The sequence below is a fragment of the Anolis carolinensis genome, chromosome 2 (assembly GCF_035594765.1).
Source record: "Anolis carolinensis isolate JA03-04 chromosome 2, rAnoCar3.1.pri, whole genome shotgun sequence".
Lineage (NCBI taxonomy): Eukaryota > Metazoa > Chordata > Lepidosauria > Squamata > Dactyloidae > Anolis > Anolis carolinensis.
The window spans coordinates 287,734,365-288,311,080 of NC_085842.1; the positions used below are offsets into that span (position 1 = coordinate 287,734,365).

At 39.2% G+C, this 576,716-nt stretch overlaps 12 protein-coding genes and 1 long non-coding RNA gene across 41 annotated transcripts; 7 read left to right on the plus strand and 6 right to left on the minus strand.

The window, feature by feature from the left end:
- Window positions 1-11,446: 11,446 nt before the first annotated feature.
- Window positions 11,447-22,468, plus strand: LOC134296729 (beta-hexosaminidase subunit beta-like). The gene is made up of 5 exons (XM_062972327.1): window positions 11,447-11,757; window positions 17,742-17,893; window positions 20,609-20,674; window positions 21,291-21,337; window positions 21,624-22,468. The coding sequence occupies exons 1-5, from the start codon at window positions 11,546-11,548 to the stop codon at window positions 21,657-21,659; spliced, it is 513 nt and encodes a 170-aa protein (XP_062828397.1). The 5' UTR covers window positions 11,447-11,545; the 3' UTR covers window positions 21,660-22,468.
- A 185-nt stretch (window positions 22,469-22,653) lies between these two features.
- LOC100567843 (beta-hexosaminidase subunit beta) lies at window positions 22,654-36,968 on the plus strand. Its single transcript, XM_062972326.1, has 10 exons — window positions 22,654-22,792; window positions 23,799-23,900; window positions 26,002-26,131; window positions 26,873-27,053; window positions 28,931-29,017; window positions 30,717-30,789; window positions 32,551-32,722; window positions 33,333-33,423; window positions 35,663-35,767; window positions 36,640-36,968. Exons 2-10 carry the CDS (start codon window positions 23,805-23,807, stop codon window positions 36,701-36,703), a joined length of 999 nt encoding a protein of 332 aa, XP_062828396.1. The 5' UTR covers window positions 22,654-22,792; window positions 23,799-23,804; the 3' UTR covers window positions 36,704-36,968.
- gfm2 (GTP dependent ribosome recycling factor mitochondrial 2) lies at window positions 36,453-63,050 on the minus strand. Of its 3 annotated transcripts, none has more exons than XM_008102964.3 (20): window positions 62,901-63,050; window positions 59,120-59,207; window positions 57,582-57,627; window positions 56,037-56,134; window positions 54,935-55,060; window positions 54,469-54,557; window positions 53,538-53,626; window positions 52,437-52,497; window positions 52,084-52,269; window positions 49,580-49,660; window positions 45,516-45,664; window positions 44,695-44,835; window positions 44,504-44,603; window positions 43,239-43,428; window positions 41,834-41,910; window positions 40,697-40,835; window positions 40,404-40,589; window positions 39,302-39,417; window positions 38,883-39,065; window positions 36,453-37,466 (listed from the first exon to the last, which is right to left on the minus strand). In XM_008102964.3, the coding sequence occupies exons 2-20, from the start codon at window positions 59,202-59,204 to the stop codon at window positions 37,338-37,340; spliced, it is 2,271 nt and encodes a 756-aa protein (XP_008101171.2). In that variant the 5' UTR covers window positions 59,205-59,207; window positions 62,901-63,050; the 3' UTR covers window positions 36,453-37,337. The 3 variants fall into 3 exon arrangements, with proteins under 3 accessions (XP_008101171.2, XP_008101169.2, XP_062828390.1); XM_008102962.3 differs by having other exon boundaries at window positions 62,661-63,050; XM_062972320.1 differs by lacking the exon at window positions 52,084-52,269 and having other exon boundaries at window positions 62,661-63,050.
- A 105-nt stretch (window positions 63,051-63,155) lies between these two features.
- nsa2 (NSA2 ribosome biogenesis factor) lies at window positions 63,156-70,503 on the plus strand. Its single transcript, XM_003216256.4, has 6 exons — window positions 63,156-63,294; window positions 65,252-65,439; window positions 66,247-66,397; window positions 68,144-68,323; window positions 68,491-68,683; window positions 70,281-70,503. The coding sequence occupies exons 1-6, from the start codon at window positions 63,292-63,294 to the stop codon at window positions 70,346-70,348; spliced, it is 783 nt and encodes a 260-aa protein (XP_003216304.1). The 5' UTR covers window positions 63,156-63,291; the 3' UTR covers window positions 70,349-70,503.
- A 1,246-nt stretch (window positions 70,504-71,749) lies between these two features.
- fam169a (family with sequence similarity 169 member A) lies at window positions 71,750-113,451 on the minus strand. Of its 5 annotated transcripts, none has more exons than XM_062972322.1 (14): window positions 113,305-113,451; window positions 112,675-112,801; window positions 92,014-92,150; window positions 91,348-91,447; window positions 89,272-89,357; window positions 86,902-87,073; window positions 84,518-84,697; window positions 84,095-84,223; window positions 82,713-82,819; window positions 80,620-80,674; window positions 79,638-79,770; window positions 79,024-79,207; window positions 77,666-77,881; window positions 71,750-75,127 (listed from the first exon to the last, which is right to left on the minus strand). In XM_062972322.1, the coding sequence occupies exons 3-14, from the start codon at window positions 92,146-92,148 to the stop codon at window positions 74,627-74,629; spliced, it is 1,998 nt and encodes a 665-aa protein (XP_062828392.1). In that variant the 5' UTR covers window positions 92,149-92,150; window positions 112,675-112,801; window positions 113,305-113,451; the 3' UTR covers window positions 71,750-74,626. The 5 variants fall into 5 exon arrangements, with proteins under 5 accessions (XP_062828392.1, XP_062828391.1, XP_062828393.1 ...); XM_062972321.1 differs by lacking the exon at window positions 113,305-113,451 and adding an exon at window positions 113,096-113,233; XM_062972323.1 differs by lacking the exon at window positions 113,305-113,451 and adding an exon at window positions 112,973-113,099.
- A 57-nt stretch (window positions 113,452-113,508) lies between these two features.
- Window positions 113,509-120,556, plus strand: LOC134296730 (uncharacterized). The gene is made up of 3 exons (XR_010003566.1): window positions 113,509-113,743; window positions 117,861-117,944; window positions 118,643-120,556. It is a non-coding gene; the product is annotated as an uncharacterized LOC134296730 (long non-coding RNA).
- Window positions 120,557-137,185: 16,629 nt separating this feature from the next.
- On the minus strand, window positions 137,186-178,978 carry gcnt4 (glucosaminyl (N-acetyl) transferase 4). Of its 2 annotated transcripts, none has more exons than XM_008102952.3 (3): window positions 178,580-178,978; window positions 162,617-162,822; window positions 137,186-145,387 (listed from the first exon to the last, which is right to left on the minus strand). In XM_008102952.3, exon 3 carries the CDS (start codon window positions 145,384-145,386, stop codon window positions 144,022-144,024), a length of 1,365 nt encoding a protein of 454 aa, XP_008101159.1. In that variant the 5' UTR covers window position 145,387; window positions 162,617-162,822; window positions 178,580-178,978; the 3' UTR covers window positions 137,186-144,021. The 2 variants fall into 2 exon arrangements, with proteins under 2 accessions (XP_008101159.1, XP_008101161.1); XM_008102954.3 differs by lacking the exon at window positions 178,580-178,978 and adding an exon at window positions 178,185-178,543.
- A 12,293-nt stretch (window positions 178,979-191,271) lies between these two features.
- ankrd31 (ankyrin repeat domain 31) lies at window positions 191,272-270,430 on the minus strand. 7 transcript variants are annotated; one of them, XM_008102946.3, is made up of 20 exons: window positions 270,249-270,417; window positions 265,898-265,974; window positions 262,594-262,676; window positions 259,677-259,723; window positions 250,229-250,323; window positions 248,984-249,030; window positions 247,061-247,585; window positions 240,990-241,087; window positions 240,071-240,195; window positions 239,153-239,299; window positions 236,586-236,728; window positions 227,756-227,900; window positions 206,625-206,734; window positions 206,027-206,114; window positions 205,154-205,250; window positions 203,797-204,661; window positions 199,680-199,820; window positions 198,381-198,474; window positions 197,925-198,098; window positions 191,272-191,482 (listed from the first exon to the last, which is right to left on the minus strand). In XM_008102946.3, exons 1-20 carry the CDS (start codon window positions 270,344-270,346, stop codon window positions 191,334-191,336), a joined length of 3,348 nt encoding a protein of 1,115 aa, XP_008101153.1. In that variant the 5' UTR covers window positions 270,347-270,417; the 3' UTR covers window positions 191,272-191,333. The 7 variants fall into 7 exon arrangements, with proteins under 7 accessions (XP_008101153.1, XP_016846394.1, XP_008101152.1 ...); XM_016990905.2 differs by having other exon boundaries at window positions 197,925-198,095; window positions 247,040-247,585; XM_008102945.3 differs by having other exon boundaries at window positions 247,040-247,585.
- An 11,731-nt stretch (window positions 270,431-282,161) lies between these two features.
- Window positions 282,162-305,916, plus strand: hmgcr (3-hydroxy-3-methylglutaryl-CoA reductase). Of its 2 annotated transcripts, none has more exons than XM_003216255.4 (20): window positions 282,162-282,317; window positions 288,084-288,270; window positions 288,562-288,673; window positions 289,631-289,718; window positions 291,149-291,233; window positions 292,546-292,651; window positions 295,007-295,113; window positions 296,025-296,141; window positions 297,124-297,275; window positions 297,940-298,181; window positions 298,280-298,452; window positions 298,751-298,945; window positions 299,612-299,770; window positions 300,034-300,191; window positions 300,317-300,422; window positions 302,038-302,208; window positions 302,487-302,627; window positions 302,743-302,901; window positions 303,817-303,971; window positions 304,077-305,916. In XM_003216255.4, the coding sequence occupies exons 2-20, from the start codon at window positions 288,106-288,108 to the stop codon at window positions 304,129-304,131; spliced, it is 2,646 nt and encodes an 881-aa protein (XP_003216303.2). In that variant the 5' UTR covers window positions 282,162-282,317; window positions 288,084-288,105; the 3' UTR covers window positions 304,132-305,916. The 2 variants fall into 2 exon arrangements, with proteins under 2 accessions (XP_003216303.2, XP_062828403.1); XM_062972333.1 differs by lacking the exon at window positions 282,162-282,317 and adding an exon at window positions 282,534-282,641.
- Window positions 305,917-335,320: 29,404 nt separating this feature from the next.
- Window positions 335,321-415,935, minus strand: cert1 (ceramide transporter 1). 6 transcript variants are annotated; one of them, XM_003216254.4, is made up of 18 exons: window positions 415,453-415,935; window positions 400,639-400,773; window positions 380,369-380,485; window positions 360,377-360,484; window positions 359,262-359,400; window positions 357,982-358,065; window positions 355,628-355,785; window positions 354,192-354,284; window positions 352,477-352,563; window positions 351,418-351,510; window positions 350,836-350,913; window positions 345,476-345,571; window positions 344,813-344,945; window positions 344,645-344,715; window positions 341,514-341,642; window positions 341,154-341,283; window positions 339,101-339,237; window positions 335,321-338,296 (listed from the first exon to the last, which is right to left on the minus strand). In XM_003216254.4, exons 1-17 carry the CDS (start codon window positions 415,546-415,548, stop codon window positions 339,110-339,112), a joined length of 1,875 nt encoding a protein of 624 aa, XP_003216302.1. In that variant the 5' UTR covers window positions 415,549-415,935; the 3' UTR covers window positions 335,321-338,296; window positions 339,101-339,109. The 6 variants fall into 6 exon arrangements, with proteins under 6 accessions (XP_003216302.1, XP_062828404.1, XP_008101149.1 ...); XM_062972334.1 differs by lacking the exon at window positions 415,453-415,935 and adding an exon at window positions 407,010-407,104; XM_008102942.3 differs by lacking the exon at window positions 350,836-350,913 and having other exon boundaries at window positions 415,453-415,934.
- A 42-nt stretch (window positions 415,936-415,977) lies between these two features.
- On the plus strand, window positions 415,978-461,032 carry polk (DNA polymerase kappa). Of its 5 annotated transcripts, none has more exons than XM_008102937.2 (15): window positions 415,978-416,130; window positions 429,541-429,706; window positions 431,025-431,144; window positions 434,165-434,317; window positions 435,350-435,481; window positions 438,414-438,567; window positions 439,637-439,885; window positions 445,082-445,206; window positions 451,325-451,491; window positions 452,311-452,343; window positions 452,944-453,037; window positions 454,121-454,292; window positions 456,450-457,307; window positions 459,450-459,498; window positions 459,608-461,032. In XM_008102937.2, the coding sequence occupies exons 2-15, from the start codon at window positions 429,572-429,574 to the stop codon at window positions 459,690-459,692; spliced, it is 2,526 nt and encodes an 841-aa protein (XP_008101144.2). In that variant the 5' UTR covers window positions 415,978-416,130; window positions 429,541-429,571; the 3' UTR covers window positions 459,693-461,032. The 5 variants fall into 5 exon arrangements, with proteins under 5 accessions (XP_008101144.2, XP_003216301.2, XP_008101145.2 ...); XM_003216253.3 differs by having other exon boundaries at window positions 439,700-439,885; XM_008102938.2 differs by having other exon boundaries at window positions 439,760-439,885.
- Window positions 461,033-465,499: 4,467 nt separating this feature from the next.
- ankdd1b (ankyrin repeat and death domain containing 1B) lies at window positions 465,500-496,615 on the plus strand. Its single transcript, XM_008102934.3, has 15 exons — window positions 465,500-465,767; window positions 468,165-468,268; window positions 469,783-469,881; window positions 470,625-470,723; window positions 470,817-470,921; window positions 473,843-473,941; window positions 474,897-474,995; window positions 476,842-476,940; window positions 479,610-479,708; window positions 482,193-482,291; window positions 486,293-486,391; window positions 490,080-490,175; window positions 493,401-493,599; window positions 494,863-494,994; window positions 496,098-496,615. Exons 1-15 carry the CDS (start codon window positions 465,521-465,523, stop codon window positions 496,154-496,156), a joined length of 1,734 nt encoding a protein of 577 aa, XP_008101141.2. The 5' UTR covers window positions 465,500-465,520; the 3' UTR covers window positions 496,157-496,615.
- Window positions 496,616-498,496: 1,881 nt separating this feature from the next.
- On the minus strand, window positions 498,497-536,709 carry poc5 (POC5 centriolar protein). 6 transcript variants are annotated; one of them, XM_062972338.1, is made up of 14 exons: window positions 536,552-536,693; window positions 532,572-532,792; window positions 530,466-530,566; window positions 526,031-526,133; window positions 516,681-516,791; window positions 515,456-515,652; window positions 512,367-512,543; window positions 510,388-510,504; window positions 509,345-509,524; window positions 507,843-508,005; window positions 502,226-502,398; window positions 501,791-501,904; window positions 501,241-501,414; window positions 498,497-498,954 (listed from the first exon to the last, which is right to left on the minus strand). In XM_062972338.1, the coding sequence occupies exons 3-14, from the start codon at window positions 530,547-530,549 to the stop codon at window positions 498,814-498,816; spliced, it is 1,734 nt and encodes a 577-aa protein (XP_062828408.1). In that variant the 5' UTR covers window positions 530,550-530,566; window positions 532,572-532,792; window positions 536,552-536,693; the 3' UTR covers window positions 498,497-498,813. The 6 variants fall into 6 exon arrangements, with proteins under 6 accessions (XP_062828408.1, XP_008101139.2, XP_016846392.2 ...); XM_008102932.3 differs by lacking the exon at window positions 532,572-532,792 and having other exon boundaries at window positions 536,552-536,709; XM_016990903.2 differs by lacking the exons at window positions 532,572-532,792; window positions 536,552-536,693 and adding an exon at window positions 529,606-529,684.
- Window positions 536,710-576,716: the final 40,007 nt, after the last annotated feature.

Below are 576,716 nucleotides of genomic sequence, written 5' to 3' on the forward strand. Positions count from 1 at the left end.
GGAATTCCCAAAATCACAGGGAAATGGGGAACCTCGGTAACAAAGAAAGAAATCTCTTCCATATGTTCCCTTATCCACATCCTGGTGGGTTCCGACCACTGACTTACGGGGCCCGTCTTGAGGGGGCGGCCGTCTATGGCTTGTACCACACGGGCATTCTTGAAATCATGATATTGTAATCCCAGAGAGTCGGCATACTCTCTATCAATGAAATTGTTGGTGGCTCCGGAGTCTATCATGGCGTGGATCATGACGGGTCCCCTTTTTGCTGACCATAAGGTGACCACGAGAAGGAACAGGACCCCGGTTGGCGGCTCTTGAACGGGTTTTTTGACCGGGTTGGCGAGCCTCTCTACGCCCGGTCGTTGGCTTCCCCCGCCGGCTGTGTGCCAGCCGGCTCAGACGCCTTCGTCTCCGTGGAGGACGCCGCCGCAAGACGGGCGGCGGGCTTCCCTTTGGCTGGGCACTCTCTGGCGAAGTGGCCCCCGTTCCCGCAGTACCAACAGAGGTTTAAGCGTTGACGACGGGCCTTCTCGGCGGCATCTAATCTGGGACGCACGTTGCCCAACTGCATCGGCACCTCCTCGCTTCCTCTGGGGTATGGGGTTGGTGGTGGGGGTCTCCACACTGGACGTGGCTGAACGCTGGCGGGAGCGGGGGGTTTTGCCCCAGCTCTACCGCTCTGGCCTCGAACCCACTGTTTCCTGTTGGCAATCATGACTTCAGCCCGTAAACATTGATCAATGAGTGCTTCGAGGGTCTGGGGAGGATCCACCTTGGAGATTTCCTCCAGCATTTCGATGTTGAGACCCTCCCGGAATTGTCCCCTGAGGGCTACATCATTCCAGCCGGTGTTATGGGCCAGCACTCGGAACTCGGCTATGTACTGAGACATAGGTCTGTCTCCTTGGAAGAGGCGACGGAGTTTGTGACCGGCTGCCTCCAAATTGTCCTCGATTCCCCAAGTCTCTTTAAGGTGGTCCAAGAAGCGTTGCGCGGACCTTAGGTGTGGAGAGGCTTGGTCGAACAGTGCCGTCGCCCAGTTGGCCGCTGGCCCGTCTAGAAGACTGTAAACCCATGCCACCTTGATGTCTTCTTGGGGAAATTCGGCAGCACGGGCCTCTAGATAAGCTTGGCATTGGCGACGGAAAACATGAACCTTAGAAGCTTCTCCAGTAAACTTGGTTGGCAACGCCATGGCCGGTAGACGGATTCCGCGTTCCTTCAAACCTTTTATTTCTCCATCCTGGGCATTAAGCTTATCACGGATTCGATCCACCTCATCTTTGTCGATGGTGTAGGTAATCGGCTGGCCGCTCGGCCCAGGTACGGTTCCGGTAGACATTCTGGCCGAGGTTAATTGGTGCTTAGGGTGGCGGAGTCAAACTGTCAGGACCCAGGCTACAGAGCACCAATAACCATACGCAGAGGCCAGATTCAATCTAATATCTTTATTAAGGAAATATATAAGATTAATAAAAATAAATGTAAAAGTTAGTTCAGAAGCAGACCTTTCAGGAAAGGTCAAAATTAGTCCAAAAAAGCAATGTCCAATATGAAATATTATGATCCAAAGTTGTAATCCAATAACCGAAACACTCACTTTGCCAGGCAAAGTGAGGGGAGATGACAAGGTCCTTTAGTCCATAAACTTGAGCAAGGCTAGGAAATAACTTGATACTTGAAGCAAGGCTTAAAACGTGGAACAAGGTAACAAGGAACAAGAACAAGGTCCGTGGAATAACTTGGTAAAATCCGTGATACAAGGCAAGGTATAGTCCCGGGAAACAAGCAAGGTCCGTAGGTAAACAAAGGCTGGAAACTGGAGCGAAGGCTGGAAGGCAGGCAAAGGCTTGAGCGGGAACGAGGCTTGAAACGGAGCGCGCTGTCCAGACACAACTCGCTCCGGAGGCTGACGAATTGACTCCGCGAAGTTACTACGCGGGTAAAACACCTATATAGAGTCTAACTTTCCCGCCGAAGCAGTTCTCTGGGAACCAGAAACGAAAGCTAAACTCTGGGACCAGATGTTTGACTCCCTAAAGGTTCTCACGGAAAGCAGTCTTAATTGGCTACATTCTTAGCTGCAATTCTAGCACTCCTGCGCGAAGCTGCTTCCAAACCCCTCTGTTGTTTACAAAACTCACGGCGCAAGAACACGGGAGATGTGGGCTCTGGGTTTGTTTGACATACTTCTGGGACACAACTTTCTTGCAGGTGCAAGGTTCCCAGATCTGCCTGGGAAAGATCTGGCTGAGAAGATTCCAGTTCTGACTGGGAAGGTAAAAAACCCAAGTTTTCTTCTTCATCAGGGATTACAATGTCCTGAGCAGGACTACAAGGCCCATGGGTCATCACACACAACGTTCCAGCATTTTGTCAATGATATTTTCCAGGATTATCTAGATCGGTTCTTGATCATATACTTGGACGATTTTTTGGTGTTTTCTAGATCACAATCGGAGCATGAGAAACACGTCAGAATGGTGTTACAACGATTGCGGGATCATGGACTATATGCCAAATTGGAAAAATGCACTTTTGATCTACAAGAGGTAGACTTCCTGGGATACCGCGTCTCGCCACAAGGGCTCTCCATGGACCCGGCAAAGGTTTCAGGAGTATTGGAATGGCGGGCGCCAACCAACAAGAAAGAAGTGCAACGTTTCTTGGGGTTCGCGAACTACTACCGCAAGTTCATTCCAGACTTTGCCCGCTGGTCTGACCCAATCACCAGCTGCATCCGTGGAAAACAGCCTTTCCGCTGGACGGAGCAAGCAGAGAAAGAGTTCCAGCAACTGAAGAAGTTATTCATGTCCCAGCCAATTCTACAGCACCCTGATCCTAAAACACCTTTTGTTGTGCAGGCGGACGCCTCCGATGTGGCAATTGGGGCTGTACTCATGCAGCCAGTGGGAGAACATCTTCATCCTTGTGCCTTTTACTCCCGTCAACTAACAGCCCCAGAGAGAAATTACACTATTTGGGAGAAGGAACTTTTGGCCATAAAGGCAGCCTTTGAAAATTGGAGACATTGGTTAGAAGGGGCCAAATTTCCCATTGAGGTTCATACTGACCATCGTAATTTGGAACATCTAAGAACTGCCCACAAGCTAAATCAGAGGCAGCAGCGCTGGGCTTTATTTTTTGAGCGTTTTGACTTCCAGATCCATTATGTAACCCCAGCTCAGACCAAGCAAGCAGATGCTCTATCACGGAAACCAGAGTATGCTGCAGGGCTCAGAGAGACCTTCGAATCCCAATTGCTGCAGCCCGAAAACTTTGCCACGCTCACAGTGGGAAACACCAAATCCACTGCAGTTGAACCGACTCCCTTTACTCCAGGACCCCTTTGTGCTCAAGAAATTAGAGCCAGTCAACAGGCGGATGCCTGGGCTCAAGATCAAATTCGCCAAGGACTACGTTTCCCTTTCTCACTTAAGGACGGGCTATTATGCTACAGGAATCATGTCTACATCCCTCCAGGACCAGGCAGAGAAAAGACACTTCATCTGTGTCATGACTGCAAGCCAGCAGGACATTTTGGGCTTTTCAAAACCATGCATTTGATCCTACGAGATTTCTGGTGGCCCAAGATCCGCAAGGATGTGGAGAAATATGTCAATACCTGCCCGGTATGCCAGCGTTCCAAGACAAGAAGAGAGAAGCCCTCAGGGCTACTGCATCCCCTTCCTACTCCATCTCGTCCATGGGAGATAATTTCTGCGGATTTTATCACCGACCTACCACCCTCCCTTGGATATACCACGATCCTAGTGGTGGTGGATCTTTTCACCAAATTGGCCCATTTCATTCCTTGTGATGGCCTTCCCACGGCCAAACAGACTGCAGATTTATTCCTTCAGCATATTTTCCGGCTACATGGATTGCCCAAGAGTTTGGTCACTGACCGTGGATCTCAATTCACCTCTCGATTCTGGAAGGCACTACAACAACTATTGGGCATAGACTCTCGTTTATCTTCAGCTCACCATCCCCAAACAGATGGGCAAACGGAGCGCACCAATGCCACTTTGGAACAATACCTTCGCTGTTATGTAAACTATCAACAGGACAATTGGGCATCCCAATTACCTCTGTCAGAGATTGCCTACAACAACGGTGTCCAGGCTTCAACCAAGGAAACCCCGTTCTTTGCAAACTACGGATTTCATCCACGTTTCTTTCCTCCTGTCATTGAAACCTCAGAAGTACCCGCAGCGGAGGACTGGCTGCAAGAACTCACAGCGGTGCAACAACTATTGCTCCAGCAACTGGACCAAGCCAAGGAGGACTATAAATGCCACGCTGACAGTCATCGCCAACCGGGCCCCGAAATCAAGGTAGGAGATCGGGTTCTGCTGTCCACTCACTTTTTGCCCTCCCACCGTCCCTGCCGGAAGCTAGATGCCCGTTTCATTGGTCCCTATCCAGTGGTGGCGCAACTTAACCCTGTGACTTTCAAACTCCAACTTCCGCGCTCTATGCGCATCCATCCAGTGTTTCATCGCTCTCTGCTCCTTCCGGCGGATGGTGTGCGCCCTGATGCAGACCGGCCGGCCCCCACCCCTGTTTTGGTGGACGGGGAGGAGGAATTCGAGGTTCAGGACATTTTGGATTCCCGCTTCCACCGCCACCGCCTTCAGTATCTCATTGACTGGGTGGGTTTTGGCCCCGAAGAACGCTCTTGGGAAGACGCTTCCACAGTCCATGCCCCCGACTTAGTCCGCCGCTTCCATCAGGCCTACCCTGCCAAGCCGCGGCCCCGCACCTCGGGAAGAGGGCCCATTTTGGAGAGGGGCCTTGAGGAGGGGGATAGTGTGATGTCTCATGGGCCATGTAGTCCCGTTCCCAGTACTATTGTGGCAGATGAAGAGGAAAACTTTGGTTTCCCACCGTTTCAGCCAGAATTGGAGCCCTTGCACCTGCAGGATGTTTGCCCTCCAGAAGCCAGCCAAACAAGCCTTGGGCAGAATTCTCCCCCGTTCTCTCGTAAGGATAATTATAATCGAGATAGAGGCGCTAGGGAGGCAAATCGCCGAAGCGCCAGAATCGCTGCCAGACAATTAGCTGATTAAGCCTGTTTCCCTTGGGAAATCTTAAGGAGTCATGCATCTGGACATAGTATGGGTTTCACTTCTTGTTCCTCAGGGAAAGTGTTCCTTGGCGGGAAAACAAGATCCTATATAGGTGTTTACCCGCAAGGAGATCCTTGCGGAGTCAATTCGTCAGCTTCAGGAGTGAGATCGTGTGTGGACTACGTTACTCCAGTTCCTTGTTTCCAGGACCTTGCCACGGACCTTGTTCTAGTTCCAAGCCTGCCTTGTTCCCCGGACCTCGCCTCGGACCTCGTTCTTGCTTCTTGCTTCTTGTTGCCACGTATCAAGTCTTGTTTGCCAAGAATCTAGTTTGTTTTCCAGCCTTGTTGTCAAGCTCTATTGGACTAAAGGACCCTGTCATTTCCCCACACTTGCTCGGCAAGTGTGTGTTTCGGTTATTGGATTATAACTTTGGACTCTAATATCTCATATTGGACATTGATTTCCTGGACTATATTTGACCTTTCCTGAAAGGTCTACTTCTGAACTTTATTCTTCACTTGTTTTTATTGACTTTATATATTCCCTTAATAAAGATATTAGATAGAATCTGGTCTCTGCGCATGGTTATTGGTGCTCTGCAGCCTGGGTCCTGACAAACAACCACATACACCAGGAATTAGTTATGGCAACACCTCCCCCTCCTCCCACAAACACACACAAATTGGAACTCCTGCAAACATTAACTACAGTAGAGTCTTGCCTATCCAACGTTCTGGATTATCCAATGCAGTCTGCCTCCCGCCCGGATCCACAGCTGTTTCCCTAGGCAGCAAGGACTGAACGTTTTACAGATTTAATTTCTGACAAAGTTGTTACTGTACATTCATTTTATGCAATTCTATCTTTATTTGCAGTCAATTTGTTACTTGCCAAAGTTTTTGTAGTTAATGTTTTCAATGCATTGTAATGTTTTGGTGCTACATTCGTAAATACAGTAATTACTACATAATATTACAGTGTATTGAACTGCTTTTTCTGTCGATTTGTTGTAAAACATAATGTTTTGGTGCTTAATTTGTAAAATCGTAACGTAATTTGATGTTTAATAGGCTTTTCCTTAATCCCACCTTATTATCCAACATATTCACTTATCCAGCGTTCTGCTGGCCCGTTTATGTTAGATAAGTGAGACTCTACTGTAATATGTTTTCTCCAAACAAATAAAGATGGTGCCATTAAAACACTGAATCCAAGTATGAAGAGCCTCTGGGTCTGATAACATATTCCAGAGTTCTTGGGAGATACATCCCACATTTCATCTGGTTTCCTTGACAAGGCTTCATATATTTATCACTGCATGACAAATTTTTTGACAGATACATTTTTAGCTGATATGGAAATGCAGTGATAGGAAAGCAGTTTATCAGAATCAACTTACCATTAGGCAGAATGAGGCAGCTGCCTCGGGTGACAGATTTTGAATGTACTGTAGAGGCAGCTAATTCCTAGTTATTCTGTTATTGTTGTTTGTTTTTGCTGGCAGGGAGATGGCAATTAGTGCTGGTGGTATTTTCTGCCTGAGGGGTCCCAAAATAATTTAGTTGGACTATGACCTTTGGGGGAGAGGCAACTTTTGGTTTTCTAGCTCTAGTAGCAAAAGTATGTAGAGTTGCTGATATAGCTATGAAAGGTGGAAAATCTAATCTACTATGAGACTATGTATTCATATATATGTCACCACAATATTTAATTTACTGTATCATTGCTAATTATGAAATGCCATAATCAACAAAGCCCCCTTCCAATGTTCTAAAGTGTATAGAGTCCATGTGTGGAAGAAAGCTGGAGTTACACCTCATGATCCTATTTCTGTGGGTTGCTTTGCTGTGCATTTTGCAATTTCATATGACCTGCAAGCATTCTCTTTTCACAGTCTCTGTAGCCCAAACCGTAGTCTGTGTGTGGAAACTGGTACAAAAGCTATCATAGTCTGGAAATCTGTAATTCATCTGTTTAATGAACATAAATGCTTTGTCAGAGTACAAAAAAAAAAAAAGACCAAGCAAAGACAACAGGGGGGAAATGGATGAATACAGTTGAAGCTCCCTGGGAAAAATACTGAGAATGGGGTTAGTATCATATGCTCCATAAACAGACTTCTGTCCATGTAATACAAGTTCCCCTTCTCATTTTCTCTGGTGCAACTCTTCCATGCCTCCAAGATCTACTCTTCTTGCCACCTCTTCTAATCCAAATTCCTGGAGAGCCAGCTAGATGTTTGCCATTTTTATTTCTCCAAAATTATGGAACTAATTCGGTGTCACTGGAAGGAGATCTGGAACCGGTGGCATTTAGTGGGTAAGCAATGTTTGTACAGGTAACCCCCGAGTTACAAACAAGCCTCGGAGTGTGGTTGAGGCTCCTTCTTTGGAGGCTTTTGAGCAGAGGCTGGATGGCCATCTGTCGGGGGTGCTTTGAATGTCATCTTCCTGCTTCTTGGCAGGAGGTTGGACCAGATGGCCCCTGAGGTCTCTTCCAACTCTATGATTCTATACCCTAAAGAAAATAAATGGAACATTTGAATTAAGACAGCAAAAAGAAATCAAACAAAAATTTAACGTCTCATGGTTTCAATGCAGACAGATAAGAGAGTATTATAATAAAGATAAGAGCATGGGATTCACGGAAAAAGAAGTATTTTGGGATAAAATAATGCACACTGAGAAAAAATTAATTACGAAACTTTATAAGAAACTCCTAGAATGGGAAACAGAAATGGCACAAGTAAAGGAATGCATGACAAAATGGGCAGCAAACTTAGGAAGGGTGATTAGGATGGAAGAATGGGAATATATTTGGAACTACAAATTTAAAAAACTTATTCATTAGGCTTAGAAGAAAACCAGTACAAGATGATGCATAGATGGCACATCACCCCACAAAAACAGGAAATTATTATAAAGAACTTCAAAATGTTGGAAATTTGAAAATCAGGAAGGCACCTTCTACCATATGTGGTGGATGTGTGACAAGGCAAAAAAATATTGGATAGAAATTACAGCTAAAATCAGAATACTTTCTCCTGGGAATAATAGATATAAAGATAGATCTCAATAAAGAAAGCCTTCTAAACTATATGATAATGGCGGCAAGAATAGTATATGCTAAGAAATGGAGACAAAAAGAGATACCATCAACAGAAGAATGGTTAATGAAAACAATGGAAATTATGGCTATGGACCTCTTAATGCAGTTATTAACTCAACATCAAGGAAAACCTAAATGACAGATTGGTTGTTGTTCAAGAACTTTATGAGGAAAGAGAACAGAAAGTTATTTATATAACCAAATTTAGAAATGAGGACTACTTGCTAATATAGGTTATAACAGAGATAGAAGCAAAAATAATGCAGAACAACTAAAGACATTGTCAACATCGGTGAAGATTGGAAGCTCATACAAATTCCCCTTTCCCTTTTTTCTTTTTTCCTTTTCTTTTCTTTCTTTTTAGATATTTTCCCCATCTCCTTCTTAGTGATCCCATTTTAATTTTTCTCTCTATAATGTAATACCTCCTATTAAATATCCTATACTATAACTTTAGTTTAATACTCATCAATACCTACCCATACACCTACCCTATATTTTCCTTTTAGGATTTTATTTTGCAACTGTATAAAATATATTTTAAAAAAAGAGAGAGTAGAGACATCACACTGACAATGAAGTGATCACACTGGCATAGTTAAAGCAATGGTATTCCCCATAGTAACCTATGGATGCGAGAGCTGGACCATAAGGAAGGCTGAGCGAAAGAAGAGAAATGCTTTTGAGCTGTGGTGTTGGAGAAAAATTCTGAGAGTGCCTTGGATCGCAAGATCAAACCAGTCCATTCTACAGAAAATAAACTGCTCACTGGAGGGAAGGATATTAAAGGCAAAGATGGAGTACTTTGGCCAAATAATGAGAAGACAGGAAAGCTTAAGAGAAGCAAATGATGCTGAGGAAAATGGAATGAAAAAGGAAGAGGGGGTGACCAGTTGGGGATTGTAGATGATAGATAGAAGCTCTTACGTGTGCCTGTGAGCCCAGAGGCACCCTGCAGAATGGTGCACCACCCAGCTTTGCAGAACAAATAACACAGGAACTTTTACTAAATCCAAAAGATCAACAGAACAATGGTATTTACAATCGTCCCTCTGTTTGCTTACAGAAATCAGCCATTACAGGCAATCCTTTCTTAGTCCATGAATCTGCTTCAGTGAAGATCAGCAGCAAACAAGGCCTCAGAAATAGTTGGGCCTCTCTGAGTACAGAGCCATCTTCTTTTCAGCCAGTACTCAGTAGACACTCATGAGCACGCGCGCGCGTGCGCGCGCGCACACACACACACACACACACACACAGAGAAACTTGTTCAAACTGGTTGTCCAGCAGCAGGATAGCAACAATTACAAAACCAATTCTCAGGCCTTGCAGATTCGGCCAATTGGCTTCATGCATTTGATTTTCCAGTTAACACACATACAGTATCTTTGCAAACCATAACACGACCAAGGGCAAGGTGGATGGATGTTATCCTTGAAGTGACTGGCTTGACCTTGAAGGAACTGGGGGTGGCCACAGCCGACAGGGAGCTGTGGCATGGACTGGTCCATGAAGTCACAAAGAGTCGGAAGACAGGGCCTTCTCTGTAGTGGCCCCTCGGTTATGGAATTCGCTGCCTGGGGAGATCAGGTAAGCCCCCACCTTGATGGCGTTTCGGAAGAGTCTGAAAACTTGGCTTTTCACCCAGGCCTTTGGTTAAGATGGCCTTTCTCCATCACAATTATTATGCTCCTCGACCTTTTGTACTGGTCGCTCTTCTCCTGATTCCCGATAGCTTGATATTACTCAGGACTCCTCCCTACCTAATGTGACCTTAAATGATTCTAATGCACTTTATCTATTTACGAATTCGTTACTCATAATGTGCACCTTGCTTATCCACTATTGCCACATCATTGTTTTTAATCTGATGTTTTAATTCTGTGTTGTGTTTTTTCGCCTATTGTGTATATTTTATTATTGGTTTTTGTTGTTGTCCTTTGATGTTTCATATTTTATCATTGCTTGTATTTTTATTTTGCTGTAAGCCGCCCCGAGTCCCCTTCAGGGGAGATGGAGGTGGGATATAAATAAACTTATTATTATTTTATTATGACACAGCAAACAAGATAGATATGATGGATTTCATATCACAAAATCACAAGTCAAACACTTCCCAAGTGTCTAGGACTGTGTGATGTATTTTCGGATGATGCGTGCAGATCCCAGCAGGGTGGCCTTTTGCAGTTGGCAGATCGTAATTTTGTCAATGTCTATTGTTTCCAAATGCCGGCTGAGATCTTTTGGCACGGCACCCAGTGTGCCCATCACCACCGGGACCACCTGCACTGGTTTCTGCCAGAGTCTTTGAAGTTCAATCTTGAGGTCCTGATAGCGGCTGAGTTTTTCCTGTTGTTTTTCGTCAATGCGACTGTCACCTGGGATGGCAACACGACTGTGATGTCTGGTGTGTTGTGTTCCAGAACTTTGTCAGTCTGGATTCGGAAGTCCCACAGTATCTTTGCATGTTCATTTTCTAATACTTTTGCAGGTTTGTGATCCCACCAGTTCTTTGCTGCTGGAAGGTGGTACTTGAGGCATAAGTTCCAATGAATAATTTGGGCCATGTAGTTGTGCCTCTGTTTGTAGTCTGTCTGTGCAATTTTCTTACAGCAGCTGAGGATATGATCAATGGTTTTGTCGGTTTCCTTGCACAGTCTGCATTTTGGGTCATCAGCTAATTTTTCGATCTTGGCCTTAATTGCATTTGTTCTGATGGCTTGCTCCTGGGCTGCAAGGATCAGGCCTTCTGTCTCCTTCTTCAGAGTCCCATTCGTGAGCCAGAGCCAGGTCTTCTCCTTGTCAGCTTTTCCTTCAATTTTGTCAAGGAACTTTCCATGCAATGTTTTGTTGTGCCAGCTGTCAACTCTAGTGGCACCTGCGCGGGGGGGGGGGGGATTATTATTATTATTATTATTAAGACACTGAACGAATAAACAACAACATGGACTTACAATTTAAAATCTGCCCTTTTTCAATTTAAGAATCCAGTTTAAGCACAAACCTACAGAACCTATCTTGTCTGTAAACTGGGGACTGGCTGTACTGTATGTCAGATCCCGATTATCTGAGTTGAACTGGATTATAGGGCAGTGTAGGCAGTGTAGTGTAGTGCCACCTTTTAACTGCCATGGCTCAAGGCTATGGAATCATGGCAGCTGAAAGGGGTGTATTTCCTATGCACTACTTCCCCTGCTCTTGGGCTGCGGCCGAGGCCTCCTCCTCCTCCGAGACGCGCGAGGGAGCCTGTCACGTGACAGGGCTGCACGAGCGCCAAGAGGGAAAACAAGCAGCAGCAGCGGGAGGAGCCGCGCGCACTTTGTCGCCGGGCGGCGGAGGAGAAGGAGGCGCGCGCCATGGGGCTGCTGCTGCTGCTGAGGGTGCTGCTGTGGGTCTCGGCCGCCCTTGTGGCCACTGCCTCCCCCTTCGGCTCCCTCTGGCCCCTGCCCCGCTCCGTGTCCCTCTCGCCCGACCGGCTGCAGCTCTCGCCCAGGCGCTTCCAGATCGCCCACGGCCCGGGCTCCTCGGCGGGTCCCGGCTGCGCCTTGCTGCAGGACGCCTTCCGAAGGTGAGTCCTCTGAGGAGCCGCGCCTGCCTTGGGCTGGAAGGAGAGAGAGAGAGGGATCATCAGGATAGGAGCAATCGTTGCCTCACAACCGCGGTTTACCTCAGAGTGAAGCAGAAAGGGGAAGGAGATGGTGAAGGTGAAGGAGAGAGAGATGTAATACAAATGTGATGTGATAGGATGCTGATACAGTACTAATACAGTAGAGTATCACTTATCCAACACTCGCTTATCCAACGTTCTGGATTATCCAAGCCATTTTTGTAGTCCATTTTTTCAATACATTGTGATATTTTGGTGCCAAATTCGTAAATACAGAAATTACTACATAGCCTTCTCGGTGGTGGCTCCTCGGCTGTGGAACTCCCTCCCCAGTGATATCCGGCAGGTTCCTTCCCTTCTAGGGTTCAGAAAAAAACTAAAGACATGGTTATGTGCTCAAGCATTCAATGAATGCACTTTCGAGCTTGGCACGGTCGGTTTTTAAGACTTTGGATTAACAAGGTCTAGTGAATGAAAGGACATTACCTCGGTGCATGGTAATGTTTTATTATTGTATATTGGTTTTTATGATGTTTTAAATGTTTTTAGTTTTTAATGCCTTTTGTATTGTATTGTTGATGTGATGGCACTGTGTTGCCAATTTGTAAGCCGCCCTGAGTCCCCCAGGGGAGAAGGGCGGGGTAGAAATACCAGAAATAAATAAATAAATAGCATTACTGCTATTGAACTACATTTTCTGTCCAATTTGTTGTATAACATGATGTTTTGGTGCATCATTTGTAAAATCATAACCTAATTTGATGTTTAATAGGCTTTTCCTTAATCCCTCCTTATTATCCAACACATTCGCTTATCCAACGTTCTGCCGGCCCGTTTAGCTTGGATAAGTGAGACTCTACTGTAATTATTAGCGTTCTGTTAGTATCACATCTCTGAATTAGCACTCTGAAAACAGGAAATCCAGGCATGAAACAATCAGGGCCAGCTAACACTTCCCAACAAAGAATCCCCCCAGGCAGGATTCTTCCAGGCTTTTCAGTGCTAATCAAGGTGATTAGTTGCAACATTCACACCTGCCTCCAACAGACAAGAGTTCTTTCTCCCACCATGGACATTATTCCACAATTACAGTATATATAAACCTCACTGATTTATTTTCAAATATACCTCACAACCTCTGAAGATGCCTGCCATAGATGTGGGCGAAACATCAGGAGAGAATGCTTCTGGAGCATGGCCATACAGCCTGGAAAACTCACAGCAACCCAATAATATTATAGTTTTCCCCCCCAAGTGCAGTTCCCCTCAGAGTGAAGCAAAAATGGAGAGGAGAAAGTGAAACAGAGAGAGATGATACAAATAGGATGATGATGAGGATGATTTAGGGCCATGAAAGAAGCCTCTCAGCAGGACGGTAATACATCAGGGCATCCCTTGGACAACATAGATTACCAGTTCTCACACACCAAAAGTGACTTGGAGTATGTTCTCAAGTTGCTTCTGACACTTTTCTCCCAACACTGGTTCCTCTCAAAGTGAAGCAAAAATGGAAAAAGTGAAAAAAAATCTGTGATACAAATAGGATGCTAATAATAATAATAATAATAATAATAATAACAACAACGCAGTTTTTTTCTTCCAGCTGCAATTCCTCTCAGAATTAAGCAGAAATGGAAAGGAGAAGGTGAAAAAGCAAGGGATGTGATACAAATAGGACGCTAATAATAATAATATAGTTTTTTCTCCCAACTGCAATTCCTCTCAGTGAAGCAGAAATGGAAAGGAGAATATTATTATTATTATTATTATTATTAATAATAATAATAATAATAACAATTTTATTCTTATATCCCTCCACCATCTCCCCAAATGTCACAAAAGTGCCTAAAAATAGAGCATAAAATAATCAAACAGTATAAAATGCAGTTCAATAAAACAATAAACATATAAACCAACAATTTAAAACTTAATTAAAACAGTGCTCATCTGGCAATAGCAACTGTAAACATGACAATGCTGTAAAGAATGGTCCTGGGAATGGGAAAAGTGCAAAGGTGCAGCCATTTAGGGTTCCCTCAGAGTGCAATTCCCCTCAGAGTGAAGTAAAAATGGAAAGGAGAAGGTGAAGAAGAGATATGATATAAATATGATGATGATAATAGTTGTTCTCCCAACTGCAATTCCCCACAGAATGAAGCAGAAATTGCCCCTTTGGAAAGGAGAAAGTGAAGGAGGCCCCCTTCTCCACTGCTATACGCAATCCGGAGTGTCTGCTTTAAACTGGATTATGTGGTAGTGTGGACTCGCATAATCCAGTTCAAAGCAGATAATGTGGATTTTCTGATTCAATAATCTGGATTATATGGCAGTGTAGAAGGGGCCGGAGAGATCCAATATAAATATGATGGTGGTGGTGGTGGTGGTGGTGGTGGTGATGATGATGATGATGATGATGATTATGATGATAGGTTTTTCTTCCAACCTTAATTTCCCTCAGAGTGAAGCAGAAATGGACCCTTGGAAAGGAGAAGGGGGAACATGGCAGAGCACTTCATGAGTTTTGGACTTCAGTTCCCAAAATTCCTGGCCATTGGGCAAGCTGGCTGAGGCTTTTGGGAAATGGAGTCTACAAACCTGGGATACTACAGTTTGGGGATCACTAAACCAGGCCTGCACAACCTGTGGTCATCCAGGTGCTTGGGACTTCAACTCCCAGAAGCCCTAGCCAGATTGTCCAGTGGTCAGGAATTCTGGGAGCTGAAGTCCAAAACATCTGAAGGTCCACAAGTTGTTTGACATTACTTTAACTGACGCACAATAATACTGTAGAATTCTGTGAGTTGTAGATCAGTGAGGCACCAGCACTCTTTAAAGGAGGTCTGTCTGTGATGGATGGCATTCTGTATTGTACTTTCAGTGGACATTCAGGAATACTTTCCCCATGGATGCAAGAGTTGTACTTTAATAATTTTAACTCTGTGGTTTTATGTAAGTTGTTTTAACATAATCCTTTCTTTTCGTGTATAGGTGAAGACACACATTTGATGCATGACTCTAAAAGGCCCATCTTACACAATGCACTAGATAATAAATAATAAGATGCTGACAGTAGTTTTGCTGGTGTTAGTGCATGCATGTTTAAAGATGTATATTTTCACTTGGTTATAATGTTTTTGATTGTTTAGTCATATTTTAATGTTTTAATTTTTGTATGTTGTTGATTTTTAAATTGTCTTTTTAATTGTTGCAAGCTGCTTTAAGTTTCAATCTCAGGGAAAGGTATGCTAGAGATAATAGTAGTATTTAAACTTTTAAAAAATATGGAAATGATTTGACAAAAATATTTCTTTTGTCTCTTGCCTGAGAGTCTATTCATCCCAGCAGCTGTTATTCAAAAGCATCTTGTCCATAAAAGCTCCAGGCAATATTATTTTGGCACATTACCATTGATATATTTGTCTTTTGTAGATCATCCAGTGCCCTATAGTTGGATTGGATTATAACTCCTAGTAGCCATAACTCTTAAGACAGTGGTTCTCAACCTGTGGGTCGTGAGGTGTTTTGGCCTACAACTTCCAGAAATCCCATCCAGTTTACCACCTGTTAGGATTTCTGGGAGTTGAAGGCCAAAACATTTGGGGACCCACAGGTTGAGAACCACTGCTGTAAGATAAAAGAATTTGTAATTTAACTCATCCAGACTAGGGACATTTGTCTAGTTGTGTCCTTTTGCAATAGCTGTTAAAAGCTTACAGCAATGCTGATGATGTATTGAAGCAATTAGGAAAGTTGTATCCTGTTGAATTTCTGTGTTCCTGTTGGGAAAAATTGTGTAGGTGAGTGGATTTGGCCGGATCAGCATCTCTCACCTTTATGATGTGCTACCGTGACAGTTTTTGCACTCGCCTACATGATTTTCAAAATAACAAGGCTCTTGCTTGTCCTCTATCCACCCACAATAAAACATTGCACCTATATTGAAGTGTCTGTTCTCAGTTGTAAACTGAACATTGTTTGATTACTAAAGTCAAAATGTCAAAAATATATTTACGTATATCCATAAGATGATTTTAAATTGTGATGCTGAAAGCTTTCTAATACTATTGAAGGAACCACCAGGATAGTAGTTCATTAGTGGTACTTGTTTTCTTACATAAAGAGCTGGTAATTACACAATAGTTTGCTCTGAAATAATTTTAATATCCACCTCCATTGAGCATGAGAGGTTGTTGAACCGCTTCATTTACCTTGAAATAAACGTCATTTAAATCAGCCTTCCTTTAAGAGATGTTTGCAGCAACACCCCTCATTTGCTTAGAATTAAATTTACAAATTAAATTTAAAAATCACTTAAAACAGTTAAAATGATTAAAATATTAAACAACACCCATCTGTCTTGTTCTTTAAAAGCCTCCATAAATAAAATGGTTTTAACCTGCCCCCAGAATGACAACAGGGAGGGTGCCATGAGTGAATGATGTTTCTGTTAGGTTTGCCATTAGTGGGTGAGTGGGCCAGAAAAGGTTACTTAGGATTTCGTAATAATAATAATAATAACAACAACTTGATTTTTATACCCCTCCTCCATCTCCCCAAAGGGACTTGGGGCGGCTTACATGGGGCCAAGCCCAGGAGATTAGAGTCATTGTAAATAAAACACATCCAAGTAAAAGCAAATCCAATAAAACATAATAAAATCACATCAAAATAAAACACGGTTAGTTAAAAACCTGAATGAGCTCATAAAACGTACTGGGCCAATGAAAGTGCGTAGAGTGAGGAATGTAAACTAGAAAAGAAGTAGGTAACCCGAACTGTTTTCATTGGTAAGAGGCTTGGGATGAGGTTAACATAGGGGCTGTTTCCAGCTGAAGGAATAGCATAAAGTACAATAGATATGCCATTGATTACCATATGTTGCAGAATTATAGCATTTTGATACCACTTCAACTGCCATTGCTCAATGCTATGGAATTCTGAGATTTGTAGTTTTCTGAGATATTTTGTCTTCTTTATCACAATAAACTTGGTATCACAATAAACTAGAAATCTCAGGATCTTCTCTCCTCTGCAGGAGTCAACCGTATACCATGCAGCTGTGGACAAGTCTTCATAGGGATCACCAAACATAGCACCCAAACATGAATAAAAAAAACATGAAAGGCACTGTAGACTAATTCAACCAGAGAAGACAGCCATAGCAAAGCACTTGATGAACCAACCTGGACACAGCATATTATTTGAGAACACAGAAATGCTGAACCACTCTAACAACCACCATGTCATACTACACAGAGAAAATCCCACAATATTTGCTTTGAACTGTGTTATCTGAGTTCACACTGCCATATATTCCAGTTCAAAGCAGATAATGTGGGATTTTATTCAGCTGAATGGAAGGAGCCTTAGGACTCAGATAACCCATTTCAAAGCAGATATTGTGGGATTTTCTGCCTTGATATTCTGGGTTATATAGCTGTGTGGAAGGGCCCTTAGAGACCTCAAGCAAATAGAAGAATGCCATCTTCCAAAATGCTTTATTCCACTGTCAAACTACTAATACTTCCAGAAAGTTCTTTCTAATATTTAAACAATTTATCTTTCATTTTAATTTTACCGTTTGTTTGGATCCTATATGTCCTGGTAGGAAGCTGTCATCAAATCACGTCTTTTTTTATATAATAGTTTTTATTGCGATTATTTTGATAATTACAGCAAAAGTGGGGGGAAATATTGGTTGTGAAAGTATAGGAAAGTAGGGGGGGAGGAGATAAGGAGAGAGAGAGAGAGAGAGAAAGGAACCCACATACGTCCCGTGAGTTAAAACTATGACTTCCCATTGTCCTCTTTGGGGTATTTGTTCCAGTTTTTATTCCATTATTACCATTTATACGTCAGATAAGTTTATAATGAGTGGTGTTCCTCTACTCTGAATAAATTCTTTAAAACCCGGCCAAATCACGTCTTTGTGATTTTACTTCCAGGTATTATGAATACATATTTGGGTATTCCAAATGGCAGAATCAAGATGAGAAGAATCTTATTTCTGAAGCAGAGCTGTCTTCACTCCAGGTCATTATCACTTCAGCAGTTTCTGAATGCAATGCATACCCTACCCTCGCATCAGATGAAACTTGTGAGTATGTAAAAGTGTGGAGGTGTGTAGCCTTGATGAACTATGTATTTTTTCCATTACAGCATCCTGACCATGCCTCTGTTCTTGTACTAGTTTATTTATATTACAAGCATTCCCCGAATTAAAAACATTCAACTTACACATGACTCATAATTAAGAATGTGGGTTAGATTTAAAAATGTTCCTGTTCCAACTTCCATACAAATTAAACTTAAGAGCAAACCTACAGAACCCATCTTGTTCGTAACTTGGGACTGCCTGTTTTCCTCACATACATCGCTATTTGAAATCATCATCTTATGTAACAGTTTATTAGGTGAGTAGCTGAAGAAATCAAATTGATTCAGCTCCAGAAAAGATTGTGACTTACATTCCTGGTAAGCAGGATGAATTGTGCAGTGCTTGACCCTTATTAGCGTTGCATTAATTTAGGCAGACGGTTGAGTCTCCAACTTAAATAAAAACCTGGTTATTCATATAACTCACATTGTAGGATTAGAAATAATGTTGCAAAAAACAATGGGCCTATTCACCTTTCCAGTCAGTTCTTTTTCTGCAATGTTTTTCCAATCCCCTTCTCCCCCCAAACAAATGGTGAGGTTTTCTTGATCCCCAAGCATGCCTATACAGCTTTTAGCCATATCAGGCAGCCCTGCTAATCAAGGTGGCATGTGTTTTTGTTTTGTTTTGGGGTTTTTTGTTTTATTTTTTGCTGTTAACTGGGCTAGTAAAAGAGAAAGTTATAAACAATTGACAGATTCAGAGAAATCTTTGTTTCTAAGTCTTATTTGTAGCCAGAGTAGGCAAATAAATAAAGATCTGCATGCAGCTTTTGGTCTGTTTTCTGTTGCTCATGGAACCTCTGTTAGAGTCTGTCAAAATCTTCCTTTCCTAGGTAGGGGAGCTTTCTAATAATGTAGATCCAGATTGTCTTCACTATTCATCTTCTTGACAGGGACCAAAGTTTCCCCTGTTAGTTAACTATTTCTTGCATTCCATCTGAGTTGCAACAAAGGGATTGTGGAGAAGGTGTTTGACCATCCCTTCTATCCACCTCTGATAATCCTCCCCCCCCCCCCTCCCCAACTTCCTGCGATGTTCCTTAAGTCTAAGAAAAGAGCGAACAGGTCCTCAGATAGCAGTCTTCAAGCCAATGTGTTTGTGCTGGAAGATGTAGTGGATGTGTGATTGACTGAGATGTAGTGAATGACTCCAGTGCTTTTCACCTTGACTACCTAGAAGACTCCTGAAAGATTTTTTAAGTAGCCATATTAATCCATTACAAATCCACAAGCAGCCAATTTCTTTATTAATACCAACTACAATTTCAAAATAATATGAAAGTTTTTTTTCCATAATTCTACATCAGTGGTTTTCAAACTGTGGAGCATAACTTCAGGAGAATGCAAAATTGCTGAAGGGATGCAAGAAGCATTAGCCTTTCAAGTACAAGCTGCACATAAAAATAAGGGCATGCCTCTGTGCTTCCTCGAACCTCAAATAATTTACCATTCAGTTTCTCAGGGCATTCCTTCATTAACACAGAAGGCACATTCCCCTTGGAGAACGTGTATTAAGACACGTGACAATACCTACACTAAACAAACAAAATGTTTTTATTAAAGTATAATGTCAAATGAGGGAGGGCACAATGTCTACAAAGGAGGTCAAAGAGATAAAAATCTAGATGGTTAGAAAATGAGTCATGGAGAAGTTTCAAAGTTCAAAAAATGTGGCCAGGTATTTTGAGTCATGAGGTCTATGGAATCCCAGTCCCAAGACAGTAAATTTGATCAATCTCTGGTGAGTGGATATTACGTGTATCTACAGTTCAGTGCAGAAGGTCAGTGTTGCTTAAAAATACAAACTTGAAGTCACAGAACCTCATTGTTACCATGGATGCAGACTGGCACATTAACTTGAAGTTGATATAAATGGCCATTATAAAAAGGATTGCAGCCATAATAGTTGGAATTATTCTCCTAAAAGCTAAATGTGTTCTATGACTGTTATTACTCAAAGCCAATTTATTATTAATTGTTACTTTTATTTTATTGCAATCCTTTTTATTGAAGATTATTTATTACAGTTTAAAATCAGGAAATCATGGGGAGGGAAAGAGAGGAATGGGGGGTGGGGGTGGGGGGAGGGAAAAGAAAAGAAAAAAAAGAAGAGGAGGGAAAGGGAGGGAGGAGGGGATTGGGGTTTTGCAGGATCTATGGGGTGGTAAGATTTGTGAAGGGAGGAATATGATTTTATGGTGATAACATGCGAGTAGCTGTGAGGGATGGTTTTGTGCACTAGGGTGGGTGGGGGTCTTGACATTTTTCTTCATTGTTCACCGTTGTTATAATTTTTTATGTCTTCTAGTTCTTCTCTTCTTTGCTTTGTGCCAAGTCTTGGGTCTGATCCTATCTCTTTTTTGCATATTCCTCAAACACTGACCAGTCTGTTTCTTTTATTGGTTTCCCTTGATGTTTCTTCATCAGGAACGTCAGCCTATCCATATTTCTTATTTCCCATATCTTCGTAATCCACAGGTCTATTGTAGGGATCAGATTTAGCCTCCAAATCTTGGCAAAGACAATTCTAACTCCTATAACCAAATAGTTAAGAATCTTTTCCTCATTTTTATCTAATTTCAGGTTTGTTATGCCTAGTAAAAAAAGCTCTGGACTCATCTGGAATTTCTTTTCTGTTACTTTTCTTTTAAAGATCAGCTCATAGTTTCAGGACCCACAGCTGTACTGGAAGCAAACAAAGTCTGGGGAGCATTAAGAGGTAAGTCATAAAATAATAGGTACTCACTCTGCTGATTGAAATCTGGCATCCAGCCTTCTGTTTCATCAAGACAGCTATCCAAATACAATAGAAGATCAAAGCTTCTCACACAGCTTTGTTCCCCAGGAGTTGCTATTCGATTGATTACTATCATTCACCTTGAAGGCACATGTTTTAATGTGTGATGAAAGTTAATTTTTCCACATCTCACAATTGTAGCTCATGGCTAAAGGCAAACTGAGTTGATTTATTTGTGGTGGTACTGATTCAGTATGGAACACAAGTAAGTCTTGTCTAGCTTGAAAAAATAAACACCAATGTTTAATTGCGTAAATCATTCCAGTATTGCTGTGTATTGGTGTGATTAGGTAATAAGATCATTACATTTCTTGCTGATTTTTGTTAGCCTCTCCCTGCATTTAAAGAAAGCGGTGAAGTAAAAATTCTCTGTTCAGCATAAGGAAAGAAATCATTTGCTAAATCCACATCTTTCCTCCACAACCATTGTCCCCAGCATCCCTTTAGATGAGTTCTGAGTGTTCTTCTTTGGTTCTGTTTCCTTCAAATGCCCAAAGTCATTACTACATTAATTATTGCCTCTTTATTTGACTTGCAGGTTTAGAAACATTCAGTCAGTTAGTAAATGAAGATGATTATGGAAGCGTGAGTATTTAGATTATCACTGCTAATTAAGTTTTGTCCTCTTATTTGAGGTTAGGGCCCTTCCACACAGCCATATAACTCAGAATATCAAGGCAGATAATCCACAATATCTGCTTTGTAGTGGATTATCTGAGTCCACACTGCCATATAATGCAGTTCAATATGGTTTTTATACAGATGTGTGGAACAGGCCTTAGTCACTGTCATTAATGATTTCAAGCATGTCTGTTATGTGCTGTATAATGTATAGAATGTGTTCTGTATAATATTTTGTGCTTTGCTTCAGAGACTGAGGAGTCTGGAGAATGACAGACATGGGTAATTGTGTTCCTCGGGTATTGACTACAATGTGAGTGATGAATGCCTCCTGAGACAGGAAAGCATCCCTTTTGTACAGAGCCACACCACATCCTTACTTTGAAATCCTTCTCCTTTACAAAATGTTTATCATGTTCTGGAAATATGTGTGTCTTTTGTGCTGTCTGTAAATTTACCTACATCACCCTGCTTATTTCTCTTTGGTATGTCTAAAAGGTCTAAGTTGGTATGTCCTTTAACTACATTGTATAATTCTGGAGTCTGATACCCCTTTCCTGATTTTAGGGTACATTAGTGGAGCTGCATCTGTTGAATCTTTCCTAGTGGAATAGGAAGGAAAATAAGTTCAAGTATTTGTCTTGTAGAATGGAATTCTTAATAGTTATTGATGACCTTTGATGACATATCATCTTGAAAATGTTCATAAATATTTTTGGAATTGAGTTTAATATTAATTTCATGCCTGGGGTGTTGTGTGGTTTCCGGGCTGTATGACATTGTCAATTAGTGAGGGCATCTGCATAGAAGTAGCCTGGCCTTCATTCCTTTTGAATTGTTTCCTGCCTAGAGACATCCTTTGATGTCAGTTCAAAAGAAACGAAGGCCAGGCTACTTCTATGCCCACACTAATTGACTGTTCTATCTTCATGATTACTTACATGCTAATGGGTGGATCCCACTCAACACATGCAAATCAAGATTGCTAATTGCATCCCTTTACACTAGTTTAACAAACAATGGTTCTTTCTCCTACTCTGGACATTCCACAACTTTATATACTCCACTTGCTTTACTACCATTGGATCATCTGAAGATGCCAGCCACAGATGCAGGCGAAACGGCAGGAGAAAATGCTGCCAGAAACCACACAACACCCCAGTGATTCCGGCCATGAAAGCCTTTGACAATACATTTTCATATGTGTTTAGATTTACTGAACACATTTCCCCCCTGTGTATTTCACAGTATCCTGCCCCAAAATCTAAACTGTAAAAGTCTATTTCTCTTTTCTTTTTGTTTTCATAGTTTTTTATCAATAAATCTGCCATTACTGATTTTCCAAGATTTGCCCATCGAGGAATCTTGATTGACACATCAAGGCATTTCCTGCCCTTGAAAAACATCTTTGCTAATTTGGTAAGTTGACAGTTGCTTCAGAAACTCAACCCTCCTTTGGGTTTTAGAAATAGCTGCTCTGGACATTTTGATTGAAATCACAAAACTAAGTAAATTATTAATGTTACAGTAAATCACAGTATGTCTGCGATATAAATAAAGCTAAAATTGGGCTGGTGAGGACTTGAGTGGAAGACCTTGAAGAAATACCAGATAGATCCAGAAATAAAATTCTGACAAACCATTTCTGTCTGTCAGAGTTGGCATGATGGGTTCCAGGTGGACCGTTGGTCTAGCTAAGGGTACATCTACATAGTAAAGTGGTGCAGTTTGACACCCCTTTAACTACTATGCTGTGGTATCCTGAGATTTGCAGTTTGTTTAGGCACCAGTATATTGTGGCAGAGAATGCTTGTAAAACTATAACTCCCAGAATTCCATGGCATTGAGCCATGAAAGTTAAAGTGACATCCAGTTGCATTAGTTCTACAATGTAGATGCAGTTTAAGTATAAACCAGCTTCCCGTGTTCCAGGCTAATATATTTAATGGCTTGGGGAAAACCATATTTTGACTTGGCACTAAAATTGGCAGCAGTTGTTTCTGTGGGGTGGGAACTCTAAATCAGGATATCATTCCTGAAAGCCTTCCTTCAGCTTTAGTGGATGCTCAGAGAACAACCATAGCTTGAGAGCTTCAGGGATGGTTGTGCACTCTTAGCTGAGTTCAGCCAGGGCAGTAATTGCAGGGAAAAGCACATCTTGATGGGATTTATGTAGTTTTGCATAAATGTATATATAATTAAATATTAGATGTACTTAAGATTTGGTTTGTTACAGAATGTATATATTAGTTTGCATGAAGTGGAATCTAATAGTTGGAGAAGCATTGTTCACATTTTTCTTTCTGAATTGAAGCATTAAGCACTTGCATTTCAGAACTGTTGAAATGAAAAATAATCTCTCTTTAAAAACTACTCATTTAGGAATTCAGAGTGATTAACTAAAATACCACCTTCTATGTCATAGGATGCCATGGCTATTAATAAGTTCAACGTCCTACATTGGCACATTGTAGACGACCAATCCTTTCCTTATCAAAGTGTCACTTTTCCTGAACTAAGTGCCCAGGTAAGTTGAAATCTTTTGATATTTTACTGCCAAATTTCATTTTTATTTATTAAAAAAACCTTTGGGGAGAAATAAAAATAATTTTTAAAAATGTTATTAGACAAGGTAGACCAAGATTCTACAGTACATGGGCAGAGCACAAATCTCTAGTAGAAGACCCAGATAGTAAGTAGAAAAAATATCAAGAAGTCTTGAATCTCTCTACACTAATGCACAAAGCATAAGAAATAAACAAGATAAGCTAGAGCTCTTTACACTGGGGTGCAAATATGATTTAAGAGGCATCACTGAAACCTAGTGTAATGAGTCCGTAACTGGAATGTAGTAATGGAGATATGTAAGTTTTCCAAAGAAATTGACCAAACAGGAAATAAGGAGGAGGAGCATTATATACCAACTATGTGCACACCTGTGGGGGAAGTGTATGACTTTGAGCATGGAAGGCAGATTGACAGTGGGCTCATTGTGGGGATCTACTATAAGCCCTGAGCCAAACTGAAGATTTAAAAGATGCTTGCTTAGAACAAATGACCAAACAGAAAGAAGAAAGTCCTCAACCACCCCAATATTTTTGAAAGTCAAAATCTTCCAAAAATGTATGGTTTAATAAATTCCTCATTTGTCAATGGTTTTATTGTCCAGAAGGCAGAGGATGCAAAAAGGAGAATGGCTGTTTTGAATTTGATCCTGCTCAGTAGAAATGAGCATGTTAGTAAGATGGAAGTAGTGAGTAGTGACTATATTTTTCTGGAATTTGTTTTACAAAGGAACGGCAAAACCAACCATATAAACATGTACTCTAGACTTGCAAAAAAGGTAATTTCGATTAGTTTAGGGAAATGGGGAAATCCCTTAGTTAAAAGTGTTCAAGGGAAAGAGTGTTTTGCATGAAAGTGTCTTAAAAGATATATGCAAAAAAATTCCAGGAAGGAAGTAAATTGGGAGATGTCAGAAGAAATCAGTGTGGTTGGACAGATGCTTTTAGATAAGCTAAGGTATGTATAGGAAATAGAAGAGACGTGTATAAGAAACAGAAGAAGGGAAAAACAGCCAGAGGAAAACAAATAACCTAGTTCATGTATGATGAAAAGAAAACTAAGGCTCAAAATGAGCTCAGGCATTTAGAGCAATTAATGCAAACAGAAAAGGGCTTTTTGGTTATGTTTGGAGCAAAAGGAAGAGTGTGGAAACATTAAAACCACTATGTAGAGAAGATTCCCCCAGGATATTCTTGTAGACAAGCTGGTCAACTGTGGTAAATTGTTCAGTGGTCAGGTGGATTTGTAATTAATTGTCAGATTTAATGCAAAGTCTGTCAGCTAATGGTTGTTCTTTATCCATTTGAGAAGTTACTAGTGGAGTGTTCACTTTCCTGTTCTGGGTCCGGTATTCAGAATTTTTCTAAATTGCTAGAATGAGTAAGTAGAAGGCACACTTGTAAAATTTGTAAGTGACACCAAATTGGGAATGGTAATTAATACCCCAGAGGACAGGATCAGAATAAAGCAAACTGAAGAGCTGGACCAGAACTAATGATACAGATTTTAATAAGAATAAATCTAATGTATTACTTCTTGGCAGGAAAAATGAAATGCGGAAATACAGGATGGGTGATGCCTGGCTTGAAATCAGTACAAGTGGAAAGGATAGACCATAAACTAAACATGAGTCAATAGAGTTATGTGGCAGCTTGACAACCCAGTGCAGTTCTAGGCTGTATTAACAGCAGTATACTGTCCAGAACAAGAGAAACAATCATCCCACTTTGGTCTGCACATTAGTTCAAGAAGAAAATTCATGAAGTAGAACATGTTTTCGTGTGTGAGAATAATGAATATGGTTTTGGAGTTAGGTGTTGCTAGAAATTGAACTTTCCAGAGAGCCATGGCTTGATGTATCCCTATGTTAGCTAAAATTCTTAATGCCCATAACATGCTTTGTGTACTGAATTTTTTCAAGGAGTTATTAATAAATTTGGACTACCGCTCAGTCCTTGTGGATCATAAAATGACTCTCCTGTTAAGTTTAATTCAGTATTCACACATGCAGAATTTTTCATGACATAATGTGGAACAGTTGCTACAAATGAATGTTTTCACAGGGGGCCTATTCGAACAACCATATTTACAGCCCCACTGATGTCCGCCTTGTGATAGAATATGCTCGGTTACGAGGAATTCGAGTTATCCCAGAGTTTGATACTCCAGGGCATACACAATCTTGGGGAAAAGGTAAGGCATGATTCTGAAAAGTTACCAATATTGAAAACACTATAGTACCGCTTAATAGGAAGCATCAAAGAGGAACAAGATTAGTACTTGTGTTAACATGCAGGTTTATTATGAAATGTAATTTTAAAAGTATTTTAGTTTATAATTTACAGTTTGCAGTTCATTTCCATACTGCACATAACATAACTGGTTCAGGTTTCTTTTAGGCTTGAGTTTCTCCTGAATTGAATAAAATCTTGACATGAGTTCTGCTTCTTTATATTGTCCTAGTAAATCTGCCTTTTTACTTTGTTAATGATAACATCCTTTTTTGCTATTAATGATAAATTCTGTGTTCCTGTGAAATTTCTTATTTGAAAATTTTGAGAGCTGCTGCTGGACAGTGTGCAGAACTAACATAAAATTTGTATGGGGCCACTTCTTGTATTGCTAGCACAGACAGCATTTTTGCCCATGGCATTCAGTGATTAATAGAGTCATTGAAATGGAAACACATCTGCAGTAGCCTTGAATGCATAAGAGAACAAAAAGTGCTGAATAGAATGATTAATAGTGTCAAATAGAGACAAGTCTTCTGTGAGTCACAGTTTTCCAGATCTGATCTAATTCACCTGTATCCAAAGAGCTTGAGAGTTTTGCACTGGGGTCATTTTTAAAAGATCAGAAGACATGCAAGTGTTTGGTCTGTAATATAAGAAGGATAACCTTCTGAAAATACTCTTTTTGTTTGTTCTGTTTAAGGGCATAAAGATGTCCTCACACCGTGCTACAGTGGAGAACATCCCAGTGGTTCTTATGGACCTGTAAACCCTATTTTGAATACAACTTATGATTTCATGGTGAAATTTTTCAAAGAAGTTGGAACAGTATTTCCTGATGAATATATCCACTTAGGAGGAGATGAAGTGAACTTCTCATGTTGGTACATTGTGGTATTAAATGTCTAAGTAGACAATAAATCTGAATTCTGCCTAAATGGAAACTGGCAAAAATGGGTACTTATCTAGGACAGAGTACATAGTGTAGGTTTTTTTTTATTTCCAGCTGTAATCCTTTGTACTGGACTGAAGATCATTTCTCTGAGCTCGTTGTGGATGGGAATTTACTTTCATAGTGTGTGGGATGGAAATAGAGAGAGACTCAGAAGCTCTGCTTGCAGGGAGGAAGCATGATGTTTTGAGTCTTAGTGGTTTTTCTAATTTATTTAATTTTGGCCTGAGAATCTTAGGCAAATCTCTGTGTTAATTTTTACGACTTCAGCATAGAAACTATAATGTCCTGAGAGAATTAGGAAGTTTCTCCTGACATTTAGCTAAAACCCTGTCATTTTCACTCATTACTTCTAGTTGTGCCCTCAACAGCAATAGAGGATAGTATTTTTAATTTCTTTATAAGAGATATTTAAAAAACAGATACCATTTTTTCTTGCTCTTTTATTTGTCCTTCATATAACTTGATTCTTCCAGATGCATTATATCTTGTTATGCTCTTCTTAACCTTTTATCAAGCATTCAAAAATCATCCACGTGTGGGTGAAATAGTGAAACCTTTGCTTTTTGATGGTTCCATATACAAGAACATTGTTTTGTGCACAGAATTGTTAAAATGTATAATTACTTTCCATCTATGTTCATAATATATATATGAAGCATACATGGATTTCATATTTAGGCATGAATCTTGTCTGCAAGATAGGCAATGTGGGTATTGTTACTTATTTTTTTGTTTTGCACTATCCCCCTGTTCAGTCCCTGTCTTTTATCAGGATTCCTTGTTTATAATGGAGGAAACATGTGAACTCTGCATTAATGCCTGTGTGTTTAGGCATGTTGCAGCCCAGCCACGCATGTGACTCCTTTTCACCCAAGATGAAGAGCTAAGTAGCCCAACTATAGCTCAGCCAACAGAAATCAATCAACTGATTAAAAGTTTATTAAAGAATAGTGTGTTCTATAGAGAAAACTAGTTCAAAAATACATTCCAAGATAAAAAGTACAAAGGTATTTCCAAAGTATATGTAAAAGTAAAAAAAAAAAAGCAAAAGTATGTCCAAAGTATAAGCCTCAAAAGCCATTTCAAAATCTAGGTTATAGACAGAGTATTCTTGAGGCAGCAATAAACACAATCCAACACTGACACTAAATTAAAAATGCACCAAAACTTAGACCAAGAACTGTATCCAAACAGGAGTCTCCGATCCCAAACAGTAAAACACAACATGAAAGGACGGCCAGAATCTCAGTTCACAGAGTTCAAGGAAAAGGTGATTTTCTTCAGAAAATACAAAGTTGCTCTGTGTGAGAGCAGTCCAAGAGGTTAGCTTAAGAAACCATATTGGTTCCCATGGAGACACTAACTTAACACATGCAATCCCTCTCTTTCAAACACTGAAAAAAACTTAATTGCTTCTGCTTGACACTATCTTGCCGTTTGTTATGGGCAACAATCCAGTGTCTTCCACCTCCCTCACATCTTTCCCAGGGGCAGGGAGAGCCTCTGGAAGCAGAGCCTCTGACAGCATTTCATGTGAAATATCTTCACCAAAAGTAGATCTGTCTGTAAAACCATTTCCATCATCCAGGGAAGAACTACTTTCTCCCTGAGGTACTACAGGGTTCCAACTCAGACTCCAATTCAGGAGTACAAGGCCCCAACAAAGGGTCCCCCTCCTCCTCCTCAGACCAGGCCTCAACAAGGCAGTCCTTTCCGCTACAGCATTCCCAGCATATTCTATACTTATTTCTTTACCACATGGTAGACCTTGGTAGGAAATATCACATCATTTCTTTATCTTTATAGGAAGTCCAATCCTGATGTGACAGAGTTCATGAAGAAATATGGGTTTTGGTATAGTTATTCTAAACTGGAATCCTATTACATTGAGAAGTGAGTTTTTCTTTTGAGTAAGTCTGCTTTTGTCTTCTTGCTACCTCCTTCAAATGCACACAGTACTGTTGTCATCAATACGAATCATACAGTCGGTGGAAGAGACCACAAGAGTTATCCAGTTCAACCATCTTCCATGCAAGAATATATAACACTCCAGGCAGATGCTCATCTAGGCTCAGTTTAAATACCTTCAGAAAAGGATCGCCACCCTCCAAGGCAATGTATTTTGCTGTCAGAAAGAGGACAGTTGACTTGAAATTTAAGTGTGATGTTAATACTCGCACAAAAACCTCATTCTGTTTTTAGCACAAACCGGCAAAACAATGGTTTAATATCAAATTTGGAATTAACTCTCCATGGACCTGTAGCCAGATCATGCAGCAAGAAAGTTAAATAAATCAGTTAATATTTTTGTCCCAGTATTTTTTTTATTTCCATAAAATGTTTTACCAAAAACAACCTAGTGGCTGAGAAAGCAGTGATGCAGAAAGCTTGTTTCTACTGCTCCAGAAACTAGGACAAGAAGCATAAATTCAAACTTATAAGAAAATAGATTTTATCAAAACAATAGGAATTCTTTCCAGACAGACAGTAAGAGCTATGTGATAGTGAGATACACTACCTTGGAGATAAGTGTATATATATTAAGTAGTTATGTAATGCAGCATGTGGGATACTATTTGTTTATTTAATGCCATTACTGTCCATGATGCAAAAAGGGCCTGCACCTGACAGGTGCTTTAGAAGTAGAACAAGAAAGCACAGTTCCTTGCTCTCAGGCTTAGTCTAAAGACACAACACTAAAAGGGGAAAATACTGCCTCTGCTTGTCTACCTCTTTAGTCAGGGCAGTAGCAGTAGTAACCGAATATGATTGATAACATGAGTCCATGAGCCTGTGATAATAGGAACACTAGATATGGTCTTCTATTGAGTCATACCATCTAGCCTCATGGTTTCATCTCTGGAAGGGAACAGTTCTTGACTTCAAACAGCATTTCCCACTATCCTACGGTAGAGATACTTGGTATTACCTGGTAGTCTTCCACCCAAGTATTAACCAGGCTTTGTCCCAGGTATGGGCAAACTTCGTCCCTCCAGGTGTTTGGACTTCAACTCCCACAATTCCTAACAGCCTACTGAAGTCCAAAACGTCTGGAGGGCTGAAGTTTGCCCATGCCTGCTCTACCCTGTTTAGCTTTCAAAATCAGATGTGATTGCTGTATTCAGGTTGATGTGGCTTCCAAAGAGTTCCTTCACTCAAAATGGAAGTAAAATACTCATTCAGGTTATCATTGTGTACAGGAAATGTTTTAACAATAGAAAGGCTACTTTGTAGTTTAGCATCTTTAAAGTCAACTAGTCCATCATCTCCCAAATTTTCCCTCTGCAGAAAAGGGTATGGACTACCACACAGCCGAATAAAACCCCACATTTTCTGCTTTGAACTGGGATATATGGCAGTGTGGATTCAGATAACCCAGTTCAAAGCAGATATTGTGGGATTTTCTGCCTTGATATTCTGGGTTATATAGCTGTGTGGAAGGGCGCTATGTGAATTACATAGCATTGGCAGAAGACAAAATAACCTCCCTCTGCTGTGTATCTTTAGTACATTTTTACTATATCTTTATGCTTTAAGCTTATTTAGGATCCAGATTACAGGAGTGTAATTTTTTCTGATTACTTTGTCCTAGAATATTGGACATAATGTCTTCTGTAAATAAGAAGTCGATAGTCTGGCAGGAAGTCTTTGATAATGGTGTGCAGGTAAGATTTGTGAAATGTTTTGATTTGCAATAGCTTAGAAAGCATTTTCTTCTGCCATAGCCTTGAGGAAGATTTATGTACAGTTGGCCCTCTTTCTGCAAAAGTGGGAAAAAACACAAATAACTCCCAGAGGTGGAAATGGGGTGCTGCTGCTGTGGTCCCCAGGGGGGCTTCCCACTATGCTCCCAAGAGGGAGAAGAGGAGGACCAGACTCTATGCACTGGCACCACACTACTTCCCCAGTGGGGTCTGTCTCCTTTTCCTGCATGCCTGGGCAAAACATACATGCATGGCACAAATGAAGAGCTGGAATTCACTGAATTGGCATGTAAGGACACAGGAAGAGGAGTAACAAGGACTATGCACTGTCTCCACTTATGCTGTGCATCCTGGCTCCTTTTCCTGTATGGCCTGGCTATCTTATTTCCATAGTATCTCCCGTGCTTTGCTCAGGTGAAACAGACACACCTGAAGATCTATAAGAGGTTATTGTGGCATGAGGAGTGACAACCTACCCACCTTAATTCATCTCACAGATAGAGTTGGCTCTCCACATTCACAAGTTTCACAAGGTTTTGATTTTTAGCAGACTGTGATAACTCTTTCTCCATTGCATTCACCTTCTGAATGTGATTATTCACAGGTCAGCCCTGCCTCCAAAAGGTGAGCGGGGGGGATTCTTTCCCTCCTAATTCCACTGATAGATTAAGTTCCTTTGGTAAAAAAAACGAACATACATTGGATTCCATTTAATATATTGGATCCAGCATCAGCTTTCTTTGGAATGAAATGCTTTGAGGGAAGGAACATGGTGTAATTCTCCCCTTCCCAGAGCACTGGAGCTCATTCTATCCATCAGGGTTCCCTGATCCTCTGGATGGGCTGAATTTGGGCAGGCAGGAATCTCTTCCTGGGCTGGCAAGTGGATCATTTGAAGTTTCAGCCTCCCTCCTAACTGGGCTGATCATCAGCTGAAGGGCAGTGAGGGTACGGATTTAGGGTAGATGCCTGTGACTGGGCAAAATTGATTTAGTGGTGGGGCTGAGGGAAATAGTAGAGAAAGCTCCTTGGCTACATACACACACATGAAGCAAGAAAAGCTTGACTATTTTTGACCCTCAATATTTTTAGCATGATTAGAAGTCCAACACAGTTGTAGCAGGGAAAGGAAGGTTTGCAAGAAAAGTCAGGGTGTTACCTATCTGTTTAGGCTGGATACAGAAGCACATCATATCCCTTGTAGTCTTGTTTTTTTTCTTTCCTCGAGTTTGTCATTTTATTTCTGTGCATTTAGGATTGCTATTTCTTCAACGTTCCTATCCCTCGCTGTGACTTCTGTTTTACCATGCTTTTATAAAACCATCCTATGGGGCTTAAATCACTCTGCTATACTCTTCGAGACATTATTCCTTCTCATGTCATCTTTTTAAAATATTTTGGGTTCGTCACAGAGTGATTTAAGCCCCATAAAAATCCCCAAAAGACTCAGCAAAGTTGACATTGGTCTACCACCATCACTGTGCATGTGAATTGGAGAATCTCTGATATTGATGTCAGATTACTTGACTTCTGGAATGGGAGGAACTTAACATTGTGCAAAGAGGGACAACAAGAAGTACATAAAAACACTTGTAATAACTTTATATGTCACTTGTTTGCTTCCAGTCTGTACTGGGAAGCAAACAAAGCTGAAAGCACAATATGCAGGCAATCAGGGTGGATTGCCTGCATTCTAACAATCCATATATTTTGATATTTCAGCTACAGCCAGATACCGTAATTGAAGTGTGGTTGTCACATTATCACGAAGAACTGAGAAAAGTAACAAAAGAAGGGCACCCTGCAATTCTAGCAGCACCTTGGTATCTCGACATCATTAGTTATGGCCAGGATTGGAAGAAATACTACAACGTAGAACCACTGAATTTCCTGGGTTTGTAGAAATCTTGCAATTGCCTATTTGTGTGTGTTTAATGCAATCAAAATTCGCCATATTTAAGTCTTATTGGTTGCAGTGAAGATATTTTATGTATAGTACTTGCTGTTCAACTGCCACATTTAAATTAACAGCTTGAACCTATACTCTTTTAGTCACAGCCTTTTTCACCCACATTAACTCTCCACTCATCAGTGGAGATCCCATTATAGTCTACTATAACCAGGTAGAACAAACTGCTTCTGTGAGACAACTGATTATAGAATTTTTTTTATTATTCCTTTTTCTTCCTGAACAAAGAGAATTGTATTTGTGATTCTAGGGTAATGTGAAATCAAAGCAACAACTCTTGTTTAATCATGAGGGGGGTGGGGTTGTGCTACCCATTTGGAGTAATGATCAGACAGTAGGTTGTAACTCACCCTAGTTAACGTTTTTCTATCTAAAGTCTGGCACAATTATGTAACCCACTTCAACTGTTCCTATGCTCGCCAGTCCTGAGAACTTTTCATCAGCGATACATAATGGAAAAGAAGCATCAGACAGGATGTATTTAGAATATGAAATGAGGCTGTTCTCTCCTTTTCCCTTTCCTTATTTAATACAGGATGCAAAAGTCAGAAAGACCTGGTGGTTGGTGGCGAAGCCTGTCTTTGGGGAGAATATGTGGATGCAACTAACTTCATGTCCAGACTCTGGTATAGTTCATCAGTATTTTCCCAGTACAGATACAATGGTCCTGGTGAGCCTTAACTCTCCAAAAAACTGAGTTTAAGCACATTACTTTCCAAAGGATTCTTCTTTTCTTCTTTCTTTATTCTCTTCGAAAGTCCCTAAAGAGCAGTGTTTTTGTGACAAGGGGCCCATCCAGATAGTAACTTTATCCCAGGAGCTTCTGCAGAAAAATGGAAGGTGGCCAGATGCCATTCCCTCAAAATGTGAGAAGAACTACAAATTGCAAAAACCATGAGATTTTCAGGTGTGAGAATATCCTGGTTCTGAGCTGAAAATCCACATCTTTGAATGTGTGTATGTCTCTGCAATCGGAAAACTTGGGATTTTTATCTGGGTTTATTCCCGGGTTTTAGATGCTTGTTCCTGATTGGTTGGTTTTTTAAAAGGAAGTTGACAGTTAAGTAGATGACGACAGTTGAGTAGAAGGTGAAAACTTTGTTCTGGCAAGAGAAACTTTGTCATTCACCTATTTAATGAAGTTTATGGCAGAAAAATGAAGTTTCTGGGGTGAAACAAGTACTTTCACAGTAAGTAGTACACAATGAAACAGGAACAGACACTTTCAAACCAGGAACAGCAATCTGTTGTTCCATGCCATAAGTACACAAGCAAATCTGTCTAGACAGATGGCCAGGGAGGCAGGCTCCTAAAAGTGTCAATAATAACAAAGTTCTGTTCCAGGCTTGAAAGTGTGTGTTCTTTTTTGATTGTGTAGTGCTGACTTGGGCAGAAATGGCCCTACTCCGCAAACTTCATTAGTGTGCCAGAAACTTCTTTAAACATGTTGAAGGCAAAGTTTCTCTGGCCAGGACAAAGAACAGAACTTTTGCAGCAATCCGCATATCTGCATCTTGAGATTATTTTTGAAAAACCACCAAAGTTTCCGGCGGACGTCCTGTGGTGGCCATGTTGAGAGCCTCTAAATTTCACAACAAAGCATCAGGTGTGGATGACGGAGGCAGAAATCCCAGGATTAACAGATCTGTATATGGACCTCTCATGAAATCCTGGGATTTTTGTCCCTTACTGAAACCCATAATTTGGTGCTGTCTGGAAGTGCCCTAAAAGCTGAAGTCATCATCTCATTGGCAATGTGACCATATGCCTCTTAGATGTTCATTAGTTCTAACTACAGTAGAGCAACCAAATCAATGGAATTTAGTACTGATTTACCAAGTTCTTACTGGCTGAAATCCTGTATGGCTCAGCATTGCACAATAGGTTCACTGCAGACCTATGTTAGGTTGAGCCATATCCTGCCCCTAACTTACTGCATGGCTTCCTGAACCCCCCACCCCCCAGCACAGTAATTTCTTTCTTTGTTGGGAGCAGGCAAGATTGAAGAAGTGTCTCACTGTGTTCCCATACCAGACATAAAAGGATTAAAGCAGCACCAAGACCCCTGAAGGACTCTAGCGGATGTCATCATTTTACATCTGGTCTATGATGTTTTCCTGCTTGTCATGAAGCATCAAATGGTCAGAGGTTTTCAGCATGTCCCAGGGCAGCTTTGGTTGTGCAGAATGAGGAAAAGAATACTAACTGTTGTCCTCCACAGCTCCTAGAAAATGACATTTGCGTGCTTAGATGCATCGATTCTGTTATATTTGGAACCAAAAGGTGAATTTGACTGTACCCCAGATAGGGAAAGTCCTGTTTGCAGACCACACATGACCTCTTTTGTAGTCCGTTTTGTTCAAAGAAAAGCAAGCTTCAATTCACTATATTTCATGTAAGGCCACAGATTAAGAAGCCTCCATTGTAGATGTATTAAATTGGAGATGGGCAACGGCACATGGGTACGGATGATTTGGGCTCATTTTTAAGCAATTTTTCTTTTCTTTTTAGTGGAAAGCTTTGGGGGGCTTTGCTAGAAGAAGAAAAAGACTGCAATTTGGGACCATTTGGGGACAAAAAAGTCTTTAAAATTCAGCTCCCAATTTTTAGAAAAGATGCCAATGATGCTTCAGCTATACTTTATAAAAAGGAAACCAGCTTGTTTAGCAAGACTTGTAAATGCTGATTTGTTAACAGTAAATGTCTCATTTTTATACCCATTTTATATATCTTTATATACCAGGGTCACATAAAAATTATTGGACCAAAAGGGGCACAAGCAATTTTTTTTTTTAAAAAAAAGCTATGTTCTAGCTACACTGCTTACTGCTGTTTTAAACCAAATTTTGACAATTGTGATTCCAGGCCTCGGGCATCTGCTGTTGGGGAGAGACTGTGGAGCAGTAAAAATGTAACAGACATTGAAGATGCTTATAGCAGACTTAATGAACATCGTTGTCGCATGGTTAGGTAAGAAGCAGAGCAAGTCTGGCAGAATCCTGTACCAATGTACTTAAAATAAGTGCCATTCAATTTAGCAGTAGACACATAAAGGCTTATATAACTATATACTTCTTAATCTAAACGTACCTTCCATATTACCTATCATTTTCTGATGTGTCTGTGCATATGTATAAATCAGTATTTTCTATCTTTTATTTAGTTATCAGGTTTTATATCCATCCAAGTCATAACTTGTTGGAACCTAAATATCAGCAAAGAAAACGTAACAGAATACATGCACATCCTTATTCAGATTACTGTGACAGACAGTAACATATTCCTAAGGGCCTTTCTGTGGATTACAGTGAGGGAAGAGGCCTTTTCCAGCAATGAAGTCTGATTGTAGGATGCTTCCCACAAAGAAACCTCTAGTGCTTAAGTGTCATCTTCTCAGATCCTGATAAGGAACTCAATAATGTTCCAGGCCTTAGAGTTTTAGTGCTAAATGTTTGCAATGTTTTCTGTTGCTGAATTTATGCTGATGTTTCATCTAATCCTGTGAGATATTATGTCTTATTTTTGTTTTATGGTTTTAATAGCTGAGATTATTTGCTGATAGATAGTGGAGATAAACACAAGCCACCAACTTGACTGCCCTTGCTGTGCAATTTGAACAACTATGGTTTAAAAGAGGCATGTGCCAAATAAAATCTCAATTTAAAAAAGGCTTTATTTAGTATTAGAGCATAATTGCAACAGATGACTTACCAAGCCCTTTCCATTGTTACTTTGAAATTAGATGCCTAGAAGCAGTCTTATTTCATAAAACAGTTCAGGGAAACTTAGTATGATATTAAATGTTTAAGATGGATTAATTCACACCCTTCTCTTCCCCGCAGGCGTGGAATAGCAGCCCAGCCTTTGTTCGTTGGATACTGCAGCCATGAAAGAAGAGATTCATAACAGACCCCAGATATAAAGATACCCATTGTGCCTTTTTGGGAAGGAAGCCTGCCACTTTGTAAACAGTTGCACTGAAACAATGTCATTTTGAAATTCTGGCATTCCAGATGTAGGCAACATTCTTTTCTTTTAAATGTTTCAAAATAAATGTTATTGGGTTTTTTTTAGAGAAATTAAAATCAATAGTTTAAAAAAAAACATGGGACACAGAATCTTATTGAGTCAGGGCAGCCATTTCCTTTCAATAAGCAACAAAAAGCATTTATTTTGTGCCTTGAATATGGAAAATTGTAAACATACCACAGCTCTTCTGATGTGGCCAAACTATCTTAATAGGAAAGCCACAAATCTATTCCAGGATAGATCTACATTAAGGAAAAGACTAGGTGGCTTAAGAAGTGATTGTTCATAAGGGATATGGATGTGATTTTTGGTTTTATTCTGGTAATGGAATAATCTGTCCTCATCACAACATTCAGAATTGGTGCATGTTTTCCAAGATGGAAATAATTATAAATCTCAAAACACATCCACTGAGCATGGCAGTAGATTTGCAGTTGTGACCACATGCAAAATTATCTCACAGCAGTTTTTTCTTCCCATGATAAAAACATGCCTTTGTTCATCCGGAGTGTTATACCAACCCACTCCTCTTATGAAGCAGAGCCATCTGCTCAGGGAGGCTCATTGCTTGGTAACTTGCCAGTTCCAAAGTAAATGTAGCAGTGCCTGAGGTCAAGGACCGCAAATGTGTTGAATACCCCTAAGGATGGAAACAAAATATATAAAGTCAGCAGTACATCACAAGAATCATGAATTACTTTTGACTCACTTTAAGGGGAGGGGCCTTGATGCATCAATTGCACATGCAATTAGTCTGTGTGATGGCTTACTTTTTAGAATACTTCCACTGATTTAACAGGATGGCAGTACAGAAAAAGCTTCATATAGATAAGGCATGGGCAAACTTCGACCCTCCAGGTGTTTTGGACTTCAGCTCCCACAATTCCTAATAGCTTACCAGTTGTTAGGAATCGTGGGAGTTGGAAGTCCAAAATACATAGAAGGCTGAAGTTTGCCCATGTCTGATAGAGATGCACCTGTGAACAGGCTTAACAAATAGGTGTTCCTTGGCTTTCATGCTCGCTACTACAGTTCATAATACAACAGAAGAATCAGCAGGAGAAAGGAATATGCTGGATAGATCAGATGATGTCATGTACAGGAGACCATCAACACAACATGCCATTTTGCACTTCCGGGAAAGGCTTACTTAAGATTTTGGCTTTTGAACTGCTACAAGAGCAAAAGATCCTTGTCAAAGAAGGCTGCTGTTCCAGTCTTCCTGTTTACAAAGCATAGCTAAGGTGGGAGCGCCTCATCCTAGAACTGAAGCTTCTAGGAAGAGTAAAAGTAGCTAGCCAATGATCTAAAGAAGCTTCGTCTACCACAGTGATGGCCAACCTATGACACGCGTGTCAGCACTGACACACCTGGCCATTTTTGCTGACACTGCTGCATGCAGATTGATTGGATGACTATGTATTTTGTGGCCAAATTTGGTGTGATTTGGTCCAGTGGGTTTGTTGTTTACTCCATGGGAATTATGCACATTACATATTTTTTATTTTATTTTTTTAATATATATATATATATATATATATATAATATGTCATTATATTATTACTAGTATATTATTATATTATTTATTATTCATGACTACATTGAAACTAGAATAGAGAGAAATCAGCATGGAAAGTGCATGAGGTACCATAGATTGTTGTACATGGAAATAAGGGTAGTAAATAGTTTTTGATTTATTAAATACGGTTATATATTATAATTATATATTTTTGTTATTTAAACTACATATTGTGAAATTATTTTTTTTTCTCAAAGTGACACACCACCCAAATCATGCTAGGTTTTTTTTGGTGAATTTGGACACACCAAAGCCCATCATTGGTCTACCATGTTCCATAATGGATGTTGGATGCTGAACTCAATTTCTGTGACGAAGCTAGATATTACTTGGCATCTCAGAAATAGTTTCATAAACTTCCCACATTTCCTAAACTTGAAAACCATACTTGTAGTGTCATTTTTGTACACATGAGCTATACAAAATACGGCAAATCAAGACAAAGACGGAGTTTGCTTTAGCAACATAAACACCTACCATCATTTCTGCCAGTGGAACAGATGCAATCACAACTTTGTTATCTTGGCGACTCTGAATCTCCTGAATGCTGCCCCTTCTCTGTGCAAGGTCAGCAAGGACTGCACCAAGGTGGTCTTCCCCCACTGTTACTTCCATGTTCATGAGAGGCTCCAACACTTGTTTATCAGCTTTCTTTAAAGCCTAATGAGCCAAATTTCAAAAAGCACCAGATTTAAAAGGAATGAAGATGGATAGGTAAACAAACAGAAACAAAATAACCTGTAAATTACAACCTTGCTTTTGGGGACCTTTAAAAGGAAAATACTCTCTAAAGTAAGTAAAACAACTTCTACAATACACAATGAGTCCTAAGTGTCTGCTGAGATTTGATTCCAATTGGCCTTAAAAAGACTGAAAGATTATTTCATTCTTAATACCTTTTGCATACAGCGAGAAGCACAAGCAGAAACCATTGTCGGTGATGCATCAACATTTGTGGCCACTGCATGTACTGTCACTATTACATCTTGAACTGGGAACCCCAGAAGTGGCCCTAAAATGCAAAACATGAATTACATTAGCATGCCAATACAGATAAACTTTCAATAAAAGGTGTGACTTTAGGGATTTCAAGCACAGCTAAATCGCTTCATTCTGAATGAAACTCGTTAAGGCAGGTAATGTACACACAAATGAACAAAACAAAACTCCCTTTCATCAGCCAAAGACTATTGCAGAAGAAAACCTATTAAAATCAGATTTTATATATTGTGGCTTTTAGAAAGAAAATTTTGAAACAATACTCAAGAAAGTTCCCGTGACAAAGTGGGGGTGGGGGTGGGAGCAAACAGCTTCAGACGTTTGATTTAGAAAAATGATACATAAACTATAATGCTCAGGTTTTTTGAGAGAAGGAATCCAGACATAGTGGATTATTACCCCCCCCCCCCCCCCCCGACACTGCTTAGATTCAGTTTATCTTTTTTGCTTGTGCCCAAAACAAAACCTTTCTATACAGCTCCGCCATATCCTGTTACTACGTTCCACTTTTCTCTTTTTTCTTTTATTGCTTAAATAATTCCTTATTTTCCTACATTTCCCCCCTGTTTTAACATCAGAACAGTTCTCTCAATTCTGCACATAGGTTTCCAGTCTGTTTTGTGGCAACAGTGTAAAACAAAGGAGGATGGAATGCTGCCCGTGCGATTGTACTTTGTTATTGTGTGACATCAAGTCATTTTAGACTTACATGACCATAATTCTATTACGAGATTTTCTTTTTTGGCAAGATTTGTTCAGAAGGGTTACTATTGCCTCCCTCTGAGCCTGAAACCATGACCTTGTTTAACTTATTTCTCCAGAGCCTTAGTTGAACCAATCAAATCATTACATCATGGCTGATGCCTAATTCTATACATATAAAATGCCTTTCTTTAACTTCCTACTGTTAAGAATTCACAAGAAATATTTTCACAAAACCCTTTTTTTAAAAAAACAATTTTAATACATTCAAAATGTAACTTGGAGTGGCACTTTTACCTTGAAGACAAGAGTTAATAATTCCAGTGTCTATAGCTTCACGAAGCTCTGGCAGAAGTGAATCAGAGATGCTTTCAGCATATTCAATCACTGGTGCTGTTGCTGGCACTTCCCCCTCCCATGGTCTCGCTCCTAGTTCTATGGTCACTTGGTGTCGTTTTTCTCCTATGGTCCTGTCCAGTGTGTCTGGGATAAAATGAAACACCATACGTCATGCTAAACTGAAGAAAACTATTTTTAAAGTGTTATTAGTTCGAATGCAATCTGTTGCAAGATCACACTTGTTACTTTACCTACAGCCCAAATCGACTTTTGGATCGTTTCTCGGTAAGCTATCTGAAGAGGACCAAGATAGGTCTCAAGTCCATATTCACGTTTGATTCGATCATGAATAATCTCAATATGCAATTCACCCATTCCACAAAGAATAGTCTGTCAAATATATAAAAGGTGCCATAAGCAATTACGTTAAAAGCACAGGGTACAACATTATTATTTCCCTAAGTTTCTTACTTTATTTAATCTTCCCTAGCACAACAGTAACTGGAAATAGGGAATATATATTACCTGGATTTAAAATTAAGTAAATATAGGAGTATTTCATTACCTCAAAAAGAATATAAAAAGTATTAACTCTCATCCAGACAGGATAACCCTAGCATTCTAAATTATCCTGTCTGGATGAGAGTGCCCAATTCACAAAGAACTATGTTTAGAAGATGGGCAGATTACGACACTGTTACCCGAAGAGTTGTAAACAAAGGCTCCAAGTTTTGGCCACCTTTTACATGCTTGTTGACAAACAAACAAAATGAATGAAAAAAATCCCCCTACTGAATTCTTGTTCATTATTTGATTGACTGATTGGTTGCAAACAATAGAGAATAGCTACTCAAACCAAACTGTACCCCATGTCAACATATGTTTTCTGCTCTGGATATTTCAGAGTTGTTTCAATGGCAATAGTTGGGGTTCATAATTAGAATGTGTGGTTGTGACAGGAGTGGACAACTACAGAAAAGTAGAGGGAAACATTAACCCTCCAGAAGATGTTGACAAATGTTTGTTTTGATCCCTAGGAATCTGGGGAGGGGGAGGGGGCACTCCAAATACGACAAAAATCATTTTGGGGCACAAAAATTGCCCTTTGGGACTTCATGTGGTCCATGGGCCACATTTTGCTCAACTCTGGACTAAAATTGCATTTGCTTCTAAGATCACATTACAAATCAAAACTACTTTTAAACTGATTTAGGAACGGTGCCTTCCCCTGCAGAACCAGAAAGCTATACAGTTTCTTAAGCCAATTCAATCCACAAATATAGAATGAATGAGAATTCAATAGTTGTTGCGTTTACTATCATTAAAACCGTGATGAATGGAGTATAAACTATTGATAAAAGTTCTCTAAAGGACACAGTAGACTTTACCTGCCCAGTGTCAGCATCTATCCTGACTTTCAGACTTGGATCCTCCCGCTGCAGAGAAGATAGGGCGTTATCCAGATCTATGATAAAATATTGACCATGTTAGATCACAATAGGCTGTTGTGGAGACTCTACAGTAGATGCAACTATCTGGAAATGAAGAGAGGAGGAAAAAGTGGCCTTCCAAAGTCATCAATAAACTGTTATTCCTGCCCCCCAAAAGGTTAAATACTGGAACAAGGTATACTACCAAACCTTTAACACTACAGCTAAAACTGCTTTGCAGAACCAACTTGCTAGTCCCCGTCTGCTATTTAATTCTGACTTCCAAGCAAAGACACAGATCATGCAAACCAAGCAGTTCAAAAATTAAGGACAAAATTAGGATCAGAAGGCAAAGAAAAACTAAAGACTATAGCCAACATGCTATATTGCAGTTACAGATGCAGTTACAGATGCTTTGTATTCAGTTATACTACATATTCATGATCATGAAACTATTCCCGTAATTATAAATGTCCAGCCAATATCGCCTTAAACTCCAGGGAGCCGGTTCAAGTGATGGAGGGTCAATCTGTTGGTGATCAGAGCTCAAAAGGATAATGTTTCTGGCCCCTTCCCACCAGTGATGGGGGCTGCAACAATCAGGAGGACCCCTGTGGGAATTCCTTGTCGAACTACAGATCACTGGTGGGAAAGGACAGGAAATGTCAACATGCTGTGCCCTGCTCACCAGAAGAGATTTCCATCACTCAGAGCAGACTGCTATGGTAGACTTGAAGCGTTGGGGTTGGAGTTAGACATTTATAACTCAGAGTACATCTGTACTGTAGAATTAATGCCACCACTTTAACCGCTATGGCTCAATGGTATAGAATCCTAGGATTTGGAGTTTGGCGAGGTACCTGCACTTTTTGGCAGAGAAGGCTAAATACTACAACTCCCATGATTCCTTAGTTGAGTCATGGCAGTTAAAGTGGAGTCAAGATGCATTAATTCTACAGTGTTGTTTCATCCTAAAATTGGCTTAAAGTATGTAAGTGGCTTTTGAAACTTCCTCAAGCCTGTTCCAAAAAAACTTTTTTTGCCATAAAAAACAGAGTTACTGCTGATCATAATCAATATTGGGTATATGCAGCTAATTCACTGGATTTTTAAAATTCTTCCTCTAGAAAATGAAGAAAGCATTTTGCAGTCCTTAGTTTGAAAGTGTTAAGTTATCAAAGTACATTCACTATAACCTCCACATGTTGAAACTGGTTTTCAGTCCCCCAGTTAAAACAGTGGGTGTTCTCTCCAGTCTTCTTTTTACTACACTGTGCTTGATATCAAAGATAAAACTCAACTTCTTCAGGACAGTGAATTGCCTAAAAACACAAGACCCACTGTTTCAGTAACTGTTTCGCACCTGGTTGCGTGGCCATGGAAGGTGGCTCTATGGTGCAGAAAAAGACCGGCTCTGGAACCTCGATGCCAGCCAAGAGAAGGTTCTGCGCTTCTCCACCTCGGCCGTGCGGTGACCCCACATTCCTTCCCGCCTGACGAGCTGCAGCCACTGCAGAAGCTTTTGATGAAACAATGGTGTCTCCAGTGGCACTCTATCATACGACAACAAGCAACACAATGCATTGTTAACATATAATTGGTTTGCTTTCATTCCTTTATAATGATGAAAAGTAATTACTGAAGGTTGTCTTTTCTCAGTTCAAAGGGAAAACCATTGGGGATGACAGTAATTACAGCAAAGTTCTTTGTTTGCAGACAAGTTCTAATAGTTTTTCTTTGCCAGTATTAAAAAATTAGAAGTGAAACAAAACCCCTTTGATGATTTGTATTTACGACAAAAGTAAATCTCAAATGGTGCTTTCACTATAATTAGAGAGGAATTTTTTGACAGATAACATTTTTAAAATGCCACTAAGTCAATAAAATTACTTGTTGTTCTTCACTGCTATCAAGTCAAATGGCTTATGGCAACTTTATGAAATAGTTCAAAGTCATCTTATCTTTAATAGCCTTGCTCAGGTCTTACAGACTCAGGGCCATGGCTTTCTTGATTGAGTCTATTCATCCGAAACAGATCTTCCTCTTTTCCTGCTGTGTTCTACCTTACCAATTGTCACTGTCTTTTCTAGGGACTCATGTCTTTACATGATATAGCCAAGTAAGACAGTCTATTTAGTCATTTTGACTTCTAGGGAGAGTTCAGACCTGATTTGCTCTACGACCTATCTATATGTTGATGTTTTTTAACAGTTCACGGTATCTATGGAATTCTTTTTCAGCACCTTTCAAATGAGTTGTTTTCCATCTATCAACATTTTCACTGTCTATAGTTTTCACAACCATAATGGAAATGGAAACAAAGATGGCATAGACAATTGTAACTTTAGTGTTCAGTAATATATCTTTACACTTCAGAATCTTGTCTTGTTCCTTCATAGCTGCCTTTCTTGACTCCAATATCCATTCTGATTAATTTCTAAGCCATAGTATGGACAACCTTAAACTATTTCAGTTTTACCACTGTGGAAAGGTAGTATTATTGGTGATGATGAAATTACTAAATGCTGCCAAATTACCACAAAGAGGAATGAGAATCAACCAGCAACATGCTAAATACCTGAAATTAATTTTGATGCAATTCTAAATAAATTCACTTCTTTTATTTACCTGTTTCAACCCAACAGTCAGGACAATGTTGCCAGCTGTTGCTGAAGAGATTTCTATTTGCTGATCAGCGAATGGCAGAAGCAAGCGGCTCATTCTCTCTCTGTAACAGATAGCTTAGAAATTAATCCCATAAAGGAATCTAAACTCTAACTTCAGTAATGTCTCCTCATGTGCAATTTTTTTTTACTCACGTGCAATTTTTGTTGATATTATAGACAGCCGACTGAGGCTTCATTTTTCCAGAGTAAATCCGCAAAAAGACTAGCGGACCACGCTGCTTGTCATGAAGTACTTTAAATGCCAGAGCACACAAATCATCTTTATACCATTCCCTGGGGAAGAAAACAAACTGACTTCGCATTAGGACAGCATGTTATATTTAGCATGGCATTCAATATTCAAGCAATGTAAATGCTTAAGATGCTGTTCGCTGGGTAATGAATATACAATTAATTCTTTAGGCTCAATAAATCAACCAATTTAGTAGAAAAAATTGGGGACACAATCTCTCTAGCCGTAGAGAGGACTGAACATAAGGCTTACTGGGATCATCAGCAGTGAACCAGTTCTTATTTACTTATTTATTTTCATGTTTACCCCTGCCTTTATCTCTCTTGGTATCCCAGTCTATTTCTGTTCTAAATTGTTAATCAATTGTTTTGGTTATTGCTTTTTTATTTTGAAAGAATGTCATGTCGAAGACTGAGCAAGCATGTTTTCTGCTACTTTGGAGACTAGGATATAGAGCAATGGATTCAAAGTTCAAGAAAAGAGATTCCACCTAACTATTAGGAAGAATTTTCTGATGGTAAGATCTGAAACAGCAGAACATGATATATTGGAGTGTGATACTCTCTTTCTCTGGAGATTTTTAAGAGGCTAGAGGGCCATCTACCAGAAGTGCCCTTACTGTGTATTCCTGAATGACGGGATTGGACACAATGACCCTTCTGGTCTCTTTCAACTCTGATTCTAATCTGCACTTAAATAAATAAAATATTATCTTACTCACAGAAAATCGTAGCTGCATTCATCTGGGGCAGGCAGATATCTGGTGACTGCATCCAATAATGGCTGAACACCTTTATTTTTCAATGCACTTCCACAAAGCACAGGAACTGCTTTCTGGGCCAGGGTTACTCTTCGTATAGCAGAATGAAGCTGCAAAAGATCCACATTTTTAACAACTGAGCAAATAGACCAACCAGCTTGATGTAAGGATTTATATAGATCAACCATTAACCTTGAGTTGTATTCTCTTCTGGTCATATTGTGAGTCCATTTCTTTAAAAAGGCAGATTTTTAAAATCACATGCACAGAGATATACAGTCCATCCCCTAATCAGCAGAGAATTGAGAATCATGCTTCTACCTTGTATCCAGTATTTGATGTATATAGAACACTCTCAACATTGATCATGAGGAAAGTTGTGTTCTCAATCTGTCATCTATATACAGTAGAGTCTCACTTATCCAAGCTAAACGGGCTGGCAGAAGCTTGGATAAGCGAATATCTTGGAAATAAGGAGGGATTAAGGAAAAGCTTATTAAACATCAAATTAGGTTATGATTTTACAAATTAAGCACCAAAACATCATGTTTTACAACAAATTTGACAGAAAAAGCAGTTCAATACGCAGTAATGTTATGTTGCAATTACTGTATTTACGAATTTAGCACCAAAATATGACGATATATTGAAAACATTGACTACAAAAATGGCTTGGATAATCCAGAAACTTGGATAAGCGAGGCTTGGATAAGTGAGACTCTACTGCAGGGGTCCCCAAACTTTTTAAACAGGGGGCCAGTTTACGATCCTTCGGACCATTGGAGGGCCGGACTATAGTTGGCTACCGAACAATAATAATAATAATAATAATAATAATAATAATAACAATAACAATAGACATTGACAAAATTACAATCTGCCAACTGCAAAAGGCCACCCTGCTGGGATCTGCACGCATCATCCGAAAATACATCACACAGTCCTAGACACTTGGGAAGTGTTCGACTTGTGGTTTTGTGAAACGAAATCCAGCATATCTATCTTGTTTGCTGTGTCATACAACGTTGTTGTGTCAATAATAATAACAACAATAATAATAAATAAGAGGGTTGGAAGAGGCCCTTTGGGCCATCGAGTCCAATCCCCCTTTGCCTTTGTGCACCGAAAGCACAAGCAAAGCACCCCTGACAGATGGCCACCCAGAATCAATGATAATAAATAATAATAATAATAATAATAATAATAATAATAATAAAGAGGGTTGGAAGAGACCTCTTGGGCCATTTAGTCCAAACCCCTTCTGCCTCTGTGCACCATAAGCACAAGCAAAGCATCCCTGACAGATGGCCACCCAGAATCAATGATAATAATAATAATAATAATAATAATAATAATAATAATAATAATAAGGGTTGTAAGAGAAGAAGGGACCTCTTGGGTCATTTAGCCCAACCCCTTTCTGGCCTTGTGCCGTGGGGGCCGGATAAATGGCTTCGATGGGCCGCATCCGGCCCCCGGGCCTTAGTTTGGGGATCCCTGCTCTACTGTATATAAAAATGTAATGTTCGTTTTACTATGGAGTAAACAACAAAACCACTGAACCCAATCACACCAAATTTGGCCACAAAATACATAGTCATCCAAAATATGTCTTTCAATCAAAAAAACCTAGAAAAAATAAAGACCAAACAACAAAATGAAGACAAAATAAAACCTCCATTGCTTACCATGCTAGCACAGAGCCCCCCCCCCCCCCGAACTGAAACAACGACATTACCCAGAGGACCTTGCACCTGTGGGCGGAGCCTAACCCTACTTCCTCAAAACGTTGCCATGGTGGACGGGGCTTGCAGCTGGCAACTGTTGACAGCCGCTCCTTCCCTTTCCTCAGCCCCTTTCCCCCTCAGAAGAGACAGCATGCCCGGAGAGAAATACAGCTGTACTATTACTGTAAGAGACTGTTCTCAGGAGAGAGAGCAGCTGGTATTTACATAGCTGTCATGTCTCTTTTCAACTTTCTCTTCTATAGGTAAACAGACCCAGCACTTTAAGATGCTCCTCAGAGGGATTATTCATCCCTTTAAGATGCCCTCTTTCTCTGGACATCTCCTGAGATGACACCTCAGTCATTATTATTACTATTATTATTCTTCTCATTATTATTCAGGGAGGAAACAGCCAGGCTTTGAAACTACAAGGCCATTCAATGCTAATTGCCCTCTTTCTCTGCATACCCTCCACTTCAGAGTCATTATTATTATTATTATTATTATTATTATTATTATTATTATTATTATTGAGTTGCTGTGAACCATGAAAATGAGTTCACACTGAGCATTACAAAACTCTACAATCAGGACAGTAAATAAAGAACACTCTGAAAACGGGAGAATTCCATACAGGAAACAATCAGAGCCAGCTAATACCTTCCAACAAAAAATTCCCCCAGGAAGGTATCAGCCAGGCTTTCAAATTACAAGGCCATTCAATGCTAATTGCCCTCTTTCTCTGCACACCCTCCACCTCAGAGTCATCATCATCATCATCATCATCATTATTATTATTATTATTATTATTATTGAGTTGCTGTGAACCATGAAAATGTACAAAACCAGCCACCCAGAATTACAAAATTCTACAACCAGGACAGTAAATAAAGAACAACACTCTGAAAATAGGAGAATTCCAGACAGGAAACAATCAAGGCCAGTCTTTGAAGCAGCGATACTACTCTGTACTACTGAAGCTGACTAACCAAAGATTCGCTTAGATAGAAAGCAGCCAGGCTTTGAAGCAGTGAGGCTATTCATTGCAATTCTAGCAGCCCAAAAAACTATTCCCCTAGAACGCAAATACCTAGGCTTCCTAGCAGCAACCCTATTCCATTGCATTCCAGCTCACCAAACAAGGATTCCCATAAGAAAATGGTCAGACTTTGAAGCTGCAAGGCTATTCACTGCTATTCCACCTGGCCAACAAATGATTCCCATAAGCCACAGCAATGCTGGCCGGGCACAGCTAGTACATATATAAAACAACCAAGTAATGTTTTATTACTCATATTGATCCAATGATGTACTTTTATATGACAAATAAATTGTTCTCCATGTTTATTTTTGTACATTTTAATGGTCGCAAGATACCTTCAGACTGTAAGTCATTATTATTATTGCCTTTCCAGACAACAGTATTTAACCATTCAGAAAACTAAGAGCTTTTCTGAATGCTTTTTTTTCTGTCTTTGACTTCATGGTTGTACTACTGTTCTTTATTTTTTCATTCCTTCTATTGCTCTGCAGTCATTTTTCTTTTTTATTGGTTTTATACACTCTGTTTATAATTTTTGTTTTAATGTTTGAAGATGTTTTGAACAGATTAATTTCAAATTTAAAACAAACTGGGCAACCTGTAGTTCTCTAGCTGGTAATGAGCCTTCTAACACTAACCATTTGTCCAAATGAAAAGAGCTGATGGGAAATGGTATCCAAGAACAACTGTAGGAATACAGATGTCCCAATGCCTGGTTTCCTGCTATATTGTACACAGAGCAGGCAAAGCCTTGAACTGGAAGCCAACTTTTCTCCTTTGCTCCACTCAGATGGTTACAAAGTTAGTATGTCACAACAGGCCTCAGAGTTTGCTTTAAATAATAGCCCCTACTTTGTAGAAACTCTACTTGCCAAAATCCCACTCCTGGCTACCTTTTGAAGTAGTGGTAGCTATCAGTTAAATAACCACAATCTGGTACGGATAACATACCATGCACCACTGATTTGCAACAGTTTTGCATTCATCCTTGGTCCAAAAAGGCAACGTATCAGTATTTGAGCATATAAATAAGTTGATACTAATGAAAACTCCTCTTAAGTGCTTGCTGTCATTGCTGCTATTTTCCCCATCACTGAAACTAAGTCCACAATTTAATTTGGCATGCTACTTATCACTTCTACTCACCATTCTTTTTTTTTTCATCACGAATATAGTGGAAAAATCATTTCAGATACAAGTAGAACTAAATATTTTATATTATTCAATTAATATAATATATAACCCAAACCACATACCTCATCAGCAGGTAATGAATCAAAATTCTCACTGAAATCCCCAAGGACTAATTCAGCAAATTCATCATCCAGATCTGCAACCTTGTAAGAGAACATATGCCTGTTGTTATATATTCTGAATAACTCTGCTCAGATAGCCAATTATCAATTAAAAGAGAATTTAGCCATTAAAAGATAATAGCTAGAACAAGTTATTTATCATTCTAAATCATCAGCAAAGTGAAAAATGTAATTTCCTGTACTTGCTTTTTGAAAGCAAATTAACTTTTGGCTTACCTCTTAGACTTATGGGAATCAGGCATAATGAGAATTAAGACAAAATAACACATATAGACTATAGCTGGAAAACAACTACAGTTCAACTATTGTGCCACACACAATAGTTTAAAAAAGCATGAGGCAGAATAGAACTAAGCACACTAACCTACCCCAGCTTGGTACCTTCCTAATTTGAAACTCTGAGCTCTCTGATGGGAGAGCAGAATAATATATATTAGGCTTGTGCATGGCTCTGGTTTTTTTTGGGTTTTTTTTTAAGTATTCAGCTGGTTCAGAGGCCCGTTATGGCATGGGCTCATCAACTGTTGAAAGCCGGCTGCTTTTGGTTTCTTTCAGTTACACGTGGAGTGCAGGGAAGGAGGCAGCCGCTAGAAAGGAAACGATCCCAGAAAGGGTGATTTATTAAGCCCTTGCCTTAAACCCAGGTCTCTTCTAAAAAGGATCGCAGGAAGGTTGGTTATGTAAGCCTTTGCCTTAGACCTGGGTGTCCTCTAAAGAGAGAAGGGAAAGGGTCTCAAGAAGGGTTTCTCAAGCCCATACCTTAAACCAGGGTCTCTTCTAAAGAAAAAAGGGAAAGGATTGCAGGAAGGGAGGGTTTCTTAAGCCCTTACCTTAAATCTGGGTCTCCTCTAAAGAGAGAAGAGAAAGGATCACAGGAAGGATGTTTCTTAAGCCCTTGCCTTAAACCTAGGTTGCTTTTCCAGATTAAAAATGGATTTCTATCCTCCCAAATTTGGGAGGCTCACGAAAAATGGATTGGGGTCCCCACTGAAATCTGGGACACCAAAATGAATCAAGGTTTACCTGGATTGCACAAGCATAATATAAATACAAAATCAGTATTTTTTTAAAAACCACAAGCTGCCCTAAGGAATACTGAACATTGCTGACAATGTAAGATGGCTGTGATGTTTGATAAGAATTCCAATATAAATCTATTTGCAGAAATAAAGAACACACAATACCTGCTCACTCCAGGAAATATGCATATACAGTAGAGTCTCACTTATCCAACATAAACGGGCTGGCAAAACGTTGGATAAGCGAATATGTTGGATAATAAAGGAGGGATTAAGGAAAAGCCTATTACACATCAAATTAGGTTATGATTTTACAAATTAAGCACCAAAACATCATGTTATACAACAAATTTGACAGAAAAAGTAGTTCAATACACAGCAATGCTATGTAGTAATTACTGTATTTACGAATTTAGCACCAAAATATCATGATGTATTGAAAACATTGACTACAAAAATGCATTGGATAATCCAGAATGTTGGATAAACGAGTGTTGGATAAGTGAGACTCTACTGTATATATATCTCAACATTTTAATTCCAAAAACAGCCACATCTCCTGGCCTATGCTGGGTTTGTTTACAAGCATACAAAATGTGAACATTTTATTTTGTTGTACCACAGTTCTTAGAAACCTACAACCAGTATGGGCACTGGGCACAGATAATGATTAGAGCAGTGGTTCTCAACCTGTGGGTCCCCAGGTGTTTTGGCCTTCAACTCCCAGAAATCCTAACAGCTGGTAAACTGGCTAGGATTTCCAGGAGTTTTAGGCCAAAACACCCAGAGGCCCACAGGTTGAGAACTACTGGATTAGAGCAATGTCTTATGCTGCAAAACAATTTATCTGTCCACTTAATCTCACTAAGCAGAAAAAAATATGTAACTACTACTAAATAATGAAACAGCTTGAAAAAAACGTTTATGGTGAGGCGGCTTCTGACAAACTTGAATTCCAAGTAGTTTCAGCAAAAAAACAGTAATCTGTCTTCAAAAAAGATTGCAAGGCAGAGGATTATCAAACATTAAGACAGGAGGTGGGGGAGGGTGGAAGAGAGCAAGGGTAAGTGCATCCATATACCTTACTGCCCTATGTAAAGGCATCTTATGTATAAAGGCATGGCAATGGAAAAGAAAGGCAGAAGAAAGCCTCCCTCCCTCAACAGCCTCAAAGGAGACTCTTCAGCATGGTTGGCATTTACTAAAGGTGACTCTGTCAAATTTCCAGCAATCCCATATTCCCCATAGGCCCCTGTGCCAGAGCTCATCCCATTCCTGAGGGTCTTATGTACATTGAAAGAACCCTTTTACAGGAGTGTAAGAGACTAACAAGGGGCTGCAAATGCACCTTCCACCCATCCCTCATGTTGCTGTTTTTCAAATTTCAACATCCAATGTTTTCATATATTTACTTCAGAACTTTACTTGTTCTATTAAGGCATTCCTTGCATCAGTGGCATTCCTTAACAGCTCAGGGTCATTAATTTCTTTCAAGGATTTCAGCTCAAAGATCTTCCCATCATTCAAATCCGTTGTAGATTTCCAAACAATCTGATGTTGGGTAACCACATCAACTATTCCCCTAAAGGTCTTTTCTTCTCCAACTGGCAACTGTATATGAGTGGAAAAAAATATCCAGTAGATAAGACAGAGTACTTTCAAGCAACCATCAAACTTCAATATGCATCATTAATCAAAGCAATTACTAAAACAAGTGTCTTAACATTTGTAATGTTGATAGCTTTGTGAATATATGTGTATAAATATAAACAAATTACCTGTACAAGCAGGGGTTTAGCCTTCAGTTTTTGCTTGATGCTCTCAACTGCAAGGGTAAAACTTAAGAAAAAATATTAATCATTCAGTGTGAAAAAATATTTGCTTATCTTCAAGCATCTTATCTTTCCCTCTAACCTTTTCTGCCTCCAAGTCTCAGATAGACATGACATTAACAATTAGAAAAAACGCCATGGCCAAAACACCTGCACATGTTTTATACTAATGATATTTTTCCTCAATGTATTGTCACCTTATTTGTGACTGCTGACTATAATTCTTTGTTTCTTTTCTAGAAAAGTGCTATGGACCTCATGGTCCAGCATTGGTCCACAAACAACTACTTTGAGTACTGCAGTCTTAAATGACCTACATATATTATGTGTCATGCAGGTAACCAACCCCTGATAATAAATGAACAGAGGGGGCTTCTAGTAGTACAGAAATCTGGTTTTCAAGCAGCAGGGGTTGTCTGATATATAATAACTAAATGTACTTGGATGCAAGGTATATAACAAGCATTTTAAAGCCTATGTCCAACTCAATTGAAAGTCCCAACTAGGGGAACCCAATGAAGCAACAGGATTTCTACAGCAAGTTCGAGTAACAGAAGTAGCTGAAAGCTATGATAGGATGTAAACATATTCTTCCAGTTACACATTTTAACAATAACCAGGCCTAGGTATTCTGAGCTCTATGTGTTAATTAACTACTCAGCAATTGATTCGGTGTATCCACTCTGGTGAACTACCAATTGGATTTAGGCCTATATAACTTAACAAAACTTTTGAAAACAACCTTGCAAATATCCACAGAAGTTGCAAGCTCGCAATATTCTAGTTTGCTTGTTTACATTTGCACACTTCAGTCATTTCTAGCACCTACGGATGAATCAAATAGTTTTTGATCACCAGGAGGCAATTTAGTTCTTACTCCAAACAAGTAGAAAGCGGGCATTTTCAAGCTTTGTTTCATTTATCAAATATTAGCATTCATATTTCATTAAATTACAACCCCCTTAGGTAATTCTAAATCATCTTCCAGGGTCCCATAACAAAGCAGCCTTTCTTTGGTGTGGTGTAGAAGTTCGACCACCTTAGTACCTTGCTCCATTTTTGTCCATTTTGTTCAAAAAACATATCCGTGGTACGTGGTGTTTGTCTGCCTGTCTCCATACTGTCAACGATTGTGCCTACACAAAGAGGAAAAGCACTTTTTAGGTAAATTATTGGCTTCTGTCACTTAAAACTACTGAAATGCTTCTTTAGCTTACATGATATACAAGATACAAAACTGGCTATAGTTTCTAATCAGAAGGTTTGCAATAAAGCAGATGAGTACAGAAAATCAACGAGTAACTCAAGTCAGAGTTACGGATAAGGAATGGATAAGGAATAAAGAGAGGTGGCAGGTGAAAAACAGATACACTGATACAGATACGGCTCGGGCTGTGGCGCAGGCTGGAGAGCAGCTGCAATGAATCACTGCAATGAATCACTCTGACCAGGAGGTCATGAGTTCGAGGCCCGCTCGGAGCCATGTTTGTCTTGTCTTTGTTCTATGTTTTAAAAAAGGCATTGAATGTTTGCCTATATGTGTAATGTGATCCGCCCTGAGTCCCCTTCGGGGTGAGAAGGGCGGAATATAAATGCTGTAAAAAAATAAATAATAAATAAATAAAAGAGCATGATCAAGGTGCTGGAGCTTTAGAGAAAGGGCTTAAGAATTTTGATAGTCTTAAAGTTAGAATGAAGGTAAGCAAATGGCAGAAAAAACAGAACTCTTCATTATGAACACAGAATGGGAAAAGAGATTTTACAAATACGTATTTCAGGTAATGAAAAGATTTTGAAATTTACAAAGGAAAAACATATGCATTACATCATTGCTGAATAATTCCAAAAGACTTCTATCTTGTCTCTTCTCCCCTTCAATAACATCACACAGATATACACACCCTATTTATTTATCAAATAAGATCAAGAATACATTAATACAAAGCAAAGTCATTACTCACTGCATCCTAATTATTACCTCCACACCAGCTGAAGCATCAAACACAGCCACTGCCCCATCCAGTACTCTTAAAGAACGTTCCACCTCCACTGTAAAGTCCACATGACCTAAAAGCCCAGTTCACATAGAAAGGTTACAAAAGCTGTACACTTTGAACATTTTAACTGGAATGGTAACATGTCTTTATTTAATAACTTTCTACTGGTTTCTCATTCATATGCTGTCTGCCTAAAAACTACAACACCAAATGAATCAAATTTGGAACCCAAGAACAAGCAATGTTGTTTGAAAACATCAAATGACAGGGCAGTTACATTATGAAATGCATTTTTGATTATAGATAGATCATATCTACCACCAAAGGTGATGATCATCAGGGGAATTATGTCCACATTTTCAGTAGCATCTGAGCTTATTCTGTTACATTTTTAAAAATCTTATCACACTTTTATCAGAATTATAATGAACACTTAAAGGAATATACCTGGTGTGTCTATTAGGTTAATTCTGTGGCCCTTCCAGTCAAAGGTTACTGCAGCTGATTGAATGGTGATGCCACGTTCTCGCTCTTGGGCCATGAAGTCTGTTACAGTATCTCCATCGTCAACATCTGTTTAACAAAAAGAATATATACATTTTCAGATAAACAACTTTTTAAAAAATTACTAGGAAACAAACACTTGTGGCTATCCAGACTTCAGTGGACTGTAATACCTCTGACCATTCATTGTGCTAGCAAGGAATGATGGGATTTGCAGTCCAGCACTTAGAAGGCCACACATTTCCCACCACTCATATAAAACACCAGTCTTCTTTGGATGACTGCAACTAGAAATCCCATGCTTATAATTGAAACAAGGTGATTAGGCTAAACAAATGGTGCACATACAAAAGAACTGTGGAGGAAGTGGAACAAATACCACTGAGCTGTGCTGTAGAAAAAGTACAACAGAGACAAATAATGAAAGGAATAGGGACTGGGAAAAACATATTAAGTATTAGTTTATGATGGTCTTCATAAGGATGAGAGAAATGGCTAGAACAGCAATGAATGGAGACGGGTGATAATAACAATTAGAAAGTGAGGCTGGTCCTGGCTCTGTGAAGATGAAGGAGGAACTCATCCCAGCTACTGAAAACCAGTAGAAATAAGGGATCAAAAGACAAAAGAATGCAAAGATGGCCTTGTAAAATGATACTGAACCTGAGACACTGGGCAGGATCTTAAAATTGCTAATGTTTTCTAAGATGATAAAACAGACTTTGAATCATCTCAGAATTTGCTATCTATTCAAATTAATATTCACACATAGTGCCTCTGGGTGCATCTATTCTACACTGTAGAATTAAGGCAGATTGACACTCCTTTAACTGTCATGGCTCAATGCTATGGGATCCTGGGAATTGTAGTTTTACAAGGCCTTTAGTTTTCCATGCCAAAGACAGCTGGTGTCTCCTCAAATTATAAATCCCAGCATGACATAGTACTGAGACATGGTAGTGAAAGTGGTGTCAAACTGCATTCATTCTACAGTATAGTTGCACCTGCTCTCATTATCTTTCTTATACACTCACACAGCACTAACCTCCAAGAGTTCTTATATAGCCAGAATAATACAGCATCCTCTCTGTGGTAGTTGTTTTTCCTGCATCTATGTGAGCCATGATGCCAATGTTGCGGATTCTGTATGAAAGAAACAAATATTTAATTTGGCATCTAGGTATTTGTTAGCACAGATGTAATCATTTTGTAAATAACATAAAGAGAACTACTCTGCTCCTCTCTATACAAGCTAAACATTCAACTATGTTCTGTATAGACCTTGAAAACACATCACTGCTCATAATTATGAAATAATCTAAGAACAAGTCATACAACATCCAAATTCTAGTCAAGGCCACAGCATAATAATTAGTAACTCACGATTATCATAAAGTTACAAGCGGTTAACAGGAGCAAAAATTTACAATACATTCCTATAGTGAGAAGTAGACAGAAGGCTGATCTGCATCTGCAGTAATTGGTTATCAATTCTAACTCTCAAATATTTAACAATAGCAGCAACCAAAAATCTCTCATTGTCCCCTAAATTTTAATTTGGAGATAAATAAAAGTTTGGATAAATAGCAGGGATTTTTGTATGGAAGGACAAATACAGATTCTAGAGCTGAGAAGGCTTTAATTTTGAATAGATATTATACTAGATTCCAGTTGATGGGTTTGATCTTTTAACAAAAAACAAACAACTATCCTGAGATCTGCTCTTCCTCAAAATAAATGATGATAAATGAAAAAATTGTATAGTACATGATATGGTCTACCTAAAACCTTCCTTTCTCTGCCTCTCCCCGTATCATATATTACAAATATTGAAGGCTGATGATCAGTTAATAAAGTTTGATTAGGAGTTCTTAATAAGTAGCTTATGTAGATTTCTTAATTGTCATCAGCAACTACTTAAACTGACTTAATTTCTAATTTCAATTTTGTTCACTCTGTATTAACACAGTTGCCCCCCAAATTTGCGGGTTTAACTTTTGAGATTTTGATTACACTATGTAACAAAATTTGCAAAATTTTCTGTTGCTGGTTTGAAAATATTATTTCCTGTTTAATTGCACTTTGAAAGTAGTTTTACTCCAGAAACTTTGTTTTTGTGACTGCCACAAACTATGTTGAATTGGTTGAAAATATAGCAAAATGTGCTGCAGGATGTCCCGCAGAAACATGTTTTTTGTAGTTTAATAAGCATTTTCCATGTTTTTTATGATAGAACCAATGAGGAAATGACATTTATAACCAAGAAACAAAAATCATGTTACATAGTGTTATTTGCAGATTTGATTAATACATTTCCCTCTAGGTCCTCTAGCATGGTTTTATGATCAATTTGTGGTGGACGTTGACCACAGAGTCATCTTAGAGGACCTAGAGATTCCTAGAGAGGTTTTTTTTTTAAAAGCACTTTTTAAATTCTCAATTTTTCCATTTTCACTGGGATTCTGTGCTTCTAACCCTCATGACCTATATTTCTACCCCACGGCAGATATAAAAGTCTGAGTTATAAAAGCTTAACAATGGGACAGCTCACAGATAATTTCTACAATCTTACAAAGTAGCAATTACTTACTTAGACAGTGGTGGATTGATTATAGACCGTAAAGATTTTAATTCATCTGTAGCAAAGAAAAATGGCCAGAACAGAAATTTGCATTATTTGCCAAAGAACAGAAATTATCTTCTTTCACAGCACACATAGCTCCCAACTGTGATCCCCAAGCACAAGAGTCCACTACTGAATGTATAGCTTCCCCCCGTTTTCAGGCTCCATCAGTGAAACCACTTGTTCAGAAGGGTTTAGAAGAGATCCCTAGATTTATCCTTCCCCAAAGTATGACTAACACAGCAAGATCCGACAGTAGTAATCAGTATTGGTGCCAGGACTCTACACATCTGGAAAGCAAGAAGAATGTTTCTTCCTTCTGCCAAAATCACACATGTGTTTTTGGTAGAGACAAAAGAAAATACATTATAAAAGCCTCCAACAGAATAAACAGCAAGTGTTTTGAAAATTCCTCAGAAGTCAGACATATTACAAGTGAGCTTGTTTCTTATAGAATCCCAGCAACAATTAAACATAAAAGAAAATGGGAATGGCTGAAAGAAGAAAACTCGTAACAACTTTAAGACTGATTTATTTCAGCATGAGCTTTTGTGGATATTAATTCACTTCGGCAAACATACCGAATATAATATTAGCACCCCCAAGTATTTAAAAACCCAGTAACTACTATGTTAAGTCAGTTCTTTAGGTATTTAATATTGGTAAACACTATACTATACACAACAATGTACAGTTGTGCATACACTATACTATGTGAATGTAGTTACATATCTCAACTATAAATCTGAAGAAGTGGCTGAATATACAGAAATGTTCATTTAGAAATAAATCAGTTGGTCTCAAAGGCTCTACTAGATAACTTCTTCCCATCACCAACATCAACACATAAAAGTCTAAGGAGCCTCAGAGAAACTGCCCAATGCATTTGTGTTTAATGTGTTTAAAAGGATTAAATATCCCATATATAGCCCTCCCGAAGTTTTGGGACTACAGTTCCCAGAATTTTTCACCATCAACATTGTTGAATAGTGCCACGAGAGATCAACATCTGAAAAGTTGTGTGATCCCTACCTCTAGTTTAAAGTGTTCGATTTTAACATCTTTGTTAGATTGTATAAATATTGTATAAATATTTTAAATTATTGTGAAGATTACAATAAAAGGCACTATTTCATTATCAGAAGTAATTGTTGTTTCCATGACGGGACATGGGTGGGGAATGGTTTTCCTCCTTCAACCCCATAAAATGAAATATCCTTCTCTCTCTGGCGCCTCCTAGTGGCCTCTGTCCGGATAATGGAACAGCTCACAATAAAAAAGATACTACGGTATTTTTAATGTATTTTCCATTGTTAATATATAATTCCATAAACTTTTTATTTTATCAACCCCAGTTACAAAATACCCAGGATCTATCTCCAGACATATAACAATGACCATACATTGTCATGAGACCATACGATTCAGAAATATATTCTCCTTGGTTTGAAAACATGGGTGAGGATGGACAATAAAAATATTAAGAGCTATTGCAAAAAGGTTACCTGCTGGAAAACTGTAATTTCTTTGAAGATTCAAACTGCCTTTAACACATTTTACTGCTACAAGTCTGACTTTTCTGCAGTACATACACTTTGTAGAGAAAAAACATACAATCAGCAGTCAGAAAAATATTGGTCATTTATCAAAGATAATTCTAGAACATTTAGTATTGCATTATAGAATAATGAGAAATATTTTAAAAGATGTTACTATTGTTATTATTTCTTTCCCACCTTTCTCCAAGGCTCAAAACAGAGTACAACACATAATTAAAATACATAATATAAAACCATTTTTAACACACACATTTATAACATATAAACATAAGATTGAAGCACAAGTAAGTAAGTAAGTAAGTAAGTAAAAGTTTATTTGTATACCGCCCTCTCTCCCAAAAGGGACTCAGGGCGGTTTCTAATATAAAATCAGCATAAAACATTGTACAATAAAACACTGAAAACACTATAAAACGCTATAAGAATTAGAAACGAAAACAAAACATAACAATTGACTAAAACAATCACATAAGCAGAAGGAATATAATCACTCAAATAACATGAATCCGCAAAGAAAGAGGGGAAAAAAAGACCACTGGGATGGAGGAGAGGATGGCCTGGAGGGACCACTAGAACTAAAATGCAATGTGATATTCTAAGATGCTTTGGGGCAGAGGAAACAAGCCATTAAAATACTTTATATTTATAAATATATTTCCAAATTGTGATATATATGTGATGGGTTCTGACATATAAACCACGGGCACTAAGGATGCATCTACACTGTAGAAGAAATGCGGTTTAACACCACTTTAGCTGCCATGGCTCAATGCTATGGAATCCTGGAAGTTGTAGTTTCCTGAGACACCAGAGAAGCCTGAAGATCTTATGAACTACAATTCCTTTGATTTCATAGCATTGAGCCTGGTCAGCTAAAGTGGTGTCAAATTGCATTAATTTTACAGTGTTGAGAAGCACCTAATGATTTTAACCAGTACCAAGCCTACCTTAACCCACCCAATATATTGAAACTCCCAAGGAATTAATACGCCACATATGACTCAATGCAGTTTTTTTAAAAAATCTTCATGCATAAGAATTATTATTATATTTATTTATACCCCGCTTTATCACTGGCGTCCCCAGTACACAGCAGGTTGAACTGCTGAGCTGCTGAACTTGCTGACTGAAAGGTCAGCGGTTTGAATCCAGGGAGTGGAGTGAGCTCCCACTGTTAGCCCCAGTTTCTGCCAACCTAGCAGTTCAAAAACATGCAAATATAAGTAGATCAATAGGTACCACTCCAGCGGGAAGGTAACGGTGCTCCATATAGTCATGCCGCTACATGACCTTGGAGGTGTCTACAAACAACTCCGACTCTTTGGCTTAGAAATGGATATGTCAGGGGAAAACCTTGACCTTTACCTTTATCTCTCCCGAAGGGAATGCAAAGCAGCTTAACATAAAAACATTAGCACAGCATTTAAAATATACAAATATATGGATACGAAAACAAATTTAAATATAAATAGTATTAAAAGATTCAGTTAAAACCATTCAAACATATTTGATGCAATGTGTTTCGAAGGCTTTCATGGCCAGAATCACTGGGTTGCTGTGAGTTTTCTGGACTGTATGGCCATGTTCAAGTAGCCTTCTCTCCTGACATCTATGGCAGGCATCCTCAGAGGTTGTGAGGTATATTGGAAACTAGGCAAGGGAAGTTTATATATCTATGGAATCATATATTTGAGAACACAGAAATGTTGGCCCATTCTAACAACCACGTCAGACTATACAGAGAAGCCACTGAAACCCACAAGCATGTGGACAATTTCAACAGAAAGGAGAAAACCATGAAAATGAACAAAATCTGGTTACCAGTATTTTTTAAAAAATTCTAAAATCAAGACAGTAAATAAATTCCTCAGAAAACAGGGGAATTCCAAACTTGAAACAATCAAGGCCAGCGAACACCTCCCAACCTTAAGAAATGAGGCCACAAAGTGGAGTCCACAACATGCAAGTGTGGAGAAGAGCAGACCACAGATCTCCTATTACAATGCAGTCTGAGCCCTGCACAATGGAGGACCTTCTTATAGCAACACCAGAGGCACTCCAAGTGGCCAGCAACTTTTTTTTCCTTTCGTGTCAGGAGTGACTTGAGAAACTGCAAGTCGCTTCTGGTGTGAGAGAATTGGCTGCCTGCAAGGACTTTTCCCAGGGTATGTCTGGATGTTTTGATGTTTTTACCATCCTTGTGGGAGGCTTCTCTCATGTCCCCACATGAGGAGCTGGAGCTGATAAAGGGAGCTCATCCGTGCTCTCCCCGGGTTGGTTTCAAACCGGCAACATTCAGGTCAGCAACTCAACCTTCAAGTCATCAGTCCTGCCAGCACAAGGGTTTAACCCATTGCGACGCCAGAAAACATTTAGTATAATGTTTTTAGCTTTGTTTGTGTTTTTAAATACATTACAACTGTATCCTTGGTTCACTACTGATACGATAACCAAATAACACCGGCCAACAGTGGATTCCTATAACTTATTAACATAGAACAATAATGTATGTGCATATACACTCTTGTAAAAGTCACAAAAATGTAACACAGATGTTTTCTACAACCCTGCCTGAGAGTAAGTTACTTCAAACTATATTATTAATAAGGAAATTACTTCCATAATTACTTCCATAATAATTTCCTTATTAATAATATAGTTTGAAGTAACTTACTCTCAGGCAGAGCTGTAGAAAACAGATCTGTGTTACATTGTTGTGACTTTTACAAGAGTGTATATGCACATACATTGTTGTTCTATGTTAATAAGTCATAGATATCTGTGCATCACCCACAACAATGGATTCCCCCAGGCAGGAATCAGCCAAACCTTGAAGCTGCAAGGCTTTTCAATGCTAATCAAGGGGATCAATTGCAACATTCACACCTGCCTCAAACAGACAAGAGTTCTTTCTCCCACCCTGGACATTCCACAGATATATAAACCCCACTTTCCTGATTTCCAACAGACCTCACAACCTCTGAGGATGCCTGCCAGAGTTACGGATGAAACGTCAGGAGAGAATGCTTCTGGAACATGGCCATGCGGCCTGGAAAACTCACAGCAACCCATATTTGATGCAAATTCAAAGCTAATTACAGTAGAGTCTCACTTATCCAACGTAAACGGGCTGGCAGAACGTTGGATAAGCGAATATGTTGGATAATAAGGAGGAATTAAGGAAAAGCCTATTAAACATCAAATTTGATTATAATTTTACAAATTAGGCATCAAAACATCATGTTTAACATCAAATTTGACAGAAAAGGTAGTTTAATACACAGTAATGTTTTGTAGTAATTACTGTATTTACGAATTTAGCACCAAAACATCACAATGTATTGAAAACATTGACTACAAAAACATTGACTACTAAAAGGCAGACTGCACTGGATAATCCAGAACGTTGGATAAGCGAATGTTGGATAAGTGAGACTCTACTGTATGTGTGCCATATTTAAAGCCATTTATAAATGAAGAGACTGACCTTGCTATATAAACACACCACATTGAGGGGAGCCAGCACCAGCCTCCTTGTATCCCGCAACATTTTTACAGACCATCCATAAAGAACTGCCACAGAAAAAAGGCTCTCTATACAGTATATATAGCTAATTCACTTAAGGAAATTAAAAGGGCCCTCGTTAGAAGAGAATTACAGTAGAGGTATTCTTTGGCCGTCTAAATATCCGTCTATTGTATAATCCTCCATTTAGCCTCTACTCACTGAGAGGCAAAAGGAAGGTCAGGAAAGAAAAGGCCTGCAAGGCCGGCCGCCTCATGGGAATCGCGTCACTTTCGCCGAGGTGTCACCGTCTTTGTCTTCCCCCTTTCGTTGCCTATCCGTTCCGGAAGTAATTTCATAGACATCCAAGACAATATTCAGTTTAATATTTTGATTCTTGTTCTTCCTCACTTTAACTCTTTCGAAACCAAAGAGGAAGACAAAGAAAAAGAAGCTGCGCCCCAGCCTCGCCAAACATCCCGATGGGTTTACTCGGAGGCGGAACGATAGAAAGAGGGGCCGGTTGTGACCCGGAGCGGCTTTGGCGTCGCAACTTTCTTTTCCTCTTCGGAGGCCGAAGTATTCGGAGTAGAGTTCGAGCTCTTCGCCCATAATGGTGAGTAACTCCAGTTTGAGAGGCACATTTCGTCTCTTCATAAGCCCGTTTGCTGCCGATGGGCTCCGGGAAACTCAGGGGTGAAATAAAGCGAGGCTGGCTTTCCTAAGGGTGCTTCTACATCAGGCGTGGGCAAACTTGGGCCCTCCAGGTGTTTTGGACTCTAACTCCCACAATTCCTAACAGCCGGTAGGCTGTTAGGAATTGTGGGAGTTGGAGTCCAAAACACCTGGAGGGCCCAAGTTTGCCCAATGGACGTATTTCAAAAAGGAACCCAAATCCTGTGCAAATATTCATGTTGTGTTGATTGGGACCAATGTGTACATTGCTGGAAGAAAGGACATTGGAGAAGGGATTGTGAAATGTTGAAGACTGATTGGGGAAGTGCAGAGGAGCCCTGAAAGGGGTCTAGAGAGAGGGAAGAAGAGAAAAATGTGCAAGAGGGAAAAAGGAAAATGGAGATTGTGTGTTCATGTAAGAAAAAATCATGTCATTTGAAAATGTATATATGTATATAAATGTTTATTATGGTTGAAAAGAAAAAAAAACCTGATTCAAGTCTGTTAGAATATTTCTTCCCAGTCATTTTAGTTAAACTCGGGCAAAATGCCCAGAGAAAGATAATGGAACTCCAGCGGACAGCCAAGGTCAACGAAAAGCCACTATGAAGCAGTGGAGTTTTTAAAAATGTAATGTGAATTTAATATGAGAAAAAACGGTGACAATTGAGTTATGATGTAAATATATATATACAGTAGAGTCTCACTTATCCAAGCTAAACGGGCCAGCAGAAGCTTGGATAAGCGAATATCTTGGATAATAAGGAGGGATTAAGGAAAAGCCTATTAAACATCAAATTAGGTTATGATTTTACAAATTAAGCACCAAAACATTATGTTTTACAACAAATTTGACAGAAAAAGCAGTTCAATATGCAGTAATGTTATGTTGTAATTACTGTATTTACGAATTTAGCACCAAAATATCACGATATATTGAAAACATTGACTACAAAAATGGCTTGGATAATCCAGAACCTTGGATAAGCAAGGCTTGGATAAGTGAGACTCTACTGTATGTGTGTGTGTGTGTGTATATATATATATATATACACACCGTGTTTCCCTGAAAATAAGACAGTGTCTTATATTACTTTTAACCCCAAAAGATGTGCTAGGTCTTATTTTCAGGGGATGTCTTATTTTTCCATGAAGAATTCACATTTATTGTTGAACAAAAAATGAACATTTATTCTATACTGTACAGTAGTTGTTATCACAAACCAACATAACCAAACCAGACAAACTGTGACTTTGGTCAAGAATTTCTTGTTACTTCCATTATTTCCATATACAACTGGTATGTACATTTACCAATCCTGCATGCTATGGTGTTTTGTTTGGTGGGCGCCGGGCATGCTTCCAAACAAAAACTTTGCTAGGTCTTACTTTCAGGGGAGGCCTTATATTTAGCAATTCAGCAAAACCTCTACTAGGTCTTATTTTTTGGGGATGTCTTATTTTAGGGGAAACAGGGTATATATATATATTTGGGGGGTTCTATCTTTCACCTGGATCTTAAATCCTTGCTTTTGGCTTGTTTGGGACAACTGAATGAGAATGTTTCATGAGCTGAGAGAGTGTGTGTGACTTTAAACAACTAACCACTAATCAGAGAACTTGTTGACCTTGTGTGAATGAGGTGTATGTGTTGAATTCAGAATGCATAAAGAGTTATAAACACTATTTAACATTTTTCTTTCTAGCACTTGGTTTACATGAATAAGGGGATTTGTCATAAATCTGCTTGAAGCAGGAGTCGTATTTTAGTAGTGAGCAGCCAATCAAAAGTAGTTCTTACATGAGCTGATGCCTGAATTTGACATTATATGTTTAAAAAGAAACGCTTGCATATATTCGCTGAATATATAAATATTTCTTTTACATGCGCTTTACAGCCTCAGAACGAGTATATCGAGTTACATCGGAAACGATATGGCTATCGCTTGGATTACCATGAGAAGAAAAGGAAGAAAGAGAGCCGTGAGGCTCATGAGCGCTCAAAGAAAGCCAAGAAAATGATTGGCCTGAAAGCTAAGCTTTATCACAAACAGCGCCATGCAGAAAAGATACAGATGAAAAAGACGTGAGTGAGCTTGTGTACAGCTGAACAACTTTGAATTATTGGCATGTTTAAAATCTAGCCTTAACATTCATGGCTAGTACTTGAAACTTGTTTGAGTACTGTAGTGTAGTAAACTTTTATCATGGTCAATGACCCGCTGATATCAAGGGTACCCAGTCCCATACATCCATATGAAACCCAAGGGGTTATATACTGTAGTGGATTCTTATTAATTCATCTTGGTTCCATATAACTATAGTCATCCCTCCACATTTACAGGCTAAACATTCACTTATTCTATTGCTTGGGAATAACTGTATTTCCTGATGCCTCTGCTACTACCCTACACCATTTTTAACAGGACTTTGATAACATCGGTGTTGCTGGCATTAAACTAAGCACTACCTCCATCTGCCCCAGAGCCTTTACATCACACTTCTTCCACCCCATCCCCTTCATATTTCACTGAGCAAGTGAATGAGGGAGTATGGCAGGCCCAGCACTCTGCCAGTACAGGTATCTTATGTGTGTGTTAAATACAGTTTAGAAGCATAAAGTTAGTTAAGGTTTTTTCTACTTTCATGGGGCCCTGCACCCCCAATCCTTGCGAAAGGAGAAGAATTACTGTATGTCAGGAAAAAAATCATCACTGATAATGTATTATTAATTTTGCATTTTTAATGTGATTCAATTAATTACCCTTTAAAAGAGCAATGTGACCACAGTATGATGCTTTCCCTCCTTTATCTGATTTCATTTTGGTTTGTTGCTGCACTTATGACTACTGCTTTATCAATTATTGAACGTTTTCTACACATATTACTCTAGCATTAAGATGCATGAAAAGAGAAATACCAAACAGAAGAACGATGAGAAGACTCCAGAAGGAGCTGTGCCGGCGTATCTGCTGGACAGAGAGGGCCAGTCTCGTGCAAAAGTTCTTTCCAACATGATTAAACAAAAGCGGAAAGAGAAAGCTGTAAGTATATTCGCAAGTAAAAGATACTGGCAGTAGATTTTTTCGTATCAGGAGCGACTTGAGAAACTGCAAGTTGCTTCTGGTGTGAGAGAATTGGCCATCTGCAACATTGCCCAGGAGTGCCCAAATGCTTTACCATCCTGTGGGAGGCTTCTCTCTTGTCCCCGCATGGGAAGCTGGAGCTAACAGACGGGAGCTTATCCCGCTCCCTGGATTTGAACCACCAACCTTTCGGTCATCAGTCCTACTGGCACAAAGGTTTAACCCTTTGCGCCACCAGGGGCTCCACTGGCAGTAGATGCAAATAAGAGATACTGGTTTGCTACATAGTAACCCTGATGTCCATTTAGCACACATCCTTAAAAGTATTTATAAACTGATTTTCTGCCCATCAGGGTACCCCAATCCATTGACAGTATTAAGATAATACAATAAAAATTTGAGAGTATAAGGTAGTACACACCATTCTTTAAAATAAGCCCAAACAATGTAAAGATTCATTGAAATGTCTGGCAAAATGATAGTTTTCCTAACCTGTCTAAAAGCTATTAGGGATGAAATTGATCTGACATCCCTTAAGAAGATCCAATGAATGTCTCTTGTTTACCTAACAACTAACCTCTGTTGGCAATGGGTCATGTAACAAGGCCTCTGAAAAAAATAGATTATAGAGACAAGTACTTTTTTTCAGTATCCTAACATCAACCCTTTTTAGACTATTGGACCAATTATTAGACTGGGCTCTGAAATAAACTGAAAGCTGGTGACATTCATTTAAAATTTGTGATATATGATCTCTAGATTATGCCAACCAACTTTTTAAATACTGCTCTTCGCACTAGCTGTAGCTTCTGCATACTTTTCAAAGGCAGACCTATAATTGCTTCTAGACTATGTTGCAATTGCCTAGAAACAGTTAAGGGATAGGTGACTATGACCAGTCCCCAAAGATCGCAAACTTTATTCTTGAGAAGAGGGTGCACTACTCATCAGCAATGAGAGTGCTCTAGATGCTTTTTTGCCATTTTCTGACAACATACAATAATAAAAAATAAAAATTTATTTATACCCTGCCACCATCTCCCAAAAAGCACATACAAGTGCCATAGCCACATAAAATACAGGTAAAATCACATCAACATATTAGACAATGACAATATCAGTTCACATAAAACAACCCATGCAAAAATAAAAATGATCCCAATTTAAATCAATATAACATATTACTAATTAGCATTAAAATGAAAAGTACAACATCCCAGCCACAGCCCAAATTCTACCATTAAAGTGCCAGTGTCAATATTATATTGTTTGGTCCTTCTATTAGAAGATGTCTTAATCATTTACAAGGTGGGGTGTGCACAACAGAAAATTTTTTTTGAATCCCAGCAATTTTCTGTTGTGCACACCCCACCTTGTAAAAGGCAAATAGAAACAATGCATCAGATTTGCCTGTTTCAAAGCTCAGAATGATAGGAGACACATTCATCTGACCCGTTAGTCTACTGGCACATGTCTAGAACTTTAGAGCAAATTATTGATTGTTGAGAATTAATTAATATTACCTGAGACTGACTTACAGTTGCTGGCTCTATTACAATGACACATCTACTTTGTTAAAAATAAATAGTAGCTAAATCTCATTTTGAAAAAGAGATGGTCTTACAAAGATTGATGAAAATAGGTTGTAGTTAATCTTGTGTTCATCTTTCTCATTTTCTGCACTCTTACTGTTTTTGTCATCAGGGGAAATGGGAAGTTCCTGTACCCAAAGTCCGTGCCCAGGGAGAGACTGAAGTGCTCAAGGTGATCCGTACTGGAAAGAGGAAGAAGAAGGCATGGAAGAGAATGGTTACCAAAGTGTGCTTTGTTGGAGATGGCTTTACCCGCAAACCTCCAAAATATGAGCGATTCATTCGGCCAATGGTAATAAAGGCTTTCGTAACCTTTTTTATCTGTATCTACTTATAATTTGTTTCACAATTATCTGTGTTCAGTAAGGTTAAACAACTGTGAATGTTTGACCATAATGTAAATGCACTTTTCTTTGGATTCACTTTAACGGTTTTGCATATCTTTTTATTATATAACAGGGTTTACGATTCAAGAAGGCTCATGTAACGCACCCTGAACTCAAAGCCACTTTTTGCCTGCCCATCCTTGGTGTAAAAAAGAATCCCTCTTCTCCCCTGTATACATCTTTGGGGGTCATTACGAAAGGCACAGTCATCGAGGTGAATGTCAGTGAGCTTGGTCTTGTAACACAGGGAGGCAAAGTAGTCTGGGGTAAGTATCCAAATAACCTTCACAAGCAGCACATCTTAGATACTACTAGGCAGAAGGATAGTCTAGGGCAGTTCTCAAACTTCTTCAGCCGCAGGGTCCTTTTTGAAGCAAATGTTTCTCGTGGAGACCTTAGAAAATATATTCTTTTATATATTATATTATATATTATGTATAATATATATAAACTGAGTACAGTTGACTCTCAGTTAACCAGAACTACAGCAGCTGGCACTCTCAAGCAGCTGGCAATATATATAATACTTGGAATAAAAAATAAAATCACAAAAGGTTTTTTTAATAGTAAAACTAAATTATAGTAAGTTATTAAGTTATCTTTATTTGTTGCGATTTGCTTTTAATTACTGTATTTCAATATTGATATGATTAATGCAGAGTTTATGATGTGGTACAGTATATATATATATATACAGTATAGTATTAGTTAAGTCTACGTTTAATTGTAACTCTCAAATGAGAGGCTGAGCGGAAACATAACTCTGTTTAAATATTTGAAAAGGTATCACATCAAGCAGGGGGAAGTTTGTTTTCTGCTTTGGAGACTAGGACACAGTGGAGCAATGGATTCAAATTGCAGGAAAGGAGATGCTACCTAAGCATTAGGAAAACTTGCTGAGAGCTGTTCAGTGGTGGAATATGCTGTTGCCTCAGAGTGTGGTGGAGACTCCTTCTCTGGAGGTTTTTAAACAGAGGCTGGGAATGGTTCGTGTGTTCCTGCATGGCATGGGTTAGACTGGATGGCCTTTGTGGTCTCTTCCAACTCTGATTCTGTGATTGTATGTAGTCTCTCAACCAGAGAATATGTTTATCTGGCATCTACAAATCCCCATGAGTGCCTGTTAACTTTGTGAAAATTTATTTTTATTTATCATGTCAGAAGTGAATTGAGGGTACATTTATTATGTATTTAAAAACACAAAACAAAGTTTAAAACTTGGCATTATACTAAATGTCCTTTGACCAGAAGCTGGTCACTTGGAGTGCTCCTGGTGTTGCTGTAAGAAGGTCCTCCGTTGTGCATGTGGCAAGGCTCAGATTGCATTGTAGTAAGTAGTCTGTGATTTGCTCTTCTCCACACTCGCATGTCATGGACTCCACTTTGTAGCCCCATTCTGTCAATTGACAGAAGGGAAATTTGCCAGCCTTCGTTTCCTCTCAGCAACATCTGGCAAGGAGGTCTTGATCACAGCTGTGTCCCTGGCCAGGGTTTTGCTGCAGAGGTAAGCTGTGGACATTCTGGCTGTCACTTATGGGGAAGACTCTGTCTTCCTTAAAGCTGCCCTCTTCCCCCTAAGATGCATAAAAGGCAGCTATAGTAGAGCAGTACATCTGGGAATAAACTACAACTAGAAGCATCATCCATTCCCAGCTACTGCTATGCAGCCAAGTCAAGGACAGTTGCTTGAAATGATATAGCATCCCTTGAAGGAAACACTCTAGCAACAGTCGCCTACAGGATGCTGGCCTTTGGTGCTGTCTGTTTTTATGTACATTCATTGTAAGTGTATTACAGTAGCAGTAAGCCCAGGAATACATGTCATTTTAGAACTCATTCTTAAACTTTTTTTTCCTTTTTCAGGAAAGTATGCACAAGTAACCAACAATCCAGAAAATGATGGTTGCATTAATGCGGTTCTTCTTGTATAAGGAGCACATTTTGCAAGCCACACCGTCAACGTGGGAGGAAGACTGCCACAGACTATTTGTAGATAAAGAACTTGTTAAAGTATCAACAACTGAAGAAAAAGGACTGGCTTTTCTTTTTGCATTACCAAAAATAAAGGACACCAACTTGGACCAAAGCTTATTGTTGCTGACTTAAAGGAAAAGACTTATTCAATTGATACGATAATGTTTTCAAAAGGGTGAGGCGTTTTCAGAATAGGGCAGAATACAGTATTCCCTCACTACTTCGCAGTTCACTTTTTGCGGTTTTTCAATAAACTCTAAAGGACGATTATAAATCATAAAAAATTACAATTTACAGCTGGAGGAAGGAGAAGCCAAAGGGAGAGAAAAGGAGCCCAAGCGGCAACAGGAGAAGGAGGCAATTTATCAACACACGATTGGTTGATAAATACTTAAAATAGTGTATCACTACTAAAATAATGTATAACTATTGAAATAAATATAGGGTCCCTACTTCGCGGATTTTCACTTATTGCGGGTGGTCCTGGAACCTAACCCCAGCGATAAGTGAGGGAACACTGTATGTCTTTAAAAGCAAGTATAGGGTTAAAAATTATGTGATTATTAATTTGAAGAGGGTTACCAGGATGAGCCTGATACTGACATCAATTACAGGGATTATAGAGAATTTGCAGTAACATATTCAACAGATATAGGATGAAAACCTTTTATTCACTAGGTGAATATAATTTGGATACCTGCAGATTAGTTTTTAGGAGGAAAGCAAAGCAGCAGCAACTATTTTAAAGCTGTAGAGACAGACATATAAAGTGAGGGTTAAATCCAAGAGGTAATCCAAGGATTTCCTTTCACGAATTCAGTGCCACTTCCTCTCACGGTTCAAGGGGCGAAGTTGTCAGAGGTCACCACCTTTCCAGATTCATCAGTTCATATCCATTTTACAGTCTTCCTCTGCAGCTTGCCTTTCATTAAAGTGAAGTTTCCATTAACCCTAAATAATTCAGTGGACCTCTTGGTCCTTAGCTATGGGAAAAAAACACAACATACAGTATATTGAAAGTTTTATAGATTTCAAACTTAATAATGAGAAAATTACAAAGTAATTTTAATTATTGAAACACAGAAACAATACACATTGTAGAACTGGAAAACATTGAACAGAATGCTAGCGTAGGGCAGCAAAGTTGCTTATTAGCACCCACTGCCACATCTCCCATGCCACATTTGTGGCAATTCCTTTAAACTGAAGGTCCAGTCCTGTACCAATAACGAAAAATGAGTGTGGCCCTGGAACCTGAATGTATGTTGCTTGTAGCTGCGTAATAAGACGGCAAGATTGCAGTCTTGAGAACTTTATAGTGACAAGCATGAAGAAAACACCACAGAAGAGCATGGAGCTAAATGGTAAAACATTTTATTACACACAGTCTTATACTGTTCATGCAATTGATTTAGTAAAGTTCTGCATGAAATTAAACTTTTTGCAAATGATGTGTCCACAGGATGTAAATCACAACTTGACATTTAGAAAAGACAGTAAGATCTGAGCAAATAGTGAGCTCCAAGAAAGCTACACAGCTAAGAGCGAAGTTCACATACTAACTTTCTTTAGGTTCTAACCTGCACCTAAAAACAACTGAATGGGTAATACTGCTTTTTAATTGTAAGTAATACACTACACACAACATGTTTTAGTCACATCTGCTGCAACTCCTAGTAAAGAATTGGTCTATTTTTTTCCTTTATAGCCATAACAGGTCTTTTATGTGTCTATTAACACATCAAAACCCCTGTCATGTTTCCATTCAGTTTTACAAGCTTGTTTTTTCAGCAGTGACATTTCTAGCTTAGTAACAGTTGCAGTAAAATATTCTTACAAATACTGAATTGAGATACTTATGCAAAAAGGTGATCAAAATGTGACCTGGATCAGGAGGAAAGGTTTTCAGGTTTTATATTCCTTGGTGGTTCTTTATAAGTCTACATTCAGTTCAATTCTAGGTTTTCCTGTGGACTTATTCTAAAGATGCATTTTGTAGACAAATTGTGTTCGGACAGTTGTAAACAAGAATTCAGAAAAATTCTTAACATTTCTGCAAAAGGGAAAACTCCATATTTGCATACAAGGATAGAAATGATTCCAGTTTACATACAAAGCAATCCTATCTTAGTGCTCCTGGAAGTACCAGGTATTGATATGAGTGTTTCCTTTGGGTTTCATAATATTAGTACAAGACCTCGGAAGGATTGAGAAATTGAACCATTGGTAAGAAGAAATTCTATCACAGACCATTTTAAGTTTCAAAATAAAATGGCCTCTACGAACAATGCTTTGTGGCCTTAAATGTAACAAGACAAATACATGATCTGGGGAAAACACAATAATTTGGAGCACACCACTTGCTAGCCATCACAGAATACAGACTTGAGCCACTTCATAAAGCATGGCTTTGATTTACATAGCAGTTTCGTTAAAGGTTTACTTTATTAAGGTTTAGTCCAACACATCTAACATTCACCTCCTATATCTGTTAAAAGACCGTTCACCAATTCTTTGCAATTAACCATTCTCACCCTCAGAAACACCCAATGCAAATTGTCAGTCTATTTACAAACAAAAAAACGACCTTACTACTATGAGACATAAACTGTTAATCAGAATTAGAAATGATGACAGTACACTTGAATGTTTTCTTATGAACACATACTTTAGCAAATACATTCCTAACCCACAATATACAAAATGTACATCAGTAGAAAAAAGTGCGACATCCTGAAAATGCAGGCTTAACTCAGCACTTCTTTACACTTCAAATCCAAAACTTCTTGTGGCATGCTTTATAAAGAAAAAGACAGCACATTCTTCAAGACAGTGTTTTAGAAAAGCAACTGAGTTCTTAGAAAATTCAGAAAGTTTGTACAACCAGAAAGTCAAAATAGACCAATTCTTAGCAAATTAAAACGAAAATACTTCATAGCTATTCCAATGAAGCTTTATCATCATTATTATTATATACTAAAAGAGAACTTGCCTCTAATATAAGACACTGGCCTAAATCCAATGAGAATATCCACTAAAAGGAATGCTTCCATAAGCAGAATCCAAGGAGGAAATTAGATCCCACACTGCAGATATCTCTACACCCTAAAAACCTGCTCTAGGAAGCTGAGTAACCATTTGGATCTGGATTTCAGGTGGTGGGAGGCTCTGTTAGATTGGATCTAGACTATTTATAAACCTTGTCAACTTATAAAAAGTGTAACCATACAAATCTTGAGGTTCTTATCTGTGTCTATGCTGCTATTCTAAGTTATACTCAGTCTATTAATTATATTACTATTTTCATTTGTGAAAGAAAACTAGTCTATTCACAGGTGAAATAAGCAGAGGATTTCAATATGAACCAGGCTTTGCAGATCCTACAACTGGGAATATATTTAAGCACCAGGGATACTGTGTCTACAAAGAACTGAAAACAAGAAGGAGAGATGAGCAAATCTAATCATGTATAGTGTCAGATATTTTTTTACCCTTGGTATTATCAAAGAAGACTTCAATTTACTATAAAATAATGATTCAAATTTTAAAGAAAACTATAGTCACAAGATTGGTTCCGCACAAGCTTGGGAAGTTATCAAGGCTTAATACAGCATGCAATTAATCCTTCCACATCATGATGCGAAACCTAATAGCAGACTAGGTTTGCCTTCCCCACTTGGTGGATGGAGGGGCATTTCAGGGCTCTCCACATTTGATCCTACAGCATCCATAATCCTGACCACTGACTAAGTTAATGGGAGTTGTGGTCCAAATCCCAGTAAGACACAAGATTGCTTACCTAGATCTCAGTGCTACCTCCTGTGGACCAAAAAACCATGTGACATGTAAGTATCAGATAATCAATATGTATTTCACCCACTTTTAAAGAAATATTCTACATATGAGTTTGAAAATTGAGCCAAACTGGATACCGTAGTAGCTAAAACCCAAGGTGGCATTTGCCTGGTTGTTCAACATCTCCAGTATGACTGATACAAAATCATTGTACTAAAATAGGTACTTCCACTGTTTTTAAAGCAACATAGAGTATGTACCTTGTACTTGACCTTTATCTCCTTGGATAATGAGTAAATGCAAAAATATATAGCCTAAGAAAGAAAATAAGGTTTGAAAGCAGTGTCTGAATACATGAGTCTCCTGGTGTTCTATTTAGTTTGTCCTTTACAATAGAAAAGGGAACACATTGTTCTAACTGAGTGACAACAGCTCTTCTTTCAAACAAGCTTTCCCTTTTTCTTGGGTGGCCCTTTATATCCTTTGGCCTTTCTTCGTAAGGTCCGCCTGTCCACTATGGGCACCTCAATTTCCACTTCCTCCGAACTGCTGTCGGCAGCTCTCTCTGATGCTGGCTCAGCCGACTCTTCAGACTGATCGTCCAGTTGGTTCTTGTGTGCCTCTGAATGCTGCTGGTATGAGATGTCCTCCAGTTCAACCATCATCAAAGCCCCTTGACCCAAAACAACAGCGGCCTCTGGGGAGTCGGACCCTCCCTCCTCACTTTGCTCCTCCAAGGAAGAGGTTGTGTTGGGAGACACATTCTCAGAAACATTATCTTCTGGTGCCTCCGTTGCTACAGAGTTTGAAAGGCCATTATTGGAAGGTTCCTCCTTCTCTGCTCCTGAAATGGGATCTGCATTTTGAACAAGCCCTCTCTTTTTCTGTGTTGCTTGTTGTTCCTCTTCCACTGGCACTTCCGTCTCTGCCATGCTCTCATCCTGAAGGGTAAGAAAATGGACAATTGTTAACAGTGTGGTACATGCAACCAAAGCTGTTCTAGATTGCTGTGAGTTTTTTGGACTGTATGACCATGTTCCAGTAGCATTATCTTGTAACATTGCACCTGCATCTGTGGCTGGCATCTTCAGAGGTTCTGTTGGCAGTAAAGCAAGTGGAGTGTATATATACCTGTGGAATATGCATATATCCCACCCTGGACATTCGATGTGTGTATATATACACTCCACTTGCCTCACTGCCAACAGAACCTCTGAAGATGCCAGCCACAGATGCAGGTGAAACATTCCGAGACAATGCTACTTGGAACATGGTCATACAGCCGAAATAACTCACAGCAACCCAGTGACTCTGGCCATGAAAGCCTTTGACAATACAAGGCTATTCTACTTTGCATATACCTTTCATTTCACTTTTTTCCTTAGGAGGACACTGATTTGTCCTACTACATACAGTTAGGTCTCCTCATTTGCTGGGGTTAGGGGCACAGCACTCCTGTGCTGCTTTTTTATCTGAAAGAACATCTTTCTATTGATTTCTAGATCTTCCAGCACAAATCTATGGTCAACTTCCACTGGAAGCTAAATACAGAATCATATTGGAAGACTAGAGATTCCTAAAGAGGTGTTGTTTCTGGAAATCTTCAAGTCCCCCAGCATGACTGGAGGAAGGTGACCAAAGATTCAAACTGGAGGAACTAAAGAAATCATTTTAATCAAATCAAAAGTCAAAACCACAAATGCAGAGGGATGACTGCATATCAAGGCATATTATAACTGGCTAATAAAATCCTAATGCTGACGAGGCCTTTTTTAGAGTCTTAAAGGATAAAGCCAATGTTTGAAAACAGCCAATGTAGATGACATTAAACATAGCAGTAGAATCTTACTTATCCAACATAAATGGGCCGGCAGAATGTTGGATACGTGAAAATGTTGGATAATAAGGAGGGACTAAGGAAAAGCCTATTAAACATCAAATTACATTATGATTTTACAAATCAAGTACCAAAACATCATGTTTTACAACAAAACATAAAAAGAAGTTCAGTACACGGTAATGTAATGTAGTAATTACTGTATTTATGAATTTAGCACCAAAACATCGCAATGTATTGAAAACATTGACTACAAAAGCATTGACCACGAAAAAGCTGACTGCGTTGGATAATACAGAACATTGGATAAGTGGACGTTGGATAAGTGAGACTTTACTGTAATAAGACTTCAACCAGGACACTTTTCTTCAATACAAACTCTCAAAAAACATAGGGGAGAAGAAACAGGGATAGCCCTTGTCTTTTACGGGCATTTTGAGTTCTGTAATTCCAATAAACTCTGTTATCTTTGACCTTGTGGCGTTCTGTCTTTGACAATAGCTTTCAACCACTATCAAAAACGCACTGAAAACAAATACTAGTGCATATTTTTTAATGGTTATATGCACCAAGTTTTGTTCAGAATGATGAACTAGGCCTTGATATAATGAATTTTTCCCATGACTCGTTATGACTGAAGCCCAAACAGCATTTCGTTGGTGCACTGTATTAGCAGCTGTGCCTTCGATTGCACAGTATTGGTGAAGATGACAGACCAAACTTGCCAGACCTGTGCAATCTATTTCTCCCAGATAATACTTGCTTCAGAGCTGCAGCACCCATGGACCACCCTGCCTGGTTTAATTAATAATACACTTTACAGTAGAGTCTCACTTATCCAACATAAACGGGCCGGCAGAATGTTGGATAAGCGAATATGTTGGATAATAAGGAGGCCCTAAGGAAAAGCCTATTAAACATCAAATTAGGTTATGATTTTACAAATTAAGCACCAAAACATCATGTTATGCAACAAATTTGACAGAAAAAGCAGTTCAATATGCAGTAATGCTATGTAGTAATTACTGTATTTACGAATTTAGCACCAAAATATCACGATGTATTGAAAACATTGACTACAAAAATACGTTGGATAATCCGAACATTGGATAAGCGAGTGTTGGATAAGTGAGACTCTACTGTATTTATATTCTGCCCTTCTCCTCTAGGGGACTCAGCATTTACAGCAGACATATGCAAACATTCAATGCCTTACAATCACATACAATGAGACACACAAACACAGATAAAGGCAAAAGTTTCTCCTTTCATTTCTGGCTTCTGGAGGCGGTGCTCATCTCTGGCTCTGGGGGAGGTGCTTTTCTCAGTTTTCAAGCTGAAGAACCTATGTTGTCACTTCCTGGTCATGTGGCCGGCAAGATTGCTTGGAGCATCCTTTTGCCTTTTCCTGCTGAAGCGGTACCTATTTATCTATTCACATTTTCATGTTTCCGAACTACTAGGTTGGCAGCTGCTAGGGCTGACAGTGGGAGCTCACCCTGTCCCATGGATTCGAACTGCCAACCTGTCAGCAGTTCAGCAGCACAAGGGTTTAATCAATTGCACCACGTACAGTGTAGTGAATCAGCCCATCAATCATTTGCAAATTATTGTCTCAACAAAGCAGTGTTATTTTTCTCACCTTATAAAAATCATTATCATCGCTGTCTTCAATAGATTTTACCGATGAATCCAAGATTAACGGAACAAGCAGAGTTAAAGTTGCTTCATCTGAACCTTCCGACTGGAGCTTTGATTCTCCATCCATAACTTCACTAGCTGCTTGTCCTTCAGTTACTATTGACACTTTGATAGCATCTTCCATTAGCTCTCCGTTGAGTGGCTCTATACCAGTTTCCTAAAAAGACATGCAACATACTGAAATGATGGACACCATTAACTTGAATAGAATCAAACAGAATATCAGCTAGTACAGATGAGTGATGCAAATATGGAAGCTTATCACACAATGCTGTTATACTACAAGTGTACTATATTTGTTCTGTTTCGACTTGGAGCTTATTACACAACACCATGGCTTCCCTTATGCTTATCGCTGTTGTTGCACTGTTTGGCAACTGATTCTATTCTCTTTTCATGACCCCTTATCTCACAATGGTTTAGTAACCAGTTCAGATATAAATGTCTCATGCTAATGTATTGTGATAGTGGCAGCACGGTGGTGTTGGTATAGTTCCATTGCTCCTTCAATATGTTTTTTCAGTTATTTGGATGACAGGTGGAGAGAATCCTTATTGAATTTGCAGATGGATACACAACTAGGATGAGTAAATAAAACTGGAAAGTAGGAACAAATTTCAAAAAAGACCTTTATAAGCTAGAAACTTGATAGAAAATAAAATGGCATTTAAGAGATATACAAAATTAACCTAGGCCACAAAAACCAAATGCATAATTATAGGAAGAGAGATATTGGCCCATGCTACATATGAAAAGGACCTTGGGATTATTGTTGATCATAAACAACATGAATCAGCAGTGTGCTGCAGCAACAAAGAAAGCAAATACTATCCCAGCCTGCTTTAATACAACCATATTTTCCACTCTGCCCTAGAACAGCCAAAGAATAAAATCCACTAGCACCTATTCAATGCAATACCAACATAGAAAGATCAGCCTGACCAAAACAGGATATAAATGCATAATGTTGTTTTGACTTGGAGGAGTATCCTCCACAATTCTTCTATTGTGTGCTGTCATCGTCATTACTGTCTCCTGTATCTTCTCCTCCTTCCTCCTTTTCCCTTCCTTAGTATGGAAGTCAGACTCTACTTTCAACACCATTTCAAGGACCATCTATGCATGTGTAGAGCTCTAAGTATGAAGCACAGAGACTCTCCCTGCTCTTTTATTTGGTGTAGCAGGGCCACTCTCCTTTTAAAAACCTGAATGTGAGCCTGTCTGAGAGCTGAAAAGGAAGATAATAATAGCGTGGACACCATTCACTTTGCAAATACTGTAATATCAAGTTAAGAATACCTCTTTATCGTCTTGCTTCTCAGATGGAGCAGCTAATGATGACGTTTCTTGGGTTGGTTGTTTCTGATTTTCTACTAGTATCCCTTGCTCACTTTCAAATACACTATCTTCAGTTTCATCCACCAACTCCTCTGAACTTTCAGATACACGTGCAACAGGTTCCGCTCTGTAGGGAAAACAAAGACTGATATAAAATGTTGAACAAAAACGATATAACATGGAAATAAGTATCATTGATATATAATGATTATTTAATAAGGGAACATGAAACAGCACCATAACTGGATACAAGGTATCAGTCGGTATGATGTACAGCCTGTGGGTTGCTTATGGACCAAGAGGTTTTTTTTTTTTGGGGGGGGGGGGATCCAGAAGTCACCACTGGTCCAGTCTGTACATAGGACCGAACAAAACAGCAACAAAACAGGACACCAAGATGAAACCAAGTTTTAAAGTATTACTCTATTACATTTTACAGAAATATGATTTCTGTTTATAGGGAATCAAGATTATTTTGGAGCACATAGTATGTGATTATGCCAGTGTGCATGCTATCCCTTACAATGAAAGTATCTTAAAGGCACTGCACTTTTCACAATATCAAAAATACATACCTTTTTTCTGATATTTGAGAAAGGCTTCCATCTTCACCTTCAGAAATATCAGATTCTTGTATCCTTTTCCCCAGTTTTGGACGTTTCAGATGATTGGTTCGTGATCGAGTAGGAAGTGTTACGACATTGATTTCTGAGGGAGAGAGACAAAAAAATACAAACTTAGTGTTGAAGTTGGTAAATGTTGTCAAAAGGTTAGAGAAATTCCAAGAGCCCAATTACTCTAAAACTATGTTCATGTTGCCTAGAAATGAAGGCATAAAACCAATTGTTAGTCCCACCTAAAGCAGATCTGCTAAATCAATGGAACTATACATGCCAATTTACCAAGATCTCAATGATTCAATGGACTGATTCTAGCTGAGACTAATAATTTGATTTAACCCTAGAAGTATTATACAGCTATATGCAAGCATATAAAATACTAATGCTGACTACTTGAATTTTGTTTTCAGCTGTCCTTAATACAGTCTTTTCTACTATTCTGATTTTCTTCTTTGGCTTCTGCAAAAATGCCAATCAATAGTAGTTTTACAGGAAGTAAGATAAAACTTGTTACAGGAAATAACATGAAAAAATATGGACAACAGCAGGCTCAATGCACATCTGCAGTTGTCTTTACAGCTAGCTCTCTGTAAAACAAACATCAGGGAAATAATATATCACACCAACATAGTCTGTCTTCCTTAAAGTAACTTTGGTTCCTGTGAGTTTATTGCTGAGGAAGCCCTTAGTTTGGCACTACATCATCTCTGTACAGAAGCCTTCATAATTAAAGTGAAGCATGGGAAAAATTGTATGGCAACATGGATAATTTGTTGGTCCTCAGATGTTGCTGGACTGCAGAGTTCATCAGCCTCAACCAGAATTGCCAATAGACAGGTCTGAGGGGAGCAGGAACTAAGAAACTTCTGAATAACTACATCCTAACACTTCCCAATAAGAGGATGAAGAAAATGGTGTCTCAATTGATTTATTATACCTTCAGAAGTGCCTTCACATACATCTAAGCCATCTTTGCTTTTATGGGCGTCAACCTGGAACAGAAAGCCACTATTACTATCCGTCTGGATTTTCACATATCATTATCTGTCATTCATGTGAAATATGATGCAAGTGAATGAAAACACTCAAAGTTCTTCCTTCATATCTTTCTTTTCTCCATTCCTTCCTTATCACACCGCAGTTTTATTTTTCACACATAGAATGCTTTCTATACAAAGCAACAATGTGAGAACTTTGTGCAGAATAAATCCTGAAACAGGACACTCTTATCAATACAGGATTCTTCTGGTCAAGGTTTCTCAACATGCAAAATACATGCTTTTCTACCACTTTTCTAATATTTTCAAATATTCCTTCAATCCGTATGCCAAATCTAATGTCTCTAGAAAAGCACAATAGTACAGAAGTAGACTTCCATTCCTCCACCCTACAATGTCCAGAATTGTTGGAAATAGCAACCTTCTCAAGCCTCCACTGATAATTTGTTTTTATGTGATTCTGTTTGCTTACTGCATTGTTTATGTATGTTTTGGTATGCAGCCTTCCCTTTACTTATGTTTCTTGAGGTTGTGGGTGGAGCTGCAGACCACATGAGCAGGTCTGGGACGACTCTTAGATCTCAGTCTTCATTTTAAACACATAAATGCTTTAGATATGAAATGCTTTAGACTGCTTAGAGCACAGACTCCATCAGATGTCATGTAGAGTATGGACTGTTAAGAGAAATCTCATGTTGCTCTTGATTATAAGATACCCTGTGTTATAGAGAAACTACTTCAAATCTATTTTTAAGTGGATTGACAAGTTATGTGCCTGTATGTTGAATGTGGTGAGTAAACCAAGTATGTTACTTTTAACAAAGTCTACTTCATTTTTGTCTCTTGAGAGCATGATATAGAAATAAGATTTTTATGGGAGAGTAGATGTTTTTGGGCACTGAAAATAAACACTTCTGAAGAACTGCTGTTTTGTGCATTGGCATAATCTCTGTTCTTAAAAAGATCAGAGACAACAAGATTATCAATCTAACAACTGAAAGCCAAATTGCCTTGCATAAGTACATGTGGATATATACCACTGAAAAGAATATTGTACTCAAACAAGTTTTTGACTCTTCTCTGGAAGATCATATTTGTACAAAAGGTTATGATTTTCAAATGGTTGTGAATTACATTTTTCTCCAAAAGGTTATGGAAATTCTGGTTGTCCAAAAGGTTATGATTTCTAAAAAGGTCATGGCTTTCCAAAAACAATAGACCTCTCTGAAGCATCTTCCAATGATTCTAGAGGAAAGGCATGAAGCATAGGAAGGTGTAGTGTGAATCCATTTTGCCTCTATTTTTCAATTGACTGATTCTAGCTGAGTGTCAAATACAATGCATAATCCTTGACAACTACCTTCCTTCTTCATATAACAGATGTATAAAGACGTCTCATTTTGATACTTCACCATGCAGCAACTTTTCTCCAATTCAATGATAGCTCTAGACCTCATAACCAGGACAGCACTTCCTTCTCTACATAACATCTTATTTATAGACTGGACCTGTATCATGTTGGGGCATGCTCACAAGTATACCATCAGCCATCTATAAACAAGGCCAACATTTATAGGTGGAGGCCTATCCCTTGGGGCTTAATTCCAAACACACACTTTTACTTATAGAATAAGTGATAAGAGAATTGACACTGACATCGATTTCCCTCTAAACAGAATTATTTTTTACCTCATCCCCCAAATAACCATACAAAACTACTCCAAAGCAAGTGGCTTTGCCTCCTTTACCCCCTAAGACACATCCAATAACTACTGAGTATAAGCCAAGACCGAAATCAAAAGTGAATCTTTGTTCCAGTGCAAGCCTCTATGGGGTGCAGAGGCAAAACAGCCATACCCCATATTACAGTTGCCCATCCTGTAATAAAGGAATATCATCTGAAGACGAGAAAAGAAACTCAAGAAAGTTGCATTTTAATATAATGTCCCCAAAAATTTTAAAAGTAGTATGCAAGTTTTCAAAAAGCACCAGTATTCTAAAGTAACAGAATGCAAACAGGTTGTATACTTACACTTTGCTGTGCTTCACTGGGTTCAGTTGCTTGTTCATCTGCTATGCTGTGGTCTATGGCAGTCTGCAGAAGATTATCTTCATTTTGGGAAATGTGACTTTCATTTTCTGTTTATTACAAAAATAAGAAGAGAAAATACTCTTTTAAAAATATAATTTCTATGACAAACAATTATATCAACCTGAATACACCTGATCAATCTGCTTTCAAAAGCTAAGCCAAGTAGGAACTCAATAGTACTTGCATAGAAGACCACCAAGAAACATCAAGCATTTCCCAATTGTACTAAGAAAAGAATCCTGCCTGAAAGCTTGGAGGACGTTTGCTGCCAGTCAAACCTGACCATACTGACTAGGCTAAGCTAAATAGACCAGTGGTCGGTCGGTCAGTCAGTTTCTCTCTCTCTCTCTCTCTCTCTCTCTCTCTCTCTCTCTCTCTCACACACACACACACACACACACACACACACACTATAAAGCAGCTTCCAACTTTTCTATAATATTCTATAGCCAGAGTTAAGTCTGTAAGATCTACCATCTTTGTTTTGTTTTTGTTTTTTTCACTACAAGTCCATCAACTGGAGCCAGTTGCAAAATAATAGCTCAGAAAGGTCAGTGTACAATGGGGGAGCAAGATGCCTCTGCGCATACACACTCATCTGAGGTGCTTGTATCTGGTACCAGAACAGAAGTTCTCATATGCAAATCATTTCACACACACAAATCTAACTAATTTTCCCCTCAAACTTTTATTGATTTTAGTTGCCTAATTTAGAGACAGTATAGTATAGTGGTTTGAGTGTTAAAGTACAGCACCAGGGTAGAAATCCATGTTCAGCCATAGAAATTCACTAGGTAACTTTGAGAAAGTCATACTCTTTCAGCTTAAGAGGAAGGCAAAGAAAAAAAGATTCAGAATAAATATTGGCAAAAAAAACCCCACCCCTGTGATAGAATCATCCTGAATAAGAGACAACTTGAAGGCATATAACTAGTATTAACTACGTTAGTTCAGGGGCAAAGCAAAGCCTCTTATTACTGCTCTAATGGCCAATCTACACTGACTATTTAAGTCAGTTTCAAACTGATTGAACAAAGTGGTTTCACTGAGCAGAGTATTATATAGGAAATCCTGGAACCATTTTGAAGCCCAGATGGTGATAATACAAACCACAGAGAATGATACACATTGAGGGCTTTCATTGTCTAGTCCCCACAGTTTGAAACTAGCTGAGAACTGCATTAAATGATCAGTGAAGATGTAGCCTTAGACAACTAGAAGTAAAAAAAACAACAACTGTAAACCCCTCATGGAGATCAGCAGAACATCTTGATCCACCTCCTGCCTTACCTAACATTCACTAGACCCTGGAGCCACCATACCTTTGTATTTTGAAGAATCTCTCTGCAGTATGCTAGCTACAGGTGTTCTCTGGTGCCAATGGCCTATTCCTTCAACTTCCCACAAAAGGTCATGATCTCCAGGGTACCTTTCGAAATATTTCTGGCAAGCTGAGAAAAAATGTAAAGCAGAAAATGAAAAAGTTCAGCATATGCACAATACAGATCTAAGGGGACAAGGCTTGATCAAGAAACAACTGTATTGAGTTCTCTTTCCTTTTTTCTCTCTAGTGTCTTTAATTCAGAAAGAATCTAAGAAACTGGCAGGTCAAATAATTACTATTTTACTTTTTTGTGCAGCACATACACTCTTACTCTTCTCTTACAGCCATTACAGAACAACAACAAAAAACTCTTGTAAAATATAGATGTAGCATCTCCATTGCTAAGAATAGAGGGACTTACCAGCATACATGAAAGGTGAGAGTGGGAACCGGAGGCCCAGTATGTTTTCTGTGAAAGAATCCACAAAATCTTCCAGCATCAGCAACCCAAAGTCTTTTTCTCGGTGTTTCTTTCTCACGAACATGGTGTCCAGGACTGGAAGCTGGTAGCTCAGGTTAAGAAAGGTACCACATTTGCTTCCTGTAATCGTAACAGCAGCTCTGATTAGCATTCTTGGATTTATATTTTCAGTGTATCCATGGTGTTTCCTAGAAGAAGCCTAAATATTTCTTTGTCCTTGTTCTTCAAGTATTTCAGAACCATTCTGATAATATCCTCTCTAAAACTATGGACTGGATGACTATAGATCAGGCATGGGCAAACTTGGACCCTCCAGGTGTTTTGGATTTCAACTCCCACAATTCGTAACACCCTATCGGCTGTTAGGAATTGTGGGAGTTGAAGTCCAAAACACCTGGAGAACCCAAGTTTGCCCATGTCTGATCTAGATCTTGCAACTCATAGGCTAAGTCCAGGTGCTAGTTTTAACTAGAATCAATCCATCAAACCAACAGGGCTGATTTAAAGAGGCCCCTCACTACTGCCCAGGCATGTAATTTCTGCTTTAGTTATGCATTTAGTTTACACATTGCTTTTTTGCCTTCTGATTTAAGTTAAACCTAAAATTCTGAATGGTTAACCTTACACCAAGAGTCAACTTTCCCCTTTTTGCTCCTATACAACTCATATTTCCAATCAGAATAGACCAGCTAAATCAGTTACCAAATGCTGTGTCAACACATATGTGAAGTTTGCTTGCAAAAGATACTAAACACAAAATAATTTTTAAAAAAGGGGTTAGAGACAGCGGCACATTGTTGGCTAGGAGTAGAATATTATGTACAGATCAAAACTTTCAGAATGTATCGAATCACTTCTTACAGGGCTTGGAAAATTGCATTTTATAGCAAAAGAATGCATATCCTTATCATGGTTTTTTTTTCTATTCCTGTAAAATTTGTCCAGACGGATTTGGTACCTTTTGGAAACAAACTCCACATATGCAAATAAGTGTGATTTAGCACATCTACCCCAGTGAGGGGCTAATAATTGGATTTATAAATTTAGCTTTGGACTAGAAGCACATAAGCACAAAACAATGCCACTTCAGAGTAGCCAAAAGCTCATTTCTGGTTCAGAAAAACTGATATTTTCTATGTTAAACTCCTCTATTAAAATGTTGAATTGCTACCCCTGTAGACATATTCGTATTTTTGGGTCAGAAAAAAAGTCTGCAGACCTAAGAGACTGGAATAAAGTACAAAGACATAATTTTTGGGATCACATAATGGCCACCTCTGTTGCAAGTCATCCCAGGCCCCTTCTACACTGCCATATAAAATCCAGATTATCTGCTTTGAACTGGATTATATGGCAGTGTAGACTCATATAATCAAAGCAGATAATGTGGATTATCTGGATTACATAGTAGTATAGAAAGGGCCCCAGACAGTAAACCTGAGAAACAATTAAGAGGGCAAACTTTGGCCAAACAGTATCCAAAACGACCTACTATGAACTCTTATCCTCACCAATCCCAGTTTCTTATGGAAACAATAAAAGGAAGCACATGCTTACTTGTATTTTACCCTCCTTGAGATAGTTTTGTAAGAATCACCAGTGAAGAGGGGTAATTTAAAAGAGGTTTAAAATCCTCAGAATCCAATATACCTACATTATGAAATGTATCCTCATTCATCCTCAAAGATATCACCCCTTCCACTCCACTTTGCCACCTGCTTACTGCTATCTCTCAAGAATTGGCAAGTCGAAGCACAGGAAAGGTCCATCTGGCCATATATCAAGTTTCCAATAATTATCAGGCTCTATAATTTGTTGCCCCTAGCAACCAATTTCTTTAGAAATTAATCCCCTGACTACAAAGGGAGAACTACTATGACAAATCCATGATAGTCCTGCAGACCTTTATTATCTGCCTGCTTGTGCTCGAAATACTTTAGGGGGTTTTATATACATAACGAGCAATACGGGACCTTGGTATCAGTTTACAAAAGGCACCCCAACTGCTATTTTTCTGCAGACAAGAATGTTTAAAGGGAACGACCTTTGCACAACTGTGCTGTACTTTCATACTTATATTTTCAACTAGTTTTAATTTTATGGATAGTTTAATTGTATTTTTAACTTTCATATGTGGTATATGTTTAGCTATATCTTTTTTAAAAAAGATTCAAACAACCTTGAGTCATAGAATGGAGAGAAAAATAGAATATAAATTTATACAACCACCACCGTGGCTATAGCTCTTGTCTAGTGATGTAAAATGATGGCTTTCTATTTATCAAAATGATTTTGTGTAGCTGTGTTTTAAAGGATGGTCTCACCTGGGAGCTTAACAGAATAAAATCCAATCGCCTCTCCCTTCTTCCATAAAATCTTTGCATAATCATGGCTGCCATGACAAAGGAATGGCAATTCATTTTTCTCAATTTCTTGTTTGCGATAAATTATTCTGTTTAGCACATAAAGAACCACTCTCTCCCCAATAGACTTCGCCTAAGTGAAACACAAAGGAGAATATAATCAAATCAATCAAACATAAACATAAGGAATAAAACACAGTACATACAACATTAAATGTATGAAAACATCCCAAGACATCCTAAGGTATTATGAAATGATTTGAAGTGATTCAGCCATTCTAATTTTATTGTGACTGTTGTTTTGTAAAAGTCTGATACTGAATCCTACTTCTTACACAAAATTACAGTATCAATATCTAAATGACTGAGGATGCATCTATACTGTAAAATTAATGCAGTTTGACACTGCTTTAATTGCCACGCCTCGATACTATGGAATAATGGGAGTTATAATGTTACACGGTCCTTTGCCTTCTCTGCTAAAGAGTGCTGGTGGCTCGCCAAACTATAGTTCCCATGATTCCACAGCATTGAACCACTGCAGTGAAAGTGGCATGAGACTGCATTAATTCTACAGTGTAGACGTAACCTGTATCTTTTTATATGCATTGGCTAGAAAGATCCACTTGGGAGGACTTTCTCTCCATCCTGCCACCATCCTGCTGACGGTGAGGACATGAAAGAGAGGGAGAACAAGAGTGGAATAGATAGGACACTGTCTCAATGGCTGCTCCCAACTTCTGGAATTATCTTCCACAGAAGCATAGGCTGGACTTTTCCTTTTGTCAATGGGTGAAGACCTTTTTGTTTAAGTAGGTTGTTTCTATGTGAGTTTTTAAAAATCTTACTCTTACTGTTAAGATTTTAATTTATTATTCTCTTTGCGAACTGCCTTGGGTTTGAACAGCCTTTGGGTTGACTCCAGCAGCAAGGCAGTCTATCAATGAAATATGGATGGAATTAATGAAATGTATATGAGAAAGTAGACTTAATCTATGAAAGTTTATGCTGCCAATTTTGTTCTCCCATTCTCTAAAATGCTACAGGATCCATTTGAATACTGATATTCCATACAATAATGACTATGTTTTTGAATTCTATAAATGAAAGGATTGTTGAAGTCCTGCTACTTGTTGAAAGCTGAAAAGAACCAGGATTAAAAAACAATCCTACTATGTGGATTCACTCCACCCTTTTTGTCTATTTTAGTCAAGGCCCTACAGGATGTAAAATAATAAAGGTGAAACCTTGCAACCCTGATTAGGAACAGGCTATACAGCAAAACATTTTGGGATATATACATCAAGAAAAAATAAGGAAGCCAACAAGCTTTAGTCTAAATACACACCAGAACAACCACACAAAGGTGAAGATAGAATAGAGTTGTGAGAACAAAGATCTAATTCAATTCTACAGCAAAATCCAACCACAGTTTCAAATGGGTTCCTTTAACCAACAGGAACTGCAAAGACCCAAACCATTAAGATCTTGGCATACAACAATGGTTCACCCCAGAAATCAGATGAAGTCACGCTTTTTATACTGAGCCCTCCCCTGATCAGTAGAAACAGCACTAGTGTGTCAAAGAAATTGCATGGCTTCTGCTAACTAAAAAAAATGGACTCTATAGGAATACAGCAAAGAAAAGGATTTCTTTGTAAATAATAGATCACATTTTAAATGTAAAACATTTACATGCCTTTGTAAAAGCAACTGCTTGCTATTAGAAGAAGAAGAAGAAGAAGAAGAAGAGGAAGAAGAGGAAGAAGAGGAAGAAGAGGAAGAAGAGGAAGAAGAAGAAGAAGAGTTTATTTTTATATCCCGCCCATTTCCCCGAAGGGACTCGGGGCGGTTCACATGGGGCCAAGCCCAACAACATACAATAAAATACAACAGTATAAAATACATAACAATCACAGTAGATCAATAACACAGCTTCAATAGAGTAAAAAGCATGGCCATTAAAAGAGGCGATAACATGGCACTTCAGTCCATAGTCTTGGTGGAGAAGTAATTTCAATTGTGCAGTGAATTAGGAGAGCTAATCATGACTGTCCATGATAAGGAACAAAAGACTCTGCTATAGGAATCAACTGTTCACCTTAGTCAAAGGTAGCTTGAAAAACCAAGTTTTCAAAGCTTTTCTGAAGGACATCAATGTAGGGGCTAATCTAATTTGTAGCATAAACACAAAATCAAACGTCTTACATAAGCATGAGCACCCCACAAGTTTGACAATTTGAATATATTTCACATGTCTTGTATTGATATTAAATGACCTGTAAAAGCTGGGAAGAGCTCTCAAACATATTGAAAAGTGACATTACTTACCCGCAAAAGTCCTTCTCTTGAAGAAGCAGATGTTCTCAAGACATCATCAATGGTCCACCACTGATGAGCGAGGAATAGAGCAACCGCTTGAATAAGAAAAGGAGAATATGAAATGGAGGGGATGGTGTGAGTACTCTTTGTAACTACTGTAAGTACTACTTTATTCCAGATGACAAAAACTAATACATCTTCGGAATATTCAGCCACAAATTATGCATCTTTCTTAGGCAGTAAACCCATTTCAAACTAGATTTTAGTGGCTGCTCAGATTTCTACAGTATCATGCAATTTTTATAGTTTAATTATACGTATAACAAAGTATCTTATAGATAAAATATACAGATGTTAATGACCATAAAGACTGCATATTATATAAAGTAACACCTCGTATCTCCCCAAGAAAATTGTGTTTGGCTTATATATTTAAAACGGCCATTAACCTCCACTCAATTACCTGGGAAAAGAACATGTTTTGTCCTGGCTCTGAAAAGATGGTAATGTTGGGGTCAAGATGAAAATTCAAAAAGGGGAAGCACAACTGAAAAGGCCTTTTCCCCAGTCAATACCCTCAAAAAACTCATGTTTGGATTCAATAGAGACTATATGCCCGGAATTAACATATCTCCTTCTTCACCACCTTTGCTATGTGTAAAGGGAACAGGTTTAAAGCTCCATTTACACCTTTCCATTTTGTCTAAGCCTATATCATTTTGACATGAGTAGGAAAGGACACTGTGGTTCAGAATGCCCAGAAATTAAATCCTTAGGTCTGCTCTTCTCATGTAAGGAAGAGGAATGTATACGTGGGACTTATATTTGTAACAATTAGTCATGGGTTGTTGTTCCTATTAGGAGTGGAAGATTTCTCCATGTTCCAGAATTTGGAGAAAAGACATGACAGGACTATTCAGTCCAGCTGACAAGATATCCTCTTGAAAGCAGCCATGTATAAAATGGGAAATTATGTCATCCATGACAGCCTATAAAGCTACCCATGCAAGACTGACATGTGGGCAACTGCAGTGCTAATCAAAGTGGTGGTCTGTGCACCGATGTCAGTCCCTAGTGAATCTCAGGAAAGAGAAAAAATAATTATAAGTAATGAGAATCAGTGTGGTGTAATGGTTTGAGCATTGGACCATGACTCCGGAGAGCAGGGTGCAAATATTATCCAGCCATGGAAATTCATTAGGTGACATTGGGCTAGTCACAATCTCTTACTCTAAGAGGAAGACAAACTCCTTTGGAAGAAAGCTTGCCAAGAAAATCAAATGACAGATTTGCCCCAAGGTGACCATAATGAATGATTTATTTATTTATTTATTTTACAGTATTTATACCCCGCCCTTCTACTACGAAGGGGACTCAGAGTGGCTTACAGAACACACATATGGCAACATTCAATGCCAATTATACAATTAACAAGGACAGACAACACAACAGAGGTAAAGGCAGTTTTTTCACATGTTATTTCCAGCATCTTGGAGGCTGTGCCCGACTCTGGCCATGGGGGGGGGGGGGGTTGTCGCTCCATCTTCCATACTGAGGAGCTTTCCTCTGATCAATGTACTTAAGGGCGCCTTTACTATCTCCCTGCTAAAAGCAGTACCTATTTATGCATTTCTGCTTTCGGCCTGCTAGGTGGGCAGGTGAGCTGGGGTTAATAGCGGGTGCTCAACTCCGACTCAGGCTCAAACTGCAGATCTTTCAATCCGAAGGATTTTTCTGCTGTGCTAAGCCCGGCCCCTGTTTGACACACAACAACAATGGGGAGAAATGTGGTATGTCTTCCCAGGCACATTAGAACAAAAAAGAATTGCCAGTCTCCCATAACAGAAATTGAGGAAGTGTTGGGCTAGCAAGCTTTAGATCACTGACTTCAAGATTATAGCTCAGACTACAGGAAGCTTTCTCTTTGCAACTGATCCTTTTGGCCAGAAATGAGTTTAGTTCGAAAAATCACAGTCTTAGAGCCCAATTATATGAAATCTTCACCAAAAAAAGACCAAAAATAATACAGAGGAAAATAACAAATTACAACAAAACACAACACTGAGATTAAGAGGTAAGCAAAACCTGTAAGTGAATCCTCCGGCGCAAACAATGCAAGGACTTTGTGCCTCTCCTCTCCACCATAAATGGGAACGAAGCCTACCGTTGATAAACAAATTGGAATCTGGGAGGGGAAAAAAGTTTGCATCTTTCAATGCCATCTTTTTGTTGTTGCTGCTGATGCTGTAAATTACTAGTCTGGAACATATTTAAATATGCTACAGAAAAGACAATACAGTCATTTATCTAACTTGAGCTTTCAAAGGTAAAACACACACAACAGGCTTTTCTTTTCTTTTGTTGTGTATCTATTTATCAAGGATTGAAGGCTGGATCTAGGAATGAAGGCTTAACTGTTTGTTGAAATGTGGAACAAAAGAATTCTTCTGTGCTGCTCTTTTCTTGCCTTAGGATGTATATCCGTAGCTTGGAAATATTACTTTGTTTGGAACTACAATTCTCAGAATCCTATAACCTACATGGCTAGAGCCATATTTCCTGGAGAATAGGGAGAACTGCAGTAAAAAAGTTAACTTTTAAAGTTCTGTATATACCCTCTCTATCTGACGGCATGAAGGAAAGTAAGAGGCTTTGGAGAACATAATTTAGAAATACATATTAAATTGCATAAATTACATTTTGAACAGGAACATAAAAAATAAAGATCCCAAGTTCATTGCCATGTCTTACCTTGACATTATTGCCAAACGATAGAAATGCTGGATTTTCTGGATCCCCACACCTAAGATCAGCAAGGTAATCTTCTCCAGAACTCTCCAAATCTGCGTGACTGTAGTTATCCAAGAGGTCCACAGGGAAAGCCATCCCTTTGGGAGAGAAAAGCACGCATATCCATGGTTTTATTAACCCACACTCCCAAAAATACTATTTTCCCCTGAAGTGTTTGTGGGTCTCTCTAGCTCCTCCAGTGCAATTCTATGGTATGCTTCCAGCCCCAGGTATAGTCAAAATATAAAGTTCACTATTATTCATAGTCCCAAGTATCAACAGATGTGTATTTCTATATCCTGAAATTCATCCCCCACGGATCCGAGAGTTGTACTGTATCATTCTAGCTGTATCATTCTAGCAGGAAACTGAGGAAATGTCTGAATCTATTCCTTCTTTATTGATTTGCCAGCTACATTTAAATCCTGCCATTCTTCCAATGAAATCAAAATTGCATGTATGTATTTTCTCCTCTCCGGTTTATTGTTAAGATCACCACTCTTTGAGAAAGGCCACGAAGAGTACAAGCAGCACATTCTCATCCTGTTAATTGTATGGCTTAGTGAGGGCCAGAACACAAACTTCACAAGTTCCAACACATGTTTTTGAACTACTAGATTGGCAAAAGCTGGACCTGACGGTGGGAGCTCACTCCTTTCAATCAGCAAATTCAGCAACTCAGCAGTTTAACCCACTGTGCCAGCAGAGACTCCACACTGCATATACATAATAGCTTTTGGATAGTATAAAGAAGGGTTAACATCCATGTGGGGTTTATTTTGCTGTCTGTGCCCCTGTTCAGAAGATTTCACTTCACTTTCTGTCCCTGTGATAACTGGATTTTGAAAAAATTGTCTTGTGGAAACAAGGATTGGTAGGAGCCCTCGGTGGCGCAATGGGTTAAACTCTTGTGCCTGCAGGACTGCTGACTGACAGGTCAGCGATACGAATCCGGGGAGAGCAGGTGAGCTCCCTTTGTCAGCTCCAGCTCCCCATGCGGGGATTTAAGAGAAACCTCCCACAGGATGATAAAACATCAAACATCCGGGCATCCCCTAGGCAATATCCTTGCAGACAGCCAATTCTCTCACATCAGAAGCGACTTGCCGTTTCTCAAGTCACTCCTGACACACACACACACACACATACACAAAACCAACAGTAATAAGCCTTTCTGCACACAAGTGCATAATTCTTTCTAACAGTTTGATTCTGGCAGGAACATTCCCAATAAACCATCATGCATGTACATTGCATATACATATTAGCTTTTGGGTAGTACAAGGAAGGGTTAACACCCTTATGGGGTTTGTTTTGCTATCTGGACCCCTGTTCAGAAGATTTCACTTCACTTTCTGTCCCTGTGACAACTGGATTTTGAAAAATTTGTCTTGTTGTGGAAACAAGGATTGGTAGGAACCCCCATTCATGCAATGGGTTAAACCCTTGTGCCGGTAGGACTGTTGACCGATATGAATCTGGGAAGAGCAGATGAGCTCCCTTTGTCAGCTCCAGCTCCCCATGCGGGGAGCCTCCCACAGGATGGTAAAACATCAAATATCTGGGCGTCCCCTGGGCAACATCCTTGCAGATGGCCAATTCTCTCCCACCAGAAGCAACTTGAAGTTTCTCAATTTGCACCTGAGACAAAAAAACAAAACAAAACAAAAAAAACAAGGATTGGTAGTAAAGTTTCAGTGGAGACACCTTTTCCCCATGATAACTCTTTCAGGAGTGAATTTCCCTTCTGAGGGGTAGATTTCTCTCACTTCCTGTTGTCTCACCCCTGTTCTTAACTAGGAGTCATTTGTAGGTCAGATGTTTGTAACTCCAGGACTGCCTATAAGGGCGACCCTATCACAGAATTTTGGGGGCCCAAGAATGTGTGACTCACCTAATGTCACTCAGTGGGTTCCATGGCCAAGCAGGGAATTGAAACCTTATTTCCAGACTTGTATTCCAACAGTCAAATCACAACACTAAGCTGCTCTTATGTATGTGTATGCACTCAGTCATTCTGATGCTTTTAGAGCTCCCACGCACAAAGCAGCAGCAAATCCTTTCTATGTGGGTGGGGCTTTTGTTATCCGAGAACAGTATTAAATACATGCACAGCTGAAGCAAATCAGCCAGGATGACTGCTGGAGACAAGAATAAGGGTTCCCATTCTGACAGCAAACGCTAAACACTAGGATTATGAATCAAACAGAAACCCATGAGCTGGTAAATGAGAACTGTGAGCTAGTAAATACTGTACAGCTCAGAAAGAATAATTACCAGCTAACCACTGCCAAATTTCCCATTCTTGTTTCTTTTCATGGGGAATGGGGGAGGCTATGACTTATTCCAATATAAATTTTGGGCAAATTAAATGTATTCATATAAGTTAGCTGCTATATGCTTTTACCCAAGGCTTTCTGTGGGAGTAATTCTAAATAAATATTTCAAAGGAAAAGACTACTGATGATAAGCTGCAGGCTACGCACAGCCCCCGGAACACCATCCTTCCCAACAATAACACATTTGGGGATTGATTGTTTAGAACGGACAGGCTTCTTACAATGTGTTGGATTTTCTATTTTATTATTTTGGTAGCTGCTTTGATTGTGTGTTCCTACTTGGCAGAATGGGGTTGGACTGGATGGCCCTTATGGTGTCTTCCAACTCTATGATTCTATGATTCAACAACGGGTAACAGACAGCAATCTACAGAAAACTATCCCACACGTCACCTGAAATGGGGCATATTTGTTCTTCAGTCCAGCAATCATCATTACACTTAGCACTGCCCCTTAACTTCCATGAGTTATCACAGTACAGAGCTTAGGAAAGTTTCTTTTTTATGGCAATGTTCAGACTCTCCAAGTAGCTAATCTTAGGAATTAACCCAAAGAGTAACTTCCAAGCTCTGATGCAGATGCACAATACAAATTAGGATTGCCTCATTGAAAAGGCCATTTTAACCTACAAGCTGTCACAAAATAAAACATAAAAATAAAACTTTATTTATACCCCGCTCCATCTCCCAAAGGACTCGGGGAGGCTTACACTGGGACAAGCCCAAAACAGTATTACATCAATAAAAACACAATAAAATCACAATATAATAACACTTCTCACAAAAGTTAAAATAACTTAAAACATAGACAGTAATTCCACTTGACACACTGGATGTTTTAAAAGTACAGAACTACTTCTCCACAGCCTGAGCTGGAGATCGAAAATTCAACAGCCGTCTTTGCAGTAATGAGAATGTCAAATGAAATTGCCAAAGGTGATCCAGATTTATGCAGACTCATTCCTATAAAAACAATTAGGGTAGAGTTAAGGAGGAAATTATTTGAGTGAGAGCCAGTGGTTGGATGAAGCTTCAGAAGGAGATTACCAGCGCCTTACTACCGGTACTTTATTTATCAGGCTTATGCCCAGCTCTTCCTCTAAAAAGCCTAGAGCAGTTTGGTTCCCAAATATCCCTCCAGCCAGTCAATGCCAATCCTGCTTGGCAAGCATCCCTCTCAAAACCACCCTCGAGATATTGACACTCAAGGCTAATAAAAGTTCATAAAAGCAGCAGCAATTCCGAAGAATTGCATGACAATCTCACTTTATTAATCCTCATGTACCAGAATGGGATATTTGAGTCACACAGAGGCACAATCTGTTGCAAATTCCATGCAGAACTGAACCTACAGTAGAATCAGTCTGCAGCATTTTTTTTTTCGTGTCAGGAGCAACCGGAGTTGCTTCTGGAGTGAGAGAATTGGCCGCCTGCAAGGACGTTGCCCAGGGGACGCCCGGATGTTTTGATGTTTTTACCATCCTTGTGGGAGGCTTCTCTCATGTCCCCGCATGGAGCTGGAGCTGATAGAGGGAGCTCATCCACACTCTCCCCAGGTGGGATTCGAACCTGGCAGCTTTCAGGTCAGCAACCCAACCTTCAAGTCACTTAGTCCACTATGCCATCTGGGGGCTCCTAGTCTGCAGCATTGTCACAACTGGAAAATATAGCCCCTCAAATTTCGACCATTTGAAAATTGCTTTATTGGCAAACAGGAAGGACAAAAATACATTGGTTTTGACATCTGGGTACTTTTTTGTCCCAAACAACCTGACATTTTGGATCGAAAAAAGATCCCATCCTATTGTTCAGTGAACCATAATGCTCCACTGCAGAAAGTAAAGGCACTCATGGTCATATACTAGCCTCATTTAAGAGCAGAATTATCTCTGGGGTGAGAAAATACCCTACAAATCATACAGTACTGTGGGAGACAGGGACTGAAAAAATTATGTAGGGACTAAAGCATGCCTGAGAAATAAAATCAACTAATTTATTATAAAGCTTAAGAAAGGGAAAGGCGGAACCAACATGAGGGAACTAGAGTGGAAGTTTCCATCCTTATATAACAATGAGATATGCAAACCACCTGCCATAGCAACAACAAAAGCCTCCAGGACCTAGGAGTCCAGGCCATCATTCCTGGCATTTTTAGAATAAAGTACAGAAAATATGCAGGAGCAACTGATTATCTGCATCATAGCTTCATTTTTAAATTACTAAAATGTTCAGGAAGCAGAAAAGGAAAGATGTGTCTGAATTTAACCTCTGTGGTACAGTGACCCAAAATCTATTTATTTATTTAAAACATTTATATTCTGCCCTTCTCACTACAAAGGGGACTAAGGGCGGAGCACAACATATCTATGGCAAACATTCAGTACCAGAACATAAAATAAACCATAAATATACATAAACACTAAAATCATTTATCTTCACATTAAAACCATTATTTAAAACCATTACAAGTCAGCCACACCGTATCCAGTGAGCAGAGTGAAATTTCCTATCGCTGCCGTTATTGCACTACCCCAAAAGCTTGGTCCCCCAGCCAGATCTTTACAGTCTTTCTAAAGGAGAGGAGGGAGGGGGCTGATCTAATCTCACCAGGGAGGGAGTTCCATTGCCAAGGGGCAATCACTGAGAGGGCCCTGTCTCTCGTCCCCGCCAATCGGGCCTGTGACGGTGGCATGACAAGAGCAGGGCCTCCCTGGAAGATCTTAATCTCCACAGTGGTTCATAGAGGGAGATGTGTTCAGACAAGTAAACTGGGCCGGGAACGTTTAGGGCTTTATAGGCCAAAGCCAGCACTTCAAATTGTGCTCAGTAGCTAACTGGTAACCAGTGGAGCTGATGCAACAGAAGTTGTGTGCTCCCCGTACGCCGCCCCAGTTGTTAACCTGGCTGCCTCATGTTGGACTATTTGAAGCTTCTGAACAGTCTTCAACAGCAACCCCATGTAGAGCGTGTTTCAGTAGTCTATCCTAGATGTAAAATAGAAACCTATTCACATTTCAAAAACACAGGTGACATTTTTTTCTCACCTGCTAGTTCTTCTGTTCAACAAAAAATTGTGTTGAAAATGCTTCAAGCTTAAGAAAGCAAAACTGTGGATCCGATTTAAAAGCCACTGATATTTACTTCTGGTTATCAGGGACTTAAAACTGAAAAAACTATAAATAACAATCTGTTGTCTAGGAATCCCTTGGTCCTCTACAGTCATTTTCCACCCAAAACTGACAAAAGAATCACACCGGAGAATACAGAGAGAGCATTTAAATAAGTCTGCCAATAATCAAATCTACAGAAATCAAACCTGCAAATTTGGAGAGCCTACTGTAGATAAAATTTGGAAGTGTCATTCTTCTAATAGATCGAGGGATCCCCATCCACTGTCCATGCCAAATTGGGGATTCTGGGATTCTAGAATACAGAGCGATGGATTCAGATAGCAGGAAAAGAGATTCCACCTAAACATTAGGAAGAATTTCCTGACTGTAAGAGCTGTCTGACAGTGCAGTATGTTGCCTTGAAATGTAGCAGAGTCTCCTTCTCTGAAGGTTTTAATCAGAAGCTGGATGGCCATCTGCAGGGGTGCTTTCATTCCATGGCAAAGGGTTGTACTAGATGGACCTTATGGTCTCTTCCAATTTATGATTCTATGACTGTGAGTGTGTGTTTTACACTTCCATACACATATTTGGTAAGAGAGTGAGAAAGTAAGTATGAACACAGCTGAGTAAAACAGATGTAGTTGTTTTTGCTGGAGAGCATAGCCCTGTGATATCTTTGTATTATCTTTAGAAGTGGATCTGGCAGCAGAGTTTCTTTTCAGGAAGCCTAAGAACCTGCTTTTTCCTTTTCCTCTTTAAGCCTGCATGCATTGCATGACAGTAAAACTGTCAGGTCAAATCTTTGTCAGGCACCCTGGACTGTGCTCTGCTGATCAGATCACCACCCGATTGGCCAGTGAACAGTCTGGCCCACTGAACAAATGTGTTGTAGCCTTAAGCAACCTAAATTGTAATGGCCGCATATGCAATACGGAAATGTAAAGGGCAGGGGTGTTGGGAAAAAGAGAAGATTTTTTTATAGATACTTAATTTGAAAGCATACTGCAGTTTCATCACAAAAGCTAGAGGACACACATTTTACTACACCACTCGAAAAAAAAAGAAACCCAGAATACACAAGGTTACATAATGGCATTAAAAGGCTCTTTGTGTGAAGACCTAGACATGCCTGATTTTCCTCTGCAATAGCCACAGAGCTTCCACCCTCCCTATCGGCATGCAAAGTGACTATGCTACAAATAGCACGTCCTCTAATAACAGAATGTGCCACTGTTGTGTCATGTTATGTTATGCCTTTTAATTTTATTGGTGTGTTTTTTGTATTTGATACTCTGTATGCTGGTTTTATATCTGTGAGCCACCCTGAGTCCCTCTGGGGAGATGGTGGCGGGGTATAAAAATAAAATTATTATATTATTATATTGAACAAAAATGCAATGCAAGGGGGAAAGCGTTCTTTGAATAAGACTGATAAAAGAACTATCCTCTACTTACCAAACCATGGGCTAACTAAATTAATGTACAGGAACGTACATGGTGGGAGCACAATAATGTGGCATCAGTCACAGAATGCCTCCTGAGAAGCTCAGCCTTAAGATATAAGTTTCTAGCTCATATGGCAACAATGGTACAGGTCTGTAGGCATTGCCTACTGAAGTCCCACCACCAAAAGAGGCAGCTAAGAAGGTTTTGTTTTGCTTTTTACCTGTGAGGCTTTAAAGCGTTCTTTCCAATCTGTAACTAATTCCACCTCCTGCTAATACAAAGCAGAAATAACTGCAAAAGAAATGTTGCAAATAAAAAATTCATTATTTTGTACAATTCGTATTTATTGTGTTTATTTCTCATTTACTTACATTTTTATTTACATTTCAATTGAAAAGGAGCCAAACAACCAAAATCTAACCTGTTCTTAACCAGGACTTGTCTATACTAATAAAAACACCCATATTGGCAATTTGTACAAAATGCAGAATTTAGCTCAGCTAAGTTCAAAGATTTAACTTTTGGTATAGCAATGTTTGAAAGTTGTGGTTCTATATCCAAATACTACCCACTACAACAGTGGTTATCAACCTGGGGTCCCCAGATGTTTTTGGCCTTCAACTCCCAGAAATCCTCACATCTGGTAAACTGGATGGGATTTCTGGAGGTGGAGGCCAAAAACATCTGGGGACCCCAGGTTGATAACCACTGTACTACAATGTTTACACAAAAATTTCCACCAAAGTTGACTGCCTATTAAATAAGTAATTTCCAGGAACACACCTGCTTGGTTAAATGAGGAATAACTGTACATTTGTTTTAATGCCATGGGAGCACCATTTCCATAAGCAAAAATAGTATCTGAATACTGAATGTGGAGGCTAAATAGGATTAGTTCTAGTTTGTACTTGGATGGAAGACCACCACCGAATAACTGGTGCTTTAGGCTATATTTCAGAGGAAGAATCTGACAAAATCACATCTCAGTATTCCTTGCCTAAGAAAACCCCTATGAAATTCCCGGGATCACCATAAGTTAACAGACAATGTGACAGTAAAAATAAACACTCACTGATGAACCAATATTACTTTACTCCAAATCCCAGACAATCCCCTTTTCTACACAAACCTGGACCATTTATGGAGTCTTCCAAATGTTATTGAACTGCAACTCCTATCAGCTGTAACCCAGTATAGCCAACTGTTGCTGGGCTGTGGGACAGCTGGTTAGTAACCTGCTGCAATAAATCACTACTGACCAAGAGGTCATGAGTTCAAAGCCCGATTCGGATTGAGTGCCTGACTATTAAATAGCCCCAGCTCGTTGTTTACCTGAGCAACCCGGAAAGACAGTTGCATCTGTCAAGTAGGAAAATTTAGGGACCGCTTATGCGGGGAGGCTAATTTAATTAATTTACAACACCATAAAAACGTCCAGCAGCATGAGTGCCAGATGAGGAAGTACTCCATCAAAAGGACTCATTGTCACAGTGGATGATGAAGCAGCAGCTCCTCTTGTGTCCAGAATCGAGCATACCCTCACAAAGCCAGAAGCTGGGAAGTTAAATAGCCTCTGTGTTTGTCTGTGTTGTTTGTCTAATGGCATTGAATGTTTGCCATATATGTACATTGTGATCCACCCTGAGTCCCCTTCAGGGTGAAAAGGGCGGAATATAAATACTGTAAATAAATAAATAATGGGAGCTGCAACCAACAAAATCCAGAAGGCCCTGATATACATGCTGACTAATGGGAATAAAGTACTATCTTCTTGATTTGAGCACAGCCTGCCACGCACTAAAAATAGCTTGTCAACATCCTCCAACCCACAAGATTAGCACACCCACCATATTCTTTGTAATCACTTTGAAGCAGCTTATACTGCTCCGGATTAGCAAGAGATACAAATCATATCCTTAATCTCTATACACAGTGAAATTATCGATCACTCCTGTCCTTTTGTTGTCGAACACATCACCCCCCACCTGATGAATTGTAGTTTCCCTAAGGACCTCAGGATGAAATAAAGAATTTTCTTTTACTTATCCACGAGATTTCCACGACTCTTATGATGGACTAAGCCAGCAGATGCACTGGTAGCCACCACCCTCTCTCAAGAGTTCATTTTTTTCATCTTTAAACATTTTATTAAAGGTCCACAGATAGGCGCTGATACGTATCAGCGCACATGCAGACCAGGTCTGCAAGAGTGAATCTTATACAACGACTCTATCCTTTCCCAACCCTTTGATAAAATGTATCATTTTCTGATAACTTTTGTCTATCTTCTACCCATTACTCTCTGCCCCAAACCTTTCTGTTGACCCCACTGAAGAATTTCCTGGGCATCTGGGGCTGGGCAAAATCCCTAAACAAAGGTGACAATCAAGGTCCAGTGTGTACATGTAGGGATCAACAGGTGGTCTCTAGAATGGATATTGCCGGCCAATACTTGTTCAGCTGATTGTCTCAATCAGGCTGAGAGATGGCTGGCTGCAGAAAATATGTAAACTCATTTGAATTCCTTTATTTGACATCCAAGGCTTGGTTAAAGAAGATAACCACCTTTGTTTCAAGATCCTTCACCCTTTTTTCCCAGAACACTTCCTCATCACCTAGGACTCACAATATCATCCAAGTCTGGACCCTGATGGCAGAGACAACCATCCTTTGTTTCAGTGCCCCAGACACTTGACTATCATAACCACACCTTTATCACCTAAAGCTGAACTATTATGCTAGTCAGAAGCCCCATAAACCCTCCAAATATGGTCACAGGAACTTCCTGGGGCATCCCCTTTAAAGGGGCATTCCCCACAGCTGATTAGGCTGTCAGAAATCAACCACAGCCATCCCCTCCCAGCTGGGTGAGAATCCCTGCCTGGATTCAGTGATGTTAGCGGAGCCCTGCCAATCAGGGAGAAGGCCCAGGTCAGCCCCTTCTCTTAGCCAATCCAGAGAGTGAGAGGGAAGCTTGAATGGAAACGGAAGTGCTTTAAAACCATGCTGTCTGTATTATGCTGTGTGTTTATGCTTGCACATTTTAGTGCTAGCTGTTACTTGCATCCTTTCTGGCTGGTTTGTAATTAAAATCTGTGGCTTTCTTCATCTGTGAATGTGTTCTTTAATCTGAAACACTGGACTGTTAGCCTAATACTTGCCAGGCAAGACCCTCCATATCTGCAACCCTAGATTAAATTCGACTTCACTTTGTCAGATCCAACACGTTTTAAATTATACCATGGCACTCTTTCTTCTAAGATCAATTGCAAGAGAATTTTGGCCACTGAGAAATAACAAAGTCCCAGCATACTTATAGCACACATTAAAGCTTTGTGTTAGATAATGTTTTGCTTGCTTGCTTTTCTTGCTTTAAGCATTCATCTGAAAGAAAAAATCTGGAGAATACCATCTACAACATTGCAACGTTACAATAATAAACTGTGTAGATTTATAAAGAGAAAATAGGCAGATTCAGCACGAACAATCTAAATGGTATATTTTGGACTATATTCAATTAAATAACCAGGGACTTGAATCTAGTTTATTCTTAAAGCTGTCATTAAATCATTGGATGACTTCCATAGTATTAGAGAAAAGGTTCCACATTCTTTTTTCCAACTTACACTCTTGCCCTTCACTCAGATTTCTGGATCATCTGAAGATTGGGAATTCTTTAATACAACAAAGTTCAAGTATTATGATTCCATTTTGCCATGTCCATATCCTGAGATTCATAGTTTGGTGAGGCTCTAGAGCAGTGCTTCCCAACCTTTGGTCTTCTAGGTGTTTTGGACTTCAACTCCCAGAAATCCTAGGCTGTTTACCAGCCTTTAAGAATTGTGGGAGCTGAAGTCCAGAACACCTGGAAGTTGGGAACCATTTGAAAATTTTAAATGCCCCACCCAAAACTGCAAATCCCACAATTCCATAGGATGAAATCACAGCAGTTGAAATTAAATTTTAGCAATATAAATATCTAATATGAAAGGGCCCTGGATCATGTCAACAGCTGTGAATTGAGAAAAAGAGGTTATGAGAGATGTCAAATACTGTATTATATTCTTAGATGCACTTTTTTGTCAAATAAATATTTCTAAAAATGGCATACATCTTAGAACCACAGGTGCCTTTTAATACATGTAAATAAAGCTTTTTTTCTATTGAAGGTACTGACATTAGTGCGTGTTTTACAATCGATTGTGTCTTTAAAATGAAGACATACGGTATATATTTAACAGTTCTTCTCCAAAGTAAATAACTTAAGAGAGTTTGCAATGCAAAAACGAGGTGTATTAGGGGGGTTTGGATAAAAAAAACCCTCCTAATACACCTTGTAAAATATTGCTTTAAGAATACTATGGGAAACCCAAACATTGATCTTTAAGCATCATATTTAGGCTGGAAATCAGGTACTATTACTAAATTATCAGCATCAGAGACCAATAGTAGCTGAGCAACATAAAAATGCAACATGAATCAAACCAAGATGAACATGAAGAGAACCCAAATTAGTAGAAAATCAAAGGACTGCAATTTATTATCTACTTCAATGCTTCTGATCTCTTAGCATTATCTGCATCACATTTTCAAATATTTTTCACTATCATGGGAGCAAGCAATTTTTCATTTGTGTACAAATCCAGACACACAAACAGAACAAAAATTCTCAGAAGAAAAACAAGCTACCCTGAAACCTTAATGTGGCTTGTAAACTGAATGTAATCCCATTCCTAGAATACCAAAATACCAGAATACCAGAAGGATTTCAAAATGATCACACACAAAACAAACATGGACATTTTTCTGCAAGAAGAACAAGGGCCTTCACTCAAGTCAAAAGTCTAATCCAAGGAAGTTGGCCCATTCGGACGTTTTCAATGTAATGTTGTTGTCACACGTGTACTAACAGAAATGGTACCAGTGACTAGAAAACTCTTCCCATTCATCTTGCCAGTGTATTCCCTTCTTTAAGTATTCCGTTTGGTATTTTCACACTATCAGAGTAAAATACACTGCCTCTGTTGCTACAAATCAGCTAAATTTACAAGCCACAACTATTTTAGATGGAAAGATGTTACACAAAACAAGATATAATCTCACAACATCTTGTTCAAGCATATCTATGTCAGTGGTAAAACAGCAAAGTCATGCTGACTCAATACTCGTTGAGACTATAGTGATGGGTAAACTATTACTAACTATTACTCTTTCTGGCCTTTTTTCAAACAGGTTTTTAGAGTTGGTTTTACTCCACTTTCAAATATAGCTTTAAGTATTTAATGGTACAGCACTTTCTTGGCCTTCTCGGCAAAAAAGTGACTAACCAAGGCCACTATCAAAAAAAGATTTCTGTTGGAAGTACCTAAAACCAATGTGCTAGATCCAATGGGTATTAGATCAACTAAACAGAGCAGAGTGCAATTTTAATGAGAGTTAAACTCTCCCTACATCGTGATTACTTCTAGGCACAGAATCCATGGGACAAAATAATAGAACATCACACTGGTAAGCACACTTAATTATGCTTATGAATGCGCCAGGCTCTTCAGGTTTATAGAATAACTGGAATGTTTTGAATACCATGAAAGCAGGTGGTAACAGAAATAGATCCAAAAATGAATGTGGATCAATAGCAGAACAGTAGGGCCCTTCCAGGGTCAGGACCTCTACACAGATGCCTCTGTAAAAGTACATAATTTATTAGGGGTAGAATTCTCTACCAAGAAAAGAACAAAGTTGGCCCTCCCTCTGATGAAATCAAGATCACCACTGTCAGTTAACCACAACGGAGATTAATATGATGGGTCACAAGGACAAACTAGTGGTAAAAATATGGATAATTCGGTCACTTCAAAATTCATGTATTTATTGTAGACTACTGCAACAGAATTAAGGATTTATAGATTAAGTGCAGTCTTCTAGCTTGCCTTTAGAAAACAGGCTAGAAAAGTTACAACTTTTGCACCTGACACACGCTATTTTTATTACTTTCTATTAATCTAGTACAGTAATGCCCCACCACTTCCAAATTTCACTGTTTAAGTACAGAACTATACATGGTGAAAATAATTTAAATGCCTTTTTGTAAGACTGAACCTTTTTTAAAGTTTAGGAAAGGAACCCTGTAGGCAACATTACATATATTACTTAGGGAATGGCTCCAACGTGTACATATAAATACCTACCAACCTCAAAAGCAGAGTTTCCACTTTCTCTACTCAGAAGAAGAAAAAAACCACAAATCAATAAATGCATGCTCTGTTAGTGGCATGATGGAAGAAAAGCATTCACCGGACAGGAAAGAAGCCAAAGGTGCCAGCATCCATTGCTCAATGTCAGAGAATCTCCAGCTCCAGGCATTTATTGTAAAAATACATACATGCAAACCAGAGCATGTGAACACATTTCTAAATCTAGCCTGTCAAATAGAATTTGGTTAACACATTTCCTATAGTTCCTACAAAGAATGTTTCCGAAATGTAAATGTTCAAAACAGAGTAGGGAAACATATGTTCTTAGAGATGTGGTTAAGCCATGCATCCGAACATCTCTCAGTAGTAGCTATGTTAGCTGATATTAAATAGGATGCCAATGCCAACATCTAAATAACCACACATTCCTAGATTTTTTATATATATACACATACTATCATTTCACATAAGGTATTCTGTCAAGCGTAATGCTTTCAAGGCATTACTTCTGCTTTTCAGGAAATTCAATCTCGGTGAATTTGCAGAACAAAGGATTTGCCAACAAGGTTAATAAACCAAACCAAGGGTAAAAAAATTATTTCAACAGGTTCTACCTTTAGGCAATAAAAAAATCAGATGCTGAAATATAGACTGAGTAACACCTGGCTTGAAAGCAGTATGTGTGAAGAGGATCTAGTAAAGCACTAAGTAAACAAGAGTCAACAATGTGATATAACATCTGAAGAAAGCTAATGTCACTCGTGGCTCCATTAAAAAACCTATAGTCTCAGTACAATTCTGCTTTGGACAGACCTCACTTTGTACACTTTGTGTGTGAATTTAAGAATAATTACCAACAAACCGGAATGTATTCAAATAAGAGTGGACCAAGACTTACAGTTTTGGAAATCAAGCCCTATGAGAATGTTATGTTACAGAAGAGAAGATTCAAATATTTGAAATAATATGTAGATAATGGTGCAAGCTTTTTTTCTGCTTTTCTATAAAATAGGATTTGAATCACTGGACTCACATTACAAGGCTATCAACTAAATATTTTGAAGTAGTTCCTGATAAGAACTGTCTCAACAGTGGAATGGACCATCCTGAAAGGCGAGGGACTTTTGGTGGTTTTCAAATATTAGTTAGATGACCATCTACCAACTTAAGTTGTGTACTCCTGTTTGTTGTATGGGTTTCAAATAAATGACCCTTGGTCTCCTTTCTAATTCTACATTTCTAAGTTTCTCTCGTTCATCAAATATTATGTTCTGCATAAAGATAAATCCGTAACAAACATCCTGTAATATGGTCCAGCTTTCAAGATTCACCACCACTACAAAAGTACTTTCTGACTGTAGGTTTAAGGACCTCATCAGATAGGCGGTAGGAAAGCAGGAGAAAGCAAAGGTAACCGTCTTACCTGGTTCCCTCTCATCTTTCCTCATCTTCAGAGATGGCCAGCCATCCCACATACTTTCCTGATCTTTTCCTGTCTTCTCCACGCTTTCCCCTGCATTATGTTGGTTGGAGTCAGGTAACACCTGGCTCCTGAAGACAGTCTTCGGCACTTAAGGAGTGCCGCAGAGTCCCACTGGTTGAGCTGGTCATTGACCGTAATAAAGTGAACACTCTGAGTCCCACTGGAAATGCCCTTACATCATCTCATTACCTCCATAGGGATCAGTTTCCTAAGTGCATGGAAACAGAGCCCAGAGATTGTCTGATGAGGTCCTAAGTCAGAACAGGAATTTTCCTAGTTATATTGCCTCTGTATATACAGTGTTCACTCCCTACTTTGCAGTTCACTTTTCTCTCCCTCACTGCTTCGCAGTTTTTTTCTAAGCGGTGCGCATGCGCAAAAGGTGCCAGTTTCCCTTTTGCGCATGTGCCCTCCCACTTGTTGGCATCCAGTCAGCCCCTCTGGATGCCGATGAGAGGGAAGCGCATGCACAAAAGGGAAACTGGCAGGCGCTAGAGAGGAAGAAGCACAGGAAGAAGGCTTGCAAAGGGGAGAAAAGCCACCTAACTACTAATATAATGTGTAAATATTGAAATAAAAATAGTGCCCCTACTTCGCAGAATTTCACACATTGCGGGTAGTCCTGGAATGTAACCCCTGCGATAAGTGAGGGAACACTGTATCTGTATAGGAATTAATGTCAACAATACATGTAGTTATTTAGAGATTGCTGGGGGAAGCAAATATCAGCTTTAGAATTATACCGAAATCTTCATGAGAACAAATATCTATGAAACTAATATGACAGCTAACATAGGGAGCATGCCTTGCAGGCTAACTGGTCCAACTTCTTTCCCTGAGTTTGAAAATGTTAATTTGGGGTACTACTACTGTTGAAATTCCCTGGCCATGTTAGCTAAAATACTGTTGGATATGTTGTTCAAAAAAGTAGCTTTCCAAGCTCCACTTCATACCTATGCATTATATCCAAAACAAGGATTTCTCCAGTAGAAAGTTATCTAGTGTCGACCTGAAAATTTCCACCAAGGCAATGTTGTTGGGTTTGTTTTTTTGTTTTTTTGCATTTTACCTATATTTATACAGTTGCCCTGGGGGCATTTTCCTCTAACATAGTTAATAAAATAGATAAAAGAAGGGATTTAATAGGAAAAACTGGTGCAATTAAACTACTCCTGACTGTCTTCTCAACTGAGAACTACTGTGTCCATAAAGGGCTTAAAAACTGCAGCTCAAATACACTGATGTTTGCAGTCTTTTAAAACTTGAATACCATCCTCAGTGGCAACCCCACTTACCCCAAACAGGGTCCTTTCTATCCTCCATGTCAGCAATTACTGTCGAAAAGAGCAATCCCAAATGTTTCCCCTCCTCCTGCTACCCACACAGACAGAGACAACCTGGCAATCCTGTTTCTTTCATTGAATGCAGACATGTGCAAGTGACTAAATTTCATCAAGCCCTTTTAATGAGAACCAAACAAAGAGAAAGGAGAATATAAAAAGTACTCACAGCACATTCCTCATTCACAGGGTGAAGCTGGCTTTCATCCAAGTTCACAGTGACTGACAGACAGATAGACATACCGAATGCTGGTTCAGCTGCTCTTGCAACTTCCTCAGCCATGCTTCCATTAGGAAACCAAGCAATTTTTTTTAAAAAAACCTGTCACGGACACATTAATAATTAAAAACTAAAAACTATCTCCTAAGGTAAGTTTATTTAAAGATGTTTATAGAAATGAAGTTTCCTGTCCCCTCCTACCAACTGAAATAATCTTCTCTTTGGAGAGCCAGACAAAATGAAAATGCGCTTTTAAATGCTTCTCAGGATTCTTGGCAGTATTCAGAGGTTTCACAGGTAAACAAGGAAAGCTCTGTTCCAAAGCAGATGCTTCAATTTCACTGTCAATACCTAAACTATTTATCATTTTGAATAAGGAGGCTTGAAATGTCCAGAAACTGAAGGTGCTTAACAAATGGTGCTTCAAAGTTAGCATGAATCTCCATCACCACCCAAAGTGTCAGAAACTTATTTTCAACTGAAAAAGGTTGAAGGAAAATTAGATTAAACTACACTTCACTACTATCTCTTTAACATACATATGAAAGTTGGGTTGGTATTATACGGTTATATTATGATTATATTATATCTCTATAGTTTTTCACATTGCATACATATTGCCTATCACCATAGACCAAAAGTGTTTGGAACTTTGAATTTTTGAATACCTGTATTTGAACATAGATATATAATGAAGGGACCCAAATCTAAATATTAAATTCTTTATGTTTCCTATGCGACTTATACACATAGCCTGAAGGTAATTTTGTACAATGTTTTAATAATGTTGTGTACACTGAACCATCAGAAAGCCAAGGTGTCACAATTTCAGCCACCCATATGGACAATTTTGGATTTTGGAGTATTTTGAAATTCTGAATACAAGATGCCCAAGTATCTAGCACCTATTAGTATTGTAGAGAACAGAAGTAAACTTAGAATCAGGACATAAGGTTTACATGCGCATTGGTTTTCTTTGTGTCAACTGGAAATTCATAGCTGGACAAAGAAAGAGAATTCCCTCCCCACCTTGGAGTTTTAAAAGTGCATATTTCTGTTTAATGGCGATATTACTTTCTTAAATCCAGATGCTAATACCTCCACATGCTTTAAAATGATGTTAGTAGTTGACAATCTGTAATTAAACACAACAGTATCAATGAGCATGGTTCAAAAGTAAATGAGGATATAGCTCTGCATTCCACTGCAATTCTTCACAGTATTACAACTTGAAACAACCAAAGGCCTCTAGTTAAATCTGTCTGCATGTACTAACCTCACTAAGTTTCAGAAGACACTGATACAGTTAAACGTGGTAAAAGAGAGTTCCAATTATTTATCAGAATTAAAGGCAGAAGTCTGTAACACAGCACAAATTGGCCAATTCGGTTAAAGAATCTCAAGGAAAGAAGTATTATGAGACTCACCAAGTTATTGACACAATGCAAAACAGATGGATTGTCCAGGCAAACTGAGAAAAACAAAGGGCTGACAGAAGACACATGAGCCAGAATACATTTTAAGGTGCCCTTATGGGAGGGCTTTTTTTGAAATCTAGCTACTTGTGAAGGAAAAACAGGTGATCCATCTCTCTCAGTGTCAAACCCATCACTGTCAAGGCGGGGGGGGGGGGGGGCACAAGCTGTCTTGTATTAGAGATATTCCCAATATCAACTAACTTTCTGCTGGGGGTGGGACTGCATGCTCCTGTAAGACAAGAGACTATGCTGATTGTTGCACTGCTGCTGGTGAGATCTCTCAAGTCAGACAGGCTTTTGTTGAAGAGACAGACTAAACATGCCAATCATTTACTGGGCAGCAATGGTGGGACTGAGCTGGGGGCAGACTGGTGGAAGGCCTTTCACCAGTCAACGGCAGTGGCAATATAGCTTACACTTGTTAGTACTGCGCAGCGACAAGCACGTTAAACCTCCTTTTGAATATTTTTTGCAATGAAAATCCAATGATGAGACAATCAAAAATAAAACAAACAAAACATAGTGACAGAAGATGAAACTACCATATCAGAAGGCACTCACTGGGCTACAGCAGATGACTAGTATAATCATAGAATCATAGAGTTGGAAGAGACCTTGTGGTCTATCCAGTCCAACCCCATTCTGCCAAGAAGCAGGAAAATCGCATTCAAGGCACCCCCGACAGATGGCCATCCAGCCTCTGTTTAAAAGCCTCTAAAGAAGGAGCCTCCACCACACTCTGAGGCAGAGAGCTCCACTATTGAACAGTCTCAGAGTTGGGAAATTCTTCCTAATATTCAGGTGGAATCTCCTTTCCTGTAATTTGAATCCATTGTTCCGTGTCCTAGTCTGCAGGGCAGCAGAAAACAAGCTTACTCCCTCCTCCCTATGACTTCCCCTCACATATTTATACATGGCCATCATGCCTCCTCTCAGCCTTCTCTTCTGCAGGCTAAACATGCCCAGCTCTTTAAGCCACACACCTCATAGGGCTTGTGCTCCAGACCCATGATCATTTCAGTCGCCCTCCTCGGGACACATTCCAGTTTGCCAACATCTCCCTTCAATTGCCTAGTTTCCAACAGACCTCACAACCTCTGAGGATACCTGCCTCAAATGTGGGCGAAACATCAGGAGAGAATGCTTCTGGAACATGGCTACCCTGTTTCCCCTAAAATAAGACATCCCCAGAAAATAAGACCTAGTAGAGGTTTTGCTGAATTGCTAAATATAAGGCCTCCCCCAAAAGTAAGACCTAGCAAAGTTTTTGTTTGGAAGCGTGCCCAACGAACAGAACACCAGAGCATGCCGGATCGGTAAATGTACGTACCGTAGAGTGTTGTTCATGGAAATATTGGTAGTAACAAGTAATTCTTGATAGGATTCACAGTTTATCTGGTTAAGCTGGTTTGTGATGACAACTACTGTACAGTATATAATAAATGTTCTTTTTTTTTGTTCAACAATAAATGTGAATTCTTCTTCATGGAAAAATAAGACATCCCCTGAAAATAAGACCTAGCGCATCTTTGGGAGCAAAAATTAATATAAGACACTGTCTTATTTTCGGGGAAACACGGTATACAGCCTGGAAAACTCACAGTAACCCAGTGATTCCGGCCATGAAAGCCTTCGACAACACACAAACTACCCTTTGGATTCCCAAAACTCGGCCAGATTCTCTTATCCCGGTAATATTCCCCACCTCTTTCCCAAGCTCCCCCCTTTCGCCAACATGGCCGTCATAGCAGGATGAACGGAGCAGCCACTTCCCATGACTGCCTCAGACTTCCTGACACTAAGCCAGGGGTCCCCAAACTTTTTAAACAGGAGACCGGTTCACGATCCTTCGGACCGTTGGAGGGCTGGATTATAGTTGGCCACCGAGCAATAATAACAACAACAACAACAATAATAAAGAGGGTTGGAAGAGACCCCTTGGGCCATTTAATCCAACTCCTTCTGCCTTTGTGCACCAAAAGCACAAGCAAGGCATCACTGACAGATGGCCACCCAGCCTCAATGTTAATAATAATACTGTAATAATAATAATAAAGAGGGTTGGAAGAGACCCCTTGGGCCTCTGTAATAATAATAATAAAGAGGGTTGGAAGAGACCCCTTGGGCCATTTAGTCCAATCCCCTTCTGCCCTTGTGCACCGAAAGCACAAGCAAAGCACCCCTGACAGATGGCCACCCAGCCTCAATGTTAATAATAATAATAATAATAATAATAATAAAGAGGGTTGGAAGAGACCCCTTGGGCTATTTAATCCAACTCCTTCTGCCTTTGTGCACAAAAAGCACAAGCAAGGCATCACTGACAGATGGCCACCCAACCTCAATGTTTAATAATAATAATAATAATAATAAGTGTTGTAAGAGAAGAAGAGACCCTTTGGGTCATTTAGCCCAACCCCCTTCTGCCCTTTTGCCGTGGGGGCCGGATAAATAGCTTTGATGGGCCGCATCTGGCCCCCTGGCCTTAGTTTGGGGACCCCTGCACTAAGCTCCTCAATAAAGGACTCCAGAGAAATAAATCATAGTAGCTAAATACGATATCCATGCAAGGGATGCTCCTTTTAATCCAAATATCACCCCTGCCTAAGTGTTTCGCTTGCACTCCTGCAGGCTCCATTAAAGCAAAGGGCCTAACAGAATGCTTAGGCATGCCTTCAGCCATGACATAAACGAGGAGACAAAACCAGAAAACCTTCCCCTTAACAAAGGCAATTTGTTAAACCGCTTTCATAGAAACAACTCAGGGAAACTGCAGATTCAGACGTCAACGTTTAAATATTGCATGCGCCCTGGATCTGTATTTCCAAAGCGCATCCCTGAAAAAGGAGGATCAGCGGCCCTTGCGGGGAGGATTTAGCGGCCTGCACAATATCCCGGCAGAGAGAGCAAAGCAGAGGGAAGCCTGCAAAATATATGGACAGGGCTGAAAGACGTCCTCCCATTTCCACCAGAAATGAATGAGCGGCTTCCTTTGGATGGAAGCAATTACCTTTGGCTGGAAGCAAGCGACGCCGGCTTTCAGTGGCAGCTGAGTCTGGAGAGGAAGGAGCTTTAATTCATCCTCCGCAGCTGAGCCGGGAGGGAAAGGAGGCCTCCCTGCAAGCCTCTGCGCTCTTCTGGGGGGGAAAGAGAAAGGGGGAGAGGGAGGTGTGGCTGTGTAGCATAAGACACCAAACCCCATGGACACTAAACCTCCCTTTTGCCCCCACTCATTCCCTAGGAGGCGGTGGAGAGGGAGGCATTTCCCCCCCAGCCGGCTCCGTGCGCGCCTTGCCTTGCTTTCCTACCTGAGCTGAAAGACAGGGTGGGCGTGGAAGCGGGCGGGCGGGCACGCGCGCAGGCACGCGCCACGGCCCCTCCCCTCGCCCTCCTGCAGACAGACAGGCAAGCAGGCAGGCAGACAAACCTACCTGGAGGTTTGCAGGTGAAAAGGTGGTGGCGTGGCTCTTGATGCTCAACACCAAGCTCCTCCTAGTATCCCCCCCCCCATCCTTTCCAATCAGTGGTCTCTTCCTCTACAGCTGCTGGCGCGGATAACGGGGGGAGGGAAGGAAGGAGGAGCCTCCATTCGCCTCGACCATTCACCTCGACCCTCGCTTCTCTTCCACTTGCTGCCTACCTGGGCCCAATTGTTCTCCTCTGGGGCTCTATGGTCCAGGCAAGAAGAGATGGGTGGGCAGCTCCCCTTCTGCTCCTCTCCAGGTTGCTGCCTTAGAGGAGGAGGAGGAGGAGGTGGTGTCCCTCCCCTTCTGCTCTCCTGTCCTCCCCTCCTCTGTCTCCTCTCTTCTTCCTGCTCTGACGCACGCCCCCTCCTTCCCCGTTACAAAGGCTCCACCATATCATTCCACCTCTAGCATCTCATTCCGCTTCCTCCACTATAGCATTCTGTCGCGTTGATGCTGCGCAGCGTTGTTCTGAATCAATGGCTGCCAAATGCTCCAGATGAGAATGCACAACCTCCTGGTGCCAGTCGCAAGGAGCAAAGTGATGGAGGGGAAACACAGGGAAGCATTGCCTCCTCTGGTTGCTTGCTTGCAGAGGGAGCCATTAAAATGATGGTATTTGTGGCAAAGACTTTGTATTTCGCCATATCGTTGAAAGGATTTCAAGAGCAGGCCTGTAGCCGGGGGGGGGGGGGGGGGGGGGGTGTTAGGGGTTCAAACCCCCCCCCCCCCGAAATTTTTCAGGTTAAAAAAACTGGTTTACTCATAAATTTTAACTGGTTAACCAAATCCCCATGCTAAGTCTATGAGACGCAAAACATTAATATTCTCATGTATTCATGGCTATAGAGACAAAATCATGGGACATGATTGGATTGAAGTAACAAATGTGCAGGTCCAGATTACTAAATTTCAAGCAACTGAAGCACTTTATTTGAATACTGTTCTTTCTATTGTGAAGTTGCAACTCAGTACTTTTCAGCTTCACAACAGGGGCTTTTCAGAATTTTTGAAAACCATGGACAATAGAATGGCAACGAGTCACATTATCATCTATATTTATATGTATAACTATGTAGGTTTTTAATGTAAGCTCTTAATTTTAATGTTTTTTTTAAAATCTAAATGGATTTTTAAATGTGATATAAATTGTTTTAATGTATATGTCCATGTTGTAAGCCGCCCTGAGTCCCCTGAGGGGTGAGAAGGGCGGGATAGAAATGATGTAATAAATAAATAATAAATAGAGTCCCTCCAGGCACTAACTCAAGCAGATATTGACAGGTCTGAACCTGGGGGGGGGGGGGTTCAACCCCCCCCCCCCAAATTTCCAAAACCCCTCCCGAAATTTTTTTCTGGCTAGGGCCCTGGTCAAGAGTAGGGAGGGAATAGCCTTTTTTTATCCACATCACCTTTACGAAGACAAAAAAGGCCTTGCCTGTCTGTTTGGAAAACTGAACCTGGGTTTTTTGAAATAACCACAAGGAAAGGGAAGTGCCATTTTAATGTTACCCAAACAAAGTTTTTTTAGAAAGTTGCCTAATATAAATAGCTTGTTTCTTTCCCTGAAAATAAGACATACCCATAAAATTATTTATTATTATTTACAGTATTTATATTCCGCCCTTCTCACCCCAAAGGGGACTTGAATGCGATTTCCTGCTTCTTAGCAGGGGGTTGGACTAGATGGCCCATGTGGTCTCTTCCAACTCTACTATTCTATGATTCTATGATTCTATGATTCAGGGCGGATCACGTTGTACACATATAAGGCAAATATTCAATGCCATATAACATAAAACATAGAACAGAGACAGACGCAAAGGCAATTTAAACCTCCAGCTTCCTGAAGGTATGCTTGATTCCGGCCACAGGGGGAGCAGCTGCTTCATTATCCACTGCGACGGCAACTTCCTCATTCCAATGGAGGCTGGATGATTTTTATGGTGTCGTAAATTTGCCTCCCCACATATAAGTGGTACCTGAATTTCCTACTTGATAGATGCAACTAATCTTTCGGGTTGCTTAGGTCAGCAACGAGCAGGGGCTATATTTTATTTTTAATTGTCGGGTGCTCACCCCAACATGGGCTGGCCTCGAACTCATGACCTCTTGGTCAGAGTGATTTATTGCTGGCTGCTAACCAGCCTGTGCCACAGCCCAGCCCCATATGTCATAGTAGGATTTCTGAGCATTTGCACAATATAAGCCATACCCCGAAAATAAGGCATAGTGATAGGCGTGGCTGTGCAGCGTACCAGGTCGGCTCCCCTTGTCAGTTCCAAGTGGTTCTGTGAGTGCTGCAAGCTGAGGCATAGAAAGTGAAAGTAAATGTCTCTTCAGTGAAGTGAGGAGCAGGATGCTGGGCTTTAGGTATTGCATGATCTCAGGGGGAAGAAGTAAAGCTGTGGCTGCCTTTTTACTCAGCAGTTTGGGTCGGTCTCCACCTAGCACCAACCTTTTCATTCCAATTTAAATAATCTCGAGCATCCTGGAAATATTTATCTGTAAGATATTTTCTGGCCAGTTACTTGCACAGGGTTCGGCAATACAAGCGTAACGCATTTTACCAGAAGCCAAAGGACTCAGTCACCTGTCATCTGTGCAATGGGGCTGACAGATTGATTCCCTCAATGTTTATTCAGGAGCCAGGTAAATCTCACTGTGTCCAGAGAGGTTTCTGTATAAAGACTTGAACCTCAGTTATAATCAGTAGGATTGTATATAATATATGCAATGCAATTTCATTTCTATAGAATCAAGTACTATATTGTGTATTATTCCATAAAGGTCCTACATAAGTTTAAAACACATGAAGCTTCTTTTTAATAATGAATATAGCATTTCAGGGTTGTTGTATGTTTTCCAGGCTGTATGGCCATGTTCCAGAAGTATTCTCTCCTGACGTTTCACCCACATCTATGGCAGGCATCCTCAGAGGTTGTGAGGTATGGAGAAACTAAGCAATGCTAATTAAGGTGATTAACTGCAACATTCACACTGGCTTTCCAACTGACAAAGAGTTCTTCTCACACCCTGGACTTTCCACAGATATATATAAACCTTTCTTGCTTAGTTTCTCCATACCTCACAACCTCTGAGGATGCCTGCCATAGATGTGGGCGAAACGTCAGGAGAGAATACTTCTGGAACATGACCATACAGCCCGGAAAACATACAACAACCCTGTGATCCCGGCCATGAAAGCCTTCGACAACACAATATAGCATTTCTCTATTTGTTTTAAGCTAAGTTTTCTTCCACTCACTACAGTTTGACTTCCCTAAAATGTGGAATAAATTATAATTACAAAAGGAGGTTTTGAGGATGTTCCCTATTTCAATTTTTTTTAAAAAGAATACATTAATAGGATCCTATAATAGGAAAGAGGGCAGATCCTTTTCAATAATAACTTTATTTGTATCCCACCACCATCTCCCAAAAGGAACTCGGGGTGGCTTACAGCATTGCACAAATAGTGCCATAAAAACACATAAAATACAGGTAAATTACATCAACATATTAAACAATAATATCAATTAACATAAAACAACACTTGCAATGAATAAAAAGACCAGACTTAATTTAAATAAAATACTCAATAAAACTGAGTGATAGCTGCTATTAAAACAGGTAGTATAACATCCCAGCCACAGCCGAAATTCAAGTAACATTAAAGTGCCAGAGTCAATGTCAATTTGTTTGGCCCTCTAGTTTAGCTGATGTCTTGGTCATAGACTGCCTGAAGAGCCGTGTTTTCAGCTTCTTTTGGAAACATTGTAATGTGGGGGCTTCCCTAATTGCCCTGAGGAGGGTGTTCCAGAGCTGGGGGTCCACCACTGAGAAGGCCCTCTCCCTCGTCCCCACCAACCTCGCTTGAGACGGAGACGGGATCAAGAGGAGGGCCTCCCTGGCGGATCTTACAGCCTGCGCCGGTTCATAGGGGGAGGTGCAGTCTCGAAGATAGGTTGCACCCGAACCGTATAGGGCTTTGTAGATAATACTGTACTTTGAATTGGGACTGGAAACTTGACAGCAGCCAATGGAGCTGCTTTAGTAGAGGCATGGTATGTTTCCTATAGCTCGCCCCCATTATTAATCTGGCTGCCGACCTTTGCACTAATTGCAGTTTCCGAGCCATTTTCAAAGGCAATCCTATGTAGAGTGCATTGCAATAATCCATTCTAGATGTAACTAAGGCGTGGACCACTGTGGCCAAGTCAGGTATGTTCGCAACTGGCGCACAAGTTTTAACTGTATGAAGGACCCTGCAGCCATTGCTGACACCTTAGCTTCAAGTATTAGCACTGAGTCCAGGAAGAGCCTCAGACTGTGTCCTCAGAGGGAGTGTAGCCCCATTGAGCACAGGTTGCCACCCTATACATCTGCTAGTCTAAGTACCAAACAATCTAATGTTGTCACTAGCACTTTAATGGTTGAATTGGGCTATGACTTGGATGCGGTATTATTTGTTTTATGGCAATTTGTACTGTATTTTATTGATTTTTAAATTTACTTTTGTTATGTATTGTTTTTATCTTAACTGTTGTTATTGTTTAATATATGATGTAGTTTTATCTCTATTTTATGTGTTATGGCACGTGTATTTGCTTCTGTAAGCCGCCATGAGTCCTTCTAGGAGATAGTGGCAGGGTATAAATAAAGTTGTTATTATTATATCCTGTTCAGCCTCACAACTTACCAGAAGGACCTCTGTCTTGTCTGGATTAAGTTTCAGCTTGTCAGCCCTCATCCAGTCCATTGCAGCTACAAGACACCTTTGTACCTTTGTCCTTAGCTGTGAGAATGCAGCACGGTAAGTGCTCTTTTTCAAATTTTGACCTGATAGGTAAATGATTAAAGGCTTATACAGAGGCCTATATTGACTGCTTGTAAATCAGTGGGGAAATTCACATTTATCCTGCTGTGTCTCTCAATCTGCCATATTTTATGTCAACATCTTTACAATTGAGAAACGAGGCTCTTTTACATGATCAAAAGGCTTCATTGAACTAAGAAATGTTTTTATTGAATGCTGTTAGCATTAATGTAACTTGCTGTCAAATCCAAATGTACGATTTTCTGCATGCAGATCAGAATAATATATTTGCATGTCTGTATACCATTCTCATTCATAATAACAAAATATGTACATCCAGAGCGCATTTATGAAGTTGAGCATCCTGTTTGCAAAAATGTGAATAAATAAGTAATATAGCTGTTTCACTTCATCATTATTTATTAACAATAGTCTAAATGCAGGTTGTGGAGATATGATGTCTCGCAAAGCATTTTGTGATTAAATAAAGGAACTGATACATACATTTACCAGTTCAGTAATTATGTTATGATAGGAATGAATAAGCTGTAATAATGTTTCTCAACACAACAACCAAGCTGACAAAAAGGCAGATGGATATTTGCGGACTGGAGGAGTGTCACAGGAGAGATGATTTTGTGTTTTGTTTTTTGTTTTTGTTTTGTTTTGTTGTGTGTGTATGTGTGTTCCCACAGATATACTAGCCCCAAACATTGCTAAGGATGGTGGAGAAAGCCAAGACCAGCCTACCAAGCAAGGATAATTCATACAACTGAGACTCAGCCTTATCATCCCTTCAGCTAATCTGATGTATGAAAGCTAATCACCCAATAAAATTGGTCTGTTACATCTCATAATCAGTTTCCAGGGCATGGTAAGGTAAATAGAAAAGATTGCATAATTAATCTTGAGTTTGAAATATTCCGGTCACAAGATGGCACTATCAGATAGTCACTTCTGAATTGCTCAGAACTAATAACACAGTTTGAATGCTTTACACCAGTGGTTCCCAACGTTGTTGTTTTTTGACCAGGGATCACCAGCAAATTAGTACTAAAAGGGTTACGAATCAGTTTTTGGTCAAATTTAGATTTGATTTGGTTATTTGGGGTGCTGATTCAGAAAACTGCATGGATAGACCACATCAGCTCTAGTTTTTGATACAGAACATATGCCATCCAGTAGTTGCCATTTGCTTGCCCACAGAAAACCGTATTTAATAATCTAGACCTGATGTGGTCTATCCAATGCAATTTTCTGAATCAGCACCATCTGAGTAGTTTATTATGAATTATTATTATTTTTTCTCAGATTGTATCAATTTGTCTCGGAAATCTTCTTCAGAAAAGCCTAATTTCTTATCAAAGTTGAAGTATTCTTTAATCTGTAGGTAGTGAAGCCATGAGACATCCTTATATCTTTCCTGAATTTCTTCTTGTGGTCTTAAATTAGGTGTGTCCATTTTCCACGTAAGCAGTTTTTTATAAGATGGCCATTTCACCCAAACGAGCAATCTTCTCTGGCTGGCTTCTAATGGAGAAACCCACTTTTGTATAGAAATTCCTTTTGTATCTTTCCCAGATCTTATAATTGATCACCTTGATTAGCATTGTATAGTCTTGCAGCTTCAAAGCCTGATTGCTTCCTGCTTGAGGGAATCCTTTGTTGGGAGGTGATTAGCTGGCCCTGATTGTTTCTTGTCTGGGATTCCCCTGTTTTTGAGTGTTGTTTTTTTAATTTACTGTCCTGATTTTATAGGATTTTTTAAAATACTGGTACCCTGAATTTGTTTCAAACTGTATAGATCAGTGGTTTTCAACCTGTGGGTCCCCAGGTGTTTTTGCCTACTACTCCCAGAAATTCCAGCCAGTTTACCACCTGTTAGGATTTTGGGAGTTGAAGGCCAAAACATCTGGGAACCCACAGATTGAGAACCATTGCTATAGAATGTAAGAATATTTTTGGTGAATTACTTGCTATGATCAAGTTGGTCAGCAGGTGGCGCAATGTCCCTTGTCTACAGAGATTATATCCCATTGATTATAGCATTCCCATCCAGATAACAATAATATAAAAGCAAATTGATAAAATAATAACAAGTGACAAACTAAGGAAACCCCTCTCATAGTAGAATGAATAGTAGAAGTTGTCCTTAGGAGAATGACCTGTAAGTAAAATTCGGATAGATCTCAAATCCAAACAAACTTCACTCATAAGAGAAGAGAGTCAATGGCTGCTTACAGTAGAAAAAGCAGAAATATCTATTTATAATTCTGCTTTTAAAGTGCACACACCCAAAGCAAGTCTAATCCCCTACTCCAATTAATCAGAGATAGTCCGTTTTAAAAATTTTGGTGATAAGGTTAAAAGGAACATAATCCTGGCAGACATGTGCTTCTTTCTATATCATCACCTGCCTCTCCTTAAGAAGAAATCTTATTTTAATATAGAAAAAGCAACATGTGGAAATCGGGGGTGCATCTACACCAGGCATGGGCAAACTTGGGCCCTCCAAGTGTTTTGGACTTCAACTCCCACAATTCCTAACAGCCTACCGGCTGTTAGGAATTGTGGGAGTTGAAGTCCAAAACACCTGGAGGGCCCAAGTTTGCCCATGCCTGATCTACACTGTAGAATTAATTCAGGCTGTCCCTACTTTAATCGCCATGCCTCGAGGCTATCCTGGGAGTTGTAGTTTCATAAAGTCACTCACCACCTCTATCAAAAAGTATTGGTACCTCTCCAAACGACTCCCATGATTTCATAACATTGAGGCATTGCTGTTATAATGGAGTCAAACCACATTAATTCTACAGTGTAGATGTACCCTAGGACTTGGAGGGCAACGATGAAGGGACTAGAGAACATCATGCGAAGATAATAGGATTGAATACTAAAGTTAGGTTTGTTCAAACCATCAAGGCTCTGAGTCTGCAAGATCTGAGCTGGGCTCTTGATAACAGAGTGACTTGGAGGTTCCTCATTCATGTAGTCATCATAAGTCACTTGATAGCCAATAACAACAACACATAATAGGACCTGCCCGGTATTCACTTGTATTTTATGTGACATCATATTCTTCTGCATATGAAAGAAACGTCCCTCATTCCGAAAAGGTATCATCAGCCATTAAAGCAATATTAATATGTTTGAATCAATTCTAGGTAGAATTTTTTTTCTAGATGTGAGATAGGCAGATTAAGGTGTATAAATGAATTATTAAGGGCATAGCACTAGGTGATAGCATTACATTTTAATTATATTAACAGCATTGTTATATTAGGAGTATCATTTCCAAATCAAGATTTGGCAAAAGAATGGGCTCACTGTTGTGAACGCTTAATAAAATTAGGCTGACTTTAATTAGCTGGTCTTTATATACTTTGTACTCAGTATAAAAGACTGTTCAAGTGATGATATCATGGCAGCTCCTCGGTTTTGAACATGCAATAAGTAATTTCATTGACTTTGAAAGGAGTAGTAAATGAGACAGTTCTCAACAGGCAAAACCAGCATGTCTTGAAAATATGCCTTGTTACCTAAAATTAGCTGACCTCTTGATATTTAAATGGTTGGAGGTAAAATAGAAAAGCACACTTCTTCAACTACAACCTGCATGTTCTCCAGGCTTAGGCAACTAAACTATTTTTAATTTTTCAGTGTCGTGTAAGGTCCCAAGTATGGCACAATGTATATCTACACTATACTGTTATGTCAGTTTTGTACCACAATCACTGTTGTCTTTAACTTCTCTATAAAGTTGGGATTTAAAGGTTAGAAAAGAACATAGAATTGTGTTGTCGAAGACTTTCATGGCTGGAATCTCTGGGTTGTGGTGAGTTTTCCAGGCTGTATGGCCATGTTCCAGAAGCATTTTCTCCTGACCTTTCGCCCACATATATGGCAGGCATCCTCAGAGTTTGGTCTGGAAATGAAGTAAGTAAGGTTTATATATCCGTGGAATGTCCAGGGTGGGAGAAAGAACTCTTGTTAAATAAATAGGTACTGCTTAAGCAGGGAGATAGTTTAATGGCACCACAAGGAAATACCAGAAAAATGCCATCAGCTGTTCATCAGCTGTTACCTGCTGGGTATTTAAAGTATCTGACCTTTAAATAATCCAGCAGAGAGCTACTGTGCCTTGCAGATACCTTGCATGCTATTATTAATTTAATTAAAGTATTTCTATCTTTCAATCTCAGAGTAGCATCCAATTAAATCAATATAAATAGTTCTAGATATTTAAAATGTGGAGTAAACAGAATAGAAGCATATCAAATAAATCATGGAAAAGGCTAAAGCAATTATAACAATGTGCAGGTATACCCTCCTTACTTTTCGGAAGAGCCTGAAAACCTGGCTCTTCCAACAGGCCTTTGGCGATTGACTTCCATAGCAAAGAATTGACCAGTTGCCCATTTTTATTTTTACTGCACTTTATTCCTTTAGCCAGCCATAGTCTCCTTTGTTTATGCCTTCCCCAGCACTTTAATGGGATAATGGTTTTGTATCGTCCTCTCCCCGACTGTATCTGATACTACTAGCACTTTTATGGCCCAGTTCTTTTTAGGAGCCAACCCAGGATTTTATCAAGCATGTTTGTTTTATATGATCTTATTTGTTTTATGACTTGCTTTATTGTTGATTGATTTGTTTTATTGTTGTGTTTTATATTGTCTGTTTTGCCTGGGCCTTTGTCCCATGTAAGCCACCCCGAGTCCCCTTGGGGAGATGGGGTGGGGTATAAAAATAAAATAATAATAATAATAATTATTATTATATCAAAAAAAGGTATAGATTCTCAGCCCTGTCTCGGGCTCTTGGGAAGAAGCCCCGCCCCTCCTCTGGCCCCACCCCTATGTACTAATAGGTGCCATCACCGCCTCCCTGGATCGCTGCAGCGCCCACCAGGGGGCGGTAGCGCCCACTTTGGGAATCTCTGCTCCAGATGATCTCTCCCAGTGGCTTCATGTGGATATTAAACAACATGGGGGTCAGTACTAAACCCTGCGGGACCCCATAGGACAAAGGCTGCAGGGCTGAGCAGGTGTCCCTCAACAACACCTTCTGAGAGTAGCCCTCCAGGAAGGACTGGAGCCATGCAAAACAGTGCCTTTTAGCCCAATTCCCATGAGCCGACCCAGAATTATTCCTTGATCTACGGTATCGAAGGCCGCTGAGAGGTCCAAGAGAACCAACAGGGACACACTCCCCCTGTCCCGTTCCCTGTGTCAATCATCCACTAAGGCGACCAAGACTGTTTCAGTCCTATGGACCGGCCTAAAGCCAGACCATGCCGGATCCAGATAATCAATTCCCTCCAAGAACACCTGGAGTTGTCAGGCCACCACATGTTCCAAGACTTTGCCCAAAAAGGGGAGATTGGAAACTGACTTTTAGTAGTTTTACAAGGTCTTAAGCTTTCTCTGCCAAAGGATGATGATGGCTCACCAAACCACAAATCTCAGGATGCCATAGTATTGAGTCATGGCTGTTAAATAGGTAGAGATGAGATCCTGCAAAGAGGAGCTCCTGAAGCAGCTTCCCCTTTGGCTTTGGCTCAGCACTAAGATCACAGTTTGACACAGATCGAATGCACACCCCAATTGTGGCCAGGTTTTTTACCCAAAAAAAGGTGAGTATTAGAATCAGGTAAATACGAAAGGTCCCAGGTTCAAATCCCGGGAGCGGCGGGAGCGACTGCTGTTAGCTCCAGCTTCTGCCAACCTAGCAGTTCGAAAACATGCCAATGTGAGTAGATCAATAGGTACCGCTCCGGCGGGAAGGTAACAGTGCTCCATGCAGTCATGCCGGCCACATGACTTTGGAGGTGTCTACAGACAACGCCGGCTCTTCGGCTTAGAAATGGAGATGAGCACCAACCTCCAGAGTCGGACATGAATGGACTTAACGTCAGGGGAAACCTTTACCTTATTAGATAAATAATATTGCCTGGGGAAACAGAGGCATCTTTAGTTTAGGGTTATCACCACCAGGGAATTTTGAAAGCAAGACGTGTCTGTAGTTGGTTCCAGCAAGATCTAGGCTTGGACAAGCCATTCCAAGCCAATAACTAACTAACTAATCTGGGAACTCATCCGGCTATACTGGCCTACCTCTGGTCAGGAATTTCCAATGCCTTCAACAAGGTGCCAGGCTTCAAGGGACCTGCTCTTTCTACTATGGCACCCCTCCTTGTCTGCCCCAGAGGCCCCTCTACCAGAGAAAGTGAGCAACAGAAACTTTCATCTGTTCTTCATCTCTGGAATCATCTACAACCAGCAACTTTAAGAACACCAGTTACCATCAGACTTTAAGTACGGAGTTTGTTGTGGGGAAATCAAGATAGTGTCTGGATGGAGATAGGCCCAAGGCCAATTAATAAATCATTATCGTTAATTGAAGGCAATAGCGTGGACATTGATTCTGTGTGGTTCCTTGCTCAAACAGGAAGTCAATCCAGCATCCCCCAAGCTGATAGAAATTTGGGACACGTTGACGCTAAAGACGTTTAAAGCAGCTTGGGTGCAACAGCACAGGTGAGTTCTTGGGCATTGTAGTACTTCTTCAATAGAAACGTTCTGCCAGATGAGCTTCCCATACTACAAAAAGGAAGAACAATTAAATGTTTTTCCTTCAGACTTTGAGTGCATCAATACTGTAAAATTAATGTAGTTTATCACCAGTTTAACTGCCATGCCTCAATGCTAAGGAATCATGATAGTGTTGCAAAGTGTTTTTTGCCATTTTCCCCAAAGAGGGCTGGTGCCTCACCAAACTACAAATACAGGATTCCATAATATTGAACTATGACAGTTATAGTGGGGTCAAACTTCATTAATAATAAGATAGGTAGATAGAAGTAGAGTCTCACTTATCCAACACTCGCTTATCCAACATTCTGGATTATCCAACGCATTTTTGTAGTCAATATTTTAAATGCATTGTGATATTTTGGTGCTAAATTCGTAAATACAGTAATTACTACATAGTATTACTGTGTAATGAACTACTTTTTCTGTCAAATTTGTTGTATAACATGATGTTTTGGTGCTTAATTTGTAAAATCATAACCTAATTTGATGTTTAATGGGCCTTTCCTTAATCTCTCCTTATTATCCAACATATTCGCTTATCCAACGTTCTGCTGGCCCGTTTATGTTCGATAGGTGAGACTCTACTGTAGCTGTTTTGTTTGTACAACCAAATACAACAACACCCAAAAACTACAAGCAGTGGTCCTTTATTGGGCCAACTCCAAAGCATAAAATACATTATGCAAGGTTTGTAGTGAAGCTTCAAAAACTTGCATACAATATTTTATGCTTTGGAGGTGGCCCAATTAAAATATAGCTATTAAAGACAAATGGTCTAAGTAGCATTCATACAGTAGTGCTTCAGCGCCTGATGAGACTTCTAGGACAAAAATAAGCATAATGGCCCTGAACCAAGGGAAAATGTTAATCCCATGCCCTAATCGCAGTCCAATAGTTGACCTTTTCAGGTTTGTGCGTGTTTGTGTTCATTAACAAAACAGCATGCTCCACAAATGAGTGTGTATTTTACTGCTTACTCAGCATTACAGCAGGGATAAAAGATTACGATAGCAGTAATCCCACTGCAGTTGTGTAACAGTAGTGCGTCATGGCATAAACACTCTGAGTTTTCTCTCACAGGAAGTGATACAAGGGTGTGTTTAGGTTTCTATAAACACTGGATCTTCTGAGTCAGAGAGAAGCAAGGTCTGAATTGCAGGAACCCACTCGGTGTATACAAAGCATTCCAGTGTTAAAGCAGCAACGTCATATACATTTTTGAAACATTGAGCAAAACTGAACAGAGGCCTTTGTATATACCAGGCATGGGCAAACTTCGGCCCTCCAGGTGTTTTGGACTTCAACTCCCACAATTCCTAACAGCCGGTAGGCTGTTAGGAATTGTGGGAGTTGAAGTCCAAAACACCTGGAGGGCCGAAGTTTGCCCATGCCTGCCTGGTATATACACTCAAGATTTGAGTTATATTATTCAGAATTGTTTAAGCCAGTTTCAAATTGGCTTTTTAATTAAAAAACTGTTTAATGTATTATAATCTTTTCAAACTGTGAAATTATATATTGTTTTGAACTGATTTTAATGTAAACCACTCTGCGATATAAATTTGTTGTTGTTGTTGCTGCCATCACACAGAACAGTCAGGTAATTTAGTGGAATTAAGACATTAGAAAGATGAATAATGTCCTGTAGAATTCCCTTTCATAAGTCAACCACGTCATGTTGACTTTTTTACAGAGGTGGAAGCCTGGAGGAAAAATTAAATTCTCAAAGTACAGAAAAGAATTGTTAATGTATTATTAGGGGTCTTTCGCAAATCAGACACTGAGCATTAGCACATATAGCATATTATTGATAGCACATGCCATGTAGCTGTTAACTGAAAGCCTTATTCCTAGATCATTATACCTAGGTCAGCAACTTATTTTTTTGCAACCAGTGAATTCAGGCTCTGTCTTGACCATTCCTCATATACAGCAAACTGATATAGGAATCAAATAAAAATGGGTCCCCTTTTTTTGGAAACATGCCACTTTCTTAGATTCAGTCCTGCATGAACCTCAGCAAGGCCATTGTGTCAGTGAGGGGTGGCCAATTCTGGCTCCTAAACAACCTGAAAGTCCAGCTGAGAGATCATGGGCTGGCATAGCTGCATTGATGTGGCATCATGAAGATATATGGTAACAAAGGTGACAATCCTTGTAAATTCCTGGAATCATTGGTAGCGTGACTCACACAGGATGGCAACTTCATGTAATAATATCCATGCAATAATGTCCAATTCTTCTCAGAGCCCAGGCCAGATATTTCTTCAATGCACAAGTCCTCCTTTCTCTTTTCCCAACCAGTAAACAGCAGCAGTGCTTCGAAGAGGGACTATATGTGGGACACATGGGTCTAGAACAGAGCTTTCCAAACTTTTTGTGTTGCTTCCATGCTTTTCAGACATGCACACACTCTCAACACAGAGATTCAGCTTTACTAGCAAGCTGGAGGTTAAACCAACCCCTTACAAGGTTTTCATACAATATTTGTTGTTCATTCGTTCAGTCGCTTCCGACTCTTCATGATCTCATGGACCAGCCCATGCCAGAGTTCCCTATCAACCGTCACCACCTCCAGCTCCGTCAAGGTCAAGCCAGTCACTTCAAGGATACCATCCATCCACCTTGCGCTTGATTGCCCCCTCTTCCTTTTTCCTTCCTTTTCCCCCAGCATCATGATCTTCTCCAAGCTTTCCTGTCTTCTCATGTGGCCAAAGTACTTCATCTTGGCCTCTAATATCCTTCCCTCCAGTGAGCAGCTGGGCATTATTTCCTGGACTATGGACTGGTTGGATCTTCTTGTGGTTCAAGGCACTCTCAGAATTTCCCTCCAACACCACAGTTCAAAAGCATCTATCTTCCTTTGCTCAGTCTTCCTTATTTATGGTCCAGCTCTCGCATCCATAGGTTACTATGGGGGATACAACTGCTTTAACTGTGCGAACCTTCATTCCCAGTGTGATGTCTCTACTCTTCACTATTTTATTGAGGTTGGTCATTGCTCTCTGCTCCCAAGAAGTAAACGTCTTCTAATTTCCTGGCTGAAGTCTGCGTCTGCAGTAATCTTTGTCCCTAGGAATACAAAGTCTGTCACTGCCTCCACGTTTTCTCCCTCATTTTGCAAGTTATCAATCAGTCTGGTTGCCATAATCTTGGGGCTGTTTTATGTTTAACTGCAGCCCAGCTTTTGCACTTTCTTCTTTCACCTTGGTTATAAGGCTCTTTAGCTCCTCCTCGCTTTCAGCCATCGAAGTGGTATCATCTGCATATCTAAGGTTGTTAATGTTTCTTCCAGCAATTTTAACTCAGTGAAAGGTTTTAGAACAGTCAATAAAACAAAAATAGATGTTTTTCTGGAACTCCCTACTTTCCTCCATTATCCAACAGATATTGGCAATTTGGTCTCTCGTTCCTCTGCCTTTTCTAAACGCAGCTTGTACACCTGGCAACTCTTGCTCCATGTATTGCTGAAGTCTACCTTGCAGGATCTTGAAAAATACCTTACTGACATGTGAAGTAAGTACCACTGTACGAAAGATTGAGCATTCTTTAGCGTTTCTCTTTATATATATATAACATATAATATTTATAAGTTTCATACAATCTTTGTTTAAATGAGTTTGGAATGTTTTCCTTTACATTTATGTCCTAGTGTTGATTCTTGTGTCGTTTCCTCTATTGCTGCTCCATCACAAACAACATTGTCAACAGATTTTCTTAATAAGAAAGTATCCATTTTAGTGGTAATTACTACAAATCAATCAACAGGTTATGCAAATTATAAACGTTATAACAATATCTACAGTTGAGCAGCATCAGCACTCCACTTCTGTGGTGATTAAACCTCTCTTGGAGGTTTTTAAACAAAGGCTGGATGGCCACCCAAGGGTGCTTTGACTATGTCTTCCTGCCTGATTGAAGGGAGTGGACTAAATGCCCTTTGGGGATCCCTTTTTCCTCCTCCTCACTCTCCTTGGCACTGCCTTTGTTTGTGGCAGCCAGGGTCGAAAGGAGCATTTTTCTGGTGGCACATCTAGCTCTGGTCTAGGGAATATCTCCTTGCCCACACAGACACCAAATATGTGTACGAAACCCAGAGTGTCACAAATAGGATTCTGGCCATTATGTGTATTTTGGTTAATGTTTCATTCATTTCATTGACTCTACTTTATGCATGACTGTTTGGATCCAACCCAAACTTTCTGTCCTCAGATAAAAGAAAAAATAGCTGCATGTGCTCTTTGGGGAGTGCCATAGAATTATCTAGGAAGAAAACAAAAAGGATGCTCATATTAGCGATGTCAAATCAGGACAGAAATCCTCACAGCACTGTCCTTAACAAAAGCGGGGAACAATACTCACATTAAGCACTGCAGTTTCCAACACTGGATGAATAGCTTCTCTTTGTGTTCCCAACAAGAAGAAAATATGGGAGGGGTGTTGCAACGGAGGGGGACAGAAAAAGAGCCTCATCGTGACCTTTCACAAGCTGATGTGCAAGGCTGACTTTCCCAAGGCCATTGTCCAAAGCATGATTCATTTTCATGAAGTATTGACATAAAACTAACTTTCCCTGCCCTAAAATAAATATAAAATTAATTCCTCTTTCATTGTTTGCCGAGTGTGTGCTTTTTAAGGATGGGCACCGTAAAGCACTAAAAGGAACAAATCTAATTTAATTAATTGAAAACAATTTCTCTGTGTACAGAGACAGGTTAGAAGACACGGGAACATGCTGTAGAAGAGACAGAGACACAAGAGACTCACATAGCCATAAAAATGCAAAGTTTTTCATTGAGTTTCAGTTTTTAGACCATTCTCACAAACATACATTGCTTTCCTGGCACTGCTGGACCTGCATCACTTGATTAATGGCTGAATGTTTGAACATGTTCATTTGAGGATTAGTTCACAGAAAGCTTTTTAAACAGGTGGTGTCAGTTTATTCAAGGGCAATTTAGCAGACTTTGAGACACAATGTAACAAGACTCCACAGGGGAATACAGGCTAATAATCTCTTTATTTGCATCACATACAAATGCAAGGGATCTGGATCTGGAGGACCAGTTACCTTTTCCAAGCACCTCAATTACTTAAAATAACCAGATCCTGCCTGGTCTTGGAAGTTAAGCAGGGTTAGCCCTGGTTAGAATTTAGATGGGAAGTCACCAACAAACATCAGGTGCTGTAGGCTATATTTCAGAGGAAGAAATTGGCAAAACCACCTCTGAACCTTCCTCACCTAAAAAAACCCCTTTGAAATTCATGGGTTGTTATCAGTCAAGAGGTGACATGAAAGCACACACAACAACAACAACAACACAACAGCAGCAGCAGCAATATATGAGTTGCTGTGAGTTTTCCAGGTTGTATGGCCATGTCCCTGAAGCATTCTCTTCTGACGTTTCGCCTGCATCTATGGCAGGCATCCTCTGAGGTTGTGAGGCCTGTTGGAAACTAGATAACTAAGGTTTATATATCTGTGGAATGTCCAGGGTGGGAGAAAGAACTCTTCTCTGTTTGAGGCAGGCATGAATGTTTCAGTTGGTCACCTTGATTAGCATTGAATGGCCTTGCAGCTTCAAAGCCCGTGGGAATCCTTTGCTGGAAGGTGTTAGCTAGCCCTGCTTGTTTCATGTCTGGAATATATGCCTTAATAGCCAGACATTGAATCACTGCTAGCTTTAAAAGTCAAAGGGTTTTAGTTTTTGACAATACTGGCAAACTTATTTATCTATGGATTTGTTTTTGTTTTGTTTTTTGCTATGCATAATAGTACCATCTGGGTTGAATTACATGCAAACATCACATGTAAACAGGAAAAAAACAAATATGCTTTTGATAATTTAGGCAAATACTGTTTTATTATTATTCCCTGACATCCATCGGATGTTGCTGGCTTGCAACTGCCTTTAACTTTAGCCAGCCCAGACAGTGGAGAAAAATGATTGGATTTGCACTTCAGCAACATCTGGAAGATTACATATTCCCACTCCTGCTCTACCCTTCACAATGCCCTCTTTTCCCGAGCTAATAATGAACCCAGTCTTCCTTTTCATCTGGTTCCTCCAATTGTACTTTGGCTTCAATTACTGATGCTCTGTCACATCCAGATTAGATTGTTCTCAACCTAAAGAAATAAATTGCAAGGCTGCTGTGCTGTAAGCTGGCCCTTGAAATTTAATCTTTTATCACCAGTATCATGTTGTCACTCCAGGTTTTTATTGCGCTTCCTGGAATTAGTGCCCTAAATCAGTGTTAGAAAATTTATAGCCCTTCAGATGTTGGACTCCTGTTCCCACTGGCTAGCATGAACAAATGTTCGGGATAGTGGGAGTTGGAGTTCAACAGCCTCTGGAAAGCACAAGTATCCTAGTCTCTAGGCATTTTCTAGGTCCTCCAATGGTCCTCTTGGGCTGCAAGTCCTTCATTTTATTATTATATGTGATTTCACACATCTTCATGAAGTTCAGAAACATAGCCCCAAACAGACAAGAGTTCTTTCTCCCACCCTGAACATGCCACAGATATATAAACCGCACTTGACTGGTTTCCAACAGACCTCACAACCTCTGAGGATGCCTGTCATAAATGTGGGCGAAACATCAGGAAAGGATGCTTCTGGGGCATGCCCATATAGCCCGGAAAACTCACAGAAACCCTTCGTCCACATAAATGGGGGGATAACATGAGGAAGGTTGTGTCTCTATAATATATAAACATTTCTTGGGGCTCCACGAGAAACTTTTGCTTCAAAAAAGCCCCCCTCCCCCAACTGAAAAGGTTTGTGAACCCCTGCTGTAGATGTTTCTCAGTTTCCCAAAGACAAAGACTCCCCTCAAGGCAGAGTCCAAACTTCAAAGTCCATCTTTTGTATTTGAGTCCCAATGGGATCTTAGATGAGATATATGTAGTTGGAATATATATATATTTTTATGTGTGTGTGTGTGTGTGTGTGTGTGTATGATTCACCTTTCTTTATCATTCTTACACAGGAATTTCTATTCTTCAAAATTTTCATCTGAAAAATGTGGAAAGCTGATCTTTTGACACCATTCTGAAATAAATTAGTGGTCTATTTATCTATATATATAAAAGAATGATGGCTTCAGGGCAGCGGACAAAACAACAAAACTACAGGCCCCCCAACCTCGAAATTTGACAACACAACCCATCATTCACGGCTCTAGGTTGATACAACAAAAAGAAAAGTAAAATAAAGTCCTAATTACAGGGAGAGGAATAATAGTTTTTATCCAATTGCTGCCAGTTAGAAGGCTAAGCTTGGTCTCCTAGAAACCTCCCACTTGGTCTCCTAGAAACCTCCTCAGCCCAGGGGACAGGCACAGTTAGGCCTCACTTAGGCCTCTTCCACAGATTATCAGATTTTAACTGAATTATATGGCAGTGTAGACTCAAGGCCCTTCCACACAGCTATATAACCCATTTAGAATCTTATATTATCTGCTTTGAATTGGATTATCTTGACTCAACACTGCCATATAATCTACTTCAGTGTGCATACTAAACATAAAGACAACCATACAACAGACATTCAATACAATCACTACCTCAACAATTTCTCGACAACACCACAGCAACGCGTGGCCGGGCACAGCTAGTGTAGAATAAAAGACAGCACCACATCATTTGGAGTGTTTCCTTGCTCCAGGGTCTCTCCAACTCATTAGATATGAAGCAGTAAACAGAGCTTTGAATCTCAAATTGTCCTTCAAAGCAGATAAACACGTTTTAGTATTGTTATCACGTTTATTGTATTTTACAAAGGTCACCTGGCAACAACAACTATAGATGAAGAAAAAAATGAAATTAAATTTATCTCATACAAAGCTATTCTGAGTTCTACACATTTCATACTGCAGAACAAGAACTGAAGAGAAAGGGGCTGCCGAGAGGACACCGAGTCTTCCACACAGGTGAAGCAAAGTTTAATTATATTGTCAAAGCTTCCACTACATGTGAGCAGGATTTAGAATATATGTTTGTTGTCATGTGCCTCCAATTTGTTTTTGACTTAGAGCAACCCTAAACCTATCACAAGGTTGACACTTGGCAGGATTTGTTCAGAGGCAGTTTGTCTTTCATTAGATTTTTGTGGCAAAATGGAGGGTCAGATACCTGAGTCATAATACAATGCTCAAATCTTTAAACTATGCTGGCTCTCTGCGGTGTTTTTACCCAAGTTTAATTTTTAACTGCACTACAAAAATTAGAAAGGTTAATGAAAAACAGGCATACCATCCACATGATTCTTGTAATCTGACTTTAAGTAAATTCCGACTTATGGTGTCATATCATATGGTTTTATTGGCAAGATTTATTCAGAGGAAGTTTCCCATTGTCTTCCTCTAAAGCCCCTTCTACACTGCCATATAATCCAAATTATCAATGCAGATAATCCACATTATCTGCTTTGAACTGGATTATGAGTCTACACTGCCATATAATCTACTTCAAAGCAGATAATCTGAGTTTTATATGGCAGTCTAGAAGTGATTGTGGTTTCTTATACATTATAGCTGTATTCTCAATTTGCTTCTGACACGATAAATAAATAATAACTAAATGTTTTCTGTGGTCTATAGCACCATTTTTAGACTATATTCTCAAATTTCATGATTTCGAATCGTAGACACGTCAGTACAACTGTGTACTTTTGCTAGGTCCCCACTTAGTAACAGGATACAGAACAAATGTATGGTGGGTATTTTTATTCATGTGAAGAAAGTCAAACAAAAATTAGAGTTGGGTTACACCTTTATTAGGCCTGCTGAAATGTCAAAAAAGTGTGAGAGCTTTCAGATTCTGCAGAAATCTTTCTGAAGCTGGATAGTACAAAAATATAGAGGATGGAAAATGGAAAAGATTTAAAAAAAAACCTGATGGGATGTTGTGACCATTGTAGGGTTGTCTACACCAGGAAAATAAATCGGGTGCAATTCAGAGTATTTTGTTCTGAGGCTGCTCTGGATTCCTCCTTAAAATCACACCTACTTGGAATACACCACACTGACATTAGATTGATGGCCACACAATTCCCCTACCAAAATTCAAATCAGGACTGCTTTCCTCCATCGCCCACTGCCACCATGCTTTACCTTTGGGGCATGAGCCATGCCCAGCCATAAAAGAGATTAGTGGTGAGGGAGAAGATCAGGACCTTCTTTATTTAAAAGACAAAATAAACTGTGTCTTTCTCCTTGGGGCTGCCAAAGCACAGTTGCCTTCCCTGGCAATCTCCTCTCCAGCAGAGCCCCGATTGTGAAAGTGCTTGCTTGGATGTCAGGCTAAGGCTCCTTCTACACTGCCATAAAAAATCCAGATTATCTGCTTTGAACTGGATCACATGACAGTGTAGACCAGTGGTTCTCAACCTGGGGTCCTCAGATGTTTTCTGCCTTCAACTCCCAGAAATCCTAACAGCTGGTAAACTGGCTGGGATTTCTGGGAGTTGTAGGCCAAAAACATCTGGGGACCCCAGGTTAGAACCACTGGGGTAGACAATGATATATAATCCAGTTCAAAGCAGATAATGTGGATTATCTTCTTTGATAATCTGGATTATATGGCAGTGTAGAAGCGGCCGGAGGCATCCAGCCATGAATGGTGCAAGAGTAGCTCAGTCGACATCCTCATCATTGATCTCATGGCTGGGCATCACATTCAGACTTCAGAGCTTTGCAGACTTTGCAAGCATAAGTCTGCCAGGAGGAAGGCAGCAGCAGAGCTTCAGAGTTCCAGGGAGAAAGACACAATTTATTTTATGGCTTTCATGGACAGGACCACAGGGTTGTTCTATGTTTTCCGGCCTGTATGGCCATGTTCCTCACAACCTCTGAGGATGCCTGCCATAGATGTGGGTGAAACGGCAGGAGAGAATACTTCTGGAGCATGACCATACAGCTCGGAAAACATACAACAACCCAATTTATTTTATCTTTTCAAGGGTGATCTCCAATCTACACATTTTTTAAAATGGTGACCCTTGTTACGCACCAACCTGTCCAGTGTCCCATTCCCTCATGCCACCCTAATTCAGATAGACACACTAGAAAAACAATGTTTTTTCCTCTGGAAATTGTAAAATACAAATTGATTTTTAAAAAAATCATTTAATCCTAAAAGAAGTGTTTTCACTGTTAAAAGGGTAGCACAATATATGTTTCCACATTACCAGAATTGCGGTACATATGATGTAGACAACCCCTGGGTCTGGAAATAGGCTAACTTCCATGATGGAGACTAGAAATTGGAAGGTGATTTAAGATATCAGTTTAAAATAGATCTGCTGTTGTTTTTAGTGTCAATGCTTGCTCTCCTTCTCTAAGGCAATAGGTCTGTTTGACACTAAAGTATTTGTCGCCTTGATCAAAGCACTCTTTGATTACAGTCAACACAGAAGACAGGTTGTAATTCAAATAATTACACAGTCCTAAATATACCAAATGTAGTTCATAAAGCAACCCTATACTCATATTACAAGCCAAAAAAATAGTAGAGGACTAAGCACCACCCTAAAAATAAATATAGATCGAGCATCCTTTATCCAAAATTCCGAAATACTCCAAAAGTGTCCACAGGAGTGGCCGAGATAGTGTCCTTTTCTTTTTGATGATTCATTGTATACAAACATTGTTTCAAGCATGAAATTATTAAAATAATATATTAAATTATCTTTAGTTGAAAACGTAAATTTCAACTTCTATTCAAGAGTTACTTTCTTTTCCAGAACATTAAACAATTACCAGTATACTGAAATCAGAAACTAAAACTTATGCAAGCAAAGAGTTATGGCATTAGAAGTAGAATGTACAACAATGTTATTTGGAATGTTACAAGTTGATTAGAAGTTTACAAGAGGACCAGTTAATCGAACTTCATGTTTAGACTTGAGTCTCATCTCCAAGATATCTCATGGTTTTGGAGTAGCTATATGCAAATATAGATGTTCCAAAATTTGGGAGTGAAAAAAACAAAACCCAAGGCATTTCTGGTCCCAAGTGTTTTGGAAAAGGATTAGTCAACCTGTAGTATACTTCTCCAAAAACCACAGGAGTCATTTTCTATGTATTTTCAAAACCTAACATTATTGGAAAATATATTTTTGAAAAAGAACAACAAACAGTAGACTCTCAAGTTTGCCTTATTGATCATCTTCATTTGTGAAGAAGTCACTAACACCCACTTCTTTTGAAGAAAACCCAAAACATCAACAAATGCACCAGGGACATATAAGCAAACCTATATTGTTGATGCAAATTATACACCAGAGAAGCTGCCTTTCATCTCCTCATTCCATTTTCTGCTTGTCCTACTTTCTGATCCAAACGATTTTATACTCTCTTATAGATACTGCCATCTTTATAGTTTTTCTGAAACCAAAACAGGAATGCTATTATATTTCCTTTTCAGTGTTAATATTTGGGTTTTTTTTTCTTTTTACCTTCTCTTCAATATTCTTTTTATTCCTACATCAAAGAAAATAACAGCATAGAGAACTATACAGGCATGTTTTTTTCCAGATTCCAACCACAGTAGCATATTGTGTTGTTCGCAAAAGCTCCCATAGCTTCGTTTCACTTTCTTGGAAAACAGTATGAATACCCCATTCATTTCACTTACACTGAAGCGTTTAAGGTCTGGTGGGTTTAATGAAAATTCTGCATTAACCTTGAGTTAGGTGGCACTAAACATTATGGTCAGTCGGTAACTCAGATGAAGGAGTAATTCACACTTTTCCTTTTTTATGCTTCATATTTCTTATCCAAATTCACATTAGATGAATGTTGACAATGGAAACCATTGTTAGCTCCTAGTCTGCATGGCTGCGATGCAGAGGGACTGGCCAGCAGTGAGCACAAGTCAAGTCAACTCAGGAATTTTGTGATTAAAAATCACCATAATGTTGAAAACTTCTTCTGCAACCCAGTATGATCCGGCGCAATGTAACCACTTTGATGAGACATCTGAAATAAAGGATGGGAGGAACGACCAATGGCATGTTCTCTCCCCATGAGTTTAGTTTCTTCATTTGTATATATTGAAATGGCACACAAGTTCAGCAGCACTATTTATTTCAATGATGTATATGCTTTCATCCCATAAAAATGAATCAGGGCAGATAGATGTTTCTCATGTGCTAACTCAAGAGAACCCTACATGTGAAGCTCAAATAAGACCATTACTTGTGTCAAGGTTATTTTTGTTTTCCTACTGTCGTCCACTGCAGCCATTCTCCTGAGTCATCTTACATGTCCAAAGTACAACAGCCTCAGCTATGTCATCTTAGCTTGTAGGGAAGGTTCAGCCCTGATTTACTCCAGGACCCATTTATTTGTCTTTTCAGCATTTTATCGTCACATTTCAAATGTATTTATATTCTTCCTATCTACTTTCTCCACTGTCCAGATTTCACAGCCATACATAGATATACAGTGGCAAACTTAAACATAGATTGACAAAATGTTGGATATGCCAATCTTTTGGACTTTTAGGTTCCAGAAGCATCACACAGCAGGGCCATTGTAGACCAAAACATCAGGAGGACCAAAGAAAAACATCCATTAAATTAATGTCTGTATAAAATGTGGAGAGAAGTTACCATTAAATTTAACATATAAATAGAAGCAACACCAATCTCCCATCAAATTTATTTTGACATTTACATTTATCATCCACAACATCCAGGTACAACCCCAAATTAGTCAAAACAAACGTTGCCTAACAGCAAGACATTCTCAACATAAAAACTGCTTTATGAAACTGACATTTTATTTTCACCTCAAGAAAAAAATGCCCATTAAATACAGATGGGTAGCTATATTACTTTCAAAGCTGCCAGTTTGTCAACATTTCTGCAGAATGTCCTGAATTGCCATTTTAGAAGAAATAGCTTTCTCCAGCTCCTGGGCAGTTTCTATGCAGGAGGCACCTGGAGAGTTTGCGGGCTAATTTCTCATAAATATGTATTCATACGTGACTTACAACTCTTAGTCTGTGTCCCTGTTGCATTCAGTTCTTTTGGAGATTCTTGGAACCTTATTTGTGGAGATTTTTAGCATAGGAGATACAGAATTGTTTTTGGAAGGTGTTTTGACTCAAATGTGTGAAGTCTGACACAATGCAAAAAGAAATAGGTGCAAGTCACTTATATCTTCCAGAATATAGGCTGAATGGGTCATTGGAAGCAAAGATTCTGACTATTTACTCCAATGTGTTCTAGCCAAGTTTTTATGTGCCTGCCCTTCGTAGTGACTACCCATGTTTTTTGGGGTGGGGCGAGGCAAAAAGTAGTAATAGCTAAAGCTACAAAAAATAAGCTATTGGTAGCTTCTCTGAGCACTCAACTTACATCATGGGGAAAATCTTACAGCTAAAACTTGATTTTGTATTGTTAAAAATAAAGGACGCTTACCAACAAAGTTGGTGTCATCATCTGGTTAAGGTTGGACAGCATTTTCATGATCACGGGATACTTTGAAAGCTTACAATGCAAAATTTTGCAATGCTTGATTAATCATTATTATTCTTTCGGAGCTTTGAAAACAGGAAATTTTTAACTAATAAGAGTTATAATTACTGTAATACCTTTCTTATTGCAAGTATTCCATGAAAACAGCACTAATTAGGGAGGGATCCCTGAGGAGGCAAGATGTGACAATGTAAACAACCAATAATTTCAAATATTGATATAAAATTGGACAAATAATAAAATGCCCTTGCATCATGTGATGGCCTTTGTGGGACTCCATTTCGGAAGTACATAGAAACACATGGAAATGCAGCACAGAATGCATGGGATGAGGTCCTAAAAGAGGCAATAAAGTAAAAATGTAAAATAACTCCTTTGAAGGTTAAATTCTATGAAAAGAAACATGGCTGGTGTAAAGTCATTAAAATATATGCCAAAGACCCAGCCTGCGATGATAGTGCCATAAATAGAGCACTGCAAATCAAAGATCATCAAATTGCCTCACACCTGTCTCACGCATCCTGGTGGTACTGACAGAAATTATGACAACGTATGAAAATAGGAGGTTGAATTAGTGTTATTCTCCTACAACATTTTGTGATATCAGGTATCAAGAGAAAATCTGTAAAATTCCTACTGGTCTATTATTTTTCCTGACAATGTTGCCTGTCTCTCAGGAAGCCTGCTTTCAGCCTGGGAATACATATTTACTAAAATTATTTCCATCCCTATGGCAAGTTAATTTCTGGACTCCTCTTTATTTGAACATTGTGTAGAAATCTAGTTTAAGAAAATTGTAGATTCTGCTTACTAACACCTTGGGGGAAAGAAAATGTACAAATAAAGCAATTGAAAGGTTGATTAATGAATCACAGACACAGAACTGAATCCAGACATATGGTTCTATTGCATTTATACAAAATTATAGCAGTTTGATACTACTATTTATAACCAAATCCCAAAATGTGTACTTCAATGTGAAACTTAACTTTTCTGACAGACAGTTCTAGTCTCTCAACTAAGATTCCACATCAGCCATTGCGGTTAAGTGGTACTGTCTGAAATGCTCTAATTGTGTAGTGTAAAAGAAAGCTTGGTCATACTTATACCAGGCCCACTTAACACATTTGTCATAACTAACTTTAATCACATGTATGACTGAATCCAATATTATTACTGTGAGGCTGAAGACAGAAAGGGTTGATCCAGTTGGAGCCTACTTCAGTTGTTGTTATGTACCTTCAAGGCATTTATGACATATGGTGACCCAAAGAAGGAGCCTTTTTCTTGTTCCTAGGAGGTTTGCCTTTGCCTTCCTCCGAGGCTAAGAGAGTGTGATATGCCCAACATCACCCAATGGGTTTCCATGGCCAAGTAGGTATTAAACTCAGATCTCGGTGGCCAGAGTCCAGTGCTCAAAGGACACCCAATTCAACTCTCTGGCATGCAGGAATACACAACTAAACACTCAGGAATAGCGCCATTCAACTTCTGCTTCCACTGAGAGTTCACCATCATGCAAGGCAGTCTATTCCATTCTTAAATGCTCTCCTGAGCAAGTTTATAACCAGTACAGATTGCCGCAGCATGGACAGTTCAGAAAGAAAGTTATGACACACTGACTATAAACTATTATAGTTTTTTTCCCCTTCTGCGCCATTACATTATTCCTTAAAAAAAAAAAAAGAAATTACTGCTACTTAGCATAGTGAAGAAGGAAGGAGAGAAAAAGAAACAGAAGCAGGAAAGTTACCAGACCCAGAATGCATGCCTTTGCCGCTCTATACAAGGATCCCATTGTGTTGAGTGGCAAGCCTATTCTACTCAACTGTCAGTGTACTTTGCTCCTGCCAGATCGGTTTTCATGTGAAGCATGCCTAAGCCATAGTAGCAGAAACAACATCTGTAAAAGTTTCCCCTCATGTTAACCAATAAGGAAAAGAATATAAAAACCCTTCAGGCTCAGATGAATCAGCCATGGAGTGCAGTCAGCATCCTGTTTCCCTACAGATGCAGCCAAGAAGTTCACAAGCAGGTTACAGTACTCTTGTGTTGTAGCTCTCACTAATTGTCATTAAGTGACTACAAATGGAGAGAATTATCCTCTCTGAATTGATCCAATTCCTTCTGTAAAAGCAGTCCAAGCTACTGACTATTAGCACTTCCTCTGACAGCAAATTCCACAAGTTACAGCCTTTGCTAAGTAGTTCTTCCTTTTGTCTATCCATAAACTCCAGTCAATTAATTTCACTGAAGTCCTAGTTTTAGTATTATACAAACAGGAGAAAAACAGCTTGTCCAGCATCATGTATCATATTGTAAATAGCTTCTCTTTTTGTCTAAAATAAAAAACCCAAACATTGTTTGCCAGTCCACAAAATTAAGGACTCCCATGTTGAGTTTGTTTCTCAGACTTTTGCCTGTTGTGACACATTTCTGAATCAGCCTCATTATACATTGATAATATTATACATTTTATTAAACTTTGATAACTTCCATCCCCTACCTGGAGAAAGGAGAGGACTAATCAAGCATTAGAAAAATTGCTATGTAAAAACTATAGAAAAGCTGGACTAACAGGACAACATGCCCACAGTGACATGTTTGTCACTAGGTTTGTCTTCCAATATAAAATTGAAATTTTCTTTCATAATATTTTTGTTGAACACTCAGCTATGTAACACTTCTTATTCTATTAATTCCAAATAAGACCCAGCAATTCAATATGAATGTAAATGAAATCTCAGTTCATCAAACATATGACACACCATTTGTATTCAAGAAATACACCTCAAATATGCACAAAATAAGAATTATGTGTGTCCCATACGACTAATCCAAAAACTTAAATGTTTTTTCAGCAGCTATACTATGGCCAACTTGTCCAATAGCAACCAAATGTAAATGATGTGCGGTTTGACTCTGGAGACCAGGGTTTGAATCCCTTCTGGCCATGTAATACAATGTGTGGCCTGAAGCAAGTCACACTCTCTCAGCCTCAGGAGAAGGCAATGGCAAATGTCTTCTGAATTAAGTTTACCAAGACTCCCCTGTGTTAGGGTTGCCATGGTTTGAAAATGACTTGAAGGCACACTATAACAATAGATGCTATACAATCAGTTCAATGTCAAGGAGAAATAACTATGAATAAAGACTCTTTGTCATACATTAAATCAATGTTAGCTGCATACAGAAAGTGGAGGTAGCAAATCAAGGGCTCATTCAGTGTTACGAACACCACATATTGACTTGGTTTCCAAATGTATGAGACAATCAGCCAAAGATTAAAAACTATACTGCAGAAAAAAGGTCTAAGAAGTTTGAAGATTAAACACAAGATTCAGCAGAGATATAATCTTGTGCAATCCTCAGGCAAAAATTTCTTTAGTGCATTTAAAGCTTGGGAAATATGGATAGTTCACATTTTTCTTAGTATGCACATGCATTTACAGGTCTTATCTCCTATGGATTATATACTTAACTAAAAAAGTAAGAACACGAAGCATGAAGCTTGTAACTTGAGAACTGTATAGACATTGTAAAGGCTTCACCCTTAAGGCTATGTTTCTTCTAGATGTGATCTCAGACCTCTATTATAAGAATGATCAAGACATTGTGGAAGAAGTAATAGTTTTCTTGGGGAAAGGAATCTGTTTCTTTGGAGAAAGACTCATAGAAGAGTCAAAATATAGTATGAGTCATGCACACAGGCATATGGAACGGGAGAAAAGCATTTAAGTCTGGAAAGAACAGAAGAGGCTAAAGTAAAAATAAAATAAATCATTAAACACATTTAAAAGGTTTGCACAGGTTTGACTTGAGGAAACCTGTATTTTCTTGTTGTATCATCAAGGTCTTTAGTGCCATTCCAATATAAACCCTTGGAAAATGTTTGAAATAAAGTATTCAAAGGGTTTATATTGGAGAAAGTTTGCCTGCAGGTTACATATAGTCCTGCAATACTGTTTACAAAGGAACCACAGGGGCCCCCACTCCCTACCGCGGGGGGAAAAATCACCAAAAATAGTTTTTCCCTAGCAAGTAAACACTCCTAGGAATGGCAGTTTATTCACTGGGATGTTGCAGGGCCTACCAAGAAAGCCATAAATGGTCATCTTGTTACTTCTGCTTTGGATTTTTAAAAAACCCTTTTTAAAGCATTATCGGGTCTGATTAGGTCCCAGGTTCAAAACCCGGGAGCGGAATGAGCGCCCGCTGTTAGCCCCAGCTCCTGCCAACCTAGCAGTTCGAAAACATGCCAATGTGAGTAGATCAATAGGTACCGCTCTGGCAGGAAAGTAACGGCGCTCCATGCAGTCATGCCAGCCACATGACCTTGGAGGTGTCTACAGACAACGCTGGCTCTTCGGCTTAGAAATGGAGATGAGCAGCAACCCCCAGAGTCGGTCACGACTGGACTTAATGTCAGGGGAAAACCTTTACCTTTACCTTTTACCAGGTCTGATGCAGCCCATAGTGATTGCAGGGGGAATAAAGTTGCCCATACAGATTTATACCAAATCGCCAACAGCAACAAGGAGCGAGGACTGCGTTTAAATAGCAAAACTGAAGTGCATTTTTAATTCTGAATTCCTACCAAAGTCAGTGTAACCTGGAAAGAAAACACTCGTATCCCTCTTTCCTCAGTGAAGAGATACAAAGCACATCCCAAAGTACAAAGCATTTGGAAAAAAAACCTCGGGGATAATTATTGCACAGAAAATATGGACACTGATACAAACAATTTGGTTCAAAAGATTACACACCACGGGAATGTCACTATTAAGGACTGCAATAAGATGTGCAATATTTTGAACCATTATAAAGATCAAAGTAGTAGGGTGTGCGCAGAAGAACTGTAAGCACCAGATAACTCCCTTTTAAATTTGGCCACACGATAACAGAAGTGATAGAACAATCTGCCAAAGGCATAGGACATAGAACTTTAAAACTCAAGATCCTGATTGTATTCAGTGCCTCCCACATATATTTCATTTTTATCAGTGCAGTATGTAGAATTCTGTTTTGTTGTTTTTTATACTCGCTATGTATAGGAGTCATTGGTATCCATACAAAATACAGGATGACTGGGAATACAGTTTATGTTCTGTAAATACACAGAATATAAATAAAATCTGACCAGTGCCTTACATGGGTTAAGCCAGTGGTTTTGAAAATTTGCGGTGAACTTAACTGGATGGGATTTTGCAAAGATGGAGACTTCTGCTCACAAGCTAAAATGTGCATATGTTGCCATCTCATCTACATGTAAGTCGAGAGTATGATTGTTCTGCAGCATTTTTCACTGGGGAAAAAATCTTCCTTGCTCTAATGGTTTTTCCTCACAAATAATTTTAGAATTTTAATGCTAATTTTAAATTAATACACCAGTAAACCTTAAGAAGCTGCATGTGCGTGTCAGTACGTTGATGTTGTTGAGTGCCCTCAAATCATTTCTGAGTTACAGTGCTCCTAAGGCAAGATTTGTCCTAAGGCCTTTGCTTTCCCTCTGAGGCTGAGAGCGTGTAACTTGCCCAAGGTTCACCCAAGGCGATTCTATGGCCAAGCAAGGATTTGAACCCTGGTCTCCAGAATTGTAGCCCAACAGTCAAACCATTGGACCACACTGGCTTTCAGCGTGACAACATAGAGGGATTCCATGGACTATTCAAGGAGTAAAGCAATGCAGCTGACAAAAGGCAATCAAATTTAGAATAACGTATTATCTTCAAAAAGATTGGATACCACTGGATTAAGCCAACAAAAACTGAACTGTTTTGGTCTTTCATTCCCATGTTTCCACCACTGCTCCAAGGATCCTAATTAGGGACAACCTCTTAGAGCTGCATAAATAGAAACAAATCTAGATTCCACCAAAACAGACCAGAAAGCAGTTTACAGAAGTGTCTTTGATATGGCTCATTTCAGCAATCATTTCCTTTTTAAAAAAAATATCTCAGAGTCCAATCATGGACACAATAGATTGTTATGAGGTATTTGAAGAGGTTCTGTGTTTGAAGAAGTTTTCAGAAGACAAATCAACCCATTCCTTCTGTTGTTCTGTGAGTTTTTCTGCCAAACATTTTATTAAAACAGGGTCCACTTTTGAGTCAAACTTATTGGCAAACCAGTGCCCAGAGTTGATAAGCCACCTGAGCTCCGCAGCCCCATAGATGCATACGCTGCGAAGGTGTGTTCCAGTACAAGGAGGATAGAGATGGTCCTCAAGGTAGTTCCATTTTACTAAACGCGTTTTGCTCTGAAGATCCGTGATATCCTGAGCTTCCGGTGAGATCTGTCCTGGTGCTCCAGGGGCCCGAATAAGGGTTGCCCAGAAATGTTCATCGGGTGAATACGTGTCTTTTGACCATTCAAAAAAATCTCGAGCAATGAGACTTTCAAGAACATATTCTACAAAAGCGCGACATAGAACAAAATAGGCACTGCCTACAAACATTTCAATATTGTGCGGTGGTGGGTCCTTAGAGACGTTAGTTTTCACAGGCACCTTTGTGTATTCATAAGGCATTTTCTGGAGTTCGTAGTGATAGGTAAAGCGTTCCTTTTTACTGGTGCTTGGTTTGACTGTCTCCAGCATGTTTCTTCCATCTAATCTCTTAAATTCAGATACAAGTTCAAAGTTTGATCTCAGAGGAAAATCTTGGCCACACAAATTGATCACATACTTCCATGGAATGGAAGACTTAAGTAAATCAGACAAGCAGTTCAAATCTGCTTGGAGCCTTGAGATATAGGCATACTCTACCACCTCCAATTTGGATGCAATGAAAATATTGGAGAAACATTTAGCGAGATTCTCCAAAGCTTGCTTGAAAGTGCTAGATGACTTTTGGTCAAAATGGATACAGTAAACATTCTGGCTGCTATATATTGTATGAATCAACCTTTCCACCATTATGGCATCTTTGTGAACAACCAAAGAATAAGCTAATGGGAATGTTTTCTCTTCTAGAGAAATGGGCTTCAGGTGATATCCTCTAATTGTGCGGTACATTTCACAGTCACTAGTCATTGCCACAACATCTTCATCATCTAAATCAATAATTTCTTTTCTCTTTATCTCTAAAGTCTTTCCAATTTCCACAGGTTCCTGGTTGTATATGGAGGAACAGTTAATTTCATACTGACCACCTTCTTTGAAATTTGTGTATTTGTTTCTCACATATGATGAGGTGCTTAAAAGAGGCTCGACTAAGTAAATGTCTTTGTGAGAGAGTAGCAGTTGCTCAACTTTGAGAAGTTTTAGCAGCAAGAAAAGCCACACCGTTAAAAACAAAAGCAAGAATCTCCTTCCTATTGGATAACTGTAGGTCCAGTTATGTCTCTTCATTCTGTGAAAAGGAAAAGGAAACGGTGAAAAATTAATACTTTTCATATAATAATAAATGGATAAGAATTAAGCTTCAGTGATAACAGTGGAACAGCATTACAGGATCAGACTAAGACATTTTGCTGCTGTAATGAAAGACAAAGTGGTATTTTCCCCTTTCCTCATACGAAAGCCAGCCAGATTGGCTATTGAATTTTACTTCAAAACTTGATACAAGAATGTCTTCCACTATACCTCAATGATACAGATAAGTGTAAGGAACGTGAAGTCAACTGTAAGGTAATCAATCATATCCCTGCATTTCAAAATTAGGGATATAAAGAATACTTGCAAATTATTCTTAATCTCAAAAAAAGGCTATCTCGAACAGTTAATCTTTATGACGTTTTTTACAATTTGAGAATTTTCTCACAATGTTTTTAAAGTTCATCTGCATTTCAAAAATTAAAATTTTTCTTACAAAAAACTATGTATTTGATGCAAGATAGACCATTGTCCTCAAACGATGTCAGATTTTACTCATAAACTAAGTTTCATCCAAACTACTTTTTCAAAAATTGGGCCCAAATATATTCTTTAAAATCATTTTAAACTTTTCATAATCTCTCACAGTAAGTAGAATTTTTTTAAGTATTCATTTTTACATATGAGAATGAAACAAGCAATATATACCTTTTTTCCCTTCAATTTTAATTCAAAATTTTAACAGGAAAAAAACACACAAAGAAGGCAACAATGTCTGTACAGTGTACATACATAAGCATAAAAACACTTGAACAACAATTACATAACTAACTACATAATTTCTCTCACTAACATGAATCTTGTTGCCTCCCTGGCATCACAGCAATTGTTACTTGAGGCAGCTGCCTCACTCTCAAGGCTGGCGCTGATGCTTCTGCAGAATAAACTGAGCCACGTCTCAAAATGCTCAAAAGATGGTTGGTTGATTAGGAAAGAAAAGACAAATTAATTTCACCCCACATATGCTCTTAAGGTCTATTTCATGATCAAAGTTCAGAAATTTCTGGGGAAAGAAATCTCAGAACAAATACCAGAGAAGTGAAAATACTTCCTTGCATTTGTTATGAGCCACTAACAGCAGAATATGAAATTCTGTGCAAAACTTTGGTTGAAATTCTGTACTAAACAAGTAGCTACAATGGCAAGCCTTTATTTGTCCACTGAAGCCAGTCAGACTATCCCAAGTGATGGAGGTTTGTGCTGCTCATAAGATGAGAGCTACAAGAAAACATTGCCAGACTTCTTCCACCAGAACTCTCTGGTGGGAAGGGACTGGTCACATCATCTTGTAGCTCCTAACTCATGAGTAGCAAAGACCTCTGTTGCTAAGGACTGATAGCTGATTTTTAAAGTAGATTTCAGGGTAATTTGCAATTGTACCAATAGTGTTGTGGTTGTTGGGTGCTTCAAGGTCCTTTCAGACTTATGGCAATTCTAAGGCTGAATCTACACTGCCATATAATCCAGTTTCTGAATCCAGATTATCTGGTTTGAATTGGATTATATGAGTCTACACTGCCATAAAATCCAATTCAAAACAAATTATCTGGATTCAGAAACTGGATTATATGACAGTGTAGATGGGAACTAAAGACAACCCTACTGGGTTTTCTTGGCAAGATTTGTTCAGAGAGGTGAACCATTGTCTTCTTCTCAGGCTGTGACTTGCCCAAATCCACACAATGGGTTTCTATGCTTGAGTAGGGATACAAACCCTGGTCTCCCAGTGTTCTAGGTCTGTTGCACCCCAAGGCAGCGTGAGCACTTGAAAACAAGACAAGAGCCAATATAACATACTACATCTTTATTAAAACAATTATAAATCCAAAGGAAATTAGGTATAGAGTCTGAGTAAGGAATAGTTCTTTTTAGAAAGTCAATGATGGTTCCAAATGGGTGAAAGGAAAGGTCCGATATTATAATCCACAATGAGAGCTCGATAGCTCTCCCAAGAAATCAAAGTCCATGAGTTAAAACAAGGAAACAAGGCTGGCAGGAAACAGAGTTCAATCCACTGGAAATACTTCGTAACAATCAAGGCAGCAAAGTTGTCAAAGCTGAGGCAAACTTGAAACAGGAACAAGAATAACTACTGAAGTAAAGTCAAGGTCTACTTGAGAGTCACGGCACGGCACGGCACGGCCCGACTGGAACTGGAATACTTGGCTTAAGAACAGGAGCTGTAGATGGAGAAATCTCTCTCCAAGAAAGCAACGTTAACACCGCAAGGAAATCTACTGAGCAAAACACTTTTAACAGATTCTGGACTGTTCAGAATTTATGGAGTACAAACTCCCAAAACTTTCCCAAGGGAACGCTAACCATGATCCCATCTATTTGCCAGTCTTTGGCTCCAGCGGATTTCTTGCATTGCACTTCTTTCTCTAGTTACAAAATCTCTATGATTAAAATCCCTGTTCCCAGGCGTCTCAGCAACATCTGGCTCTATCTGCAAGGGAGGAATAGAAGAATCTTCTCCAATTAACACGTCTCCAGAGCCAATATCTTTGGGCGCCTGCAGCTGTAAAGGCCCCTCCATGGAGGGTGAAATGTCAGTATAATCCTCAGCATTATCTGTGTCAAAGTGCATGTCCTGAACCACTGCAGGCCTTGGTACCCTGGCTGGCTGGGATCTAACACGGTCCAACATTTAAATCATTACACTACGTTGGCTCCGTATAAGAATGCAATCACACATGAGAATATGAAACAGTTATGATGTCCTAAGTCTAACAAATGGCATTGTAATTAGCCACCAAGATGCCAGCCTTTGTCTTCTTGATGAGTACTTTCTTCCTGAAGTAAATGGGACAACATGCTGTATCCCTTGTCACAGTTATTGGTGATGAATGATGAGTTGACGGGACGGAGACCAGGCCCTGCTTGCATTTCTGAATTTTGAGCAGAAAACGGGCTCTCTTGTTACTGTCATGTCATTTCTCATCATGCCTTCTTCCTTTCAGTGATGACAAGAAAAGTGTTATAGCTGATGGGAACCTTCCTAAAACCCTGTCAACAGTGATGAAAGCAGGACTTTGTGTGATTTATGGTTATTGGATGTCCTGGTTAAAAATTTACTAATTTGGAGACATATTTCGAAAGCTAGCATAGAATATTTTGCTGATGCGGTGAATTCTATGAATGAAGCCTCAATGGAAATAGGTAAAATAGGCCATTCCCCCCTCAAATGGAATTACAAATTTATCTGTCTTTTTTCTTATCGTATTCTGTCAGTTTCAATTATTATTAGTGCATTCCCCTCACCTTTGTTTGACATACCTTGCATTTTTGAATGAGTTTGTTCTTTATCTATTTTAATAACACTACCTTGTTTACCCCTAACAAGTTTTTAAATTTTTATCTAAAGATAACGTTAGCCAACACACACTCTGATGCCTCAAATGTTAGTGCTGTTTCTGGGTATATTTGACCAGCTGATTCCAAAAAGGACACCAGTTTTCACCTATCAGCTCAGGTTCTTGAGATACAAAACATATGCCATATACCAGTCGCCATCTGCTTGCTCATGGCAAACCAGGAAAACCATATCTAAGAAACTAGAGCTAATGTGGTCTATCCAGTGCAATTTTCTGAATCAGTGCCCCCAAATAACCCCAGGAACAAGCCTAAAAACCAAGACACCAAGATTTTCTTTTGGTTGTGTTGTGTAATAGATGATAAGAAACATTACAGTATGACAAATGTTTTGCAAAAACATGAAACTGACAGTTGAGTAACACAAGACATATATGCATGTTTCCCTTATGAAAGTGCTTGAGAACAGCTACTGGTCTTCAAACCACAGCTGTGCAACAGTTTTGTTATTTTAAGAAAATGAAGAGGCAAACAAGACTCTTGTCCAAAATATATTACTTTGAGTAACAACACTAATTACTCAAATAAATGCCAAGCTAAATCCACCACTGGGCTGACAGTTGCAACAGAAATGTCTTCCCACCCACCCACTCCTGCAGTCCTTTATACCATCTGAAAATTGGCTCCAGAAATTTTCCTCTTGAGCTGTAGATAAAGCAGTGGTTCTCAACCTGTGGGTCCCCAGGTGTTTTGGCCTACAACTTCCAGAAATTCCAGTCAGTTTGCCAGAAGTTAGGATTTCTGGGAGTTGAAGGTAAAAACATCTGGGGATCCACAGGTTGAGAACCACTGGGATAAAGGCATTACCTTTTTCCTAATTCCATATAATTCCAATGCTGCTGTAGCAGAACTTCACCAATGAATTCTGTCTATAGCTGAGTTTGAAAGTGTTACTTTTTGGACTGCGACTCCCAGAACCTCATGGTCAGTAGTCACACTAAGGAATTCTGAATTTTGTTGTCCACAAGATAACTTTTCACAATCTGGAATACAGAAAGTCATATGGACTTTCATGGACTTTTCCTCTGTCTTTTTATAAGTAGCTGTTTGCACAGACCAAATATTTCCCCTCTTTTGGAATAAAACGTCCTCTCACACCAAGTGCCTGAGCATGTGGTCTGCAGCAAAGGAAATACCCGGCAGATGGGTAAGCTCTTCACAGATTTGTTGAAAGACACAGTTCAGAAACACACCATCAGCAGAAGATACACATACATGGAAATTGGCAGCCCAACGTCATCATGTTCAGCAAATACTGCACAGAGGAAGCACTGTGGTCTTTATTATGCAAAACCTGTTACAAGTTTAGAGCTCTGACCTCAAACAGACTGAGTAATGAATTAAATGTGATACAAGGTACTTTTGGGATAGTTCTGGAATAAAATTTTGGATACTGCCATGTCATAACTTTTACGTAAAATTGTGAATTCTGGATATTCCTCTAGCAGGATACTACATATGTTCTCTGGCACACCTCAGAAAATAACATTTACCTACAGGGCGTAGTATTTAAAGCCCAAGCCCGATAGCCTCTGTATCCCATATTAATTCCAACCAGTCCACCCTCCAGTTGATATGATCTTCAGTGGCTACTTAAGGTTGATTTGCCGCCCCATTTTCAAACAAACAGCCTTCAATATACCACACAAGGAATGTTCTTGATTCTATGACTGGACCTTCCAAAAGCAGATTCTTGAAAATCTCCCAAGTCTCAATAAACATAACTTTCTTTCATACAAGATTTATTTGCTTACTCACTTAATACCTCATCTCCCCTCCAATATGGGAGAATCAGTTAATAGCAGCTCTGTATAATTTAAAAAATGAATACAACTGAAACAGTGCACAATACAAATGTTCCTTTAAAAATAAAACAGTTAAGCATTTGCTTAAAAGCAAAGTCCAGTACATCTCATTTTAAAAAAAACCTCTGCAAAGCTAATTCAACATTGAAGCCTTATCTAATTTTATTTTCGTGTCTGGAGTGACTTAAGAAACTGCAAACTGGTGGAGCCCCTGGGGGCGCAGTGGGTTAAACACCTGTGCCATCAGGACTGCAGACTTGAAGGATGGGTTGATGACCTGAGGATTGCCGGTTCAAATCCAACCCGAGGAGAGCAGTGGAGTAGTGGGTTAAAGCCTTGTGACTTGAAGGTTGGGCTGTTACCCAGAAAGCTGCCAGGTTCGAATCCCACCCGGGGAGAGCGCGGAGGAGCTCCCTCTATCAGTTCCAGCTCCATGCGGGGACACGAGAGAAGCCTCCCAAAAAGGATGATCAAAACATCAAAACATCCGGACGTACCCTAGGCAATATCCTTGCAGACGGCCAATTATCTCACACCAGAAGCCTCATCTAAAGAAAAAGGTATTTTCCAGCAAAAAAAGAGAGTAGAGAAAGTGGCAGTTGAGCCTAAAGAAATTGCATAGTTTGGGAGCAGCTATGGGAAGGCTCTCTTCTGTGCACTCACCAAACAAAGTTATGATGGTTTTGGGACTGACAGAAAGCCCCCCAGTTCAGGATGTGAGGTATCAGGCAAGATCGTACAGTCTTTCAAATAGCCTGGATCCAAGATACTTGGCAGCAAAAACTAGATGGACCTTTGGAATACTAGTCATGACTTGATTTTTCATCAGTTAAATGTTACAGAATCGGAAGTATAGCCTCAGTATAAACTGCTTTGATATTTGCATTCTTTGTTTAAGGGAGCTGTCATCTCTCCACTGGTCCAGAGAATGTTTGGCACCTCAAAAATGAAGACAGTTAATCTGGAAAGAGATGCATGGCTTCTTTGTTCATTTTCAGGATGAAGTACCACAGGTAGTTATGGGAGTTATATTTGCACATTGTGAAAGGAGATACTGTACAGCTCAAGGGTATACACTTTCTGAGCCCCTTCTTTAGTCATCCTTGAGAGACCGAATGCAGACAGAAACTTTACTAAGAAGACACTCAAGGTAACCTATTTCAGATGAAGCCACCAGAAATGAAATGTCCATACTTATCTACACCCACAGATAAGAGTCCAGCCTACTTGAAGGACTGTATCTCCTTCTACCAACCCACTCAAGTCCTGAGATCCTGAGGAGATGCCCTTCTCTTGGTTTCACCATCATCGCAGGCGCGTTTGGTGGGAATGAGAGAGAGGGCCTTTTCGGTGGTGGCCCCACGGCTCTGGAACTCCCTCCCTAATGAGGCACAATTGGCCCTCTCCTTACTGGCCTTTTGTTCACAAATTACAACCTTTCTGTGGAGCCAGGCCTTCCCAGACGAATGATAATAGGCACTGCCAGTCTGATAATAGTCTGATAATATTTGACAAAAAACCTCAGTGGCTGGAAGTTATGGATACCTTTAAACGGTGCCTGCTGTAATTGTTAACTGTTATATATGCTATGTTAAATTGGTTTTTAAAAAAATATTTGGATATGATATTCAGCTGATTATGTATTGTGTGATCTATTTGTATTAGTTTTATATAATGTATGCCGCTTTGAGTCCCACCCATGGGAGAAAAGCGGGATAGAAAATAATAATAATAATCATCATCATCATCATCATCATCATCATCATCATCATCTGTCTTGCCAGGGAGCGACATACTGTCAACACAGGTACTGTACTAACCATGTTTCATCAATAGCTCCCTTCTACAATATTACTTATAAAAGACGACGTTCTAAAATGAAACCGGCACACGTTATCTGTTTTGCATCACAACCTTGGGCATTTAAGAGATATTCGTCTCCTTCTACCCCCATGAATAACTTTTTCCTTTTAAAAAAATAGTTTAGTGGTGGGTGTAAAGAGGGGACAGCTGCAAAGAGCCCTTTATTCCCTAGTTTCCCACACGTTTTTAAGTATTACTCATGTGAACGGGTGCCAGAGTCAAGATCATTATAGTAACCAGTGAGTCATGCTGTCAACCACTACTGTGATGGTTCCCACTGAACAAATGCAAACATGCCTTCTTTGGTGATAATTTTACTTAAAGCCATCAACAACCATCTCCAGACTTCACTCACAATAAAGACTGCTTCACAGGTCGCTGATTATTCCATGGAAGTGACTTCCATTTTGGAAATAACATGAAACCCACATGATAATTGCATATTGTTCATAGAAAGACATCGCATGCAATTATCTACATATCTGCAATCCATAATTGCTTGGCAAGTTCCTATAATGATGCATATGCAAAGCATATGCAAATGATTTATCAATGCTACAGGTAAGCTTGTATTCTGTAAATGTGTTTGCCTAATCTGAAATAATTCATGCATTGAATAATTCATGATATTGTTCAAGACATGTGTTTTAGGACCTCATCAGACACAGCCCGTCCCCCCAGTTTCTACACCAGGCATGGGCAAACTTTGGCCCTCCGGGTGTTTTGGACTTCAACTCCCAGCCTACCGGCTGTTAGGAATTGTGGGAGTTGGAGTCACAAACACATGGAGGGCTGAAGTTTTTCCATGCCTGTTCTACACACTTCAAAAACAGTTTAAAGACAGAGTCCGACGGTGCCCGTTATATGACGCAAGACTACTTCTGGCAGTTACCCGTGGGAATCTACCTTTAAACTGTATTTAAAGTAGAAATTGAAGTTTTGGAATTAGGGAATAATCATCTACAAAGCTCCTGATTTGCATAGAAATAGCCAAAGCCACTTTTTAAAAATGTGGGATAGGAACTGTCAAGATTCCCTCATTTTAGATTTTACAGTATTTCTTTAAAGTATGTACTCTTCAGGAATTGCGCAATTTCAACATATTACCAGTTCACTGTAGCTATATTTTCCTGTCTTTTAGACCTAGATTTCTAACTTCCATAATTTCAAAGTTTCCCCTTTTTTAAATAAAAAAGTAAAGAATGCAGAATGAGCGGGGAATACACTCGCCAATGTGATAGCTCAGAATGCGGGGATTACTATAGAAACATACAAAAGTACATTACATGTGATGAAGGTGAATGTTTTTTTCCATTTTCCTGCTAAATGGTAAGGTAAAGGTAGGTAAAAGTTTTCCCCTGACATTTAAGTCCAGTTGTGTCCAACATTTCTAAGTTGAAGAGCCGGCGCTGTCCATAGACACCTCCAAGGTCATGTGGCCGGCATGACTGCATGGAACGCCATTACCTTCCTGTCGGAGCGGTACCTATTGATCTACTCATATTTGCATGTTTTCGAACTGCTAGGTTGGCAGAAGCTGGGGCTAACAGTGGGCACTCACTCCGCTTCCCGGATTCGATCCTGCAACCATTCTTGGTTTGTCCCTGGAGGAAGACCCTTGTAGGGGGCTATCCAGTTGGAATTGCCTGATTTTGCTGCCCACAGGAATATTTTTGTTGTTGCTGGAGGAACACTTAGAGGAGTGGTTGTTCTCATAAAACTTTTCCTTGATTTAAGTCTACGGCGAGAAAGCTGATAGCCATAGAGTGGGTGGCTTTCACAGTGTTCAACCTTATTTCCCTTGCAATTGGCAACAACTTCATATTAACCTCAAATGAGAAATGTTTTTTGAAATGGCAGCTTTAATGAAAGAAGGGATATGAGTATAAAGTCACTGTGCATCAAAATCTTTGAAAATCCCATGCTGCTTCCAAAATACTTTCATGTTAGGTAATTAAACTTTGCTATGTCCCAAACCCCTTTCTGTTATAAACAAACAGTCCACATCATTCAGAAACATCAAAGTACTATTGTAGTGACCCCCATTTGTTGAATTCCCTTCTTTGAGAATCCTGATTGCCCAAACTTTTAGCCTTTCAGCAATTTATAAAGACATGCCATTAAAAAAAACCAGCAATTTCCTATATGTGATTTTAAGCTGTTTTTTAAACAGTATTTACTCTACAGTTTTCTTATTTTATATGTTTATTACAAGTCTCCTAATTGGGATTTGCATGGACTGGCAGGACAAATATATATATATATATATATATATATATATATATATATATATATATATATATATATATATATATAAAAGAAACAATCAACCAACCAAAATGTCTTTTCAGCTCTAGGCAAAGACGTCTTTAAATTTTCTTAGGCTTTCCAACGTTTTTGTTGCTGATTTTAAGATTTCTGCTGGATCTTTATTGATTTACCAAGTTTTTCTGCTCTCTGTGACTTTGAGATTTATTGTGCCTGTTATGTAAACATTTCAAGGTGTGAATGGTCTCAGATTTTTTTTCACTGAAGAATATGAAAATATAAAATGAACAAATGAGATAAAAAATAAACATAGAGAAGTGAAATGAAAGTGACATTCCACAAAAATAACTATGGGCGTGAAGAGAAAATGTTTTTGTTTTTAATTTGTTATCATGTTGATTATATTATTTTATAGCACCGTTGGATAGCTGATGCTCACAGTTTTTGAAACCATTCCTCTTAATATAGCTCTAGGGGCGAGAATGGCAGCATAGGCTGTGGGATGGGTTCGTTTGTTTTTAAAATTGATCCCTTGTGTCATGAGATTTACAATCTAAAATCTACCATAACTGTTTAATTTAGAACAAATGAGCACAAAAAGTCAAGTGTCAATTTACCTGCCATGTATTTTGGGAATTGTGTTGTGCTTTTATTATTCTAGCTGCCACTAGCTGTAAGTATATTCTGCATATTTTCCAAGCTGTGCAGTTTAGTTGGGTGGAGTTGGATTTTTTAATGAACTCTGATGGATAGGAAATTTGTACAGAATTTGGAAAGAACACATTAACAGTATTAACACATTATCCTGATTTATTGAGGGATTTTATTTTCAAAATCTGAGGGAAGCAGCTGTGGATTTTATGTTTAAGTTACAAACCCATGTTCATTAATTAATTGGATGGAGAAACTATTGATATTCTCTCCTTCTTCAGAGTATTGTATCTCCTATAGTACCTATATATACAGGACTACAGACTGTGTACTCACACAGACATACACATATACATACTGTATATATATAGTCTCCATGTGTTTGTGCCAGTTTGTGCCTTCAAGTTGCCTGTGTCGACTTAGAGTGCTCCCATGAATTTTATAGGGTTTTCCTTGGCAAGGAACTGTGTTGGATTAGAAGTAGATTCTGAAGGTGTTAACCTCTTTTCTGGGAAAGATAAAGAATGGCTCGATAAAGACTCAGCCTGCTTTATCAGAATTCAGAAGTGGAAATCACTGGTCTTGTGGGTTTCTCTGAGACTAGTTTAGCACAGTAAGACAAACAGGCAGTGTGTAAGTTTCGTAGTTAAGATCTTTACCAATTTTATGTAAAGGCACATTCAAACATGTATACATGCAATGCCTAAGCCCTTGTTAACTACAACAGGGCTTCTTAAATGTTTTCCACTCATGAGCCTTTTCCATCTGAGAAATTTTTACACGATTCCAGATATATAATTATATAAAATAGGTATAAGTCAAACATTTGCTGGTAATAAAATCAGCAAGTCTTGCTAAACAACCTGGTTTTTCCTTTTTGTAGAGTACAGCTGAAGCATTTTATAGAGTCCACTGTAAACACTGTACGTTGCTTCTAACAGATGTGTGTAAATTGGTGATGTACAGAAACCTTTTACTGTTGCCTCATTTTTCATGGCACCAACATTGATCTAAGGGGACCCCATTTGGGATGAGGACACACAATTCAAGAAACAGTGAACTAGACGAAACTTTCAGTTAGAGGAGCAAGTCAGCAGATCTTGCACTTGCCATCTTTAGAGAAAGAGGAAGAAAGGGAGCTTTTATGTACTTGCATACACACCTTGGAAGTCCTCTGGACACATTATGTTGTTGCTAAGATGCATATCCACAATGGGTGACTGAGCAAATGGAGAAAATTTTAGAGACAGAATATATAGGGGAAATATATGCAGGAAACACTGTCTAAAGGCCCATCATTCTAACAACAAATGGGTCAAGGGGAATAAACAGAATGTTTGGTTGGGAAGCATTTTCCAACCCACTCAGAAGTGGGTTTGTCAGTACCATCCTATGAACTACCTCACACTACCTAGTATCTGTTGATGGTTTTCCTTCCAAGTATTAATCAGAGTTAGCCCTGCTTAGCTTCCAAAGAAAGATGGGATCTGGTGTCTTTTGAGTATTTAGGCCAGCTGCACACATATGTACTGAGATAAATTTAGAGCAGATGTATACTGATAGGTACCCATACACATTCATTGGAAGCTCTCTCTATTTGTTTTCTTACTTAAGGAAATATGCAGTGCATGATATCAACAGGCCCTTTTCTGGTTATGAAGTGCTAAAGAACAATGAAGTATTTTAATCACTGTATCACCTTAGTTGAGTCACAAGAAAATCTCTAAGCATTACATTTGGCAGCAGCCAGAGTTTCCTCCACCACAACCATTCTAATCCAAGAATATCAAAACATTTTGTACAAATTCATGTGGTACATATAATCATACGTGCACACACAAGGTCATTTCTATATATCACAAAGAATTAACATTGTCCTTGGTATGGGATAATGGAGATGAAGAATAATCACAGGGATTAAAGCAATTCCACTTCAAGATTAATGCAGCCTGTGCCTAGAGCAATGTTATAGATTTTCTTCACACTGTACAAAATATTTTGTTTTTCTTCTCCATTGTATTTTAAAATGCATTCTTACAGTGAATAGTACTGAAGAAGCCCTGAAGGACTCTTACATCCTTTTTGAAATTAAATTATGTTTGTATAATGTCTAGACCAGGGGTCCCCAAACTAAGGCCCGGGGGCCGGATGCGGCCCTCCAAGGCCATTTATCTGGCCCCCGCCCTCAGTTTTAGACTTAGGCTCGCCCAAAGTCTGAAATGACTTGAAGTTGCACAACAACAACAATCCTACTTGATTATCTCATTGGCCAGAAGCAGGCCCACACTTCCCACTGAAATCCTGATAAGTTTACAGTATATTGGTTAAAATTATTTTTATTTTTAAATATTGTATTGTTTTTTCATTTACCAATATTGTAAATGAATGATATGGCAATAATATTATATATTGTGTATACATATAATATTGATAATAAATATTATAATGTAATATAATATAATATTTATTTATTTATTACAGTACTGTATTTCTACCCTGCCCTTCTCACCCAATGGGGGACTCAGGGCGGCTAATAATAATAATACAATATAATAATATTGTATAATATAATATTAATTATATATTATATTTTAAATGCAATATTACTAATAATATTACGGTATAATGGTATAGTACAATATAGTAATATATAATGCTAATATTGTGCTAAGCTAATAATATAATATATTGTATGTACATACAACTTGTAAGCCGCTCTGAGTCCCCTTCATAAATGATTGTTGTTGGGGGAGGGGGGTTGCACTACAAATAGGATACAGTAGAGTCTCACTTATCCAACACTCACTTATCCAACATTCTGGATTATCCGAAGCAATTTTGTAGTCAATGTTTTCAATGCATTGTGATATTTTGGTGCTAAATTCGTAAATACAGTAATTACTACATGGCATTAATGTGTAATGGACTACTTTTTCTGTCAAATTTGTTGTATAACGTGATGTTTTGCTGCTTAATTTGTAAAATCATAACCTATTTTGATGTTTAATAGGCTTTTTCCTAATCTTTCCTTATTATCCAACATATTCGCTTATCCAATGTTCTGCCGACCCGTTTATGTTGGATAAGTGAGACTCTACTGTATGTGCAGTGAGCATAGGAATTTGTTCATTTTTTTTTTCAAATGATAATTCAGCCCCTCAACAATCTGAGGGACCATGAATCGGCCCTCCACTTAAAAAGTTTGAGGACCCCTGGTCTAGACCAAACTTGTCCAATGTGGTCCTGCTGATCTTACGGGCTGCAGATGATGGGCCTTGCAATTTAAGGCACCAGGATGGAGAAGGCTAGTCTAAGAGAGTCTAGTTATGCTTTTCTGAAGATAATTCTGCAGTTACCTCCAGTCAAAGGTTTGATAAAAATCAGAAATAGTGTACATCACAAAATAATGTTCCCTTGCTTATATAACACTAGGCCTTTGGTATCCTCTTGAGTTTGATTCCAGGGAACACTCCCCCTGCCCCTTGCATGAATATCAAAATCTATGGGTACTAAAGTCTCATTAAATGTACCGGCACAGTAAAATATTAAATAAACATGTCCTGGAGAGAGCCTTAGAATCTTAAAATGGATGGGGGCTAACTCAGGGTATGCCTACTCATCAGCATAGTGCTCAATGTGTGGCAAAAACCAGGTTTGCTTTGAGGTTTTGATTTTAAAAATATTTTCAAGCAGTGGTTGGCCAAACTCTTGGATGTAAACCCATTGATATTGAGGGCAGATTGTAATTTCTTTAGGATCTAAATAATGACATTTTTGTGTTGTCAAAGGCTTTCATGACTGAAATCCCTGGGTTGCTGTGAGTTTTCCGGGCTGTATAACCATGTTCCAGAAGCATTCTCTCCTGACATTTCACCCACATCCATGGCAAGCATCCTCAGAGGTGTGACGTCTGTTGGAAACTAGGCAAGTGGGGTTTATATATCTGTGGAACGTCCAGGTTGGGAGAAAGAACTCCTGTCTGCTCGAGGAAAGTGTGAACAGCAGTTCTTTCTCCCAACCTGGCCTTACTACAGATATATAAACCCCACCTGCCCAGTTTCCAACAGACCTCACACCTCTGAGGTTACCTGCCACAGATGTGGGCAAAATGTCAGGAAAGAATGCTTCTGGAACATGGCCATAGAGCTCGGAAAATTCACAGCAACCCAATGACATTTTTTTCTTGACTCTCCTCATCCTTTCTTTTACAGACATTCTTGTGGTATATTCATGCTCTTTGTTAATAAAAAGTGTGCAACAGTTGAGGAAAACTGCCATTTGGCTTGGATACTATACCCCTTCCTTAATATGTATAAACTTATAGACCTAAGATTTTGATTCATACATGCTATCTGCCATGCATCTTTGTCTGGCTTGAGTATATGTATCGGTTAGGTGGAAGCTTTCCCTCTCAACTCCCAAAAGATTAATGCAGCACAGCTAAGGCAAAATAAATTATGGGAGTTATGATTTAAAACATCTAGATGGCCAAAAGTCCCCTCTCCCCACCTTTAGCCCAGGTGAGAGAAGCTGTCCAAAGTTTTCATTCAGCAGTAGGATCATGATACCGTAATTTTGCAAAGGAACAATAATAGTGAAGTAATAATAGCTAACCCAATTTTAATTGTTGCACAAACACACACATGCGCATCCAGCAAAGACTGAAATAGCAAGAAGCCCTGTGGCATGCAGTTAATTTCTGCTTCTAATTGTTGTTTCTTCACACTGGAACCAGAACATGTAAACCAATTAGTTTCTCTTTCTGTTGTTTGCAAACACCCATGAGTCAAGTTGAAATGTGTTTGTCTCTGCCAGAACAGGTATGAACATGCTGCTGTCATCCCCAGAATAGCATGCTTCTGACAGAAATCCCAGAAAGGCAGAACAGGTAACAAGAACTCTTCCAGATCCACCCAGATTTCTTTCCACATTGCTTTATTAAGTACACCAGCCATCCACAGTTAAGAACTGCTCTTCTCCTTTTAAAAAATGTCAGCCAGGGGACAGTTTTCTAATTCAGGAAGAGATACAGAAAAGCAGAGATTCTTTTATTCCAAACTATTTAGGCTTTTCCCCTGTTTGGTTCTCACTGATACAGAGGGGTCCAATTTGCTGATCACCGGTTTACCTATCACATAATCCAACAGGTACATCCAACATAGACAGAACAAGCAGTCATTGCTTTGAACCTTTCCTTGTTTAGTAGTCTATGGGCCTTCCAGACAGGCCCTATATGCCAGGATCCAATCCCATGTTTTGTATTTATCCCAGATTATCTGGCAGTGCGGACTCATATAATCCAGTTTAAAGCAGAAAACCTGGGATCAGATCAAGGGATATAGGGCCTGTCTGGAAGAGCCCTAAGTCTAATCTATACTGCAACCTTTGGATTGTTATGTGGTCTTAACTTATCAAGATCCAGATTGAGACATGAACTTCCTAGAGCATTTTATGAACACTAAAACTGCAATACCAAGGAAAACTATCCCCGCCTTCTCCCACTTGACATTGAGTTCTATCCAATATTACTTATCAGAGAAAATGCAAGCAAAACTGGCCCTAATAGTTACGCAAACTCAATTAAAGCAACACTCAGATGAATGGAATCAAATGTGTTGTGGAACTGAAGTGGAATCCAAGCTTTGATACTTGTGCAAGGTTGAAAACTCATTTCTGCAAGTGGTAAATGCTTTATGCTGGTGGATTGGTATTATTAGATATTACATGAGGAATACATGGCTGATGAAAATAATACTCAAAGCATTCCTGAAGTATTATTATTATTACTGGGTAGTCTAATTAGTACAGCAGTCGCCCAGTATCTACTGGGGTTTGGTCCCAGGACCATTGTGGATTCAAAAATCTATAAATGCTCAAGTGTCATTATATACAATAGTGTAAAATGGTGTCTCTTACATAAATTGAAAAAAAATCAAAGTTTCATTTTTGGAATTTAATTTTAACTCTCTCTCTCTCTCTCTCTCTCTCTCTCTCTCTCTCTCTCTCTCTCTCTCTATATATATATATATATATATATATATATATATATATAATGTTTATTTTCATTCATTCAAACATACATACATTGCAAGTGTTTGTTGCATACAGTGCAATACTTTCATCTATTAGTCTTTCATAATCATTTCTCAAACAATATATTTTCAATAAGGGGTCACAGGCTTCTATTTGTATAGTACATATAAAAATATTATAAGTTCCAAATTTATATCCGTTTCCTCCTTGCCTTCAGTCTATTAGCTTCCTCTATGTACATTTTTAGATTAATTTTACATTGAAATATTGGACCATTGGTTGCCATTCATTAACAAAGTTCTCTAAAGGTTCTCCTCTTAAGTGCATTGTTATTTTGTCCATCATCAGCAACTCTATAATATATTGTTCCAGTTCTGCTAAGGGAGGTACCTCTTAATTTTAACTTTTTTGAGCCATGGTTGGTTGACTTTGTGAATGAAGAATCTATTGATATGGAGATGCAACTGTAACTACCACCTCATCTCTGTGCCTCAAATATGCCTGTCATGTCTGATCTGTGTCTGTCATTTTTGGTCAGGAGCTTTGCCCTTTAGATGAAAAATCCAGACCTAGGAATCTCTTGAAATCAGAACTTCCCCATCCTCACATAACTCCTGCACTTCCACAGGCAACCCCACCTGTCTTTTAGTGGTTACACCACTGAAACTAAAAGACCTGGAAGGGCTCCATGGGTGAGGTTCCTCATGTTGTTACCACACCCATGGATTTAGAGGAGAAAGCCAAGTCACCATCTAGACCTAGAGGTGCAGCATGTGATTCATCATTACTCAATATTGTTATTAAAACAATGTGCTCTTTAAGGTTCAGAAGAACTAAACTAACCAGGAGTAAATGTTGGGAGCTGTGTGACCTGGGCTACTTCTTTGAGGTGGGATTTAGACAGGACTCTTGAAGATCAGGCAACACAAGTCTCCACTTCAGGTCTATCTAGTTGGAACAATCATGTCCCAAGTTCTGCGTAATTCAACAGCTTGATAATGCCAGGTGCCTGATGCTAGGCTAAACGTATTCCTGAGAATATTCTCTTGGGTTCCCCACCCCCACCCCCCTAATATGTTTGATTTTGACTTTGCATATGTCTTGTTGTCAAAACATAGTCTTTTGAGATTGCCTTTCCAGTTTTTATCTCAGCCTCGGCTTCAAACTCTGCATTTTGGCCTTGCCACCCAAGTCAGTTTTATTAGATGTACCTTTTGCGTTGATCTTTGTCTTCTTTCCTCCCCTACAGTCACCATGTAGACTGGTTAATCTGGACAGTTCTTTTTTTCCATCTTACTGAAATCGGTAACACTTCTGCCCTCTTCTCCCACATTTCTGGTTTCAATGAATTATGCAGTCTGTCTTTCAGCCAGTCATTTATGCAGCCATTTCAGGGCCAAGATGAAAGCATTTCTTCCTGTAGAGATAAAAATGTTAAGATGGTCTTAATTTAAATGGTTATTATTCTAGAATTTGGCTCCTGGGTCTTCAAAGGTTGTTCTGCCCTGGTTCAACAGAGTCTGTCCTAAATAGGGGCTGAAATCTCAGTTTTAAATTATCCTTTTAACTCTAATAAACAAAGAAATCTTTACATTGTATATATCACCACATCATGCTTTAGGCATACATTTCATAGTTTTCTTGCACAGTTCAACTAATAATCTCTCTAGTGTTACACTGCAACAAGTGTGCAACTTGTATGGGACAAAAGTAGGACAAAAGTAGTCAACTCAAACTTTTGAGCCAACCACGGAAGTAATAAAATGTTAAAGTAACAACAACATTACATTACTTAGAAAGTTACTGAGAAACTTTTAGAATCAATTATGTTATGTGTCCTACTATAAAAGTATCCAATGTGATAGGAGGGATCAAGACGTTTTCACCCTACAAAACAACCCCAAATATAACAATACATAAAGTTTGCTCTTTTAATTCATGATTATTAGATATGACAATATATTTTCAGTTACGCCATTATGATATGTAAAAGTAATCAATGTTCAGGGGGGAGTTGTCTCTGAAGAGTTTATGATGACTGTGTTAACAAATGTAAAAGACTTTGTGTTGCTATAATAAACATCTATTGCTAAGCATTACTTTGCATGCACAAAACTGCATAACTAGGAAAGACTGATTGTGGAGATATTGCGTGGGTGCATTCCTTGTAGACAGTATCAGTAGTATCCATCATGTACACAGTCAGTTGATTATCTGAATTACATACATTGCTTAAGGGTAAATTGTATGGAGAATAAATTGCTCCTGTATCTGTAGTCTCTAGCTTATCTCTTTATTTATTTCATAGTTTTGCTATCCTGCCCAAAAAAGGCTCCCACTGATAAATTGTTAATATTACGGTGATTCCTTTTCGCATTCCATATCTTATTCTCAACACAGTTCTAAGTAGAAATTGTTTTAAATTAGTAACATTTCAGACTGATAAACCTAAAGACATAGGCAAAGTATTGAGTTATTAATAGAAATACTAGTATTATTAAACTTTATTTATACCCAGCTTTCAGGCAAACTGGATCAAAGTGTCTTTCAAATGAAAGTGATTACAAGAAAACTAAAAATATTCCAGAAAGCAATATTAAAACAGAGCTAAATTAATAATTCAAAATAAAGTTAAACAATTAATATTAAAACAAACACATATATAAAATGTATAGTACAGATTTTGGACAAATCATTGTCCAAAATGTTTGTATTCTGGATTTCAGGGTTTTTTTTTTTTTACTTTGGAATACCTATATTTGTATACATGTACATATTGAAATGTCCTGGTGATAAGATCCAATAAACTCATGCTTTTTCAACTCTACTCAGAGAAGGGATGGTTCCTTTTTAAATAAAAGAGTTAGGGTACAGTATCTACATTTTATGGATAAGTAAAACCAGTTTTTTAGAGTCAAGTTTTGATATTTTAGACATACATATATTATACAGCATGGATATTTCATTGGTGTATTGGATCTGACTGAAAAATACAAAATGATGCAAAAATATTCAACTACTTATGCAGCCGCATTTGACCACACACTTCTTATGAGATGGCCACATAAAATTATTACCAAATTGTTCTATTTTTATACAATTCCTTTTTACTTCTTTTTTCTAGTCCCAAAATCTGTCTTCTGGTTAAGCATAGGACAGCAACACAGTCTGTACACTACAGAATTAATAGTTTGACACCACTTTTAACTGCCACAGATCAATGTTGTGGAATTGTGAGATTGTAGTTTTACAAGATGTTGTAGTACAGTCTGAGGCTGATGGGTTCACTGATTGTTCAGAGAGAATTGTGAGATTTCCTGGGGCACAAAGTAAGGAAGATTCATGTCAAAGAAATGATGGTTCTTTCTGGAAAAAAACCTGACTCCAAAAGTTCAAGGCCTCAAGGTTAGTAAGAGGAGCAGAAACTGCAACATTAGATAAGGAGTCCATGGAAGAGCTAAGTGATACGGTGATCAACGAAAGTCTTCGTTTACAGATAAGAGCAGAAAATAGGCAGCACCGGCCAGAGCACTTGCGTGGGAAAGTTGAAGAGAGAATTTGTGGGTAAAGAAAGGACTTCATGTGTGCTTATTAATTAGCAAGTTGTTTACCTAAGAGTTAGTTCAGGCAATGTAGCGTTCAAGTGAGAAGCTAGGCCTGAGTTCTCTGGTTCTTGTTTCAAGTTAAGCCATGGTTTTAGGTTTAAGTATCCTGGAAGTTTTCTATGTTCTTGTTTTTGTATTCTTGCTCAAGTTTTACTAAATATACCTTTGTTTGTGGACTTAGGCTGTACTGTTGACTTTCTGGCTATTCCTGGACTATATTACCTAGGGATTTGCATGAGACATTTGGACTACTGACCAGTTACCACCTATTGCTAACCCTTTTTTGGATTATACATATTCTTTCCTTATTCCTGGTTTTTCATATATTTTATGTGTTTTTACAATAAACTGTTTGCTTATACTCTGGACTCTTGTGGGGTGCTGTGGTCATAGGGGTTCCAGACCTGGGGTGCAATACAAGGTCTTTGGCCTTCTCTGACAAAAAGTGCTGGTGCTTCATCAAATTACAAATCCCAAGATACCACAGCCTTGAACTATGACAGTTAAAGTGGTGTCTAACTGCATTAATTCCACAGTGCAAATGCACCCATAATCTAGAATGAGGATCACAACTGGTTACAATGTAATTAATGTATTACTTTTATGCCCATAATAAGCCATTAGGCTTAAAAGTAATTTTATAGCTACTTGAAACCTTAGATTACATCATCCCTAAATCCCTTGCACTTGATGTGTCCTTGTAGCAAAATCATGGTGGTGGTGGTGGTGGAGGAGGAGGGGGATGTGTTATTCATGGAACCAAAATAGTTGCAGTCCATGCTATTGATATGTTAAACATTTCGCAAATATCAGAGGAAAGGAATATGGTTGATGTGTGACATTTACATTTTTCATAAATTCAGAAGACAGAGTTTGAAAAATTTGATTTGTTGTGGAAATATGGATTGGGGATAAAATTTCAGCAGACACACCTTTTCTCCATAACTCTTTCAGGAGTGAATTTCATATAATCATAGAGTTAGAAGAGACCTCATGAGCCATCCAACCCCCTGCCAAGAAGCAGGAAAATCACATTCAAAGCACCCTGACAGATGGCCACTCAGCCTCTGTTTTAAAACCTCCACTTCCCTTTTTAGGGGTAGATTTCTCTCACTTCCTGTTGTCTCACTCCTGTTCTTAACTATGAGTAGTTTGTAAGTCCAATGTTTGTTACTTAGGGGCTCCCTGTACTTTGAATACACAAAGTGTTTATTTATAATGCTAAATTAATGTAAATGTTCTGTGCTTTTATGAGCTTTATCTAACAGTACAGAGTGTATTATAAGAGTTTCTATCAATAGCAACTTTTATTTTTATCAATTTTTAAAACACTCTGAAATAGACTCCTTTAAAAAGTGTTGTCTGCCCATTGTTTGGTGTGTATCGTATAATTTTTATATCTTTTAGAAATGAATCTACCTTTGGGGTCTTTCAACTCATGTATGACTTTTACTGGAACCTCAGCCTGGCAGCCTATGATTATTCCTCTTGTTTTCGTATTTCAAGAAACATGATGGATTGTGCTATTTAAGACAGCTTTTAGACATTTCCCAGGGAAAACAATGGATGTCATTCCTCTTGGGCGAAAGTTTTCTTCCATCACTATCATTTCTACAAACCTTTAAGGATCTTTTTTTAATTACATCACATATCTTACTTTTTTTATTACATCACATATCTTACTTTTCTAGAAGTCTGTCAATTCAAAGTGAGAAGGTTGAACCTGCAGTTTGCAAAGTTGAATGCCAGCAGACAACAGGAAGCAGGAAATAGCATGATTATCCCCTTACTTGTAGACTATATAATCCAGGCATGGGCAAACTTGGGCCCTCCAGATGTTTTGGACTTCAACTCCCACCATTCCTAACAGCCGGTAGGCTGTTAGGAATGGTGGGAGTTGAAGTCCAAAACACCTGGAGGGCCCAAGTTTGCCCATGCCTGGTATAACCAATTTTTTCTTTTTGTAACTGGTACAGAAAATAACAATGACACAGTCACATACTCAAGAGTTTCTCTAAGAAATGTCCAGCTATATCCATGTTTCCATCACAAATGGAGCACAACTTGGAACCTGTCTTCTTTTTACACTTGTTTAACATATAGTTGCAGCAAGAGAGAAATAATCTGCAGTGCTGCATAAATCAGGACACATTCTTTCTCTCCTTAAGAGATCTGTTTTTCATTGGTGGTAAGAAAAAATATGGAAACAGAAATGGAAAATCATGAGAGGATTGCAAGCAGTTCAAATACTCTGGGTTCAAAGTCTGTTGCCCTTGTTCTTGTCTAGAAGGACACCTGGTCTAATCCTGCAATTGATACTCGGGTATCAGCAGGTGACTTTTAACAATACAGAGAATGTTTTATCACCTGTTGATCAGTATACCTCAAACTGCTATAAAAAGCCTACGGGGCAACAGGAATCAAGCCATATAACTCAGTGGTATAATTTATGCTTCGAACATACAAGGTTTCAAGTTAAATCCCAGGTAATCCTTGTTTCAAAGGACATCAAGCCAATGGGACTATGAATGCTTCTGTTAAGCACTAGATAGCAAAAAACCAGATGGATCAAAAAGGCAACTTAATGAAGTCACAGGAGGTACAATAAAAAGAAAAATAGGTTAACTGAATAAAAAATTCTTTAATTCATTCTGCTAGAAGTCAAGAAAGTGTCAGTAAAATACTCCTGACATTTCGCCCACATCTATGGCAGGCATCCTCAGAGGTTGTGAGGTCTGCTGGAAACTAGGCAAGGGGGGTTTATATATCTGTGGGATGTCCAGGGTGAGAGAAAGAACTCTTTGTCTGTTGGAGGCAAGTGTGAATGTTGCAATTGGCCACCTTGATTAGCACTCAATGGTATTCCAGCTTCAAAGCCTGGCTGCTTCCTGCCCAGGGGAATTCTTTATTGGGAGGTGTTAGCTGGCTCTGATTGTTTCATGCCTGGAATTCCACTGTCTTCTGAGTGTTGTTCTTTATTTACTGTCGTGATTTTAGAGTTTTTTTTAATATTGGTAGCCAGATTTTGTTCATTTTCATGGTTTCCTCCTTTCTGTTGAAATTGTCCACATGTTTTCAGGACCAGCTAACACCTCCCAACAAATGATTACCCCAGACAGGATGCAGCCAGGCTTTGAAACTGAAAGGCCATTCAATGCTAACCAAGGTGGTAAATTTCAACATTCAAATTACCTCAAAGAGACAAGAGTTCTTTCTCCCACTCTGGGCCTTCCACTGATATATAAACCCCACTTGCCTAGTTTCCAACAGACCTCACAACCTTTGAGGATGCCTGCCATAGATGTGGGCGAGATGTCAGGAGAGAATGATTCTGGAACATGGCTATACAGCCCAGAAAACTCACAGCAACCCATTGATTCCGGCCATGAAAACCTTCGACAAAACATATCAGTAAAATATTTCTGACAAATGTCAAAGTCATTCTCTATATCTGGTGCCCATCATTGGTTCCAGTTCATCACAAGAAAAGGCAACCAGGTGTAAAAATATCAATTAATAGTAGCCTATATACAAACATACACAGAGAAAGAAAATATCAATAAAAATAAGAAAATTCTAGCAAACTTTTGCGCTTTATTCCCAAGTGACAAGTGACAATTAAATGCTGCAACTTTAAAAGCCAAAGAATGATGAATTACTACTATTAATCATAATTAACTCAATTAATCAGTCTTAGCTGAAAGCCTTGGTTGATCAGCACAGGGAAGTTGTAAAAGGAAAATAACTGTCCTTTTGTTGTAGCTGCCATTTATTACAAAGTGTAACCTTGAAAATCTACGCTGAAGAATCACTTTTATATAAAATGATTTATATTATACCTTTAATGTCCAAAACACATTACAAACAGTGTATATACACCTACAATAACTTTGAAACATAAATAATTAACATTCCTAAGTTGTACGTGAGAGACTGAAAATGGCTTGGCAAAGGTCATTTCATGAATCTACAGTGTTTATGTTCAAAATCCAATCCATTTAGCCACACCAAATAATTATAGCCACTTAGCTTGTACTGTGTAGTGCAATGGTTCTCAACCTATGGGTCCCCAGGTGTTTTGACCTACAACTCCCAAAAATCCCAGCCAGTTTACCAGCTGTTGGGATTTCTAGTATTTAAAGGCCAAAGCCTCTGGGGACCCACAGGTTGAGAAAGACTAGTGTAGTAGCTAAAGAATAGCACTATCCAACTACGTCTCACATGCAATGTACAAACCAAGTTACAGACCCAAAATTAAACTTAGAATCATAAGTGTGAGAAAAGACCACAAGGGCCACTCAGTCTAACCCCCTTCCATAAAGGAATACACAATCAAAGCACTCCTGAAGGATGGCCATTCAGCCTTTCTTTAAAAACCTTCATCAAACTCCAAGGCACCATATTCCAATGTCAAACAGCTCTTTCCATCAGGACGTTCTTCCTAAAGTTTAGGTGGAATCTCCTTTGCTGCACTTTGGATCCAATGCTCCACATCCTAGTCTCTAGAGCAGCAGAAAACAATCCTGTTCACTCTTCAATATGACATCCTTTCAAATATTTAAATATGGCTATCATATCACCCCTTAACATTCCTTTCTACAGGCTAAACATACCCAGCTCCCCTGACCAAAGTGAATTAGAATGGAATTATTATTTTCCTTGATCTAGACATTATGCTCTCCTATTGATGCAGCCTTAAATCACATTGGCTTTTTAGCTACCGTATCATACTGGTAGCTCATGTTCAGTTTGTAGTCTACTAAAACACCTAAAATCACTTTGACTCATAGTGCTGTCAAGCCACGTGTCACCCATTCTATATTTGTGCATTTATTATTATTATTATTATTATTATTATTATTATTATTATTATTATTATTTTGCCTAAGTGAATTAAATTTCTCCTCGTTGAAATTCCTTTCGTTAGCTTTTGCCCAGCTCTCTAATCTGTTAAAGTCATTTTGGATTCTGATCTTGTCTTCTGGGATATTAGCTATCCCAATTTAGTGTCATCTGCAAATTTGATAAACATGCCTTCTATTCCTTCGTCCAAGTAGTTGATAAAGATGTTGAATCACTGGGGCCGGGGACAGAACGCTGTGGCACCCCACTGGCCACTTCCCTCCAGGATGAAAAGGAACCATCGGTGAGCAACCTTTGGCCAGTCAACCAATTCCCAATTTACTTAAACAGTAGCATTGTCTAGCCCACATTTTCCTAGCTTCTTTGTGAGAATGTCAAGGGGGACCTTATTAAAGGCATTACTAAAAAAAATCAAGATTCTGCACACCTACAGAATTTTCTTCATCTACCAAACTTATAACTCAGTTCAAAAAGAGATTAATCTGGCATGTGTTCTTAAAGGCTTTCATGGCTGCAATCACTGGGTTGCTGTGAGTTTTTTGGGCTGTATGGAGATGTTCCAGAAGCATTCTCTCCTGACATTTCTCCCACATCTATGGCAAGCAGCCTAAGAGATTGTCATGGCCTCTTTTGCACATGTATAATTTATTGCCTTGCCTCCAATTTTTGAACAGGCCCATTCTGCCCGGCTATTGGTTATTGGTTATCAGTTGTTGTTGAGTTTATGCTTTTATATTTTTATATATTTTTATGTATTAATTCATTGTAATTGAATGTATCGTATGCTGTTGTATTTTATTGTTACATTACTGGGCTTGGTCAACATGTAAGCTGCTCTGAGTCCCTTCAGGGAAATGGAGCAGGATATAAGAATAAAGTTATTATTATTCTGGAACATGGCCATACAGCTGGAAAACTCACAGCAATCCAATCTGGCATGATTTTTTTGGAAAAAGCCATGCTAATTTTCTAGTGATCACGGGATCCCTTTCTAAGTGCTTACAAACGATATGTTTAATTATCCGATCTAAAATCTTTCCTGCTACAAGGAGTCCCCGGGTTACGAACAAGGTAAGTTCTGTAGGTTTGTTCTCAAGTTAAATTTGTATATAAGTCAGAACAAGTACATTTTAAGTGTTCACTCCAACTATTTTTGTTTAGTTTTGGACAGCAGAGAGAAGAGTTAAGACCCCTGTAACATTTGCTTTGATGTCTGTGCCCCTGTTCAGAACATTTCACCTCACTTTCTGCCCCTGTGATAATTGGATTTTGAAAATGTTGGGTGGTTGTGGAAACAAAGATTGGTGATAAAGCTTCGGCAGAGACGCCTTTTTCCCATGATAACTCTTTCAGGAGTGAATTTCCTTTCCTAGGGGGAGATTTCTCTCACTTTCTGTTGTCTTATCACCCATTTGTTGGATGTTTGTAACTCAGGGAGGGCCTGTATTGATTGGGTGGTGATTGTTTGAGTTCTCTTTGTCCCTCTTTTTGAAGATGGAGACATTTGCCTTCCACCAGTCTAATAAGATGTCTCTTGTTCTCCAAGAATTCTCAAACATTATTGCTAGTGTTTCTGATATTACTTCTGCCAATTCTTCTAATATTCTTGGATGTAGTTCATCTAGATCTGGATAGTTTAATGCTTTTAGACTAGCCTGGCATTCCTACACATCCTCTTTACTTACTCTGGGTCACAATTTAAAAAGGCAGGGAAAGGGGAGGACTCAAGCAACACCTTAAAGACTACATGATTTTAACTTGATTTTTGTGAATTTCAATCCACTTCTTCAGACAAAGGATTTTATATTAACATAGTAGCAGTTACATAGTTTATAGTTTGGGGGATCATAGCATGATAGGATACAAAAAGATGGAATTTGTGACACTGCCCATAAACCTCCAAACAAGTGTGTCTATCAGGCAGGTTCTTAGACAGTTCTGAGATGTGAAAATAGTATATCCATTAATTGAGAATTATTTCCACTGAAGCCAGCAGGTTTGTTGGGGGGGATATGTTGTTCCATGCCAAGGTGTTAAGATACATTTATTAATATATGTGGCGTGCTAACAAATCATTGTCTCTGTTCATAGCTCTGCTAATGAATTGGAATTTGTGAATATATCCCAATTCAAATGTTTCTCAGAGATATAAATTGAACCTTGTTTGCTGCAAATGTAAGACAGCATGATCTAATTTTTAAAATCACATGTTCTAAATATTTTGTGATGTCCTCCAAATATGTCTTTTAAACCATTCTGGAAGGCAATTCATCAATCTGTTTTGCCGTTCTTCGATCATTGTCACTATTAGAAGTCTCTAATGTAAAGTTACTTTCTGAACATTTCATGTCCACAACAGCAGTGCTCATTTCTAAGAAGCAGTCATTTCCCGAGGAAGCTTTGAAATTTTAAAGGATGATGTGCTCAGCACTATTTTATCCTTGGTTTGCTTTTTTTTCCATCTCAATTGCTTCCAGTGATTCTCTCTTTTAAAAAATGGATGGTAAAGACGAACAATAATATAGCAGGAACAGAGCACAGCACTTCTGCTCAGGCAATATTATAGACCAGTCTATCAAAACAGTTTCTAAGCACTTCACACCTTTATTTAACTTGATACATGGGAACTCTGCCTCAGCAGCCGGGTCTCACCCAGTATTCATTATTTCCTCTGCTACAGACACTCCTGGTATTGTCTTCAGAATGAGGACAGTTTCTCAATACCTCCAGTTCCTTCCTTCCTTCCCTCTTTCTTTGTAACTCTTGCCTAAGTAAGAGATTTGGAAATACACATTTTGAGTCCCTTTCAGTTAGTTGAATATGGATTTTGTATGTCCAAAACACAGCAGCATGTTTGAACCACACGCCAAGCAACTGAGTTTGGAGCCAAAAAATAAAAAAATCTTTTAAATTATAACATTGATTTGCTTATAACTCGCTGAGTTTAATGGGTCTCTGATCTCTAATTTAAATAACTTTGTATATGATTACAGCTTTAGACATAACAGTACTTTTAAACATTATAAATATGAAGAAGATTGAGCATATAGCATTACAGTAGGTTTCTCCTCCATAGGTTTCCTCTAACTTCCCAACCTAGCACCTCCTTCATAAACCTGCATATTTGAGTCCCTGTTGATGCAGTCAGTAAAGGTAAAGATTTCCCCTTTACATTAAGTCTAATCCTGTCCAATTCTGGGGTGTGGTGCTCATCTCCATTTCTAAGCCGAAGAGCCGGCGTTGTCCGTAGACATCTCCAAGGTTATGTGGCCAGCATGACTGCATGGAACACCGTTACCTTCCCACCAGATTGATCTATTGATCTACCTATTGATCAACTCACATTTGCATGTTTTCAAACTGCTAGGTTGGCAGAAGCTGGGGCTAACAGCGGGAGCTCACCCCGCTCCCTGGATTTGAACCACCAACCTTTTGGTCAGCAAGTTCAGCAGCTGAGCAGTTTAACCCACTGCGCCACGGGGGCTCCATTGATGCATTCAACTGACGTGTATAAACAGAGGATAGGGTCAATTCTTCCATGTATATAATGTGTAAGAAAGCTTATCATCCTCCACCCATTTCAAAAGCCTGACCTTATATTTTTAGGCCTATATTATCTAACAGATGGATCTGTTAAGATTTGTTCTAATCAAATAGAAAAGTTGACCCTTTTATATTTGTGCAGGTAGCTATGCTGTGAGTTTAATTTGATAACAGCGCTATTCCTTGTATTTTTAACCACAACAATAAGATTTGGCATTTGCAGTAATTAATGTCTTTCACATATAAGCCTGAAAAGTCATCTTATTTTATATATAGGGTACAAGGACTGGAAAACAATGGACTTCCTAAAAACTGTTATTGAATTTCATGGTTGAAATCTCAACGAAGGTGTTCCTGACTCACAGCTCTCCCGTATTGTGCTCTGCTAGCTCTGAAACCCCTTCTAGCTGTTTTTGTCCTTCTCTTTCTGAATCACCCTTTATATGGATTAAGAGGGTTGAGCTGGTCATGATTTCCAGAGACACACATCTCTAACAATATTATAACAACACTCAGGAGATTTGCGATATGCTTTCTCTGTATTGAAGTTTAGACTAGAAGTCCCTGTCCTCTTGTAATCCATAAAATGCCATGCACACTGTGACACCGATAACATGTCCCATTATTACCAACAAGTACATTTGTCAGGATAATCTGTCAAAGTTACTGACTAGACAGTGTATTGCCAAAAATCTGCTTTATGGTTGCTCCTTATAGGTAAAGGTTTTCTCTTGATATTAAGTGTAGTTGTGTTCAACTCTGGAGGTTGGTGCTCATCTCAATTTCTAAACTGAAGAAAGAGGACATCGCCGGTGTTGTCTATAGACACCTCCAAGGTTATGTGGCCAGCATGACTGCATGGAACACCGTTACCTTCCCACCAGATTGATCTATTGATCTACCTATTGATCTACTCACATTTGCATGTTTTTGAACTGCTAGGTTGGCAGAAGCTGGGGCTAACAGCAAGAGCTCACCACACTCCCCGAATTCAAACTGCCAACCTTTCGGTCAACAGCTCAGCGGTTTAATCTACTGAACCATCGGGGGCTCCTGCTCCTTATAGATAAGAGAAATTTGTCTACAAATATGGGCGTAGGTCAAGATGGACCCCTGTGGTGAGTTCAGGGGTCAATCTTCTATTCCTGAAACTTTCTGGGACAACACAGATTGCAAAGAAATCACCTGAATTACATGTCTGACTTTGGAAAACAAATGCTAAACAGTACAGGAAGCCCTTTGTGGTTGTTATGTGACTTCAGGTCAGTTCTGACTAGTGGTAGCCCTACTGTAGATTTTTGTTTGCCAAATATATTCAGAGGAAGTTGCCTTCCTCTAAGACTGAGAGCATGACTTGTTCAAGATGGATTTCTACAGCTGAGTGGGAATTTGAACCTTGGTTTCTAAGACTAGTTCAACACTTCAGCTTACTTATAGCTTACTTACACCACTCTGGTTTACTTGCTGGGGTCCTTACAGCCTATTGAATGGTTACATTGGAGGCTGCAGTAGTGAGGCTCCTGCTGTAAAAACCTTTCTGGAATCCAACTACATTGATTAATTATCAGCCACCTTTGAATATTTCCCTTTTGGACAAGGCTGAAAAACATAGTGGCCTCTCATCCTCTGGGGTTCTGTTTTCATTTCAATCCGGCTTGAGGCCTGGCTATAGGACAGGGACAGCTTTGCTCACTTTGGTGGGTGCCGGGGACTGGGTGGGGGAACGTATCCCTGTTAGTTCTGTTGGACCCCTTTGCAACTTGTGATACCATCAACCATGGCATCCTTCTAGGCTACTTCTCTGGGATGGGACTTGCAAGCACAGTGGTTCTGCAGTGGTCCCTGTCCTTTTGGAAAGTAAGAATTCAAAAAGTAATACTGAGAGATTTCTGCTGGGAGAGGTCATCCGTAGTGCAAGAGTTCAATGTCACTGATAAACAGATGACACCCAATCCTATCTCCATCTAACTCCAAGGAATCAGTTGTGGTGCTAAACCACTTTCTGTTGTCACTAGTGGATTGCATATGGGCAAATAAACTACATTATGAGCTATTGTGAGTCCCCTTTTTTTTTTTAAAAAAAAAAGTAGGATGTTGATGATGATAATAAGGTGTCTCACTGCTTTTTTTCGTGTCAGGAGCAATTTGAGAAACTGCAAATCGTGTTGTCAAAGGCTTCTGGTGTGAGACGCTGGGCTGTCTGCAAGGATGTTGCCCAGGGGATACCTGGATGTTTGATGCTTTACCATCCTGTGGGAGGTGTCTCTCATGTCCCTGCATGGGGAGCTGGAGCTGACAGACGGAAGCTCACCCTGCTCTCTGAATTCGAACCGTGCAGTCAGCAGTCCTGCCGGCACAAGGATTTAACCCATTGTGCTACTGGGGGCTCTGGTGAACCCATCACACACACACACACACACACCCAAAACTTCTGATATGAAAATGTGTGAGCCAGAAACCTTATATGCACAAAACATAGACATTTTCTCTGTTACCCCCAGCCAGGCAGCAGAGAAATGTACTAAGTATAGCAGGGAACAACAGCCCCACAAAATTAATAAAGGCTAACCCATTCAAAAAAAAAACCCACCAAGCTCTGTTGTGGAAGGCTTTCATGGCACAGGGTTGTTGTGTGTTTTCCGGGCTGATGCTCATGTTCCAGAAGCATTCTCTCCTGATGTTTTGCCCACATCTATAGCAGGCATCCTCAGAGGTTGCGAGGACCTCACAACTTCTGAGGATGCCTGCCATAGATGTGGCGAAACGTCAGGAGGGAATACTTCTGAAACATGGCCATACAGCCCGGAAAACACACAACAACCACACCAAGCTCCATCCATGGGTGTAGCATGAAAGTAGCTTGACACCAGTTTAACTTCCATGGCTCTGGGCTACAGAATCCTGGGACCAGCACTCTTTGAAAGAGCGAGAGGAAGATCTTGTTAAACTACGACTCGTTAGATTCCACAGAATCGAGCTAGGACAGTTCAAGTGTTGTCAAGCTGCGTTAATTCTACAATGCAGAAGACACACCTCCTGCCAAGCTACCAAGCAGACCTGGCTCTCCCTTTGAAGCCAAACACTTGGAGGTCAACTGAGCGAGGCTAAAGTTGTGGAGGCGCCCCGGAGTGAGATTGTGAAACAAAGCCAGCCCCAGTCGCAACCTCTGCTGAACACAGGAAACCCCTGAAAACCTTCCCCGGCAGCAAGCAAAGCGGAAAGGGCGCGGGAGATAAGGAAGGAACAGGTGGGGCAAGAGAGAGCGAAGAAGTCGGGGAGGAAGGAAGGGAAGAAACCAAGCCGGGCACAGCAAGCTCAGCAAACACGAGTCTCGGGTTGGAATGGAAAGGCAGATTTTCGGGAGTGTTGACTTTTCTGGACTGGGCGATTAGGGCGCTGCAGCCTCCCTGCCCAAAGGCAACGCATCCAAGCTGTGATAAAGTGTTAAGAAGGAGTTACCAATGACGCCGGGTGTTTGCTGTCAGGGTACCGAAAGGTACCGCAAGGATACTACCCACTGCAACCTTACATAGAGAGTTTAAAGGCACAATGTGCATCGACACCAGGCCTGGGCAAGCTGCAGCCCTTCAGGTTTTTTGGACTTCAACTCCCACAATTCCTAATAGCCTCAGGCCCTTTCCTTTTCCCCTCAGCCGCTGGAGTTTTAGCATTTAATGGCCTTGCAAATTCAAGGCCTGGCTGATTCCTGCCTATCCGTATTTTAAAATCAGGACAGTAAGTAAAGAACAACACTCAGAAGACAGGGGAATTCCAGACAAGGAACTATCGGGGCCAGCTAACACCTCCCAACAAAGGATTTCCCCCAGGCAGGAATCAGTCAGGCGCTGAAGCTGCAAGGCTTTTCAATGCTAATCAAGATTCAACAGACAAGAGCTCTTTCTCCCACCCTGGACCTTCCACAGATGTATAAACCCCACTTGCCTCGTCTCCCACAAACCTCGCAACCTCTGAGGATGCCTGCCATAGATGTGAGTGAAAGGTCTGGAGAGAATGCTTCTGGAACATGGCCAGACAGTCAGGGGAAAACTCACAGCAACCTGGATCTCATAGCACTTGAGAGACAACGGGTGTGGCTGTGTTGTAGAATTAAGGCAGCTTGACACCTATTTAATTGCTATGAAATCATGGGCGTTGCAGTTTTGCAAGGCCTTTCGCCTGCTGTGCCCAAGGGTGCCTGGCCAAACTACATGTTATAGCATTGAGCCATGCCACTTAAAGTGCTGCATTCATTCTACAGTATGGATCAGGCATGGGCCAACTTGGGCCCTCCAGGTGTTTTGGACTTCAACTCTCACAATTCCCAACAGCCCTGCGGGCTGTTAGGAATTGTGAGAGTTGAAGTCCAAAACACCTGGAGGGCCCAAGTTGGCCCATGCCTGATCTACAGTGTAAGCACCCTGAGTTGGTCTCTAAAGTGGTGCAGGATCCTTTGGCAACCTTCAAGCCCCTCTTCCTCCTGGACTGGACACTCCCAGGGCAAAAGGCAGGCCCCATCTACACTCTAACGCAGACTGAACTGGATTTAAGACAGTGTAGATGGGACCTCGGGCTCTAGCTTTGCGCCTCGAAACAAGCCTTCCCTCCTTTCCCACAGCGTCGAAGGAATGCGGTGGAGCCCGGTCTCCAGGCAAGGGGATCTCAGGCGCTGTGCTTGGACCCTGGGGCAGAGAAGGCTGGCTCGCAGGGCTCCACAGCCTCAAGCGGTGCCAAAGTGCATTCATTCCATAGTACGGACACTGAGGCTTACCTCCAGCTCTCCATGCCCGGAGCACAAAAGTTTGGAGAGCCGGGTTCCTGTCAACAAGCGCAGATGTTTGCCGCTGGTCTCCTCTCCAAGGGAGAGAGTCCTGGGGAGTCTCCTTCTCCTCGCTTCTCCTTCTTCGTCCTCCGTGTCTGTGGGCGAGGGAGCCGTGGCTCTTACTCAAGAGAGGACCCCGTGACGTGGTGGAAAAGGAGGAGCAGCGAAAGAGGAGGAGGAGGAGAAGCTTTGGCGCTCGAAACCGCCCGCACCAAAACACTCCCAACGTGGCACTGGATTGTGTTCCCTCCCAGAAAGGATAACGCACCCGGCTCCCGACCCTCTTCCCCTGCAGACCCCACTCTTTCCCCCCCAAAGAGCGAGAGGAAGGAGGCTCTGCTTACCCAAGAAGGAAGGCGGCGAGTTTCTTTCCCACGCCAAGCCTCTTGCAGAACTTTTGCTTCTCGTCAGGCTTCGGCTCCTCCTCTTTTTAATTTCCTCTGGAGGGAAGGAAAGCAGAAGGAAGCCCTGGCTGCTCCTCCCGAAGTTCCCCGTTTTCCAACTGCGAGGCTGGGCTGTTGCCTTTCAGAAGGGAAACCTTCCCTCTCTCTCTCCCTCCCTCCTTCCGCGGCTGGTTAGAAAAAATTAATCCTCGCCGTTTTGCGCCAATAATGCTTCTCTCTCCCTCTCACTCGCTGCCGAGGTGACCTAAATATGCAAATACTGTGGTTTGGAAATGGTTCCTCAGAAGGAGCGCTTTCCCATCCACGACTAGCCCTAACTTGCTTGCTTTCCTGCTTTGAAAGCGCTAGTACACACACACCTCATCCGAGGCTCAGTCCGATTTGTTTTGCAGGCAGGGTGACGCTTCCTAAGGGACCCTCTTGCACTTTCGGGGACTTTCCTCCTTCGGGCTCCACTGGAACAGCTCTTGGTAGCACCAACCCAGAGGAGAAGCCACGTCCAGGGAGATGGGACATCCCTGCGCTTGGAAGTCATTATTGGCCTTTTTAATCAGTTTGCTGGGTTCCAATTCTACTAGAATCATAGAATAGTAGAGTTGGAAGAGACCTCATGGGCCATCCAGTCCAACCCCCTGCTAAGAAGCAGGAAATCGCATTCAAAGCACCTCCGACAGATGGCCGTCCAGCCTCTGCTTAAAAACCTCCAAAGAAGGAGCCTCCACCACAGCCCGGGGGAGAGAGTTCCACTATCGAACAGCCCTCATTGAGGAAGTTCTTCCTGATGTTCAGGTGGAATCTCCTTTCCTGTAGTTTGAAGCCATTGTTCCTTGTCCTAGTCTGCAGGGCAGCAGAAAACAAGCTTGCTCCCTCCTCCCTATGACTTCCCTTCACGTATTTGTACATGTACATTAGTTGCCCATCTGGAAAGTTTCCAGCATTCCTTTGGCAAAGCTGGTCTTTTAGCTTCTCTCTATGGAGGACCTTCTATGGAGGACCAACACCAGAGGCACTCCAAGTGACCAGCTACTGGTCAAAGGACATTTAGTATAATGCCAAGTTGTTGTGTTTTTTTTAACATTGTGTTTTCAAATACATTAAAACTTGTACCCTCAGTTCGCTTCTCACATGACAAATAAATAAGCTTCTCTCTTTTGCCAAAAAGTCAACATCCCAGACCTGGAATTAGAGCTTGTCCACACATCCTTTAAACCAGTGGTTCCCAACCTTTTTTTTGACCGGGGACCACTTTGACCCAAGGACCACTCTCCAATATTAGTACCAAAAGGGTTACGAATCAGTTTTTTTTTTTTGTCAACTTGAGATTCAGTTTGTTATTTGGGGTGCCGATTCAGAAAATTGAATTGGATAGACCACATCAGCTCTAGTTTCTGATACAGAACATATGCCATTCAGTAGTTGCCATCTGCTCGCCCACAGAAAACCACATTTAATAATCTAGAGCTGACGTGGTCTATCCAATGCAATTTTCTGAATCAGCACCCCAGATAACCCCAGGAACAGGCCAAAGACAACAAAGTGCCCCTGCTTCCAGGCACCACATGGACCGGCTCCACTCAGGGGGAGGGAAGAGGAGGAGAAGCAGCAGTCAGGAGGCTTGTTATCACACCTTCTTGGGTAGTCAGCCTCTCCCCTCCCAACACTTGGCACTATAAGAGGGTTTTGCAAGAAACCACAGTTGCTCTCGTTGCAATGGTTTAGTAATGGTGAGGCCGCGGACCATATTTTAGTTCTTGCAGACCACTGGTGGTCCAGTGACCACAGGTTGGGATCCACTGCTTTAAACAAACAACTATGATTGGCTGTACTGCATCTGGAGTGGATGTATTTTGTTAACACTTTAACTGATGTGATTCAATGTTGTGGTTCAATGCTGTGAAATAGGGCTGATGCCTCCCCAAACTGCACATCCCAGGATTCCATAGCATTGAGCCATGGCAGTTAGTGTCAAACTGCATTATATCAACAGTATAGATCAAGCATGGGTCACCTTTGGCCCTCCAGGTGTTTTGGACTTCAACTCTCACAATTCCTAACAGCCAGCACATAAGTTTCAGTTCTTTCTGAGAGAAAGACTGACATCTGCCCAACCAAGGAAAATGTTTTTTCTTTAAAAGTGTTACACCTTTCTTGTCTCTTGTAACTACTCTGAGAACCTTTTTTATGGAGCTGAAATCCACATGGTAGATCAGAGTCCCCAGAGTTGGTGTTTTATCTAATTCGATCTAAATAAAAACTATAGGAAGAGTTTGGACCTGGTTGGTCATCTACTTAAGGTGTCATCTAAACAAATAATTGGGATTTCTGTGTGTTGTTTGCATAATAGAAGGTGAAATTATGAAGTTATTTTTTCCAGACTTCATATTTAGACAAGTTGACATCCTGAATCCAAATTCTGGACACATTGGCATTTTCCAAAACATTGCTGGGGTTAGGTCTATTTTGCATGGAAATTGGCTTGAAGAGAATTTTAAAGTGTGGGTGAATCCTGGCAATGTTGGGAAATAGTAAATAGATCAAAGTAAACAATAATAATAATACCTTATTTTTATCCCACCCTATCTCCCCAGGAGGACTCAGGGTGCTTAACTAAATGGCTGTATAAGGCAGTTCCTGAGTTACAAAATCTGACTTACACACGACTTAGTTAAAAATGGGGCTGAGACAACAGGAAGTGAGAGAAATCTACCCCTCTGAAGGGAAATTCACTCCTGAAAGAGTGATCATGGGGAAAAGGTGTCTCCACTGAGGCTTTATCACCAATCCTTGTTTCCAGAACAAGCCAGATTTTTCAAAATCCAATTATCACAGGGACAGAAAGTGAGGTGAAATCTTCTGAACCGGCCATCTGTCGGGGGTGCTTTGAATGTGACTTTCCTGCTTCTTGGCAGGGGGTTGGACTGGATGGCCCATGAGGTCTCTTCCAACTATATGATTCTAGGGCACAGACAACAAAACTAACACCACAGAGGTGTTAACCCTTCCCTATGCTATCCAAAGATAGTTACTGTAGATATGGATAGAGTTACACTTAAAATATACCTGTTTTCACTTACATACAAACTCAACTTAAGAACAAAGCTAGAGAACCTATCTTGCTTGTAATTTGTGGGTTGCCTGTATACTACCTCTGCTGACCATTTTGACCCTCTATGAACCATACCCCTTATTATGCTCGGCCATATGATCTAGAGCTCTTCCAGATGTATTAAGATGAACATTTCTATCCTCCTGAACTAGAAAGACACAGTTGCACTTTCTCAAGATGATAAGGATTATAGTTTCAGACATTTCGAGGGTGCCAGTTTAAGGAAGCTTGAAGACTAGGTGATAAAAGTGGATTTCTTTTTTTTCCCCCTTTTAAAAATTACAGCAAATTCTTGTAGCTTTAAGAAAGTGTTACATACTGGCCTGGTTTTCTTTCCCTCTATTATATCAATTACAGGTTATATCTCACTGGATAAGAAGGAAGCAATACTGTGCTCTGAATAGCTATTGAGAAAAAGATAGTGAGGAAAATAAAAGAAACTCCCTGTCTTGTGCATACAAATAGACTGTGTGAAGATGAATAGTGATTTTTAAAGAAAAATTGTCAACGTTGTAAGAATTGTCAAAGCAAATCCGGTAAGGTGGTTCGGGGTGAGTGGTGCTCCAAGCTACAAATGTTGGCAGTCACAGGGCTCCTTCTCATCCCTCATGTCTGCTTTGTTAGATATTTACATGGAAGTCCTGGATGAGGTTGTGCCAAAGAATTTTGGATGAAATGGCATCAGGCCCACAGCTCTGACCTCTTCTTCCATTGGGTTAGGTCAGACTTAGGTGGAGATGAACAAACCAAAAATGTACTGTAATTTAGAGAAGAAGGAAATCCTGTAGATTGGGAAGAATGGTAAAATATAAAATATAACCTGTTTTGAAAGAAAATGGAAGGACTAGATACACAGCTTGGGGATTATTCCTTAATCGGGTGTGCTTTTGTTTCATGCACAGGTGACAGCTGCAACCAGGATGTATTTTGCCAGCTTTCTCAGATGAGGCATTGCCTGGTGAAAATGGCCTTGGCATCAGTCTCTCATTCTCTAGTTAACTCCTGGCTGGACTACTAAAATGTTCTCAATGTGATTCCTCCTTTAAAAACAGTTTAGAAACAGCAATTCATCTGTAATGCTAATTGTCCAGTATTTGGCAGTTAGAGCATATCTTTCTGATCCTGTTCCAACTATAATGATTATTTTAAAGTAACTCAATTTAAAGTGGCAGTGTTAGCATTTTAAAAAATTAACAACCAAGGAACAGGTTACTTCAAGAACTGCCTTCATATATAAGCTTAAGGCAAAGCTAAGGAACTAATGGATCTCAAGAAGTTGGGACTCAAATTCCCATTAGTCCAATCAGATTGTTCAGTGAGGGGAGTTGCAGTTTAATACTTGGAGAATTAGATATCCCCAATTCACCCAACTCTGCTTTCTGATTAGTTTCATATAATGTGCACTTGACTCCATTATCATAGAAATGGGACAAATGGGCTTATTAACCTTTTCAACCATGATGCCAAGCCATGGAATTCCCTATGAATATCTAGTAGGCTCTTTTGTATGTTTATGAGAACATACATACTTATATGAGAATTTTTATTTCAGCATGTTTTCTAATTTTGTTATCATCTGTTGCTCTTTATGGTAGGGGTTGTTAAAGCTGGACAGGGAAGAAAGTTGATAGAAAGAGAATCAATGTATTTTAAATATAGTGCTGGGGGAGAGCTCTATGGATACCAGATTCTAAGAAGACAAATTAAAGGGGTCAAGAACAAATGAAGCCTGAACTCTCCATAAAAGCCAAATGACTAAACTGAGGGCTCTTCCACATGGCCATATAACCCAGAATATCAAGGCAGATAATTCACAGTATCTGCTTTAAATAGGGTTAAGTCCATACTGCCATATATCCCAGTTCAAATAAGATAATGTGGTATTTTATACAGGGCCCCGAGATTGTTGTACTTTGGTCATACTAAAAAATACAATAATGCTTGGTAACATACCAGTAGAAGGTAGTAGGAAATGAGGGAGACCATATTACAGGTGGGTAGAGTCAATCAAGGCAGCCCTAGCCCTGTGTTTGCAAGGCCTGAGGTTCCTCCATAGGATCACCATAACTTGAAATTGACTGGATAGCAAATTGTTTCAAATAACTAATATTTATACTTTTATTAATGACTTTTTATAATTTTAGCCTGTCTTGTTTTTAAAAATATTTCCAGCTGCTTTGAGTCCCATTATTAGGAGAAAGGCAGGATATAAATGAATAAATTTGAAACATTGAATATTTCCCTCTTCATCACATGTATCAATAATTTCTAAATCCATGATTGCAGAGTAATTTCATATGGACCAGATCCAAGTGATATTCTACTGATATGAGTATATTTTTGCAAATAACATTATCCTTCATTGTGTCATAACTCTAAAGAGACCTATGCAAAAATATACATGCACTTTCCTCAGAGTAATCCCCATTCAGTTCAACCATGTTTTCCTTGACTAACCATGTATACTGAGAGCAGACAATACACCATTTACAGCAAATGATGCAAATCTGTTTAATGATATTTCTCTGCTGTGCTTATTCCTTTCCAATTCTCATTATTTGGGGCATTATCTGTCTCCAAAATTGGAAATGCAAATAAACCAAGAGCTCAATTTCGCTAATATTTTCCCTTTCCTGGGCCCTCGGGCCATCTCATATCTCAATTGCTGGGATTTATAACGAAACAGTTTTGGGCCTTTGTTGCTTGTTTCTCCACTCTAAAGGAAAGTGCACTGCTTATGACTTACCTTCTGTTCACTATTTGTATCTATCTCAATCATTTCCAATATACTTTCTGACTAACCATACTTTCCCAAGTGTTTTAGAGGAAAATAAGTGCTTTTTAATTTTGTCTTTTTCTCAAAGGGTTATAGCAAAACCTAAGTGCCCACATCTCTTGGTTGCTGCCCTTGAATTTCATCTCCAAACAGAGTCACTTAGTCTTGTACTGATCTAGCATATATTTTACCCAAAGTTACATTTTTCTTCTTCGCTTCCAAGGAAAATGGATAGATAATAAAACTAGATTTTGTACTTCAGCAAATCAAACACAGAAGGAACAATATTTTAAAAACTGTCGCTGTCCTTTCCAGTACCTGGAAGCGAGTTTGTGAGCCAATTTTTCAAAGCCTTCTATATATCACTCCAAATCTTGATCTTATGTCCCTCTGTAAAAATGAAACTAATCCAAAATATAATTACAAGGCCTTATAGTTGACATGTTACTAATTTATTGTGTGTCTTAAACCCAAAGGAACAACATAAACAGTCAAGTGAATGAAGAGTGAAGGAACTCCAGTGGTTAAATAAATCCTTTACATATCACAGGCAGCACAGAAATCTCCTGCAGGCAAAACATTAATATGGATTGCTGTTTCCTTTCAACAAGTCTTTCAATTATGTTCGATATAACAAAAAATGAAAAATGTAATCAAAACAGAAAAAGACCAAAAAGGACCAAAACAGAAAAGGACCTTTACTAAAGATCAAGCAAATAAACCTATTTTAGAAACCTTATCCATCATCTTAATTACCTTTCTTTCTTTCTTTCTTTCTTTCTTTCTTTCTTTCTTTCTTTCTTATTCATGAGTTTTTAACATTTGAAACTTTAGATGTTCTTTTCAACAAAATGCTACCGCAAAGTACAGCAATTCATTACTACAGATTTTCCTCTCATCCCTAAGATGGCTACTGGCTTAGACAAAATAATATCAGAAATCAGTCACTTCACTTCTATCCGCTTCTACTGCCATCAGATAGAGAGGCCACAATGAATTAAACATTCAGTCATTCCTCATCCCTTTTCACATATAGAAGTTAACAAGGAATATATTTGACATATTTGAAAATTTGGACTAAAAGTGCCCCAAAACTTTCAGTGATGATTATGACAAGTGATAAATATGCAAACAGAAAACACTGGAGATGTAAGACAAATACAGTCCCTTCAGAGACTGCTACAAAGCATTAAGTAACTCCTTGGATTTAAAAACTTGGGAAGATTATTCCATCTGGAAAAAAAGATCCTCAGTTTTTGTTGTGTGCTGAGATATTCAAGACACAGATCCTGAAGCCTTCGTCTCTGAGGACTTAAAAATAGCTCAGCAAACACCATCAACTTAATGCCTTTATATCTGAATGGGTCAGTATAAAGATGGTGAAAACATTATATCTAAAAGATTACAGGGGGGTGAGTGAATCTCAAATTCTCTTCCTCCCCTTTTCATAAACAAATTGTACCCATTGTAATGATACATTTATAAAATAAACCAAAAACATACACAATTCCATGAGCAGCATTATATAAGCATTAATTCAGTTTGAAACAAAAACAAATTACTTCAAAGAACTTGCACATCAGCTATTCTGAAATGCTCTAGGAATTGTTATGTTCAGTCTCATAGGACTTCAGCCAAGGTGCAACATGTTATTGCTAGTGCCTGCCAATAGTTGTGGATGTCCTTTCTACAGTTAATGCATTGCCCTTGGGCCAGTTACAGAACTTACAGAAGAGTTAGAGTTGATTTTACATTATCATATCAAACAGTAAACTGATAGCTTCACCCTCCTGCACATGGAAATTTCCAAGGTAAACTGAGACTGGAGGTAGAATTATAGGGCTACCTTTTGTGATAATCAAACAAAGCATTAGTGACAAAAAAATTAAACGTAATTACTTCTCGGCTGGTATGATGTACACATATACACAGAGGTCCATAACACAGCACCAATACAATACTGAAAGTCCTTCCTTAGTAAACCTAAGTAGTTTTGAATCTGCAAAGTCTGGCACTGATTAAAACAGGTAATAGCATCCCCTTTGGATATACAGTAGAGTCTCATTTATCCAACATAAAGGAGCCAGCAGAAGGTTGAGTAATAAGGAGGGATTAAGGAAAAGCCTATTAAACATCAAATTAGGTTATGATTTTACAAATTAAGCACCAAAACATCATGTTATACAACAAATTTGACATAAAAAGTAGTTCAATACGCAGTAATGCTATGTAGTAATTACTGTATTTATGAAAAATATCACAATGTATTGAAAACATTGACTACAAAAACACTGACTACTAAAAGGCAGACTGCGTTGGATAATCCAGGACATTGGATAAGCAAATGTTGGATAAGTGAGACTCTACTGTAATTTCTTTAAGTAGGGTTGCCACATCAAAATTAGTAGCAATCACATTAAGGAAAAGAACATGGAACTTTTTTGTGAGACCTAGATGCTGGAGTACTGTCAGGACCCAGGCTGCAGAGCACCAATAACCTTACACAGAGGCCAGTCTCTACCTAATATCTTTATTAAAGAAATATATAAAAACAATAAAAACAAGTGAAGAATATAGTTCAGAAGCAGACCTTTCAGATGAGGTCAAATATAGTCCAGAAATGTATTGTCCAATATAAGATATTAGAGTTCAAAGTTTTAATCCACTTGACCGAAACACACACTTTGCCAAGCAATAGTGTGGGGAAATAACAGAGTCTTTAAAGTCCAATGTAGCTTGACAACAAGGCTGGAAAATAAACTTGATTCTTGGCTAGATCCGTGACTAGAAGACGAGGCAAACATGAAACATGAACAGAGTCCGTGGTGAGTCCGTGAGACAAGACAAGGCTGGAAACTTGATCCGGGAAGCAAGGAACTGGGATACGAAGTCCACACACGATCTCTCTCCTCAAGCTGAACAATTGACTCCGCAAAGTATCCCTGGCGCTAAGCACCTATATTGGGTCTCGTTTTCCCGCCAACAGAACTCTTTCCCTAGAGAACGAGAAGCGAAACCCAACTCTGTCCAGATGCATGACTCCTTAGAATTTCCCAAGGGAAGCAGACCTAATCAGCCATTTGTTTGGCAGCGATTCTCATGCTTCTGCGATTAGCCTCTCTGGCGCCTCTATCTCTAGAGTAATTTTCCCTCCGGGAAAACGGGGGGGAGTTCTGCCCAAGGCCTGTTTGGCTGAATTCTTGTGGGCAAACATCAACATCCTGCAGGTGAAGAGGCTCCGGCTCTGGCTGAACCGGCAAAAATCCCATGTTTTCCTCTTCGTCTGCCACAATAGTACTAGGAACAGGACTACAAGGCCCATGAGTCATCACACTATCCCCGCCCTCAAGGCCCCCCTCAAACATGGCCCCTCTCCTCGAGTTGCGGGACCGCGGCTTGGCAGGGTAGGCCTGATGGAAGCGGCGGACTAAGTCGGGGGCATGGACTGTGGAAGCGTCTTCCCAAGAGCGTTCTTCGGGGCCAAAACCCACCCAGTCAATGAGATATTGAAGGCGGCGGCGATGAAAGCGAGAATCCAAAATGTCCTGAACCTCGAATTCCTCCTCCCCGTCCACCAAAACAGGGGTGAGGGCCGGCCGGCTCGCATCGGGGCGTACACCTTCCGCCGGAAGGAGCAGGGAACGATGAAACACCGGATGAATGCGCATGGAGCGCGGAAGTTGGAGTTTGAAAGTCACGGGGTTAAGTTGCGCCACCACTGGGTAGGGACCAATGAAACGGGCATCTAACTTCCGGCAGGGACGGTGGGAGGGCAAAAAGCGAGTGGACAACAGAACCCGATCTCCTACCTTGATCTCGGGGCCCGTCTGGCGATGACCGTCAGCGTGGCGTTTATAGTCCTCCTTGGCTTGATCCAGTTGCTGGTGCAAGAGTTGTTGCACCACTGTGAGTTCCTGCAGCCAGTCCTCCGCTGCAGGGACTTCTGAGGTTTCAATGACAGAAGGAAAGAAACGTGGATGGAAACCATAGTTTGCAAAGAACGGGGTTTCTTTAGTTGAAGCCTGGACACCATTGTTGTAAGCAAATTCCGATAGAGGTAATAGGGAAGCCCAATTGTCCTGTTGGTAGTTTACATAACAGCGAAGGTATTGTTCCAAAGTGGCATTGGTGCGCTCAGTTTGCCCATCCGTTTGGGGATGGTGAGCCGAAGATAAACGAGAGTCTATGCCCAATAGTTTTTGTAGTGCTTTCCAGAACCGAGAGGTGAATTGAGATCCACGGTCAGTGACTAAACTCTTGGGCAATCCATGTAGTCGGAAGATATGTTGAAGGAATAAATCTGCAGTCTCTTTGGCCGTGGGAAGACCATCGCAGGGGATGAAATGGGCCAACTTGGTAAAAAGGTCCACCACTACTAGAATCGTGGTGAATCCAAGGGAGGGTGGTAAGTCAGTGATAAAATCCGCGGAAATTATCTCCCATGGGCGAGAAGGAGTGGGAAGGGGATGTAGTAGCCCTGACGGCTTCTCCCTTCGTGTCTTGGAACGCTGACATACAGGACAGGTATTGACATATTTCTCCACATCCTTGCGGATCTTGGGCCACCAGAAATCTCGTAGAATCAAGTGCATGGTTTTAAATAGCCCAAAGTGTCCTGCTGGCTTGCTGTCATGACACAGACGAAGTGCTTTTTCTCTGCTGGGACCTGGAGGGATGTAAACATGATTCCTGTAGCATAGTAGTCCATCCTTAAGTGAGAATGGGAAACGTAATCCTTGGCGAATCTGTTCTTGAGCCCAGGCATCTGTCTGTTGGCTGGCTCTAATTTCTTGAGTGCAAAGGGATTCTGGGTTAGAGGGAGTTGGTTCAATTGGAGTGGATTTGGTGTTTCCCACTGTGAGCGTGGCAAAGTTTTCGGGTTGCAGCAATCGAGATTCTGAGGTCTCTCAAGAGTCTCTGGGGGATCCACCTTAGAGATTTCTTCCTGCATCTCGAAGTTAAGGCCCTCGCGAAACTGTCCTCTGAGGGCTATATCGTTCCAACCGGTGTTCTGAGCCAGCACCCGGAACTCGGCTATGTACCGGGACAACGGCCTGTCCCCTTGGAAGAGACGCCGGAGTTTATGGCCGGCCGCCTCCTCGTTGTCCTCGATTCCCCAGGTCTTTCTAAGGTGGTTCAAGAAATTGTGCGCAGAGCTTAGGTGCGTGGAATCCGCATCAAATAGCGCCGTCGCCCAAGTGGCCGCTGGTCCATCTAGGAGACTGTAGATCCACGCCACTTTGACATCTTCTTGGGGAAACTCGGCTTGACGGGCTTCTAAGTACGCCTGGCACTGGCGAAGGAAAACATGAACCTTGGAGGCTTCTCCAGAAAACTTGGTTGGTAGCGCTAGGGTAGGGAGACGGACACCGCGTTCCTTCAAGCCCCGTATTTCTCCCTCCTGCGTACGGAGTGTGTCTCGGATCCTGTTGAATTCTTCCTGGGAAATGGTGTAACTGGGTGGTTGGGCTTCCGCCCCGGTTCCTGTAGACATTCTGGCCTTAGGTTAATTGGTGCTTAAGGTGGCGGAGTCAAATTGTCAGGACCCAGGCTGCAGAGCACCAATAACCTTACACAGAGGCCAGTCTCTACCTAATATCTTTATTAAAGAAATATATAAAAACAATAAAAACAAGTGAAGAATATAGTTCAGAAGCAGACCTTTCAGATGAGGTCAAATATAGTCCAGAAATGTATTGTCCAATATAAGATATTAGAGTTCAAAGTTTTAATCCACTTGACCGAAACACACACTTTGCCAAGCAATAGTGTGGGGAAATAACAGAGTCTTTAAAGTCCAATGTAGCTTGACAACAAGGCTGGAAAATAAACTTGATTCTTGGCTAGATCCGTGACTAGAAGACGAGGCAAACATGAAACATGAACAGAGTCCGTGGTGAGTCCGTGAGACAAGACAAGGCTGGAAACTTGATCCGGGAAGCAAGGAACTGGGATACGAAGTCCACACACGATCTCTCTCCTCAAGCTGAACAATTGACTCCGCAAAGTATCCCTGGCGCTAAGCACCTATATTGGGTCTCGTTTTCCCGTCAACAGAACTCTTTCCCTAGAGAACGAGAAGCGAAACCCAACTCTGTCCAGATGCATGACTCCTTAGAATTTCCCAAGGGAAGCAGACCTAATCAGCCATTTGTTTGGCAGCGATTCTCATGCTTCTGCGATTAGCCTCTCTGGCTCCTCTATCTTTAGAGTAATTTTCCCTCCGGGAAAACGGGGGGGAGTTCTGCCCAAGGCCTGTTTGGCTGAATTCTTGTGGGCAAACATCAACATCCTGCAGGTGAGGAGGCTCCGGCTCTGGCTGAACCGGCAAAAATCCCATGTTTTCCTCTTCGTCTGCCACAATAGTACTAGGAACAGGACTACAAGGCCCATGAGTCATCACAAGTACACATCAAAACCTGAAACAAACACTTTGTTCCAATGTCAGTCTGTGTTTCAGTATTAACTGTAACAGGTATCTCTCCCTTCCCAACCATTTTCCTTTTTTTAAATCACTCCATTATGCCAATCAGGCTATTCCCATCCAGTCTATTTCATGCTAAGTTTTATGATCAAAGGCTGTACCAACTGAAGCCACATGGCAGGATTTATATTCTATAGTCAATACCTAGTCTCTCATTCTAAGCTCTCAAACTGTTTACCATTTTTGCAGGGATCTTTTGTTTTAAAAATGTTACTAACAAGAATGTGCAGAAACAAATTCAAAGAAAGAATAAACCTCCTCAAAAGTGCTGATTGCATTTTGCTTTTAATTAATGTAGAAGGAAATCATTTATATTGTAGGAAGTTGTTCAAAATCCAAAATTTTCACAATGCACATAGAAATTCCAGTATTGATCCATTGTATGACAGGGCATAAATTCTTCATCTTGGATTAAAACTATGTTGTTGAACTGTAGAAATCTTGATGTTTTTAAGGAGATTGATTGAGGTGATAGTTCTGTAAGAAACACAAAGAAGAATTAATGAAAATATTAAGCACTAAGTATGAGGATTTTTTTTAAAAAATGTGTATCCTTAGAACACTTTAAAACATATTAACACATTTAAATGAAAGACAGTAAATCATAAATATTAAATTACACATTAAAAATCTGGTTAAAAACCACATTAAAATATCATTTAAACAAAACATTAAAATATTTAAGGAACTATTTCTATAACACCTTTCCCAATTGGCGAGAAATTCAAGGCAACTGTAAAAGATGTCTTCCAAAAACTATCTCAGTTAGATCATGCCTGAAGGGTACTCTTTGACTCCCTAGGATCCAGCACAGTTGCTTTATTACAGATCTAAGTATCCATTAGTAAGCTATGAGTGCAAGGCTTTGTGTTTATAATGAATGAACATATTTGTGGGACTGAAAAAGGCCACAACTGAACAGGTTTGGCTGACAAAGTGGCTCCAGATCCAGACATCACTTAACCAGCCTGCTAGCAGATGGCAACCGAATCATCACTCCGCCCTACTGATGGGTAGTACAGGAATAATATGTAAATCCACTTGGGTACAAGCCACTGTGTCTCTCCCCTTCTGCCTTGGAGTGAGGAACACCATGTGGCCCTAATCTGGGTATGACTTTATTAGCTAGATGTAGTTGCTCTCAACCTTTGGTCCTCCAGGTGTTTTGGACTTCAACTCCCAGAAATCCCAGCCAGCTTACCAGCTGTTAGAAATTGTAAGATTTCCTTACCATACTGAGTATAAGGGACACAAAGTCCCCATCTATTCTGAAACTGGGTCTGGTTTCCATGCCAAAAATGTGACAATATCACTATCAAAACAATAATCTACACCAGTCTGTCTAACCTTTGGTCCTCTAGGTGTTTGGGACTCCAATTCCAAGAAGCCCCTGCCAGCTTGCCCAATGCTCAGGATTTCTGGGAGCTGAAGTTTAAAACACCCGGAGGAACCAAGGTTGGACACAACTGATCTACACGAAACATTAAACACAGAGGAAGGATGAGTAGGTGTGACAAAGGCATGATGGGGGAAGTAACTTATATAAGCTGAAAGAAGACCTGAGTGAAACCTTTACTTGCTCTTGAGCCATAATTCCTGCCAATCAATTAGGTTGTTATCTGATTGGCTCGACTTGCTACCCAAAAACAAAGCCCAAGAAAATTGTGTAGACTTATTTGAGGGGAGGGGGCAACAAAACCAGCCATCTTGAACCATGTACAAGGAAAGAGGCAGAATATTAAATAAATAAAATACTAAGTGTCTGGAACATGGCAAATTTCTTTGCTTTGTCCACAACTATTATCTGCAAATTAGAACTCCACACGAGACTGGAAATGCACTTACTTTCAACTGAGCCCATTACATAGTAAGTTCCACCACAACCATATGCATTGAGGTTTAGCAATTCTGTTGCAATGTATGTCTAATTTTGGTACACTGTTTAAAAAACTCAGTTCTGACGAATGCTATATTAAGATGCTAGCAACTTACTCATGACTAGTACCTAGTCCAGTGGTTCTCAAACTGTGGGTCCCCAGGTGTTTTGGCCTACAACTCCCAGAAATCCCAGCCAGTTTACCAGCAGTGAGGATTTCTGGGAGATGAAGACCAAAACATCTGGGGACCCACAGGTTGAGAACCACTGACGTAGTCAACAATGTAAATTGAACCTACATCCAATAATGTTCTTATTTTAAATGGATATTTAATATAATCATAAGTAGAATAATTGTTTATTTATTAAGATGAAGTGTTGTTGTTGTTGAAGACAAAGGTGTTAAAACTTCAACTCTAAAGGAAAATGGTTATATCTGGATGTTTGAGATATAACCCAGACTTCCTCCAAAAGAAAATTTTACCTGGAAAGTCAACATGTGCTCTTCTCATGCTACAATATTGTGTCATCAGAAAAATCGACTTAGAGAGTTTCCCAAATATCCACAATAGGTTACAAAATTGTCCCCCCCCCCCCCCCCCCGATTGTGCCAATAGAAACAGTTGGATGCTAGTCTGGGTTGCTGCATTTGAGTGCCTTTGTCTACCAAGAGCAAGATGGAAAGATATCCTTAGGGAAGATGTTCATACAAGTTGGAAAACTCATCTCAAACAGATGTCATATTTTAAAATAATGCCTCACAAAAACTATATTTCACATGTCAATGTCCAGATGCTCTCCCTATTTTAAGACCTAATTCCTGATTAAACCTTTCAGTGTCAAACCCATTTAACACTACATCAGCAAATGCACACCACAAGTATTTGTTATTTAAAAAGCAATCAGCTTTATTTTGAAAGATTCATTGCAGAGGTAAAGTAGATGTTCACTAAGAGGATGCTGTTTGCAGCCATATGTTCACATAGTTGAATGTTCTATTTTGGCTTTGGCTGTCATTCCTTATTATCTAGTATGTCTGTGCATTCTCATAATATATACCTCAAGCACAGATTTTATTATATCAAACAGCATATTAGATGAATGCAAAAAAGCAAGCTTAGAACTTTGTTAAATTATTTTAAAACAGTCTAGACTAGACTTAATTATAAAAGAATGTAATATAAAAAACAAGAATGATTTGAAAACAAAGGCCCTTCAGTAGTAAATAGAGAAAATAGAGAGCACGTACTTTGCAGAAATAGAAGGTTAATAAGGTTATAAACCATAGGAAACTGAAAGCTGTAATTATTGTTTTAATGTCATCTGTAATACTCACGCATCATTAAAATGTATGGAACAAAACAACTTACCTTTGAGTACCTTAATTTGTTATCACAGGCCCATTTCCCTCTTTCATGGATATATGAGGTCTCAGATTTTTAAAAAATCAAATCTCTTGCTTTGGCTATTTTAATATTTATATTTAAATGTCATAATCCTTATATTTCTGTATTATATTATTCATTTATTATTTACTTCATTTGTATACTGCTTTTCTCATACTAGGGGGAGAATCAGAGCGATTTACAACATATTTATGGCAAAATTTAATGCCTCACATACATATAAAATCTAACATAGAGCAACAATAACATATAACTATCAATTAAATCATTAAATATTATGGTGCTGGCTCCTAGGAATCTGGCATATTTTTCAAGTGTTTCGCCCAAGTGAGATGGAATTAATAGGTTAATGGCATGAAATGACATATCATCACTTCATTTTACAGTACATTGATAGAATATATTGTGTAAAAAGTTGAAAGATCAGCAGTTTTGATTTTAAAAATAAGATGTGCAATTGTAAAAGGATTCCACATTGCAAGGAATGAGGAGAGAGCCTCAGGCCTGCAGTATATCTGGTAACACCAAGCAGATTTGCAGCTACAAAGTGGTTAAATGCACTCTTGTACAGACAACTAATATAATGGCGGCAAAAAAGACATGAAGAATCTGTAACCTGTGGATCTCAATGCATCCTCTCAGGGCTATATTTTTGTTGATGGAACACAACACCAACACACACAAGGTATTTTCACTATTTTTCTTACTTTTTTTGTATTTGAAAAATATATGCCTCTCTTGAGCTTAACACTGCCCAAAGTGCCCCCAAAATATGATAAAAGATCCCACATAAATCCTGGGGGCAATACAGGGCATATTGGACCAAAGATGCTTTTAAAAAAAGCCACAATTTTGAATGGTGGGAATACTGAGAGAGTGTAGCCTTCCAAAGTAGTCCCATGAGGGGTCACTACAAGCCTCCCTGATCCCTGGCAGATGCCCACTCCTGAAATAAATAATAATATTAGCCATAACTAGTTGGAAACCTGTAATGAGTGTTTGTTAATGAGTGCTTATTAAATTGGAAGAAGGTGGAGTTACAAGAAAATGATAATCTGATGTGGTCCTGCATTACCTGGGATGATCACTGGTGGGTAACTGTGACCATCCCAAAGACTGAAAATAGATGGTTGTGATAACGGTCTTCATATAACTGTTGCACCCCAGACCTGAAGCCACCTAAGACCAGAGCATCACACAAGAGTCCAGAGTAAAGACAAATGGTTCATTGTAAAAACACACAAAAGATATATATAGTAAAAAGCAAGGATAAGGGAATAAGGTGTGGAATCCAAAAAGTAAGCAATCAAATGACTCTTGTAAATCCAAAAGCAAGACATCAAGAATAATCCCAAAATCCAAAAGCAGCTTGAGTCCATAAGCAAAACCTGAACAAGGATACACAACATGAACATGGAAAACTCCCAGAATACTTGAATCCCAAAACCAAGAAAAGAACTAGAGAACCCAAGTCTGGCTGTAACTTGAAGGCCAAGTTGTCTGAACTGAAGAGCAGAGTGCCTGTTAGCTTCTAATAAACAGACATGAAAGCATTACATCTACCCTGGAATTTTTGCTTCCCAGGAAGCTGTGTTGACCTGCGAAGCTGAATATCTGTGCAAATTTGCAGGCGAGCCTCCTGGCTTAGGTCAATGTCATCAGGTGAGAATTTCACTTCAATTTGTCTTCTAGATTCCTTATCTGGAGAGAATGATTCCAACTCTTATGGTTGGCATTGAGGTTTAAAGATAATTACATTCTCAGGCCCATCTGTGCCTGTCTCTCTGTCTAAAACAGTTTCATTTTCTGGCTCTACATGAGAATGAATCCCAGGGCCTGCATGAGAATGAATCCCAGGAAAGCCCACAATCCCATCTCAGTCTAAGTCATCGGAGAACCCATCAGCCCTGACTGCTGTGACGGCTGCTGGGCTACAACAATAACTAAAGAATTGTCAGTATCACAGAGTTTAAACATTTCTTCTTTGAGTCTCAGAAGACAGAGCTATATTAAAATGCTTACAAGAGTGTAGATCCCTGCTAAAATGGTATACTAAATCTCTGAAGTTCTTCAGATATCAGCTAGACAGCTTTCTCTTTGAGAGAATCAAGCTCTTGATTTCTTATGCTGAACAAGGAGTCTGATAAGATGGCCCTACTCCAGCTATCACGTGATGCCTAGAAGATGTAAATTAAACTTACATCAAAGCAGAGTATAATTGGGGGCTCATCAGATTGAATGACTCTTCATGGAAAAATTATTTTTACTTATTGAATAACAAGTCAAGAGGAAGAATGATACGTTAATGTGCATGTTTTCATGGCGGCAGATTTCAGAGACATAGCTGAGTTGTTCTGGAATAGCAATATGCAAAGGAATCATATAGCACCTTAGAGACTAACTGAAAGGGAAAAGTTGGCAGCATAAACTTTTGTGGATGAAGTCTACTGCTTCGGATGGATGGAGTGAAGTGCCCAGGAACAGATCTTTATAGGCAGACTTGTCTGTGTGAAGGAAGAGTCGTAGAAATGCAAAACTTACAGGCATGGCAAGGTCACCACTTCAGTTTTAAAGATAGTTACTGGGGGACAAACTTAAAAGGAAAGCTGTAAAATAAAACCGAGATGCATAGATAAGCATTTGAACAGTGAAGAGATTTATTGATTTTGTGTAATTCTACCCCTAATGTCAGATTTATGTCCATGTATCGTCTCGTGCAGAGGCTGGTGTATTTATCCAAAATTGAGAGGTAAATGGCATTATTGACAGAGAATGAAATATCCCATCTTAGAGTGAAAGTACCTCCAATATTGTGGGTGACGTGATTTAAGTGCTGTGATGACATTTCCTGACTGGATGCACAGGTAGAATTGTCATCTAGGTTTGTGGCAAGGTCATGTACCCATCTCCCCCTCAGTGTTGTGTGTCCTCCTGCAAGTACAGTAAATGTTTGAGGGTGGGAGGCTATCTGCAGGGAAGTAAAGGTCTGCCACCAAGTCTGTGAGAGGGCAATGTTATTGTCCAGAACAGATTGTAATTCTTAGTTGGCCACTAGCGAGATTCTGCCATTTCCTGTTTTCAATCTGTTGTATAATAGCTTACTCATTGATATTAATGGTGGGAGTCTTAGCAATAATATTTAAAATCCTAAACAAATATTTGTAAGACAGATTCCTTGAATGCATCAAGAATGCAGAGCTTCAAATCAGAGAAAATTTATTGTGTTTCTAACCAGCTGCATTCACAAAATTTTAGCAAGGCTCTAGGTTAGTGATTCTCAACCTGTGGGTCCCCAGGTATTTTGGCCTACAACTCCCAGAAATCCCAGCCAGTTTACCAGCAGTGAGGATTTCTGGGAGTTGAAGGCCAAAACATCTGGGGACCCACAGACTGAGAACCACTGCTCTAGGTAATGCCATATTCATTTTTTTCAATTTTTCACATTTTACCCACAGCTTCATTTGTCTTTTAAATTGTCTACCAAAAAAGAGGGGGCAGAGAGAAAACATGAGGCATTTGCCTAATGTGTTTGTGTTGGCATTACTAGGAGCTCTTTGCTTAGAAGTACCTCAGAGACAGAGAAATGGGGTGTGTTTGCTCTTCAAGAGATATTTAATTCCAAAAATCTAAAACTTACTTTTTTTGAACATTGATGAAGGTATTTCCTCAGATTCTATTTCACAGGATTGTGGGATTTCTCCTTCTTGAGAAAAAGATGCAATTTCTTGCTGTGTATTTTCCATGTCCTGGAGGAAACCATTGTTATGACTAAAGGAATTGTCTTCAGTATCTTGATTGTGATCCTGTTCTACTAGTAAAAGAAAAGCAAATGTTTTTGCTCAAGTCTATCCAAACACTGTTTCTTTCTGTGATTTTTTTTTTTCGTGTCAGGAGCAACCGGAGTTTCTGTGATGCCTCCCCTCTATTCCATCTCTTGGTTGGACAGCTGCCTGCTGCTGCCCTCCAAGACAGTAAATGATTAAAGTGATTAGACAGAAAGTGTGTAGGATAGAGGTCAACACTTAATGTCTTCAATTTTTTTCTTTTTTGGTTTTTTCATCAAAGTGGGAATAATCCTTCAATCAGTACATACCAGGTAGACTTTTCTGCTTCAACAGTAATTCTGGACCCCGAGGAACATGAACTTCAGCCATAATATCAGATAACAGATTTCCACAGTATTTAACCTGTGCATGTACAAATTTATATTAGCTCCTTATTTTAATTTTATAATAATAATATTATTAATAATAATGAATTTATTATCCACCTCTCCCTGCAACCCGAGGAAGGATACAACATCATTAAAACAAGAGATTAATCACTATTAAAAGACATATAACAAAATACACAGGTTAAAATACAAGTCAAATCCACTGATAAAGTGCAGATTAAAATTCACAATTTAAAATTATCCTTTTACGATGAAGCAAGAAATACAGAGTTTCCGTCAATATTACAGATCTACTTTTCACAGTTCTTAAAAACAAAGTGCAAAAACCTTTTTTAAACAAAACCTCATGCAAAGGGCTACACAGTTATGAATCTAGTCTGTAGCATTTCATTGCTCCCATTTCTCCTGTACGATGGTCATCCTCTATGATACCAAATGATGGTATCTATTCAAAACTGAAATGAGGTTAATTGCAAACCAGTTGTTTATTCTGGGTAACAAACTGCTGTATCATTCATCTTCAGAGATTTAAAATTATCAATCACATCTGATTATATACCTATTTGTGGTAGTAAGGCAAGATCATTAAAAATAAAAAGACTCAGGCTTATTCCAAAAATGTCTGGGACATTGCCCTGACTGAAAAATGTTCATACCAAATCCAAACTGCAAAGGACAATTTAAGCTCTGATATAGGTACTTGGAACTGTCTTACTGCAAGTAATTATTTAAACTTCCCAAACCTATGTTACTATACTGCTTCAATCCTTCTTAAAAGTGTTTCCTTATAAAGGTTACTTTTACCTTTGTTTTATTATTTGTTATACTTATTTGATCTTCCTTGCTAAATTTGTCATTTTTCTATTGTTGCAAAAATGAATCTGGAAAAAAATTAAACATCTTAAAGAAAAAATTAAAATAAACCACTTAAGTGTGTATTATGATGACTTCACATCGGTCATATCATAACTTCAATGAGAACTTGCTTACAGAACAGGAAAGATTTATGGTTTAAATCAATTGCTCATGTTTTTGAGTATTTATATTTTAACGTAAAAAGCAGTAAAAAAATTTTTAACAGCGCAGATTAAAACCAAAATTATTGTCAGAGTTTGCACTTGATTGTAACGTTCACAGACTGTCTCCAGAAAACCACTAAAATAGGCAACTCGGGAAAATAACGTTCATTTCCTATTAAGAATAACAACAAGCACCCACCTTATTGCTGACATATTTCCAGGTAACAGCAATGTCATTTCCTAATAGTGCTTTAACCCACTGACGCGGATTCTGGTAAATTGAGTTGTTGCCACCTTTGACTTTGCCCTTTTCCAAAAGGCTAGCTTTATGCTTAGAATCCTATATTTGTATTTTTAAAAAGGGAGAGGGAGGCTGTAAATAATAACACCTTAAACCTGAGATAAAATGTGCAAAGATTCTAGCTTTAAAAAAACAAACAGATGATCACAATTTGGCAAAAGCAGGTTCATTCAGTATGTCCCACTGTAAATTGTAAGAATCCTTTTGCATTTGAAATATTCAGTGCAGGTTCCAAAAATTCTCACAAGTTTAGAAGCCCCATAGCTGGTTGACTGTCAGAAGAACTGAAATCTCATTTCCACTCACCTGTGTGCACCCTGCCACCAACCTTCAGAAGTCTGGAATATAGAGACTGCATGCCAGTTGCTAGAGAACATAAGCAACCCTTGTCCTGTCTCTGGGATTCTCATAAGCATCTGGTTGCCCACTTCACAAATTAAATGCTTGGTTTCATCCAACCAAACTTTTTCATGTTCTATAACGATGTGTAGCCTAATTAATGAATGAGGACTGCCACCCCTTTCTTTTGTGACAGTCCACTCTGAGAACAAATATTATAATCCCCATATCATGCCAGCCACATGACCTTGGAGGTGTCTATGGACAACGTCGGCTCTTCGACTTAGAAATGGAGATGAGCACCAACCCCCAGAGTCAGACATGACTGGACTTAACGTCAGGGGAATCCTTTACCTTTACTTTTTTTCCATGTGGGATATGTTCCAAGACCCATTGTGGATACCTGAAGCCACAGATAATCATGAACTTTAAATTTTGACTGTACTTGGGTCTGAAGCACACCAAAGAATAGCACTGGATGACAGGAGGGTGTGGGCCTCTAGAGGCTTTTCTATATAGACCCAAAATGTGGGCTCAATCTGGTTTCCCATACTCTGGATCGGGCCTGCATAGAGTCTGCACAAAGACTCCCTTGACTGCATCTGAGGTGACAGGAGTCCGGCTGGATAGCCAGCCTAGGTACACCCACACCCAATGTTGCAGAGATCCCCAGACACAATACAACACTTTCTCCTGAAGCCGGTTCTGTAAGCCAAAGTGATGGTGCATTGAGCAGAGGGGAGAGAAACAAAGTCCCATCCACCACCACCCCCGCCCCCCGTGCATGGTGACACTCTGCTTGCTGTCAGGCGGAGTGCTGGGAAGCAGGTTGGTGCCATGTTATGGCTGGGGACTGCCACAACATGGGAGGAAACACAGAAGAATACCATCCCATCTCCCTGGGGCACCCATGCCCTGAGTACATGAGATGGCACTCAAAACAATTCTGGTCAGTATCAGTTAGGGGGCTGGGCCAGGATTCTGGATTTCCCCTGATCTAGGTTAACCAAGGACAGCCATGTTAAAGTGACCTGGATTAATTTGGATAAGCCTTGTGCAGATTTAGCTATCTGAGATTGGACCATGCCCACACAGATGAAGCGGTCTGCATAAAAATGCCTTAGGTTTTCCAGTGCTGTTCTATAGGTTTCTTGAGCCAGAAGTACTGTATATCAAAGAATAACACCTAAGGACCTAGAGGGAGGAGGGGGAAAGATTTTTGGGAGAGTGCTAAGTGAAACCATGAATATCAAGTCTGCAGATAAGGAGATTATATTGTATTTCAAAAAATATGCCATCTGCTGCTAAAAATCAGAGGCATGTCTTGCTAATTTTTTAAATCAGGAAACTATTAAATAAAGTGGCCCTCTCTTCATTCCCTGTGACCTCATAAACCTCATCCTAGCCCATGACCAGCATCTTCCACTCTTTTTCTTGCTCTCTGCTCCTCAACCAAGGCAAAGTTAGTGGCCACAATTCTTATTCATCACATTGTCTCTTTCTTTAACCCTGGTCTCTTTCCTCCACTTGTTTGCTGTCTACATTTAAAGTACCTAGTGGCAGCAGCAACAGATCAACATGGGACACAGCAAATCAAGGAAAATTGGTAGGAAGAATTAAACCTTAGTACCAATGTTTCATATTGTGAAAAGAGGGGCAAAAATCCAACAAAGAAAATAAGCTAAACAGATGAAAAAAGAAAGTTCATTCTCTCTAGCTTGATGCAAGATATTTCATATACTTTCTGCATTTTGGTTTCGCAATCCTGGACCATGGCCCCTTTCCACTCTGAAATACAGTCTCACTCAGTGACTACTACCACATCATATAATCAGAACTGCTCACTTATTAATCCAGTTTTAAGTGCAAGTATGTTGATTTTTTTTTAAAATTGAGATTAAATTAAAGAATGTTTAATTAGTGTAATTTGAGTTGTAATTCCTAAATAGCCTAAGCGCACCAGTCCTCATTAGTGCTTAGGTGGAGACTGCCAATGAGCACCTGGTGCTCTAGATTATATTTCAGATGGAGGAACTGGCAAAAAATACCTCTTTCTTAAGAAAACTTAAAAAAAATTCATCTGGTCTGCTAGTCAACAAGAAACTTAAAGGCACACACACTTAATTTTGCAATCTGTAGCCAGCCTCAAAAATGGCCCACAGCCCTTCCACAATTGCCCAGCCATTGTACCTTTTAAACACATTAGTGCTCAAACTTTCTCTGTGCCTAATCTAATCAGTGGCAATATATCATCTAGCAACTGGCCACAGAGAGCCCTGAGGTATCACATATCCTTTACCAGCAAATTACCTCTCTTTCCTTTTGTCAAGCAGGACCAATACCTACTGCTTTTGTACAAACAGAAATTACTTGTTCAAACTACTGTATTATTTTGTTATTCTTTGACACTCAAATTTATAACTATCAATAAAACATCTCAGAAACCTAAAATCCCACTAGTCTGTTCCTCTTTCCTGAAACTTACAAATCTTCTTCTTAACTTCATTGCATCAGTTTGAATCCCTGCTAAGGACTCTTGGGTTGAGACTGGAATTATCACTGAACTTTCACAAAATCCAGAATTATGCAGCACAAAGGACTATTCAACCATCACTTTTGCTGTTGGCAATGCAATATCAACAAGCACAATTTGAAAGCAGCCAACAAAATGTAGTTGAGAATGCTATATTCATTTAATTTGAAAGGATATAATCTTTATATATACTTTCTACCTCAAAATATACACATTATATATTGCCACTGAAATATATATTGTAGGAGTGCATTTTGAGCTTATGCACATTTCTAGAAATGGCACCCCTTTAGAGTATACTATTTTAATTTAAATTTAGTTTATATATATATATATATATATATATATATATATATATATATATTTAAAAAATTTTAGGACCTATTTGCCCTTTGTCAGTTTCTTATCCTCTATCTTCTGACTAATATAAAAAAGTATTACATTCCCTATATTAATCAAATGTCAATCAAATGAGGCCAAATTCTAGGGCTCCCAGAAAAAAATGGGTTTTACATATTAGCAAATTAAGGATTTGACAAACAACCTAGGCAATAACCTTGATTAATAATTTTGTCTGCATATGATATTATTTTATCCACATAAGCAGCATAGCATTTTTATTTGCTCCATTTCTGACAGAATCGAGATGGCAAATTCAATTGAGGTTGCTGGGCCACCCGAATTAAATATGAAAATGTACACTCCATTGCTTCTAGGCATTGCTACTGGAGGAGGTGGAGGGCAGATCAGTTATGTTTCCTGCAGTTTTTCCAAATTATCTGTTATCACTAACAACATCAATATAAAGGCAGAATAATATGAAAATGTATATAATACTTTGCTGTCGTCTATAATATTGCCATGAGTGACTCATCTCTTTGATCTATAAATGGCATAAGCTTAGAAGCAATGAAGGTGATTCAATGTACCAAGTATGCTAGCATTAGGACACTACAGATTGCTTTGGGGACCAACCTGAAAACGCCTTAATTTTGATGTCCCAAATACAAGCCAAGACAAAATACAATCTCTCCCTTCCAAGGTTTCATTTTAACTAAAATTTCTTCTCACATCTATTTATACACAGATATGTTCATGTATGTGTTTCACTTTTGCATGAATATTTACAAGTGAATAATTTACCTCCAGCATGAACTCTAGAACATCCTCTCCTGGCTTAATTTTTCCCCTTTGAAACAGGTTTGCTAACGGATGTGTTTTACTTTTACTTCTTCTGAAGCTTAATTGACTAGCAGAATCTGAGGCAGTCTGAGTGATCATGCTTTTTGAAAATATTTCTGCAGGTTCTAAATTAGCAGTAAATGAAATCCTATTCTTTGGAATTGTGTTTTTCGGAGTACTAAGATAACAGTACATGGGTTCTGGTTGCATTTGGAAAGAATCATTTATATCTGAATGTGGCTGCAAAAGCTCATTCGTAAAAACTTGCTGACTTTCAGTGACTGGTTGATTGCTATTAATTATTCCACTACTTCCAGTTTCTGAGTCATTTGATATATATATTCTTGATGTTACAGTCAGAGGTTTGTTTCTTTGTGGTGTCACTGATAAACTATCAGTTTCTATTAGATGTTGAATACAAGAGGCTGAAGGTAAGATTGCCTGGTCCACTGCATGAAAAGACTTTGAATATTCACCCGCCAAATTTTGCTGATCAACTTCTTTTTGGCCAATTACTTGTCCATTTCCTACTGGAAAATTTGGGGATCTGCTTGAATAATTATGTTCCATTACACTACTAATTTTAACTACATCAAGACATGGCACTGTTTTATGACATGTGTCATGCTTCGTGTTGCTGCTTTCACAATAACCAAGTACATTTTTGCTTGAACTTGAAAACTCTTTTCTGGAAGTCTTATAATTCTGTATTTTCCCGCCTAGTTCTTTTTGCTTCTGAGCCATAAGTAAAAGTCTCTTTTGTCTGGATACAAGCTTTATTAGTTGTTCCCTCAGAGCACCTTGTTTAAAAGATTCCGCAGAAGCTCTGAAACAGAATTTTGAAATACACAGTTAATTTAAAAAATTAATTTCTGAGAAAAATACCATAGAAATAAAAAGTTTTTCAAAGAAACTGTTTAACTATATGGCTTGGTACTGGCACAATGAATAATAAAAATCTCTTTTCACTAACCTAGATCAAAAACTTCTTAAAAGTTTTTAAAATACAGAATTCTCACTCTTTGAATTATTTTTCATTCAGACTGAGTTTTATTAAAACCAATAAAATAAGATTAATATTATAATTACAACCTATGCTCTAGGATCCAGATACCTCTATAGCACCAGTTCTTTGCTTTATTTTTAGCAGGAGGATTGATTAAAGGACAGATTAACTATGAAAGTATTAAAACTGGTGAAGGATTTTGAGAACTTGGTTTCATGCTACAGTTTGCTTCTTTTTGAACTAGACATATGCTCAGCATTCTATTTTATATAAAAATGAGTCAGCGATAAAGAATATTTTTATTCTACCTACCTGTATTTGTTAACAAGTTTATCTCTTTCTGATTTCTGTTTGGCCAGAATATCATTCAGGGTGTTTTGTATCTGAGTCAGGTGTTGAATATAAAGATCTGCTCAAGATATATTTTCAAGGTTTTTATTCATTTTTATATGATCAGATGCAATAAAAACATCTTAATATTCAAGTATTATGATGGATAAAACAAGTCAATATTGTACGCATCAGAGTCTTTAGCTGCAAATCTATTTTTAAGGGAACAAATCCCACAGAACACAAAATACTTATTTCTGAGTAGACATGCATAGGATGGCAATGTTAACTGGTTACTGAACAACTGTTTGTGGCACAAAGGTACTTCTTAACCTTTTACCGCTCCATGGACAATTAACTCATGTGTCATTTAAACAGCTGAAACTGAAATACTGGCAATGGGTGCTTTATAAAAGCAATGCCTGATGATGATGATAACAACCACATTTATATCCCACTTTCTCCCTCTAAAAACAGACCTGAAGCGACTAATAATCCTTAAAACAATACAATATACTGTACAAAAAGGTTTGTTTGGCCTGTGCTAACTCTTTGCAGGGAGCTGGAGTGAGGACAAAGAGTGGGCTTTTCTTTCTATAGGAAATCTTGTGCCACTTTGGCAATCTTTTGGGAATAAAGTCCATGTTATGAACAGTCATCTTAGGTTTGGCCAGTATATATATGTAAATAATTCTTACATAAGTCTCCACTGACCACCTTCCTAACTGCACCCTGGATAAGTACTGGAAATCCTGCTTTAGAAATTGACGTTACATGAAAGTGGGATACACACATGCACAAAACAGGAAATAACATTTGGGGCAATACATTCCTATAACTATAGTTAATCCTTACCTGCATCTTTTTGGTTTTTCAATTCAAAGAGCAAAAGTCTTTCCTGGTTCTCATTTACTTCCTGCAGTACTTTATTGATAGATTCATTCTGCCAAATACAAATAATAACATTAATCTGAATCTACACAACAGCTGTATTACTTGCAGGACTATCCTTTGCATAAAAGTGAAAAGACACTTTCTGCACAGTAGACTAAGGCTTTTACAGAGAACTACTGCTTGAGAAGCATTGCTGGAGGTTTTTGAACCATAAAGGCAAACCTTTCAATTTCTTCTCTTCCATCTTCATAGAATGGCTACATCAGCTTATATACTTAAAAGATAATGATCAACTGAAGAGTTTTTGCTCTTTAAACATTTTTGTGTGTGGAGGAAGTTCACGTTAAAGAGTTTTTAGGGTATAGGGTTATTATTGACATAATGGTGGTTTTAAAATTAGTTGCATTTTATTGCAGTGTTTGAATTTTGGATTTGCGTTACCCTTCACAGACTGCCTTTTGTTGAAAAAACAGCATAGAAATATAGCAGAAGACATTTGCTTTGGGCCCATGTCATCCAGCAACCTACAGCATAAAACTCTTCAACTCTCTATACTTACCTTACCACATTTTAGACTAGCTGATGTGGGTTGTAAAACGAGATTATCATTTTCATAGCCATCACAGCAACGTGTTTTCTTAGATCTGGAAGAGTGTAACTCTCTCTCTCCTAAATGAAGAAGTTGTCGTTATTTCAAAGTGTGCAGAAATACTGTATATTCTGTAGAACATGTTTAGGTGTCAAAAACAGACTACAATAAAATGCGCTCAGATTCATCTCAGATTCTCAAACATGGCAAGACTTCAACTCTTAAGATCAAAATTGACTCCCTGAGCTATGATAGAGACTTATAGAGAAATGACCCACTTGTGAGGGTCACAGAGATCATGTAGAAGACTCCAACATTAACAAAATGGCACAATATTGCTAAGTGTTCCAGGTTATGAATGTGTGTGAATAATTAAAATATTATTCTTGTAATGAACCCTAGTCATTTTCAACAGAGATGAAAAGAAATGGAAAAAAAACATTAGGTATGAATGTTTAAATTCCATAACTGGCCAAGTAAAATAATCTTCTATAACAATTCACAAACACATTAGGAACATGGCTATACCAAAATTTAACACATTCAATTGATTTAAACAAATTCACTCAATTTTAGTCGGACCATGGAGTCAGTAATTTAAAAGATTTAAAAAATATGTCACCACGATCTTGCTGTATATTACAAGGTTTCCAGAAAAGAAAAGCTTAACAAAAACCAATGAAATTCATGGGGTCACCATGAGTCAACAGGAAACTTGAAGGCACAAACACACCCACATTTGATGAACCCATAGCAATAAAATAAATCTGCCAGAATTCTAATGTAACATTAATTTTTTAAAAGGAGTTTTTCCTTTTACGTGAACACAAACTGCTTACCAAACCCATCTGCTATTTGTGGCTTTTCAATCTAACTGGACTCTAAATGCTTTGAGGAAACATTATTTTCAGTATTGCTGGAACACTAATGGTCATTCTGGAAATTCTTATTAAATTTCAGTTGCATTGTTTTATTCTGAGAAGTTTCTAATTCATTTGAATGTATCTAGCCTATTTACTGAATCTTCATGTCTGTTTGCCTCATTGCAATATCTTTCAGTGATCTCATTTTTCTGGACTTTTATCTCCTTTTGAGGCTAAGAATTAGCATACTACAGTCACCATGACTTACAAAAGTTATTACTTATGACATGGAAAGGGAGGGGGGGGAATAACCAGCAAAAATGAGGGAAATGGTTTTCCTCCTTCAAATCCCCCCAATAAAATGGACTACCCTTCTCTCTCTGTCGCCTCCTTGTGGCCTCCACCTGGATAATAGGACAGTGCCAAGTATATTGATGAAAATACCATATGATATATTAAAGGTAGAGTCTCACTTATCCAACACTCACTTATCCAATGTTCTGGATTATCCAACACATTTTTGTAGTCAATGTTTTCAATGCATTGTGATATTTTGGTGCTAAATTCATAAATACAGTAATTACTACATAGCATTAATGTGTCATGAACTACTTTTTCTGTCAAATTTGTTGTATAACATGATGTTTTGGTGCTTAATTTGTAAAATCATAACCTATTTTGACGTTTAATAGGCTTTTTCTTAATCTCTCCTTATTATCCAACATATTCGCTTATCCAACGTTCTGCCAGCCCGTTTATGTTGGATAAGTGAGACTCTACTGTAAATGTCTTTGAAAATCAGTTGACACTTTTATTGCCTTCTTTCAAGGGTAGGATGTTGTAACTATGTTTCAATATGCTTTAACATTTCATACATTTAGTAACAGTATATTGTATTTGTTTTCAATAAAAATAAAGTTTCAGGTAAACTGAGCATATATGGCTTCCAAAAGGAGCCAAATACTTATCATTTGTGCAATTTAATAATGAATGCGTATAACACAGGAATATGGTTTTCCTCCCATATTATACTGGAAAGAGGAATTACGAACACAGATGGGACCTGTTTATACAATTCCACACACAAAAACATATAGCCATCTTGTACTAGGAAATAAAATATAATGACACATCAATGAATAATTGCTATGTATGGATGCAGTAGTCCCTTTGTGTTTATGTTGCAATGGTTCTTGAACATGCACTTGTGAAATCAGGAATGTGTTACTCTCATTCATATTACTATTTTCTGTTCTCTCAAGGGAATCTTCCATCACACAGTTGTTTCCGGCTTTTCGTGACCCCATGGACCAGCCCACGCCAGAGCTCCCTGTCGGCCGTCGCCGCCCCCCAGTTCCTTCAAGGTCAAGCCAGTCACTTCAAGGATACCATCCATCCATCTTGCTCTTGGTCGGCCTCTCTTCCTTTTTCCTTCCATTTTCCCCAGCATCATCTTTTCCAAGCTTTCCTGCCTTCTCATGATGTGGCCAAAATACTTCATCTTTGCCCCTAATATCCTTCCCTCCAGTGAGCAGCCGGGCATTATTTCCTGGAGGAGGGACTGGTTGGATCTTCTTGCAGTCCAAGGCACTCTCAGGATTTTCCTCTAGCACCAAAGTTCAAAAGTATCTATCTTCCTTTGCTCAGCCTTCCTTATGGTCCAGCTCTCGCAACCATAGGTTACTATGGGGAATACCATTGCTTTAACTATGGGGACCAATGGCCAACTATGTGATGTCTTTGCTTTTCACTATTTTATCAAGGTTGGTTATTGCTCTCCTCCCAAGAAGTAAACATCTTCTGATTTCCTGGCTGCAGTTTGCATCTGCAGTGATCTTCGCACCTAGAAATATAAAGTCTGTCACTGCCTCCATGTTTTCTCCCTCTATTTGCCACTTATCAGTCTGGTTGCCATAATCTTGGTTTTCTTGATGTTTAACTGCAGCCCAGCTTTTGCACTTTCTTCTTTCACCTTGGTGATAAGGCTCCTCAGCTCCTCCTCACTTTCAGCCATCAGAGTGGTATCATCTGCATACCTAAGGTTGTTAATGTTTCTTCCGGCAATTTTAACTCCAGCCTTGGATTCGTCAAGCACTGCATATCGCATGATGTGTTCTGCGTACAAGTTGAATAGGTAGGGTGAAAGTATACAGCCCTGCCGTACTCCTTTCCCAATCTTGAACCAATCTGTTGTTCTGTGGTCTATTCTTACTGTGGCTACTTGGTTTTTATACAGATTTCTCAGGAGACAGAAAAGGTGACTTGGTATTCCCACACCACCGAGAACATTTATTGATTTATTATTTATTTATTTACGGTATTTATAATAATAAACATACAACAGTTTATTATGATCCACACAGTCGAAGGCTTTAGAATAGTCAATAAAGCAGAAATAGATATTTTTCTGAAACTCCCTGGTTTTCTCCATTATCCAACAGATATTGGCAATTTGGTCTTTCATTCCTTTGCCTTTTCTAAACCCAGCTTGGACATCTGGCAACTCTCGCTTCATGTATTGCTGGAGTCTGCCTTGCAGGATCTTGAGCATTACCTTATTGGCATGGGAAATAAATGCCACTGTACGGAAGTTTGACCATTCTTTAGCATTTCCCTTTTTTGGTATGGGGATATAAATTGATTTTTTCCAATCTGATGGCCATTCTTGTGTTCTCCATATTTGCTGGTATATGGCATGCATCACCTTGACAGCACCATCTTTCAAGATTTTAAACAACTCAGATGGGATCCCGTCATCTCAAGGGAATGTCTTCTTATTTCATTCTGCATATGGCCCCACAATTATATTCTCATGCACAGGAGTGAACAGTCTTATTCAGGAGGCATATGTGTCAGGGCTAATATTCAAGTTATTGCTGCCCCAAGGAAACGAACAAGCTGAGGGTATTTCCATGCTAACTTGAACTGTTTCTTCACTGCAGATTTCAACAGTCTTACAGATATTTTTATCTGGATCTTGGTTTCAAATTGCATTCAAATTGACTGCTCAGAGAGAACTATATAATAAGAATCATTAAGATGTGCATTTCCATACACCCATGAGATGATTGTGTAGTTTGACTTTAACAGTCTTTCTTCTGAATAAATGTGTTCTTCAGACATAATGTCTCAGATTGGTTCAGACCATGCTCCAAAAGTGTTCCTCTGTGGAAATCTAGGTTGATTTTATCCACCGAGCACTGAGACTGCATGGATTGTTCTTACAATCTATAGTTCTCACAAGCAGGATTAATGCTTTCTTTTCTAAATGTGTTTCCTAACTACAAACATATTTTCAGCAAGATGCAAGCTGTCACCTATAGACAAGAGTGCATGTGACCATATTTCATGGCACATTCTTTCTTTCTTAGGTTCATTTAGCAATTTAGTTACAGAAGGTAATGCAGATACTCCCTTAACAGAATTCAGGGATGTGACAGTACAGGAATTAGTCATTTGACCTTTTGTTGTTCCTGCCAGCTCAGAACTTTGATAAACCTCCTTCCTTTTTTGGTGAATCTTCATTATTGCTGCCACTGGAGTCACTCTCTAGCTATATATCTGATCCTATGAGCACGCTGAGCTATTCTGTAGCTTTACAAGTTCTGTCTGAATTATGCGGATCATACACCAAGGATCCAGCTGCTCTTTTGTAAAAGAAAGACTCGTTGTGTGACCAGATTCATTCCTTGGTCATGTCACGACCCAGGCTGCAGAGCACCAATAACCATACACAGAGGCCAGAATCTATCTAATATCTTTATTGTAGGAATATATAAAGTTAATAAAAACAAGTGTAGAAAATAGTCCAGAATTAGACCTTTCAGGAAAGGTCAGAATTAGTCCAAAAAAGCAATGTCCAATAAGAAATATTAAGGTCCAAAGTTGTAATCCAATAACCGAAACACTCACTTTGCCAAGCAAAGTGAGGGGAGATGACAAGGTCCTTTAGTCCATGAAACTTGAGCGAGGCTAGGAAATAACTTGATACTTGAAACAAGGCTTGAACGTGGAACAAGGTAACTAAGAACAAGAACAAGGTCCGTGGAATAACTTGATAAATCCGTGGAACAAGGCAAGGATTGATCCTGGGAAACAAGGCAAAGTCCGTAGATAAACAAAGGCTGGGAAGCAAGGCGAAGGCTGGATAGCAAGGCAAGGCTTGAGCAGGAGCGAGGCTTGAACCGGAGCGCGCTGTCCAGACACAACTCGCTCCGTAGGCTGACGAATTGACTCCGCGAAGTTACTACGCGGGTAAAACACCTAAATAGAGTCTAGCTTCCCGCCGAAGCAGTTCTCTGGGAATCAGAACCGAAAGCTAACTCTGAGACCAGATGTGAGACTCCCCAAAGATTCTCACGAGAAGCAGTCTTAATTGGCCACATTCTTAGCTGCAATCCTCGCACTCCTGCGCGAAGCTGAATCCAAACTTCTCTGTTGTTTACAAAACTCCCGGCGCAAGAATACGGGAGAAGTAGGCTCTGGGCTTGTTTGACATACTTCTGGGAGACAACTTTCTTGCAGGTGCAAGGTTCCCAGATCTGCCTGGGAAAGATCTGGCCGAGAGGAATCCAGTTCAGACTGGGAAGGTAAAAAACCCAAGTTTTCATCTTCATCAGGAATTACAATGTCCTGAGCAGGACTACAAGGCCCATGGGTCATCACACTATCCCCCTCCTCAAGGCCCCTCCCAAACTGGGGCCCTCTCCCCGAGGCGCGAGGTCGCGGTTTGGTGGGATAGGTCTGATGAAAGCGACGGGTTAGATCAGGAGCATGGACTGTGGAGGCGTCTTCCCAAGAGCGTTCCTCAGGGCCAAAACCCACCCAGTCAATGAGATATTGTAGGCGGCGGCGGTGAAAGCGAGAATCCAAAATGTCCTCAACCTCGAACTCCTCCTCCCCATTCATCAAAACAGGAGGGGGGGCCGGTTGGTCTGTATCAGGTCGCACACCATCCGCCGGAAGGAGCAGGGAACGGTGAAACACTGGGTGAATGCGCATTGAACGCGGAAGTTGGAGTTTGAAAGTCACGGGGTTTAATTGCGCCACCACTGGATAGGGACCAATGAAACGGGCATCTAACTTCCGGCAAGGGCGGTGGGAGGGCAGAAAGCGAGTGGACAGGAAAACCCGATCTCCTACCTTGATTTCAGGGCCCGGCTGGCGATGTTTGTCAGCGTGGCGTTTATAGTCCTCCTTGGCTTGGTCCAGTTGCTGGAGCAAAAGTTGTTGCACCGCTGTGAGTTCCTGCAGCCAATCCTCTGCTGCGGGAACCTCTGAAGTTTCAATGACAGGGGGAAAGAAACGTGGATGGAAGCCGTAGTTTGCAAAGAACGGCGTTTCCTTTGTAGAAGCTTGAACTCCATTGTTGTAGGCAAACTCAGACAGTGGTAACAGAGAAGCCCAATTGTCCTGTTGATAGTTTACATAACAGCGAAGATACTGCTCCAAAGTGGCATTGGTGCGCTCCGTTTGCCCATCTGTTTGGGGATGATGAGCTGAAGATAAGCGAGAGTCTATGCCCAATAGTTTTTGTAGTGCCTTCCAAAAACGAGAGGTGAATTGAGATCCACGGTCTGTGACTAAACTCTTGGGCAATCCATGTAGTCTGAAAACATGTTGAAGAAATAGATCCGCAGTTTCCTTGGCCGTGGGGAGGCCTTCGCAGGGAATGAAATGGGCTAACTTGGTGAATAGGTCCACCACCACTAAGATCGTGGTGAATCCACAGGAAGGTGGTAGGTCAGTGATGAAATCCGCGGAAATTATTTCCCATGGGCGAGATGGGGTAGGAAGGGGGTGTAAAAGCCCTGAGGGCTTCTCCCTTCGTATCTTGGAGCGCTGGCATACTGGGCAGGTGTTGACATATTTTTCCACATCCTTGCGGATCTTGGGCCACCAAAAATCCCTTAGGATCAAATGCATAGTTTTAAATAGTCCGAAGTGTCCTGCTGGTTTGCAGTCATGACACAGACGAAGCGCTTTTTCCCTGCCCGGTCCGGGTGGGATATAAACATGATTTCTATAGCAGAGCAGCCCATCTTTAAGCGAAAAGGGGAAATGCAGACCTTGGCGAAGTTGGTCCTGCGCCCAGGCATCTGCTTGCTGACTAGCCCTGATTTCTTGAGCACAGATGGGTCCTGGAGTAGGGGAAGTTGAACCAATGGGAATGGATTTGGTGTTCCCCACCGTGAGTGTGGCAAAGTTCTCAGGTTGTAGCAGTTGGGATTCAAAGGTCTCCTTGCGTCCTGCAGCGTATTCCGGTTTACGTGACAGGGCGTCTGCTTGCTTGGTTTGGGCTGGGGTCACATAATGGATCTGGAAGTTGAAACGTTCAAAGAATAAAGCCCAACGTTGCTGCCTCTGATTTAGTTTGCGGGCAGTTCTTAGATGTTCTAGATTACGATGATCAGTGTGGACTTCAATGGGAAATTTGGCCCCTTCTAGCCAATGTCTCCAAGTTTCAAAGGCTGCCTTTATGGCCAGTAGTTCTTTTTCCCAAATGGTGTAATTCCTCTCTGGTGTGGTTAGTTGACGAGAATAAAAGGCACAGGGGTGGAGGTGATCTCCCACCGGTTGTAAGAGTACAGCCCCAATTGCCACATCAGAGGCTGTGATGAACCATGGGCCTTGTAGTCCTGCTCAGGACATTGTAATCCCTGATGAAGATGAAAACTTGGGTTTTTTACCTTCCCAGTCTGAACTGGATTCCTCTCAGCCAGATCCTTCCCAGGCAGATCTGGAAACCTTGCACCTGCAAGAAAGTTGTGCCCCAGAAGTATGTCAAACAACCCCAGAGCCTACTTCTCCCGTGTTCTTGCGCCGGGAGTTTTGTAAACAACAGAGAAGTTTGGATTCAGCTTCGCGCAGGAGTGCGAGGATAGCAGCTAAGAATGTTGCCAATTAACATTGGTTCTCGTGAGAATCTTTAAGGAGTTTAACATCTGGTCTCAGAGTTTAGCTTTCGTTTCTGATTCCCAGAGAACCGCTTTGGTGAGAAAGTTGGACTCTATATAGGTGTTTTGCCCGCGTAGCAACTTCGCGGAGTCAATTCGTCAGCCTACGGAGCGAGTTGTGTCTGGACAGCGCGCTCCGATTCAAGCCTCGCTTCAGCTCAAGCCTTGCCTTGCTATCCAGCCTTCGCCTTGCTTCCCAGCCTTTGTTTACCTACGGACTTTGCCTTGTTTCCCAGGACTAATCCTTGCCTTGTTTCACGGATTTTACCAAGTTATTCCACGGACCTTGTTCTTGTTCTTAGTTACCTTGTTCCACGTTCAAGCCTTGTTTCAAGTATCAAGTTATTTCCTAGCCACGCTCAAGTTTTATGGACTAAGGACCTTGTCATCTCCCCTCACTTTGCTTGGCAAAGTGAGTGTTTCGGTTATTGGATTACAACTTTGGACCTTAATATTTCTTATTGGACATTGCTTTTTTGGACTAATTCTGACCTTTCCTGAAGGGTCTAATTCTGGACTATTTTCTATACTTGTTTTTATTAACTTTATATATTCCTTCAATAAAGATATTAGTTAGATTCTGGCCTCTGTGTATGGTTATTGGTGCCTCTGCCGCCTGGGTCGTGACAGTTTGACTCCGCCGCCCATAAGCACCAACTAACCGAGGCCAGGATGTCTACCGGAGCCGCGCCGGCTGGACAGCCGCTCAGCTACACCATCAGCAAGGACGAAGTGGACCGCATCCGTGACAGACTCAACGCGCAGGATGGAGAAATAAAAGGGTTGAGGGAGCGCGGAGTTCGCCTCCCGGCCATGGCGTTGCCTACCAAGTTTTCTGGAGAAGCTGCTAAGGTTCATGTTTTCCGCCGCCAATGTCAAGCTTATCTAGAGGCCCGTGATGCCGAGTTTCCCCAAGAAGACATCAAGGTGGCGTGGGTCTACAGTCTTCTAGACGGACCAGCGGCTAGCTGGGCGACGGCCCTGTTTGATCAAGCCTCCCCCCACCTAAGTTCAGCACAACGCTTCTTGGATCACCTTAAGGAGACCTGGGGAATCGAGGACAATTTGGAGGCAGCCGGTCACAAACTCCGGCGCCTCCTTCAAGGAGACAGACCCATGTCTCAGTACATAGCCGAGTTCCGCGTGCTGGCCCACAACACCGGCTGGAACGATGTAGCCCTCAGAGGACAATTTCGGGAGGGTCTCAACATTGAAATGCTGGAAGAAATCTCCAAGGTGGATCCTCCCCAGACCCTCGAGGCACTCATTGATCAATGTTTACGGGCTGAAGTCATGATTGCCAACAGGAAACAATGGGTTCGAGGCCAGGGCGGTAGAGCCGGGGCAAAACCCCCCGCTCCCGCCAGTGTTCAGCCACGTCCGGTGTGGAGACCCCCGCCGCCAACCCCATACCCCAGAGGAGGCGAGGAGGTGCCGATGCAGTTGGGCAATGTGCGTCCCAGACTAGATGCCGCCGAGAAGGCCCGTCGTCAACGCTTGAACCTCTGCTGGTACTGCGGGAACGGGGGCCACTTCGCCAGAGAGTGCCCAGCCAAAGGGAAGCCTGCCGCCCGTCTTGCGGCGGCGTCCTCCACGGAGTCGAAGGCGTCTGAGCCGACTGGCACACAGCCGGCGGGGGAAGCCAACGACCGGGTGTAGAGAGGCTCGCCAACCCGGTCAAAAAATCCATCCAAGAGCCGCCAACCGGGGTCCTGTTCCTTCTCGTGGTCACATTATGGTCAGCAAAAAGGGGACCCGTCATGATCCACGCCATGATAGACTCTGGAGCTACCAACAATTTCATCGATAGAGAGTATGCCGACTCTCTGGGATTACAATATCATGATTTCAAGAATGCCCGTGTGGTGCAAGCCATAGACGGCCGTCCCCTCAAGACGGGCCCCGTAAGCCAGTGGTCGGAACCCACCAGGATGTGGATAAGGGAACATATGGAAGAGATTTCCTTCTTTGTTACCGAGGTTCCCCATTTCCCTGTGATTTTGGGAATTCCATGGCTGACACTCCACGACCCTAACATCTCCTGGTCCAACAGAGAACTGCAGTTTGCTTCACCGTACTGCCAAAACCATTGCCTCGTAGCCAAGGTATGCCATGCCACAGACTCCGAGCCCATCATCACCTTGCCAAAGAAATACTCCGAGTATTGGGATGTATTCAATGAGAAAGAAGCCGAAAAATTACCCCCACATAGACCTTATGACTGTGCCATTGACTTGGTGGAGGGGGCCCCGATCCCGCGAGGGCATCTCTACTCCCTGACTGAACCAGAGCAAGAAGCTCTCAGGGAATTCTTAGAGACAAACCTTCGCAAGGGGTTCATCAGACCCTCTCAATCCCCAGCCGCCTCCCCAGTGATGTTTGTGAAGAAGAAGTCAGGGGAATTACGCTTGGTGGTGGACTACAGAGCATTGAACAATATCACCAAGCGGAACAGCTATCCCCTGCCCTTAATCTCGGATCTACTGGACCGACTTCGAGGAGCCAAGGTCTACACCAAGCTGGATCTTCGGGGGGCTTATAATCTAGTTCGCATCAGAGAAGGGGACGAGTGGAAGACCGCCTTCCAGACTAAATTCGGATTATTCGAGTCCCGAGTTATGAATTTCGGTTTATGCGGAGCTCCCGCAACGTTCCAGCATTTTGTCAACGATATTTTTCAGGACTATCTAGACAGATTCTTGATAATCTACCTGGACGATTTTTTGGTGTTTTCCAGATCACAATCAGAACATGAGAACCACGTCAAAATGGTGTTGCAACGACTGCGGGATCATGGACTTTATGCCAAGCTAGAAAAATGCGCTTTTGATCTACAAGAGGTAGATTTCCTTGGCTACCGCATCTCGCCTCTAGGGCTTTCCATGGATCCAGCCAAAGTTTCAGCAGTATTGGAATGGCGGGCGCCAACTAACAAGAAAGAGGTGCAGCGTTTCTTGGGGTTCGCGAACTACTACCGCAAGTTCATTCCAGATTTTGCCCGCTGGTCCGACCCCATCACTAGCTGCATCCGTGGAAAGCAGCCTTTCCGCTGGACTGATCAAGCAGAGAAAGGGTTCCAGCAACTGAAGAAACTATTCACCTCCCAGCCAATTCTACAGCACCCAAATCCTGGAACCCCTTTTGTGGTGCAAGCGGACGCCTCTGATGTGGCAATTGGGGCTGTACTCTTACAACCGGTGGGAGATCACCTCCACCCCTGTGCCTTTTATTCTCGTCAACTAACCACACCAGAGAGGAATTACACCATTTGGGAAAAAGAACTACTGGCCATAAAGGCAGCCTTTGAAACTTGGAGACATTGGCTAGAAGGGGCCAAATTCCCCATTGAAGTCCACACTGATCATCGTAATCTAGAACATCTAAGAACTGCCCGCAAACTAAATCAGAGGCAGCAACGTTGGGCTTTATTCTTTGAACGTTTCAACTTCCAGATCCATTATGTGACCCCAGCTCAAACCAAGCAAGCAGACGCCCTGTCACGTAAACCGGAATACGCTGCAGGACGCAAGGAGACCTTTGAATCCCAACTGCTACAACCTGAGAACTTTGCCACGCTCACAGTGGGGAACACCAAATCCAGTCCCATTGGTTCAACTTCCCCTACTCCAGGACCCATCTGTGCTCAAGAAATCAGGGCTAGTCAGCAAGCAGATGCCTGGGCGCAGGACCAACTTCGCCAAGGTCTGCATTTTCCCTTTTCGCTTAAAGATGGGCTGCTCTGCTATAGAAATCATGTTTATATCCCACCCGGACCGGGCAGGGAAAAAGCGCTTCGTCTGTGTCATGACTGCAAACCAGCAGGACACTTCGGACTATTTAAAACCATGCATTTGATCCTAAGAGATTTTTGGTGGCCCAAGATCCGCAAGGATGTGGAAAAATATGTCAACACCTGCCCAGTATGCCAGCGCTCCAAGATACGAAGGGAGAAGCCCTCAGGGCTTTTGCACCCCCTTCCTACCCCATCTCGCCCATGGGAAATAATTTCCGCGGATTTCATCACTGACCTACCACCTTCCTGTGGATTCACCACGATCTTAGTGGTGGTGGACCTATTCACCAAGTTAGCCCATTTCATTCCCTGCGAAGGCCTCCCCACGGCCAAAGAAACTGCGGATCTATTTCTTCAGCATGTTTTCAGACTACATGGATTGCCCAAGAGTTTAGTCACAGACCGTGGATCTCAATTCACCTCTCGTTTTTGGAAGGCACTACAAAAACTACTGGGCATAGACTCTCGCTTATCTTCAGCTCATCATCCCCAAACAGATGGGCAAACGGAGCGCACCAATGCCACTTTGGAGCAGTATCTTCGCTGTTATGTAAACTACCAACAGGACAATTGGGCTTCTCTGTTACCACTGTCTGAGTTTGCCTACAATAATGGAGTTCAAGCTTCTACAAAAGAAACGCCGTTCTTTGCAAACTACGGTTTCCATCCACGTTTCTTTCCCCCTGTCATTGAAACTTCAGAAGTTCCCGCAGCAGAGGATTGGCTGCAGGAACTCACAGCGGTGCAACAACTTTTGCTCCAGCAACTGGACCAAGCCAAGGAGGACTATAAACGCCACGCTGACAAACACCGCCAGCCGGGCCCCGAAATCAAGGTAGGAGATCGGGTTTTTCTGTCCACTCGCTTTCTGCCCTCCCACCGCCCATGCCGGAAGTTAGATGCCCGCTTCATTGGCCCCTATCCAGTGGTGGCGCAATTAAACCCCGTGACTTTCAAACTCCAACTTCCGCGTTCAATGCGCATTCACCCAGTGTTTCACCGTTCCCTGCTCCTTCCGGCGGATGGTGTGCGTCCTGATACAGACCAACCGGCCCCCCCTCCTGTTTTGATGAATGGGGAGGAGGAGTTCGAGGTTGAGGACATTTTGGATTCTCGCTTTCATCGCCGCCGCCTACAATATCTCATTGACTGGGTGGGTTTTGGGCCTGAGGAACGCTCTTGGGAAGACGCCTCCACAGTCCATGCTCCTGATCTAACCCGTCGCTTCCATCTGACCTATCCCACCAAACCGCGACCTCGCGCCTCGGGGAGAGGACCCCAGTTTGGGAGGGGCCCTGAGGAGGGGGATAGTGTGATGAACCATGGGCCTTGTAGTCCTGCTCAGGACATTGTAATCCCTGATGAAGATGAAAACTTGGGTTTTTTACCTTCCCAGTCTGAACTGGATTCCTCTCAGCCAGATCCTTCCCAGGCAGATCTGGAAACCTTGCACCTGCAAGAAAGTTGTGCCCCAGAAGTATGTCAAACAACCCCAGAGCCTACTTCTCCCGTGTTCTTGCGCCGGGAGTTTTGTAAACAACAGAGAAGTTTGGATTCAGCTTCGCGCAGGAGTGCGAGGATAGCAGCTAAGAATGTTGCCAATTAACATTGGTTCTCGTGAGAATCTTTAAGGAGTTTAACATCTGGTCTCAGAGTTTAGCTTTCGTTTCTGATTCCCAGAGAACCGCTTTGGTGAGAAAGTTGGACTCTATATAGGTGTTTTGCCCGCGTAGCAACTTCGCGGAGTCAATTCGTCAGCCTACGGAGCGAGTTGTGTCTGGACAGCGCGCTCCGATTCAAGCCTCGCTTCAGCTCAAGCCTTGCCTTGCTATCCAGCCTTCGCCTTGCTTCCCAGCCTTTGTTTACCTACGGACTTTGCCTTGTTTCCCAGGACTAATCCTTGCCTTGTTTCACGGATTTTACCAAGTTATTCCACGGACCTTGTTCTTGTTCTTAGTTACCTTGTTCCACGTTCAAGCCTTGTTTCAAGTATCAAGTTATTTCCTAGCCACGCTCAAGTTTTATGGACTAAGGACCTTGTCATCTCCCCTCACTTTGCTTGGCAAAGTGAGTGTTTCGGTTATTGGATTACAACTTTGGACCTTAATATTTCTTATTGGACATTGCTTTTTTTGGACTAATTCTGACCTTTCCTGAAGGGTCTAATTCTGGACTATTTTCTATACTTGTTTTTATTAACTTTATATATTCCTTCAATAAAGATATTAGTTAGATTCTGGCCTCTGTGTATGGTTATTGGTGCCTCTGCCGCCTGGGTCGTGACAGAGGCGTCCGCTTGCACCACAAAAGGGGTTCCAGGATTTGGGTGCTGTAGAATTGGCTGGGAGGTGAATAGTTTCTTTAGTTGCTGGAACCCTTTCTCTGCTTGATCAGTCCAGCGGAAAGGCTGCTTTCCACGGATGCAGCTAGTGATGGGGTCGGACCAGCGGGCAAAATCTGGAATGAACTTGCGGTAGTAGTTCGCGAACCCCAAGAAACGCTGCACCTCTTTCTTGTTAGTTGGCGCCCGCCATTCCAATACTGCTGAAACTTTGGCTGGATCCATGGAAAGCCCTAGAGGCGAGATGCGGTAACCAAGGAAATCTACCTCTTGTAGATCAAAAGCGCATTTTTCCAGCTTGGCATAAAGTCCATGATCCCGCAATCGTTGTAACACCATTTTGACGTGGTTCTCATGTTCTGATTGTGATCTGGAAAACACCAAAAAATCGTCCAGGTAGATTATCAAGAACCTGTCTAGATAGTCCTGAAAAATGTCATTGACAAAATGCTGGAACGTTGCGGGGGCTCCGCATAAACCGAAATTCATAACTCGGGACTCAAATAATCCGAATTTGGTCTGGAAGGCGGTCTTCCACTCGTCCCCTTCCCTGATGCGAACTAAGTTGTAAGCCCCCCGAAGATCCAGCTTGGTGTAAACCTTGGCTCCTCGAAGCCGATCCAGTAGATCCGAGATTAAAGGCAGGGGATAGCTGTTCCGCTTGGTGATATTGTTCAATGCTCTGTAGTCCACCACCAAGCGTAGTTCCCCTGACTTCTTCTTCACAAACATCACTGGGGAGGCGGCTGGGGATTGAGAGGGTCTGATGAATCCCTTGCGAAGGTTTGTCTCTAGGAATTCCCTGAGAGCTTCTTGCTCTGGTTCAGTCAGGGAGTAGAGATGCCCTCGCGGGATCGGGGCCCCCTCCACCAAGTCAATGGCACAGTCATAAGGTCTATGTGGGGGTAATTTTTCGGCTTCTTTCTCATTGAATACATCCCAATACTCGGAGTACTTCTTTGGCAAGGTGATGATGGGCTCGGTGTCTGTGGCATGGCATACCTTGGCTACGAGGCAATGGTTTTGGCAGTACGGTGAAGCAAACTGCAGTTCTCTGTTGGACCAGGAGATGTTAGGGTCGTGGAGAGTCAGCCATGGAATTCCCAAAATCACAGGGAAATGGGGGACCTCGGTAACAAAGAAGGAAATCTCTTCCATATGTTCCCTTATCCACATCCTGGTGGGTTCCGACCACTGACTTACGGGGCCCGTCTTGAGGGGACGGCCGTCTATGGCTTGCACCACACGGGCATTCTTGAAATCATGATATTGTAATCCCAGAGAGTCGGCATACTCTCTATCGATGAAATTGTTGGTAGCTCCAGAGTCTATCATGGCGTGGATCATGACGGGTCCCCTTTTTGCTGACCATAATGTGACCACGAGAAGGAACAGGACCCCGGTTGGCGGCTCTTGGATGGATTTTTTGACCGGGTTGGCGAGCCTCTCTACACCCGGTCGTTGGCTTCCCCCGCCGGCTGTGTGCCAGTCGGCTCAGACGCCTTCGTCTCCGTGGAGGACGCCGCCGCAAGACGGGCGGCAGGCTTCCCTTTGGCTGGGCACTCTCTGGCGAAGTGGCCCCCGTTCCCGCAGTACCAGCAGAGGTTTAAGCGTTGACGACGGGCCTTCTCGGCGGCATCTAGTCTGGGACGCACATTGCCCAACTGCATCGGCACCTCCTCGCCTCCTCTGGGGTATGGGGTTGGCGGTGGGGGTCTCCACACCGGACGTGGCTGAACGCTGGCGGGAGCGGGGGGTTTTGCCCCGGCTCTACTGCCCTGGCCTCGAACCCACTGTTTCCTGTTGGCAATCATGACTTCAGCCCGTAAACATTGATCAATGAGTGCCTCGAGGGTCTGGGGAGGATCCACCTTGGAGATTTCTTCCAGCATTTCAATGTTGAGACCCTCCCGGAATTGTCCCCTGAGGGCTACATCGTTCCAGCCGGTGTTGTGGGCCAGCACTCGGAACTCGGCTATATACTGAGACATAGGTCTGTCTCCTTGGAAAAGGCGACGGAGTTTGTGACCGGCTGCCTCCAAATTGTCCTCGATTCCCCAAGTCTCCTTGAGGTGGTCCAAGAAGTGTTGCGCTGATCTTAGGTGTGGAGAGGCTTGGTCGAACAGTGCCGTCGCCCAGCTGGCCGCTGGCCCGTCTAGAAGACTGTAAACCCATGCCACTTTGATGTCTTCTTGGGGAAACTCGGCAGCACGGGCCTCCAGATAAGCTTGACATTGGCGACGGAAGACATGAACCTTAGAAGCTTCTCCAGTAAACTTGGTTGGCAACGCCATGGCCGGAAGACGAACTCCGCGTTCCTTCAAACCCCTTATTTCTCCATCCTGTGCATTGAGCTTATCACGGATTCGGTCCACCTCTTCCTTGTCGATGGTGTAGGTAATCGGCTGGCCGCTCGGCCCAGGTACGACTCCGGTAGACATTCTGGCCGAGGTTAATTGGTGCTTAGGGTGGCGGAGTCAAACTGTCACGACCCAGGCTGCAGAGCACCAATAACCATACACAGAGGCCAGAATCTATCTAATATCTTTATTGTAGGAATATATAAAGTTAATAAAAACAAGTGTAGAAAATAGTCCAGAATTAGACCTTTCAGGAAAGGTCAGAATTAGTCCAAAAAAGCAATGTCCAATAAGAAATATTAAGGTCCAAAGTTGTAATCCAATAACCGAAACACTCACTTTGCCAAGCAAAGTGAGGGGAGATGACAAGGTCCTTTAGTCCATGAAACTTGAGCGAGGCTAGGAAATAACTTGATACTTGAAACAAGGCTTGAACGTGGAACAAGGTAACTAAGAACAAGAACAAGGTCCGTGGAATAACTTGATAAATCCGTGGAACAAGGCAAGGATTGATCCTGGGAAACAAGGCAAAGTCCGTAGATAAACAAAGGCTGGGAAGCAAGGCGAAGGCTGGATAGCAAGGCAAGGCTTGAGCAGGAGCGAGGCTTGAACCGGAGCGCGCTGTCCAGACACAACTCGCTCCGTAGGCTGACGAATTGACTCCGCGAAGTTACTACGCGGGTAAAACACCTAAATAGAGTCTAGCTTCCCGCCGAAGCAGTTCTCTGGGAATCAGAACCGAAAGCTAACTCTGAGACCAGATGTGAGACTCCCCAAAGATTCTCACGAGAAGCAGTCTTAATTGGCCACATTCTTAGCTGCAATCCTCGCACTCCTGCGCGAAGCTGAATCCAAACTTCTCTGTTGTTTACAAAACTCCCGGCGCAAGAATACGGGAGAAGTAGGCTCTGGGCTTGTTTGACATACTTCTGGGAGACAACTTTCTTGCAGGTGCAAGGTTCCCAGATCTGCCTGGGAAAGATCTGGCCGAGAGGAATCCAGTTCAGACTGGGAAGGTAAAAAACCCAAGTTTTCATCTTCATCAGGAATTACAATGTCCTGAGCAGGACTACAAGGCCCATGGGTCATCACAGGTCATTTCTTTCTATTTATTCACTTCTTGTAGCCAAGAAAATGGAAAATATATTTCTCTGTCTGACTGCTTTGTCTTTAAGCATGTCAATGTTGTTACATTTCATATTTTACAACCATTTTGTGTTTTTCAGACAGAATTATTTTGTGTGCTGCCTTTTGTCTTATTTTTCCCTAGTTTCACAGTGTATTGTTTTAGCATATTAGTATTGTCAGTAAATGAATACTGTATTTTTTCACTTGGCCTTGAAAAGCATGTTTAATTGGGGGGGGGGGGGGGATAAAAGAACCACACAAATATATTTTACAGGTTACCACAATTACCTCTATGTAGTCTCAGAATGGATTTTGATGGCAACATAATAGCAAAAATCCTTTGGAACAGTCAATGGCAATAAAGAGTAATTTCCACTTAAGAGTAAATGCCCCAGATACTATGAGTTACAAACCAATTATTATAATTTGGGCTTTGCATTTTCATTTTTCACTAAAGTTTTTAAAGCTCTGAACCTATACCAAGATGTCCTCATTATTTGTACCTTTGTATTTTCTTAACTACACTTTGACTACTAACATGATCTTCTTTAGCTGAAAATAAACGTGAACAAAGACACTTTGAACCTTTTTCTGCAATGTTAAAGTTATTAACTATGCACAAATAAAATGAAATGAAATGGAATCAGCTAATGTCAACACCCAGGCTGCAGAGCACCAATAACCATACACAGAGGCCAGAATCTATCTAATATCTTTATTGTAGGAGTATATAAAGTTAATAAAAACAAGTGTAGAAAATAGTCCAGAAGTAGACCTTTCAGGAAAGGTCAAAATTAGTCCAAAGAAACAATGTCCAATATGAAATATTAAGGTCCAAAGTTGTAATCCAGTAACCGAAACACTCACTTTGCCAAGCAAAGTGAGGGGAGATGACAAGGTCCTTTAGTCCATGAAACTTAAGCAAGGCTAGGAAGTAAACTTGATTCTTGGAACACTAAGCTTAATTCAAGGCAGCAAGGAACGAGGAGCAAGAACAGGATCCGTGGTAAATTCGTGGCGAGGTCCGGAAAGCAAGGCAAGGTCCGTGGAGCAAGGCAAGGTCCTGGGAAGCAAGGCAAGGCTAGAAAGGGGAACAAGGGCTTGGACGCGGGAGTAGCGTAGTCCACACACAACCTACTCCCGAAGCTGACGAATTGACTCCGCAAGGTTCCTACGTGGGCAAAACACCTAAATAGGGTCTCGTTTTCCCGCCAAAGAACAATTCTCTGGGGAACCAGAACCGAAAGCCATTCTCTGCGTCCAGATGCATGACTCCCTAAAGTTTCCCATGGGAAGCAGGCTTAATCAGCTGAATGCCTGGCAGCGATCCTAGCGCTCCTGCGAGAAGCCTCCTGAGCGCTTTTCTGTTGTTTATAATAATCACGGCGAGAAAATGGGGGAGATTTCGGCTCAAGGCTTGTTTGGCAGACTTCTGGAAGGCAAATCTCCTGCAGGTGCAAGGGCTCCAATTCTGGCTGAAAAAGCTCCAATTCTGGCTGAAACGGTGGGAAACCTAAGTTTTCCTCTTCATCTGTCACAACAGTGCTAGGAACGGGACTACATGGCCCATGAGTCATCACAGCTAAGGAAATTAAACAAGCAAATGCCTTCTTATACTAAGGCACTATGTGAGTGTTCCTTTATCTCACTATGTTATCAGTATATTTTTATGATGTGATACAAAAATATTTAAACACGTTTCTTTTCTTTGAGGCTGGGTAAATGCAGTGCATTTTAGAGTATGAATAGAAGTAGCACTGTGGGAAATCCAAATGTACATTTCCTCTCCAGAGTCAAATTCTAAAGAAAACAAGTCTACAAATTTAAAGAAAAAACTAGTTACACACATAACTGACTGGATGATCTCTCAGTATATTGTAGATTAAGAATACTGCCCCCCGTTACAAAAAATGTTCCTCTTAAAAAAAGGACATATCAATAAACCTATGATTGTGTTGTCAAGGGCTTTCATGGCCGGAATCACTAGGTTGCTATGAGTTTTGTGGGCTGTACGGCCATGTTCCAGTAGCATTCTCTCCTGACATTTTTCCTGCATCTATGGCAGGCATCCTCAGAGGTTTGTTCAGAGATCCGAACAAACCTCTGAGGATGGCTGCTGCAGACGCAGGCAAAACGCCAGGAGAGAATGCTACTGGAACATGGCTATACAGCCCAAAAATCACAGCAATCCAAACCCATGATTAATGGACATAATAGTAAAAAACACAGACAAAGCAAGTCCAATCCTCAAATGGAGACATTCTGCAAATCCTCATTATGCCTGAAGATATTCAACTGCTCCTCCATTAGAAGCAACCTTTTCTTAGTTCTATAAAAGGCAACAATTTAAATTTATTTTGACTACAGTTGCTTCTTTGGGGTGTGTGGTTCATCATCCTGTGAGAATTCATTCTGTTTTTGATCCCCTCCCATATAATAACAATAATTTTTATTTCTTACCCACCTCTCCCCACAGCACATGGTAAAAAAAAACACAAATACTATGGTATACAAATTTCACACATATTAAAATGCAGTTCTATAAAAGACGTATCAAGGATTTCTATAAAATACTCATTAGTCACACAGGACAGAGACCAAAACACCTATGGGAATTACTAAGGAATTTCACCATTTCACACCTATGGAAACTCAACTTTGATGCAAAACTGTGTGCATCATATATATATATATATATATATATATATATATATATATATATATATATATACACACACACACACACACACACACGAAAGGTTTTCATATGATGTGATAGCTGAGTGTAATACCTTCACCAAAAGACAGAAACACATCATACATCAGAACTTTGTTGTTATTCAACATTTGTCTGCCAATCGCACACACAAACCTTTTCAGAGTGTCAATATAAATCTGAAGCAGGATTTTTGATCTACCCAAGCAAACTGGGAAGGGTTTTAGAATATAAATAATAATTTTCATATCTATGGCTACTAGATGACACCACTGTTGGTTATAACACAGGGGAAAACATTCAGATAATACATTGTTGTTGTTTTGTGCCTTCAAGCTGTTTCTAACTTATGACAACCCTTAAGTGAATCTATCATGGGGTTTTCTTGACAGGATTAGTTCAGGCAGGTTAGCCTTTGCCTTGCATTAAGAGTGAGAGCATGTGACTTGCCAACAGTGGAACTCTCTGCCTCAGGGTGTGATGGAAGCCCCTTCCTTGAAGGCTTTTAAACAGAAGTCAGATGGTTATCTGTGGGGGTCCTTTGATTGTGCTTTTCCTGCATGGCTGGGGATAGGACTGAATAACCCATGTCCTGTCTTCCAGCTCTATTATTCTGTGATCCTAAGGTCACCCAATGGGTTTCCATGGCCTTTGTCTCAAGTTATAGCCCAACACTCAAGCCAGTACATAACACTAGCTCTCAAAGCATGCATTCCTAAAACTTAAATGCTAAAAGTGCTTAGAAAACCCATTTCTTTCAAGTTGTATCTTGCCACTATGTCACATGACAACAGTTCTTTATAAATTCATTCAAAACCAAATAAATGTTTGCAAATGTAATTTTTATATCTGAATACCCAGGCATGATAGAATGACAACTACAGGTATAAATGTGTCTTTTTTGTATTTGCTTTGTAAATGATAATTAATAAAGTAACCCTTACCTGCTGCTGAGTTTTTTCTAAATTTAGCGCTATAGCGTTCAAGTAGTTTCGTCATATGCCTGTCAGTGGATTCTTCTAAAGCACTCTTCCCTTTCTCATTCTTAGTCAGTGGATCAGCTCCATACCAAAGCAGCAATTCTGCCACCTAGAGGTAAAGATTAGTCTGAAATTTTGATCCAGACACTCACTTTTCATTTCACCATTACCATATTGATTCTTTGTAAGGCTCACATCAAAACCTGTAAGAGCAAACAAATACCCAATCCAATACGATGCATTGGTACTTCTAAGTTACCAATGTACAAATAACATGAACAATCACAGTACAGCCCTTTGACAAAATGTTTCAGCGCATTCCCAGATGCTAAGAACATTGTCAAGGCACTAGCTAACATGGAACAAAACATCCTATAACACAATGACTTCCTACCTATGTAATATACTGATTTGCAAAGAACGTTTTGGTAGGGTTTTACACACACACACCTCTAAAACTGACACTAATCCTAGTCAACATTTACAGCTTGGTAATAGACTTCTATGTACAGTGCAATGTGCACAATGAATTCATTCACAGAATTCATAGAATCAGAGTTGGAAGAGACTGCATGGGCCATCAAGTCCAACCTTCTGCATCTAGACCAATCCCCATACAGTTAAATGGCAACAGGGCCTCCCATGCTCAGACCTAGTATTGATAGGCTCAGGAAATTAAACATGGTGAGTGAAGAAGGCCTACAGGTGTAAATAAGAATGCTAACTGTGAATTTTAAAACTCTGCATCTTAAATTAGTATACCCCATTCTTGTTATTTATACAATATTTGTATAAATGATAAATTTCCATCTTAACTCCCCTACAAAAAAGAACGAAAGATGTTGTGCTATTTTCTTTCTGTTTGGCCATGTTTTTACTTATTGCTATTATGTACTATTTTTGCAGTTCCGACTCTCAATTCTGGTGTTGAGACATGGTCTGAGGAGGGGGACCCTTTAGTGGAGCCTTGTGCTCCTGAATTGGAGCCCACCACTTCTGTAGTGCCTCAGAGAGAAAGTAGTTCTTCCCTGGATGATGGGAATGGCTTTACAGACAGGTCTGCTTTTAGTAAGGATGCTTCATGTGAAACACAACCAGTGTGATGTCTCATGGGCCTTGTAGTCCCGTTCCTAGTACTATTGTGGCAGATGAGGAGGAAAACATGGGATTTCCACCGGTTCAGCCAGAATCGGAGCCCCTGCACCTGGAGGATGTTTGCCCTCAAGAAGTCAGACAAACAAGCCTTGGGCAGAATTCTCCCCCGTTTTCTCGTAGGGACAATTATAATAAAGATAGAGGAACTAGGGAGGCGAATCGCCGGAGCGCCAGAATCGCAGCCAAACAATTAGCTGATTAGGTCTGCTTCCCTTGGGAAATTCTAAGGAGTCATGCATCTGGACAGAGTTGGGTTTCACTTTTAGTTCTCCAGGGAAAGTGTTCTTTCGGCGGGAAACGAGGCCCTATTTAGGTGTTTTGCCGCGAAGGAAACCTTGCGGAGTCAACTCGTCAGCTTGAGGAGTGAGATCGTGTGTGGACTACGCAACTCCAGCTCCTTGTTTCCAGGACCAAGTTCCAAGCCTGCCTTGTTCCCCGGACCTCGCCACGGACCTTGTTCTTATTTCTTGTTGCCTCGTATCAAGTCTTGTTTGCCAAGAATCTAGTTTGTTTTCCAGCCTTGTTGTCAAGCTCCAATGGACTAAAAGACTTTGTCATTTCCCCACACTTTGCTCGGCAAAGTGTGTGTTTCGGTTATTGGATTATAACTTTGGACCTTAATATCACCTTTGGACATTATTTTCCTGGACTATATTTGACCTTTCCTGAAAGGTCTATTTCTGAACTTTATTCTTCACTTGTTTTTATTGACTTTATATATTCCTTTAATAAAGATATTAGATAGATTCTGGTCTCTGCGCATGGTTATTGGTGCTCTGCAGCCTGGGTCCTGACAACCAGAGGCTCTGCTTCCAAAGGCTCTCCCTGACCCTGGGAAAGATGTGAGGGAGGTGGAAGATGCTGGATTGTTGCCTATAACTCAGCATCTTCAGTTACAGTGAGATACTTCCAAGCAGAAGCAATTAAGGTTTTCTCAGCATTTGAAAGATAAAGAGGGATTCCAGGTGTTATGTAGATAGTGTCTCCATGGGAACCAATTTGGTTTCTTAAGCTAACCCCTTAGATTGCTGTGTGTGAGAGCAACATTGTATTTTCCGAAGAAAGTCACCTTTTCCTTGAGCTCCATGATTGGAGCTTCTGGCCTCGCTTTCATGTCATATTTTTCCTGTTTGGAATTGGGGAATCTCATTTGGATAAGGTTCTTGGTCTAAGTTTTGTGGATGTTGGCTTTACTATCAGTGCAGGTCTTTGTTTATTGCTGTCTCAAGAATACTCTGATTGTTGTAACCTATTTTTGGAATGACTTTTGAAGCTTATACTTTAGATATACTTTCGCTTTTGCCTTTTACGTATATCTTGGAAATACTTTTCTGCTCTTTACCTTGGACTCTTTTCTTTAATAAACTTTTAATTAATTGATTGATTCCTGTTGGCTGAGCTATATTTGGGCGAATAAGCTCTTCATCGTGGGTGAAAAGGAGTCATATAGGTGGTTGGGCTGCAACATCTAAGATCAGAGAGCTTCAAGTTTCTACTTGTGTCTTTTGAACAAGCAGAAAAATATAGCGTGACAAGGATGGAATGAACATTATAGCTTTCTAATGCTCTTTCCCGTTAGGACTAAACTTTGCGGGAAATTCTGATTTTGGAATGTGTTTTCAAGATCAAAATATCCAACAACACACCAACACCTAATGAAGGCATATACTATATATGAGTAATATTGTCACGTGCAGGGCCTGTCTCTTTTAACAGATAGGCTTAAATGACGTGATTCCCTTTCCTTCATGCATTTAGTTTCCATAGAGTATAAAATAGAATTACCCTGGTTTCCAAATTCCTAGTCCAATACTCAAACCACTACATTGCTGTGTCTTCGTATACTTAAGAAAGTAAGTTATATACAGAAAGTTTTTGTCTCTAAGAAATAATGTATGTCACTGGTCTTAGTCCCTGAAAAGTGTATCTAGGACTGCCACTTAACCTAGAAGCACAACTTACAAACATTACTTTTTGAATTACAACTTTCAGAACCAATCACCAGCATTATCAGAATTAAGAGTCTGAAAAATAATCCAAACTCCGAGAAAAATAGACACAAAAAGATAAACCATGACTGCTATCTTTTGACTTCATTATAAGATTTTTGTAAAATAAAATGAAGACAAATTGGATTATGTCATGTTGAAATAGTATATAAAGTAAATTCTTCCAGAAGAACAAAGAATGGATTTAATCCATGTATGTATTTTACTAATATTTAATACATTTCTAAAAGCAATTAACTTCTTAGTGCTCAGAGTCCAGGGAAGTATGACCAGATTATTAACCAAATGAATGCATGACAGTTGAAAGAAACAATACTGTTTGTGATGATAGGATTTTTTCCCTAAATGTCTGGAATTAGACTAAAGTCCCCCCCATATTCAAACATGATTTCAAGAATATTAGGACTCCCTTGTAACTTTTTATAGAAAAGTTTTAGCTTTTCAGAAATGCATGGACTATCAAGATTATGTGTTTTCTTTCTTTTTCCACTAGATGGTGCAACAGTCTGGTATGGGTAAAGACAGAAAAATGATACAATCAATTAGCTAAAAGTAATGGTTCCTTAGAAAGTCATTTCTTAACATTCATCATTTAAAGATAAAACTCTTGAAATTATGCTAGTAACATGTTAGTTTTACATTGTTACAAAACTAGCAAAATATCCATGATCACCATATCCCCAAACTTAAAATTTAGTAAAACACTAACTACATTACCTAATGAGTTTTTAAATTGTGACTCATTTAAAAATGGCTTTTTACTTAAAATAATTCTCAATTCTGGAACTGGAATTGATGGATTGAACTCATGGAAGGAATCCATAACATCATCCTGAACAGCAAACTCGCAAGTTATAACCCAACAGCCATAGAGCTATTGAGCATTTCTCCAAAAACCTTGGGATAGCAAAACTGCCCAGCAACTAATTACCCTCCAATCTAGGATATGAGTCTTTTGAGAGCACACATACAACAGAAAGCATGTGTCTGCCTTTACTAAACAAACAGAGCAAGCCACATATGATAGGAAATATCACATATGATATTTCAATCAAAACACATAGTACCATATTTCTATGAGGAAGCAATGTGGGGATGTATGTAAGTTCTTCTATGAAGCACAAGATTATTTGCACTAATTAGAAGCAGCTCATAGGTAGATATCTCCCCTTTCCTCTTGCCTGACTAATCACTACCCTAGAAATACTAAATAAATAACCTGGGATCTGTTACAAGCAAAATATTTGCTCTTGCATGCAAAAATTTTCTTTAATAGTAACTTACTAACCTTCTCATAGAATATTAAATTCTTCATACGTCAGCTGCACAGACTTGTCAAGCAACTGAACAGAGTATCTCTTTCACCCAAAACAAGAGTCATGTCTCAAGATTATACATGACTATGAAGGAGCATGAATTCCCTCCCTCCCCAGAAGATATGGCCATGCCCCACCAAAGGAACAAGGCTTCCACACTACACAGCCATACTATTATTCCATGTGAGAGAAGCAAGAGAGATAGAGAACTAGCATCCACAATAGGCAACTAATTGGAAGCCAGGTAGCTCAGCAAGAAAAAGAACAGAAATGAGCAAAAATAAGACCCATGCCATAAGAGGCATTTCAATGAGCACCACAAAACCATATTTCCAGTGCATTCCAGAACAATTATCAGAGATTCAAAATGAGTATAATCCGTTCCTCCAACACAGCAGACTATAACCCCAAGAATGCTACAAGATGGCGTCACTGCAATATTCCAGGGTCCAAGCTCCACTGGCTGCTGATAAGTTTCTGGTTCCAATTCAAAGTGCAGGTTATTACCTACAAAGCCCTAAATGGTTCGGGACCTGCCTATCTTTGTGATTACATCTTCCCCTACGAACCCACACGGGCTTTAAGAAATGCAGGGGAGGCCCTTCCACCTCCGTCTCAAGCATTTTGTGGGGATGAGGGAGAGAGCCTTCTTTGTGGTGGCCCCCGGCTCTGGAACTCTCTCCCCAGGAATATTAGATTGGCACCCTGTCCACATTCCATAAAGAGCTAAAAATGTAGATGTTCCATTGTGCTTTTGATTAAGCAGTTCACAAGATATTCGGCCCCAACTATAACTACCATCAGTTCCTGCACTTTATCCCTGTCCCTCAATCTATAGGTTTAGCTTTTTAATGTACATGTTCTTTTAGTATTAATTTATTATTGGCCTTTGCACTTTTGTCCACTAGCCGTTTATGAAATTCTGCACAAGTCCCCATGAATTTCAGTATTTATTACTGTTCAGACTATTGTTTGCTGATTATGCTGTTTTTATGTTATTGTCCTGCTTAAATGTCTTTTCATTTTATTGAGATATGTTTTAATCTATGTTTGGTTTTAATCTCTGTTGGATTGAGCTTGTCCTCATGTAAGCGGCTCCGAGAGTCCCTTCAGGGAGATGGAGGCGGGATATAAAAATAAAGTTATATATTATATTATATTATATTATATTATATTATATTATATTATATTATATTATATTATATACTAGTTTAAGAACCCGGCAATGCCCAGGTCATTTGAGAATGGTATTATTTGTCTTTTAATGTTATGTATTCTGTTTGGAGTGGGTGAACTATAATTCCCAGAATCGTGGCTGAATCCTCCCGAAACCCTGCCAGTATTATTGGGCGTGTGTACCAGGTGTGGTGCAGTACTCTCTGGATGGGGGTGAAGTACTGTAATTTCCAGATTCCCGGGGCAATTGCCCCGAAATATCTATCAGTATCCACAGCAGGCAATATTCAGTCTGTGTGCCAAGTTTGGTCTAGATTTGTCATTGGCTGGGTTCAGTGGTCTTTGGATGGAGGTGAACTACAACTCCCAAAATCAAGGCCCCTTTCCACAAATACCAGCAGTATGTTCAGTAGGTTATGAGGGTTCTCTGTGTGAAGTGTGGTCCTAGTGCATTGTCGTTGGGATTCACTGTTTCTCTGGATGCAGGTGAACTATAACTCCCTTTTTCCCAAACTTGTCCAATATGTTGTATTGGTTATGGGGGCTCTGTGTGCCAAGTGTGATGCTCATTCATTGCAGGTGAACTATAAATCCCAGTACCTATTACTCCTCAACTTCCAGTCCAGTTTCCTCCAAACCCACCAGTAGTTAAATCTGGGCATATTGGGTCTGCATGGCAAGTTTGGCCGAGAGCCATCATTATTTGGGTTAATAACGTTCTGGGTGTAGGTGAACTACAACTCCTCTATATTCCCCAGTAGGAGTGACAGTGCTCTGACTTGATGCAGGGTGAACTACAACTTCCAGCATGTGGAGTCAATCCCTAAACTCCTCCAGTAAGTTTAGTTGCAGCTCAGTTCTGCTGTGTTTGTTATGCAGAGAGATTGGAAAGGAAAGGGCAGTGGGCGAGGCCATGCAAATTCCACAGCAATGGAGAACCCTGGGATGCCTGCCTGTGGTGGAAGAAAAAGCAAAATCTAGGATGAAATGGTCCCCAAACGAAAGCATTCCTTGGGTGGTGGGCTGTAGTGTTTGGGAAGGATATTAGCAGGGGCTGGGCTGCATGTTCATGGCGCTCGCTGTAACCGCAATGTCAGTGGAAAAGAGTGACTTGCTAGATTCTTAACCCTGGGAACTATAGCCTGTTTGTGGAGGCTGGAGGCTGTGTGAGCAGACATGCATGCCACATACACACATACGGGTTTTTTGCTTTTATTATGGATTTAGATTAGATTAGATTAGATAGATTAGATTAGCTGTGCCTGGCCATGCATTGCTGTGGTTTATGGGAATCATTTGTTGGCCAGGTGGAATGGCAGTGAATAGCCTTGCAGCCTCAAAGCCTAACCATTCTCTGGAGTAGCTGGAGTAGCACCCTCAATCATAGATCCATTTTGAAGCCTGGCTACTTCCTTTGCAGGGGAATTATTGTTTGGCCAGCTTGAATTGCAGTGAATAGTCATGCAGCTTAAAAGCCTGGCTGCTTTCTACATAGGGCATCCTTGCTAGGCCAGGTTGAATGGGACGGAGTAGCCTTGTGGCTTCAAAACCTAGGGGTTTTTCACTCAGGGGAAATCCTGGTTGGCCAGGTTGAATAGCACTGAATAGCCTTGCTGCTTGCAAGCCTGGCCACTTTCTACCTTGCGGAATCCTTGGTTGGCCTGTTTGAATAGCAATTAATAGTCTCGGTATGGCAGGTATGAATGCTGCAATTAGCCACCTTGATTAGCGTTTAATGGCCATGCAGCTTCAAAGCCTGGCTGTTTCCTGCCTGGGGGGATCCTTTGTTGGGAGGTGTTAGCTGGCCTTGGTTGTTTCCTTTCTGGAATTCCCAATTTCCCTGCTTTCAGAGTGTTGCTCTTTATTTACTGTCCTGGTTTTAGAGATTATATTCTGTATTATTATACCACAGTAATTATTACATATTACAGTAGAGTCTCGCTTATCCAACGTAAATGGGCCGGCAGAACGTTGGATAAGCAAATATGTTGGATAATAAGGAGAGATTAAGGAAAAGCCTATTAAACATCAAATTAGGTTATGATTTTACAAATTAAGCACCAAAACATCATGTTATACAACAAATTTGACAGAAAAAGTCATTCAATACACAGTAATGCTAGGTAGTAATTACTGTATTTACGAATTTAGCACCAAGATATCACGATATTTTGAAAACATTGACTATAAAAATGTGTTGGATAATCCAGAACGTTGGATAAGTGAGTGTTGGATAAGTGAGACTCTACTGTATATTTATAATCTTATATTATCTGCTTAGAACTGGATTATATGAGGCCCCTTCTACACTGCTGTATAAAATCCACACTGAAGTGCAAAAACTGAGTTGCAGTTAAACATCAAGAAAACCAAGATTATGGCAACCAGACTGACTGATAACTGGCAAATAGAGGGAGAAAACGTGGAGGCAGTGACAGACTTTATATTTCTAGGCGCGAAGATTACTGCAGATGCTGACTGCATCCAGGAAATCAGAATACATTTACTTCTTGAGAGGAGAGCAATAGCCAACCTCGATAAAATACTGAAGAGTAGAGACATCATACTGGCAATGAAGGTCCACATAATTAAAGCAATGGTATTCCCCATAGTAACATAAGGAAGACTGAGCGAAGGAAGATGGATACTTTTGAACTGTGGTGTTGGAGGAAAATTCTGAGAGTGCCTTGGACCGCAAGAAGATCCAACCAGTCCATTCTCCAGGAAATAATGCCCGGCTGCTCACTGGAGGGAAGGATATTAAAGGCAAAGATGAAGTACTTTGGACACATAATAAGGAGACAGGAAAGCTTGGAGAAGAGAATGATGCTGGGGAAAATGGAAGGAAAAAGTAAGAGGAGCCAACCAAGGGCAAGATGGATGGATGGTATCCTTGAAGTGACTGGCTTGACCTTGAAGAAGCTGGGGGTGGCGACGGCCGACAGGAAGCTCTAGTGTCACGAAGAGTCAGAAGCTACTGAATGAATAAACAACAACATGGGAGCCCACTTGACATGAACTAGACAGTAAAAATAGTAATAAGTCATCATCACTTACAGTTTGGTCAAATGTTCTCACCTATTGAACAACAAGCAATATATGATATACTGGGCTCTATGTTGAAATGTGATGAACTACCTTGTAGTGGCCTCCTTTAACTGCTTCATGCAATGGTGTTACTTGATCTTTTCCTTTACAGTTAACTTCAGCTCCTGCTTTTAAAAGTTCATTTGTTGCTTCAAAAAAACCAGCGACACTGGTTTTATGTAGTGCAGTCCAACCTACAACACATTGGGGAAAACATTTTACTTTCTCTAAGTGAAATATGACCTCTTTTTGTTACAGTTTATACTTGGGCAGGGGTTGGTGGGTACATCTGCAGTGGATGCAGTGGTAATTTTCCTATTTAAGCCACACAGATCTAAACAACCGACAACAAACAACTAGAATATTAACTTTTAGGTTTTCCTATTAAAAGTTAGTAGTACAACTTGCCATCCACATTTAGCAGGTTTTGAGGGGCAGGGAGGCACAATAACAGTTTTGGGGACACAAATAGCTACATGCTACCCACTAGTTTATTTCAAAAGTCTCATAGAATTGTTGTTGGTTAAACTCCTGTTTCTATTTGCATGATGTAATAATGTTCATACATTTCTATCACTTTCAAAATGAGAAGTTATACTTACTGAGAATATTCATTCATTACAATTGAATTTATCCCCCACATGCCTACCTTACTGGCAAGATCTCACCTTCTTTTCATTTATGTGCAATGAGCCTCTCCCTTCTCCAACAGTTTAATTATCTGACGATTGGGAAGTACTCAAGCATCCTTCCCGAGCAGTTTATTGTAGCACCGTTCTTCCTAATGCAGACTGTGAAGGTTTCTACTTGTCTAATATTTGACAGCTCTGACCAACCTACTGCATTGCAGACCTGTTTCAGGGAAGCCAAAACAAACTACGCTGCCACTGAATATGTTGACCTTGTATTCAAGGTCAATGTATTTGACATTGTTTCCAGGTGTTTTCTCAAGATCATAACACAGAAAAATACACACCTGTATCCACCTACCAATCACAGTATCTGACACTCTTTAACTTAATGTTCTAGTATTACAAGAAACTAGTACTGACTCAGCATGTCTGAACTGTGATGTCCTTATTAAATGCATATTCTCTGTCCGTTTAATGTCTAGGGTACGTCACCTACATTCTTCAGGGTGACTCGGTTTCAGACAAAAAAATTGGTAAATGAAATCTGGTGTCCTATAAGATGCATTTAGGTAGAAGAGCCGAATCTAGAATTAGCTTCAGCCCATCTTGCTCAAAATTACTGCAGTTCATATTCACGGCTGCAGTTTCCAAAATCCTCCTTGTCAATGTTACAGCCACAAGAAAACCAACCATCAATGACAACATTTGTAAAGATACCTCATCATGTATAGTTCCCTGTTCCTGGTGAACAATAAAAAAAATTCCTTTCCTTCATCTGAGTAGGAGGGGGTTTCAGCTGTCCCCAAAATAAGACTGAGGGAGCCCAAGCAGGAAGCTTGACTGCATAGCTAGCAGCCTTCTTTTTTGTTTAGGGCCAATTGTGTCTAATCAAGGACCGGAATAATCTTTTCATTTATCTCTGATTTGACTGCCTTAAGTCCCTATGAGGAGATAGGGCAGGATATAAATCAAGTATTATTATTATTACTATTATTATCATCTCTATAGAGTGACTTAAATCGAACCTTCTGCCCAATATGGTGATATACTGAAAGTTACTACTGTCATTGGAGTGCTGTAGCTTCTGTTTTGCATGTCCTAGCCACTTCCTTTGGCTACTGGGCAAATGAGTTTTTCCTTTAACTGAGTGAATCTTGAGGCTTCATGAAATAAGACCTCAGTGATCCCTACAAGCAATCAACCATGTGTGCTGTGTTATATCAGCTCTCTTTTCTTCACTTTGAGTGTTATGCTCCAAATGGATGGGAAAGAATAGAAGATCTGAACCCTTTCCTAGATAGACATCAAGAATATTTCAGCTAGATCTGCTACTAAGGCTGATTAGTAAGGAGATACTGGACCACGGTTGTGTGTTGTATGTAGAGGGTATGCCTTCTTTCATCACGGGTTCATTAATTGCCTCTTTATACAAGAGGCATGTGGGATTTATTTGGGGCATATTAAGCCATCTTCTGAATTATTAGTTTTTCCTACCCCTCCCAGACTGAACATGTTTGGATTGCTTTTGGAATAGTTTATCAGATTTAAGGCCAGAAATACCTGTACAAAAGTGCAGCTGTCATTAAAGCTGAACCGGAAAATGTTTTAACTTTTTACAAGCGCAATTTATTTCATAATAAAAACTACAAATCAGAGAAGAATAATTATCTTATTATACAGAAATGTGTCTATATTCTCTGTGATCATTTAAGTTAAATTTTAATTGAATATTTTAAAACCAAGGGACAACAAAAACATGAATCCAGTTCTAAACATATTGATATTATGTATTATCGAAGCCTGGGTCCCCCTGGGGGAGAAGAGCGGTATATAAATTAAATAAATATAAATATATAAATTGTTTAAAGTACCCTGTTCAAAGTTTACAGCATTGCTTGTTTCACTATGTGTGCATGCATGCATGTGTACACCCATCAGTCTGTGTATTTTTAGTCTATACATATCTATATTGGAGACTGTGCTTACCTGCATCATCCTGAACATCCACATCTGCACCGTTGTGTATCATTGTAAGGATACAATCTAAGTCATCTTCCATAGCAGCCCTATGCAATATAGTCTGACCAGAAGTGTTTTTTCTGGCTAACAGCGAAATGTAATTATATTGCCTTTCTGAGTGAGAAATGTAAACAGAGTAAATAAACTTTATAAAACGAAGTGTAGGTCTGATTCTTGTCATTTAAATTAGCAAAATGAATACAATAAGTTTGTTATGAATCATGAGTCAATGCATTATTCTTTCAGAAACACATCTAAAGACATAAAAGAACAGAATCCAGTTTATAACAGCTTATGTAAAATGTCCTAAGGGAAAATGTCACAAACATACAGAGTTAGGGAAGCAGAATAAACTCTGCTAGATATTACAATTTACTGACAAGAGATTGGCAGGAATAGGTTGAAAGAAAGAAAATAGATTTTATATTAATTAATGAAGGAACAGAAGATAATTCACCTGTTCATAAAGGTAAAGGTAAAGGTTTCCCCTGACGTTAAGTCCAGTCGTGTCCGACTCTGGGGGTTGGTGCTCATCTCCATTTCTAAGTTGTGGCCAGCATGACTGCATGGAGCGCCATTACCTTCCCACCGGAGCGGTACCTATTGATCTACTCACATTGGCATGTTGTCGAACTGCTAGGTTGGCAGAAGCTGGAGCTAACAGCAGGCGCTCACTCCGCTCCCGGGATTTCTAGGACCTATTTAGTATTCATAGCTTAACATCCTATTGTCTGAACTCCTTACCCCAGTCACACACATGGATTGAAACTACTAAACTTTCAATTAAAACATATTACGATTAAGTTCAATATTTTGCAAGTAACGTGTTAAAGTTATGTTGACCATCGGGTATAAACAAAAAAAAACCAAATAACTTTTTCCTACGTTTCTTGGCAATCCTCTGGCTTTTTCTTACTGGCTTAACTTTGAAATTACTATTTGAAGGCGAATGGAGCAATGAACCATTTCCCAGCTGTGAACATTTCTGTGTCTTATCTTTAGTATTTGAGCTGTTGACAAATAAAAGGTTTTAAGCTGCATTTTTATATACCACATTTTAAGCAATACTTTAAAACGTAAAAATATTTCTTTGAAGTAGCAAATTGTTTAACTGTTTTAACTGATTATGTTTTATCTTTTTGTACTGTATATTGGCATTGAATTTTGCCAGACTGTGAGCCTCCCTGAGTCCCTTCGGGTGAGAAGGGCGGCATAGAAATGATGGAAATAAACAAATAAATGAATGAAATATTAATTTAAGCTCACCCAGAATTGAATAGCAATTGTGTTTTTTTAAAAAATTATATCTTTAAATCAAGGGAACACTTTTTAAAGTCTAAGAGCCAAATACACCTTTGGAGAAATTTTGGGGTGTGCACTTCATTGATAGGAGGAGTCACAGAAAAAATATATCAAAAATACATATGTATTTTCACTTACATTTCTTAGTGCCAGCATCTGAGCCTTTTTAGAGACATTTAAATTTTTAGAACAGTAAAAAAAATTGCTCCCAAAGTAGAAAACCAGCAAACAATCATGTGGAAACAGGCATAGTAATCTGAAGGCTGGACTGGGACAACAAAAAAGTCAAATTCAGACCACAGTTCCCCAGTCATGCATAAATAATATCTTTCTCATGGGGATAACACACAGCAAATTTGTATTTCATACTCAAGTTCTTTAGACGATAGTACTATTTCAGCTTCAGTTGCATATCATCTGTTTCATCCCTTCTAGAGATGTTTGGCAACTGGAATTAGGCTCTACATGATTTACAGTAAATTCTTTTTCTCTTTCAACTTACTTCCTGAATGAAGATACTTGGTCAGGTTGTTCACATGAACTGGTATCCTTTGAGGTAGAATTTTCTTTTTCAGCTGGTCTGTCATGGGAATTGATATTCTGGTGATCAGAACAGATTAATTTCTGCATATATTTGTCACAATCGGTCTGTTTCCTTTTTTGAAAACCCAACAAATTATAGATATTTCAGTCATAGTGTTTTCAGGAAATTTTACTTAATATAACATGGTTATATGACCAGGCATTTGAGCATGAGTAGCAGCAGAATCGAGATATGAATATATGACTCACTGACATATAATGTATAATTATGTATGTTTTAATGTATACTCTTAATTTTATTGTAATTGTTAATCTTGATGGATTTTTAAATCTGATGTAAACTGTTTTTGATGTATATGTTTATATTGTAAGCCACCCTGAGTCCCCTGATGGGTGAGAAGGGCGGGGTAGAAGTGATGTAATAAATAAATAAATAAATATAGGCTAGTATTTAAAAATATATATAAACCACAAAAACAGGCAAATTAAATGTAGGCATTTGCCAGATTATCACAAGACAAATTGCTTTAGTTTTGCCAATTTGTCATGGACTTTATTGTAGAACTCTACATTTCTCTCGTCATCCCCCCCCCCAATATTTCATGTATGGTATTTAATCCAGTCTGATGGGACTTTTGAGATGACAGAATATGGAAGAATATTACATGGCACTTCCTCCGTGAAACTGATCTTCTTGTTACTACCAGACAGGAGGACTAGAAGCTGTGCAACAATTCGGAAAGTGAGGATGGAAGCTGCAGGGGAAAGGTGAATTGACTAGGAGGAACTTCTTGATTTTTGATCACTTCATAAGTGGAAACAGTCCATCCATTCACAAGTGGCAGGGCTGAATCCAAACCCCAATTATCATTTTTATTATTTTTTGTGTATTAGACGGTTAATCTTCAATTGAAACTAGATGCACCAAGTAATAAAAACCTTCACTTAATATTCTATAAAGTACTCAAACCATCTAAAATAGTTAACCTTCAGGGATGTTCTAAAAGTGGAATATAAAGCAGACATCTCTCACTTAGTCAACTGGCTAGGTCCACAGCCTTCCTCTGGGACTGTTAAAAAGTGGAAATAGTTGAACAGTAGAAATAACAATATACATACATATACATATACAAATATATATACATTCTGTATTATTATATATCACATTACTGTATGTATGTATGTGTACTGTATGTATAAAATTCATATTATGTTATATGGTGTATTGTAAGTATAGATATAAGTATAAATACTTTTACAGTTTTTAGACTAGGATTTCTGGATGGCGTGATTTTAATAGTGAATGTAATGTTTTAATGTTTAACATGTATTTATTTTAATTTAATTTATATTTAAGCTCAATGTTTGTATGCATTTTAAGGCATTGAATAATTGCCATATGTAAGCTGCCTTGAGAAAGGCAGAATATAAATAGGATAAATAAATAAACACAGTAGAGTTTCCACAATTTCAAAGATGTACCACAAATGATTGAACACAGACTAGAGGGAAAAACGTGGCACTGTGAGAAAACAAACTATCAAAAGAGTGGCTGTATCAGAAATATGGTTTAAGTTCTAAATACAGAATGATCAACAGAGCAGGAAACTGAAAAGCAAGTCATCAAAAAGAAGAGGATGCTTGTATATTTTTCTGGCAGAACATTCTCAGAATTCTAAAAAATATCTTAAGAAGGAAGTATGTCAGAACATTAAATCAGCACACATTTTTTAAAAAGTTGTATGACCATCAATTTTGCAGGCCTGGGATTTTCACTAACAGGAAATATTGTCCAATATTATTTCATCCTAGCCAGTGTTGTTAATAATACACTTATTTACATATCATCTTCTTTAACCTAAAAGCTATATAATCAACTAGTTAAGCAAGCTTTAAAAAAATCAAAATGATACTATGCTAAGAAATTAGAACATAACTACTGGCAGTCCCCAAATTAATATATAACAAAATAGGTTCTGTAGGTTTGTTCTTAAACTTGAATTTGTATACAAGTTGGAGTAGGTACATTTAGGTGAAGCTCCAGCCAAACATATACACACACACAACCGCAGTCAATGCGGAGTGATTATGGAAACTTCAGTTCAACATCTGGAAAACTATACTTCCCATCATTGCTAAGTACTTATTAAACTACTAAGCTATTAAAATTTCCAGTTGGTATGGAAAATCCCAACCAGCTCCCAGGATGCTTTTTCAAGGAAGTATTGGGGGAGATTATTTTCCTCTATATTCAACACAATAAGCATTGGAAAGTAGCTACAGAATTCAAAACATCTGTGGCAGGGATGGAAAATGGAGGTAGGAGAGCAAACAGGAATTGGTGGAGTATCTGGGGAAAGAGAACAGCTATCTAGATAGCACAAACCAGAAGATATGGGATTTAAATCTATCAAGCCCTGTAGGTTTCTTAGTCAAAACTTGTATTTGGCTCTCTTCCTGCATTGGGACCCTCACAAACAGTATCAATTTAGCAGCAATTAAACTGGATTTTAGCCTCAAGTCAATAGCTGTTTTATCACTTGTGGCCAAGTATGATTGTCTTCCAAGGATAGAGTCTTGGATGTGGGCCCATAAGCAGACAACTCTCAACCAGTGATTGTAGAGACCTACCCTATTTACTCAAATCTAATACTAACCTTTATTGGGTAAATGACTTTACCAAATTAGGGTGTGCATTAGATTCACATACTACTATAATATACAGCTGAGCCAAAGCAAAAGGGGAAGCCTCTTCAGGGGCACCTGCAGCTCGTATTTAAGAGATGTCATCTCTAATTTAATTTCCAAGATTCAATGCTATGCAACCCTGGGATTTGTAGTTTGGTGAGGCATCGGCATTCTTTGTCAGTGAAGGCTCACGACCTTTTACAACAGCCCTCATGAGGTCATAGCATTGAACAAAAGCAATTAAAGTGGATTCATTCTAAACATAGGTGTACCCCATTGCTGGAGGCTTTAATGTCCTAACACTTTTGTTTTTAAAGAAGAAATTATATAACTATAGCAACTATAACAGCCAAATTACAAAGAGTGCACCTTTTGCCGCTGCACATTACATTATGAAGCAAATCCTTTTTTTGGTTTCAGGGTTTTGAAAATTGAGGTGTGCATTAGATTCAATGGCGCATTAGACTCGAGTAAATACAGGTATTCTGGATCTGCATGGTCTTTCACAATGAAGAGATAGACTTTCAGATGGAAAGTGGTTCCAACAAGGGTTTGCTTGATGCTGATTATAGACTATAGAAAACACTGCTATTTCTGTTGAGATATCTGAGGGTTAAGAGTCATACAGCACTTCCATAAATACTGAAAATGTATTGAATATATTAAGGGAATATATTAAGGTATCTTCCACCACATCAAGTCTACTAAGGTGTCAGGTTCAGTGCTTTCTACAATGACTATGATCCCATGATTTCAGGGGAAAGTATTTTTCTGTGCTACCATGGTGCGAAGCATTAAGCATTAGACTATGGCTCTGAAGACCAAGGTTTGAATCCTTGCTCAACCATGGAACTCCACTGGGTGTGGGCAAGTCATCTTCTCAGTCCCAGAGGAAGGCAAAGGCAAATGCAAACCTCCTCTGAAACCTGACGATCACCATAAGAAAATACTTGAAGGCACACGTCACCTAACAACCTTTTGCTAGAGATGCCAGGGAGTGATCGTGGGACCTCATGCAAAGCATACTATAACATTTATTTGCAGATTTCTATTCTACTTTTTGATTTACAAAAAACAAAACAAAAAAACAAAACTCAAGGCAGTAAGAACAGCTGCAAGTTTGTGGCAGGAAACATGCTTGCCATGAACTATTTTACAAGTGTCCTTCCAGGAAATGAGGGAAATCTCTTCAGACAGAAAATTTAAATGTATTTAGATATCAGGGGAAAGAGCCTAAACTAGCATCATCCCTTATGTGATTGTTATCAATGTTCAGGAAATTTTATTTTGCTTTATTGGAATGATACTGAAAAGAAATTATCCTCCATGTACAATACTGAAGTGGTACTTAGGAAGATATTTTTGACATATGTTTTGATTTCTCTACTTGTAGAGAAAATCTGTTTAATTTCATCTATCTACCAAATTTGGAAAACAAGCTCAGTCACCTTGTTTGGAATTTACTTTCCCATTCTGAATTTTATTTATGCTCATCCTAAACTTCCTTAAGAAGTGATGTAAGATATTTTGATTTGGGAAAGCTTTCCGGGCAAAGATTCAACCTTTAGCTTTGTGTGTGTGTGTGTGTGTGTGTGTGAGGAGCAACTTGAGTCGCTTCTGGAGTGAGAGAATTGGCCGTCTGCAAGGACGTTGCCCAGGGGACGCCCGGATGTTTTGATTTTTTACCATCCTTGTGGGAGGCTTCTCTCATGTCCCCGCATGGAGCTGGAGCTGATAGAGGGAGCTCATCCGCACTCTCCCCGGGTGGGATTCGAACCTGGCAGCTTTCAGGTCAGCAACCTAACCTTCAAGTCACTTAGTCCACTACGCCATCTGGGGGCTCAACCTTTAGCTGCAATAGCAGGAAATATGTTGCTTAAGGCCTTTGAATTATCACCCAATAACTCATGCTTATAGCCTTCTTAATTCATCGAACCAAACCTGAAAAATTCTCAAGCTGAGTATCCTTTGGCAAGAATCCCACACAGGCTTACACCAGAAAGAATTGCTAAGATACTTCCATGAGTGCAACATATAATCAGTTCAAGAAAAATATAATCATAAAAGAGAAATGAAAATAAAATGTACATATCATAACAGTTCTAATAATTCTGAAGCATTGAAGGTGATTGCAAAATTTTTAAAAAGTAACTAGCTGTGCCTGGGCACGCGTTGCTGCGGCATATGGGAATAATTTGTTGGCCAGGTCGAATAGCAGTGAATAGCCCTGCAGCCTCAAAACCTGGCTATTTTCTTCTTTTGGGAATCCTTGTTTGTTGAGCAGGAATGCAACGGAATAGGCTTTGCTGCTAGGAAAGCTGGATACTTGCGTTCTAGCGGAATGTTTTTTTGGGCTGCTAGAATTGCAATGAATAGCCTTGCTACTTCAAAGCCCGGCTGCTTGCTACTTAGGGGAATCTTTGGTTGATCAAATTCAATAGTACAGAGTAGTATCGCTGCTTCAAAGCCTGGCCGCCTTCTACCAAGGTTAATCCTTTGTTGGTCTGGTTGAATTGCACTGAATAGCCTTGCAGCTTCAATGTCTGGCTGTGTTATATCTAGGGGAATAATTGTTTAATGAGCTGAAGTAGCACCCTCAATCAAAGAGCCTGGCTACTTGCTTTGTAGGGGAATCATTGTTTGGTCAGCTTGAATTGCACTGAATAGTCTTGCTGCTTGCAAGCCTGGCCTCTTTCTACCTTGTGGAATCCTTGGTTGCCCAGGTTGAATGGCAATTAATAGTCTCGGTGCGGCACGTATGAATGCTGCAATTAGTCACCTTGATTAGCATTTAATACTGTGGCTTATGTGCCTTGGCATTCTGGGTTATATAGCTGTGTGGGAGGGACATGAGTCTACACTGCCATATAATCCAGTTCATATCTGATAATCTGTATTTTATAAGCAGTGTGGATGAGGCCTAAGTGCCTGTGCCCTGGACGCCAATTTGGATGAAGAAATTGCTAGGATATGAAGTGGGTGGGGCCTAATGGGGCGGGGCCTACCTTTCTGAACCGTTACTAAAGGGGGAAAACAGCTCTTTTTGTCCGCTAATTTGGGCTTTATTTTTCTAGGTTTTTTTTGTTTGAAAGACATAGACTGGATGACTATGTCTTTTGTGGCCAAATTGGGTGTGACTTGGTTCAGTGGTTTTGTTGTTTACTCCATAGCACATTACATTACATTTTTATATATATAGATAGGCAAATAAGATGCTGACCTAGACATATCATATGTACAGTAGTCAACATGGATAAGAAGAAATTGATCTATAAGTTGACTTAAAATACAGAAATCTTTTTAATTTTAAATCATACATACTTGTTCTTTTGAAGTACATACCATCTTGGTCACCATTTCAGCTTCTGTTTCTTCAAAGTGTTGAGAATTCAACTGGTATTTCAAATTTGTTTCTGTTATTTGTGTGCAGTCATCATCTGTTTGATCTAGATATTTTTCTATAGTAGTATCCTTTTCTAGTGGGTGGAAAATGGCATATTGTGCTACCGATTCTGATAAGCAGTTCAGTGCTCGGAAAAGCTCTGCTGGTAGGTCACTGCTTTCCTCATTTCCAGATGGATCCATAGACAGAGCATCATCCTGATATCCCAACAGTTCAACCATTTGTTGAGTCTCAGAATCAGTGAGTGGTTCCATTAAAATTTTTTCAAAGTTTTTGGCAACTATTATATTTGCAGTTATACCACATGTCAGTGATGGTCCTTTGTCTGTCATATCTTTTCCTTCACTAGTAATCTCAGAACTCTGAAAGACCTTCTTTGGCTCTGTACATTTTGTTATTGAGTCCTCTACTATATCCATGACTGAAAGAAGACTTCTTTCTGGAGAGTTCTCATTATTTAATCTCTGTGAAAAATAAATAAGAATACATGCTAAATTAAATTGCTTCCTTTTTCACGTAACATGAAGACTCTTGCTCATACTTTCCACAGATCTATGAGAAAACCAGGGCAATATACATTTTCTAAATCACAGGTTTAAATAATGGCTTGTTAATATAATAATTTACAAAAGGTTTTTCATAGGCTTGCTGAGCTAAATTATTCATAGCTTTTCTTCCATGATACCTCTTCCAACAATATTTTAAACTTAATTGCGTATACACAAACTAAAATAATATATTATTAGTATGTATCATTCTATAGTACTAACAGCACCCATATAAGTCTTACGTGATGGAGCTCCACAGCTGTAACTAAGAAGATCTGGTCCTCAAGCCAATCTAGTGCACCAACTGCACCCTTTCCTAGAGACGTCAGATCTGGCAACAGTGGCAGATGCCTTAGTGACATCCAACTTGGATTGCTGTAATGTGTGGGGCTGATTGGATTGTGATTTTGGACTGTGTGGTCTTAATAACTGGTTAATGTTGATGTGTTTTAACTTTGGTGTGTGTGTGTGTGTGTGTGTGTGTGTATATATATATATATATGTTTATTTTATTGTATGTATGTTATGCAGAATCGAACTGTTGCCTACACCCTTCGGGGTGAGAAGGGTGGGGTATAAATGTAGTAAATAAAAAAATAAGCAAGCAGCAACTTCAGTGGCTATATTACCTTTCACCACTGCACATTACATTTATCAGCAAATACTATTTTTGGCTTCAGGGTTTTGAAAATTGAGGTGCACATTAGATTCGATGGTGCATTCAACTCAAGTAAATACAGGTATATGTTTGACAATACACACTATCGGATCATTATAATTCTTAGTCTTGGTTTTCTTTTCTCCATTTTTTTTTAGGGATATGTTTGTTAGGGCTATTTGTCACTATGGAGATATTATGGGGCAAAATGATTTTCTTTACTAATGCTAGTAGTTTCTTTTGTTTTCAATGGATCATCAAATCTATTCTAATGCCCACTAAAGCGTCTACAGCAAGTTACATGATTTCACTTTTAACTGATACATGGACTGCTCGGCAAGTCTGATCTTTTACAAATGATTACATCAGAGAAGTCATCTTAAAACAATGCATCACAATAACTTTGCTCTATTTTAGTACATGACTCCTAATATGAATCTTAAGAGCATGCCAACTGAATTTCATAAAGGGAGCATGATCAACCTGCTATAAAGGTTTGCTTTGCCCTTTGTTGAAATCACTGCTGTTTAGATTATTTGTTATTAAATGAGAAAACCTTTTTACTCTTTCAGTGACGGTTCCATAATGTATAAAGGGATTGAAACAATGGGGTTATCTATAATGCATACAAACTAAAAAAATATTAACACACTTACATTTCTGTCTGATAGCTCTACAAGTGCACCCACTTCCAAACCTAAACCTAAAGTAATAGTGAAAACATTAGAAAATTTAAATTTATTTAACTTCATTTTGAACACTCTTCACAATCTAGGCAGGATTACGAGGCAACTGGAGTAATGATGCCTTCTCCATCTAACAAAGGAACCTTGTCTTTGGTAAAAACATGTCCTCCTGCCACTAAATGTTTACTCGCTTTTGCCTCTACTATCTTTACACCTAATGCTTAGGTCTGCTAATATAAAGCACAAGGCTGATTTCTTGGTGATCCAGGAATCTGAGCAAAGCATTGCTTTTCCCTTCCAGAGGCATTCAGGGGATGACAGCATAGCAGTGAGGAGGACAGTGATTATAGAACAGGGAGGGGGCTTGGATCAAGATAACAGAAATAGCTTTCTTTAATTCAGTGGGCCAAAACAGGTGAATTCACAGCACTTATTTCCACCATGGTTTTTTTTATTTGTTCTCTTCCTCTCCAACAAGGAAAGAATGTGATACATTTAGTGACAGAGAAAGATCAAAGTAAGAAGGCATCTTCTGCAAATTATATGATTGGAGCTATATTATTTTTAAAAAACAGTTTTGAGAACTATCGAGATTGTGGCTACAGCAGCTTTCCCAATGACTTTTAGCCTATCCATTGAAAATTCACTACAAGAAAAAAACTCTCTCCCAAGAGAATAAGAGGGGTAATCACTGTATATTTCTTCATAATCAGTAAAAACAAACTTCTAGTTGTTGTTGTTGTTGTTGTTGTTGTATGCCTTCAACCAACTTATTTCCAACCTATACTGACCCTAAGGCAAACCTGTGACACAGTATTATAAAGATTTGTTCTGAAGAGGTTTCACATTTCATTCTTCTGAGGCCGAGATAGTGTGATGTGCCCAGGGTCACCCCACTTAGTTTTATGTGTCATGTGTGTCTGTTTCATCCAGTACATCCATTCCTTTGCCTGGGTGAAACAGACACACGTCACGCAAGAAAAGGAAAAGGAGTCAGGATCCGCAGAGTAAGCGAAATGGTGCAGCATACAGAGCCTGCTCCTTTTCCTCTTCCTCCTGGGAGAAAGGCAGGTATCTCCTAGAGACCAGACAGCACACCATCTTCCTCTGGAGATAATAGTGATCTTTACACTTTGCTCTTTATCCCTGCAAAAGCAGAGAGCCAACTGTTTTAACTATGCTTAAACAACTTTCTCTCCTCCATATAAAACATACCCAATGAATTCTGGTATTCTCCATCTGGAGTAGCAACCTGTGGACAATCTGCTTGTCTAATACCTGCAGCAAAGACTGGACAGTTTATCCCAGATCTAGGGAGGGAAAAGAAAAGGTATCATTACAAAATACTATATGATTTTGGCCAATTTGGCCCTGATTTTAATCTCCAATTTAAACAAAAATTGATATAATAATATGCATTTATGAGAACAAGTTGGTTTCTGAATGGCTAAATTTAGAATCACGGGAATTATGTAGCCCTTCACTCCCATAATAGTCGCATCCCCATTTTGGAGATCCTGCCTTTGGTATTTAAAGATTCCTTAAATGATAGTCACACTCTTCATTTAGGCAGCCTATCACCTGTAAATGCCCATCTGCTTGCCAACCCCCCCCCCCCACACACACACACACACACTCACCTATCTGCTTGCTCATCCACTTGCCCATCCACTCGCCCGCCCAAAGACCTACTCACCCATACACTCACTATCTGCATCATTTCCGGAAGGGGCTGGGTGCGGGAGAAGATGGATGGACACCTAAGTGAGTGCATGGGCAAGTGAGAGTGAGCGAGTGGGTCTTTGGGAGGGTGAGTGGTTGGATAGGTAGATAGGCAAACAGATTAGTAGGTGAATGATGTGGGCAGGTGAGTCTTTAAGTGGGCAGCGGATGGATGAGCAAGGTACATGAATTCCATGAAGTCAGGAACATAGGCATACATCCATAAGCATGAAAACAGGAACTTTCCCAAGGCAAAACTATTACAGGAACAAAGGCAAATGTAAGAGCTTTACATGAACTTGATATTAACCCAACATTGTCTGCTCTGACAAGACCAAGAAAATATCACTCAATTTAAGCTCAAACTTGACCAAGAAGCCATATCATCCCTTCGACACCTGGGTTTCAAGGACTGCTTTTCACGCAGTCTTTCAGACCTTCTAATTAACCTTACTTTCAGTCTCTTCAAGTGAAGCCCTAATCTCATATTGCGGGGTAACTCCAAATTTTCTGAAGGCTGCCAATTCTCAAGAGAAACAGAATCCCAAACATCCTCTAACTCTTCTGTAGCTGTTGGCCCTGCTCTTTGCTTTACGGTCTGCATTTCCGGTTTCGTGGTTGAGTTATAAGGTTCATGCAACAATACAACCTGTCTGTGCAAAGGAAAACCACTGTATGCCAAAAGCTGCCACCTGGTTATACCGAGAAAGCGGAAAGCTTTCATTGCTGTTTTTGTATAAAATTTTATTGTGATATATGAAAAAAATATATAATCTTCAAAATTCAACAATTGAAATACAAGTATTATTTCCCAGTCCCACCACCTCCCCAGTCTCACTCGTGAGCCACCACCCATGACTTCCGACACCACGTCATATGGAACTAGTATCTAACAAAATTCTTATCATTACTTTAATAAATTCCCTGTGCAGCTATTTCAAAATCTATTTTTGTCTTCTTTTTAAAATATCCAAAGGCAAGTCTCCATTTTTTAACAAACTCTTCATTGTTTCCTCCCCTTAAGCCATTGGAGAGCTTCACTACTTGAATATATTCAACTAATTTTCTTCTTCAGTTCTTAATGAGTAGTTCTTTTACTCCCTTCCAAGACTTGACTACTATAATTTTCACAGCCACAAAACTACAGTGGCAAATTTCTACATCTTCCTTACTGATTCTCTCTTGAAATAAGCCCAGTAAGAATATTTCTGGGTTTTTATTAACCTTTTTAAAAATAATTTTATTAGTTTCTTTCATCACCTTTTCCAAAAAAAATTACTTCCTTACATGTCCACCAAACATGGAAGGTGCCTTTCTGCATTTTGCATTTCTAACATTCCCCCTGTTGGGTTTTATCAATCTTAGCCATTAATTTAGGAGTTATACAGCTTCTATAGAACATTTCGTACATATTTTCTTTAATGGACCTCACTATTGAAGGTTTTAATCCTTTTTAATATTCCCAGTTATCCAAATCTATATTTTCCCCTAAGTTTCTGAGAACATTACTGTTTTTATTTGATTATCTTCCAGATTATACTCTAGAATATATTCGTATAACCTGGAGATCAATCCTTTATTTTCTTTCTCCAAAATATTTTCCAGCTCCAATTTCCTTGCACCCTGGGTTTTTTTTTTTTCAAAAAGAAGGAGGGAAAGTGCAACTATTATACGATAAAATATGATAATAGTGAGGCATGTTGGGGGTTGCAGTGCAGCAATATATGGTGCTCCCATGAGTCTCACCTGTGCTCTGGCACTTCAGTGTTGCACTCACAGACAAAAGAAATCTGCTTCAATTTGTATTTTCCTGGTCTGTAGTGACTGTGTAAATGCCACACACATCTTTATTAAATAGAAATGAGTGCAGCATTAACAGTCTCCCATTTCCTCTATGCAAGTTCACTTTGATGTTAAAGATTTGTCCTGCAATGATCATGTGTTATATGCATGTTATTTTCAGTCACACAACCATGACTAGAGCATTGGCCAAGCAAAGAGGCTGGGTTCTCAAACAAAGGCCCAGGGGCCACATGTAGCCCATTGAAGCCATTTATCCGGCCCCTGCAAAGGCAGCTCTCTCCTCCTCCGCCGATGAAGGTGCGTGCGGCGCGGGGGAAGAGGGAAAGGCACGCACCTTTCCGGTCTCCTCCCTCGCCTGGTGTGTGCCTTCCAAAGCTTTGCTTGTTTATAATGGCATTTTAATTATTATTTAATTATTAATTATTAAGGGGTGCTTTCCTAGTGCTTTTGGTGCACAAAGGCAGAAGGAGGTTGGACTAAATGGCCCAATCCTCTTTATTATTTTTATTATGATTATGATTAACATTGAGGCCGTATTTATTCCTGTTTTGTTTTTTACTTCAAAATAAGATATGCAGTGTGCACTGCATAGGAATTTGTTCACAGTTTTTTTTAAAACTATAGTCCGGCCCTCTAACAGTAAGAGGGACCATGAACTGGCCCCCTGTTTAAAAAGTTTGGGGACCCCTGGTGTATATTAATGCCAATATGCAATTATCAGTGAAAATGCACCTTCAAAAAATAGATGCGACTGCACATCGGCAAAATAGAAACGAGTAACATTTCATGTCAAGAAGGATCAGGGGACCTCCCATCTACCTATACCACCCCCATCCTCTGTTCAATGTCAAAGATGACTCCGTTTTTCATAAAAGTATGGAGTAAAAGATAAATCTTTTAAACTTGGATTTAAGTCCTATGAGCTGAAAAAGAACTGAATTGGATTCCAATCCTGCGGAACATCGTGTGTTTACTATGTAGATAATCCCAGAGACAGACAGGAGGAGAAACAGCTACTGCTCAACCTACAACTGCCAAGGAGCACAGTAGTCCATTTCTGTCCATTTCCCACTTCCCACATCACTCAGAAGGCAACAATATACAATGTTACATATGCTGACATTTTGGATTAACTGATCATTCTTTTCCTAAGGCATGGGAAATTCCTTTGCAGATTCTTAAGCACCAGGCTACTTACTAGGAAATATGGGTTTTCAGTATTTTTTCTAAGTGTTTGAGAAACAGTAAAACTTGACAATTTTGCTTCTGGTAAAAGTGTGTCAGAACATACAGGCATTGCAAACCCTTTTTCAGCAACCTCTAACTTGGCAAAGCACTTGAGGCAAAACAAAAGGCCACATTAGAGGTTGCTGAAAAGATAGCAATCAAGAAGCTATACTAAGATGCCAGTCATGACCTTTGTATAGTCTAAAAACAGAAGCTACATAAATACATACTATATAACTGTCTAGATATCAATCTGTGAAATGTGGTCCTGAAGAACAAGATGAGGAATTCTGTTTTTACTTATCCCTGAACTGAACTGGACTAGTTCCTCAAATATACTAAAATAACTGTGCAAAATGTTGTGTATTCTCAACTCTCTTTTTTGTATATGTATGTTCATGATATATTAATAAATTGAAATGCTGATATATCAATGTTTCCTTCCTTCTGGATAATCATTTTGATAGTTAGAAGCTGTCTTTACCTTCTCCTTTTAGGTGGTAACCACTTGAATACAGTATAATAAGTTATAATCTCCAGCTGCAACCAGTGAGGAGGAAGAATCAAGTGAGGTGCTATCAAGGACGATGGGACAGAAAAGCCTCAACTGCGACATCGCTGTAAGGAAAGGAAGATAGCTACCTCTAACATGATAATGGTAGGAAGGTATTCTGTTGATCAAAGAGGATGCAGCAGCAGCAGCAACAACCAGGGGAAGAACAAGATTATATATATTAGGGAAAATGAACAGCCTGTTTGAAATTAACATGTGTGCATTTTAGCTGCTGCTGCTGCTGCGTTTTTATTAATATGGTGAACTTTGATTGTACCTTTTAGTGATTTGGAATAAGATGGGTTGCTTTCCTATAACCACGTTTCTTCAAGAGTTCACCTGTGAGATCCACACATATGGGTATTCTGCGCCTGCGTAGACCAGTTCGGAATTCTCTAGAAGCTCTCAAGGATACATTTTGGCAGAGGCCCCACCCACTCTCCCCTCATAGTATATATAGCCAGTGGGAGGGGCCAACGCCCCAGTTCCACAGCCGCGAGAGGCAGCCCGAAACTGAGGCATGACGTGCTGCAGGGAGGATGGTCGAGGATGTGTGGATTTCACAGGTGACCACTCGAAGAAACATGGTTACAGGTAAGCAACCCATTCTTCTTCCTATGTGGTCCCTGTGAAATGCACACATATGGGTGATTAGCAAGCTACTAACCTGGATAGGTGGGCATCAAGCCACACACGAAGATAGCATGGCCCTGCCAAAAGCACCATCCTTTTTAGATAAGGCATCCAGCTTGTAATGCGACATGAAAGTCAATGGCGTCGCCCAGGTCACTGCACGGCAAATGTCTTCTAACGGTACGCCTCTCATGAAGGCATGGGATGTCGCTACGGCTCTTGTAGAGTGTGCTTTCAACATCTCCGGAGGGTCACATGGCCTCCACAACGGCCGTGACGCCATACGCCAGGCTGCACATGCGCCCCCTGCAGACATAGTTTCTTTCGGGCTTCAATGCTCTTAGTAAAAAGTCTAGGTGCAGTGAACAAACCAAACGGAAGGACATTAAAACAGTAAGAATGATGGCCAACTTTGAAACTGCAGAACCTGCGATGGGATCGCCTAATTCTGATGTGGAAGTAGGCGTCTTTGAGATCAACGGTTGCAAACCATGTGCCCTCTCATAGCAGAGAGAAAATGATGGGAAGCATAAAAATCCGAAATTTGCGAGGTCTAATGAAATAATTCAGTCCCCATAGGTCTAGAATGGGACGGAGGCCTCCATCCCTTTTCAGGACCAAAAAGTATTTGGAAAAGAAACAACTATGGAGGTCCCAGTCTTTTAGGTATTGAATAGCGCCTTTCGCTGAGAGACTGTATCTCCTTCAATAGTGGAAGAGAGGGCGGTGTTGTTTTAACACGTCCCGTTGGTGGTAGTGCCTCAAACCCGATGGCATAGCCTCTGTTTATAATGTCTAAAATCCATCTATCAGATGTAATCTGGAGCCAGGCATCCGAAAACGGAACTAGGCGATCCCAGAAGGTCAGAGGGTGGGAGATGGGGGGTACTGCCTCAGGGACAGAAGAGGACAAAGCTTGTACCGAAGACCCGACAGGTTGAACCGAGTAACTGGGAATATAGGAGAATGAGGGGTCCCCAACAGGGGAGTTCGAGAAACCCTAGGCTCTTGAAGGCTATGTCTGTAGACATAGGCTTGCCTAGCCCTACCCTGCAGGCAACGCCTTGATGACAAGGTAGGCCTCCTCGAGGAAGTTGATTGGAAGTTGAAGCCTTGTTCCCAAGGGGGCAGGACTAAGGCAACTACGTTGGAGAGGTAGGTATGAAGGCTACCGCTGCCGCGGATGACTGGGCGTCTGAGACAGAAGGCCAAATCTATGCGCTGTTTGTCACATCTGGTGAGTACGGTTGAGGTTAGAATCCGTGTTTGGGTTGAAAAGTCTGGATTTATTTAGCAGCAAATCTTCAATAGCTGCACAAGCGGCAGGAGATAGTCTCAAGGAATACAGCCATGTATGGCGTCATAAAGCAACAGCGGTGGCGAATAATTTGCCTGCTGAATCTGCTGTGTGCTTGGCAAGTTCTTTCTGCAAATCAGCAAGCTAGCATGCTTCCTGTTTGAAGGCCCTAGCTAAACGCAGCTCTTCAGCAGGTAACTGTTCTAAGAGAAGGGCAATCTTATTCCAGAAGTAACCCTGATAGGCTCCATAGTGGGCTAGTCGAGCAAAAAGACTGGCAGACGTATAGATTTTTCGATCCATAGCATCCATCTTTTTCCCCTCCCTGTCTGCTGGGGTAGCTTGGGACATTTGGGATGGACTGGTTTGAGAGACATCTACCACCACTGAGTTTGGCTTAGGCTGTTTGCCCAGCCACGTTGCAGAAGATAAGTCAATACGGTAAAGGCTATCGGCCTTCTTTGAGATGGCAGGTATCATGGAAGGAGCAAGGTCGGATGCTTTCAAGAGTCGGAGAAGATATAGTAGGAGAGGCAACGGTGTGGTTACAGGAGCTTGTTGCTAGGTCGTCAACCACAACAGGATCTTGTGGGGTTGGTAGATTTAATGCCTTGGCCAGATGTGAAATTAAAGAAGAAAAGCCACAGACTTCCTCTGGGGAGTCACCTTCAAGTTCAAGTGTTCCAGCTGGAGCTTGAGGCTTCACAGCCTTGTTTGCCAAACTTGAGTCGGGGTCAATGCCAGTGTCATTGGCAATCGGCCCCTGGGCCATACGGGGAGTGGCCATCGGCTGGGGCGATGGTGCAGGGGCCTGACGGCGAGCTGGGACCACTGGAGCCGGTACAGGCTGATGTATTGAATTCGCTGCTGAATCCATAATGGTGCGTGATGGAGTGGCTGTCAATTGGGAAGGGGCTAGTCTCTAGAGGAATGATGCCAGCGTCCGGGGTGGCGAGAAATGAAATGAAAATAATCATGTTTATAAATAGGGTCGCCATGAAAATAATAAGGGAAAGGACCATGAGAAAAACCTCTATAAGAAGAGCTCTGGGACCAAGGGCCATGTCCATCCACGATTCCGAGGAGGAGGGGGATCAATAGTGTCTCCTCCGAAAACAGTGGAGATGAGTCAGTCTTGAAGAGCGGCCCCGGTGGTGAGCCCCTTGGTCTTCTTGTGCTGCTGGGCCCACAGCTGAGGTCATCACTGCAACAGAGGCCGACAGAGTGGAGTGCTGAGGCCTCCCGTCGTCTCCCTCCAAGGCTGGCATTGGGGGTGTGGTCACCTGAGCTTGGGCCATCTCCCTCCAATGACGGGGGAGGCGTGGAGGGCATAAACTCAATCTCCGGAGAGGAGGGGCCCTCTCCATCTGTCTGCGTTAGCTGCTGGGAGAGATCTGGCACCAGAGTTTGGTCGCTAAGGAGGCCGTATCCCGCCGTAGCACTTGATCCCAGGGAGGAGGAGGGCGTTTGGGAGCAGGGCGCCTCAATCTCCTTCTTCCCTTTTGCCTCGGGCTTTTTTGAGGCTTTCCCTCCAGTGGGGAGACCTTTCAGTTTTTTAACTTTAGGTTTCTTAGCAAGTGGGGGGAGAGCGTCACTGGGCTCCCCCGAAGATATGTTCCCGGGCTGGGAAGGGGATAAGACATTGGCAACTCTGGAAGGCGGATGTTGGACTGGAGGTTCCAATGCTGCTCTCTTAAGAGATTGGGGAGGGGGGGGGAGGCAGAAGTGCTTGCTTGTATTAAAGCGCCTTAAGGAGCATTTCACGGTTTTTATGGGCCTGCGGTGTGAAGGCCTGGCAGATTGGGCACAAGAGGGCCGCATGGCCCTCCCCAAGGCAAAGCAAACACATCGAGTGGCCATCTGTGTCAGGGAGCTTTCCCCCAGATTGGGAGCATTTTTTGAAAAGAGTTGCCATTAGAAAGCGCGGGAAAGAAACTGGTCTGAGTAAGCAGAGTCATAAGGTCAGCCAAAGAGCAATAGAGTCCAAATCGGAGAGCAAGGGACAGTCAGACAAGTCCTTGGTCAGATCCAAAATGTTAAAAATATACCGAATTAGGCCTACAAGATAGAGAGCTAAGAGATTTCCAACTGTCTATCGAGGCAGAAAAAAGGAACTGGGGCGTTGGCCACTCCCACTGGCTATATGTACAATGAGGGGAGAGTGGGCAGCTTCTAGAGAATTCTGAACCGGTCTGCGCAGGTGCAGAATACCCATGTGTGCATTTCACAGGGACCACATAAGATAATTATTTATATTTTCTGTCACCACTCTGAAACCTATGAGATGTAGAATAGTACAGAAATGTGTCTTTTAATGACTCACTGCATTATGATCCTCTTTCATTTCAACAAATTCCCTATCTTGACTAAAGCTCCTCGATTGCTGCACCCCACTATTAATACAGGTGGAAAATTAGTCCTTGAAAATACGTTTGTCATTTTTCAGGATCTTTTTTTATTCCCCATCTATATGAAACTGATTCAGTCACTAGGAATTTGAGGTTATATGCTATTAGTATGTTAATGACATTCAGCTCTATTTCTCCTTGTCAGCAGTGTTAGCTGAATCTATGCAGGTGTTGGATGAGTGCGAGAGTGCTGTAATGAGGTGGAGACCAATCGACTGGATAAGTCTTTGCAGACTGATAGTTCAGAAACTGGGTAAATAGCATATCCTGAATGGGGATGTACTCCAACCGAGGTACATAGTTTAGGAGTACTGTGGCTCAGAACCTTTGGGGTTTACTTTAACTGATCTGCAACCAACAGACTTTACGGTACATGGGTATCCCAACCATAGTTTATGCACTGTACCCTCTTCATTAGACCACTGTAATATGCTGTGTGTTAGACTGTCCCTGAAGATGAGTTCACAGGTAGGTTACTGATATCATAAGACACTGTATAACACTCAAGGTGGCTTAATTGACTGCCAATATGTTTATAGTTTGAATTCAAGGTGTCTGTGATGATGAAAACTTTGAATTTGAGACGTATATAGCCGAAGAAGCACCCTTCACCATATATGCCTGCCCAAAGAATGAAGTCTGCTTTGTCTTCAACCAGAAAAGTCAATACAATGTTTGAGGACATGGGAAAAGACTTTCTCAGCTGTGATATCCCAGCTATTCAATGTCCTCTTAGATGTCTAACTGACACCAACACTTGTACTTGCTGTAAAGTAAAAAACGAATGGCTGTTTGGAGCCCAACAGGTTTTTTTCAAAATGCCCATAGAACATTGTTTAAATCTGTTTTACCCCATTTCACCAGTTTTAACATTAAATTGTTTTAATGGGCTTTTAGTCTGCTAAGTTTATTTTGTTTTAATTTATTTTTAATTTGTTTAAATCAATTTTATATGAAACTCTGAGATTTTGTGATATATAGAGTACAAAATAAATATTTTGATAAATATATTGATCTTACTGGAGCAGAGATGGTGAATCTTCCTTTTCATCACTCTCTGGGGATAGCTGGAAGAAAATATATTCATCAATAACTTGGGGAAAAAATGAATCAATTGCAGAATAATTCGAAATACATGCATTAGCAATTGGGTTTCATTCTCAAGATCAGGCCTGCACAACATATGCTCCCCAAGCCATACAAGGCATTCCTGCAGAGGCTCTTAGTCAAGACAACCATTAATGTTACAAGTCAGACGCCAGCCAATATCAAAAACTTAGTTTATTGCAAAACAACACAAAAGAGCCTAGAAAGTAACCAAAAAGGGCTCAAAACACTTTCTTTTCAGTGTGAAATAACAATGTCCAAAAAGAACTCAGGAAATCTCAACTTGGGATATTATCCGGATTATCCTGGAAAATAATCCGGATTAAAACTAACTACGCCGAAACAGCTGGAAACTCGCTCCACCTAATTGTTGGAGCTTGGCAAACCCAGGAAAGCAACCAGCAACAACCCGCAGTGACCAGCGGCCACACTGTGCCCCAAAAACGTCCTTGAAGCCAATCCGCATCGTAAAGGAGAAATCACAGCCGTCATGTCCGGTCCACATCCTTAGGGAGAAGTCACAGGCATCGAGTTCCAGTCCGCGTCATTAGGAGGAAGTCACAGGCATCGAGTTCCAATCCGCGTTGTTAGGGAGAAGTCACAGGCATCGAGTTCCAATCCGCGTTGTTAAGAAGAAGTCCCAATCACCGAATTCCAGTCCAAGGTCAATCACAAAGAGCCAAAGCGACGGAGGCAAGCAGGCAGGTCCCAAAGCAGTCTTCCAAAGACATCTTCTGAAACAGAGATCCCAAAAGTGCCCAACAAACACCTTGCCGATTGCAAGGTTACATTAGCAACAAACTTACTTTTATTTACAAGTCCTCCTCTGAGCTTGAGCCAGCTAACGCCCTATCTACATCTGAACCTTGTTGCTGCAAATCCTCATCGGAGCTGGAGTCGGTCAATGCCCCACCAATCCCTCCTCCAGCTGCTGCCCTTCTACGATCTCTCCAGCCAGTCCACCTTCTATCCAAACCCATAACTCCCTGAGATCCAGCTGTATCTTTGCTGTGCCATCCCTCAAATGTACCACTGCTTGTGGGTTCCTCAAAAACATCCCGGATCCCTTGAACCCTAGTCCAATCCATCACTTCACTCCCAGAGTCCGATATCCCATCCTCCTGACTCCCAGCCTCATAATCCCCTTAAAAACCCTCAAAAGATTAATCATCAGTGGGTTCCATAAGTATTTCCCGGATTCTCTTCCTTTGTTGCTCCTCATCGGAGTCTTGCTCACGAGCAGTTTCCCTGCCTCCTCTAACCCAGCTAGTAGTATCTCTACTCCATCACAACAATTAATTAATAACTAGCTTATGTATCTGGCATTGTCTGGGTATGCATCTTCTAATGTTAATTACAGTATTTAAAATACTGATTATTAGCGCTATAATGTTATGGTTGCTAAGCGGTAGAAGCTTCAACACATTTTCCAAGTTTTCTTACTGTTTACATCTAGTTAATTAGGAAAATATTTTTTCATACTGATGTTATTTCATAATAAATAAAATTTTATAATGTGTAAGTAATTGATATTAATTGAAACTTCCCTTTTTATAATATGGCCTATTTGCAAATTAGTTTAATCATTAATTACACCTTTACTCAGAAAATAAGGTGCTAAAAACCTATCTGCACCATGAAGATAGGCACCTATCTGCCTATTTTAATTTTGGCCTCTTACTACTGTCATGTTGTGCAGGCCTGCTCTAGATGGAAGACTATATATGCTTACAAACACCTAATTAAACTTAGTTTAAACCTTTCAATGGCTAAAAAAATCTTCTCAGAATACTAAAACATTTTTGAACGAGTGAAGCTCCTGATGAGGAGATACTAGCACAATGGATCAGTGCACTATTTTTGGTAAACATTAAATATGTATACTTGTATCACTTGCAAAGCCTTGATCTGTGTACATCATTCAACCCAGTAATGCTATATGCAGACCAAGTTGAATTGAACTATTCGTGTTGAAGTGAGATGTCTTCCCCTTCTTCTCTTTTTAGTTTACAATGTGCCCAAAATCATTCAGATAACTATGTGTGAGCAAGGAAAAAATGTGGAATTACTTGCAAAGTTAGTATTATTTTTAATATGGATCTTATGAGGTTTATGCATAAGTGGAATCCAATGATTGTGTACTTCCAATGATTGTGTGGGGATGCACTTTTATACCAATTTTAGTTAATTTGTATGTAGGGTGGTGGCTCCCCGGCTGTGGAACACCCTCCCAAGAGAGATGCGTCAAATTCCAACCCTGTTGGGCTTCAGAAAAGCCTTAAAAACATGGCTGTGTGCCCAGGCTGTTAATCAATAAATGGTGAAAATGACACAGACTGAACTATAGACAAAGCATGAGGAAGAACGGATCTGATTTTATGTTTAAAATGTATATTTTTAATTCATAATGTATTTTAATAGTTTTAACTGTTTTATGTGCTGTTTTATATTGGTTTGTATGGGCATCTAATTGTTGCCACTGTTGTAAGCCGCCCTGAGTCCCTTCGGGTGAGAAGGGCGGGATATAAATGTGAGAAATAGTAACTGAGAATATTCACATATTAGTAAAGTTTTAGAAGGGACTGACCATAGCACAAACCGTTTGGGAATCACTTTAATTCAATTTGTTTTAAAAAATGTAAAGGATATTTCAAAAATGTCTGCAAAGTTGATTTCAATAACAAAAATGTAAATTTATTTAACAGATTACTAGACTAATAAGTTCGGTTTTCACTTGAATAACATTTTCTGCTTGTCACTTTCTACCACTCCATTTTGGCTACAAATGTATACTCCCAAAATGCTTAAGTCAATGTAAATATATACATACAAGATTAACTGGATCTTTTTCCTTTAGAATTGGTAGATTATCACCAGGTTTAAAGATGAACTGGATCTCTGGAGATAACTCTCCTACAATCACAGACAAAGACAGTTAATGCAAATGGCCACACTTAAGTATTACTGTTCTGCTTTCTCAAAGAACAAATACCATATTTCACTACATAATAGTCTCATTTTCCCCTTTTTTCAGGAAAAGGTGGGTGTGACTATTATGCTGTGAATAATAGTCCCTTTGAGGAAGCAGCTGCAGAGGGGAGAGACGGGTGAGCAGGCAGACAAGTTCACTAGCCCATCTGCCTCTCCTCACCAAGCTATGGAGCCTCTGTAGCTCAGAAGGGAAATGCTTGGAGTGAGCGAGTTCACCCGCTTGCTAGCCTGTTTCCTCTAAGCAACAGAACCTTGCCTTGCCAAAGCAAGGCAAGGCTCAGTAGCTTGACTCGGCTCGCAGCTTAGTCAAGTCCTTTAGTGTCAAAAGAGCAGTTGGACCCTTAATTCACTCACTCCTGCAAAATACCAATTTTGCCTTCCCCAAAAGTGGTGTGTGACTATTATGCAATTAAATATGGCACATCATTATACTATTATGTGTTTCAGGAAAAAATAATCCTAGCCATGGGTTTCGCAAATTTCAGCTTTGAAAATTACAATAAAGAAACACACTATGGAAATTATTGTTTGTTGGGGTTTTTTGTTGGATCTAGAAAACACAATGAATATATTACATAATTATGCATATGAATCAATCAGAAATGCACAGATTCCCAGAATCAGTCAATTTTCCCAAAAATTATATGCAAGATGAACTACTTTGGCAGGATAAAATTTCCCACAAATATTCCTTATTTCCATTCTGTTATGCAGCAACTTCATAATTATCTGAAGATACAGAGAAATGGCAAGCTTGTGGCAAAACATTTTAATTATGAACAGAGGAATCTTTCCAAAACGAAAGCAGGCTTATTCCTACAATTCTATGATTTGTATTATTTTGAACAGACTGGCACCAAAATTGATGCATACTTTCAACTGACAGAGTTCATCGGATACAGCTGCCTGTCTTGCCTCAGTTTTCACTCTACTGATTTCCCTCAGTCAGTGCATTCACTGATTTCCCTGGACATAGCCAAAAGGAAGAGCATAATCACTGGAGAAAGATAGTAAACATTATTTTGTTAGCATTGGAAACTATAGATCGCTTCCTCATAGGGAGCTGAGGTTCAAAACACTTGCAGGATCAAAGAACACCTGGATGTTCACAGCATATATATGCCCTATAGCAGTGTATCTCAAACTCTGCTCCTTCAGATGTTTTGGACTTCAGCTCCCACAATTTTTAATAGCTGGTAAACAGGCTGGGATTCCTGGGAGCTGAAGTCCAAAATACCTGGAGGAGCAGAATTTGAGAAACATTGCTCTACACTTTTATCAGGCTCCTATATGCACATTTAGAGAACTAAATCACACAGCATTCAATGGAATTTATTTCTAGGAAAACATTTATAGAATTGATACTTTTCTACGCATGGATCTAAGAAAAGCAACCACTACGGAAGTCAAGAATGTATGCGTCCTGGAGTACTCCATTTATAATTACTGTATGTTTCATAGTAAATAGAAAGTAGCCCTTAGGGTAGGGGGGAAATTCTTGGGATGCAAGAATTTGCCAATCCCACATTTTCCAATTTGATTTTTTTTATAAATAGTTGTGTATTTGTGCACCAAGACAGCAAGATAGAAAAGCGGTTGCAATAGTTACTAATTTTTCCATAGTCTAATCCAGTGATTCCTAAAGTGGGTGCTACCAACCCCTGGTGGGCGCTGCAGCGATCCAGGGGGGTGGTTATGGCCACAGGTGCATTTGGGGGCAGGGCCAAGGGAGGGGAGGGGCTTCTTCCTAAATGCTGGAGACAGGGCTGAGCTCGAGGTGCCTGTTAGGACACGGGGAGGAGCTAGAGGAATGGGCATCGCTTCTTCCCAAGAGCCCGAGACAGGGCTAAGCCTCTGTATACCTCCCCTGAGGCGCTTGTTAGAACATGGGGGCGGGGTATAGAGGTTCAGCCCTGTCAGGCACTTGGGAAGAGGCTCTGCCCCCTCCTCTAGCCCCGCCCCGTGTCCTGGCAGATGCCGCAGGACAGGGATAGAAGCTCAGCCCTGCCTCAGAGCTTGTAACTCCGCCCATCCCAGTCCTGGCTGCCCATTTGTGGCCCCGCCCACCCCCCTCCTAGCCCTGCATCTTGGACTATGGGAGAGGCTCAGCCCCACCCTCTTGAGCAGGAGCCATGCCCACCCCTCTAAGCCACACACCCCTTTCCAGGGGGCGCTGAGTAATATTTTTTTCTGGAAAGGGGGCGGTAGGCCAAATAAGTTTGGGAACCACTGGTCTAACCACACCTTTGTTAATAAACTCTTGCTGAGAAATAATACAGAAAGGGATAGTCGAGATGAAGCTGTTGAGGAATCAATAACCATATTGTCAACATGTGCCTTTACTGTGTTTTTCCTCATGTATACCCTAAAGAAACTGTGTAACTTTTAGTCCAGCCATGGTTAAACTTGGGCCCTCCAGGTGTTTTTGACTTCAACTCCTGCCATTCCTAACAGTCTCAGGCCCCTTCCTTTCCCCCCTCAACCGCTTAAGTGGCTGTGAGGAAAAAGGAAAGGGCCTGAGGCTGTTAGGAATGGTGGGAGTTGAAGTCCAAAACACCTGGAGGGCCCAAGTTTGCCCATGCCTGCCATTAGTCCCTTTTAAAAGGTAGTATATTTGTAGTTTCAAAAGAAACAAGAAACATAAGGGAAACACGAGAATGACACCTGACCAACTTCATGGCTACCCCATTAAAATTCAAATAAATGTATTGTGGCTATTCTAGAGTAACTGTCTCATCTGAAAGCCTCAGATACCAAGAATAGATAGAAAACTGAATTTTGAGGGTTTTGGGGGGTTCTGGCTGCCTCTTCCTATAAAATTGTGGATTAGTGGTGTGCTTCGGTTTCCTGATATGCTCTTCTTGCATCTATGCTCACTTTGGAGGGCATCTGTAAATAAATTAAGATATTATAAAACATCTTAAACCTCTGGTGACCATGCTTTCCAAAGGAAAACAAATCCATGAAGCTCTCTGTTTCAAAAGATAACTTCTTCAACAGGTGCCCAAGAATACACCTTATTTATTTATTTCGAAAAAAATGAGATCTAAATTTGCAAAAGTACTGTTAACTAGGATATTAAGAAAACATTACTATGAGCAAAAGTAAAATATGATTACTGAAGACCAAAAAATTCCTCTTACCTTCATTTATGTTCCTGACTCCTTTAGTAATGTCGTTTTCTGCTGCCAGTGCTATATCCTTACCAATTAAAAATAACCTAAAAATATAAACAACATCATAATCTTGTTTGCCTTCAACTGAGAGCACAACTGGTGATTGGAGCAATATCCAAAGAGCACCTAATACAGGGGTTGATATCATATGACTCTCCACAATGTTGTTAGACATGAGATCCCAGCATTCATCGTCCTTGGCTATGTTAGTTAGGAATCATTGGAGATTTCATTACAAAAGCACAAGCCCAGGTATTCTGACTTGTTACTGCTAGAACATCAGCCATTTAGGATCCCATTTTGGAAGAAACGATAGATAGATAGATAGATAGATAGATAGATAGATAGATAGATAGAGATATATCAAACAAATATTTTCTGCAGTCATTTACATACGGTATCTATAAAAGATGAGATAACTGAGTCTGACATTTTGGGCATTTTGCTCCCTGGCGTGCACATTCTCTTTATAATTCTCATTTCCATTTTTCAGGCTGAATGTCATGGTCTCTCTGGCCAAAATGCTGCTACAGTCATAAGATAGCGATTTTATCAATTAAAAGGAATCACAAGGCTTGCAGAAGATAAAACATCTGGACAAAGAAATGCTAATAAGAACACATTTGCTCAATGGGGATAGTGGGCTCTGTAGACACAATGTGCTCTTTGTTGAAGGGAGGTGGTAAGGAGGATGGCAGATAGACTGGTGAAAACAATTAACAGAGATGTATACATTGCAACATTTTGTTACAATTTACTGGTAAGTGAAATCATATCCTTGTACAAATGGCAAAACTAATTGAAATGATTCCAAATGATGATAAGAGTAGACAGATTATTGATACGACATACGAAATTACAAAACAATGTTGGGTTCCACAATTAATGTTATAATTATGAGATTAGTACAACAAGACCTGAACATTAGTACATTTTAATTGCTTATTCTTGGGAAATAAATTGCTCATTATTATATCAAGACATTTTAATGCAACAACTGTTGCTCACACCCTTAAATCTACAAACGTATCACAAATTGGCCTCCCAATTTATTAATATAAATCTTATTAACAAACCATTATGAATAAGTCTTCCCTGATAAATGCCCTATTATTATATAAATACAATTACCACACTTTCCACATGTCAGCTCTCTCTTATTTAAAATGAACAATACTTGCATTCTGAAACTTCATCTCTTGATCTTTTTAATTGGCTACATTTGTCCAGTGTTTATTACTACTTTGAATTGTACAAAGAGTTATTTGCAGGCAATGAAAAAAGGATCTGAGCTTAGTTTATGGATTGTGTAGGCGGAGTGTAACATGATAACAAATCCTGGTGAAATGACAGCACATTGCCATATAACCCTTGCAGTGAGTCCTATCAAGGCCACTTGGTTTACTGGGTGCCTTTAGGTTCTTTCCAGTATATGGTGGCCCTGAAGCAAATTCATCAGTTTTCTTGGCAAGATTTGTTCAAAGGGAGTTTGCTATGGCTTTCCTCTGTGGTCCCTTCTACACTGCCATATAACATCCAGATTATCTGCCTTGATATTCTGGATTATATGGCATTGTAGAAGAATCCTGAGGCTGTAGATCAATCCAGTGATCATCTGAATCCCACGTGCCTTGGGGACCCCTAACATTACAGTAGAGTCTCACTTATCCAACATAAACGGGCCAGCAGAACGTTGGATAAGCAAATGTTGGATAATAAGGAGAAATTAAGAAAAGGCCTATTAAACATTAAAATAGGTTATGGTTTTACAAATTCAGCACCAAAACATCATGTTATACAACAAATTTGACAGAAAAAGTAGTTCATTACACATTAATGCTATGTAGTAATTACTGTATTTACAAATTTAGCACCAAAATACCACGATATATTGAAAACATTGACTACAAAAATGCGTTGGATAATCCAGAATGTTGGATAAGTGAGTGTTGGATAAGTGAGACTACTGTATCTGCTTTGAAACTTTGCATTATATGGCAGCGTAGAAGGGGCCTGAGGCTACATCTACACTACTGAGTAATCCAGTGTCTGAATCCAGATTACCTGCTTTGAACTGGATTATATGGCAGTATAGACTCAAATTAATCCAGATCAAAGCAGATAATGTGAATTATGTGCCCTGATATTCTGGATCATTTGTCAGTCTAGAAGGGCCCTCATAAAATTCAGTTCAAAGCAGATAATCTGGATTCAAAAACTGGATTATACGGCAGTGCAGACCCAGTCTGAGTGCCCATCTACACTGCCATAGAAAATCATTATCTGCTTTGAACTGGATTATATGGCAGTGTAGACTCATATAACCAGGGCCCCATCTACACTGCCATTTAATCCAGATTATCAAAGCAGATAATCCACATAATCTGCTTCGAACTGGATTATGAGTCTAGGCTGCCAAATAATCCAGTTCAAAGCAGATAATCTGGATTTTATATGGCAGTGTATAGAAGAGGGCCCCGTTGTACATGATGTGGATTATCTGCTTTGATTATCTGGATTATATGGCAGGGTAGAAGGGTTTTGAGAGAGCAAATTGCTCAGACTCACATAATGGATTTCAACGGCTTCATAGAGATTCTCAGTGAGGGCTGCATCTGCTGTACGGTTGCCTTCAATAGGCAATCCTAGATTTAGGCCCCTTCCATACTGCCACATTATTTATTTATTTATTTACAGTATTTATATTCCGCCCTTCTCACCCCAAAGGGGACTCAGGGCGGATCACATTACACATATATAAAAGAGTGATGGCATCACGGCAGTGGACAAAACAACAAAAGTAAACACCCCACAACCTCGAAAATTGACAGCACAACCCCTCATCCATGCCTCTAGGTTGATACAACAAAAAGAAAAGAAAAATAAAGTCCTAATTAGAGGGAGAGGAATAATTGTTTTTATCCGATTGCTGCCAGTTAGAAGGCTAAGCTCCGCTCACTTGGTCTCCTAGCAACCCACTCAGCCCAGGGGACCCTTTACCTTAACTACCACCAATTCCTCAATACAGTAGAGTCTCACTTATCCAACATAAACGGGCCGGCAGTAGTCATGCTAGGTTTTCTGGCGAATTTTGACACACCAAGCGCAAAAGCTTGCCCATCATTGCCCTAGGTAGCAAGCTTTGAAGCAGCAAAGATATTCATTGCAAAACAGCCAGGCTTTGAGGCTGCAAGGCTATTCACTGCTATTCCACCTGGCCAATAAATGATTCCCATAAGCCACAGCAATGCGTGGCCGGGCACAGCTAGTTACACATATAAGGCAAACATTCAATGCCTTAACATAGAACAAAGACAAGACAAACACGGGGCTCCGAGCTGGCCTCGAACTCATGACCTCCTGGTCAGAGTGATTCAGTGCAGCTGGCTGCAGCTGGTTGCTCAACAGCCTGTGCCACAGCCTGGCCCCATAATCCACATTATCTACTTTGAACAGGATTTCATGGCAGTGTATACTCAGGCCCTTTTTACACTACTATTTAATCCAGATTGTCAAATCAGATAACCCACATTATCTGCTTTGAACTGGATTATATGAGTCTACACTGCAATATAATCCAGTTCAAAGCAGATAATCTGGGTTTTTATATGACAGTGTAGGGGTCTCATATAATCCAGTTCAAAGCAGATCGTGTGGATTATCTGCTTTGACAATCAGGATTATAGGGCAGTGTAGAAGGGGCCTTACTTATCTGGGGTCTCTTTCACACAACAAGATGTTTGATGATATGTCATCAAACAGCCACAACTTCATCCAATGGCATCTTGAGATGTGTTGAGGTATTAAAGAGTACTAGAGCAGAAAAATGAAAGCACCTCATGAAACTAGAAATCCCAAGATTCCGTAGGATGGAGACATGGTAGTTCAAGTGATGCTAATGGTTATGTAAATTGGATGCAGACTGAAACCACTTCCAACGCTGAAATCCCACAATATCTGCTTTGAACTGGGTTATCTGTGTCCAAACTGCCATATATTCCAGTTCAAAGCAGATAATGTGGGATTTTATTCAGCTGTGTGGAAGGGGCCTGAATCCCAGGAACTGTAATTTGGCAGGTCCTTCAGCCTTCTCTGCTACCTCAACAAATACAACTCCCAGCATTGAGCCATGGCAGTTGAAGTGGTGTTAACCCGCGTTAATTCTACGGTGTAGATAGAGAAATGCACAGAGAAGTGGGAAAGAAATCTCTTTCTGACTAAGCTTGTGATACTGGGGACACAAAACCAGAACGGCTTTTGGATGCGAGGTGGATTTTGCCCCTTAGTCACGTGTGAACGTGGATAGTACACGCGTCACCTTTTCCCGCGGAGTTCCTCTTCGTCCAGGTCGCTCTCCAGCACGGAGCCCTCGATGATGGTCTCGTCGCTATCGGAGGCGTCGCCGCCGTCGGCCATGGCTGCCAACTCTGAGGCAGCGCTTCCCGCTTCTTTTATCCTTGAGGCGTTCGTGGCCCCACGAGGACTACAATTCCCATCATGCCCCGGGTCTCCTATTCCCTTCGTTGCCTTCGGCAACGAAGGGAATAGGAGACCCGGGGCATGATGGGAATTGCAGTCCTGCAGTATGCTGATGTTATACTCTGCTATATTATGTTTCCCTGCATGGCACTTTATTGGAAGCATGAGCAGCTCTAAGGTTTGTTGTCGAAGGCTTTCATTGCCGGAATCACTGGGTTGCTGTGAGTTTTCCGGGCTGTATGGCCATGTTCCAGAAGCATTCTCCCCTGATGTTTCGCCCACATCTATGGCAGTCATCCTCAGAGGTTGTGAGGCCTGCTGAAAACTAGGCAAGAGTGGTTTATGTATCTGTGGAAGGTCCAGAGTGGAGGAAAGAATTCTTGCCTGTTTGAGGCAGGTGTGAATGTAGCAACTGGCCACCATGATTACCATTTAATGGCATTGTGGCTTTTTTTTTTACACATAGAGGCCCCTGGTGGCGCAGTGTGTTAAAGCACTGAGCTGCTGAACCAAAAGGTCCCAGGTTCAAATTCTGGAAGCGGAATGAGCGCCCACTGTTAGCCCCAGCTCCTGCCAACCTTGCAGTTCGAAAACATGCAAATGTGAGTAGATCAATAGGTACTGCTCCAGCGGGAAGGTAATGGCGCTCCATGCAGTCATGCCGGCCACATGACCTTGGAGGTGTCTACAGACAACGCCAGCTCTTCAGCCTAGCAATGGAGATGAGCACCAACCCCCAGAGTCAATCACAACTGGACTTAACGTCAGGGGAAACCTTTACCCTTTACCTTAGAGGTTCATGTGAGAGGTTAAAAACCTATTGACATAATAAAAGTAGGAAATAACGGACAGACCCAACGAGATTTGGTCCACCCATAGGGAAAGTCTTCTTATCATACATCTAGGGACTCATTGACCTGCATAGGGAAGCTGATGAAGAAACACAACCTACAAATTATCGACAGAAACACATTGGCATGTTCCAGTAACTTAGTAAGATAATTACGGGTGTCCTGAGAATTAAAAGAACCTTAACTAATAATGATATATAACTGGGGCCATGCTCTGGTATTAGCCCGAACGCACAAAGGCTACAAGAGGGCACTGAAGGTATGGAAAATACGTTGGTCCAGTCAATCAATCAAACAAACAAACTTTCTTTATTTCCTGCCTCATCTCCCCATGCAGACTCAGGACAGCCCTAGCTTTCCAAAGACACTGGAGTTCCATCCACACTGTCATATCAAATCCATATTATCTGCTTTGAACTGGATTATATGGCAGTGTAGCCTAATATAGTTAAAGCAGATAGTGCAGATAATGCAGATAAACTGGATTTTACATGGCAGTATAGATGGGCCCTACCTCTCAGGCCCCTTCTACACTGCCATATAATCTATATTATCAAACAGTTAATCCACTTTATCAGGTTTGAGCTGGATTATATGAGTCTAGGTAAAGGTAAAGGTTTTCCCCTGACGTTAAGTCTTGTCATGTCCAACTCTGGGGGTTGGTGCTCATCTCCATTTCTAAGCCAAAGAGATGGCATTGTCCGTAGACACTCCCAAAGTCATGTGGTCAGCATGATTTCATGGAGCGTTGTTACCTTCCTGCCGGGGCAGTACCTATTGATCTACTCACATTTGCATGTTTTCAAACTGCTAGGTTGGCAGAAGAGTCTGCAGTGCCATATAATCCAGTTCAAAGCAGATAATCAGGATTTTATATGGCCAGGTAGAAGGGGCCTCAGTCCCTTGCTACTTAGAGCAACAGGGTCTATCAAAATATTCTGGAGTTTGATTGAACACTCTGCATAGCCATGGGCGCTACTTGAACACATGTAATCTTTACTTCTAACCTATAAAGTCCGGAAGTTGATAACATAATCTTTGAATTTTATCCAAAATCTTATATTCCCATTTTATAAGTTTCTACAGATATCCCAGAAGCTGTCACAGAGTCAGATTCTTGTAACAGTTATTACTGTAAGGTCAGCGTCTACTTTCTTGTTGTTCTCTCATCCAAAATTGTTGCCCAAGATGAAGACCTTGGTTTTGATGAACTCATAATTTACAACTCGAATTAAATAGCTTGCTCATGTTGCTATACATCTTATATTTGAACATCTGCAAAGTTCTTATAGGAACTTTATCTGACTCCTGCAATTTATCGAGGAACACATTTCCTCTGAGTGGTTTTTATCTGGCATAAGATGTGCTGTTGGCTCTCAGGAGTCTGCTGACTTTGCCTTTTGATGTTGTTCAAATTACACATATACTAACTCTCTCATAGAAAAAAATTATTTCATCAACTCCTCAAGGTTTTATCAGCAAGATCATAAACATAAACACACCAAAAGCAGTGCCTGCATTTGTTCAATCTTCATGTTCAAGATATCTTAAATGACAATGAAATATTTTATTCAAGTCGCTCAATTCATTAAAATTATGTTAAATGCTCTACTTTGTATTCTGTGCAAGCAAGTTTCAGGAGGCAGTGTCAGACTAAAATCCTAGGTACGTCTACTCTGAAGTATGCTTCATAAAAATGCAACTCACTTCTGAATAGACATAAGATTTCATTATTTTAACACTGTCTGTAATAAATTATGTTGTAGCTGAAGAGGAAGATTTACAGCATAAAGAAAGGTGGACAAGAAATTTATTCCTCTAGCACACATGTGTCTCTTTTCTATGAGGACAATGCCTATAAGACAGTGGTTCCCAACCTTTTTTGACCATAGGCCACTTGACTGGGGACCACTTTGACCAGGAACCACTCTCCAACATTAATACCAAAAGGGTTACGAATTAGTTTTTGGTCAACTTTAGATTCAGTTTGGTTATTTGGAATGCTGATTCAGAAAATTGCATTGGATAGACCACATCAGCTCTAGTTTCTGATACAGAACATATGCTATCCAGCAGTCTCCATCTGCTCACCTACAGAAAACCATATTAATGATCTAGAGCTGATGTGGTCTATCCAATGCAATTTTCTGAATCAGCACCCCAAATAACCCCAGGAACAGGCCCACGTGCCAATTTTCCCTGCATGTCTCATGGACCTTATTTTAGGTCTCACGGCCCACAAGTTGGGAACCACTGCTATAAGGGAAAAAAAAATCTATAACTGGACTTGGCTTTCCAAGCAGTTACATGTCATCTTTACTACCAATGAAATAGCTGGAGCTGTGCCTTGCTTAAATGAACCGTGAGTGAACTCCATTGATAACAGGAGAATGCCTAGTATCTTACCACAACTGTCTAAGATCTTCAGTTCCCTCCCATTCACCAAGAACTATTAAACAAACTCATACCCATTTCCATTTACCTGAATAGTGCATTGACAGACAAAGAGAAATGCCATCTCCAGCACCTTGAATTGCTGCTATAATAAAACCCTGAGGCCTGACCCTGAGCAGTTCAAAGTCAGGAGCTTAGCTATGTGACAGGTCTATCTAGGCCTTGATGTTGGTGTTGCCGGTCTGTCTAGATGTTAATCTTAATTCCTTGGGGTTTTTGTTTTTTTACATGAGGAAGTTGTGATAATAGAGTAAAATAGAGGTTATAAGGCAGAAGTTTGTGAAGCTCTATTTAGTGCCTTCTGCATTTGCATTTGCAAATCACTACAGGCCTTGTACTAACTCTTAGGCTGGATCTACATTGCCCTATATCCCAGGATCTGATCCCAGATTTTCTGCTTTGAACTGGATTATATGTGTCTCCACTGCCATATATCTGGGATAAGAAATAATCTGGGATATAGGGCAGTGCAGAAGGGGCCTTAGAGTTTTAATTGTAAAATTAATAAAGTTTGATATTGAAATGGCAGACAAAGGTTTGAGGTAATGAGACAAAGAGAGTTCCGGTAGATGTAGAAAAAGACGTTTATTCTCAGTGGCCAGAGAGAATAAGCAATAGTGTATTCAGGAAAGCGAAGGTACAAAACAAAGAAACACAGGTCCTTTTATACCATTTTGCCTCCATCTACCTATGTCATTAGGCATTATCTGTTACGAGTCAGACGCCAGCCAATATAAACAACTCAGTTTATTGCAAAAACAACACAAAGGAACCTAAGAAACAACCAAAAGAGGCTCAAAAACACTTTCTCTTCAGTGTGAGATGATAATGTCCAAAAAGAACTCGAAAAATCCAAACTCAGGATATAATCTGGATTGTCCTGAGAAATAATCCAGATTAAAACAAATTTAGTTGAAAAAGCTGGAAACTCGCTCCACCTGCTGGTTGGAGCTAAACAAACACAGGAAAGGTACCAGCAATTACCCACAGTGACCCACGGCTACACAATGCCCCAAAACGTAGTTAAAGCAAACTGCGTTGTAAAGGAGAAGTCAAAGCCGCCACATCCAGTCCGCGTCGTTAGGGAGAGTCACAGGCATCGAGTTCCAGTCCAAGTCGTCAGGAAGAAGTCAGAGTCACTGAATTCCAGTCCAAGGTAAACACAAAGAGCCAAAGCGACGGAGGCAAGCTGGCAGCTAATGCATAAAACCAACACAGGACAATCCAGCACAAACCCACACAATGCCAGCCCCCGTTGCCACTTAAAAACCCTGGTTAACACTTACGTCCCAAAGCAGTCTTCCAAACACGTCTTCTGAAACAGAGGTCCTGAAAAGCGCCCAACAAAACACCTTGCAGATTGCAAAGTTACATTAGCAACAAACTTACTTTTATCTACAAGTCCTCCTCCGAACTTGAGCCAGCCAACACCCCATCTACAGCTGGTTGCTGCAAATCCTCATCAGAGCTGGAGTCGCCCAACGCCCCACCTCTAGCTGCAGCCCTTCTACAATCTCTCCAGCCAGACCACCTTCTATCCAAACCCATAACTCCCCGGGACCCATCTGTATCTTCTCTGTGCCATCCCTCAAATGGACCACTGCTTGTGGGTTCCTCAAGAATCTCCCGGATCTCCTGAACCTTAGTCCAATCCATGTCCTCACTCCCAGAGTCTGACATCCCATCCTCCTGACTCCCAGCCCCACAATACCCTTTAAAACCCTCAAAGGTATCATCATCAGTGGGCTCCATAAATATTTTCCGGATTCTCTTCCTTTGTTGCTCTTCATCAGAGTCTTGTTCACGAGTCGTTTTCCTGCCTCTTCTAATACAACTAGTAGTATCTCTACTTGAAGACTCCATCACAACATTATCCATCACCAATTAGTGTCAAAAAAGTCTTACTTTGCATTGTACTAAAAGCTACTTTTGCATTTTCCTAAAATATAGGCTACTATCAAGACCTCTGACTCTCCATTAGGCCTTATCTAAGGAATTCCTATCTAGGCTTTCAGGGGTTCCCATTAATTGAGGAATTCCCCCTTATCCTAGCTTTTACGGAGTCATTAGCACTCCTACATGGCACCAGGTCTTATCTTGACATCCCAAAAGCCTTAATTTGTCTTTTGTCCATTAGCATGGAGCTTTATCTATTCTTGTTGACACTTGACATATGTCTCTGGCACTTAGGGTGAACTTTGGTCTCTGCTTATGGGGAAACAGTTATTTGCTAGGCAGAGTGTATTTTGGGCTATATGCACACATTCTGCTTGTGATTATATATTTTCTATTCCCATTCCTAATATGATTACATTCAATATATAGGTTCCAATACAAGTATTATATTTTTCCAATACACCTTCATCAATATCACTTTAATTGCAGTGGCTCAATGCAACAGAATCATCAGAGCTATAGTTATTTCAAAGTATTTAGCCTTCTTTGCCAAAGAGTGCAGGTGTCTCACCAAATTACAAATTCAGTTATGTTATGGACATTGTCACAGATTGAAGTGAACACTAAAAACAGGTAGAACAGGGTAGGGCAGAAACACCGCTCTCCTGTGCTTTGTCATAAGGGCTTTATTTCATGAGGCTCTTTTCCTAGCATAATAGCATTGTTTGTAAATATGCTATTCAATCGGGATTGCTCTCTTTTCTTGTGCATCTCTAGAACTAAAATTCTGGGATTAAATCTATTTGCACTACAGCCTTATCACACACAGCCTTGGGGATTGCCCACCTACTGCCTAATGTAAAGTGGCAAAAAGTGCACTCTTTGAAATTTGGTCTGAAGCACTAAGATTACCATATTACACAAAATTTAGCCAAAAAGGTGAGCATTAGATTCAAGTAAATAACATAAATACTTTAAAAAATTAAGACTTCTTTAACCTTTCCATCAACATTTTCAGGCATATGCGTGAATAATAGGTATCAATAGAGAAATAAAAGAGAAAGAATGAGGACATTAACACACCAAGGCCCTATCTACACATGCTGTAAAACATGTGTTAAAAATGGCAGGAGAAAACCCAAAATCGGCGATAAAATGTGCTACAGGTAATGAGTGTATGGATGCTTCAGAGTAGAAATTTGGGAGGAAGATGCACACAGCACTTCTGGAAACAGTGCCACCTCTGGAAATTTTGGATAAAGGAACCAGATACGGTACTCTCAGGAAAGTAAACAAACATGGTTTCCCTCCGTTAGAAGAAATTACTTTCTCCTTGTTTTTGGGTTGGAAAATGAGTTCCATTGCTGTATCTCATCCAATGAGATGCTGCAATTCAGCACATTTCTTCAAACAAGATAAGAAAGAAGGGGATTATATTGGAATGATTCAGCATACAGGGTGCTTTGTGAACACTGTGGGAGCTTTTTCACGGTTCCTCGGTGTGAATGGAAACTCTCCAGCATAGAACTGGATTTCTTTAATCCACATTCTGATCCAGATTATGTGGCTGTGTAGAAGCAGTCCATGACATTATAGCACTGCAGAGAGAGAGAGAAACTCTGGAACAGGGCTGGAAGGTGGTGGGGTGGGGAGGGAAATTTTGCAAAGTTTTGGTTTCTCTGACAAGGCCTGGTTTTGGGGGAGTAGTGAGGGGAGCAATAGATTTTTTTTATAGAGACAAAAGTTAAAAAGTTTTTCAGTTACTTTGTCAATTGAATGGAAACCACATTGAAATGTTCATCAATTCTCCTTCACTCCAGATGTTTCCCAGAGCACATATTCTCGCCACCCAAAAGTGGCCGAAACATTCAACTGAATTTTTGCACAGGAAATTATAGCACAACAGAAGCTGGAAAGGAGATCATTAACATGTTTATTTTGTGTTCATAAAAACACTTTCCAAAAAGTATCCAGTTAGCGAACAAAACAAGAACGATCATGTCATATGATTAGACCCAACGAAAAGCACCATTATCCTGATGCAATTGTGACTTGACTACCTCATACTAAAATTCTAGACAAAAAGAGCAACTTTGTATAGTGTCTCCATGGCTGTACTTTGTGGAAAATAAAAGTGCACTTTGTGGGAAATAAAGCTGTTAGTGACTGCTGGAGGGAAACAAATTGAGGTAGTTAATGACTTACATATCCTACTTGTGGCCTTGCTATAGGCATCTTTTTCTTGACCATTGTCGATACATGTCCTTAGAAAAATCACTCGGCAACTCCTACTAAAACACAGAAAGTATTGATAGCAGCCTATGATAGATTCTGTGACACTAATCCTCAGGCCTGTTTTGAATTTTGGAAATAAACTATTGATTGTTATGTGACAACTCACTTTTAGCAACCCCACCAAAACTTATTCTATTGCTTTCTCCTTATCCCTTCTATCGTCTTCTTTCTGTCTTTTTTATTTACCTTTTGGGATCCCATGGGAATCTTAGCCAAGCCCCAGGGTTTTTGGGACAGATAAAGAGCTTTCATATGGTGTCCAATGTAAATATGAAGGCTTATTTAGAAGCAAATAAGACCCTATCCTCCACCCTGCATGCAGCATTTTGATCTAAAGCTCATAATCCAGAAAGCTTTTAAAAATAAATAAAATAGTAATGTAAAAATGAAAGAGAACTAGGTTTAGAGTAAAGACACACCTGGATAATGTAACACTGATTGTCTCTTTAACACTATAGTTCATGCAAACAATAATTCTGAAGACTGGTTTCTTCTGAAATTCCAACCTAAGTCCATAGGTTTTGCTTAAATAAATTTTATAATTTTATCCCATTCCATTGCCAAATTTCCAACTTGCATTATAACTAAATTCATTTTTAAAAGAGGAAGTTTTCAAAATCGGAATAATTGGTTTGAGTTGTGTTGATGTCAGCTTTTAACTGAAGACATTCAGAGCCCCTCCAGACAGGCCCAAAACGTGGGACCTGTCATGGGTTAACTGATGATGCCTGAGGTGGGCCCTGTGGGGATTGCCTCCTGGGACCGCTTCTGCAATTCCAGGGGCCAATCCCCACTGCGATCCTGGTTCTTTGGGCTTCAAGAGCTACCCATTTACCCCAGTAACTTATGAATTGTGCCTTGCAGAAGCCACCTTCATGGTTTAACATCAAAAAATTATTTTTAAAAACCAGAAATGCCGGCATCCATATTGTTTTGCTTCAATGTTTGTCTGTTTGTTTGTTGTTTGGACAGTCTGTGCAACTCCTGGACTGGTAAGTTACTCCGCCCTGCTTTAAACAAAGAACTTCCAGTCATTAGGTGAATTCTGTTGCCACACGCATATTCAGATACTTCCCCCTTTCCTATTGCTTAAGGGCATTGCATTCTTCTTTTGACCTTGTCTGACATTTGTATCTTGCCTAACATTTCTATTACGTACTTAGGCCTGTGTGTTTACCTTGTGTACGCAAAGGCATAGTGATCCCATTAATTTCATAGGGGTTTTTTTTTGGACAAGGAATATTCAGAAGCAGTTTTGCCCTTTCTTTTCTCTGACATTTAGCGGACAGAATCTGGTATTAGTAGGCAGTCTCCTGTGAAAGTACTAATGATAGCTAACCCTACTTGGACTCCAAGATAGGATGAGATCTGTTGCCTTTATGGTATTTATGTCTATGTTCACCTAAAAAAACCATTGGGGACTTCTGTTTTGCCTTAACGTTCTATAAAACGTTAGGAATTGTGGGAGCTGGAGCCCAAAACACCTGGAGGGGCCAGGTTTGCCTATACCTGGTCTACAATGATCATACAATGATTTTATATGCTGTTTGTTTTAATGATGTGTCGGCATTGAATTGTTGCCAGTTGTACGCCGCCCTGAGCCCCTTCAGGTGAGAAGGGCGGCATAGAAATATTGGAAATAAATAAATAAAATGCAGTGTAGATGGATCTGGACAGACCTAATCTTTTGAGTTGTTATGACTTTTTCAGGCTGTATGGCCATGTTCCAGAAGCATTATCTCCTGACGTTTCGCCACATCTATGGCAGCCATCCTCAGAGATTGTGAGGTATATTGGAAACTAAGCAAGAGAAATTTATATACTGTGTTTCCCCAAAAATAAGGCAGTGTCTTATATTAATTTTTGCTCCCAAAGATGCTCTAGGTCTTATTTTCAGGGGGTATCTTATTTTTCCATGAAGAAGTATTCACATTTATTGTTGAACAAAAAAATTAACATTTATTATATACTCTACAGTAGTTGTCATCACAAACCAGCATAACCAGACAAACTGTGAATCCTATCAAGAATTTCTTGTTACTACCATTATTTCCACGTACAACACTCTATGGTATGTACATTTACCGATCCTGCATGCTCTGGTGTTCTGTTCGGCAGGCATGCTTTCAAACACAAACTTTGCTAGGTCTTACTTTCGGGTGGGGGGGGGGGGGGCTTATATTTAGCAATTCAGCAAAATCTCTACTAGGTCTTATTTTCTGGGGATGTCTTATTTTAGGGGAAACGGTGTATTTGTGGAAGGATCAGGGTGAGAGAAAGAACTCTTGTCTGTTGGAGACCAGTGTGAATGTTGTAATTGATCACCTTTACTAGCATTAATGGCCTTACCAGCTTCAAGGCCTGGCTTTTTCCTGCCTGGGGGAATCCTTTGTTGGGAGGTGTTAACTGACTCTGATTGATTCATGTCTGGAATTCCTCTGTTTTCAGTGTTATTCTTTATTTACTGTTCTAATTTTAGAGTTTTTAAAATACTGGTAGTCAGATTTTGTTCATTTTCATGGTTTCCTCCTTTCTGTTGAAATTGTCCACATGCTTCTGGATTTCAAATGCTTCTCTGTTTAGTCTGACATGGTGGTTGTCCAAGTGGTTCAGCATTTCTGTGTTCCCAAATAATATGCTGTGTCCAGGTTGGTTCCTCAGGTGCTCTGCTATGGCTGATTTCTCTGGCTGAGTTAGTCAGCAGTGCCTTTTATGTTCCTTGATTCGTGTCTGGGCCTTTGGTGGTCCCTATGTAGACTTGTCCACAGCTGCATGGTATACAGTAGACTCCTGCAGAGGTGAAAGGATTCCTCTTGTCCTTCGCTGAATGTAGCATTTGTTGGATTTGTTGTGGGTCTGTAGATAGTTTGTAGGTTGTGTTTCTTCATCAGCTTACCTATTTATTTACTTACTTACAATACTTACTATATTTATATCCTGCCCTTCTCACCCCGAAGGATGTCCAATTCTCTCACACCAGAAGCAACTTGCAGTTTCTCAAGGTGCTCCTGACACACACACACACCCCGAAGGAGACTCAGAGTGGCTTACAAGTTATATTTATATACCACATATTATATTATTAGGGCTGGGCTGTAGCACAGCTGGTAAAACACCAGCAGTAATAAGATCTACCAACTGAAAGGTACCCAGTTCAAAGCCCAATAAGTGTGAGCACCTGACCATCAAGCCCATCTCACTGTTTATCTAAGCAGTTCAAAAACAGCTTATAAACTGTAAGTAGAGAAATTAGGTACCGCAAATTGTGGGGGAAGTATTTTATGACATCATAAATAACAAGACCAGAAATGCGGTGACTGAGAGGACGGTGGAAGGAGGAAGTCCTGATGGTTCTTCGTCACAGAGAATGGAGCAACAGCACTCCCTGTGACTGAATCTGAGCGCAACCTCAACCTCCAATAACATTATAATGCAATACAATATAATAATAATAATAATAATAATAATACACGATTATAATTGTGTATTATATATTACAATATAGTAATATAGTGCAATATAGTAATATATAATGCTTATATTGTGCTATGCTAATAATATAATATATTGTATGTACATATAACTTGTAAGCTGCTCTGAATCCCCTTCGGGATGAGAAGGGCACAAATAAATAAACAAATAAATATTCCTATATTGTACTATATCACAATACTGTAATACTATAAGATCAGTGGTTCCCTAGATGTATGGTAAGAATTTTTCCTCTGGAAGCACCTAATCTCATTGGGTCTGTCCATTATTTGCTACTTTTATGATGTCAATGGGCTTTTCACCTCTTACATGCACCTCTCTATGTGTCAAAAAAAAGCCATAACTGACATACAAGGATTAAATACTATTTAAAATACTATTAAAATTAAATTAAATCACATACTGTTTAAAATTCTATTAAAAACAACCACACAACCGTTGCCAAGGTGTAAAGCCAATCAGCGATGGGTTCAGTTAACTGATGGAAGAGGCAAATGGAAATACAGCGCCCCTGTGCGCTTCCTCCTCGCCCGCTGGCAAAGGCGAAGCCCATTGGTCCGCCGGAGCCCACATGCAAATAAGCCGGCGAGTTGCTGACCACTGAGGAAGCGCGAGGACGTTCGGGCGGCGCGCCCATTGGCCGGCGCTCCCGTGGCGAGATGGCGCGCGGCCCCCTCCTGATCCACGTCGAGGCTTCCTTTTCTCTCTCTCCGGTTGCCATGGGGACAGAGCGGGGTGATGCGTCACCCGGCTGGGCGTGACGAGGGCCCGCCATTGGCTGCGCGATCGGGCGATGGCGTCGCGAGCCGGGTGTCCTTGTCGAGAGGGGAGGACGGACGCTTCAGTCTGCGGCGAGAGAGGGGAAGGAGGGAACGGGTGTTACCTGTCCCAAGGACGAGCCTGAGCGTGGATTAAACCAGGTACTTGGCCTGTGTGTCAGTCAGTAGGTTAGGCCGTGGTGGAAAACGTTTCAGGCGCGCTGTGGGCAGCCTTTTGTGTTGTTGTTCCGGCCGGAGGGGGCCTTCCTTCTTTGTGGGTTCTGTTAGCTTCCCTCAAGAAGCGTCTTTCCTTCTTTCTCTTCCCTGAGGAGGGCGGCTCGAATCGGATAAAAGCGGCCGGAACAGCCGCATAGTGACGGTAGGGCCTGAGGCAGAGCTGGGACTGCCTGTTTGTCATCCTTCATGGACGTTGATAAGGCACGACAGGCCTCCCTTCCCGGAAGCGAAGCCTCAGGAAGACCTCAGGTTTGTCACATTGACAGCCACGGCTCAGAGCTATAGAATCATAGGAGGTGTAGTTCTACAGCAGGCATGGGCCTTCCAGGTGTTTTTGGACTTCAACTCCCACCATTCCTAACAGCCTCAGGCCCATTCCTTTCCCCCCTCAGCCGCTTAAAGAAAGAACTTGAGGCTGTTAGGAATGGTGGGAGTTAAAGTCCAAAACACTTGGAGAGCCCAAGCTGGCCCATGCCTGTTCCACAAGGTCTTGAGCCTCTCCCAAAGAGTGCTGGTGCCTCTGTAACGAAATCGGTCTTGTTTTTATGCACGTGTCTCGCCAAACTAGGTATCCTAAGATTAACGTAACCTTAAGCCATGTCGGTTAAAGAGGTGGCAAACTGCATTAATTCTACAATATAAATGTGCCCCTATTCATTATTTATTTTTTGCGACATTTCTACCCCGACTTTCTCCACCCTGGAGGGGACTCAAGGCGGCTTTACACATAGGCAACTGTTTGAAGCCTTATAAACAAACCATAATAAATAGAATTATAAAATACATTTAAAACAATTTTTAAAACCATTAATCACATAATCCTCAAGCGTAATCCGGCTGTCCCGATAGTCATTACATATCATTCTATCTTATCTATTCCACAAGTTATCCAAAGGCTTGGTCACAAAGCCACATTTTCACTTTTTTACGGAAGATCAGGAGGGAAGGGGCTGAAATCATATCCCTGGGGAGGGATATGATTTGGCTGGGGACAACAGCCAAGGGGCCACCACTAAGGGACAACAATTTAGGAGCCCTGCCACAAGCACAGCGACACCAGGGGCACTCAAAAGTGGCCAGCTTCTGGTCAAAGGAAATGTAGTATAATGCCAAGTTTTATTGTTTTGTCGAAGGTTTTCATAGCTGGAATTGCTGGGTTGCTGTGAGTTTTCCAGGTTGTATGGCCATGTTCCAGAAACATTCTCTCCTGATGTTTTGCTCTCATCTTTGGCAGGCATCCTCAGAGATTGTGAGGCCTGCTGAAAACTTAGCAAAAGGGGTTTATGTATCTGTGGAAGGTCCAGGGTGTGAGAAATAACTCTTGTCTGTTTGAGGCAAGTATTAATGTAGCAGTTGGCCACCTTGATTACCATTTAATGACCTTGCAGCTTCAAGGACTGGCTGCTTACTGCCTGGGGGAATCCTTTGTTAGGAGGTATTAGCTAGCCCTGATTGTTTTCTGTCTGGTATTCTCCTGTTTTCAGCATAGTCTGTATTTACGGTACTGTCCTGATTTTAGAGTTTTTTTTTAATACTGGTAACCAGATTTTGTTCATTTCCATAGTTTCGTCCTTTCTGTTGAAATTTGTCCACATGCTTGTGGATTTCAATGGCTTCTCTGAGTAGTCTGACATAGTGGTTGTCTGAGTGGTCCTGTGTTATCAAATAATATGTTGTGTCCAGGTTGATTCATCAAGTGCTCTGCTATGGCTGACTTCTCTGATTGAATTAGTCTGCAGTGCCTTTCATGTTCCTTGATTCGTGTTTGGGCAATGCTGAGTTTGGTGGTCCCTATGTAGACTTGAAGTCCAAAACACCTGGAGGGCTGAGGTTTGCCTATACCTGTGATAGATCATTTGGGCCAATGAGGCTAGTGGTCTCTTACAACTCTTAAGATTCTATATAATAAATACAGGACGTTTCAAAATGACAAACCCAGTTTCAAAACAATATACTTCACAGAAGCAACGTGTTACAATTACACAAAAAATGAAAAAAAACTGTTTAATGAGTTATCAAATTTTACTTACCATTTTGTGCCAGAAACAAAGTTAAAAAATAACTCTGCAAATGGAGACTATCTCATTAGGCCTTATGTAGTGTGGTTGTCATCTTATGAATGACTGAGGCCAGTGGTTTGTTTTCGGTAGAGGCATCTAGCAGCAATTGTTTGAAACTTTGTGCCCCACCCTTTCAAGTGGTAAGGGTTTCATTCATGGGTGGTTCATGGTTACAGAGATATAGTGATTTCAAATCAGGTTCATCTTTTTGAAACGCCCTGTACATCTTCAAAACATAAAAGGCTCTGATTATTATTTTTCCTGGGACAATGTGCCTATTCTAAAAAAAACAAAAACAAAACGGTATCTGCTGCAATTTTAAAGTAAGGGATTCTTGGTTAAGCAGTGTTAACAGCTCCTCCAAGTCCAGTTCACACTGGTTCTTGTCGTTTTCAGTCTTGCTTAAGTATAGCAAGGATGGCTTTTGGGTGTGGCTGGTACCAGAGTATTTGCAAAGCAGTAGCACTGCATTTTCTTTATTTGCCCTTTTCTGGCTATCAGAGATGGGTTAAATTTTCCATGGCACTGTGTCATGCTAGTTTAGAGTAATTTCCCAGTTTGCCTTTTTGTGTCATTTATAGATCAGTAATGGATATGGACTAAAATATAATTTTAATGTGAAACTAAAATGGTGATAAATCCTATAGTAATTTGTATTCTGTTTTGTCTTTTATAGCCACGTTAAATTTTTTTACCCATTTTGTTCTAATTACTTTGGGAAAATATTTAATAAAGTAGAACAAAAAAAGGAAAAGTAATAAATCTTTAAAAAGTAAGGGACATGACTGATAGAAAATATAGAAAAGGAAGGTGTTCCCATTGATTTTTGCCCCGTGTTCTTAAAAATAAATAACTAAAAGTTATGTGTGTTGGCATCCACCTGACAGAAAGTTGTTCATACTCAGAATTATATTGTTTTAAAAATGTAATTTGTGCACACTGATGTATTACATGAAGTAGTTCTCCATATTTGACACAAGAGCCGTGAGTGTTGTGGCTCGCTGAAGATAGTTTGATTGCAGAGAGTTAACATCTATAAAAAGCAACCCCTATTTACTGTGTTATAACCTGTCTCAAAGACGGCTTGTTCAAGGGAAATAAAAAGACTGTTTGCCTCAGGAATTGTATGGTTCTAAAAGTAGAATCTTTCTACACTATTGGAGATGGACTACCATTATAAATATCTGATTTAATTTTTAAAAAGTAAGCGTATTGTCTGATTTTTATTTTTCTGAAACCTGAATGATTGGCATCCAATACTCCTATAAAATCTGTGAAGTATGCTGATAAAACAATTGATGGAAAAATGTAATCAGATTGTGAATATGAAGATATCAGGGCTACTATTTAATTAATTAATTAATTAATTAATTAATTTCTATACCGCTCTTCTCCCCCAGGGGGACCCAGAGCTTTTTATTACTTCCTTTTTATTAAAATGTTCTGTGCCTTAAATATTTTAAAGTAAAATAGAGAATGGCCCATGGAAAAATCAATTAATTGTGTCAGCATTCAACACATGTCCCATTCTATCTTAATAAGCCATTTGAAATATATAGTACTATAGTAATATTCTGTTTTAGGAATGTAGACCAATAAAAATGTTCCTGTTCCGACTTACATACAGATTGAACTCAAGAAAAAACCTGAAGTACTTGTCTTGTTCATAACTTGGGGACTGCCTGTAGTAATGTTCTGTTTTAGGAATGTAGACCAATAAATATAGGAATGCAAACCTAAAAACGGCTTTGTGACAACAGAAAAAAATCTATACAGTCCACTAATTCAGGTTTGCAATAAGATTACTGCCCTGAAAAAGTATTGGTTACAGAATAGTTATGAGAAAGAATTACTATCGACAATTAGTCCTTATTAAATATACATGAACATCTCTTAAGGAAGTTAATGGAGCTGTTCAAAAGAAATGAAAGTGGGCAGGAGACATGTTACTGTTGCAAATACATGCCTGCGCACTACATATGTCCTGTCATTTGTAGATATCAGAAAAGGATGCTATTTGGATCATACTTAAATTGGCATTTAGCTTGTGCTTTCTGAATGAAAAAAAATCACAAGAAATATAATGGAAAATATTTTTTTTGAAATTATTTGCTCAAAACTTAATTAGTCTTACATATTTCTCACTTCAGTCACTTGACTTGTCTCCTAGTACAGGAGGGTGCATTTGAATATACTGTATAGATTGTTTTATCTGTTTGGAGCGCACATCCTACAATGTAAGATTTTTTAATTTTTTCTTTACACCAGCCATTCTAAAAAATCCACAAAATTGTCATTACATTTCTTTGAATTGGACCACATCTCTAAATATCTTTGCATTATCTGTACAGTACAGAGTCTCCCTGTTTGTTGTTAATTTGTGCCTTTAAGTTATTTCTGACTTACAAAGACCCTAAGGTGAATGAATGAATTAATTAATTTTATTGTTACGGTCACAAACCAAGAGTATAAAACTTTACAAAATTAAAAATAAAGGGTTTTTTTTAAGTGTCAACATTAAAATCTAAAATTAACATTAAAAACAGAAAGTCCATGAGTAATAAAATGAGTAAGTTAAAACTTTATCCGCTGAAATCATTCGCAAACTGATACAGGTGACTGTATCATAGGCATTTCTTGGTAAGATTTATTCAGCGGGAGTTTGTTTTTGCCTCTTTCTGAAGCTGCGAGAGTGTGATTTGCTTTCCCTGGCCGAGCAGTTATTTGAACCCTGGTCTCCAGATTTGTAGCCCAACAGTTCAACTACAATAGATAATTTTAAATTTAATGTTGACAAGTAGCTATTTATATCATAGTTCACATAGACTGAAATTTGTGAGAGCGTCTGTCTTGAAATAGTGTGAAGAGACAATGTTATTAAAGAATGAGTTGGTACATCATGTAAAATTTAAGAAGCCAGTCAGTTGATACATTTGGTATAATCACCAATAAAAAAAATACTCTACTTACTCAGAAGTGTTCATGAAGAGAGGGTGCAGATCCACTACTAAGTCAGTGAAAGAGACATTGCTGTAGATTTTGATGCTTTGTGGTGGAAACAATCATAGTAGCATGGCTGTTATCTTTGGCAATGGTCCCTCTTGCACGAGGTTGCGTGATACTTGTTGCTGATCCACCACTGCCCCAGGATGAAGCCATTAGGACAGTGGTGTCAAACATGTAACCCTCCACATGTTTGGGGCTCATCTCCCAGAAGCCTTAGCCAGTTTGTCCAAAAAACCTGTAAGACCATAAGTTTGATACCACTGCTTAGGAACTACTGACTGGCAAAGCCTGTCAATAGGACCTGATCTTACCATAGTCCTGGAACTTTCTGCATGCAATGAGGTCTGGGTTTTTCTGTGTTCCAGGAACACCACAGGATAGCAACTTTTGTGTGGTAGTATCCCTTGTGATGTAACCAAATAATTTTCAGGGCTTCTAACAAGAAACACCTTTTCTTATGGAAGAAATGTTTGTAAAAAAATATTGATTTTGTTTTATGTTCAGCTAATACAAAAAAAATAGCTATTGCATTTGCTTAATCTGCATAGAAGTCATTAAATTATAGATCTACCGAAATGCATAGCTTCCTGTACTAAGATAATATTTTGTTTGCATTAACTTCTAGGTCTGAGAAAATAATTTTGAACATGCTGTCCAGACTATTTCAAGTGCACGGCCTTTTTGTGGCTTCTCATCCATGGGAGGTCATTGTGGGTACTGTAACTCTCACTATTTGTATGATGTCGATGAAGATGTTCACTGGTAATGACAAAATCTGTGGATGGAATTACGAATGTCCCAAGTTTGAAGAAGTAAGATAATAAACTTATTGTTTACACATTTGTTGTTAATATAATCACCTTACTTAGAATTTAAACTGCTAAATTGATCCAAGCTAAATTCAATGAAACACTGTTTGGTGTTATTGACAAAAATAAAATGCATGAATTTGGTCCTAATCCTGTTTCAGTTTTAGAGATTAAGGAATGTAGCCTGATACTTGGCAATATTAATGCTTCAAAAATGTGAAATGTTGAAAATATTGATAACAGAAAATTATTGGTTATATTTTAATAAGCAAAACTATATTCTTCTCTTAACAGGATGTTTTGAGCAGTGATATCATAATATTGACAATCACACGCTGTATAGCAATCCTTTACATATACTTCCAGTTTCAGAATCTGAGACAGCTTGGATCAAAATATATTTTAGGTAAGTTTGTATTTTTTTTCAAAAGTGATCACAAAACAACAAAAGGAGAATTACAAATGTCCATGTATATAAAGACATACAGTCAAATTTGTACATGTAGGTAATCCAAATATAAAGGGCTAATACGTTTGGGCTGCATACACATTGCATAACAAAGTGTTGTTGTTGGCAGCATTCACAAGATTTTACTTGCATCTGTTTGTAGACTAGAACAGATTATTTTTGAGATAGTGTTCAGGTGCAGGTAAAAAAGGAGAATACACATGCAATTTTAGCATATTTTTAAAAGTTGATTTACTGTAGCAGATGATGAAATAAGAGAACAACAACAAGTACTTTGGGAGGACTTAGGTCTTTCCAAGTAGAAAAAAATGTTTCTATGGTTCTTGCATGCAGACTACTTAACCAGGCTATCGCTGGTGCTCAGAGGCACAAAATGCAAATATGGGTAATGCTGCATTGATCTAAGCAAAGGGACATGTTTGAAAGATAGAGAAGCCATAGTGTCCATTTGGTTGGGAGGCCATTGGAAACAAAAATAGGGGAATTTACTGCTTGAGATTTCTGTATGAAGGAAGACATGTATTTTTAAATTCCATTTGAATATCAAGTTGGTATTTTGTGGGAATTTAATATTGTCCCAAGCAATCAGGAATTCATTTTGAGACAATACATTTAGGGAGTTGCTACTAAATGCAAGTTTTTAGTGCTGTTCAAAGCTAGACAACTTGCTTCAAAATCAAGATTGTCTTGTTAATGGAAATTAAAGGGAGCGATGCATACTGTAGTTGGTGAGGCATCAGCACGCTTTGGCAGGGAAAGCTAAAGACCTTATAAAACTACAACTCCCATTATTCCATGGCATTGTGTCATGGCAGTTAATGGTATCCAATTTCATTAATTCTACAGTGTAGATGCCCCTTCTGTGTGTTTTATTTCCATTTTCTTTTTTTCAAGGTATTGCTGGGCTCTTCACAATCTTCTCAAGTTTTGTCTTCAGTACAGTAGTGATTCACTTTCTTGATAAGGAACTGACAGGCTTGAAGTAAGTATTATTCATTATTCTATATACAGTGTATTCCATTTATCCAGCAGTAGGTTTAGCCTTTAAACTAAGATGAGTGAGGTTGGGCAAAGTGAGAATCATTGCAGAAATGTTCAGAGTAGCCCCTCTCTTCTAGCAGTGCTGGAGTACTTATAGGTTAAGGTAAAGGTTTTCCCCTGACGTTAAGTCCAGTCGTGACCGACTCTGGGGGTTGGTGCTCATCTCCATTTCTAAACCGAAGAGCCAGCGTTGTCCATAGACACCTCCAAGGTCATGTGGCCGGCATGACTGCATGGAGCGCCGTTACCTTCCAGCCAGAGCAGTACCTATTGATCTACTCATGTTTGCATGTTTTTGAACTGCTAGGTTGGCAGGAGCTGGGGCTAACAGCGGGCACTCATTCTGCTTCCGGGATTTGAACCTGGGACCTTTTGGTCCACAAGTTCAGCAGCTCAGCGCTTTAACACACTGTGCCATCAGGGGCCCCCTGGAGTACTTATACTGGTGTATATTACTGATAAAATGTTGAAGAAAATATTTATAATATGAGCAAGAGTGTCTCTTGAGTTCCTTTACATTGCCAAAATCAGCAGCAACTAAAATGAGAAATGCAAATCAGTCAGCAGCCTAAGAAGCACACATAAGTTAAGTGTTTATAGACAACAACCCAACTCATCATTTGCTATGTTGCATATATCCTAATGATATGCATATCCTAATGAATGTCTCAGGTGGAAAATCAGACATAATTTATTTATTCTTCTTAACTGTCTTCAAGTTGACTTGAACTTACGGTGACATTATTATTATTATTATTATTATTATTATTATTATTATTTCTGTTACTGTATTATAATAATGTTATTATTATTACATTTATATTCCACTTTAATGCTTTGAGAGACCTCAATCCTATCATCAACAATCTTGCTCAGATACTGCACACTTAGAGACTCCTTGAGTTTATCCATCTGTAATTCAGTCTTCCCTTGCTTTCTACCTTATCAAGCTTTATTGCTTTCTATGTGTCATGTCTTCTCATGATATGGCCAAAGTATGATAGTGTCAGTTTAGGCATCTTGGCTTCTAAGGAGATTTGCTTTGCTTTAGGAGCCATTTATTTGTTTCTTTAACAGTCCATGGCATTTGTAAAAAAACTTCTCTAGCATCACATTTCAAGTGAATTGGTTTTCTTCCTGTTAGCTTTCTATGCTGTCCAGCTTTTACAACCATACATACTGATCCAGTATAAAATATCCCCAAAAAACTTTAATGTATTTCTGTAGCTTAAGTGCCAAAACATAGTTAACTTGAGTCTTCATAATTTGTGTCTTCATAATTGGGGAAGTCTATAAGATATGTGTGTATCTTATATTGCACATTTGTAAATTAAATTTTAAAGAGCCAATGTGTTTTCTAAATTTTTTCAGTGAAGCTCTGCCATTCTTCTTGCTTCTGATTGACCTCTCCAGAGCCAGTGCATTAGCCAAATTTGCTCTCAGTTCCAATTCACAGGTGAGCATAAGCCTCTGTTTTTAGATTGTAATGTAATGGGCTTCTAATGTATATGTTGTAAGGAGTTATAAAAAGATGTGGTGGTTTTATTATTATTATATAACTTGTCATAAAAATAATTTATTAAAATATTTTATCAACCTGTCATAACTGAAAATAAATTGTATGAATATGATGGTGTAGTCTAGAGTCATATTCTGATTAAGGTTGGTAAACTGGAACTTTCAATGCACTAGCTAGAATAATAGCGAAAGATAACAATTGTCAGCAGGGACCTGTTTCCAGATTTGCCCACAAACTGAAAATTCTCTTCTAGGCAGTGGTCCCTTTGTAGGTGCTTTCACAATATTTGCTCACCTGATGCCTTTTTGCTGACCATTGTGTTATAAAGTTTGTAAAAGACTTTTCTACCTTGAGCAATATATTACATTTTTCAGTTCAGTTATTTTCCATTTTGAAAATATTTTTATTATCCTCTCCTTGATTTGGTTTTTAATTTTTCTTCATGTTTTAAAATTGTTTTAATGCCCTTTTGTAAAATTATATCTGCTGATTCTGTGATTTCTAATTATTTTGATGCATTTTGTTATCCATTGAAAGAACAACAATTGATAATGATAGATAAACAGAATAAATAAAAATTAAATGCCATTAGAGTGTTCCGAAACAGATAAGGCCCAATGTGAATATTGGAATACAGCCGTATTTTCTGAATATTTTCTTACTGTTGTAAATTATAATTGGATTGATATGTGATATATACCCCATAGTGAACATACGTCTTTGAAATGAGTTGTTGCACATTGTCTAATATTTGCAGTACATGTCATTCAACTGTTAATCATAATATGCAGATACGGTCCTTTATGCATAAAGCTCTTTAAAGGATAAATTTGGAATTTGGTGATCATTAATAACAACGCATTAGGAATAATTAAGAAGTGAATGTTCATGTCCTCATGGATTAGTTTTAATATTTTATATATGAGGCATTTTGCTCTTACTTAATATTTGATTACTTCAGTAATTGTATGAAAGACAGAAGGCTTCCCCCCTCATGCCTAATCTTTTTCTTACTATGTCAGTGGATCCTGTATGAATTTTGATGTAAAACCATTATACATATTGGATCCACTTTTATCAGCCATGCTGAGTCCCCTCGGGTGAGAAGGGAGGGGTATAAAATAAATCCTGGGAAAAAAATATAAATGCTGGAAATAAATTGTTTATTTTATTCTGTTTTAGCACTAGTAACAGATTTCACTTTTCCAATTTGTATACTAATTGCTTTAAATATTTGTATTTCATGTAGGATGAAGTGAGAGACAATATTTCACGTGGAATGGCAATATTGGGTCCTACATTTACACTAGATGCCCTTGTAGAATGTCTTGTCATTGGTGTTGGTACAATGTCTGGTACGTCTGGAGTTTTATTGCCATTTTAGATACCATCTATGAGGACACAAAAAAGATAGATACTTCTATCGCCATTGTACTAGGGGAAAGATAAAACATGGGTTTCTACAGATCTTATTGAAATATTACTTATTCTTCACTATTGAATATACCAAATAGGACAGTCCAGTATCCTCTAAAGGACTATATGTTCCCTAGAGGATGGGGATGAGTGCAGTTTTCTGTTGTCCTCTGTTAGATTTCAATTAAATATATATTTTTTTCTCCCATTCTCTGCTTTTAGGGCATAGATACCAGAATAGCATAATACCCTGTTTCCCCTAAAATAAGACATCCTCAGAAAATAAGACCTAGTAGAGATTTTGCTGAATTACTAAATATAAGGCCTCCCCCGAAAGTAAGACCTAGCACCGTTTGTGTTTGGAAGCACGAACAGAACACTAGGGCATGCAGGTTTGGTAAATGTACATACCATAGATTGTTGTACATGGTAGTAACAAGAAATTATTGATAGGATTCACAGTTTGTCTGGTTATGCTGGTTTGTGATGACAACTACTTTACAGTATATAATAAATGTTCATTTTTTGTTCAACAATAAATGTGAATTCTTTTCATGGAAAAATAAGACATCCCCTGAAAATAAGACCTAGAGCATCTTTGGGAGCAAAAAATAATATAAGACACTGCCTTATTTTCGGGGAAACACGGTAGCAGTTTTAAAGAAAGGACTTAGGATATTAAGAAAAATGATTTGGCATGGCTTTTTTGTGTTTTGTTTCTGAGGGTCCCAAGACCATAGTCACGATTTTACTGATGAACATTGCATAGGGATTGCAATCTGATTCTTTAGTAGTGTTTTCCACAACATTATTCAATAAGACAAAATTGATTGAATTTTTAGAGGTATTATCAACTATAGAAAGCTATTTCACGTTATTTTATATTTTTAACTGTACATTAATTGAAAAATGCTTTGTGGTGTGTGAATTTGCATATGACTCCTTTCCCCATCCCTGGATAGATCATACCTTGTTTTGTAGTACATGCCTTGATTAGTCAGAGGCTAGTATACTGTGGTGCACTGTTAAGTGTGCCTGCCCTTAACCACTTCCATTGATTGAGTGTACAACAGTAAAAACACTTAATAATTGTGTCTGGATACCCTGTTGTTTCCAGACACAGTTGAAAGTGGTGATTTCCATCTTCAAACCAAGGACCAGCTTATTTCAGTGATCACATGTCATTATATTAACCCACTTCTGCTTTCTCTTTGTCATATAGCGCTTCGTTTTCTGATCCTTCAGAAAGCAAGAGCTATTAGGTTATACAATACCAGAAATAAAGCATTTCCTCTAATTGGGCCGTCACTTGGCATCTTTCCTACTTAGAGGATTTATATGTTTCCATTTCTGTTGGTTTTTAGGGAAATCCTTAAAGCATTTTGATTCTGGTCTGCTATTTTATTATCTTCCTTTAAAAACTTTGTACCATCTATTTAATGTATTTATTTGCCTTTACACATTTTATATTACATGAATATCAGTTTTAGAAAATCATATTGTAAATTACCTGTTAATGACACTGTTGGAGAGGCCACTTTCTTTTCACTTCTGCTCATTTTTATGATACGTTTAAATCAGTGGTTCCCAACCTTTTTGAATTGCTACCCCATTTTATAGAAGCAAAGTGACCTGCAACCCTGATACATTAATAAGCTTTTTAATAGGGTACATGAAAACACATTGAAAATAGATTTTTCAGTATAATATAATTAAAGTTAACTTACAACATATTTAATGCGATTATTAAAATTGTTACTCATTAACAAGCTTAAAAATTCGCAGCTGAGTTTTTGTTAATGTTATTCCCAACGTTTAATCTGTTTCATGTTTTGGTTTTCAATTGAAGAAGCATTGAAAATGTGCTGTCATAGAGATATGTTGAAATCTGAAGCACTAAGAATCAGCCAATAACAAGCTGAGCAGCACCTGCATTCCATCGAGCCAATCACCAAACAGTACATGAACCTGGACCTCACAAGCTAACCCAATGAAAGAAAGATCATCACACGTTCACGCAAACAAATCTCTGTGCAGGATGTGATGATGTAATTTTTTGTTTCTCCTTTTAAAATTTTCCATAGCTCACCACTGCCCAGCGACCCTACAGAAATCCCATTTGAGATCATGACCCATGGGTTGGGAACCACTGGTTTAAATGATCCAATTGTATTCAGAAGTATTTTTAATTTTTTGGTTGTAAATGTGTGTTTTGTTTGCTGAATGTTACCTTTATTACTCTTCCAATAAAAAATGATGTGGTTCTAATTGCTTGGCCCTTACCTTTCTGACAGGAGTAAGACAGCTTGAAATCATGTGTTGTTTTGGCTGCATGTCTGTCCTTGCCAACTACTTCGTCTTCATGACTTTCTTTCCTGCATGTGTGTCCCTGGTATTAGAGGTAAGAATTAATCAGCACCATAACTTTGAATTATTGTGTTTCAGTTATAATACTTGTGAGGTATTTATTCATAAGCTGAATATACTGCAGGAACTAACTTATGGAAATCTGGAAGAAACTAAAGGGTAAAACACTATGACCCAAAACATTGATTAATGTGCTATATTACCCCATTTCAAAAAAATAGCATGAAAAATTCCTGCCATTGATTTGAAATAAGAGGAGATTACAGGAGCTTAATACCACATCATGGGAATGGTCCTTGAATAACAAACAAACCATGAAAAAGTTGAATAATTTTCAGCCATCTCTCCACATTTGCAGGTTAAACTTTCACAGATTTTATTAGTCTCAAGATTATTTGCTGCTGCCGTATTCTATTTTTAATAGCATCTTTATAACATTGCTTTATTACTATCAAATACACAACTTTATATGTATAAAACAACAATGCTAGAAAAACACAAAAACAACATGAATGTAAGAAAACCTACAAATTACAAATAATTATTATTTCTTGACTGGTCAGTTATAATCCACATTTAGAATACTTCCTGCATATGGGATTCTAGTTATATTTCTATAAATAAATTCACATGAAATCTAGAACTGATACACTTCCCCAGTACCTTTGGTTGCTGGCAGGAAATCAAACTGGCAGGATAGGTGGGCCTGGCTGTGTACGTGTTCCTGTATTCAAGTATGAAGGTGGGCAATATGCATAAAGGATCAATACTTCTTTCATTGACAGAACATCTTCTAAATATTAATCAAAACTACTCTACACTTCTCATTGTGAAACATCAGTTGAATGTTCTATAGAATATCATTTAGCTTTTAATACAATGGTGAATCATGATCCTGTGTAGGAAGGTTAATACATGTGCCAAACTTTGATTTTCTTCTTGCAGCTTTCACGGGAAAGTCGCGAAGGTCATCCCATTTGGCAACTCAGTCACTTTGCTCGTGTTCTAGAAGAAGAAGAAAATAAACCCAATCCAGTAACGCAGAGGGTTAAGATGATCATGGTAAGTTGCTTTTTTGTTATTTTTTCCTATTGGATAAATCAAAAAGGCCAAAAATGCTCAGTTTTCTCCAAATGTAAAAACAAAATCAATGGCAAAAATAAAGATAGTTATTTCATGGCCCAAGCATAACTTCCAGGTCAAAATAAAGTGATAATTGCAGGGCAACATGAACTCAAAGCTTGAATTGATCAAGAGGCGAGGCTAGTTTTTAAAAGTGATTTTAATACAATTTTACCTGCTGGTACTTTACTTTGTTTAACTAATGGCATACATCTGGTTATGAACATATGTTAATTCACAATTATAGTATACATGGTTGCACCATCTAGAAATGTATAGTCTGTATCCTTATAACATGTGTACCCATGTCTGTATCATCCACGTGTTTAAATAGGTACTTTATATGGTATAGTCCATCAAGAATCAGAGACAGCACTAGGGAGCACTAGATGATTTTTTATTTATCGTATCAGAAGCGAACTGAGGGTACAGCTGTAATGAATTTAAAAATACAAACAGAGTTAAAAACTTGGCATTATACTAAATGTCTTTTGACCAGTAGCTAGCCGCTTGAGGTGCCTCTGTGTTGCTATAAGAAGGTCCTCCATTGTGCATGTGGAAAGGCTCTGACTGCATTGTAGATGATGATTATGATGATGATAGCAACATTTTTAAAAATTTATTGCCTGACTCTGCTTTTGGCTTGAGGCGTGGCACAAGGCACACTTACTGCAATTTTCCCTGCAGTATTTTATGAATTAAAAAAGTTAATATTAGAAAAGCTTTAACTATAGCAAGTTTATGAAGTCTGAAAATGTAAAGGACAAGTAAATATAAAGGGCACATATGCATTTGCAATCAAAAAAGTCTTACTATAAGACTGCAATAAAAAGGACTGTGCTCTGAAATACTCTTTATTTCTATTCAACTTTGTATATGTTCATATTCTTAGATTAACTAGTAATTCTGTTTTAAATTTTAGTCTCTAGGTTTAGTTCTTGTTCATGCTCATAGTCGATGGATAGCAGAGCCATCTGCACAAAATAGCACAGCAGAAATATCTGTGGGACTGGATGAAAATACACCAAAAAGAATTGAGCCAAATGTGTCTCTGTGGCAGTTCTATCTTTCCAGGTATTGCTTAAATATATTCAGGCTAATCCATGTTTGTCTGTCTGTCATTCATTTTAGATTATTTACAATGAATTAAGCTACTGATTTTTTAAGTGGCTCAGTGTGTCTAATAATTTAGATTGAGGTGGGAAAGGTGCTTGTATCTTTCCTACATTATTTTAAATTGTTTTTAAAACTGTGGGGTGGCTTCAAGACACTGCAGAAGTGGAGTGGGGTGGTAGCATTTGGCCTGTCTTGTCAGAATAATTTTTTTTCTCCTGAAAACTTTGCCAAACCACTCTCCCAAAACTGGACTTAATATTAATACTTTATTTGTAGCCCTCCGTATCTCCCCTAGGGGACTCAGCGCGGTTTCTAACATAATAGTCTTGCATAAGATCAGAATGTTAAACGTGTTTTGGAGAAGGAAGATTAATTTATAGAGGGCTATTGCTCTATATTAGTAATGGCGAACCCTTCTTTATTTATTGTTTTTTATTTAAACAGCAAGAATGCCAATATTTAGTGGGTAATCAAGTATTTGCACTGGACAGAGAAAATGAGACATACATTGTGTTTTTTTCCAGTTATTAAGGAAATCAGCTAATTCTCCTTGTTTTAAAATTGTGTCAAGAAGGTTTACATTACAAGCAGTAATATATATTGCCTGTTTACTCCCCTCTAGAATGGCCAGTATGGATATTGAGCAAGTAATTACACTTGGCTTAGCTCTTCTCCTTGCTGTCAAATACATCTTCTTTGAACAGACTGAGATGGAATCCACATTGTCATTGAAGAACCCTATAACATCACCATTATTAATTCAGAAAAAAAGTCCAGAAAACTGCTGCAGAAAACAATCTGTGCCTTTAAAAAATAATCCCATCACCAAAAATGCAAATGCTCTATCTGCCAAAACTGAAAAAGGTAAATTCTTTAATGATACTTCTGCTTACAATTTTTAAAAGTTTGATACCAAAGTTTGAAGCATGCGACCATCTATTTTATCTTCAATTTTTTTGCAGATGAAACTATAAAGTCTTTCCTGACGGAGTCACCAGCAAAAGCCACCTTTTTGCTTGGTAGTTGTGCTCCTGAAGAAACATCCTCATTAGATAATAATACAGAGCCTGATTTCAGTTTGCCAAAAGAGTCACGCTCTGTTGAAGAATGCCTTTCAATACTTCAGAATGGCAAGGTAAGAAAGTAGAATAACTTGGTGCAGGAAGTATTTTTATGATATTCGTTATGGATATATGACATCTTTATGAATCTGACTTGTGAAATAAACCAAGAAATTACTTGTTTTTCTATTTGTATAATGTGTAATGAACTGAAATTCAAGTTGTTTTGCCTCCAGTGTCTTACTGCCTCCTCCACATTTCAATGGCAGTCTGTCTTAGTTATAGAGAATTCAGAATGTTATCTATTACTAGAAAAGAGATAGTTTGTAAGAAGGCAACCAAAAAAGCAAACAATTTTTTTCATCTTCCTAGATGGGCGCCAAGTTCCTTACTGATGCTGAGGTCATTAATTTAGTCAGTGCAAAACATATTCCTGCTTACAAGCTGGAAACTTTGATGGAAACTCAGGAACGTGGTGTGTCAATTAGGAGACAAATTTTATCTCAGAAACTTCCTGAACCTTCCTCCTTGCATTATCTTCCTTATAAGAACTACAATTATTCTTTGGTGAGTAGACGTGTGGGTTAACAACAAAGTTGTGCACTATTTATTTTTGTTTATTTATTTTCGTGTCAGGAGCGACTTGAGAAACTGCAAGTCGCTTCTGGTGTGAGAGAATTTGCTGTCTGCAAGGACATTGTCCAGGGAACGCCTAAAGGTTTATATATATATATTACCATCCTTGTGGAAGGTTTCTCTCATGTCCCCACATGGAGCTGGAGCTAATAGAGGGAGTTCATCTGAACTCCCTTTATTTATGAACAGAAGAATGAAGTGTTTGGGGATTTTTATTTGATTTGAAATTAAACTGAATGTGGTCATCAGCAGATATGGGTCCTCAGCCTAAAGGAAATGATAGGAAACAACAGATATAGTTGTATGAACATCCTTTGTAAGGTTTTTTGTTGCTTCTGTAGTATAGCAGATGTAGATGTGTCTTTCCCTTTCTACATGTTCCCAGGATGTCAAAAGTAGTATAGCTTAAGATGATATGAATACAATCTTCTTCTCTTTTTTTGTCATTCTAATGTTTCTGTAAATTGATCAAGTTTCTATTCTGAGTTTGTAGCAAGCATCAAGAAAAAGATTATTGTTCATAAAGTATTGTTTGCCATAAAATAATGATATCATTTTTTAAAAAGTACCTATTTCAATGTTGATTTTTGTGTTAAGGTAATGGGTGCCTGCTGTGAAAATGTGATTGGATACATGCCAATCCCTGTGGGAGTGGTTGGCCCCCTTCTTCTGGATAACAAAGAATTTCAGGTTCCAATGGCAACAACAGAAGGATGCCTAGTGGCAAGCACAAATAGAGGGTGCAGAGCAATATGTGTAAGTACCAATGAGCAGGGTTGGTATTTAAACAGCTAGATAATGGTATCCAACTGTGCCTGTCTCGTATGGGAACAGATTTCCCTTCCCCTCTGCAGTCCCCACTTGCTGCCCCTTGATATTGAAGGGCAGAGCTAGAATGGAGAAGGCAATATAATGTTTCTGACCTACCTGTTGTCAGCTGTTTCTTGAAGTGTTTGAAATAATAAAAGTTGAACATGCCAATTTACTAATCACTAATCATACTCTTGTCTTTATCTCAGCTTGGTGGAGGTGCCAAGAGTCGTATTCTGGCAGATGGAATGACTCGAGGGCCTGTGATAAGGCTGCCCACTGCCTGTCAGTCTGCCGAAGTGAAAGCTTGGCTTGAGACACCCGAAGGCTTTAAAAAAATTAAGGATGTATTCGATAGCACTAGCAGGTTAGGATTTTATATAGTAAAGGATGGGGTATTGTGCCCCCCTTAAAGCACTTTGAAACGGTGCAACCAAAATAAATGTTGAGGCAACATTACATTTATCACTTTTTCAAAAATAATTTTTATAGATTTGCTCGTCTCCAAAGGCTTCATGTGGGTTTAGCAGGACGCAATCTCTATATCCGTTTCCAAGCTAGAACTGGTGATGCAATGGGAATGAATATGATTTCAAAAGTAAGTGCCGTGGTTTAAACAAATGTTGATTTCAAAGTAGTTAATTCAAGTCTTTTTTCTAGTAAGATACCCTGGGGATAGAGAAGAAAGAAACTAAAGATCTAGAATTCTACTTGCATGTTAAAAGTGTCGCTGTATTGGGAAAATGATGTTGCAATCCTATTTAATTAACCAGAGTTGGGAATTCAATTACATGGATTGACAAAGTTGTCTGGAATAAATTTGTTTCATGTCCTTTCCTGTCCCTTAGCTAATAATTTTCCAGTTTGGTTCTCTCCAGATGTTTTGGACTACAATCCCTACCATATTCTACACTATGCTGTTGTGAGGCTGATGTGGGTTTTAGTGTTATCTTAAATGATAAAGTGAAAACAATTGTTTCAGAAATATCTTGGAAAGGAAGTGAAATGTGTGATTTTCAAACATTTCTAAAAAAAAGGTTGGAACAAACTGTCCATAGAGTTCATGTGACTTTTTTGTTGCAGTGAATTTGATCCGAATTTACCTTTTATAAACAAGATTTACATAGATTAAAATCCTTTTCTTCAAATCCAGGATGGAGTCCACAAACGTTCATGATGACATAATTTGGTTAGCCTTAAAGATGTCATAAGACTCTTTTTTCCCTCCTATTCCCTTTTTAAAATACTGAACAGATTAACACGACTTTCTCTTTGAAAAAAAGTAAAAGATAGGCCTTTTCCGTTTCTGCTGGGAAAAAAATCCAGTGGTGGATTTCCAGAAAGGAAGTGAATTTAGTTGATTTCCTCCTCATTGCTGCAGTGCTTGTATCACTTGCTAAATTATTTCAGGTACTCTTCCCCACACTCCAGATTTTTGAAGGGTGCAAAGGGTTCAAGAGGATGGGAGGGGATAAGTAAAAATAGCTTTCCCCTCTCCCTATAAGAGTGAAAATTTGGTTGAGGGAGTATTCCCACTTCTCAGGGCAAAGTCTGGATCCAAGCTAATGTTTGGCACAAAGTGCCTTCTATTGATATCTTCTAGAGTAACGTGCTGTGAGTGAGTTACTACTTAATATAATTTAACTTTAAAAGAATGAGCTTTTTTAGTTTTGTGTTTTCATTTGTGTCTCTGTAGTTAAGTATTAAACATATTGCTTGCATTCTATTTTAATATAAGTAGAGTCTCACTTATCAAAGCTTCGCTTATCCAAGCTTCTGGATTATCCAAGCCATTTTTGTAGTCAATGTTTTCAATATATCGTGATATTTTGGTGTTAAATTCGTAAATACAGTAATTACAACATAACATTACTACGTATTGAACTACTTTTTCTGTCAAATTTGTTGTATAACATGATGTTTTGGTGCTTAATTTGTAAAATCATAACCTAATTTGATGTTCAATAGGCTTTTCCTTAATCCCTCCTTATTATCCAAGATATTTGCTTATCCAAGCTTCTGCCGGCTCGTTTAGCTTGGATAAGTGAGACTCTACTGTAATATCAAATTCTTAGTCCGCCTGTCCCGTTGGCTGTTCCTGCTTTGTATCTTTTGCTAGTTCCTTCGGTGAGATATCAGTCATTACTATAAGACACCAGAGCTGTATAAATATATATTTTTCCTCTCTTTCCCATCTTTTTTTCCCTAAACAGGGTACAGAGAAGGCACTTGCAAAGCTGCAGGAAGAGTTTCCTGATCTCCATGTTTTAGCTGTTAGTGGTAACTATTGTACAGATAAAAAGCCAGCTGCCATAAACTGGGTAGAAGGGAGAGGGAAATCAGTTGTCTGTGAAGCAATCATCCCAGCAAAAGTTGTTAAAGAAGTGAGTACCTACCTTATTTGCAAATTACTGTAGCATTTAAAAAAATAAAACAGATCTATTCAGATGATCTCAGTATGAACTCTATCCAGAAATTGTTTAGGTGGGGCACTAGGTAATTATAACTTTCTTCTCATTCAATATGGTAATATTTTAGGCAAGATTCTATGTGTATATTAATCTTCTTGGTAAGAGACAAATGTTGTTTTTGACCAGCCTACTTTCTACATTAATTGGAATCACATAGGAGTTTTATTGTTGTTTATTTGGGTTTGTTTCAGGTATTGAAGACTACCACAGAAGCCATGATTGAAGTCAATGTAAACAAAAATTTGGTTGGCTCTGCAATGGCTGGCAGCATAGGGGGCTACAATGCTCATGCAGCAAACATTGTCACTGCCATGTACATTGCATGTGGACAGGTAGGTTTTGCTTTAATTTACCACTGTGTGTATGTATGAAAGAGTGAGGGAGGGAGGCATACAACAAAATCAAAGCTAAAATCATGTGGTCTTTTGTTTCATTTTACCTGACTAGGATGCAGCCCAGAATGTCAGCAGCTCAAACTGCATCACGCTGATGGAGTCAGCTGGTCCTGCCAATGAAGATCTATACATCAGTTGCACAATGCCCTCCATAGAAATTGGGACTGTGGGCGGAGGAACCAACTTGTTACCACAGCAGGCTTGTTTACAGGTGTAAAGACTCAGAATAAATAAATATGTATGAGTATCAAAAGAAATAAATTTGCATAATTACAGCCCAACCCTGTTTTGTATCTCAAAACCTCTGGCCCATGTTTTGCAATTTGGAATTATTGTGCTCTGCCAGCAAACTCCCACATTTGCAGGCTCGGTTGCAGCAGTTTCCAAGTCACTGCTCTATTTTATAGGAGCAAAGTAACCCACAACCCCAATACATTAAACATAGGCAAAGAGGAGTAAAATTTGAAATACAGGCATGATGACATTAGGATGATAGGATTTTTTGTTTTCCCTCCTTTACATTTTCATAGCTCACCACTGCCCGGCAACCCTACAGAATACCCTTTGTGACCCCATTTGGGGTTGCAACCCATGAGTTGGAAGCGACTGCTCTATTGTTTTGTATTGCTTTTTAATATCCCAAATATATATACCTGCACTAGTGGTGGTGGGGGGAACAAGAAACAAATATTTGCTCATCAGTGACGTGTGTGTTTAAAGACACTTTCAGCATGTGCCTGTATTAGAAGAATGCTTCTAATGCCAACAGTTCTAGTCATGATATCTACTGATGAGAAATATAGGAGTTGTAGTCCAACACCTGGGGAGAACATAAAGTAACACGGCGGGCTAGATTCAGGCTGTGGGCATTGAGTTGACACGTGTCCAAGTGCAACTGACTCTGATTCTCCAAGGTCAAATGCAGAGATCTTTCTTGCTGCCAGTGTCTTTTAGCTAAGGCTACGAGATGTTGGACTTGCTAAATTCAGAACTTTGTTGCTTGTACAGCTTTACCATTGAGCTAATATTTTGAAAGTTGTTTAGAAGTTGCAAAGTGAGGGCTCCCAGCATCATGAACAGAATACATTTATGCCTTTTTCTAAAGCACGCTGTTATCTCCTTATAGATGCTGGGGGTGCAGGGAGCAAGTTCGGAGAACCCTGGAGAGAATGCCCGCCAGCTTGCTAAAATTGTGTGTGCGACAGTAATGGCCGGAGAACTGTCCCTTATGGCTGCCTTAGCTGCAGGGCATTTAGTCAGAAGCCACATGATTCACAACAGGTAATAGAGGGAGACCATTACCTAGTCTCATCACTTTGTTCCTCTTTTCTACCAGACAGTTAACAAAACTTAACATCTGAATTTATTTTATCTTGTTTGTGACAGGTCAAAAATAAATCTACAAGATCTTCAGGGAACATGTACCAAGAAAGCTGTGTGAAACTGACAAACTCGAAACAAAGCATTACTATGAGAAATTGATGTGCAAAAGGAAACAACACATGTGAATTTTAGAAGGAATATAATTGTTCAATACAATGGATTGGTGGAAAGACACAAAATGGGATTGGTGGATGTGTAATCCACACCTGGCTGTTTGCATCCTTTGCCCGTTTGAATGCCACAAAAGGATGCTGCTCTATGGGAAATATTTCAGATGGTTGTAATTAGGACATGGATTACAGCGTGTCCTGAGTCATGTATTCTATACCATGAGGCTCCATGTGGTTTATGCAAGCTATCCAAAAGGATTAACCTTGCTCCGTTTGAAAATGGAAATATTCTGGCTACTGAAAAGAAAGCAAGTACTGTAACTTTTTGGTGAGGTTTTTAAACCAGTCAACCCCCTTAGTTGCTTTCTTTCTTTCATTGTTTTCAGGCTAAACTGGTATAGTTTGCATACAAACCTGAAACAACCTGTTATTATTGTGGTCCAAGCCTTCAGCTCACATCAAAGCATCTCACAAGCTTTTTTAAAATGTTGGTCTAAGGTTAAAATTTGGACAAGGGAATAACTTAACTGAATCACAGTAATATTCAGATTTTTTTTCAGGTGCTTCACTTTCCATTGTGCTATTTGTACAGATTGTAATGTTAATTCTCCAGCTCGTTGGGGAAATATGCATTGCTGCAAGAAAGCTATGGTCAGTAGATACTGTATTTCAAGATATAAGACCACCGAGGTGAAATTCTCAGGTGTTTTGCTCAGATAGACTTAGGTTGCATAGGGGACAAAAAGTTCTCTGCACCATCCAGTGGGAAATTCTCTGAGGCTGCTGCTGAAGATTACTGTAGATGTAGAACCTATTCATTTCAGTGGCATATTTCCTAAGAGATCATCCCAGTCGACTGCACCCTTTGGAAAGTCTAAATGGTTAGGGTTTTAAACAGGGATAGTTTTGAATAAAAGAGTCAAAAACATGTTTACACTTTTCCTCAATCATCATTTTAGAGTATGGGGTGAGTCCCACTCTCCTCCCTCCCCCCCCCCCCCCCCCCCAAGCATAGGCACATGCCGGGATAGGAGAGATCTGTTGAACATTCACACTGCTTTGTTACTGATCCTTTACTTAATTTTTTCTTGAATTATAATTTATTATTTGGGGGCAAGTTCCAAGTTGCTTCTCGGTTTTTTGAAGGACTGCTAACAGCAGGTTCATTGAAATGATCTTAAGAGAAAAGTGAATGCAACAAAGGTAGCTGCTTATTTGTGAAACCTACCACAAAGCTACATGGAGAATCAGCCGGAAGAGGGAGAGCAGGAGCTCAGTGGTTGTCAGGTGAAGAGGTGACTCACTGTCCGAAACTGGATAAATAATGGTTTTAGGGCTGGGGTCCTTCAGTTTCTCCTTGGTCCTACGCTCAAGAGCTCCACTTCTTGCAAGCTCATTACAATTGTGGTAGTATTTTATGGATTTTGTTAGTACATAAACTATTTAACTTGTATGTATTAGGTTCATAAAGTTAACGCAAGTCAACTTGTTACTTGAGAGGTATGTGCTGCGGCTATTTGTAAATAGCACCATGAATGTCCATCCTGCTATCGTATTGTTTGTCCAGCAGTTACCTTTTTATTATTTATGCAGTTTGAACTTAACAGATTTTAATATTTAATACAACACTGGGCTAGCAATAAATTGTTTGTACAGTGTCCATTTTGGTGAATGTAACTGACATTCTATCTTTCCAAAAACCATTTTGTACTATTAAAATATTTGGTACTTTTTTCAGTTTCAGTAAAACAATGAAAAAAAAAAAACAAGTTTGACCCCCCCTCCCCAAAAATTTTAAACGTAATTACAGGCTTAGAATCAGATGCATAGTTGGAATGATATCTGGAGGTTCTTCTAGGCCTCCTGTCATTTTTAAATGCCTGGGCAAGAAAATGATGGTGGCCAAGTGTGGCTGACCTCTGTATCAACATTAGTGCTGTCCCCTCTCTTTGGAATGGCAGTTGACTTATTTATGAGTTATATCAAAATAATTTTGGCCCCCCAAACCTGCCCTTGACTTATACGTGAGCATATGTGATATCTGAAGACAGACAGTTCAAGAGCAGATGACATTTTAATGTACTTAAATATAGGAAGCAGTATAGCAGTCTGTCTAAATACTCCAAAGACCCCAGATCCCATTTGATCTTAGGGTTAACTCTGCTTAGTACGTGGGTGGGAGACTGCCAACAGAGACCAGGAGGTGTAGGCTATATTTCTGAAGAAGGAACTGCCAAATCTACCTCTTGAGTATTCCTTGCCTAAAATAATCCTAGGGAATTCATGAGGTTGCCATAAATTGTAAAGCAACTTCAAGGTACATATGCACATAAGAAATTTAAGGGTGAGGTCAGTGACCTCTGTTGTCCACGTTCCTGTGATGTTGCATGACAATTAAAAATTGAAGCCGAGAAGGGCTGAAGATTAAAGACTATATTGCTACAAAATATTGCATTGTCAAAAGCAAAGGACAGTATGTGAAAATTTTAGACCAAAGATGATACGTTCCTTACAAATGTTACTCTTGGCCAACCTTTACCAGCATAAAAATCCACAAACGCTTCTTCCCTTGACAGATGACCATCACAACTCAGTTTACAAACTTCCAGTTGAACAAACATTCACTGCTTTTTGTGACCGTGAAAATTTCCTTTGCTGTAATTTAACTTCATTGGTTTGGTCCTACAGGAAACAGGCTTGCTTATGCCCTTCACATTTTAGAAGGTGCTGATACTTCATAAACCTCAGGACTGTTTACCATCTTTATTACCTTGCTGTGAATATATTCTAGTTAATTGACATGTTAAATTTGAGGATCAGAAGGGGATACTATTCTAGATGATATTTGACCAAAGAAGAATAGAATGGTACTATTACCGCCTTTGATCTGCATACTGAATTCTTGAATTGGGAATCATAAAATGTTTTTCCACAGGTGGAAATATAAAACATCTCCCATTTCACCCATTGCAGCCCCCTAAAAGCATTGATTTTGTGCCAGTGGACAGCAAGGGGTGTTCAACTATTCTTATTGCTGGATGCACACTACTACGTTTTCCAGAACCTCAAGAAGAGGTCCTGAGGATTCCTTGTGTGTTGACTTAGAGGAACAATAGCTGGATGTTTGGCACTCCCCTCTTCTCCACTAGTCAGTAAATCAATATTGTGGGGCTGAAAGGCTTTTGATGATGTTTGGCAATGATTCAAAAATGACTTGTAAAATGTAATTAGAATTTAAACAGGTCATTAAGAGCATTTTTTTAATATAGTCTATAATTGCATTGGCTTTTATTTGTTGCCACATCCTACTTCTAACTCATACTTAGTTTATGGTTTAAAACCTGCTATGCCCAAGCAGGAACCCTGCAATCCTTTAACAGCAGCCATGTTCATGTGGATCCTTGTAAGAACTTTAGGAAGTTTGATCTGTTTGTAAATGATGGTGAAGAGGGTAGTTATAGATTTTTTTTCTTTTGGTGTGTGTAGCAGCACAGCCATTTCCCCAGTCTTAGATAACATGATATGCCTGAGTGATTGGGATGGAGGGAATAATTATATGCTGTGGTCATCTGTGAAGACTTACCAGAATGGAAAGAGCTAATGTCATAGATTCAAGTCTGACCAAAGTAATTGAGAGATGCTCTCATACTGCAACTTCAATAAGGAAATTATCCCCTTCTATCCAGTACCTGACAGTAATTTAGAAATACAATTCCACTTTTCAACAGCTTCTTGGTCACTTAGTATCATGCAGTCATTCACCAAATATCCTGTACATTACAGTCATGACAGGAGGGAAAATGGTGTGTTATGGGCTTCCTTAATCACTTCTATAAAAGAAGGTGAAAAATATTGGGTCAAGGAATTTCAACAGGCGCCCCACTCATGGCCATTCAGAGTTCAATGAGACTACATTGGTTATGCATTCCAACCTCCTGCCATGCAGGAAAAGCACCATCAAAGCACTCCTGACAGATGGCCACTCAGCCTCTTTTTTAATAAAGCCTCCAAAGAATACATTAAGGATAAACAAGACGGCTTCATGAAGAAAGACTCAGAATGGGACAAAATTCTAGAGTCTGAAAACAAATTAATTATAAAGATATATAAGAAACTCTTGGAGTGGAATACCGAGGAAGAACAAATTAAGGGAAGCATGGTGTAATGGTCCAAAGACATAGGAAGGCCTATAAGATATGAGGAATGGGAATCGATCTGGAAGAAAAATATAAAACACATATGCAACCGACTTAAAAGAAAATCAATACAAAATGATTTACAGATGGTACATCACTCCAAAAAAAAATAAGCCATTACAACAAAAATATTCAAATAAAATGTTGAAAGTGCCAGGTGAATGAGGGCAGTTTCTACCACATGTGGTGGTCCTGTCCCAAAACAAAGAGGTACTGGAAAAAAATCCATGAAGAATGTGTAAAAATAATGGGAAAGAAACTACATATGAGACCAGAACTATACCTATTGGGCCTTAAAAATTTGAAATTGAACACAAATGAGGAAAAAATTCTAAACTATCTGGTTATAGGAGCCAGGATTGCCTTCGCCAAACTATGGAGAACAAACCAGATCCCTTCAATCTATCAATGGCTATTAAAAGTATGGGAAATAAAGACCATGGACAGACTAACCTTCCTGATGAAGAAACACCATGGACAACCAATAAAAAACCGACTGGTCCATATTTGAAGAATACATAAGGAAAAGACGGACATACCTCGAAGAAATTCCATAAGAACAAACAGAAATATACAAATCTAGCAACACAACATGTCGCTTCAGGAGGCAAACGCCCCCCCCCCCCCAAATGGACAGTTACCCATGGAATAGCTGACACCACAAGGGGACTACTCTCTGACATCCAAAGACTCAACCGACTCTCCCGAACCTCTCTCTAGCCCCCTCCCCCCTCCTAAAACCCACCCCCTCTGCTTTTGTTTCTCCTCCTTTCCCCTTTTTCCTCCCCCCTCTTCTATAACCTCTCTCCCAGCCCCATCCCCTCCTCCCTACCCCCTACTTCCCTCTCCCATTTTTGAACCCCACTATTTTAAACCTGTATGCAAAAATACTTAATAAAAATTATTTTTAAAAAAATAAAGCCTCCAAAGGAGCTTTCACCACACTGCGAGGCAGAGATTTGCACTCCTGAACAGTTCTTACAGTCGGGAAGCTCTTCCTAAAGTTCAGGTGAAATCACCTTTCCTGTATTTTGAATTCATTGCTCTGAGTCCTAGTCTGCAGGACAGCAGAAAACAACCATGTTCCCTCTTCCTTATTACATCCTTTCAGATATCTAAACATGACGATCATGTCTTCTCTCAACCGTCTATTCTGCAAGCTAAACATGCCCAGCTCTTTAAGATGCTCCTCATAAGGCATGGTCTCCAGACCTTTGATCATTTTAGTTGCCCTCCTCTGGACCTGTTCCAACTTGTCAATATACCTTTTGAATTGTGCCCAGAATTGGACACAGTATTCTGGGTGAGGTCTAACCAAAGCAGAATAGAGGGGCACCATGACTTCCCTTGATCTAGACCAGTGGTTCCCAACCTTGTTTTGACTGAGGACCACTTTGAACAGGGATCACTTTGATCGGGGACCACTTGATCAGGAACCACTCTCCAACATTAGTACTAAAAGAGTTACGAATCGATTTTTGGTCAACTTTAGATTCAGTTTGGTTATCTGGGGTGCTGATTCAGAAAGTTGCATTGGATAGACTACATCAGCTCTAGTTTCTGATACAGAATATATGCCATCCAGTAGTTGTCATCTGCCTTCCCACAGAAAACCATCTTTAATCATCTAGAGTTGATGTGGTCTATTCGATGATCAGCTCTACAGAAAGAAGCAGAAATAAAATTAATAAAGATGAAGGAGGTTTGTGGACCGGATTTTCATTCTCATGGCCCACAGGTTGAGAACCACTGATCTAGACACTATACTTTTGATGCAGCCCAAATCCCATTGGTTTTTTAGCTGCTGAATCACATTGTTGGCTCATGTTCAATTTATTGTCCACTAAGACTCCAAGATCTTTTTCAGGCGTCTTCCATCCTGTATCTGTGCATTTCACTGTTTCTGCCTAAGTGAAGTTTCCTACATTTCTCTTTGTAGAAATTCATTTTATTAGTTTTGGCCCAGCTATCTAACCTGTTGAGGACTGGTGTCATTTGCAAACTTGATAAGCATGCCCTCTAAACCTTCATCTAAGTCAGTGGTTCTCAACCTGGGGTCCCCAGATGTTTTTGGCCTACAACTCCCAAAAATCCTAGCCAGTTTACCAGCTGTTAGGATTTCTGGGAGCTGAAGGTCAAAAACATCTGGGGACCCCAGATTAAGTCACTAATAAAAATGTTGAACAGCAACAAGCCCAGGAGAGAACCCTTTGACATTCCACTAGTCATTTCTTTCCAGGATGAAGATGAACCATTGGTGAGCATCCTTTGGATTCACCCACTCAACCAATTGCAAATCCACCTAACAATAATACATATTATCTAGCCCACATTTTGACTAGTTTGTTTGCAAGAAAATCATGGGGGACCTTGTCAAAGGCTTTACAGAAATCAAGATATGCTACTTTCACAGCATTCCCTGTACCTAGCAAGCTTGTAACACGATTAAAAAAAAAGAGATAAGATTAGTCTGGCATGACATATTTTTGAGAAATCATTGTTGACCTTTAGTAATTACAGCATTCTTTTGTAAGTGGTTACAGGCTGACTCCTTAATGATCTGCTCCATAATCTTTCCTATTATTGATGTCAAGCTGACTGGATGATAATTGTTAGGGTCCTCTTTTTTTTCTCCTTGTTCCTAACAGGGTGGCACCCAATGGTTGCAATGCTTCATGCAAGCCACCAAAAAAACATCCAAATATTTCACAAGTCTCAAATAGCATGGTATGAATCATTTCACCTACAGATTTGCTTTTTAGATGCTAAATAAGTTTCGACACATAGTTTTCATCAGATGGGAAATGGAACCCTTGGCATGGATTCTGATGGGAAAGGAAAGATAAAGTGTAGAAAAGACCTCTTTATCCTGCCACCTAGGAAGAAGTGATTTAGTCTTCATCTGTTTCTCAGTGATTTGTGTGTGTCAAAATGTGTGTGAAATTTAAATGAGTAGGCTCGTAAGCAAATAAGAGGTGTTATGCAAAATGCTCCAGTTGTTTCGAAATCTGGCCATAAGGTTGCGTTACGGGTTGTTGAAGCATAGTCTTGTCAGAAGAATAAGGGTTAACCTTAGACCTAAAGTTAGACCTTTTATTTCACAATAGAGAATCTAGTCCTGAAGAACACCATTTCTAAGTAATGCTGAATTTACTCTCCAAGGATACAATCAATATCAATCTTTCCTTAAGGGAAGACAACTGGATTGCTGTTTACAATCGGTTTGCCATATTCACATATTTTACATCCACAGATTCCATGATTGACAACTTGAAAAAAAAATTTAAAATCCCAAAAGCAAATCTTGATTTTGCCATTTTATATATTTGTGTCACTGTATATACTGTAATAGGATTTGAACATCTACAGATTTTGGTATCCATGGGAGGTCCTGGAACCAAACCAGAACAGATATCAAGGGTCTAATATAGTTGACCACATGTTTTTAACTCTGGAAAACAATAGCACAACTGCTAATTTATTTCTGGTGAGTGTACTAATGTCAGGTCAGATGATGATTAATATTTTCTGAAACTGTATTATGCACACAAACAATCTACTTGGTTGGGACATGCAATACGTGGATGAATCACTTTAAAGGTCACATCTTCCATATATGTGGTTGTACATCCCACACAGAAGCATCTCCTGACTTTTTTCTTTTCCCAAATAAAGCATTTACTCCACAGCAAAGCCTTCAAAGCAGCCATGAGGAACATGTGGCCCTACAGATGTTATTAGACTGTAGCCTTCAATCATTGCAGTAATTGTCTAAACTTTATAGGCCGGATAGGAGTTGCATTTCAACAATATGTTAAAGATGAGATTGTCCCCAACCCTGCAAAATGTCCATATCCATAGATTCAACTATCCACAGCTTGATTTTTTTTTATAAAATCCAAAAGCAGACCTCGATATTTCCGTTTTATATAGAGGATGCAATATTACCACAATAGTATATATAATAGGGTTTGAGCACCCATGGGGAGTCATAGAACCAAACCCCTGAAGAGGCTAAGGTCCACTGTATTAGCTTATCAAATCAGGGAATAGAAATAGAACAGCCTGCTGATCCATGCTCTTTATACCTGAAAACCTTCAATTTGAACACTATTCATCTGGACTTTGCCAATATAAAGATAGTACTTCCCTGAAAGCTATGTTGGGAATACTGTGCTCCCCTGTGTTGCCTGGCAGAATAGGCTAACATCCTTGTTTGTAAACAGTTCTGCATGAATGTGTGTAAGGAAGAGAAAATGGGCATTCATAAGACAAATTGATTTAAAGAAAAATATTTTTCTTTCTGCATGAAATTGGAGTGCCTTAACATCTCCTGAATCATAGAATCACAGTGTTGGAAGAGACTACGAAGGCCCATCCAGTCCAGTCATGCATGAATACACAACCAAAGCAGATGATCATTCAGCCTGTTAAAAACTTGCCAAGAAGAAGACACATTCTGAGGCATCACACTCTTAAACACTTTTACTATCAGGAATTTCTCCTAATATTTGGGGGGATCTCTTTTCCTGTAGTTTAAATCCATTGCTCTGTGTCCTAGTCTCTGAAACAGCAGAAAACAATCTGGTCTCTCTTCAGTCTTTCAAATATGTATACATGGCTATCATGTCCCCCTCAACCTTCTCTTCTCCAGACTGAATATACTTAAGCAATTTAAGCTACTCCTCACAGAACATGGTTTCTAGACCTTTGACGATTTTAATTGCTTCATGAATACATTCTAGCTGATCAATAGCCTTTTTCAGATGTGGTACTCAGAACTGGACACCATATTCCAGGTGAATAGACTGGTACTAGATACTATACCCCTATTGATGTAGCCTAGAATCGTGTTGGCTTTTTCAGCTGACACATCACACTATTGACCATCGTTCAGCTTGTGGCTTACTAAGACTCCTAGATTCCTTTTACACATACTGTTGCCAAGTCAGGTGTCAGCCATCCGATATCTCTCTATTTAATTGATTTTGCTGAAGTGTAGCACCTTACATTTCTCCCTGTTGAAATTCATTTTGTTAGTTCTAGCTCAATCCTCCAACCTGCTAAGGTCATTTTGGATTCTGGCCCTGTCTTTGCAAATGACTCCTCCTAATATGGCGTCATCTGCACATTGCATAAGCATGCCTTCTATTCTACCATTGATAAAAATATTGAATAGCATTGGCCCCTGGACAGAGCCCTATGGCACCGCACTGGTCACGTCTCTCCAAGGAGCCATTGGTGAGCATGCTTTGGTGGCTGGAAAAAACATGTACAAATCCACTGAATAGTAGCATTGTCTAACCCACATTTTACCACTTTATTTGCAAGAATAATATGGGGGATCTGGTCAAAGGTCTTACTGAAATCAAGGTATGCTAATTCGAAGCTTATCCAGGCATGTAAAGAGATAGGATTAGTTGGACATGACTTGTTTTTAAGAAACTCAGGTTGACGTTGAGTGATCACAGCATTTATTTCTGAGTACTTATAAACTGTTTCATGATCTGCTCTAGAATCTTTCCTGGCTTTGATATCAGGCTGACTGGGCAGTAATTGTTTTGAGGTGTCCCCCCCCCCCCCCCGCGCTTTTTTTTAAGGCAAAATTTACGGTACCTTATTCCATCCTGCTGAAACTTCTCATGTTTTTCTGTTTTTCTGCTTCTGTTGATTCTTTTAATACCCTTGGATGTAATTCATCTGTTCCTGGAAACTTGAATTAATTTAGTAACATTTCTATGCTATCTCCTTGCCTTTTCTGTGGTACATTTCTCCATTGCAACATTTGCTCCAATTTCCCTTTGGGATAAGACTGTAGCAAAGAATGTGTTGAGTAGTTCTGCATTTTCTCTGTCCCCTCTTAGCATTTTTCCATCACCTCTACGCAATGGCCTTACAATTTCTTTGTTCTTCCTTTTCCCTATGGACATAACCCCCAAAGGCCCTTTGTGTTGTTTTTAACCTCTCTGTTCTGGACAAAAGCCTCCTGTCACAATACAATGTGGAGAAAGTGGAATGGTTTCTAATTGGCAAGGAGATCAAAGAAAGATGCATTTCATAATGCAATATGTTTAATTTATACACAGAACATATCATAAAAAGCATGATTAGGTTCAAAGGGAGGAGATGTGATAATTAGAGAGAAGAACATCAACAAGATACAACAGGTGTTATCCTGTTACTTGCAAGGACTTTGAAGCCACTGCTGAAGAAAAAAAAGTGCAAAAACATAATATGACAAAGACAATATCAATGATAATACGGTCGATGATTTATGTAACTTTATAGAAATAGTAAAAAAAAACTTTCTATACCTTGTTCAAATTGGAGACTATAGAAATAAGAAGAAGGGAAGATATGTGATAAGATACCAACCACAGGATCATATATGTCATAATATTTACAGTTGTGAAGGCTGGATAGTAAAAGAAAGCTGACAGGAAAAAAATAAACTAATTTGAAATGTCCCACTGGAGGACAGGGTTTGTTTCAATTAAAAAACAACATTTTATTGAATTAGAAAGAAATTGCATACAAATATCCAGAATTACATGGGAACATTAGATTAGGTGGAACCTATGTAATCACATTTATTTTTCTTTATCTGACAGTTGAAAAGATAAGTCGTTTCTTGAACAAGTACAGTTCAAAAGATCAGCAATCTCCAAAATCTTTACTGCAAATTGACATGGTCAAAGAAGCTAGAGTGGAGGTCTGTGGATATCTAGAACTGCCAAAAAAATTATAAAGAAATGGACTCTAGAGCAGTGGTTCCCAACCTGTAATCCGTGGACCACCAATGGTCCCCAAGAGCAAAAATATGGTCTTCGGCCTCACCGTTACTACACCGCTGCAACAAGAACAACTGGTCTCGCGAAAGCCTCTTATGGTGCTGATGCAACGGGGATGTCGGGAGGGGAGAAGCTGACTACCCACACAAGAGAAGGGAGAGGCTGACTACCCAAGCCTCCTGACTGCTGCTTCTCCTCCTCCTTCTTCTCCCTGAGCAGAACTGTTCCATGTGGTACCTGGAAGCAGGGGCGCCTTGGAGTCTTTATTTTTAGGCCTGTTCCTGGGGCTATTTGGGGTGCTGATTCAGAAAATTGCATTGGATAGACCACATCAGCTCTAGATTATTACATATAATTTTCTGTGGGCAAGCAGATAGCGACTACTGGATGGCATATGTTCTGTATCAGAAACTAGAGCAGATGTGGTCTATCCAATCCAATTTTCTGAATCAGCACCACAAATAACAAAACTGAATCTAAATTTGACCAAAACTGATTTGTAACCCTTTTGGTACTAATGTTGGAGACTGGTCCCTGGTCAAAGTGGTCCCTGGTCAAGTGGTCCATGATCAAAAAAAGGTTGACAACCACTACTCTAGAACATTTCAGCCTCAAACTCTCACTATAAGCCAAAATGACTGAAGTGAGATTATCATCCTTTGGACATAAAATGAATCAGTGTGACTTGTTGTCTTTCTTAATCTTGTAAATACAAGAAATGTAAGAAAAGTGATAGACTGCATTATTAATGATTTTTTAAAAGAATGAAACCATGGGCTTGAGTTTACAACACTTGAGCAAGGTCTCAAGTGGTCTTTCATTTATAGGGCCATAATAAATTGAAGCTGATTTGATGGCAAATAACAAACACTATATTTGTAAAGATTAATTCTAACCAAGTTTGGATTTATTCTTGCATGTACAGTATGATTTCTGTAATCCACGCCTACAATAATGCATTCAATGCTTTAAATTTGCAAGTGGCTGGATGTAAACTTTGTCAGAGTAATAACACCAGTATCAGCTAGACAGTGTGCATCTACATTGTAGAATTAATGCAGTTTAGGGCCACTTTAGCTGTCATGGTTCAAGGCTATGTAATGTCATGGTTCAATGCTCTTTTGATGAGGCACAAGCACATTTGACAGAGAAGTCTAAAGGCATAAGAGACATCATACTTAATTTGCATCTAATCTTCTGTGATGTTTTCTAAGATACTTCTTTTATAAGGAGCATAAGAACCATAGCATTGATTCTTAAGCTCATTATGAATTGGCATCCAGACCAAGATCTTGTACACTTTTAGCTTAGCATAATTATAAAGCTGCACAATTATGCTAGATCTTACAAACTGTGTGACGACAGCTCATCTGTTTCACAATGGTCCATTAGACCATCCACCCACCTCTTGAGAAGTATGAAAGAAGGCTATGCATGTGCTTGCAGAACAATGGAGTGTACAAGGGAACATACTTTTATGCAACTTCTGGGAAAGTGAACGTGCATAAACTATTTTAATGCTAGTGTCGTGTCTCAACAGATGTGTTGGGACACAACATTTGTGGATTAGGAAAAGATTCCTCAGATCAGAAATTTATCTTCAGGCAGCCATGAATCTCAGCCATTATTTTTCCCAAAAAGGTGAAGATACTAGGTTTCTCCACAGAGGGACAATCCAGTTTATCAACGCCGAAAAATTACAGACACAAAGAGATCACTATGAAGATTGCCGCTGTGTGTCTTCAAGCTGTTTTTGGCTTACGGTGACACACTGTTGGCAAAATTTTGTTCAGAGGGTCTGTCCTGCCTTCCTCCAGGGCAAAAGGACTGTGACTTGCCCAAGGTCACCTGGTGGGTTTCCGTGGCCCAGTTGCAATTAGAACCCCGACCTCCAGGTCACTACTCTACACATATAGAATTAGAAATTAAAATGCTGAATCAAAATGCCGATGGAACACCAGTACAGAAAAAAGCTTTGTTATAAAAAAACATATTATCTGGCATTTTGTTTTTGAATATGCTTTTTGTGTATGTATTATGCAGCAACTTGTAACACTTTAAATCATTTTTATCTTGTTTTCTCTTTTTGAGTTTTGTTGGCAATTTTACACAGGTTTTTGTATTTCTCAAGAGAAAACAAGTTCCACCATAATGTTCAAACTGTCCCAGTCAACAAAATCTCAAATGCCCCTCTCTCTTTTCAGCCAGTAAAACTTAAAAAGATAATTCATTTTAATGATGTAAGTTTAAATATGTAACTTGCTATAATATAGCACATCTCAAGCTAGCATATTTGAGCCCATTGGTACCAATTGTTTCTTAATTTCTTGAAAACTTGCCAGGAACCGGAAATGGAAGCCATGTGGCCTGGCTCATGGACCACGATTTTGAGTAACATCGCTCTAAAATATTACTTTTTAAATAAATGAAACCAATGGAAAAGCTAAATCTCCAACTAAACAATGCATCTTGGACATAGATTTGCAAGGCTATTTGTAGGAAATGGTTAGATTCCAGGAAATTAAAGACAACGGCAAACTTGGTTTGAGACAACAAAATCAAGTGGGACATAGGCTGATAGAAGTTTGCCAGGAAAACTCACTGTGAATAACAAACATTCACTTCCAGCAACCTAAAAGATGGCTTCATACATGGACTTCACCAGATGGGCAACACCGAAATCAAATTGACTACATCCTTTGTAGCTAAAGGCTGCGGACATCCATCCAGTCGGTGAAAACAAGACCTGGAGCTGACTGTAGTTCAGATCACGAACTTCTTATTGCACAATTTAGAATCAGACAAAAGAGATTAGGGAAAACACACAAACCAATTAGATATGATCTCACTAATATTCCTAATGAATATGCAGTGGATGTGAGTGATAGATTTAAGGGACTAGATTTAATAAATAGAGTCCCAGAAGAACTATGAATAGAAGTTTGCAGCATTGTTCAGGATACGACAACAAAGTACGCCACAAAGAAAAAGAAAGCCAAGAAGGCAAGATGGTTGTCTACTGAGACATTGGAAGTAGCCCAAGAAAGAAGGAAAGCAAAAGGAAACAGTGATGGGGGGAGATATGCCCAATTAAATGCACAATTCCAGAGGTTAGCCAAAAGAGATAAGGAACTATTTTTAAACAAGCAATGCATGGAAGGTGATGCATACCATATGCCAGCAAATATGGATGACACAAGAATGGCCATCAGATTGAAAAAATCAATTTATATCAAAAAAAATTCCCATAACAAAAAGGGAAATGCTAAAGAATGCTCAAACCTTTGTACAGTGGCACTTATTTCCCATGCCAGTAAGGTAATGCTCAAGATCCTGCAAGGCAGACTCCAGCAATACATGGAGCGAGAGTTGCCAGATGTCCAAGCTGGGTTTAGAAAAGGCAGAGGAACAAGAGACCAACCAAGGGTCTGTTTTATTGACTATTCTAAAGCCTTTCACTGTATGGATCATAATAAATTGTGGAAAGTTCTTTGTGGTATGGGGATACCAAGTCACCTTCTCTGTCTCCTGAGAAATCTGTATAATGAGCAAGTCGCAACAGTAAGAACAGACCATGGAACAATAGACTGATTCAAGATTGGGAAAGGAGCATGGCAGGGATGTATACTCTCATCCTACCTATTCAACTTGTATGTAGAACACATTATGCAACATGCGGGGCTTGATGAATCCAAGGCTGGAGTTAAAATTGCTGGAAGAAACATTAATAACCTCCGATATGCAGATGATACCACTTCGATGGCTGAAAGCAAAGAGGAGCTGAGGAGCCTTATCACCAAAGTGAAAGAAGAAAGTGCAAAAGCTGAGTCGCAGTTAAACACCAAGAAAACCAAGATTATGGCAATCAGACAGATTGATAACTGGCAAATTAAGGGAGAAAATATGGAGAAAGTGACAAACTTTATATTTCTAGTTGCGAAGATTACTGCAGACGCAGACTGCAGCCAGGAAATCAGAAGATGCTTTCTTCTTGGGAGGAGAGCAATGACCAATCTCGATAAAATAGTGAAGAGTAGAGACATCACACTGGGAAGGTCCGCACAGTTAAAGCAGTGGTATTCCCCGTAGTAACTTATGGATGTGAGAGCTGGATCATAAGGAAGACTGAGCGAAAGAAGATAGACGTTTTTGAACTCTGGTGTTGGAGGAAAATTCTGAGAGTGCCTTGGACTGCAAGAGGATCAAACCAGTCCATACTCCAGGAAATAATGCCCAACTGCTCACTGGAGGGAAGGATATTAGAGGCAAAGATGAAGTACTTTTGCCACATAATGAGAAGACAGGAAAGCTTGGAGAAGATCATGATGCTGGGGAAAATAGAAGGAAAAAGGAAGAGAGACGACCAAGGGCAAGATGGATGGATGGTATCATGAAGTGACTGGCTTGACCTTGAAGGAGCTGGGGGTGGCAACGGCTGACAGGGAGCTCTGGCGTAGGCTGGTCCATGAGGTCACGAAGAGTCAGAAGTGACTGAATGAACAAACAACAACAAAAGATAATGGGAGCTTTGTTTACTCTGGCAAGGTATCTATCAATCCAATCTAAGCATTCCTAAATTTAAGAAACTCTTCCCCTTGAGCAGATCCAATGTTTATCTTTGGCACTTCTATAGGGCAGATTGGGAGGCATGCCCTATTCAGAGATTATATCCATGTGGTTCGAATGAAACCAGAACATTTGGTCATATCCTATTACACCATCATGTCTATACAGACATTTGTTCTGTCCTGAAAACAGCGATTGTAGAGCAAATCCAAGGCAGATATGATAGTTACCACTTAAAGTATCTTCTAAATGATAGGGAACTCCAGACCTCTTTTAAAAGTTGCTAAAATTTGTTCTGCTTCTATAAAACTAAGCAGTCGAGTCATGAATCAAGGAATATGAAAGCCACTGCAGAATAACTCAACCAGAGAAGTCAGCCATAGCAGAGCACTTGATGAACCAACCTGGACACAGGATATTATTTGAGAACATAGAAATGCTGGACCACTCTCACAACCACCATGTCAGACTACACAGAGAAGTCATTGAAACCCACAAGCATGTGGACAACTTCAACAAAAAGGAGGAAACCATGAAAATAAACAAAATCTGGATACCAGTATTAAAAAACTCTAAAATCAGGACAGTAAATAAAGAACAACACTCAGAAAACAGAGAAACCCCAGGTATGAAATAATTAGGGCCAGCTAACACCTCCCAACAAAGGACCCCCCAGGCATGAAGCAGCCAGGCCTTGAAGCTAAAAGGCCATTCATTGCTAATCAAGGTGGCCAATTGCAACATCCACACCCACCTCAAACAGACAAGAGCTCTTTTTCCCACCTGGACATTCCACAGTTATATAAACCCCACTTGTCTAGTTTCTAACAAACCTCACAACCTCTGAGGGTGCCTACCATAGATGTGAGTGAAACTTCAGGAGAGAATGCTTCTGGAACATGACCATACAGCCTGGAAAACTCAAAGCAACCCATTGATTCTGGCCAAGAAAGCCTTTGACAGCTCATGAATGGTTAATGTTTTAACAGTTATATTTTAACTATTTTCTATTTATATGCATCATAAACCATGTTTTAGCTTACATATTTTAATTATGTTTTCTTTGTATGTATCACATATCTTTTTTTGTGTATACACCTAAATTTTTGATTATGTTTTACTTATATGTACCATGTTTTAGATATGCCATGGGTATGTTGTAAATACAATGTTGATTTTTTTTTACTGTTTATTTGTATATTCTTAGTATTTCTGGTCTGTGACTGTAATCACTTGATTGACAGGAGAAATGGAGGGTTTAATTAAGTGCAAATTAAGGCCCAGAACATCAAATCCTTTAATTGCTTTTTTATCCGGATTAAAAACATATTTCATCCCAGGAAAGGGAAAATAAACTAAGAATGTTATTTAACTACTTCTTTTCCAGAATTCAACTTTATCCATTTTTTGTTAAATGCCTATTTAGCAGAGGATAGATACCATGCCCATTTTTGACAGATTCACTTGCCATGTTGTGCCTGTGTCGGGATAGCACTTGATCCTGACTCTGGAATTCTTTTGTCTGACCGGTTGTTCTTTGGTTGGACTCTACTTGTTTAAAGACTATATGGAAAACCAGTGTGGTATAGATAGGACTTTAAGTGTTGGACCAGGACAAGCATTGGAATCCCCATTTGGCCATGAAGTTTGATTGGCTGACTTTGGGTAAGTCACACTCTCATGGAGCAAAGGATTCAGGACAGGGAGCAACAGATTCCAATTGCAGGAAAAGAGATTCCACCTAAACATTAGAAAAAACTCCCTGGTGGTAAGAGCTGTTTTGCAGTGGAATGTGCTGCTTCAGAGGGTGGAGGTCTTTAAGCGGAGTCTGGGTGGCCAACTGATGGGGGTGCCTTATGTTTTCCTGTATGGCAGGGTTTGGACTTGATGGCCCTTGAGGTCTCTTCCAACTCTATAATTATATGCCTTAGGAAAGCAAATGCAAATCTCCCCTGAATTTTTTTTTTTGCCTAAAAACCCCAGTGTTAAGATAATTATCAGAAATTATTTTAAGGTTCACAACAATAACTATAACAACAATATTAGATATTACTGTTTGAGCCTCCTTGGTGTGGAACAGAACATAAGACTGAAATTTTTAAAAAGTAAGAAATATGTCTCTGACTACCAGGGTGGAGACAAATTGCATGGATTAACTGCTGTACAAGGCGATGATGTATTCAAATGCAGTGTAATTGTGATCCAGGTATCCTATTTCTTTTTTTTATGCATGTGCATGCATAGGATAGATGAGAACACACCAGCTGACCCCACCCCAAATATCCAAGGAGATGGTGGGCCCATTCTTCTGGGTCCCCAATTTCCTCATGTTGAACAGGCAATAGAGCAGCAAATTTCTCCTTGCACTTATTGAGATGCATGTATGCTTTGTACAGCCTAAATTAAACTGGATTCCTATTCACTGGAAACATTTCCTATTCACTTGTTTTCCGGTGGACCGAGTTACAGTAGAAGCCATTTGAAGGTTTTGCAACACAGAGGGTCAAGGTTTTGCAAATAGGGGCTGGTCTTGACCCATGCATTCTGACTATGTTGTTTGTACCCTATCCAGACATAATAGTAAGGCTAGCACAACTCCCAAATCAATGTAAATCAATGTATATGTTCACTACAATGTGCTTCCTTTAAAAGAATCAAAAGAGCCAGAATTCTTGCTAGAAGATGTACATGGTTAGTTGAATTCTTAATGTATTTCCTTATGATGAGATTTAAACATTGGTCTATATTAGTTCCCCCCAACATCCACATTTAATTTTTAGGGATTATTTTAGTGCTTCCTTATAAGACTCTAATCAGATATTTATGAATTCTTCTATGTATAGGCTAAGATATTGTGCAATTCTAGCGTAGTGTAAACACACACCAATGTACCTAAGTTAAATCCCACAAAGAAACTGCCTGCCTTGAGATCAGACATTATACATGTTGATTTATGAGAGAAAGACTTATGTTATGCAATTACCAGTTTAATAAACTGTCATTGGATTATTTTGAAGATTTGTGTCTGTTTATCGATCCACCCATATTAAGCCAATGGCTTAATATTCTAGCTCTGGTTGATATAATGGTGTTAGTCCAGGTAAATAATGGGTGCTTAAGGTGATGGCTCAATAGATGCCCCAAGGGTGCAAATCTGTTTGGGGGCATAGGAGAGGAAGTTCCCAAAGATGGCCATCCAGCCTCTGCTTAAAAGCCTCCAAAGAAGGAGCCTCCACCACAGCCCGGGGGAGAGATTTCCTCACTGTGAGAGGTGTTCGACAGTGGAACTCTCTGCCCCGGGTTGTGATGGAGGCTCCTTCTTTGGAGGCTTTTAAGCAGAGGCTGGATGGCCATCTGTCGGGGGTGCTTTGAATGTGATTTCCTGCTTCTTAGCGGGGGGTTGGACTAGATGGCCCATGAGGTCTCTTCCAACTCTACTATTCTATGATTCTATGATTCTATGAAAGACAACCCAAATCATGTCAGGTGAAGAGGACCCAGGGGCTCTGATGCTATTCCATTGTGTATGTCCCTTGAGCTTCCTAGTTGATTGTGAAAGGATTATAGTAATTTGGGGGATCATTTTCTGAAGCCCCAGGTGGGGTGAGGCATCATTCCAAGGAAATTCAAAAGGGGTTATTGCAGGGCAAAATGAAAAAAAAGCAATACAGCTGTGCTGTATGTCTCAATGGAACAGTCTCATAATTAATAATTTTGCGGTCTATTTTTTGATAACAAAGTCCTAAGCCAACATTCAAACCACTACAATGAGTCCTTCACATTTGCTGGAGTTAGGGGCACAGGACCCCGATGGAAGTGAAAAACTGTGAAGAAGGAAATTGCCATTTGTTTTAATCTGAGAGAATACCTCTCCAGGAATTTCTAGGTTTCACGGCATGATCTGTGGTCAACATCCACTAGGAGGTGGCCATGGAATCCCATTGGAGGACCTAGAAATTCCTAGAGGATCTTTGGATATCTACAAATGTCAAACACCAAATGTGGAAGAACAACTGTACACCATGCTGGTTCTCATATAGGTCTGCATACACTGTGAATTATAATCTTGCTTTGGGTGTGTATAGCTTCCACTGGTGATAGCAACATTATTTCCATTAATTTCAGTCGATAATTTTCTTTGTTGAAAATGGAGAGAAGCATCAAAGTTCCCTCTGAAGTTATAATCTATTGCTGTTATGGAGCTATTGGTCTCTCGAACCTCCTCCATATTTTATTCCATCATCGGCTGGATCCTTTCTTGTAGTTCCTCTTGTTTTTTAGAACATGAGAACACAAAGCCAAGTTTTATCATTGTATTGTTTTTTTCAATTATGCATATCCCATCCTTTCCCCAAACTTGAGTCTTAGGGTGGCTTTCTAGAACAGTATAACTTTGATTTAATTTGGTTGTGCTTTAATACACACCAAAAAAGTGTTGATACAAAGAAGCTTTGAGTTGTTTGCAACTAACTTGGTCCACAATAGATCTTAGTACAGGCAGTCACCAAGTTATGGACAGGTTCTGCAGGCTTGTTCTTAAGTTGAATTTGTATATACTGTAAGTCTGAACAAGTACATTTAAAAAGTATAACTCCAGACACACACGCACATATAAAACCTTTGGATAGCATAGAGAAGGGTTAATATCCCTGTGGTATTTGCTTTGCTACCTGTACCCCTGTTCAGAAGATTTCTCCTCGCTTTCTGTCCCCATGATAATTGGATTCTGAAAATTTTGGCTTGTTATGGGAATTAAGATAGGTGATAAAGCTTCAGTGGAGACACCTTTTCCTCATAATAACTCTTTCTCTTCCAAGGGATTTCTCTCACTTCCTGTTGTTTCAGCCCTATTCTTAACTATGGGTTGTTTGTAAATTACATATTTGTAACTCTGTATAGCCTGTATAGCAAATCTTTAGTAATTAACTATTAGTAAGCTATTATACTAAACAATTAAAAAGAAACACCTGTGTCAGAGCATGATCCTATACATGCTGACCATTATAGGAAGTTACTACTCAAAGACAGTTGTGTTTGAAAAGCATTTTGTTCTCAAAGTTCCAGTTCAAGTTTCTATAGAGCATTATGTAATAAAAATAATGAGTTTTACATAATTAGGGAGATCATGCATTTTAAAATAATAATGTTCTTGTCCTTTACATGAGGGATTAACAACGTGTCTCACCTAAGGCAACTGTACTATAGCTGTTTCCTTGCAAAACAAGTAATATCCTATCCAGTATACACATGGCTGCTAAATATTTAATATATACAGCAAAGAAAATGCTTTGATCTTGGTTTTTACTCTTTCAAATAACAGTAATTTTTAAAGCTAGGATTAACGGTGGATTATCTTTTGGCACTTTGAAATGTGCAAGTTTCACCTTGATTGGAACAGGAGCAGATGATTGCTAATATGTTTTTGAGAACAAGATTGGCACACCTTTGAGCAATGGAATGTTCTAGTGGTTCTTACATTGCTGTTAACCTGTAGCATTGTATGGTCTTTATCTGTTGCCGAGGTAGGCAAAGTATAGCTTTCCAGGTGGTGGGCATGTCTCTCTCTCTCTATATGCACACCAGTTGTATAGCAGTATTGATTTTGCTACAAAAAATCATCACTGTGTGACCACATTTTCCAAGATGTTACCCAATGTCCTTTCCAAGATGTTTGCATTCTAAATTTGCAGTTTTGGACATAATGTATGACATTCACAGGACTGATATCTGAGGTTTCATTTATCCACAATAGACAAAATATATTCTTTCTAGGCATATTCTAGGATTGCCTCTACAACTCTATAGTATTATTAGGCCAGAAGCCCATTCATTTCAATAATGTTCTTTGCTTTGTTAGGTTTGGTATATCCACTCTGGGAGCCACCGGTGGTGCAGCAGATTAAATTGCTGAGCTGCTGAACTTGCTGACCAAAAGGTCGGCGGTTCGAATCCGGGGAGTGGGTGAGCTCCCGCTGTTAGCCCCTAGTTCTACCAACTAGCAGTTCAAAAACATGCAAACGTGAGTAGATAAATAGGTACCACTCCGGCGGGAAGGTAACAGCACTCCATGCAGTCATGCTGGCCACATGACCTTGGAGGTGTCTATGGACAACGCTGGTTCTTCGGCTTTCTTGTCCCCCGAGCTGGACACGACTAGACTTAATGTCAGAGGAAAACCTTTACCTTTACCATTATGTCCAGTACATTTACCTTATATTTACACAAAACCTGAAAATGTAGACCTCATGAATATGGGGGTCTAAGACTTCATTTCAAATCAGGGGAAGGAGACTATGGCCTTCCAGATGTTTCTAAACCATAACTCCCATAATTCCTTATATGATAACTAGGGTTATTTGGAGTTGTAGCAACCGTGGAAGGGCCACGGTAGTCCAACTTTTTTTCAAATATTGATTTCTGGGTATCAGAAAGTTTGGCATGCTAGTGAATATGGAAAGCGGGTACTAGAGATACAGGCTTTGGTCCTCCATAAGGAGACATAGCTCCAAAAATGGACCTCATTATATCCCCTGCTGCAATCTCCCAAAGCCCTGTCAACAGAAGGACTGGGAAGTGGAGTAAAGAAGCAGCTCCCTCCCAGCACTGAAATGTTTTGTTAAAGAGAGGCAGCTAAGATACTCCTGAGTATTGTAAAGCTCCTGGCTACTGGGAGAGAGCTGGGCTCTCCTTTTCTGGCAGCTCAAAAGTCAAGAATGACATGGGTTTGGGAGAAAGTAACAGAAAATAGATCTGGCAAAGATGAAACACTATCTTAATCACTGGACAAAGAATAACAAGTTGCTCAACTCTAGGTGACAGATTAAAGAGGGCTGTATCACAAGTCTTCCATTTTCCCATATGATGAATAGTATGTGTTGAAATGGGCTTGGTGTCTACAAAGCATTTGTATCTGTAGTAATTCATGGCAAGCCCTTTCTTGACTCACAAAACATCTCCAATTGAGTCATTTATTAAATATTACTATCTCTCCTTTGTCAATACGTCTGGAGTAATGTGCAAATGAAAACCCTTTGATGAGACACTGCAAGTTGAAGCAAGAGATGGTGGTGCCTGAGTCTCTCAGGTCAGAAGGCACTCAACTGGAAAGGAACAGAGGAGATATATACGAGTATTGTGGCTAAAAACACAACTGGACTCAAGATGGAAGGACCTTATGTTTACAGATGAAAGGAAAGTCCAAAGCTGCACAATATATATTATAAGAACATGGAATCTGAGAAGCCAAAATCATGGAAACTGGACATTGTAAAACAAGAAGTGAGACATACTATAATACTTGGAGTGAGTGAGCTAAAGTGGATGGATTAACAAATAACGCCATAGACTAATACGTATTAATCTTAAGTTTTCAATGAGACTATTACAAAGAATTTTGCTCTGGAAATGAGCACCTCAAAAGAAATGGGGTGGCAATAACAGAGACACAGCAAAAGCAGTAAAGGTATCATGCAAAATCTGATTGAATAATATCAATAACTAGTAAACTCATATTCCAGGTTTATATAGCCAGAAGAGGAAGAGATTGAAATATTTCACGCCTGGAGTCCAGGAAGAAATGGACCACCACCCAAACAAGATATGTTGGTAATCACAGGTGACTGCAATACAAAAGTAGGAAACAGAGAAGAACTAATCATTGTGGGAGAATTTGGCTTAAGATCAGGAAAAGCAGGACCTTTTGTGTGTGCGTCCCATAGTTTGTTTACTACAAACAAAGACTTCAGGTAGCCAAAGATATCACTGTATCTGTTGAGGTCACCCTGCCTTCATCAGATGGGAGAAAGGGTGTTAATGCTTGGCAACGTGCATTGCCCTGCCACCCTTTCCTCCAAAATACACTTTCCTCCCCATAGTGGTGGAGGAGGTACCTTTTGGCCCTTCTACCCCACTTTGGGAGGAATGTGGGCAGGGCCTGCGTACGTCGTGTAATGGCGCATGGCAAGTCCCATCATTGCTGCAAAACAAAGTGGCAAAATGGGGCAAAAAGGGAAAATGGCAGTGGTTATAAATACAGGAATATCTTTAATTTAAAATTAATTAATTTCACTAAAATACTGCACAATAATTTTATAGACAAATAATTTTGGTGTCTAACCCTCAATCCCTCTCTGAGGGTATCACTGGATATGGCCCATACCCCCTGCACCTTCCCTAGTGACTGACTTCATAGTATATTGGGAGATGTAGCTAAAACCATTAGGAACATGTAATTTTCTATTATAGCAGTTGATGCAGCATGCCCTGATGTAGCAGGAGCAGGGCACATCATCATCAGTCACTGGTTTGTTCTCCAGTTCCTTGGAGATTCATCTGTCAGAGGGCTGCATGACTTAGAACAGGGCACCTCAAACTAAGGCCCGTGGACTGAATCCAATCCGGCACCTCGCTACATATGGCAGCATCAAGTGTGTGTGTGGCAGTGGCGAGGATGAGTGACTGTGAGCAGTAGTAGTGGTGGCGGCGATACTGGTGGGTGAGTGAGTGTGAACAGAAGTGTTGGTGTGTGGCAGTGGTGGTCAGGGCCGGCCCCACCATGGAGGCCACGTGAGGCGGCCGCCTCGGGCGCAGGTCTCTGGGGGGCGCCGTCAGGCTTCCCCCGCCCCAGTGGGGACCATGGGCTCGCTCGCCGGTGAACAGGAAGGCCTGTTTGGCGATGAACGAGCTCCACATGGCCGCTGCCGGCTGGGCAAGGCCAGCCAGGCCAGGGCGCACTGGGCGGGAGGCGGGGCACTGCCCTGACGGTTCCCCGCCTCCCGCCCAGTGCGCCCTGGTCTGGCTGGCCTTGTGGCCTGGCTGGCCTTGCCCAGCCGGCAGCCGGCCGGGCAAGCCTTGTGGCCTGGCTGGCCTTGCCCAGCTGGTAGCCGGCCGGGCAAGGCCAGCCAGGCCCGGGCGCACTGGGCGGGAGGCGGGGCACCGTCAGGGTGGCGCCCCACCTCCCGCCCAGCGTGCCCTGGCCCTGCCTCTCACGCAGTGTGGGAGGCGGGGTCAGGGCGAGTAGCACGGGAGGCGGGGCCAGGGTTGGCCCCGCCTCCCACGCTACTCACCCTCACCCATCTGGCTTTTTCCAGCTGGCCAGACTGCAGCGGAGGTCCCTCCAGGCCGCGATCGCCAGGGTGCGGGAGGCGGGGCCCGCCAGTGCCACGGTAGGCATGGCCATGTGCCTCCCGCAGCACATGGCTACGCCTCCCGTGGCGCTGGCGCGGGGGGGGGCGCTTTCCCCCATCCCTGCTTAATATTTAAAATTATCTCCGGCCGGCCCTGGTGGTGGTAGTGTGTGTGTGTGTGTGTGGAGCAGGTGCGTGGCATGGCACTTGCACGCACGCATATACAATTAAAGTCTGGTCCCTCAACAGTTTGTGGGACCATGAACTGGCTCCACTTAAAAAGTCTGGAGGTCTCAGACTTAGAATGTAGGTCCTTGGGGACTTTTTTTGGTCATTGTGATGATCAGCAACCATAAAACTGAAATATAATAAAACCCCAAATCTACAAAGGAACAATGCCTCTATTGGCCAACCAAAATGCAGTAAATATATCATGAAAGCTTTTGGAGTGTCAGAGGCTTCTAACCAAAGATGTTAAAATCATACAGAAGAAGAAATTCCTGTAAAACCATAAAAGTGAATTATTGTAATTACAATGTTATAAATCAGGCTATAAACATTATAATTTCTGAAGAGAATGCTGGCCATTTTCTTTTCTGAATTGCAGGTTGCCTCTTCAGAATTCATTCATTGTTGTTTGTGATATCCTATGACATCAAACATTATTGAGATTCTGTTCAAGACTTCATGCATTTGTGTATCAGAAGCAATGAATTGATTTATGTTCATTATGTTATTAGTTATGTGTTGTTTTTAAACAGCTTAAGCTGGAACATAAGGTTTCTCTATTCCACAGCAATATGTCATGTTATTTAGGGGCATTTCCTGGAAATAGTTTGGGGACATATTTCCCCCCTGCATTTCTCCTCCACTTATCATCTTGTTCTTGTGTGTCTTCAAATTGTTTCTAACCTATGGTGGCCCTGTAACATAGTTTTGTTGACAGATATTATTCACAGGGTGTTGCCTTTGCCTTCCTCTGAGGCTGAGAGTGTGGCTTGCCCAAGATCACCCTAGTGCAACTCTCAAACCATTACACCCCACCTCTGCATTTTTCAGCCTGTAGTGGGTGGTGGAAAGCCTGACAATGCAACAAAATCCAAAGATAAGCAGGAGGTTGAAACATGCAGTGGCTGCATAGTATACATGCTTGGGAAGGAAAGTGAAGGAGATGGACAGATGAGAGAGAGAGTGATCAGAAGAAGATGGATGAAATGTCAAAAATGGGTTCATGTTAGTTCTGGCTGAAATCCTGCTAGCATAGGAGGATTTGAGCTATATGAATAGCTGGGATCTGGCTTGGCAATTCCTATTTGCTTTGAGCTGCAAAAAGGGTTACAAGAATTTATCTGCTTCCATCTATTGGTTGGTATTTTCATTGCACTGCACTTTCCTTATTGCTTCCTCTGCAGGAGCAGGATATATTGCACTATGCATCTCCATGTATCCTTAATGGTTGACTACATATCCAAATAAGGAGCCCCCAGTGGTGCAATGGGTTAAGCCACTGAATTGCTGAGCTTGGTGACCGAAAGGTCGGCAGGTCGAATCCAGGGAGTAGGGTGAGCTACCGCTGTTAGCTCCATCTTCTGCCAACTAGCAGTTCGAAAACATGCAAATGTGAGTAGATAAATAGGTACCGCTTCAGCAGGAAGGTAAGAGTGCTCCATGCAGTCATGCCGGCCAAATGACCTTGGAGGCATCTAAGGACAACACCAACTCTTCAGCTTAGAAATGATGAGCACCAACCCCCCGAGTCGGACATGACTAGACTTAAATATCTACATACCTACATACCCTGTTTCCCCGAAAATAAGACATCCCCAAAAAATAAGACCTAGTAGAGGTTTTGCTGAATTGCAAAATATAAGGCCTTTCCCAAAAGTAAGACCTAGCAAAGGTTTTGTTTGGAAGCATGCCCGCCAAACAGAACACCAGAGCATGCAGGATCGGTAAATGTACATGGAAATAATGGTAGTAACAAGACATTCTTGACAGGAGTCACAGTTTGTCTGGTTTAGTTGTGTTGGTTTGTGATGACAACTAGTGTACAGTATAGAATAAATGTTCTTTTTTTTTTGTTCAACAATAAATGTGAATTCTTCTATATGGAAAAACAAGACATCCCCTGAAAATAAGACCTAGCGCATCTTTGGAAGTAAAAAAATAACATAAGACACTGTCTTATTTTCGGGGAAACACGGTACTTGAATACATTTGAGAAAATGCTGAAGGGTGCATTTACACACTTTGATACCATTTTAACTGCTATGGTTCAATGCTATGAAATCCTGGGAGTCTAGTACTCTTTAACAAAAAAGACTTGTAAAACTACAGCTCCCAGGATTCCATAGCATTAACCCATGGCAATTTAGAGGTGTTAAAATGCATTAACTCTATAGTGTAGATGTAGTGATTTCAGCTAGGACTGTCTAGAGGTCTGTGCCTAGCAAACTTTCGCTAAACCAGATCAGTGAGGACAGAGTACAGGCACTCAGAGTTGAGGGCAAAGCTACAGAGGTTTGTATCTGTTTGGCTAAATAGGATGCAAGTACAAGCAATAGATTTTAAAAGGTACAAGCACACATTCATAGAAAAATATATGGCATTTTCTAGAGTTCTGTCAGGTATTCAGACTTCCTGCTTCCCCCCCATTGGCTGAGAAGAGGCGGGCTAGGATCTATGCTGGGATTGGCTGGGGGTTCCCCTTATGTCACGGTCTGCAGGAGGAGATTCCCATGGTGGGAAGAAAAACAACTGGTAGTTGGTCAGCTTGAAGGATTGCAAGGATGCCTCCTGGAAGGGTGCGAACCCAGCGGAAATGGTGATGTGGATATGCTGAGTTTTTGATTAAGTCAAGTGTCTAGTTCCATGTGAGACAAAGGGTGCAAGACCCCAAAAGACAAAAGTGGTAATTTAAGACAATTAAGGGCCTGTTCAGAAACTTAACAAATTCATGTTTTGTGAGCTCTCTCATCTGTGTAAGTGGCATAGTCTTAGCCTCAAGTTGAATGAACAAACATCTTGAGTTAATTTTGGTGACAAAGAGGATGTTTGCATACACACAGGTTTTGATATTTATCTGACTTGGGAAATAGCTGGAGGGACCCTGGCCATGATCTCCTTTCCCAAGAGATTATGCAAACTGAGGGCATGGAAAGGTAGTTGCCTTCAGAATACATTTTGATACATATATTTGATACAGGTTATACATTTAAGAATGGACACAAAACATATATGATACAAGTTACACACAAATAATCAATTTATATATTTTGTTAAAGGGTTAGATTTGATAAAGTTTTTAGGGTACAGTAGCTGCTAGGTCCATTCCAAAACCTCTAGTGTTTGGCATTTCACAGCTTTGGAGCCACTGAAAATGTTTTAAAAATAAAGAAAAAATAATATATATTGCTTGGAGTCTCTTTATGGCTTATAAATCTTTGGGGAGGGGGTGCTGTGGCTCAACAACATAGAGGCATATTTAGACTTTAATGAACACCTTTCAACCTGAGGGGCACTGACCATTTTAGGATTTGGTGATACTTTTGTGCTATTGCCTATGTTGTGCTTTTTACTTCTTTGCAAATTCATTGATTTTTAATTTGAATAAATTTTATTATTTAACCATAGCTTTTATGTGAGAGGGATGGAGATTGTTTCTCAGATCCATATTAGGGTTCCAAGATTTCCCAAGTAGAAAATAAAAGGAGAAAACCCTTATACACTGAGTGCTGTGCATCTAAAATATTTTCTAAACTTCCCTTAGAATATATTTTTTTAAGTAAATTCATTTTGGGCTTAATATTAGCAAATATGAATTGTTGGTATATTAGAAGTACTGATTACATAGTAGATGGAGGACCTACAATGATTCAGCTAAAATTATATAGAAGTTAATTTAAATATACTAATGTATATTGAATATGTGAATAGTAGCTTACCATAGTGAACTTGAGAACCTGAGCAGCAAACCAAATTAACTTCCTCCATTATAGTATAGATTTCTATCAACTCAAGTTCTACAATATGAAAACGTCGATTGGATTAAGAGTCTACATAGATAGGAAAAAAAACTTTTACTGGTGCTTAAAAAAACCAGAAAATCTCCCAACTGCAAGTGAAACTCACTGTTTGAGAATATATGGATATGAGTTGCTTATCCTCCAACACTGCTTTGCAGACAGTGAGGTTTTCATATTAGCTCAAGCCCTTTTCTACAGTCACCATGGAATAGACTCACCAGAGGTAGGAGAGCCAATCGGCTTCCTTTTCATCACATCACACCAGCTAGGCAGAGAACAACTCTGCATCATTTGACGTTTCTCAGTGTTTGGAAAGGATATTGATTTTCTAGGGCTGGACGACAGCTTCTTTCGTTTCCTTCCCCAGGCCATGACATATTTAATAAATAGTTTCTGTTGAGAGCAGCACTAAAGAGTTATCAATTTCTAGACTGACTGCAGGTGCAGCTGTTTTTCTGTTATTCATTCAAGTTTTTTGTATGTGGAGGAGGCTGTATGTATTATCTTTTCAGTTTTTAAAAAACTCTTGTTTTAAACAATTGAAGAGTTTTAATTATATCAAATATTATAGACATGCTATAAATTAAGGAATGATAGGAAGAAAATGTAGAAACCATACTACTAGCCTTATGCATATATATACTTCAGTAAAGTCCACCAAATTCAATGGGACTTGCTCCTGTGTAAATGTGTATAGGGTTACAGCTACAAGAATGACTTGTAGACTGCAGTTTGATTTGTAAATATTTATATCATCATAGGCGATATACCTGTGGCCTAGCATGATTGCCTTCCAAAGGAAGACTATTTAATCAAGTACGACATATAGTAGTTGTGTGTATGCTAATTAATGTATGTGCCTTTAAATATTTAGCTTAGCCCTTAGCTGCAGTGTGTAGGTGTATCACATGAACAGAACGAGAAATGACAGTAATCTTGGAAATGTTATCTTACAAATCACATATTTTTCCAAATAAAAATTATAGGTTTTCATGAAATGTTTTGTCCCCATACATTTCGTTACTATTTATGTATATGTATGTCTTCTAAAGGATTGGTATAAATTTTGTATTGCCAGTAAAACTGAATTACTGTGTCACAAAATGATGCATGTCTAAAAAGTGTGGCACCAGCATAAAATGTTGGGAAAGCTCTGGTATATGCAGTTGAAAGGTACACACTGGTTGCAAAGAAAAGGGATTGTTATTAACCTTCTAGTACAACAGAGCTGAAATGACAGTTCTCCCTACAGCTGGAATGATAGATAAGTGTTCCACACTTGCAAATCTTTGATTTGGAAATACTACTCCTGTCACAGATGATGAGATAAGATATAATTGCATGGTGGAACTTTAGGTAGTTTACACAGGTTTAGTAGCTCACATTTTTCAAGGTAATGGAGCAAAATTATGTTTTTAAGTAGCTGCTTAGCATCTTCAGTTTAGAGAGATCTAGACTGACTTAAGCCTGTGTTTTCTCTTCTACCTGCAACTAAGGCAGAACACACAGATGTATGTAAAGATAGTAACAGTGACACAGACATCTCAGTAGCTAACATCTGGATCAACTCAGACCCTCTCTTCTGAGTGTTGACTCTAATTATGGCAGTTTCATGAACAGACATAACTGAAAAAGAACTTGGACTCCTGCTTTGTCAGCAGGCAAGTGAATAAATAAGCCATGAAGGAGTGGATTGCTCTTCTGTCATCCAGAGAAAGTAACCGGGAGCAGAAAAGGGTGGCAATTTAGCTTACCATCCACTTTATAAGGAGGAACCACAGTGCCATTTTGAACATGGGAGTAGAAATAAAACAGCCATCTCAAACTGTTCAACATGAATGGAAGCCAGATGAGTAGTCATGCTAGAACTGTTGTCCTATCATCCTCCTCACAATGTATCTGAGATTAAAAAATTATTCAGTATTCTATTTCAATATGTGTTCATTATGTATGCTGTAGTTTAGAAAGCTTGTATTTTCACAAAATACACTTTCACGACATGGAATGGGTCTTTTTTGGTGCACATGCGTATACAGATGATTTGGCCACTTCTGTGATGATGAGATTGTGTGTACATATAAATGACAACTTATACTTGTCTTCACACTTTGCATGGAATTAGAAAATAATAGCAATGCTCTATAAAAATTTCTAAGTCCAGTAAGCTGAACTCTAAAGTAAGCCTGCTCAATGATGGTCCACGGGTTGGTGATGGTCCAGGAGATAATGGCTGTAGCCAATTGGCACATATATGGTTACATGTCTTTGGCACATTGGAGAAAAGAACTGCAGGTCCCACACATCAGACAACATGATGCATGCCTCTAAAGCACTGTTGGCAATGTAGGAAGACTTAGCTTTTCTACTAATACATGATGATACTAAATATGAAATAATCAAGCATCGGGTACTACAAATAACTACAAAGCAGAGATTTGTTTGTAATATCTTTTTAATACTTTTCATTTTTAAATACTGGCTTTTAAATCTGTGATTGTAACATGGAAGAGCCATCTCCATGTAGATTTTTCTTTAAAGTTAACAGGATCATAAAGCTATCATAGAACAGTCACACTCTACACACTCAAGATACTCTAAAAACTGATTCATGTTTTGAGTATGTAGATGAACAGTGGCAACTCAAAAACAGCTTCATCTATACAACAGTTGACAAAAAGATCAGTGAAAGTTCGACTTGACAATTTGATTCAAGTGAACCAGTACAACCTCTTTATGAACCAGCTTAGCCCAATAAGGTAAAACAAACTTCTTTTAATGTGAAATAGCGTTTCCCACAAGAAATGTGTAAGATTTAGTCAGAGTGCAAAAAATAAAAAATAAATAAAAATGGTTTAAAAATCTGATAGAAATGAAGAGCCCTTGTTTCCTGACTTTCTCCCCAACTCACTCACAACTACATAAAAGGAGTTAAGTCCAGCATTTGATAGAAATATTTGTGAGGGAGTGGCAGATTTCAGGCTTTCAAGGCAACAGATGCTGAGAACATAAAGCTTCCTTTGGAGAAGGCTCTGGATCCACAGATTAAGTAATAGTTCATACAAAATGAAAGGGACAGGAGTGCTGGCTCATCATTTACTACCAAAAGCAAAAGAGGACACTGGTTGACAGAATGTATATCAGAAAGACAGAACGACAAATTTAAAAAGACTCTGTCAAAAGAGGGAAAAGAAAGAAATTCTATTCTGAAAGAAAGGACACAACACCGACTTGACTGGTATGTACTGATGAAGCCCATTAGCTTTTTGCCAAGAAGTTCTTGGGAAAGGTTTTTATGTTGCATCCAGCTCTTACCATGGACTTCCATGATCAACTGGGCAGGGCTAGCTCAAATGAAGCGACACCACTTGTCTAAAAGTAAAAGGTATTCTTTACAAATAGTATCTTTAGTGTAATATTTATTTACAGAATTGCAAAATACATCACATTTAGTGCAAATGCAACTAATGATATTAAGATTTATATACTGCTTTGTAAACTTTCCATCTCTTTGTAAAATAAAGCTATCCAATTAAATTAAAATTACTTGCATGTGTTTCATGATCATTACCAGAAATGGTAAGTTTTGTGTTCAGGGCTTAAACATTATTCTTTTGTTGAAGTTCCCATCAGTGGCTATGGTGAACTAATAATTTTTTTCCAGTTGATTGTAAAAAGATCAAACATATCTGAGGTATAAGAAAATGTATATAAAATGCTTACTGGTGATATAGTAAACAGATCAAATTTCTTGACTTATTTGCCTTACTAGCATTACCCCATAGGCACTTTTCTACATTTTCAAATCATGATCAGAGTTACTCTGCAATAAGGCATATTCCATGCACATTATTTAGAGAAAGGCAAATAAAGGAAATCTAAAAAGCATGAAAACTGACTGTATGTGCATTAATCAACCTTCACATGTCACCAGAGTGTACCAAAGGAACACCTGCCATAACTGAAAGAATTTGCTTCCAACCTCAAAGATTTTCATTAGCTGCATCTTCATTAAAAAGTACTGTCTTTGTTTTCAGGCATGAGCTACTCTATATGAAATAAGACTTTCTGCTCTCTTTCCAAAAATATATCCAAATCTCATCTCTTTCTTTCTATATATATACACACAAGCTGCTCAAACAGCTAAAAAAATCATCTGAATAATCTCCATTTAAAAGCACCACCACCAAGCGAGGCAATTTCTTAAAAGGACTATCAGCTCTATCTACAGTTTACTCTTCATGTTAGTTTCTTAGTACTGAAGACTGGCAGATCCTTTAAAGTGAAGTTCTCACAGCACCTAAGGGGAACTTTTGCATCTGGGTTTTATGGGTTTTACACTTTACATTGCAGGGCATGGCTCAAATATTACATGTGTAAAAAGTTTTCTATGTGAACTTCATAACACAGCTTTATTTGACAGAAAAAACAAAGACGCAGCACCGGAAAACTGCATGTTTGTTCTTTCTTCAAGGTTGGGAATGTTATCTTCTCGAGTCCAATTTGCTTTCCTTAACTCACATACAGTGTCACTTTCCGCAGGTTCAGGAAACCAAATCGCAAGAAAAAAGGCCCCTCAGACCTAATACAGGCAAGGAGACATTGCTGTGGCACTCTCTGGCAGTTATGCCCTCTTGAATGGTTTCTGCTCAGAAATTCCTGGATCATGTTCAATAATCAAATCTCTGTAGTACATATTACACAACTAAAAAATACGATAGAAATATAAAGATATCTGGGGAAAAATAAAGCTTTTCACACCTACTTCATCAGAGCCTGAAAGGTCTTCATAGGAAGCAGGACCATAGAAAAGGCAAAGTCATAATAAGGATTTTGACCGCCCTCATATTTTCAAAGACATAAGATGATTTATCATAGAAACCAGCAGCAGTGAACTATGATTATACAAAGCAAACACAAATCCCCTCCAGATGGACACGCAGTTTACAGAAAACCTGGCGGGGGAAGTTACAACACACAGGTTTTTGTGTACATAAAGCACATGCTATATGTGCATTTCTCATTTGTGCTTTTTAGGCATACACAAAAACAAGAGCTGTGCAAGTGTCGTATGAAGTTCCACAGAAAATAAAAAGCTTTTCAAATTATTCATAAGTTAAAGCAATAAACCAAGTTGGTGACCCAAAGCTGTGTTTTTTTCCTCTACATCAAGCAAATAAAATAAGCCATATACATGTATCGAAACATGTATTTTTATAATTACACACCAATTGAGCAAAGTAAGCTAGCAGAAGATAGTGAAAGTTCAGCTTCATGGCACTGAAGATTTCTTCAGCTGAATACAGAATCCAGGACTTGGGTCATAAGACTGTAGATCCTACGTTCCTGCTTGGAGTATTCATTTTGGTTCATTTCTCCAATGTGGAATGTTCACACAGCCTTGTTCCGATCACTAGAAGGGAAAATGGATGAAAAGAGCTTCAGTTCTGAGCACCTTCATCAACAGCTAGGACAGAGCTTTCCAGACATTTCATGTAGACAACACACTTTTTAGACCTGAATCATTTCACAACATAGTCATTCAGGAGGCTAAACTAACCTCTTAAAAGAGATATGGGCACATACATTGACTGTAATAACAAAATGCATGGGGACACAACAGATCTCATGAAAACCTTTCATTTATATTTTAAAAACATACAATTTGTTGCTTATTTCCCATAGACTCAGCGGTTTGTGCAACACACCTACACACTGCGCTACTGTGTTGCAGCACAGTTTGGAAAGCTCTGAGCTAAGATGACACCATGAAAGACTATGTTGTCTTCTCTGCAAATTTTCCATTTGTGGTTTCATGAGGGAGAATACAGAAACAGAGCTTCCTTTTAAAGGACAATTTAAAATCAAGGTTTGAAAGCCCAGTGGTGAAAAACAACAAGACAGAAAAGAGGAATTGCTTTAGAGCTAATAGTGATGATATCACCAAGGTTCTTAAGTGAACATCAACCAACTGGTATACACTCATTTGTTTCTCTGGTGGCAGAGAATTTCTGGTAGAGTATTTTGTGACACAATGCTGTTTTGAAAACTCTTCAGAATCCTACTCAATTCCCATCATAGCAGGATTTCAAACATCCGACTTTATTATGTCAATTCAAAACCTAATTAACATTTTATTTCAAGTTTCCAATTACATCTGATAGCAATATTAATGGAGAAACAGTGAAATGAGTTTTAAAATTTAAGTAGTGCATACCTCCAAATGCTAGAACAAAATAGGCTTTCCTGCCGTCTTCTCTTGCACATATGATGTGAACCGTTTCAAAAATTTGGGATACTCTCGTTTAGCTACGGCTCGTAACACAGAAGCTGGGGCCCAGCCACCAGGGTTCACTAGAAATGAGGAGTACAATTAATTGTTAGTTAAAGGACAGAGCATAGTATTGTTTCAACAATAACGGCAACTGCAACATTTTGATGACTTATAGCAGGAAACTGGGAGCCTTTTCCTTATGATTGGCTATTAATGCAGGAGAAGGAAATCAGTACAGGGCAAGTCCAAAGCTAGCAAAGTGAGAGCTGATGGTGGGTAGAGTTGAGTGCACTGCATGGCTCTCTTTGCACTACTACACTTGAATTCAGGTTGAGCGCAACAAGTTCCTCCCCCTGCATTTAAAAGGACTGGAATAATGAGAATAATTCAAGGAAAGCAACTTCATCCCAATACTATGACTTTATAGACTTCTATCACAACATGGTGTTGACCATCACTTCCTCTAACCAGCACTTGACGATAACCCCACTTGAAACTAGTCATATTCACCCTACTGGTGCCATAACTTGTTCTAACATGACTAACTGCACGTAAGATCGCTCACCTTATGTTCTATCTCTGGGTACAGGGGAAACATCATTATGATATATAATATGGAGTGCAATTTTATTAAATAAATTCAAGATGTTTTACATATGTTATTTCACTCTTTGCCCTCCAGCACATAACAGCTGTAGCTACAGTACTATTTCTTTCAGTTTCTCTATCTCACTTCAGAAATTGGAATCTCTCCAAATGTCTTCAATTAAATACTAATCCTATCTGATGTTCTCCACTGTCACCACATAATTCCAATAGTACATCCTGTTCTTAGTCCCTACAACAATAATTCATAAGCAAAAAACATCCAAAAGCTTTCTACCTGCCATTCACTCTTAACAATAATTACTATCAAACAGTATAATATAGAAACAATAAAATATTTTTATAATTTATGTGACATAACAATACTTTTCATTATTTTCACTGCATATGTCCTATGTGGACAATGAATTGAAATGTGTGTGTGTATATACTTCATGACTGCCTAGTATGAAGAGATAGCACCTTCAATGCTGTAAGATGAGCAATTTCTTGCAGATTCCCTCTTGCTGAGTCAGCCAAATACACTAGATCCTATGCCATTTGGAGTTCTGGGAGGTCTTAAAATAGAAACTGGTGGCTTTTCAAGATAAGGGTACCAGAAATTAGAGGAAGGGAACCCCAATGAATTAAGTGGAATGCCACATGTACTGTCTCAATCCAAATAACTATTTCAGGCTTTTGGTGGAGGTTTTAACTGCATGTCCTGAAAAATAAAATATGTATATTGCTTCCTCATCTCTCTTTGCTATCTTCATCTCAAAAGATGTAGGTTAAAGCTTCAGTGAAAGAGTTCAACAATGAGCTTACAAGTATTTTTTCCTTAAACAAAATTGGGTAATAAAATCTTTTCAGATGCTTATTACTGATTTTGACCAGAATTGCCCAGGACTGCAACATCTTTATACATAAAAAGGTTTCCCTGCAATGTAGGCAACAACTAGGTGATTTTATTAATAGAACAAAAAGGGTGCTTTTTGGCCAACTAAAATATGAAGTTGCAGAAGAAGAGGGAAAGCTTTTTCCAGAAAAAAAAATGAAAAACTTTGGAATAATTTCTAAAAATTGAATATTAGCACTCTTTAGAGATTAAATGTTATTTTGTTACTTTAGGAAAAATGGGAGCTAAAAGGACCTGAACTGTAAGAAACACCTGAATAATAAAGAACCTCTTGGATTCTGCCAGCTTGAGAAGCAGGCAAAATTCCAACAAACTAAAAATAAAGTATCAACATTATTGAAACAATGACCATTGTTTTGTTTTGCTAGCTCTCCATAATGTCAAGCAGCATTAAAAGGCAACAAAACCCAGGAATTGTAATGATTTGATACTATGCAGAGTTTTACATAATTTTTTGTTGTATTTTTGGATCTTCACATTTCCATATCTTACCATTTGCTACATATGTAATCTTGCATAGGATGTTGTCTCTGCTTATTTTCTTGTTTCCTTCTGGTGGGCTCACCAACGTCTGACAGATCATAGCAATATTTATTTTGGCACGAACACATCGATTGTTCAACTGTTAGAGAACATAAGCAGCTAGGTTATGCTGTTTAAATGGCAATAATAAAACCGTCAGCTCACTTGCCCCCTTAAGCTATATATTTGGAAGCCTTTCTATTGTTTGCAGTAGAGCTGTGGAATACAGCACTGGAAATAAAAAAGCATTATCTTCTTGCAGCCTGGGAAGAAGCTTGGTTGCACAGGTAAAACAGTAAACACTCTTGGAGAACTGGAAAATACACTTACAGGGGCATTGTCGTGCTCTACAGAGAAATTACAGACAATCCATGTTTCATCTTCATTTTCGTTGGAAGTTGGTATTTTTCTAATTGCAGATAAATACAAGACATCACGTTGAGAAGCCGGCCATACTCGCTAGAGGGAACAACAAGAACATTAAGCATTTATATAGCACCGAACAGCATTTACACACATTTACAAGACAGCTTCATGTTATTATCCTCATACTGTAAAGACTGGCAGAGAAGTAAGTAGGTACAAGAGAGAACTGGGCCTTTTGACAACATTTAGATTTGTAGCTCAGTCTTACCCATTGTATCAACTTTCAAAGAAGCACAATAAACAGGAGGATGCTAAGACTTTAAAAATATTCTTAAAAGCTGGACATTTTAATAGTTTTTAAGAAAACAAGTACTTGTATGAGAAATGAACTTTTCAAGAAGAGCCACTCCACTGCTACCTCTCAAACCATTTCACACTCCACAGGAATACCTCCTTTAAGTATGTACTTGCAGAAAGAGATACTTTTTTCATCAAGAAACTTCTCTTACACATTATTTTACTATTAGGCTCTTATGCTATTGAATAACACTGGCCAACATAGCTTCGTGACCGTATCCCCCCCTAGGAACCTGCATGATCTCTTCGTTCATCTGGAGAGGCCCTTCTCTCGCTCCCGCCACCATCGCTGGCTCGGTTGGTGGGGACGAGGGAGCGGGCCTTTTCAGTAGTTGCCCCCAGGTTCTAGTACTCCCTCCCGGGGGAGATCAGGCAGGCACCCACCCTTGCTTCCTTTAAAAAGCAGCTTAAAACTTGGCTTTTTCACTGCACCTTTGAATAACTGACTCCCCTTGTCTAAAAGTCAGATCAATAACACCTTTGTTCGCACAGTCCCTTTTCTCACAACAAATTGGCCGGCCGTCTCCCTCCCCTTTGGTCCTGGAATGTTTACACTCTGTCCTTTGACCCAAAGCACTTTAGAACTATGTCATTGCACTTTAGTTTAGGTAGCCCCGTCATGCCATCCCCTCCACCAACCTGGTGGTCCATTTTATCTTACTTTATTTTAACTGTTTTTATTTTTAACTGATTTATATGTTAATTGAGTTTTTATGATTTACCGTATTGTTTTGGTTAAGGTAACTGTTTGTATAACTGCTGGTTTTTACTGACTTTGTATTTTAATGTGTTTAACTGAATTATTGTTTTGTATTTGGGGCTTCTGACCTGTGTAGCCACCCCGAGTCCCTGCTGGGAGATGGTGGCGGTGTAGAAAAATAAATAATAATAATAATAATAATAATAATTATTATTATTATTATTTTGGTGCTCAAGTGTTAGCTTTGTTTCTGGGTATATTTGACGTGCTGATTCCAAAGATTGCACCAGTTTTTCCCTATTAGCTCTTGTTCTTGAGAAACAGATCATATGCTATATATCAGTCTTAATTTGCTTACCCACAGAAAACCATGATAACCATATCTAAGAAACTAGAGCTGATGTAGTCTATCCAATGCAATTTTCTGAATCAGCGCCCCAAACAACTCCAGGAACAGGGCTAAAAATCAAGACACCAAAGTTATAACTGTGCTCCACTTAGCACCCTCCTCTTTCTTCACTCCCAAAGCCTTACTCTGAATTGTCGTCCTCAGAGTGGCAATGGGCCAAGAACATCACAGGCAATACACAGGCTACTCTGACCACAATGCTTTCAGAGCAACTCCACAGAGTTTCGAGAGCTGTACATTGGCCAATACATGAAAGCATCTGGCCCAGCACTCCACAGCCCACCAAACCCCCACAATAGTGAGTCAATTCAATCACTTCCTGACTACAGTGTTTGTCACAACTGGAAAGTGAACAGCAAAGTTCTCTGGCATGGCATTAGGGGATGGTGATTGATTGCTTGATTCATTTATTTATCTACTTAATTTTTTTGCTGAATTATTTACAGTATTTATATTCCGCCCTTCTCACCCCGAAGGGGACTCAGGGCAGATCACATTATAACACACATAGGGCAAACATTCAATGCCCATAAACACATCAAACAGAGACTGAGAGACACACGCAGAGGCAAGTTAACGTTCTTCTGAGGGGATGTTCGATTCTGGCCACAGGGGGGAGCAGCTGCTTCATCATCCACACTGACGGCACTTCCTCATTCCAGGTCGTAAATTAGTTAATCTTGCCTCCCCACTTTAGTGGTACCTTATCTCCTACTTGATAGATGCAACTATCTTTCGGGTTGCTAGGTCAGCAACGAGCAGGGGCTATTTTTTATTTTTAATTGACGGGTGCTCACCCCGCCACGGGCTGGCCTCGAACTCATGACCTCATGGTCAGAGTGATTTAAGGCAGCTGCTCAACAGCTGCGCCACAGCCCGGCCCCAATGTATATTCCGTCTTTTCCCCAATATGTGATACATCATATTCCTAAGTCAAGTGGCTCATTTCTGTTACTGCAAAGACTGAGCTTGTATGCAACCACTCCTTCCAGTCCCTGTCCCTCCAGAAAAGCTTCTCCAAGAAAATAAGAGGCTCTCCTGCTTTGTATGGACTGTGCTATGAAAGGTTGCACTGGGAAGAAAGAGTGTCTAAAACTTGACCGAGTTTTTAGATAATTCCCTCCTCCACCCAACATCGTCAGAAGCATGGCCCAAATGTCTAGGAGATTAAACCTGATCCTTCACAGGAGGCAAAAGGGTGTCCAGGAGGGGGGGGGGGGGGAATACTCTTGCAACAACTGGATACAACCCCATGCAGCTGGGACTGAATCTTCAATATGGAAAGTGTGTGTGCTATCAATGAGCTATGATCTCTCCTTTAAGATAACACTTTTATTGAAAGAATCACACCCACTTTAAAAAAAGCTTTCAGTACCAAAGGAATGAATGTGCCTATGAGTAATATTAAGATATTAAGTCTAAAATGTTTATGCCAAGTTTTAAACAGGAAGAACCGACACAATATGTCATTATCTGATCTGGCCTGCTACACAGTTTAAGTGATGTTTTAATAAACCAAACCACATCAGAAGGGATTACCATTTCTGTAAGGTTGTTTCCTCTCCTTTTAATATACATGGTGCTTGTCAGTGTTATGAAAAGCTGTTACTTAATAGCATTAAGTATTACCTTATGTGTCTGGTGGATTATGATTGCATTATCGGCTAAGGTTTCAACAACGTGGAAATTTTCAATGGTTGCTAAGAAGGAAAACACATAATTTAGCAAAACAAAATAATGTAATAAAGGAACTTTTTTTCAAATGTATCTATACTTATAAAAATCTATGCTACTTACTTTCCCAGTCATTACGAACATCAACATTCCAGAAATAGTGGCAGACTTCATGCCCGGTCACCCCTTTGACTGAATGTGTGGCTTTCAAAGGATCTAGAACAATGCCATTTTCTTCTACTTCCCTCCTATACACCTTTGAACAAATATATTTGAGAACATTCAATTTGTGTCATCTTAAACATATTTAACCCTTTGAATCTACTTGAAATTGCTAAGTCAGTGGCACTAAGAATATTTCAAGGTAAGCAGAGTTAGAGTAAGATCTTTCTCATAGTTTAAATCGAAAGACAATGTGATGCTATCTCCAAAGACTAAACCAAAGAGCAGTGTCAAAAGGAATATGTAGAATGTAAGCGTCTAAACAAAATTAGCAAATTTAATTCATAAGGACAGTGATCATTTGATTGCATTCAGGATATTTGTGCAAGTAGGAGTTATTAGCAGAAGAACAATAATAATACGCTGGAGCAAATGTATGTAGAATTTAATTACTGTATTTGGATTTGGTCACACAAAATGACATCATTATTATTATTATTATTATTATTATTATTATTATTATTATTATTATATTTTGTCCAACTAAAAATAATAGTGCTCAAGGTGTTAACCAATAGCTAAATGTAAAATATTATATGTGAAGTATTACAATTTTCTATTTACCTTCATTTCACCTTCTTCAACTACCAGCTGCCAATTTGCATCCCCTCCCACATCCTGTAAAGAGTATGTCATGTGGTTTCGCACCATCTCCTCCACCTTTCAGAAAAAAACAAAAACACATTACTCCTATATTCTCCTCTACAGTCAAAATTCAAGGCACTGTGTAAATTTTTGTGTGCATAACCAGCGTTTGTAAAATAAAATATCTGAAAGAAATTCATTTGGAGCAAGGCACTTTGATGAATCAATCTGCAAAAAAAGCACAAGCCATATACAGGACTCAGAGATAGCAAATTGTCATAAATGTGGTTGGCAGCGGCAAGAGAGCGGGCCTTCTTGGTGGCCGACCCAACCCTCTGGAACTCCCTCCTCAAGGAAATTAAAACAGCTCCTTCTCTGACATCTTTTTTTAAAAAACAGCTGAAGACCTTCCCGTCCAAGCAAGCATTTAATGAAGAAATCTAATCTGAAATGACAGGAAGGCTAACTTGCAGTGAGTTGTGCGAAGTGTGTGTTATTTTAATTGACAAGTCCCCACAATAATAGTAATTGTTAAACGACTTTAGAATGTTTATTTATGTCATTCTTATAGATGGTTTTATTGTTATATGTGTTTGTTGGTTGTGCTGTTTTTAAAATATTGTGAGCCGCTTTGGATCCCATTCAGGGAGAAAAGTAGAATATAAATAAAGATAATTTATTTATTTATTATTCTACCACAATAGAATCTGAACATTTTTCTCAACTCTTCAGCAAAGAGGTCCTTGAGTTCTTTCTTCTTGCAAGTGAGATTTAAACATAGCATTTTTTCAGTAAGCATTTAAGATTCTCAAAGTTAGTTTAGCATTTCCAATACACTGTGCATATTTAGAAAGATCATGTGTGCACCATGCCATATTAACTGGGTCGTTATAGATATCAATAGGCAGATTTCAAGCTTGCAAGATCTACCTTATTTTTTAAACAAAAACCCCAAGGTCAAGCAAGTAGAAAGTTAAGAATTAAAGAATTTTGAGACCAGGAATTTATTTTCACACTAGAATTAAATGGAGCTCATAGTAGTTCCACATGACCAAAGCTTTCTTTTTGGAAGCTGCAATTATCTAACAGTTGGGAGTCAGAAATCCTTGCTATCTTCTGCAAATTACACAAAAACATGCTTGCACATCTACTTCTTCTTGCCTGGGCCTGCTGGAACCATTTTTGTTATCAACTGCTATCAACTTGTCTTATGTTGCCAACATAAATTAATTTCTCAATTGTCACTGATGACTGATCATACAAAGCTGTCTGTCTTGAAAGTATATTAGTCTTTTGGTTTTAGCTTTTCAGTCTGGACATCCACTAGTGGCATTTTCAATGAAAAACTTTCAACACAGAGTAACAACTAAGTAAAAGCTAATACAGTAGAGTCTCACTTATCCAACACTCGCTTATCCAACGTTCTGGATTATCCAACGCATTTTTGTAGTCAGTGTTTTCAATACATCGTGATATTTTGGTGCTAAATTCGTAAATACAGTAATTACTACATAGCATTACTGCGTATTGAACTACTTTTTCTGTCAAATGTGTAGTATAACATATTTTGATGCATATTTGTAAAATCATAACCTAATTTGATGTTTAATAGGCTTTTCCTTAATCCCTCCTTATTATCCAACATATTTGCTTATCCAATGTTCTGCCAGCCCGTTTATGTTGGATAAGTGAGACTCTACTGTAGATGACCAGTGCACAGAGGGACAGGAAGCTCTGAATCCGTGTTCTTTATCCAAGTTAGGATTGCTTACTCACTGCTAAGTATATAGAGTTCCATCTGCCCAAGCAATTTTACTTCTGTGTCAAGGAAAATGGAATTCTTCACTTCTTATCAATTATGCAAACTGAGCAATTTTTGCATTATTTTTCTCTTCCTGAATAATTCATTTTTTTAACTATTCATTTGGTTTTAGCAAAAGGAAGTTACGTCTGGCTGTGAGAGAATCAGTCATCTACAAAGATGTTGCCCAGAGGATGCCCAGATGTGTTACGATCCTGCGGTGAGACTTCTCTTAATACCAAGTTTTTAACTTTGTGTTTTTAAATACATTACAACTGTACCCTCGGTTTGCTTCTGACACAATACATAAATAATAGCAAAAGAAAGGTACCATGAACATGTGGCCTCTGAATCTCATTTCTGCAACCCCTGAGGTCCCCTGATCCGTCCCCCAAATCACCAGACTATCCTTTTTAATTTTGGCAGTATTTATTTATCATGTCAGAAGTGAATTGAAGGTACAGTTATAATGTATTTTAAAAAAGCCCCGCAAAGTTAAAAACTTGACATTATACTAGATTTTCTTTGACCAGAAGCTAGCCACTTGGAGAGCCTCTGGTGTCGCTGTGAGAAGGTTCTCCATTGTGCATGTAGCAGGGCTCAGGCTGCATTGTAATAAATGGTCTGTGGTTTGCTCTTCTCCACACTCGCATGTCATCGACTCCATTTTGTAACCCCATTTCGTAAGATTAGCTCTGCATCTTGTGGTACAACCTGCAGAACTGAGAACAGTCTGTTCAGCGTCTTCTAAGTTGCCCAGTCTTTTGTGTGCCTAGGAGGGAGTTTCTCATCCGGTATCAGCCATGGATTGAGGTTCTGGGTTTTAGCCTGCCACCTTTGGACTCTCACTTGCTGAGGCATACCAGCGAGTATCACTGTAGATCTTAGAAAGTGGTTCTTGATTTAAGTCACTGGCATGCTGGCTGATATCCGAACAGAGGATGGGCCGTAGATGTCACTGCCTTGGTCCTTTCATTATTGGCTGCTACTTCCTGACGGATGTCAGGTATAATTTCTCCAGTTGTGTAGGGCGTAGACATCCTGTGATAATGTGGCATGTCTCATTAAGAGCCACAGCCACTGTTTAATGTGGTGAGATGTATTCCACACTGGGCAAGCATATTCAGCAGAAGAGTAGCAAAGCACAAGGGCAGATGTCTTCACTGTATCTGGTTGTGATCTGCAGGTTGCACCAGTCAGCTTTCATATATTATTTCTAGCACTCACTTTTTGCTTGATATTCAAGCACTACGTCTTATAAGTCAGAGCACGGTCCAGAGTAACTCCTAGGTATTTTGGTGTGCTGCAATGCTCTAGTGGGATTCCTTCCCAGGTAATCCTCAGGGCTCGAACTGCTTGTCTGTTTTTGGGATGAAAAGCACACGTCTGCGTTTTAGATGGATTAGGAATAATTTGCCTATAAATCACCAAAAATACTACAAGAGACTGCCCAATTCCCCAAACGCTTAAATTAAGCTGTAAATGGCTGCGGCAGAAACCAGATGTGACATAACATTACTCCTAGTATGTTTCTGATGTATCATATAACCCATGGGCAAAAATTACCCTGTCTCCTAACAGTTTCTCACACTTATTCTAGTAGATCCAGGACAGAAATCATCTATTTCCAAGATGCGCTCCTGCCTCCTTATATCCATGCAGAAACACTTTTGGAGCACTAAGTAGGGCTGGAGATAGAAAGTTCATTCTGACTATCACTGGTATCACTGATCCAGCCTCCTATGTCTTCCAATATGTCCAACAGGAATAACCGACCTATATTCATGAAGATCCAGCAGCTGCATAGAGGAAAAGCAGACACTGGAACTCACTGCACTTTGTTTAAGCAGATAGATACATGGCTAGTTACAATCACATGTTTGAATTTGGTTTAACAAAATTGCTGCACACACGATCCTTTCACAAATTTTCACAATTTTCCTATTTTAATACAAAAGAGCAAAATGTACCGTGCTACATTAGCTAGTGACAATCTATGCATATCTTTCCAGAATGTGTATTTAATCCTGAGACCAATGATAAATGTCCTCTTCCAGACTTTGTAAGATTATGATTCCTTGATTACATCAAGTGCTAATTCTTTGATACAGCATAGATACAAAGACATTATCTATGTACAGTAGAGTCTCACTTATCCAACACTCGCTTATCCAACGTTCTGGATTATCCAACATTATCATCCAGTACCCTTTACAGACGTCTCTCAAGCTAGTGTGGTAATAATTTAGCCATTACTACTCTTGTGTTGCCTCTTAGTTGTAAACTTCTATTACTAGGTGACAACAACCATATTGTACAGCAGCCAACTCCTGAAATTACAAATGTTTGATTTAAAAGTTGACAAAGAGAAAGAGATGCAAGATTTTAGTTACAGCATGTAAGATCCTGCATGCATAATGACAAATATTCTTAATCTACCCGTGATGCTTCTACCCATAACATGTTTTTACTGGTTAGCTTGACCTGAGATAATGGACAATACACAATTAAGGCAGCTTTTGTTCTGGAAAGTGTACTGCACAATTTTAAAAATTCTAATAATTACAGATTTCTATTTTCAAGACCAGAAAACTAAATATAACAGCAATAACTAAAAATCCTTAGACCTATAATCTGCTAGCTGTAATCTACATTTAGTTTTAAAACATTTTTGCTTCTTCCTCTCTTACAGTCTCGTGTACAATCTCTTTAAAATGTTTGTATAGGATACTTTCACAAACTTCAGGATTATGCTGTCAAAAACAAATCCAAACATTAGATATTCTGCTGTATAGGGTTTTTAAAGATGCTTTTATTTTCTTCATTTCGCAGTAGAATGCAGATTCAGTAGATCCTTACTTAAAAAGAGGAAGATTAATGGGAGATGTCTTCTTCAGTTTAGAGCACCTGAAGAAAACGCACCTGTAACAATATGGCAAAGCTGGACAAGGTGGAAGGAATAACCAAAGTCTTTTAGATTCGCATAAGCATAGCTTGTTGATATTTTATGTTAGTAATCTGATGGCTCACATCTTCAAACCAACCAGATACTGGTTATGTCAGAAAACTGAATATTCTCAAAAAGGCAAAAGACATGAAGCTTAGTTTTCATATTAACTCTGACAACAGTCTCAATAGAAGTTTAAGAATTTGGAAGTTATCTGAGAACTACACAGATGCATAAGGGATGTCACTTTACTTTGAAGTACTGATTTTTTTTGCAGAATTGATAAATTGAACATATATTGGAATATCTTGGATTGTTATTCAACAGCACCTCTTTTAAATGCTGGATATGAACAAAAGTTTAAATTTTGTGTTACATACATTTATTCTATTTTGTTTTCTACAACTGAACACTGACACCGAGTGGAAGTTATACAAACCACGAAAAGCAGTAGAATGCACAATTCCTTCATATAGTTTCATTTGTACTTTATTTAACACAAGTACAAATGGTGATAAAACATGAGAAACAAAGGTAATATGATGAAAAAAAAGCACAAAGATGTGGTAATGCCACTCTGCCATACAGTACCTGAGAGCTGAATCTGTGAACATCATCAGAGGCACTGACTAGATCAATGGAAGACATGGAAGAAGAGCGACTATAGGGCTAACAGAGACAGACAAAGAAAAAACCAAGTAATCAGAACAAAGGCACCACAGAGCAATTCAGTACCAACTTCCAAGCACATGAAAATGAAGAAAAGGAAAAACAAAAGCTCTATAAGCAATGAGTGCTGCAGCAAATGCTGATTTCATGCACCTATTATGCATTATGTTCCCTATGTTCCCTGTGAAGAATTCACTTCTAATAAACAAATTGTTGCTGGCTACATTTGGCTTATACATGTTCAGCAGTTCAAAACCCAGCATCATTGACAGGATGCAAAATAAAAGTTTCTGGGAATCTGGAAAAGAAAACTTTCCAAGTTGTGAATTTTATTTGGTATAATTTTTATATCTTAAAAGAAAATGTGTCTCAGGACAATGCAATGAAAACAGCTTCCCTTCCACAACTGAAAAGGAATTTGAATGAGACTTATTCACATATTCTAGAAACTCCATATATTATAGACATGACACTGCTTCAAGAGTAGCATGTGACACGCCTTACCTTTTGGACAAATCTATGCGTCCCCACACCAGAAAATGCATCACCAGGTGGCAAAGATGATGTCCAGTGTAACCGGACTTTTTCACACTGAGACTAAAAGAACAAATGTAAAGATCAGTCTACATTTTTGCATGTTGCTGGCTATATCACCAGAGAAATGCTGAAAATAATTCTCTATGGCAGGCACCACATGGCATACCAGTTTAAAAATGCAAAGCCTTAAACATAATGGCTGTGTTGCACAGACATCAATTGTCTACTGTTGCAATAGCTATTTTAAGGGAGATGTAACGACGAGGAACAATCAAAAGTATAGGGAACTTTCCAAACTGACCTAAATTCACTCATAAAAGTAGTAAAATTCTACAGTTCACAAATGTATGGACTGGTAGATACATTTTTAAAAAGTACTTTTTTAATTGTAGGAAGGTATAATAAACAACATAAAATAAATAAAACTAAGATAATTGCTACCCTGTTTCCCTGAAAATAAGACATCCCCAAAAAATAAGACATAGCAGAGGTTTCGCTGAATTGCTAAATATAAGGCCTCCCCCAAAAGTAAGACCTAGCAAAGTTTTTATTTGGAAGCATGCCCGGCGCCCGCCAAACAAAACACCAGAACTTGCAGGATCGGTAAATGTACATACCAGTTGTACTTGGAAATAATGGTAATAATATATTAAAATGTTATATTATTTATATTTATACAGTAGTAACAAGAAATTCTTGACAGGAGTCATAGTTTGTCTGGTTTGGTTATGTTGGTTTGTAATGACAACTACTGTACAGTATATAATAAATGTTCATTTTTTTGTTCAACAATAAATGTGAATTCTTCTTCATGGAAAAATAAGACATTCCCTAAAAATAAGACCTAGCACATCTTTGGGAGCAAAAAATAATATAAGACACTGTCTTATTTTTGGGGAAACACGGTATGTTAATACACAGGCACATGTACGCTTATTAGGGCTACTGTGTATTCCGAAAAGTACTTTAACATAAGTTGGTTGTAACAATAGCTATCCCATACTAAAGTTTTTATATAAATATTACCTGTTCTTCTATTTTATCGTGCCTATCAAGTGCAGCTTCAACAGCATCAAAGAATTCTTCCTCATTAATTAGACTGTTGGGACCTTCCTATAGCAAAATCAGCAAAGTATCACATCATTAAAAATGTTCACTGGATAGAAAACCAATTATGTTTAATGCAGTTCATCAATAAGAAAACAACTATTACAGTGATGTCGTATAGCTGGTGTTTAACAGCAACAAGAATGAAAGCACCATATTTTTTTCAGATTTCCTTATAACACTGCCTTCTATGCTGATTTTCTAGCCACTTGGAGAGCACATAGGACTATATTCTTCTCATGGACAAGTACTACTGTACCCTTGCTGTCACAATTTCATTTCCATTAGTTTTTTGTAATTTGTATGGACAAGCATAGAAGTTTTCAGAATTGGTACAAACGTATCAGTCAGTCAAAACTGGACATGTTAATGTGAGTAGCACGTGAAATCACATACTTAATTCTCCCCAATATAATCAATTATATTAAATAGTGCTAAACTTCTACTTGTTTCTGTCAACATTCAAGCAGTGAAAGTGTGGAGTATCTATGTTGCAATGCACTTCACCTCCCTTCCCTGCAGGAGTATTTGAGAAGAAAAATCACAAACAGAATCAGGCCAGTTGGGCTAGATTCCTAGCCCCTTCCAAGACTAGATGCTAGAAACTCGGTTAGTATGTCTCAAAAAAGGATTGGCTCCAGTCCTTCTCTGCTCATTTAAGATAAATGTGGGGAACCTGTGGACTTCAACACCCCAAACAGTTTGGTCAATGTGAGGATAACAGCAGTCCAAAACAGATGCTTTGGTCTCAATTTCCACCCTTTCAGCTTCAAAATGTATTTGGGAAGTGCTAGCTGTTTATACATTTCATGTTAACACACAAGGAAGTAATATAAACTTATGGCCAGTGATATAAATGGTTGACACTCAGAGGACATACACAAGGTTAATACTTCCAGCTGTAGCACTTCATTTTAAAAAATATATTTTTAAAAGTTCTGTACAAGGTCATTTATACCAACCATGAAGAATGCTTTTTGGCAGGGGGTTGGACTGGATGGCCCATGAGGTTTTTTCCAACTCTATGATAATATGTTTCCATGTCTGGGATTAAATGTCACACTGAGCCTTTGTACAATCCTGGATGGCTGTACTTCCTAATATACCATATTTTCATATATGTGTGTGTCTTCAAGTTGCTTCTACTTATGGTGACCCTAAGGTGAATCTATCATGGATTTTCGTGGCAAAGGTTTGTCTTCTGCTGAGGCTGAGAGTCCAAGGTCCCTCAGTGAGTTTCCATGGCAGAGCAGGGATTTAAATCCTGGTATCCACAGCTGCAACCCAACACTCAAACTAAATGCACATATTTAGAAAGGGCAGTAAAAATGGCCAAAAATGACCCTTTCCCAGAGGCTTCAGTAGGTCTTACTATTCAAGTTGGGACATAATATTTTAGAACCTCAAAATTCAGGGTATATGGGGAAACAACTGTTCATCTAAAATAACAGGTCCATTCTATACAAAGAATACTGTACTACAACCCAACCTCCAAGCATTTGTGAACCAGGGTAAATATTGATTAGATAAATATTTAAAGAGTGGGCTGAATTTCCTTGAGGCTATCACACTAGAGGTGCACAGTCCATGCTCAGCCTAAGAACACAGAAGAGCAATTGCATAAAAGTTCATACCTCATAATCTGGTCCTCCAAAATGCGACTTCTTTTTAAGCTCTGTCATAGCATTTTTGTATGCTTCTTCTATTCTTCTCCTTTTTTCAACCTCCTGCAAATAGTAGAAAAAAGGGGTAGAGGTTTGTTCTAAATCAAACACTGGATCAATAATTTAACAGTGTCTGAAACTGGCTTCATGAATTCCAGTATCACCGCATTAAATGCAGAGGCTTACCAAATCACATTTACTTTTGGATTCCACAAGGACATACATCCATAGCAAAACTGGTTATAACAATTGCTACAAGAATCCAGGATTGGAGTGGCACAAACTCCAAATGACTTCTGATGAACTCATTCTGCTTGCTTTTAAATCTTTAAATTGATGCCCATTTTAAAAAAATCACTGAGACATTGTGGCCATGATAGTTGATTTCTCTCCTCTGTAACAGTATTTTTCTGTGTTACTCAAACCCCAATGTAATACATCAGAAAGGAGTCTGGTAGTAAAACACCACATATAATATTTTGAAGGGTCAAAGAGTTCACATAGTAGTTGAAAGGGGAAAAGTCATTCGACAGAGGCATCTAAGGACATCCAAATGATATTCTGTTGACCAGAATCAGAAGCACCTTTTGTATCCAAAGAAAGCACTTGTGGATGCATTCTGTAACATCACTTGCAGGTAAAATTATGGTAATTTTATGGTAGCTGCTCTAAGTCCCTGTACAAGGGAAAGAGGGTGGAATATAAAGCAAAGTAAATAAATATCAACTACAGTAGAGTCTCACTTATCCAACATAAACGGGCCGGCAGAACGTTGGATAAGTGAATATGTTGGATAATAAGGAGGGATTAAGGAAAAGCCTATTAAACATTAAATTAGGTTATGATTTTACAAATGAAGCACCAAAACATCATGTTATACAACAAATTTGACAGAAAAATTAGTTTAATACACAGTAATGTTATGTTGTAATTACTGTATTCACGAATTTAGCACCAAAATATCACGATGTATTGAAAACATTGACTACAAAAATGCGTTGGATAATCCAGAACGTTGGATAAGCGAGTGTTGGATAAGTGAGACTCTACTGTACATAAGTCTGAACATACCCAACATATAATTAATACTGGGTGGAAGGGTCTCTCTTGGTTCTGAAGCGTGTGTTTCAAACTGAATACAAACTAAATATTTAACGAACAGTTCAAACATACAATCCCAACATGAAACAGATGGTAATCAGGTCTGCATTACTACAAACCAAAATATAACATGTGATATTTGTTGTTTAAGATGTACACCTTGTATAAAGTGCTGACTTTCTAAAAACTTTGGTCAAATATATCCTGAAGCTACATAACTGTATGTAAACACAAGCTACCAGCATTAATATACTTGAAGCCAAGTAAAATAAAATGTAATCCTTGAAGAGCCTGAGAGAACTTACCTTATCCAATCTTTTCTGCCAACTCTCCTCACGTTTTACCATTAGCTCAATGCAATGGGAAAGTGTAGCAAGAATTCCGGCCGTTGTTGCCTTGAAAGTTATAGCTTCACCTTTGAAGTCTATGCCATTTATTCCTTTGGGCGTTACATGAGGAAACACTAAAACAAACAGATTTATCAGTACAGTTCTCCATTACCTAAATCCATTGGTCTATGCAGCATTAGAATATTTAAAGTAGCTAACTAGCATTCATGGATCTGCAGAAGATAAAGTTTAACAGGAGGAATGTGCTCTTTTTAAAATTTTCACGCTATCCTGTGTAACTCTGCATGGAAAATCATGTGGGAGGCAGGAGTAGAAATACCCTTGTAACAATAGCAATTTGACAAGCTTGAAGTGGGAATTAAAACAGAGCCACCTTAAAACCTAGTAGAAGCTGAATTTTGAACCCAATAATTAGCATGTATTTGAATCTCATTATCAACTATAAAAATATCTGAAGAAAGTGAGCAGGTTGGTAATAATGTCCTATGAAAAGGAAATACATTATTTGAATATACATAAATGGATACATTTTCCTTAACTACAATGGTTGAAAATACATCATAATGCATCAACCATCTGTTGCTAAGCATGCTTAGAGAAAAGTGATCTATTTCAAAGTGTATGAGACAGAAGATTGCTACAGCATGACAGTTCAGGTATAAATAGCAGGCATACAAAGAATGGTATATCTTTCCATTGCTAATATCTGCCATTGTATGGAGGTGTAATGTACACTTTCCTATTTTCCAAAACAGATTTCTTGCAGGGCAATCAGAGCTGACTTTGTCTAAAAGTCAAACCAACACTATTCTTGACCAGTTCTTCCACACATATATAGACCTATCCATTCCAAATTATACTGTATTACAGCTTAACCACAATTCCTAAGAATGGCATTTTTGTATCTTCTTGATCCAGAAAGAATTTTCCATAACAGATATCAATGCAACAGTTGAGGCCAGTTCAGATTTCCCACCAAAATATTTAATATACAAGACAAAGTCTTGAGCCTTCTCTGCTGAAGAATGTTGATGCTTCACCAAACTACAAATACCAGAATTGCACAGTCTTGACCCACTGCAATTAAATTAGGGATTACTGTACTTCAAATAAGAGCTCTAGATGCAACTCCTGAAGTAGTTTCCTCTTTTGCTTTGGCTCAGGACTAAAATTACTGTATGATGTGAATTTAATGCACAACCTAATTTTGGCAAGGTAATTCAGCCCCAAAAGGCAAGCATTAGATTCTACTAAATAGAGAATATTGATTATATTTATTTTATGACAATGTGATATTACAGTGTTGTTACATGTTGTCCTAAGCAGTGCATAGAAATTAGAAGGATGGGGCAGAAGTGTATAAATAAATAAAATGTAAACAAAAGTGCTAATTTGAAAACAGATCAGAGTGCTTCCAAACATTATCAACATAGCTGCCACTTAGAGAGCCAGAAACAAACCATTTTTAAACAGAAAGTCACAAAGAGTCATTAAATTAAAAACTGGCAATCCCCCGCCACCCGCAACATTCAAGGGTTAGTTTTGTGGCACTTACAAGCAACATTATGTAATACACAAGAGTACTAAATTTAATTTACAATTTTGTATCCATCCACCTAGAGATAAAATCATTATATGACTTACATTTGAAGAGATTTTTTAAACTCTGTTTGTGGCTTTTGAACATTATACATTATAACTGTATCCTCAATTTGCTTCTGACACAGCAAATTAAATAAATAAATAATTTTTTTAAGGGCATATGCATATGAATGCTCTCTGTTTATGTCCACAGAGAAATAAATATTTTTTACAACTATTACTTGAGACTAGAAATAATCAAACAAATCTCAAAAATTGTAAAAAAAAATGACTTTTTGCTGTTTCTTTTCAGAAACTGTCTCTTAAATACTTAAAGCTAATCCTATATAATCTAAATATTTTAATAATTAGTTTAAGGGCAAAAACGTCTGGCAAAAGCAAAATGGAATTGGAATATGGAAATGGTTAGTTATACTGGTTTTAAAATCTTAATTTTTAATGATTAATAGTTTTAATTATTGAGTCTTGTTTTAAATGTGTACTGTTTAATTGTGTATTTTACCAGTATATTTAATTTATTGTCCTGATTTATTATTATTTGATATTTGATGTTTAAGATGTTATCATCTGTTTAAGATTGTTTATTGTTTTCCTGCACTTTATGGTATTTCCCCCCCGTAAATGTTTGCCGTTAAATGTTGTAAACTGCCCTGGGTTCCCTCGGGGAAATGGGTTGGGATAAAAATAGTTTTTTAAATATTACTTACATTTTTCTTTACTACAATTACTATTGTGCAAAAAATCTCCATCAGAGCGTGTTGTGGGAAAATCATCCTCATCATCTTCTACCACTGCAACAGAGAAACCAATTACTATTGTGCCTAACATCACAGAATTCAAAGAGCAGCAGATAAAAAAGATCATTATTGGAACAGTTGATGATAGGGTGATTTCAATATCTTTAATTCATAGGGTCACCATAAGTCTAAGTTGACCTGATTGCTGTGAACAACAACAAATATATGTATATATATTTATGTATATATGTATATAAGGGTTTTTTTTAATATTACAAAATTTTATAGAGAATCTTTCAAAATTATCTCCCTTGTATAGATATTGTTTCTGGGTAGAAATGTGGTGTATATTATTACGTAATTACACTTGCAAGGTTTTTTTTCACATGTACACACACCTTTGTACACGTGAAAAGAAAGTTCAGACAAGCAGAAATCCAAGGGATGAAGGAAGGGATGATAATTCATTCATGACAATTATGGGCCACTTTGAAACACTAGATCAACAAAGTACTTTATGATCACAAGCAAGGTTTCTATTAGATTCACTTTATGAAATCACACACTGTGGTTCTATGCCTTTGGATTTTTCATGAAAATGAAAACATTATTGGCTGATCTTATGACATTTTATAGGCTTTGCTGTAAAATATAAAGGCACTGCCTTGAGAACAAATGTTTAGTTACAATAAAACTGGTTTGAAATCAAAAATTCCTTTTAGTTTTGACATGTTAGCACTTCCGCAGTTCTATTTACACCTGTTTGAGAGTAAGACTTACAGAATAAGTTTTGCTTTAGAAAGACAATACATAGAATCAAATGGTGTAAGATTATAGGCTTCTGGTATAAGAATATGATTTTTAAAAAACCACTTTACTGAAAAATGGGATTTGCGTATCTACTTTTGTTGCACTGATGCCAAAAGATCTTATACCTGGAATAATCAAAGCAGGCACCCTATGAGTGTATCAATTCCACTGTGAGGCGAATGAATAAAGTGTCTCTGCTTAGGTTTTTGCAACTTCTTCTTTTGCAAAATGAGCAAACAATTTAATAGTGCCAGCATTAAAAGGAAAGGATGATGGGTATTTCAAAGACCAAAAGAGAGTAAATAAGCATAGGAATATAATAACACAATTCCTTGGCATGAAAAAAGTTGGATGTCATGCAATGACGGCTAAAAAGAAACTTTGTGACATATTCACTTTCCAACTAAGCTCCGTAATATCATAGCTTTTGCAATGAATACCTTTATCTCTCTGAAGCTCATCCTTGGAGACAGCATCAGCACAGGCATCAAAGTATTTCTGTAATGTATCGACCTGTCTACACAATATGTCTCTGAAGGTTTCCATTTCAGCAAGCTTCTCACGCAAACTGTGACCCTTCTGAAAATGTAGGAGTTAAAACATTCAGCTATTAGTATTACCAGCTTAATGCAATTGTAGTTTTCTACTTCTCACAGAGCACACATATAATCTGGGGTATGAGATTTCTTTAAGAAAGCAGTATAGAGGAGGAAAAATCTATGGCTATGGCACAATGTATTATTGAGATATAATTGTTATGGTCAACATTTCAAAAATAATTAGGCTATTACTTTATTGTGCTGGGAATGTTGATTGAGACTGTTCAGTGAGATTAATCAGTGAGCTTTCCAACAAATATACCTGGGTTGAATTTCACGTCAAAATTACATATGATACCAAAATAAAGCAATAGTGTGGATATTTCAGCTTTAAAAAATACAAACACATTTCTAATTCTGTTTTCCATACATATTTTTATCTTTTTAAACTCATCAGGTCACATAAATTACTCAAAGAGATTACTGTAAACATTTCCTATGTGTTTTAGATTAGGCCTTAATCTATTCTGCTAACAGTAACTTGTGCTTTTACTGGATACTTCTGTAGCAGAAACTTCAGAAAGGCCTGTAAGTACACATGCCCTGGCACCATTCTTTGAATTGGTTCTGTGAGTAGTTACAGTATCTTGTATTTTGCATACTACTGCCTTCTGTGACCTTTTGATCTAAGTACAGATTTAATGTCTCTTATTCGAAATGCTTGAAACCGAAAATATTGTGGATGTTGGCTTTTAAGATATGGGAATACACATAGTTGTATATATGTACATAATGAGATATCTTGGATATGGAACCCAAGTCAAAGTACAAAATTCATTTATGTTAGTGTACACTGAACCATTAGAAAGCAAAGGTTTCACTATCTCAGTTACCTATGTGGATGATTTTGAGATATTTCAGATTTTGAAATTCTAGATAAGGAATATTCAACCTATATTTCTACACTATAATCAGTTGGGTTCTTTCCCAAGGCTACTGTGTTATTCATTGCTAACCTTGAATGAAGAGGTTGATGTTGCAGAGTACCCACTTGCTCCAGACACAAGAGACACCATAGAGCCATGGCGCCGCAAACTTGATTCGGATCCATAGCCAGATTCAGTCTGAAGAATGAACAAATTAATTAATTAAGAAATACTAAGTGTCAAATCTCTGCTAAAGAGGTTTCTTGAAATGAATATTGGCAAGAAAGGTTAGCAATATAAAGAAAAGCATCCTGACAAATGTATGCAATTTCAAGAGAATGACTTATTAAGTACTTGAAATAATATCTGATGAGAAGAGAAGAAAATATTCTAATAAACTATAAGATACAATCATCCCATTTTGGATTTAGTTTACCCAATTATAAAAATGGGGCTGGAGGGGGGAGGAGAAATCAGTTGGTTTCTATTTCAACACTTGCAAAGTTAACCAGTTAAAAGATCACTTGATTTCCTCTTCTATCTCCATTCCTAATTTTGTCGTATTTATCTCTTTGCCCTGTCCACATCAGAAGAAGTACGGAACATAGCACTGGAACAAGGCCACACAGCCTGGAAGACTCACAACAACCCAGTGATTCCAGCCATGAAAGCCTTTGACAACACATTGAACATAGCACTGTTGCTTGACTGTAACCCCCACCATCTCTTACCCTCCTCTCCTATCCTACTGGGAAATACTGTCTAACAGATGGAAGGCAATTTATTCCTAATTCTTGTCTAAGAGTCATTTTCTGCTCCAGCTCCCTGCAATCAAACGATTTCTTGGCTTATCAGAATTTTAGCAAAGGAAATACTGGATAACCAGAAACTCTACACAAGATAGTATTCATAAGTGTAAATCTGCCGAAGGTGAGCCAGATTGAAAGACTAAAAGGCGACAATACAATTGTCCCTATGTATTCATGTGTTCTGTATCACAGATTCAATCATTCATCGCTTTGAAATATGCAAAAAAGTCCAGAAAGCAAAATTTGATTTTGTTATTTTATACAAGGGAATACTATTTTATTATGTTATTGTATATAATGGGATTTCAGCATCTACAAAAACCAAACCCCAACAGATACCAAGGGTCTACTGTATCTCTAACATGTTTTGCAAAACACTAGATACCGGAATTATGATTTGTAATACTACATGCCACTTTTCAAGTCAAATGATCTACTTACTAAAGTCAGGATTTGTATATCAATGCAGTTATTATTCCTTCCCTGTTTTGGAATAATGCTGTTAACACTGTAACTCAATGACTCTTCCTAACTAAATGAAGTCCAAGTAAAAATGTTAAATCTTATGAAGACCAGGAACAAATACATGAAGGCCTGGGGAAAAAAAGAAAACCTTTCTTTTGTAAAGCTCTTTCCTCCAGAAAAAAGTGGCAAAATGTGCAAAAAAATAAAAAAAGAACCAAAACCCACACATGCAACCCTCCCCAACTTATGAATATTATCTTGGATGTTTTATTTATTTTTAAATGCTGGAGATTTAATATTCAACATTATAATTTTAAAAGCAGAGGATGTTCATATTTTTAATCACACATAATTATGTCTAAAATTGAGAGGAACATTTTCAATGTACGGCCATGTACAACTACAAATTTTGGTTGTGGTTTCCTTTTCTTTGTTTTTTATGGCATTAAATGCCTTATATTTGTCTGGCATTATATTTAATTAAAGATTTCTCCTGCCTTTTTTTCTTTTTGCCTGTTTTCCATTCAGATGCCAAACCAAAAAAGTTCCATATTTAGGTTTAGGACCTTGTTGTTTTAGTATAAAACAGCTTTATAATTGAATAAATAGCTTATTATAGCCAATTATAGAGCAGTTTAAACAATCAAACTGTCCCAGATTTAAAATACATAAATGAATGAGGCACCTACAAATCCTAACATTAAACATATAGGGAATTCATAGGAAAACTGTTATGGTAGTAACATTTTGGAATGTTGAAAAAGATGAAAAATGTAATCAACACTGAACCTAGGCTAAATAAGAAAGGCACATTTTCAGGAAGCTAGGAGGAAGAATGTTAGTTCAAAGACTGCACAGACAAAATGGTTCTCTGTTAAAACATTGATGAAACCTTGTTACAGCAAAAAAGGGAGGCAATTAAAGGAATGGAAACAGAAACCTAAATAAATGAGTGGACTACATTTTTAAAAAGTTGTATTCTTAAAAGGACAAAATTAAAGGTTTTCCCAGTTGTAGCAAAACGCAAACAGATGCACCATGTGGTATGCATAGAAACATAGTGTGAGTTCAACAGGAGTAACTATATTTAGTTTAAAAATAAACCTCATATTATCTGTGTTTTGGTACCAAATAATTTAGTTAATTACCACCACTAGAATTTTCAGAATGTCTAAATATATGGATATGAAGAGTCATCCTCTCTACTAGAAGGAAATCTGGAAAATCTTGAAAACATTTAAAGGACCATATCAAGTGTAGTTTCCTTTGAGTAATGAGATACACCACACCAAAGAAAGAATACAGATAGTACTTTCAAACAGGACACACAATTTTTTTCTAGATAAAGTAACAGCCAAAATATTTAAAGTCATTATGTGGCTGAGTTTTCATCCAATCTGGTCAATGTGTTTGATATACAGAAGAAGAAATGGGCACCTTATATTTTTAATCTTCATAATTCTGTTAAAAATAACATCTTTATTTCAGAAATAGCATGCATTTACACTTGTATCTCCAAAGAAACATTTTTATTTGTGTTAAATAGCACCCCTAAAAGATATTTTTAGGTTTCTATACTAGAAACCCAGGTTAGAATTTGCTGTATAAACCATATAGAACTGGATCTGCTAACAAATGCGCTCATCGACAGAAACTTGGTTATACAGTGTCTATATCTGCATATTCTGAGATGGGGAATTACAAAACAGTATTATATTTTATTTACCACAGAGGAGGGCAAGAGGCTAAATCCATGGCCTGGCAGTTTAATTTCAAAAAAAGGATAAAAACACAGAATATTACTAGTACATAGGGATAGAGAAATAAATATTACTTGCAAGAAGCATGCAGAGAGAAAAACAATACAAGCAAGCATCATGCAAAGCCCCACCATTCTATTGCTGCAACATCTAAGCCAGAGCAGAGCAGTGCCGCACTTTTTATGACTTGCATAAGAGATCATTAGCAATTCACTGAAGAAATCAGTCCATTACAACCAAAAAAATGTATAGTAAAGTGTTTTCATCTCGAAGCAGGAATTCTCTCATCTGCTAAAACAGAAGCAGGCAGTCTATTCAACAGCAAAACTGACAGTCACCACCTTGAAATGACTTGCTGTTTGCTGTACTACTCAGGACATAACATTAAATACACTAATGCCAGTTACTATGCTGCACATCCAAAAGCCATTTTACCAGATATCCATGCATGGGGTGTAGCCTCAAAACTACACAAAAGAACTGACAATGTAAGCACACTGCAACATCTTCATCAGCTTTCTGCATCTCTGAATAGATTCCATTATTCTTTTCAAAAAGCTTTTTCATAGGTTATCAGTCGAGAGGAAAAAAGTCACATGATCCCACGCCTTGTGCAATTTTTTTCGAGTGGAAGCGATGGGTGTCAGCATCAAATGATCATCTAGCAACACAGTAACTAAGTGCACTCCATCTCAAATCAGATCTTCACAGCTGACTCATTTGTCAAAAAGGGATTTCCTTAAGTGGGTCAGTAATGTTTAGGAGAACAGGCATGGGCTCATGGGAAGCATCACTTGCTTCTGCGCACTCATTCCCACATTTAGATGAATTTTAACCCTCACAAACTCAAAAAACACTCAGCCATTGAAACAGGACATTTATTAGCCTATACTACTTATCATATAATAGTTATAAGCAAGTAGTTAAGCTTCTCTGATTAGATAGCCACACCTAGAAATGGCAAAGTAGTGGAATAAACACACTAAAGATACTACTCACCAATTCCAAACTGGGTGTTCACATGTAATATTTCTTTGCTTGAGTCACATTTCACAAACACGAGTCTGCATGTTGGTGAGTTTGAGTAAGACTAGACCTACTGAACCAATTGTTGAAGTAAGTCAACATGTAGATAAATCTCTGGTGAAATTGGTCTACTTATTTGGAATTAGCAATACCATTCAAACCAGAAAGTATAAAAGGAAGTAAAAGAAAAGTGAATAACCAGTAAAGATAAAAATATATACTGAAAGAGTAGTAATCTTGAGCATTTATATAGAATTGCTATCCATTTCGGTTTGTTTCATTTGTAAGGCCCCATTTTCCTTTTCAAGTGCCTCTCCAAAAAACGGATGCTTTTCTGAATAATATTTTCATTCTGAAAGAATTTTTCTGAACCATTAACAACATGGGCATCCATCCCCTCAGTTTTAGGGCTAGAGGGGTGAAAATTGCCATACATGGAGGGCACATCTACCACTCTTTGCACACCAAGTTTTTTAACGTTTGGGTCATCCCTGATTTTTAGGGATTTTTTTTCATTCTATAAATAAAATCTCCTTTAAAACATGGCATTGTTTGTACTTATATCCTTTATTATGACATGGATTAAAAGCTTCGGAGTAATTTAAGATTCTACTAATTCTGAGAAGTTTAATTCTCCATCTGCAGAAGAGGAGTGAGTGAAAATACAGGGCTTAAGAGATCACTAATTCTGAGAAGTTTAGCTCTCCATCTGCAAAAGAGAAGTGAGTGTAAAGACAGGGCTTAAGATACCATATATGATGCTTTCCCCTCAGTCTGCAGAGCAGTGGTGGGCGAGGCAAGGCAGATAGCAGACGAGGCGGATGGTGTTCTTCTCCTCCGCTAATTGGACTGCTGGGTAGGACTCAGTGGTCCGAAAAGCAGGTGACTAAATGGTTTCGTTTCACTATTTTTTCCTTACCGGAAAGGGGTGTACCGTTTCGTGCCATCCGAATAGATGGAATGAAACGGAAACACGAATTAATTGAATGATACAGATACCAGGCCCATGACTAAATAGTAAAAGAGTGCAACATATATACATTCCTATCTGGGAAAGTTGTTCTCTTTCAATGCTTTGAAAGAGTTATACATGGATTGGTCAGGGAATAAGGCGGCTCTCCTGTCTAGCCAGTCAAATCCGCTGTTCAATAGGGTGGCAGAAGTTGCAGTCAAATCACTTTCATATACCAGGTAGTCCCCGAGTTACAAATATGTGATTTACAAGAAATGACTCACAGTTCAGAATGGAGGTGAAACAAGACAATAGAAAGTAGGAGAAATCTACACCTAGGAAGGGAAAATTACACCTGAAAGAGTTATCATGGGGAAAGGGTAGCTTCATTGAAGCTTTACCACCAATTTTTTTTTCCACAACAAGCCATTTTTTTTTTTCAAAATCCAGTTATCACAAGGAAAGAAATTGAGGTGAAATCTTCTGAACAGAGGCACAGACAGCAAACTGAACACCACAGGGTTGTTAACCCTTTCCTATGTTATGCTATCCAAAGCAGGTAGGGTTGCATTTAAAAATGTACCTGTTCCAACTTACATACTCATTCAACTTAAGAAAAAAAAAACAGAATCTGTCTTGTTCGTAACTTGGTAAGTGCTTGTGTACACAAACAAGAGAAAATGAACTAGATAATGATGTGTCAGAAACCTGCACACAGGTATATGTTACTAAGGAGGCGACAGTTTGGTTATGAAGTTCAAAATATTTTTTGAAGAAAAATTTCATACTTTTTATACTCAAATAGAGCCAGCATGGTATAGTAATTTTCATGTTGAACTAGGGCACTGGGAGGCACCTCAAATTTCCTCTTGACCTTGGAAATCTACTGGGTAAGTCACACTGCCTCAGCATCTGAGAAAAGCAAGGGCACCCTTCCCTCAACAAATTCTACCAAGAAAACCCCATGAAAGGTTCACCGTATGGCTGCCATAAATCAGAAATGAAGGCACATAGCACCATCAAGGTTCAAATGCAAAGCAATTAAAATTTCCAAAATTACAATGAAACCTGGAAGTAATGGAGCTTTCAGGGGATGAAAACACAAGAAATGGAAGAAAATAACTGACAGATAGATATCAATATAGCTACTAAATTTAGTTCAGCACTTGGTTTGACAGTGGTAGCCCCAAACACTATATAGCAAAGAGGGTCAAAGAAACTGAGTGACATCTGGGACAGACTTCAGAAGGTTTTATGAAAACACATAATCCTAGATTCAGTTCTTGAAATCTTGCATAAATAGGTTTTTTTTTCGTGTCAGGAGCAACCGGAGTTGTTTCTGGAGTGAGAGAATTGGCCGTCTGCAAGGACGTTGCCCAGGGGACGTCCAGATGTTTTTTGATGTTTTTACCATCCTTGTGGGAGGCTTCTCTCATGTCCCCGCATGGAGCTAGAGCTGATAGAGGGAGCTCATCCACACTCTTCCCAGGTGGGATTCGAACCTGGCAGCTTTCAGGTCAGCAACCCAACCTTCAAGTCACTTAGTCCACTACGCCGTCTGGGGGCTCCGCATAAATAGGTAAGTGAGGTGTGTTGAGCAACATAGTCCATATCAGTTGCCAAGTTCACTCAAAATTGTTTGTATTAACCTTTCTCAACCTTGGAGCTTCCAGATGTTTTGACCATCAGTTGGCAAGTCTTACATTTCTGCTCATGCCTGCTGGAACTTATTATAACTGGAGGAGCCCAGATCAGAGAATAGTGATCAACTGATCCAGACTGGAAAAGGCTGCTTGATAAAAGCTTCTTTCCAAACAGCTGTAAATCTAGAAGAAACTAAGTTTTATAAACTGTATGAATTCTACAATGTATGGACAGCATCTGTCAAACAAACTGATCACAATGGGTCCTTGGTATTTGATGGGTTTGGTTCCAGGACCCCACATAGATAACAAGTCACATTATATATAACATTTGCCTTACATAAAATGGCAAAATTAAGATTTGTTCTTTGGATTTGAAATGAGCATAAAATTGCTCTAAGCATTTTCTAAGATCACAGCTGATTTAGCTGGCATAGGAAAAATATGCCAAATTTGAATTGGGAAACATTTGAGAGAGCTTTTTCTAATTCTCTTTGTAAAAAAAAAAGTGTCCACTAGGTGGAGTGTGTGCTTCATGTATCTCTAAAATGATTTATTATAAGATCAAGAGATAAATATGGATGCACCTGTCTGTTAGAACTATAGGTTCAGTTTCCAAATATTTTATTGTAAAGCACTGGTTGCCTTAGGTCTGGCACAAAAAGAAAGACAGGATATGAATTAAATGAATAGATAAATAAATATGAACATTATGTTCCATGGAAACAAATATTAGAAGTATTAATTATTATATAGCATCTACAGGGCACACAACCACTTACAACCACCTAGTTTTTTTTACCTGAGAGAACATCTCTCTGGGAATTTGTAGGTTCTTCAATATAGCTATACAGCCAGCCTCTGCTGGAAATTGACTATAGTCACCCCTAATCAAATCCACAAAAGTTAAACCTACAAACGTGGAAGGCCAATTATAAAAGCTACGTTCCCTACATAAAAGGAAGGAAATCTATACACACAATAAAAGTGAAAATATGTGTGTATGTGGCAGGTGTATCTACTCACAAAGACAGTCCCACCTCCAAAAACAGCTATAGTTTCCACTGAGCAGAAGACATCCATGTCCCTCCCTCGAAGGACATTGTAGATTATAGAGAGAACCATGAACATGTCCAAGAGCCTTGCCAATGTCCTCCACAAATGCCATACTGAAGTGAAGCCTTTCATACAAGGACAATTTCCTCCTCTATTTTCTGTTTTTTCTCCACCAAAGACACCTCCCAGGGTTCTTTCCTCTCTACATTGGTGTGGAATTTGCATGGCCTTGCCCACTGCCTCTCCCTTAACACTTTCCTATGGCACACAGCATAAAGAGGAATTGATCAGCAACTGGACATTCTGGAAGGGGCTGGGGAACTGACTCCACAGAATGGAAGTTGTGGTGCATCAAGACACAGCACTGTGTCTCCCCCCTCCCCAACAATGGATGTGGACTACATTTCTAAGAGCACTCAGAACTCCACCAATGATGGACCTAGAACTCACTTGGCACAAGAACCCCCATGACCAACAAAAAATACTGGAGGTCTTTGGAAGGATTTCTAGGAGTTGTAATTCACCTACACCCAGAGTGAACGATAAACTCAAACAATGATGGATCAGGAACAAACATGACATACATACCTGATATGATGAAATTTGATTACTGGAGAGGTTTGGGGGGGGGGGGGGCTGACCTTCCTTCTTGGGAATTGTAATTCACCCACAACCAGGAAAATTGTGACCTCCACTCGGGGGGGGGGGGGCGCTTAAGGGGCTTCAGCCCTTCCCCCTCGAAATTCTCAGGGTGGTCCGCGGGAAGGCCTTACATTTATTATTTAAACTGTTTTGTTTATTCTTATCATGATCTGATCACCATGCTCAATATATCCCATATGCATGAGGGTATTGGGATAAAGATACAAAAGGTTTGCTAGGGTAGATCTTCTCTCACTAAGATTCAGCCCCCCCCCCCCCCAAAATCAAAATCCTGGCGACGGGCCTGTCTCCACTGATGATGGACTTGGCACACAGAGCCTCCATGACTAACTCTACCTTCTGGAGGGGTTTGAGGGGATTGACTCACCATAGTGGGAGTTGTAGTTTACCCTACAGCCAGAGAGCACACTGAACCCCACTGATGATGCATCCAGAATAAACTTGCCCAACATAACAAACTTTAAGTACTGATGGAGTTTCTTGGGTTTCACCTGGAATGATGTCAGTTGTACTTCACCCACAACCTTATGCATTTTGTACAATTAAAACGCTGGGTACCCAAGCTAGTAGAGAATAAAAAGGAGCTAGAATGACCAAAAAAGCAACCTGACAAATAGTAGATTCAGCTAAAATTCAATTATGAAAGAAAAAATAGTCAACTTTATTAAAAATAAATGTTTGTTGTGTGCCTTCAAGTCATGTCTGACTCATGGTGATCCTAAAATGATCCTATCACTGAGCTTTCTTGGACAGATTTGTTCAGAGTGGAATTGGTCTTTGCTTTCCTCTGAGGGTGACAGAGTGTGACGTGCTGAATGGGGATTTGAACCCTGATCCCTAAAGTTACTCATATCACTACACGTGCTGATTTTAGACAGGTAAAAAAGCAAAGTAGAAACTTAAGAACTTAAGTTCAGGGAACATATTGGCCATACAACAAAATAAAACAAAATTCACAAGAGTAATACCGTTATTGGTCAACCAAAATGCATGAAATATTGCATGTAAGTTTTCAAAGCTCCACTGGCTTCTTTTTCAGGCAAAAGATTTTAAAAAATCACACCCGCTTGGCATTATTTCAGTTCTCATGTCAAATATTTATGTTTCACTAACGTTCTTCATTTCCAGCAATGTCCCCATACTGCTTCTTACCAATGTCAACATTTGTGCTAACAATCCCGTCTGATCCAGATTTTCCCATATATAGATCAGTATTTGCTTGATCTGCTATGGAATTCCCTGCATTTATTCCTTCCAATCTAAACACACACTATTCTCATACATACCTTCAGGTATATCTCAACGTCAGTATGGCAAGAACAAACTTCACATTCTTTTGCAAGCTTTATGTAGGGTTGAGCCTAGTTAGTACTTAGATGGGAGACACTAGGCTAAATCAGGGATCTCTAGGAGAATGACCTTCGAGAGTGGCTGGCAGTCAGAATTGACAAAATGTGACTAGATGGGCAATGGCCTAATTCAGTATAAGGCATCTTCTTATATTTTAATTTATCTCCAAAAATAGTTTATTTCAAGTTTAATGCTTTTAGGAAGCTAGTTCATTTATATACAGTGTTACAAGTGTAATTTGCTTATTTCCTTCCCCCACCCCCTATTTTAGTGAATCTATCCTCAATCCACAAAAATTATATTTATTCCACTCAGGCACTATGATGACACTTTATTCTGGATGACTGCGCTAGAAATCTGGAGAGATTTAAAATTACATGCAATAAGTACTAGTAGTCACTAGATGGAAGCAATGCAAAAAGTAACACAACATCATTAAAGGTTACTATTGGTCAAAGTACAACAGTAACCTTTATCCTGCTTCCACTACACGTGTTATTTTACTTTTAAATGTTTTCAAGACAGCTTAATTTCAAATAATTAGAAACTCATAAACTTCAGCATTTATCTACATATCAAGAACTGTTTCATGTTTCTTAAACTAGTATCTTGAGAATCACAATACTGTACAGTCAAGGTAAGATCTCCAAGGCATTTCAGGCCTAGTTATTTCTGAGTATACCTTACACGGAAGGCTCACGGTTCAAAGCATATTCAAACTAGCAACATTTTCTCTTCTTAAGTGGTCAATGATACTGTCCTTAAACACTTCTTATAGGCCTACAGAGATTAGAGGCGTGTGATACAATGGTTAGAGAATTGCACTACGACCGATGAAACCCAGTTCAAAACAATTTATCACTTCAGCTCGTTGGATGACCTTAAGCCAGCCATTCTCTCTCTTAATATAATTTCACAAGGAGGAATCCCATAGGCTGTCTTGAGATTCTGGGATATTAAACTAATAAATACACTTTTAATACTAGAAGAGCTCTTCACAATTTATTATTCTGCAATTGCTGATCCAGAGATCACCTAGTCACAGAACTTTGCATTCTAGGAACTTTTCTTTAAGCTAAAAGAATGCTGCTTCGGCTTCCTCTTTTAAAAAAATATCAACCTATAAGACTAGGCACCTAACTTGAAAGGTGATCGTTCCTGGAGACCCTAGATGCCAGAGTCAGGCACCAGGGATTCAATGCCTTCCCTCCATGGTAAGAAAGAAGAAATAGGCACTGCAAGTGTTTTTATTGACAAGTAATGTTTATTTGATATACTGTTCTTTTTAATATCGCCTACTGTTTTAGAAGCTTTTTGCAGAAAAGCAGACAACAAAGCTAAAGAAAAATCAAAAAATGAATTTGCATAGCCATATGGATTACAACATTCAACTTTTCTAAATGCAGCTTTGGAATGTCTATGCATAATTCACAAGGGTTAGCTGCTTCTGACATACTAATGCACACAACAATGCCCTAAAGTCTTAAAAATAAAAACCAACTTAGAGTAATTCATAGAAAGCAAGAAAAGGATACACAACCTTTTCATAGTCCAAGTCAGTAGAGTGTAGTGGGCTAGAAGCTGAGCAATCTGTGCTCAAACCTCCACTGAGCCACAAGGCACACTATGTTCACCTTGGGCCAGCCACTACCTCTTAGCCTAACTTGCTAAGGTTGCAGTAAGGTTAAGAATAAGGAAAGTCCTTGAGCTTACTAGAGGAACACAGGATAAATAGAGCAAATAAAACAGTAATAGAACAAGGCCGTTTTAAGAGAGAAAATAAAATCACATTGAAACAAACAAGATTAACTGCCCCCAGATCTTTTTTCTCTATATTAAAAATCTGCCTCCCCAAGAAGATTACAAAGAGAAAATTTGTCAGTAGATTAATGTAAATGTGAACAGTTAACATGAAGCTTGCTCCAGAACATTTTAGCCATTATGTTCCATTCTTGCTAGGCCTCCTAAAAGGAGCCAAACTCTAGAACTACCCCCCCCCCCCCCAAAAAAAAACCCTCTTTCTCACCTTCAAAACACAAAATAAGAACAGACTTAGGAGATGGATAAAGCAATACTAATTGGAATAAAAGGATGGATATATTAGCTTTTTTGGTAGTCACACAAATTAAAGGAATTGCAACAAAGGACTTTATAACACAAGGCTGATAAAGTGCAATTACGGAAGGATAAAAACACCTTTCAATAGGGCATACCACACACTGGATCTCTTCCACTGTTACATTGCTCTTGGATTGTCTCTTTTCATTAATGGGAAAAACCTATCAATTACCCCAATATCACTGTTCTGTTACTTTTCATTGTGTGATACTGTCCTTCCGCTTCCCAATATTGTGAAGTGGAGGAAGGCCTCACAAGAATGCTGAACCTGTGTAACTGTTCAGCTGCACTAAGATAAAAAGAAAAATAGAAAAAATGGGGAAAAAACATCCACTGGGTAGGACCAACATAGGTATGAAATGAAGCTGTGTGGAAGACTGGACATGGGGATTTACATCAATGAAGTGCCAACCTTGCACAACTGCAGCAACATATGAAAGTGATTGTCTAATAATTGCACATATGTTTCTTTTTGCTTAAACAATGCAATTGCGATGAAACAACAGTGAGTGTGATAAAGTCCTAAACCTCTACTTGGTTTTTACAATGGAATCTACAGGAAATGTGAGCAACAGACAGAAGCAGAACAATCAGTCTATATTTCAGTCTGTGCAAAAATTGTTTTGAGAATGGATTTAAACAAGAACTTCATATAAATGATTGTATTTTATATTTCAAAATCTGGCCTGGGCAAAATTAAATGACACATGTTTGAGACAGTCATTTAAAAAAGACTGTTCACCTTTGCATCTGAGGAAGCAGACTTAGTCTACAAAAGCTTATGCTACCAACTTTGTTCTCTCTTTGTTCTAAGGTGCTACAAGATCCTTTTGTGTTTTGATATTCCATACTAATATTGAACTTTGCTTATTATTCATGATACAGTAAAGCTGACATTCATTACTGAACATATGTTCCATTAGGAAACAGCACTGTTTGGCATAAAAATTTAATCTTCTCCTTCACTGTGCTTGACAGTAACCAAAATTAATTTTGTGCCAATGTTGCTATTTGATACTTCTATTCTGTATCCATGCCACTGCTTTGAAGACTTCTGTGTTTTATAGAAATATATTGAGATGATCATAGGGGCAAACTGGGAACATAGGGGCAAATGGCCCTTTAACTCTTGATGAAAACTAATTTATTATTTTACTGCATGTAATCAGCCATGCAAAGGATCATTACCTTAACATGGTGCTGGGGCTTGAGTGCCTCGATGATGCCATGAGCTATACCGTGCAGGGCCACCCAAGATGGGAAGGTCATGGCAGAGAGGACAGACTAAATACGATCCCTGGGGAAGGTAATGGCAACCCACCCCAGTATTCTTGCCATGAAAACTAAATGGATCAGTACAACCAGAGAAATTTCGGTATGCCATCGGAAGGTGGGACTCCCAGCTTGGAAGATGGTCAAAATGCTACTGGGGAGGAGCAGAGGACTAGTCCAACTAGCCCCAGATGTGATGACGCAGTTAGCTCAAAGCTGAAAGGAAGGCTAACGGCTGACGGTGTTGGAGGTGAATGACAAATCTGATGTTCTAAAGATCAACACAGTATAGGAACCTGGAATGTAAGATCTATGAGCCAGGGAAAACTGGACATGGTTATTGGTGAGATGTCAAGATTAAATATAGACATTCTGGGAGTCAGTGAACTGAAATGGACTGGAATGGGCCACTTCACAACAGGTGACCACCAGATCTACTACTGTGGACAAGAGGAACACTGAAGAAATGGAGTAGCTTTCATAATTAATAACAAATTTGCTAAAGCAGTGCTTGGATACAACCCAAAAAATGATAGAATGATCTCAATTCGAGTTCAAGGCAAGCCGTTTAACTTCACAGTGATCCAAATATACGCCCCAACCACAGCTGCTGAAGAAGCAGAATTAGATCAGAATTCTATGAGGATCTGCAGCACCTACTGGATAATACACCAAAAAGAGACATTATTCTCATTACAGGAGACTGGAATGCTAATGTGGGCAGTCAAATGATAACCGGGATCACAGGCATGCATGGTCTGGGACAACAAAATGAAGCAGGACGTAGGCTGATAGAATTTTGCCAGGAAAACTCTCTGTGCATAACAAACACTCTCTTCCAGCAACCTAAAAGACGGCTTTACACATGGACTTCACCAGATGGTCAACACCAAAATCAGATTGACTACATCCTCTGTAGCCAAAGGTGGCGGATATCAATCCAGTCAGTGAAAACAAGACCTGGAGCTGACTGTAGTTCAGATGACAAACTTCTTGTTGCAAAATTTAGAATCAGACTAAAGAGAATGAGGAAAATACACAGACTAATTAGATATGATCTCACAGATATTCCTAGTGAATATGCAGTGGAGGTGAAGAATAGATTTCAGGGACTAGATTTAATAAATAGAGTCCCAGAAGAAATATGGACAGAGGTCCACAACATTGTTCAGGAGGCAGCAACAAAGTACATCCCAAAGAAGAAAAAAAACCAAGAAGGTAAGATGGTTGTCTGCTGAGACACTGGAAGTAGCCCCTGAAAGAAGGAAGGCGAAAGGAAACAGTGATAGGGAGAGATATACCCAACTAAATGCACAATTCCAGAGGTTAGGCAGAAGAGACAAAGAACTATTTTTAAACAAGTAATGCATGGAAGTGGAAGAAGACAACAGAATAGAAAGGACGAGAGACCTCTTCCATAAAATCAGAAAAATCGGAGGCAAATTTCAGGCAAAAATGGGCATGATCAAAAACAAAGATGGCAGGTACCTAACAGAAGCTGAAGAGATCAAGAATAGGTGGTGAGAATATACAGAAGATCTGTATAGGAAGAATAATAATATAGAGGATAGCTTTTACGGTGTGGTGAGTGAATTAGAACCAGACATCCTGAGGAGTGATGTTGAATTGGCCTTAAGAAGTATTACTAATAACAAGCTAGCAGGAGATGACGGGATCCCAGCTGAGTTGTTTAAAATCTTGGAAGGTGATGCTGTCAAGGTGATGCATGCCATATGCCAGCAAATATGGAAAAGATTGGATATCAGATTAGGAAAAATCAATTTATATCCCCATACCAAAAAAGGGAAACGCTAAAGAATGCTCAAACTTCCGTACAGTGGCACTTATTTCCCATGCCAGTAAGGTAATGCTCAAGACTCCAGCAATACATGGAGCGAGAGATGCCAGATGTCCAAGCTGTGTTCAGAAAAGGCAGAGTAACGAGACACCAAATTGCCAATATCTGCTGGATGATGGAGGAAGCCAGGGAGTTTCAGAAAAACATCTACTTCTGCTTTATTGACTATTCTAAAGCCTTCGACTATGTGGATCATAATAAACTGTGGCATGTTCTTGGTGGTATGGGGATACCAAGTCACCTTGTCTGTCTCCTGAGAAATTTGTATAAAGACCAAGTAGCCACAGTAAGAACAGATCACGAAACAACAGACTGGTTCAAGATTGGGAAAGGAGTATGGCAGGGCTGTATACTTTCACCCTACCTATTCATCTTGTACGCAGAACACATCATGAGACATGCGGGGCTTGGTGATTCCAAGGCTGGAGTTAAAATTGCTGGAAGAAACATTAACAACCTTTGGTATGCAGATGATACCACTCTGATGGCCAAAAGTGAGGAAGAGCTGAGGAGCCTTATTACCAAAGTGAAAGAAGAAAGTGCAAAAGCTGGGTTGCAGTTAAACATCAAGAAAACCAAGATCATGGCAACTACACCTACTGATAACTGGCAAAAAGAAGGAGAAAATGTGGAGGCAGTGACAGACTTTATATTTCTAGGTGCAAAGATCACTGCAGATGCAGACTGCAGCCAGGAAATCAGAAGACGTTTACTTCTTGGGAAGAGAGCAATGGCCAACCTTGATAAAATAGTGAAGAGTAGAGACATCACACTGGCAACGAAGGTCCGCATAGTCAAAGCAATGGCATTCCCTATAGTAACCTATGGTTGCGAGAGCTGGACCATAAGGAAGGCTGAGCGAAGGAAGATAGACGCTTTTGAACTCTGGTGCTGGAGGAAAATCCTGAGAGTGCCCTGGACCGCAAGAAGATCCAACAAGTCCATCATCCGGGAAATAATGCCCGGCTGCTCACTGGAGGGAAGGATATTAGAAGCCAAGTTGAAGTATTTTGGCCACATCATGAGAAGACAGGAAAGGTTGGCAAAGATCATGATGCTGGGGAAAATGGAAGGAAAAAGGAAGAGAGGCCGACCAAGGGCAAGATGGATGGATGGTATCCTTGAAGTGACTGGCTTGACCTTGAAGGAACTGGGGGCGGCGATGGCCGACAGGGAGCTCTGGTGTGGAATGGTCCATAAGGTCACGAAGAGTCGGAAACGACTATGCGACTGAGCAGCAATCAGCCACCTTTACAATTAATAACTGTCTGAGATGATAAATATGAAGACGCTAGGCATCATTTTAAATATGATAATGACTTTGGTCTCTGTCAGAGTTTTAAAAATTCAAACCTTTTTCTTTGCAAAACGTTTTAGCTCAAATAAGAGTAAGAACAGAAGCAGTATAAAATACCTTGAAGGCATATCTGCCATCTTTTCATTTTATTTCATGCCTATTTCACTTCTCAATCAATAGACTGAACAGCAAAGGGCGTACTGTGTGTCCCACCACATTGAAAGGCTGGATGACGGCTCCATATCCCATGTCATTCTCTGTAGCAGCACTGTGACTATGAAACTCCACCCCAAGAGAGATCAGGCTGTCTCTATTCCTTCTCCATTCACAGCAGGAAAACCATGTGAGTTTACTTGGCCTTCTGTTCTTTCAATTAGCAATGTCTGTGATGGCTCTTTTTAACTGTTTAGCTGCGGGGTTTTTTTTGTCTGTTTCAAAGAGGCCTTTTAGTTGAATTGTTTTTATTCGCAGATTTAACATTTTGAACATTTTACCCATTGTGCATCATCTCAGAACATCTTGGTAAACTGAGGGGCAACAAACAAATGGCAGAATGAATGAATGAACAAACAAACAAGCAAACAAACAAACAGGGAGGCTCGTGAACTCTAGAGATGGTTCTAGGGTGAATTAACGCAAACAAGCTAAAATCCATATGATACATGAGATATTGTAGGTTGGAAAACAGACTGATCTAGATGAAAATTTGAAAACAGTGTTAGATTTCTTGTTCTTGGGCTTTAGAATTAGGTAAGGTAGCAGGTTCCTATACAGGCAGTTCCTGAGTTAAAGACATACGGCTTACATATGACTCAGTTAAAAACTGGGGTGAGATAACAGGAAGTGAGAGGAAATCTACCCCTAAGAAGGGAAATTGACTCCTGTTAGAGTTATCATGGAGAAAAGGTGTCTCCACTGAAGTTTTATTACCAATCCTTTTTTCCACGACAATCCAACATTTTCAAAATCCAAATGTCACAGGGACAAAAAATGAAGTGCCATCTTTTGAACAGGGGCACAGACAGCAAAAGAAATGTTATATGGCTGTTAACCCTTCCCTATACTATCTATAATTGACTGGAGTTACACTTAAAAATCTACCTATTCTGTGCTGCATACAAATTTAACTTAAGAACAAACCTACAGAAACTATATTTTCCATAACCTGGGACTGCTTATAAAGGAGCAACTTCACAGTTTGGATATTTGTCTGGACTATGTGTTAACAGAAAATACTAAGGTGGCAGTAATAGCCAGGAGTTTCTTTTATCAGCTTAAGCTGTGACATTACCTATGTAGGGGGATCCCCCAGTGGCGCAATGGGCTAAATCCTTGTGCCAGCAGGACTGCTGATCGAAAGGTTGGCAGTTCGAATCCGGGGAGTGGGGTGAGCTCCCGTCTGTCAGCTCCAGCTCCCTGTGCAGGGACATGGGAGAAGCATCCCACAGGATGGTAAACCATCACACATTCAGGCCTCCCCTAGGCAACATCCTTCAGATGGCTAATTCTCTCACACTAGAAGCGACCTGCAGTTTCTCAAGTCGCTCCTGACACACACACAAACATCTTTTTAGGGTGGGGTTCACATTAATGTTGCCAAGGAGTAAAGGAGTAGACACTCAAGCTAGTCTAGTGCATTTAAATAACTAACTTGCACATATGTATGTGTATGCTGATATCTGCTATTGAGGATGGATGGATGTATTCAACTGTAAAAACAATCAAGCTGGAACACCTGCCTAATGCCTAAATCCAATTACTAACCCCCAATACAACAGCCCTATTGAACAAATGAGTCTATTTAAAATTGCTTTAGAAATGAATGAAGGAATGATCAATCAATAACAGAAATTTTAGGATGAAGGAATGATAAATCAATAACAGGAATTGTGTCATACAGTCGTGGGGCATAAAAAAGCATTTTTGTAACCTGGTACCTCAAGTTTGCATGATCAACAATTCAGTTCCAGCGAACACATGGATTAGTATTTTTCTAACATGGTACTGATACTATGGATTTCTGAGAAGATGAGAAAAGATAGAATCTTATTTAATTAATCAGAGTAGCATCTGGCTGCCTATAATGAGATGAAGAAACACACATCCTAGCACACACAAGCATTCAGTCCCAGGCCTATTAATTGTATTTAGGTTAGTGGACTCTTTGACTATTTTACATGCTACAATAAAGTATTGTATAATGGATATGGCTACCTGGATGGAAAATAACACTTTTCCCCAATGTGCAAGAACTGTTTTTAAAATAATTACTAAGATTACTGGTCAGTCTGCCCATTGAGCACAAGTGCCCTTGCTGGTGTGCAAAGTCACCGTCACCAACAACAGATCTTTTATTTTGGGCTCCATGGATCCCCCCATCTGGCCTATGAACCCTCTCAGTCCAGACAGAAACCTTTTCCCTGATGTGGTGCTGTCTGAGCCCTGGCCATGCATCCTCTGGCAAAGTGACCCAGTTGCCCACAATGCTAGCAAAGCCCTTGGCACTGGTGCCTTTCTTTTTCTGCTGTTGTGACCTTGGGCCGAGCCCCTCCTAGCTGCATGGGTTCTGCTTTACAAGCCCCTCCCAAAACAGGCCTGTGCCTGTCCTCAGCAGGGACATCTTCTCAAGGGCCATTTTTGACAGTTGCTCCCTGTTTTATCTGAGTACCACCTACTTTACCAATAACTGCAACGTTTTCAAACGATCTTCATTTTATGTATTAATATTAATATTATCCAGTCCTGCAACATAGTTTATAATATTAGATACATTTGTTTTTGAAATACACCAGCTGTAGAAGCCTAGTCACCGGCGTGACACCTTTTCACCCAAAATGAAGAGATAAATAGCCCAAATATAGCTCAGCCAAAAGGCATTCAATCCATTAAAGTTTATTAAAGAAACAAGTGTTCTCCAGTAAAAGCTATTTCAAAAATACATTCCAAGGTAAAATATACAAAAGTAATTCCAAGGCATATGCAATGGTCAAAACAAAAGTACATCCAAAGTACAGGATTCAAAAGTCATTCAAAAATATGTCCTACAGTCCTAGTATTCTTTGACGCAGCAATAAACAAAGTCCAGCACTGAGAATAAAGCCAGAGACCCAAATCACAAACAGAAAAACATGACATGAAACCAAGGCAAAAATCTCCTACTGGGGAGCTTAAGGAAAAGGTGACTTTTTCCTGAAAATACAATGTTGCACTCACACAGAGCAACTAAAGAAGATAACTTAAGAAACCTAATTTTTTCCCATGGAGACACTATCTGTCTGACACCTGGAATCCCTCTGTTTATTCTTCAAATGCTGAGAAAACCGTGAAAAAAGCTCAGAACAGCAAAGCCTACATGCACAAGCCTCTGCTTGGCACTATCTTGTCATAATTGAAGATGCTGAGTTATAATAAAAAACAAGGAAAGGTATGGTATATAATATAGTTAGTAGTAAGTTACGTCTATATCACACACTTCTTATGTAATATTGTCCTTTACATGTGCTAAGTTATAGGCAACAACCTGTGAAACATGTGAAACATTCTCGCTAAGAGCAGATCTGTCTGTATGGCAATTCCCATCATCCAGGGAAGATGGATGATGGGAATTGCCATCAATTCCCATCATTCATCTTCCCTGGATGATGGGATTTTTTCCCCCGAGGCGCTACAGAAATAGTGGGCTCCAATTCAGGCTGCAATTTAGGAGTGCAAGGCCCCACCAAATGGTCCCCCCCCCCCAATCCTCTTCAGACCAGGCCTCAACACCAGCATAACTATGCACTATTGTTAACGGCTAGGTAATAGAAGGCATACCTTGTGTTGTTCAATTGCATCTATCCACTGTTGCCTATGATCTGGATCCTGAGCCCGTAGGTACCAAACACTGTCATTTACGCTGATATCAAATCTACACTCATCAAAATCATGGGGCTGTAGAAGAAAAGAAAACAGCAGTTAAGACAACTCGATCTAAACATAAATGCAATAAACTGTAATAAACTGCAATGCAGAACATATCATATCAAGAGTTTTTTAAAAAAATAAGATTAAATATTATACCTGCTTTATCCTTATACATAAACTTATATTTCAGAAATTTCTCATTCTAGGGATATTACATTAGTATTCTAAAGCAGAGCTGTCCACTTTGTTATTATGTGGTGACCTTCTGTTGATTTCTGGGAAATGTAGTTTAGGGAAGCCAATCTCTCGGTTTAGAATTCCAAAGACCCCACCCTAAACTACATTTCCCAGAATTCTGCAGAAGCAAGGCAGGCATCTCTGCTTTAAAACACTAATGTGATATTATCCAGGGAGCTGATTAAGTCCATACTCACTTAGGATCAATGAACTGTAGCCTTAATGTGCTCAGATTATTCATGAACCAAAAGAATATTAATTAATTCTGATATATGCTCCATTTTCTTTGACAAAATTTATTTCCTCTGCTTGGCACTATCTTGTCATAATTGAAGCAGTGAGCCCTTGGTATTTGCTGACCACTGAATCGTACTGGAGGACCATGAGATTTCATGACCGGAGGAAGTTAACTATAAAGTCACACTGAAGGACTTAAGAAACTATCTCATATCAAGTCAGAACATTATTATGTCCAACTCAAAGGACAGCAACTCTTGAAATTCCAAATAAAATTAATTCTCACTTCCTGCTAATTGTTTACTATAAAATTGTATGGGAGGACCTAGAAATTCCTAAGGAGAATATTTTAAATCAAATCCACAAATAACCAAATTTACAAAAGGCAAACATGCAAATGTGAAGGGCAGATTGTAATAGTTTTAGATAACTGAAATAAATATTATATAAAAGGTGAGGAGAAATAAAACCTATACAAGTTTTATTTGCTTGTAATTGCAGTAGGAAAAGATTCTCTTTGCCTCATTCCCTGGCTTTCTGATATGTGCGTGTGTGCTCATTTGTGTTCTCATTTACCTTCAAGGAAAATATTTTGATCTCCAAATGTCACTATAATGAAAACAGGCTATTAAACAGCTGTTTCTACCAGTCTTCTACTTCCATGAATATTCTAAAAAGCTGGATGTTTTGGCAGTATAACAACTCTCCTACATAAAAATTGAATTTGTAGCTTTTTTGGTGTTACTCCCCTTCCAAATAATAATAATAATAATAATAATAATAATGATAATAAAAATAAAAATTTATCTGTATACCACCCTATCTCCCCGAAGGGAAGAGGGAGGTTTCCAACATGTAAGGCAAACATTTAATTGCCGGAAAGAAAACCGAACAGACAATATATCAAAATAGACACAAATAATTGCTGCATTAAAGTATCAAAACAGTTAAATCTATGATTAGTTGATAACAAACTGAATGACCTTTCCCACAGTATGGGCAAAGTTGCAAATCAAACTAAGAATATCATATAAAAACTGCAACTGTTGACCCAAAAAGGAAACAAAAATATGTTACATGAAATATCTCAAAATTCTCAGAGCAAACTGCATACTCAAAAGCCATATTGATCCAAATCATACGCTCAGCAATAGCTAAGTAATAGCTGAGAGGGATCAGACCACACACAAAATATTTTAACCATTTCTGTCAAGGCTTCCTGGGTAAAAGCCTAAAGAATGGGTGATTAGGCTGTAAAAGCAGGATATTATCATTGTAACCATACATTTTTACAACACACAGGATTATAATGTTTTCTTATTTAGATCAACAAATAAAATGTGAAACTATCTGTAAATCCCTGTCAAAGATGCAAAAGGGAAGCAAGTGCTTGACACAATACACAAACGTTTTTAAAGCTCAGAACAGCAAAGCCTACATGCATAAGCTATTTACTTGAAGCATACCTAAGATCTGGCTCTCCCAGAGGCCAGTAAACATGGTGTAACTCACTAATTCACACAGCCTTGCTTCCTACTTTTCCTCAAGCTTATTATATATGTTTTCTATCACCATTCTATCTAGCTACTGTATAATTATTGATCAAAAGGAGAGGTTCCTGTGCTTAAGAAAGGCAAAGCCATCAGTGCTCATATGGTTCACTGCTTGCTTGATTTTAAGAATCTACTGTTAAGTTTAACATCTAATAGCAAAGTTTTCTTATCCTACATAATAATACTTTATTTTTCCTAACAATTTTGTAACTTCTGATACTGTATTCTTTGGAAGCTGGTAGCTTTGCACAGTGGCTTACCAATGCTGTAGGGAGGGAATTCTGCCAGGCAAATTAATCACTAATTTCCTGTTGAATCAGCAATAAAAACAGCAGGCAGACTGTCAAAGTTTTACTTCATATTCAAATGTAATCATAGCTGTTCTTCAGAGAGTATTTTACAGGGATTTGCACATGGCTGAACTGTTACATTTTTTCTGCTCTGACTGCAATATGGTTTTGAAAAAGAAAACAAATCATTTTTAGAATCTAGAAATCTTAGAAGTGACAAATTACTCATAGGCCTATAAAACTGTTATGCCTACATCCATGTATGTTGAAGGTACCCTTAAAAATCTGGACTAAAACATAATTTTGCAGAGCACGATTCACCTTATAATATATTTTTTTAAAGGACACATTGAAAGGGGACTGCACTGAAGAGATTATGTTTGCCAATTTCCGTTCTCTAACTATAGTGTTTTATGTTTTCTTCTGTCCTGGAGTCCTTGGGACAGTGGAGAGTTGTTGTTAGGATCTGAAAGGGAGAAATAACTGAAATTGTACTTCCTAATTTTCTACCTACAGCAAAATCCTAATACCATTATTCATTATGTTAGCAGAAGAGTCAACAGAAGAGATGGGAAATATTAACACAGAAATGAAAAGCATTTGGTCAAACTTAAAAACCCAAGTTAAAACTCAATTACAATGAGAGAGAAAAAAATCAGATACCCAAACTCTACACTCACACAAGGACATGCAACATTAATTAAAGATGGGGAAACTGCTACTACAGGGTGTTCATATTTATTTGAAAATATTTATTGGAAATTTATTGGAAAGCCAAAATGTAGGAAATGAGAGCAAAACAATGAATGAAAACTTGATTGTCATAACTTTATGTGATGATTGTATGCTTTAGTGTGAATCAAGAAAATCCTGTCAGCTGAAAGAGTAATTACAATTCTGAAGAGAAAATTATAAATTTAAAAATATGAGAATATACTGTATCCAAAACCAAACCAAGGGATACATTTGCCTTGCATAAGAAGAAAATGTACAAAGTGGCATTATTCTTTTATACTGAGGTACAATATGGCATAAAAAATAAAACAACTTAAAAACCACTCCAGATCTGGCTTGAAATAAATGTCAACTTTGCTCCTGAAATTTTCACATCTAGAACTACTGACTTTTCTATACTCATCAAAAGTGAAGATGTAAAGTTATTTTCCAGATCAATAATTCTGTACAGCTACAGTATTTGTATTTATTACTCTATACACTGTAATTAATGATTAATATTCTCCCTTTAAAAAGTGGGTCTAAATTAGTTGCAAGATTTTATTAATATTTTTTACTCAATCTTTTTTTCAAATTTCACCCCCATGTATATAAAGTTTGTAGAATTTACATTTCTATTACTATCTTGACTAAGTGAAAACATGGTACAAAAATTCATACTAAAACTACACTATAATTCTTATAACAAAACCTTATTACACACTTTGTTTTATCTCAAATCATGGTGACCTTATTACAGGGTTTTCTCAGGAAGACTTTTCAGAGATGTATAACTACTTTCTTGTAAGGCTGGCAGAATGTGACTTGCCTAATGTGACTTAGTGGGTGACCATGGCTGAGTAAGAATCTGAACCTTAGTTTCCCAGAGTCCGAATACAACATTCAAATACATGATATTTGGAAGACTCAAAATACAGTTCCACTGCAGACAGTGACATTTTACTATAGAGGCTACTAGTTTTCTAAAGGGATCTTTTTAGCACTTTTGAGACTAACTTTAAAAAAGAAGTTGGTATCATGAGACTTTGTAGACTTAAATCTACTTCATCAGATGCAATCTATCCCTTGATTTCCTGATTTTCTTCAACAGAATTCAGGATAGTATAAATTGAGGTTCCCCACTCAGAGCTGGGGGCGGCGACGCCTGGCAGGGAACTCTGTCGTGGACTGGTCCATGAGGTCAGGAAGAGTCGGAATTGTTCTAATTGTATGCTCCCCTGAGATATCACAATGCATCCAAGGAAAAATAGTAAATAAATACACATAACTATATTCCAGTCAGGTTGCTTTTACTATTCTAAGACTTAAAAAAAAATTCCAAGGCATCTTAAATCATAATGTTGTTGCTGCCTGCTTTACACATCTCTAGTTTTATCTATCTCTTGTTTATTTTAATTTTGGGGGTGGAGGTGGTTGAATATTATACCGTTGCAACTTAAACACTGCACTGGAATCCAGATAGATGAAAGACACTATTAAAAATTTCCATGTCTTCCACATTTCCTTTTCTGGTCCCAGAAAATTTCGCAAAATAATAAATAAACAAACAAATGAACAATCAGTTTGATACAAGTCACCTGTTTTTTGAAATGAACATTTATCTTTGATATGGTTTATCAATAAATGGTGGCACATTCAAGAGTTTCTAGATGGAGGTGCCAGGGCCACCCAGAAACAGAGATTTCTGACTGATTTATTTTTGTTTTCCCCTCACAAGAATTGTGATATTCTGGCTGAGCATACTTCATTGTGGCTCACTGAAGAGCTACTATTCTAAGGTGAAGCATTTTAAAGGAGGACTTCTCCCAAGGACTTTGCTCATTTTTCAGGGAGGGAATAACAGGATGAGATTTGACTTGTCATGTCTTGATTAGTGACATTTGTGGAAAATAAACGATAGACTATAAATGCTGTAGTAAACATAGTATTAAATCCAAAGTCTAAAAAGACAGATAATTGCAATGAAGAACTAGATGTGTAGTAAATAAATATGTACCTAGATAAGGCTTCACATATTCCCAATATAAATCACCAGGCAGCATGTCTGAATATCAAGTTAAACAATAATGTTCAACGCTATATGATACACAAGAAGTACTCTATAAAACTCTCGTTCCTCCTGAATCAACCCATTTAATTCTATATGATTGAAGAAAAATATCTTTAAAGCATTCCATTCATTCCAAAAAGAACACGAGACTTCTAACTCCCCATTCCCCTCTTCAAGTTTTTTTGGGAATATAAAAAATATATCTTCCTGAATGTTTCCAGCTATTTTCCCTTGGCCTTCTCAATTCTAAACAATTTATGTAGAGGAAAAGGGCATATAAGCCAGTCGTTGTACTGAAAATCCTAAATTAAGATGATCCTGACTTCCAAGAGTGCAGAAAAGACATATGCCCTGTGCAGTTTCAAGCTACACCCAACATTCAATATGATCCTGGCCTCATGATTCCCAAAGTCTGCTCTGAAGGACACACACAATCTTCATACCAGACAGACTTGCAGAAGAATATTTCCTGCCAACACTGTCTATCCTGCTGATGGAGGAACAATAAATAGCAGGGGTCCCCAAACTACAGCCCGTGGGCCACATGTAGCCCATCGAAGCCATTTATCCGGCCCCCTCCACTGAGGAAGGCACGCACGGAGTGAGGGAGGAGAGAAAGGCCTTTCCCATCTCCTCACTTGCACCACAAATGTCTTTCCTGCCTCCTCCCTCACTCGATGCACACCTTCCAAAGCTTTGCTTGTTTATAACGGTATTTTAATTATTATTTAATTAATAATTAATAATTAAAGGGTGCTTTGCTAGTACTTTTGGTGCTCAAAGGCAGAAGGGGGTTGGACTAAATGGCCCAAGGGATCATATTTCCTACAATCCAACCCTCTTTATTATTATTATTATTATTATTATTATTATTATTATTATTATTATTATTATTATTAACAACATTGAGGTTGGGTGGCCATCTGTCAGAGGTGCTTTGCTTGTGCTTTTGGTGCACAAAGTCAGAAGAGGGTTGGATTAAATGACCCAAGAGGTCTCTTCCAACCCTCTTTATTATTTTAATTATAATAATAATGATGATGATAATAATAAATGTTGAGTCTGTATTTTTCCCATTTAGTTTTTTTTTACTTCAGAATAAGATACGTGTGCATAGGAATTTGTTTATAGGTTTTTAAAAAATATATAGTCTGACCTTCCAATGGTCTGAGGGACCGGTGAACTGGCCCCCTGTTTAAAAATTTTTGGGACCCCTGGTATATAGAATATATATTATATTGCACCCCCTATGTGCAATATAATACTGCATGCAATGATCCATGGAATACATGGCTTTCCTCATTGGTTTTCTTGACTTATCTTTCTGCTGAACTTTTGGTTTTTTTTTTTTTTCCTGACATAACAGAATCTATGTTGCATTCAAACTTCCACTGATCATTAGACTAGGTAGCCTCTAAGATGAAGTCTCTTTGTCATCTCGCTCATGCCCAGCAGAGCTATTTTCACTTGGGAAAAATGGAGACTAGCTGAAGGACAATATGTTATCCCCAGAGTATGTGTTTGTTCAATTGAATATCTTGAAAAAAGCAGCAGGAAATTCTGAGGGTCATAGAAACATCCAGTCAGAATATTTCAGTTAGTTTCCAACTAGCAAAATATTGAAATGTTCAAAGCAATTGTTTTCCAACTAAGATGTGTAAAATGGGAAAATTCTGCAAAGGAAGTCTTTGCTCTAGAAAGATGTGCATTGCAACATTTTGTGTGTTTATACAGAGCTTTTACCATTTCCCCTTACATATCCTCTCAGGTTCCACCGTGACTCCCAAACAATAGTTGACAAGATTTCTTTTAAAATCCAGAAAAACAAAAGAAAAGAAAAGAAAAGAAAACAAAGGACACCAGGCTAGGAGATAAGAAACTCTACAGTTGCTCATAAATAAGTATTTATAATGTCTCCAAAAAGGTGATTATGCCCAGCAATTTATGAAGTTATGTATCTGGCTTATTTCACAAGAGATTTAAGAGCAATTTATGTTATGACAACAATATATGCTAAGAGAATCAAATATGTGCTCTGACTTTTTTCAAGGGAATCCAAAGAAAAGCACACATCTCTCACTTCGGGGTGAGAAAGAGCAGTATAAAAATGCAGTAAATAAATAAATAAATAAATAAATAAATAAATAAAGCTTTCCAGGTGTTACTGGCCTGTAATTCCCATCATTTCTCACAATTTGGCCATGAAGGCTAGGGATGTAAGGCCCCCTGTATCCTCTATTCTTCAAGTGGACATATAAAGTGACAAAACCTCTATTTTTCTCCTTTATAAAAGGTAAATAGCTTCTTGTATTTTGATAAAATTAAATTTAATGTAGAGACTCAAGCTAGTTTAACTGTCTCCATTCTTAATGGAGCGCCAGGAATTTCTGCAAAGGGTCAAGGATCTCTAATAGAATTTTGAGAACACTCACATAGTTTTAAAATTGTGCTGGAAACCATTGATTAAATCAAAGAATACTACTGTTGTTTAAATAATTTAAAAGATAACAATAAAAGGGGCAACTGATATTTATGACTTAGAAATCCATGAACAGTAAACACTTTATAACAGAAACATATGCAAATTTGCAGGATTTCTCTTCTGTATTCCCATTAAAATGTTAAAAAACTAAACTAAACAACAATAGAGCAAACACAATGTTTATCAAAGAGCATGTCTTAAAGAAAAATGTCTCAACCTGGAAGTGGGAAAATCAAGATCTATCTTCTGCTCACGCCTTACTTGGAGGACCAGGAGAACACACAGAATGGAATATTGATATGATGCTTGCTGGGACAAGGGCATGTATCATCTTTAAAAAAATACTATTTTAATCAGAATTATGATTTTACTAGCTAGTTTCATGTATAAACATGTGACTATAAATAAATATAAACTGACAGAACTATTAAAACTTAATTGGAGGAGAACTTTATTTATAACTGATGCATTTCTAGCATAGATATCCTTTTAGATATTTGGGGTGAAGATGTTTTATTTCTGCCCTCAAACACTCCAAAGGGTGCTGTTGTTGTTGTTGTTGTGTGCTTTCAAGTCATTTCCAACTTATGGCAACTCTAATGTGATATTATCCCAGGCTTTTCCGAGGCTGAGAGAATCAGCCAAAAGATTCAAATTATATACAAGAGTCAATCTGAATAGTGTAACAACTAGTAAAACAAACTAATGAAACATTAGATAAAAATCTACCTCCACTTTCCAAAGCAATGCAACTTCTCAAACTCAAACAAATTATTTTTAAAAAAATAAACTGTAGCTCTATTCTTGTGCATTTATATTTGCAATAAAATTGCTGGGAATCATCTACACCTCCTCTTTCACTATTTCTGACTAAAATGTTTATTCTTACAATGGTTTAAAAATAATAAGAAACTAAAATAGCATTATTGCCACATTATATTCATCTAGCACTGAAAACAAATTATGCACTAATTTTTTTAATGGCAAAACAGTTACAGCCTTCAAAGGTTCTCCTACATGTATTTACTTTTCTCCCCTGAAAAGGTAATTTTTGACTTCATCATAACAGCAGCCAGTCATGGTCACTAAAAGAACTGTAAAAACATTTTTTCTATCCTCTTGTCTTTTGATTCTACTCCAATAACACAAGAAGGCTGGACTTAGATTTAAGTACCTGTATTTACTCAAGTCTAATGTGCCATCGAATCTAATGCACACCTCAATTTTCAAAACCCCAAAACCAAAAAAAGTATTTGCTGGCAAATGTAATATGCAGCAGCAAAAATTGCGCTCTTTGTAATTTGACCAAAAAAGCTGTGCATTATAGTGGTTGCATGCTTATAATTCCTTCTGTAAAACAAAAGTGTTAATAATACTTGAAAAAGAAAACCTTAGGATGCATTTATTGCTGTCACCATTGCATCTGCAAAGAACTGCCCTTCTGAGTTGTTTGAAGTGGTCAGAAGGCTATTGGTCTTCAAGGAGAAAATTCTGACTATTCAACAGCCTTCTGTGAAGAATTTGCACAGCACTTTGTAGATGAAGTCACTCAGATCTGTTCTGACTTGGATGCTGTTACTGATACATTCCCAATGGATGTAACTCTGGCTCCTGCATGTCCAGTGTTGATGGATACCTTTCAACTTGTGCAGCCTGAGCATGTGGACAGGATCCTTGGAGAGTTAAGAGCTACCCTATGTATTCTAGATCCTTGCCCTTCCTGGCTGATCAAACAGGTCAGAGGGGGATTGGCAGAGTGGGTGAAAGTGGTGATCAATGCCTCCTTGGAAAAAGGCAAAATTCCAACTTGCCTAAAGGAGGCAGTTGTGAAACCTTATTTAAAAAGCCATCCCTGAACCCCTCTATAATGGACAACTATCAGCCAGTGTACAACTTTCTCTTTTTAAGCAAGGTTTTAGGAACTATGGTGACCTCCCAACTCCAGGGATTTCTGGATGAAACGGATTATCTAGATCCATGGCGGATGACCTACATAGAGAGCTAGATAAGGCAAGAGTGTCCCTGTTGGTTCTCCTAGACTTTTCAGCGGATTCCGATACCATTGACCATGGTATCCTTCTGGGCTGTCTTGCTGAAATGGGACTGGGAGCCATTGTTTTACAGTGATCCATTCCTTCCAGGAGGGCTATACCCAAAAGAGAGTGCTGGAAGACTCCTGTTCAAACCACTGGCCTTTGACCCATGGGATTCCTCAAGGTTCTGTTTTGTCCCCCAAACCAAATCAGGGAATAGGTACCCAGCCTGTGCTGGGTGCGATTACACTCCCCCTGAAGACACAGGTCCGCAGTTTTGGGGACTTCCTGAACTCAGTGTTGAACCTGGAGGCCCAGGTATCTGTGGTGGCCAGGTGGGTCTTTGCACAGTTAAAATTTGTGTGCCAACTGAGCCCATTCCCTGAGAAGCCAGATCTGGCCATGGCTCAGGTCTGGGTTATTTGGCTGACTGCATTTCCTTGTACAAACCTGCCCTGAGATCTTCAGGAGAGGCCCTTCTCTTGATCCCACCTCCATCTCAAGCTCAGTTGATGGGAATGAGAGAGGCCCTTCCCAATGGCTGCCCCTCAAGTCTTGAACACCAGAATGCCCCCCTCCCTGTTGTCCTTCTGGCAGTAGGCTAAAACCTTTTTATTGAGGCAGGCTTTAAATAATGTTTTAAAGATCAGGTCAGGGAGTGCTGTTGTTTTTAGCTTTGAATATGTTTTTATGGATAACAGTATTTTTAAAAATACCACTGATATTGAATTGTTTTAATGTTTGTATATTTGTAGATTTTAAATTGTAATGAAATGCTTTTCATGTAAGCCACTTTGAGTCTCTTTGTGGGGAGAAAAAGTGAGGTATAAATAAACATAATAATAATAATAATAATAATAATAATAATAATAATAAAAAATCCACTTTTAACTGCTCTAGCTCAATGCCATGGAGTCATGGGAGCTAAAGTTTGGTATCATGGGAGCTGCTAAAGAATGATGCCTCACCAAACTATAAATCCCAGCATTGCATAGCATTGAGCCATGACAATTAAATTAGAAATGTCATCCCTCAAATAGGAGCTCCAGGTGCTCCTGAAATAGAGTCTCTTTTTGCTTTGGCTCAGCACTAAGATTATCATATTATATGAATCTAATGCATACCCTAATTTTGGGAAGGTAATTTAGCCAAAGAGGGTAAGCATTAGATTCGAGCAAATATGGTATGTGTGACTGATAGAAGCAAACCTCCCTGGTTTCCCAAGACAGACTTCAGAATATTCTACAGGCAGTCAGGACACTCTGCTAAATGTATACTGTGTGGAGAGGCAGGATGCGATGGTCAGGAGAGCTTATTATCAGCTTCAGCTGATATGCCAGCTATGCCACTTCCTAAAATTTGAAGATGTAAAAATGGTAGCACACACACTAGTGACCTCAAGGCTGGACTTCTGCAATGCACTATATATTTGGTTACCTCTTTACCAAGTTTGGAAACTCCAATTAGTTCCAAACACGGCAGTCAGACTAGTTACAGGAGCATCTATGAGTAAGTGTATTACACCTATACTAAAGTCTCTCCACTGGTTGCAATTAGTTTCCGGGCAAAGTACAAAGTGTTGGTTTTGACCTTTAAAGCCCTACATTGCTTGGAGCCAGGTTCAGAGCTCAACTGGCAACTGTAACCCAGGGGCTCTTCTTTTGAGAAAAAAGAGAAATGTATAGTAATAATAAAAAAATATAAACAAAACAAAGTTGTCAATGTAGTCTTTCCTTTTACAGTGAAAGTGGTGGAACAATTTGTTTATAGAATAGTAGGAATGAAAGCACAGAAAGAGGGGAGGGGAAAAGAAAACAAAAGAGAGAAAAAAGAAAAAAGAGAAAAAGGAAGAACGGGATGAAATACATTTCATTTTTCTTCTTTATATAAAACTAATTACAAAGGGTAAAAAATAAAGGGGGGGGGACAAAAAAAGATCATAATATAGGAAGAGAAAAAAGAGAAAAAAAAGAACACAAGGAATCAAACAGTAGGGGTAGTTATTGACTTAATAGTTTTCTTTTTTCCATTGTCCTCTCTTCAAAACATGTACATTCAAATGAATGTTTTACTGTTCTCTGAATTTATATAGTCTTTAAAACATGTCCAATCCGTTTTTTAGGTGGTATGTTAAAATATTCATATTCATAATATCCATGACTTTTATAATCCAATCTTCCATGCTAGGTATTTCTTTAGTATTTTTAAAAAATTCTTTCATGTATATTTTCCAAAACTTATTTGCTTCATTGCAAGTCCACCACATATGATAAAAGGAACGCAGAGGCTCTTTTCATTGTGGAATGACTTGCCGGAAGAGATTTGACAGCTAAATCAGTTGTCAGAATTTACGACACAACTAAAGACCTAGCTCTTCCGGCAGGATGACCTTGTGAATTTTAACCTGTATTTTATTGGTGTGGTGTTGTATGTATTTTTTAATATGTATTTTATAGTGTTACTAGCTGTGCCCGGCCACGCGTTGCTGTGGCTTAGTCTGGTGGTGTTGGTCAGTCTACATTAGGTTGTATTTATGCTGTGACCTCCACCCTTCTTTATACTCACATTAGTAGTAGTATTTGAAGTCTGTTACCTTCTTCAGTTTTTGTGTTGATTGATAATTGCTTGAGATCCCTGTTGTCTTTGGTTTGTTGTTAGTTGTAATGTCTGATTCTGCTGAGTGCGGTTTATATTTTTATTGTGGTACAATCGTCTTTTTTTTTGTTTTGCCTGTGTAGCTGTTTATTATTATTGTTGTTGTAGTGGTCATGAAGGTTGGATAAGTTAGATGCTACTGTATTGTTTTTTGGAGGCCCAGTGTAGCACTGACTGGCCTCTCAGCCTCAGTGCCTGGCTGTTTCTTGCCTGTGATGGTGTTGATTCTTATTGTTGTTGTTGTCATTGTTATTATTGTAATTTTTTTTGGAGGCCAAGTGTGAATGTAGGGATTGGGGAGGTGGATGAGTTGTGTTGTCAAATTTTGTATTTGTTATAGTCACAATGCGTTGTTGTGAGTTTTGTGGGTCCGGATTGTGGTTTTGTGGTGTGGTTGTGTTGTTACAACTGGGAGGCAAGGCTTTTGCATTGTTTTGCCAAGTTTTGTATTTCTGGGGCGTTTAGTTGTGTTGTTATAGTCATGATGCGTTGTTGTGAGTTTTGTGGGTCCGGATTGTGGTTTTGTGTTGTGGTTGTGTTCTTACAACTGGGAGGCAAGGCTTTTGCGTTGTTTTGTCAAATTTTGTATTTCTGGGGCGTTTAGTTGTGTTATAGTCACGATGCGTTGTTGCGAGTTTTGTGGGTCCGGATTGTGGTTTTGTGGTGTAGTTGTGTTGTTACAACCGGGAGAAAAGGCTTTTGTGTTGTGTTGTCAAGTTTTGTATTTCTGGGGCGTTTAGTTGTGTTGTTATAGTCACGATGCATTGTTGTGAGTTTTGTGGGTCCAGATTGTGGTTTTGTGGTGTGGTTGTATTGTTACAACTGGGAGGCAAGGTTTTTGCGTTGTGTTGTCAAGTTTTATATTTCTGGGGTGTTTAGTTGTGTGCCAAGTTTTGTATTTCTGGGGCAATTAGTTGTGTTGTTATAGTCACGATGTGTTGTTGTGAGTTTTATGGGTCCAGATTGTGGTTTTGTGGTGTGGTTGTGTTGTTACAACCTGGAGTGAAGGCTTTTGCGTTGTGTTGCCAAGTTTCGTATTTCTGGGGCGTTTAGTTGTGTTGTTATAGTCACAATGCGTTGTTGTGAGTTTTGTGGGTCCTGTGTGGTTTTGTGGTGTGGTTGTGTTGTTACAACTGGGAGGCAAGGCTTTTGCATTGTGTTGCCAAGTTTTGTATTTCTGGGGCGTTTAGTTGTGTTGTTATCGCATGATGCGCTGTTGTGAGTTTTGTGGGTCTGGATTGTGGTTTTGTGGTGTGGTTGTGTTGTTGTAACCTGGAGGCAAGCCTTTTGCATTGTGTTGCCAAATTTCGTATTTCTGGGATGTTTAGTTTTGTTGTTATAGTCACTGCGCAAACAACTTTATCATTTTATATATATAGATGTTTTATCTCTGTTTTAACCCTATTGTACCCCATCTCAAGCCCCAAGGAGAGGTGTGTAGTGTTTTTTTTTTAATGTTGCTGTTGTTATTATTATCCCTGAGATAACTGGGCTGATGGACTTTTCACTAGTGGTAAACAATTACAGTAGAATCTCATTTATCCAACACTCGCTTATCCAACGTTCTGGATTATCCAACACATTTTTGTAGTCAATGTTTTCAATACATCGTGATATTTTGGTGCTAAATTCGTAAATACAGTAATTACTACTTAGCATTACTGTGTATTGAACTACTTTTTCTGTCAAATTTGTTTTATAACATGATGTTTTGGTGCTTAATTTGTGAAATCATAACCTAATTTGATGTTTAATAGGCTTTTCCTTAATCCCTCTTATCATCCAACATATTCGCTTATCCAACATTCTGCCGGCCTGTTTATGTTGGATAAGTACTCTACTATACTAGATCCAATCAAAGGGCTATGGGAAGTATCACCAGAAGGAGCTGACACTGTATGATACTACTGTATTGATTTGGAAACAGAATAACAAAGAAATCACAGGAACATGGATGGAAACATAGTTACTTTATACATCATTATTGCTAGCTGCTTCTATTGTAAGGCAACATCAGCATGCAAAGTAACCACATGACCAGAAAGTGCATGGCTGCTCTCTGATAGATCAGCAGATATGCTCTGATGGCACCCATGCTCCAATGATGGTCTTGTGATGTCTCATGGGCCATGTAGTCCCGTTCCTAGTACTATTGTGGCAGACGAGGAGGAAAACTTGGGTTTCCCACCGATTCAGCCAGAATCGGAGCCCCTGCACCTGCAGGATGTTTGCCCTCAAGAAGTCAGCCAAACAAGCCTTGGGCAGAATTCTCCCCCGTTCTCTCGCAAGGATAATTATAATCGAGATAGAGGCGCTAGGGAGGCGAATCGCCGAAGCGCCAGAATCGCTGCCAGACAATTAGCTGATTAAGCCTGCTTCCCTTGGGAAATCTTAAGGAGTCATGCATCTGGACACAGTTTGGGTTTCACTTCTTGTTCCCCAGGGAAAGTGTTCCTTGGCGGGAAAACAGGATCCTATATAGGTGTTTTACCGCAAGGAGATCCTTGCGGAGTCAATTCGTCAGCTTCGGGAGTGAGATCGTGTGTGGACTACGCTACTCCAGTTCCTTGTTTCCAGGACCTCGCCACGGACCTTGTTCTAGTTCCAAGCCTGCCTTGTTCCCCGGACCTCGCCACGGACCTTGTTCTTGCTCCTTGCCTCTTGTTGCCTCGTATCAAGTCTTGTTTGCCAAGAATCTAGTTTGGTTTTCCAGCCTTGTTGTCAAGCTCCATTGGACTAAAGGACCTTGTCATTTCCCCACACTTTGCTTGGCAAAGTGTGTGTTTCGGTTATTGGATTATAACTTTGGACTCTAATATCTCATATTGGACATTGTTTTTCTGGACTATATTTGACCTTTCCTGAAAGGTTTACTTCTGAACTATATTCTATATCTAAAGATATTAGATAGATTCTGGTCTCTGCGCATGGTTATTGGTGCTCTGCAGCCTGGGTCCTGACAGTTTGACTCCGCCACCTAAGCACCAATTAACCTAGGCCAGGATGTCTAAAGGAGCCGGGGCGGAAGCCCAACCACTCAGCTACACCATTTCCAAGGATGAATTGGACAGAATCCGTGATACACTCCATACGCAGGAGGGAGAAATACGGGGCTTGAAGGAACGAGGTATCCGGCTCCCTGGTCTAGCGCTCCCAACCAAGTTTTCTGGAGAAGCCTCCAAGGTTCATGTTTTCCGTCGCCAATGCCAGGCATACATAGAAGCCCGTCAAGCCGAGTTTCCCCAAGAAGAAATCAAGGTGGCGTGGATTTACAGTCTCCTAGAAGGGCCAGCGGCCAATTGGGCGATGGCGCTTTTTGATGCGGGCTCCATGCACCTAAGTTCCGCGCAAAACTTCCTGAATCACCTTAAGGCGACATGGGGGATCGAGGACAACGTGGAGGCGGCCGGCCATAAACTCCGGCGCCTTTTCCAAGGGGACAGGCCGTTGTCCCAGTACATAGCCGAGTTCCGGGTGCTGGCCCAAAACACCGGTTGGAACGATATAGCCCTCAGAGGACAGTTTCGTGAGGGTCTCAACTTCGAGATGCAGGAAGAAATCTCCAAGGTGGAACCTCCAAACTCTCTTGAGAGACTTATTGATCAATGTTTACGAGCCGAAGTTCTGCTTGCCAACAAAAAACAGTGGCTCAGAGGCCAGAGTGGAAGAGCCGGGGTGAAACCTCCCGCTTCCGCCAGTATTCAGCCACGTCCAGTGTGGAGACCCCCACCACCAGCCCCATACCCCAGAGGAAGCGAGGAGGAGCCGATGCAGTTGGGCAATGTGCGCCCCAGACTACATGTTGCTGAAAAGGCCCGCCGCCAACGTTTAAACCTCTGTTGGTACTGCGGGAACGGGGGCCACTTCGCCAGAGAATGTCCAGCCAAGAGAAAGCCCGCCGCTCAATTGGCGGCGGCGTCCTCCGCGGAGACGGAGACGGCTGAGGCGGCTGGAGCAAAGCCGGCGGGGGAAGCCAGCGACCGGGCGTAGAGAGGCTCGCCAACCCGGTCAAAAACCCCACTCAAGAGCCGCAAACCGGGGTCCTATTTCTCCTAGTGGTCATGTTGTGGTCAGCGAAAAAAGGACCCGTCATGATCCATGCCATGATAGACTCAGGAGCAACAAACAATTTCATCGATAGAGAGTATGCCGACTCTCTGGGATTACAATATCACGATTTCAAGAACGCCCGGGTGGTACAGGCTATCGATGGCCGTCCCCTAAAGACGGGTCCAGTAAGTCAATGGACTGAACCCACCAGGATGTGGATAAGGGAACACATGGAAGAGATTTCCTTCTTTGTTACCGAGGTGCCCCACTTCCCTGTGATTTTGGGAATTCCATGGCTGACACTCCACGACCCAAACATCTCCTGGACCAACAGAGAACTACAGTTTGCTTCAAAATACTGCCAAAACCATTGTCTAGTAGCCAAGGTCTGCCATGCCACAGACGCTGAGCCCATCATCACCTTGCCCAAGAAATATTCAGACTTTTGGGATGTTTTCAATGAAAAGGAAGCCGAGAAACTACCCCCACATAGACCTTATGACTGTGCCATTGACTTGGTGGAGGGGGCCCCGATCCCACGAGGACACCTCTACTCCCTGACTGAACCAGAGCAAGAAGCTCTCAGGGAGTTCATAGAGTCAAATCTTCGCAAGGGATTCATCAGACCCTCTCAATCCCCAGCTGCCTCCCCGGTGATGTTTGTGAAAAAGAAGTCAGGGGACCTATGCTTGGTCGTGGACTATAGAGCATTGAACAATATCACGAAGCGGAACCGCTACCCCCTGCCTTTGATCTCGGACCTATTAGACCGGCTTCGAGGGGCCAAGGCTTACACCAAGCTGGATCTCCGGGGGGCTTACAATCTAGTTCGCATCAGGGAGGGGGACGAGTGGAAAACCGCTTTCCAGACCAAATTCGGATTATTCGAGTCCCTAGTCATGAATTTCGGTTTATCCGGAGCTCCCACAACGTTCCAGCATTTTGTCAACGATATTTTCCAGGATTATCTAGATCGGTTCTTGATCATATACCTGGACGATTTTTGGTGTTTTCTAGATCACAATCGGAGCATGAGAAACACGTCAGAATGGTGTTACAACGATTGCGAGATCATGGACTATATGCCAAGTTGGAAAAATGCGCTTTTGATCTACAAGAGGTAGACTTCCTGGGATACTGTGTCTCGCCACTAGGGCTCTCCATGGACCCGGCAAAGGTTTCAGCAGTATTGGAATGGCGGGCGCCAATCAACAAGAAAGAAGTGCAACGTTTCTTGGGGTTCGTGAACTACTACCGCAAATTCATCCCAGACTTTGCCCGCTGGTCTGACCCAATCACCAGCTGCATCCGTGGAAAACAGCCTTTCCGCTGGACGGAGCAAGCAGAGAAAGGGTTCCAGCAACTGAAGAAGTTATTCACGACCCAGCCAATTCTACAGCACCCTGATCCTAGAACCCCTTTTGTTGTGCAGGCTGACGCCTCCGATGTGGCAATTGGGGCTGTACTCATGCAACCAGTGGGAGAACATCTTCATCCTTGTGCCTTTTACTCCCGTCAACTAACAGCCCCAGAGAGGAATTACACTATTTGGGAGAAGGAACTTTTGGCCATAAAGGCAGCCTTTGAAAATTGGAGACATTGGTTAGAAGGGGCCAAATTTCCCATTGAGGTTCATACTGACCATCGTAATTTGGAACATCTAAGAACTGCCCGCAAGCTAAATCAGAGGCAGCAGCACTGGGCTTTATTTTTTGAGCGTTTTGACTTCCAGATCCATTATGTAACCCCAGCTCAGACCAAGCAAGCAGATGCTCTATCACGGAAAGCAGAGTATGCTGCAGGACGCAGAGAGACCTTCGAATCCCAATTGCTGCAGCCCGAAAACTTTGCCACGCTCACAGTGGGAAACACCAAATCCACTTCAGTTGAACCGACTCCCTCTACTCCAGGACCTCTTTGTGCTCAAGAAATTAGAGCCAGTCAACAGGCGGATGCCTGGGCTCAAGATCAAATTCGCCAAGGACGTTTCCCTTTCTCACTTAAGGATGGGCTATTATGCTACAGAAATCATGTCTACATCCCTCCAGGACCAGGCAGAGAAAAGGCACTTCATCTGTGTCATGACTGCAAGCCAGCAGGGCATTTTGGACTTTTCAAAACCATGCATTTGATCCTACGAGATTTCTGGTAGCCCAAGATCCGCAAGGACGTGGAGAAATATGTCAATACCTGCCCGGTATGCCAGCGTTCCAAGACAAGAAGGGAGAAGCCCTCAGGGCTACTGCATCCCCTTCCTACTCCATCTCGTCCATGGGAAATAATTTCTGCAGATTTTATCACTGACCTACCACCCTCCCTTGGATATACCACGATCCTAGTAGTGGTGGACCTTTTTACCAAATTGGCTCATTTCATTCCTTGTGATGGCCTTCCCACGGCCAAACAGACTGCAGATTTATTCCTTCAACATATTTTCCGGCTACATGGATTGCCCAAGAGTTTGGTCACTGACCGTGGATCTCAATTCACCTCTCGATTCTGGAAGGCACTGCAACAACTACTGGGCATAGACTCTCGTTTATCTTCAGCTCACCATCCCCAAACAGATGGGCAAACGGAGCGCACCAATGCCACTTTGGAAGAATACCTTCGCTGTTATGTAAACTATCAACAGGACAATTGGTCGTCCCTATTACCTCTGTCAGAGTTTGCCTACAACAACGGTGTCCAGGCTTCAACCAAGAAAACCCCGTTCTTTGCAAACTACGGATTCCATCCACGTTTCTTTCCTTCTGTCATTGAAACCTCAGAAGTCCCTGCAGCGGAGGACTGGCTGCAAGAACTCACAGCGGTACAACAACTATTGCTCCAACAACTGGACCAAGCCAAGGAGGATGTGATGACTCATGGGCCATGTAGTCCCGTTCTTCACTTGTTTTTATTGACTTTATATATTCCTTTAATAAAGATATTAGATAGATTCTGGTCTCTGCGCATGGTTATTGGTGCTCTGCAGCCTGGGTCCTGACAGGTCTCATGATGCTGTTGGCTATGAATGAATCAAGCCTCAGATGTCTTTATAAAATGCTTCTTAAAATATTGGTGTGGGAAAATTAGGCCTCGCTCAAAACATTTTATATACATTTGAGATAACTATGTACAACTGGATTGCTTTTTATTTTTGTACAGTGTGCCAACTATCCAGAAGACAAGTAATTTTTAAGTACAAGAGGCATATTTCTAATAGCAGGAAAGGCAACACCAAATACAGGAAGGGTCTTCATGAATTTGAATTAAACCATATAGTCCAACAATTATTCAAAATATTTACTGTATCAGCCTCCAAGGCCAAAAAGTACTAGGGTGGATCAAAATGTTTTGCCTCCTGTGTCATAAAAACATTATTAATGAACACGTAACAGCAGAAGTTGCTACAACTCATAGCCTAAACTATCCTCTACAAAACTACATATCTGAAACCACATAGGTTGTCTTTCAGAGGTCCAAATAGACAACCTATGTGATTTCAAATTCAATGACTTGAATGACGTTAAAACAGCTTTAAAATCATGGGTCACGAAGCAAGACCCTGAATCTTTCCAAAATGGTTTGGATGCCTGGGTTAAACGATGGCACAAATGTGTACAAATTGATGGTGACTAAGTTGAACAGTGGTTTTTTGTAGAGGAGAGTTCAGGCAATGATCTGTAGCAACTTCTGCTGTTATATGACACAGGAGGCAACACTTTTTGACCCATTCTTGTATTATAATTTGCTGTAGCCATTTAAAAATCCTTTTCAATATTTTCTCATCTGTACTGTTCAAAGTCTATTTCCAGAGAATAGCATCTGAAAAACTGGTATAACAAGATAAATAAACCTTGAAACAACACTTACTGTAATGACAGCCTTACTCAAACAGATTGATCCCCTGCAGCCATATTCTGTTTCATCTTCAGACTTGTAGTAACTTAAAGTGTTGTTCTTCAAGACCACCCACCGGTCCTGCCACCCATGGATGTAGTTGGTCCACTAGAGAAAAACAAATACAAATATTTGAAACAAAAAAACCCTCTTAAGATTATGAGAACTCTCTATTGGTGTAACAAAGTGTATGAATAATTTGGTTTTTTTTTGCTCTTGTTTTTTTTTAACTAAACTGACAAAACACTCTTTATTGTATGAAAAAATGCTAGTGTTTAGTCCTTTCAGTCAGAAGATTTCTCACAGTTTGGCTAGCATCCAGTTAGAGATTTATGAATGTGGGGCCAGAAAGTCACCACTGCAGACAGGATGTTTCTTTATGCCTTGTCTTTGCAAGTTGCAATTATGAGTTGCAGCTGCACACTGTGTATTGCAAATCCTATACTGTGCATTTCAGTAGTGCCTTGAGTATTGTCTAATATGACTGTATCATACAACAGTACCTAGTCATTGACATTTGTTGCATAATGTTGCCATATTACACAGAGTTGTGTAGTGCTGGTGTATCTCCATATGTGACGATTTGCACTAAGTCAAGGGGATGTTAGATTGCAGCCATTTAGTAAAAAAAAAAACCTGATACAGACTGCAAAATAGTCAGGAAACTTTGGAGAAAGCTGATCATTTAATGACAACATTAAATAAAGCAATACAGTGTAAGTCCCCAAAGGATAAGTGCATAACAATTTGAACAGGCAAATCTATTTGTGAGCATTATAACATTACTCAGAGAAAGTAGATCTGCTATACTGGCATTAAATTCCAGATAATTATGCAAATAACACATCATCTTCAAGTAGAAACTCAGGACAGACACACAGCTCATTTCTTTAAAGCTATGCTGCTTTTTAGTAGTACTCATAGTGAAGACAAAAAGAGGTTAAATGCAACACTGTTCCAGCCTCAGAACGAAGGTCTTAAGACTATTTCAATAATTATACGCTAGGGCCTATATGAGAGTTCCCAAAATACTAGGATTGCATGGCAGATCATGATTTAAAAACAAAAAGCTGCAGATATGTAAGGGTTCTCTGAGAGTTGAAAATTATTTCAAAGATTTCTCCAGGGTAAGGTCAATCAAGACTGAGGTAGGTAGACAGTAGTGGGATTTGTTGATAAATTTCTACACAATTTGCAGTAGATTATATGTATTTTATTAATTGCATAATAGTAAAAATTTAAATTACACAATGTAAAAAGGATGGGAGGGGAGAAGTAGATTTTTGAATGAAGCAATTTGTGGACTTGCTTTTAGTACAAGTTAAAAATTTGTGAACTACATGTTCATTTGTGGTTAGAAACACTCATGTGACTTCATTTTCTCCAACTCAAGTCATTATTTTGAACATGGATTCAGTTGGTAAATCTGAGTTATAGTTAAAACAAAAAACAAACAAAATAGCGAAGTCAGTCACACAGACTTAGCATTATAACCTTTAAACTATATTCTGTCACACATATACTGTCCTCTAAGTTAGATGTGGTGGCACCCATAATGAATAAACTTCTATGAAAATATATTCAGTTCAATTATAGATACAGAACAGTTCACTAGCTTTATACACTTAAGAGACATGCTCGTCACAATAGTACCAGGGCTTCATTAGCACACTTGAATGTCTGCCAAGTGCAATGACAAATTACAGCAAACTTCAGAGGCAAAGTAATGGTAAAACCATTCCCTTCTTTCCTCCTTTACATTAATAGAAAACAGAAAAGGACCGATTACTACATTGCACTGATTGGTCTTGGAATTTATAGCACAGCCATTCAGCTCTCATGATTTCTGTGAATACTAAGACCAGTCACTAATGCTCTTACTATAGCTGCAACTGTATACCTTTTAGTGCACAAGAATGCATCATGATTTAGCTAAGGGAATTTAATAATACAGAATTGACTTTTTTTTAGGTTGATGAAGATGTAAGCAAAAGAAATAGGAACAGACAGATTGCCAGAGTGAAGGGAATCAAGTTCAAATCCCACTCCAAACTTATTAGGTGACCATGGGCCAGTCATAGAATCATAGAATCATAGAATCATAGAATAGTAGAGTTGGAAGAGACCACATGGGCCATCTAGTCCAACCCCCTGCTAAGAAGCAGGAAATCACATTCAAAGCACCCCCGACAGATGGCCATCCAGCCTCAGTCAGTATCCCTTCGGCCTGACCTACTTTATATGGTTGCTGTACTGCTGGGCAGAGAAATATTTTATTTAATTTGAACCGCATTACTTTACTGGGATATAATACTTCACTATAAACTAATGATTAGACATTCTTCCATGCAACAAGGAAGTGTTAGCCTGAAAGAAAAGATCTAGGACATCCTGGTGGCAGAAACCTTTTGCATTGACAAGAGAGAACTAGTACTGTTTTCATAAACAAATAAATCAACCTCACAAAGCACAAAATTATTTAAATGCTATAGTAGGTGTTTTAATGTTAAGTTTAAAGAGACCTAGGTGGATTGTGCATGTAATAATTATGACATAATGAGGATCAGCAAAACTGTTGAGGCAAACTATGACACAGAGGTCTTTTGAAATTAGGCCAAAGTCCACATGGCATCAGGCTGAGACTTAAAGTGACAAATATTTTAAGGATGATTGCCTCATGTAATTGTCCTGGAAAGAATGCCTCTTCTGGCAAAAGTCTATAAGGATAGTTTAGTTGTTTCATGGTAAGGATAAATTGCCTATGTTCTGAAGGAATGACTGACTGCATTTTAAGATCCATTGTTGCTCTGGATAGGGTAGAGAAATAAAATGATCAGATACTGAAAAAGGAAGTGCTGTGGTTATTTCTCAATCACTTAATTGTGAAGATGGGAAAAGTATGACTGATAGGCTGCATGCCACAACCAAGATCTCTTGGCAGCTCCATTCCCCAATCTCTACACTTCTTGCTTTTTCTTCAAATAAAATGGCCATGCTCTGGAAGATTTGAGTGACCATTTTGCACAATTTTAAGTCTGTATGCCCCCATGGTTTTGGAAAAAAAGAGAAAGGTTTATACAGAGATCTATTTCAGGTATGAAAATGGGACAAAACAGCCTTCCTGTAAGGCCTTGGTTATGATATGTGTGTATGATGCTGGTGATTTCTTGACAAAACTGACACAGAGAAAAATTAGGTGCACTTGGTTGGGATCCCATGGGACTTGAAAGAGCCACACAATTAGATGTTGCAACCTATGTTGATTTATAAGTATAATTCCATTTAACTTAGTAAAGCTTACTTCCAGAAAATGAGGTACATGAGTACAGATTTAATGTGATGTGAAATAAGTCAAGGGCTTTATATTATAATTATTATATTATAATATTTGTTTATACCCTGCCCCTCCAAGATTTGTGTACAAAGTAGCTAACTTAAAAAGCAATACAGTTCAAACATGTAGAAGATAAATATAAAAATACAATTACACTAATTCACATATTTAAACAATTTAAATGCACTTATGAAATAAATAAACGGCTATTTAAAATAATTTTAAATGGTTTTGGAAGTGCAACTGTAGTAAAAATTTACTTGTTTATGGCAGGAAAAAATCATGACCCAGTCCTTAGTAAAATAATGCAGTAGATCATATTATGTACAGATAAGTACTACAGATATAAAGAAGTCAAATGTGCATGCAAATTACTTCATTTTAAAAACCCTCTAATAAAGTAGTGAAAGGGTGCAATGCCTATCACAATTTGAAACTGCTAGGCCATCATTCCATAAGGCTCCGCAGAGAAAGAGACATGAAGCTGAGGCCTTCTATCAGCTCCACTGAAAATCAGCTCCTTTTTAACTTCAGTTACTGGTCACTGTAAGTACACTAGCTTTTAAGACCAGGAATTTGGTTCTTCTTTTGTGTTACACGTTTATACTATTTTTAATCAATCTATACGCTACTCTAGGTTTTTTAGTTGAAAATCAGGCCAAAAATATTTTATGGCTCCTGCAAAAGTATATTCAGTATAAGTTAGTTTTGATAGAATCAACAACAACAGTCCAAGAAGCACCTCTTGAAAAAGTGATATATGTTCCTTCAAATCACTTGTCCACTTATGGCTTACCAATGCTTTCCTCTGAACACTGCCTAGAATGAAAACTCCCAGGGAATATAAAGTACTAAAATAAGGCCTGACCCTGCTTAGCTTCCAAAATCAGATAAGATCTGGTCCCTTCAAACATAATATTTAGGTTAAAATAGGCAGGAAGCTACAGAGGGAAAAGGGAAGAGGTGATTAGTCTCCACAAGTTCTAAACAGCTTTAGACAGTATCCTGATGGGGTTAATGGGTGGGTGTTAAGAATGCCTTGACTGTGCAAGGATGCAGCATAATTCTGCCACACCATACTATTTGTAAGGCTAGTATTGTTTATTCGGATTGGCGGTGGCTCTCCAGTCTTAGAGGGAAGCACTTTTTTTTCAAGTAATACTCAAATTGAAAATACAACTATTTCCAGTGGGTGGGAGGCGAAGGGGGAATAAAAACTGCTAGACACAAATGGTTGATAAGGATGGAATTGGGATTGGTAAGGTTAAGTAAATAAGATTTTTTATCATATCAGAAGCGAATTGAGAATATACTGCAAGTCGCTTCTGGTGTTAGAGAACCGGCCATCTACAAAGACATTGCCAGAGGACACCTAGATGTGTTACCATCCTGTGGGAGGCTTCTCTCATGTCCCCGCATAGGAAATGGGGCTTACAGATGGGAGCTCACCCCGCTGTGCAGATTCAAACTGCCAACCCTCAAGTCTTCAGGTCAGCAGTTCAGCTGGCACAAGGGTTTAACCCATTGTGCAGATACATTATATTGAGTGAAAACGTAAGTGGGATTTCCTTACTGAGATTTGCATTACTCTACTTGTCTCTACAATTAATAAAGAATTAAAGAAAAGAGAAAAGCACATTTTACATTTAGTACCTGATATATGCAGATACAAAAAACTTCCTATTTTACAAGTCCCAAGAAACATTAAAGAGACATTTAAAATGTGTAATCAGCATAGTGTGATTACTTCTGTCTAAAAAAGAAGTTCCAAAAGACTGAATGATCAAACTTTCAGAATTAATATATTTCATGATAGATTTTTCTTCTTCTTACTCAGCAGGATGCTGCTTACATTTCTCTTCATACATATTTGCATGTTCATGGTATTGCTATCATGCAGCAAAAGATCTATACAGGGAGTTGTCTAAAGTATTCAGAACTAAGTGCGAGCAATTAAATCAATAGAAATAATAACTGCTTTCTCCCCATCTACCCTGTATGCTCATGTATAAGTCTAGAAATATAAGTGAAAACAATAAACTTAAAAACCTGAGTCAACTTTTCCATGGGTCAATGTAAGTACTGCACCTTAATTCTTATTGAAAAAAGAAAAAGAAAGAATGCCTATTCCCTTCTCTGAGTAAAGCAGCAAAAGGCAAGTCCTTAAATCGTTCTAGGAAAACCTTAAAGAAACACCTTCTACTCACCCTGCCGTGGCAACACATAGACTTTTTTTAACTTATAGATTAGGAAATGTTGGTGGTGGCCAGGGGTGGCTAATCTCCTGAGGTGGCATTGGTGTTTTCCCCTCTCTGTAGAATGATTCTTGATTTATTTACAGGTCATATCAAAATCCATAAATCTGGCTGCAAAATCTGTCCTTGACTTATACATGAAGTTGACATATACATGAATATATATGTTCTATATGGTATTACTGGAAATAAGATTATAGCTATGGCTTTCTGATGATTCAGTATATAATTTTTGTTTCATGTACAAAATTATTAAAATATTGCATCAAATTACCTTCAGGCTATGTGTATAAAGTACAGTAGAGACTCACTTATCCAAGCCTCGCTTATCTAAGCCTCTGGATTATCCAAGCCATTTTTGTATTTTGGTGCTAAATTCATAAATACAGTAATTACAACATAACATTACTGTGTATTGAACTACTTTTTCTGTCAAATTTGTTGTATAACATGATGTTTTGGTGCTTAATTTGTAAAACCATAACCTAATTTGATGTGTAATAGGCTTTTCCTTAATCCCTCCTTATTATCCAAGCTATTCGCTTATCCAAGCTTCTTCCGGCCCGTTTAGCTTGGATAAGGGAGACTCAACTGTATATATGAAACATAAATGAAGTTCGTGTTTTGACTTTTCCAAGATCTCATTATGTACGTATGTGTAAAAACAGGTAATCCAAAATTTGAAATAATCTGAAACACTTCTGATCCCATGCATTTCGGATAAAGGATACTCAACCTGTTCACACATCACAGACCTTGAGGGGTTGGGACCACATGCAGCTTATGGACCAACCCTTTCACATCCCTGAAATAATTAGCTCTGCACCTTTCACTAGACATAAACTAAACAAAACTATTTATAACAGAATGGAATGGAACACAGCGTGAATAGACAAAGCCATAGTTGAGTTCTTAGAATGCAGAGTAAAATTCTTGTCACTCATTTTTAACAATGCAGTCAAATGAGAGATAAAAAGGGGCAGAAAGAGGGAATGGAAATTAATCTTGTGTCACTTTCAAGGCTAACCAGTTTTCTGGACTTTAGTACAGTTCTACAGCAACTGAAGTAATGGGTTTCAGTCATAGAAATTTATGCTGTAATAAACTGTTTATCCATAAAGACAGCCTAAGACTTCTTATTTCCTTGTTTTCATTTTGAAAGAAAATAAAATGGATCTCTTTTAAAAAGTAATCATTAAGCTTATGCCTGTCAGGAACTTATGCAAACTATAGGAGAGAGATAAATTTATTAGAAACATCTGAACACAGGCAAGCAACTTGAGGCTCTGTCTGGGAATTCAATAAGGACTTTGACATAATTTTGACTGCCCCTCAGCAAGTTACAAGTTCAACCCTGGCAGATCTGCTCCTTCCTCAACAGCTCATTAGATGGAAAGGGAGGAAGAAAAAGAGGTCATAAAGAAAATGAAAAGGAATGGGGGCTGCCAATCAACTGGCTTCATCAACCACCAGAATGTAGATGTGACAGATTATCCACAAAGAACATAGTTCTAAATATGTTACCACTCCTAAATGTTACAAGTACTGTACTAGGCAAGATGTTGACTTCTGATTTTGAGGTCTTACGTTTGGTTTTTCCACCTTAGTGAATCATTACATTTTATTGGCATATACCTAACTTCCACAATATATATTCTAAAGAGAATACTTAAGCTATTGAATACACTTTGGGTGGATCGAAAATTGTCCAACAGCCAAAGCAAGGGAACTGCTGCTGGTAGAACAGATTTTCTCTGGTGCCTTTATATACCTCAATTCTGGTCAAGGATCTTCTACTGCAGACTAATGAGACAATTGGGGGGGGGGGGGGCAAAAAGGTAGAATCCTGCTGCATAAATGTGAGTCTGCTCATATGATGGATGTACATGACAAAATGAAGAAAAATTACTCTTCCCAAATAAATGAACTCTCTTCTAAATAAAGTGGAAGTTTAGAAACAAGGATGAAAAAACAGCCTCTTGCGGCACCTTACAAACCCAAACAACTATTCAGAGTTAATATTAAGAACTGTCTACATTACAAGTGTTTTCAGACAAATGGGGCAGATTTTTTTCTTATCTGTGTTTTCCTTTTATAATATTTTGAAAACAAGGTCGAACTTTATAGTAGAAAAAGTAACTTTTAAAATGATTACTTTGTTTTTTGTTGTTGTCGTTGTGTGCCTTATGGCAATCCTTAGGTGACCAAATTATGAGGATTTCATGGCAAGATTTGTTCATGGGAGGCTGCATTTACCTTCCTCTGATGCTGAGAAAGCATAATGTACCGAAGATCATCCACTGGATTTCCTTGACTAAGCATTCAATTGAACCCTAGCTTCCAGATACAGTCCTTGCTTATACCACTATATTACACTGAAATTGAGTCTAAACACGCCAAATCAATAGCCGCCCTGAGTCCCCTGATGGGTGAGAAGGGCAGGGTAGAAGTGATGTAATAAATAAAAAATAAATAGATAACTGATACAAGCCATGAAATATTCCTAATCTATCATTCTCCATGAAACCAAATACACTGCCTTGGAATAAATTAATGAGAAAAAAATATACTTTGGATACATGTTATCCTTCTGTCTTTAACTTGTTCTGAAAGATGAGGGAGAAACAAAGAAAATATTTCTTGAAGTAAAAAAAAAATCTATGTCTTGGAACAGTAACCAAGTTTCCACCACTGGGAATCAAGAAAGCAAACCAGATCGACCACATGATTAAAATTATATTGTAGATAATATCTGTTTAACTGTGGGATTTCTGATCAAGATTCAGGGTTGCATATCTGTATGCAGTCTCAGTAAAATTAGGATTGTATCCCTCTCAATATCCTGCTGTAGTATTTTATGATATTCCAAACCTGTTCAAAAGGATCTCCCAACCTCCAATACTTTTTAAAGGGAGATAACAGGATAGATGGGAATGCATCTGGTAGAGATACAACACAATATCCAGGTCTCTGTTTCCATATTATCACATTCCAAGAAGTTATTTAGCAAGCTCAACTATGTATATTTTTCTAAAAAAAATGTTTAAAATATAATTAAGAGTATAACATTATACTGTAGAAGATTAAAAAACTATACCTGAAGGTGACAGCCAGCCTAAAAAAATACCAAACACACAGCGTATCTAATTTTATATATTTCTATACAGACAACATGTGTGCAGTATGAAAAGCATTTGCATATTTTTGTCACACACACATTTTATAAAGAAAATGTTATGCCATTTTGATAATTGTGATGTTGTTTTTAAACACTCTACAAATCTGGTGCCTTTCTTAGTGACAACACTAAGAGTAATATGATTTTCAGATTAGTTTTAAGATATAAATACCATTCTGCAAATTTAATATGTTGCATACTAGTAATACATTCACTTTCATACTGAACTTCTAAAACTGTTCAGCAATGTAGTTCAACAGATTTATAGGTAAGATTCCATCACATTTTTGCAATTTCTTCTTTGCCTGAGAAAAGGAAATGCCTTCAGTGTCATAGTAGCTTACAGAGTGGAAAAGGGAAATCCTGAAAAACTACATCCACTACATTTCTTAATAAGCTAAATTCATTTTGCAGTCACTTTGGGGTAAAACATTTGGTAACTGCAAGTGGAAACAACTGGAATGATGCAGTTATAGAATGCAGTACTAAAAGCCCAGGAAACTGCAAACAGAGGATGTTCTGTTTTTCCTTTAATAGATAAAAGGATGTTGAGCAATACCTGTATTGCACACAGACCACATACACATAATCTTCATGGCAACAGTCTAAACTAACACTGGTTGCCAACACTACATTTTTTGTTGAAAAATCAACACAGGTGAGAGCTGTGGTTTCACAAGCTCTTCAGTTTACTCTCCCAAGGTGCTTCATCAAATACGCAGTATTTCATACCATAGAGGCATGGCAGTTAAAGTGATGCCAAACTATTATACAGTGTAGATGCAGCCCCTGTGACTGAGTTTGGAACAGAAAGCAGGAGTGTAGTTCAGACTAGTAGTCAGATATAGACAGAGTATAGACACAGACACCCCAGCATTTACCCTATTACCACTCCTACCATTACCATTTCTACAGATCAGTGCTGCTGTAACGATTCTCAAATCTCTTTTGAAAGGTAAACATACATTCAGCTAAATGAATTTCTCAAAAGCAGTATCACTTCTGAGCATCTCATTACCTGTACTTTGTTTCAAAACAGAAATGAATGTAAGTGATGGACCTTTCAAAAGTCACAATTGCCACTCAGTTTTAGAAGAGTATTCTGTTGAAACTTTTATGTCTCCTTTAAAAACAAAACTTCCTTAACCAGAAGAAGATCCCTCCACAAATTTTTAAGGAATACTGGGAAGATGTCACACTAAAAATTACAAAGCTTACAGACAAGGTGGTCTTAAATACAGGCCACCTGGTTCATATATAGTTTCTCTCTTCTCTCCCTAAATTGCCCTGGGATCAGTCAAGTTTTACAGCACTGTTCTGACATTTAGAACAAAGGTCATGCCACTCCTTTCTGATACTACCAAGGTATGTTTGCATGCTAATCACATGACTGTGTTTTCTTTAAAAAGAAAAAACAACAACACACACACAAGGCTTAGAAGTGTTGGCCTTGCAGGCCCAAGATGAAGTTAGCCTTTCCTCTCCTAAAGAGTCAACCTGTGTCCTGAATGCTTTCATCCATTGTGTCTGTATAGCATTACTCAGCCAAGATATGCCTACAAGTGAAGTGAAGTCTGAGATGGGATTACCAGCCTCTTACAAGGAATAAATAGATTGCTCTTTCCTTTCACTGCATCACACACATGCACTAAAAAAGAAGGGGGGAAACAGATGTGGGAAATCCCACCCATAACAAGCAGGTTATTTTAATGGCAATAAGTCTTGATCAAGGAAAGGTTGGTGATAGGTGGGCTTCAGGGGATTAAAAGAAAAAAGAAAAAGTGATATTCACAAGAAAGATGTGCTCTTTCCAAGGCAATACTCCCTGAGAAAGCTAGGCAATCTCTGAAGCAATTAAATAATAATAATTTTTAGAAACCCAGGGCCCTCAACCCAACTGCAGTGGTAAAGGATTATAAAGCTGATTTGTTTTTCTCTCAAATGGGGAAGAAGGTTGTCAGGAATCTTCCACCAACCAAGGCTGCATCCACACTGTAGAAATTAATGCATTTTGACACGACTTTAAATATCCAAAAGGACACTAGATTTCATAGACTGTTGGCTAATCCACCTGAGTGGCCTTTAGCTGACTGAACCAATATGGATTTGCTATATCAAAGCATGCATCTATGCTCCAGAATTAATGTAGTTTGATACTACTTTAACTGCTGGGGCTCAATGCTATATTAGTAGTTTGGTGAGCCACCAGCACTCTTGCACATGAAAGTCTTGTAAATCCACAACCTTCCATAACTCTATGGCATTGAGCCACGGCAGTTTAAGTGGTGTCAAGCTGAATTAACCCTATGGCATGTATGCACTGAGCTAGCCTATGCCACCAGGCGGCTGTTTTATCCCAGGATGACTCAATGCCAAGGTTCTGGGTGCATCTATACTGGAGAATTAAAGAAGTTTGACACCACTTTAAAAGATCCAAATAGACACCAGGTGGCAGAGACTGATCGCTAATCCACCCCAGTGGCCCTTATTAAACTGAGTGAATATTGATTTGCATCTCAACTGTAGAATAATAAGTTTATTTTTCTATCCCGCCAACCACCTCCTCGAAGGTACTTGGAGCGGTTTACAAGTGGGACCAAGCCTAGGTCATACAGCATAAATCATCATAGAATGAATGCAGTTGGTAACTGTAACTGTCATGACTCAACAGATTCCTGGGATTTGTAGTTTAATGCGGAAGCAGCACTCTTTGGCAGAGAAGGCTAAAGACCTGGTAAAACAAATCTTCCCATGATTGCAGAGCATTGAGCCTTGGCAGTTCATAGTGGTGTCAAACTCTATTAATTCTACAGCGTAGCTGTAGACGCACCCTTGAAAGGTGGTTGAAACATCCTAGGCTGCCAGGTAATGGGCAAAAGACGACGCCAGGATTCTAGGTGCATATACACCAAGCATGGGCAAACTTGAATCCTCAAGGTGTTAGGAACTGTGGAGCTGAAGTCCAAAACACCTGGAGAGCCCAAGTTTTCCCATGCTTGCCATAAGAGCAGTTTTTGCCCCTTTTAAGGGGGGCTTTGCTATGATTCTTCTTTGCCCTTGTGGCCGTGTTTCAGTGTGTTGGCTGTTAGGAATTGAGGGAGTTGAAGTCCAAAAACCTGGAGGGCCCAAGTTTGCCCATGCCTGTCCTAAGGGCTGTGTTTGCACCTTTTAACCCCTCAAAAAGGGCAAAAACAGACCTTAGGACAGGCAAAGAGCACTGCTTCCTCATTAAACTACAAATCCCTATGATTCCTCCCTGCCCTTGCGGCCATGTTTCAGAATGCCTTGGCTGTTAGAAATTGTGGGAGTTGAACTCCAAAACTGGAGAGCCCAAGCTTGCCTATGCTTAATCTACACTATAGAATTAATCCAGTTTGGCACCACTTGAACCAACATGGAATCCATACTATGTACAAAAAATATTATAAAAATATTATATATGGTAATATAACAATTGTATATTATATGTTACATGTAAAATTATAAAATAATAAATAATATTACTAATAATATTGCAGTATAGTGGTATAGTACAATATAATAATGTATAATACTAATATTGTGCTATGCTAATAAAATATATTGTATATACATACAATATTGATAATATTATAATGTAATACACTATAATAATATTGTAATATAAAAGGTAAAGGTTTTCCCTTGACATTAAGTCTAGTAGTGTCTGACTCTGGGGGATTGATGCTCATCTCCATTTCTAAGCCGAAGAGCCGGAGTTGTCCATAGACACCTCCAATGTCATGTGGCCGGCATGACTGCATGGAGTGCAGTTACTCAAACTGCTAAGTTAGCAGAAGCTGGGGCTAACAGCAGGAGCTCACTGCGCTCCCCGGATTCGAACTGCTGACCTTTCAGTCAGCAAGTTCAGCAGCTCAGCGGTTTAACCTGCTAAGCCACCGGGAGTTCCTATAGTACAATATAGTAATGTATAATACTAATAATGTACAATGCTAATAATATATTGTAAATACATACATATAATATACATAATATTACAATGTAATATAATATACTAACAATAATACATTGTTATAATATTATATAATATTGTAACAATAATTCTAATATATTAAATATAATTACTTCTGATAATATAATATATATATTGATATACTGTTTTATTATTGTATATTTTTATATTTTAAGGTGTAATGTTTTTGATTGTGAGCTGCTTTGGGTTTCTGTATGGAGAGATAAAGCGGAAAAAGTAAAAGTAAAGGTTTCCCCTTGGCATTAAGTCTAGTGGAGTCCGACTCTGGGGGGTGGTGCTCATCTTCATTTCTAAGACAAAGAGTTGTCTGTAAACGCCTCCTAGATTATGTGGCCAGCATGATTGCTTGGAGTGCCATTACCTTCCCGCTGGAGTGGTACCTATTGATCTACTTACTTTTGCATGTTTTCAAACTGCTAGGTTGGCAGAAGCTGAGGCTAACAGTGGGCGCTCACTCCGCTCCCCAGATTTGAACCTGCAACCTTTTGGTTCGCAAGTTCAGCAGCTCAGTGGTTTAACCCACTGTGCCACTAGGTTACACTTTATAATACTAATAATATAATATTACTATTAATACTAGATTAATATTATAAATATTATTACATATTAATATTAGTATTAACATATAGTAATGCTAATATATTAAATATAATTATTACTGATGCTATATAATGATATGTTTTATTATTGTATATTTAAGTTGTAATGCAGTGTTTCTCAACCTGGGGGTCAGGACCCCTGGGGAGATCGCGAGGGGGGTGTCAGAGGGGTCACCAAAGACCATCAGAAAACATATTTCTGATGATCTTAGGAACCCCTTTGGCAGAGAAGGCTGAAGACCTCTCCGCTTGTCATGGGGGTTCTCTGTGGGAAGTTTGGCTCAATTCTATCATTGTTGGGGTTCAAAATGCTCCCTGTAGGTGAACTATAAATCTCAGCAACTACAACTCCTAAATGTCAAGGTCTATTTTCCCCAAACTCCACCAGTGTTCACATTTGGGCATACTGCGTATTTGTGCCAAGTTTGATCCAGATCTATCATTGTTTGATCCAGATCTATCATTGTTTGATCCAGATCTATCATTGTTTGAGTTCACAGTGCTTTCTGGATGTAAGTGAAGTACAAGTTGAAAACTTAAGGTCAATGCCCACCAAACCCTTTCAGTATTTTCTGGGAGTTCTGTGTGCCAAGTTTGGTTGAATTCCATCGTTGGTGGGGTTCAGAATGCTATTTGATTACGGGTGAACTATAAATCCCAGCAACTACAACTCCCAAATGACAAAATCAATCCCCCTCCAACCCCACCAATATTCAGATTTGGGCGTATCGGGTATTCGTTCCAAATCTGGTCCAGTTAATGAAAAGACATAATGCACATCAGATATTGACATTACGATTCATAACAGTAGCAAAATTACACTTATGAAGTAGCAACGAAAATAATTTTATGGCTGGGGGTTGCCACAGCATGAGGAACTGTATTAAGGGGTCGTGGAATCAATCAGGAAGGTTGAGAACCACTATTGTAATGTTTTTGATTGTGAGCCGCTTTGAGTCTCCGTATGGAGAGAAAAAGCGGGATACAAATAAATAAACAGTGGGAGTTGTAGGGCCCTTCCACACAGCCATATAACCCAGAATATCTGCTTTGCACTGGGTTAGCTGAGTCCACACTGTATATAAGCCTGTTAAAGCAGAAAATGTGGGATTTTGTTCAGCTTATGTGGAGGGGGCCGTAGTTTGGTGAGGCACAAAAAAAAGGGGGGGGGGGGAATAAAGGCCTTGTAAAACTACAACTGCCATAATACGGCAGTTCAAGTGGTGTTAAACTGGATTAAATCTGCAGCATGAAGAGATGCACTCTCTTTCGCAGCAGGACCTTCCTTCCTCCATTTCCTCTCGTCAGGTGAGGCGCATAGACGGATGGACAGATACCACAAGCCTCTCGTTCAGATTGTTGCGGAAGGAAAACAGTCTGAGGCTTCTTCTCCTTCTCCTCCTTCTTACCTTACTGAGGACTCCGCAGAGTTCAACAGGCGGCCCGGACTCGGTCTCGGGATCCTCCTCGGAGCCTGAGGAATTCCAGCTTTGGTTGTCCGACATGGAGGCGTCTTGGCCGCCGGCAAAGAGCCGAGAGCGAGCGAAGCAGAGGCGGCGCTACCTGACTGACACCTTCTTCTTCTCCTTCTTCGCCTCTCCCTTCGAGGCCCCTTTGAAGCCCCTTCCGCGGCCCCCTTTCGGCCACCGCCGGCAAGCGCAGCTCCCCCTCAGCGGGCGCTTGTGGAACCAACCATCTGCAACAGTGCAGTAGCCTCCTCTTCCTCTTCCTCCTCAGAGCAGAACTGTTCCCTCCGTCGCCATCTTACACGCCCGAGCTCGCGCTAGGCAGCAGGCTACACCGCTCTCCGCCAAGCCCTTTCCGCGCTCCCTCCCCCTCCCACACGGAGGGCTTCCTCAGCCATGCTGGGAAATGTAGTCCTTGTTTCTTCTCACTCTCTCCGGGAGGATGGGGGCGGGGGAAGGGGGCGGGGCCAAACAGCGCCCGACCGTCATTCGGCTTGTGACGTAGTTTGAGGCGCGTTTCCTTTCCTTTGGCCGTTGGGTTTCGGCCGGCCGCCATTTTGAATCGTGGAGGAGGAGCAAGTGGTGGTGATGGTCTTTGGAGCCCCTGTGAGGAGACTTCAGGTGTGTGGATGTTGAGGGAGCTTCGGGGCCCTTCTTCTGCCCCTCTTTTTCCTCAGGAAGGAGTGGCTCCTCGGTTTCCCCTCACTTTTAGGAACGTATCCCGCGCCTCTTCAGTGATGTTGAGGGTGTATAGCAGGCCTGGGCCAACTTGGGCCCTCCCTCCCCCCTCCAGCTGAGGGGGAAAGGAAAGGGCCTGAGGCTGTTAGGAACTGTGGGAGTTGAAGTCCAAAACACCTGGAGGGAGGGCCCAAGTTGGCCCATGCCTGGTGTACATGCACCCCGCGTGTTCTTTTCTTTTTTGGATGGTAACTTTATAATTTATGAAATCCGTAGGCAGCAAAAAGAACAAAACTACCACGAATGCCATGATAGAAAATATAATAATAATAACTTGTATCCCGCCACCCTCCCTGAAGCAGTGGTTCTCAACCTGTGGGTCCCCAGATGTTTTGGCCTTCAAATTCCAGAAATCCTAACAGCTAGTAAACTGGCTGGGATTTCTGGCAGTTGTAGGCCAAAACACCTTGGGATCCACAGGTTGAAAACCACTGACCTGAATGGACTTGGGATGGCTTACAAGCGGGACCAAGCCCAACAACAAGAGTTTACCAACTAAAAACACATTTTAAAACGTAATAAATGTAATACTGATCATAATATTGTAATGCAATATTATAATAATAATGCAATATAATGATATAATATATATGTATTATTAATAATATTGCAGCATAGTGGTATAGTACAATATAGTATATAATGCTAATATTGTATTATGCTAATAATATAATGTATGTACATATATCTTGTAAGCCGTTCAGAGTCCCCTTCGGGGTGAGAAGGGCAGGGTATAAATGTCGTAAATAAATAAACATATAACAATCTAAATTAAAAACAGCAGAGTATAAAAAACAACGTTAAAATGAATCAAAGCAAACTTCAACAACCAGAACCAGCAATAAGGTGGGCAAGATCAGAAAGTAGAGAGAGTTGGGCATTCATGGACATGGGCCTAACCATTATCAAATGCACACTGGAACATCCAGGTTTTGAGGTCCCTGTGGAAGATGGACAGAGTGAATGCTAATCTACTCTCTGTGGAGAGGGAGTTCCAGAGCTGGGAGGGCCACCACCGAGAAGGCCCTTTCTCTCATCTCCACCAACTGTTCTTGTAATAGTGGTGGGAGCAAGAGAAGGGCAGATGTTAGGGTCTGTGCCGGTTCATAGGGGGAAATGCGGTCGCAAAGGCAGGCAGGGCCCAAACTGTTTAGGGCTTTGTACGTAATAACCTGCACTTTGAATTGGTACCAGAAACTTATCGCCAGCAAGTGGAGCTGTTTTAATAAGGAAGGAAGGGGGCCTGAGGCTGTTACAGTCATTCAATAGGTTTTCTGATGCTTCATGGTACACAAACCTTGTTTTGTGCACATGATCAGATATATCATGTATAAAATTCAGGTTATATATAAAGACCTCTAAGTCAGTGGTTCTCAACCTGTGGGTCCCCAGATGTTTTGGCCTTCAGCTCCCAGAAATCCTAACAGCTGGTAAACTGGTTGTGATTTCTGGGAGTTGTAAGCCAAAACACCTGGGGATCCAGAGGTTAAGAACCACTGCTCTAAGTGAACTCTGTGTTTAGATTGGAGTCCCATCTCTGAGATATATATGTAAAAATAATAAAAACTTTTATTTATATCCCACCCTATCTCTCTGAGGGGACTCAGGGCGGTTTACAACATGTATCAGCAAACATTCAATGCCATGAGAAGTTGAACAAAGACAAAAATAACCAATCCCCCAAATCCCAAAAACAAATCTACATCTATATTTTAAAAAACACATTATACTGCAATATTACTAGTAATATTATATACCACCTAATCTGGCCATGATAAGAAGCCCCGGTGGCAAAGTGCGTTAAAGCACTGAGCTGCAGACCAAAAGGTCCCAGGTTCAAGCCCCGGGAGCAGCATGAGTGGCCACTGTTAGCTCCAGCTCCTGCCAACCTAGCAGTTCGAAAACATGCCAATGTGAGTAGATCAGTACTCTGGCGGGAAGGTAACGGCGCTCCATGCAGTCATGCTGGCCACATGACCTTGGAGGTGTCTACGGACAGCGCCGGCTCTTCGGCTTAGAAATGGAGATGAGCACTACACCCCAGAGTCAGACATGACTGGACTTAACGTCAGGGGAAAACCTTTACCTTTAATCTGGCCATGGTAGTCCATACCTTAGTCACATCCCGTTTGGACTACTGTACTGCAATGCTCTCTATGTAGAGCTGCCTTAGAAGATAGTTTGGAAGCTCCAAATGGTCCAAAGATTGGCAGCCAGGTAACTAACTGGAGCGCCATATAAGAAGATTATCCAATAAAGCCCTAAACAGTCTGGTTCTAGACTATCTAAAAAACCGCATCTCTGTATACGAACCAGCTCAAGCACTGCGGTCGATAGGGGAGGCCCTGCTCTTAGTCTTGCCCCCCCCCCATCTCAAACACTGTTGGTGGGGATGAGAGAGGGGGCCTTCTGTGTGGTTGCCCCCCTCCTCTGGAACTTGCTCCCTAAAGAAATAAAAACTGCCCCCATCCTCCTCTCCTTTAAAAGCTTTTAAAAACTCATTTATACATCTTAGTACCGTATATAGAGAGGAGGAAGACAAGTACACATTTATATTTATCCTCGCTTAGATATTGAACACCTACTTCAGCCTGTGGAAATTACGTGTGATGGGTTATATTATGTTTATTTAAGTTACATTATGTATTTTTATTTAGTTTATAAGTTTACTTTGAGATTTTATCCACTGTTTTGATTTGAGTTATCATTGTCTGTTTTTGGCGTTGAATGTTTGCCATTTTGTTACTTTAGTAGGAAACCACCCTGAGTCCCATCAAGGAGATAGGGCAAGGTACAACTGAAGTATTATTATTATTAGATAATATACTATTATTATATTATTATATATTATTATATTTTACTATACTATTTTACCACAATACACTACCAGTACATTATACTATTAGTATTATATATGTATTATATAATATGTTGTACCATATCATAAGTTGTAATATATACAATATATAATGTATTATATTATGTTATTAAAATTACAGTATACCAGCACCATTACATTACAATGTTAATATTTCTATATATTATGTTGTCTATATTGATGGGCTCCCAAGTGATGTTGCAGGAGACACAATGGAGCTGTGTCTTCCTGGCTCTCCCCTCTTCACTCCGTGGCCTCAGGGCGGCAGTTGGTGTAAAGATATTGTGCCATTATCTGTGCAGAGGCCAAAAGGGAAATACAGTAGAGTCTCACTTATCCAAGACTCGCTTATCCAAGGTTCTGAATTATCCAAGGCATTTTTGTAATCAATGTTTTCAATATATCATGAGATTTTGGTGCTAAATTTGTAAATACAGTACTTACAACATAACATTACTGCGTATTGAACTACTTTTTCTGTCAAATTTGTTGTATAACATCATGTTTTGGTGCTTAATTTGTAAAATCATAACCTATTTTGACGTTTAATAGGCTTTTCCTTAATCCCTCCTTATTATCCAAGATATTCACTTATCCAAGGTTCTGCTTGCCCGTTTAGCTTGGATAAGTGAGACTCTACTGTATTTAAAAAAAACCTGAAATTGAAAACATTTCTGGTCCCAGGTATTTTGGATATGGGGATGCTCAATCTGTAGCTAGAAGATATTCTCAATATTTTTTATTTTCTTTTTTTATTGAAAGAAAATGAAGGGTGGGATACAAAATTTCGTGAATAGAATGTTTGAGGATGATGTGTAGTGTATATGGAGAAAGGAGCAGTAGCTTGCACAAATATTTCATACGAGTGGAAAGGTTACTGTGGGTGTTAGAGATCTGATTCACCAGATGACAGTTTCATTTGCCAACTGTCAATGTCACTATCGAACACAATCATAAAGTAACTAAAGCCAATTGATGTATTGATGTACTAGAAACCTGGTAGTGTTTTATAAAAATGCTGTGATGGAGTGACATCTCACTGAGAGAAAGGAAGACTTCTCCATTGAGAGAATGACCCATTGACACTGGGACTTCTGCGTATACATGTATAGCTGGGCATGTTCTGGATAAAAAGATAAACTAGCCATGATACCAGTGTTGCTGTGGTTTCCTCCTAAGTGACAGATGGTAATTTAACATCTAGTTGGTTGTGTGGATGAGACATATAAAAGGGGAGGAGGGGTTCTCAAGCGAGGGGAGTACAATAGTTTGGCTTACAGATTTCTGAAGGTAGTGTGGTCCTTCTAAACTTCTTAGTATCCATTGCATTTCATACCTTGGGCATAGAATGGAAAATATTTGCTAACAGCAGCAATACTAATTCTATTAGTGATGCAGGGTAAATAGTGCAGCGTTTAATTCACATTCATGGTAGATTAGGCAGGATGATGATTTTACAGTATACCGATTCATGTCTCTAGCATACTTGAAATTGTGTTTAGTTCCCTGTTTTAACTTGTTGTAAATAAGCTTTATTATTGACAACTTGTAAAGTTAATAAGTAACATTTTTATTATCAAGAAGGAAGAATATAATAAGAATCTGGCAACTTCCTGACAAAGTAGAAAGACAAAAATTTGTAGTTGCAACTTGTGCAACCTGTAATGAGAAAATCTGTAGTCTGTTTTTTAAAATGAAGGGGTGCCTCTTCTAAGTTTCAGAACTTTTCTCTCAAACAGTTTTTTAGAACCAAGTTTCCCAGCAATATGGCAATCCTGTATACAGTGTTACCTCACTTATCGTGGGGGTTAGGTTCCAGGACCACCCACAGTAAGTGAAAATCCGCAAAGTATGGACACTATATATTTATACATAATTTTAGTAGTTATACATTATTTTAAGTCTTTATCAACCAATCGTGTGTTGATAAATTGCCGCCTCCTCCTCCCGTTGCCGCTTGGGCTCCTTTTCTCTCCCTTTGGCTTCTAATTCCTTAGGCTGTAAATTGTAATTTTTTATGATTTATAATGTTCTTTTAGAGTTTATTGAAAAACCGCAAAACAGCGAATCTGCAAAAAAGTGAACCGCGAAGTAGTGAGGGAACACTGTATATGTACACAGAAGTACATTACAGCACTTTCACGCTATCTAGTTAAAACACTGTAATTCCACTTTAACTTCCATGTTTACATACCATGAACCCCTGGAATTTGTAGTTTGGTGAGGCACTAGAGATTTCTGACTGAGTATTCTCAATACCACTTCTCACTTACACACCCCGAATATTGTAAACTCCTATAGTCCACAAAAGGTTTTGCAGTTACAGTGAAATCATAATCAGTGAAACAGCCATAGATTCTAGTAGGCTTAAATTTATTGAAAGTAGTCCCAAGGAAGATACCCTGTCTCCCCGAAAATAAGACATCCCTTGAAAATAAGACCTAGTAGAGGTTTTGCTGAATTGCTAAATATAAGACCTCCCCCAAAAGTAAGACCTAGCAAAACTTTTGTTTGGAAGCATGCCCTCTGAATAGAACACCAGAGCATGCAGGATCGGTAAATGTACGTACCATAGATGGTTGTATATGGAAATAATGGTAGTAACAAATTCTTAATAGGATTCACAATTTGTCTGGTTAATATAAGGGTGATGGAATCATGGCAGTGGACAAAACAACGAAACTAAACACCCCACAACCTCGAAAATTGACAGCACAACCTCTCATCCACACCTCTAGGTTGATACAATAAAAAGAAAAGAAAAATAAAGTCCTAATTAGAGGGAAGGAATCATTGTTTTTATCCAATTGCTGCCAGTTAGAAGGCTAAGCTCTGCCCACTTGGTCTCCTAGCAACCCACTCAGCCCAGGGGACAGGCAGAGTTGGGCCTCACTTAGGCCTGTTCCACACTGCCTATAAAATACAGATTATCAGATTTTAACTGTATTATATGGCAGTGTAGACTCAAGGCCCTTCCACACAGCTACATAACCCTTTTATAATCTTATATTATCTTCTTTGAACTGGATTATCTTGAATCCACACTGCCATATAATCCACTTCAGTGTGCATTTTATCCAGCTGTGTAGAAGGGGCCTCATATAATCCGGTTCTAAGCAGATAAAATAAGATTATAAATATACAGTAGAATCTCACTTATCCAACATAAACAGGCCGGTAAAACATTGGATAAGTGAATATGTTGGATAATAAGAAGGGATTTAAGAAAAGCTGATTAAACATCAAATTAGGTAATCATACAAATTAAGCACCAAAACATGTTATACAACAATTGTGACAGAAAAAGTAGTTCCATGTGCAGTAATGCTATGTAGTAATTACTGTATTTACAAATTTACCACCAAAATATCACAATGAATTTAAAACACAAAAACTACAAAAACATTGACTACTAAAAGGCAGACTGCATTGGATAATCCAGAACATTGGATAAGCGAATGTTCAATAAGTGAGATTCTACTGTAATATGAAATAATTACTGTTGTAGAATAATACAGAACAATATAATCTCTAAAACCAGTACAGTAAATAAAGAGCAACACTCTGAAAGCAGGGAAATTGGGAATTCTACAAAGGAAACAATCAGGACCAGCTAACACCTCGCAAGAAAGGATTCTTCCAGAAAGGAAGCTGAGAAGGGAGTGAAGCAGTGTGCATTAACAGAGTCATCATTATTATTAGTATTATTATTATTATTGTGTTGCTGTGAACCGTGAAAATGAATACAATCTGGCTCCAAGTATTCAAAAACACTAAAAGCAGAATATATAAAAATTACTGTGGTATAATAAAACAGAACAATACAATCTCTAAAATAAGAAAACTAAATGAAGAACAACACTATGAAAACTGGGGAATTCCACACAGGAAACAATCAGGGCCAGCTAACACCTCCCAATAAAGTATTCCCATCACCAAAGTCTGGCAAATCCTCTGTTTTCTGAGGATTTGCCCCTGATGGCACAGAGTGTTAAAGCGCTGAGCTGCTGAACTTCTGGACCGAAAGGTCACAGGTTTGAATTGGAGGAGCAGAGAGAGCCCCCACTGTTAGCCCCAGCTTCTGCCAACTCTAAAGTTCAAAAACATGCAAATGAGAGTAGATGAATAGGTACTGCTCCGGCGGGAAGGTAACGGCGCTCCATGCAGTCATGCCGGCCACATGACCTTGGAGGAATCTACGGACAACGCCAGCTCTTCGGCTTAGAAATGGAGATGAGCACCAACCCCCAGAGTCAGACATGACTGAACAATGTCAGGGTAAAACCTTTACCCTTTACCTTAACTACCACCAATTCCTCAATACTTTATTTCCCATACCACCATACTTCACCACAGCAATGCGTGGCCGGGCATAGCTAGTATATGATAAATGTTCATTTTTTTGTTCAACAGTAAATGCGAATTCTTCATGGAAAAATAGGACATCTCCTGAAAATAAGACCTAGCGCAACTTTGGAAGCAAAAATTAATATAAGACACTTTTATTTTTGGGGAAACACGATAGTAAAGGGCTGCAGCTTTGTAGTGCAACAATATGTGTGCTTACTTAGCAATTCATACAATTGTGACAAGAGGATATTTTGCCTGATATGTTTAGGAATGAAGCCTTTGAGGATTTTTCACCAAGTTTTAAAACCATTATTAATAATAAAAATAATAAAAATAATTTACTATATTAATATGTCACCCTTCTCCGCATGGGAACTTAAGGCAGATAACAACCACATATTTTGGTCCCAGTTCAAAACAAAGCAAATACAAACATTAAAAAAAACCAATTAAATAGTACTGTTTGGTTAGGTTAAAATACAATTAAAATATTGTATTTTATATTTTAAAAATACAATTAAAATATAATACCTACATTAAAATGCATTTTAAAACACACAGTCATTCCCCCCAAATCCCACCCACAGTCTCCCCAGCAGTGTGTCCTTGATCCTTCTCCAACGGTCCGCTGTCAGAGAAAGGTCTTCACCTGCTTGCTGAGCCTCCGGTGGCCTAGGGGATAAAAGCCTAGTGACTTGAAGGTTGGGTTGCTGACCTGAAAGCTGCCAGGTTCGAATCCCACCCGGGGAGAGCGCGGATGAGCTTCCTCTATCAGTTCCAGCTACATGTGGGGACATGAGAGAAGCCTCCCACAAAGATGGTAAAACATCAAAACATCTGGGCGTCCTCTGGGCAACGTCCTTGCAGACAGCCAATTCTCTCACTCCAGAAGCAACTCAGGTTGCTCCTGACACGAAAAAAAAAAAACCTGTTTGCTGGGTCATCCTCTATTCATTTCTCTATCTGGTTTCTCTATGTTAATTCCTCCTTAGAGTAAATACACGTAGATTTTTTATCTAAAACCTTCTCTTTGAAACTCCAAACATTTAAACAAGCTTTTCTAGAAAAGGGAATTATGTTTCTCCTATGAAGAGAAAATCAGAAGAGTAGCTGGATTAAGATGGGAATAATTTAGGCTTTCATGTTGAATTGCATCTCCCATCATTTCTTTACCATTGACTGATGGCTAAGGCTGTTTGAAATTGTAGTCCAACTAATTTGGAAGGCTACATGATTCCCATACTCCCGATCGAGCTGAAAAACACTTGAATTTTGGCAATTGTATTTGAAATTTGATCACTAGGGGATGTTGAGAAGAACAAATCCTTTTTCATGTGATGCCAAGACTATATTTAAATGGCAGGAAAAAGGCTTCTGGCAAACTGAGACTCTAATCTTCTATTTTAAATTACTGCTGTTTGTATTACATTAGATGAAAAAAATATCCACCATTTAGTCAGCAGTACTCTACTGTTTGGCTTTGATTTTGTGTTTGCTGGAGCAATTCTGTGTGCCTTATCATATCTGAGAAGGATACAAACTGATAACAGTTCAGCCAAGAACAGTGATAGAATGTGAGAAATTAATAAGAAATCTGTAATAAAAATATCATTAGAGATCATATTAAAGGATGCCACTAAGAAGTGAAGAATAATTATTCATCCTTTTTGTCCCTTCATTCTTTGTTGCTTCTTTGGAATCTTAGTCTATCTTCTAATGTTAATAAATGGGATGAAGGGACACCTCAAGCTTACCTGGGGGTTGCTGACTGTGATGACAGTGCAAGCAGCAGGAAGCCACCATTTGCCAGAGATATAAAAAGAACATTGTGTAACTTGGGTTGCTCCTTCCACTCGCCCCAATAAGTAGAAAAAAGAAAGACCTTTCCCTGTCCCTGTGTGGGGGAGCAATCCCTAGGAGATGAGTCTTTCTCTTGCCTGCTGTTCCAACACATGTTACTTGTTGCTCTGCCTCATTGACATTTCAGTCACTCCAACCTTTCATTCCTCTCCCTCTTTCTGAACAATAAAATCCATGAAGGATACCAGGACATAGGGGATGAGCAAATGTATGGTCGTTCCCAATTTTGCTGGTTTGCAGAACCCCAGTGGGTGAGGAGATCTTTTAGTAGACCAAGAACAGTGCAGGAGTGATGTCAGGAACTGCACTAACTTTGTTTAGAGCCCCTGTGCTAACATAACATAGGAAGAACCAGAAGCCTCCTTTCTGGTATGAATTCATATCTGTATATATACAAACATGAAAGCCAATATGGTTTACTGGCACAAGTGTTGGACTATGACTCTGGAGACCTTGGTTCAAATATTTGCTTGCCCATAGAACCTCCTGGCTTACCTTGGCCAAGTCACTATCTCTCCACCTGAGAGGAAAGCAAAGGCAAAGTTGCTTTGAACAAATTTGGCCATGAAAACCCCGTAATAGTTGCCATATATCTTGAAACATTCAGAAGGCACACAGAAACATAACATGCACTTACGTATTTGTTCCAAAATTAACACATTTGCTATAGAAACTAAAGTGGTGTTTTGCACAGTAACAGCACTCCTCTAGGAAAGATTCTAATTGAACGTCTGTTAATCCTTTGATGATTATTGAGCAAATTACACATTTGTTCATTTTCCAACTGCACATAAAGATAGGTCTTCATTCCCATTCCACAACATAGATATTAGGAGCCGCGGGTACACAATGGGTTAAGCCCTTGTACTGGCTGAACTGCTGACCAGAATCTGGTTGCCGGTTTGAATCCGTGAGTCAGGGTGAGCTCCCATCTGTCAGCTCTAGATTGCCAGGACATGAGAGAAGACTCCCAACTAACATATCTGGGCGTCCCCTGCGCAACGTCTCTGTAGACGGCCAATTCTCTCACACCAGAAACAACTTGCAATATATTCTCAAATCACTTCTGACACAATAAAAAAATCCAAAAACATAGATATTATGCAATAGTGAAATATCTCTAAACATGATAACAAAGAATGTTAAATATGCTACAGGGCCATTGGAAAAGGGATGTAAACACCTCTTTGATTTCTTTCTCTGATCCCTCTTGCCATTCCTTGATGTCCCTGAGACTAGCTATCCTACTAACTCCTTTTCCTATAAGAAAGCAGCTTCCATTCAATAAATAAATGAAATACAGTACTCAATTTCATTTTGTGGCAAAAAGCTACTAGCTGGATTAAAATTCTTCTTTGTTTCCCTTGAAAAACATATAAATTATAGTTTACATTATTTGATGATGCTGTCACATAATGTTATTCCTAAAACAGGTTAAAACTATTTTTCACCATTTCCCTCCACATTTTTGTATTCCAAACTGATCTCTTTTTAATGAGCCCATATTCAAGCTGTTGTCAGCTGCAATACAACCAGTATCATATATCATGGCTCAAAAATCCTAGCCTAGATGTTACTTAAATGATCAGTCTGCATGATAACAATATTATAGTTAGATGTTTTTAGCATTTCAGGAAAATTGTAGCTTGTCTTGCAATTTGTCTAGGTCATAGATGCAATTAGAAATGTTTTAGTATTGCAGTTTAATTGTACTAAGATGTTTACATTTTGCTGTCATTGCTAGCCCTGTAAAACAAAGGCTACAATGGTGTTGTAATCCTAGTCATTCATCTGAAAAAGCCTATGGCAAACCAAGCCTCATAAGCTCCCGAGCACTTGCTAGCTAATCACACCATTCCCCTTGTCAGTGTTGCTATTCTAACAAATCAGCAGGCGATCGAAACTGACAAGAATCCTGTGTTCCACCAGGGCTCTTCCAAAAGGCAAAGCTCCAGTGACTGGAAAGAATGTCATGATAGCACAGAAGGATTATGACGTGAGCATAAACACGTGCCCTTCTTCGATACTAGCAATAGCTTGGCACACAGACCTGGTATTTCATGTTCCTTAGGCCAGTTTTGACTAATGCCTTTTCCAAAGGGTGGACTTCAAATACTTTCTTAAATTCCTTAAGTATTTTACTTTAAAAAGTTGAAAAGTCCCATGGTTAGTTCTATTTAGTGAATTAGAATGTAGCTGAATATAATCATCCAGTTCATTTTTTTTAAAAAAATAAAGAATATAAATAACAATAGTGAACAATCCCTGCATTATTAAAATAGAAAATATCGATCTGCCCACTACTTTTGCTGCTATAGAAATTCATCACTTAATTCTTTCTAATTACGCTACTCTAGGATTTTCTACTAATTATATAAAATGTGTAAAAAAGAAAGGAAATGGGATAATTGTATAAAGTACTTACCTTTCTGCACAGGATGACCCTGCATACCATGGGACTGAAACCGCAGTTTCACTTACATCTGAAAAAAATGTTCTCTTTGACATTTTCTAGGTCTTCCAATACACTTCTATGGTGTGCTTCTGCCAGAAGTCTTTCATTTCAGTAGAGTTCAATGTTATTTACAGTTTTGCCTTTGCACAGTTGGTCCAGGAACGTATTCTGCATAGATATGGGAGTTATACTGTATATGTTAATTAACAACACATTGAAGACAGGAGAGATGCCTCAGTTTTTCTTCCACAAAGACAATGTGGGTAGGATTCTTGGTAACAAGTTGTTCTGTTTTAGGGTGTAAACAGTAAAGTGAGAAAATGCACAGGATGTTTAAGTGTTGCAGTCCTGTACACAACTACTTTAAATTTACTTCATTTTAGATACTTCTAAAAAGCTTCATGGTTTATTTGATATAGGGGTTTTGCTACTGGTAACTCAAAAATATGTGTCAGTCATGTTTTTATTGGAGATTATGCATTTTAAACTTTTCTCTCCTATCTAAGAAATGTGGAAATGAAACTTGTCATGCTTTCGCAAGAAAAGCGAGAGTGATTTTTTTTTTTGCTTGCAAATATAAGACTTTTTTTGTGAAATATCTTTTTTATTATAAAAGGTTGGGCCTTAAAAAGTATACGCTCAGAGAAAAGAGGTCTTTGGTGTTTGAACAGCCAAGAAAAAGCCTTAAATAGAATTTCATGGTTTTTTTTAATGTACTGTACATCTTTATTTTTTTTCTTCTAAAGATAGTGCTGTCTGTTTCAAGCTTTTCCATCTTAATCTAAACATTTCAAAACTTGTGCAAAGTGAAATCCACTGAATACTGATAACTCACTTTGTTAAGGTAATATTATTATATGTAAATGTAAAGATTGCATTAAATCCTTGTGGTCTTGGGGAGATGTTCTGATTTTTACACAAAAAAATTGAAGTTCAATTCAACCCTATTCTGTTCCTGCAACATTTTGTGGAATTTCTTGCATGGCTAAAACCATGTGGACTGCTATGGAACCTATTTGTAATGGTTTCAGCTTATTCTCTCCAAATATTAATTAGTTGTTGTGTGCCTTTGAGTTGTTTTCAGCTAAGGCAAACCTACCATAGGATTTTCTTGGATCAGAAAAGATTTGCCATTTCCATCATCAGAGGCTGAGAGTATATGACCTGCCCAAGGTCACGCAGTGGATTTCATGCTCAAGTGGGAAGAGGAACTCTAATCTCCAGATCTGTAGTCCAACATTCAAACTAAAATACAGTAGAGTTTCACTTATCCAACACTCGCTTATCCAACGTTCTGGATTATCCAATGCATTTTTGTAGTGAATGTTTTCAATATATCATGATATTTTGGTGCTAAATTCGTAAATACAGTACATAGCATTACTGCATATTGAACTACTTTTTCTGTCAAATTTGTTGTATAACATGATGTTTTGGTGCTTAATTTGTAAAATCATAACCTAATTTGATGTTTAATAGGCTTTTCCTTAATGCCTCCTTATTATCCAACATATTCGCTTATCCAACATTCTGCCGGCCCGTTTACGTTGGATAAGTGAGACTCTACTGTACTATCTGGCCCTCCCAGATGCTGATATTATGGTACTTTGAAATTCGTATTTGGAGCTAATTTGTATTCAGAAAAAATGATGAACATATTGCTTATATATTAAGTGGTGCCTGAAAGATAGTTTTATAACACTGTGGTGTCCTAGAGAGGTACCCTGTTTAAAACATTTGTATTTTTCAGGGCAAAAGCTGAAAAACTGCTTAGTTCTACAATGGAAAATGTTAATAAAGATGGTGTTTCTTCTCAAGATGGGCTTCTGCTTAGAATGGGCCTCAATGATAACAAAGCTGGAATGCAAGGATTGGATAAAGAGAAAATCAACAAGATCATATTGGAAGCTTCCAAGGTTTGTTTGTTTAAGCATCTGCAAAAGATTGAGGTTCTCTTAAATATTGATTGCATTGAAGAAAGAGTACAAGGTTTTTACCAATGTCAGAAAGAAAAATATGCTGGTCATTATAATAAAGGTGAAAATGAAAACTGGATTTATTTGTAGGATGATACCACTGTTGTACTTAGATAATCTTTCATGAGCATTAATAAGGATTAGAGCAATTTAAGGATTGTGCAACCTTTCAAATGTTCTTGAATTGCAACTCTCAGCACAGCAGGTGGTGCGGAATGCTGGGAACTATGGTCCAACAATATCCCTTGGACTACACAGTTTTTACTCTCTGGGTTTATAGATGTCTGCTACAGGACTCCTGTCCTTTACATTGTACCTTACTCCTTATAGAGATTAAACTAAAGCAAGAGTTGTTTTCATACGAACAATGTCTTCTGTAGACAAAAATGCTGTCTGATAGCCTAAAGCTCTGACAAATGTGCTTTGATTTTTTTATCATTCTGCTTCACTCTACGTATACCAGTATAATATCTTACAGTCTGCCCCCACACCTTTAGGCAAAATAGGTATTTATGCTAAGATATGCCACCATACCAATATATGGAAAATGTATCATATGTCATTGATATTCTGAAGAGCAGCACCAGTCATGAAATACGAAAGCGGACTGTTAGGCTGACCTGCATCATTCTGGTACCTATCAGACATGCTGGACCTCATCTCCCATTATTAATAGTCACCAGATTGGGGAAACCCTGTGACCACTAACTGTTGTCTTTCAATCTCTGTGCTATGCAGTGCAAGTTTTAGATGCTTAATAAATAACTAATAAGTAAGCCCCATTTCTTTTAAAATTGCAGCCTTTTATGCAGATCCTAAATATTAGTCAATATCTCCCTGTAATGTATATATAATGTTATGACCTCTGAAGTGATGTGTTGGTAACACTGCTTCAGTGCAACATGTTAATTATTTATAATATACTACTCTGCTTTCCGCACAGAGGCATGAGGTACTTAGACATATTGCATAATTTTATTGTGTAAATGGGTAATTTTGATACCAACTTCTGCTGATGTTGAAAGTATCATGTGATCTTTGCTTTGGTTACTCAGCTTCCACTTATTTATTGCCATTTGGGTCTAATATTTGTCATTCTGAAAACTGATGTGAAAATCCTGGGTTTGAGTTTTTTTCTTTTCTGGAAGAGACTATACTTTTAAAAATAATTTAGACAGATTAAGCCAACTAAAGAGTAAGCAGATTAAGCAGACTACAGCTAATAACTGGATTTGAAATTTTTTAATCTTTTTGGCAGGGTTCTAAATTTTATGAAAATGAACTTAAGAAAGACCAGCAAGTTAACAAACGAATTGAAAAAATGCTAGAGGTAAAAAAGAAAATTACAGAACAACAGATTATGAAAACACAACTACAGGTAATGTGCAATGTTGTTTTGTAAGATTAGATAGTGTGAGAATAAAGGATAGAAATAATCCTCTGGTTTAGTCCACCTTGATTACATATACATTTAACTGAACAAATGAATTGGGTGTGGACGGGCCATTTTATGTCAGGATTTTGGGTCTGCTCTTAAGTCCTCTTTAGACAACCTGTGATGGCCTTATGTATGAACATTCTATTAAACTAATTTTTGTCAACACATTTCCCCCTTTCATAGACAAATGCCAGGTCGTTATATGCTGCATTCAGCCTTAAAAACCTCTTGTCTAAACTCCAGGAGCATATACTTTCTCAACTGGGTTTTTTGGGTCTTGTGACCTTCATTGTCAATCCCCTCAAAAGCTATTTAAGCTATTGTGGTTGAATTCCATTTTATTTTGTATGTGTACGAGAAAGACAGAAACAAAAAGTATAAATCTTTCCAGGTAAATTTGACTCCTTGGCAGTCTTACGCCTATATCTGCAAAGGAGTCTTGTAGCACCTTTCAGACTAATTGAGAGAAAGAAGTTGGTAACATAAATATATTCTTTGCTGTAAGTACATGAGCAATAGGAAGTACCTTTCACATTGAGGATGATGAGATGAGGTCTTGTGATGATATTTCCCAAGTAGATGTGTGGGTAGACTTGGAATTTGGCCAAGATCTTGTAGCTATCTTCCACTCATGCTGTGTGTCCTCCTTAAATAAGTAACTGCTTGACATGGGGCTGTCTGTAGGTAAATAAAGGCTTGCCAGCAAGAGCCTTTGAGAGAAAGCATTATTGTCCATTGAAGAGGATATAGTCCATTGATGATACATATTCTGACTCAATAACTTGGCTGCAAGTGTGAGGCCATGGGAGTGTCTGTAGCAATCTCCATTAACCAGAATTTACCCCAGAAATGTTGTCAGATAGTGTCAGATCAACTGTAGAAACGCCAGACAAGGTTCCAGGTACTTTAATCTGGGTAAATCTTGCAAAACATGCCACAGTAGGTGAAAAAATTATAATTTCCCAGAAGCTGGGCAGCCACATTCTCTCTCCAGAAGAAGTACAGGCCTGAGAGAGAAGGGAGGAGCTATTGCATCATAACTAGGAGTACAGAAAGCTAAGAGGGCCAAACTACAAAGCAAACACAGTATGGCAGATGCAAATACCATGCCCTGGGGCATGACAACACATTTGAGAGACCTCAGTTGAGAACTGTATGTGACCATGAGTAGAATTCTGCCATTTGCTATCTTTGGTCTGTTCTGCAATAGAGTATCCTCTGCTGCGGAGACATATACCTTGGTTAGGATAAAAGATTTTCCCCTAACATTAAATCTAGTCATGTCTGACTGTGGGTAAGTTCTCATCCCATTTCTAAGCCAAAGAGCCAGCATTGTCTGTAAACACCTCCAAGGTCATGTGGCCGGCATGACTGCATGGAGCACCATTACCTACTCACCAGAGCGGTACCTATTGATCAACTCACATTTGCATGCTTTTGAATGGCTAAATTAGCAATTCAAACTGAGACTACCAGCAGGAACTCACCCCGTTCCTGGATTTGAACCACCAACCTTTTGGTCATCAAGTTCAGCAGCTCAGCTGTGCCACTGGGGGCTTCTTAGACTAAACAGACATAGATCAGACATTAAGAAAGGAAATATAAAAACCCATTTCAGAATACCTCAATCTTCCTGGACATTCTATCTTGGTCTTTAGAACAGCAGTTGTTGAACAGAAAAAACTGCAGAAAAAAGTGGCAAGAGATACAGTAGACTTGGAGTAAATAAAAAAAACCTCCAACTTATTGAAAGCAGGTTGAACAGAGACTCTGGCTTCCTGACACACTACACGTATGAAGGCACTAGTTAACGCCCCAGCCTCATGAAGGCTCTTTCCCATTTTATCACATTTTATCACATCTCCAGCCAGTGTCATATTACATTTCAATTACTACTGTCATAATTCATATAGTTTTCTGCTCACCTTGACTTTAGGCAATATCTTTTCATCATACCTTTGTCCTCCTAATCCCCATAATTAAAGCTGAACTTATCCTCTCATCATGTTTTGCATATCTGTTGCTATTTACATATACAAGCTGCTCATTCATGGATATAAATATCCCTCTATAAGCATTTCACTCCATGCACTCCATAAAGTAGATTTTGTCAATGAAAACTTACGGTACCAGCTTCTTTCTCTCAAATAGTCTCAAAGGTGGTACTTTGCAAAGTAATAAAATACTATGTCTTTGAATTTTACATCTGGCTGGATGACCGTCTGTCAGAGATGTTTTGATTGTGTTATTCCTGCATTACAGGGGGTTGGATTGGATGGCTCATGTGGTCTTTTCCAACTCTATTATTCTACGATTTTATCGATACCTGCAAGTTATACATGGTTTGTATTTTCAACAAGTATATTTGCTTGCAGTCCCACGAAAACCTAAATGTGGTGCTTTAGTGCTGCTTTTCCTGATAGTATCACATGTGTGTGTTGTAATAGAAAAACAAGATGTCAGATATTACTAGATAAAGCAAGAGAAGACACCCACATTTCATAAATTACATGTTATCAGAGTATAACTTGCACAGTAATAGCTTGGCAGTATCTAGTGAAAGATTTGGGATTTCCTTATAACCTTTTGTTCCCTACACAAAGAATGTTGAATTGTATCTTATTGTTATTGCATTAATTTAGTTAATCATGGCATACTTTCTATGTTGATATGTCTCAGTTTCTCACATCATAACTTAGTGAAGATTTGAAATTGACCTTGCTTGGTGATTTCTTCATGTGACAATTGTCCTGGTGATGTGAGACCATGTGCTGCCATGTAACTGTTTCAGAATCATGTAGCAAGTCTCAGTGTCCTTTATTTACATTATTTGCTTTTTAATATAAAATAGTCAAACATGATAGCTATTTTTATAGTTTTAACAAAAAATATTGATGAGAGTCAAAGTACACACAATATGCTGTATCTTCAAACATTTGCTTTAATTTACTTCTACACAGATGGATAAGATTGCAATGGAACTTGAACGGAATCGTGATCTTAGCTGTACTATTGTGCATATTGACATGGATGCTTTTTATGCAGCTGTAGAAATGCGAGATGATCCTGAACTGAGGGATAAGCCCATTGCAGTGGGATCAATGAGTATGTTGGTAAGGTGGAAGATAGTTTTTAGTACAAAAATACCTACGATACTTGATCTTTTATATGGCAGAATGTGTCAATTCTTATGCAAATAAAACATTGCAATAAGAGATGGGTTCTGAGATGTCCCTTAGGTTTTGCTCCTTTCCTATTAAGCTTTTTATATTTTTCATATGATACTTTTTTGAGAAATGCATTTGGATTATTTCATACAGAGTATTGGAAAACTTAACAATCACTTGTGAAGATGTTGGGAGTACCTATTTCTTTTGATTCCTTCCTAAATAATGTTAAATTGTTACTAAAAATTTTGGAGTAATTAGTTCTGACCTTTATGTTTTGAGCTTGGGATAACTTTTCAGAATAATTGCTGTAATTCATAAGATAGGTGGTACAGGAGAATAGACACCAGGTATTTTGCAAAATGACTTCCATAGATTTTTGCCAACCCGACCATGTCCACCCACTTCTATTTATTCCAAATCTTGTCTTCTATCCATCAAATTAGATTTTACTATCAAAAGTTCAATTGTAATAAAAAGTGCATTATAGGGATAGAGTCAAGGTCAACCAGTGAACCTCAGGTTAAGTGGAGATTCCAAGTCTTGGTCTAACATTTTAATTGTGTGTACTGTTTTGTTTTTTTTTTGTTTTTTTACAGAAAGCCAAGAAATGTTTGATTTGTTTTGGATCCAGTGTCTCTAGACCTGGTCTAAGTCACAGTCCTAAGACACCTGGATAGTATAGAGTATTTAAAAATTCATAGTTAAAATCTCTGGAGCAGTTAAAGTAGCCATTTGTTTCTGCTTTTGCCCTAAGTTTTTTCATTTTTCATTACCCAATAGTTTCATGTTTAAAAAGATAATGGATTTGGCATATAACATTTAATGTATAACAGGAGGCAGTTATTATGTGTTAAATTGCTACTTGATATCTTTTTAATGGGTTTTGATTAACCTAGATAATATTGTCATCATAATATGAAACCCATTTGAAATGGCTTGTTGTATGATTTGAAATTATATATTTATCTCTTTAAGTCCACTTCAAATTATCATGCTAGACGATATGGGGTACGTGCTGCTATGCCTGGGTTTATTGCTAAGAAACTCTGCCCACATCTTACTATAGTGCCTTTAAACTTTACAAAATACAGAGAAGTAAGTGAAGAGGTATGTAATTTTTTGCCATTATATTTTATTTTGTTCTTTTTACATATTTATATAGCAATGTCCTCAGTAATATTTTACAAATACAAAAGCAAGGATGGTCAGTCAAATAATTAATAATGCAATGAAAATAGATAGATATAATCATATTCTTGATTCCTCGAATCTGTCTTAGGTTTGGGGAGGCCTTTTTTACACCTGGAAATAAGCTGAAATCAACATTCCTTTTTTTTACAAGACCCCCTGAGTCTAACATGGTCCGGGGGGGGGGGGGGGTAAATATGGCAAAATGCCCTCTTTAATACCTAGAGGATATTTGGGGACATGCAACAATAAAACAAACTGACCCTGTAAGGTCACAAAAATTGTTCTGGGATCAAATGTGGTTTATGAACAGCTGTATCCAGTTTATGTTCACAGCCAAATGTTCATGTATTTGATTATTTTAATTTGTTATATTTGTTCCCTGGATTGAAGTGACTTTTGTTGAGCTTCATGTTTTTTTTAAAATAGCTTTGACTTTTAATAAAAAAATTATGTTAAGACTAATCATGTATTAGCTATCAAAGGAATGGCAATGAAAAGTTGAGTTAATATTTTGAATTGAATTAGTTCTTTCTAGCAGAACTAACTTTAGGAACAGTTAGTAGCTCTAAACATTCAGTGTAGTGAATAGCAGTCTTATGAAATGAACATTCTTCTCTGTCAACATAAGCAAGTTTACCCAAGGAGATATAGTTGTCTGCTTAACATATCTCTATTCTAATTTTAAATTCAGGAAAATTTTGTCTCACCATTGTTAGGGAGTGAATTGGTCTTGGAGGGCCACCGCCTCATTTTATTACATAACATATTCAAGTGTAAGTTCAGGTTCATTGGCAAGTTCAAGTTTATGTTCATGCCCTTAAATCTGGTTGATAGATGACACAGAGACACAGAGATTGATTGATAACATATAATAAAGTTGCCCATAGTTAACCCACAATGTTGTGTTGTCTCGTGATTTCACTGGTGGGAGAGCAAACTGGCAGCCAGTGGCTCAAAACCAATCACTTGTCTGCAGACCACCATTTAAAATAGTAGTTTTCTAATTGACTTAACTCCTTACCATCCATGCAATTAGTATTTCATCAAAGATTTTGTGAAAACATTAGCAAAAGCAAATTAATTGCTTTGTAGTGAAGTATGAGAAATTCAATATACCTGCTGTCAATCAGAAATTTTATAAAAATCAGCAACATCAGCTGAATTATCTAGCATAAAGAAAATCAATAGAAGAAAAAGTAGTGGATTGTAAGTAGTGTACAGTCTATAAATTATTGATATAAATTCTGTGCAAGCAATATTTTAATATAAATTGATTTTATTCTAAAACTTTTATGGTGAGGTTTGCATTTTAATACATATTAATGTCATAGGGAAATCCACATTTAGGATTTATATTTTATTACATCAAGGTACTTTTAAAGCATAAAATGAAACGTTTGTGTATATGTAGTATGTTGTGATAAACACTGGGGATTTTTTATTTGAGGTGGGTGGGGATGGACCTCTGCAATAAATATTTGTTTAAAGATTTTGCCAGTGCTATAATGGCAATTAGCGACCAGCTAGTGAAGATTTTTGTGGGTTTCTGTGTATATGTGTATGCATATATAGTTTCTGGCTGGAATCCTCTTCATGGCAAAATACTCCATTACACCTAAGTAAGGAATTTTTGAGGATTTTGTTGTCAGGACCCTGGCTGCAGAGCACCAATAACCTTACACAGAGGCCAGTCTCTATCTAATATCTTTATTAAATAAATATATAAAATCAATAAAAACAAGTGAAGAATATAGTTCAGAAGCAGACCTTTCAGATGAGGTCAAATATAGTCCAGAAATGTATTGTCCAATATAAGATATTAGAGTTCAAAGTTTTAATCCACTTGACCGAAACACACACTTTGCCAAGCAATAGTGTGGGGAAATAACAGAGTCTTTAAAGTCCAATGAAGCTTGACAACAAGGCTGGAAATAAACTTGATTCTTGGCTAGATCCGTGACTGAAGACGAGGCAAACATGAAGCATGAAACAGAGTTCGTGGTAAAACCGTGAGACAGGGCAAGGCTTGAAGCTTGATCCGGGAAGCAAGGAACTGGGATTACGAAGTCCACACACGATCTCTCTCCTCAAGCTGATCAATTGACTCCGCAAAGAATCCCTCACGCCAAACACCTATATTGGGTCTCGTTTTCCTGCCAACAGAACTCTTTCCCTAGAGAATGGGAAACGAAACCCAACTCTGTCCAGATGTGTGACTCCTTAGAATTTCCCAAGGGAAGCAGACCTAATCAGCTTGATGTTTGGCAGCTAAGCGTAAACTCCTCCGTTGGGCCTCCCTGGCTCCCCTTTCTCTGGAATAAGATTCTTTTCTGGGAAACGGTGGGGAGTTCTGCCCAAGGCCTGTTTGGCTGAATTCTTGAGGGCAAACATCAACATCCTGCAGGTGAAGAGACTCCGGCTGTTGCTGAACCGCGAAAACCCCATGTTTTCCTCTTCGTCTGTCACAATAGTACTAGGAACAGGACTACAAGGCCCATGAGTCCTCACATTTGTAGAGCAGCAGTGTGGGAATAGCTGATAGTTTTTTTCATTACCAGAAAAAAAGTGCCCTCCCAGTGCTAGTTACCCAGGAGCCAGCAAAAGAGTCTTTTCTCTTTATTTTACCTCTGCTTGGTTAGTTAATCCAGTCAGAAGGATCACAACCAACATCTCACAATAATTTCATGGGCTAAATTTTATTACAGAGAAAACATTTATGGTATATAAATTTAGGGATGGATGTATCCTTTCTCCTTTCAGTTAAAAGAATGGAATAGAATTTCGTATTGATTGGTTGGATATTTTTTCTGTGACAGTGACACATCTTTATAATTCTATGTTTGTCAAGGTTAGAGAAATATTAGCCGAATATGATCCAAATTTTATGCCTATGGGCCTTGATGAAGCTTACTTGAACATAACAGAACACTTAGAAGAAAGGAAGAATTGGGATGAAGGCAAGAGAAAGCATTTAATCAGAACAAAAAACTCTTCTCTACATGGTAAGCAGTTATCTGAAAAGAAAGAAGGAAGAGGGAGGGAAGAAAAGAAATTTGGCAGCATTCTTGAGACTAACTGGTTTTTATTTTTGAATGAGTGTTCATGGCTATAAGCCCGCTTCTTCGGATGCAGTACAGTACAGTAACCCAAGAAGTGGGTTTATATTCACGAAAAGCTCATGTGAAAATAAAAACAGTTTGTCTTAAATATGCTGTCACCCTGGTCTTCTTTTCTTCCTTCTTTTTATGTTGCAAAAGACTTGTTGACAGGTATTTCTTTGAAGATTATCTAAAAGTTTGTCCCTTGTGTGTGTGTGTGTGTGTTTTGCAGTGTTAGGAGGATTATGTGGGGTAGAGTAGACCAGCCTACATTTTGGAGCAAATTGCCTACCTGAGCTATCCATCATAAGTGCAATGTCCTAGATCTGTTGTGCCCTCTGGGGTAATTATCAATGTGAATTTTTTTAAAGGGCTAATAATAAGACAAATACGATGGTCCAGATCTGCACTTAATGTGTAAGGGTCGTCATTCAATTCAGTATAAAAAAAGTTCCCTGCTTCTTCCTACTACCTTTGGTAACTGGCTAGGATATATAATTGGTCTCCTGAGTTTATAAGTCTTAATTAAAACTCAATTTTACTTTATGAAGACATCATTACAGTTTGTAAAATTCTTACTAATATTTTTTATTGTTGCAACTTTAGGCTATTCAGTAATAAGGTTTTCTGTGTAGCTTACTAAAAACAAATAAAATCCAGTTACTCATGACTAGTAACAAGTACATGAATAACTCTATGGTGAGTGTATTTTGAGCTGCACTTGACTTTATCCCACATTGTTTGCTTTGAACTGGGTTATATGGCCATGTGGATTCAGATAATCCAGTTCAAAGCAGATATAGTGGATTATCTGCCTTGATATTCTAGCTTTGTGGGAGGCCCTAAGTCACCCTAACTTTGTATGATTTAAAAAAGATTGGACTAAATTGAAGGATTGAGCTGTGGAAAGGAATTTGAAAATGCGATTGTTTTATATATAGAGTTCTAATACTTCATTCTTTTTTATAATGAGGTGAACAAAATAGAATTGCAAATGAGTCAAAATTGAATGAAAATGCACATTATTGTTCACCAGTCTTGTTTGATGATGATATTTCAAAGTGCAAGCAAAACGACCCTTCTCTACTGCATTCAGAAGAACAAGAACATCAGCAATCAACAGTCCTAACAAAATCAGTTGTCTTTGGAACATCAGCAGAGGAAGCTGTAGAGGAAATTCGCTTTAGAATTGAACAAAAAACAAAGCTCACTGCCAGTGCAGGTAATCATATTTTGTTTGTAACACATCTGATTCTAAAATTCTCTCATGCATCTCAGAGTTCAGAAGTACGCTCATAATACTTCTGCCAGCTAAAGCTGTTTCTAGGATCTATTTATAGCAAAAATAACTACCCTATTTCCTCGATTCTAAGACACACTTTTTTCCCCATATGAAAATCTTTAAAACAGGATATGTCTTAGAATATCGGGTGCTTTATATATGTGTATGTGTATATATAGCTTTTATTCTGTAAAACACATACTAAAATCAGTGTGTGTTTTACAGCCAATACCGTCTAAGGCTCCTTCTACATTGCCATATAAAATCCAGATTATCTACTTTGAACTGTATTACATGGCAGTGTAAATTCATATAATCCAGTTCAAATCAGATCATGTGTATTATATGCTTTGATTATCTGAATTCTATGTCAGTGTAGAAGGGGCCTTAGAATGAAGAAATTGGCTACTATAAAGGTAGTGACTTGCTAAAATCACTATCTGAGCCATGTACGTGAACCACAAGAACTATTGTTACTTTAATGTCCAGGAGTTAATGAACAGTGTAGAAACCTTTTGGTTAAGCCAAATCTAATCTGTAACATGGACACTTTTTGAATTACTAACTGGAGATGTAAATTTTGTTTATCTCATGGTGACCCTTTTGTTCCCAACAATATTGGTAATGGGGGATTAGGTAGATTGTATGATTCTAATTCCACACTGGACGTTAAATTTTAGCCTTTTGTCCAGGACAAATAAGCATTTTACAGACAGTTTCCATATTTTTACATTTTAACAGTTTCCATTTTAGATAATTTTTCAGATTTAGAGTATTAAATAATAATCCCTTGCCATTGCTCTGACATGTTTTGTTTAGTGGCAAAAAGAAACTGCATCAGTTAGTTTATTTCTTATCTACAGATTGCATGCAGTTGGTGCAGCAAGAGATTACTAGGATATTGTAAAACATGGAAGTACCTTTAAGGTGATGCCTAAATAGCACCTTTTTAAAAGCTATCATATTTGTAGAAGGTGGAGGGGTGCTGTAAGAGAAACAAGAAGTACAGAAAATTGAAAGTCTCGAATATTGGTGGACAGGATGAACGGATATGAAATGTCAGGAGTTCCTCTTCAGTTTCCTTTATACTATTTACAATTTTAAAAAAACCTCTAGTTTTTTTAAAATAAAATACCTATATCAGTACATTTTCCGAAGCAAGGATCCACAGCTTTATGGGTTTATCCTGCTCTCATCAACTCAAGCCAGGCAGGAGTCGCAAAGACCTTTTTTCAGTTGCAAAAGTTGGCTCAAATCCTTCCCCAGATTTTTGTTCCCTGACTTACCAACAGGTCAAGGTTTCTGACTCTTTCTTTCCTGCCTTAACAACTATAAATTACAATGACAACACAATCTAATCTAAAAGAGAAAAACAGCTGAAGGTGACATTGATTTTTTCCAAGTCGTGTTTGCCAACAGAAAAGAAAAGGCAAGCAGACAAGGAGTTAAATCTGATGACTGCTCCTCCAATTGCTGCTCCGTAGGTCTTGGAGAATGGAAAAGAACATTTAATGCTGATCATTTGGCTATTGAGAGACAAGTCTCAGTTGGTGTTAAGGAAAATATTTTTCTCCTATATTGAAAAACTCTGCTGGTGAAAATTAAATTGTGGTCAGAGTTAAAACAGTCCACAGACTTTGCAATGCAAAAAACTAGAGAGAAGGATTAAAACTAGATAAAGTTTTAAAAAGGAGGAAAATACAAGGACAAGGTCAAAGTGAGGTTAATCGATGTACCCTCTTTATTAGTGCTGGAAAATAACAGCACTTCAGAGGGAAAGTTTTTCAATTATTCTTTGGGTAATCATTCTGCTTTTGGAGATTCTAGGCAGAGGGGTAGGGCAGAGCTGGGTGTGTTAATGGCACTTCATCTCGCACTAAGAATGCGAGGAGGATGGAAAGAACCATTAACAAAATAGGAGGAGTAGTGCTGAACAATGCAACCAACCAGCACAAGTTCGTAGCTTTCCTTAAATCAGTGTTCACAGGTATGCATAATGCACCACCAGAAAGCAATTTTAAAGATACAACTTACCATATAGATATAATAGGTAGTTTACCTCATAGCCTTGTACTCACCTTATAGTCATTTCATAGCTCGTACTTACCACAAAGATCATAGCTTTAGGTACTTACCGCAAAGATATCTCAGCCTATAGTACTTACCTATAGCTTAGAGAGTATATTTCATAGCTTATAGTTACCATCATAGCCTAAAGCATATACCACCACTGCTTTTGCTTACATCATAGAAAGCTTTCACCGCACAGCTGGTACTCACCTCATAGCCTAGTATCTACCTTACCTTATAGTTAATAATAATAATTTTATTTTTATACCCCGCCACCATCTCCCCAGAGGGACTTGGGGCGGCTCGCAGTTATAAAACCAGCATACAGAGTATCAAATACAAAAAACACACAAATAAAATTAAAAGGCATAAAATAAAGTCACAGTCATTATAAAACACATGATAAAACACAGCAATAAAATCATACAATGGACTGGACAAAGTGCACTGAGTGAAACTTGTAAACATGAAGGAAGTTAAGGTGCTATGAGATCATGGGGAGAACCTTAAACTGGGGTGAACCCTGTGGCTATGTCGAGGAGTTAATCAACAGGTACAACTGGTCAGAAGTAACCGCTAATATAAGGGTTTAGCATATAGTGGGCGGTACTTATTCAAAGGCCTGTGAGAAGAGCCAGGTTTTCAGGCTCTTCCTGAACACTTCCAAGGTGGCAGCTTGCCTAATTTCCCTGGGGAGCGCGTTCCAGAGCCGGGGGGCCACCACGGAGAAGGCTCTCTCCCTCGTCCCCACCAACCGCGCTTGTGACGGAGGTGGAAGCGAGAGGAGGGCCTCCCCCAACGAACGAAGAGATTGTGTGGGTTTATAGGGGGATAAGCGGTCACAAAGGTAGGTGGGTCCCAAACTGTTCAGGGTTTTGTAGGTCATCGCCTGCACCTTGAATTGGGTCCGGAAAATAAATGGCAGCCAGTGGAGCTTCTTAAACAGGGGAGTAAACCGCTCCCTGTAATTCGCTCCTGTTAGGAACCTCGCTGCCGCCCGCTGAACTAGTTGGAGTTTCCGGGCCATTTTCAAAGGCAGCCCCACGTAGAGTGCATTGCAATAATCCAACCTCGAGGTAACTAAGGCATGGACCACCGTAGCCAGATCAGTCTTCACGAAGTAGTTTCCTCATAGTTTGTGTGCTTACATCGTATAGTCTTTATAGCCATCATTCTTTATCAATATAGTTTTATTTCTTTATAATTTCAGTGATTTTACCTCATTATTTCTAATACAGTAAAAGGTTTATTTTCTGTGTAATTAAACTCAATCTACAATCTTTGTTTTCTATTATATGTTTCTGATTCAACATTCAAGATTCCTGCTTGAAATTACCATTTCCTGTGTTCAATAAACATATTTTTGGTTATCTGTAACCATCTTCAAGAGTGTTTACTTTAAGGTTTAAGGTAAAATAAAGGGTAAACCGATCGCCGCTTGGGTAGCCAGACACATAGCCTTCCTTTCCCCCAGCGTGCCTTCACACCCTCCCTTTGCAATTTTCTTTTAGTTTGCCCCCAAATTTGCTTGATTTTAGCCACCCTGAATCATTTTAGGCTCTGTTGACTTTTCCAAAGAAAGGTCAAAATTGCCACCTAAACCGTCAAGAGGCATTTGAGGGTAAAAATTGCAATTTTCTTTTACCTTTAGAATTCCTTGGGCTCATAAAAAATTCCCCCCACCACAAGTGATTAGTGGTCCAACCCTAACTCATCCCTGATTTAAAGTGATTGCACCCATGCTTTTAGCCAAGAGGCTTATAAAGATTAATTTGGTGGTTATCTGTTCTCAGGCTTCCAAAAAGTATTCATGGTATCATAAAAGTTACTGAGAGAGACTTCCACTGTTTGAGTGCTACAAGCCGCCATCATATTACAAGCAAAGGCTGATGCGGGCCTGGGGTGAACAAAGGATCTAAGAAATATGCCTAAGCCTATTTTTCATCCTCCTAGATGTCTGCAGGTGACCCTGGCTCTTTTTTCAAATGCAGATTTGGGTGAAAGGCTGTTTGGGGGCTCAGAAAAAGGTTCAAGGGAAGGAATTAGCATTGAAATGGGCAATAACGGCCTCTTGGAAAGTCTGAGAAACAACTACTTATTTCAGACCACATTTTTGACAATGGAACAACTGTTATTGTGCAGGTGCAAGGGAAGCCTGGGGCACACTAGTTGGTTTGGTAGGCTACCTGATCTCTAACTCACGTAGGCATTCCTTCAGCAGCACCTAGAATTGTAGATAGAGACTGATTGGGAACAAAGATAACAGTTTGAGTACAGAATGTAGGTGTTTCTGGTGACTGGTCCCAGTCAGTAGCCTGTCAGCTGTGTTTTGCATTAACTACTGATTCTGAGCAGCCTTCCGAGGCAGCCTCATATCTAGTGCATTGCAGTGGTCTTATCTAGAGATTACTGGAGCATAGGTATTTTATTCTAGGAGATGTACCTGGCTGAGCAGCCATAGCTGGGGGGAAGTATGCTATTCCAATAACAAAGCCAGATATATGATAATCCACAGAATATTAAAATGAGTTGATTGTTTGCATGATGTTTTAAAGAGACATCTTTATAATTTGCACATAATTTGTTTTTAAAAGATTGCATTTTGTGTTTTGATAACATCAGTATGTATGGTTGTTAGAAATTTTTATTTATGTTGGAAGGTTCCATGCATTTCAACTCCAAGAGAAAGACATGATAAAAATCAAATGAATAGGGGCAGTGTTGGTAGTCATTCTATCTTGTAGTATCAGTTTAGAAATCACCTGAATTAGATTTTTAAAAGGATTAAAAGTGTTACTGATGGTACCTCTTCAAATACTCAGATTGCGTTAACAGTTGTTCTGTCATTTAATTTACAGAGAATTGTATGATTGGAATGTGCACAATATTTTTTGCCTTCAACCACTTGAACATTGCTCAAAGTCTTCTATTCTTTCAATACTAGTTTACACAGGAAGGTTGTATTTAATTCTTTGGAGAATTTTATAAGTTCAAACATATGATTAGACTTGTTGGGATAGAAATCAGAAGATATAATTTTGTTGTGTTTTTTTTGTTTTTTTCTAGGCATTGCTCCAAATACTATGTTAGCAAAAATGTGCAGTGATCAAAATAAACCTAATGGCCAGTTCAGAATCTCCCCTGATAGAGAACATGTGATGAACTTCATCAAGGATTTACCCATCAGGAAGGTGAGAAGTTGTGAATTATTAATTATTCAGAGTTGTTAACATTGTTAGCATTGGTATCAGCTAGGGATGTGTTGCTGTAAATCATTTGTTCTTTCAGGATAGTATATATAATTCAACAAATTTCCATTGAATGACCCTTTTAAAAATTGTGCTGTTTTTGAAAGAGTCCTTGTAGGGGAGACAGTCTTATCTCTCATTTACCGTTTTTCTCATGTCCCTGGAAGTAGAAGCCCACTAAGGATCATGGAGGCTATGGCCTTACACCATTCTGAATCACTCTCCCAATCTACCCACCCAACAGGATTATATTGGGAAGATAGGAAGGAAGTGAGTGAGGATCGTGACCAGACCTTTGATGATCCTTGCTCTCATTCCAGCTGTGTGACAAAAGAATAAGGAAAGTCAGACAAGGATCATGGAGGCTACAGCCTTTCAACATCCTGGCTCAGCTTCCCTTTGCCTGTCCCACCCATGTGATCTTGAGAGGGTGTGGAGAAGCCAATAGAAGATAATTTAGGCTATAGTTCAATCTTTCCCTCCTAGTATTGTGGTGAACTGGCAAGAAAGGATTATCCCCACTGTCGGCATTCTGATAGCTGGTTCATGATGATTCAGATGTTGTGAACTGGCAGCAATTCTCCTCACTTGACTAACCTGCCAGCCGCTAGGAAAAAGTGAACATGGACTGGAAAGGAGGCAGGAGTAGTCCTCAAGTCTATTTGATGACAAGAAGGAAAAAACTGAAAGAGGCACGAGGTTACTTTCATCTGATTATTTGAATGCTTGAGAAACCTTTTCTGATTTTTTCCCTTAAATATGATTTTTATTTCTAGTATCTGCATAATAGACTATCTTCTCTTTCTGTCTTTATCTCTTAAAAATCTTAATGAATATTACACTCTAATAGCATTTCTTTTCTTATACATTTACATTAGTAAATATATACAAAGAATTGCAGCTTCCCAAAAAAACTGACTCTGGAAGGCTCCAAAGCTCTTCACATATGGTCTTTTGGTAGCTTTGAGGACTGGGAGGCAAGGAGTAAAGTTCTCAGAATTTTGTTAAGAGACTTAGCTTTTTATCTGTAGTTTTGATTCTTTCATTGTCAACACTAAAACCAAGCAAACTGAAAGTGTTACTGTTTTCAAGTCTTCTAATCTTGTTATATGAGTAGTGGTTATGTTATTGGTTTATGCTTTTTCAAAAACTACTTTGAGGACTTTCTGGTAACTGGTAATATCTAAGAAGTGAAAAATAAAACAAATATTTTAGATAGTTGCCTTGGCTTATTTAGGGAACAATCCAAAGGTCTGTAGTATAATAAGGACCAAATAAAAGGTTGGAAAGTAGCAACCTACAGTGTCACTTTTTGTATTGGAGAAATTTCCCTCCCGTAAGTACGAACTAGTAAGAGAGAAGCAATGCTGTCAATTTGACTTCTTTTAGCGCATGGTATAAATCTCCATTTGCTAATATAAGGATTACCACATTTTTCTTTGGTTTTCACCTCTGTGTTACAAAGGGCCTCTCTGTTCTTCTGATTAGTGTTAGAATAAATGCTGCTTTTCATACTTTCAGAAGGAATGCTGCCATTGCATCTTTGCCCCAGTAACTTTTGATATAACCTGAGGTCCCTTTGTTGTATCTGGCACATAATGCTGCAGCTGTTCCCATTTTCTCATCTCTGCATCTGATGAATCACTGTATCTGATTAATCTACCTGTAAAAATGCTTTACTAAATGCCAGTGTGAACTGCTAAAGTTGCCTGTAATTTTTCAGTATTTACCTCCCTCAACAGTCCCTACATATTAATAACAGCAGAAAGTGAATTCCTGTTGTTTTAGGCACACATGTGGGTAAATGCTCGTGGATGAACTCTCAGGAGCCATGTATCATACAGCCAGCCAATTGCCCACACTCTTTTTAATAGACATTTTGAAATGCTGGCAGTTATATTTTTTGTCTTTTGACCAAGTCAGTGCTCTGCAGAGTAGATATACTCACTGAAGTTTTAGGATCTATCTCGTAACTCCCTGCTCTATGGGGTAATGGAAGTGGACTTGCATAGTCATCTCTCTAATTTCACCTAATTTGTGGGAGGTTTTGATGGCACTGTTTAACCAAATTACAAGAAATTATTTAATCTATAATAATAATAACAACAACAATAATAATAATAAGTTTATTTATATCCCGCCTCCATCTCCCCCGAAGGGGACTCGGGGTGGCTTACAGCAAAATCAGAGACAAAACAATGATAAAATAAAATATGAAACATCAAAGAACAATAATAAAAACCAATAATAATATATACACAGCAGCCAAAAAAAACAAACAAAAAAACACTACGCGGTATTAAAACATTGAATTAAAAACAATGAGGTTGCAATAGCGGATAAGCAAGGTGCACATTATGTGTTACAAATTTTAAATAGATAAAGTGCAATAGATTCATTTAAGATCACATTGGGTAGAGAGGAGCCCTGAATTAATATCAAGTAATCAGGAGAAGAGCGACTAGTACAAAAGGTCGAGGAGTGTAATAAGTGTAATTATGATGGGGATGGGCGATCTTAGCCAAAGGCCTGGGTGAAAAGCCAGGTTTTCAGGCTCTTCAGAAACGCCATCAAGGTTGGGGCTTGCCTGATCTCCCTAGGCAACGAGTTCCAGAGCCGGGGGGCTACTACAGAGAAGGTCCTCTTTCTCGTCCCCACCAACCGTGCTTGTGACACTGGCGGAAGTGAGAGGAGGGCCTCCCCCAATGACCAAAGAGACCGTACAGGTTCATAGGGGGAGAGACGATCCCGAAGGTAGATGGGTCCCAAACCATTCAGAGCTTTATAGGTAATCACCTGCACTTTGAATTGGGTCCAGTAAATAAACGGCAGCCAGTGGAGCTCCTTAAACAGGAGGGTTGACCGCTCCCTGTATTGGGCTCCCGTCAGAACCAAGGCTGCCGAGTGTTAAACTAATTGAAGTTTTCGGGCCGTCTTCAAAGGCAGCCCCACGTAGAGTGCATTGCAATAATCCAATCTAGAGGTAACAAAGGCATGGACCACCATGGCCAAGTCAGACTTCTCAAGGTACGGTCGCAGCTGGCGCACAAGTTTTAGTTGTGCAAAGGCCCTCCCGGCCACCGCCGACACCTGGGCATCAAGTGTCAGTGATGAGTCCAGGAGGACCCCCAAGCTGCGGACCTGCGCCTTCAGGGGGAGTGCGACCCCGTCAAGCACAGGTTGCCACCCAATACCCCGATCAGACATACGACTGACCTGGAGGACCTCTGTCTTGTCAGGATTAAGCTTCAGCTTATTCGCCCTCATCCAACCCATCACAGCTGCCAAGCACTGGTCCAGTATCTGGGGGGCTTCCTTGGAGTTTGGTGGAAAAGAGTAGTAGAGTTGGGTGTCATCTGCGTAGAAATGGCACCGCACTCCAAAACTCTGGATGACCTCACCCAGCGGTTTCATGTAGATGTTAAAAAGCATGGGAGACAGAATAGAACCTTGCGGGAGCCCACAGGTCAATGGCCAGGGGTCCAAGCAGGTGTCCCCCAGCTTCACCAACTGGGAACGGCCCTCCAGGAAGGACTGGAGCCATTGCAGAGCAGTACCCCCAAGGCCTATCCCAGAGAGCCGTCCCAGAAGGATACCATGGTCGATGGTATCGAAAGCCGCTGAGATGTCCAAGAGAACCAGCAGGGTCACACTCCCCCTGTCCAGTTCCCTGTGGAGGTCATCCACCAAGGCGACCAAAGCCGTCTCAGTACTATGACCAGGTCTGAAGCCAGACTGCGATGGGTCCAGAAAATCAGTGTCATCCAGGAAACCCTGGAGCTGCGAGGCAACCACCCGCTCCAGGACCTTGCCCAAGAAAGGGAGGTTTGAGATTGGTCTGTAGTTGTTTAGAATTGTCGAATCAAGGGAAGCCTTCTTCAGAATTGGCTTCACTATGGCCTGTTTAAGGGAAGATGGAAATTTACCTTGATCCAAAGAGGAATTGATTATCCTCACAAACCAATCTTGCAACCCCCCTCTGGCCGATTTAATTAGCCAAGAGGGGCAAGGATCCATGGCACAGGTAATTGCTCTCACCGCATCAAGGATCCTGTCCACGTCATCCAGGTGAACAAGCTGAAACGAATCCCATAAAATAGGACAGACAGGTGCCTCGGTTAACTCACATGGCATTGCTCTACTCTGTTTTAAGAACAGACTCTCAATCCTTTCCTAGAATGAAGCTAGATTAGATCAGCACACTGAATAACTTTGCTGTCTTGGAATGGAGTTCCTATAATAAAGCCTTTCATTCGTTTTGTTAAGACATTGGAATATTTGCTCCTTAATCAGGAAAACGCATTAACTAACCACTGCAGGTATTATCATTTTTACTACACCTTGTAACATATTTTCATTTTCTCTTGTCATTTATGTTTGTTTAGTCTGAAAATGAGCTGCATCCGAAAGCTTACTTATTCACTTTGTGATGTATTTGTTAGTCCTAATAGATGTAGAGATGTTGGGGGTTTTTGATATAGCTTTCAAGAAGGTTAGAGCCTTTGTGGTTTCCCTTCTCAATGCATTTCAGCACTAATGTTTCTCAAAACATGAGGACTTTCTGCTGTTGATACTCTGCTGGTTTTGGAGCAAAGTAATATGTGTTAATGTTATATATTTCCTTATTTATTTGAAAGTGCATTATTTATCACATGGAGTTATAACATAATTAAACATGGAAAATGTCAGTGCAGAAAATGCATGATACTTTCCAGCTTCAGGCCATACTCAGCTATAATTATTATTTTATTTACAGTATTTATATTCTGCCTTTCTCACTCCGAAGGGGACGCAGGGCGGATCACAATGCACATATACATGGCAAACATTCAGTGCCATTATTAGACATACAACATAGACAGACAGATAGTAGAGGTAATTTAACATTTTCCAACTTCCGGCTTCATGAGGTTATGCTTGATTCCGGCCACAGGAGGAGCTGTCGGTTCATCCATTGTGACACCGAGTCCTTTCGATTGTAGTACTTCCTCCTTGCTTTTCGCTCGTTGGTAGTTTTATGGTGTTGTAAATTAAATTTAATTAACCTCCCTGCATTAAGCGGCCCCTAAATTCTGTACTCACAGCTGCAGCTATTTTCAAACCACTTAGGTGGACAGTAAGCTAGGCTACTAAACGGTCAGGAGTTCAATCCGACACGGGCTTCAAACTGATGACCTTTCGGTCAGCAGTGATCTATTACTGCTAGCTATTAACCAGCTGCGCCACAGCCTGGCCCAAAAACTATGTTTTTAAGATTTAATTTATAAGATAATACCTGAGTGTAGGTTACTAATTTTTTAATTTACATAATGCTTTCTGTGTTAGAACTTTCTGTGATGAAGAATTAGTAGGAAGTGAAACTGGCAAGTATTACTACTAGAAAGAAGTATGGTGCCATTGTTTTAATAGAAGTACCTTATCTTGTAGAGTTATACTTTTGTCAGTAGAACAGACAGCTAACAGAACAAATTCCACTTTCACCAGGGTTCCAGGTGGCCTCCAAACCCATTCCAGTAGGTTAAGATCATTCCCTAGCAAATACAGTGCCTGGCAGGGAGGAATATGTACAGTCCTGTTGCACAAATAGTTTTATTGGTACAGTAGAGTCTCACTTACCCAACATAAACGGGCCGACAGAACGTTGGATAAGTGAAAAGGTTGGATAATAAGGAGGGATTAAGGAAAAGCCTATTAAACATCAAATTACATTATGATTTTACAAATTAAGCACCAAAAACATGTTTTACAACAAATCGACAGAAAAAGCAGTCCAAAAGATGGTAACGTTATGTAGTAATTACTGTATTTGTGAATTTAGCACCAAAACATCACAATATATTGAAAACATTGTCTAAAAATATTGACTACTAACAAATTGACTACAAATAAAGATAGAATGGCATAAAATGAACTTAAAGTAACAACATTGTTGGAAATTAAATGCGTAAAAGGTCCCGTCCTTGCTGCCTAGAGAAAAAGACTGTGTTTGGATAATCCAGAATGTTGGATAAGAGAATGTTGGATAAGTGAGTGTGTACTGCACATCTTAACTTCCTTTCAGGTGCCTGGCATAGGAAAAGTAACAGAGAAAATGCTCAGAGCTTTGGGAATTGTAACATGCACTGACCTTTACCAGCAGAGGGCACTGATTTCTCTGCTCTTCTCTGAAACATCTTGGCATAATTTCCTGGAAATCTCTCTTGGTTTGGGTTCTACACAACTGGAAAGGTATTTTGTGTAATTAATTGTATTAATTTTAAATGTTTTGCACTTCTTTTATTAGCATAGTAGGCTTTATAGAAGAGAAATGCATGAATTTTCCCTTTGCCAAGTCAACATGTTTCATCAAACCTACTATTTACTCTGACTGCTAGGATCATTCCAGATTCTCAAGCAGAGGCTGTTCTCTCCTTTGTTATCAATATTTTTAGCTGTAAATAGACAGCATTTTTTATACTTAAAAGCTATTCATTTAACCAGGTTCAGTGAGTGACCCTTTGTATCTTTTAAAATAGAAATTGACCTGTCTATGGTCCAGTTTCCATCTCTGGAAGCCTCCAGGCTGCAAAAACTGTCACAAATATCACAAAACAACAAAAACAAACGGAAGTTTTGGGAAAAGCAAGTGTTTGATGTTAAACATTATGCTGGTGGGCTGGCTAGTGCAACCTAAAAAGGTTCCAAGAATGGCAATTCACCTCTTTCTCTTGATAGAAGAAGATCGGTCTAGGGAGTTGGGAAGGGTTGAAGGCTGCAGAAGAACAGCACTTAGCTTGCTCCTGTTTCTGATTGCACTATAAAAGAGATGTATTCTTTCAAGAGCACAATGTAGTTGAAAACTTATAAAATCTGATGAAATGAGTTATTGGTGCTCTCTTTTTAAAAATATTGTGTTCAGTTCAAGTGAATAAATTTTGGGGGGTTTGGTGTGCATTTCATACTATCAGAAATGTTAATATTTTCTTATTTGGGGTATAAAATATTGAAATTAGCTTATTATTTTGGTGTGCTTCACCTGAATATTCATATTTTTCTTTTCTTTTACAGGGATGGCGAAAGAAAAAGTATGAGTACTGAAAGGTATGTACATACACAGACACATGTAAATTATCTTATCACTTGGACATTCTGAATTAAAGTACTGCAAGGTTTTTTCCCTGATGCTAGAAACGTAGTACAGAACTGGTGCATATGAATCAAACATGCTTCATTAGAAGCAGCATGGAGCTCCCTGTACTAGACAGAATTTCTTACCTGGATTTCTGTTACTGCTCTCCAACTGATCTCTTTCCTTAGCAGTAGAACAGATCAGAGACTAAATTCCACTAATTTCTTTGGGATCTAAGTGAGACTTACATCGTATGTCTGAAATCTTTATCTGCATCTGATGCTGGGCTTTTTCAATGATTCATAAGCATCCCTTTCTACAGCAGCATGTTGTACAAACCATATTGTGGCTATTTATGTTGATTATTGTTCTCTATTATATCCTGAGATCTTTTACTTTAGCATGCTGTAACAAAACTGAGACAGAGTTTTTAAGGGCAATTTTCTAATACAGTTATAAATATACCAGTGGATCATTTTTTTTAAAAAAAAGTTTCCTTGTTAATATATGAGAACAAAACACAATTATTGCTGCTGCTATGATATGACTGATTATTTCTTTTTGGAACTTAGGACATTTAATGAAATAAATACAGAAGAACAATACAGTTTGTGCAAAGAACTGTGTGCTGACCTTGCACAGGATTTAAAAAAGGAAGGACTTAAAGTAGGTAATTTTATGATTAAAATACAGTATTCCTCATACTGATTAGCATTCAGGCCTTGTGTGTCCTTTGGCATATTGCTTCTGTGAGATGTGCTTTTATTTGTTTTCTTCCATGGTAACAGGATTTATTTAGGCAAGAATATATTTAGCCTAAAGTTAAATGTTTCAGACAATCAATTCTCCAAGTAACTTTAGAGTAGCTGTTGCAGTAAAAATAGTTAATTAGCAAAGGAAGCAACAGTAATGGATTGCCTTTGCTCTTATTCTGGCCAAGCATAAAACGATCAGGCCTTTTAAGGGATATAACATTATTCTTCCTCATCATCTTCATAATAGATGCAGCCTAAGGCAAACACTATAATTTAATAGAGAGTGGTATTCTTGGTTTTTTTCTAGATCACTTGTACTGAACTTTAGCTATACTATCTAATCTTGGCATTTATTTCAAGAAAAGGAGCAATACCTAGAAACATATAGAAGATATGGGGTCAACATGATTTATTTAACTATCCTGGTTGATTTGGTTAAAGAGAGCTGAGGTGTGTAGTGGTTTGGTTGTTGGGCTAGGACTCTGGGAGAGGAGGGTATGAATCCTTGTTCATCCATGAAAACCCATTGGGTCACTTTGGTAAAATTACACTCTCTTGGTTTTAACAAACATCAATGGGTTACCTCTTTTAGATAAATCTTTCCAGGAAAATCCTAGGATAGGGTTGCCATAAGCTGGAGCCAACATAAAGGCACCTAACAACAACAGCAACAAGCTATTTGTTCATTTATTTAGGCTTTTGAATTTTAAAATGTGCACCCTTGAAATGAATTGGACCAAAGAAATGTCTAGCTTTACATACCAAGAGGTCTGTGTCTGAAAAGGCTTATGCTAGAAATGTCTTCTTTCCAGTTAATCTCAAAGGAGCTGCATGATTCTTTAATGTCTTTTTAGGCTAAAACAGAATAACAGCAATTTCTGTAGTAAAGGTACCTGTGAATAATTCATTACTAAACGTTGATCTCAGAGTACAGTAAGTTAAAAAAAAACAGCTATGTAAAATTCTGTTTGAAAATGTTTATTGTTTGTAATAGGCTAGAACTGTGACTTTAAAGTTGAAGAATGTAAACTTTGAAGTGAAGACAAGAGCTACCACAGTCCTGTCTGCAGTTTCTACTGAAGAAGAAATATTTGCTATTGCTAAAGATTTGCTTGGATCAGAAATTGTGAGTGTGGCTCCACAGCCATTACGGCTACGATTGATGGGTAAATATTTCATCAATTGAATTGCTGTTGCTTTGTTATAATAAGTTTTTACTTTTTTAAAAAAAATCAGTGAACATAAATTTGGAAAACATCCTATGTTTTGATAAGCTCTAGACATCGATATTGACATAATATGATGAATATACCAGAAGAGTATGGTATTTTGAATTCCAAGCGCTCTTTCATAAATATTGCCTCACATTTTAAAATATGTGGTCTCTAAATGTCTTTTTAAAAAAAATAAATATAAGAAATATAGCTATATACAATTTGTGGTAGCAGATATGTTCAAATGCTGTTAGGTTTTATAAGCAGTGGAATTCATAATTCATGCAAGCTTCGTTAGTCACACTGAAGTTGTGCTGGATTCATTCTGAAAAATCTGTAATGACTAGCATGCATTCCATTAGTTTCAGTGGAAATTAAGTGTGAGTTCTGGGTTAATCCCAGTCATTGCAATGACATCTAGATCTTAGGGTTTCAGAATCAGTTTTATTCAAATGACCTGCAGTGAGCTCTTGATGTCAACGGGGAATTGATTCTGGTACACACGGACCTTGTGCAGATGAAAAACATCTGCATGCTCAAGTCCGTACTGCATTAAAAGTGGCATAAGGCAGTGAAGGCAGTAGCAAGGCTAATACATGCTGCTAGGTGGGTATTCCAGGTGTCTGCTTCTGTGTTTGAGGCACAAGGTAGAAGCAGAAGGCAGAAGCCTCCTTCATAGTGTTGTATCCAATTGAAATCACAATGGGTTAAACCTGTGGATTATAGATACAGTTGGCCCACAGAATTTTCATGTAGTTCAGATTGCAGCTCTATCCTAATTATCAAGTTTGCAGACGACACCAAACTGGGATAGCGAATACTCCAGAAGACAGGAGCATCATTCAAAATGATCTTAACAGACTAGAGAGATGGGCTGAAACTAACAAAATGAAGTTCAACAGGGAGAAATTCAAGATACTCCACTTAGGCAAAAAAATGGAATGCAAAATACAGAATGGGGGATGCCTGGCTCGACCGCAGTATGTGTGAAAAAGACCTTGGAGTCCTTGTGGACAACAAGTTAAACATGAGCCAACAATGTGATGCGGCAGTTTAAAAAGCCAATGGGATTTTGGCCTGCATCAATAGGAGTATAGTGTCTAGATCCAGGGAAGTCATGCTACCCCTCTATTCTGCCTTGGTCAGATCACACTTGGAATACTGTGTCCAATTCTGGGCACCGCAGTTGAAGGGAGATGTTGACAAGCTGGAATGTGTCCAGAGGTGGGCAACTAAAATGATCAAGGATTTGGAGAACAAGCCCTATGAGGAGCGGCTTAAAGAGCTGGACATATTTAGCCTGCAGAAGAGAAGGCTGAGAGGAGACATGATAGCCATGTATAAATATGTGAAATCAAAATAAGTTTATTGCAGGTACAGAGCTTGATGGTTTCATATAACTTGTTAAAGGCACTTCACTTAATGGTTACAAATGGATATGAGGTGGTCAAACTTTCAAAATATTCCTTTCTCTGGATTACACTAAACCCTGATCCTCCTGGATCTCCTGGGATTAATTTTCCCTAATCCACAGGCTCTATAAATGACCCTAGACAAGTCACCTAACTTGCCCAGTCTGGTCTAACCTAAATCTGACTCAAATCCTTCTATTTGAGCCAACCTGATTCTCCTCACAAGAATCAGATCCTCCACTGTGACTAGAAAATCACAGACTGCCTGGGTTTTAAAACATTCCCCCTTTTTCTTTCCAAACGGCGGTTGGCTCCGCCCCTGTTGCTAGGGTAACCTGTTCTAGCATTCTAAGATGGCTACCTTCCCCCACACATCATCAATTCAAATACTCACCATTTTAAACTTAGCCAAACCTGACTGTTTAAATAAAATCAAATACACATGTCATCTATAAACAAAATATAATTATACACTTCTTCACAGAGGCTTTTAAGCAGAGGCTGGATGGCCATCTGTCGGGGGTGCTTTGAATGTGATTTCCTGCTTCTTGGCAGGGGGTTGGACTGGATGACCCATGAGGTCTCTTCCAACTCTTATCATTCTATGATTCCAATTTTATACCTCATTTTTGTTACTTTTGAATTATTTTTTATTTTATTCCTTTTCAACTTTATGTAACTTGTTTGTCATTTTCAGGTGTACGAGTGTCTGGTTTTTTAAATGAAGAAGAAAAGAAGTATCAACAAAAGAGTATTGTTAATTTCTTAGGAAAACAAATAAGTGCTTCCAAACTCTTTTCAAGAAAATCTGCTGAGGAAACCTTTTCAAAGGCACCTGATAGAGAAAGTTTTTTCAATAAAAAACGATCTACAAGATTAGAAGCAAACCAGCCAGTTTCTTTAAATGAGTCTTTAGACCAGCAGAATCTTCAGGACATGGCACCAATGACATCATTGGTAGATAAAACAAAGTACAATGAACTCCAGTTCTTTGTTTGTCCAGTTTGCTTTGAAGAGCATCAAAATAGCACTTTGGAGGCATTTAATAGGCATATTGACAAATGTCTCAGTGGGACATTTGAAAAAGATTGTACAAAAAATATAAATAAGAAATCATGGGAGAATACAAGTGATCTATCTTTGGACCGGAAGGAGAAAGACACTGAAAAAGATAATACTAGCAACCAGAGGATTGAAGTACAGCCTAATGTAATGGATTATGCTGCCAGTGGTAGCATAGATATTTTTCCTATGGTGCACAATAATGAACCTGATAGTGAGAGTGGATGTGCAATGACTAGTGACTCTGTATTTGGTATGCATGCAAAGGAGGATTTTATTTCTGAAGTCTCATCAGTGGAGCATTTTGAAGAGCCCCACTGTACAGATAACAAGTTACCATGTTTTACTGACATGAGTGAAAACAGTATTTTAGTGTGTCCCGTCTGCAACTTAGAACAAAAAACAAAGGACCTTGCAGTGTTTAATAGGCATGTAGATGTCTGTTTAAACAAAGGTATTATCAAGCAGTTGACAGAAAAATCAAAAACTACTGGTAAGTATTCAGTTTGCCAGACATTAGTATTTTGGGATGGGGTTTGTTCATTTTGTTCTGTTTTGAAGACAAGCTTGGAAACAGATTAAAGTTGAGGTCTTTATAAATAAAATGTCTGTTTCACATTTTGTGAAGAAATCCTTAATTTTTTTCTTGAGAAAAGAATAAAAGCTACTTTGTAAACTTCGGTGAACTAGGATATCTTTTTAATATGAAATATAAAGACTGTCAGTTCTTTGCTTTGACTAGATTTTGTGGGATTTCTCCCTACCTCTGATATGTCTGTTTTTATTTTGTTTTTATTGTTGTTTTCATTATTTTAAAGCTAAATGTATTGTTTTAATCTATTTCTGTAAAGCGCTCCGAGCCAAACTGGGAGTAGCGGTATACAAGTCTAATAAATAAATAAATAAATAAACAAACAAACATATCAATACTCATATGCTAGCAAGTCAGCTGTACTTATTCTAGTAATCCTTTAAATGTCCAGTGATACTATCTCCAGAACATCACCCACTAAATGTGGGGTTGTGCCACATGGGTTTATCAGGACTTCCAATGTATTTTATATTTATTCCCTTGTTATTAAATCAAATACCAGTGGTGCATCCTGAAAAGTATAAGTACAACTCTAAAATTTTCATATGTTGTGAATGATTCATGATATATGAAATTTAATCTTGGAGAGTGCTTTATGCAGAGAAATGAATAACTTAAATAACATCAGGGGTTTCTGAAGATACTAATATTATATATTAATTTCAGAAATCCTTGATTTTATAGAATCAGAGTTGGAAGGCATTTATAACATATGACCATCCAGCCTCTGCTTAAAAACCTCCAGAGAAGGAGACTCCCCTGTGGTCTGAAGCAGCATATTCCACTGCCAAACAGCTCTTGCCATCAGGAAGTATTTCGTAGTGTTTAGGTGGAATCACTTTTCTTGCAATTTGAAGCCATGTGCTCCGTGTGCAAGTCTCTAGGGCAGTGATCTGTGATTGTGAAAGAAATACTTGGCTGAATATAGCTTATTTTTGTATGTATAGCTTATAGTTTAATCATTAATGGTGGGGTTTGCAAATAAGAGATTTCAATCAACCATTAAAGTATAGAATTTATTTTAAAAGATTACCAAACCTATTGCCGTGAATAATCTTAAGGTCTGAAAGTATTGCAGTGTTTATATTGGCCCGCTGTATCGTTAGCATTCCGTTATGGAAAGTGGCAAAGTAGGAGATATTGGGCAGGTACACATATGCCTTCACTGTGTACCTGCCCTCACAGCTGTGTATCTGCCTTCACAGTCTCCCAAAACTGGGAAATAGTTTAAAATGAGGCAGTCCTACTCTCTCCAGGGCAGGGAGATCTGTCATCTCTTCTCTGGAGCACAGGCACGCCATAATTTGTTTGGGAGAATAGCTAGTTACATTTATTCAGCCAGCCTGAAATTTGGGATTTGTTTGTCTCTAATAGTTCTGTGCTTACTCTTTGCCCTCTTACTGCACCAACCTTCATAGCTAAACTGATCGTTGCAGCTCAATTGGATATGCATAATTGGAACTGTGCTTCCATACAGTCCAAGGGAGAAGGGATATCTGAAGTGAGCTGAGTTCTCCTTTTGTCCTCACATTGTCAACAGACTTCAAACTGCAGCCTTAACAGCTTCCTTTCCCACTTGGGAATGTGTTAGGGAAGGGACATATTCATGAAAATTACTAGCCAAGTTTTCTGCAGTAAATAAAACAAGATGTTTTTTCATCCTTTCTCAAAGTGGCAAGTGATTTCAAACAAGGATGGGATAAATGTTGCCTTCCTGGTGTTGGACTGTGATTCCCATCAACCTAGTCAGCCTAGCTAATGGTGGGGGACAATAGGCATAGCAGTCCAGCAATGATTGGGTGGGTGGGGGGGACATGTTCCCCATTCCTGATATGAAGGAGGGAGTTGAACTGGAGAGTGGTGAGGAATGTATTGGGGTGATGGATAGTGATAAGAGGGAAATGCTGAAGTGAATGGAGAAACAGAAAAATCAGGCTTTCACCTGCAATGTTTTCTGAGTTCCTACTATGTAATGATATATAATTCTCCAATAATAGATTCTAGTTTTCACTTAACACATTGGATGTTTTCCCATTTTTCCAGGAACCTTGGATAGAGAACATAATACAGCTTCCACAATAGGAGCAAAACGGTAAGCTATAAAAACAATATTTTTTATTTCAGTTTTTAGAATGTGTCAGTTTCAACTATTCTTTTAATCCAGCTGCTTAATTGAATTAGTGATTTTTTTTCCATTTCAGATCCGGAAAAACACTTCACCAATCAACATCCAAAAAAGCCAAATCAACAGATTCCAAGTGCACAATAGAAGCATTTTTTAAATGAATGTCATATATTATAAGGAAGACATTTTGATCAGTGTTACAGCAGTGCAATTTGAATGCAAAACATATTGCCGAAGCTATTTTCATTGTGTGTATATTTTATATATGAATTTGCACTTATCAAAGGGACATTTTACTCTCAATAGTTGCCTTGCAGTAATTTGATATTTTGAATAATGAAGATGTACTTATGTGAAAAATAAATGAATTGAAGGATGAAAATACATTGAATGAAGTCAGCAGCTCTCAATGTATATTGTTTGTGGGAGTTGGTATTTTTATTATTTGTGGCTATGCTAGAAAAGTGAAATGATTGCCTTTTCATTTGATAATGAACAGATGCACTTCATAAATCTGATACTGTCAATGTGAGCTTTTGATGATCTGGGAAGTAAAACCAAGACTGAAGACTGCTCACCTACTGTGCTGTATAAAAATTATTGCAGGAAGTTATGGTACTTTGTAGTCAAAATATACGTCGTAGGATAAACACTAAGATTTGTGAGCCTTATCTACATACAACTACAAATACGCATGCACCCACAGATACACTTTAATGTAAACAAGACATGCTTTCATTCTATAACTTTTCAGAATTTCACGTGCTACACAGACTGAAATAAATTAATATAAAGCACCTAAAGTAATTTTATGCTACTTTTGTAGCTCAAATGTACACAAGCTGATACAAATTTAGTTCTAGTCTCTTTCATTTGAATTGAATACAGCTTTAAAAAAAATCTTCTTAATGTCCTGTAAGAGCTTGCCAACATTTACAAGTACTTAGGAAAGACCTGTGTTTTAGCACCTGCATCTTTTATATTATATGGTCTTGCAGAAAACTTTTCAGTAAGATTGTCCAAAAGTACTTTGCCTTCCCAGAATGGCTGGCCATGTTAAGGAAGCGATTCACTTATCCAGATTCCCCCTGCTACAGTTAGACTATTCTGGTGTAAACAGATTCAGTCTAAAAAAATTAGGTTAGGAAATTGTATAATGAAGTAAGTCCTGTCAGTGTGCTGTCTTTTAAAATTATTATTATTATTGCATTATTATTTCAGATACATTTTTAAATGGTCAGAATAAGAGGCAGTCTTATGTTAAGGTATTTTACCACCATGTTTTAAAGGATATGTAGGAAACAATGTTCATGTATAAATATTAATATATTTTGTTCTTTACATTAAGTATGTATTTTGAAATAAATTTTATTTGTAATGTAATGTCAAAAACAGTTTTATCAAGCTTCATTTCCATAATTGTGGACCTCAGTGTAATGCAAACTAATAAGAAGCTTTGTAAAATATTTGAACATTATTAAAAGTGCACTTTAGTTATTAATTTTGTGGTAAAAGCTTCCTTTAGCTTTCCTTGCTCTACCTGATCAATCCATGCTGTATTCTCAACAGCTCAGTCTCGTGGAACAGATTTTTAGCTGTGGTTAGTTAAATTGCTCTGAAATCACTATTTGGCATTTCTACCTCCACTTTGTCACATAGTCCTCTTATTTCAAAGAATAACAGAAGTGAATAGTGGAAGAAAGTATTTTAGCATTTGGAGACATAACCAACTTATTTCATTGGATGTTGCCAGTGACTACAGCACACTTCTATTTTTGTAAAATCCCAGGCCAATCACAGAGGCCCACCCTAAAAATCAACTCCGCATATTTATAGCCTAGTTTTTTCGCCAGATAAGCACAGGTGAAATGAAGTCGCATGCAGGTAAGGAGGCTGGCAGAGAAAAGATAAAGCAGTCCAGTCTCTGCAGCACACAGAACAGAAACCAAGCAGGAGAAAGTGATGTACAGCTGTATTGTGTGTATTTATGCCTTACTTTTTCTCTGGGACAGCTGAATAAATATCTAAAATGCTGAAAACTGGCTGTAGAGCTCTATCCCGAATGGCATTATGAAATCTTACCTCTGGTTTCTATATCATACTAGCTGTGCCCAGCCACACGTTGCTGTGGCGAAGTATGGTGGTATGGGAAATAAAGTATTGAGGAATTGGTGGTAGTTCAGATAAAGGGTAAAGGTTTTACCCTGACATTAAATTGGGTTGTGTCTGACTTTGGGGGTTGGAGCTCATCTCCATTTCTAAGCTGAAGAGCTGGTGTTGTCCGTACACTCCTCCAGGGTCATGTTGCCGGCATGACTGCATGGAGCGCAGTCGGAGCAGTACCAGAAGCTGGGGCTAACAGTGGGGGCTCTGTCCGCTCCCCCGATTCAAACCTGAATGAATGCTGTAATTAGGGAAAATGATTAGCATGTAATGGCCTTGCAGCTTTAAAGCCTGGCTGTTTCCTCCCTGAGTGAATTTTTTTTTGGGAGGTGTTAGCTGGCCCTGATTGTTTTGTGTCTGGAATTCCCTTGCTTTCAGAGTGGTGGTGTTTGCGATATTTTATGTGCTTCTACTGTCTGTGGCCCTCAGAAAACAGAATTTGCCAGACTTTAGTGATGGGAAGACTTTGTTGGGAGGTGTTAGCTGGCCCTGATTGTTTCCTGTGTGGAATTCCCCTGAATTTTTATATATTCTGATTTTAGTGTTTTTGAATACTTGGAGCCAAATTGTATTCATTTTCATGGTTCTGGAAGAATTCTTTCTTGGGAGGTGCTAGCTGGCCCTGATTGTTTCCTTTGTGGAATTCCCAATTTCCCTGCTTTCAGAATGTTGCTCTTTATTTACTGTCCTGGTTTTAGAGATTATATTGTTGTGTATTATTCTACCATAGTAATTATTTCATATTACAGTAGAATCTCACTTATCCAACATTCACTTATCCAATGTTCTGGATTATCCAACACAGTCTGCCTTTTAGTAGTCAATGTTTTTGTAGTCAGCGTTTTAAATTCATTGTGATATTTTGGTGGTAAATTTGTAAATACAGTAATTACTACATAGCACTACTGCGCATGGAACTACTTTTTCTGTCAAATTTGTTGTATAACATGATGTTTTGGTGCTTAATTTGTATAATGATGACCTAATTTGATGTTTAATCGGCTTTTCCTGAATCCCTTCTTATTATCCAACGTATTCACTTATCCTGCCGGCCTGTTTATGTTGGATAAGTGAGACTCTACTGTATATTTAAAATCTTATATTATCTACTTAGAATTGGATTATATGAGGTCCCTTCTACCCAGCTGGATAAAAGGCACACTGAAGTGGATTATATGGCAGTGTGGAGTCAAGATAATCCAGTTCAAAGTATATAATATTAGATTGTAAATGGGTTATATAGCTCTGGAAGGGCCTTGAGTCTACACTGCCATATAATCCAGTTAAAATATGATAATCTGTATTTTATAGGCAGTGTGGAAGAGGCCTAAGTGAGGCCAAACTCTGTCTGTCCCCTGGGCCGAGTGGGTTGCTAGGAGACCAAGTGGGCAGAGCTTAGCCTTCCAAATGGCAGCAATTGTATAAAAGCAATTATTCCTCTCCCTCTAATTAGGACTTTATTTTTCTTTCTTTTTTGTTGTATCAACCTAGAGGCGTGGATGATGGGTTGTGTTGTCAAATTTTGAGGTTGGGGGGCCTTTAGTTTTGTTGTTTTGTCGGTCGCCAGGATTCCATCTCTTATATATATATATATGCTTCACATTCTCATCCACATTTCATATCGAGTCACCATTTTCAGTGTTGGTTCAGCAGGTGTAAAATTAGCACACAGACTGATAAAAAGTTTTGAATCTTCAACCCCTAACTGATTTTCACAGCACTCCTTCATTTGCAGTTTGGGACTGGATTGAAAGCGGGCATCATTTGGGGAAGCTGAATTGGTAGCTGAATGGAGCAATGCCCTAATTTTTGCTCCTTCCCTATAACTAACCCACTGACTGCAAAAATGTAACACAGAATGAGCTTCTCTTATTTGAAATCCTTCCAAATCCAATGTATTAGGAATTGTGGGAGTTGAAGTCCAAAACACCTGGGCTGAAGCTTGCCATGCCTGATCTACACTGTAGAGTTAATGCAGTTTGACACCACTGTAACTGCCATGGTTCAATCCTATGGAATGTTGGGAGTTGTAGTTTAATAAGACCTTCAACGCCTCATCAGATTACACATCCCAGGATTCCTTAGCACTATATCATGGCAGTTAAAGTGGCAACAAACCATTAATTCTAGATTGCCCTTGAGATAGCAACACCTTTGGTTTCTGATGTTTTCATGTGCACAAACTGTTTCATGCACAAAATTATAAATATTGTGCATAACATCTTCAACCTATCAGAATCACAGTTGGAAGAGACCTCGTGGGCCATCCAGTCCAACCCCTTGCCAAGAAGTAGGAAAATCATGTTCAGAGCACCCCGACAGATGGCCATCCAGCCTGTTTAAAAGCCTCCAAAAAAGGAGCTTCCACCACACTCTGGGGCACAGATTTCTACTGCTGAACAGCTCTCAGTGAGGAAGTTCTTCCTAATGTTCAGGTGGAATCTCCTTTCCTGTAATTTGAAGCCATTGTCCCACGTCCTAGTCTCCAGGGCAGCAGAAAACAAGCTTGCGCCCTCCTCCCTATGACTTCCCCTCACATCTTTATACATGGCCATCGTGTCTCCTCTCAACCTTCTCTTCTGCAGGCTAAAGATGCCCAGCTCTTTAAACCACTTGGCATAGGGCTTGTTCTCCAGACCCTTGATCATTTTAGTCACCCTCCTCTGGACACATTCCAGTTTGGCGACATTTTAGTTAAGTTGCGGCGCCCAGAATTGGACACAGTATTCCATGTGTGGTCTGACCAAGGCAGAACAGAGCAGTAGCGTGACTTCCCTGGATCTAGACACTAAACTCCTATTTATGCAGGTCAAAATCCCATTGGCTTTTTTTGCCGCCTCATCACATTGTTGCCTTGTGTTTAGTTTGTTGTCCACGAGGACTCCCAAGATCTTTTTCACACGTACTGCTGTCAAGCCAGGCGTCCCTCATTCTGTATCTTTGCATTTCATTTTTTCTGCCTAAGTGGAGTATCTGGCTCTTTACCTGGCTCTTTACTCAGGCCTTTAGTTAAAGATTGCTCATCCCCATAGCAATCTGTATCTGTGACCATTCCTGTACCGGTTTGCACTTTTTACCTATGTCAACTTGATAAAGATACAGGGTCTATTCCCATCCCAATTTGCACTTCCAAGAATTTGCAGCACTTTATCAGTCACCTCGTGTTTACAATATTTATACGGTGCACCTTACCCAGTCTACTTTTACAACCTCTCCGTTTTAATCCATGTTTTTATTAGTTCTTGTCATTTGTTTTTATTGGCTAATGTTTAAATTTTTATAATTGTGCATGTTTTTTGTCTATTGTTGTGTTTTATATTGCTATTGTTTTTATTCGGGCTTGGCCCCATGTAAGCCGCCCTGAGTCCCCTTTGGGGAGATAGAGGTGGGGTATAAAAATAAAGTTATTATTATTATTATTATTATTATTATTATTATTATTATTATCTTGCATTTGTCCCCACTGAACTTCATTTTGTAAGTTTCGGCCCATCTCTCTCGTTTTGGATTCTGCTCCTGCCTTCTGGAGTATTGGCTATCCCTCCCAATTTGGTGTCATCGGCAATCTTGATGATCATGCCTTCTAACCCTTCATCTAAGTCATTAATCAAGATGAAGAGGAAGCATTGGGGAGAATCACCAGGCATGGGTAAACTTGGGCCCTCCAGGTGTTTTGGACTTCAACTCCCACAATTCCTAACAGCCTACTGGCTGTTAGGAATTGTGGGAGTTGAAGTCCAAAACACCTGGAGGGCCCAAGTTTGCCCATGCCTGCTATACTTGCTATTCTCCCAGGTGCCACAAGGCTCTTTGGTTGCTCATCTGAATGAAGGTGGAGCAGGCCCTTCTCAAACAAAGGCTGGGTTCACCTGCTGCGGCTGCTGCTCCTGGGCAGGGAGTCGCCGGGCGAGGAAGGAGGGTTGGCCTTTGCTTGCCCCTCGGCGCCATGGAGGCGACCTGGAGCCGCGCCGTCAAGAGCCTGACGGGCCTGATCGGGAATTGGAACCCCATTCCCGACGAAAGCGACAGCGCAAGGGCCGCGGCGGCGGAGGAGGCGGCCAACGCGGAGATCCGTGAGTTTTCCTGCCAAGAAGGAGAAGGAGGGAACAAGCAGAAACCTCTTTGGGAGAGACCCCTCCCTCTGTTCTCTGGTCCTTTTGGTTCCCTCCTGACTTGGGCTTCTCTCTGGCTCCTGTTTCTTAAGCGGAGGACCCCAGCCGCTGCTTTTTTTGGGGAGATCCCTCTCGCCTTTGGTCGTTTGGGGGGAGACCCAACCCAGACCCTGAGACCCTCCTCCCCTTGTCTGTCTCTCTCCTTTGAGTCCATGTTGCTGAAAATAGTTGCGTTCTGGTCACAAGTTGAAAAGAGAAACTGAGTTGTTGTGAGTTTTCCGTACTGCCTCCAAACGTTTCGCCCACATCTATGGCAGGCATCCTCAGAGGCAGTGAGGTCTGTTGGAAACTAGGCAAGTGGGGTTTATATATCTGTGAAAGGTCCAGGGTGGGAGAAAGAACTCTTGTCTGTTGGAGGAACGTGTGAATGTTGCAATTAATCACATTGATTAGCATTGGAAAGCCTGGCTGCTTCCTGCCTGTGGGAATCCTTTGTTGAGTGGTGTTAGCTGGCCCTGATTGTTTCATGTCTGGAATTTCTCGGTTTTCTGAGTCTTGTTATTTATTTACTGTCCTGATTTTAGAATTTTTTTAATACTGGTAGTCAGATTTTGTTCATTTTCATAGTTCCTCCTTTCTGTTGAAATTATCCACATGCTTGTGGATTTCAATGGCTTCTCTGTGTAGTCTGACATGGTGGTTGTCAGAGCGGTCCAGCATTTCTATGTGCTCAAATAATAGGTTGTGTCCAGGTTGGTTCCTCAGGTGCTCTGCTATGGCTGACTTCTCTGGTTGAGTTAGTCTGCAGTGTCTTTCATGTTCCTTTATTCGTGTCTGGACAATGCTGTGTTTGGTGGTCCCTCAGTAGACTTGTCCACAGCTGCATGGTATATGGTAGACGCCTGCAGAGGTGAGATGATCCCTCTTGTCCTTTGCTGAATGAGGCATTTGTTGAATTTTCTTAGTGTGTCTGTAGAAAGTTTGTAGGTTGTGTTTCTTCATCAGCTTCCCTATGCGATCAGTTCTTTCCTTGATGTATGGTAAGAACACTTTTCCGCTGGGTGGATCTTTGTCTTTACTCTCGGCTTCAAACAAAGGATTCCCCCAGGCATGAATCAGCTAGGCCTTGTAGCTGCAAGGCTTTGCAGTGCTAATCAAGGTGATTAATTGCAACATTCACACTTGCCTCCAACAGAGAGTTCTTTCTCCCACCCTGGACCTTTCACAGATACATAAACCCCCCTTGCATAGTTTCCAATATACCTCACAACCTCTGGGGATGCCTGCCATAGATGTAGGTGAAACATCAAGAGAGAATGCTTCTGGAACATGGCCATACAGCCCAGAAAACTCACAGCAGCCTTCGAGAACACATTGAGAAGAGAAACTTCATAAGAGTTTCATAAGATTGGAGACCACAGATATTTAAAATACCTGGTGTAACTAAATGCCATGTCCACCTGCACTATATTTGTGGAGACTGCATATTGAAAGTTGAGAACCTGGGCCAAAGTTCCTTCTCAGATTTGAAATTGTTGGAAAGGAGAATGCTGCAGTACTAGCCTGTCTCGTCTGTTTGCTTAATTCTCTTCGAGGACTAAAGGGAAGGACAAACATTTGCTTTCGTTGTTAAGCTTATTTATTCTACCTTTTCCACCAAAACTGGGACTCCTTTCCCCTGTTATGCACAAGATATAAATGCCTAAAGGCAGCGTAGGGCCTTTCTTTTTCCCCCTGAGCAGCTTATAATTAGTTATAAAAGTGGGTTTCCAGTTTCCCTTTTGTCGGGTTTCTCTGTACTGTACTATAATTTAACATTTCTCTTTCATATTACTGGTACTGTATATTGAAAACATTGACTACAAAAATGGCTTGGATAATCCAGAAGCTTGGATAAGCGAGGCTTGGATAAGTGAGACTCTACTGTATATCCAACAAGTAATCTATCTCTGCTTGTTTTAATCTGAATAAGTGAACATCCCAACATTTTATATCTCCAGACCTATACATAAGGTCTTTCTCTTTACCTCTGACCCCTTCTACACTGCCCTATAACCCAGGATCTGATTCCAATTATCTGCTTATCTCAGGTTATATGACAGTGGATACTCATATAATCCAGTTCAAATCAGATAATCTGGGATCAGATCCTGGAATATAGAGCATGTAGATCCAGCTTTAGATATATATTGATGAAATGGTTCCATTCTTTTAAGAATGAGTCCAGTGCCTTACTCTTTAACAACATGGTTAACCTGTCCATTTATACTTAAAATCAAATCAAATAGAAATACAACATACCCCTGATTAAAAGTTTATCTACTGCAACATAAGAAAAAATATGTTTCTATTTTGTAGTTCTTCCTGATGAAAAAGAATTCCAGCATGCTGCTAAAACTAATAATCTGGACACTATGGAAAGACTGTTTAAGAAAAAAGTTAATATTAATGCTGCAAATATTGTAAGTATAAAACATTCAAGTTCCCAAAACAAACCAATCATTGATTAAACCACAGTAGTTTGTCAAGTAGTTTGTCAGCTGTTTTGGCCTTCAACTCCTAGAAATCCTAACAGCTGGTAAACTGGCTGGTATTTCTGGGAGTTGTAGGCAAAAACACCATGGGACCCACAGGTTGAGAACCAATGCTTCATTGGCTTCTAGTTTATCAACATTTTCGTCTTTTCTATAGGATCTCCTCTTCTCATGATATGGCCAAAGTACCATTGGACCCTTCCACACAACTGAATAAAATCCCACATTATCTGCTTTGAACTGGAATATATGGCAGTGTGGACTCAGATAACCCAATTCAAAGCAGATCTGCCTTGATATTCTGGCTTATATGGCTGTGTGGAAGGGCCCATAGTCTCACTTCAACCATTTTGGCTTCTAGGAAGAGTTCTGGCCTGATTTGTTTTAGGACCCATTTAATTGTCTTTTAAGTGGTCCATAGTATCTTTATTTATTTAGGTATTTATTGCTTAGGGAGAAATATGTCATTGGTCCAACAGATTATGCATGTTTCTATTGTGGCCAAACTTTGTAAGTTTGAGAGCTGGCTAAAGTCAGTGAAATCAAACTTACTGCTGTCCAAGATATTGAATTTCCAACCACAACCTACTTTTCCTTGATTAGGCGGAGCTATTCAGCTTTCTCAGTCAAGAGATGCTGAAAGGAATGAGAGCAGTTGCCAAATGCTGGAGACCAGACGAGACGTGTAGGTGCTACACAGTCTGATCTTCACTTGTAAGAATCATATAGAGCATTCTTGAAAATCCATCTCACCCAGCATATTCCTATTTTGAATAATTACCATCTGGCAGACGATACAGGGTGACAAAGGCAAGGACATACAGACTTGCTTTGAAGCTGCAAGGCTATTCAATGCTAATCAAGGCGGCCAATTGCAACATTTACACTTTCCTCAAACTGACAAGAGGTCTTTCTCCCATTCTGGAGATTCCATTTGCCTAGTTCCCAAAAGATCTCACAACCTCTGTGGATGCTTGCTATAGATGTGGGTGAAACTCCAGGAGAAGATGCTTCTGGAACATACCATACAGCCTGAAAAACTCACAGCAGCCCAATATTGGTATTAATTCCTATCTGTGCATCTGGCAGTGGATTTTAAAATGCATGAAAACAGGTCTATTTGCATATACTTGTTCGCCTCCTTATGAACAAATATTGTACTTTTCTACAGTAGTCAGATGTCTGTCTCCAAATATTTACCTACTTGACCAAACTCATTGAGCTTATCATTCTTATTTATATATACTGTATACGTTCACCTATATTTGTGGAATTATAGCCTTTATTTTCTTAACAGCGCAGAATTTTGGCATAGTATTAATGATTAAGAACTGGAATCTGCAATTTTATATGCTCCCTCCCAATAACTTATTTTGCTCTTGACCTCATCATCACAATATCCTGTGCCTCAATTTTTATATTTTGCTTTCTTCTTATTTTAGCTGAAGCGCACAGCTCTCCACTTTGCTGTTGCAGGAAATCATATATCTGCCGTGGACTTTCTCCTCCATCACAAAGCTAGAGTTGATATTGCTGATAAGGTGATGAAAATGGTCCTTTAATATTACTTTACCTTTGCTGACACTGAGAAATAGGAATCTTTTACAGAAATGCTGACATTGATAGGTGATGGTCCATCTTGCCCTCGATTTTCAAGGAGAATCACTGTATAATATGGAATGTTGACTATTTCCTTGTAAACATGTGAAAAATAAAATTACAGAGAAATTTTAAGGCTGGCTGAAGGACTACCAATTACACTTTATCTGCCAGAGAATGCTGACAGCTCACCAAACTACAACTCCCAGGATTCCATAGCATTGAGCCATGGCAGTTAAAGTGGTGTCGAACTGCGTTCATTCAACAGTGTGGATGTGTTCATAGTCTCAGCTTCCCATCTGCAGTTCTGGGCTAATACTAATAGGTTGAGGCACCATCTACACTACCATATAATCCAGTTTCTGAATCTGAATTTGAAGTTAATTATATGGCAGTGTAGACTCATATAATCCAGGTCAAAGCAGATAATCTGGATTCAGAAACTGGATTATATGGCAGTATAGATTCAGCCTGGATCTAAAGTGATTTCAGAAATAATGTATTTTCAGCAGCTTGAATGCTGGAAAAAAGTACATATGAGGTTTCCTACAGGACTACTGAGATGGTGCTGCCCCAGAGCAAATCCCCATTTGTTATGCTAATTAATTATGCTATTCCATGCAATATAAATGAAGAACAGTTTTGAATTTCATTGTGATGTCTTGCATTTTTTCCCTCTTTGAAGCATGGACTTGTTCCAATTCATCTTGCTGCATGGACTGGAAATCTGGACATAATGCGGATGTTAATTAAAGCAGGTGCTGATCAAAAAGCTAAGAACCAGGTTTGTTACAGATATATACAAAACAATATTAAATAGTTATATGACAGGAGAATTCCTAATTCTGTTTTACAGTCTGCTTTGTCTTCTCCTTAGGAAGGAAGAAATGTCCTCCACTTTGCAGCTCAGAATAATAATGTTAGAATAGTTGACTATTTCATCCAGGATCTTCACTTGCTTGATCTCAATACTCCGGATGAGGTATTATGAGCAAATGACATATTATGGGCTATCTACAGTTTGATACTAGTAATGTTTTGTGAATGTTTTTCATTTAAGAATATCTATGGTTAACTCACAGTCATGCATTATCTATATTTTCTGAATATAACTTTTTGTGTCGTTCTGATCTGCCTTGACCACCAAAGGGATGCATGTGTGTTAGACTGGACTGAAGCATTTGCCACAAAGGATTGGTCCTACAATCACGTTTTGCCGAAGGAGACCAAGTAAACACGAGTCTTTGATAAAACCTTGAAAATAGTTACAGAAAGATCCCAAATTCACTCTTTCACATCATTTCTCAAAAGGGTTACAAAACTCAACAGATATTTGAATCTTGCTTGCCAAATAGATAACAACGTACTAAATAGACCTACATCTCTCTGATTCAGCAGAAGCCAGTTTCATATGATGTTTCTCCAGATTTTTTAAAAAAAGTCTTCTCTCCCTTCCAATAGATGATTCAGGCCTCATTTGATTTCAAAGGATCAGCCAAAAAGAAATCAAATAAAATATCAATTTACTTGTGAGCCCTGCTAAATAATACCAATGGGACTTACATCCAGGGTAAGATATTCAGGATTGGAGACTATTAGTCTAGCAAGATATCTGTAATTGAAACCTGGTTGTTTTTTTAGAGAAAAGACTGTATTCTGGTTTCTTTCTGATTCTTCTGTAAACTTTTAGTGATGGAGTTGTCTCTGTAAAAGCTGTGTACTCCCCTAAAAGGGGATAAATCAATATTGCCTTTGATCCTTTTTATATCTGTGTGGTTTTGAAATCCACTTTTCTACAGGAGGGTTAACCAAACTGTGCTTTCTGGTTAAAGCACATACCCTCCAACATTGCACAGATGGAAACTAGGAGACATGTAACCAAACAATATCGGATTGTGGTCAAGATGGCAACAAATATCAATGAGGAGAAACACAAAAGCCAGGGAAGGCTGCAGCAGTTTGCTTTTTCCTAAGTTTACTGAGAAGGCCAAAATTCATCTTCTTCCCACTCCTTCCTGCTGAGCTAGTTGTATAGTCATCCTGTTTTCTTCTATATCAATTTGATCTTCTGGTCCTCATACTTAAAATACTCTATCATTTTGCTTATGAGCAAATAACTTTTACATTTATTCATTTATTAATTAATAGCATTTATATTCCACCCTCCTTACCCCAAAGGGGACTCAGAGCAGATTACAGAATACATATATGGCAAACATTCAATGCAGTGATACAGAAGGACAGACAACAGATAGCGGTATATATATATATATATATACACACACACACACACACACATATACATATATACATATATACACAGTGTTCCCTCACTTATAGTGGGGGTTACGTTCCAGGATCACTTGCAATAAATGAAAATCCGCAAAGTAGGGATGCTATATTTATTTTTATATTTATACATTATTTTAGTAGTTATATACTATTTTAAGTCTTTATCAACCAATTGTGTGTTGATAAATCGCCTCCTTCTCCTCCCGTTGCCGCCTTGGGCTCCTTTTCTCTCTCTTTGGCTTCTCCTTCCTCCCTTCCTTAGGCTGTATGTTGTAATTTTTTGTGATTTATAATATTTTTTTAGAGTTTATTGAAAAATTGCGAATCCGCGAAAAGTGAACTGTGAAGTAGTGAGGGAACACTATATAGGCATTTCCCCATCTTTGGCGTCCTGGAGGTTGTGCTCGATTTTGGCCACAGGGAGTGCTGTCACTCCATTTTCCATTTTGAAGAGCCCTGATCACAGTCTTGCTCCTTTCTTTTGATTGCTGGTATTTTCTGGTATTTCCTTTTGCATGGTGCCATAAAATACCTCCCACTTAAACGGTACCTAATTTATCTACTCACAGCAGTTTTTGACCTGCATAGGTGGGCAGTGAGCTGGCCTGAAGGTCGGGCACTCACCCTAACCTGGGCTTCGAATTGCCAACCTTTCGATTGGCGAGATTTATTGCAGCTGGTGATTAGCTAAAGCCCGGCAGTAGTTGAAGTAAGATGAGGACAATGGGAGAAAGTGGGGGTGGGGGAGGAGAAAAAGCCTGGTATGTTTTTTTTAATGCTGAAAAAGTGGATTAATTACAAGTGTCCCTGCAAAATTGAGACAATTGAAGGGTGTCAGCATGTATGCTACAAATGCCTGCTACGTGTAGCTTTCCATCCTTTTGGCATGTGATGATGTTGCACTTCCCCATCATGCTTTACATAGCCATCCTATTTTCTTCTATATCAATTGGATCTTCTGGTCCTCATACTTAAAATACTCTATCATTTTACCTATGGGTAGAATTCAACCATTTTAAAAGCTCCTTCCTACTTTCCATAGTCATTTCTGTCAGCTTTGTTTTCTTACCCTTAGAAATTTGACATACTGCTTTTATCATTGCTGAAAACTTGGATTCATGATGGATGGAGGAGCGGTAGTGCAAGAAATAAGTGGCTCAAGTTATGTCAAACTTCATTAATTCTAGTATTGATCAGGCATGGGCAAACTTTGTCCCTCCAGGTGTTTTGGACTTCAACTCCCACAATTCCTGACCTCAGGCCCTTTCCTTTCCCCCCTCAGCTGCTTAAGCGGCTGAAGGGGAAAGGGAAGATGCTCAAGGCCAGGAATTGTGGAAGTTGAAGTCCAAAACACCTGGAGGGACGAAGTTTGCCCATGCCTGGTGTAGATGCACCCAAAGTTTAATGTCTCATCAACGCAGTCATGGCATTTAAAGTGGAATCATTGTGCATCACAAGTGATAGTTGCAGAGGGTGTTTGCAGTTAGGCTAGAGGTTATATGGATTCTTGTGGTTGGAGGTTATCTTTACCTGCTTTATGGTTCCTGGTTAGCAACTTTTCTGCAAGAGCTTTGTTTTTTACTAACCTCTTTAATTCTTATTGTTTTCTAGAAAGGTAGAAAGCCATTCCTTCTGGCAGCTGAATGGGGCCACGTAGAAATGGTAAACGAGCTGATTTCTCTTAACTTATCCACCACGCAAAAGGACAAAGTAAGTCTATTACAATAATTGCAATAAAAGCTTATTATTTGACTTTTTAGTAAATGAATCGTCAGCTAAAACTATATACTTAGCCATTGTGCTAATCACTGTAAAAAGATATGGTGTGAATTATGGCAATGAAGACAATGAAAAAGAATGTTCAGTGCTTTATTTCACTTTGGTGTTCTGTACATACAGGTTGTGTAGTTACTCATTTTAGAATATTTATTTATTTACAGCATTTATATTCTGCCCTTCTCACCCCGAAGGGGACTCAGGGCAGATCACATTGCACACATAAAGGCAAACATTCAATGCCATGACACAGAACAGAGACAGAGACAAGACGCAGGCACTGGGCTAGCCTCGAATTCATGACCTCTTGGTCAGAGTGATTTGTTGATTTGTTGCAGTTGGCTTGCTTCCCAGCCTGCGCCACAGCCCGGTCCTAATATGATAGAATATTTAGCATCCTCATTAACAATTCCATATAGTGGGTTCACCTAATTAAAAGTTAACATATTTATTTAAGATTTTTAAAAAACAAATCTATGACCATGTGCTACCCAGTCCTCCGCATTGTTAGTGCTTTATTTTGGTAAATATTAGATTTTTATTTGTATCCCAACTTTGGGATGTTTACATATAGAGGAAAATAAATTTTATCCTCCACAGGGGAGAAAAGCCATTTAAATTATTCATCATGACATGAATTAGATCCAAAGAAAGGCAGAGAGGAAAAATAAATGGCTGGAAACCACTATCTTCCAATTTCCAACTTTGTTACTTGTGTACATCTGAATGGCACAATGGCTCAGCAATGGTTTCCCCCTTCTTCCCCATGTTAATATTACTTTACTCACATAATATTCTTAGTTATGCCCAGATTTCAACGTAGAATCCTAGAGTTGGTCTTTGTTTCAAGATTGTTTGGAAGTTATAATTTCTGTGTGTCTTCTTATAGGATGGAAATACTGCATTGCACCTGGCAGCTAAAAATGGCCACCATGAAGTGGCAGAAGTTCTCCTTGGTCAGTGGGAAGACATAAATGAGTTCAATGAGGTAAAAAAGGATGCACATACTGCCCAATATTTTGCAAGTGAGAACCAGAATTCCTGTGGCTGAGCAACACCAGAGTGTGCAGATGGCAAAGATTATTAATGAGAAAGAATAGACATATTAGTTTACTTTCTGCCTGAGCTCCCTTGGAGGACAAGATTTCATTGCCTTTTCTCCTCTCTCATTGAGGGCGCATCCAGACAGCCCCTTTAATGCGGGACTTGCAAATGACATCTTTGGAAAACACGAATTAATTCGCCACAAACCAGGAAAACCCTAGTTTGTGGCAAATTAATTTGTTAGTGTGTTTATTTCGCGCCTTCCAGGAAGGTGCAGGATAAACCCACTACTTCCGCTGTCTGGACTGCAGTCCACACAGCAGTCCCGTGGTTTTCTGGGCTAATTTAGCCCGAAAAACCACAAGGACACCTACCCCTCCCCCAAAGCCCCCCAACCCCCTTGAAAAGTTAATTAATTTACCGGGCCTCCATGAGAGTGGTCCGACAGCTCTCCTCGTGCATAGCAATGACGCCAGGAGAGCTGTCAGACCACTCTAACGTAGGTCTGGTAAGTTAATTTACTTTTCAAAGGGGTAGGAGGGCTTTTGGGGAGGGGGTTAGAGTGTCCGCATATTCACCCGGAAATTCCGGTATGTGTGGATGGTGACCCGGGAACATTCGCGTTTTTTAAATGCGAATGTTCCTGGGATATCTGTGTGTGTGGCACCACCCTGAGTTGAGTGCAAGCTACTTTTTCACTTTGAATGCAGCTTGCAGCTAGTGAAGTAAAATGAGGACAGAAGTGGGAAAGCGAAAGCAAGGAGAGAAACTGGGACATGTTAAAAGCAAGTGAAAAGTGTGATGATAGATGATTACTTGGGACCGTTCCTGTCAAATCAAGACAGTCAGAAATATGAGTATATAGAATAACAGAAAGAATGAAGGTACAAAACAGATGAAGTGCACAAAGCATAACAAAGGGCTCCTTCCACACAGCTGAGTAAAATCCCACATTTTCTGCTTTGAACTGGGATATATGGCAGTGTGGACTCGAATATCCCAATTCAAAGCAGATATTGTGGGATTTTTCTGCCTTGATATTCTGAGTTATATAGCTGTGTAAAAGGACCCTGTCTTGGACATTTCTTCTGAATTTCTGGCCACTTCCCACTATAAGCCAGTCTTCTTGTTTTAGATCTCCCAAATTGACCTGCTGTGATGAGGGTTGTGTACTAAAAAAAATCAGTATCAGTAATGAATTAAAGTACAGATGTAATCCAGTTTGCTTTCATAAGTGGATCAAGATGAAGGTCTCATTTTGTCTATTGCTTACGGACTCAAAGATGTTTGGGATGGCCTTGGCGAGGATAATAACACAATATTGCCAGATATGCATTTCTTGGTAGTTAAAAATCTACACTTCTTTGCTTCCTTTTATGGAGCTCAGAATTGCATACATAGGGATCCAGGCTTTGCCCATCATGTGGTATCTATGCTGTAATTAGAATTACTAGTGGAACTTTTGCCTGTTGGTCAGTTGGTAACCAAAGGAGAAAACTACCAGAAAGAAAAAGTGGCAATCTTGTAGATTAGTTTGTGTGAGACAATTCCATCAAAATAATTTATATTCTGTACCTTGCATGCCTGCACACATCACGGTTTCACTTATTTATCTTAATTCAACAGCTGGGTAGAAAAAGGTAATGACTGTTTCCGACAATTTGAAAAACTCTTTGTTATCGAAAGAAATTCTTCATTGCCACAGGAAAATATTTAAGTGCCTGCCTAGAAGCCTGGTGATAACTCTATTTTAATGTTATACATAATTTTTCTTTATTGTGTTGTTTCAGGAGGGTGAAACACCTTTTTATCTGGCTGTGGCAGGGGGCCATGAAAAATGTGCTGATCTCTTACTGGAAGCAGGAAGTGATATCAATATCTCAAACAAAGTACGCTGACATGCTTGATGTTCTTCTTTAATTCACTGAGATAACATTTTTGAGCCAGTTTAAGTGAAATCATGTGATGAGCGAAATCACAACATCATGTAATGGCTCATTGTTTAAAGCAAAGATGGGCACTTGGGGTCCCCCAGATGTTTCTGGACCACAAGTTCCATTATTTCTCACTACTGGTTCTGCTGGCTAGTTCTGCTGGGAGTTGTTTTCCAACAATATCTAAAGGGCCTCAAGTTGTCTATTCTAGAGCCTATGAACTGTGGTAATTATAATGTCAAACCAGGGGTGCATCTACATTGTCCAATTAATGCAGCTTGACACCAGTTTAACTGCCAAGGCTCAGTGCTATGGAATCATGGGAGCTGTAAGTTTAAAACTAAATATCTAAACTTTCATCATATTCCAAATGATAGCACAGCAGTGTCTTTAACTGCCTGTGAAAGGCACGCAGGGATGGGGCCATCCTGGTCTCTCCTGGGAGGGAGTTCAAAAGTCTGGGAGCAGCCATCAAAAAGGCCCTCTCCCGTGTTCCCAACAAACACACTTGAGTGGGTGGTGGGACAGAGAGAAGCCCTCCCCAGATAATCATAGGAATCTGACAGGTTTGTAGAGAGAGAGACGGTCTTTTAAATAACATAGACTGAATCCATATAGGGCTTTATAGGACAAAACCAGCACTTTGAATTGTGCCTGGAAATAGGTTGGCAGATAATGGAGCTGTTGCAACAGGGGGATTGTCCCAGATACCAACCTAGCCACTGCTCTTTGGACCAGCTGAAGTTTCTGAGAACCTTTCAAAGGCAGCCCCACACAGAGTGCATTACAGTAGTTCAACCAGAGCATTACCAAGGCAGGTACTACCGTGGCCAGATCCAACTTCTCCAGGGAAAGGTGCAGTTGGCACATTAGTTTTGACTGTGCAAAAGCACTCCTGGTTACTGCTGATACCTGGACCTCCAAGTTCAGAACTGAATCCAGGAATATCCCCAAACTGCGAATCTGTGTTTTCAGGGGGAGTTTGACTCCATCTAATCAGGCCGAATCCCTATTCCCAGATCTGTCTTTCAACTAACCATGAACACCTCTGTCTTGCCTGGATTAAGCTTCAATTTGACCTAATCCAGCCCATTACAGCTGCAAGGCACTGGTTTAGCACAGGAACTTCCTTGAAATTAGGTGGAAAGGTGTGATAGAGTTGGGTGTCATCTGCGTATAGGCTTCATAGAACTAAAAAGCTTCCATGGCCTTTTGCTATGGCAGTTAACATGGGTCAAAAACTACATTAATTTTGCAGTGTAGACGCACCCATGGCTAAGTGGAAGAACTTACTTTTTAATTTGGAAGATGATTGGCTCATCGTCTACCTCCCACCTTTCACTTTAATCATATTCTCCTTTTTTGTTATTAAAAAGGAATCCTGATCTTCTGTTTCTCATCATGTGTTAGTTCAAGAAAACTCATCATGATTGATACCTTTTTGGCAGACGCTAAAAGGAATATTTTTTTATTCTAATAAAGTTTTAAAAGCATGTAAATTAGGCTGTCTCATTATTTGCTAATGGTGCTTCTTGGCTAAAACATTTCACTGTCTATCTGAAATCAATGGAATAACTGTCAGGAAAAATAGCCCTGACTGTCATTCTTGGAAACTTGATTTTCCAGCGTTTCATGTCATAAGCAGCATAGTCCCTTGCATTTTAAATCAGACTGTCAATTCCTCTGTCCATTCCTTGTAAAGAGAACCTTTGCTGGAAGAGACTCAGGCCCCTTCTACACTGTTCTATATCCCAGGATTTGATCCCAGATTATCTGCTTTAAAATGGATTATATGAGTCCCCACTGCCAGATAACCAGGGATGAACAGATCATCTAGGATCAGATCCTGGGATATAGGGGTAGTGTGGAAGGGGCCTCAGTGTGATGCAGTGGATGGAGTATTGAACTAGGATTTTGGGATCAGGATTCAAATTTCCACTTAGCCATGGAAATCAATTGGATGACTTTGGGGAAACCATACTCTCAGCCTCAGAAGGACGTAATGGCAAACCTCCTTTGAGGAAATCATGTCAAGAAACCCCTGTGATGGAATCACTAAAGAATCAGAGTCATGATGAAGGCATGGAACAGCCACTATAGTTTAAATTTGGGGATCATGATGATGGTTGGAAACTTTTATTTATCAAAATGAAAACAAGCTGTATGCTGGCATACTCTCTACTCATATATTCACTTTGCACACACCTCCAGTTTTGGTGAAGATATATGGGTTATTAAATTATATTTGGTCTTTCATATTTGTGGGGGATTGAACTTGCTGTGGATTCCAAAATTTGCAGCTGCACAGATTATGTTATATACACTGGTGTGGTAAAATAGTATATCTTACATAAAATGGCAAAAAAAAAATCAAAGACTTTCGATAGAGAGTCCGAGGATCGGTGAAATGTGTACACAGCAGTGTAGTTGTTGGTGTGTAGCAAAGTCAAAGGTTGGTTTTTGTTTTGTTGTTGTTGTTGTTTTTTATAAAAGAGCCACAGTTGCTTGAATCCTCAGATCCAGAGTCTGTAGATATGAAGAATCAATTGTACAGTTTACCTTTTAGATAGAATGGACAACTGTGATTTACAATCCTTTCTCCTCTCTCTATTGTCTTTTCCTAGCACAATGCAAATGCATTACACATTGCAACCCAGAATGGACATACATCTTTGGTCACTTATCTTACTAGTAAAAATATAAATTTGGAGGCTCAACCTCAGGTGAGTTATTTTTCATGGATTTTTACTGCTGGTTACTGAAATTTGCCTAATTCAGGACATAAAAGAAGAACCACTGTTAATAAATAATGAGAATAAAGACATTAAATCCAGGCATTTCAATGTGTGCTGATGTCAGTGGGAGAGTGTTAAGCATCTGCCTGGATGTTTTTCAGAAATCAATGAATGTTAAATATAATTTATTCTGGCAAGATCATGCCTATTAGCTTCAACTTTTTCAAGCATTGTTATCATTGTCATTGTCACCACCACCACCACCATCATCAACATTCCATCTTTTTTCTTTGTAGTAGTTGGAGGGATCTTTCAAAGCGTTAGTACTGTAAGATGGTTTTCGATTATTTCAAAGTCTTTTGCTTGTGTTTGCTTGAGGTAGACCATTCTTTTGCCTCCTCCATCTACTTTTCCTGCCTTGAAATTTGACATAGAGGCTGTGGTTTTCTAGGAGCGACTGGATAGTTTTTGTAAAATCATTGTCCCAGGTAATATGGTAGACTTTATGCTGAATTTTTGATTACTTGATACAAAGCTAGAAATAAAGCATTTTACAAGAGGAAAAGAAATGTAACTAAAACACACAGAAAGGGTAGTCCTTAAAATAGCATTAAACAGTCTATACAAATAAAAAACAATTGAAAAGTAGAGCACAGACATAGTGCAGTACACTAAGTAAAGCCTCTTAAAGCAATCCGTTCCCCCAAATTATTCTGTATTAAAATGAGAATCCTCTGCCCTCAACAGGACAGCAAAGAGGAAGCTAACCTAGCTTCCCTAGGAAGGAGGTTCCAGATTTTGGAGCAGCCATGGAGAAATCCTCCCTTGCATTTCCACTAAATGTGTCTCTGGGGGTTGTGGGGTTGGGAGAAGCACCTCTCTGGAACATCTGAGAACTTGGAAAGACTTACATGAACAAAGAGGGGGCCCCAGATAGACTGGACCTAGTACAGAGTTTTGAAGGTCATATAAAACAAAATGGAAATCAATTGTTAGCTAGTGGAATTGTAGCAAGAAGGAATTGTGTATCTCCTGTTAAAATCTGTTTGCATGTCTTTGTATCAGCAGAAGTTTCTGAACACTTTTTTAAAGGCGGCTGCATTAGAGATCCCATTACAGTAATCTAAACAGGGTGTACCTGAGGTATATGCCACCATATCTAAATTAGATGTTTCTAGGAACATGCAGTTGTTGCTCTAATTTTAATTATCCAAACAAACATTTGTCTGCTACAAAAATCTGAACAGCCATGTTGAAGGTTGAATCCAGAAGTAGACCCAAACCATGCACCTATACCATCAGGAAGAGTATAGCAAATAGCAGACAGGCAGAAACACCATTCCATTGCCCGGCAGGATCTTTGTTTTGTCTAGATTCCATTTTAATTAGTTTTTCAATACCCTTTAGAAATGCAGGCATTAGTTTAGTATGGAAAAAGCTTTCTTGGAGTTAGACAGAAAGGAGAAATAGAACTCCCAGAGTACCGGTAATCTCCCAGAGGTTTTATGTATATAAACTTAACAGAATCCCAAGGGACTCCATAAACCAGCCAGAGAGTCACATAGGGATTTTCAAAGCCTGCCTTATAGATTAGTAGTCCCTTTAGAAAACAACACAGCTACCATACCATACACCATCCCATGCATGGGACAATGTGTGCAGGATTGCAGCCTAAAACTGTAGTTTGAAGACTCACATAATTTTTGATGCACTGGGAATTTTCACAGAAAAGTGACACTTCTTTTAAAGAAAAGATTAATGCTACAATCTTTTTCTCAGAATAAATTGTATATATTTGTGGGAGAGAGGAGTTTTAATATCCTAGCATATTTTGAGCTGAGACTATATACAAGGTAATCTGCACTGAATATTACTTTGCTGGTATCATCTAAGTAACATATTTTGTTGAATATTAAAATATTTTGTCGCATTTTAAAATCTTTACCAACCACAAAGTATAATGTTGTTTATGTTATTTCTCACTAGCTGTTAATGATAGATAAGGTTCATCCCAGTTCATTTCAACAGACAGAATCTATGATTGCTTCTAATATTGTCATGCTGTATATATTGCTGAGATGGAAAAAGTTAAAAAAGGAATTCATTTAAGGAGTTGCTCTGGTAATGTTTCATGAAAAAGTAGAGGCTAAGAATATAAATGAGTTTATATGCCTCCTTGATGTTTTACCCTAATTCATGTTTTTCAAGTTTCAGGCTGTATCAAACTGTACAAGTTGATTATAATTTTCTATTTTTCACATTTTGCGTCTTGTTCTTTATCATATTTGCATTCTGCCATTTCTGAAAGAAGCTTAGAATGGTGTTTAATTTATTCCATCTTTGAGACCCACAGAAATAGTCTTGCTTTTTTCTGCCCAAAAAAAATGTGGCCCCCTCCCCAGTGATCAAGCGAGATTTTCTGGGAACAAGGAATACTTGAAGTAACTGTTTTGATTTTTCTTTTGTTTTCAGCAAAAGAATTCTCCTCTCCATTTGGCCATCATAAAAAATAGCTTAACTGTGGTGAATAATTTAATAGATGCCGGCCATGACATAAACTCTCTCAATCAGGTGAGCAATTGTCCTTAGAGACATAATTTTAAGATGAAAGATTATTTCTATTTCTATTTCCATCTTTTCTTCTCCTCTTTACGACTCAAACAAATTGTTAATACCAACTAGAGTAAACCCATATAATCAAAGAGATAAATAACACTTGAGTAAATTCTGCTTGTGGACAAACAATTACTCTTAAGCCTGTCTATTTATAAAGATAAGATGCGTAAATCATCATTTTTTGGTGTGTTTCAAGTCAGACCTGTTTCTTTAGTTTATCATAATGTCACCAAGCAAAGCTGTTGGATTTCAACACACTTGCAGGTTTTAATACCTTAGTTCAGGGCTTCTTAAACTTTTTCCACTCTCTACCCCTTTCCGCCTCATAAACGTTTAAAAACCAAACATTTACTGATAATAAACCAGCATTTGCAAGGCTTGCTAAACAGGCTAATTTTTCTTTTTATGGAGTCCAGCTGAAGCATTTTTTGCAGAGTTCACATTGTTGCTAACAGATTCTTGTAAATGGATAGTGTTCAGAAACCAATTAAGGTAAAGATAAAGGTTTCCCCCTGACATTAAGTCTAGTTGTGTCCAACTCCGGGGGTTGGTGCTCATCTCCATTTCTAAGCCGAATAGCCGGCATTGTCCGTAGACACCTCCAAGGTCATGTGGCCGGCATGACTGCATGGAGCGCCGTTACCTTTCCGCCAGAGTGGTACCTATTGATCTACTCACATTTGCATGTTTTCAAAATGCTAGGTTGGAAGAAGCTGGGGCTAACAACAGGAGTTCATCCCACTCCATGAATTCGAATTGCCAACCTTTTGGTCAGCAAATTCAGCAGCTCAACAGTTTAATCCACTGTGCTGTTTACTGTTGCCAAATTCTTTGTGACCACAACATTGATAAAATCTGTCTAAAGCAAGAATGAACAACCTGTGCTGTAGCTCCCAGAACACAGAGAGACTCTGCTGCAGTCCTCCAACCGGCCTCTCCCCATCAATGCTTAAAAATTATATTGTCTCCCCCCCCCCCCCCCCACATAGTAGTTTCTGCTTTACTTTTGCTAATGGTGGTAGTAAAGCAGCAGTCACAGCCACCATTAGCCTTCTTTCTTCTCCCAGCAGCACTGGACCTTTCCAGATTGCTGTTTTATCATAAGTGATTGGGGACGATAAAACTTTGATCAGGGTCACTGGGGAGGAATAACCTCTCTCCTAAGTGACTCAGAATCAATTAGCATTGCTTTATCTATCTTGCCTCTCAGAGTGAAAAAGTAAGGCAGTGATCTTCATTGGGTCATGTCAGGATTGCAGAAGAGACTAAAACTAACGATGCTAATATGATGGAGCAAAACAAGCGTCTGCTGAAAGAAAGTGGACAGAACCATTTCCAATGTTGTCATCCTAAGCAGACTTTCATAATAATAGCATTGTACTTGTTCAACCCCAATGTTTTCTGGCAGAAGACATTACATAACAAACTAGGCTTCTCCAACCTGATGCTTTCCATATGTGATGAACAGGACATGTGCATCTGGCTGTTTCCTTGCGGACGTGATGAACCAGTTCCCAGGGATTGAATAATGCAGTTTATTGGATAGGGAGAGAACAAGAGAGGAATATATCACTGAAATGATAGGCCTCTTACATGCAGAGCCTCTCCACACCCTTCTCTTAGTTGATCATTGTATGAAATGAAGAGAGGCGTTTCTGCTATGAGGAATTTAACTCATAGGTGCTGGATGGCTCTATTCAGTTTGATTTTTGCAAGTGGCATTCTTCCACTTCACTTTGTAACAGCAGCAAGTCAAGTGCAATTGCCATCTGCAATCATGATTAACATAAATATGCTTTACCCAGGATAGCAATGAAGCTCTGTCGGAGCAAACCTTATTGTGGAAAGACAGTCTCCTGTGCTTTTAATGTAAACACCAAACACGTTACATAACACAGATTATGCAGAGATGCAAGTTATTTTTCTCTGTAGGGTAGAGGAGAAATGTTTGAAATAATAGATAGTGGCTTGAACCCAGCATCTTTTCATAAGGAAAAGGAAGAGTTATATCCATTCACATAGATATTCCAATCTAGAGTAGAATATTTTAGAGCAAAATAGAAAAGGAGAAAATCTACATTGATTCCCTCTTTGTCTTCTGAAAGGTTTCTCTGGGCGGTGGAAGCAATGATAGTGGTCATCATCTTTCATTATACCTTGCTTTTTTTTTTTTTTTGCAAAACCAACAATCAAAACAAGTACAACATGGTTGTGCAAAATAAAAAATAAATAAAATGGAATCAAACAATTCCCTCAAGGGAAATTAGGCTGGCCCCCACCCTCCAGTGTTTTCGGTCCAACCTAAAAACTTGGCTCTTTAACCAAGCTTTCCAATAGATACAAAGCCCAAAAGGTTCAAATTGTGGACCCATTGGTTTTCTCATTGAAAGCACTTTATTTGACTGGTTGGTTGTTAGTCATTTTATGTCTATAATTACCATAACATTTTATTATAGGAGCCCCGGTGGCGAAGTGTGTTAAAGCACTGAGCTGGAGACTGAAAGGTCCCAGGTTCAATCCCTGGGAGCGGCGTGAGCGGCCACTGTTAGCTCCAGCTCCTGCCAACCTAGCAGTTCGAAAACATGCCAATGTGAGTAGATCAATAGGTACCGCTCCAGCGGGAAGGTAACGGCGCTCAATGCAGTCATGCCAGCCACATGACCTTGGAGATGTCTATGGACAATGCTGGCTCTTCGGCTTAGAAATGGAGATGAGCACCAACCCCCAGAGTCAGACATGACTGGACTTAACGTCAGGGGAAAACCTTTACTTTTTACTTTATTGATGTGTATTTTGGGGTTGATTGATTTTACTGTGTATTGTTATGTATTGATAATGTGAATTATGTTTCCCTTTGATAACGATGTATCTGTATTTATTGCACCATATGTATTGTTACATTATGAGTTCTTTGCAAGCCACCCCAAGTCGCTTTTGGGAGATGGTGGCGGAGTAGAAATAAAGTTTTATTGTTATTATTATTATTATTATTATTATTATTATTATTATTATTACTTGATGTATTTTCTGAAGCTGGTATCAGAAGGGTGTCAGCATTGGTGTAAGAATCGAACATTGGACTAGATGCCATAATGGCACAATGTGTTAAACCCTTGTGCTGGCTGAACTGCTGACCTGAAGGTTGGCAGTTCAAATCTGCGAGATGGGGTGAACTCCCATCTGTCAGCCCTAGCTTCCCTGCCAACCTAGCAGTTTGAAAACATGCAAATGTGAGTAGATAAATAAGTATCGCTTTAGTGGGAAGGTAAAAGGTGCCCTGAAAAACATGCCGGCGGTTCGATTGACAGGCTCCTCTATGTGAAAGAATGGAACAACAGCATCCCACCCCCATGGTCGAGTCGAGCACAGCCTCCAGATTCCGAAATGAAAGAGGGCAGCCTGCCTCTTTTATATAAGGTCTGTCATTGTCAATTGTTTAATGGCATTAAATGTTTGCCATATATGTACCTGTAATCCGCTCTGAGTCCCCTCGGGGAGATATAATGGAATATAAATAAAGTTTATTATTATTCTGCAGACTAGGATTTGAATCCCTACTCAGCCAGGGCAAACCACGGACTAAACTTTGGCAAGTCACACTCTCTCGGCCTCAGATAAAGGCAATGGCAAAACTCCCTAAAATATTGCCAAGAAAACCCTGTGATAGGGTCACCACAAGTCAAAAATAATAATAAAATATTTGCCTGCTAATAGGACAGCAAGTCAAGGGATATTGTAGCCTCCTTAAGAAAGAACATTTCCCCAAATAAGGGATTTCCTCAGTTCATGATAAGAGAGAGAATAGTCATGTTATTGTTGTTGACACATCCTGAATGAAACCCAACCATTATTGCCTACATTTTTTCTGTGATGATTATCCTTTTAAAAAATCATGTCTTTATTAATGGAGCCGTTTTTTTGTTTTCTTCTATCACCACACCTTATTTCCACAAAAGAGGCAACAATCACCATTACACTTGGCGGCAGACCTTGGAAATGTGGAAGTGATTGAAATGCTGCTCAAAAAAGGTTGTGACCTCAACATTGTGGACAAGGTACTTTCCACTGTTCATATTTCTGTGAAGATGTAGTTATCCTACATGTGTTGGTATTTGGAACAAATTGCTCCTTTCAGAAATTCCTAATTTAAAACAATAGTCTCTTTATTGAAACTTGCAATAGTCTGGCATTGATTTAGTCAAATGATTGTCTGGAAGGTCAAAGCATAAAATACAATGTTTGTTCTATTCATAAGGCTGAATTTGTGCTTTGTCATCATTGTGCTTTGGGGAAAAACTATTTGTTCTGACTCTTTTGGAGCCATTTCAAAACCATTTTTGAGTTTATTATTTGAACAGTGTTTGCTCTTTGTTGATACTGTTCTGAAATCATAGAAATTGATGTTACACTGATCTTTTTCAGTATATTAATGGTTTGTGCATGCCTCTCAGTTGCTTTGCATCTTATGGGGGCCTCCATGAATTTCCTAAGGTTTTCTTAGGGAAGGAAAACTCAGGCCCCATCTACACTGCCATACAATCCAGTATGAACTGGATTATAATGGACAGTGTGGACTCATATAATGCAGCTTGAACCATATTGAACTGGATTAGATTAGCCTATATTGCCATAAAATCCAGTTTAATGCAGTTAATCTGCATTCTGAAACTGGATTATATGGCAGTGTAGATTGGGCCTCAGATAAGGTTTGTCATGGTGTTCCTCTAAAATTTGGGGCCCATTTACACTGCCATATAATGCAGTATAAAACTGCACTATATGGCAGTGTAGATGGAGTCATGGTCTACAGCACCTGGTATTTTTGTTTGTGTTATTGGTTTATTTTTATTTTTTACAATATGTGAGTGATTTGTGTCTAGGGTGATTTATAAACCAAATAAATGAACGAAGAATATCAAGCTACATGCCAGCACCAAAAAACATGTTTAGCCCTTTAATGCCCCCAAATGGTCAGTGAGGATGAGGGGGCATTTTTTTCAGGGTTGTGGTCCCCTGGAAATATTTCAGGCTTAGGATGATAATTTGTAGCAACAAGAAATGACCAGAAGTCACATTTTATCCATCTATATATATAAAAATGTAATGTGTGTTTTATTATGGAGTAAACAACAAAACCACTGAACCAAATCACACCAAATTTGGCCACAGAAGACATAGTCATCCAAAATATGTCTTTCAAACAAAACAAAAAAAAACCCTAGAAAAATAAAGTCCAAATTAGAGGAAGGGGAAGAACTGTTTTTTCCCCTTGCTGCCAGTTAGAAGGGTGGGCCTCTTCCACATTGCCTATAAAATACAGATTATCTGATTTGAACTGGATTATATGGCAGTGTAGACTCAAGTCCCTTTCACATAGCTATATAACCCAGAATGCCAAGGCACATAATCCACAGTATCTGCCTCATATAATCCAGTTCTAAGCAGATAATATAAGATTATAAATATAATATCTAAAATTACTGTGGTATAATAATACAGAACAATATAATCTCTAAAATCAGGACAGTAAATAAAGAGCAACACTCTGAAAACAGGGAATTTCCAGACATGACACAATCAGGGCCAGCTAACACCTGCCAACAAAGGATTCCCCCAGGCAGAAAGCAGCCAGGCTTTGAAGCTACAAGGCAATTAAATACTAATCAAGGCGACTAATTGCAGCATTCCTACTTGCTGCACCGAGACTATTCATTGCTATTCAACCTGGCCAACCAAGAATTCCACAAGGTAGAATGCGACCAGGCTTGCAAGCAGCAAGGCTATTCAGTGCTGTTCAACCTGGCCAACTGAGATTTCCCCTAGATAAAAAACCCTCAGGTTTTGAAGCCACAAGGCTACTCCATCCCATTCAACCTGCCCAAGGAAGGATGCCCCTATATAGGAAGCGGCCAGGCTTTGAAGCAGCGAGATGAATCAATGCAATTCAAATTGGCTAAAAAACCATTTCGCTAGAACACAAGTACCCAGCCTTCCAAGCAGCAAGCCTATTCCATTGTATTCCAGCTCACCAAACAAGGATTCACATAAGAAGAATACGGCCAGGCTTTGAGGCTGCAAGGCTATTCACTTCTATTCCACCTGGTCAACAAATGATTCCCATAAGCCACAGCAATGCGTGGCCGGGCACAGCTAGTAAAGTGGGACCTTGTTGACTTCTTGGGTGCATCTACACTGTGGACTGAATGCAGTTTGACACAACTTTAAATGCCATGGCTCGATGCCATGGAATTGTTGGGAGTAGTAATTATTTTACAAGGTCTTTAGCTTTCTCTGCCAAAGAGTGCTGGTGCCTCACCAAACTACAGCTGCCATGATTTCATACCATTGAGCCATGGTAGTTAAAGTGGTGTCAGACTGTATTCATTCTACAGTGTACATGCACCCTCCGTTTTTTCTTCTGCCTTGCTGTGCAGGTTTATTTGGCTTTATTTGCAAGTGGTGTGTTTCCCTCTCATGCTTAAGCTCTCCTGACACATGGAAATCTTGGAAGAATTAACACTGTGAGCAGCTGTTCCCAGTGTAAATCCACTGACATAAAAGGATTACAGAGGGAACCCAGTAAGTTGCAGACAACATGTGTGGCCATAAACTGTCAATACCAGGAATGTCCTTGGTGCCCAAAACAGCCAGTCTCTAACAGAATGGAAATTGATTGTAATGTTTCACTATGAAAGCAGCAGCGGTAAACAGAAACCTATTTATTTACAAAGGTGTATCAATCAAAGCTCTTGGAGACAGCTAAAGATCTGAATTATACTGAATTGGGTTTGTAGTAAGCTTTATTTTTTCCAAGGTTTTTTTTTGGCCTTCACCTATTACTGTTTATAATCCTGCCACCCAAGCATGTGTATGCACACCTACCAACTGAGTTAACACTTCATATATTCAGTGAAGTCAACGATTCTCACATACATTTTTGGACTGCTAGAGTGAAAACTGGAGAGGACTTTTACCTTTAATTGTTGTATGGAAGAAGGAATTTCAGCAGGTGTTGATTGGTGTGATGAGCCTTTTCTATGCAATTGTTATAAGCACATGGCCCCGCTCCCTTTTGGCAAAGAAAACATGATCTTTGTTATTCTTGCTTTGTCAGACTAATATCACCAGAATTTGTTGCATTTGAATTGGAGACGATACTCTTTATGATGAGTAAAGCCCAGTCTATGTTGCTATACTAACAGCTGTCAATGAGGATAGCATCCTTTTTCATTTTTAGGAGTGTGGAATACTTATTAAATTAAGCACTCAGCCCCCATTGGATTCTGAATACCACGAGGAGATAGTAGTTCATAACCTTCAACATTTCATAGGTGAAACCCAGGACACTGAATGTGATCAAGATGGCAAACGTTCTTAACAGGGTGTCTTGGAGAGGCTGCAACAGTTTGGTTTGCCAGAGCCTACTTAGAAAGGCAAGACTTCTGCCTACTCATTGCCTCCCCACTCTGCTTGGTTAACTGAGTGTAATTACTTTTGCAATATGAACTCAGTTTGCATCAGTGAAGGTAAGCTAAGGACAACAGGGGAAGAATGAGATATAAACTGGAATGTATTGGAGGCACCTCAAAATATAAGATGACAGAGGATTAATTGAGTCTGTCCCTGCCAAATCAGTACAGTCAGAGTATGGTTGTTGCACATATAACTATAGATTTTGCTTATTACTGCTTCTCACTTATGGCCTACATTTCTATGTCTGTTTCTTTTTGTTTGCATTTTCAGCAAGGGAAGACTGCCTTAGCTGTAGCTGCCAGAAGCAATCTTGCCTTGATTGTTGATATGATCATAAAAGCAGAACGGTATTACACCTGGAAACAGGTAAGCAACCCAATTTGTTCACCATTTGTTGAGACAGGGGTTTGCAGCATGTGACCCCCTGAATTGCATAGGATTTTCTTAGGCAAGGAATACTCAGAAGTAGCTTTGCCAGTTCTGTCCTCTGAAATGTAGCAGATGGCACCTGATATTATTAATGGTTTCCAATCAGAATTGATCTTGCTTAGCTTCCAAGATTGGACATGATCTGATGCCTTTAGGATATTTAGGCAGACCTACATAAGTTTGTTGGAAGAAATAAAAACAGCTATCTGAGCTGTGTGGAAGAAGCTTAGGTAACAACATGTCAAAATATATACATGATTCAGAGCTAGAGGAGAGGTTGAAGAGTCCATATTTTTTTGCTGTAGAGATGCCTAAGTTTCCATTCTGCATCCAGCACACCTGGATCTCTTCTCTTTTTCCTAAGGGCTAAAACAGAGAGTGGAGGGAAGAGCAAGAAGGGAACGTAAGTACAGATTCAGCAGAGAATAGTTTTAGAACTAAATACTTAAATAGTATTCTGTCAGAGTGTTAAGTATATATTGAAGGCTTGGTCTGCACAGTTGTATTCCATATAGGGAAATTAAATTAAGAGTCATAGGAACAAGGAGACCGTGTTCTGTACCAAAGAGGATGGGTTAATTGACACCTGGTTATTCTTGTCCAGATATCTATCTGGATGTGTTTATAACAGAAACTTCTCAATTAGGCAGTGAACAGAAAACAGCTGCTGAAGAAAGAGAAGCAATCTGAGTACATGAATAAATCGAAAACAGTATTAGCTGGAAGAACCATCTGGCTATCACATGGACAGTTTGGAGTTATATGTTTCATCCCAGCCAAATGAGCTGTTTTGTCCCATTTCCACATTCTCTATCATACTTGTTTATTGATGCATATAAGCATAATGTCAAAATGAAATTTTTGGACATTTGATGCCCTGTATGATTTTTTAAAACATTTATATTTGATGTCAAAATCCAGTCTAATCCAGTCAAAACCCTAATCTTAGGGTGTAGTGGACTTTAGTTTTCTCAAAACTACTTTTTTCACTGGAATGGTGACCCTAGGAATTTTGTTTTCAGCCCAACCTAACTGAGCTGACAACAGTTTTAGTGCAAAGTCTCCTCTTGATTTACATGAAGTGCCCTTAGCAAGAAAAAAATGACATTACTACTAAATAGCTGGGAAGGAGAAATACTTGCTATTTGCTTTAAATTGTCCCAAGACCTGCTTCTAGATTTTCCCCACCTTCCGTTTACAAAAGGTTGCAAAGACTGTACCCTCGCCTATCTTTGGCTTTGTGCTCCATCATATGTCTAGTTATGGAACATAGTATTTGGAAGAGGAAGGTGTTTCTCACCCCCAGGTCATTTAAGACCTCACACAGTTTTGGGCAGAATCTAAATCTTATATAGTCTACTGGATATACACGCTGGGGGTTCTGGAAGCTGTAATTTCAGAAAGTAAGCATGTTTCCCAACTTTTGTTGCATTTGGTTGCTGCATTTTTTTTCAGCCTACAAATCACTAAGAAAGGTTTGGATCGTATACTTCTTTGATGTGGTTGGGGTGTGCCTCTTACATTGTTTCACTGTTTCAGCTGTGCTATTGCTATTCGAGCTCCAGTATTACTAAATGTCTTTTTTGCATACTTCCTGGAAACAATTGCTTTTTGGGTGGATAGTAATACAAAGGGGTGGGGGGGAGCTGAAACCTAATAATAAAACATGTCTTCATAATAAGTGCTAGAACAATTGCTACTTTTGACTTTATGTAGTTGAAGCTAGTAAATAATTATACATGCAATAAGAAATAACACTTTGTATGGCAACTTTTTGATTGGCTGAAATCTAACATCCCCTCAATGTAGCCCAAATATCAGCAGCCAGAGCTGCGCTATGTGACTGTTGCACAACCTTCATGCTGAATAGTTTGCAATAAATTCAATGACTGAGTGCTATTGTACAATGAACAATGCAGAATGAATGATACACAATACACAACTGCAGCGAACAACAAGAATTCCTATTGTAGTATGCAACATTGGTATCTCTGCAGTTCTTCTTCTAATGCTGGTTGTTGAATGCAGACGTTATGCAAAGAGAATAATTTACTCTGCATGTGTAGTCTGATTTTCGTATGTATATGTCCTCCATGAGATACTAGCCATTACATGTTAGGAAGGTATTCCTCTCTGTAATAGAAATGGGTAGTGGCAGCACATCCAAGTTTCCTAACTATGAAGGCATTGAAAAGGTGGTGGAAATTGTTTTATTAAGATTTAAATAGGGTATGAAGTAATTTCAATATTACTAATACTTACTCCACTGATATCACAGCACCAAAGTTGTGGCATTAAATTCATTCTGATTCATGCAACCAATTGGATTTCAGAGCTACTATAGCTCTGACGTGGAAATAATCATCAGTAGCGACTGATCCTTGTGACTAGTCCTTGCAACTACAGAAAGGACAAAACAAAGTCCCCTTCTCTAGAGGAGCTTTATCAGTAGAAATTTCAATTAACAAAGCCTCTAGCAAAGAAGCGCCTTTGTACAAAGTCTTTTTACACCCAGCCAAATTTCCTACCTCATTGTTGCCTATCTAGCTGAAAAGAGGGTTTTTTAAGCTTCATCACTATCCAAAGGAAAAGGAGGAAAGGGATAGCTGATATAGGACAGTAGAAAAAAACTTTTGGTGTTTGGTTTCAGCTGCATATTTGCAATAAACAGTGAAATATAAGCTTGAGCTGAAAAAGAATGAGATTCTATGTGTAACACACAGCTTCAGATGGCAAACTCTCCATCTTTGGAAGTCTTTAAACAGAAGTTGGATGCCCACTTTTAGGAGTGCTATAGATGTGGATTCCTGCATGACAGGAGTTGCATTTGGTGGCTTTTGAATTAGTCTGTTAACAGTGGTTTAAAACTAGATTAGATGGCCAACAGTATTTGTTCAGAACCATTACATGTAATTTTCTTTGTTCAAATTAAGATTTGGTTTATGCTAATAGTTCAGTCTGGAATACTGAAAAAAATGGTACCTCTTTCCAATGATAATTTTTGGAGTGCTAAACAAATCAGGTGTGAATGATTTTATAACATCCAGGCTTACCTGATAAAACGTTAACATTACAATCCAGGTAAGTTTTTAAATCATCCAGAAAAGCCCCTAATCTAAAAAGTAGGATGATTAATTTTTGCTGTTTACCTTTATTTTGCAGGAGCATTGTCATAGTGATGGTGATCTGCCAAATGATACCTTATCTTTTAAACAAGATCACAGTTTGCAGACCAAACAGATCCGCTCCTCCCTTTGGAATCTTGCTTATAATCAGTTAAAAATGCGTGAATGGACAAAACTGGCAAAGTTCTGGATGTTTACAGATGAACAGATCAAAGCTATTGAAGAACAGTGGACAGGTAAACATACTGGATTTTCCAGACAAAGGAAAATAGACTTAAATTCAATCTAGAGGGGGGTTTGTCACTCTGGAGGAAAGAATGTTTCTGTTGCTTGAGCTATTTCATTTAATTTTCACCCCAACCTATGTTTTAAAAAAGAAAAACATTAAGGCTGAAACAGCTACTCCATATCTTGGGATAGATGCTGTCAATGTTTTGTCCTATTGCATTTAATACAAAAGATGCAATAGTGTGCGTTTTATTGTGTTTTAAAGAACAAAGTATACTTTTCCATTTACACTATGATGAGTGTGTTCTCTAGGCAGAGACTAGATCTTAAAATGAAATCAATAAATTATCCCATTCCAGTTCCAATATGATGAGCCTATAGTTTTTACAGTTATGAGGTTTGCTTGAAGCAGATTTCTATCTCAGACTATAAATCTATCGAGGAATTAAATGTGTTTATTTTTCACAAGCCAATGTATAAGCCATTGATTTTACGGGTTATCAATATTTGACCAAAGGAGGGGAATTCCTGATGGGAAGGCCAGTCCTGTATAAATAAGTTGTAACTAATACTGTGGCTTCCTAATGTTTTAGACTGTAAATCCTGGAATTTTTGACCAATGGCCATGCCTGGTTGAATGAAGTTGAGAAGTCAGTTCAGCAATGTCTTTAGGGCAGTGGTTCTCAATCTGTGGGTCCCCAGGTATTTTGGCCTACAACTCCCAGAAATCCCAGCCAGTTTACCAGCTGTTAGGATTTCTGGGAATTGAAGGCCAAAGCATCTGGGGACCCACAGGTCATGAACTACTGCTTTCGAGCCTCATGTTGTCTAACTCTGAAAAAACTATAATTATGAAGAAAAGGTTAACATCTACCCCCTCCCCCCAATATCATTAGCCATTTATCCCCATAATCCAACTTATGTGGATTAAGATCATATCAAGGTCCCTCTCCAAGAGCCCATAATGAGGAAAGTACAAGGAAAGCGTGAGTTGGCAATTGGTTAATGTTGATATATAGTTTTAGATGACTGATGAGTTGCTTTATCCCACTTAACTTTATAGACTTATGTGCTTCAAACACTACTGATGTTTATTTTAATTTTGTTCAATGATCTAGGACCCAATTTTGCCGGTTAGAAAACAGAGTGAATAAAATAAACAAAGAATGGCTACTTCATGTGCTTACCAACTGGCACACTTTGTGATAAATATCATGCAATATATTTCTCTTTTTGAACACTGAGCTGACATTCTGTATGTGATCATCCAGGGAAAAAGAGCTACAAGGAACACGGGCACAGAATGCTTCTAATCTGGTTACATGGTGTCCTAACTGTTGGTCAGAATCCAATCAAGCAATTATATGAAGATCTGGTGAGAGCTGGACTCCAACAACTAGCTGGTAAGCACTTGGTATTAAGAAGCAGTCTTACTTCCAGAAAAATATACTGGTATGATTGGGGGAGTGCGATTCTTGATATCAAAGGGAGCAAGGATATTTATAGGTGTTAAAATCTCCACTAAATAAAATACAGAGAAATTACTCAGATAAGCAGTACTACTCCAACTCATATAATGGACAATACACTGCTTTCTGTGAAAAGAAGAAAGCAAGCTTCACAAATGTACTACATAGAAGTGAAAAGTTGCTAAAGAAGCAACAGTTACCATCACAAACAACAAAAACCTTGAACTGCCTGTGCCGGTCACAATTTGCTCAAAATCTTAGACTGTAGTTGTTTCTGAAGAAGAATGACCAACAACTGTGAACATGCTACAGTTCTCTTCATGTCTACTCAGAAGTAAGCACAACTGAGTTATGTAGGACATATTTCCAATTAAACACAGAACTGAAGCCTAAACATCTATTTACATGTAAAATATGTAAAATATTGGGCCTGGGCAGTGGCGCAGGCGGGAGAGCAAGCCAGCTGCAACCAGGAGGTCATGAGTTTGAGGCCCGCTCGGAGCTTATATTTGTCTTGTCTTTGTTCTGTGTTAAAAGGCATTGAATGTTTGCCTATATGTGTAATGTGATCCGCCCTGAGTCCCCTTCGGGGTGAGAAGGGCGGAATATAAATGCTGTAAATAAATAATAAAATATTCTTCCACTGAACTGCCAGCATTCCTCACCACTAGCTATGTTATCTAAGGTGGCTGGAAGTTGCAATCCAGCCACATCTGGAGTGTTGCATTTTCCTACCCCTTATGTAAACTATTAAGTATAAGAAATTAGGTGGCTGCAAGCCTGTTGAATAAATACTGAAATTATCGAATTTCATAGTAAAAGTGAACTAGGTAACTTTGAGGTGGGTCAGTTTCAATTTCAAGAACCGTATCAATTGCCTTTGCTTTAACTAGCTTTTACCATGCAGTCGGTCTGAACAGATCGCTAGATGGCTACTAAATGTAGTGTTAGCTATGTGCAAACCCATATTCCCATCTGATATAGATTACAGGCATCTGGAGTTTTCTGAACCCTAATGACAGCATTTCTTTTTACAGAGAAGATGAGATCAGAGAGTAATGCTGGCACAGAACCAAGAAAATGTGCAGTTTCATGAACTCATCCACCAAAGGCAGAGTGAAACTACTTTTTAAAAATAACATACATTGATTTTCACTTGTTTACAAAATCAAAAACAGCCTATTTGCCACCCCTGTTCTTACAATGTTGTCATATGAATATTTGTTTTAGAGACAAAAAGAAACCTTTTTTCTTCTGGCTCCTACCTCCACTTTTTTATGCCGGAGAACACACTACATTTTCCTTGTAACAACTAATTTCATATTGTACACGTGAATAAAAATATTAAACCTTCTGCTAAATTTAGATATTTGTGGCTTAATGTATTACTAAGTTTTGTGAACACAATTAGTGTGTTTTCATTAAATAAATTCTAATGTTAAGTGCAGGTGTTGTTCACCATTTAATTACAGCATGTAAATGATATTATTTTAGTAGAATTGCAAAAGCAAAGCTTTTTCACATACATTTTAAAATAAATGACGTCTTATTAGAACATTTTTTTCTTTCATTTCTGCAGTGACTGTCCTTGTTCCAGAGTTAAAGGGGTTGTATAGTTAGGAACACAAGAGCAGAAAACAGGATATACATGCTTCATTCACAGACAAAGGTTTTTTCCAAGCATGTATGTATCCCTGAACTCTTTCCACCCCTTATTTGCAGAACCTGCTCTTGAAGACCTTGGGATCTTTCTGATGTGGCAGCCATTGCCATGTGGGTAGGAGGAGAAATATAAATTTCCCAAACATATGCATGATTATGTCTTAGATATACACAGTAGCATCTTCAGATCCTTGCTAATAATTAGAAAAGTATTTAGAGTATATATATACAGTAGAGTCTCCCTTATCCAAGCTAAACGGGCCGGCAGAAGCTTGGATAAGCGAATAACTTGGATAATAAGGAGGGATTAAGGAAAAGCCTATTAAACATCAAATTAGGTTATGATTTTACAAATTAAGCGCCAAAACTTCATGTTATAAAACAAATTTGACAGAAAAAGTAGTTCAATACGCAGTAATGTTATGTTGTAATTACTGTATTTACGAATTTAGCACCAAAATATCACGATATATTGAAAACATTGACTACAAAAACGGCTTGGATTATCCAGAGGCTTGGATAAGTGAGGCTTGGATAAGTGAGACTCTACTGTATATATATATATATATTTGGCCATAAGGATGCCAATGAATGTTGTGTCCTGTATTAGGTTCAATCTGTTTAACTACAGAAGATTCTTTACTTCTTTGGAATATCATATTGAAAGTGCACTGCTAATTCTCTCATTAACAACTTAATCTTCATAGTACTTTCAGTCACAGTATTCTCTGAAAGTCAAATGGGTCAATAAGCCTGACAGAATTACCTGTCCCTAATAATAAAAGTGAGACAGTGAGCCCATATGCATGGAAGAAGATGCTTCTAAATTTAGCAATGTTTATTTTGTTGTTGAAAGATAGCTCATGAGCTACATACAGCTGGACTTTTAATTTCACTGCAAAATCCCATGTGTATACAGCAGGTTGCCACTTGCAAGAAATTGCCACTTGCAAGAAAAGTCCTTTCAACTACATGTGCTTTGGGCATTAGCTGACACACCAATCCATGTATGTTACTGATGGTCTCACCACTCACAGCATTCCAGTTCACAGCTTGGTATATTGAATCGCCATGACTGAAAAAATACTACATTTTATATTTAAAGAATGTGAAAGTTCTGTCCATAGTTTGTTGCTATGCACATTTCACATATCCAAGTTATCACTTCATGTTACAGTCAGTCATTCAGCAGTAAATTTACAAGTGCCTCATAACTCATACCTACGGGACTTTTCCAAAGTTTAAAAAGTTGAAGTCAGAAGAGGCAGCAGCATTTATATGTTAAAGGAGTTTTTGCTTTCTTCACCACTCTTTTCTTTCCTTCCAATGTATCACTGCTTGTTGAGATACCACAAAAGTACTACAGAAGGAACTTGACTTCAAATGCATTCTGGGAATGTCCATTTTGAGCTTAGGCGATAATATGGCACTACAGCAATATGGCACTACAGACAACCTAGGGCCTCTTGCAGTGGAGAACCATGGAGAAATTGTTGCTATTTGACATTCATTTTACTTGCCCATATTAGGCATTACATAAGTTAATACTTCTGAAGACAAGAAAACTCTTTCATACTGTATTTGGTCCAATTTCTTTGCAGTGTTCTTCTTTTCAAAATGGGTAAAGAAACATTATGAGGAAGGCAACCTTATATCTGCATTTCAAGTAATTGCTATGTCAACAGTTGAGGTTTCATTTTAAAATCAAGTTTCGAAGGAGCCACTATCAATGCTTATACAGCAGGAACATTCATGCTTATTAGAACACAAGAAGTTTAGTTCATTCTTTTTTATTAAAAACATTAAATTAAATAATCATATTTAATAAAATATGTTAGGAAAATAAGAATTTCAAGTATACCTTATTTGAAGTTATACAGAACTACATTGCACCAACTTGAGTGGCTTACTTTGTATGTCTTGAAATTTTTTTACATCTCCAATGTTATTGCTGAAAGGAAAAAAAAACATGATGCATCCTTGAGGACTTGATTTATCAATTGGCAAACATTGGAGAAAGATTTTGAACTATAACCTGGAAAATTCTTCCCATGTGGTTAAGCTGAAATATGAGCATTTTAGCCTTCATAGCTATTCAACAACTTTTATTGAGTGGATGTTACTATGGGTTTGGGCGTGAGTCTTCCTGCTGTGTCCTGAAGGTCTCGGGCTGATACCATTAGAAAACACAGTTCGAGGATATTTAGCAGCAGTAGCTTGAGAAATAGTTTGCTGAAATACACAAGCAAGAAGAAGTTATTTATATGCTGTCATATCTCATAGACTACAATATGAAAGGTAAAAACAACAGGCAAAACTGGTCAGAAACTTCCTGGAAAACACTTTTAAGATTGTTGTATTTAATCTTTGTAGCAGTTCACCAGCTAGTTGTCAAGAGGATTAAAAGCTCTTGAGTTCTTACTCTAAAGCAAAACATACTTTTATCAGGGCGAATTTCCTCTGGCTATGTGTTTTACACACTCTTGTTATCCACTTAAAGAAAAGTGAAGACTTTGGCAGAAAAAGGAACATACTCCTCTTGCTTTGTATTCAGTCAAGCAGCTTGACAACTTGTCTTCAGGAAAGAAGCACAATGCTATTGTCAACTCTGTTTTTACTGCCTTTGATCCTGCCTAGACTTGTCCACTTTAGCTCAACATGTATACAGTGACTGACAAGAAGCACTGCTTTCAAAAAGCATTGGGTGACCTTTGTTATAACTGCAGTTAAAGGAAAATGACAGCCGGAAAAACATGAATCCAAGTGGCATCTAGATATACTGAAGTAGGGGGAAGAAAAAACATACAGTAGTTCTAATAGAAATAAAGAACTTCTAATCACTTTTGATTTCTACAACAGTAATATCAACTAAGGCAGTGGTTCTCAATCTGTGGATCCCCAGATGTTTTTGGCCTTCAACTCCCAGAAATCCTAACAGCTCGTAAATTGGCTGGGATTTCCAGGAGTTGTAGGCTAAAAACATCTGGGGACCCTAGGTTGAGAACCACTGAACTAAGGCAATAAAGCATTTGATGTCCAGAATTTTCAAAATGTTCCAAGTTTCTGTAGCTGTAAAATGCCTCATGCTCTCTCTAGGGTAAGAACCAGAACAGAAAGTAATCCTATTCACTTTCTTCCTACCTATGCATAGGTTTCTACCCCATCCTTTTCATATTTATGCATCACTTGGGGTGGATTACAATAAAAGGCAATAGCACCATGTCAGTGTGGGTACAGGCATAGCAGTCAAAAAGAGAAAGCAGTTCAGATTTTTTAAAAAGTTGTCTAATTCTCTGCTAGTTCTAGTGTAAAAAATTGACACAGAGACAATACATTAATACACTACCAACCAAAATAGCAAGGAAAGTGGAAATTTACTGCGAGTTTGAGACCATGCTAGCAACCACCTGTGTCTTGACTTTTCCACTGGAATTTACCTTAGACTGGGTCAGACCCTTGGGACAACCTGCATGGTCCTGTTCCATAACAGTTGGCCAGTCACACTTTCCCCTCAGACACTACAGGATTCAATTAAACCAATTCAGTTCTTTCCATTTAACAATTAACATTCCACACAGGAATCAGAGGTGATCATAGGGGGGAAAAAGTTGTGGTAATGCTTTTGTTAGAACCACCCCCCAAAAATCACAGAACTGTGTGTAAGCTTTCAGGATCATCTGATACATTGATTGAAAGAAAGAAAGAAAAGAAAAGAAAAAAAAAACAGGCTGGGGCAGAGACAGCCCAAATAGTTGACCTTAAAGTCATCCAGTTTGTACATTGTCTTGAAATATAAGGAGAGGAAGAGCATGCGTGCCCACAATTGGGGAACATCATATGACGAATGGTATGCTAAACTCTCCTTAGGTGTTGAGGGACTGATATGATTTACAATTCAGAATTCATCTCCCTCCCCCCTCACTGCCTCAATTTTCACACTTTCTGTTGTTTTGAATATGGGTTTTATACAAGATACAAGATGCAAAATATTTTGATTTAAAAATGGAAATAAAATCAAACTAGCACTGTTTACTACATATTCACTGAATCAATACTGAGTAGAAGTGCCTTTGGCAGCATTACAGCTGTGCCTCTTGGCTACATTTCTACTACCACACATCTGGATCCTGTGATTTTTGCTCATACTTCTTGGCGAAATTGCTCCTGCTCTGTCAGGAAGCAGATTTCAAGTGTTGCCTCAGGTTCTCAATTGCATTAAGATTTGGGTATTATTTAAATCATTTTAAGACATTCACTTTTTGTTAAAACGGGTATTAACCTGCATTAATTCTACAGTGTAGATGCACCCTGAGTGCGTAGAAAATGTTTTATTGGAATTGGTCCTATACTTTAATACTGCTTGAGTATCTCTTGGTAAATACCATACTACTGTATCAGAAACAAAGCCAGTGAGACATCTAGTAGAGGTTTTGCCTTTGAACTTATTTTTCTGTCAAAAACTACAATGCACTAAATAAAAGAGAAAAGCAAACAATACTCAAATGTTATTTGACTTACTTGAGTGACTGGATGATGTTTTTCCACAATAACAGAATTCATGGGAGGAGACACCCCAATCACATCTAAGCTACTGAAGATTCGATTCTTTGATGCAAAATCAGATCGGCCAGTGATTCTAGCTGTGATCGTCCTTCCAGCCTTCTGATGTGCCGTTACAACCCGAGTCAGGGGCTACAACCATCATAATACAGATTTTAATTACATATGAATTGTCAAAGTCTGCTTTTCAAAAGTCAATTTATCAATTATTTATAATTATTCCATGTGCGATTATACCCTACTTTTGCCCACAGAATTTTTAAGTATAGAAGATTCAATGCTTGGGTTGCAGATGCTCCCTTAAACCCCCAAGATGTGAACCCTGACAAAGATGTAGTATTTCCATTGAAATACTAAAATGAACACACAAGTGTTCACTAAGTATCTCTCACTATAAACACATGGATAAGAATGCACATATCCTATTACCAAAGTGTGCAAGAAAAGTAGCAGGGGTCTACCACCATAGACTTTACTGGAAAAAGAAAAATATACTCTGGATCATTACCGCTTTTGTAATGGAAGGAATGCCTGATGCGGCAGCAGAACTTGGAGCTATTAATGCAGCACCGGAGTCTAGTCTGGTTTGAGAGGTCACTGCATGGCTCTGGTGAGAAGGGAACTGCAAGCAATGGGACAAGTTTGCAATATTTAGATTTAAATTAAGTATCTGAACTAAGTATCTGAGCATCACCCATTTCCTAATTCTAGACTATGAAATAAAACATTACCTTGATTGGCAGGAGCAATATTACAGCAATGCCAGCACTATGTGGTATGATTGGCCCATCCTACTTAAGCCAGCATGACAAATGTCATTAACATTCATCTAGCATTCTGCAGCATTCCCAATCTCTTTTGCTCCACTTCACAGAGATTTAAGACTCATCGGAACCGGGAGCATGCTCCTGATCAGGATAATTTGCAATGCTTTTTAACTTACCAAATCTTCTGTGAGAGCAATACCCGGAGCTGCTGTTGGAGGTGGAGGAGGTGGTCGAGGTGGTGGCGGTGGGGTGTTTGGTGGTAAAGGTGGATCAAAGTGAGATGGAGGAAGCTTTGGTGTAGAACCACCATTGCCAGCACTGGGTTCTCCTCTCTTATCTGACAGTTCAACTACCATAAACAAACAAACAAACTATTGTGATTGTAGAGCAGTTAATAATTAAATCAGCCTCATATTATGTATGTTGAACTCAATTAAAAATATGAATATTTTAAAATAGAATACTGTGCAACTTGTATTTCCTTGTTTAGACACGCACAAAGAATGTAGGAGCAATATTTCCATTTATTTAATACAAAGTATCTATATAAACAATCACACTGTTAGTAATATTTGTATATATGTGTGTGTGTGTGTGTGTGTGAGTGTATGTATACTAGCTGTGCCCAGCCACACGTTGCTATGGCAAAGTGTGGTGGTATGGGAAATAAAGTATTGAGGAATTGGTGGTAGTTAGCATATGTTACAGTATTTCCTACAGCTTGTGAATATACAATATTTCTGGTTGTTCCTTTATTGTGTGTTGGAGGCAAATATGAATGCTGCAATTAGCCAGAATTATTAGCATGTAATGGCCTTTCAGCTTCAAAGCCTGGCTGCTTTCTCTCTGGGGGAATCTTTAGCTGCGCCTGATTGTTTCATGTCTGGAATTGCCCTGTTTTCAGAGTGTTGTTTTTTATTTACTGTTCTTATTTTAGAGGTTTTTTAATACTTGGAACCAGATTGTGTTCATTTTCATGGTTCACAGCAACACAACAACAACGACTCTGATAATACACACTACTTTTCTCCCTCCTCAGTTTCCTCCCTGGGGGAATTCTTTGTTGGGAGGTGTTAGCTGGCCCTGATGGTTTCCTATCTGGAATTCCCCTGTTTTCAGAGTGTGGTTATTTATTGTCCCAATTTTAGAGATTATATTGTTCTGTTTTATTATATCACAGTAATTTTTATATATTATATTTATAATCTTATATTATTTGCTTTGAACTGGATTATATGAGGCCCCTTCTACACAACTGTAAAAAATCCACATTGAACTGGATTATATGGCAGTGTGGACTCAAGATAATCCAGTTCAAAGTAGATACTGTGGATTATCTGCCTTGGCCTTTTGGGTTATATACCTGTGTGGAAGGGCCTTGAATCTACACTGCCATATAACCCAGTTCAAATCAGATAATCTGTATTTTATAGGCAGTGTGGAAGAGGCCTAAGTGAACCCTCAGCCATTGTGGCTGAGGCAGTTGCTAGGACACAAAGTGAGCGAGACCTAAAGGAGGTGGGGCCTACCCTTCTAACTGGCACCCAAGAGGTAGAGAATGGCTCTGTAATTTGGTTTTTATTTTTCTAGGTTATTTTGATTGAAATACATAGATTGGATGACTATGTCTTGTGGCCAAATTTGGTGTGCAATTTGGTTCAGTGGTTTTGTTGTTTATTCCATGGGGAAAATGCACATTACATATATATATATATATAGATAAACTTAGAAAATTCCAGAGTAGTTTGCAACTAAAATTACATATGTGGAAAGACAGAGACCAGAGTTAAAGGGACAAAATTGTGTAAGCCATGGTCTGTGTCTTATTACATCTTGGTTAGCAGTTAGGTCTTTTCAAGTGTGATATCCAGCTGTACTCCTATCTCATTAAACCTGACCATTTGTTCTATGATTTTTTCCCCCTAGTAAACTTTAAATACGTCTGTTATAATCTTGAATCTGGGGTGATAATTAGATTTTCTTCATTTCTATCAGTAGGATTTTTGTGGTTTTTGGGACAACTTTAGAAAAAGGACAATATATAAATTCATAGAGAAGTGCCATTCTTCACTAAAAACAACTTTAGGAAAGGGAGGCAGCATTCATTGAGTGCAATAAAGTATGTGTAGAATTGTTTAATGGAGTCAAAGAGCACTATACAATGCAGAGTATAAGACTGCAATCCTCAAACACATTTGTGTAAAGGCAGCTATATATTTTTAAGGTAAAGGTAAAGGTTTTCACTTGATGTTAAGTCCAGTCATGTCTGACTCTGGGGGTTGGTGCTCATCTCCATTTCTAAGCCGAAGAGCCGGCGTCGTCCGTAGACAACTCCAAGGTCATGTGGCCAGCATGACTGCATGGAGCGCCATTACCTTCCCACCGGAGTGGTACCTATTGATCTACTCACATTGGCATGTTTTTGAACTGCTAGGTTGGCAGGAGCTGGAGCTAACAGCGGCTGCTCACGCCGCTCCTGGGGTTTGAACCTCTATTTTTAAGCTAGGCTAATTTCTAGAAGAACCAGAAAGGATCAAATAATCCATCAGCAGTGCCTGCCATAGATGTGGGCGAAACATCAGGAGAGAATACTTCTGGAACATGGCCATACATACAAACATACAACAACCTTGTGATCCCGGCCATGAAAGCCTTTGACAACACAGTATCTAAACTTCTGAAAATGGAAGTATTAAGAGATATAAAGACCTCTCTGTGGCTTTCCATGCCATTGACTCTTGTATCCTTCTGAGCTGCACCTCTGGGGTGAAACTTGAGGGCACAGTTTTGCAGTATTTCTGGTTTTTCCTCAATGGAGGGCTTTCTTTTGGTGCCACCATTAGCAGAGGCATGCTTGCTGAGATACGGGAGAGAGCCTTCTTTTTTGCTGCTCCTAGACTAGACTGGCCCCCTTTTTGCTCTTTTTTCTTCAACAGGCAAATAACTTTTTGTTAACCCAACGTTTTGATTGTTAACTGTATGCTACACAAGGTCCTTTAACTGGGATGTGCTGCATTTTATAATCATTATTACCTTTAAACTGATGTTTAATATTTCTAATATGATTGCTTTTTTCATTTCCCCCCACCTTTTGCATTATCGCTTTAAGCTGCAATTTGTTTAACTTATATTATATACTGCCTAAGACCCCATATTGGAGAAAGGATATCAAATGAATGAATAAAAAGACAAAACTCATGTGTTTTACTTGATAGGCATGAACCTGCCATTCCTTCCTGGAAACATTTTTTAGGTCCTCACTCCCTTATATTGCCTCAAACCTAGGGCTTGAGATCCAAATCACATCCACGAAAAACATTTCAAGGAACCTTAGCTTTCTGATATTTTTTGCAAAATCTAGACTAAAGATTAAAGACCCCTCCTTTTCAATCATTAGCTCAAGCCTGGCAAATAGATCCTTAATTTCTTGACGTATCTTTCGCCCACAGTTGATTCACACATATGTATAGAGCCAAGCAGGAAAAACTACTGTATGAATGTCATAATACAGTATATGAATAAACACTAATCTCAAAAAGAAAGGATAAACATGTTTTCCAGTTAGTCCTGTAATCCTTGCTTTCAACAGGGCTGTAGTGCCATCTTGTGGTAAAGTACATCATGGAGTCTTAAAAACAAGTCTCTTCTTGTTAGAGGGCCATTTAGAATAGGAAATACTAAGTGTAGCTTCACATGTATAAGGAAACTAAACAGCAAGGATTGTCATAATAACAGCAACAGCAGTGAAGTTCTTAAGGTTTGTTCTTAAGTTTAATTTGTATGTAAGTCAGAAAAGGTACTTTTTTAAATGTAACTCTCTCTCTCTCTCTCTCTCTATATATATATATATATATATATACAGTAGAGTCTCACTTATCCAACACTCGCTTATCCAACGTTCTGGATTATCCAACGCATTTTTGTAGTCAATGATTTCAATACATCCTGATATTTTGGTGTTAAATTTGTAAATATAGTAATTACTACATAACATTACTGCGTATTGAACTACTTTTTCTGTCAAATTTGTTGTATAACATGATGTTTTGGTGCTTAATTTGTAAAATCATAACCTAATTTGATGTTTAATAGGCTTTTCCTTAATCCCTCCTTATTATCCAACATATTCGCTTATCCAACGTTCTGCCGGCCCGTTTATGTTGGATAAGTGAGACTCTACTGTATATATATATATAGAGAGAGGGGGGGCTTTGGATAGCCTAGGGAAGGGTTAAAATTCCTGTCTTGCTGTCTGTGCCCTTGTTCAGAAGATTTCACCTCACTTTCTGTCCCTCTAATAATTGGATTTTGAAAAAAAAATGGCTTGTTGTGGAAACAAGGATTGTGACAAAGATTCAGTGAACACAACCTTTCCCCATGATAACTCTTTCAGGATAAAATTTCTCTTCCTTGGGGTAGATCTTACAATTCATTGTAAGATGGATGCTTGTAACTTGGGGGCTGCCTGTACTGTAAAAAAAGCTTAATATTTAGAATCAAAGTTAGGATTACCAAAAAGTGTGGGCTGATATATGCCCTGTCTTTCATTTTAATTCTTAGTTAACCAGGGGAAATCAACTTATAAAAATCAGCAGCCTAGTCTGAAGGTCTGGATTTTTCCAAGTGTAAAAACTTCTGCTATTCGTCAATTACAGGTGCAATGGCAAAACAGGAAAAGATGAGAGTCAAGATGGGATAACAGCATATAATAAAAGGGCCTGGAAACAGTTGATTTTTGTATCCATACTAACAGGATAAGACAGTTCATTAGCAACAGGACCTATTGTTGTATACTTTGTCATGTATTTTTATGGGATTGAGAGTATGTGACTTGCACAGGGTCATTCTGGTTTTTTGTGGCTGAGCTGGGAACTGAACCCTTATCTTTAGAGTTGTAATCCCATGCTCATATTGCTAACATCACTATCTAACCTTCACTATCAATTTAAAAACATGTCTTCTTGAAATGTATTTGCTACAAAAAACTGTGACTTTGTGTTGTTCCAAAAGATTTATATTCTTTCAAAGTATTGATTCTAATAATTTTAACATACATTAACAATTTGGTTGCAGAGCCTATTTAATGCTAGTAATGTATTTTAAAATTATTATATCCCAATGAATCAATCATTTGAGAAGTTAGAAATAAAATTAGAGTAACTTCTCTGTGGTACATACATTTCAAGAAGGCAGAAACTATTTTTGTGGAGGAAAATTCCCGCCAGAGGGCGGTTCTGGGTGCTGCAAAGATGTTCTTCTTGTTGTTGTCGGGAGGGGAGGGTTATACACAGGTCACACATTCCTTTGTGTCCACCTACTCTTGGTTTACATCTTTACATCTCAATCCGATACACACAAAAAGCTTCTATCAGAGGCTTCTCTAATCACTTATTGTTTTCAGGGCCCTCTTATAGCAAATCTGAATGAGGAAAATGTACTTTTGTTATATTTGCCAATTGGATAGAATGAGGATCCTCTAATGTCCATAACACTTTCTGAAAACCTGAAGGGAAGAAAATTACAGACAATTCATTGATAATTATTGTAGTGTGCTTGAAGTCATTTTGGATGAAAACATAGCTAGCACAGGGCTTTCTTAGCAGAATTTGTTCTGAAGGGGTTTCCCTTTACCTTCCTCTGAGGCTGAGAGAGAGTGACTTGGCTAGAGTCACTCATGGGGTTTTCATGGCCAAGCGGCGATTCAGACCCTGGTCTTCCAGCGTCCTAGTCCAACACTCAAACCATTACAACATACACCATCTTCATTGATGTTTCCTTCACTGTAATACTAACCATGGTCAAATTTGAATTCTTTGCCTTGAAATACTGTCATTGCTTCCAGATTCAGTGCACAGACACCACGCATGAAAGCCTTCTTCATAGCATCTTCATAATCTTGCCTTTTGTTCTGCAAATCTATGATCTCAGCTCTTGCCTGTTCCAGCGCAGTATTCGACTAGCAAGAAGATAATATTTCTAATAAGCATTCATTATTTAGCACATTTGTATTTGCATTTCCCTTAACTGTTTGAGAAAAGATAGACGGTAAATGCATTCTGCATTTTACAGGTACAGTAACTACATGTTTGTTCACCCACATAGAAAATCAGTTGATTCCTGCTTGGAAATTACAGTGTACAAAATTAAGTGTACTTGGACTCCAAATAAACTATGCACCAAATTGCAAGAAGTATACTACAATATGGACCAGACTTATATATAATGATTTTAACTAATTTTCTCATGTATTTGATAACCTATGTTTTCAGAGACTGATTAGACAGTACAACTGAAGGGAGAAGTCAAAAGTTGTCACCTTCTACGGGGATAAGATTAGATTCATAGGACATAGTCCTACTTGAATTAATCCTCATTTTTGTGTTTTTCCTCCTACTCAACTATGCTCCCTAGCCACACATGAATCAATTTTCCTACACGTGTTTTGCATTTTCTTTGTCAGCTATAGACTTTCTTGCTATTTCCTTAAATTTTCTGGTAACACCCACTCTTACAGATTTCAGTAGTCTGCACTTCTTTTATAATCTCTATGTTTACATGTTTTGATGGTGGACAAATCCACACAGCTCACCGATACAGCAGTGCCTTCACATTTGTAAGGAGTTATGGGCATAAGGACCCCAGGAAAGTGGAAAAAACCAATATAAATAAAAATCACAAATGCTGTATGCAACTGGAAAAAACCATTCTTACTAAGTAGTTCTAGGTCCCCCAGTATGGTACAATTTTTTGGGTCATGTATATGATAGCAGCAAAAGAGGTAGCAAATACAATAATCAACAAATAATCAAATCCGTGAATAATCAATCCATTAATATGGAGGGGCTGTACTTTCATTTTCATAATGATTATTTAAATATTTCCTTAATTATTTGATTTTTTTAAAAAATTACTTTTATTTTTCTCAGTAATGAAATTTCTTAATTTCACCTGCTCATCTTTTTCAAAAATCAAAAGTGTGTAAGTTGCTGGTCAATTTACAGCTATCCTATGGATTTGAGAGTGTTTTCTTAGGCAAGGAATATTCAAGGGGTGTTTATCATTGACTTCTTTTGAAAAACATAGTCTACAGTCCCTGGCAGGTTAATTTATATTTAAAGCAACCCTAATGAAATCCAAGTGCAATGACCAATTCTTATTGGCCACCATGCTATTAGAAAACAGTAGCCCCACAAGTAAATATCTTTTAGTGTATGAGACAGATATTTAATACTCCAATTGAAAAAGAACAGTCTTTCAAAACATTTAGTAGAAAAAAAGTTTAGAAACTTTGGTACCTCTTGAAGTTTAGTTTCATAGTCATTAGACAGTTCAACACGAACAGATTCTGCACTTGATTGACAGGCCCTTTCCATAGTTTCTTTCCATTTTGTATGAATTTGAGAGCGCCAGATCATCCATGCTTTCTTCAACAAGCCCATTTCATACAAGCGATCAGCCAACCTATTTGTATATACCTGAAATTATGGATGAATAGATGGGGTATGAGTTTCCAACATGCTTAAGAGAAGCCAATTAGGCTCTTATCTCTCATATTTGCTGCAATTTATACCATATCAACATTCTATCAATCCTGAACAATATAGAGTTGTGTAGTCCGTATCACAGTGATGGGCTGGTGCATAGTGTCAAAACAACCAAAAGATATGGATCTATGGAGGTTTTACGTGTACAGGCAGTCCCCAGGTTATGAACATGCAATTTACGAACAACTCGTAGATACAAATGGGCAGCCAAACTGGGGAGTTATGGCACTAGCTCACCCTTCCTCCCAAGCTGCAGCTCCTTGCCTCCAGCCACGCGAACCACCATTTAATCATCTGTCCATCTGGTGCCACTTTCTGATAGCACATTCTAAAAGCCCGCTGCACGGTAATTGCGGGCTTAGTGCTTTGAAACTGCAGGATGCAGAATTCCTTCTCCTGTTGGGTTGCATTTTGCACTGCCAGACGAGCTACGTTGCCTGGTGGTTGCTTGTAAAATTACCCCTTCTGGGCAGCGCATAAGAGTATGGGGAAAAAAACTTGAAGATTTCCCCTTCACATTCATGTAGGTTTCGTATGTGTGTGTTCACTAAAACATTTACCATGAATTTCTGAAATCAGGGCATCCTTTTGTAATAACCCTAAATTGAAAATTTCTGGATTGTTCAATTTAAACAAACAAACATGCTCTTGTGTGTAAAAGCAGCTTTGAGTCTTCTTTGTGGAGAGAAAAGGCAAGGTATAAATAAACATAAACATAATGATAATGTAACTGACTCTTTCTTGACAGATTCAGCAATGGTTTCAATCTTCTGAAATTCAACCCAAATATGTACCTCCTGTTTAGCTTCTTGTCTGCCTATAGAATGCTGAAGACGCCACTTTGCAAATTTCTTCATGAGCTCTATCCTGTCCTTCTGTTTCTCAACTGCATGTGTCAAATTGGCAATTATCTAAACAAAAGAAAAATACACAGATGTTAGAAGCTACAGAGTACCGTATATACTTGAAGATAAGCCGAGTTTTTCAGCCCTTATTTATGAGCTGAAAAAGCCTCCCCCGGCTTATATTCGGGTCAAGGTCAAGCCAGCAGCGGAGCCTGGAGGCCACAGTATGTTTTCTTTTCCAAAACCTCCCTTCTTCGCTTCTCCTCCCAAGCTGGTTATCTTATTTTTTTGAGCGAGAGAGACAGAGACAAGAAGCGAATGTTTTCAAAAGCGAAAGGAGAATGTGAGAGAAACACTTGCAAGCCAGATTGCATGGGTAGAAGGGGAAGGAAAAAGGATATTCTTGCAAATTTGCACAATTCATTACTATTACTATTACTACTACTACTACTACTACTACTGTAAAAACATTTGAGTCCAAAGGGAGGGAAGGAGGGAAAAGAGAGCAACAGAAAGTGTGTATTTCTTTTTATTCCTAAGTAAACAAAAATGGGGTGGGGTTTTTTGGGAGAGGGAGAGAAGTTTTAAAAAGCCTTTTCTGGCTACTTTTAGAGTTTGAAAAAGGGAGAAAGAAAAGAGGTGGGAAAGGGCAGGAGAAAAGAGGACGACGTTGTTTTTAGGGGGGCTTTGCTTGCATTTCTTCCTTGGGTAAATGCATGCCCCAAAGCTTCTAAATATTTATATAGATGTTCCCCCTACAAATACATTATTATATGAATTTTCCCCTCATATGTTTACAGGTCTTTGCAAATCCTATGTAAATATAGATAGAGATTTCCATGTACTGTATATCTGTTCCTATAAGTATACATTAATTTTATATATGAATTTTATATGAATTTTACCCTCACATGTTTGCAAGTGCAGAGGGAAAATGCATGAGCGCGCGCACACACACACACGGATGTCTAGATAGATATAAACATTGATAAATGGGGCTTACAAATATTGCAGGAGGAAATTCACATAGAGAGAGGATTTGCAAAGGTTTCAGGGGGAAATACACATGTGAAATTAGCATATATAATGATATCTATATCTAGCTCTGCATTGTTTATGTAGGCATTATATGTTTGCCTGTTACTATGTTGGAAGCTGGCCTGAGTTCCCCAGGGGGAGATAGATAGGGCAGGGTACAAATTAAGCTGCTGTTGTTGTTGATGATGATGATTATAAAGTTATTGTTGCTTTTCCATTTATAGAGTTAGTTTACTGTTTTTCTTTGAAATACAGTAAATATTCAAAACATTTAACCCACTGATGCCTCAATTAATGTAATTTTATTGGTATCTAATTTTATTTTTGAAATTTACCAGTAGCTGCTTATACTCGGCTTATACTCGAGTCAATAAGTTTTCCCAGTTTTTTGTGGTAAAATTAGGTGCCTCGGCTTATATTCGGGTCGGCTTATACTCGAGTATATACGGTAATTAAGTTTTAATAGGTTAGTTCAAATGCACACATGGACTTGAATGGGGAATCTGTATTCCTCTCAACATTGGACACCAACTCCCATTCACCTAATCTAGGTTGTTATTAAATGGAGTCCAACACAGTCTTCAATTCTGACGGACAGGCCACTAATATACTTCCCACAGTTCTCTTTCACGGCAGATTTCACACCTAACCTCAGCTTCCCATTGATTTATGAGGAGGAAAACAACAATGACAGTATAAGTAGGTAGTAAGAAAATGTATAGTAATTCCTAGGCTGCAGAAGCCTCCAATTTTCCAATCACAGCTATATTCCCTTCTTTGTATTTATTAAGACAGTAGCAGCTTGCTGCTAAGATAGTTTTTGTTACAAAATAATAAAGACAATGTTTGCTTTCTAGGACTTATAACAATAGATTAGCAGAAATTATTACTTCATCCTTCCTCCCTATTGAAATCTCGTATGTATGTAGTAGCTCCTTCAAGTTCTCCATCTGATTCATCAATTGTTTCACATGAGCTGCATGTTTTTCTTTTTCTTGTCTCATTTCAAGTGTGTGATGTTCAATAAAATGAAGCTTCCATTTTCTCAGTTCAGTAAGAACATTGGTCTGAAAAATTCAATACATAGGTTTATTGAAGAAACATACCAAGTTCATTAAAATACACAATGAATTTTAAATGCACATCTTTCCTCCTGCTTTGTCCCTCAATGACCATTGTTAAAATAGAACTTGTCATCTCCTCAACACAAGTTTTGCATGTCTATTGATATCCACACAACCTGCTCATTTGTAGTTATAAATGTCTATTTCTAGGCACGTAACTTTATCTATCTGATGAAGTAGACTTAAGTTTGCTTATACAAAAGCAATTTCTGTCTCTTGATCGCAAAGATGATACAAGATCCTTTTGCATACCACTCTAGTCTAACATAGTTCTGTATTTGAATTTGAAATGTACCTTTAGATTTATAGGGGTAGGAACACTTTCTACCACAAATATGTTTATAGATCATTAATGTTGCATTAATTTGCTTTTACAAGCTGAAACAGAAGGATAGCACAAAACGTCTTCCTTTTGGCAGTTTTGTGGCAGCAATTTTATGCAAAAGGAATATAAACCGACACACATTCTGGCTTCAACACATGGTGCTCTCTGGTGCATGATATTTAAATAACTGCCTTACTACAACATTCTTTAAACTAAATGGGGAAAAAAGAATAATTCTTCAAAATCTGGTTGGTTATATGATGACAATAGAACACTTGCTAGATTCATTTTAAGCACAAGTCTCAATACTTTACCAATAGAGGCTCTGAATAGCAGCAAAATATTATTGAAATATTGTACTTTGAGGACTCTCAGGATATAGTTTGGTCTTCTTTTTCATGCAATAGAGTGTCCATCAATTAATCGTTTTGCTTATAACTGAAGTTTCCACAAAAGTGGGACTCAAATGAGTTTACAGAATAACTCTGAAGTTTTAGGTCTGTTTAAAACAATCAACTACATTGCTAATTTAAAGAAAAAAAATATAAAAGATTCAGTCCAACAACATACATTCCAATTAGTGCTACAAGCCCATGGCACTTACAACTATGTAATTCCAAAAGATAATGAGGACATGTATTAAAATATTCATTAAAAAGCATATTACTTATTTCTACAGTCATGATACAACTGGTTAAGAGAGATTTCTAATCAAACGTAAGAAGAGATTTAACAACTATAGCATTTCCTGGTACAAGAAAGCAACATCCTTCCAGAATTAAACTTTTCCAGCTGCTGTCCAGAAAGGGCTAACTTAACACTAGGAAGTTTCCTAAGTGAGCACCTCTGCTAAAAAGAATCTGCTCACAAAATTCTGAATTCATGAATACATAAAATCTATTTGGCCCTTCTTGTGGATTAGAGCAAAAGCTTAATATATGGCCATTATCTCAGAACCCAAGATAGAAGTCTTTTTTTAAAAAAAATCTACTATTATTTAAGAGGCAAATGTAAAAGGGTCATTCAAATATGACACTCAAGTAATCCAATTCTGAGAAGGGGAAATCTTTCATTATATTTTAGCAGCATGTGTCATTGGATGAACCAATCACCCAGATAAGACTTTGAGGTGCTATTTTGACAGTCGTTATTTAAGAAGTTAGGTTTATAGGGAAAATAAAAAGGTAGGTAAAGGTTTTCCCCTGACATTAAGTCCAGTCATGTCTGACTCTGGGGGTTGGTGCTCATCTCCATTTCTAAGCCGAAGAGCCGGCGTTGTCTGTAGACACCTCCAAGGTCATTTGGCCGGCATGATTGAATGGAGCGCCGTTACCTTCCCACCGGAACGGTACCTATTGATCTACTCACATTGGCATGTTTTCGAACTGCTAGATTGGCAGAAGCTAGAGCTAACAGCGGCTGCTCCCGCCGCTCCCAGGGTTTGAACCCGGGACCTTTCGGTCTGCAAGTTCAGCAGCTCAGTGCTTTAACACACTTCGCACTGGGGCTCCAATAGGGAAAATACATATACCTATATCATATCTGACTCGACAATTATGCAGAGTGAAACAGTCATTTCAGGCAGTAGATGATGGTAAGAAAAAGTTGAAAGATGTTGGAAACAAAAGGTGTGTGTGCCATGCAGCCTGCCTGTATTTCATGAGTCTGCCTGTTATCCTCTACTGTTCTGAAGATGTCCCATCGCCAGTGTATAGGGTATGGCCTTCTAAATGTTGTTGGACTAAAGTCCCAACTCCATCAGGCAGCATAACCAATGGTGAGGATGCTAGCAGCTACAGCTCAATAACATGTTGAACTAAAAATCAGATGCCAGCTTGGTTAGATTCTGCATACAAAAAAATGAGAGGTGTCATATTTGATCAGCCTTTTTGATTTAATTGTTCTTTTTCAATCATGAGGAGCATGATAAAAGTATGTATTTTATGTTAGTAAACTAAGGCTCCAATTATACTTTATATGTAATCACTAATAATTTTTTCAACATAACAAAAATATAAATAGGAATATAATTTCAGGAGCATTCGAGTTTACAGCAGGGGGACTGTCATTTTACATTTAAGCCTCACAGCTTGGACTTGGTTATGCAAAATATAGAGGCACAGAATAGGAAAAAGATAAGTCCCTCCTGCCCAGATTTAAGAAGGTAAGTTAAGTTTATTGACTAAGTCAATAGACCATATCAAACAGCCTCCAGATGTGTTTAGTAATTTGCATAGATTTTTCTTCCGGCTAAAAGTTGATATTACTATACTAGTGATTACGTCAAAGGTTTTTTTTAAAAATACACACAAATATATGCGTAAAAGGCATTCAATACAGAGGTCTTTGATAATATAATGCCATACAAATACACAGAAACAACCATGAGCTCATTTCTCCACATCAGTATAGTACTATTGTCTGCCTTCTGCTCCATTCCTACTTTATGAAAGGATATCAGTGTTGTTCCCATTTACATTTCAACTCCAAATCTTTATGAAAATATTACAATACACAAAACTATAAATACCTTAAGGCTTCCACTCCAGAGATCAAGTATGCTCTCTATTTGGGTCACTCTTTCATCTGAAAGGCTTAGATCAGTCACATTTGACTCCTGAAGATCCCTCTGAAAACATGAGGACTCTTGAGAAGAACTTTCTTCTGAATCAACAGGGCAAAGTCCTTCCATATCTGTGCGTGATGGCTCCTTTATTGCTGTTGAAACTGATGTTTAAAAAAAAAATGAAATTCTGATATCTATTATTGGACTGCATTATGTCAAAATGTTTAAAAGACCAATGCTATCTTTTTCTTCATATAAAAGTAACAAAAAATCAAGTGGCACTTTAAAAAGTAACACATTTATTGTTCGATTAAGTTCTAGTACACTATTACATTAAACAGACTAGAATCCAATCCAATTACTCATACACATAAAGGGCATATGATCAAGCAGGCTCTTGAAAATGTCCACTGAATGTCACAAGACTGCTATTTTTGCTGCAACTGGCTAATACAACTCTCCTAGAAGTAAAAAAAAATAAAAACACATTTCACTTTCGCAAAACTGATGTTTGTAATTCCTGAAACCTGCTGAAAGGAAAGGGGTACTTTTTGAAGGCAATAATTTTGTTTTCTCTAAATGTATGAAGTGTTGTGCCATATTAGAAAAATTTATTTATTTATTTACCCTATTTATACCCTGAAGGGGACTCAAGGCAGCTTACATATGGCAATTATTCAATGCCTTAAACACATACAAAACATGGAGCTTAAAATAAATTTAATTAAAATTAATACATATAAACATTTAAAAACATTACACTCAATATTAAAATCACGCCATCCAGAAATCGTAGTCTAAGGCCATTTCGTAGTAATTGCACACATGCCTTTGACACTGTGATGGAGCGGCTAACTTATCACAGGAAAAAGCTAAAAGCCAATATTGCATTCCACATAAGTATTACCCCTTGTTTATCCTTATTCCAACAGCCACTATACACATTCTGTAATCATATACAACCATTGTGCAGACGAAGTTCGCACATAGTTCTGAACAAGACAGGGAGGTATGTGATATAAAAAAGAGTGTTGATTCAAATCCCTATGTAGGTACTTGCTTTAGCTTGGGTGAGAAATCATATCTCAGTATAACCACAAGATTTTTTAATTTGTTTATTGTGGTAAAATTATTATCCCCACTCTGCTTGATATGCACATTGAGCTGAATGATAAAACAGCAGTTATACCTTCTATCCTTGTTGTCCGAGTAGATGGTGCAAAATCAGGAGCTCTACCATGTTTTCTCCAACTTGGACCTGCGGTTTCAAGTCTACGCCCATCCATTACTGGACCTTTTCCTGGTTAAAATACAAGAAATGATTAGGTCTGGACAAGGTAGTTCAAAGTTCTCCAAAATGCTACACTTATTCATGTCACTGATTTAAAACACTTAAATTTTTGATCCAGCAACTGTTATTTTTTAACGTCTCTAAAACCAGAAAAAAAGACAGCTAGACAATGATCATGCATATAAGAAAATGGCTTCCTATGCAATCATACTAGTTTTGTCAGATGGGAAATGCAGTCTGGATAAAAACACTTTGGCCACAATGAAGTGCACTTATTGGGAGTAATGTTATCAGAACAAATGGAGCTGTATAAAGGCTTGGGGGCAGCTGCAGTGATGGTGGCTCAAAAACAAGCTACACATTTCCCTCAAGAATATGTAGTCTTATTTAATTGATACTTTCCCTGAAAAGAGAATTTGGATAAAAATAAAATAATTGCCGTCCATTATATTCTAAAAGAATAAATACAATCTCCTTCCAACTGTAATTTTAACGACATCCTTCAGGGATCAGAGATGGTAGTCGGCTTCTAGACTGGCTCAATAAACTATAGCAGTTCAAAACCTAAAGGCCAACACCTGAGAAAGAAGATACACAACCAGATGGAGGTGAGTCACCACGGCTATAAGCTTGTAGATTTAATTAACTAAATCGATAACGCTGGACAGGAAATTAAATGTTGGAGTATTGAAATGCTAGATTGAACACTGCAGCATACTTTATTCTGGTATTCCTTACAGGACTTATCCCTAGATCTGTTATTTCTCAGCAAGGCTTGTTAGTAGGAAATGGAGCTCCTACTATAGTAAAATAGACCTAAGCAATAAAACAGATTTTTTTTTCAATTTCAAAGTTTTGGAAAACCATTACAACCCCTGGATATCCACATCCCCACTAACAATACAATTCATAAGATGACAGCAAACCCCAAAGTTTACATTTTAATAAAAAGCTGGAGAGTCTCACAGAAGATCAGGTAGATTAAAAACTCATTTAACGAAACATAACAGAATCAGGATTCTCTAAGAAGGGAACAGTGGGGGTATGCCTCGTCTTACCCATTTTTCTGTTTCTTTGGGATCTTCATGATTTTGCTATCAACATTTGGTGGCACAACCATGAGGAAAACAGCACTTTCCCTTGAAGTGCACCCGCTTTTACATGTTAACAATGAGGTCAATGCTTTCTTTGCAACAGATTTGTGGTTCTCTGGGACTTGCAAAAGTATACATCTATATAAGGAGCAGAATAGGCACCTTGTTTAAATGCAAAATATTTGCACTTTTAAGATGTACTTTGTTTGCCACTGTGCCACTGAATTTTGGCAGGAAAATCATTAAGACAAGGTGCTGAGAAAGAAGGAAGTTGCCCTTGAATCCATGGAAGTAAATGCTTTGACAATTCAGGCTATAAAAAATTGATGCTAGCCCAGATTGCAATACAGTACCAAATTCAACCTTGATATGTAAAATTTCTTTTAAAATCAATTTGTTTCATTCTATTTCATTTTATTTTCAGTCCTTTTTACATTCCAACCCCCTCTACGTAAGGCTTTCCATACCCTTCTTCTGCTATTTGAATACAGCCTTTAGAAATTCTGTACTGAAGGAAAATGGTCATCGTTCACAATCTTGATTTTATGTTAGTCATGGCAGATATCAATGCCTGTCCTTAGGTACAAAGAATATAAAAATAGGAAAAGACAACGAAAATGTTTTGTTACATGTATTGTAAAAGAAATCATTTTTACATGTATATTCCAACATGTATTTCAACAAAATACATAAACAAAGCTTCCATTGTGAACAAGATTACAGGCACAGTTCAGGCTTTGTTAAGTCTAGAGAAATATAGACTTTCAATGTTCAGTGTTGGATTGCAGTCTGATGTCCACGGTACAACATGAGGCTGCAATCCAAGGTGGAAAAGAAACAGGATTTTACTCAAGTAATCAATAGCTGCCTCCAAATTCCCTTAATAAAAAGGCATGAAAAGCCCAATAGAGAGAATAAGAGAAGACAGATATGCCTATCTCATCAGATCACTTCAGAAGCATAGATCTCGATAAGTCTGCCCACCAATAAAGAAATCATAAGTGGAGCTGAGGAGGCGGGCATCCCTTATGTATTTCTGCCTCTGGTACTAAATTTTCTATTCAAGATGGAATGCCCAAAGACACACAAACTTTGTTAATTGAAGTACACCTGTAATGTTATAAACCTGTGTTATCTCCCCTTCAAAGGGCAGACTTTATCTTTGTCAGGATGATGGGGAGGAGGGTTTCCTCCTAGCAGCAGAATCTGAGCCTCAGGTGGAAGAGCAGTCTAACACTGAGATTTCTACTGCTGAGCAGGACTAAGACCCTCCAGGCATAGAAGCACCTGAGCCTCTTCAGGAGAAAGAGCAGAATTTAACTCTCCCCGGCTGGACCCGATTGCACCAGCTGCAAAGGTCCAATCAGCTGGCTCAAAAGAGAATCTCGCAGCTATTAAGGACTTTTCAGGAGTAGCATAAAGTACTGGAATTTATAACCTTTTGTTGCTGGAAAAAAATGTTGTGTTGGTACTATAGCTGGTAAGCTTTGGTGACCCTTGTGCCTTGAATCTCAAACTAGGCTCTTTGGATTTCAGATTTGGACTTTTTGGTGAGACTCTGTGCATTTGAGCTTCTGGAATGGACATTGGAATTTGCTTTGCTTGCTCCTTTTGCCTTGGACAGATTTTGACTTGAATCTCGGACTGCCTCTGACCACACTTTGGAAGAAAGGTTGCCGACCCTGACAATCTTTTATCAGAAATACTTAGTACCAAAACCCTTTGGATTTCAGATTTTAGAATACTGGCAGAAAACGAGATATCTTCGAAATGGGAATTTAAGTCTAAACACACAATACTCATTTGTGTTTCATATACACCTTATACACATAGTCTAAAGATAATATGATATACAATATTGTACATGAAACAAAACTTATATACAATGAATAATCAGAAAGTTTAGGTGTCCCTCTCTCAGCCTCCCACGAGGATAATTTTGGAGTATTTTGGATTTCTGAATCTAGGATAAGGAATGTTTAACTATATCACTCTATCTGATAACCATTTTGCTACCTTTCATTCCTCAAGTGCTAGAAGCTATTCCATCTTGTCCATGTTCACTGGTTAAAGGGTGAGCTGGAATCATTAAAGAGATAGGCTCAACTAAGTAGCAGTAAAATTGTGATCACCAGGTTTTAACAACCTTATAACAGTATTTTGTCATCTACACTTGGATGCTTTTATGCTACAACTAATCAAAACTTACCCTGAAAGAGTAACTAAGAGTTTTCTCGCCATATGAGTATCCAGTAGCGGAGCATCTTGCAACTGTTCTGAGAACTGTTTAGAATTCTAGAGTCTTGCAATTATTTGAATCTTAGCAGTTTTATCAATGTACATAATCTGTCGTTGAAAAGATGTACATGAGCAAAGCATCCTCAACCAAACTTTTTGGGACAACAAAAACTATTTACAACTTCATGTTTTTGTCTCTTATTCAGTGCCAGAGACATAACAGCTTTTTGGCATGTGCTGATCTGCTGTAAAAGGTGAATAATACTGCATTATTATTTGAATGTTTTATCTCCAACAAAGAATTAAAATCTGGATCTGATTTCGGATGAATGCAAGATCTCTCTATTTAACTCATGGTTACTGAAAGTGCTTAATAGTCGAAATCCAATGCAACTCTTGTAATAGTTTTGGGACTTGGAGACCTTCCATTACGCAGCTTTCCTTCATAATGAAAACTCATGCTCTCATGCTTCACAGATTCTCAATGCTTTGGAGCCCTTAGAGTGCATTAGGGCTGGAGGAGGGAGAGAGGAATGTATCTCTCACACAGAGAGAAGCACAATGACAGTATTGGATACTGCCGGTATGGATAAAAATAAAAAGAACATACCAACAAGTTCAAAATCTAAAGGAGAGAAAAAATGGGGTAAAAGGCACAGGGGTGCCTGTTACAAATACTGGAAGAAAGTAAAAAGCTGAGAAGCAGTGTGATTTAGTGTTTGATTCAGTGACATATTCAATGAATGATTTATTGCCTTACCCTATCTTATTGGAGGAAAAATCATATATGCTATTCTAAGCTCCTTGGATAAAAGGTAAGCGATATATATGTAATAAGAGTGTTAAGGAATACAATAAGTCTAGGAAAAGAAGACAATAAACATGATCCGTAAGTTGGGGTTGCCCTTGGTAGCTAAAGCCAGTTTGTGTTAAGTCCCTGCTACCCCTCTCCTTTATCAGATAAAACCTATCTATGATGATCTGGAATGACATTCAATGAGTCCTACTCCATATCCCTAAGATTATATTTTTCTTACTAATCTCATGTTATATCTTTGCAGTTGGACTATGAAGGTTCTCTTCTTCCATTTCCACCTACAAGTCAGAGGGGGTTGTTCCAGTGGTTGCCAACTGAGATGTTTCAAGTGCTGTGACACAAAGCACTGAAATGGTCACTTGCAATCTTCCTCTCTGGAGGGAGAACCTGGAAATTTGGGGGACACTGGAAGGACTCAAAAGTTTATATTCTTTGGGTTTGCTTTAGCAGGAATAATTCAGGTATTTACCTATATAAGCCAACCTCGTGTATAAATGGAATATTGTGGGAACAAAATTGTGGATTTGGATATGCCCCATGGATAAGTCAAGGGTCATTCCATAGAGAGAGAGAGAGAAGTGCCTATATCATCCCTGGCTATCACAGTTACCATTTTCCCACCCAGGAATTCTAAAAGGTTTGCTCTTCTCTAGTCAGAAAAGGGGATGGTTACTTTTTGATAAAAGTTAAGTACAGCAGAGTGGCGAAAGGCAAGAACTTAAGTGTTTTGAGAGTTCTTAAAAGAAGAACAAACCCTCCATCTCAATAATAACTTTATTCTTATATCCCACCATCATCTCCCAAATGGGACTGGGGGCAGCTTACATACGGGACAAAATGCCCATAGACCCAAATACAAACAATCCATCAAAGCAAAAAGCAGGTTAAAATAAAGTAACAAAAAGTAACAAAACTGTTATAAACACACATTCAATAAAACATAAGAATATAAATGGCCGTGTAACAATACTCAGCAAAACCAGTTATTGTAGTATGATGGGCGTGATCGGAATATACAAGGGCCGGGCATGGGGTAGTGCAAGCAGCATAGATAGAGCCGGGTTTGGATAAAGTGAAAAGAGTAGCATATTCTGTGGAACCTGGGCATCTGTGACCAGGGACTAGGCATTGTCAAAAGCAAGCTGAAACAACCAAGTTTTCAAGTCCTTATATAAGGTGGGCAATGTTGGGGCTTGTCTGATTTCCCGCGAAAGGGAATTCCAAAGCCGGGGGCCACCACCAAGAAGCCCCCCCCTCTCATTCCCACCAACTGCACTTGTGATGGTTGTGGGAGTGAGAGGAGGGCCTCCCTGGTAGATCCTAGAGCCCGTGCCGGTTCACAGGGGGAAATGCGGTCTCGAAGATAAGCAGGACCTGAATAATTTAAGGCTTTATAGGTTGTAACCAGCTTCAGTGCTTCTGTGAGAGGAAGAACCACCACAATTTTCCCATTTAGACATTCAAAAAGGCCAGAAATGATGCAGTAGCAGAGAGTGTAGAGGGCGTTAATGCTTCTTTTAGGTTTCTGTAGGACAAACTAAACTCTTGTCTTTCATCACTTAGAAAAGAGGATGGTTCCTTTTTTTTTTTTTTTTACTTGGGCCTAAGTTGACCCAGGTTTTTTGGGTTGATTTTTTAAAATGAAAGGTTCTAAACTTATGCACAAGTATATGCAGTAGATACTTTGGGCTACTTACTGCCTTCTGACAGTTTCTTCCCCCTCCCCTAGTTCATAGAAAATGGGTGTGCACAGCTGAGGTTGAATTTCTTTTCATGTTGTCAGAGAAGAAATTACACTAGAATGTACCATAGATTTTTAATGTAATAAAACACAGAAACCTGCCTCATTCTGAGACTGACTACTGAACAGTGGAGCCTAGCAGTTTCGACACTGGTTGGTAATGGTTCTCCAGGATTTCAGAAATGAATCCTTCCAGGTCCCATCTGAAACTTTTGAAACTATCATGCTATGGTAACAATTTAAAAAGAAAAAGAAGTGGAGGTAAAAAATTAGGGTGGAAATAATACAAATAAATAATACAAATAATTTCAAAGACAGAATTTGAAAATGCTATTTTTTTGGAATACAGTTCTGAGAACTGGATGATTGTGGAAGATGGAGTGCAGAAATTAATGTTTGCAGTCTGTGTGCATGGAGTACGTGAATATGAAAGTTTTCTTCTTTTTATCATCCATGGAAAATCCCAGTGCCAACCAGTAGTATCCAAGAAAGTCCTTTTTGTTATGCCCAAATTAGAAACAAACATCCCAGGCATTTAACACTAAAAGAGATAGTAAAGCTCCTCTGTATATGTTTCCTTTCCCCTAAGGCTTGCTTTCTGGACAAAATAACCAGTATTTCTTTTTATTCCACTGAAGCTGTGTCTGAAATAGAAAGCAGAAGCGAGGGACCACATGATCATCATTGTGCTTCTGTGTCAAGCTAACAGAAGGCAAAACCATCTATTTGCATAAGTAAGAGTGTATTCCCAGCATTAAACTATTGTACATATGAGCCAAATCTAATCAAGAATTATTGTATTTCATAGATTTTATGCAATTCTTTCCATTTAAAGCTGTGCTAGTTTTGTTTTTGCTTACCAAATCAACGCTTTAACAAAGCTTTGCAATTTTGAATAAAAACAATAAAAATTGGAACTATAGGGATGTCACGCTTTTTGAAAGCCTTGAAAGATTAGAGCAGGGGTCCCCAAACTAAGGCCCGGGGGCCAGATGCGGCCCATCGAAGCCATTTATCCGGCCCCCACGGCACAAGGGCAGAAGGGGGTTGGGCTAAATGACCCAAGGGGTCTCTTCTTCTCTTACAACCCTTATTATTATTATTATTACTATTACTATTATTAATAACATTGAGGCTGGATGGCCATCTGTCAGGGATGCTTTGGTTGTGCTTTTGGTGCACAAAGGCAAAAGTGGGTTTGGCTAATGGCCCAAGGGGTCTCTTCCAAACCTCTTTATTATTATTATATTGTTGTTGTTGTTGTTGTTGTTGTTTTTATTGTTATTAACATTGAGGCTGGATGGCCATCTGTCAGGGGTGCTTTGCTTGTGCTTTTGGTACACAAAGGCAGAAGGGGATTGGACTCAATAGCCCAAAGGGTCTCTTCCAACCCTCTTTTTTATTATTGTTGTTGTTATTATTATTAATAATTATTATTATTGCTCGGTGGCCAACTATAGTCCGGCCCTCCAATGGTCTGAAGGATCGTGAACTGGCCCCCTGTTTAAAAAGTTTGGGGACCCCTGGATTAGAGGAATGGAAGATAATTTAAAACTTTTCATATTTTCAAAAGAGTATATATTGATGCAAATGTTATTTTTTAGAAAAACCTCAATAAATAAACTCTTACCTAGAAAACAATGACTAAAAGCAAATTAATAAATATCAATCACTTTGCCTTTCAAGTAGATGCTATCTTGCTACCCACCTTCGATGGTGCTGCCCTATCTCCTTCGCCTACCGTTAAGAGCCTGGGTGTCGTTTTAGATTCGCAGCTAACAATGGAAGCTCAAGTCACTGCTGCCAGCAAACAGGCCTTTTTCCACCTACGACAAGCGAGGCAACTGGCACCCTATCTATCTGATGAGGCGCTGGCAACAGTCATCCATGCCACGGTCACGTCTAGGCTAGACTATTGCAACGCCCTGTATGTTGGCCTTCCGATGTCCACGACCCGAAAGCTCTGTATTGTTCAGAATGCAGCAGCCAGGCTACTCACAAGAACACCCATGAAATGCCACATAACACCAGTGCTGCAGCATCTGCATTGGCTTCCAACTGATTACCGTGGTCTATATAAGATGCTAGTTCTGACCTTTAAAACTCTTTACGGCCAGGGCCCATCTTACCTTAGGGGCCGTCTCTCCTTCTCCCATCATCGGAGGTCACAACGACCATCCCAACGAGACTTACTTTATGTACCAGGTCCTAGAGAAGTGCACTTGGAAAGGACCAGATGCAGAGCTTTTTCTATTTCTGCCCCTGCCTTATGGAATGCCTTGCCGCCCTATATGAGAGCCATGCCTGAGTTAGGGCCTTTTACCCTAGCACTCAAGACCTGGCTCTTTACTAGAGCTTTTAATCTATGTTAATTTTATCAATATTTGTATGTATGTATTTTTATCCTTTACAATTTTATCTTGTAAATCACCTAGAGCATCGTGGATGGAGCGCGATTAATAAGTAATTAAATGATGATGATGATGATATCCCACAAAACGAGGAACATAATGATCTGATATGAAGGACTGTGTTTAGTTTGCCAGAACTTATCTACTTTGAATACGAAATGTGTAAAAATATATGATAAACTAATATGTACTGTGAAATTTCCATTTCTTTGAAATAAATCTTATTATAGAGTAAATGTTATGGCAATGGAAAATTACCAGTAGTATTTAAAAAGTTGCCCTGAAAATCATTGAGCATATTTCAAAGTAATTCTGATCTGAACTATGAAAAGGGTCATTGTTTTGATGACTGAACATATGCTCTGCTTGAAGAGTTTTTGACACTGTATCCCACTTGTATTCTATTGTATGTTTCTCAAAGACTGATGCTCTTGAAACAAACTAAGGAAAATAGCATGATAGAATAAGAAAAAATACTCTAGAATGTTTTGCATATGGTATCACCTACAGCATATGCAATACCATACCACAAATGCTGTGATATCATTTTATATGCTGCAATACCATTCTTGAGAAAACGCACACAGCACAAGAGCAAAAAAAATATTTTAAGCCCCAAAGGGAAAAAAGAAGATACGGTACACAGAGGCACCTGAAGGCCACAGGGAAGGAATTGGACTATTCCACTCTTTAACAAGAATAATATTGCAACAAACAGACCAGTGTGAAATTAAAAAGCAGAACAGCATGCAGAAAATTCACTGGTCAATAATGTAACTAGTTCATGTTTAACCGGGGTAATCCATCCATCTCTGAAAGGATATGTGGCAGAACTTCATTCTTTCAGTGGCAAAATCTATGGAGCAGTATATCTCATTTTAGTGAAAGTTCCCTTCAAAATATAATTCCAAAGCAACCAGCATATACTGGTCCCGGTAACAAATTACCTGCAGATTTCTGATGAACCTCTGTGTGAACTGACTGTCGTAATACACTTGGCTCGAACTTTGGAGTAACTACAGCATAGCGAAGCAGTTCTTCATATTCATCCTACCATAAAAGAACCACAAAGAATGGTAACGTCATCACTTCCGAATACAAAATGTAAGAATAGACAGTCATGCTGCTGTTTCAGCCTACATTGGTGGAGAGACTACATCCAATCATGTATACATCTTCAATTCAGATCTATGAACTGAATTTCTAACTCTTAACCATCAAAACAAGAGAATTTTCTGGCAAACTGTCCTGTATTTTCCATTGAAAAAATTTTTTTTTACTACACACTGCATCACAATGATTGCACCAAGGTAGCAAGATGGTTATCAGAGGGAAAATGGTCTCTAATCAACTACCTGGAGATCCATTTGCGTAAAACCAGTGATAAAGCAAAACTGAGAAGGCTAGAAGGAACTCTGTGAGGAGATAACAACTCCTTGTAAAGGAACCAGGTCATAAGTAATCAAGAACTTATCCTCAAAGCCTACTAAAGGTTTAGTAGGCGTTGTTTAAAGCTAACATTTCTGTGCTGTTAAACCTCACTATTGGTCACCCAAGTCAAACATACTTTCATAGAAATTAACAATAACAAAGAAATGACAGCAATGTCAACATCAATCTTGTTTATATGTTGCATTGACATTTATTAGGCTCAAGAAAGAATGTCTGAAAACTGACAAATATAGCACAAAAAACCAACAAACAAAAAACCACAGCTCTTGGAGTCTTCTCAAACTGACTCTGAAGGGTTTCCCAGCAGTAGAAAGGTGGGTACAGTGGGACACTGAGTACATTTCTGCAACAAAGGTGAAGAACCTTCAGAAATATTGGTACTTTGGACATTTTGGCTCATAACTTCTATCATCCCTACCCAGCACTGAACATTGTATCTTAGCCAAATGCCAAGTGCTCACTTAAGCTAAAAATGGATCACAGTGGTAAAGGTACTCTAATCCAGTACATCTAGAGGTAGAGGATTATAACATAAACATAACCATTTTTTAAAAGCTGGGATAGTTTGCAATTCTTATGAGAAATAAAATTTCAACAAGTCACAGACATTAGGATACCCTTGCCCTACTTGGATAAAAGACCCTAATCTTACCTGGATCCTTTCTAGTAATAATTTTAAGCAGAGCTCAAGGGCCACAATCCCTCCTAGTTGGCCTTCTGTAGTCACCCACACTCACTTTCTATCTGTTATGATAAACAGCTACAGGCAATATACTCTTATTCTCTCTCACACATACACCCCAACTTTTTATCTTTCTGCACATCAGTTACGCTAGAAAAACTGGAATGCAACTACTGGGAAGCTTTCTTAAATTTTACTTGTACATGAGCTGCCCCTGAACAATTAGAAACTCCTCACATAAACAATTAAGCTTTAAAATAGGCTCCATTGATTCCAGTGTGTGTGTGTGGGGGGGGGGGGAACAGATGTGTTGAACCAAAGAGGACAGCTACATCTATCACTGACACCAGGGGCAGCTGGTGGTTTTTGTGTCAAGGATACAGTAAATTCATGCTGGGTTTCACTCAAGTCTTAAAGGAACTTTTCAAGGTGCTATATCTATGAGGGACTGGCTTCAGAACCTTGGATAGTTACTTCCAAGTCTGCAGTTAAACTCAGAGCAAATTCATTCACTGCCTCCTCTGGCTTAGAAGTCTCCAGCTGCCCCTGGCTGTCATCCACCCCTGAATATAGCTAATAGACATAATCATATGGCACTGCAACAAACACTGCTGCCATGGTCTTGACTGATTATACTGTCTGGTGAAGATAGGAGTACAATCCTGGTTCCATTATTCATGATTACAATAAGTCAGAGACCATCAGTGCTCAGAAGATAAGATAGCCCATTCTTCCAAGGTTAAAGAGAGAGAGAGAGAGAGAGAGAGAGAGAGAGAGAGAGAGAGAGAGAGAGAGAGAGAGGAAGGTACAGATCATTGCACAGCACTTAATTTATATTTCTATAGAAGTTAAGAATAGTGTAGCCCATGAGCTCTTTTGGTGGCCTTTGGTTTCTTCAGACCCCCAAATTGTCCTTTCTTGGCTAAAAAACAAGGATAAATTGCCTCTCCCAGAAACAATACTATTTTTTTTAAAAAAGCAAAAGCACTGAAGTGCATTTTTAACAATCCATGTAGACCTCAGAGGATACAAGGTCAGAAAACATGTTGCAGTTTCCCATCCTCACCTTAGAATATCAGATATCCCAGACCCATATTCTGATACGTAATATCCGATTCCAATTTTTTTTTAAAAAAACCTTTTCTATGGCAAGCATATGGGTTTGCATTCTTCTTGACAAATGAATGAAATGTTACATGGATAAAAGCTTAGGGCAGACAGGAAGCAGATCTTTATGTAAATTTGTATACTGGATGAGTGATGTCCAAATATAGTGCCTATGACATCTTTAAAGAAAATGTTGCGCACGGTTTTTAAACTGTTTTAAATTGTTTCCATTCTTTTAAACTGTTTCAACCTGTTAATAACTATTTTACCAGTGCACTTTTGATACAGGACAAGATATATTTTTAAAACAAATAAACAAATTGCACAAGATTAGAACTGTTTGATATAAGGCAAAGAACTCCAAGCTACAATGCCACTCACTTTGGATGCATTACATTTTTAAATTTCTGCCTAGAATTTATATAGAAACCTGCTCCAGCAACAAAGCAAGAGATGAACTTCTGTAAAGTATTCTAACAGAATGACACTATACCTCTTGAGGACAGTTTTGAAAAATCATTGATTCTGAATGAAAAGTAAATAGTTGCTATGATCTATGGCCTGAATTCTTTTGGTAGTTCACATTAGACTTATTTAACCAATGGGGTTCACAAAGGTATTAGCCAACTTTCATCAACTGATTCAACACATATAGTCGGAGCAATTAATAGGAATCAGGTCACTGATTACTCTCCTACTGGAAGCCCATTTAGTTCCAGAAAATCATTTAGGTTACATAGTCTCAGAAGAACAAGTAACACTCTTAACCTCAGACCTATTTTGGGATTTTTTTTTCTGTCTCTATGTAGAAATTGTGTTGTGTCAACAAATTGTCATATTCTTGAGCATTTATATTCTTCTTGATGTAATCTATTTAAAGATATGAAGGAAAATCATATTTCAAAACTGATGTAGATCTCCAATTATTGAAAATCTACATTGGTTTTTATGATTTTCCTTCATAACTTTAGATAGATTACATTAAGAAGAATATAAATAATTAAGAATATGACAGTTTGTTGACACAACAAATTCCAAAACTAGCCCAGTCATTTTGACCTAGAAGATACAACATTCACCAACTAGGAGTTTCCAGTTGGTGTCACTTGCCCAGCTACATGGATGGAACATGAACTTTATTTATAATATTTATCACTTTCCTGCCCACCAGGATAATAAAAACTGATGTAAAAATGAAATGTACATTCATTAAGCAGAAATGTTAAAAAAAAAATCAAGGACTATTTTCTTAAAAACTAGGGGCCACACAGAATAATATACCTTTGATGGCCTGATTAGTTAGGAAACAGGTCAGCTGTTAGGTCCAAGGCAAGGTTTCCATCCCTCCTTTGGCTGGAGACTAGAAGGTAAGTCAGATGGGAACTTACAAATAGTTTTGGACAGCACTGCTCACAGCCAAACCTAAAACGGCCTTCCAAGTTATCATCTATCTTGGGCTATTGTATGATTGCCTCCTGCAGAATTCTGGGAAATGTAGTTTAGAGCAGAGCCTTTGGAATTCTCAGATAGATTCTTGGTTCCCTAAACTAAATTTCCCAGATTTTTGAAGGAGGCGACCACACGATAGGAGAGTGGGAGAGCCCGCTTTAAAATGCTAATGTGGTATTGTCCTAAGCCAAGTGGACAGTTTGGCTTTGGCACAGGGAAACAGAAACAATTTTCTAATTTCTAACAGCTTACACCACCTACCAATGTAAGCTATGTTAGATCTAATTCTGGCTTCCTCTTCTCTGGAAAGGAGGCATGCAAGACTCAAACCATGTTTGCCTAGGTATGGGCAGTAGCAATAAAAGCAGGGTAATTTGACTTGCAATTACAGTGGGCACTTATGGATGGCTGCCAAGAGAACATTTTGACCAAACATGTGCAGAGTGCCAGGACTGCAGGCCCACTTTCTACTCTGCTATTAACATCTAGAAAATGGCATGCCCAAGAGATTAAAATCTGAGCAGCAGACCACATTGACAATTATACTCTAAAAAACAAACAAACACCATATATACTATATTTCATTTCATATATGCGGATGCATTAACAAATGAATAGGACTTAAAAGATGCAATAGGTTAACAGTCCTTAAGAGATGCACAAGTTTCCCTAAAACGCAATTGCTGGCCTACCTGTAGTTCTGAAGAGACAGAACTGTCCTGATCAGAGTCTTTGGGTAAAAAAGGACTTGCGTTTTTCTCTTCAGAAGATGACATTCCGCATTAAGAAATTCCTACAAAAGAAACCCAAAATATGATTTTTTAAAAATTCAGCAAGAATCCAATTTCTTTCAAGTGGCCAACATGCCCCTAATGGTACATTGTCACAAAATAATTAATGGGTCCAAATGAGAAGCAGCTATTTTGGATGATTCACAAACTCTTTCCTATCCAGTTTGATGTGCGAGTTGGAAGAAGACTATCACCTTGCTCTCTCTCTCAAATGAATATAATGAATGTGGAATTTAGCTGGAATGAGAAAGTTTGCAGCATGCTCTCCACAGCATCCACCTTTTCCTCTAAATGCCTGGCTCCAGAGGAGGGTTCCCCAACTGCCTCCTCGGTCGCACTTGAGAATGCTTTTTTATGCATGGTCACTCCTTTCCCCACGGGGACTGGAGTTGAACTCAGAGGTAATCTCATAATTGGTTGTTCCTCACTCTTGTTTCCAACACCGGAGAGGTCGATTTTGAGGTCACTTCTCTGGTGGTAAGTTCCGCAGGACCAACTGCCTTGGGACTCAGCTGGTCTCAGTCCTCCATAGTGTGCATGATTAATCATAGTGTGCATGGTTAACCACATAATCATGGGATGATTGATGAAAAGTGAGAACTGACTTAATGCCAGAACCTGGAAGCTTTTTGGAATCAAGACACACTCAAAATGAAGTTCACTGGAAACCAAGTCTTTATTTTTCGTTCTTGCCAGAATTCAAGAAAGTCAGTTCTAACTTTCCCCTCCCCTTCCCTGGTATATATCAAGAAACTAATCCCCACCCCTCCTGGTCAGAATGTGCTCTCAGTTTCTTCTTTCAATTCCCAAAACACAAGCTACACTTTCGATTCTCAAAATACTACCAGATGGTCCTTATCTATGTAACATTCCCTACATTCCCTATCTTCTTCCCAAACACCCCCTTTTGCCAACATGGCCTTCATGTCAAAATGCTGCTTCGGGCATCCTGAACATTGGGAAAACAAAAATGTTGTACCTGGATGCACCCATCAATCCCTCTGCAATGCCAGAAATCAGCTTAATGGTGTAAACATTACAAAATGTTGACCATTTCTGCTAGCTTGACAACCACCTCTCCACAAAAGTCAACATTGACACTGAAATCCAACACCATTTGGGCTCCATGATTGCAGCATTTTTCCAAATGAAGCAGAGAGTGTTTGAGGATCGGAATATTCATAGGGATACCAAGATGCTTGTTTATAAAACTATTGTTCTCCCAATCCTGTTATACACCTGTGAAACAGACGTCACACCCAACTTCTGGAATGATTCCATCAGTGTTGCCTCCGAAAAATCCTGTCTTGGAAAGACAGGCGAACAAATGTCAGCATGCTGGAAGAAGCAAAGACCTCCAGCACTGAACCAATCAACTTTGCTGGACTGGCCATGTTGTCCAAATGCCCAATCATCATCTCCCAAAGATGAGTGTTCTAACCTTGAGTCCTTGAGTGTTCTAACTGGAGGACAGCTGTTTACCAACAATGTTGTGGAATTTGGAGAGGCATGAATGGAGGGCTAAAGGGAGAAATGTGTCAAGAGGAAAGAACATCAAGCCAACCCTGACCGGGACTGCCTTCCACCTAAAAATCGATTTTCTCACTGTGGAAGAACATGTGGATCAAGAATGCACAGTCACCTACGGACCCACCACCAAGATACTACACTTGGAAGACAATCATACTTGGAAATTAGTGATCGCTGATAATTACTGTTTCATTGGACATTTAAACAGTTTCAAAATTGCCATAACTTATTTTAATCTCTTGTTATTTTATAGCACTATTGTGCTGTCATTTTAAGCTGTACATCTTTGAGAAACCCCTTGAGCAGACAAGTGATTTATACTTTTAATAAAATTATTTTATCTTCAATTCCATTACACTATTAAACTGCACACAGGAAAATAAGTGTACAAAAATAATCAATTTCAAAAAAATAGTTAGAACAATGTAATGAAATGTAGATGCATCAAAATGGCTGTATTTCTAGGCAAATACTGACCTCTGTAGTTCATACTGCGCTTGTTCCAGATGTATAAAAATAAAGGGAAGGACTCCTATAGATACAAGCTCAAAACTCAATTGATGATTCTGTTATTGTTTCTTTTGGATTTTTTCTTTCTTCTGACGCACAACTGTGTTTTTATTGCTGTTTGGTTATTACTGATATTTATTCGCTGTTTCGTTACTTTCTTACATTGTTTGGTTATTTGCTTTTTAATCCTTTTTGTTCAAAAGAAAAATAATTTTCAACAAATTAACAAGGGTTAGAAATCAAAGGAACAAAATGAAGCAATAAAACTAGGAGGAAAACAAGAGTGGAGAAAATCTTAATAAAAGGATTTTAATTGAAAGCTCATCTCTGTGGAATTCTTATTTGCAGTGAACAAGTAAGACTTTCATAAAATGTATATCACTTCCCTTACAAGTTAATTGGAAATAAGATAGCCTTCACTGCAGAATAATCTCACTAAGGTTCTTACAATATTTTTGGAATGCTAACACAGGTCCAGTATTCTATGAGCCACATATGCAGTGAGTTAAAAAAAATCCCTCCAAGTTATAAATACAGGTTCAGTCTGCAGGCTAAGAACCTGAATTGCACTACTGCAGAAGAAGCCTTTTAAGGTCACGGAAGCAGAGTCTGCAGACCTTGATTAAGATTAATGGAGTAGCTTACTGCTCTTGTGGATGACTTACTCAAATAAAGGTATGAACAGCTTGCAGAATACAGCAGCCTCCCAGCTCTATTCCTGATTTGAGATTTTATTTTGATCAGTATAAAATGTTGCTTAAGGCTAATAATACATAGCAGATGTGAAAATCCATAATTAATCCAGACATAAACAATTAAATGAAAAATATACAGATGATTGCACATTATGGCCAAAGCACAGCCCACAGCCCATTTATCATCATCATCATCATCATCATCATCTTCATCTTCATCAATTAAAAGGCTAAAACCCCCAACAAATATAAACGCTAAAATAATAATCCCATAACATCCCACCCCATAATTTTCCCCAATCCTTATCAACACAAACTAGCGGCTAACCCAGGCATGGGCAATTTTTCCCCTGGGCCTGGTCAGAAGGGCCGGGAGGGAGGGTGGGACAGCCTGAGAGGAGGGGTGGGACCAGGTCATCCTCAGGCTGTCCTCCCAGCATAAGGATGGGGTTGCTCGTGCCATCCTTATGCTGAAAGGAGGGTAAGGCTTTGCAGCCACCTGGCCCTGCTTGCCTCCTCCCCTGGCCGTGATTCTCCCAGCATCAGGACGGGGCTGCTCACCTTGTCCTTATGCTAGGAGGGGGACCCAAGGAAGGCACGCGGCAGGCTAAGAGCACTCCAGAGGGATCCCAGCCATCATGTGCCTTCCTCTCCATCCTTTTGGCACAAGGACACAGTGGACCAACTCATCCTTATGCCCAGGGGGTGGGAAAAATTTGGAAGACCAGACACAAGTGCCAGAGGGCCATGTTTGGCCCAAGGGCCTTAGTTTGCCCATGCCTGGGCTAACCTCTATCCCCCATTTTAAAAATAAAACCAAACCGAACAGTGAAAACATTAAACACACACACACAAAACATTAAAAACACAGCTGACTTTTCCCTACCTCAACCAAAGGCAACTATCAAATTATTACATTCACTTCTTGTTCTAATATTTAAATTAATATCTTAATATTAATTTTAATTATTTTAATATTACCCATGGTTATAAATTAATTTTAATACATATTCATTATTTGTGTCTATGTATTAAACAGCCCATATATTAACAAGAAGCCTATAAAGTAGCTCAGTTTAATAATTCTCATATTTTATATGAGGGACTAAAATTGTTGATGGCCACTAACTTTTAAAAACAAAAAATAATTAATGGGTTAACGTCTCTCCCCACCCCCAACTTATTATCATAAATAGCTAGATTTTTGTTATTGTTTTATTTGATTTGCCTACAACCTTAAATATCTATTTGAGGAACAATTTGCACAATTCTTAAATTAATAAGTATGTCAACTCATATGGCTAGGGAAAAGTTGAATAAGTGAATTACTAATTAACAACAGACACCATAATGAAGAAAGAAGCAGCAGCAGCAGCAACCATGACAGATATGTAGGTGGCTTAAGTAAGTGGCACCTTCCACCCACCTATATTAAATCCCAAATTATCTGCTTTGAACTGAGGGTCCTTCCAGACAGGCCCTATATCCCAGGATCTGACCCCAGGTTTTCTGCTTTAAACTGGATTATATGAGTCCCTACTGCCAGATAATTTGGGATAAACAGAACACCTGGGATCAGATCCTGGGATATAGGGCCTGTCTGGAAGGGCCCTGAGTTATATGGCAGTGTGGACTCAGTTCAAAGTACACATTGTGGATTATCTGCCTTGATATTCTGGGCTATATGGCTGTGTGGAAGGGCCCTGAGTCAGCAGGCTTAAAACATTTCCCTTTTGGAAGCAACATTTCCTGCCTCATATCAGAAGCTAATTAGGCTCAGACCTGGTTTTTACTTGGAAGGGAGACAGCCAGGGAATGCCAAGTTTGCTCTTGTGCATCTCCAAAAACCTACCACCGGATTTTCTGGGACTCGGAGTGCGTGACTTGCCCAAAGTGACTTGTAGACTATATTCAGAGGAGAGCAAAAGCAAACCATGATTGCGTATTCCTTGCCTAAGAAAACCTTATGAAATTCATGGGGCTGTCATGTATCAACAGGGAACAGAAGACATTTAACATGTATTTATTTAGTTACTTATTATTCATCATCATCATTATTATTGTAAATAAGTATCTCAATCGCAAAGGGGACTTAGAACAGGTTCCAAATTGGCAATAATTCAATGCCACATTAACATATAAATGCATAAATAAGCTGTTAAAACATTAGACATAAACCAAAAAATCATAATCCAAAAGCCATTCCAATCATATTGCCATTCACTTCGTAGCTGCATATTGCCCTGTGCTACTCTCCAAACGTTTTGGTTCCATAGCTAGGTTTTAACTTGTTTTCCAAAGGATAGGAGGGAAGGCAGTTCCAGAGCCACCACTGAGAAGGCCCTGTCTCTCACCCCCTTCAGCCGCACCTGTGAAAAAAGCGGGACCAAGAGCAGACCCTCCCCAGAAGATCTTAGTGCCTAGGATAGTTCATAGGGGGAGATGCATTCGGACAGGTAAGCTGGGCTAGAACTGTTTAGGGCTTTATAGGCTAAAGCCAGCACCTTGAATTGTGCTCGCTGACTGAATTGGCTGCAAACTAGCAGCCAGTGGAGCTGACGCAGCAGGGGGGTTGTATGTTTCCTTTATATTACATTTATATTATATCATATTAATATAACATTATATTACATTTACTTGAGTTTACAGTGTATGAACCAATGTGGGCCTTTGGTATTTACTGGGCTTTGGTTCCAGGACCAAAATCAATGAATGCTGATGTTCTTTAAATAAAGTGGCAAAATCAAGGTGTGCTTGTTGAATTATTATTATTTTATTATTATTATTATGTCTATTTATACCCTGCTTTTTCTCTCCACAAGGAAATTCAAAGTGGCCTTTTTCTGAGTGGGAATACTTTCAAGCCCTGGACAGTTGACTCTGTGGCTACAGAATTCATGGATATGAGGGGCCAACTGTGCTAAAACAATATATGATGTGTGGGACAGGTACAGATAAACTTGGGCCCTCCAGGTGTTTTGGACTTCAATTCCCACCATTCCTAACAGCCTCAGGCCCTTTGCTTCCCCCCCTCAGCCGCTAGAAGCACCCTAGAATGGCCCTATTGCAGGCATGGGCAAACTTGGGCCCTCCAGGTGTTTTGGACTACAACTCCCACAATTCCTAATAGCCTACCGGCTGTTAGGAATTGTGGGAGTTGTCGTCCAAAACACCTGGAGGGCCCAAGTTTGCCCATGCTTGCCCTATTGTGTTCCAGAACCCGTGACACCCCAAGGAGACCCCCTTCCTCACCTGACTATCCGTCACGCCTCACTCCCACAGCAAAAGAAGCCCCGACAGTTTCAAACTGCCAGCACGAAAAGAAAGGGCTGCTTTAATTGGTCCAGACGGCTTTTTGTTAAAGTCCCGTTGACAGGGCGATACTCGGCAGCCAATCGGCGTCTTGATCGCGAAGACAGAGGCGGGACTTGAGAAAGAACACCGAAACGCCGCCTCAAAGAGCTTTTTTTCTACAGCCTGGTTTTTGACGCAATGGAACGGCGCCTCCCTCGTGCTCTGATTGGTCCGTTGGCGAGAGCCCGGGCTTGAGAGGCGGGTAATGAGAAGGCTGTTGAGGGAGAGGCGCATGACGAGGCGAGGAGGGGCCAGGACTGAGGCGGTGACGTCACTCCTCCAGGCGCGTTAGACTTCAACTCCCAGAAGCCTCAGCTAGCTTGGTCAATGGTCAGGTGTTCTGGGAGTTGAAGTCCAAAACGTCTGGAAGAACAATGTGGGGCGGGGGGGAATGTTTGTCACTTGTGGTAGTTTTGTCATGAGATGTGAAATCAACCATGGCTCTGAAAAGGGATCTGAAAACAGAGGGAACAGCCAAACAGATCAAACGCTGTATTTATTTATCGTGTCAGAAGCGAACCGAGGGTACAAGTTGTAATGTATTTGGAAACACAAAGTTTAAAAAAACTTGGCATTATACTAAATGTCCCTTGACCAGAATCTAGCCATTTGGAGTGCCTCTGGTGTTGCTGTAAGAAGGCCCTACATTGTGCATGTGATAGGGCTCAGGCTGCATTGTAATATGGGGTCTGTGGTTTGCTCTTCCCCACACTCGCATGTCGTGGACTCCACTTTGTAGCCCAATTTCTTAAGGTTGGCTCTGCATTTCTTGGTGCCAGAGCACAGTCAGTTCAGCGCCTTCCAAGTCACCCAGTCTTGTGTGTGCCCGGGAGGGAGTCTCTCATGCGGGGTCAGCCACTGATTAAGGTTCCGGGTTTTAGCCTGCCACTTTTGGACTCTCGCTTGCTGAGGTGTTCCTGCGCGTATCTCTGTAAATCTTAGAAAGCTATTTCTTGATTTAAGGCGTTGGCGTGCTGGCTGATATCCGAATGGGATGGGCCGGAGATGTCACTGCCTTGGTTCTTTCATTACAGGCTGCTATTTCCGGCGCATGTCAGGTTGTGCAATGCCGGCTAAACAGTATAATTTCTCCAGTGGTGTGGGGCGTAGACATCCTGTGATAATGCGGCATGTCTCATTAAGAGTCACATCCTCTGTTTTAACGTGGTGAGATGTATCCCACACTGGGCATGCATATTCAGCAGCAGAGTAGCAAAGCACAAGGGTAGATGTCTTCACAGTGTCTGGTTGTGATCCCCAAGTTGTGCCAGTCAGCTTTGGTGTGATGTTATTTCTAGCACCCACTTTTCCTTGATAGTCAAGCAGTGCTTCTTGTAAGTTAGGGCACGGTCCAGGGTAACTCCCAAGTACTTTGGTGTGCTGCAGTGCTCCAGTGGGATTCCTTTTACAACTATCCTTGAATCTGTATGGTGCACTACATTTATTAGAGTTTTCAGTTCAGTGAAACTGACTTTCAGTAAGCATATTTATTGCTTTCCACTCACTAACTGGCCACTGTAAAAATCTGAAAAACCTGTATCGCCTCTTCAATTCTTTGAAAATGTAGGGCAAAGGACATGGTTTACATTCTTCTGAATACTGGTCCATTTGGTGTCACTCGCACAAATGTATGAATATACCTGAGACTTCAGTACTATTTGATATTGCATCTGAAGAAGTGGGTTTATTTCCATGAAAGTTCATGCTGAAATAAAAACCAGTTAGTCTTAAAGCTGCTGCCACATTTTTTTCTTTACTATTCCTCTTTTTTCAACCTTTATCCTTATAGCTCTTTCTTACTCTTGTTGTAACTACCAAACTCACAGATACAGACCAGCAGGCTGTTGTAACTCCAGTAATGTTCCTTTTGTTTTTCTTGCATATTTAAAACTGTCTTTTAAAGGAAGAAGTCAGTGCATTTTGATTGGTAGCATAATATGTTTTGCACTTCTAGTTGATCTAATAAAGATATTATGTCTACTTTGAATTTTGGTTAATGGTTAGATGATCAGTTAAATCACTTTATGTATGGGCTTAGAGCACTAAGCATCTCTAGAAGCTTTAGATGAGGTCTTTTAGGGGGGTGCAATGCATTTATTTATGTTTTGCCTCGAGCATTGTGGATTTCCACTACAACCCCAGAGAGAAGAACCATAAAATGCATATTATCAACAAATCACAAACTAGAACTGAAAATTCCACTGAGATCTATTATTCAAAATTATTTCAGAGGAACAAAGTCTGCTTTTATTAAGCCATTTTTTTTTTTGCTTGAAGCGATGTACTGTACCATTTTAAAGACAGCCATCAGTCCATCTTACTATGTAATGTACAGAACTACTACAAAATTTATCTTTATATGTAACTGAGCAGGCTGGACTGGGCAAAGCCTCCATTAAAAAATGTACTTTATCCTGCTGGATGTAAATTTCTCTATCAAGTTGTTGGATGGGGCGGAGGAAGGGGGAGATAAAAGTTTGAGGGAGTCTCCCTGGTTGAAAACTTGGCTCTTCCAATGTGCCTTTGAATAACAGTTTAGCTAATGATCATGGCCACCCAGCCCTAATTTAATGTTTTTTCAGCACTTTATTCCCAGCCTAGGTCCTATTGCTTTGTGTTTTGCACAAGTCTTGTCCTTCCCTCTCATATTTGAACATGTCCACTCTTCCCAGCACTGGTTTGATGCTGATTGATGTATTTCATGATGTTTTTATTTTTTGGTTTTGAATTGTTTTAATTATATTGCTTATTTGTTATATGTTTTAATTATGTGATTTTGTATGCCTTGTTTTATGCTGGGCTTGGTCCCTATGTAAGCCATCTCGAGTCCCTTCTGGGAGATGGTGGAGGGTTATAAGATTAAAGTTATTATTGGTCCCATTAGGAATATCTTTCAAGTTTATCTTATGGCAACATAGAACTGTATTTTTATTTTCTAACTGTTCTCCATGTAGCATTGCTCAGGAACACTCCATTAAGTTATAATGAAAGATTCTGTGATTTGTTATTGCTGTTAAGGCAAACAGGGTCTATGTACATTTGTGGCAAATAGGATTTGTGGACAAAAATGTTTATTTGCTTTGAGGGAATACCAGGTGCTACAGACTATATTTCAGAAGAAGGCAATGATAAATCACTTCTGAGTATTCCTTGCCAAAGAAAGTCATATGAAATTCACGGAGGTCACCATAAGTTGGTGTATAACTTGAAAGTACATACTTCACTTTAGTTCGAACCCAAATACCCAGTTGATGTCTGATTTTCACAAGTATGCAAGGTCGGGCCTGTTTGGTACTTGGATGGGGATTAGCAAAAACTATCAGGTACTGTGGACTTTATTTCAAAATTAGACAATGGCAAACCACCTCCAAGTGTTCCTTGTCTAATAAAACAATAAGAAATGTATGCAATCACAGTTGGTTGACTAGAAACCTAAAGACATGGACATGGTGAATTTGCTCCCATGCTAACAACCTTCTGCAGATGCTCCACGTTGTATCTGCAGAACAAAAATAACAACCACTGGTGACATCCAATGGAAGTTATGTAGAGAAGAGACTAAAGTCTCAAGTTGTTGAAAAAGATTTCCCCCCCTTCCAATTAGCCCAATGTGTTTTAGTCTGGTAATATTCAATAGCCTTCTTCAAAGGCTACCATGACAGCTCCTCTGTCTGGCCTCATGACATTCCCTGATGTCTATTTTCTTAAAGGCTGGGTTGATCTTTAGATTTCTCCCTGCTGCCATTTGATCCTGCTGGTTTTAGTTTTCACACATCGACCCTGGACTGCTTTGACCTCCTAGGAATGCTCTGTTTTTGAAAGGTGATAAAACATATCTATGTAGCCTGGGTTTTAATTTATAGATTGTGCCCAAGTTTTAATGGTTTTGTTGGCCTATATCCAGTTGCTAGTCCTACCCAGAATAGATTCATTGGAGGGAGAAAGAGAGAAATGTGCCAAGAGGAATGCGCATCAAGCAAACCTTTGACAGGACCGCCTTCCATCTGGAAATTGATGCCCTCATTGCAAAAGACCATGCGGATCCAGAATTTTCTACAGTCACTTACGAACCCATTGCCAAGACTCTGTTTCTGGGAGACAATCATACTCGGGTACGAGGGATTGCCTGTGATGATGATGATGATGATATGTACATGCTATGTGTTTTAATGGGTCTGTCCAGGTTGCAAATAAAATTGTATTTGGGTGCTTGGATCTTTTTAGCTTGAGTGTTCACAGTCAGCTGTGTGGTTTAAAAATATCAATAATAAATAATCATACTCAGTCAGTATATTGCAATTTCCATTTTCCCCAGCCTTAACTATACTTCAATAATGTACATGTTGAAGAAAATGCCTTATTTAGTCCACTGAACAAGTCAGCCACTGAATGAGCTTGGCAATATGCACAGCTGTTGCACTTCTCTTTCTTTGAGAAATTTTTCATCGCTTCTACAGCAGGTGGCAACACATACTGTTTAGGCACCAGTGAATTGATAGATGATGGCTTGTAGCAACAGGAGAAGCGACTGGAATGCATAAGGCATTGTGAGAAGAAATCAGCTATAAACTGGGTTTTACTGGAATATAAACTACTAGCTGTGCCCGGCCACGCGTTGCTGTGGCAAAGTGGTGGTGGTATTGGTTAAAAATTGTTGTGTAATTTTTATTTGACGTTATTTGTATTTTTTAATTAATTTTATTGTAAGTTATCTTTTTATTTATTATATTTTATTATTTTCTTGTATTATTTTTAGTTATTTTCTGTTATTATAGTATTTTATTGTATTAATCTTTTAGTGTTTTTAATTATTTTTTAGTGTTTTTTATTATTTTTTATTGGGTTGCTAGGAGACCAAGTTGGAGGAGCTTAGCCTTCTAACTGGCAGCAATTGGATAAAAGCAATTATTCCTTTCCCTCTAATTAGGACTTTATTTTTCTTTTCTTTTTGTTGTATCAACCTAGAGGCGTGGATGATGGGTTGTGTTGTCAAATTTCGAGGTTGGGGGGCCTGTAGTTTTGTTGTTTTGTCGGTCGCCGTGATGCCATCACTCTTTTATATATATAGATAAAGATTTCTTCCTCTTGTCAAATTGGCTTTGTTCTTAAATGGTTATGAACAAGCATTAGGATCCAGAATGTGGTAGAGGAAAAGGGTTAAAGGAATGCAAGTAAAAGATTCCTAGCCATTGAGCTATAAATACCAGCAAAACTATACTCAATTATTTTTATATAAAATACAATTTCTGTGAAGCTTATGGCCAAAAAGATACATTCCTTTCTGTTGATAATAAAACACTGAGATTCTCAAATGCCAAAATTGATCAGAGCCATGGTTTCTGGGCTGCAAGCAGGGAGAGAATGGAAGGAAATTCAATTATGGATCATATGTAACAAAGAGAATTCCTATTCTGTTAAACAACAGCTTGGGGATAAGAGCAGGCTGCCTAAGGAAATCAGTAGCAGAATGATACAAAAGAATCCATAACTATATTGTCTCACAGTCTTTAAACACTCAAAGGCAATTGTGCTTGCTTACTTTCAAAAGGTTAGGTGAGTCAGGGTCATCACCCACAGAGCCTTGTGACTTGAAGGTTGGGTTGCTGACCTGAAGGCTGCCAAGTTCGAATCCCACCCGGGGAGAGCGCGGATGAGCTCCCTCTATCAGTTCCAGCTCCATGCGGGGACATGAGAGAAGCCTCCCACAAGGATGGTAAAACATCAAAACATCCGGGCGTCCCCTGGGCAACATCCTTGCAGACGGCCAATTCTCTCACTCCAGAAGCAACTCAGGTTGCTCCTGACACGAATATATATATATATTCGTGTCAGGAGCAACCTGAGTATATATAAAATGACTTCTAATACTGATCTGCTTGTTAATACATTGATATGTATGACAGTTCAAGATTTCCATATCATCAGTCAGAGTCTGCAGTAAAGAAATCAGGAGAACACTAAGATTTGGAAGGGCAGGTATGAGGAGTAAACACAGTCCTGAAGTGTAAGGATATATAATTGAAAGCTAAAGTTAAAATGATCCATGCCATCTCATTCCTTTTCTATATATGGTTGTAAAATCTGGAGAGTGAAGAAAGCTGATAGAAAGAAAAGCAACTGATTTGAAATGTGATGCTGAAGAAATGCTCTACAGAAATCATGGGCTGCTGAAATAGAGAGGCTATCATACTTTGACTATATCATGAGAAGAGATTACTCACTAGAAAAGATTATAGGCTTTGTAAAGTGGAGGGTGATTAGGGAAGAGAAAAAATGCATTCCAGATGGATAGACTCAATCAGGGAAGGGCTGTTGAGGATAGGGTGGCTTGGAGGTCTTTTACTCAAAGGTTCACCATAAATCAAAGTTGACTTGAAAGCGGTAAACAACAAATGTATACCATAATTCTATTCTGATCTTCATTTACCATAGATAAGTCAGAGCATTCAACTTGTCATTGATGACAAAAGAGTCCTTCTCAACCAGCCTTCAATTTATCTTTTCTGGGTACATAAGACATCACCAAATCTCTTTTTTCTTGGGATCAGCTTATGTATTCCTGTTATAAAATAAACATTGTTCTGCTAAGCTGAGGTTTATCAGTACTCTTTGCATCATTTCACTTAGTTTATCTCTGAATCATATTACATATTGTACTACTATTCACATAACTTTTCCTCTTATGAGTTCTTAATCAGTTCCAGAGGTCCTCTTACTTTCCAATGATTAATCCAAAGGGAAAAATCCTGTATACTCCTCTGGAACAGTATTACAACCAAATAGGAAACACCTCAGCTATTTATCCCAATAATTTGTGTGATTTTGTATATACAATTCAATCATCATTTCAGAACTGCATTGAAATGTTCGGCTAGATAATTTGTAGCTGGATGGTAAGTTGCTGTTTTTAGGTGTTGCAGCCTACAGCATTTCCAAAGTCACTGCATGAACACTGAAAAAAGGCTGTGTTTTCTCTTTTTCTGTGTTATCTATCTATCTATTTATCTATCTTTATCTAATCTCTCTTATTTTAGGAAATGCTTCTCCTTAGAATGTTGACAGCAGCAGCTGGAGAAAAATCACACTATGCCCAATATTACTCCTTGGTACAAGTCTTCGCTATAATGTATTAGAAGAAATGCCATGGCCAATGTGTATGGTTTCCCTCAGTATCTTCCAAAACCACTTCATACTGCTGAAGCTGAAATTCAGCTAGCCGCTTGAGGAGCAGTGTGGATCATCACCCGGTGCGCCCTGCTACCTTTACAGCCAGATGATGAAGGCAACAAACAGAGGGTGCCTGATAGAGTCTCCATTCTAAGAATATGTCAAAACAATCTGACAAATTCTTACAAGGCAGTGCAAGACATGTTATCCCCTTTGACCGGCATTCAAAATTCCTACTCTCTCCCCTGACTGACTGAAAAAATGGTCAAGTTAGGATCTGGGCTTTCATTGGTTGGGTATTCCTGTTGCTATGAGGAAGAACAGTGAGCTGTCATTCGTCCATGTAAAGTTGGAGTCGTTCAGAGTGTTTGCCCAGGCTCGACTTAATCATATGGTGCAAGGCAATGCCATGATGGTATTATAGGTAATGTCCGGAATATACTAAAGGAGTCAGCCTTGGAGACAATGAAGAGGCTTATAGAGATGCAAACAGTTCAATGCATGCAGAACAAAACAGATTTTGTCAAGGATCTATATGTGTCTGACATTTCCCAACACTTGGATACCCTCAAGAGTTTGATCCTCATTGTGTTTCTAAACAAGGTCATTCTTGCTTGCTCTGTTTACCTGGGTGAATTCACCACTAAGCAGGGCATAGAAACTATTTCACAAACACCAACATATTATTATATTTTAGGCTCTTTCTAAGTGTGCTGGATCATATCTGCCCATGTCCCTGTCAGCACATCCTAGTCCCCTGTGATATAACACATACATGCAAGAATCTCCCTTGTTCATATATCTCAGGAGATAATAATCATGAATGCATATGGGGAAACTCGGTGTGTGTAGTACCTTCGTTTTAGGGTGAATCTCCTTGGGTGTGGGGCTTTTGGGATTAATGTATTGTCTAACATTTGTCTCCCAACTCCCCTGGGGCCTCTGGCCTTGGCAGATGATTGTTTTAATCTGTTTTGAAATGTCTGGGCTCTAGGCGGTTTTGAGAATAAACTCTTTTGAAGAACCAAAACGGAGAGCTTTTGCAATTGCCGAACTTGTATTAATTCAATAAAATACCTTTGGGGAGGGGTCAATTTTTTGACAACACTGCTGCAGATTAACCTCTTTGCAGGCCCGTAGCCAGGATTTTGATTCGGGGGGGGGGGGGGGGGCTGAGTCTGAGAGAAGATCTACCCTAGCAAACCTTTTGTATCATTATCCCAATACCCCCATGCATATGGGATATATTGAGCATGGTGATCAGATCATGATATGAATAAACATAATAGTTTAAATAATAAATGTAAGGCCTTCTCGCGGACCACCCTGAGAATTTGGGGGGGGGGGGCTGAAGCCTCTCAAGTCCCCCCCCCCCCCCCGCTACATGCCTGCCTCTTTGCATTCCAGGGGCTTTTCCAGAAGAAATATCAGAGGAAAACAACATTTTCATCCTTTGCACAATAGCAGGATTCTTACACATTTCAATAAGTCCTGAAAAACGATACCTCATCAAACTACTGTTTTGATTACAATACGTAGCGAATGTCTCTTGCAGAGAAACTAACTGATATTTAAAATTCTGATTTGTAGCATGATTATTTCTCCTAATGTGGTAGTAACACATTTTAGATTGCGTCAGCAGGAGATCCAGCAAAACAATAGCAGAGTTCCAGTACAATTTTATTAGAACTGTAGGACACTACTATAGTGAGTCATAGCCATCTACTTCCATAATGTCTGTATGGACTGGCATCAGTTATCGGGGCTTCAGGCACAAGTCATTCTAAGGAGATGCTTGGTATTGAACTGCTGGATTTCTGCATGTAATATGTATGCTCCGTCACTGAGCTACAACCCCTTTATCTGTGTCTTTTCCTACATCTTTACTCATTTGCCCAGTTTTGGAAGGGATAGCCCTAGTGCAGTGGTTCTCAACCTGTGGGTCCCCAGATGTTTTTCCTTCAACTCCCAGAAATCCTAACAGCTGGTAAACTGGCTGAGATTTCTGGGAGTTGTGGGCCAAAACCCCTGGGGACCCAAAGGTTGCCCTAGTTAATCTTGTTGTTCCACTTTTTCAGTTGCTTTAAAAATGTCCCTGTTTCTCTCTCTTCTTCTTTCTCCCTTTGTCCTCAGCTTACTTAAGTTGCTGCAAATTGCATTCAAAGTGCAAAAATAGTTTGCACTCAATCAACACTTCAAGGAGAGAGAAGGGGTCAGAATCTTGCTCTTCCCAGAAGAGCAAGATTCAGAGAAAAATAAACTACAGTACTACATTGCCACCTAGATTGTGTTCTCATTCATAACTTTTCCCATTTGAGCACATTCCTGACATTGCTTAGAGTTACATGTTTCGATTTTCATCTGTGAAATGTTGGAGGGCATGGACACTGCTGACAAAAGTTTTATTTTTAGAGTCAGAATGGTCTATCTGTTCTTTCTTTGTTAGCAATAGAACTCCACCATCCACCCACTACACCAGACGCGGGCAACTTTGTCATAAAAAGGGGAAATTTTCTGCCTGATAGACCACCTGGGGTTATATAAACTACTATAAAATGCTAAATGAAAGAGAATAAAAGTGGCTAATATTGATTCCAAACACCAGTTTCTGTATACATTGACAGCATAGACTTGATTCTTTCCTGCTCAAACTTGATCCTATGGGAGGTTTGATTTGATGACCTAAAATATATATTCAGACCATGCTCAGCTACCCATCTCTACCCATTCTGACTCTAAAAATAAATCTTGCAATTCCAGGAAACAACTTGCATAACTGTTTGGCCACAACAAACAAAGTGATATTTCCAATAAAATCTTTTGGTCAGACTTGCTTGCTTCCACATCTGAGTGAATAGGAAAATGCTTAAATTAATTACAAATTACCTACATCCACATGGAATCATGGATTTGGAAGGTTTTTCAGTGGCCAATGAAAGTACTCCTATGGGATGGTCATCAAAACCTTTTTTAACAGCCTCCAAAGAAGGAAAAAACAATACCCTCTGAGGCAGTCTATTCTGCTGTTGAGATACTACAGTCAAAAAGTTACTCCTAATGTTCAAGAGGAATCTGTTTTCTCGTAAGTGGAACCAATTGGCTCATGTTCTGGTCTCTGGAGCAGCTTTTCCATCTTCTACATGACATATTTTGTATATTTAAATATGGCTATAACTCTGCAAGTTTGGTCTAAAACACGGGATCATAAGAGGTGGTGTCATTTTCAAAGGAAAAAAATATGAAAGAATGGATGTGGCCCTTATTTACTGGTGACTGAATAAAGTGAGAGCAAAGATCTCTCAGCCTTCAGCTGCTCTTTGGGTTCCTATGCCCCAAAAGGTCACCCAAAGAAACCGATTACATTTATATTACTTATGTTTGATTTTCAAACAAAGATGCAGCCAATTTTGTAATCACAGATTATGACTAATTTAGGTCTTGCTGTGGTTAATCAGCGTCTTTTATTTTCTTCTGAGCATGATCATGGGTGTATACACACAAATTGTATTACAGACGCACAATGAACAGTACAATTGGTGGTTGTGTAATGATGATTAGGCAGTGCAGCATTCTGGCGGTAAATTGTAGACCGCCAGGCATTGTTTGTGAGACTGCAGTTCTTTTTCTTGGCTCTGATTCATTCTGAGTCACACCGAACATATCCTTGTCAAAATGGGGCGCGCAGCAGAGCGGGATGTCGTGCTTGTTCTGCACCATTAGGTAATTGTATGAGTCGTTCTACGAGAAATGTCTGTTAGGCTGGCAGAGCTTGAAAAAATCCAAGGAGGTGTAGGCGTTCGTGAGAGAGCAGTTAGACTCAAGGGAAAAGAATACATGCACGGTCCCTCTGTAATTGCAAGGGGCGGGGGGCAGAGAGGGGAGCTAATATGTCCATTTAAAATTATTTGAGTCATCACAGTTTATTACTACGCAAAGGTCTGAATAACCCCAGCTGCTTTCTACAGGGCTTTGTTTTGCATTAAAAACAAGCTTTGTAATAAATGAATATATGCACAAATAGCAGTGCTTTAAAAAGTTACTTGCCTGGACTGCGTATCTCCCAGAATTGGCCACTGGCCATACTGGAGTCTGGGAAGTGTGACCCCCCCCCGCCCCCAAAGAAAACTTTTTGAAACATAGCAAAAGACAGCTGTCTGCCCTCAAATCTAAAATTTAGATTAAAATTTTGAGGAGCCCTCAAATCTAAAATTTAGGTGGTAGCAGAGGAGGAAGACAAGCAAAGTAAGGAAGGAAGAGAAATAAAAATGAGAGAGGAATGTACACAGATTCAGTGACAATTACTCAGGGTGTATCTACACTGTAGAAGTAATGCAGTTTGACACCAGTCTAACTGCCACTGCTCAATGCTATGGGCTCTTGGGTTTTGTAGCTTGGTGAGACACCAGCACTCTTTGGCAGAGAAGGTTTAAGACTTTGCAAAACTGCAATACCCAGGTTTCCATTGCATTTAGCATTGGCAGTTAAAGTGGTGTCAAACTGCAGTGATTCTACAGTGTAAATCCACCTTTAGACTTTCTTTCTGTTGGGGATGAAGCTTCAGTAGCCATTGGTATACATTGTAACCCCAAATGTATATCTCTATTCAAAAATAAACCTTGTTCATTAAAAAAATTATTCAATCAAACTAACATACCATCGTATAAAGACATATATACAAAGAAACAAATTACATCAAACAAACAAACAAACATGCTTTTCTACAACAACAAAACTACTAAACCAAACCAATACTAAAGCAAGGCTAACCAGCAAACGTAAAAACTAATCTACTGACCTCTCATCCTCTATCTGATGATTTTTTAGTTCTGAGGTCTACTCCCTTTAAAATATCTTATATAACCACACTTCTACATTTCCTAGCATATTACTAGCCCATAAATCTTATAGTCAGTCACCCAATCTGATATTGATGACTAAATCCCCAATCTCTCTTGAACAAATACTTTCACTCCATCAAACTAATCAATTTGTCAATCTTAATGATTTTATAAATCTTCGTTACTTGTTGTCATAAACTCCAGATATTTATTTTCCATTCCGCTGTACATTCAGAAATAGTCCATACAAGAGGTTCTTTGCTTCTTTTTCACTTCTCTTTCATTGTATATTTCATTGATGTCCTGTGACAATGATCCCTCAGCGCAGCCCAATCACAAATCTGCCATCTCATGAAGTTAACCACTGCTTTTCTATGCAGACTTTTCTGTTTGGCCTCAAGCCAGGCCTGTTTCTAGGTCTTATCAATCTCCTTGCTGAAGTCTTTATATACAGCTTCCAAGGTAAGTTTGTTCAATCCTACTGTCTACTGCTGGGTTTTGGGTTCCAATTTCACCAAATTCTGACTTTTTGCCAGAGAACTATGCATTTCTTTCAATTTTGCTGTAACTTATTTTTTTATAATTCTGAGTACCACCAAAAACTGATTAAATCCAACTAGCTCCACATAATTTACCAGTGTGCCTTCAGTGGCCATTTTACCTCAAAGTTATTGATATATCTGTCAGTAAAATACTCTTTCCTTCTTTCCTCCCTTCTTTCCTTCTTCTTTTCCTCCCTTCTTCCTTTCCTCCCTCCCTCCCTCCCTCCCTTCCTCCCTTCCTTCCATTTTTATTGTTGTTACTTCTGTTGCTGGTCAAAAGGGGAGGCATTATAATTCAAATATCTGCTTTCTGTTTCTTCATCCTGGGAAAAAATTCTTTGTTATAGCTTCAAGGAAAAGCAAAACTTGAACCCTTTGATGGATGTGAATACTTTTAGGTGTAACAATCGGCGCACCACACACAATTTCTTAGCCTTGGTATTTCTTAAAAGAATTTCCAAACAAAAAGTCCATTATTTCTCTGGGGGAGTTGACACAGCTGTTTCTAGATACATTCTATTTAGGTTCATATAAAAGATTTAGAAAAACTCATGTTCTTGAGAACAGAAGCTGGATGCCAATGGGAAGTTAATTATTCAACATCCAGAGGTGAATCTCAAAGGTACAATATTCTTTAAAGTATTATATAAAATGACAATTAGATGTTTCTTTTGGCAGGATTTCAGCTGCCCCCATGGGATGAGTGTTTTTTCTAACCCCTAATTCCCTTGTTCTTTTCGAGAAAAAAACCAGTATCTTGTCAGGACATCAGAGGCAGAACTGGGTTTTCACAAAAAAACAAAACAAAAAACTCTTTTTCCTTGCCTGGAAAAATGCCATCACCAGTTTGAGACAACTCAGAGCTGGTGTTTATCCACAGGTGGTGACTTTTCCCCAGGAGCTTATTCAAAGAGCTGTCGGTGGATTGCCATATTTGCCTGGTCTCCAAAAATAATTCCTGTTTCATTCAATGGGCTCTATCCACAGTTTCATGTATAGGAAGGCAGATACAACCTATTTTGTGTGGCTACAGTTAGCCTATGTCTGCCATGATGAAATTACTCCTATTGTGAAAAGTAGTGCAGAACCAGGGATCTAGCTGTGAGTACATTACCTGCACTGGAAGAATTAAAGTCATCAAAGCATTTAGGAACAGTCACCAAGTGACTGCCACAGAATCATTTGCCACAAGCAGCTATTCTTGGTATACTAGCATAGCAGAGACAGCGTGGTGGTGTGGACCCTACTGGGAGACATCAACTCACTGAACAGTCTGCTTCAGCGGAGAGCCGCTAATTAATTCATTTATAGTAATTGAGTGAAGCACAGATGGCTACACAGGAAATAATAAAATGGCATAGTTTACTATTTATTAGGATGAAACTCATCTTAGCAACAATAACATTACAATGAGAGAGAGAAAATAATTTTGGGATGGCTTAGTTAGGACAGACATTTGGTAGATGTAATAAAACAGAAAATGTTTTCTCTTTTGTCTCTTCCCTGCTCCACTGCAGCTGATCAAGAAGGAACAAAAAGCACAATTTGTCAGAGGTCTCTTGTGCAAATCCCACTGAAGAAAAAGATAGTTCTTTTCCATTTCAAAAAGAACCACTCACGATTGCTAATATGGCTCAGTTCTGATTCATTTAAAGATAAGACTGTGTGCAAGATAATGTCCAAGGACATGGTCATTTTAAGTCAGACTCAACATGAGTTTGTTCCTGGTTGTCCACATGGCGTTCCTCCACGCTCAGTAAGTGCAATGCTAAACTGGATAAACTACGTGAATCCAATTTAGCCTTGATTTGGAACATTTGGAGATGCTACAGGGTTTGCCCGAAACTTTGAAGTAACTTAACATATTTGGGGCAGTGGGGACAGCAGGATTGACCAGTCCACTGTCCACACAGGACACTGACATCATTCCCTTTCCACTCCACTCATCAACGCAAGGAAAAGGGGAAAGACGGTGTTCTTGATGTCACCCCTTCCAGACAGTCATAGAGCTACATATGAACTCTTGGCCATCACGGGTGACCCATGGTGACATCAGCAGAAGCACCCACACAACCAAGAAGGAGGGAAGACCAATTATATTATTTTTCTTGGTTATGCAGGTATCTCAGCTGATGTCACCATAGGGTACCCACAACATCCAGGAGCTGTGGCTATCTGCTAGTTGCAATAATGATATGGACATTGACGTGACAGACTAGTGTTTTTGCTCCACAGTGGCCCCAGATTTGAACTAATTCTAAGTGTAGTTATATGAGTAACAGAAGGCCTTGCTGGGCACTTCAATTCAAGAAGGATATTGACAAGCTAGAGAAAGGTGACCAAAATGATCAAAGGTTGGAAGCCAAGTCCTATCAGGAGCGGCTGAGGGAGCTGGATATATTTAGCTTGGAGAAAAAAGGCATGATATTCATGTTTAAATATTTGGAGTATGGTGGAGTTTCCGTCTCTGGAGGTTTTAAAGCAGAAGCTGAATGGCTGTCAGAGCTGCTTTGATTGTATTTCCCTGCATGGAAGGGGGTTGGAATGGATGGTCATGGTCTTTTCTATGATTCTAGGTGAAAACGTAAAGACCATCCAGCCAAACACCTTGTGCTGGCAATCCTACAATATATAGAATCACAAAGGCAACCACTGCAAGCATGCTTTTTTCATTGCCCTTCTGGGTCATTTTGGATCTCTATTAAGAGAAGTAAGTGGGACATAAATATAATAATAATGAACAAAGAACAAAATGGTGGAACGCTTCAGCTATGTAACAACTGGGCAGTACAGCTGTAGAAATTAACTCTGCTTTCAATCATTGGTCAAAAAGATATCCCCGATTTGCCTTATTATTAAGCAGGAGCTGGTGCTGCATAGAGAAGAAAGACGAGAAGCAACATCTAGTAAACACTGTAAAATGAAATTAACATCAGATCACCCAAACATAACAACATTAACATTCATCAAGGAAGAGATTGCTAATACTTGCATGGGAAGGTGATAAGAAATCCAGACAGGTTGAAGCATCTCTGTGATTTTCCAGAGAGAACTGATCTTATTTTAAATCACTTTTAAACAATAGCAAAAATAAAGAAATGTTTGGACTGCCTTACAGAAGAATAAATTATTAGAACATTTTAAAAACATACATACACCCTCATGCAGCTTGCAGTAAAATCCATTATCAGTCCTTTGTTTGAATTCAGTTCACATCATCTTCTCATGGACTATAAAGAGGTTCACTCTGTTCCAGAACAGTAATCGCAGTCCATTAAATTCTGTTCCCTGTAGTCTTTGTTCTCACTTACATTTGATACTGCAGGGGAGGCAGAGAGAGGGGGAGAGAACAAACAAATGAAGGAATGAAACTGTCATATCAAATATACATTTAAGGAGCTTCACAAAATTATAACTTTTTACAGACTGCAGGAGTAACTAAGTTACAAGTTAACACAGTTAACTGTATTGAGTTCCTTTTTCCAATAATGGGGTTGTGTGAAATTACATTTCAAAAACCTGGTATACTTACTGAGAACAAAATCACTTTATTGTTGTAATGAATATGTCTTTTAGCTTGTTTTCTACATTGTTATTATTGAATATGTCCATATCTTTTAGATGCATTTTCATAGGATGTTTTAAAGTTTTATGCCATTCCCATATCACTCCTAAAGCCTCCCCCTGCCCCCAAGGAATGGGAAATAACCAAAAGGTAATGCAATGAGTTATATTCCCAACAGTGTAACTATCGGGGTTGTTGTACATAGGAACCACCAAATGGAGCGCCCAAACAAGAGTCAAAGAACATGAAAGGCACTGCAGACTAATTCAACCAGAGAAATCAGTCATAGCAGAGCACTTGATGAACCAGCCTGGACACAGTATATTATTTGAGAACACAGAAATGCTGGACCATTCCAACAACTATCATGTCAGACTACACAGAGAAGCCATTGAAATTCACAAGCATGTGGACAACTTCAACAGAAAGGAAGAAACCATGAAAATGAACAAAATCTGGCTACCAGTATTAAAAAACTCTAAAATCAAAACAGTAGATGGGAACCAACACTCTGAGGGCAGAGGACAGCTAATGACTGAACAAAGGATGCCCCCAGGCAAGAGACAAAACCTTTCCAATGCTAATTAGGGTGATTAACTGAAACATTAATGCTGGCTTCCCAGTGACAAAGGACTCTTGCCACACCCTGGACTCTACACAGATATATATTCTTTCCTTTCCTTACTTAGTTTATCCATACCTCACAACCTCTGAGGATGCCTGCCATAGATGTGGGCGAAACGTCAGGAGAGAATACTTCTGGAACATGGTCACACAGCCCGAAAGACATACAACAACCCTGTGATCCCGGCCATGAAAGCCTTCAACAACACAGTGTAACTATCAATGTTAATAGCAACAAATTATTTTAAAATACTTTTTAAGCATATTGATTTTGTTTCTCTGAGGATTTAATGAATACTTCCAACATAGATGAATTTGTTGAAAAACTCAGAGATGATGACTCACATATGTAAACACCAAGAAGTGTTGGAATTTTAAATATACCCATAGTGTATCCATAAGTAAACAATTAATAAACTGCCTCTTCATTGGAATGTTGTGTGGTTTCTGAGCTATATGGCCGTGTTCTAGCAGCAGTTTTTCCTGATGTTTCTCCGGCATTTGTGGCTAGCTTCTTCAGAGGATCCTCTGAAGTTCACACAATTAGTTCACACAAACACTTTCCATCCATCTGTCACTGGCCTGGTCCATCTGTCAAATTTTAAAACACATTCCGCTAGAAAGTTTGCCCATGCTTGATATATATACATTATATACAAGATGTGATGTGATATGACATGATACAATATAATGTATAAACATTTCTTGGGGCTCCACGAGAAACTTTTGCTTCAAAAAGGGCTCTACAGCTGAAAAAGCTTGAGAACCCTTGGTGCAGACCATAAATAACTTGTTGTCCTTTGTAACTATTCTTGCAAGCTTTTGAACCCCCCCCCCCCCGCCCAAAGAGAGATTACACTATGTAACAAATCTTTTTAAAAAATATGTTCCTGTTTTGAAACTATTATTTCCTGCTTAATTGTGCGGTATTTACTTTGAAAGTAGTTGTTATACTCCAGGAACTTCATTTTTGTGACTGCCACAAGCTATGTTGAATTGGTTGAGGCTTGACGAGATATTCATTGAAAAACTATTGCAAAATGTGTCGCAGGATGTCCCACAAAAACAATGTTTTTTTTTTTTGCAGTTTAATAAACTTTCCCCATATTTTTATGATAGAACCAATTAGAAAATGACATTTGTAATTCAGGAACATACATTGTATTACATAGTGTTATTTCATACATTCTAATCCCCTCTCCCAACAAAGAGAGAATCACCTCTAGGGAAAGCAATTGAAGTACCCACTGAGTCCAACTGTAGGAAAATTGTAAATTTGAAATAAATAAATTAATACTTTAAAGTTGTTTTAAAATGTAAATAACCAGAAACTGACCATGGAGAGCACTGGGGCTGGAAAAATGCCTTTCCCCGATTGCCCATGCAATGTCATGGTATGGCTGGCTCTGGGTCAGTGAGTGCCCCAAGCTGGTGGTAATAGAAGGGGGCACCTGCCCAAAGCTGGCAAAATCAATTTGGGTAGTTGGGAAGGGGCAGGGAGCTGTGACAACTGACACATTGGAGGCTCAGTGGTTTGCTTTTGTGTCCAAAATGCTTTGGGCTGGTCTCTTGCAGTTGCTCGTAGCTCAGTGCTTGCCATGGCTTGAGAATGTCCACCAAGATCTATTCACCTTTTCTGGGGAGCATCATTGTGGCTAAATGATAATGAATGAACAATGATTGAATGTCACTGTTAAAAACATTTTGAATTCAAGTTGCCCAACATTAGATGGCTTTACTGGCTTCCTATGTTAGAATGATAAATGTTTTCCTCACAGCAGTAACTTTCTGTGCTAGAGAGAGGAGGTGAATGCTGGCTCTGATGCTGTCAATGACTAAATTAATTAATTTAGGTGTGGGACAATGTCCTACTAGAAGTTAAGAACTCAGGAGGAAAGGAGATCTTTTCACATTATACATAATACAATACTTTTTGAACACTTGCAAAGAGAAATTGGTATAGATGTTTGGAAGTAGCAGAACTTGGTAAAGTAATTGTACTTGCCTGAAGTTCTTAGAATACTCCAGGTTGAGTTATAGTCCAAACAACTTTTTCAACCCTGAAAGGCAGAGCTCTAGAGAAGAGGAGCAGCAAGAGAGGAAGGATAGAGATATAAAATAAGGTAACCTAAATTTTAGACAAGAGGGCAGTGTCAACAAAGTGTCAAAAGAAAATCAAGGGAAATAAAAGGGAAATAAAGAGGCAAAGAGTGGAAAGCTGAAATATTGAAGAAGTAACTGGAACTGGTTTGACAGGAAAACTGAAATGGGATATCAAATGAGAAACATGGGCAAAAGAATTGAATTGAACATGGGCAAAAGAATTGAATTGGTAGTAACATATTACTGTTTTAGAGAGAATTGGTAGTAACAGAAGAGATGAGAGGGGATAGAATTGAAAATGTGGCAAGCCAAAAAGGATCACAGTAATAAAGGACCAAGGATCAAGACCTGTTGGAAGTCCCCAGTTTTAAGACCTTGCGTCTAACAGCAACCTTTTCAGTAGTGGCGCCATCTCTCTGGAACACCTTGCCACCTGAAGTTCGTGCCTCGCGGACTTGTCGGCCTTCCGCAGGGTATGTAAGACACACCTGTTTCGGCAGGCTTTTGAGTTCTGTTACTGATGTTTTAAAAGGTGCCTTTAGGATGTTTTTAAGATGTTTTTTTTAAAAGATGTTTTTAAAATGTTTTTAAGATGTTTTTAAATTGTTGTTTTAGCCGGTACTTGTAAGCCGCCCCGAGCCCTAGGGGAGTGGTGGCATATAAGTTTGAAAAATAAATAAATAAATAAATAAAATAAAGCAAGAAATAATAGCAGAATAAAACAGTTTGGGAGAAGCACATTTTAGCAAAATTTAAGAACGGGAAATGTCATGTTCTTGAAGAAGCTTAAATAAATGAGAAAAGATGAATCAGAGTATTCCATGGATCTGTTTTTTAAAAGGATAAAAAAGAATCCCACCTTGGTTTGTCTGGAACACCTATCTTCCATATTGACAAGCAAAAAAGAGGAATTGTGCTCAGCTTCTGGGAGAATACACTCTTAAGGTACCCTCATGTAATATTTAAATCTGGTCCGATAATGAACCAAAAGTATGCTTGATCACATCACCTGAAAACCCTTTGAACACAGATTCAAAATGCTTTCAGCTGCCTAAAAATGAAGTACTCCTTCAACATGAGCTGAAGACTGATTTGGAATAATTTTCACACCAATGTATTACAGTGGTAAGAACTTTGTTTATGGTTGGAGGGCTTCAACCCCATGGTGCAAGCCATATGTAGTAATGCCTTTGGTTGTCAGCTGAGCTTGGAAAATCTGTCTGTCTGGAAGACCACAACCCTCCTGATTAGAAGATTCGAGGAGTCATAGTCCAAACAAGCAACTTTTTCAATGTCTGGCTGGGAATAAGCACCACTAAACTTAATGGAATTTACCTTTGATTACACATGTAGAGGTTGGCCCTATAAGCCAATGTATACCTAATAATCAGAGAGATAAAGCTAATGAGAATATTAGAATCACCAGAAAATGCAAAACTTTTAAAAACTAGTAACCGCATCAACAATAAGGTGCATGGATATACGTCCAAGTTATTTTCCTTACCCGAAATTTATTTATTATCTCTGTAGTACTTTGTAGTGAGCATTTCTGACATCTTCATGTTCTTAATAGAAAGATTTTTTTCCCCTTTTGCTGGCAAAAATTGAAATAGCAGTGATGGATTGGGAGAGAAAAGGTAAAAATGAAAACCCAGGAAGAAGTCAGCAAGAAAAATCCCTGCTTTGAATGAAAAGAGAAATGTTTTTTTGTTGCTGTTATGATTTTCAAAGACCTAAGGCTTTTAGTTCTTCACAGAATATTATTTGGGTTTGAAATTAAGCTCATAATCTGATTTATGTGTTTGGAGCTACCATGAAGAAAACTTTACTTTCCCCCAGGATATCTGGAAATGACTGCACATAAGCTAAGGGAAATCCTGGTGTCCACACTATCAGAAAACACATATTTTTGATGGTCTTAGGAACCCCTTTGGCAGAGAAGAATGGATGTAGGTGAACTACAAATCCAAAACTCAAGGTCAATGCCTACCAAACCCTTCCAGTATTTTCTGTTGGCCATGGGAGTTGCTTGCCAAGTTTGGTTCAATTCCATTGTTGGTGGAGTTCAGAATGCTCTTTGATTGTAGGTGAACTATAAATCCCAGTAACTACATTCTTCCAAATGACAAAATCAATCCCCCCTCCCAACCCCACCAGTATTCATATTTCGGCATATCAGATATTGGTGCCAAATTTGGTCCAGCGAATGAAAATGCATCCTGCATATCAGATATTTACATTACAATTCATAACAGTAGCAAAATTACAGTTATGAAGTAGCAACAAAAATAATGTCATCGTTGGGGTCACCACAACATGAGGAACTGTATTAGGTCATGGCATTATAAAGGTTGAGAACCACTGCTTTAAGAGGATGAAGCAAAAGTCATTGGGTGCTCTACTACCCCCTAATGTGGATGAGCAACACCTTGCCTATAAAATATACCTGTGGTGGGGACTATACAGCCCTCTTGAGGTTGGGGGATTGCAACTCCTAGCAGCCATAGCTAGCATATCCAGCAGTGTGAAATGATGGAAGCTGGAGTGAACCAAAATCTGGAAGGCCACATGATATTCGCTCTGCTCTTTGTTGTTAGTACTATTTACTGTCAAGTTGACATCAACTTTTGGTGATCCTAGTCATCACTCAATTTTTGGAAACTCAGAACATGGCTTCCTTGATTGAACAATGCTCCTATTACATGGTCTCCAGTTTTTCCTACTGCCTTCCACTACCATGTACAGTAGAGTTTCACTTATCCAACATTTGCTTATCCAACGTTCTGGATTAGCCAACGCAGTCTGCCTTTTAGTAGTCAATATCTTTGTAGTCAATGTTTTCAATACATTGCGATGTTTTGGTGCTAAATTCAGAAATACAGTAATTACTACATTGTGTTACCACATATTGAACTTGTTTTTCTGTCAAATTTGTTGTAAAACATGATGTTTTGGTGCTTAATTTGTAAAATCATAATGTAATTTGATGTTTAATAGGCTTTTCCTTAATCCCTCCTTATTATCCAATGTTCTGCCGGCCTGTTTATGTTGGATAAGTGAGACTTTACTTTATCATCATCTTTTCCAATGAAACTCATGACATCTCAAAAGTATGACAGCTACAGTTTAGTCATTTTTGCTTCTAGTAAGAGTTCAGGCTTGATTTGCTCTAAAATTCATTCATTTGTATTTACCTATTGTGTGTATTTTTTCTCACTAGAGTACTATGGGTAATCATTAATAAGAAATGTGAAAAAGCTGTCTGTAACAGTTGCTATTGATGCACACCACTAGTTTGCACATAATGAGGAAAAGAAGCTTTCTCTGTAATTGAAAATCTGCAGCAACCTTTAAAAATGAAAGATCAGCACTGGGTGAACAAAAGGCTCGTTCTCTCTATTCTCTGAGCTCAGGAGTGTTTGGATAATATTACCTTTCTCCTCATTTTTGACTCATTCATTTTTCATTCAAATAGTATGGGAATTGAAGATATGCATTCAACATCTGGAGCACCATTTGTGCTTGATATTTTAGATCCAACCATTACTGGAGAAAGATGTAGATTTTAGATAGCTAGGGGAGGAATGACAATTATAGTCCAGTTTATCTGAAAGGCACTAGGCTGCGAAGACTAGGATATTTTTTCTTCTTTCCTTTTCCCACATCTACTGTCATAGATGTGGGACTCAGTGTTCTGTGTTATGAAGTAACTTGGTGGAGGAGTTCAGCCTGCATTCAGCATTTTGTCAGTGCTTTCAATGAGAAAAATAAATGCAACAGTATGGATCTTCTTATATATATCTCACTTCCTTAATGATAGAACCAAAAATCATGTCTGAAATTAAAAAGCAAATGGAAAAGACTCCACTGTGGACTTTTAGTAATTTTTTTTTAGTTTTTATCTATCAATGGTTTGTCTTTGGTTGGGTTAACAGCAGTCATACAACTCTATTTGTAAACCTGTATCACAAAATTGTATATTCAAGTTGAACCTGGAAATTTTGGATTTATTAAACACTATTTTAGGTATCCAGCAATGCCCAGGGTAGGTATTTGGTAATTTGTAACATGATTAATTTTGTAAAAGTTATTCTTTTTGGATTTTATAAATGGTCCCATGAAGAAAATGCAACTTACGTCATGCCAGGTTAATCCCCCTCAAATCCCACCATTACTTAAAGTTGGTCATGTTCGGCATATGTGCCAAGTTTGCTCCAGATCCATCATCAGTGGGGTTCAGAGTTCTCCTGAGATGCAGGGTGAACTAACTCCCACCATGCTGGGTTAGTCCTCCAAACCCCTTTAGTATTTTTTGTTGGTCACATTGGGTTTGTGTGCCAGGTTTGGTCTAGATCTGTCATCAGTGGGGGTCACAGGGCTCTCTCAATGGAGGGTGAACTACAACTTCCATCATTTTGGATCATTTCCCCCAAGCCCCTCCCATACGTTCTGTTGGTCATGGTGGTGGGGGGTGTCTGTGTGCCAAGTTTGGTCCAGATCCGTTGTCAGTGGGTCACAGGGCTGTCTGGATGCAGGGTGAGCTACAGCTCTCATCATGCTTGGTCAGAACTCCCAAACCCCACCAATATTCAAACAGCATAAAAGTCAAGGGAACAAGGTGGGAACTTTTGTTTGTATGCTCCTGTATGCAAGATAGGCAGAGCAATTCTAAATAGAAGCAACTGAGCCAAGTGCATGAGTCCTTTGTCTCGTTGTTTCATGCAACAGTGGTTATACGAGGTTTCAGTACAATTTTATTAATTTATTTGTTGTTGTTATTATTATTTGTTGGATTTAGATTCAGTCTATCCTATAATGCTTAAGGCAGTGGATACTCTCTCCTCCCTTCTTTTAAAGTCACAAAATCCTGTAAGCTGGCAGGTTGAGAGAGAATGACTAATCATACAATGAGTTTCATGGACAAACGAGATGAATTCAAGTTTTCCTGGTCAGAAATCAGGACTCTCATTATACATGCTTCATTGGATTTATATCCTGTAACCAGCCTCCAATAAATGCATTGGCCCTGTGACAGTCATTAGGAATGGAAGTGATCTATCGACCTCATGAGACAGGGGGAATTTAGCATCCTAGGACGCTTTCACCTCATCTTCCAGATGGAACCCCATGGCGGCAATCACTCGATGTCTCCAACTGGGGTGAAAGTCTTTCCAGGAGGGTGACGCTTCGCCTGGCCTTTGTGATGAGGCCCTATGTTAATGTCATTTGCTTCCAAGTTGGCAGTTCCCTTCCACACAGCCATATAATCCAGAATATCACGGCAGATAATCCGCAATATCAGCTTTGAACTAGGTTATCTGAGTCCACACTGCCATATAATCCAGTTCAATGTGGATTGTATACAGCTGTGTGGAAGGGGCCTTAGTCGGTTTTGCCAGCAACAGCTATGCTTGAGACCTTGGCCCACTATAATAATGTTAAATGTGAAAATATAGTGTTGATAGTGGCTATTTTCTTCAGAGCTTTTCTTCTTCGTTCGTTGTTCGGGATACCATGACATTTTATACTTACTACAGTATTTAACCTAACCAATATATATACAGGATACAATTGATCTTTTGCCTGTAGGAGGAACACAGAGGAGAAATGTTATAATTTCGTGTGTCTCCATTCTACGCTGACAGCCTGTCATTTTCTGTTATTTTCTAGAGATTATGAATAGACAATACACGTAGGCTGGATACAGTTGCTTGGTAACCAGCTTTTAAAACTTTCTTAAATCTAATTGCCTCTCTGCCAGAAAAGCATTGATCAGTTAAATTTTCTTTAATGCTAAAGCAACAAACCTGTGCTTAACTTTTCTGAGCATCTCAATAAATTAAATTGAGAATGCCTTGTTCAAAATTATTTAATTTTCAGAGCATTTTCAAAATGTTTACCTAATAGCCAGTGGTGCAAAAAGAGAGTGGGATGCTATTATACACAGGCTTTGGGGAGAAATCTGTAGAATTTTTAAAAGAGATAATTTTGTGCAAGTTAGCTTTCCCAAACACCTGAAAAGTTTGGATCCTCCAAAATGTGCAATAGAATAAACTTGAAGTGCACTTATACATAAACAGAAGCATACTTGAAGTCTTTTTGGGTTGATCATTTTAATCTATTAACTATTTCTGTATTAAGGTATTTCTGTTGGTCATCTAGAGTGATGTAGTGGTTTGAATCCCCAGCTGGCCATGGAAACCCACTAGGCAAGTCATACACTCTCAGCCTCAAGGGGAAACAAAAGTAAACTCCTCCAAACACATCTTGCTGAGAAAATCCCATAATAGGTTTGCCTTTGGGTCACCATATACTGGAAATGACTTGAAGCCATCCCACAACAACAAACACTTCTGGCTGAAATCCTTTCCCATTTTTTCCCTCGTAATAATATTTGGGAAAATGCTATAAAAATATATCAGCTGATATGTAAATTTGTATATCCCATCTGCTGCTCATTCGTTTAGTCGTCTCCGACTCTTCGTGACCTCATGGACCAGTCCACGCCAGAGCTCCCTGTCGGCCATCACCGCCCCCAGTTCCTTCAAGGTCAAGCCAGTCACTTCAAGGATACTGTCCATCCATCTTGCCCTTGGTCGGCCTCTCTTCCTTTTTCCTTCCATTTCCCCCAGCATCGTGATCTTTTCCAAGCTTTCCTGTCTCCTCATGATGTGGCCAAAATACTTCAGCTTTGCCTCTAATATCCTTCCCTCCAGTGAGCAGCCGGGCATTATTTCCTGGAGGATGGACTGGTTGGATCTTCTTGCGGTCCAAGGCACTCTCAGGATTTTTCTCCAGCACCAGAGTTCAAAAGCATCTATCTTCCTTTGCTCAGCCTTGCTTATGGTCCAGCTCTCGCATCCATAGATTACTATGGAGAATACCATTGCTTTCACTATGCGGACCTTCGTTGCCAGTGTGATGTCTCTGCTCTTCACTATTTTGTCAAGGTTGGCCATTGCTCTCCTCCCAAGAAGTAAACGTCTTCTGACTTCCTGGCTACAGTCTGCATCTGCAGTGATCTTCGCACCTAGAAATATAAAGTCTGTCACTGCCTCCACGTTTTCTCCCACTTTCGGCCATCAGAGTGGTATATCCCATCACATCCGAATAAATGTTATTGGAAGTTTGAGCCTGTTTTTTTTTTATTAGAAATAGCCAGTATTGCCATATTTTCAGAGAGAAAAACATAATAGTAGATGCTTTGAGAGTTGCATGTATCAAAATTTCATGGAATTTGGAGTGTAAAACAAAACAAAAAAATCAAAATTACTCACTTCTCCAGGGTTTGCTTAGCATTTATGGAGAACTTTGAACATTTCCAGCAACAAAGAATCACATGCATGTGAAGTGTTACTGTTTTCTTGATGTGTCACTGTTTGTACAAAATATGTTTCATTAGGCTGCTATTCCTATTCACTTTGCACCGGGAGCCAAAACTTTATTACATTAAAGCTGGTGCTATTCAGTCATATCTCTGTCCGTTTTAACAATCCTCCAGTGACAAACTACTAGGTACACTATCATGGTTCTGCTGTCATTTCATTAGAACATAACTGTTAAGTCCATGGTTATTATGGCAATAGTTATTATCACTGTAACTTATGGGTGTGATATCGCTATGGATCAAGATATTTGAAAATTTAGGGACAGACGGGAGAGCTATCTAGAGGAATGGGGAAACCCCTTTAAAATTCATACGGTGATGACACCAAGAGGGTATGCATTTTTTAAAAAAAACCTATGATTGAAAATGTACAAGGAACTGAAGAATTCAGAAAAGTTCCTAAATGGGAACTCACGTCTCACTATCAGGATGTGAATGCCAATGTAATTGTCCCCTCTCACCTTACAACCCAAACTTTCAACCATAGTATGGCTATTGCTTCGCCATTTGAGAGCTAAGGGAATGGGCATGGTGGCATGAAGAGACATAGGCACTTTCATGCCCTCTCTCTCTGCTCTCCACTGGCAAGGCAATGATAATATTCGGAAGGGTAAGCTATAGGTTTGAAAGGTGAGGGTATCTTTTTCCCACCTGATGGAGCTTTATGGTACCTTGTACTGCTCCACAATCTGTTGAGGACTGAAATTACCAGAATCCTTTTCTATATTCATCTTGGAAACCCTAACTACTACCGTGTTTCCCCGAAAATAAGACAGTGTCTTATATTAATTTTTGCTCCCAAAGATGTGCTAGGTCTTATTTTCAGGGGATGTCTTATTTTTCCATGAAGAAGAATTCACATTTATTGTTGAACAAAAAAATGAACATTACTTATATACTGTACAGTAGTTGTCATCATAAACCAGCATAACCAGACAAACTGAATCCTATCAAGAATTTCTTGTTACGACCACTATTTCCATGTACAACAATCTATGGTACTTACATTTACTGTTCCTGCATGCTCTGGTGTTGTTTGGCGGGGATACTTCCAAACAAAAACTTTGCTAGGTCTTACTTTTGGGGGAGGCCTTATATTTAGCAATTCAGCAAAATCTCTACTAGGTCTTATTTTCCGGGGATGTCTTATTTTCGGGGAAACAGGGTATGGTCTTGTATCCAAAGCTTCAGATCTCATTCCAGGTACATTAAGATAGACTTTGAAAGCAATTTCAGAATCACGTGTTATCCTCTGAATGCTAAAGGAGCTCTCAGAATTGTAATGGATTTATACTTACAATAGAGATTAGCTTATACTTATACCAGTATTAGTTTTATTCTAAAATTATGCCTTTATCAAGGTGTTGATTCAGGCCATGACAGATTCAAGGATGGTGTGCAAGATTTGTTTCACAGACTCAGAAGGTATTTTACAGCAGAGAAAGCCCACAATTTCTTCTTGTTGTGGAGGGCTGCTCAGTCACAGGAGTGTCTTCGGAAATGCTGTTTTTGGATGCCACACTACCTGTGGCAAAATGAAATCTCATGTGCATGAAATCTCATGTGCATAATGCATGTCTCCAAAAGAAGGGGAAAGGAAGCTCTGCTAGACAGAAACAAGATCTCCTTCCACTTAGAGATGCTAGGAAAACAGAGACATTGAATACTTATAGCAAAATTCCTTGCTCAGTGCCTTTCACATTTAATCTAAGATATGTGGTCATATAGACTTAAAGTGGAAGCTCTTCTTAAGAGCGTCCCAACCTAAGAGCATTTACAGTTAATATCTGTTGCTCAGCCTGGGTTTTGCTTTGACACAAAAGTAGCATTTTGAGTTAAGAGCTAATGCCAGAGGCCAGCACAAGTGTACAGGGCTTTAAGACCTCAAGGGAGCAGCCTCCGTGCCTCATGATTTTGTCCACTCTGAGGGACTTTGGTTGATTTTGGGTGGCTTTTATTCCTGGTATGTTTGGCTTCATGAAGAGAGGGAGGGAGGGAGGCTGGAATGAGTATAGTATAAAAAAGATGCTTCTGCCTCTTCACTTTGTGCTTCTATCATTTTAAAGTTGATCATTCCTTTTTATTGTTCCATGTGAAGATCTTGCTGTTACATTGGCCAACACACATTTTATTGCCCCAAGCACATTTTTTTGCCTCAAATGTGCTTCCTTGCCACAACTTTGTGCTTCTACCATTTTAAAGTTGATCTTTCTTTTTTATTGTTCCATGTGAATGTGCATTTATACATTATTTGTTATTTATAAAGTATATTTTCTTATTTAAAGAAATGTAACAAAAATTGGGGGGCTTTTCGGGGGCTGAAACAGATTAATAACATTTCAGTGGAAAATTCACTTTGAGATAAGAGCATTTTAGTTAAGAGCTTGGTCACAGAACAAATTAAACTCTTAAGTCAAGATATCACTGTATTATGTTTTCATAAGAAAGCTCTGATCTCATATCTTTGGTTCTGTACTGGAAGAAAAGCAGAATATTAAACTAACAAATAGTCTTCTTATCTTCTTATCTAATAGAATGCCACCACCGAGAAGGCCCTCTCCCTTGTCCCCACCAACTGTACCTGAGACGCTGGTGGGAGCAAGAGGAGGGGCTCCCCGGAGGATCTTAGGGTCCGCGCTGGGGCATAGGGGGAGATGCGACCGTGAAGATAGGTGGGGCCCAAACCGTTTAGGGCTTTATAGGTCATAACCTGCACCTTGAATTGGGCCTGGCAACTGATTGGCAGCTAATAACACAGGCCATGCTTGCTATAATTTCCCTTGGTCAGTTCTCCCTACCATCATCCATGCTGTCTTCTGAAAGCTTGTGCAGATGTTATGGACATTATGCCACACAGCCCTCCCCTCCCACCCCCATTCCATGACGCAGGGGTTCTTCCTGCCTGTGTTCATCATGCCTCGTTAAGAAAGTGTTTCTATGTGTCAGGAAATGGAGAGGTGGGAGGAGAAGATGGCTAGAGATCATCTTCTGAGCTCAGGGATCATTATACAATTGGAGAAAATGGCAGAAAACATGTAGGAGGGGATCTGTCAGATTCCCTGCATTGAATCAAATTGATGATGTGGAGTAAAGTGTGTTCCTATGGGCAGTCTCCTACCAAACATTGACATTTCTCGCCCAAAATCCTGCTTCATGAGCTTGGTATGGTAATAATTTTATATTAATTTTTTCATGAGAAATACCAAAATTTCAAAATATCACCACTTTGTTTTTCCTGTCATTTCTCCTTCATAGTAATCTTAGCTTTTGAAATTGCATTACAGCTAGAGACTAATGAGATTGGGAGGAAGCAGAGGAGCCCAAAGAAATGGGGATGCAGATCAATGCCTCTTATCGTCTTGGGAATAGCAGGACTGGAAGGGAAAGTCTAAATCCCCAAAGTGGTGTTCTCTCTTCCCAGATCAATGCCTTCTGTCTCCTTCATAGTAGCAGGATTAGAAGGGAAAGTCTAAATGCCCAAAGGTTTTTTCCCCCCAAGGTTTTTTAAAAAATGGAATGGGTGGGAACGACACTCCTCGTGTGATAACTCTGAAAATTGATGATTTCAGGAGAAAAGGCAAGAAAGAACAACATGGGATCAGAGAAACATAACTATTTGCTTTCTAATCCAACAGGACATAATGCCACAGATATATGATGTCATCAGTGTGTGTCCCCCCCGGTCCCCCCCCCCCAATAAGGTAAGATCCTATGTTCTGGATCCAAAAAATCCTTTTCTCCCCATGAATTCATCAATTTAAAATAGAATAGTAGAATCATAAACCAAGAAGGAGATGCTTTGCAGTGTTCCAGAACTTTTCCTTTCCCTCCCAGAGTCTTCCTGCAATTACTTTTTTTTACACTTTCCAGCTGCAGTCCACCTAAAAAAACCTGAAAAGGCTGTATATAATGTCCCACATTTGCTCACATGGATCCCATGCTTCATTTGTAGTGATCAGCTACTTTGTAAAACTGTCTGTGGGGACCTTTTTTAAAAAGCTTTTCATTTCCCTCAAAATTCCATTTAAAGCTGCCAACCTTTTATCTGCAAAGTGCTGCAAAGATTCTGCAGAAGGTGGGTGGATTCTTTTCCCTCAGAAACAAACCCCAGTTGGAAACTGATTGCATTTGTGATAACAACACAAAAAGATCCTCCTGAGAGGTCTTCTGTGGGTGGAATTAGAAACCATTAAACAGAGTTTAATTATATGTACCATTATATTGCTCTGCACTCTTGACAGACACTGCAGCATATTGCCAAAACTTTTCTTTTCTTTGTCAAAAGCTTGGTCTATGAGCAGAAAAAAAGACCACAAAGTCACAGTAAAGTAAATGTGTGTATGTATATATTATATAACAATTCCCTTTTATTTTGGAGTCTTATAGTTGTATATCAGTGTTTATAAATGGCAAAGAATTCTATTGTACAATGCACACAATTTGTTTCTGATTCTCAGGTTCTTATAATCTCTCTAACCATAGCTAGAACCATCATAGCATGTTTACTCAGGTATAAGGGACACTGAGTTCTGGCTAAAGTCCTTGGGATCTCTTACATATCTGTGATTCTGTGATCTGATACTAAATATAGGCCTATGAATCTCACATTGTCATTTTTCTCCTGTATTATTTTTAAAACATTTTTTGCCCAATGAAGAAGTCAGTGCATGATATATTTTGTGCATTTCGATTGATCAATAAAGATACCACTCTTTTATTTAGCTTGGATTTTGTTCCATTTTTTTGGTCATGTTTGGGTCATTGGTGTTCAGTAATATGCAATTTGAATATTGGGTCTTCATGTGTTGAAGTCTCAAAGAGGGCATATTGCAATTATGATTCCATCCCCAGGTGAGAACACCACCACCCCAAAGCTTATGCATTGATTAAAAAACATTGAGCAAAGAATATCTGTGCAGAAGCTGATCCACCAATATTATTATTATTATTTGTTGGACCCAGGGCTGGCCCAAGGTAATATTCAAGTGTAGGCGAACAGAATTTTGGCTCCCGTCCCCAAACCAATCACTGAAAAATAAAAGCATCGGATAAGTCAAAATGTTGGATAATAAGGAGGGATTAAGGAAAAACCTAAATAAATAACAACACTCTGAAAACAGGGGAAACCCAGACAGGAAACAATCAGGGCTAGCTAACACCTCCCAACCAAGGATGCCCCCAAGGAGGAAGGTACCAGGCTTTGAATCTGCAAGACCATTAAATGCTAATCCAGCTGGCCAATTGCAACATTCACACTAGCCTCAAACAGACAAGAGCTGTTTCCCCCACCCTGGACTTTCCACAGATATATAAACCCCACTTACCTAGCTTCCAACAGACCTCAGAACCTCTGAGGATACCTGCCATAGATATGGGTGAAACATTGGGAGAGAATGCTTCTGGAACATGGCCAGGCAGCCTGGAGACCTGGCCTCAAGGGCGAAGGCCAGAGGCGATCAGAACAGCGAGATGGGCGAGGCACCCTCTCCAACCACTGCGCATGCGCCAAGCAGCCGCATGGTGCATGCACACTGGTCAAAGACATCTGTCAGAGGCAGGGCAGGGCCAAGTGGCCGCATGGTGCAAGCGGCCATCCATCTCAGTGCCGGTTTACCACACGGTCCTGCTGCCTGCCTTGGGATGGGTCACCAGAGGCCCCGGCAGGTAAGAGGTCTTCCTGCCTCCGCGGCCTGGCCTGGCTTCCAACCAGGCCACCCTGCTGTCCCTTTAAGGACAGGTAAGCGATCCTGGCCTGCGCCTGAGGGCTGTCTCCTCCCTGCCAAAGACACCTTCCCAAGCCTCACCATATCTTGTGTCAGCTAATTCCATAAACATAAAACACTTCCTATTACATCATTAAATATATTTTAAAAATCAGAAATGAAAACGAACTAGCAAGCAGAGAAACAGGGGTGGATTGAGTTAATAAGAGAGCACTTATTCTTACAAAAAAGGCAAAATATTTATGTATTGGGCAACACCTCTCTTTCAGCATTGCATACATACATGCCATTATCTACTTGTGTTCCTTGTCCTCTAAGCTTTGCACTTAACTCCAACAGTGGTAATATGTTTGTGTGGCTGACATTGCTCCCCAGAATTCTGTAATACACATATTACTTTATTAAAGCTACTCATAATAGAAGAAATGTACCACCTCTTTAAAATACTTAAATAATTACCCACAGAGAGAATTGAAATCCATGTTCTGTGTAATTTTATATACCTGTTTTCCAGAACTCTTTCTTTTTTTTAATGAAATGCAATGGCTAAGGCTACATTTTGAATAGAAGAGTGATAATAGGTTTCTTAAATGCAGTATACCCCATTGATACTATTCCTCAACCAGCTCCTTTCATCCCTCTGGACTAGTGTTCTCAATCTGTGAGTCCCCAGGTGTTTTGGCCTACAACTCCCAGAAATCCCAGCCAGTTTACCAGCTGTTCAGATTTCTGGGAGTTGAAGGTCAAAACATCTGGGGACCCACAGGTTGAGAACCACTGCTCTGGACAAACTCTAAATGCATGGTGTTGGAAGCAGCAGTGGTAATGCATGTAGCTTCCACTGAAATCAGAGGTGTGATCGTTTGTACTATGTTCATTGGTTCAATCCTATCCAATATAATTAAAATGACGTTAATGAAATAAGGTAATATAGGTGTGCTTGGCAATTCTGTATTCCAAATATGCTGGTTATGAGGTCAGAAGATATAGCAGAAGATCAGCTATGTATGTGGAATGTGTGATATGTGGCCACCATGTTGGCTATCTCAGTGGTACACTTCTAATCTAGTGATGGTACAATCCACTAATGCAACAACTAAAACAGGGCACAGTTATGGCTTATATAGTGTTGGCACAGAGAAGAGGTACACTTTCACTGTACTTGTATCAGGTCTTGAGATCTCACAATAATGTAGCCTTCTCCATCCCCTGTGTCTCAAATCAATAGATAGGATAACTTTGTAAGAGAACTACTTTATTTTAGTTAATGTACTTGGCACTGTTGTGTTCAACAATTATGGTTAACTAATACTGTTGTCAATTATTGCCAACACAAGTATATTAGCTTTATACCATGTTGTGTTAGTAAAGCATCAATGCATTATTTCTTATTATGAGAATTAAAGCCATCATGCACAGTTTGATCTCAATGGTATAAAAGCAATTGTGGTGCAATCAAACAAAACAACAGTGTGGGCAGCCTCCACTTATCATTTCCTAAATTGCCACTTTCGCAAAAGTCAAGCGCCTGTTAATGGCACCATAAAAACCAATCAAATACTACACTTCCATTATTTCTCACTATGAATTCAAAAGATGTGTGTTAAAATGGGGAACAATACGGTTATCATAATATTTGTCCCCTCTGGTCGTTTTATATAGCTAAATTATCATGAGAATAAAAAGCTTAATTTCTCAAATCCTAATTAACATTGCCTTTGTCTTCATTCATCATATTTATGATTAATTCATCTTCAGCAGTCCCCTCATCTGAAAAGCAAGATAAAATTATGTTGTATTTTAAAATAAACCTCATTTTAATGTTATTTCTTATAATAACAATTTAAATAATAATAATAAAACTTTATTTATAACTCTGTAGTGCAGAGAGGTCATGAGTTCGAAGCCCGGGTCGGGTTAAGCCTCCGACCATAAAGAAAAAAAAATAGCCCCGGCTTGCTGTTGACCTAGCAGCCCCGAAAGACAGTTGAATCTGTCAGTTAGGGAAATTTAGGGACGCTTTATGCGGGAGGCTAATTTAACTAATCTACAACACCATAAAACTGCTCACGAGGAAAAGAATGAGGAAGAACAGCCACCAATGGACGGTGAAGCAACAGCTCCCCCTGTGGCCGGAAATCGTGAAGCTGGAAGATGTTAAAAAAATGCCTCTGTGTCTGTCTAAAAACTGAATGTTGTTTGTCTATTGGCATTGAATGTTTGCCATATATGTGTTCATTGTAATCCGCCCTGAGTCCCCTTCGGGGTGAGAAGGGCGGAATATAAATACTGTAAATAAATAAATAAATAAATAAATATTTATACCCCGCTCCATCTGCCGAAGGACTCGGGGAGGCTTACACTGGAACAAACCCAAAACAGTATTACATCAATAAAAACAGTAACACAATAAAATCACAAATAAAATGACATCTTGCAAAAATTAAAATAACTTAAAACATAGACAGTAATCCCAATCCGTGGTCAATCACCACAGGCCATGGGTCATTTTAAGAAGAATGGAAATCTGAAAATGCATATTCTTCGGCAACTAGGGATGGAATGACTAAAGGCAATAAAGTGCATGGAATGGCCAAGGCCTGGGTAAAGCACATGGACAATCAATTATCAGTTATGAGAAGACACTTGTGAACATCCAAGTTTTCAGATTCTACCACATTAAAATGGGTTGAACTTCACAAAGCAGCCTCTACTCCTTATAAATCCTGGAGGTTTAGTAATTCTTATGGAGCATACACTTTCTGTTTTCCCTTTCCAGCACACAAAACAATCCCAACATTTCTCTTTTTTTAAATTAAGACTCTATTGGCTTACTCACAGCTATTTTATACTTACCTTATCTTCCCCTCGCCCATTTCAGTTCCTACAAAATCTAACCTGAGGTAAATTAAGATAAAATTGCAATGTTAAACTTACTGCAGCACCATCTACTCTGCTGAACATATGTTCAGTCAGAAGGGGAATTGGAAAAGGATGCCAGAATAGGCACTGGGAAGGGATGCCATCTCAAGATGGAGGAATGGGAAATCAATGCACACCTGCTGCTATCCTCGCAGATATTTATTTATTTATTTACTACATTTATATCCCACCCTTCTCACCCCGAAGGGGACTCAGAGCCGCTTACAAATTATATGTACATACAATATATTATATTAATAGCATAGCACAATATTAGCATTACATTACTATATTGTACTATATCACTATACGGTAATATTATTAGTAATATTACATGTAATATAAATATATAATATTATTATATTGTATTATTAGTATTGTATTACATTATAATATTATTATAAATATTATATGTATATACATTATATTATATATTATTGTATATTATATAATATTATATATATATATATATATATATACTAGCTGTGCCCGGCCACGCGTTGCTGTGGCGAAGTCTGGTGGTATGGGAAATAAAGTATTGAGGAATTGGTGGTAGTTAAGGTAAAGAGTAAACGTTTTCCCCTGACATTAAGTCCAGTCGTGTCCGACTTTGGGGGTTAGTGGTTATCTCTATTTGTAAGCTTGAAGAGCTGGCGTTGTCCGTAGACTCCTCCAAGGTCATGTGGTATGACTGCATGGAGTACCGTAACCTTTCCGCTGGAGTGGTACCTATTCATCTACTCTCATTTGAATGTTTTTGAACTTTAGGGTTGGTAGAAGTTGGGGCTAACAGTGGGGGCTCTGTCTGTTCCTCGAATTCAAACCTGCAACCTTTCGGTCCAGAAGTTTAGCAGCTCAGCGCTTTAACACGCTGCACCATCAGGGGTATTATTTTCGTAAGGTTGTGAATATACAATATTTTTGATTGTTTTTGTCTGTTGGAGGGAAGTATGAATGCTGCAATTAGGAAAAATGATTAGCATGTAATGACCTTGTAGCTTTAAAGCCTGGCTGTTTCCTCCCTGAGTGAATTTTTTGTTGGGAGGTGTTAGCTGGCCGTGATTGTTTCCTCTCTGGAATTTCCTTGTTTTCAGAGTGGTGTTGTGTGTGATATTTTATGTGCTTCTACTGTCTGTGACCCTCAGAAAACAGAGGATTTCCCAGACTTTGGTGATGGGAATACTTTGTTGGGAGGTGTTAGCTGGCCCTGATTGTTTCCTGTCTGGAATTCCCGTTTTCAGAGTGGTGTTGTTTATTTAGTGTTGTGATTGTAGAGATTATATTGTTGTGTATTACTGCACCACAGTAATTATTTCATCTTACAGTAGAATCTCAGTTATCCAACATTTGGTAATGCAATGTTCTGGATTATCCAATGTAGTCTGCGTTTTAGTAGTCAATTTTTGTGTATTCAGTGTTTTAAATTGTGATACTTTTTCTGTCAAATTTGTTGTATAACATGATGTTTTGGTGGTTAATTTGTATAATGATTCCCTAATTTGATGTTTAATTGGGATTTCCTGAATCCGTTCTTATTATCCAACATATTCAGTTATGCAATGTTGTGCTGGGATGTTTATGTTGGATAAGTGAGATTCTACTGTATATTTATAATTTTGCAAGGAAGGCGTTTGCGCCATCCCCCGGGCCCTGGAAAAGGGTAAATAAGAGAAGAGGAGAAGGCGCTCTGTACGTGCTCAGGGGCCAGGCGGGAGGCGTGGCGGGGTGAGGTCTGCCCTTCCCCTTTGCCCCTCAATCCCGGCCCTTCTCCTCCTACCGGAGGTGGCGCCGGTGTGGTGGTGGGTTGTAGGCCAGGCAAGAGCGGGCTCCAGTGGAGGCGCAGGCCTGGGGCGTCGCGGCTTCCTCCCCGCCTCCGCGCTTCCCGATGCCGGCCTCCATGTTCTTCCCGCGGAGGACAGGAGGAGGCCTGAGCAGCGGCGAGGAGGAGGAGGGGAACCGGGCCAGGAAGGCGGGCAACGTGGTGCTCGTCCGCCGCTGCAGGCCCGAGAGGAAGAGAAAGGGGTGGGAAAGGCTGCCCCTCCACACAGAGGGAGAGAGGCAGGACTCCCTTTCCCAGAAGTGCCTGGCGCGGCAATGACAGTGTTGGCGCCAAAAACCAGGAAGGTCCCGAGGGAGGGACCTTTTTGTTTTCCAGGCGAGAGGTGAGGGCAGGGAAGGGTCGGCTTAGGCCCTCCGGGTGTTTTGGAGTAGAACTCCCGATTCGAGGACGGGGAGCTCAGCCTCGTGAGGCGGAGATGTGCCTTCTCCTGCAGAGTCCCTGGCTTCGGCGGTGGAGGAGGTGCAAGAGAGGGAGGGAGGGGAACGGTTCTGTGTGTGTGCGCGCGCGCGGAAAGAGTTGGGAGGACTGTGTTTCTGCGCGTGCGCAGATGGCCTGTTGTGTTTTTTTGGTGTTGTGATTGTGTTTTTTGTTTGATTATGTTGTATCTTACTGGAGGCGGGGATGATGGATTGCGTTGCCAATTTTAGAGTTTGGGGGAGCTGTAGATTTGTTGTTTTGTCCATCGCCGTGATGCCATCACTCTTTTATATATATATATATATATATATATATATATATATATATATAGAGCATGTTACTGGGGGAGGGGCCACCAACTGATGGCAAAGGAGACAAGATGGAACTGTCTTCCTGGCTCCCCTTTTCGATATGTGATATAGTACACCTTCATATCCTTGGGGACTATATTTCCAGACTTCACGTAGAAACGTGAAACCACAGATAGTAGCAAATTCTATTGAAATGAGGGAATCTTGTCCAAGAACCATGGAGTTGCACTACAGAGTTATAAATAATTTGACACCAAAATTATGTATTATACAAGGCGACACCATTGGGACTTACAAAGAGCCCTCATTGCCTTCTCAATTTTGTTCTCTAATAACCTTTTGTGAATTTCCTTGGAATGTTGCCTCACCACACCTCGTACTCCAGGAAATGAATCCCCAATAATCATAATACACCAATACTCTGGGAAACACACAATGGTCTTGGATGAGAACACCTGGATCCTTTTTTTACCTGATATGATCTGGGTTGTCTCTGGAAATGTTTCTTCCTCTATGCCCCAGACTACACGCATTGTGGCCAACACCTTAAGCACTGTGACACCCATTGAAATGGACAATACTCTAAGCACCATTTTGTTTATATTGACTGGCACTCATTATATTAACCAGAGCTGGGATATCAAGACCCATTTCACTCCATATTGTTTGTCCCATTGTATTCCTTTCAGATCATGGCCCTCTCATGGGTGGATCAATAAACAGCCACAAACTTCAAAATAATCAATGACAGTTTATTTAGTTTTCCCACCATGATGAAGACCAACCAGTGATGATGTTGAACTGAGTCCTGGACCAACTAGTAAGTGGATCCTAGTTGGACACTTTCTGGACCTATCTGGAGCTGGTACAGGAATAGTGAACAGCTTCCAAAAAACAATAAATGTACTCTGTATTCGCAGTTGCAGTAAGTTAGTTCTTTGGAGTGCTGTCTCAGCTGACATCCTCATTGTCCATTGAGAATAAAGCCTCTTATTTTGTAGCCATTTCTGTCTGCCTACAACAGGCAAGCTAAATAACAACTGTCTCCAGAATCACTCACTGAGTATGCACACACAGTGAAGCAGACAGAAAAGGGGAGAGGACATAAAGATGACTCACCAGCTATCCCAAACATGTAAAAAGGAGCCTAAAATGTATAAGTTTGGAAAATGGAAATTATAAGAAAATTGAAGGATGGTCACAGAAAAACTCATGGATGAAAGGTGCAATGGCTTCAAAGTACCATTTGATGCACAATGTTGGTATTTTTACACCATGCAAACACATGGTGTTCAGACTAGTTTGAGGCATTTTGGTGGCCAGACTAGTTTGAGGCATTTTGGTGGCCAGACTAGTTTGAGGCATTTTGGGATGTAGCATTCAAAAAAGAAAGCAAAAACAATGCTTTCAAGTTCTGCTCTCACCTCCAGCTTTCTGCTCCCCTCTGCTGAGCTCCAAGAGCTCTTGGGTTTTTTTTTTTTTACAGCTGATGCTTATTGCTTTCGCTGCAGCAGTGAGAATAAAGAGTACATCCCACGCACAGGCTGAATTTCTGTGGGCTGTTTTCCACTGTGAACAAAGAAGACAAAATATCTTAAGAACAGGAGGTCCACACTGTAAGGGACTTTAGCATCTTCAGTAAACATCTTCTTATCATATGGCTCTGAAAAATTAGCTGTGCGCATTTTCAGCATTGTTCAATTTTAGCCAAATAAACATTGGTTCTGTTTGGGAGGAAATGAGCAAAATTATTTATTTATTGCAAAACCTCACTTATATACCCCTTCCTCCAAAGCTCAGGTGATTGGCAGTGACAGTGGAGGATAATCAAAATACAATAAATAATAAAATAATAGCAGCAAAAAGTGTGAGTAAGATAAAGTATGACATTTTCCAGTGCCTTTGCTGGTGATCAGTTGCAAAATGTGGCTACATAACCAACTGGATTTTTAAAATGTAAATCTTCTGTGAGCACACAGAACAGCTTCAGAAAGAACATCCATCCACAATTTATTTGGTCTTGGCTAGAATGAAGCAACTTGGGAGGCAGGTTTCAAGTATTAGTATTGTTTCTAATACTTACAAAAGCACAGACAAGAATAGCTAGATGCTTCTTCTTGGAAAAGCTTGCAGTCTATATAATGAATGGTGCCAATCAAAGGAACTCTCTGCCTCAACTGAAACTTGCTTATTGAAAAGCAGGGTCATATGAAGCCCAACAAGTACTCTGTCTGATGAAGTGAACTGTCCTCATCATTACGGCTGGGATTGCAACTCACAATAATGTACTTTCTAGCATCCACAATAAAGGCAATTCATGCTGTCTGAAGTATACATTTTTATCCACAACAAGGTTTTATAACTAAAACAGAGATGTACACATATGAAAAAATTGCAGGTACTTCTGATGGAATACCAAATCTTAAAAATTATCTATGTTCAACAACCAAAAACCACAACATAAGAAATGAAAAGTGAACCACAATGTTTGGAGTTTTCAAAGAAAGAGAAAATAAATTAACTGCTAAATCAGTTAAGTGTGCAGGTTTGTTAGATTCATCTGGCTTGTCAATATATCTAGCATTCAAGAAAATGCAAATTGCTTATGGCATATGTTTTAGACA

Coding starts and splice junctions, on each gene's coding strand:
- LOC134296729 (XM_062972327.1), top strand. CDS start 11,546: ATGGGGCTGCTGCTGCTGCTGAGGGTGCTGCTGTGGGTCTCGGCCGCC. Junction 17,894..20,608: donor CCTCGCATCAGATGAAACTT/GTGAGTATGTAA, acceptor TTTCTTTTAAAG/ATCAGCTCATAGTTTCAGGA. Junction 21,338..21,623: donor ATGAAGATGATTATGGAAGC/GTGAGTATTTAG, acceptor GCTTTGCTTCAG/AGACTGAGGAGTCTGGAGAA.
- LOC100567843 (XM_062972326.1), top strand. CDS start 23,805: ATGGCTATTAATAAGTTCAACGTCCTACATTGGCACATTGTAGACGAC. Junction 26,132..26,872: donor TACACAATCTTGGGGAAAAG/GTAAGGCATGAT, acceptor GTTCTGTTTAAG/GGCATAAAGATGTCCTCACA. Junction 30,790..32,550: donor TCTTTGATAATGGTGTGCAG/GTAAGATTTGTG, acceptor TTGATATTTCAG/CTACAGCCAGATACCGTAAT.
- gfm2 (XM_008102962.3), bottom strand. CDS start 62,723: ATGTTGCGGGATACAAGGAGGCTGGTGCTGGCTCCCCTCAATGTGGTG. Junction 59,208..62,660: donor TGGTGTGTTTATATAGCAAG/GTCAGTCTCTTC, acceptor TTCTCTACAAAG/TGTATGTACTGCAGAAAAGT. Junction 52,498..53,537: donor ATGGACAAAAATGGAGCAAG/GTACTAAGGTGG, acceptor TTTTTTCTTAAG/TTTTACCCTTGCAGTTGAGA.
- nsa2 (XM_003216256.4), top strand. Junction 66,398..68,143: donor AAAAGCGGAAAGAGAAAGCT/GTAAGTATATTC, acceptor TTTTGTCATCAG/GGGAAATGGGAAGTTCCTGT. Junction 68,324..68,490: donor AGCGATTCATTCGGCCAATG/GTAATAAAGGCT, acceptor ATTATATAACAG/GGTTTACGATTCAAGAAGGC.
- fam169a (XM_062972322.1), bottom strand. CDS start 92,148: ATGGCTTTCCCTGTGGACCTCTTGGATAACTACAGTCACGCAGATTTG. Junction 84,224..84,517: donor CTCACCTTTCATGTATGCTG/GTAAGTCCCTCT, acceptor ATTTTTTCTCAG/CTTGCCAGAAATATTTCGAA. Junction 79,771..80,619: donor ATGTGAAGGCACTTCTGAAG/GTATAATAAATC, acceptor TCTCTCCCTCAG/AAATCAATGTCGTAACACTT.
- gcnt4 (XM_008102952.3), bottom strand. CDS start 145,386: ATGAAGAGACATAACTGGACCTACAGTTATCCAATAGGAAGGAGATTC.
- ankrd31 (XM_008102945.3), bottom strand. CDS start 270,346: ATGGCCGACGGCGGCGACGCCTCCGATAGCGACGAGACCATCATCGAG. Junction 259,724..262,593: donor AAAAAGATCCAGTTAATCTT/GTATGTATATAT, acceptor ATTTTCTTCCAG/CTATCCCCAGAGAGTGATGA. Junction 236,729..239,152: donor GGATGTTCAGGATGATGCAG/GTAAGCACAGTC, acceptor AATGTGTTGTAG/GTTGGACTGCACTACATAAA.
- hmgcr (XM_003216255.4), top strand. CDS start 288,106: ATGCTGTCCAGACTATTTCAAGTGCACGGCCTTTTTGTGGCTTCTCAT. Junction 298,182..298,279: donor ATCTGCCAAAACTGAAAAAG/GTAAATTCTTTA, acceptor ATTTTTTTGCAG/ATGAAACTATAAAGTCTTTC. Junction 298,453..298,750: donor CAATACTTCAGAATGGCAAG/GTAAGAAAGTAG, acceptor TCATCTTCCTAG/ATGGGCGCCAAGTTCCTTAC.
- cert1 (XM_003216254.4), bottom strand. CDS start 415,548: ATGTCGGACAACCAAAGCTGGAATTCCTCAGGCTCCGAGGAGGATCCC. Junction 352,564..354,191: donor TTGGAGGACCAGATTATGAG/GTATGAACTTTT, acceptor ATTTTGCTATAG/GAAGGTCCCAACAGTCTAAT. Junction 350,914..351,417: donor CGCATAGATTTGTCCAAAAG/GTAAGGCGTGTC, acceptor TGTCTCTGTTAG/CCCTATAGTCGCTCTTCTTC.
- polk (XM_008102937.2), top strand. CDS start 429,572: ATGGAAAATGTTAATAAAGATGGTGTTTCTTCTCAAGATGGGCTTCTG. Junction 431,145..434,164: donor TTATGAAAACACAACTACAG/GTAATGTGCAAT, acceptor ACTTCTACACAG/ATGGATAAGATTGCAATGGA. Junction 454,293..456,449: donor ATTACGGCTACGATTGATGG/GTAAATATTTCA, acceptor TGTCATTTTCAG/GTGTACGAGTGTCTGGTTTT.
- ankdd1b (XM_008102934.3), top strand. CDS start 465,521: ATGAAGGTGGAGCAGGCCCTTCTCAAACAAAGGCTGGGTTCACCTGCT. Junction 469,882..470,624: donor GAGTTGATATTGCTGATAAG/GTGATGAAAATG, acceptor CCCTCTTTGAAG/CATGGACTTGTTCCAATTCA. Junction 470,724..470,816: donor ATCAAAAAGCTAAGAACCAG/GTTTGTTACAGA, acceptor TCTTCTCCTTAG/GAAGGAAGAAATGTCCTCCA.
- poc5 (XM_008102932.3), bottom strand. CDS start 530,549: ATGTCATCTTCTGAAGAGAAAAACGCAAGTCCTTTTTTACCCAAAGAC. Junction 515,653..516,680: donor TCGGACAACAAGGATAGAAG/GTATAACTGCTG, acceptor TTTAAACATCAG/TTTCAACAGCAATAAAGGAG. Junction 502,399..507,842: donor AGAATTCAAATTTGACCATG/GTTAGTATTACA, acceptor TGTTTATGGTAG/TTGAACTGTCAGATAAGAGA.